The following is a 509,993-nucleotide window of genomic DNA, read 5'->3' as shown; positions in this document are numbered from 1 at the left end:
ACAAGAGCATCATACCACACACATCAGGGCAGTTCATGGCATCCCTCAGCCTCTTGTGCTGCTACCTCTTGCCTCCAAGTGCAGTATCAGGCCCTGACCCATGAAGATAAGATTCAGATCTTGCAAGAAACCATTACTGCTCACGTGCATTATGTGGTTCAGCGGAATCGCTGCTATCGCACTGAGGAGCAGCTCCGTGGGTTGTCCCATGAAGGAGGTCAACAAGTGCACAGGGAGAGGTTTTCACTGGAAAGCCACAGCTGCATCAAGACCCAACAGAGCTGATAATTAGCAGGAAGCTGCTGACAGCATTTCCCTATCAGCAATCACACCTCTGCCAAAAAAGTTAAGGAAGCAATGGGCCCGTCCTTCAAGAGGAAAAGCAACCAGCATTCATTCATGCTGGGAGCTGCGATGCTTTCAGCTTCCGTGTACTGCAGCCCAGCACAGCAGGAGGTTTTGGCTGACACACTGAGAACTGTATTTTACAAGCACCAGCTTCTCAACAGCAAACTGAGCTGCAGTTTCTGATTAGAGACCATTTCAATAGCCATCCTTCCTTCTTTAAAAACCTCTGCTCAGAGCCATACCAGATCAGTGACAGAAGTGCTCAGCCCTCACTGGAAGCAGGACCTGCACAGTGAAGTAAGGAAGGAGTCTCCTTCATGAGTCTGTTGGGAAACAACTGTAACATGACAAGGAATTAACTAGAGAGAGAAGCATGGGGGGATGGCGATGTTTAAAGAGCAAAGCCTGGTGCCCTGCTCCTCCACTGCTGCTCTGGGAACATCTTTTCACTGCAAACCAGGTGGTGCTGCTGCATACATAGTGGGCTCAAGCTTGGTTACTTGAGTTTTAGACACAGCTGTCTTTCCATAAGACGGTTTCTCCAGCCCAGGACAACCTCATGAGTGAGCTCTCAGCAACTTTGAGATGGTTTTTATCAACCCTGTGCTCTGCTTCCAAGAAAGCTCACCTTGCTTCCACTCCCTGTGCGAGTGCAAACCTAGTGCTAAGCACCAGCACCACCAGTGCCAAAGAACTCCACACCATGTGCAGGAGCATCAGGAAATTCAGGAAGGGAACAGGAAGCAGGGATGCTCCTGTGGAGGTTTCCCCATGAACCAGATCCAGTTCTTCTTGTTTAAAGTGGAGCAGAGCTGCTGTTCAGGCCTTTGTTAACCCATCCTTTACCTGCAGTCACAGCTTTGTGATCTTCATTGAGCTATTGGGGAAAGAGGTAAAATTACCTTTAGACTAAAAGGGGATGGGGCTGTGTTGTATTTCTTATCAACCAAAGGAGCTGGGCATTTTGTAGCTAGTTTTAAGCATGTTTGTTTTAGTAGAAATATCCTTTTGTTTTGAAATGTGACACAAAACTGAGGAAAGGCATGAAAAGTCTCTCTGTGGGAGGACTTGCACACTGCAGCCCACTGAGCCCCTCTGGAAGGGATATGCTCCTCAATTTCAGGGTGGACACTGCTATGGAACAAAGCAGCACACTCCAAACTGCTGTCCCCCAGGTTCAGACACAGCCTGTGGTGCTGACAAAGCTGCTCTGCCCCTGCCAGCACAGGCACTTTCAAGATGAGCACATCCTTTTAGAAAGCACAATTTGCATTGATTAGGCAGGGAAGCATCTTCTGTCATTTTCTACTTGAAAGAAACAAGCTCTGTAATAGCTCTATTTTTCATCTCTTTCAGTGCAGAGGAGGACTTGGACAGAGGTCAGCCAGCAGAGAAAGATGAAGCCTGGGGCAAGATTCATCTCATCTAAACTTTGCAGAGTCCAGCAAGGAGGCCAGGCCAGGCTGACCAGGAAGGTAACACACAGAGCCTTTGCACTTGCAGTACCACCAGCCACTCAGTGCCACAGGGAGACATTAAGGCATAGCACATGGAGAAGTTCAAAAGGATTTATTTGCCAGAAGCTCCAGATGTGGATAGGTAACATGGAAACCAGTATGTGCCACTCATCAGCCCTAGCTGTCCCAGCACAGTATTTGGTGTTCAGAGTAAACTGCTGGTAGATTGTTGTTCATTATTGTCCCCTCCTTGTCTGCAGACCACGTGCTGACAATCCCTGACTCCTTGTCTGTCCCAGATATCACACTCAGGGTGTCACCACCTTGTGAGAAGGCTCCTTCTGGTGGAAGGAGGCTCTGGGCCCACCTGTTTGCATTCCCTCATGGGCTACTGTGAAATTTCCCTGGTGTTTGCTGAACCCAGTTGGCTATGAGAAGATGTGCTCCAGGAAAGCAAGAGGGATTTCATGACCAACACTCCTTGCCTGGCAAGCACTTGGTCTTACTCCCCTCCAAGACACTTAGTGTACAGGAAATCATCTTTCAATTCCTTCTTTTTGGTTCTGTCCCACACATTTCACTCACAGATCTCTGACAAGCACTTTTACTCCTTTTACAGTATTCAGTGACTCACACCAGCTCACTCCATCACATGCCCATCCTAATCTTACACTTAGCCAATTCCTCTTTGTTTCAGCAGAAAATTGCATTTGAAACCTCAAAACCTGAAATGCTTGCATCCTCCTCTGATGCCAGCTAGTTAAGTCTCTCTTACAGTGACACTGAGCGTGTAGAAAGAGACTTCAAGTATTATTTTTTGTGTATCAAATGCCAAACCCTCAACATTTAGGACATTGCTAAATCCACCTGAATTAAGGTCTGTCTCCTTAAGGGACCACATTGTTGTCAGTGGCTCTAAAGAAATGCTTGACATCTGTGGTGGGTTTAGGCCATGCCTTTAAAATTTTGTTACAGATGTTTAGCAGAAAAGTAGAACAATATAAATAAGTCACTATTGGGTGTCAAAAGGAAAAGATTATTCTACACACATTCCTTGGAGAAATATCTAATATATGATGGGCTGTATCAAAACAATTCTCTCTCTTTTCTGATCTCTTCTCTGCTTGCTTTGCTCAGGAGAGAGTAATCTGCTTCCTGGCCAACCTTGGCTGAAATGATTTTGGATAAGTCTAACCCCTGCTTTCTCTCTGCTCCTTTCTCTCTTGGGACAGGGGGTGGGGGGGGCAGTGGAACAGCTTCCCTGGTCTCTGACCACCACAATATTACAGATGTTTTCCCCTTCCCTTGTTGTGCTGAGCATCCCTTCTGCCCAACAACGTCTCTGGCACGTGCTCCAGATCAAGACACAATCAAACAATGGCTTTGGCAAGAAGGTAGCCAGGCAGATAGTCCTCATCAGGAAACCACTGACTGCTTGTACACCTACCTGAGACAAGGAAGGGCAACAAACCACTAGCCACAAAAAAAAATGTGCTAGGAAGTGCTTTGGTCAGAGTTCCCAGGAAGCACATAACAGAAGTTTTCAACCCATACTTAAAACCTGCATTAGTCATTTGTGACAAGTTCCACAGCCAAAGATGTTGCAACTGAAGAGGAAAGAGGGTTGATAAATGCCTCTTACCACAACTCTATGCACTTGATTTTAACATAACAGTCTTTAGTTCCGTAACTTCGTGGCTACGGAAGGGTTGGCTACAGGAGCTGCCAGCCTAGCCAAGTCCTCCCTCACAGGACTATTTCTGGGCATCTTACAATGAAAAGTTCACCAGAAGACCTCTGGGTAATACCAACTATCTCCACCTTTTTCAAACACACACACAAGCAAAGCTCATCATTGCACTGTCGGTGTTGAGCAAAAGGAAAACCCCAAACTAAACTGAGATGCACGAGGGCCATGTGTGAACAAGATCAGTCCCGTCTCTCACGGTCTGATGCTGAGCTTAATCAAGGTCCTGCAGTATTTCCGGATGTGGAAGTGCAGCAGCAATCACACCCAGCACAAGTGTTGTGCTGATACATTGACACATCCCCATGTGGCAGATAGACATCTGCCCTGCCAGGACCACAGGAGCTGGCTGGTGCTGCCGGGGCAGCACCGAAACTCCCAGCAGAGGAGCTTTTGGACAAATGAACAGGGAATTATCAGAGGGGACTTTTGCTTTTGCCACACCAAGGCAGGAACCACCACTGGCTGCTTCCCTTGCAACACAAGCAAGCTGCTTTATTGTTGTGAAGGGGAAGTGAGTGCTCACTTCTGCCCCAGTATTTCAGTTCACATAAGAGGGGAGAGTGACAAAGGACACAGCTGTGACATCCTACCATGCTCCTCCAGTCTGGTCCCCTCATGGGAAAAAAACAACACCCAAGAGTGAGCCTCCTTTGCAGGGCTTGTAGGGAGAGACAGAAAACAAGGCACCAGTTTACATAGAATAAACCAGGTTGGAAGAGACCTTCAAGATCATCACGTCCAACCCATCAACCAATCCAACACCACCCAAACAACTAACCCATGGCACCAAGCACCCCATCAAGTCTCCTCCTGAACACCCCCAATGATGGTGACTCCACCACCTCCCCAGGCAGCCCATTCCAATGGGCAATCACTCTCTCTGTATAGAACTTCTTTCTAGCATCCAACCTAAACCTTCCCTGGCACAGCCTGAGACTGTGTCCTCTTGTTCTGGTACTGGCTGCCTGGGAGAAGAGACCTGGGAGGTCTACAACCTCCCTTCAGGTAGTTGTAGAGAGTAATAAGGTCACCCCTGAGCCTCCTCTTCTCCAGGCTAAGCAACCCCAGCTCCCTCAGCCTCTCCTCATAGGGCTGTGTTCCAAACCCCTCACCAACTTCACTGCCCTTCTCTGGACTCGTTCCAGCAAGTCAACCTCCTTCCTAAACTGAGGGGCCCAGAACTGGACACAGTACTTGAGGTGCAGCCTAACCAGTGCAGCGTGCAGGGGCAGAATGACCTCCCTTCTTTCTCTCCTGAATAGTTTAGGCCCAGCACAACCTTCCTGATTGAGCTGTTTTATAACACAGCACATCTCCAGCCCGTGAGAATGAAGAGCATTTCAGTTAAAACACAGCTGAGTTGTTAATCAAACCAAATTACTTCTCCCAAGTTTTATGCTCTAGCTGAAGAAGCAGGCTGAGGTTGTAGCCTCCAAGTTCAGCTCTTGCACTCGGTGCCAATTCTAGACAAGCACAAGTTTCTCGTAAACCTCACTGCTTTATGCTGGGGAAGGAGAAAAAGATTACAACAACAGAAAGGAGGTTTCAGTTCTAAGATACAGAGGAACAGCACTGCAGGTTAAATGGAGTTCACAGGAACCTAATCTTTAATTAATCTTTGAAATAAATGCCTGACCTCACACATTCAACTCAACATTCCTGAAGGGAGCTTTGCTGCCTAATCCAACAAGCTCTCCACCTCCCTTTTTTTTTTTAAACTAAATACACAACCTTACTTCTCTGGAACCATAGAACAAGCAGGAATTATTCAACAGGCTTCCTTAAAAAGGAGCTGTGTTGTGCTGAGCATCTGGCACAAGAGAGTCTCCAGTTTTGCACAGAAGAGGAAAGCACCAACCACACAGCTGTGCTGAGGAACCTCCAATTCCTTTGATTTCTGGGAGTTCTAAACTATGAAAGCCTTTCCTACCTGTGTGCTGAGCTCTCTCCAGGATTTCAGTGAATTTAGGGTTAAAAGGAATGCATTACCCCACACTCCACTTGGCTCTGCCTTTCCTTTTAATGCTTCAGACTGGCATTTGAAGGCTAGGACAGGAAAAAAAAGCCCTATTATTATTATTTATACATAATTTATAGACTGGGATAGCCCATAATCCATCCTTCCCCAAATTACAAGTAGACTAAGTTTGATGAGCCAATCCTTGTTCTGAAATATTTGCTCAGAGGCCTTCAAGAGAGGAATACTGAAGTGCAGAAGAAACATCCCCCCCCCCACATTACCACCTTCCACATGAACAGAAAGCTAAAAGTAGAAAACTAATTTTAACTTCCCAATTTTGAGTTTGTGGTAGAAAGTGCACACCAGCTTTGACTGAAATCAGGCAAAATAACACACAGTGCAGGCTGCTGAGAGCTATTTCACTGAGGAAACTATGGGCTGCCCTATCTTCAGGCCACAGGAGAACTGAATTAAACATCTGACAGCAGAAAAGAAACTCTTAAAGGCTGACTAGATGTTTAGTTAGCAAAACAGGAACACGCACGTGCATCTGCACATGCTCTCTGCCTTACTCTCTCTGTGTAGGTAGCTGGTCTAGTACTGAGTTTTCCTGCCTCTCATTTCCAGCACCTGTTTGTTGACCTCTTTGTGGTTAGAAGTCTTCTGCAGAAAGTTCCATGTGTTTAAGATGTACACACTTTCCGGCTTGCACACGATTCCCCCTCACACCCTCCAAGCTAAAACCATTTCTCCCCCACCCTGTTTTCTGGGAAAAATCCAGTTGTTTTGACAATTCTCCTTCAATACCCCCTCTATTGTTGTAAACAACTTCCCATAAACCTGACAGTGATTAAGATTGTTGGTGCACACAGTAGACCCCATCACAGAGTAACAGCGTTAGGGGTTGGAAGGGACCTCTGAAGATTGAGCCCAAGCCCCCTGCCAAAGCAGGATTATCTAGGCCACACAGGAATGCATCCAGATGGGTTTTGAAAGTCTCTAGAGAAGGAGACTCCACAACCTCCCTGGGCAGCCTCCTCCAGTGCTCCATCACCCTCACAAGAAAGTTTAAGTAGCAGGGGAATTCTGTGTTCTGGTTTTCATCTGTTATCCCTCATCCTATCACTAGGCACCAGTGAAGAGACTGGCCCCTTCTTCTTGGCACCCACCTTTAAGGTATTTGTAAACCTTCTTTAAAGCCCCCCCAAGTCTGGTTGTCCAGGCTAAACAGCCCTAGGTTTCTCAGCTTTTCCTCCTAATAGAAATGCTCTATTCCCTTAATCATCTTTGTTGCCCTCTACTGGACTCTCTCCAGTAGTTCCCTGTGTTGCTTGAACAGAGGAACCCAGAACCAGACAACACTCCCTATGAAGCCTCCTGAGGGCAGAAGAACCTCTCTGGACCTGCTGGTCACACTCTTCTTAATGCACCCCAGGATCCCACTGGCCTATCTTGGCCTACAAAACTTGTCTGGGATTTGAACCCTGGACCTCTCCCACCCTAGACCAACCAGCCTTGTGGGGCTCCTGTAAACATAAACCCCAAGTCAAACCTCCCACAGTTATTTTCCAACTTCTTTCCATAAGGGACCCTTTCCAGGAAAAGCAGAGTAACTGCAGCACAAAAGTTTCTTAATCTTATACACCTTGTCACTTCACTTTCCTCATGCCCCTGGCATCTCTCACCTTAATCCAGCTGGACAATGTGCTCAGCCCAAGTTTCAGCTACAGCAGGTCCTGGTTCATAATCTTTCTATGGACACCAGAAATACAGTGCACATTTTTGTCAGAAATGCAGCCTGGGCTTCTATAAAGAGTAAATAGGAGGCTAAATGAGAACAAGGCAAAGGAAGCAGGTTGTGTAAGACCAGGAACACTGCCAGATCAGCAAGTCCTTAATGACAACCAGAAGTTTAACAGAGAAGTCAGTAATTGATGGCACACAGATTTTGAATAGCATCTCAGTAGCAGTGGGATCTGGAAGAACTTCAGTGAGGCCTCCTACTTGCAGCTCCTGGCCTCCCTGACCAACACAAGGTTAAGAAGCCACACATGACATCCCAGGTGTTTAAGCTACATTTGGCAGCTATTTGGAGCACTAGAACACAGCACCTCTAACCTGTGAATTCTCTACTGTTTGAGAGCAGGTTATCTCCTCCCACCACAAGCTGCTTTCTTGCTCTTGGTTCTGGCACTTCAACTGCTTGTATGTTTTTACTGGAGATACTCACAATGTATCTTACTAAAACACGAGGAAACACAATTCTAAGGACTCTGAAAAACAAACAAACAAACATACATTTAGCCAAGCTAGTCCATTTATTAAGCCTTTATCAACTAGGTTTTGATTAACAAGGGGGGGAAAAAAAAGAACACACTGAGCAATATACAAAATAAATAGTGAAAATAAAGTTCCCTTCATATGGATAAAGTTTTCTGAGGACAAAGGTTAGACATACAAAGTATTCTAGTTGGAAGAAGGTGCCTCAGATACCTTAGAAAAGTTTTCCTGGAGAAATAGATTTCCTTAATAGAAACAACTTTCATACAGCACTACATCTAAAAACTGAACCATGTACTGAAGGAAAAAAGAACAAGATAAGGAAGGTTAGTATTTTCATACATGGCAAACAATAAAAGCATTAGCTGAACATTTCACTTTACATTTAAAGTTGATACCATTAGTGTGGGTGAACTACTGAATGGGAGAGCTCTGAGTTTCTCACAACGTTATACTACTGCAGGCTCTAGGTGGATTGACAAACTGCAGACACCTTAGTCCTGTTGGTCAGTACAGAAGCTGTCTGACAGCACTGCTTTAGACAGGTTATCATTTTAATAGTGAACATTTCCTTCCAGGCAGGTATTTATATAAGTGGATACAGTTTTGCTCTGAGCCTCTTCATTCTCGTTGGAAGAAGCCCCACCATCTCCTTACTGAGTTCCAGTTCAGTTTCAATGGCACGGACAGCGTCTGGGTACTTCTCACAATAATCTACCAGAAATGTGTAATATTCCAATGATGTCTGCATATTTTCCAGTTGCTTTTTGCCATCTGAGGTAATAAGCTTACCATAGAGTCGTGCAATATGGAATTTAGCCACCATTGCAGGGCGAAGAACATCTTCCCCCAGCTGTTCGGGAAACACCTTATCTGGGTTCCTCAAGGAATCCAAGAAGAGTTCGTAGTATTTGATTGATAACTGAGCCAGGGAATTAATCTTTTTAATTGTGTGGGAGTCTAGCTCCTCTAATCTGTTACCTATAGCCACCTTCAGATCCATCATCTCGTAGTAGGTGTTAGCTAGCTCAAACTGGAGCTGCCTGCTGATCAGCAGATAGTACTGCGGATTCAAGTCCGCACAGATAGGCTCCAGCATGTCTATCCTACGCTTGTGCATTTTGCAGCGCCTCTCATAGTCTTCCTCAAAGAAAGCAAGTACCTTAAACAGAGCACTGTGATCCTGCACAATTTTGATGTGGTCAGTAACATACCCATCGACCTGAAAGAACTCTTTTGCTTCCTGAACATAGTTCTGACCGACTAGGAAGATTTCTCTGGCCTCTTGGAAATCTAAAGGATATACACTGCTCACTTTCTCTTCCATGGCTAAGACAGAGTCACATATATCACTTGTCCCAAAAAGGACAGCTTTTTTCCTGCCCTTCTCTTTTTCATCTTCTTCTTTTTTCCTTTGGGCTTTAAGTTCCAGTTGCCTGTCTGGATCCAGCTCTCCTATGTTATCCTGAAATGGCAAAGCATACCAATTAAAAATGCATGTGGCTTAGGAAGAGAGACTTACACAGAATCATGTTAGTCATGAGTTAACTTTTTAATGACAAGCAAGGTATTAACAAGACAGAAGAGAAAACACAACGGTGCATCATACCTTATATTCACAAAAAATCATGTGAATTACAGCCTCAAGTCTGTAAAAACCTAAGACCAAGATAATTTAGCCTCCCTAGACTGTTCAAAATATAGGCAAAACAGTAAGGCCCAAAGGCCTGCTTCAACAAATGCTGGGTTTTAGACATTCCAATGAATGCTTAAATGAATGAAAAACACCTAAACAAATCAAAAGGCTGAATGAAAGAATACCAACACACAAAACTGTGGCATATCAAGATGCTGCTCTTACTAGCAGTTAAATAAGAAGTCATCTGCAAAAGAAGCTGCAAGAAAATGCAGCAGAGGAAGGAAATTTGTGAAGCTGCTGCACAAGCAGCGCACTGATCACACTACAGAGGTGATCCCCCATACGTGCTCCTCCATTGCATTGAAGTCAAAGCACACTAACACACTTGTTACACTGCAAGCATATATTGTACTATCCATTAGGCAGCTGTTTATCACTTGACACCAACTGTGAAGTGATTCCTGTTACAAACATCAAATTTTGGTCACCTCAAGTAACTGCCGAGCGCTCTGCAGGAGATTCAGGCAGTATTTAATCCAGAACCTTGCAATCTCAGCTTTTCTCTGTCGAAGGTACTGTTGGTCTTGCTCTGTTTCATCTATTGAATGGACATAAACACACAAAAAAATCCCCTTCAGGAGAACTTGAGCACTCCAGCAAGAACCTCAAATGTTACATGCAAAATATATGTTGCTTGTGTTTAATTTTACTTCATTGTTAAGACAGAAATATGTTCTCCAACTCTAAATTGTCATTCTGGTAGAAACCCATAGGGATTAACAAGGATCTGTTATGGATGAGTTCTGAAAAGAAACAGGTCATAAAGTTTGAAATGATCTTAGATCTTGAAACTTTACCAAAAGACATGAAAATCTTTTTCAGGAAATGAGAGAAAGAAAATGGAATAATTTGTTTTCTGAGACAGAACTGCCTGCCCAGTAATTGTTTCTGAGGGTGGTTAGGGCATGGGAATTGCCATAGACCCCAAGACTTGCTACCAAAAAAGGGAATAAAAGTAGGGGAAACTGCCTTTAATTAATCTACCTGGTACAAAGACAAGATTATGAACCCTACAACTTCTGTATTTCTTTCCTTACAACCCTAAATGGCAGCACTGGTGCTGTCTCAAGATAATGTTTTCAGAAACCAAAGAGATTTCAAAAAAATCTCATTTCCCAGACTCTAGGCAGAAGGCAGCAAGTTAGCTGAACAAGGAGGACACTAGCATTCTAGCATTCCTCTTCACCAAATGAAAAAGCCAACTTCCAACTCAGATCCCCTGTGCTCATTATCATTCATTAGAGCCAAAGAAGTTGTTCTTACTGAGGAAATAAGAAGTCACTCACCTAACTAAAGGCTCCTTTACTAAAAACCCATGTTTAACATGATAAAATTAAGGTGTCTGAGAGTGGACCAAGCTGAATGTGTATTAATCTTTCTGCATAATGATCTTCAGATCCACAACCCAGCTCTCTGTACCATAAAAAGGAAAACAGGATCAACGTTTACTCCACTGAAACAAACGTCACTACTTGCTGTAGGAGAAACTCAAGGTGGAGTGAGCTAACAAAAAGATAACACAAGAAACCTATAAAGGACAATTAAAAATAGGACTCCTATCTACCACTTCCTGTCTTGCACCTGACTTTTGAGACCATAGCTGACTGTATGTTTTTATACACCTATCAAACACAAAAGCCAAAAAATGAGGTTAAGTATGGCATGAATGAACTCTCACAACTGTGCGGTGAGGCAGCTATGGAAGCACACTGGTTCAGACCCTTCATGCTATGCTGTCTCCAAACAGTCTACCAGGTTTGCTTAACTTGACTCTTGACAGCCCTGTTTACCTGAAACTAAAAAGCTTTTGGACATCATCCTCAAAGTACTTAAAACAGTAGGAAAGGCAACTGCATAGAGTTCTGTAAGAGAAATAGTAAAAGCATTTAAAGAAAGGTACTGCTACTAAACCTCAATTAAATAAAACTCAACTGTGTCTATTCTGGTCATACCTGAACCTGAAATAAGAACACTGGTGGATTAAAGAGCCTGTATTCCAACAGCCCAAACCATTAGAAGTTAACCAATATATTCACTGTTCACAGTCAGAATTAGAGACTCACACAGGGGCTACCCTGAGCATATGCTCACTCTCCACAGGTTAAAGCTCTCTTGAATCCTTCAGTTGTCCAAAACACAGAATACACAAGGCTGTGCTGTAGATAAGCAAAGACTAAGGGGCCTTCTGTTAAATATTCACACTATCACAGTACCACAGGTCCATAAAACTGATAACAGTTCTTCAAAAGTTTCTATCGATCTTCATTCTGAACTGCAAAGTTGTTCCACTGCATCAACACCCAAAGAAGGGGAGTTACAGTTCCAAACCCAGCCTTTAATGAGGCTGCAGCATCCAGCTACAAAAGACAATACAACAAACTCTCTGGATTTGGGGATTTTAAGGGCTGTAGTTTCCCCCTCTTTTAAAACTACTCCTAGGAAGCCTCTGGTCTGGTTCATTGAACCACTGCCCTCTAATCACTGAGAAGCAAAGTTAAGGTGCACTTTAAGCACATGTACAAGGACACAGGGACGAGCAGACAGTGCCACTATGAAATGAGATGTTGGTTTAAATTTCACTTTTATTCTGGTACACTCTCCAAAACTCCAGCAACAAGCACTTGAGCTTTTCTCATAGGGTTTACTTGCAGTCAATCTTGTGCTGTAGGAGCACCAGTTCTTCAAGAATATTTCACCTCACTGTTTATTGGAAAGATTTTTAGGAAATTAACTCTGAGGTAAGTTTTGTGGATATTGCTAGACTTCACTTTTGAATTGATCTATCAATGATGCTTAATTCACACTACTACATGGAAAACTTTTACATGAACTTACTGTCTTCAGCAGATGGCACCTGTCCAGCTTGGCTAAAGATGACACTGGCTGCTGCTAAACAGTGTCGGGCCTCCATAAAGCATTGCTGAGAGAGACAGAGACAGCAACATTGATCACTGATATAAGCAGCACAAGCACTGCTCTCAGCCTGGCTAAACTCCTCGCCGCAGAGAGGCATGAACACAAGGGAAATGATAGCACCTCAGGGCTGTATGGCATATTGCCCTGGACACCAGAAGACATCATTTTTTTCCCCACACATCTACAACTGAATACTTATTTTCTAACCAACCATTTTCTTTCTACCACAGCCACACTAGCAAGCCTCACTTTTCATATCAGATACATCAACTATGAACATTTTCACTGTTCTGATCTATCGCTTCCTTGAGGTAAAGGAAGTGATGTCTTGTGGTAAAGATTGTATCATGGGGTGTCAGAAGGGGCTGGACATACAAGTCAACATTCTGAGTCAGATTTAGATTCCTTTACTCATATTTGGCAGTGCATTGTTTAATGAGTAGTGCTGCCAATGCATCAAAGACATGGAAGTTACAAGTTACTACCGAAAGGAGCATTAACCAGCTTAGGTATGGCAGAAGTCTTTTAGGCAAGAGAGCATCTGAATAATCTGGGTTTTAGAAAATCCTAAATGAGGCATTTCCAAGCAGTGAATTAGAGTCAACAGAGATATCTGGAAGCAGACAGCTACCATCTTACATACTCACTTCCATGTTCACATAAGCTCAAATGTTGATAAACAGACACTCTAAGGTACAGGGGACAATAACTTACAGGAAACATACAATGGGCAATACCTTGGCCTTCAGATGTTTTTGAAGTCTTTATTATATCAGAGAAATATAAGGACATTTTAAATTAAGTGACCTTAAAGTGCTGCTTATGAACATCAGGTCCCATCGCTGCTGGAACTTCACTAACCGCAGAGCTTTTCTTACGTCTACACCCCGGTTCATTTTTCCCCCCTGCGCTATCACGACACCACAGGGAAGCCACTGCGTCCTCTTCAGGGCAAACGAAGAGATGCTCCATGTCAACAGACAATTTGGGGGTTTATAGGAGCACATTTTTAATTCAACATGGAGCCCTGTCTCAAACAGCTCTTTAAAACAATTGTCCTGCTTCACGGTAACATTCATGATACAATTACAGCAGAGAAACGTTAGGTCTGTTACCTTAGAGAGATAATACTGTGACAAAGTGGCAGCATTGAATGCCCATTCCACTGGGTAGTAGCCACAATACTCAAGCTGTCGTTTAAGAGTAGTATGGCAATACTGAGCAGCCTTCTCAATCATCTCCAGGTGCTGGTAGACTTGTGCCAGATAATACAGAGTATGTGTATAGGCTTTCTCAAATCTGGAAAAAACAAGTCTTTAGATTTTTGTTCCCTTCCTCCTTAAATACATCCTCATAAATTAATAATTAACCAAAAAAAAAAGTAATACAGGCATGCTGCTGCACACCTACCTTTTGGATCTCTCCTGGTCTGTGAGTTTTTCTTCTTCTGCCATGAAGTGTTCACTGGGATCCAGAGGAGGATTTCCATCCTGCAAGAGTAGCCGGTACCTTGAGTTAAATACATTTCTCTTTGCAGCGTGGTGCTCCCTCTTCCAGCTGCAGATGAGTTACCATTTTTCAATCCCAGTTGCAACAGAATCTCTCTCAACACATCCACACCTATCTCAACACCACACACAAACAACTCAGGAGATTTTTGAGGATGAAAGCCACAGTTCCATACAAAATCACAAGGTTTTCAGCTTGTTGAAGACCTCTGCTTACATACAGTCAGGCATGCTGTCTGCACCAGAAACACTCAGCCTGGATTCTAGGGGACTGAAATTGGCTGTCCTTATTTTGTACAATATAACCTACTGGTTTTGAGAGTGTCCATCTAATACTAAGCATGCTTTCAAGTGTGAAACATTCATTTGCCCAGCTGCACTAATCACTAACAAGAAAACATCCTGCAGGAAGTACTGCAAAGAACATTATGTGCAGAGAGCACTCATCAGAGCTGCTGTGAAGTCTTAACCGCTGTGAAATGACTCCCTTTATTCATAACCTGGAAAGACTCTTTACTCAGCTCTATCAATGAGACAACAGGCAATGCCACTGGAGGATGAAACTGCTAAACCCCAATACAGGGCATGACCTACATGCAAGCTGTTAACTGTGTGAACTACTTCATTTAGATGTGCTTTTGGGGGGTTTAAACCATGAGTTCTGTCAGATTCCTTATGCAGACGACTACGCATCTTTCACCATTGCTCCGTTCAGCCTTGCCTTAGAAAGGACTCTTTTCTCCCCTCGTCTCTGCCCTAGTGAGGCCACATCTGCAGTCCTGGGCTCAATTCTGGGTTCCCCAGTTCAAGAGAGATGGGGAACAACTGTAGAAAGTCCAGCAGAGGCTACAAGAACGAGGGCCCTGGAGCTCGCTCTCTGATAAGGAGAGGCTGAGACCTGGGGCCATTCAGCCTGCAGAAGAGCAGACTGAGAGGGGATCTGATCAAAGCTTATCGATAACTAAAGGGTGGGGGTCAAGAGGATGTGGCCAGATTCTTTTTCAGTGGTGCCCAGTGAATGAGACAAGGTGCAACAGACAAACTGGAACCCAGGAGGTTCCCTTTGACTATGAGGAAAAGCTTTGCTGTGAGGGTGCTGGAGCCTTGGAGCAGGCTGCCTAGAGAGCTTCTCAAGTCTCCTTCTCTGGAGAGATTCCAAACGGGTGTGGACATTTTGATCCTGGGCAAGTTGCTGTGGGTGCCCCTGCCTGAACAGAGGAATTGGACTAGATCTCCAGAGGCCCCTTGCAACCCCCACCATGCTGAGATTTTGTGCAACTGCCAATAAAAGTTAAACTGGCAAGCCCAGCAGACCAACATTGCTTATGGCAACGTTTTATTAGTCTGCACTTATCTAAAGTCATTTGTAACTGTCAATAACTTCAGATGCCAATCCCAAAACACTTCTAACCAAGGTGTTTTGCTGTTCCCATTAGCTGCAGTATATTCTGGCAAGACTAGAGCTAATCCTGCAAAAAAAGCAATTGAAATGACACAGTAAGCAAGACTCTTGCCTCATTCCTTGATCTACAGATTTATCTTCAGATGTTAAGCTTCATGCTTTTAATTACCATTAGGAAGAGCTCTGCAACTCTCCAAGTGGACTTTATTAGCTCTTGTCCATTAAGTTTAGCACCCTCAGATTGTCACTGTAGTACATTAAACAAACAGCTTTCCTGTTAGACAAAACCTCATGCCCTGTGGTTTGGGGTTTTCTGTTAATTGCTTGCAGATTATATCACACACAGTTCAGTATTTTCAGAGAAACATGACACAAATCCAGTGAACTTACCACAAGCAGTCTTTTGGTGTGGTTCCTTTTAAATTAAAAGGATCTTAAGGCATAATCTGTGTTATAAGTGAAGTCCATCAGAAACTTACACTGCTATTTAGTAAGTTCTGTCCAACCTTGATAGATGTCCTGAGACACAGATACTGTTCCTTTAAGGCCAGAAATGTTGTTAGCTCGCTCATAAACGGTCCCTGAGGCAAATCAGTATAGGAACAGCTTTGCAAAGAGCTTAAAAATAGCACAAGGGAGTCTTTGTGGATACACAGCAGAATCCACAACTCAAAAGGTTGCTTAGTATGCATGAGAGGTTTAGCTGTTTACAAGACTGTCCTCTTGGATATAGAGCTAAACTACCTGCTCCTAAGCAATACTGTGCACAGTCAGAGCAAACCATGAAGACATTTAAGGTTTTGTTTCCTTCTCCCACTGAAGGCAACGGATTGACATTTAACAGTGCTGCCAAGATTATCAATAGTCTTAATCAAACCTCAAAGTACACCTGGCTTCAACTCTAGATTACCCATTCAAAGAGTTTCCAAAAAGGACCATTGTTTTTGAACAAAATTAATTTCCTAAGTCCATTCTGAAATTTGCAGGAGATCCTCTGGTTTGCATCTTCCTGTGCTTAGCATTACGAATCACATCGCTTCCAAAGTATCACAGCAGGCAGTGATAAGCACAAAACCCTCACATTTCATGAAGGTTTTTTTTACCAGTAGCACATGAAACCAAGACCTGACATAATATTAGTAAACAGTACCTCTTTCATGTATTGGTTATACAAGGCTTCTGCAGATTCCAAGTAAGTCTGTGCAGTTTTAATTTCATCCCTTTCAGACCACAGGATGCCTAAGTTGTTCTGAAGGGAAAGAGAAAAACAATTTACTTGTTTTCCTATTCTGTTCCATTACACACCTTCTCCAAGCCACTTACCAAGCTGCATCCTTACACACACACACACATTTCCTGCAACACAACTTCAGAGTGATAGGAGAGTTCCCAAATCACCATGAAAGGGATGGAAAGGATCATCTGCATAGGAAATGAAAGATTGGTGGGATTCAAATTCCTTCTGTCTTGTTTGGGTTTGAAACAGCCTGGAAATTGCTTTTCTGAGCTGTATAGGGAATGTTTTAAGAGGAGATTTAGGCTGGAGGATAAGAGAAAGGTTTTTACTGTGAGGGTTGTAGAACACAGGGAGGTAGTTGAGGCCCGATCCTTGGAGATATTCAAGGTCAGGCTGGACAGGGTTAGGGGCCACCTGATCTAATAGAGGATGCCCCTGCTCACTGAGGAGTGTTGAACTAGATGACTTTTGGAGGTCCCTTCCAACCAAAACCATTCTGTGATTCTACAATTTTATGTGTGGGTGTGCTCTAACACCATGGATTTCAAAAAGCAAAAGTCGTGCCTGCTCATTTTATCCCAAGTTGCTCAAACAGGAGGGTTCTCACACAGTGGCAAATGCATACAAGTCACCTCACAAACCATAACTTAACCATCAAGATGCAAAAGCTACAGATTATTGCCTTCAGACTTGAATCACGGTCATGTTACTGCATTCATGAACTCATCCTGCACAGAAAGTGCCTCTAATTTTATTAGTGAGATGAAGGCATTAAAAGCAATTTATGTCTGGTGTGCTAATTTAATGTGCCTTTCATTTCCAATTATTCTATTTATTAAAAAGGATTACTACAACGGTTGTGAACAGCAATACTTTGCCCACAACCAAGCAGTGAAACTGACCACATTTAATTAGGTAGAAACTGAGACACAGCAGCCTTAGAAGAAGGGCTACAGAAACAGGCCCAGAAGGAGAAAGGAGTGCTCCTTCTTTTCAAAACACAAGTCAGTGCCCTGACACCACACTCCATAGGTCCCAGAACATGGCCACCATACACACTAAGTGCTTTTGTATTGAACATGTTTTTAATTAAGTAAATTCTCATAGGAAGTCCTCATCAAGAGAAGTGTGACCAGCAGGACAAGGGAGGCAATTCTCCTCCCCCTACTCCATTCTCCACTTGGAGTCCCAGCATTGAGTTCTGGTGCCCCCAGCATAACCAGGACATGGAACAGTCCTCCTCCAAAGGAGGCCATGAAGATGGTCAGAGGGCTGGAGCACTTCTGCTATTGGGACAGGCTTTGAAAGTTGGAGAATATTCTGGGGATCACAGAATCAGTAAAGTTGGAAAAGACCTCAAAGGTCATCAAGTCCTACTTGTCACCCAACACCTCATGACTATTAAACCATGGCACCAAGTGCCACATCCAATCCCTTTTTGAACACCTCCAGGGATGGGGACTCCACCACCTCCCTGGGCAGCACATTCCAATGGCCAATCTCTCTTTCTATGAAGAACTTCTTCCTAACATCCAGCCTAAACCTCCCCTGGCACAACTTGAGACTGTGTCCTCTTGTTCTTTTGCTGGTTGCCTGGGAGAAGAGACCAACCCCCTCCTAGCTACAACCACCCTCCAGGTAGTTGTACATAGCAATAAGGTCTCCCCTTGAGCTTCCTCTTCTCCAGGCTAAGCAACCCCAGCTCCCTCAGCCTCTCCTCACAGGGCTTGTGCTTGAGGCCTCTCCCCAGCCTTGTTGCCCTTCTCTGGATACGTTCAAGAGTCTCAATGTCCTTCTTAAATTAAGGGGCCCAGAACTGGACACAAGACTCAAGGTGTGGCCTAACCAGTGCTGAGTCCAGGGGAACAATGACTTCCCTGCTCCTGCTGGCCACACTATTCCTGATGCAGGCCAGGATGCCATTGGCCTTCTTGGCCACCTGGACACACTGCTGGCTCATGTTCAGCCAGCTGTCAATCAGTACCCCTAGGTCTCTTTCTGTCTGGCTGCTCTCCAGCCACTCCAACCCCAGCCTATCTCATAGCAGCCTTCCAGTACCTGAAGGGGGTCTACAAGAAAGATGGGGAGGCACTTTTTCAAGGGCTTGTAGTGATAGGACAAGGAGCAATGGCTTTGAGCTGGAAGAGGAGAAATTTAGACTGGAGATTAGGAAGAAATCCTTTATAGTGAGGGTAGTGAGACACTGGAACATGTTGCCCAGGGAGGTTGTGGATGCCCCCTCCTTGGAAGTGCTCAAGGCCAGGTTGGACGAGGCCTTGAGCAAGCTGGGCTAGTGGAAGGTGTCCCTGCCCGTGACAGGTGGGTTGGAACTAGACCACCTTCAGGGTCCCTTCCATCCTAAACCATTCTATGAATCTTCTATTCTATAACTGTATTTAACTATAGACAAGCCTTTTTACAGCCCTTGGGGTGAAAGCTGAGGGCACTCTTGTTCACCATCACTGCTCTCAGCTGCACAGCTGATGATGTGGCAAACAGCAGCAAACCAGTTTACTGTTGGATCACAGCACTTCACAGGCATAGCAAACTTTACCCTGCTGTTTCCTAAAGGCTGCCAAACAGGAATACCCATGCAAACGTCTCCAGCTGTGCAGGTTTTAGTTGGAACAGTTATGTTTCTGTTTTAAAAACAGAGGAGTACTGCTTTCCAATACACAGTGGAATCCCTGGCCCTCAGCAACAAAAGCAACAACTCCCCAGGAACATACACTGGGGAGATGTTATCTTCTTATTTCGACTGGCCATTTGAGCAATCTCCAATCTTATAATGAGTAACAGATTTGTAGTGGTGCACCCAAGCCTTCACACTGAATGAGCAGGATTCCTGACAGCTCTCTTCATTTAACCAACATCAGCCAGCTCACTGCTCAACCAGTGCCTTTCCACACAAACACACGGTTCCTTGACAGTTTTGCAGTGCTTGACAAAGCACTACCAAACCTCTTCTAATCAGAGGAGCCATTTTTGACAAGAGACAACTAAGTAAATGCTCTCATTTAAGTCTAGAGACAGATATCTAACTGCACACCAGCTGCCATGACAGAGTGGTTCAGTGAAGGCCCCTTTGTGACCCTTCATATGGTAAAGGCTAATTTTGTTAACAGTATTGCTTTCCTCAGACTAAAGAGGTGAATATTATGACTTCCAGCCCTTCAAAACTGCATTTACTCAACTGGAATAAAAGGGATCAAGAGATACCAGGGAAGCCTGAAGAGAAAACAAGTGACAGCTTTGGGTAACAATTTTCAGGGTATTGCATGTATAAAAGCATCTCCCACCTTCAATAACCCAAGACAACAAAGACAACAAAGACAACAAAGAACAGTAAAGGAATTACAAATAAGTTCTGGACACACTGAGGTCTTCTACAGATTTGTTTTTGCTCAGCCCTTACAAGTTGTGTCTCAGCCTATCTTAAGAAGTAGGCTGCTTTGTCAACACCCATTATGAGAACACACCGTCGGAACCTCTGCACGCCCAGAAGCATCAGCAGTGAGCCTAAAACTTGCATCCCTCCGCGCCCACTACCTGTGAATGCTCTCTTCGAGCAAGAAGCAAATGCCAGGGCTGTTGTCATTATTAATAAACAAACCAGACCCCTCAGGAGCCCGAAATGCCACGAATCTCCCTGCAGCCCCCCGCAGCACGGCCTACAGAGCACGAACACACCCCGCCTCCCAGGAACCCCTGAGGCCGTCCGGCCGCACCACAGCCCCCCTCTTCGGCCTTCGCAGCCCCAGCCCACCTGGGCCTGTATGTAGAGGGAGACGCAGTCGGGGGAGAGGCGGTGGGGCTCGAGCAGCTGCGTGCAGCGCTGCAGGTGCTCCTCGCCGGCCGACAGCTCCTCGGTGTCGGTGTGGTTGACGCCCAGCTCGTACTCCAGCACGGCCCGCCGCACGGCCAGCAGCCGCGCCTCGCCGCCCTCCTCGGAGGCGCTCAGCTGCTGCTTCACCTCCTGCAGCAGGGCCCGGGCGCTGTACTTGGAACGGTAGGGCTCGGTCTCCGGGTCCTTACGCGACTCCACGTCCGAGAGCGTCCGCGCGGTGCGGAACTTCTCGCACACCGCGGCCCAGGCGCTGCCCCCCGCCGCCGCCATCTTCCCTCTGCCGGCCGCACGGCGAGACGCGCGCGCCGCCGCTTAACGCACCGCCGGCCAATCGCGAGCGCGCCCTCAGGGGTCACCCCGCCCCCTCCCCTCGCACCGCCCCCGCGGGGAGCGCGGCCCCGCCAGCCCCGCCCCTGAGCGCGCCTTCCCTCAGCCGCCGTGGGGGCGTTAGGGGTGGCGGTACCGAGTCCTGGGAATCAGGGGACGCTCAGGAGGAAGGGTGCCGAGGGGCTCGGCAAGATGCAGACTGCTTGGAAGTGGTGTTCCACCGCAGCACTGCGTTTCCAGCTAAAGACTCATCGACCCTGCAGACACATACGGCGTAACAGCAGGAAAATAGCAGCAGCTGGTTTGCCAGGCAAAGAAAGAAATCTTCCCTAAATCCCATTTCAGCAAACGTGATTTTCAGCCATCCTCAAAGACAAGCTGCTTTATCAGGGCATAAAGACAAAGAGGAATGTGTAACAGGCGTTTGCTCTCTGACAAAAAAACCCCACGGCTCAGTCCCAGACCTGTACCAGAGGTTACTCAAGCGACCTGTCAAAATCATGTCCTCGGTTTCCATTCTTAAACCGCTTGTTTCTCCTGAGGCTGCCACCGCTGCCACCTTGCCTCCCATTTCCCAACTTGGAGAACACTCATCCTGCCTCCTGGGGGAACTCTTCCAGCTCAGGCAATTCCTTTGCCACTGATGGTTGCCAGCACCTGGCATCACTCCACTGTCCTTAAACCAAGATCGATTTGACACGACTTCATGTGCCTGCAGCACATGATCTAGGTACCCTGTATCATTAAAAGCAACACTGAATGCAAAGCCATCTCCAGACAAATCCCACCCAGGCTGAAATAGGTCAGCAGAACCCTCTTGGGAGAGAACTCACAGGCCGTGTGAGAAATGATAAACGACCACAAAGGGACAAGAGGGAGCGAAATGGACAGGAAAATGGTTAACTCTGAAATGCACTGGAGAGTTTGAAACCCAGAGCAGACAGACAATACATGATTTAGTTTAATAAAATCAGGTGATATAATGAGAATTGTTATCAGAAGGGGCTGTATTTTCTAACAGCTGTGCTGACTCTGGTCTAGGCAATGTCGTTACTAGCACACAAACCTTATCCTTCAATACCATCATCCCCTTGAGGAAATTTTTGCACCTGTTTTCTCACCAAGCTGTTCTTTGAGTGAGTCCTCACCAGGCACAGCATTCCTACTGAACACTTCAACACCATGGGCACAAAGCCCTTCAAGAAATAAACAGAGAAAAACACAGGACTACACTTGACTGGACATCCTAATGAACTATGGAATAACATGTTATTGCAAAGAGGTATTTAATCCTAGGAAACCAGCTTCCCCAAAGTGAAGCAAATAAAAGCTTCCAGAAACTTTATCAGGACCAGAAACTTTTACCTGGAGTCATCTATAACATAAGAGAAGGCAGCTCTGTGAGGAACCTGCCTGGAAAGCCCTGAAAGCCCCTGTACAGACAGACAGACACATGGAACCTGCCTTTCGGGTAGTTCTTATCTTTCACTTGCCTTTCAGTTGTGATTAAACCAGGCTTCAGTTCACTTAAGGAAAGATACAAACAAGGAGGTTATCTGAGTGATGTTTCCTTAGTGTTTCCTTAGAGTGATGTTTCCTAAGGTGTTTCCTTAGTTATACCATTAGCTGCTGGATTAACTGAGGCACTGAGATATGGACCTGATGTGCTGCCAGCACCTTCGACGATGCTGCAGTGGATAGTGTAAGTTGCCTGTGCTGAATCTATTTTTACATGGTGGAATGTCCACAGTGAAGATCTGGGCTGAGTGGTGACCTTCCCCAGGGCACGGTGATTCACTAAAACCCCACTTGTGACGGAGGAAGCCCCTTCAGAGGCTCCCCTCTCGGGGTTGGGATTTACGGCTGGACTGAGTCAGCGATGCGGTTTCTCCTTGCAATGCAATGTTTCGCCGCTAGAGGGCGGTGTTCACAAAGGAGACAGAGGAGTCCTATGGCCCTATTCGCATAAAGGGAGGGTCCACGGGGCACATCCCTCCGGGTTCCCTCATACTGCTGGAGGATGCGGCCTCCTTTTGTCCTAAATTCCCCTTTTCCCTACATCCCACCTTCATCAAGGTGAGGCTTTACGCCTCCCTGGGCAGAGAGTTTAATATTCAGCAGTCTATTAAGCCTGCACACTGTCATAAAAGTTCAACACTTCAGGTTGTGTCCAGTTACTCCCGGTTTCTGCTGTCTTTGGACCCCTTGCTGATTTAGGGAAAGACACCCCCCCAAGGGTGCTGCTTTTTTGTGATCTTGCAGGTAACAAAGATAAGGTCAGATTGCTGAATTGCTGAGATTCCTAGTTTGCTCGTCTCTTTGTTATATCAAATTTAGTCTACCAGCTTATTTTGTTTGTAAGGACACATCCTATCTCAGTCCCAGCATCCTGACCCTCTCTGCACATGGGGGGCTTTTCTGGCAGAGGAAAGAGAAGAGACTCAAACCAGACACAAAAGGACTTACATGCAGGGGTTTTTCCTACCAGCCTCTTTTTGACCCTATTTTTCGGATCAACTCTGCTTGGTTGGTTTTCTGTTTGTCTGTTTGTTTTAAAGCAGCGTTCAGCATCAATAGGAAGCCAGGTGAGTGTCTGTGGAGAGGCAGTTTCCCCACCCACTGAAAGGCTGCAGAAATCCTTCCTGCAGTGACACCTTTCATTTCCCACCGGTCATGAGTACATGTTGACCCCTTCCACGCCCCTCTGGCAAGTGCAAACATCTCCCAACATGTGAAAGCAGCCCTCTGCTGGCTATTTCTGCCCTTCCCACCACCCACTTTATTCCACATGAGCTGATTTTAGCTTTTTACATAGTGGGAGTGGCAGTTTAATTAGAAAGCAAAGGTGTACTAAATAAAGTGTTCAATAAATTTTGCTTTATTTCCCCATAGTTCACCTGAAGAACATCTGAAGATACATTTAATTCACTCCAAAATCCTGAATAAGATTATTAAACATAGAGATTTTGCACCGAGCTCTAATAGTTGGCAACTCTTCTTTAGAATACATACTTCAACACTTTATTTGTAGTGATAAGAGTAGGAATAAATGTACAATAATCTAGCACTTGGGGATAATACACAGCTGTGCTCATTACTGCCACTCAAACCACTTTAAGTCTCCCTTTTTTTCTGTTTCCTAATGAACTGTTGATGTCTGTTTCCTGTGATCCATTTTTCTGGTGTTCCTGAGAGAGAGCACTAAAATGGCACTGAAAAGACACTGTTCTTGGCTACCTGCTAGTGCTGTAATCAGAGCCTGGCACAGAGTTGTAGGGCTAGACAGACCACAAACTCACAACAAGCAAAGTACTTTTCTGCTGCACACAACAGGACATAAATTTGTGCTTCCTTCCCCCTTGCTCTCACAATTCAATTAGATGACCTCACATGAATGGCAACTGCTCTGTCAAGCTTGTGTTCCATGACATGCATGATTTTTACACCTTTTATACATCATTTGCTTCTTTATTTAGACACAGGATGTACATTTTTAGGGCTGGTATCAGTTACCATATAAATTAGGTAAAGAAGACATCATAGACTATACTTAAGTTATCCAGCCTGAAAATGAAGGAGTAAGGTGTTCTCAAGTCTCTGAGCTGGCCCTGTTTCACTAGATACCTACATGAGTTCTTTCCCCAGGATCTCATGTTTATTTTTAGAGCTTACCAGGTACCTTTTCACTGCTCCAACTTTCATTTTCATAGCAGCTGCTTCTTTATCATCCCTTGCATGGCATTTGAGAAGCTCAAATATTTCTGAGTGTGAAGCAACCTCTGTTGAATGAAGGAAATATCCACACTTGATCAGTATAGCAAATGTCCACTCCATTAATTGTAGAATGGATAAGGTTGGAAGGGAACTTTTGAGATCATCCACTCCAAGCTCCTTGCCATGGGCAGGGATGCCTCTCAACTAGACTTGGCTGCACAAGGCCTCTTCTAACCTGGCCTTAAACACCCCCGAAGAGGAGACATCCACAACCTCGCTGGGCAACCTACTCCAGAGTCTCACCACCCTCATACTGAAGAGCTTCTTCCAAAGATCCAGTCTAAACCTACTTTTCCTCATTCCCTTTTGTCCTGTCTCTACACACTCTCATGAAAAGTCCCTCTCCAGCCTCCCTGCAGGATCCCTTCATGTATTAGAAAGCAGCTTATAAGGTGCCCCTGGAGTCTTCTCTTCTCTAGGCTGAACAAGCCCAGCTTCCTCAGCCTATCCTCATAGCAGAGGTGCTCCAGCCCTTGGATCATCCTTGTGGAGTCTCTCCAACACCTGTGTCCTTCTTATGCTGGGGACACCACACCTGGACACAATATTTGAGGTTGGGTCTCACAAGAGCAAAGTAAAGGGGGAGAATTGATTGAATGACTATTATTTCCTAGATACATTCCCACATAATTCTCCAACACATGCCTTGCTATGAAATTTTACTTCCCTGCCATTAATGACATTTTTTTACCTGAAATGCCATCTTCTCAAGGCTCTTTTTATGTAGCATGACTGAAAAAAGGTGTATTCAGTGGGAATGACGAAGCCCTGCCTGCCTTGCTACGTGAAGGAATCACGAAGCTCTGTCAGCCTTGCTCCAGGACAAGCTCTCATGAATTTGTATTACCTTCCACCTTTTTGAAAGAAGAAATTTTTTTTTTTAGAATAGAATAAACCAGGTTGGAAGAGACCTTCAAGATCATCGTGTCCAACCCATCAACCAATCCAACACCACCTAAACAACTAACCCATGGCACCAAGCACCCCATCAAGTCTCCTCCTGAACACCCCCAATGATGGTGACTCCTCCACCTCCCCAGGCAGCCCATTCCAATGGGCAGTCACTCTCTCTGTGTAGAACTTCCTCCTGACATCCAGCCTAAACCTTCCCTGGCACAGCCTGAGACTGTGTCCTCTTCTTCTAGTACTGGCTGCCTGGGAGTAGAGACCAACCTCCGCCTGTCTACAACCTCCTTTCAGGTAGTTGTAGAGAGCAATAAGGTCACCCCTGAGTCTCCTCTTCTCCAGGCTAAGCAACCCCAGCTCCCTCAGCCTCTCCTCATAGGGCTTGTGTTCCAAACCCCTCACCAACTCCAGCAAGTCAACCTCCTTCCTAACCTGAGGGGCCCAGAACTGGACACAGTACTCAAGGTATGGCCTAACCAGTGCTGAGTCCAGGGGCACAATGACCTCCCTGCTCCTGCTGGCCACACTGTTCCTGATGCAGGCCAGGATGCCATTTGCCCTAGTGAAGTCCATAACAGTTTTGATGCACCAGAAGTGACACTGTTATTCTTTAAGAATAACCCAAGATAAAAGCTGCCAAGATTGCAAAGCTTAGAAACACCATGGGTATCCAGGTACAAGGGGTTTATTCAATAGTTTACTACTGTGGTTTCATTCATGAAACTGATGGGAAATAACTTAATATACCCAAAGTTTTGGGTTTTGGTTTTCCTCCAAAAGTATTCCCATTTGTATTTGATACTTTAAGCCCTAACTACCTTGCAACAACCTCTGTCAGAAAGATGAAGGAGTTTGACCAAAAAATTTCTTTAGAGTCTGACAGCACTGCTTTGCCAGAAAGCACTGCTAAAGAGTAATGGCCTTATCCAGGAAACTTCAGACCTGTAAACTCAACTTGCTGAGAGAAAGATGCTGGAAACACTAATCAAGGAAGCTGAGGCAGAAGATCTACAAATGGGCAACGAATGCTGGGTAAGCACAGGAAAAGTGGATGGCATTCATGATGTGATTGGCATTTCTGAGGCATTAAAAAAATTGACTTAGGGCTGTGGAGTGCAATCTGAACCCTAGTCTGATTGCCTGGGATATTGGGAGAGTGTTCTCTGTATTACTGTGCTGAACTAGTCAGTAAAATCATTAATAGTAGTAGGACTGCGTGAGCAGATGATAAACTGTCCTTCAGGTGACAGTGGGCATGCATCCAGTGACAAGAGAAGACATCTAGTTCATTGCTTCAGGAATTAATACTTGAAAATAGTATTTTCCATTGCACATTTGTAGCAGTGTGCAGTGACATGCCTGTACAAAAGTCAAGCCACTTCAGCTAAAGATCTATAACAGCATTTGGAAGCATTTCAAAAGAAAGAGAGGGCAGACAAATGAACATCTTCTGTACTCCCTTTAAATTCACAATGGCAATTTAACAAAGGAGAAGAACCTGCTGTTTCTGCAGAGGAAGGAGGCAGCTGATACACATCCTGGAGTTCAGAATGCTTGTCTGTTAAAGACAAAAGAAGTGAGGTGCTCTTAGAGCAAGTTACCTGCACTAACACGAGGAAGCTTTCTCCCCACAGAATGAATCGACAGATAGAGGCAGGGAATGCAAAAGTGATTTTCTGTGCAGCACAGGGAGGGTATCTTTATCTTGTAGTGGCCTGATAGGAGAGATCCCCAAGAGCATCCATTGGCTTCAAACTATTTGGAGAACTAAACAGTTGCACAGTCCTATAAGGTGCCATGGTGAAGGTCTTCATTCTTTAACACTGACTATGAAATGAGTGGCCCAACATTCCCAGCTGCAGATACAGCAATGGAATTATGGCTGTTGCTTTCATGTAAGAAGTTTGCATAGAAGTACTTCCTAATAACTGCAGTGAAGGTAGTCAAGATGAAATGCTGATGGGATTATTTTAAGCCATTTGTTAAGTACATGCAAGCAGCACATTCAAGAAAAGGGCAAGTCCTAGCATTAATATTGTCTAAATAGAATCAGAGACTCACAGACTGGTTTGGGTTGGAAGTGACCTTTAAAGCTCATCTAGTCCAAACTCCCCCTGCAGTCAGGAGGAACATCTGCAACTACAGCGGGTTGCTCAGAGCCCCTGACAACCTGACCTGGGACGGTTCCAAGGATGGGGCATCTCCCATCTCTCTGGGCAAGCTGGACCAGGGTCTCACTAGCTTCACTGTGAACAGGTTTCTTCCTTACATCCAGTCTAAATCTCCTGCTTTGAGTTTAAGCCATCACCCCTTGCCCTGTCACTACAGGTCTTTACAAAAGGCAGAAGTCTGTCTTTCTTGGAAGACTTCTCTATATGGAAAGGTCACAAAAAGGTCTCCTTGGAGCCTTCTCCAGGCTGAAAACCCCAACTCATCCTGTCCCCACTGCACAGATGCTCCATCTCTCACCCTCCAGTGGACTCACTCTAGCAGGTCCTGCTGAACATGAGCCAGCAGTGTGCCCAGGTGGCCAAGAAGGCCAAGGGCATCCTGGCATGCATCCAGAATAGTGTGGCCAGCAGGAGCAGGGAAGTCATTGTGCCCCTGGACTCAGCACTGGTTAGGCTACACCTTGAGTCCTGTATCCAGTTCTGGGCCCCTCAGTTTAAGAAGGACATTGAGACTCTTGAATGTGTCCAGAGAAGGGCAACGAGGCTGGGGAGGGGTCTGGAGCACAGCCCTGTGAGGAGAGGCTGAAGGAGCTGGGGTTGCTTAGCCTGGAGAAGAGGAGGCTCAGGGGAGACCTTATTGCTATGTACAACTACCTGGAGGGTGGTTGTAGCCAGGAGGGGGTTGGTCTCTTCTCCCAGGCGACCAGCAAGAGAACAAGAGGACACAGTCTCAAGCTGTGCCAGGGGAAGTTTAAGCTGGAGGTGAGGAGAAAGTTCTTCACTGAGAGAGTCATTCACCATTGGAATGTGCTGCCCAGGGAGGTGGTGGAGTCACCATCCCTGGAGGTGTTCAAGAGGGGATTGGATGTGGCACTTGGTGCCATGGTTTAGTAGTCATGAGGTCTGTGGTGACAGGTTGGACTTGATGATCTTTGAGGTCTCTTCCAACCTTGGTGATTCAGTGATTCTTGTCTTTCTTGTGCCAGGGCCCCTCAAACTGGATGTAGTACTCCAGCTGGGATCTCACAAGAGTGAGAAATTATTTTAATTATATTAAGTGAGAAGTTATTTTTAGTAAATTTACTTTTTGGAGGAGCATTCTGGAGAATGCTCTCCATTTGTTAGGACTCTGAGCTCTTAATTTTTAAAACATTATATATATTGTTCAGCAACTTGAGGGTGGAAGGGGGGGAATCATACTAATGACTAAAGAATAAATTACTGCAGATACAGCTCAGGACATATGAGCTCTCTACTAGAAAGACATTGGCACAAGCCCAAACAACAAGAATAAAAGCTTCTGAAAATATTTCATCCACGTCCTTCCCTTGTGCTGTGCCCATTCATAGAAGAAATATTAAACAGCTTCTGCAGCTCCATGGATCAACGGCTCTAAAATAACTTTCTGAATTATGTCTCAGCAACATAACAAATCACATTATCAATTAGCTCTTGTAACAGAAATGACATTTCTTAATATATCTGAGGGTGAAAAGAATTGGTCAGCTCAAATTTATGTAATGCAAAAAAAAATGGAAAAAAAGGGAGAGAAAGAAAAAAAGGGAGAGAAAGAAAAAAAGGGAGAGAAAGAAAAAAAGGGAGAGAAAGAAAAAAAGGGAGAGAAAGAAAAAAAGGGAGAGAAAGAAAAAAAGGGAGAGAAAGAAAAAAAGGGAGAGAAAGAAAAAAAGGGAGAGAAAGAAAAAAAGGGAGAGAAAGAAAAAAAGGGAGAGAAAGAAAAAAAGGGAGAGAAAGAAAAAAAGGGAGAGAAAGAAAAAAAGGGAGAGAAAGAAAAAAAGGGAGAGAAAGAAAAAAGGGAGAGAAAGAAAAAAAGGGAGAGAAAGAAAAAAAGGGAGAGAAAGAAAAAAAGGGAGAGAAAGAAAAAAAAGGGAGAGAAACAAAAAAAGTGAGGGAGAGAAAGAAAAAAGGGAGAGAAAGAAAAAAAGGGAGAGAAAGAAAAGGGAGAGAAAGAAAAAAAGGGAGAGAAAGAAAAAAAGGGAGAGAAAGAAAAAAAGGGAGAGAAAGAAAAAAAGGGAGAGAAAGAAAAAAAGGGAGAGAAAGAAAAAAAGGGAGAGAAAGAAAAAAAGGGAGAGAAAGAAAAAAAGGGAGAGAAAGAAAAAAAGGGAGAGAAAGAAAAAAAGGGAGAGAAAGAAAAAAAGGGAGAGAAAGAAAAAAAGGGAGAGAAAGAAAAAAAGGGAGAGAAAGAAAAAAAGGGAGAGAAAGAAAAAAAGGGAGAGAAAGAAAAAAAGGGAGAGAAAGAAAAAAGGGAGAGAAAGAAAAAAGGGAGAGAAAGAAAAAAGGGAGAGAAAGAAAAAAAGGGAGAGAAAGAAAAAAAGGAGAGAAAGAAAAAAGGAGAGAAAGAAAAAAGGAGAGAAAGAAAAAAGGAGATAAATAAAAAAGTAGAGAAAGAAAAAAGGAGAGAAAGAAAAAAGGAGAGAAAGAAAAAAGGAGAGAAAGAAAAAAGGAGAGAAAGAAAAAAAGGAGAGAAAGAAAAAAGGAGAGAAAGAAAAAAAGGAGAGAAAGAAAAAAAGGAGAGAAAGAAAAAAAGGAGAGAAAGAAAAAAAGGAGAGAAAGAAAAAAAGGAGAGAAAGAAAAAAAGGAGAGAAAGAAAAAAAGGAGAGAAAGAAAAAAAGGAGAGAAGAAAAAAGGAGAGAAGAAAAAAGGAGAGAAAGAAAAAAAGGAGAGAAAGAAAAAAAGGAGAGAAAGAAAAAAAGGAGAGAAAGAAAAAAAGGAGAGAAAGAAAAAAAGGATAGAAATAAAAAAAGGAGAGAAAGAAAAAAAGTAGAGAAAGAAAAAAAGGAGAGAAAGAAAAAAAGGAGAGAAAGAAAAAAAGGAGAGAAAGAAAAAAAGGAGAGAAAGAAAAAAAGGAGAGAAAGAAAAAAAGGAGATAAAGAAAAAAAGGAGAGAAAGAAAAAAAGGAGAGAAAGAAAAAAAGGAGAGAAAGAAAAAGCAGAGTTGTAGACAGATCTCAACCACAAACAGCACTGCCTCTTTACCTGACAAGGAACTATGTGTGCTATTTCTGTTGCAGGCAGAGGCTGAATTTAAGCAGCACTATTCCCATAGATAAGAGAGATGACAGAATCACAGAACGTTGGGGATTGGAAAGGACCTCCAGAGATCATCCAGTCCAAACCCCCTGCCAAAGCAGGATCCCCTAGGACAGGCCACACAGGAACACATCCAGATGGGTTCTGAAATTCTCCCGAGAAAGACTCCACAAGCTTTGGGCAGCCTGTTCTAGGGCTCCAGAGCTTTCATCATAAAGAAGTGTCTCCTGGTATTGAGGTGTAACATCCTGTGTTGCAGCTTGTACCTGTTCTTCCTTGTCCTATCACTGGGCACCACCAAAAGGAACCTGGCACCTTCATCTTGACACCCACCCCCCCTCTCAGATATTTATAGACATTGGTAAGATCCCTTCTCAGCCTTCTCAAGACTAAACAGCCCCAAATGTCTCAGTCTTTCTCCACAGGAGAGATGTTCAAGTCCCAGAATCATCCTTATTGCTCTGTTAGACTCTCTCCAGCAGGTCTCTCTCTTGAATTAGGGAGCCCAAAACTGGACACAATATTGCAGGTATGGTCTTGCCAGGGCAGAGCAAGGGGGCAGAACCACCTGGACCTTTTCTTGATGCAGCCCAGGTTGCCATTGGCCCTTTTGGCCACAAGGGTACATTGCTGTCCCATGGATCACTTGCTGGCCACTAGGACTCCAAGGTCTGTCTCCATGGAGCTGCTTTCCTGCAGATCGACCCCTAGTCATTCAGATGAGCCTCGGAGGTGTTCAAGCAGCACATGGACCTGGCACTTTGGGATGTGGTTTAGCACTGATCCTTCAGACCTGGGTTGAAAGTTGGACTGGATGATCTCAGAGGTGTCTTCCAACCAGATGTATTCTGTGATTCATTTTGCTCTTTGGGTACAGTCAAAGCACTGCATCAGAGCAGCATCCCTCTGTACTACCATATACTGGCTTCAGAGCTATTTTTATAGGTATGTTTTTCCTCCTCCAGAGTTCATTAGTATTTGTCCTGAATGACATTGACTTTTATTCCAGCTGAAAATACCTCATTAGCATTTTTTGGTTATTAGTATTGCCAAGCACTGACATTGGAACCCTAAATGGTACCTATATTGAAATAAATTTGCACTGGAGTTCTGCAAGCCCTTCTGCTTCTTCATCAGCATGATTCAACAGACGTGGCCTACATCTGTACTCAATCAAACAGGGCTATGTTGGCCAATATAATCTAATTGTTTGACATTTTTATAGCAATTCATTGAGACTAAAGAGAGATGACTACATTAATATCTGGATGCAGCTAGATAATAGCTGAGCAAAAACTGATGTGCCAAATTACTGAAAGGCTCTTAAATTCTTACAGATTTTAACTCTTTGTGACAAGGGGGGGGTGGAAAAAAGGGAAGAGGCTTCAATATTAATGTAATAAAGAGAAAGAATAGTACAATTTATAATGTGAAGTATTATAATAAAAGAAGATCACCATAAATTTCCCCCAAGAACATTCACTGATCATTTACAAATTACATTTCTCCATAATTGAGATGAGAATTATTGTTAATATTCATGACACTGTTTTCTTGGATCATCATTTTCATTGAGGCTGAAATCCAACAGAAAAGGGTTTAGCTGATGAATATGGATCTTACTCCTTTAGCTGGACTGGGAGGAAACTGGTCTGCCCTGCATACATCTGTGGAACAGTGGCAGAGGAGTACCAGGGAGACTCAAAGCCTACGTGAATGCTGGACCTACCTAGGCTTTTAAGTCACCTCTTCTCCCTGAAGGATCCTATCAAACCTTCTAAGGGTATTTGTTGTCAGAAAAGGTCTCCTCTGAGTGGGGTCACAAATCTGCAGATAAGGGCAAGCTGAAGAACAACAGAAGTGCTTTATGGCCCCACCCTTTTTTTCCCTCCTAATTCAAAACAAGGTTATTTTGTCACAGTGAAAGACTTGACAGTCAACTTCTGGGAACTCTGTAACACTCTGTCTGGGCTAATATGCTTTGGTTGGATACATCACACCTTTTAAAAAGCACTCTGAGAGGAAGGAAAAAGGCATCCTCCACCTGAAAAGCATTACTGAAGGTATTTTGACATGACAACTCCCACTGATTCCACTGTTCCTTTTTTTGGTATCAGAAGATGGGAACCTTTCCTAGAGACAGCATCACACTGGAGACAGGAGATGTTAATGATGGAGAACTGGTAAGCACTTACCAAAAACATTCCTTGGTAGGTGCAGAAGGTAAGAGCCAATGCTCAAGGAAAGAGCTTTCCCTTCAATTATGGGAGTACTCATTAATAAAGGGAACACAACCTGCCCCTGAACAGAAAATACTTCTAAGGACCTGAAAGCAATAGTGCTATGGACCACAACAAATATTGCTGATGCCCTCTGTACTCACAGAATGGTCTGGGTTGGAAGAGCTCTCCAGAGTTCATCCAGTCCAAACCCCCTGCACTCAGCAGGGGTATCCTCAACCAGATCAGGTTGCTCAGAGCCCTATCAAGCCTCACCTTGAATATCTCCAGGGATAGGACCCCAACCACCTCCCCAGGCAACCTGTTTGAGAGTTCTACTACCTTCATAGTAAAGAACTTGTCCCTAGCTTATCCAGTCTAAATCTACTCTTTGCTAGTTTGAAGCCATTGCCCCTCATTCTATCACTCAGGCCTTTGGAAGCAGTCTCCATCCTTCTTGTAGGCCAGCTTCAGGTACTGGAAGGTCGCTATTAGGTCTCCTTAGAGCCTTCTCTTGTCCAAGCTGAACACCCCCACCTCCTTCAACCTGTCTTATGAGAATGCTGTCAATCACAGAATGGCTTAGGTTGGAAGGGACCTTAGAGATCACCTACTCCAGCCTCCCCACCATGCGCAGGACACCTCTCAACTAGACTCAGGGGCTCAAGGCCTCCCCAGGGAAGAAGCATCCACAGCCTCCCTGGACAACCTATTCCAATTGTTGTTCAATGTAAGGTTTGCTTGATGAAAATATGCCTACATTCCATCTGTGGTCCTATTAAGACTAATTCATTCATTCTCTGAATTAAATGAAGACTAATCCCTATTTGTCCAAAGCCACACATCTTCATATCAGCCTGTTGCAGCCTACATTTTTATGTCTGTGCTTGCTGCATGACAGAGTGATTGTCTAACAGGGTGGCAAAATGATGTAAGACAACCATAAATGTAATCTGCTGGAATGTCCTACAAGGGCCAGAGTTAAAAACAGGAGTCCAATCAGACATTAACAGTGGTAGCTAGGCCGTGAGCTGCACCTGCAGTTAGACATGAACTGCTTCTCCATGAACTCCAGACAGAGCTTCACACTAAGGAAACAGGTTTGGATAGTGAACCAACCTTTAGGCACCACTTAGATCCCAATCACATGTTTTTCAGTGTGTTTAATTAAATTATGAACTTCTCTGTTAGAAACAAGCTACTGATACCTTCATGCTAGCCCCACTGCTCCCCAACAGACCAATACTGAATGCTTGCTTGTCCGTTGCTCTTTGTATGCTTTATCTTGTCAGTTCCTCCTGCTTCACTGCTTACTTTTGACAATACAAAAGTGGTTCTCTCCAGAAAGCTGCTGGGCACACTTCATCCCCAGCCACTGCCTTGGGTCTCTGATGCTCTTGAAATTCAGTAGAATACATAGCACCTCATCTACCATGTTCTACCTCTACTGCTCATGTTACACTTCCCTCTTTCTCAGTCTTTCACCTGTTTCATCATCTGATGATAAATTGCTTCTCAGCAGCTGTTAACATCTATAAACCCAGCTCTCCAGGTGATGTCTTTCTCTTGCTTTTTCCTGCATAATCTATGCAACTGCTTCCACACCTGTGGATGCCTCTACTCCCCTTGTGAACAGCATGCAGAGCCAGCTCTTTATTTCTAACCAACTTCTGGTTTTGAATGTTTCACAATTCTTTTCAAAGATCCCCTGTAAATACCCTTCATCATAACATTTTCAGCACAGTCATGCAAAGCCTGGGGTCAGACTATCCACCCCACCACGCAGGATGGCAGTGTCACCCACAGCTAACCTGGCACTGGGCTATTATTGTCTCAAGGGGGCATGATCCTTTTTTGTTAGCTGGAAACACTTTGAGTACCTTTACAAATCGGTTTGCATCTCTACATTGATTGAGGACACCAAATTCTCCTCCTTGGTGAAGCAGCCTAAAAGGCTCACCAGCACCACTTCATCATGAATGCCTTGCTCTGAGGATATGATCAGTTACCAGGCAGTGAATCTCATTTTATCTCTCTCTTCTCTCCTGCTCTTTTCTCATGCATTTTTTACATTGTTTTTCTTTGGTGCTACTTAAAGTTTGAATGCTTTGTTTTGTACCTCCACATAGCCTTACCTTCTCAGCAGGTAAAATAATTCTGTTGCCTTTAATTAAATCCTAACACTTCTGTCAATTCTTCATGATTTAATACCTCCAATACCATTAACATGTGATTAACCTAGGTCAGCATAGCCTTGAAAGAGAAAATCTGAGTCTTAAATGCAAGAATTGATGTTTTCAAATCAATCCTTGCTGTTTCAACAGGCTAAAGAGCACAAAAAATATGCATACAAATAATAACTGAACACCTTACTCTTGCTGTCTCCCAGTATTTCCAACATTTAAGAGAGACATAAGTGTCTATTCATTTTTCTGCTCTAGATCACGCAGGACTAATGGCAAAGAATATGAATCATTAAAGAATCTGGCTGTTAAGAATGAGGGTCCTAGTTTGGGTTTAAAATTGAGCACTGCAAAACTTAAGACCACTGAGACCAAAATTATACTGTAAGAGACAGCCTCATGAACACTTGTGAGATAATAGCAAGACCATTTGATCTCTTGCAGTTAAGTCTTACATGTGCAGCTCAAGATGTAATTTGCAGAGTAACTTCCCTCTTTATAGCTTCCTATTCCAAAATGAAATCAGGGCATTTGACCCTGAAGAATCCCTCAAATTCACAATAAATTCAGGATAAAATTCAAATTAATTTGGAGTCCAGAATAAACGAAGAGGAAGGTCAACAGTGTATAAAAATGGCTTGTAAAAAATTGGGGTTTAAAGTGTTACAAATTACTTCTCTTGCAACTGACTTTCTCTTTCCACAAGAAGGCTGGTGACAGGGGCAGGGGGTGAGGAGCTCATGCCTTACTCCCATGTTACTGTCAGTACTGCCTCAGTGTTCAGGTGGACTTCACAGAGGCCAAAGAAAGTGCAGCAGAAAGCCAGTACTAGGCAGCAACACAGGGGCTGCATTATTCTGTACATCCCTTGGTGTGAATGCTGCAAGGGGCCACAAGTAGGGATGAGTGCCCAAGCAGTCTGTGTGAGCATGCCATGGCCCAGGTGGTTGCTAGGCCATGCTGCTCATGTCATTATCATATTGAACCCATTTGCCACTCTGGTTTTGTTTATTTGACCACAAAGCTGTCATCAGCTAGCCCTGGGGCTTTTTAGCAGTGGAACAGGCTGCCCAAAGAGGTTGTGGAGTCTCCTTCTCTGGAGACTTTCAAGACTCATCTGGATGTGTTCCTGCATGAGCTGTGCTAGATTCTATGGTCCTGTTCTGGCAGTGGGGTTGGACTTGGTGATCTTCAAAGGTCCCTTCCAACCCCTAACATCCTTTGTTGATGATCCTTTGATCAGCATAAAACCCTCCTGTCCTTACTGCATCCTACACAGCAACGCTGGGCTCCCCTGTTCTTACCTTGAGAAGTAAGCAGGCTGTGGATTGGGAAGAAGAATGCAGTGGAGGAAGGGACTCACCTTATGGCTGGGTGTTTGGCTGCAGAGCTAAGAAACTCTTACATGCACTCAGGAGGCTGGAACATCAAAAGCTGGTGTCCACAGGAGCACAATGCCCCCACTGACAACATTTTTTAATATTAGGTGATGGTGACAAGGAATGATGCTGCAGCATTGTATTAATGATTGTGTCTCCCATCCTATATGGGACAGATTTTGTTTCCTGAAGCTGCCAACTGAGGAAGAGATTGGCAATTGCTGTGTTCATCTCTGGTTTTCCTCTTAGAAACAGTGCTACCCACTGCCATTGCGGACAGCTCACTGCCTCTTCTGTCCTGGGTGAGCATTGCTCTCTCTGAAGCTGGCTTCATGTTGGAGTCTGCACTGTGTGTGGCACTGCAGGTGAACATCTGAATCAGACACTTCCTGAACTAGAAAGTTGGAAAAAAAGAGGAGACCAGTTAAAACATGGGCAAATTTTAGAGTACCTCTATACAACATTCCCTAGCTAACTCTTGGCAACTCTCTCATGACTCAGCTGGGAATATAAAGAAACAGCCCTATAAAAATCTATTTGCCTGCCCCACTATGAAGAGCTCTAAAACTGTCAAATAATGTTCTAAAAAGACCCTGACTACTGGCAAATCTAATTCTGAAAAACACATTTTTCCTCTTCTGCTTGTAACTGACCACATCTAATGGACAGAATTGTTTTTTTCCCCTCAGGCTCATGAGTTGTTTTCATATGTTAACACCCAGCTAAACAACAATGATTTGTTTCCATGTTGCTCATAACAATGAGCAAGGTAAGAACAACATAAATCTTCTATGTCCATGCACTGGGAGATGAGGGTCCTCTCCATAGGATGGAAGACAAACAAGGGCTCTCTCTGCAGGACTGAATAAATGCAGGTGTTCATTGCTTCTTACAACAGTCATCTGACCATTTTTGCTTCTTTTCACTTAAGAGTAGTGGCATCAAGCAGAGCAAAAACCACTTAGCAACTCCTCCCTGATGGCACAAAGCTATTCAAGTTTATCATCATGCCTGTTATCACAGACAGTACATGTAACTCTGGTTCATCCCCTTGTCAGAGATTGCCCCCCTCCACTTGACCCCCCACCCCTCAGATATTGATAGACATTGATCATATCCCCTCTCCAGACTAAACAGCCCCAGGGCTCCCAGTCTCTTTGTAGGGGAGATGCTCAAGTCCCCTAATCATCCTCATGGCTCTTGCCTTGGGGTGTAAGAGCTGCTGTGGGGTTCTTATTCTGAATGTTGGAGGACAGACTGAGGGAGTTGGGGCTGTTCAGTCCAGAGAGAAGGCTCCAAGGAGACCTAATTGTGGCCTTCCATTATCTGAAGGGGGCCTACAAGAAAGCTGGGGAGGGACTTTTTAGGGTATCAGGTAGTGACAGGACTAGGGGGTATGGAACAAAAAAAGAGATGGGTAGATTCAGATTGGATGTTAGGAAGAAGTTTTTCCACCATGAGGGTGGTGAGAGACTGGAACAGGTTGCCCAAGGAGGTGGGCAAGTTTTTAAGGCCAGGCTGGATGTGGCTCTGAGCAACCTGATCCAGTGGTGGGTGTCCCTGCCCTTAGCAGAGGGCTTGGAACTGGGTGATCCTTGAGGTCCCTTCCAACCCTAATGATTCTATGTTGCACTGCTAGTTAACTAACATGTAAGTAGGACTAATTCATTACAAAGCAAGACAAAACAACAAAACAAGAGCATTACAGACACTATGAGAGCATACAGTACCTGCTTGTTCATAAAGACATAAATAATTGGATTATAAATGGTAGCTGTTTTGGAAAAGAAAGCTGGAACTGCTGCCAGGCAAGGATCCAGTTCAATGGAGGGGTATGCAGTGACTAAGATGGAAAAGGCAGCGTATGGCATCCAGCAGATTAGGAAGGCAAGGATCATCACCACCACCATTGCAGTCACTTGTCTTTCAGGCTTCCTGGTACTTCCCAGCCTGCTTTGAGTATCTGACACCTTTAAAGACAAGACAGAAGATTCTAGAAAGTGAACAATGAGGCCTCCAATCAGTGAATTCACTGAGCAGGCTAATCACCTGCCAGAAATCTGCTGAGTTTATTCCTGAAGCAGTAGTAACACATGGCAGCTTTACAGCGAATAGAAATCACAGTATGGTCCCAAAATGTTGTCCCCAGATGGGAGTTTCCCCATTCTGTTGTCTCCTTTTTCACTTTTTGCAGAGTCTCTTTTGGACCAGGTCAATGTAAATCATTACACCTGATCTAGTGTGAGGTGTCCCTGCCCATGGCAGGGGGGTTGAATAGAATAAACCAGGTTGGAAGAGACCTTCAAGATCATCGTGTCCAACCCATCAACCAATCCAACCCACCTAAGCAACTAACCCATGGCACCAAGCACCCCATCAAGTCTCCTCCTGAACACCCCCAATGATGGTGACTCCTCCACCTCCCCAGGCAGCCCATTCCAATGGGCAATCACTCTCTCTGTAGAGAACTTCTTCCTAACAGCCAACCTAAACCTCCCCTGGTGCAGCCTGAGACTGTGTCCTCTTGTTCTGGTGCTGGCTGCCTGGGAGAAGAGACCAACATTCGCCTGTCTACAACCTCCCTTCAGGTAGTTGTAGAGAGCAATAAGGTCACCCCTGAGTCTCCTCCTCTCCAGGCTAAGCAACCCCAGCTCCCTCAGCCTCTTCTCATAGGGCTTGTGTTCCAAACCCCTCACCAACTTCGTTGCCCTTCTCTGGGCAAGTTCCAGCAAGTAAACCTCCTTCCTAACCTGAGGGGCCCAGAACTGGACACAGGACTCAAGGTGCAGCCTAACCAGTGCAGGGCTGGTTAGTGTTGGAACTAGATGATCCTTGAGGTCCCTTCCAACCCTGCCAATTGCATGATTAAATAAAACTACTAAAAACCATTTCTTTTTTAAGTGTTCATGGACAATCTAATGATTTATTTACTAAAGAGCATCATGTTATTTACAAATGCTGCATCTTGTTCTTCCTGTGTCACACAGTATTAGTCACCACTGTTGAAATTTACAAGTGCAGCTATTTTAAGCTAAGTTTTGCTTTAGGTGGTTTGAGTCTGAAGAAATGGCCCTGGAATCGAGGTAAATTAACCAAAGCTGGGTCATTCTGTTTGTGAGGTAGACATTCTTTCAGTGGTTTGATACTTGGCTAATGAAAGGTGTGGAGAAGCAATGGAAATGGCACTATTAGAAAAGCCATTTCTAGCCACAGCAGGAATCTCTGTGTGTAAGGATAATCACACAATGAGGGGTGAGAACTAGTGCCTGGAAATTTGATCTGCTTATGCCCAACCTGGCCACAGCTGGAGTATTTTGTCCAGTTTGGGGCTCTCCAGTTCAGGAGAGAGGGATATATATGCTGGAGAGTGTCCAGTTGAGAATGATTAGGGGATTTGAGCACCTCCCCATGAAGAGAGACTGAGATCCCTGGGGCTGTTGAGTCTTGAGAAGTCTGGGAGAGGGGTCTGATCACTGTCCTGAAATATCTGAGGGGTGGGGGCCAAGCTCTTTTGGTGGTGCACAGTAATAAGACAACAAACAATGGAGACAAACTTGAACATAGGAGGTTTGCACCTCAACATGAAGAGAAACTTCTTTACAGTGAGAGTGACAGAACACTGGAACAGGCTGCCCAGGGGGATTGTGGAGTCTCCTTCTCTGGAGAGTTTCCAAACCCACCTGAATGCATTCCTGTGAACACTACCCTAAGTGACCCTGCTTTGGCAGAGGGCTTGGACTCAATGATCTCTGGAGGTCCCTTCCAACCTCCAGCATTCTGTGGTTCAGTAGCCTTTATAGAAAGCCAAACAGAACAATTCCTAGAGTATGCATACACACAGGTGTTAGAAGTTTAATTGCAAGCAATTCTTCTGACCTTTCTTAGCTTCTGTGTCAGCTTTCCATAGGATACCAGTATCACCAGTAAAGGCACGACAAAACAGCTGGTGAAGAAGGCAATAACGTATGTCTGGTCAGTATAAGCTCCTGAGTACCTGTACAAACACAAAATACAGTGTGTAGGTATTACTAGAATGTGTTATTTATAGGTTTACCTTGTCTGGCTCTGAAGCCCCTATTGCAAGAAAGATCTGGATGTGCTGGAATGTGTCCAGAAAGGAGCATGAGGATGATCAGAAGGCTGGAGCTCCTCTCCTATGGAGACAGACAGAGTTGGGGTTGTTCAGTCTGGAAAGGAGAAGGCTCCAAGGGGACCTTTTTGTAGCCTTCCAGTATCTTAAGGGGGCCTACAAGAAAGCTGGTGAGGGACTTTTTAGGGTGTCAGGCAGTGATAGGATTAGGGGGAATGGAACAAAGCTAGAAGTAGGTAGATTCAAATTGGATGTTAGGGGGGGTGGAATCTGTCTCTTTGTCCTCTTTGAATCCTAAGAAAATGCACAAGGTACAGAATGGTTATTCCCATTACAGTCTCAAAAATCACAGAACGTCAGAGGTCGGAAGGGACCTCCAGAGATTGAGTCCAACCCCCCTGCCAAAAACAGGCTCACTTAAGATTGGTCTGCACAGGAGCACATCCAGGTGGGTTTTTAAACTCTCTAGAGAAGGAGACTGCACAATTTCTCTGGGCAGCCTATTGCAGTGCTCTGTCACCCTCCCTATGAAGAAATGTCTCCTGCTGTGGTGAAACCTTCTATGTTCAAGTTTGTATCCATTGTTCCTTGCCTTATTAGTGTGCACCACCCTCTCCACTTGACACACAGTCCTCAGATATTGATAGACATTGATCAGATCCTCTCTCAGCCTTCTCATGAAGACTAGCCCCAGGGTTCTCAGTCTCTCTCCACAGGGGAGATGCTCAAGTCCCCTAATCAACCTCCTGGCTCTCCGCTGGACTCTCTCCAGCAGGTCTCTGTCTCTCTTGAATTGGAGAGCCCAAAACTGGACACAGTATTGCAGGTGTGGTCTCACCAGGGCAGAGTAGAGGGGGAGAAGAACCTCCCTAGCCCTGCTGGACACTTTTTTTCTTGATGCACTCAGCCACAAGGGCACATTGCTGTCCCATGAAGTACTTGCTGTCCACTAGATACAAGCTCCCCCCTTTAGAACTGTGGTTTTATCAATCTGTTCTTGGCAGGTTTTGCTTAGTTGTGTTACAACTTCCTCCACAGCCATTTTTGCAGCGATGTGCATAAGCTTTAAACCTTTCCTTTGATTTCCTGCCCCTGAGACATCCTGAGATACAAGTTTCATTTCTTTACCATACTCTGCAAGACTGGCCTTACCAATTAGGCTCACAAGTAGTTCCAATCTTACTGGTGGTGTAACTGCTCCAACCCATTGTTGGTGGAATGGTCCAAACGAAGGAAAAGGTCCACACAAAGGCAATACCTAGGGCTGAGTGCTTCCCCCTCAGGCGCAGGTTCCTCAGCGGGCGGCAGACCACAACGTACCGCTCAAAAGCCAACAGAGCAAGAGACCAGAGAGCAACAATGCCTGCAGCAAAAAGAAAACCAACAAAGACAACAAACCACACACCACAGTCAGCATCAAAAACTGTGCAGATTCACTGAGAAGCAAACACCATCCCACATGACAGAATCACAGGTTTAGGCTGAAAGCCATCTCTGGAGGTCACCTAGTTCAACACACTGCCTACACCCAAGCGTGGTGCATACAGCAGGTTGCCCAGGACCAAGTCCAGTTGGGTTTTAAGTCTCTTCATAAATGGAGACTCCATAACCACACCGGGCAGCCTGTTCCAGTGTTTGGCCACCCACCACACCAGGCACCTTCCCCATCAATCCAAGTATGAAAGGCTATGCAATCTGTGTGCATTGCTCTAATATTATTTATTAAGAGCACAAGATTTGCATATTTGTCTCATTTTTCAGCCTACAGTGCAATGACTACAACACCAAGCAGCTATTTGGACCATTTAACTGACACTTTTTCCCCCCCATTTGGTTCTACTCTGACAAACTGCAAATGATGTGTAGCTTTCCAATTAACAAATTAAGGTATATCCTCATAACACTACCTTTGCAAGAAATATTATAGTTCAGACTCTCACAAAACACTGATCTACAGACAGCTTCCCACAACACCAAGTTATCAGTTTATTAGGCAAATACCATCCTAGCTGGCCACCAAAATCTTGATGTAGCCTGATTGTTTATCCATGGGACATGACTTACAGGCCACAGGCTGATTTAGTAGTATTGTCAGTCACTGACATTCCTGCTGTGTGGCTTAACCAGGCTGAGAGCAGCTGTGGGACCTCCTTCCAGGCTGAAGACCAGCAGTGTGTCTGACTTGGAGCAGCAACAGGAGTTAGGAGGCTGCCTTTACTATGCAGCCTCGGAGATGAAGGGGGAAGCAGGAATTAATGTGTCTCTCAATTAATTAGATCTCATTCTAAACTAATTCCCCATTTTTCTGCAGAGGTGCATTTACACAGGGAACTATGTGGTGAAGATTTCACCTTATAGAATACTTCTAATACTTCTTGTGTGGTTAGTAAAACAAAGCCAAGGAAAAGACCCACAGTAATATGCCGCTATGCAAAGTGGCTGGTACAGGGCTCCTCAGAACCACCCCACCACTATGGGGTGGTTAATGGAAGATGCTTCCCTGCCCTGGCATCTTCCAGAGTCAGAGCAGCCACTCACTTTTCTCTCCCTCTCCTCTTTATCCACATATGCATACACCTGAACGCAAACCTTGAGAACCATTACATAGTAAATTTTTTTCCTGGCATTCTTTTACCAGACCCTCCCCAGTGCTGTTACTCTATTAGCAAGCTTTTTCTCTTCATATTAAACATACTCAGTGATCACTATACAGACAAGAAACCACTGGTACCATGATCGAGACTGTGGCTTGGGTTATTCACTCACACGAGATCCACAACGCACTGTATGTACCGGGGGGGAAGGATCGGGGAGTTAAAAGCACACAGAGTGAGTGACCCAGCGAGCTGCAGGAAAAGCCAGCAGAACATGCTGAAGGACATTGAATGGGAACAGACATGCTACCACAAACAAAATTCAGCTTACCAAAAAAGGTGACAGCAAATCCTTCCAGCACACAAGCCCAGCGTCCCAGATAAAAATAACCTTTCAGGTTCGTTAAAAAGCTGATGGTGCCACCGGTCAGCGAGACCAGGAAGTCAGCCACAGACAAGTTGACTATAACATAATTGACAGGCTGCCTCAATTGCTTGAACTTGAAAGTCACCAGGATTACAGCCAGGTTCTCAGCAAGCGACAGGGAGGTCACCACCAACATCACTGCTGCCAGAAGCCTGAAGCGCCAGGGCTGGATGGTGTCCAAGGGACGATGGAAGGGATCCCATGCGGCAGGAGCAGAAGAACTGTACAGCAGAGACTCATTTTCAGGTGTTCTGAATGCATCCATTTTTCCCCCCACTCCTCTTTCACTAGCAAAAATAATACTATATAATACTGGACTTTCTGATCTGTAAATAATATTGAGGATTAAAATGACCAATTTCCTGTTGTTAACAGGAATACAAACAAGCTCTTTGTGCTTCTGCTTTCCAGCAACACTCCAGCAAACAAGTTTTCAGTCAGAGGAGACTGTAATGCTGCACAGTGGTTGTAGCAGTGAGAGAGAGAGTCTTAGGAGCGACTTCTGCCTCTCTGCAGTAGTCTCTCCTGATGCAGATGTGTCTTTATCTGCATTCAAGCTTAGCTACAGGGGCTGCAGGCTTCCTCCTTCCACAGCAGCGCTGAAATATCCCTCAGACCATCCCTGCTCTGTGGGGAAAAACGAAGTGTTTCCTTGTAACTCTCTCTGATCTTTTGCACTGTCCCAGTGAAGCTTCCTTGTGATGGTGAAGAGGCTGGAGTGATCCTCCTCCTGCCCTGCTGGGAGCACAGAGTGTGGCAGAGCTCTCACCTGACCTGTGCTCCTGACTGAGGGCAGCCCTGGAATGATTTATGTTGGAGCCCACGCTCGCTGCAAAGCCAGCAGTGAGGCTGCACTACAGACAAACCCCTGCCCACATCACAGCACTGCAGCTCCAAATTAAATACCTCTTCCATGTTACTCAGTGGAATTCCCACCTCTAACAGAGATGTTATCCCTAATGAAGACATAATGATTATAACCTTAGCTTTGGCACTAAAATCTCAAAGATACACAACAGTATTTTAAAGATAGAGCTTGTAAATAGATGGAAAGAAATAAATTCAGTGCAGCATTAAGACAACAAGAAAATTAATAGCTAGCCACATCCTCCTGATAAAAATGACTGGATCTAGCTGAACTCTTTAATAATTATTAGCAGCATGGATTATTGGTGTTTGCTTCCTCAAGATGAGCAGCTCTTTCATCTATGCATCCCAATGAGACACAACACTGTGACAGATAGCCCAGCACCCCTGTTCCAAGGCCAGTAATGACCCAAATTAAGCTGGCTACCCCAAGAATACAGAAATCATTCACTTGTGTGATAATTCTTCGGGACCACACTTGTTAAACAGAGCTTCAGAGTGCTGACCAGAGGCAAAAATACAAAAGTTCCCATCTTGGAGAGTTCACACTTTGGACACACACCATACTGAACAACAAAACAAGGGCTGAGGGGGCTGTGAAAATGAGTACCATCACCTGTCCACACATCCTCTCAGGTTTATATTTGCTTTGGTCTGCACATCAAACACTTTGTCAAGACAGGTCAGTATCTTTTGGTATACAGGAATGGAATCCAAAGGGGTTTTGGACACCAGCAAGAAGAGTCACACATCAGAAAATTCCAGAACATTTTGAACTTGAAAGCCCTCAAACTTCTACTTACCATAACCAAAATAACAAAGGTAGTTTTTTTTTAATGGTTAGTATATACTCAACTGAAAAGCAAAGACAGTGGCTAAGCAGATCATGTCAATACCACAAAGTAATACTGATTCAACAGGAATGTAAAAAAATGCCCAGTGTCATAAACAAAAGAAGGACCAATACACAGCACCACTAAAACACCTCCAGTCAGACCTCAGATTGGACATGGCACTTGGTGCCATGGTTTAGTCATGAGGTCTGTGGTGACAGGTTGGACTTGGTGATCTTTGAGGTCTCCTCCAACCTTGGTGATTCTGTGAGATGTTATCCCTGTGCATCATGAAGATACTTAAAGCGCCTTCATATAACCCATTCAGAAGCTTCTATGGGAGGATGCTTTGCCTAAAACCAAAACAAAACCAAACCCAAACAGACACAGCTGCCTGAATACCCAGGAGCTAATGCATAAAATCATCAGCAAAGTGGATTTTCCCACCTGGTCAGGCTGTGTCACCAAAGCATTCATACAGAGAGTACTCCAGATCTCAGCCCTTGGGTTTTGTAAACTGATTTCCTCTATCCATTTTCTCCATTTTCTTTTTAGCTGCAGTTTTGTTTTCTCACAGTTACCAGAAGCCAGCAATTGCACATTTCAAGTCTGTTCTCAGGAAACACTGAGCTCCCATAATGGAAGAATTTTGTCCTTGGCCTTTTGAGTGGCTTGAAGGAATTTTGCTCCCCTGCTCCTTAAAAGAATGGGAGTGGAGATTTTCTTTTGTCAAAAGGTAAAAGCTGTGTACAAAAGAGGTGTTTCACACTGGGAAAGGTACTACCACAGCTGCAGCAATATGTAACAAGGCTGGTAGCCAACCAAAACATTTTCTGTTAGCTAAGAATAGGAATCTAATTCATATTAAAGCAACAACCAACCATATACTGAGCACCAGAAACAATTTCTTAGCAGGCTGTATTTACTTCAGACATGTTTAACAATCAGGAACTTTGTCTACCCTCACAGAACCAATCACCAAGGTTGGAAGAGACCTCAAAGATCATCAAGTCCAACCTGTCACCCAACACCTCATGACTAGACCATGGCACCAAGTGCCACGTCCAGTCCCCTCTTGAACACCTCCAGGGATGGGGACTCCACCACCTCCCCGGGCAGCACATTCTAATGGCAAACAACTCTCTCTGGGAAGAACTTACTCCTCACCTCCTCTGCTCCAATCCTTGTCCCTACTTCTGGATCCCATGCAGAAGCTGAGCCCAGAAGCCACAAACTATTCAGAACAGAGCACGACTTTCCATGCATCTGTAGTGCATAGTACAGCAGGGTGCCCCTGTTGCTGCTGCCTTCAGGACACAGCCCTGCACAGGCTTTCAGGACAAAACCACATCTGCCAACCTCAAGCAGTGGTAACACAAAGGCTGCTTCAACAAGGGATCCACACAGCTGTGAAAGCAGGCTTGTTTGCAGGCTGACCACCATGAAGGGAAACACGATAAGGTTCTGGGAACACCCTCCCCTATGAAACACCCAGGAGCTCCAGAATCCCATCTGAACTTTGAGACTTCCCACCTGCCTCCAGCACATCCCACCCTATGATGGTTGCTGCTTCAGGTCTGGATGTGCAGTGAGGCACTGGCTTCTCCAGCCTCTGCTGATCCCATAAAGGGCTCCTGCACCAGCACAGGAATAGCCTGTTTGCAGAGAGAATCTAAGAACAAGGTAGAGGTGAAGCAGAAGAAATACCTTGCAGTTTGGGGCCTCATCTGAGCAGGTAAGACTTTGTCTAATTTATGATAGCACAGTGCTTTGCAAAGCACAGTTAACCCTTGGTTAATCCTTGGGTGCTGTGTAAATGCAGCCAAAGGTAACAGTTTCACACTTCTACTGATTCTGACTGTCACTGTGAAACTTTTGCCACAGATTGTTTTTCACCCACTTGCTTTCACATGATACTAACCTGTTAACACCACAGTAAAGGAGATCCTTTTAACACAGAGAGAGAGTGATTGCCCATTGGAATGGGCTGCCCGAGGAGGTGGTGGGGTCGCTGTCTCTGGGGGTGTTCAGGACGAGGCTTGACAGGATGCTTGGTTGCATGGTTTAGTTGATTAGGTGGTGTTGGATGATAGGTTGGACTCGATCTTGAAGGTCTCTTCCAACCTGGTTTATTCTTTTCTAAAGCAGGAAAGTCAATAGGCACTGAAAGAGCTATGAGCAGTACACCACTCCAAGTTTGCCTTTCCTCAGAAGCTGCATATTGCCCAACAGAGCAGTGTGGATTCTTATCCAGGATATTTGCCTGACAGTTCAAAGTGAAAAAGAAAAGAAAATAAACCCTCTTCACATGATCTTTCTTATTTAAGAAGATTTTTCTATTATGAAATCCTTCTTCAGAGAAAGGGAGATTTAATCATGCAAGAAATCCTGCTATCTCAAGGAGGATTATGGACATGAGAATCTTTAGTCTTAATAACCATCATTAGAGGTCTGTTATAAGATGCATCAAATGCATTTTGTCTATTTTGCAATCCCTGAAGACAGTATATGGCATTTGTCCTAAACATGGTATTAGGCTGAGACCAAATCTTGGAAGAAACTAAGGTCAGAATGCAATTTGCAGCTTTGCATTTGTCATCATGTTTACATTTACTATGAATATCTTGTCCATGACTAGTTTCATCAGACACAAAGAAACATTTAAATACTCTCACCATCTCCTTAAATGGTTTTCTAGGTTTATTATTTCCCTTACTCTTCCTGTCAGGCATTTAATGATTAACAAGAGCACTTACGGTCATAAAAGAGACTGATGCACTGAAGAATTTAGCTGCTGTAGCCCACTGGGGAGCAGTGGGGGCACCAGGCATTTAGGATGGTTTTCTAGACCATGCAGATAGAACCATGCCAGAGATGCAGGCCAAGGCAGCCAGGGGCAGCTGTACCCCCATCACCCTCCCATACACTGGTGGGGCATGAAGGGCAGTAAGGTGACCATGGGCATGCCAGCCTTAAACAGCAACAGGGAGCACAGTTCAGTTCTGCTTTTGGACTGCGTGGTGCAGCTGTTGGCAAGAGTGGTCCCTGGATGGAGCAGAGGCACCTGGGCTCAAACAACAGAAAGGCATTGGGGGGCCAGTATTGCCTGGGACTTATGAGACTGGGGAGGGTACTAAACTGATAACCTCCCCCAAAAATTTATCTGTTCCCATCCTTGGTGCAGCAGCAGTCAGTGCCTATGCCTTGGCAAAGGTTTGAGCTGGCTCCACACTGAACAATTTACTAAGAGCAGCAAGAATCACAGAATCACCAAGGTTGGAAGAGAGCTCAAAGATCATCAAGTCCAACCTGTCACCACAGACTTCATGACTAAACCATGGCACCAAGTGCCACGTCCAATCCCCTCTTGAACACCCTAGCAGCCTCCATAAACAAAAACCACACAAAAGAAATTCCAAACACCCCCCATCCCTTTATTTCTCCTAGAAATCATCACAAACTCTTTCTACAACATTCAGCTTGGAGCTTTGTTAGTGGAGAACAGTCCAATTTTTATCATGCTTAGACCTCACATAGAAGCAGGTCACAAGGTGACTTTTGCTCTCCTCTCAGTAGGGAGACAACAGTTTCTCACTCTGCAGCTATACACCCTAGGTAAAAGGCAGCAGACAAATTCATTTCCTTTTGTTACTACTTGTTCAAGTTAAACAACAAAAGACAGGAAGTTCTAAAACTGGTTTCATGAAGTTTTATGTGAGTGCTGCAGGCAGTTCTGCATTACACAAGAGACCTTGCAGACAAGGCCCTGTGGGTCATGAAGCGTTTATGAACAATGAGGTCACCCCTTCAGGCTCCTTTCCTCCAAGCTAAAGAGCCCCAGCTCCCTCAGTCTCTCCTTATAAGGCAGATTGATTCTATAAGGTTGGAAAAGACCTCTAAGATCATCAAGTCCAACCTGTCAGATGTTCCACTCCCTTAAACATTTTTGTGCTGGACTCTTTCAAGCAGTTCCCCAATGTCTTTCAGAGCAGCAAAGGCTTTGTTCTTGCTGCTGGCTGAGAACTGCCTGCAGCCTCTGTTGGTCTGCAGGACCTGATCCAACTCAAAACACGTGAAGAACAGGCTAATAAACAAGAATAGAGAGATTCACAGGCTGGTGCTCAATCTGTGCCCTGGCCTGTGAGGTTCAGCACAGATGTCACTGTATATGGTGACAGTCAGCTTCACTATTCTATGTCCTAAAATCCAGGCTGTGCCTGTGGGAATAACAAGTTGCTACCAACATACCTATCTGCACACCTGCTTGCTCACATGGCCCAGTGCAGGGGAAGGCAATGGGTTTCCCACCCAAACACCCCTGGCCCACCTTCCTACAGCAGGCTGGGGCAGACCAGACCACTGCTCTCTGCTGCTCAGGGCTGTGCTGAAGTCTACCAGCAGGAGGGTCCAACAATTTAGCCCCATGCCAGGCCTGAGACTTGAGCCACCATGCAGCTGAAAACAAATGCACAGTTCATGGCATTGACTTCTTCCACACAGCAGAATGCCAGCAGGTACACATCCACGTGGGTCTTGAGTATTTCCAGAGAAGGAGAATCCAAAGACAGCCAGAGGAAAGGGAGAGGAGTCCTGAGTGCAGGAAAGCTTGGTGCAGATCTATGCCATGTGCCACCAAAACTTCAAAATCAGTTTCTTTGTGGTAGCTGCAATCTTGGCTGGAAGTATGGTACTGGAATAAGGGAAACATTACTTGTTTAGGTACTAAAAACAGCCAGTGCATGTAGTTCTGCCCCCTTGTCCAGCTGGCTGTGCACAACCAGCTGTGGATGAGAAACAGTGGCCAGCTCCTATGCTCTGCTTAAATGCTCAAATTCAGGCTTTATGCAGGTTAGTAGGCTCTGGATTCAGGTCTGAGCTTCAAAACTATCTCCAGTTCCTCAGGTAGCTTTCCAAAGCACTTCTCTGATGGAACAAAACCAGTAAGAGCCATACCCAGCCAATGGTATCTCATTAGTGTGATATAAATCAAACACAGCATGACCTTGCCTTCTACTCAGATTTATTTATACTTGTTTGGGGCCAAGTCTGTTATTCTCTCATGGCTAAATTTCATGAAACAAGATTGATGGTGGTGTAAGTGTTAGCACCTACCCCAGAGATTTCTGAGGAAAAGGGGGAAAAAACACTAAATCCCCACCTGCCAAAACATCACATCTGTCTATCATGGAGTATCTTTGGTTGTGGGCTTCCTACAGAATTTATCCTCAGGAACAAGATGTTCTTCACATTTCTTTAGGTCTCCTTTTCAATGTGAGCATAACTTGAAGTTTCTCTCTCTCTCAAATTCTTTTTGAAAGGAATTTTTCATGGGCAAAATGCTGAGGAAGCTTTTAAGAGGGTAGATAAAAGGCTCTAAAGCAATCCTATGAGTTGACACAGAAGAAAGCCATTTGAGTAAATTCACTTTGTCCTCAAATACACCAGGTTTCAGGTGCCAATACTAATAAAAGTGGAACACTGGAACAGGTTACCCAGGGAGTAGTTGAGGCCCCTTTCTTGGAAATATTCAAAGCCAGGCTGGACAGGGCTATGGGCAGGCTGATCTAATGGAGGATGTCCCTGCTCACTGCAGCAGGGTTGGACTAGATGACCTTTGGAGGTGCCTTCCAACTGAAACCATTCTGTGATTCTATGTAGCCAGTAGTTTCCATCAGTGCATCACGACAGTGTCCCTGAGAAGGGTCTGACAGTACAGGAGCCAGAACAGGATGCAGCCACGCAGCTGAGAGCATGGAGATGGAGCCTGGCAGTATGGTGCTCAGCTGCAGACAGTGCATAGGCAAGAGGAAAGCAGGAGGAGAGGTAAAGCCACTCAGCACTAAGTCACCAAAAACCTTGCATCATGACTACCCAACCCTGCAGAGGGTCAACTTAGAGCTGTGCTATCCATTGGATTCCTGGAATTTTTTCCTCCTATACACTTGAGATTTTAGGTGTAATTGGGAAAAATAGCACCCCCACCTGCATTTCAGGCTTTTAACAGTACAAAAGCTCTCTTAAACACGCTCAGCACCAGTTAATTTTCAACCATAAAACAAGTGGTCCTTTATTTTCTGCTAATTTCCATAGCAGAAAAGTAAAACTACCACCAAATCTTCTAAGCAAACTGTATCACAGTGCTATAAATGCATTTGTTGAAAATTCATAACACTAAATTCTTCACTTTTGGGTTCACATTAATGTTTTCTTACAAGCCACAATGAATAATGATCACGAGAGCTTTTGAAAATGAGTAATGCATGCACTGACTGAAAAACCCTGCTCTCTGATGAAGTACAGCTGAGCCAGCCATTCATCTTTCTGTGTCAGAATTTCCTCTTGGAAACCACCACAATGGAAATCACAGAACCACACAGAATCATTCAGGGTGGATAACACCCTTGGGATCATCAAGTCCCACCATTAACCCTGCTCTACGAAGTTCACCCCTAAACCGTATCCCCATGCACCGCATCTAAACAGCCTTTAAACACATCCAGGGTTGGTGACTCCACCACCTCCCTGGGCAGCCTGGGCCAATGCCTGACCACTCTAAAAAAAAATTTTCTTAATGTCCACTCTAAACCTACCCTGTTGCAGTTTGAGGCCATTCTCTGTTCTATCACCTGTGAGAAGGTTGTACTCGATGATCTTTGAGGTCTCTTCCAACCTTGGTGATACTGTGAAGAGACCAGCACCAAGCTCTCTATAATGTCCTTCCAGACAGTTGCAGAGAGTGATGAGGTCTCCTCTTCTTCAAACAAAACAGCTCCAGCTCCCTCAGTCACTCCTCATAAGATTTTTTTCTCCAGGCCCTCCACCTCCAGGCCTTCCTCTGCACTTGCTCCAGCACCTTGACACCTTTTAAAGACAACCAACCCACCCAAACATGCCTGGTGCTGCAAAGTGCTGAGACTCATCCAGGATGTGGTGTGCTCACTCAGCTCCCATGGAAGACAACCAGAACTACATTCAGTGTCTTTTTGGACCTAGTCAAAGTGACTCAGGGCTTCTCAAGGCAGAGGCCTTGTTTGACTCTGCCACCCTCCAGACGGGCACAAATTTGTGTCCTGGTCCTTTCCAGGGACTAGTTGTCAATTAAATACCCTCACGCCCAACATTTAGCAGAATATTGTTCCCCAGATGGGAAGAAGGACAAATTTCCTTCCTGCTGTTTCCTCCCCTCTGGCCACACTCCTTACACTTTGGACAAGGGCTCAGGAAAGGGGATGCTGAGCCATCACTGCTGCCCTGCAGGACCTCTGCCTGCTCAGGCTTCTCGTCTTGAAGAGCAGCCACACTGCTGACACTATACTTGAAGCCAGTCATAGAGTTGTGGTGCCACTACCTTAGGAGTCACAGAATGCTAGGGGTTGGAAGGGAACCTCTAGAGATGAAGTCCAACACCCCTGCCAAAAGCAGGATCACCTAGGGCAGGTCAGAGGAACGCATCTGGGGGGTCTTGAAAGTCTCCAGAGAAAGAGACTCCACAACCTCTCTGAGATGCTGGAAGGTGTCCAGAGAAGGGCAACAAAGCTGGGGAGGGGTTTGGAGCACAGCTCTGTGAGGAGAGGCTGAGGGAGCTGGGGTTGCTTAGCCTGGAGAAGAGGAGGCTCAGAGGAGACCTTCTTGCTGTCTACAATTACCTGAAGGAAGGTTGTAGCCAGGTGGGGGTTGGTCTCTTCTCCCAGGTGGCCAGCAGCTGTGCCAGGGGAGGTTTGGGCTGGATGTTGGGAAGAAGTTCCTCATAGAAAGAGTGACTGGCCATTGGAATGTGCTGCCCAGGGAGGTGGTGGAGTCACCATCACTGGAGGTGTTTAGGAAGAGACTGGACGGGGTGCCTGGTGCCATGGTTTAGTTGATTAGATGGTGTTGGGTGATAGGTTGGACTTAATATTCTCAAAGGTCATCTCCAACCTGGTAATTCTATTCTATCATGGGCTCACCACACAAAGTGCAGCTCTGTATTTCAGACTACTGCTCACTGCACAGCAGTACTGAGATGCTTAACTGGAGCACACTGGTGCTACTGGAATGTACCAAATAACAAGGAAAATCTAGATATCCCAGAGGGGAAGCAAGTGCTTTGAAAAATGCTTCTCCAAGCACTGCCAACAAACAGCTCTTCTGTGTCTTGCTTAAACTGAGATGGGATCTCCAAGCATCCTTACCAAAGGGTATCACACCACAATGCTGGGTTTTTAATGAATTACAAGGAGTGAAAAGGACACTTGAAGTGTGATAAAGTGAGCACCCAGGACAAAATCTCCTCATTCCTTTGCCTTTCTGATTCTGCATCTGTGCCCATTCTTTGCACTTGAAGTGATCCATCACAACAGCACACCCGTGGGTGGTCAGAGTTGCTCCTTATCACAGTCCACTGCTGCAGAAGCTGTGACCAAGAAGAAAAGAGTTCCAAAGCCTGGCAGACTCTCAGGCTATGTTCTTCCCAAACATGAGCTAGAGAAAAATAGGCCCCTGGTCCTACACCTGTTTATTCCCTAGGCCTGGCAGTCACACCATCTCCCTTTTCTGCACTGCCCTGTGTGCAGGCACAGGGGGCATTCAGCTGCTCAGACATGAACAGAATTTCTGCAACTTCTTCTGGCAGTTTAAAAACACTCCAGAAGCATGCAGCAACCAAAGAGGATCTGCTGAACCACAGCTGGACCATATCAGGGTGCTCAGGAGGTCTTGCTGCCAGTGCTGTAGTTTCCATCCTTTGCAGCTTCACCAGGAGTCAGACCCTCAGGAAACTGAAGTCCCTCTATCCATCCTTAAGTATGACCTCTGAATTGTTAGGAAAACACTATTTTTGTATCACATGAAGTAGTTATGCACTTCTACAAGTATTTATGACAGGATTATAGAAGGGGGGGGCAAGTCATGTGAAGTGAAGAGCTTTGCTTGCCTGGTTTCATCCCGTTATTTGGATAACGTGACACGTTATGCATACTGTTCTAATCAACAGCTCTTGCAAGCCAAATAAAGCTACACAAATCCTGCACATGGACATCCTTAAGTAAAAGAGGTACTGGGCAAAGCTGGCACTTTCCCAGTTCTAACAAACTGCCTCCTCACACACGTCTTCAAAAATATTCTAGCAGACTAAACTTGGTGGCACAAAACCCAAGGTGACCTGTTTGCCAAGCCTCCACTTTCTGTAATGGCTTCCAAAAGTCAAAACACAAAACCCAAGGTGACCTGTTTGCCAAGCCTCCACTTTCTGTAATGGCTTCCAAAAGTCAAAACACAAAACCCAAGGTGACCTGTTTGCCAAGCCTCCACTTTCTGTAATGGCTTCCAAAAGTCAAGACACAAAACCCAAGGTGACCTGTTTGCCAAGCCTCCACTTTCTGTAATGGCTTCCAAAAGTCAAAACACAAAACCCAAGGTGACCTGTTTGCCAAGCCTCCACTTTCTGTAATGGCTTCCAAAAGTCAAGACACAAAACCCAAGGTGACCTGTTTGCCAAGCCTCCACTTTCTGTAATGGCTTCCAAAAGTCAAAACACCACTGCACTTCACAAAGGGAAAACAGACTCAGGTTGCAAGGCAGTGAAAAACAAAGCTCATTGTAGTTGATAAGGAAAGGTACAGAGAAGAAGCTGCTTTTAACCTTCACTTTTGATTTTAATAAAAGACAAAAAGAACACTTTTCTCCAAACCATAGCATATTAAAATGTAATTTTAACTAGCCTCTTTAAGAATATTTCACAGAATGTTAGGGGGTTAGAAGGGACCTCAAAAGATCATCCAGTCCAACCACCTCTGCCAGAGCAGGATCACCTAGAGGGACCAGGAATGCATCCAAGTGGGTTTGGAAAGTCTCCAGAGGTTGAGACTCCACAACCTCTCTGGGCAGCCTGTTTCAGGGCTCTGTCACTCTCACAGTGAGACTGGACTCAGTCCACCAGGTCCATATCCTTCCTATGCTGGGGACTTACCTCCAGTGTCACTGCACAGCAGCCTGAGTGCACAGCTCGAACAGTAAAGGCTAACTTCCAGCCCCTCAACATGCTAAAAGACATTAATTAAGATACACCAAATAAAGAGTGTCTGTCAGAGGCTAAAAGTTTTGGTTTATACACTCCTTTGCCAGAGCTTGGGCTGCCATGAACAGATAGAAGTCTGAGCAGACTCAAGAGCAGTCAGCACACAGCTCCTTAAACTCATAGGAATAACTCGCCCTATTACATAACTTGATAAATGAGTGGTACACAGATGACTCTAATCTCATTTAGCATTAACACAGCTATGTGATTTCCAGCTTGGAAGTGGTCTGGGTAGGCTGGCAGGCTTGTAGGCAGCTAAGTTTGTCTCCTACATTATACTGGGTATGCTCATGCTTTGTGAAACACTGAATTAACTGCACTGGCAGGGTGCACTAAGCAGAAGAGCTGACTGTCACCTTCCACTTGAGGCCCCATCCCTGGAGGTGTTTAAGCCCAGGCTGGATGAGGCTCTGGCCAGCCTGATCTAGTGTGGGGTGTCCCTGCCCATGGCAGGGGGGTTGGAACTAGATGATCCTTGTGGTCCCTTCCCACCCTGACTGATTCTGTGATACTATTCTGTGGATAAATTAAGATAATATGTGTTTCAACTAGTGGTTTTATGCAAATAGATTTTTTTCTCCTCAAAATGCACCAAGTTTTTTTGCCTTCCACACATTAACAGATGTCTAATTTGCCATTCCAGTTACAGGTCCCAGTAAAATAGCCATTTTCTAAGTGTTTGGGGAAAAAAAGAAAACAGCATAAAATCTTTCTACAACTCTTTCTTGCTTTCAGAAGGTCCTTTTTGATCCCTCCTTTCCATACCTTCCAATAAAAAACTTGCTTCTAGTATTTCAACCCCTGTTAGAATAGAATAAACCAGGTTGGAAGAGACCTTCAAGATCATCACATCCAACATATTACTATCCAACACCACCTAATCAAACTAAACCATGCAACCAAGCACCCTATCAAGCCTCCTCCTAAATGATGGTGACTCCACCACCTCCCCCAGGCAGCCCATTCCAATGGGCAATCACTCTCTCTGTGTAGAACCTCTTCCTAACCTCCAGCTTCTGTTCTAGGAGCAGATTTTGTCAGTCATTTTCGTTCCTTCCCAATTTGGGTTAACAGTTTGTCTACACCACTGATGACCAGAGTCCTTATGGTCTACCTCAGTGGTTACAAGATAAATCAATTGCAAATATTAAATGCACCTGAAGTTAAATTAGCTTAAAACTACTCAAAATCATTTTGATCAGTGCATATAAAGCCCAACTTTCATCTTCACAGGATATAAACCAAGGGATGGTGGGGAGGGAGAATGCCCACCCCCCCGAAAACCTGAACACAGAGTGTGGAATAAGGGGAAGCAACAATAGAGAAGGATTACTGTCATCATTCATTTAGCAAATTGGATGTCAAATAAACAAAAATTAACACCAGCAAGTAAAAAGAAGAAAAAAAAAAGGGGGGGGAGGTATTAGTCATTTGGCATGAGAGAAGATAGAATGTGCAGATTAGATTGTGTCAAAGTGAAGTTAAGCCTCATGAGTTTTACACAGCGTGCATGTGGGGCTACAAATAAAGTTATGTTCCATGCTGATAAAATATCACCACGGTTTGCTAATAGGGAAGAATGGGGTAGGAATAAAACTGCATTAATACTTATTTCATTCATAAATGCTTGCTATGGAACACAGAGTGTTTCCTCCCAAAACCCTTTCTGTAGCTGAGAAGATGAAAGGGTACAGGACCCTCATACTGTTGCATCTTTATCTTTGTATTTCTTATGCTCAGCTACTGCTCTCTAGTTTTGCTTGGATCTCATTTGTACTGATACATGCCACTGTGTCCACAAGCATCTTCACATGAAAAGCTGGTTTAATTTCAGCAAGCATGGGAGAATGCCTCTAGCTATTGTTTTCCCATTGTAAAGACTTCTCCTGGTTCCCTGCCTTGCTTTTGTGAGCATATTCCCTGCACATTTTCCATGTGATTTTTAAAACTGAGCCAAGCATGCACTCACTTGTAGTTTACTTCTATCATTTATGTTACACCTCTGAAATGTGTGCATAAAGCATATAATGCCAGATGCCACTATAATGTGATTTCCAGCTAGACTGAGGGAAAACTTAAAGCATCAAACCTAAAAATTAAAATAAAAAGAGGCAAAAACCAAACAAAAGCCACACTGAAACCTAAAGCCACTGAACTACTCCGAGCAAACCTTTTTGATAAGATCACTGTGGAAAGCCCCCCACAAGTTCAGCAAGCAGGTTTGCTCCTGGTGAAAGCACACTTGGTTATTACTCTAACAAAACCCAGAAATATTATGTAGCTTCTCAGATGAAGGGTTCAGGGAATGACTTTAAATTGGAAGGGACCTTAGAGATCATCTAATCCAGCCCCACTGCCATGGGCAGACACCTCTCAACTAGACTCAGCTGCTTAAGGTCTCATCCAATCTGGCCTTGAAGATACCCAGGGAGGAGGCATCCACAACCTCCCTGGGCAAACCTACTCCAGAGACCCACCACCCTCCTAGTGAAGAACTTCTTCCTGCATTTCATGCTGAAGAAATCAGAACAAAAACCAAAGGGTCTAGAGCACACTTTTTAATAGGACATACTAGAAGAGTTCACAGGAGCAGGAGTGACTGACCATCTCTGGAATCCATCTGCCTCCTGGCAGTCAAACTCTCATCCTGCACAGAGCCCTTGTTTGAACTATGCCTGGTGGCCTTCTCAACGCACCAGGCAGTGGTGAAAATGACAGGGAGGTGAAATCCAATGAGTAGAGAAAGAAAAATAGGCAAGTGAAGGAAAGAGAGAGATGGCAGTGTAAGAAGAGAGAAAAGACAAGAGCTGAAGTGACAAGCCTGAGAAAGTCAGCCAGATCAGGCATGTCCATGTAGGGAGCTTTCACTTCTCTCATTTCTCACTTTGTCACTTTATAGTCAAGTGCTGCAACCACACGAAGGCAGCATCATCATTTGGTGCTTTTACATCAACCCCATGCCCTTCTGGGTACGGAGACAAGAGGCAGCAAACATCAGCAGCTAAAGCTGCAGCACGACCAGGCACACAGCAATCACTGCCATGCACCGACACTCTGTTAAAAGGAATAACAGCACTGTGTTTAAAATTACCCTCACCTTAGAATAAGCATGAGGAAACAATGTTTGTTGTGCTTAGACACAAGAAGATACCTGCCTACAACAACATGTTTTAGGGTTGGTTTTTTTACATGATTTTTGTATGTCTGCAAGTATCTGAGAATGTCCATAACTATCTGAGGGGTGGGTGTCAAGTGGAGGGGGCCAAGATCTTTTCAATGGTGCACAGTAGTAAGACAAGGAACCATGGATACAAATGTGAACACAGAAGGTTTCACCTCAACATGAGAGGAAACTTCTTCACAGTGAGGGTGACAGAGCACTGGAGCAGTCTGCCCAGAGCGGTTGTGGAGTCTCCTTCTCTGGAGACTTCCAAAATGTGCCTGGATGCATTCCTGTGCAGACTACCCTAGGTGACTCTGCTTTAGCAAGGGGTTGGACTTGATCTCTGCAGGTCACTTCCAACCTCTGTTGTTCTGCAATTCATTCAGTTTCAGTGGTACAGCTCTAGAATTTGATAGTAATCATAGGAGAATGCAAAACAGGGACCATTTCAAACACTGCCCTTTCGTGTGTGAGGTCTGTTGGGACAGGTTGGACTTGATGATCCTTGGGGTCTCTTCCAACCTTAGTTATACTGTGATACTGTGTTTTTCTTTACAATGAAGTGAAAATAGCATTACAGTGCCCTCAGGTGGTGTAAACTCAATTCTGTCCTATTTTCTGGAGAGACAGCTCTGTAAGTAATTTTTCAGCAGGATGCATATGGAACAAAGTTACACAGGAAGGCAAAGCAAAGCAGCTCTTGAGTGTTTTGACAACTCCCGAGTTGTTTGTGGGGGTTTTTAAAAGCATTCTTTCTTCATTGTACAATACACTTGGAAATCTAACACATTTCCCAAGGAAAAATAGCATAACTGATTATAGGAACAGAAAGAGAAGATTTAGAAAAGCAGATAAAACCAGAAGGGAGAAGAAGTAATGGATTTTGAAGGCTCTTTTCAGAGCAAAAGCCAAGATGTGCATCTGAAACAAGCCCAAACCCCACCAGACACTCCATTTCTTAATCACATTCACATGTAACGTGGCTTAATGGCAGGAAACATGCCTAAATAAACCAGCCTGTGATAAATTTGCCATCTAATCTGAAGAGTTCTGATTTCAGATTGTCATTTTTAACGAGCCTTCCAAAGGCTGTCACTGCCAAAAACATATTCCTAGCATCCAGTCTTCGGTGACAAATTGCATTTCCACCTTGGACAGAAGAAATCCAATCTGAAGAAATCAGTTCCCTGAAGACACAGGATGTCTTTAATGTGCATCAGCCCAGTAAAGTTATTTTTTGTTGTTACTAAGAGCAGACATGCACAATTAATTTCATTTAACTGCATCACTTCTCCACATTCAGGATCATTCTGGCATGGTGTATCCCATAACTAAATGGCTGCTGCATGCCCGGCATTTATCATTGTTGCAGGAGGTCTTTAAATAAACCTGAGGAAGATCAGCATATTGCCAGGAGAATGCTCTAATCAACCACAATTAAAAGGTTTGTCAAAGATTCTGTTAATATTATAATCACTGCTATTCCACAGAGATACTCTCAAAGGAATGGGCTGTCAGCTTACAATTATCAATTATGCCCTGGAATACGTGCGCTGAAGTTGATGGGAATCACATCGCTGAACAGGGCTTCAGCACAGAGCACCTCTGCAGCAAGGCTTTGCTCTGCTCTCCATACAGTTCTGTCCTGTTGACTCTTCTAAAAATGACAGCTCTGTAAATAAATTTCAGCAAGCTGGATGAACATGGAAGAAACACACAAGATAGAGCAAGCACCATGGCTATAGTAGCTACAGATCTGGCTAATCTGCTGTTCCTTCAGCTCATGTTGGAGATATTCTGCTGTCCTTCAGCCCCTAACCACACTCTGGTTCTCTTAATACCTCTCCTGAACTGACTCCTACTCTCCACCACTGGAATACATTCCTAGAACCATGCAATGGTTTCAGGTGGAAGGGACCTCCGAAAGTCATCTAGTCCAACCCTGCTGCAGTGAGCAGGGCCATCCTCCATCAGACCAGGATGCCCATAGCCCTGTCCAGCCTGACCTTGAATATCTCCAAGGATGGAGCCTCAACTACCTCCCTGGGCAATCTGTTCCAGTGTTCCACTGCTCTCACGGTAAAGAGCTTCCTCCTAACTGCCAACCTAAATCTGCTCTTACAACATTTCCCAGACAGCTCAGAAAAGTAATTTCCAGACTCTTTCAAACCCAAACAGGACAGAAGGAATTCGAATCCCACCAATCTTTCATTTCCTATGCAAATGATACTTTCCACTCCTTTCATGGTGATTTGGGAAACTCTCCTGCCACCCTGAAGTTGTGGCACGGGAAAGGCTGTGCTGAGGTCTGTGGTGACGGGTTGGACTTGATGATCTTTGAGGTCTCTTCCAACCTTGGTGATACTGTGATGGCTCCAGGATTTCTGAGGCAGGCCAGACCTGCTGCTACATTTTTACCAGCCATCTTGACAAACTATGCTGCCAAGAAAAGCAACCTAAAGCTTCTCACCAGACCTCATTCCCCGCTCCCCTCATGTAATCACGAATGACGTCTTTTTCAAACCTCACTTGCACATTCAGGAAGAGTTTTACTAACAAAACACTTCTCCGTGGCTCAGAGAGAATCAATAGTGCTTACAAGCACACTCTTTATTTATTGGCAATTTAGTCCTGAATTCCCCCATCTAGGCTATCAATAGGAAGGCAATCTCTTTATAGCACTAATGACTTGCGGTAAAGTATATACATCTGTTTAATACAAATAAGGGCAAACGATTTCCCAGTCCTGGTTAGATAAAATAGAGCTCACAAGGGCTTATCCCACTTAGATAGAATAACTTGTAGCCCTCTCTCATTAAAAAGATAAAGTATTTGAGTGGAGACAAGTAGAGAAGAAAACCACAACGCTGGTGGAAGGAAGGAAGGGGGAGAGAGTTGGTGGACATTCAGGTCAGGCTTAACATCAAAAAGCAATGCTCTCAATGCTTAGATTAGAATTAACCAGGTTGGAAAAGACCTTTGAGATCATCAAGTCCAACCTATCATCCAACACTATCTAATCAACTAAACCATGGCACCAAGCATGCCATGCAGTCTCTTCCTAAACACTTCCAGTGATGGTGACTCCACCATCTTCCTGGGCAGCCCATTCCAATGGCAAATCACTCTCTCTGTGTAGAATTTCTTCCTAACATCCAGCCTAAACTTCCCCTGGCACAGCTTGAGACTGTGTCCTCTTTTTCTGGTGCTGGTTGCCTGGGAGGAAAGATCAACCCCCACCTGGCTACAACCTCCCTTCAGGCAGTTGTAGACAGCAAGAAGGTCTCCCCTGAATCTCCTCTTCAGGCTAAGCAACCCCAGCTCCCTCAGCCTCTCCTCACAGGGCTGTGCTCCAAACCCCTCCCCAGCTTTGTTGCCCTTCTCTGGACACCTTCCAGCAAGTCAACATCCCTCCTAAACTGAGGGGCCCAGAACTGGACACAGGACTCAAGGTGTGGCCTAAGCAGTGCTGAGTCCAGGGGCAGCATGACCTCCCTGCTCCTGCTGGCCACGCTGTTCCTGATACAGGCCAGGATGCCATTGGCTTTCTTGGCCACCTGGGCACACTGCTGGCTCATGATCAGCTTGCTATCAACCAGCACAATCTGAGCCATTGGTAGAAGAAAACAAGCAAAGCAGGGTTTACAATCAGGGACAAATATATATATATAAAATCAAAGGTCTGGGAACTTCAGCAACACCACTTATCTGCTGGAAGCCCATCCAGTCAACCCCAAACCAACTCCTAGCTCCACTGAGGAACAAAAGCCCTTTGTTTTGGAAAGGACACTCAGCCAAGGAAATGCTGCCCACCTGGTCATCCTTAAGAGTGCCTCTCATGAGACAACAAGAGAGAGAACAAAACTAACGCTGGTAACTGCTTATCTTACACCTTTCAGAAGTTTCACCTGCAAAAATACTGTTTCATTTTCTTTCCTAGCAAGATACATATAATTATGTCCATGCTATTTTTCCACCAATGAATGGCCATATTTTCAGTAATGGTTGGTGGTTTCATGCCAAATACTTTCCCTTAAGCCTAATTCATGTTTTCCAGAGCTTCAAAGAACTTTGTTGCTTAAAATCCAAAGCAGACCAATTAATTCATACAGAGGTGCTGAAAATTTTGTGGTGACACCTTCAGAATCCCACTCAACAGAACTAAGCTATTTGAAAGGATTTGTGCATATAGCTCCCTCCACCCCAATACTTCTCCACAATTAGATTAAGGCCTTAAAAAGGGAATAAACCAAACAAAGGCAGAAGGCTGCAATAAATACTGAGCCTTCTGCTTTTACTCTTTCTAGAAGGTACTACAAGTCAGTCTCACCTGTGTACTCCATAGTTGAAGTTAACTGGCTCCCTGGGAAGGCATGAGTTAGTAACAGTAGAACTAGATCCAGCTTTCAGGCCAAAGTTTGCCTAGAGGAGATGACTTCCAAAAATGTGGGTTTGGCAGCTTGATTATTTTTTATCTACATAGCTCTTCTGTTAAGCTATGAGAACTTACAAAGCCAAATTAACTTCTTCATGCAGCCACAACCATTCATTTGTAAACCACAAAAAGGCTCCAAAAGTTGTCAGGAAAAGGGAAACAGCACAACAAGAAATTAGTGCTTATGATTTCAGGAATTAATTGCTCTTATTTGGGAAGGAACAGAAAAAGTGGTCCTTCTCCATGGCATTATGCTCCCTCTCCCAGCCTCTGGGCACAGGTAACACTTAGACCACCATAACCCTGAATTCTGCTTTGTACCTGCAACCTTATTCATCTTATTTCACAGACAACCCTGAAAGAAACCTCAGGTTTCTAACAGGCAAGCTGCTGAATGAGTTAACTGTGCTGCACTCACAGCCATGCCAGAATAGCCTTGCTTTGCCGAGGAACAGCCCAGAGAAGACGGCACAGCATTTAGTCCAGCTCAGCCTACTGCACACCTCAGGCAAGGTCTCATCCTGTACCTGCTCTTTGCTCACTGCTGCTGCAGGCAGGTTCCTAGCAGCCCCACCTCACTGCTGCCTCTGCAACACACACACTCCTTCTGGAACAGGGTTGATACTCCAAGAAGACAGAAAATAGGCAAAAGTCCTGGCTTTCTGAAAGCATCATAAAACTCAAATGCCCAGATGGCAAAGTAGCTTCAAAATGCTGCCTACCTCAAATGCACTGCAGAGACAACCACCCTGGGAAAGCTCTTCATCCTCTTGCTGCTTTGCTTTATGAAAGACACCTTCATTTTCACCCACGGCACCCTTTTAAAGCTCCAGGCTGAGCTTAGCGAGAGCTCTCAGGGCAGGGGGGGTGTGGGAGGGAAGTCCCAGGTGTGGCTGGGTCAGTGTGGCCTTCAGTGCACCTGGAGCCCATCACAGAAATGGCTAAGCTGCAGTGAGGCTCCAGCTGTAACACAGAAGTGTTTCCTAACCCTGTGACAGTGCAGAAGGGTGGTCACGAAACAGAAACCCTTTATTACAGTGTTCTCAGCTTTGCAGCACAGGACAGAGGCTGAGTTCTGTGGAGGGGGAACTGCATCCCTCAGCTGTATGAGCAAATGAGTTTCTTAAGGCACTAGAAACAATTCTTAAAGATCACTGGCAAAGGATACAAGGCAACAAACTTTACAGCTAGGAATCCAGGCCTTAAACACCACTGGGGATAACCAGCTTTTGGCACTGAGGCTCCAATGATTTATTGTTAAGCTGAAGAACAATACAAGATTTAGGGAAAGATTCCTTCCGGCCTTTTTAAGGTGGTGTTAGAATTCTACATATAAATGAACTTCACCCCAGATTGCAGTCTCCAGAGGACACAGAAGAGGAACACCTAGAGTGGTCATGTCTGCCCAGAAGGCTGGGTGTGCTCCATCACAGAAATCACATTCTCTGCAGTTTCAAGCCCTGGGTGGGGTGGGGGAGGTGTGGAATCTGCAAATATCTCTCCCAAATGTGAAAGCCTAAACTCTGCTGCAGGTGTATGAAATGCTTTGTCTTTTGCCCAAGGTACAACACTCCAATAACACCACACTCTTAAGGCAATACCTTGATTTTTTTGCTTTTTCCTGTTTCCTCACATTTCTGTTAGGCTGTTCTCAAGGTCATGGTTTCCTTTGTGTGCTACTCTGCACTGATGAGGACTCTCAGCTCCGCACCATTAGCATATCCTTACTTTTTGTGCCAACGATCATAATGAAAAATATTAAATATGGCCTTCCCAAGAACATACATCATCCTGTGAAGATCCTTTAACAGAGATCACCTAGTCCAAAATGACTTTGTTTCCTACTGACTGCATTATTAGCCCAAAAACATCCCTTGTTTTTTAACACGAGGATCTATCTCCTTTAGGTGTGCTGTGAAGAAGCAGCGTCCATACAGTCAGGAACACGGGCATACAGTGTGATTGAAGGGCCTCAACGTGCATTTCCCTCCTCTCTTGTCACTAACCTCCTATCAATTTCCTTCCCCAGCTTCACTCCCACTGCCAGCAGCAGAACAATCCAGACAGGCAGCCTGTGTGCACAGCCACCTCAAGCTCCCCTTTCCCAGCCGTTCTGACAGGGACATTTACAGCTGCAGCGTGGAATGATGTGCCTCACAGTGTGGACACTTTCATGTCCTGCATGCCTGGCTCCTCTGCAGTGTGCAAAATGACCCAGAAGCACAGGCACTTACACCCATCACATGTGAAACACCATTACCCTGTGCTTTGTTTTGCAGCACAGAGACCCTAAGACACCTTCAGCTGCAAAAAGCTCCAGGAGAAGGTGCTCTGGCTGCATGCATGATCAAACAGAGGACTGGGAGGCTCAACAGCACATCTCTTTAGCTCCTTTGTGCTGTAGAATTCAATACTGGACAATGTACACATTTGGAGTGTGGTAGAATGTTCCAGTCTCAGGCAAATTTGATGTCACTGGTCCTAGGTTTACTCCCATGTCACAGGATCACAGGATGCTAGGGGTTGGTAGAGACCTCTTGTCCTCTAGTTTATATCTAGTTTATATCCATTGCCCCTTGTCCTATCACAGGGCTGTCCTCTCCCTTTTGACCTTGACCCCCAGCCCTCAGATATTGATAAATATTTATCAAATCCCCTCTCAGTCTTCTCCAGACTAAACAGCCCCAGGTCTCTCAACCTCTCCTCATCAGGCAGTGCTCCAGTCCCTTCATCATCCTCGCTGGACTCTCTCAAGTAGATCCCTGTCCCTTTTGAACTGGGGAGCCCAGAACTGGACACAATATTCCAGGTGTGGTCTCACTAGGGCAGAGTAGAGGGGGAGGAGAACCTCCCTCGATCTGCTGTACACATGCCTCTTAATGCACCCCAGAAGCCCATTTGCCCTCTTGGCCACAAGGGCACATTACTGTCCCATGGAAAACTTGTCATCCACCAGGACTCCCAGGTCCTTCTCCACAGGGCTGCTCTCTGGCGGATCACCTCCTGACCTGTACTGGTGCAGTTCATCATTCCTTCCCAGATGGAGGACTCTGCACTTATCCTTGTTGAATCTCATTAGGTTACTCTTTGCCCAAGCCCTCCAAGCCTGTCCATGTCTCGATGAATGGCCACACAGCCTTCAGGCTTATCAGCCAAGGCTCCCAATTTGGTATCGTCAGCAAACTTGCTGAGCAGACACACTGTCCCCTCCTCAATGCCACTGATGAAAATGACCTTTGCAAGGAAATTTACTCGTGTCCGCGGCAAAACAGAACGCTCACTGATTCTAAACGGTGGAAATGCATCCTCAGCCCAACCCGGAACTGCCTGCCTCCAAACAAGCTCGCAAACCGCTCCGCCGCAGGGATGGATACTCGACAGCACGCCCCTGGACGCCGCCGCCGGTCTTCGTCCGGATCGCTTCGCACCGACAGCCCCGTGCTCCTTCTCACCGCCCAGCACCCGCCGCAACGAACTCACAACGGGACGGGAGAGGCGGTGCGGCGCCTGCGCCTCCTGACCCCCGTGCGAGAGCGGCACGGCGCAGCGCGGAGCGACGGGAGCGGGCACCGCCGGGAGGGCGCGGAAGGGACAGGGAAGCCCCGCGTCCCGGGACCCAGCAACTGCCGTTCGTGACCACCAGGGGGCGCCGCCAGCCCGCCGCCGAGCAGCGGCAGCCGCAGGCAGGGGCCTAGTGCTGGAGAGCGGAACGGAGCGACCCGGCCCTCGGGACAGCAACGAGCCGCGTCTCGGACACTCCGAGCGCCCCGGGAGCGGGCCGTCATTGATACAGTGATCGGACGGAGGGGCCCGGGCGCGGCGGTTCGGACAGACTAGCCTAGGGCCCCTGTCAGCAGCGGAGCGCGCGTGTACTCAGAAACCTCTCAGACGGGGTTATTGCCTCTCTAAATTCCGCTGCCCACGGGCAGCGAGCTCAGCGGACAATGATGCCAGCTAGCACCAGCAGTAGGCAGCTTCTGCACCCTGCCGGGCTGAGGGCTCCCCGGACCGGCTCGTTTCGCAAGCGGCGAAGCCCCGGTTTGCTTTACTGAGGACACCCGGGGCGAAAGGAGCGGACGCCAGGCACCTCCGAACGTCGGGCCGGGTCCGGCGGAGTGCACGGTGCGTTCTCACCCCCGCCGTCCCGGGGGCTGCCCTGCCGCTGCGCGGTTCTCCAGCCGTACCGCTTCTGCAGCCGAAATTGAGTATGCCGAAGACTTCGGAAATGAGTTTTTGGATTTGGAGCAGCCTGGCAGCCTCCTGAGGCTGCACTGCAGGCGTCCCTGCGGGAAGGGACCCAGCGGCACCGAGAAGCGGCGGGGTGAGGAACCCAGGCGACTCCTGCTCGTCGTTCCCGCGGAAGACAACGGGAAGCCTCCTCCGGTGCCCCCCACCCCGAGGGGGCTGCAGCGATAAACCCACATATTTGCACCTAGAAAAATGGGAGCATCAGATTGCAGGGAAGTCAGCGAGCAGGACAAACACCGTTAGCGTGCAACACGCGTCGCGGCTGACAAACAAACGATCGGCCGGCCTCACAGCACTCTTTCAGCTGAGTGTTCAACCCAGAGGACGGGAGCGGGAGGCTGACCCCGATCTGTCCCTCGGGACCCGCACAGCCGGGCCGGAGCTCCGGGGCAGAAGGACGCTGGAGACGCCAGCGGAACGAGCGCCCAGTGCCTGGGCGCTCCTGGCTGCGGCCGGAGCCGCGAAGCGCCCTGGCGGGAGCGGAATACACATACGAACACTCCAGTGTACCCGGGAGTGCAGGGCGCTCCTCGGTGCCATCCCTCAGCAGGCCGTCCCGCTGGACACCGTGCTCCCACCCCACCCCCGCCGGCACAGGCTAGCGTCAGCGAACGAGCCCATCGGGACGGCTAAAGCACGCCACACGGTAGTCGGCTGTGCCCTGCCGAGACAGGAATGGCGGAGGCCGCCCTCTTACCCTGTTCCATGGGTCCCGGACGACGCAGCGGACTCCCACCTGGGCCGGCTTCTCGGGGAACTGCGGGTGCGCCGTGCCCTTGCAGGGCGGAGAGGCTTCCCGCTCGTTACCGAGCCGAAACGGTCAGTGCTGCGAAACTGGCATTCAGAGGCGGGAAAAAAAACCAAGCAAACAAACAAACAAATCTCAAACCCCAACAACAACGAAAACGGGGGTGAATAAAAGAAACCCACCACCCAACGGGTGGTGCGGCGGGAGCGGAGTTCGGGCGGACGCGCAGCTGTCCCGGCTTGCGCTCCACCGCCCCGAGCACCGGCATCGGGGGCGGGAGGGCGGCGGCAGAGGAAGGACCAGAGATCGCCCCGGCGGAATCGCAGCGGTGTGCAGCCGGGGGCGACACGGGCAAAGCCCGAAAAAACTCCCGGGCAGGGCGTTACGCCGGGCCCTCTGCCCACCCGGGACGGGCTGTCACCGCAGCTCGGGGCGGCCGCTTGCCGAGGGCCGGTCGCGCCCCACCGCCTGGCCTCCTTCCACACCCGTGGCTCCGTGAGCCTTAGCCGTGCTGGAGGAGAGTCCGGGGCAGGCACCAGCTCCCGCCCGGGATACGGGGGCGTTGCAGAATTGAAGTTGGGCTGAGCAGAGCGGGACCGATCCGCTCTACTATCGGTGCGGCCACCGTTGGCCACAGAGAGAGAAAAGGGCGAGGAGTCGTTATTAACCCTTCTGTGGGGCAGCGCCAGCTCTGAGCTCACGGTTGTACGGGAAGCAGTTTACCGGCGGGCACAAGACATACAAACTGTTATCTTACGTCTAGCTGCGGCGACTTAAAATAAAGAGCATTGATCGAGCCCCAGTAATTAATTCCCAAACTTACACTGACGTCAGGGCCGTTGTTCCGGGTGAAAGGAAGCCCTTCACTCACCTGCAAACGGTTCTGACGACGGACATCACGACACCCGCAAGCACCACGCGTTCCAGCGTTATTCGGAGACGATGAAGTCCATTCGCGTTTATTTGGGAACACCTTGAAAAGTTTTAGTTCCCTGCCTGTTGTGCTTAGCATTTCCCCGGCTGCATCAAAACCGCTGCAGAAGGCGGTCGCAGAGCGAAGAACGGAGGCTAACCCCCCCTTGTTTTCTATAAAAACCTGAAATCCGGATTCTTTCTTGTCTTGACACGAAAGCGCGCTTTCCATGAAGCAGAGCACCGCTGGTAGTTTTGTTCGCCCGAAGGAGCTTCGCGGTGCTGTAACAGCCTATTTTCCCCCTTTAACGGCCGGCGTTACGCCTCTCCGTCGGGTCTCGAAGGCTGCCGGTGTATCCCAAAACTGGCAACGCAGCAAGCCGCGCGGCACCGTTATTCTTAGGACGTGATATCACTTTGATAACCGTGCTTTAAACGTTCGGCTCTACCACGATGGGAAGGGCTGCCGCGCAGATGGAGACGGAACCGATTACCCGACGGAACGGCGACTGCGCCGGGCGAACGCTCGGCTCCTCCCGCACCTCTTCTCAACCCTCAGGCACGGCAGAACTCCCAGGGCCGGGGCCTTTCGGGCTCAGCGTTGCGTCTCACCACCCGGCCAGGCGCCGTCGGGAAGGGCCCGTCGGGGTTGGTGAGGCGGTGCGGCCGCCTCACGAAGCGCTCGCTGCCGAGGAAGGCGTCCGGCGGGCGGGGGAGGGGGTGGGGGAGAGGCGGCGCGGAGCGCGGTGCGGTGACCGCGGCGGCGGGCGGGGCGCGATCCGCGCGGGTCCCCTCGGCCGTGGCGCGGCCACGTGCGGCCCCGCGCGCTCCCACGGCGCCCGGGGGCCGCCCGGTCCGGCCGTGACGTGTCGGGGTGGGGGCGCTCGCCGCCCGCCGATTGGGCGGCGGCGACGGCGCGGGGAGGCGGCTGCCCAATGGGCGCGGAGCTCGCAGGTGCCCGCGCGGTTATCTGCGCCCCGGGGTGCGGCGCGGAGGGTCCCCTCTGCTGCCGCCAGGACGCGCGGCCGAGACGAGGCGCGGAGCGCAGCTCAGTGGCGCCCATCCCGCGGACCCGGCTCGTTTCTCCGCCCTGCCCGCCCGATCCCGCACGGAGAGCGGGAGCTGCAGCCGCAGCCTGCCGGGGCCGCCCCGCCGGCGGGGGCTCTTCTCCCCGGACTCCCTCTCTGCCGGTTTGCCGATCTGCCTCGACTTGGCTTTCGCCACTGCCCGCCTGGAAGTGCGCGGTGCGCGCCGCCGAGCTGAGGGGGCGGGCGGAGTTGCGCCTGGGATTTCCTCCTCCTGGCAAACTTTGGTACTTGCTGTCGCTTTGAACCTGCGAGCGGAGGAGACAGCGTCCCGCCGGCGCTCCCGGCGCGGGGCTACCGAAGAGTAGCTGCCGGTGTGGTTGGAGAAGGACCCGCGCTCATTGATGACCACAAATGTTAGCGGTGGGGCAGATGGATGCTAATCGCCAGAGCGCGTTCGTCCTCAGCAGTACGCCGCTGGCCGCGCTGCACAACATGGCCGAGATGAAGACCTCCCTCTTCCCCTACGCCCTGCAGAACCCCTCCGGCTTCAAGGCGCCGGCCCTGGGCGGACTCAACACGCAGCTGCCCTTGGGGACGCCGCATGGGATAAGCGACATCCTGGGGCGGCCCGTGGGATCCACCAGCAACCTGCTAGGCGGGCTGCCCCGCATCAACGGGCTGGCGGCCTCGGCCGGGATGTACTTCAACCCCGCCGCCGTCTCCCGCTACCCGAAGCCGCTGGCGGAGCTGCCGGGGCGGCCGCCCATTTTCTGGCCGGGAGTGGTACAAGGCTCTCCCTGGAGGGATCCTCGGCTCGCCTGTCCCGGTAAGTGTGGCCCGTTCTGGCGGGGCGCGGGAAGCGCGCTCTCGGGGGCCTCCCCAGCAGGCGGCTCCAGGTTGGGCCCGGTGCCAACGGCGGGAGGCTCGGGCCGACCCCTCCGGGAGCCAGAGAGGCCCGGCGCCGCGGGCGGACATGCTAGACGGGTCGGACGGCCCGGCGGAGGCTGCGGGCGCGGTGTGCGAAAGCAGGCCCGAAGGTGGCCCGATGCCGGTCACCTCGGGCCCGCCACCCATCACCTGGCCCCGCCGTGGCTCCCCTGGGTGTCCCCGGCTCGATCCCTGCTCGGGAGCCAGCGGCGGTGGGCATCCGAGGCGGTCCCGCCGCGGCCCGCTCCGGGTTCGGACCGATGCACACCCCGTGACTGACGGACCCGTTTCTCCTCCGCTTTCAGCTCAGACGGGGATGGTTTTGGACAAGGACGGCAAGAAGAAACACTCGCGGCCGACTTTCTCTGGGCAACAGATTTTTGCTTTGGAGAAGACCTTCGAACAGACGAAATACTTGGCAGGACCGGAGAGAGCCCGCCTCGCCTACTCGTTGGGGATGACCGAGAGCCAAGTCAAGGTAGGTCCCCGCGGGTGGCGGGGCCGCGGGTCGGGCTCTCCCGCTCGGTGCCGGTGCAGCGCGGACGATTCGTTGCTTTTGCAGCAGTTCCCGGAGACCACCAAATTGTACAAACCCTACAGGGGCTTGATTTTAACGTAAATTATGATTTAAACTACATTTCGATATTGGATAGATTTTTAAACCGGTTTCCACTTACGATTTTTTTTTTCTTTATAGTTTTGTGCTGCAAACGATGTTAGAAAAATAGATCTAATATATGAATTAAAATTTAAGAAAACCCAAGCAAATCCCGAGCCAAAAATAAAAATCCCTTCTTTCGGGGGGTCAGATTTTAACAGATAGTGTCCAGTAACTGACTTTTCCTGGCACAACCGCACGTTTTTTATCAGGCACGTCTGGTGCACCTTAACTGCACGGGGAGCCCAAAATAGATGTTTTTCTGACCACCGCATTCCGCTTTCAACAGATGATTTCTTTGTGAAACCGATGCTTTTCCTGTCGCACAGCTCTGGCTGGCGACACCCCCGGCGGAGCGGGTGACCCACGCCTGTCACCGCAGCCCCCTCCCTAAGGCTGCCCGGGCTCCGCGGTGCGGGAAGGGGCGGCCGCGGCCGGTCTGGTCGCCGGACGGGTGGGTGGGCGCGGGGGGCGGGCGCGGCGCGGCGGCGGGGCTGAGGCTGAATTGTGCCCGGTGCCGGTGCCCAGGTCTGGTTCCAGAACAGACGGACCAAGTGGCGGAAGAGGCACGCGGCGGAGATGGCCTCGGCGAAGAAGAAGCACGACTCAGAGACAGAGAAGCTGAAGGAGAGCTCGGACAATGAGGACGATGACGAGTACAACAAGCCCCTGGATCCCAACTCAGACGACGAAAAAATCACGAGGCTATTGAAAAAGCACAAACCCACGAACCTGTCCCTCGTCAGCCCCTGCAGCACCAGCTCGGACACCTTGTGAGGGTGCGGCACCGGCAGCGGGCAAGCCGCTGTGCTGGGCACCGCGACCGGGGCTAGCTGTATCTGGATGTGCAAAGTGGTGTGTTGTACAGCCTGAGATGTATGTGAAATGTATATATTTTTTACAGAATAAGTTATGAAATTATTTTCCTTCTCATCGATGTAAATTGCAGAGGAATTTTTCCAACTTTCTGGTTTTTGTGTCCCTCTAAGGTCTCCCCATATCCCTTTCTTTTAGCCTTCTTGCCGACTTCCTGCTTCTAACAATCAGATTTTGTTACGTTTTGTATGGGTCACCAAATCCAAGCTCAGCCACTTTGTATATAGTAAATTTCAGATTTTGTGATGTATATTTCTAGTGTAAAAAAGGCTGTTTTCTTTCCCTCCCTCTACTCAGTGTTTTTGGCGGTTTGATTTCTCCTGCCTCCGGATTTTATGCTTAATAATATCGAAAGCTAAAATAACCCAAAAAAAAAAAAGCACGAGAGAAAAATGGACACTTGATTTTACATTGGGATTGGATAATGTCTCCACATGGGTTGGAAAGACTTTGTATAAATCAATAAATTATTTAACAAGCTCCTGCTTTAGCGAGTTTCTTCTTACATTACCTGTTTTCTGTCCTGGTCCAGCCGAACCCCGAGGCTGCCGCGCAGGGGGAGGCTTCACCTCCGCTCCGCCGGCTGTGGCCAGGAGACCGCGGGTGCAGGGCGCGGGCTGCACCGGACCTGTTGCGAGGTAATTTCTGCTTTTCGCTTCACCAGGCCCGGGGCCATCACTTTGTGGCCACTGTCGCCCTCCCCGCTCGCTGAAAACCAACAGGCGCCCTCGCCTCGCCTTGACGTTTCCCCAGCTCCCCCGCAGTCGGGGATCGCGAGGGGTCGGCGCCGGTAGGTCGGTCCGCGTTACGACCTCTCCGGGCCTGTCCAGGCGCGCACCTGAGCCCCTCCGCCGGCCAAGCCGCCGCTCCGGGAGAGGAAAAGCAGACGCGGCGGGGCCGGCGGATTACAGCCGATGTCCGGCGGGCTGAACCAGGAGAGCCCCGCGTTTGAGGCCCCGAGTGCGGCCGGGGAAGGGCTGGCGCCAAGCCCCCCGCCTCCGACACGGAAACATACAGGCAGCCTTAATTTGCCGTGTGCTGGCCCGACATTGAGCCGGTCCCTGACACCGAAAGCGTTTTGGTGCCTTCTGGCACCGCTCCGGAGAGGGGGAGGCCGTCCTGGGACAGTGGCCGCTGCGAAGAGCCCGGACACGATCTCGGGAGAGCTCAGCCCTCGAGGGGCTGGCAAGCACCATCTCCCTTCCCTTCCTGGTGAGCTTCCCCGGCCCGCTCACGCCCAACAGCGTCCCGGCACCTGCGGCTTGCGTTCCCGACTGCCCGTAACGTGACCCAGGTGCCTCGCAGGTGCCCGAGGCTCTGCTTTTCTTCACTCGGCCACATTTGAGGCCTGCTGGGTGTAATCCAGCTTCGTTGTGAAGCTGCATTCTCCCCTCTTTTGTTGTTTTTAAATGAATGAGACATTCTTTTCTCTCCGCGCCTTAGCTACTGCTCCCAGCCTGAGCAAAAGCCGCAGCGGCGGCCCGGGCCAGCTTTCCTGGCTCGGCAGCTGGACGCGACCTCCGCGCCACTGCCTCCCGTACCGCTGTCGCGTCGTCCTACAGTCGCCTCCCGTAGTCCCGGGCCGGCCCGGCGCTCCCGGGCTCCCCACACCACGGACGGATGCGGCCTGTCCAGAGGCTCGGCGTGGTACGGGGAGCCGGAGCCCCGGGCCGGCCGGCCCCTCCGCACAGTGCTCCAGGCCCGTGGGCTGCCCCGGAAATGCTGGGACGCGGCCTGGCGCCTGCCGCCGACGCCCCACGGCCGCGCCGGGGGTACGGTCCGGGTCCCGACCCGCTTGTCGGTGGGGATGCCCCTGCAGGAAGGAGCCGCGAAGTTGCGGGACTGGCGCTAACTCTGTGCGGCTGCTGGGGCCCCGCACACCACGGAGGCGTCCCGTCCCATCCCTTCCCGTCCCCACAGCCGAGGTCGCTCCCCGCTGGGCTCCAAATGCGGATGCCCCGGGCACTGCGATTCGTTCGCTTTTGATTTGCCTCTCTCAGCCCTGAGCGGCTCCTCGGCCGGGGAAGGGGCGTGGGGTTCTGCGAAGCCCTGTTCAACCGAGAGCCCTGGCTTGACGAGAGCTTGCTCATATTGTGCCGCGGCTACGGGAGGAGTAAATCAAGTTTAGAAATTAATCTTCGCCTCGGCTTTGAACGTACCGGGACAGGGCGCTGGCAGCTCAGCGACGACCCGGAGCCTGTTTGCCGGCTCCTGCGTGAAAATCGTAGGATAAAATCCCGGCCGCGCTGGCAAGCCGGGTCAGTCACACCTGCGCCGCGGTCTCTGGGAGGTGTGCCCGCGGGAGCGCGGCTCTGCGCCCAGCTGTTAAGAGCTTTACCGCGGGGAGCTGGGCCGGGCCCCCGCAGCGCCCCGAAGCAGCGGGTTCCGCTGAAGGCAACCCGACAGCACCGGGCTCTTCCCGGAGGCAGGTTCCGCTCGTTGGCCTTTACAGACGGGAATGCCCCGGGAGCATCCTGCTCCCCCCGCCCCGGGATGACACCGCTGGTTTCTCCTAAAGTGGCATTTTATCAATTTCTGTGGCTTAAATCCGAGGCTCGTTCAACAAATGGCCGCGACAGGTCCGCTGTGCGACCAGCGCCTGCGGGCGGGTCGGGATCCCCGCAGATAGGGCCCCAGCCCGCGCTGCGAGGGCAGCGGGAGGCAGTCACCGGAGGGTGTTGTGGCAGCGTTTTACTTAATGCTGCGGGCCAGCATCCCCCAACAGCTCAGCAAGTTGTGTGGCTCTGGCTCCAGCGCACCGGGACAAACTCCGAATGCCTTTCCCTGGCTTCTGCTTTGGTTAACACCGGAACTGAGCTCTGTTAGCCAGGTGAAAAAAAATAACTCCCTTAATTGGCAGGAGATTAAAAGGCAGCTCGTTAATAAGAATCGTGACCATTTAATAGTATCCCTGCCACCCCCCATGCCCGAGCCGAAGAGACAGAGACAGGCATCTTCACCATGTTTAGTTTTATTGCTTGAGAACCAGAGTACTCATTTCTAAAGGCCTTCGAAGTTACCATGAGTTGAGTTGGCTTAAATAGAGTTACTGTGTGGTTATAATGCAACATGGCACAACAACAATACAGAGCTGCAGACACCCTTGGGCACGGGACTGGGCATCAGGCCCCCGGTCAGGTCGTGCTGCTGAGAAACCGCTCTGCAAGCGGACATCAAATCATCTCCAACGGTAGTGATTTATACCAAAAATCAAGCATCAATCTAATGCCATCCACGCAGTCCATGAACTCTGTAGTGTTCTAAATTAAATCAATAAAACATACATTTGTGTTTCATCAACAGACTCCCTAATCACCTTTTAATGTTGTATTTAGTGGTGGGAGAAAAAAAAACGTTGTTAACAAGATGATATTGTAGGCTGCACTCCGCTACTCGCCAGGAAAATTTACAGTCCTCTTGATTTTTATTTTATTGTTTGTTTTTTTTTAAAGTTTTTTTTTTCTCTTTTTTTCTTTTTTTTTTTGTCTTTAACCCTGTACAGACACAATTTGTGCCCAGCACAGTGGCTACCTGCAGCAGATCGAGAAGACTCTCTCTCCCACGTCGTTAACGGTTTCGATAATAGGATACTTGGCACCATTAAAACAGTAACAAAAGACTTGACAAAAACGGCTTACAAAAGTCTGGAAAGTTACACCCAAACCTAGCTAAGAACTTCACATTCAAATCTTTAATAGTACATAGAAAGGAGGGATTATAGGAGTAACAAAGTGAGACTGCTAATATATGTGCTATATAGGATGCTATAATAATCTGCTATCCAGGATGGCCGCTGCTATATATCGGCTCTTAGATAAATGTTGGTGTCGATGTACACTAAGCTAAACCCTGCTAGGACTCCCAACGCTAACTGCTGGATATGGCACTCTCAAGCATTCATATTGGAAGGTATATTTAGCCTAAGTTTTGGTCAGGTTTATAAATTATTTATATATCTGTGTATATATACACATACATACATATATATACACACACACATATATATATATACGTATGTATAAGAAAGCAGCTGCTGTGTGATTCAAAAAACCATGTAACATGGCAGTATAGTAAATAACATGAGGAAAACAAAACAGAACAGAAACAACCCCCAAATTTTTATATATATATATATATATATATAAAAAATGAAAACAAAACAAAAGCTCAAAACTAAAAGCACAAACCATAAGCCTTGGTCAACGAAGAAAACACCATTTAAAACCATCGATATCTCTTATCTGTACAGTCCAATGTACAAAACCCCGAAGTGGTCAAGGTACGGAAGTGTCAGGCATGACACCTCTTAAAAGTTTGTAATAGGCTGGAGTAACTTTTTTGTTTGTTTGTTTGTTGGGGTTTGTTTGGGGTTTTTTTTTTTCCCCCTTTCCACATGGACGAAACCACTCAATTAAAAGTTTGGAAAGCCGTGAGTCTAAACTACAGAAACACCTCTGCTGTCTAGTTAGAGTTTTGGCAACAGAACCGTGACACACACACACACACACACACACACACACATATATATATTATATTATATATATATATATATATGCATATAAAAAATAATTCCACGTTTTCTACTTGATGTCACATGAACATACAAGACGGTGAGGTATGTGAGGCTTCTCTCAGACCAAAAAAAAAAACCAAACAAAACAAACAACCCAAACCAAAAACAACAAGAGTCCAGATGCTGAAGCATAGTGTAGGACCAGCAGGTAGAAGTGTGGCACTCGGGGCTGGAGATCGACACCGGTTTGCTGCAGCGGGGCGTGTGCGGTGACGGCGCGTCGGTCCTTTCCCTCCGGCTACAGCGTGCTGCCGCGGAACAGCCTCTCGTTCCGCAGGCATCTTTTTCCTGTCGTAGAATTGGCATTGTTTGTTTAAAAAAAAAAAAAAAAAAAGAGAGAGAGAAAAAAAAAAAGAGAGAGAGAGAAAAAAAAAAAAAGGGGAAAAAAATAAAAGGGAAAAAAAAAAGAAAAAAGAAAAAATAAACACGGGGGAAATGATGTAGGAAATATAAACGAGAAGGGGGGGGGGAAAAAAAGAATGATATTTACCACCACATCACTGCACGACACAACACTTGTGCACATTTGCAATAGGTTTACCTGCCCCAGCAGCTATTCGAAAGGACAGGAACACAGGCTGCAGCAAGGCAGGGAAAAATAAAAGTTACACATTGGAAACAGACATTATTAATATATATATATATATATTTTAATTATTATTTTGTTGTTAGCATATTTTAAGGCAGTAGTTAAACACAACAGAAATTCCTCTACGACTGCAAACACAAGGATGCTTGAGTTGACCTCACTGTTTGAATTACCCTAACTAGCTACGCAGAAAGCACAAGAGAACCGCGGCGTCTCCGTGCGGATCTCTGCTCCCACTGGAATCTAAGGGGGGAAAAGAAGTCTGCCACTGATTTCTGTGGGAGGAGGATCGGGTCCCAGACACAGCTCCGTGTTACTAGAGCTGACTCCCCTGGAAGAGCCACGCTAAGAAAATCCAGGTCAGGCACACTGGGGCACAAAGGAAGGAGAAATCAAGTTTCTGAGCTGGAGCAGCCCCTCAGCTGCCAGCACACAGGATTTTATGTTTTACTGGAGACATCAGTAAACTTCTGTATTTAAGTCTGACTTGGATGGTTCTGGACTGAGTATCTTATGTGCATTCTTACTTAGAAAACCTATACTGTCTCACCAGAACTTTGACCCACACAGGACACACAGCACAGAGCTGTGAATTTGGATTTGCTTGTATACCTGCATAGACACATGCAATTAATTAGCTGTTATCTGTCACTGAGTTATCGTTCCAGAGCCTTTACACCGTTTCTGGGACTGATACATCACCACCATCATGCAGTTTACAAGTTTTTGCATGTTTTCAGCTGAGGTTTTATGTAGTTTTTGTATAGGCTTTCAGAGGTTCCTCCCTGCTCTTCGACCAGCCCTTTTCACACACAGCAAATACTCGTCTGTGCTGCATTTCTAACTTAGCTTCCCATGGGGTACCCTCGGCAGAGAAGACTGTTTGTGACGCTCACAACTTGCCCTTCACTGTAACCACTGGCACTGAGGTAACTCTGGATCCTTTTCCTCTGGTTTTGCTGAAGTGTGGAACTGCCAATCTGTTACTGCAGCAAGCAGCAGTGAGGCACCGGCTGAACTGCAGCGGCGTTTTGGAAGCAGTTTTGATCACCCCGTGAAAATACTTTTGTTTTACACAAACAGCCCTCAGTGCACAGAGACAGCTGCTGCTCCTCATCTGGTACTGCCCTCTCATCTGACTGCACACAAGTATCTGCTCCAGTGCACTGCCTGATTTCACTTGGATTCGACTTGCAAACATTTTTGAGGCTTTAAATTGAAAATGGCACAGCGAGATAGTCAAACTTAAACATGAAATTAACAGAAGCTAGCGCACACTTCTTCCTAATCACAAACAGATTTAGAACTAAAGGGTTTAGTTTGCAACTACCACCTTTCATTTAGAACTAAAATGTTTAATTACCTTGTGATCCCCCATGCAGACGTTTGGCCCAATGTGGTCATATATTACTATCTTCTCATCATTTTCTGACTGGTGGAAAAAACAAACACAAAGAGCACAACCAAACAGTCAGTTCAGGTGTTATCCAGATCGCCGAAACGGGGCAAGGATGTCTGTAAATAGTTCAAACCAGTTTCTGAATGAAGTGACATGGACACATCTTTGCTTGGCTTCTCCAGAGGAAGAGCGTGCAGAGTGAATTTTTATGTCCGTGCTGTTTGCAGGGCTTTGTGCAATTTGGCCACGTGAAATGACTCCTGAAACCGCTGCATCTACTCCTGGCTGCTGGGAGCTCAAGAGATGCTGGTGGGTAACACAGGACAGACGAACTGAATGACTCGGTTACAGTCACATTCCAGCCCTTGGCCAGTGAAATGCAGCCTGCACTTTTGGCCAGTCCTTTTCCAAGAACAACACACACATTGCATTGAATTCGGTGTGATCTAGGTTGTTCTTTCAATTGAATGCACTCCGTGTTGCCTTGCAACAGCATTTGATTTCATCACAGAGGTGGTTTTAAATGTTCAGAGAGATGAACCTCTTCTCACAGGCAGTAAAGTGACAGAACAAGAGGGAACGGCCTCAAGCTGTGACTGGGTAGGTTTAGACTGGACATTAGGAAACATTTTTTCACCGAAAGAGTGGTCAGGCATTGGAATGTGCTGCCCAGGGAGGTGGTTGAGTCACCAACCCTGGATGTATTTAAAGGTCATTTAAGTGTGGTGCTTGGGGATATGGTTTAGGGGTGAACCTTGTAGAGTAGGCTTATTGGTTGGACTTGGTGATCCTGAGAGCCTTTTCCAACCTGAACGTTTCTGTGATTCTGTGATTTCTATGAACGAGTCATTCACAGTTTAGGAGTATAGTCTTTAACCATTCCTGTATTTCTCAGTCTGAAAAAAAGGCATTTAGTGATTTTTTTAACAAAACCAGCAAATGAAAGCTGCTACTCCTCCAGTCTCCTTTGTGAGCTGCTCCCATTTCGCTCCACGTTGGACTTTATCCTTACAGGCTGACTCCTTCAGCATTAATGAACAGTACAGCGCGCCTACCTTTGCAGTAACTGTGATTCCGAGACTCTGTTTTGAGCCTCTGGCACACGCAAACACACTGCCCTGGGAGACACTTTCTTATTATGCTAAACAATTCCTGTGAGCTAATTAAAACCTGCGCTCCGCAGGCTGGAGCCTCTCGCCCCGTCGCAGGCAAGGCTTTAAACCGGTCGGGGCTGCTAATTTATTTTGTATGAAAGCCGTCAAGACTTTTTCTCATCTGCAATCAGTCAAGTTTGACTGGGCAATAACTTTTCTATAAACAGTAGCATTTAGGACCATAAAGTTAAAACTGAATTATCTTTAATGCAGTAAGGAAGCTTAAGGTCAGATTTACTTTATAGCACGGTTGTCTGCCAAAAATATAAAAACATAACCTTCTGCATTGTATGCATGAGCACTTTCCAATATTTCAAGATCATAATGCCACCAGCATCGGAAGTGGGGATACATTCATCAAAAGCGACTTGATAATTTACAAAGGCAGCATAAAATTGTGGATTTTCAACTGCATAATCTTTAGACAGATAAACAAATTACAGCGGTGCACAAGCAGAAACAATGTACACTTGGCTGAGCATTCATTACTTCATGCTATCAGGCATCAACACAACTCCCTAGCAGTGGGCAACCTTTGGTGTTTTAGGGCTCAGGAAGCATAAAATAACATGATGGTGAGGTAACCGACCATGGCATGATAGATGATGTTGCATGAAAGCTGTTTACAGCCCCATGTCTGTACAATCTGTAATGCCTACTGTGTGGCTGAGCGCACCGCACAGCGTGGCAATTTGTGCAGCCTGTCCTTTTCTTTGCTGAGGATTAAAAGGCAGATTTACCACCAGCTCTCTCTGAAAGAAAACGCAGATTCGCTAAGGCACCGAGAAGCAGTTCTTTTATTTGCCTACAGGACAAATGAACGCAGCAAAATAATTACCTGTGGAAGAATACTGGGGGGTTTTTGGTTACAGCCAAAAATTCTGTAAGAATTCATATCCATTTCTGTTTCCAGGATTTGTTGCAGCCTAATCAATTAATTAACACGGCCTTTTACTTTCTCCACAATTCCTTTGGAAGCTCTGAAGTGCAGGTCTCCTGCAATGCAATGAACGCTCACGGCAAGGCAAAAGCCCTTGCTCTACTGCGTAGAGCCACAAAAAACCTGCAAGGCTATTTTGCCCTTTCCCCTATCCCTTCTCCTCAGCTTTCCTCTCTACTGCCTATTTTCAGTGAGTTTTGCAGGCCAGCACTGCAGCGTGCTTTTGAGCTGGACGAGCTAACTGGTGCGGCCAGACCCACGCCAGTCCGGCCTCGGCTGCATCTCCAATCCCGCACGCCTGCTCCTGGAGGCGTCCCAGACTGCGTGCTCCTAATTTGCAGATGCAAAGATGCAGAGACAGAATTATATTAGAAAAGAAAAATATATAAGCTTGGAACAATCCAACTGGCTGGATTTCTGTTCAACAGAGACTTCAGGACTGGGCTAAGTGACCTCATAGTTACAAACGTCTTTAACGCTCTAACTTTGTTGTCCTTTGTTTAATTTCCACCCCCCCCATTATATCCGAGTTATACCCCGCTAGATAATCTGAAAGAATTCCTTTCCCTCTGTACTGTTTACACTCTTCAAGCCTTTGTGTACACTTCTATCTCCTTATTCATAGATTGGGGGGAAAAAAATAGGGAAAAAAATCTTCTCTCATTGGCCGCTCTTTCCATGGTTTTAATCCTTTGTTCTTCAGGAATTTCATGGGCGCCAAGTGCTATCGGTAATATTTTGGGTAAAGTCCCACGTTTTTCCTATGATATTTCTCTGTCAGAAGATGAAGTAACACTGATTGTGACATTACTGTCTTATGGTACAGCCTGTATGCCTTGGAGCACTTTTTTATGAAGTGCTGCAGTAGATGCACTGCCTACAGTTGTCACAGAATCACAGAACTGTCAGGGTTGGAAGGGACCTCAAGGATCTTCTAGCTCCGATCCCCCCCTGCCACGGGCAGGGACACCTCACATTAGAGCAGATTGCCCACAGCCACATCCAGCCTGGCTGCAAAAACCTCCAGAGATGAGGCTTCCACCACCTCCCTGGGCAACCTGTGCCAGTGTCTCACCACCCTCATGGGGAATAACTTACTAACATCCAATCTGAACCTACCCACTTCTATTTTTGCTCCATTCCCCCCAGTCTTATCACTACCTGACATCCTAAAAAGTCCCTCCTCAGCTTTCTTGTAGGCCCCCTTAAGATACTGGAAGGCTATAATAAGGCCTCCTCAGAGCCTTCTCTTCTCCAGACTGAACAACCCCAACTCCCTCAGCCTGTCCTCATAGGAGAGGAGCTCCAGCCCTCTGCTCATCCTCATGGCCCTTCTCTGGACACTTTCCAGCACCTCCAGATCCTTCCTGTAATAGGGGCTCCAGAACTGGATGCAGTACTCCAGGTGGGGTCTCACTAGAGTGGAGCTGCTGGCCCTCAACCTGCTGGCCACCCTTCTCCTGATGCAGCCCAGAATGCAATTTGCTTTCTGGGCTGCAAGTGCACACTGCCAGCTCATATTGAGCTTCTCATCCACCAGCACCCCCAAGTCCTTTTCTTCAGGGCTGCTCTCAAGCCAGTCCCTGCCCAACCTGTATCAATGCTTGGGTGAAACTTCAAGATATTGTGCAGACACTTCTTACAGGTTAGAACGTGTGAGGAAGTGCCTTGAACTGAAATCTGAATAGCTATGGAAAAAATGTTCTCAGCCATTCACAGTGAGTTCTGTGCTGCAAAGCAAACAGTCTAATCATGAGATAAATAACCCTGATGAGAAACAGAAAGCGATAAACTTCAGGAGAGCAAGTTTCAAGGGTTTCATTAAGTGAAACAGAAAAATAGAGCCAGGAAATTGCAGACTATGGATATATTTGCACAGATGACTTTCTGCAATTCACTCCCATTAAACTGCCTTAGTTCCTCAGGAAGACATAGACAGACATGTCACTCTGGACAGTTTGGGGGTTGGTCAGTCTGTTATGTATCAGGCAGTCTAGTCAGCATGATAACCTCAGAGTCACCGTGCTGGGATTCCTGCATTGTGCCCATGACCAGGCACTGGGCAGCAAAAGAGACCTGTCTTGGAGCAGAACAGCATGTGTGGGATCTCCTGAAATCACAGAGTGATGTCCTGCTGTGTTCTTGGTCCTTTTAGAACCGCTGACAGCCAGCGCCATGAACCAGCACCCCGGGGATTGCAGAGCCACACCTCACTGGCTGGCCTGGCATAGTGCTCCCGGGAAAAGGAGGTAACCAGAACAGGGCAGGGAGGAAAGAGAGCAAAGGGAAGAAAAAGACAACTGGAGAGCTCCTGAATTATATTTAGGTCATTTAGCCACGTTTACCTTACCTCTATACAGCAAAATCCCAAGAGGAAGTGTATGCTCTAAACCACTGCACAACCATACTTGCACAGCTCTAATGGAATGTCTGAATTGACATACTTAAGTGGTTTAGCCAAGTTAGGAGCCTACCTGCTGGAGACTCTGCCTTCAATCATGGGACAGCAAGAGGAGATCTGGCCCTTCTAGAATCTGAGATATGCTTAGGAAATCTGGTTCTCATCATCAGCAACAGAGGGAACCTAAATCTATGATATATAACTTGGGCACCTTGTTGCTATACAACAGCATTACTCAGCTGCCACCTCTAGCTACTTCGCTGGGCACCTGTGAAGAATCCTTAGCAAGGGCAGTGCTGTCACTTCTGTTGGCATGCAGGGGACTGGATTGGGGAAGTGATGGGAGGGTTTTTGTTACTTTCTTGAAGCAGGCAGTCTCCCAGTGCCGTGCATCCCAGCAGAGCACAGACAAGTACAGAATTGGCCCAGGAGAGATGGTAGGCAGCCAGCGCTGGCAGAGCTCAGACACCAAAGTTCATGCTTTGGTAACTGCCAACAGCCTAACAGGGACAAGTCCACATCCTGGGTGGGGAGTGCTGGAGGCACAGGAGTTTATTGTTGCCATGGTTTGGTGCCTCCAGCTTGGCGAGCGTTTGCCCAGGCACCTGAAAACTCAAGGGCGAGCAGGAGCGTATCGGCCCTACCTAACTTTGCTGAAGATAAAGAGTGTGGAGGAGCCATACAGGTGACTGCAGGTCCCTACTTACCTTCAGAATGAGCTCTTTAGCTGAGTGGGACATCAGGATCCTGTCACACCAAGCTGGACATCTTGTGTTCATGTACTGCTTTCCCTGGCTGGAGTCCTCGCTGTAGGGGTAACTGCAAACAAAGCACAGCCACAGCCATCAGCAACCCTCCGAAGCAGCCCAAAACCTCTGGCTCACCTGAGCACTCTGATGGAAAAAAAGAGCTGGCAAAAAGCAGCTCTTTCAAACCCCTCTCATGCTTACCTTTCTTTTCTCCTTCCCTTTACTTTCTCATGTGCTCTTCTCACCTCTACAACCCTACTCTAGGCCAACATGTTAAGACACGTACAGGTTCAAAACTCTCGCCTCCCACCTTGTGTTCTTGCACATGAGAGTGTTTAAAGACAGCAGAGAGCTATCTGGGTGGAAGTATGAAAATCACTTCAACAACAGCTCAGGCACAGGGTAGCCAGTTGGGTATGACTGTGGAAAATTAATAGGCAGATGATCAAAAAAGAAACCTAGGATTAAAGCAAGGAAACCTGGGTAAAAAAGGTTCACCCCATGGGCTTCCTTTTCAGGATTCTCTCAACTCAAGTAGAGCTATCCAGGGATACTTCAACAGAACACAAGGGTTCAGAGCACTGGGATCTCTGCAGCTGTGCACAAACCCCACCTGTACAGATTCTCTAAGGCTGACAGCAAGAAGACAAGTCAAGAAATCAGGCTTTTCAGAACCAAGGGATTCCTAATGTGGTTTAAGGAGAACGATGCTGACTGTGTAAGATTCTGTATGAAATTCTGTTAACAAAAAGTAAAGCATTTTGCAAAGGCATCTGGAATAGAAGCCAATTAAATGGTAGTTTGATGTGAGGTCATTATAAACGTGCTGTGGGATTTCCAGTGGATTCTAACTTGGTTTTAGAAGGCACAGAAAGTGTTTATTGTAACCTACAGAACAGTTAACTCAGCACGTGTGAGCCCACAGATGGAAACTCTCTAAAGCACCTGAAGTGGGCACCTCAGGTTCAGCTGTCATGAGGATGAGGCCAGAACTTTCCTAGGTTTAGCTACATGTTCTCAGCAGTTCACTGTGATAGAACTTTGAATCTCATGCTCTGAGGCCAACTGTTTGCCCAGATGGAATGGGGAAGCAACCAAAGAGGGAGAAATCCAGAGTGTGTGTGACAGACTCCATTTCTTGAACATTTGGCCTGAATAGACTGGAACTTGACTGTAATAAATGCCTGTAAATGAACTCTGTGAGGCTGGGGCATGTTCATAGAATCATAAAGGTTGGAAAAGACCTCAGAGATCACCAAGTCCAACCTATTACCTAATGCCTAACACCTCATGACAACTAAACCATGGCTTCCAGTGCCATGTCCAATCCTTTTTTGAACACTTCCAGGGACGGTCACTCCACCACCTCCCTGGGCAGCACATTCCAATGGCCAATTACTCTTTCTGTGAAGAACTTTCTCCTCACCTCCAGTCTAAACCTCCCCTGGTGCAGCTTGAGACTGTGTCCTCTTGTTCTGGTGCTGGTTGCCTGGGAGAAGAGACCAACCCCCACCTGCCTCCACATGTGTATGCCTCAGTGTGGTTAAAATGACTTTTGCATTTTATTCTGCTCAACACTGAAATCATAAAGGCAAGGATGGTGATAGCTCTAACAACAACTCTTCATCTCTTAAGCCCTGCACATGGTGCAACACCAGACATGTATAATCTCACATTTCAGCTGTAGGAATGATTTCCTACAGAGTCAAAGGCTGAGTTAGGTTTTTATCAACATGTGTAGACTTTAGTTCTTTTCCTTATGCGTAAATGTAAACCAAATTTTGCTGCTGGGGAGATAAGGACAGGAAGCCAGAATTTTGTCACCATTCAAACTATTAAACATGGGAACAAACTCCCAAGGGAGGTAGTGGATTCCCCTACATTAGCCAGTTCCAAAGCCCAGCTTGACAGGGTGCTGGGCCAGCTCATTTAAACTATATTCTTACCCTGAAGGTTGGACAAGATCATTCTTGAGGTCCCTTCCAACCTGGTATTCTGTGAGTATTCCATTCTATGAATACTGAGGTTTTCCTGATACCTGTTGTAGAATTTCTGGTATTGTAACAAAAGAGGTTTGCATGCTTGAAGAGAAACTTATTTACCACCCTACCCTGAAACCTGAGACGTGCAGCTTCCCACCAAAGGGGTATGGGAGCCACGCTGCCATTAAGAAGATTAGCCATGGCAGACATCCAGGGAGAGCGTGCTGAACGTATTGGAACAAACCAGTGATCTCAGTACCTTTTCCACCTCATCAAACCTAACAAGACTCATTTTCAAAACATATTATGAGAATTCAATTTGCTGCTTCACTGACATACAGAAGTACAGCTTATTTCTGAGTGGCTGTGAAATGTTTTGATGATGTAATACTGTTGGTGGGAGAAGCTCTTTGTCTGCAATTTAAAGGTTGACTTTTTTCCCCGGTAACCTCTTGCTTTACTTCCTCCAGAAGCCCACATAACTGATGCTATGTTTTATGAGGTAAGCTGTGAGAATGAATCAATGTTTCATACAGTCCTTCCTTTTTACAGCATCAGCTGCATGGCTTTTAAGGCACGGTGCTCTGTACCCCTGAATGATCCCTTACTGCCATGTGGCAGAGCCCCTGTTCTATGGAACAATATTTGATTATCAATTTCCTTTATGGATATGAATGTTTTCACAGGGTGAAAACTTCTGCTGCTTTTTTTTTTTGAGGTCTTTAGCACACTGACCAGCCAGGCAAGAAGTTGCTATGGTTTACAAATCTTTGACAAATCAGATTTTGAATGGCTGGGGCAGAGATGAAAATAAATGCTACTAAAGTTACCCAGACAAAATGATCCGCAGGGAATAACTTAGTAGAATAAAGTGGGGTGAGCTCCTCTTTTTACAAGGCAGCAGCATCCTTCCTTCAAGCCAGGCATTGTCTTGCTGCACTCTGATGAGGGCTCCTCCTCCCCACCACCACCTCTTAGGCTTGTGCAAGCCTCATTCTCAGTGAAAGGCTAACACAGACACAATAGCAAAATCCTAGATACACCTCAGAAAATGGGGAAAACAATTTGCTCTCCTCCATCATGCTCCAGCAGGGTCAGAAATACTTTGGAATAAGCAGGCTTCTTTTGCAGGTGGGCTCAGGAAGGGCTCATAGCTAAATACCTCCCCAAATTACTGGGAGGGATTCTTGTTTGTGACTGAACAGGTTTTGGGGACAGGATAGTTTAGTTTATCATATGCCATTCATGTTAATGAGATTTTGGCAAATGACAGCTCTGTTAGAGGTTTCTGTAGCAAGACTGCCACTGGAGAAGTTTTCATGGAGCCTACTGCTCAAGCTATGATATTCACAGAATCACAGAATGTCATAATATTATTATTCTTTTGCCCAGGGAGGTGGTGGAAGCCTCATCCCTGGAGGTTTTTGCAGCCAGGCTGGATGGGACTCTGAGCAACCTGCTGTAGTGTGAGGTGCCCCTGCCCGTGGCAGGGGGGTTGGAACTGGATGATCTTTGAGGTCCCTTCCAACCCTGACAATTCTGTGAGTCTATGAATTAACAGACTTTCTCATCTATGAATAGTGTAAGCAATTACAGGCTTGATTAAACAAACTGCAGGTCTGACAAGAAAGAATTTTAAGGATTCTACACCAAATAATCCAAAGTGAAGAATTCCAGTATCACTCTCCCAGAGGGCAAGCATCAAAGAATCATAGAATCAATAAGGTTGGAAAAGACCTCAAGGATCATCAAGTCCAACCTGTCACCCAACACCTCATGACTACTAAACCACAGCACCAAGTGCCACGTCCAATCCCCTCTTGAACACCTCCAGGGACAGTGACTCCACCACCTCCCTGGGCAGCACATTCCAATGGCTAACAACTCTCTCTGGGAAGAACTTTCTCCTCACCTCCAGCCTACACTTCCCCCGGGGCAGTTTGAGGCTGTGTCCTCTTGCCACCACCACCCTTCTGTGCGTGCGTTATTAGCCTTGACCCATCAGAACTGCTGCTGTGGCAGAGAAAAAGGGAGCACCAGCACTCTCTAGCACCATCACTAGCCAAGAAAGAATGTTTTTTCTTCCTTTCTTTTCAGCAGCATTCTCCCTCAGTCACAATCTGTCTTGTGCAATGCATCGATGGGGAATGCTCTTGTGAAACTGACAGCACACACAAGGCACAGACCTATTCCAAAATAGAAATGGAGAAACGAAGAATTCCAGGTGTGACAACTTTTCTACCCCATTTGAAACAGTGGAAAAGTTGAAGTGGAGGACCTTAATCACTCATACTAGTGGAATAACTAATAGCAAACCCAGCCTGTCATGCTCTGGGCATGCCAGCTGTAGTTATGCAAAATACACTTTGTATGTGCCTCTGGATGATGGGCAGGCAGGCAGCTCTGGAGCACCCAAGTGAGAGGCTTGTTTGGTTTATCTCCAGTTGTTCAGGACTGGTCTTTTTTTTCCCCTGAAGATGCTCCTTCTAGATGTTTTTCCACCCTCACAAACTCTTGTTTCAGTTACATTCTTTTGTTATTCATCCAGGATTACTGCCAGGTGGGTTTTCTGCATAAAGCTCCCTAAAGTTGCTAATTAGGCTGCCCGGGAGGACTGTGGAGTCTCCCTCTCTGGAGATACTCAAAACCTGCCTGTGTGATCTGGTATAGGTGATCCTGCTCTGGCAGGGGGGCTGGATTGGATTATTTTTCAAGGTCTCTTCCAACCTCTAACATTCTGTGATTAAACCAATATCATTAATACAGTGCTCAGTGGTAACAAAATTTAACCAAACACTTTGAGGAACTCTTAACTAACTTGGTTAATAAGGAGCAGGCAATAAACTACTGGTGTTACAGTTAATGAGAGCTTCTTGGCAGTTGTTTGGGGAAAACAAGCTATTAAAAGGGGCAGTAATATTCCTGCACTGCTGCTGGTGACAGGCATTGTCAAAAGATGATTGGACACCCTTTACAAAATACTGACTGCAGGGCGAGAAGTCTTCTGACATCATAAAGCACCCTGTCAGCAGTGTCTTAACTCAGAACACAAGCCAACAACTCTGTGTATATAAATGTCTCCTTAACTGGCATTTCCAGTCAGGAAAAATGCTCCTAATGAACTCCTCTCTTGTGCAAGGATGGATAAAGTGTGTTCCTGAGATGGGTGAAGTGTTCTTTCTAACAGGAAACAATTAATTCACTCTGGAGCGTTGTTACCTCCAGAAGCTGTCTGACACAGGCAGCTCTGTGTCCCAGCACGCTGCTGCACACAGTGAGCGTGCTCCCTGCTGCTGCTGCTGATCATTCTGGATCTGCCTCAGGGATTCTGCTTCTTCTGGCTGAGGTATTTCCAGGAGTGTTGTAGGAACTGTGACAACACCCACTAGGCCTCAGTGGGGAAAAAAAAATCAGCAATAAACCCAGTTTTTGGTCAAATAAAAGTCATTTGGAAAAACTGTGCATCCTGTGTCTAGATTCTTAGGCAGATGTTTAGACAAACTTTGCCATGGGAGTGGAAATGCCTCCTGTTTAAAGACCACGTGTTCTCATCTGTTAATTCATTTCCTATCCCTGTGTCTCCAGTTAGACCATATCTGGAGCTAAACTCCATCAGACCCCTCCCCAGAGCAGGGTAAGAAGAGAAGGCCCAGTGGGGTGTAATGAAAATGGACTTAATGAAACAAAGCTGACACCCATGCCAGTATAAAGCACGTAAAGTGCTACTCAGCCCAGCAAGTGTACAGTGGTCATGCTAAATGGGAAGGCAACAAGAGCAGAAGGAAAAGGAGCAGAACCAGGAGGAGCCCAAGTAAGAGCAGGAGCCCCCATCCTCAGCAAACCTCCCCCTCTGCAGTGAACATGCCTTTCATAGGCTGGGATTCACTTGTAGCCAATTCAGGTCGCTGTCCTGATTGACTTCAAACTGCTAGTGGCCTGCAGCTCACGGCTGGCCTGAGATTCTGTCCCAGCCAAACCAGGACACCCTGAACAAAAATATTTGAGATGAGACAGAGTTATAAAGCACTAATGAAAACTGAGCTCTTCAGGGGAAATGCTGAGACACAGTTTTGATCTGTTTCATTTTTGACTATGAGTCCCAGCAGTTACTAAACCTTCTCTCACTTTTAAGTCTTTCTGTTTCTGTATGATATTGAAAGACAACTTCAAGGGGGGGGGAGGGGGGAGGGGAGGGGGAGAAATCCCAACCACTTTTCATCAGAGAATTAGTTACTATTTTTGTATTCTTTCAGAAAATGCTGGACCAATTTACCTTTACCTCTGACCCACTCTCAGACTGTCAAAGATGCTTTTGCCAGAAGCAAGGACAGGGAACGTAGGCTGCCGGTTCAAACTTTGGCTGCCTTGGAAGTTGTTAAGGCCAAAGATAAACATACTTTGGTATTTTAAATGAGCAAGGTCCCAGCTCAGCATTGGTGTGGGCTGGTACATGAATGTGGTTACACCAAAATGTCATTTGACCAATCCAAGCAGGACATCTCATTTTTGTCAGCTTCCAGAGTTTGTTCCTCCAAATTGAATTACTGGTTTTTATCACCCTGACGCTGAAAGGGAGATTTGGGTCCCCTTGTTCTCTTCCTAACAAATGACCCTGTCTAATTTGTCTTTGTATGCTCAGTTTAGGCAGCAGATAGTTAAAGCTAAGCAGTAGGACAGGTTGCTGTTTGAATTAAATTAGCTGCCTCATATGTACCAAAATCCTAACGAGCCTTCCTGATGTTGTGCCCAGCCAAGCAGCCGTGCTAGCATCTGACTGCAGCCAGCTCAGGAGGGCAAACACAGCCCTGCAAACACAGCCCTTGCAGCACAATGCCTTCAACAGCTGCTACTTGCACAGGCTACACTAACACCATGGTGATCGTGCCAGTGAGCCGAGTCAAAGGTGACAATAACAAGGGGGGGGTCACCCCGCAGCAAAGGCTAAGAAGGTAAACAGGACTGCAGCCCCAACACAGAACAGGGAGGTTAAACACACTGTAGTTTGCTCCTTGTCTCTTTTATGGGTTTCTGCTGGCCATACTGCTCCCTGGCTTGATGTGCTCAGGCAATCACCTGTCTGCAGCATGCTTCAGAGTGAACGTTTTGGTATCACCATTGCAACTCTGTGCCTTCCTCACTTACAGAGCAAGAAATCCAGGGCCCCTCTCTCCTTCCAGTGAGCAACAACTGGCCCTATTCCCTTCCCAACCACAATGCTCTCCCTAAAGAACATCTCCCCTTGTCACCTGAACCGTGGTGACAATGTGATGGTGCCTGCAGTGTCTCACAGCTATCAGTGTCCCTGGGGGGATCCTGGGGTGAGAGGCTGCCCCATGGCAGACAGCCTGGGTGCCAGGCTTTGTTGCTCAGTGCCTGGGGGGCAGCTGACCAAGTGGGCTGTTCAGCAGCACCAGTGCACAGGGACTGGGCAGGAGTGGTGTGCTCCATGCTGTCACAGCCATGTGCTGCACCGGGTGTGTGTGACACCGCTGCTATTGCATGGGCACAAGGAATGATGAACAGTGCTGGCTGCTGGGCAGGGCCCCATGCTGGCTGGACTGGGCAGAACAGGCTGGTGGGACTGTCTGTGACTGGGACTGAGCTCCATTTCTCTTCTGGGAACATGCCTGGCTCAAAGGAAGTTACTTCTGGGATGTAATTTACAAATTCTCATACATGTAAAAGATTACTGCAAAGCTGAGGCCAGAGATAGGACAGGGCTCAGCATCCAAACCACAGCCTCTTTCAGACCAGAATCTAACAAAGGGCCTGGTTAGCAGCAAAGACCAGAAGCTGTTTAGAGTTTGCTTTGCTTTCTGTTTGCAGCACGGTCTGTCATCCTCACCTTGCACATGGCATACCTCAATGCTTAGTCCCTGAACCTTTTTTACTTCATTGACTCCCCTCTGTTTTTTTTCTCTTTAGCACAACTCCTTAAAACAAAACCTGGGAATTTCCTTACCTGGGAAATTCTCTCCAGTTCCTCACAAATTAAACAAACACCCTCTTTTCATTTGGAAATTAATTGAGCATGTTGGTGAGAGCAGTACTGGCTTAATCTGAGGGGAGAAATGAGGATGAGAGCTGTCTGAAAATGATTTTGATCACTGCATTCTAATTGTTTTGGAGGGAATGACAGCTGTCTTCTCTGCTCCAGTCTTAGATGCTGGAACAACTCAGAGAACTACAGCATGTCCTGTGGGAATCTGCTCCTTGGGGGCTGAGGGATTCACTGGTGATCTGAGATACCTCACTGATAGCCAGAAGGTATCACTGCATGAATGAGTGTGATGTATTTCTATTGGGTGGAAAATATTTCTTAATTGGCAGAAAAAGCATGGGTTATAAAAGTAACCAATAAAGCAAGCATGGAAGTCATCTAGGCCTTTAGCAACTTTTAACCTCTTTGAGTGAGAAGAGATTCCCCTTTTGTGAGATATCAGGATCCAGGAGCACTCCTGAGGTGATGTCCTAAGAAACAGGAATTCTGTTTGGCCCAGGACTGCTGTGCCAGGTGTTTGTACACTCTGAAAACACACAGGGCAGTTGGTCAGGACACTGGCAAGTGAAGGTAGCCTGTCAAAATCTAAACCACTGTCTTGTCCCCCTGGTCCCCACCCAAAGGTGACACTGGGATGGGCAGAAGGGCACCCACAAGGCCGGGTACAAGAGGCAGAACTGTTCCTCTCTGGACAGTGCCTGCAGAAGGAAGGGAACAAGCAAGCCCATCTGAAAATGGCTTGGCTGCATGCAGAACAGGCTGAATCACCCCACAGTGCAAACTAGGCCAGAAAACACACAAGTATCACTGTGCAACCTGCCCCAACAAAAAGGGTCATGGGACAAAATGCAAGGGTAGTGAATAAACAGCATATAGACTAAAGAGGATTCTGGCAGAACAAAGGACCAGAGCCAGAGGGGATTCCAAAGGAGAAAAACTCTCCCAAGGGCAAATGAGATTCAACCTGCCTGCTGGTGAGAGATGTCAAAGACAAGTCACTGCCAGTGCAGAGAGTCTGCTTGAGAAAAAATATCACACAGAGGATATCTAAGTCACAAACATATTTCCAACCAGTGAATTACATGACAGCCTAATGCAACAACAAACAAGAGTAGGTCACTTTAAGAGAATGATTAATACATGAGATAACTGTGCATGCAGACTTATCTGGGAGCAAACCTTGTAGGTGGGTGTGAACTCTTGCTAAAGTCAGCTCCTATCACTGCCATACAACAGCCACAAGAATGATTGTAATAATGAATGGAGAGCAGTGATACAGGTAACAATTGCCCACCTGTATATTGACTGACCACAATGTCGTTACTCCTTTTGCCACACTTGCCCCCTTTTGCACTGATTGCTCACTACCACAAACACTTTTCCAGCCTCACACTGGGCCTGCTGTTTGCTCACGGCCGGGCTGTTCAGCCTCTGACTGACAGAGCTTACAGAGTTTCAGATTCTGAATTGTATTTAGTCTCCAGTGGCTAAGGTTGCCATGGGCTACATTAGATTACAAAGGGTAATGAGAGGAAAACATGAATATTCACCACATAAAGTAAAGGGCCTCGAAATACAGGAGTGGAGGAATGAGTGAGTAATGTCTGAAACATACCCTGTGAGCAGGGGGCTTTCTATTCTGTGCAGAGACAGCAGAGCTGTGACGCAGCCGGTGATTTCTCACTGAGCTGTGCTTCCTCCTCCAGCCCGCCGGTGCCTCTGGGAGATGCCAGGAGGCTTGAGGAAGGCCCTGCTGCTGCTGAAGGCAGTGTGGATTGTTAGTGCTCCTGCCTGCAGACCCAGGAGGGCAGAGGAGGAAAGGGGATGGCTTTGAGAGGCTGCCCTGCCTGGGCATTGGAACACTCAGGCCTGGCTGTTCCCTGGCAGCCCTGTCTGCAGACACCTCCTGGGCATGGCCTGCTGTGCAGCGCAGGGGTGTGCTGGAGAAGGCCCTGGGCACAGGCTGCTGGGGGCAAAAGCTCAGGCTGGGTCAGAGCTGGCAGGCTTTCCTCGTCCTGCATGCACTGGATCGCCACCATGCCTTGCTGCGGTGTGTGGGTCAGGGACGGTGAGCTGAGAGAACCTGAGCACAGAGAATGAAAAGCAGCTCGGAACTGAAGAGGAATTCAGAGAAGTGTCCTGCTGAACAGAGAGGAGACCTTGCAAAGGAAGCAGATGCTGGCACTGCTGTGCCTGCTTACAGCTTTGTTCCCAGTGGTTTTGAGGGGTGACGGCCTGACCACCACAGCAGGACAGCCACGCAGGGTTGGGTGAAGAATTCATGTGAGCTCAAGGAGAACATGGTCTTAACCTAAATTACAGTTTTGCACTAGAGAACAGTAGTTTTGCTGTGTTTTGAGTTCCATCAGTGTGCCTGCAGAAATGCTATTTTTAGATGTGGCTGGTAGGGGAGGTTAGAAGTGGCTTTGGAATCCTTCCCACACGCAGAGTTGACTGGAGAGTCCTGAAGCTGAAGTTCACTACCATAGAGTTTATCAAGACCTTGAGGAAACCCAGGTGCAAACATGTGCACATTGCTTGCTGTCTTAACACCCTTCCATTCAGAGCTACAAATTCAGTTATCAACTACAATAACTATAAACTCTCACAGAACTATTATTATTAACATAGATTAATGAGGATTTATACAGACCAAAATCAATGATCAAAAAAAATATTGACATATTTCTGTAAAGTCCCTCAAAATTCCACTTGCACACTGCTTAGCAGTTTGAAAACTTTCAAGTGAGTCACTGTCTTAAAAGGGCAGGGGAAAAAAAAGTCAATTTGTGGATTAACGGGCAGATAAAAGCAAAGAACTTCATTTATACCCAGCTAAGGCCAAAGGGCTAATTCTGCAAGGCCTCATTCACCTGCCCTCTTATCAGCCATGCCAAGGCTCTGCTTTCCACTCCCAGAACTGTGTTTCCTGTTTTGTCCATGACTGTTTCCTGTGACCTGCAGAAGCAGCCCTGAGAACAGAGCTCATCCTCATTCCTCCACTAACAGGGGATGGCTGGCCATGGGGTCACAGTATCTTTTAACTCTCTCTGCTTTGCCTTTCTGACCTTGGGCCTGCTGTATTCAAAATTAATAACCCAAAGGAGATCTGCTACATGGGTGGGAAAACACTTATCATAGTATCACAGTATCAGTCAGGGTGGGAAGGGACCACAAGGATCATCTAGTTCCAACCCCCCTGCCATGGGCAGGGACACCTCACACTAGATCAGCCTGGCCAGAGCCTCATCCAGCCTGGGCTTAAACACCTCCAGGGACGGGGCCTAAACCACCTCCCTGGACAACCCATTCCAGGGCTTCACCACTCTCATGGGGAAGAACTTCCTCCTCACCTCCAGCCTGAATCTCCCCACCTCCAGCTTCATTCCATTCCCCCTAGTCCTATCACTACCTGAGATCCTGAGCAGTCACTCCCCAGCCTTCTTGCAGCCCCCTTCAGATACTGGAAGGCCATAATTAGGTCACCTTGGAGCCTTCTCTTCTCCAGACTGAACAGCCCCAACTCCTTCAGTCTGTCCTCATAGGAGAGGTGCTCCAGCCCTCTGCTTATTCTCTTGGCCCTTCTCTGGACACCTTCCAGCACCTCCATATCTCTCTTGTAATAGGGGCTCCAGAACTGGATGCAGCACTCCTGGTGGGGTCTCACCAGAGCTGAGCAGAGGGGGAGAATCCCCTCCCTTGCCCTGCTGGCCACACTTCTCTTGATGCAGCCCAGGATCTGATTGGCTTTCCAGGTTGCAACTGCACATTGAGAGCTCCTGTTGAGCTTCTCATCCACCAGCAGCAGTCTGACAGGGAATCTTGCTCTGAACCAAAGGAAAACAAGTATTTGACTTGTTTTGAAACCTCTTGTGTCAAATTCCAACTCACAATAAATATTAACAGTCATTGTAAACTTGCAAAGCCTTGGGAAACAGCTTTTCTAAACATAGAATTGACTGTCCTGGCTTTTAGAGGTTTAAGCCAGGACTAGGAGGCTTTATTAATTTAGCTACACGGCGTTTTCATGCAGCCTTTCACAATGGGCTGACGACTTAACTCACCTTCCCACCAAGGGCCTGAACAAAGGTGGGTCAAAAAGCGTGGGAGATTTACATTAACCTGTTAGGGAGGGCTGAGCTAAGCCCCAGCTCTCTTTCACACAAGTGACAAGACAGCTGCACTTATTTCTCCACTGCTGTCTAGATGTGGCAAACAGAGCAGTGCAGGGGAAGGCTCCCCTGGTATTTCCATTCCTTCAGAGAATGACCTGTACTATTGCTTAGAAACAAGCCAGAAGTCAGCAGTTTAAAAACACTGTTTTAAAGGACTCTTGGCTCAGTACAGGGCCTTCACTCTCTGCAGAATTAAAAAGCAAGTTTGTATTTGATACTTACAACACCATCAAAATTTTACTTTTAGGAACCATTAGCACAGATCCTAGAAAGAAAATATGAGAAGGTTTCTATGAAGTTCAGTTTTTGAAAGCTGGTGTTAAAGGTGGATACATCCACACAGTGGATGGAAGTAGACAAAGACCTCATTTTTTTTTTGCCAAGACTCACTGTGCATCATGATTCCTGAGATGTTCTCTCTAACAAGAGGTAAGAGCTAAGTGCCCTCACTGATTACTGAATGCAGCTCACAATTAACTGAGAGAAGGTAACATACAGAGAAGTACACTCTCCTTGGGTTTTGAAGAGCATCACAAAATGGAACTGAAGAACAAAGAAACAGAGAAGTATTACAACACAGCAGCATTGCCCTGTGGCATTTTATAGTTAGAAAATCACTCAAGAAGCCAGCATTTGTATTACCACTTATCCTGGAATGCTGTCTCAGTGTAATGAAAACCTGGCAACAAGAAGGTCTGACAGCATTGTCCTGCACCAAAGCAACCCCTTGCCCTGCCAGCCCTGCCTGGTGGGCATGCCAGCTCCAGGGCCTCCACTGACCCAGGACTGCAAATCCATTGTGGGAGTGAGCAGTGTCCAAGCATGCTGTGCCTCGCCTAACAAGGAGCTTCTGGAGCAAAGAGGTTGAGGGAGCTGGGGTTGCTTAGCCTGGAGAAGAGGAGGCTCAGGGGAGACCTCATTACTGTTTACAACTACCTGAAGGGTGGTTGCAGCCAGGAGAGGGTTGGTCTCTTCTCCCAGGCAACCAGCACCAGAACAAGAGAACACAGTCTCAAGCTGTGTCAGGGAAAGTTTAGGCTTGAGGTGAGGAGAAAGTTCTTCACTGAGAGAGTCGTTCGCCATTGGAATGTGCTGCCCAGGGAGGTGGTGGAGTCACTATCCCTGGAGGTGTTCAAAAAAGGATTGGACCTGGCACTTGGTGCCATGGTTTAATAGTCATGAAGTGTTGGGTGACAGGTTGGACCTTATTGATTCTATGATTCTAGAAGATGGATTCACAGCTGTGCTGCACTCTCAGTGCAAAGTCAAAGGCACCGGAGCGCTGCCATTCAGCTGCTGGCAGCCTGCACCCAGCTGTTTCTCCAAACCGGGAGCAGTAAACTGCAGAGCATCGTGATGTGGTGTCACACAGTTTACAGGGCTTTGCCTCATTTTAAAATGGGAGTAGGAAAAGGAAAAATTTGGACCAAAACTTGCTTATAAGGAGGTTTATCTCAGGAGCAAAATATAGTGGTTTCTGTTGAAAAGAGTTTTTATATGCCTAGATGGCTGCCATGGCTTCATTTGAGATGGAGGAGAAAGGACAGAGAAATTAACTGTAGAAGATACAGGGATATTAATAGCAAACAGTTTAGATTAGAAATAGAAATAGAAATAGAAATAGAAATAGAAATAGAATGGAATAGGTTGGAAGAGACCTTCAAGATCATCGTGTCCAACCTATCATCCAACACCACCTAATCAACTAACCCATACAACCAAGCACCCCATCCAGTCTCCTCCTTAACACCTCCAATGATGGCAATTCCACCACCTCCCTGGGCAGCCCATTCCAATGGCCAATCTCTGTCTATGAAGAATTTCTTCCTAACATCCAGTCTAACCCTCCCCTGGCACAGCTTGAGACTGTGTCCTCTTGTTCAGGTGCTGGTTGCCTGGGAGAAGAGACCAGGATCATGCAGAAATGTCTTCTCCATTCAGATTATTGCAACAGAAATACTTATTTCATAATTCTAAATGCAAACTGAGAACACAGAAGGATCAGACTGGGTTATTTTCTCTTGGTTACACAAGCACTTTGAGGACACCAAAACTTCCAAATGCTCTTTAGGACAGCAGTTATGTTTCCCCCTCATTTTTGGTAACCACAGACTCAGATGTCAAATTAAGTCTTGAAATGCTTGTACAGTCATGACTGAGAAAACACTGCCTGAGAAAAACAGTTCTGGTCACCCTCTCTGTCTGAATGAGGTTTTGCAGCTTTAGGACTTTGCTTATTTTATGCTACCAACTGGTTTCATTCAAACAAAGCCCTCTTAAGAGGAACTGGAGCTGACTGTCCAACACTGGAGCTGTCAGCTGCCCTGGCAGCTCTGCCTGGGCTGGGGCTGGGATCTCAGGCTGCATTCAGGAAGGTAAAGCATGGTCAGTAACAGCTCAGCATGTTCCTACCCACCTGTGCTTACACCTAAGGGATCTGGATCGTGGTGCAAGGCAGCTCTAGGGAGTGGCACAAACACAAACCAATTCACCAAGGGTGAAGGTTTGGCCCCACTGAAGTTAACCACAACAATACCACCAACTCAGAGGAGCAAAGCTTTCAACCCCAGGCCAGCTGTGGTAGTGTATCAATAAGCTTTCATGATAAAGTCCAGAGAATAAGCAGTTTATGCTGACAAAAGATGAATTTATAAGTAACTTAGTCTGCTGCAACTCAAAGGGATGTGACCTTTTCCATTTATCTCAAGAGCACAATGAATCCTCAGCATGCTTTTGGAGGGAAAAATTTACAAGGCAGGTATGCAACTGTGTCACTGACTTGCAGAAATATGGGTGCAAGTCAGGCAATTAATGGTATGATGAAGCAAATGAAAGAAAAACTGTCCTAACTGATCTTTCCTTCTTTGAGAGATGTGAAATGCAGCATTAGGTCTTTTCAGTGCCACTCCAACTGAGATACTCTGTTTCCAGTTGTTGGCCGGCACCCCACGACGTCAGACTGTAGCACCGTGGATGCAGAACAGAAGTAGAGAGGACCACATCAATGGACCATAATTCAAGTATCATGCATAAAATGATTTCTGAAAGACTACTTTAAGGCTACCCCTTACAATGGCTTACAACTTCCTTCTAAACCCCAGTGCTCCCTCTTGGAGCCCAGAAGCCTGACAACAAGTGCCTAGAGCTTTCTCTGTCTCCCTGCTGTGACAAAGGCTTTGTCTGATGCATCTGCAGCACAAACTGCACATTCTCCAGCTAGGAGCACCAAGTGCTTAAAGAAGTAGTTTCTAAACATACAGGAGTGATCACATCCTCCTTTGGGTACAAATACAAAATCTAGTATGACTGGATCTATGACAAATAGAGGTTAAGCTCATATTTACAAGCAGTATATAAAAGCAGCCAAGCCATGATAAGATACAGACTATTTCTTTCCAGAACTAATGGGGGAAAAATGAGGGGGGAAATGGAGGAAAAACCACTAGGAAATTAAACCAAAACATTCAGGCCATATAGTTCTCATCCTGCATGAGTGAAAAGGTTCTAACTTAAAATGTCTTACATTAAAACCACTGCTTTTTGCCTACTCAAAACACCTGGCTTTGCAGCTCTCGACACGCTGCAGTCATTATTTCAATACAAAGGAAAATAAATCATATTATTTCTTCCAGGAAAATCAATGTGCTTAGTTTTATGAGACAAAACAGGGCCTGCAGTAACTCCAACACCCAGGAACCCAGCTCTGCAGTCCTCAGGCACCACTTCTCACCAAGTGTGGGGCCCTGCAAGGACCATGGAACAGAAATGACCAGGAGCAGGAGTGGGTGAAGAAAAGCACCCTAAGGTAAAGCCAATTTGCTCTTTGTGCTCAAGATCAGCTTCTTGGGCTCATGTCTTCTATTTCAGCAATATTCTTATATTCAGAGATCACATTTTATCAATACTCTCTGCCAAAGTTCAAAGAAATGTTGTGTTGCACAAACTCAGCACCAGCATCCCTCCTCCCAGGCCATGCAGGGAGTGCCAGCTCTCAATGTATCAACATTTACTGCTATTCATTACACTTAACCATGACTTAGTTGTAAGAAGGAAACAGAACCAGCAGGAGGCAAATCTTCACCTTTATCCCCTCCACAGCTTGCCTTTGGTATAGGTGAGGAAGGGTTTGCCACATTGTACCCCCAGGCTGCTCACAAAGCCTCCAAGCTGGCACTGGAGTGGGAACACCAAGGAGAAGGCCTGAAGCTGGAAATGACCCTGTATAGCTGTTTCCCAAGATCTGGAGGGGTCCCTGCTTGGAATTGTCTGCTTCCACTTCGTAGACAACTGCTGAGCTCTGTGTCCCATAGCTGCAGTGCAGAAGCCATCAGCACTACACCCATGCACTGTGAGGTGGGGAGTGAAGAATGCCACCACCAAACTCGAGTAAAGCAGCAGTGTGTTTGGGGAGGTGGAATCCAGTTATCAGGACTTTGGCCAGAATATCTGCTTTTGCAAAAACGTGATAGGATCTTTGATGGCAAGAAGTGGTCAGGATCTTGGTTTTTCACCTCCTCTGAAAGAGGCCAGGAGCCAGAGTGGTGTGACTGCTGGCTGCTGCCCAAGGCAGGACTCAGCAGCAGTTCCCTCTCTTTTTATACAACCTTACATTAGGCCACTTTCAAGCTCCCACTTGCCATTCCTCAAGGAGAAGTGGCCTTAACCTTGGCCTGACAGGGATTCCTAAGCATTCCTCCATCATCTGTCACCCAGCAGCGGTGTTCTATCAAGCTGTCTGCAGATCAATGCTAGGAAGGGACACAGAAAATCTTTTTCCTGGCTACTTGTTTTCACTTGGGAAGGGCAAGACCAACTCAGTGTCATGTCTCATGGGCAGTACCCTGCACCCATCTCATTCTTCCTGTGGTTTTCAACACTCTCCCCCCAGTACTCCAGATCACCCTTGCCCAGTCCTCCCTCCTCCACAGCCCTGTCACATTGTCCTAGCCACTCATCAGCTAACTCCCTCAAGCTTTCCCCTTCTGGCTGCTTCTGCAAGTCTTGGTCTCCTTACCTGGAGACCCAAGGTTGGCCTGAGGCTTCACCCTTCAGAGTCACAGGATCACAGGATGTTAGGGGTTGGACTCAATCTCTGGAGATCCCTTCCCTGCATGGCTACCAGATAGCTCCTGTAGAGTTTTGGTTTGGCTTTTGCTTCATCTGTATTTCATTGATGGAGGTTTCCCATGCAGTGAGATGCAAGGAAGAGGAAAGCTCAGATATTACTTGCCCACAACCTCACAGGGCATGGCCCTTAGAAAACCCTAGGTTGTATTCAGTCTTGTGTTGTACTTCACAAGATACTTAACCACTGAAATAATCACAGAAATCTCTAGTGAGATTTGGACATATGTGTGGAAAGACATTTTTCAAGGGTTTGGACCTTGGCCAGATGCTGACACGGCTCCACAGACAGATCAAAAGCATGACTGAGACACCAAGACTACTCACACCAAATTTCTGTTCTTTGTGTGAGAGCAGGATAGCACCAAACGGTACTGACAGAAAGGTTTGAAGGATCTGCAAACCATTCATGCAGCAACATCCTTCTGCCAAGCCTTGCTGTGGCTGAAAGCACTAATGTTGGGGAAATCAGGCTGAAGAATATTTCTGCTAAGAAAAAAACCTCCAACAAACCCTGTATCTATTTCCTCTCACCTCCTTGTACCCTGGCCAGGTACACAACTAATGAAATACACTCAGAGACGTACACGCTGATGGTCTTCTTTTATCATACTTAATCAATAAGAACAATTTAGAGCAGTGGTAACCTCTCCATGCATACTTCCACTGTCCCAAGGGATCAATATAATCGGTATCACAGCTGGCTGGTGAGAAATAATGAGATTATGATAACAAAAAAGGCAAGCTTTCCAAATTTTTTTTTTCTTAGTGCATGCCAAAACATCATAGCTTTTTTTCTCTCTCCATACAGGGCAAAATAGCAATACCTGAGAATACTGTAGCTGTTAAAAGGGTCACTGAAAAAGTAAAGTTTTATCTATGATTGCTTGAACTTCAGCTTTGCAAATGCAGTATTTCTTTCCCTTAAAGCCAACTGTGAGCTCTGAGTTCCTCACTCCTGGAAAGGGGCCCCTCCATGCTTAGGGCTAGCACATTTTCCACAGATTTCTCCTGAAGAGCACTGCCACGTGCAAAAATCTTGGGGCTGCGTGACAGCAAGACTTGCCTTTTCGTGGCTCAAGTTTGCCCAAGGGATGCAGCTGATTAAAATCAAGCAATTGTATTAAAAAAGCCAAATTATTCTAATACTCTTAGCAGTTATACAAAGTTTTGCTGAAACTCAAAAAGCAGAATTTAAGTTCTCAGCCTCTCTCCTGCCACTCCTCTCAGTCCCCCCCTTGAACGCCTGCACTGGGCTCTGCGTGCCTACCTTGGGTCTACTCCTTTGAGTGCAAGCACTGCTCAGTTTTCAACAGCCTGAGGCAAAGACTGCCTTTAAAGCGGCAACAAAGTATTTTAACAAGTCATCTGGGTCCAGTGCTTAAAAGCAGCGACCTATCTCCCAGCACACCACCAAGTCAGGCCTATTTCAGGAGCAGCTAGCAAAGCCAGGCTGGGCTGGATCCCAGCAAGGAGCCATGGAGCGCTGTGGGCACAGGCACTGATGGGAGGGCAGTGGGAGGACTCTGAACCTTCTGGAGGGAACGAAGATCACATCATTTCTGCAGCCTGCATGGGAGCACTCACATTTCACCTGCAGCATCAGTAACACATTTTAGGCAGCTTGTTAAATAAATGGATGATAAGAGGAGTCTTACCTGGGAGGAAATGAGATGTCCAGTTCATACAATTTGTCTTTAAAGACTGACAGCTCTCTGTCAAACTCTAAAAGCTACAAAAGACAGAAATAAATGTGTTCACTTTTTAATGTTGAGCTGAAGCAATCACAAAACACTGCATTACATAAAAGGCAATAAAAAAATACTTTGATTACACAGCTTGAGATACACCTCTCACATGAAATGCAGCGTAGACCACTCAGTACTACACTGACACATGAACAGTTCATTGAGGGAAGCCTTTTCCTCCCAGTGGAACAGGTAGCACTGGCTCTCTCCAGCAGTGACCTATCTGTACATTTACTAGTTCCACATGGCTCCATTTTTTCACATTTTGTTAGCAATCTTTCCAAAGATAAACCAGCCTGGCATTAAAGCCAGAACAGCAAACTGATAGGCTGGTCAGCCCACAAAAATGCCAGCAGAAAGTATCACGTTACAGTATATTATCTTCAGCCCAGATAAGGAGGAACAATAAACACAAGGATGTGCACATCACTCTTGCTGAGCAAAGACAAGCCATGTTTCCTACACAGGGTTTGGGTGGTGCCTGTCAGATAGCAGAGAGGGATACGTGACAATGGGTGAAATGTGTTCCCAGGCAGCAGCCCAGACACAGCACTGCAGGCAGGTATTCAGCAGGGATGTTCGTAAGTCTGGGTTTAATGTCCTCTATAAATACCAGCCCTTGCCAAAGCTGTTTTGCCCTGGACCTCCACAGGAAGAAGAAATACCTGCCATCTTCTGTTGATCAGCACAAACCCGCCCAAAGCCACTCAGTGATCACAGAAACATTCAGATTGGAAGAGACCCTCAGGATCACCAAGTCCAACTGATAACCCTACTCCACAAGGTTCACCCCTAAACCACATTCCCAAGCACCACATCCAAACCACCTTTAAACACATCCAGGGTTGGTGACTCTACCACCTCCTGGGGAGCACACTGCAATGTCTGACCACTCGTGCTGTGGAAAATTCTTCCTAGTGTCCAGTCCAAACCTACTCAGTCACAACTTGAGATGGGTCCCTCTTGTCCTATCACTAATTACCTGTGGGAAGAAACCAGCACCAGCCTCTCTACAATCTCCTTTCAGGTAGTTGTAGAGAGCCATGAGGTCTCCCCTCAGCCTCCTCTTTTCCAAACTAACCATCCCCAGCTCCTTCAGTCACTCTTCATAAGATTGTTTTTCTCCAGGCCCTTCCCTAGCTTCACTGCCCTCCTCTGCACTCTGCACTGATCATTGTGCATGTTAAACCAGGAGTTGTTCAGATGGACACAAATGACCTTAGCTCAGAAGCTGGGCTGGTGTGAAGCCCAGTGCCTGGCTGGATGAGCGAGCCAAAGACAAACTGCTCCTAACGGGCACCGCTCCTAAGGGGCACCGCTGCGAGTGCCACTCTCTGCGGTGACAGGCGTGTCGCTGGCGGGATCCCGCAGGATGGCCTCTGTTTGCCTGCTCTCCATTAATCATGTCCCATCTCACAGCTGTGCTGATACCATTGTATGAATGGCAGAGGTTCCCAAAGAAATTAGATTGTCTCCCTCTTTCCCCTCCACCACCTCATAAATCATTCCTGAAATGTGCAATTAGCAGCTACTTGTACACATTAATTATCTGTGTGAAAAGCAGCTACCTGAACCACCTGCCCTGCTGATTAGCTGCCTCTCCAAGGCTCACTCGCCTCACTGCGGGGTCTGCACAGCCTCCTACATGAGGGTGCCAAATCATGGGCACCTGTCCCTATTTCAGTGCATCTGACACCAACGGCCACGGCACACCGGAGGCGATTTCGCAGTACAAATACAGCTGCAGATAGTTTGTACCTGTTTTAACAGCTGATCGAAAGCTCCCGGTATCCAGGGTGGTTGGGTAAATACTGCTACACATCTGGATGGGAGTTTAGCTATGTATCTAGTAACATTCTGCATCCTACACACATTGGGGTACTTCAGCCACTCGTCTGACTGAAGCTATCTCAACATACTTCAGGAGAAGGTGGTTTACCCTGCATGTTTTCAGCCTGTGACCCTGTATTGAATCACAGAATTGTCAGGGTTGAAAGGGACCTCAAAGATCATCCAGTTCCAACCCCCCCCCGCCATGGGCAGGGACACCTCACACTGGAGCAGGTTTAGACCAGGTTTATACGTCTAAGTATGTATAGACAGATGTGTAGCCACAATGCATACACACAAACTGCAAACAAATGTTACCATCCCTTTCCTGCTCCACATGTCTCCACCTTAATGATATTATCTGCACCCTACCATCCCCAGTTAAACTTCTCTTTGAAATATATCTCTATCAATACAGTGCAAATACATTTTCCCTGTTGTTGGGAAGCAAACAGATCAGAGCAGGGAAGTGGAAGCAGCAGGAGAAAGAGGCTATTTCTGAAGTGTGAAAACTGCAAGGACTGAATAAAAGAACAATGCTGCCCAGAACACAATGGTATAAATTACTCATGGGCATTCCAAGGGCTGGCAATGCTAAATGGAGGCATTGTCCTCTCACACCAATTCAGAGTTTCAGAATTTCATACATTCAGATGGTTCTTGCTAGGGGAATATTTGCAAGCTACACTAAGGCTGAGGGTTGGAGGACTAAGCACAGGGAGGTGCATTTTATATCCGGAGAAGTTTCTGAAGTGTTTATTTGCTGCGACTCCTTGTTTAGTTGTGTCTGTGCTATGCAGATGAGCTGCTGACACTGGTGACAGAGAGGACAGATAATGGGAACAAGACTGTATTGTGTGCTGTGCTCTCTATCAGTTCCCCAAGCTTCCTCAGGTAGAGGGATGTCTTTGACCTGAAATGACAAAGCCAAAACCTCACGATGACCCAGATGGATGCCAGAGCCCAGCTAGGTGCCTAGAAGAAAGATTTAGGGAATGCCTGTAGACAATTACTCCTCACATGTAAAACAGTCAAATATTTTTGGTCTGGAGAAGAAAAGGCTCCAAGGAGAACTTCTTGGGGCCTTCCAGCATCTGAACGAGACCTACAAGAAAGCTGGAGAAGGACTTTTTAGGGCGTCAGGGAGTGACAGGACTGGGGGGAATGGAGCAAAACTAGAAATGGGAATATTCAGATTGGACATTAGGAAGAAGGTCTTCCCCATGAGGATGGTGAGACACTGGAACAGGTTGCCCAGGGAGGTGGTGGAAGCCTCATCCCTGGAGGTTTTTGAGGCCAGGCTGGATGGGGTTCTGAGCAACCTGCTGTAGTGTGAGGTGTCCCTGCCCATGGCAGGCGGGTTGGAACTGGATGATCCTTGAGGTCCCTTCCAGCCCTGACAATGCTATGATTTTCAGCAGATTATTTGCACAAACCTGTATTTCATGCTCTTTTAAACATTTATTTTTCCCTAGCTATTAAATGCCCATGATAGAGTACTGTCATCCATGTGTCCCAGATAACACAGAGTGTCAGTCAGGAGGGGCAGTGACAAGTTCTTGGTGTGCTCAGAGCTGCACAGTGTGAACACCCCCAACAGCTCTCCTCTGGCTACCTGGTGGCACCACAGGCACTGGGGGAGAAATGATCAACGCTTGAGCTGGGCAGTTCTAACAAGTTCCAATTTTAGTAGAACAACGTTTTAACTATTACTTATTTTGCCATTAAAACAACTTGGGTTCTCTTTGAAGCCTGTAACCTCTAAATAAAAGCTTACTGGTGAAAAAAAAAGGCTTTTGACTAGGTCTTGTCACAGTTACAAATGTCACCTTCCCTCAAAGCAAGAGAAGGAACGGGACAAGACACAGGCAGCATTTAACTGTATTTGCTTTGTGAATAGGTACAGGGTGTCTGGAGCTCCTTGGCACTACAGAAAATGAAGGAAAATTAATATAGGCCAGAGGAGACTGAGGAGCAGTCAGAATCTCACAGGGTAAAGCCTTTCTTTTTAAAGCATGCAGCCACCCAGAGGGTGATTTTCAGCACAATCTCCTCACTCATTTCCATATTGTATACTAAATAGCACGGTGAACAATATGATTGCTGTAACAGTAAACATGAGTGTGCCTTAAAAATGACAAAGAAATGGAAGTTCAAAGCCTAGAAATCAATATATTGTTCTATTTCATTTGCTCATTCTAAGACCATCCTTAAGAACCAAGTCTTTCAGGTGTTACATGTGCTGGGGTAATTGGGGCAATTACACAGATTTTAAAATGCTGTGGCTGGAAGTTCATGCCATAGCTATATGTCACAGGCAGTTCAGAAGGCTCTTTCCCTCCCCCTCCACCCCAGTTCAACTTCAGCAGTACCTTTATAACTAAAGGATAGCAGAGATGATGCAGGGCCTCCCTTTTATCTGCTGTCACCATCGAGGTGCTGATGCTGTCTCAAGGTATTTGCTCTACAATGTCCAGTGACCAGCCCGACATGAACGTTTGATGGACACCTTCCAAATGACAATACCATCCATACATATGATCTATAGGCAGTGGATACCCCAGGAGACATGGAGATGACTGGCCTTGAGGAACACAGCCAGGCAGCCTGTGAGAGGCAGCAGCTTCTGTTCACTGCCCCACAAGTGAGAGAATGCTCTCAGGGCAGGATGTGATTTCTGAGAGCAGGTTAAATATACTGCTAGGATTTTGCAGTCTGCAGGGATGCATTTCTGGTTAGCACTGTCCCTTGGTAAGCACAATCTGAGCCAGGCTGGCTGGCTGGTCTATGCTGGGCAGTCCATCCAATGGGGTCTCAGGCGAGCTACGTCACCCCAGGGCTGGAGCATGGGCTGCAGCTCAGTCTCCAAAGTTCATGGGGTCCTGCCTGGTCAAGCAGTGTGTTCTTGGGCCAAGGGTTGGACTCAGTGATCTTACAGGTCTTTTCCTCCTAAATAATTCTGTGATTCTAAGATGACAATTGTCTGAGATACTAGATTTGGATATTATTACTGCTTGGCAGTCTTCAAAGGACTATAAAAGAGTTTAGCCAGTTGTAGAAATCAGGGTAATTTTGCTTGCCTCAGTTCAAAGTGATGAGGCACTCCTCAAAGGTCAGTGTCCATTGGTATGCTGGGATGGGCCACCTTGGCTAAAGCCACACACGTGTGAACCCTTTAAAACAGGGCAACTTAATTCAGTCATTGGAGTAGAACAACGGCAATTACTCATCAAGACCTACAGACCAAAGTCAGAGCATTGCCAGATCAGGAGGTGATATTAGCAGCATTTATCAAACCCATCTGTGGGGCCCACCAGAGAATTCACAGCTGTGAAAGGGAAATGAAGTTTCAGACCAAAAAGAGGAGACAAGCATATTGAAATGACCTTAGAGAATTCAAATATGTGGACACTGGTCACTGTAACCTCCTCTGCTGGTCTTGTCTAGCACATGATTTATTCAAGAGGCTTTGGAAACACAGTCATTTTATCTGGCTTTCCAGTCAAAGAAAAATATTTAGAAACTGATTCAGCATTCTACTGACTTCAAATAAATGTCTGTGGAAATGCTGAACCCTCCCACTTACCCATGAAAATGTCACACACAGCTCTTCTCTGGCCTTACTGTAAAGCTACTGTAGCCAAGACGTTGTGAAATGATCCACTGCTGGACATTGTGTAAATTAATTGTCTTTCTCTCATGATTCACAGGGAAGAAAAAAAAAGGAGCTGAAATTATTGAATATAAACCTACCCCTTACACTGCTTTTGCAGAGCATTATAGTTTTGAGAATTTCTCTATACATCCTGAATGTTTGTGCTGTCACAGCATCAGCTCCTCTAGAAATGGGGCTGTTTGGCACACAGACACTCTTCTTAGCCTCAGAAAAGCGAGGCAGGGGCAGCCCTAGAGGATCCTGCTTTGGCAGGGACAGCCCTAGGGGATCCTACTTTGGCAGGGGTGTTAGACTCAATGATTTGACAGCAGGCTGAACATGAGCCTGCAGTGTGCCCAGGCAGCCAAGAAGGCCAATGGCATCCTGGCCTGGATCAGGAACAGTGTGGCCAGCAGGAGCAGGGAAGTAATTCTGCTTCTGGACTCAGCACTGGTTAGGCCACACCTTGAGTCCTGTGTCCAGTTCTGGGCCCCTCAGGTTAGGAAGGAGGTTGACTTGCTGGAAGGTGTCCAGAGAAGGGCAACAAAGCTAGGGAGGGGTCTGGAGCACAGCCCTGTGAGGAGAGGCTGAGGGAGCTGGGGTTGTTTAGCCTGGAGAAGAGGAGGCTCAGGGGAGACCTTCTTGCTCTCTCCAACTCCCTGAAGGGAGGTTGTAGCCAGGTGGTGGCTGGTCTCTTCTCCCAGGCAATCAGTACCAGAACAAGAGGACACAGTCTCAAACTGTGCCAGGAGAAGTTTAGACTGGATGTTAGGAAGTTCTTCATAGAGAGAGTGATTTGCCATTGGAATGTGCTGTCCAGGGAGGTGGTGGAGTCACCATCATTGAGGTTGTTTAGGAGGAGACTGGATGGGGTGCTTGGTGCCATGGTTTAGTTGATTAGATGGTGTTGGATGATGGGTTGGACACAATGATCTTGAAGGTCTCTTCCAACCTGGTCTGGTCTATTCTATTCTATTCTATTCTATTCTATTCTATTTCCAGAGGCCTCTTCCAACCCCTACCATTCTGTGATTCTGTGTGAGCTCATCAGTGCCTGCAGCCAGTCAGAACACCTCTGAGTTCAGTGGAAGCTCCCCAGGGAAACACTGCTTGGACAACATGCCCCTCTCAGGGGGCATCCCAGGGCTTTAAAGGACACAGACATTTTCTAGGAAGTATTTCAACTCTGTCAGAAAACTCCACTGGAAAATGCATTTAAAGTAACATTTCTGTTACAGAAATACTTAGATTGCTTAAAATGTTTAGAAAGAGCCACATTTCCCCTTCATGTCTATTGATCACCAGAGTAATTACTGGAGACTGCTATCAGCTCTGTCTCATTAGAGTTCCCTCACACCCCACATTCCTCATCCTCCTCAGCCATCCCTCCCCAGCCCAGTTACTGCTGCAGGTCTGGGCAGGGCTGGAAGTGGCCATGGCTGCTCAGCCTGTGTGCCAGAGTCCACAGGGAACAGGTCCCTTCTCCCCTGGTGCAGATACTGCAGCACAGCAGTGCTGGCAGTGTTGGGTGGGTGGGTAAGGCAGGGTGAGAGCACAGCACCCCACCGTGGGGTGTGTTCCAGACTCTCAGCAAGCACCAGGGCCAGACATAAACACTTCTCAGTATCCACATGCTGCAGCACTTCTCAGGATGCTGCAGCACTCCTCAGGATTCCTTCTGGCCCCTGAACACCCTCTGGGATCAAACAGTGCTTTCAGACTTTTCTAGTTATGTACCCCTGATATTTATCCAGTGCAGGCTAAGCCCTTTTGGACATTTCACACACTTAGATTTCTTGTTCTTGCTGACTGCCCCATGTGGATCTTTTCAGCCCAAGTCTGTGGATTTCAGGTTGAAACTATCAGTACAGGTAAGCTGGCAGTCAAGCTTTCTGCTGGCAGCTCCCCAGGGCTCAGTCACCCTTCTCAGCAAAGAACCCAAGTCTTATCCTGGGATGCTTTTGTAATCTGATTAAAAAATACATCAGAATCCTGCTGTGCTTCTCAGGTGATTATTTGTTAATAAGGAGACTGAATTAATTGCATGTAAAGAATAAACTAGTTAGTCAAGAAAAGCACTGAAGCAGGCAAGGTGTAGCTTCTCAGCCATGCAGCAGCAGCTCCCAGCATTAGCATTCTGCTGGTGACAAAAGCTCCCTTCACAACCCAAGGAATCCCTGGTGGAACACAGCTCTGCAGGTCACCTCCCATCCCTCCCCTTCACTGCACGTGATGAGGAGCCCAAAGCACGTGAGATGGGCACGACTGCTCATGGCTTTCACACCCAGACCACGGCTCCTGTCACCCCACGCTCCAGCCTGAGCTCTCCAAGGAATGTTGGCTGCACTTTGGCACATCAATGCAGCGTGAGAGCGATGGAGACCCCCTGGTGAGTGGCTCTTCCTGGCGGTCCAAGTCTGAGTGCATGCTGCCTGCTTTCTAATCATACAAAGTGGCTTCTGTCTCTTGCTCTCCTGGGATTCCTGTGCTGGCCTTGCCTGAAAAACTCTGACTTTTCAAAACTGCATTCATGCAAACTGTCTTTTAGAAAACTGGAGAGGAATGGACGCTTCATTACTGTAATTAATTCATACACTGCACACCAGCTTTATAACAGGGCTCACTCAAAAGGGCCAGAGTGGGAGAGGGGATGACAACCAAAAGAGTTTAGTAAGGAGTATCCTGCTGGCAAACGTGGCAGATTTGGTGGATTATTTCATTAAGCTTTACAAGCCTGTTCCTGTGAAATGCAGCATGGATTTGTGCCATTAGGGACTCAAACCCTGCATGCACCGTGCTGTCAAAGTCATTTTGTGAGCTGCTGTTTGACAAAAGCATGACAACATGCAGAGTGCAGTTTTAGTACCACTTGCAGAGTGACAAAAAGTAGAACTTCCTTGAAGACAGACTGTGAACCCTGCTTCCTACTTGGGCAAAGTCCCACTGTTGGGGTGAAGGCTCCCCTGAGCAAGGCCTATGAAGCTCATATGGCTGCCATGAGCTGTTTGGGGAAAGGGCAGGACCCCAGAGCATCTGAACAAAGGTGTTCCACTTGCAGGTGATGTCTGGGGAGCTCCACTCACCCTGCCTCCCCCACACACCACTGGGCACCTGGAAAGGTGATCTAATAAAACATCCAGACACCTAAAATGTGAGGTGTTTCCCAGAGGGATTCAAATTCATGGATAGCCCTGTTTCCCTGGAGCTGTTTGGTGCCTGCAGGCAGGGGTGCCTGGGCATGGACAGTGAGGAGAGCCTGGGCACTGGGGAGCAGTCACCTGCAAGTACAAAGGCAGCGAGAGATGCTGAAGGCCACTCAGGATCAGAGGAAATCTAGATTCCAGCCCTTGCTTTCTTTTCAACACCTATCTAATGTAAAATACACAAACAGCCCTAAGAGCAGCGATCAGAACCTGGTGGCTGCCATGGCTTGGCATCCTTGCAGCTGAGTATCCCACTCTCCTCCCTAGCTGTATTTCCTGTATCAGTGTCCTTGAGTACTATGTTCCATGTTAACCTTACTATTTCACAGAACAGCAGGTTGGATGGGACCTCAGGCATCACATGGTCCAACCTTTCTTGACAAAAGCCTGGTCTAGACAAGCTGGCATGGCCCATCCAGCTGAATCTTAAATAGTGTCCCACACTGGGGATGCCACCACTTCCCAGGGTGATGATTGCAAAGGCTGCTTGTCCTTGTGAATTTTTTTTCCTGTTGTGTCTAATGAGAACCTTCCCAGGAGTAACCTGTGTTGATATGTGTGTGTGCACCCCTATGTGCATGCAAGCATCCATCTGTGAGGCCACGGAGGGCACCTGGAGAGTGTGAGAGGATTGGGCTACTCTAGTTGAATTGGTGAAAAAAAAAACATTAAGCAGCTTTCTGTCTCAGTTTGGATTGCTGTGGACTTCAGGGAAGATGTGGGAGGCTAGGTGGGATGCTTTTGTATGTGCACAAATATTAACAGTAAGTGATGATGGAGAGAGCTACAGCTCTTGAGGCCTGCAGTAAGGTGTAAGCGTTGCCTCTCTATATCCTCCTGCATGTCACAAAGGTTAAAAAGGGTGCCCCAAGCCAAAGCATGTCAGCAGATCATACTGAGGACAGGCTGGATTACAGAGTGCACATGTTGGACCTCCTCTTTAGAACACATTTAAAGAAGGACCAATACAACGCCCCCCTAAATCCAGCACGGTACTCCTGAGTTAGCCTTGGGACCGGCAGCAGCTGAGTGGAACAGGGAGACAAAAGGTCACGAAATACTATTTGTAACTTTGTGACATGGGCAAATTCCAACCCAGAATAACTCACTCGGACCACGAAGCTAAGCCAGCACATCTTGACTGCCTCCTGCTTGCAGTCTGCCTTTGCAGTTATGTTTGCTAGGGAGAACCTTTACTGATAGTATTTCCTATCTCTGTCATTACTCATTTTGCAGTTTATCCAGTGGCTTATCAGCTAGCCACTAACTTAAGCAAACACAATTCCAAGCATGGGAATACTGCTTTTGAGTAAAAGCACTGAGCACAAAGCCTTTTTCCTACTAGCACTTGATGAAAATCAGGCACCTCCGATGATCACCTTCAATAAAAAGCCTGTTTCAGGATGTGCAGGATTTCCTTATGACCAGTCCTAGGTCCTAAGCAATCAATTTCCTTCCTCTATCCTAATTTGCCCTTATACATCATATTCAAGATTTGATCTGGACAGGGGATGGTTGGCTCAGTGGATAAACCTCTGCCTTTTCACCTCTGGGACCATGGTTCAAGTCAAGCCCTGATGAAATGCACTTGATCGCCCTAATCTAGTTCTTAGTGGACAGGATTCCCATTATCTTTAAAAGGGTCAGAGCCAAGGCCAGTGGGAAGAGTGCATTGTGCTACATCTTCCCCATGATTAATACATTTTCAGTGAGGCCAGATCCTTAACCTTCACCAGCACACATACTCTCACAAAAAGCTTCATACAGATCCCTCACGGACTAAACCTCTCTCCTCAATTTGCATAACATTCCAGGATTTCCTGGGAATATGAAACACCATCCCCCCACCCAAAGTGAATTACCCTTAACTCAAAAGTATGTTTGCCTGAACAGTTTGTAAGAACACCCTTAAGTTAATTGGCACAACAAGAGATGACTTTAAATCATTACTGGCATAGGGAGAAGGAGACCTTTATAACTCAATCCATTTTTCCAGCACATTTTCTCCTCGCTCCTTATCAGCTAGAGCTAGACAGGCACACGGAATAAAGGGAATCTACCCCAAAAGGCTGATTTCAGTGTTTAATACACAGAAACCACAAGCAGGAGCTTTCTGCAGAAGCTGACTGTTTGCTCTCTGCAGCAGGAGGACTGCTGACAGTGAGCTGAAACTCTTTGCTTATTTTTTTCCCCCATTCTAACAACAATTTAAGTCAAAATGGAACATCTCCCGTTTCATACATATCTGGGCTGGAGATCACTGGGCTTTTCTGCATGACTATCTCAGATCTGCTTTGGAATTACAGAATCATGGAATTATTGAGGCTGGAAAGGACCTCTGAGATCATCAAGGCTAGCCTATGACTTAACAACATGACATCAACTAAACCATGCCACCAAGTGCCACATCCGATATTTTCTTAAAGACCTCCAGTGGTGGTGGCTCCAACTCCCTGGGAAGTCCATTCCAGTGCCTAATTGCCCTTACTGCTGGTAACACCACCTCACCATCTGATTACCCAGGAGCTGCTTCATGGCTAGCCCCCAGGTCTGGCCTCCCCAAATCCCAGTACTGGAGGCCAGAAGAGCACTGAGACCAGGACTGCCAAGGGCTGTATCCCTGTGAGAGCAGGACTGGCACTGCCCATGGGCAGCTGAGGACAGTGGCCAGGGCAAGCACAGCTACAGAGCTAGTCACCAGTTTCCAGCAACATCAACAGACCAAAGAGATTATGATCCTATGGGCAATACCAGCAGGTTCAACTCTTAATTAATTCACTGATTTATACATATAGAATACATACATACATACATAGAATAAACCAGGTTGGAAGAGACCTTCAAGATCGTGTCCAACCCATCAACCAATCCAACACCACCTAAACAACTAACCCTAGCTGTGACCTAGCTGTGATCAAAATGTTAGAATCACTGAATAGTTTTGCTTGGAAAAGATCATAGATCTTCAAGACCATAGAGCTCAGCCACTAACCCGGTGCTGGCAGGTCACCACTAAACCATGTCCCTCAGCACCACATCTCCACAGCTCTGAAAGCCCTGCAAGGATAGGGACTCCACCACTGCCCTGGGCAGCCTCACGTTACTGTCTACCTGGATTGACATGATTCCTATGCAAGATAGGAATGGATGCAGCAGTTCTCATTCCTGTTGTGGTTAAAGATTACCAAATGATTCCTAATGATTAAATCATTCCTCTGTAGTCGTTAAAGAGTTTTCACATCCTTACTGTGTATTTCTTTGACTGACTACTGAAGAGACAGCATTTACCTTGTGGTTCATTTGTACTAATCAATAACATGACTGCAAGTTTTTCATTAAATAATTATCCCTGGCTTGGGCTGCTTTTGGTTGTGTTGAATGTAAGAGGGAACTCCCAAAGACAGCCTGTTTTGAAAGAAACACTGAAGGCCTGATTTAGCATAGATAATTAAGGAATGTCAAAACCAAACGAGTGCACATTTCTTCAAGAGCTCCCTGAGTGCTGCTACTCTCCCCAAGAACAGAATAGAATAGGATAGGATAGGATAGGATAGGATAGGATAGGATAGGATAGGATAGGATAGGATAGGATAGGATAGAATAGAATAGAATAGAATAGAATAGAATAGAATAGAATAGAATAGAATAGAATAGAATAGAATAGAATAGAATAGAATAGAATTAACCAGGTTGGAAAAGACCTTTAAGATCATCAAGTCCAACCTATCACCCAACATACTCTAATCTACTAAACCATGCACCAAGTACCCCACTCAGTCTCTTCCTAAACACCTCCAGTGATGGTGACTCCACCACCTCCCTGGGCAGCACATTCCAATGGCCAAGCTCTCTTTCTGTGAAGAACTTCTTCCTAACATCCAGCCTAAGATGCACCAGCATGATAATTATTACCACTTGAAAGCTGGCAAATCCAAAGCTATGACCAAGTTGTGTGCAAGGAACGGTCTGGCTGCTTAGGGTAAGATGAGAGGAGTGGACAACACTGCAGACCCACTCAGGAAGCCTATGCAGAGGGCCTGGGCATTCCCTGAGTGCCCCTGTGTGTTGGCTGAGGTGCAGGAACACAGAAGAGGGGTGGCTGAGACATGGCTCTGGTTTCCAGCTGTGGGCTGCTGCCTCTTGAAGGGTGCAAACAACCAGTTCAGCCTGGAGAAGCCTTGGCTGTTCTTTGCCCACTGCTCCTAAGCCAGTCTCTGGAACAGAAGGACAGCAGCTCTGGCTCTACCCTACCCCCAAGGGCAGAGGAATGAACACCTTTTCTAATTCAAAAGCAACAACTTAGCCTGGAACCTGTCTGACAGTGAGGAGAAACTCCACATGCTGTGCTTCCTCTGGTCACACCTTCTCACTGCTGCTCTGCAACACCCCTTCCATCCAGACACAGAGGTCCTGCTATGGTTACACCTGGTCCCTCTGATCTACTGTGACTTGAATGTACAACCCAGAGCACATGAACTGAGTATTAAGGCAATTTTGCATTGTTGCTGCAGCTATTTCAAAGAGGTTTTGTCTTTATCACTACACAGCTGGAAGAATCAGGGTGCTCCTTTCTGAAATATAATGGCCCAGAACGGTCACTGCACCTCAAGGGAACAAATACAGGCAATTTCTAAGCTCACTTTGGAATGAGCTAGAGATAAGCCTGGATAAGCTATGGAATAAGCTGGGAAAAATTAGGCCTGACAGATTACTGTGTGCCTTTCAGAGTGAAATTCTGGTGAACAGATCATTTGTACCTACATCAGATTTTTCTATCAAAACCCACTCGTTTTTAGATCTTAGGATTCTCTCTGCGTTGATTGCAGCGTAGAAAGAAGGCATAATTGGGCCCGGGCAATGACAAAGCAGCCTGTTGATAATAAATATTTGTCAGCTCTTGTCACATCTGCACACATTCCAGTGTTACTGAAGAGACACCACACTGATACCAAAAAAAAAAACACATACACCCTCAGAAAAATCAATGGGGTTCGAGCTCAAGCAGTTGCTAAACACACAGAAAACATCTTTATCCAGCAGCCCCAGCGCTTGTGAAAATTCCCAAGCCTTGCATCGGTACAGCTAAGGAAAATTTAATCTTCCCAAATACTCATCAGGGCACTCCATCCTGCAGACCTGACAGACCCACTTATAATTAATTATACAATTTCGATGGGAATATCGACTAAACAAAGCTATAAATCATAGAAAAAGTCAATAGGCATGGACACATTCAATCATGTCCCGACCAATGATTACTACTCTTAAAATACAATAATTATTTTCAGGAGCCAGCTTGAATTAAATTCCTGTCAGGCTGGTACAAGACCGGCGGTTGATGAAGGATGCGATGGATTTTTGGGGTTGAATTCGGCGCAGAGACATTTATCCTGTTAGAGAGGTAGTTTGTTTTTAGTGATCATGGTGCTGCGTGTTTAACTAGACCATGAAGATTAGATTATCTCCAATGGCTCATTATATCGTTTATCTTCCCCCCCTTCCCCCCCTTTCCCATGTTGGAGCTGGGAGATTTCCCGCTTCGTGATGCGGGAATGAAATGACCGCTGGTTCCGAAGGCGCTTCGGTGGCACCGCTCTCTGCCAGGGCCCTGGCACGCCGTGCCCACCCACCGGCACTCGCCCCAAGCACCGCCATGAGGGCGTGGATGGAAATGGCAGCGGCAGGAGTGGCTCAGCCCCGGGGAATGGGCTGGGAAGAAAAGGAGAATGACATCTGAGCTAAGAGAAGCATCACACCTGGGGGTGCTGGTTGATGGTAGGCTGAACATGAGCCTGCACTGTGCCCAGGCGGCCAACAGGGCCAATGGCATCCTGGCCTGCATCAAGAACAGTGTGGCCAGCAGGAGCAGGGAGCTCATTCTGCCCCTGTACACTGCACTGGTTAGGCTGCACCTCGAGTACTGTGTCCAGTTCTGGGACCCTCAGGTTAGGAAGGAGGTTGACTTGCTGGAGCGTGTCCAGAGAAGGGCAACGAAGTTGGTGAGGGGTTTGGAACACAAGCCCTATGAGGAGAGGCTGAGGGAGTTGGAGTTGCTTAGCCTGGAGAGGAGGAGACTCAGGGGTGACCTTATTGCTCTCTACAACTACCTGAAGGGAGGTTGTAGACAGACGGATGTTGGTCTCTTCTCCCAGGCAGCCAGCACCAGAACAAGAGGACACAGTCTCAGGCTGCGTCAGGGGAGGTTTAGGCTGGAGGTTAGGAAGAAGTTCTACACAGAGAGAGTGATTGCCCATTGGAATGGGCTGCCTGGGGAGGTGGTGGAGTCACCATCATTGGAGGTGTTCAGGAGGAGACTTGATGGGGTGCTTGGTGCCATGGGTTAGTTGTTTAGGTGGGTTGGATTGGTTGATGGGTTGGACATGATGATCTTGAAGGTCTCTTCCAACCTGGTTTATTCTATTCTATTCTACACTTGATCTCAGCCAAAGGCAGAGAAGCTCTGGAGCCTTCAGCACAGGAAGCACATGGACCTGAGCGAGCAGGTCCAGAGGAGGGCCATGAAAATAATCAGGGAGTTGAAGCGCTTCTGCTATGAGGACAGGCTGAGGGAGCTGGGGGTGTTCAGCTTGGAGAGGAGAAGGCTCTGGGGAAACCTGATAGCAGCCTTCCAGTACCTAAAGGGGGCTAGAATAAGGATGGAGAGAGACTGTTTACAAAAGCCTGGAGTGATAGGACAAGGAGAACTGGCTTCTAACTAGAGAAGAGCAGATTTAGATTGGATGTTAGGAACAAGTTCTTTATCATGAGGGTAGTGGAAAACTGGAACAGGATGGGGTGGGGGCCCCATCTCTGGAGATATTCAAGGTCAGGTTTGACAGGGCCCTGGGCATCCTGATCTAGCTGAGGATGCTCCTGATGACTGCAGAGGGGGTTGGACTAGATGGCCTTTGAAGGTCCCTTCCAACCCAGACCATCCTATGATTCTATAAGAGAAATACATTAACACATGTAGAGAGAGATCTGGAACAGGAATGGGTTTAGCAGGGAAACAGGAACTAGGATTAATGCTGCTAATCCCCAAACTGCAGATCATGAGTGAAAGAAGTGCTCTGTGTTTCCCAAAGATATATTTGCCTTTCTCTGTTACCTCTAGGGACTGAGGGCCAGCCTTAGCAGGAAAGAAGGAAGCAAAGGAGACATACAGTGGCCAGCCCCTTTTTCACATACTCCACTGGAGTTTTTGCAGAAGCCCCTTGCTCATCCACATAGGTGTCTTGCCTTCCCTTCCTGATTTCCTACTTATGGGGATTCGCTGGTCTTAAGCTTGGAGGAGGTGCGCTTGAATAGCAACCAGCTCTCTTCAGCCTCTCCTCTCTTTCTGGGGCACTAGCCCATGGTGTTCTTCCAAATAGGTTACCTAACACATCAAAGTTGGCTCTCCTGAAGTCCAGGGTTGCAATCTTAATACCCTGCACTTGCAAGAAGATATAAAGCCATTCTCCAAAGAAAAATCCTAGTCCTCATCACAAAGCAGAATACTGGTGTTCCCTGTCTGCTTCCTTCTCTTAGGAAGCCCCACAGCATTGCCTGAACAGCGTCAGTCTGCTGCAGGTTTAAAGTTTTCTGTTCTATTTATTCCTGTGTTTCTGTTACCCTTTGCATGCTCAGAAGACCCAGATACCTTCAGGCCAGCTTTGCATTAGGGGCTTTTCAGAAGACCCAGGTATCTTCAGGCTGGCTTTGCATTAGAGGCTTCTCCTAAGTTACAATGGTGCACAACAAAGAGCTAGTAAAGAAAGAGGATGCTTGCAAAAATGCAGAAGAGATAATAGAGAAGAAAAGTCAGCTGTTGTGCACACTTAACTTACATTTTTTCTAAGAAATGGAAGGTAAGCAAATGCTACAGTTAAGAAGCTGCACACAAAAAAAGTAAGTGAGGAGGGAGTTTGGAGCAGTTCTTGTGTTAGATGAATTACCTCTTCTCATTCTGCAGGCAGGAAGGCTGGTAAGGATAAAGGGCTGCTAGAGAAATGCAATTGGTTTATTCCTTCAACAGAATTTAGCAATGAACTTACCGCAGTGCCATTGTTATCTCTAAACACATCTTGATTAAAATAGTCAAAGAGCTTCTTTTCTAACTGTAGCATAACCTAGAAAAAAAAAAACAACAACAGAGAAAGGTCAGCAGAGCTCTTGGGCTTGGCTACCCTAAGGCACAGGCGTGGAAGTGACCCTCTGGAGACATGCAGCCCTTTAAAACCTCATGGTGTCACATGTCTAAAGCTCCTTGTCAGCTTGCCCAGTGGGTGACTTGCAATCACTTACAAAGATCCAATTAACTGAGCATTAGGTGTGACAACCTATAGCCCTCCCCTCCCTTTAAATTATCAGTTTGAAACAACTATATTGGTGCTTTGAGAAAAGGCAGGGAACATTCAACAAGGTTTCTATGTACACGGGGCGCAGAGGGCGTTCGGCTGTTTACCTTTCGGTCATTATCAGATTCACGAAATATGAGCTTGACCACTTCATTGGTGTCAGCTGCCCGCACGGTCTGCATCGTGGCCTTTGCACATAGTGTCTGCAAAACACAAAGGCAGAGAGGCAAACCAGGTTAGGGGAAGCGACAGGCCAAGTCCTCCTCAACTCTGGCAACCCGTGCACCTTCAATGCCTGCCCGAAAACACGATCTGCTGTAGGTCAAAGCATCGCTAACTGAAGTCGCTTCCACTCGTGATGGATTTAGAGGAAGAAACTGGATTACCAGTTGGAGACAAACAGGCCATAATAAGCAACTATCAAGCAGATAAGGCAAATATTCCTTTTATTTACTGCCATGCACACAGGTTCCTTCACAAGTCTAAGACTGTACCACACAATCTCATAGAATGGCTTAGGTTGGAAGGGACCATCTGCTCCAACCTCCCCACAATGGGCAGGGACACCTCTCAACTAGACCTGGCCTGGAACACTCCCAAGAAAGAGGCATCCACAACCTCTCTGGGCAGCCTATTCCAGAGTTCCACCACCCTCGTACTGAATACCTTCTTCTAAGATCCAGTCTAAACCTACTCTCCCTCAGCTTAAAACCATTCTCCTTGTCCCACCACTAGACACCCTCTCCAGCCTTCCTGTATGATGCCTTCAGGTACTGGAAGGCAGCTGTAAGGTCTCCCCAGAGTCTTCTCTAGGCTGAACAACCACAGCTCCCTCAGCCTATCCTCATAGCAGAGTACTTGTATACATCTTCAGAAGCCACTTTCCACAGTTCCACAGCCCTACCCGTTTCTGGCCTGTGTTCTTAGGAGCTGATAACTACCCTGGCACTGCAGCCCTGTGGGTTAACTCCTGTTTGCAAAACCTTCTGCCTTGCAAATTCATAACTGAGAAGTCTGAGCAACACTTAGACAACCTAACAGTAACTTTCACAGTTTACTCTGATCAGCCAATTGATGAGACAACACATTTCTAGGAATTCTGAGGACTGGGATATAAACCATCTCATGAATCAGCACTTCCTCAACACAGAGGTATCAGCTCCCAGGTGTCAGTTCCCAGGGAACTTCCAGGCCTCAATTCCTTTGCATTTGCCTGCTTGGTCCCAGTTTCCATGCAAGCAAAGCTAACCTGGAGATAACACAGGACAGGCTGTGTAAAGGCCTCGCTCTGCTGCATTCTATCAGGTGAAAGTGTGAGCTTTCAACATAGCAGGTAGGCATATATAGAACTTTAAAATGTACTTTAAATGCACCGAGTGTGAAGCTTTAAGTACTCTAAGTGCTCTGAAATGCACAGTGGAGTAGGGAGCTTCACAGAACTCTGCAGATACCCAGCATGGGCAAAGCTGCTGGCTGGTGTGTGATGCTGCCCCATCCCCAGACCTGCCTGGGCTGCTGGAAACTACCAAGCAGCAGAGAGCAGAATAAAAAAAAACCCCTGGCATTACTGGAAGGCAGAGAGCAAATGGCCACGATGCGCCCCCACGCCTGGCAGGCAGCTCAGCATCCTTCACTACGGCACAGGCGCAAGCTGCCGACAGGATCTGTGCACAGCCTGGACAGGGACCCTGACAAAGACTGTCCCTCTGAACAAAAGCTTATTTTGTAGAGGATCTTAACAAAAGCCTGATAAAGAAAACAACTTAGTCGAGAAGAGGCAAAGAGGTGACTTCCCTGCTCTGCCTGTCCTCTCCCTTTTCATAATGGCCAGACAATAGATTTTCATTTTGCATAATACTCACTCATCAAATAAATATGTTCTGGTGTAACAGGGTAATAGAATTTCACATCCTACTGCATGGTTCTTCATCTGACAAGCAGAAGTACTTATATTGGGATTCATTATTAGAAGTGCAGCATCCATCAGACACAATGCCATGAAACTACAGCTTGCTTCCCAGTTGCCCATCCCCAATTTCTTCTGAAGGAAGAAAAGCCAAATATGTCTTTAAACAAAGATCCACCTGCTTCTAAATATTTTAGATCTCAGCTGCAAGTGCCAGTGCTAGAATGGGAACAATCTGTCACTGGACTTTTTGCCCCCATCTGATAGAAAGACATTAAAAATGGTCCTTGGTAAAGGCCCCTTCGTGCTGCCAGAGTACAAACAAAAAGAACAAGCCAAGCGGTTTAATTCTTAAAGGATGACTCGAGTGTGATTCAGTAAAACACAAACCTGATTTTTTATTGCAAGTCTGTGACCAGAACAGGTGCTGAGCCCCCAGTTTCCTGAATAAATGGTGTTCTCTCCTGACAAATTCTTCCTGTTTCCTCCCTCCCCTAAGCAGTGCCACGTCTTTGGATCACATCTCACTCTGGGCTTTCCCCTACTACTCTTGGCACACTCGGGGCACCAGCTTGGCCGCAGGTGCTTGTGAAATCACAGTTTTCACTGGAGAAAGGGATGCTGGTCAGACGGGCACAGATTCTGGCAGGGGGCTGGACTCAACAGAATCACGGGAAAGACCCTCAGGATCACCAAGGCCAACCGATAATCCTACTCTACAAACTTCACCCAATGATCTCCGGAGGTCCCTTCTAACCCCTAACATCCCGTGATCCTGTGACCCGGGCTGGAGAGCCTCACCTGTCCTGCGGGGTTTGAAGGTGCCTTTGACAGGCTTAGGGGAAGAGTGGGGGATATGCAGCGGCAGCTCATTAACCCTAGCTCCTGCTGGGAAGGGGAGTAGAGGCATCTCAGGACACTTTCGGTGCACAGAGCCACCGACTTCTCCCTGGCGGGACCCCGCTGGCCTGGCCGGGCGCGGAGCTGCCGCTCGGCCATCTGTGTGTGTGGGGGACACGGTGAGGTAATGCACTGCGAGCCCTTCCCTCCGCACCGGCCATTGAAATTCCGAGCACAGAGCAGCTAATCGGGTCAAGCCCAAAGAAATAGCGCCTTGGGCTGATGTGTCACAAATCAGTCTGGTCGCTTTAAACAGCACACCAGATTAGAACAAGCACCCGAACAAACCAAAGCGGAAAACCCGCCGCTCTCTAAAGCTGGTTTCTAAAGCCCTAACAAATCGCTCCATCTTTCACTCATTTAAACTTTCCAAATGAGGGTCAATACGGTCCCCGAGCATCCAAATGCTAATGCGCTTAAGTGCGCTTAAGCAGCTTTCCAGAGTGAATGGGCCAAAGAAGGGCTCGAAAAGACAAGGCAGAGTTACTGTCACTGTCAAAAAGTCATTGTAGCCACCCCCAGAGTGGTTGCAATTCAAGAAATTCATGATTTCTGTCTCTTAAAGGCATCTGCTTGAGAACATTTTTTTTTTTTCCTTCTGAGCTGCTTTATCTCACAACTTCAGGCCGGCTCTAAAAGAAGAAGGAAAAAAAAAACCCACCCCAAAACAACAACCCCGCGATCGACTCTTGAGAACCAATACAGAGAAAGGACCCACATACCTTATCGCTTTCAAATTTCACACGCACAAAAAGTTACCTTATTCACAGACAAAAAGTGATTGGGCAAAGGTTCATTTCTTATACAAGCTGGAGCACTCCTTCTTTTTTTCCCTCCTCCTTTCAATTTCTACAAAGTCGTAGTCACCCAAGCAGAAAACTTGGGGGGGGGGGGACATGTGCCTTTCTAGGCAAGTCTACTTATGAAGGGGATTTTTGTGGTTGCTGTTGCTGCCAAAGAAAATCGAACTGCTATGAAACCACGCCGCTTCTTTTAGGGCATTCCCTCAAAGGTACTCTTTTACAGAGCCAGAAAAGAGGGTATCAGACATCAAACCTCTCCCTGAGTTATCTTTTTTCTTTGTTTTTCTTTTCTTTTAAAATATTTTAAAATTAATTTTTTAAATTCAAATTTTATTTCTCTTTTCTTTTTTCTCTTTTCTTTTTTTCTCTTTTCTTTTCTTTTCTTTTCTTTTCTTTTCTTTTCTTTTCTTTTCTTTTCTTTTCTTTTCTTTTCTTTTCTTTTCTTTTCTTTTCTTTTCCTTTCTTTCCTTTCCTTTTCTTTTCCTTTCTTTTCTTTTTTCTCTTATCTTTTTTCTTTTCTCTTTTCTTTTTCTTTTCTTATCTTTTTTCTTTTCTCTCTTCTCTCTTCTCTTTTCTCTCTTCTCTTCTTTTCTCTTCTCTCTTCTCTTCTTTTCTCTTCTCTCTTCTCTTCTTTTCTCTTTTCTCTTCTCTTCTTTTCCTTTCCTTTCTTTTATTTTTCTCTTATCTTTTTTCTTTTCTTTTCTTTTTCTTTTCTCTTTTCTCTTTTTTCTCTCTTCTCTTCTCTCTTTTCTTTTCTCTCTTTTATCTTCTCTCTTCTCTTCTTTTATCTTCTCTCTTCTTTTCTCTTCTCTCTTTTCTCTTCTCTCTTCTTTTCTGTTCTCTCTTTTCTCTTCCCTCTCTTTCCTTTTCTCTCCCTTCTCTTTTCTCTTCTTTTCTCTTTTCTTTTCTTTTCTTTTCTTTTCTTTTCTTTTCTTTTCTTTTCTTTTCTTTTCTTTTCTTTTCTTTTCTTTTCTTTTCTTTTCTTTTCTTTTCTTTTCTTTTCTTTTCTTTTCTTTGAGATTTGCTTACAAAGTTTTCAGGGGAGCTGAGGGAAGCTGAACGTTCAGGCTGCAGCTCAGCGAACACAGACCTGTCTCAGTCTTGTCTCATCCAGACCCTATGCTCACAGGTAGCTGCCGCCCAGGATTTGTGTTTTAACATAAGCCTTTGGGGTAATTGATGTGTACCGAATTGTACAACACAACAATCACTTTCGTGAGGATCGCCTTGGAAGGCAGTGAAAAAAAAATAAAGAAAAGGCACTGTGATGCAAACGAGGAGAGAAAATTTGTTACACTGAAAGAGACCAATCTGGAATTTTGTCTAAACTCTGCGGCCCTCAGAAGCTGAAAGCCGTTTGATTTACAGCACAAACACGGCCTTCAGAATACATCTGCTCCCACAGATAAACAAAAAAGTTGCAATGCTCTACTCTGCAGTTCTGCATGCCTACAGTAAACAGGGAGAAAGGCATCCAAACGATTGTGTTACATACATCACACACACACACAATGTTCTGTACCAGACATGACTGCTTCTCACACCGTGCCTTGGCGCAAGCCCTCTGAGCAGCTCCGAGCTGCATTACTGCTCCCTGCCAGCAGTGCTCTGCCGAAAGCTGCAGCTGATTTTTCATGCATTTTACACTCCTGCTTCCTGAACGTCCTTTAGACTCTCCAGTCCCCCCCGTGATGAGCTGTGGCACGCTTGTAATCACTGCAACATATTTTTTTGGGGGGGAAAAAAAAAAGAGCTACACAGGCGCATACAGCCCCAAACTTCCCTAATTGCCTCTCTCTGCTGATTCTAAAGATGGCTATTATTCTTCCCAATGATTTGAACACTCTACACAGGACTTACTATTACTTTGAATTCTTCTTACAAAATAAAGGTAAGTAGAATATATTACTTGCTCCTTTATAATGCAAAAAAAAAAAAATCAGCAGTGGCTGCAATCACAATTTCCAGTAAGCCACATGGAATAAACCAGAAGTGTTTGTTGCTAAAAGTGCCAGGAGGGAAGTGCAGAGTCTGCAGAAAGCCAACGTGAGCCAGCTGAGAGAAGGTCTTGAGCACATGAGTAACCAAATCAATTAAATTTATGATATTTCATTTTATTCCAGTTACATACTCTGTGGATTCTGGCAGGATAGAAAAGACAGAGGTACATGTATCATCTAATTATGACAGCGAAATACTTCTTCTGAAATGCTGCTCAAAACCCAAAATCAATTTGACATTTATTGAGTTAGGCTAATGAAATGCTTTTTTATGATTATCTGCATGCAGATTGCATTTGAAACCAGCAGTGAGGTAAAAGATTGGCTGCTTTGGAAACAAGAGCAATCGCTGTCTTGTTTGAGCTCCTCCTTAGCTCTGAGGGGTTGATAAGATTTTTCTGGCTATTTGGAATACAGCAACAGCAAAGTGACCAAATCATGTGATGTAAGAGAAATGACATTTGCAAGTGGGGGGCGGGGGGAAGTTAAACAGAACTTTCTGAGCCAAGGAAAGTTGCACATTTAGCTCCAGGCCAGGTCACATTGTGGCTTTGAAGTCTCTCTGCCATTGAAATGGAGACTAATTTTAGCTGGTTCCTGACAGCTGTGCAGAGGAATCCAGCCACAGAGCTGCTGCCCACAATTAGGGAAATAGCCCAGCTAAATACCCCAGGGTAAAGCAATCAAAAGGCATCTGAAAGGACAGACACCTTTGCTTGAAAATATATCCCTGAGGCTGTGTATTAACTTGTGTTAACTTTAACTGTGTGGAAAGAGCAATCATGTCTCCAAGGAGTTGCTACAGCTTTCAATACTTCAGCTTCCAGGAGCAGGAATTTAACTCAGCAGTGACAAAAATGCTAGATGAATAAAGACCAAATATAGAAAAATATTAATGAGAAGCCACTGAAAAGTATCACTGGGTGAAATTACTTTCTCTTTGAGGATTCCTGGAGGACTAAGCTCATGCCCAGGGGCTGAGTGGGATGGAGAGAAGCGTCACTGGTGTGTGCTTCATCTTCTGAAGGCAACTCGATGCCATCATGCTGCTGCCTGCACTCGCTGTAGGCCTGATGTCACCTCCCAGGTGGTTTACAGTAGCACCAGTTCTACTGCCTGTGAAAGCCTGCCTCAGAGCCTGCCTCAGAGCCTGTCCAAGACCTGTAGAAGGACTCTGGTCTCCACCACATGACCCTTTTGCTGATTTGCTAGTTTAAAAATACAGCACTGGGTAGCATCTGTGAGCACAAAAGCTCCAGACAAAGACTCTATCCTCATGCTCCCATTCTTCCCAAGATCTCCTGTCTTCCTAAAACAAACAGTCCCTCCTGGAAACAACTTGCAATTCTTTGGGCTCAGTTGCAAGTTAGCTGCACTAAGTTCCTCATGAAATGCATTTTCTTGGCCAGAGTCTGAGACTATGACTCTGTAGACTCAGACAGAGTCATGACTTTGTTATCACAGCGCATCACTAGGCAACGCGGAACCATTCCCATCAGTTTTCCAGGTACTGCACTGAGGGCCAGCCTGTGCCCAGCAGCACAGGGGCCTGCTCTGTTGGTGCCGCTCTCCTGCCTGCCCTGTCACCACTGCTCCCAGTTCTTAGAGAGCTATCTCTGCAGCAGGGGCTGAGATTTCTGTCTGCACCTGAGTGGGAAGCAGCAGGGCCACCCTCGGCTGAGCAGGGGCAGGACAGGAGCCTGCTCTGCTCCAGGTCCACTCTGCAGTGGCTGTCCATGTCCCTGTGTCCCTGTTGCCTTCCTCTGTGCCACCAGCTGTGCTGGCAATGATGGCCCCCTTCTTCACTCTCTGCTTCAGCAAGCAATCTGAACTCAGTCCAAAGGCCTGTGCCACTGCCATTCTCTGAGATTATAGATCTGGAAGCAAGTGATGAAAGCTCAGCCTTAGGTTCTCATAAAGAAAGTGCTGTCACAGCTCTGGGAGGCAGGATCACTGACTGTGGCCATCAGCTGCTCCCAGCATCCTGCTTACCCAGTGCATGCATTGCTGATGGTGGCTGAAGGAAACCCTCCTGGCTCTGCTGCATGCCTTTTTATTATTTTCTTTTTACTACTGTTAATTTCTTCCCCTTCAGGAGTATCACAGAAACATGCAGGTTGGAAAAGACCCTCGGTATCACCAAGTCCACCCGAGAACCCTACTCTGCAAAGTTCATGCCTAAACCACATCCCCAAACACCACATCCAAACCACCTTTAAACACATCCAGGGGTGGTGACTCCATCACCTCCATGGGCAGCACATTCCAATGCCTGACCACTCTTGCTGTGAAACATTTTTTCCTAGGGTCCAGTCTAAACTTACCCAGTTGTAGCCTGAGGCCATTCCCTTGTGGTCTATCACCAATTACCTGTGAGAAGAGACCAGCCCCAGCCTCTCCACAACCTCCTTTCAGGTAATTGTAGAGAGCAATGAGCTCTTCCCTCAGCCTCCTCTTTTCCAAACTAACCATCCCCAGGCTCCCTCAGTCACTCCTCATAACATTTATTCTCCAGGCCCTCCACCAGCTTCGTTGCCCCCTTTTTAAGCCCTCAATTTATATTTGCTTGCTGATATCAACAACGTGTTTCAAACACATTCAGGATTTCAGTGAGACCTGGATAAATCCTGCATCCTGCACCACTAGAAGATCTGGAACTTTGAAGCTGTTTGCTAGAGAAACCTCTTCCCTCCTCCTGTCCATCTTTCTTGTCATTGAGCATCACTACTTGAATTCAAGAAAGGTCCTGGGAGAGTTTTCAAAGACAGTAATTTGCCTTTCCATTAATTGCAGGAACTGGAACAGTCCAACTCTTCCTGTGGAAATCCTCTGTAGATATGTTGGCTTGCTCCATGAAGGGAACAAGATCTGCAGAGATCTCTTTAGGCATTATTACTTCTCTTCCATTATCTTTCCTGCTTTGGCCAAGCAGCAATACCAGCTTGAAAAATTTCCTCTTGGAAACCTTCACAGGACTCACCCATCTACTCCAGCTGACTAAGCAGAGGACTGTATGTGCTGTTTCTGTGAAGCAAAGACTTAGATAAGGCACACAAGATCTGTGATGTAAATCTGCCTCTGCAGGGAAATGCAAAATCCCCTGTTCCCTTGGATTCAGGAGAAACGGAGTAAGAGGCAGCTTCTCTCCTTACAACTAAGCTTGCTTTTATCTGACTTGCAGGCTAAGAACCTTCTATTTCTTTTCATTTTCAAAGCAAACCAGCCTGTGAACCCCATCTGCTCCTGAGTGCCTCGCAATTGCCTTTGTTTCCAGCGGTAATGTTTGCCTCTGTTTGTGCTGATGGTGGCATTGTCTCTGCTACCTCCATGTTTAGTGCTTTCTTACAGCTGTGAGAAGCGGAACGTGGCAGCAGTACCGTGAAGTACCAAAAACCTAAGCCAACATCGAGCGAAATTCTTTGGTGCTTCTTGACTGGCTTTCAGAACTGGACACTGCAGGTTCTAAATAAACCAGAGTCCGTCAGATTTATCCTCCTGGGACCTGCTGGGGTGCCAGGAGAGCAGCAGAGCGCTCTGCACGAGGTGGCATCTCCACCTGCTCCCACCCAGAACACACGGCAAGCCTCAAAAACGCTCCCAGACAGTGTTTTGTTTCACCAACGAGTAGCAATGCCAAGAAGACTAGACTTGGGAGTTTGCCCTTTAAATTCATGGGGTACAAAATCAACAGCACGACACAGTTCAAGATCAAGGCTCAGCCTCTGAGGAGTGTGAACCTTTGGCTTCCACAAAGTGACCGTGCCACAGCAGGTATCACCTGCGTAACATATGATCCACGCTCAACACATTGTGCAGTGGTTTTGCATTTCTCTTCAGCTTATCCTTAGCAATGAAAATTGGAGATGAGTTTTAAAACCTGAAGTGCTGGGCAGCTCTGAGACCAAACCACTATGTACTGAAAAATCTCTGCCTTTAGGCAGACACCAGCTGATTTTAATCACAAAGAGAGAAATACAGAGAAATGCTTTCATTTCTGCCTGTCATGCACAGTAGGGGAAATAATTGGTCCCTAAAACAAAGAGGGAATTTGAGGCCTGGAAAGTGACTTGCAGGCTCCCTGAGCAAGTGCTCTCACTAAACCTAAGCCCCCACAGTGAGATGGACGTGCAGCCTCCCTCCCATCAAACAACCACGAATGTATATGGCAAAGTGGGAGAGATATTAATGGTCACCCACTATTTCCCAGGGGGAAGAACACCCTTCCTCAACACTGACTTTACTTTTTAAGGGAACAAATGTGGCTGGAAAGCAATTTCCAGCTTGCTCAGTCTGGTTTTCTGACCTGAGCAAGCCGGGAATGTGAAATTCACCATGTAATTAACTGGAATGTGCTGTACAGTGCTATGGTGAGACCAGAACTTGGCTGATCAGGTAATGGCTTGCTAATGCAACATGTGGACAATTTCCTGACTGTATTTTCCCCCTTTCTCTGTTTGCCCAGCCTCCCTGACTTGACTCCTTTTCATCCTGCTATATCTCATTCATTTCTCATCGATGTACTCCCTGTCTCGTTCCACATCATTTGCTCCTTTATTCACTTTTCAAATGGAATATGAGTCCAGCAGCCTTTAAGTTCAAATGGTCCTTTTTGAGCTAGTTATGTTCAAATAGCTCAGAGAACCCTGAGGTGGGACTGCTGAACTGTCCTCCTCTCCTACCACTGCTGGCACACAGCTTCTAAGCGGCTGGCTGTGGCAGCGCCTTGATTCTGCAGATGTTGGGAAGCTGAAGGTTATCTTTGTAAAGTGCTGTGCAAAGTATACCCCCTGATGAGTGGTAAGATGGATTGATAGATCAGTGTGTGCATGGCACCCAATAAGAATCAGCTGCAGAGTAAACCAGTCTGTGTGGAGAGCTGGAATTAAGGTGACACATTCTGCTGGCTGTCCCTTTTCACCACCCCTCGTAAGGTAGCTTTGTGTCCTCGTTGGTGTGGTTTCTGTTGGTGCAAGAATGAAGGGTTTGTGCACTACAGCAACATTCATCATTCCCCCCAGGACACCACCTCCACCGAATGGGCCCAAAGATCGGTTGCTGACCAGCAACAAATTGCAGCGCAGACAACTAGATCAACTAGAGTGACACGGCTGATCAGAGAAAGGAGGGCTTGGAGGAACAGCAACTTCACACCACTGGCTGGGGATCCAAAGGGATTTAACCTATCAACAAATGCCAATCCCTGGCTCATTTGACACCAGCGAGAGAGCACAGAAAGCTCTGCCAGAAATGCAGCTTCCACGGTCCTCCTGCTCTTATGGACCGGTGATCCATCTGGAGGGGTTGGGGCCCAACTGGGCAAGCACCCAGAAAGCACATTCTGCAGAGTTTCTGAAACAGGGATGAACATTTTCTTCTTAAAGCAAAGCAGGATCGGAACGAGCTGAGAAATACAGGGAGCTCCCCATTATGCAGAGAGAGGAAAGAATGCAAGTTCAAAAGTGTTAACGCAACATCATTTCAAAGCTAACAGCTGTGGGCTGGCTGGTGAAGTGCTATTCTTTCCCCTGTATCTTTAAGTGCTGTTAAATTCATTTGTCACTTGATCGAAAGCCAACAGGCTACAAATCTCCCAAGCCCCTCTGGGCTGAATGGTGACAGGAGTGTTCTGTTCCGCCATCAGAAAACATTTGTGTGCGTCTCTGTCCAGAGTCATACATGCTACTTTAACTCATCTGCCTCCCCATTCTCTCCAGCCCAGGAGGACAAATTGCTCACTGTGGCTCCCTTTCAGAGGCAGTACAGCGCGCAAAGAATCATGACTGAGCAGAAACACAAGGAACAGGCACATAAAAATTCATCACTTTGGCCTCCTGACCTCTTGCCACCGGTTTGGCAAACCCCGTCTCAAAAAGTAGCACCAAGGGAGAGCTGAGCAGACCGGCTGAGTGAAATTACTGACAAAAAATATCTTGGACACAGGAAAACCCCACCAGATGCTTCATTGTCTTTGCAGAGAAGTGGTGCTGAAAAAGGGGGTGATCTACCACATGGCATATTGGGTGGAATAAGTAGTGCCATTGTTTCAGAGCAGCTCTGTCACTTTACTGACTGCAGTACAAAGAGGTGTAAAGCAAGATTTAATCCTGACTTTTTAGTCAGCAGATTAAAACCAATCATGCCAGATGTCCACAAGACTGTTTAACATACAGAAAGCTTTTTCATACTCTACAAAAAAAAAAAAAAGTGAAAGCTGTAATAACTTCTTCTTTATTTCCTCTAGAGAGGCCTTTTTCACTCACTTTTCCTCAGAAAAAAGGGAGATATTGTAATGGATTTTAAGATGTGCTATTAATTTTTACCCTAGCCTTTGCTCTTTCCCCTTTGGAGACAAAGCTAAACAGAGTGAATTCTTTTACCCACCCCAAATCAGGCAGGTATGCCAGTGAAAACTGACAGTCAAAATAAAAAGCTGTGATTTCCAGAAGAGTGGATGCCCATAAGACCAGGAATGGAGACTACCAGCAGCACTCACAAAGGAAGTTAAAATTCCTCCCCACAACACTTAATGTGATGCAAGATATCCAAGTGTGCTGATTAAAACCCACATATTTGTTTCCCTCCCCCTAAAACTGAGATTGCACAGGTGCTGGCTCACACCCACCCTGCTGCCTCCCTTACAAAGGAGCACGCAGCACAGTGAGGCTGGGGGTGTCCTGCACAGCCTGTGTTGAGGACATCAGAAACCTTACAGTGACTATGAGTGAGTGCAGTGTGATCCCAGCCTGGCACTCCTGAGTGGATGATCCATGTGGTACCCGGGACATGTGCTGGCAGTGGTGGCACCTGACACCTAAGTGAGGTCACAGGAGCTACGACCAGCTCTCAGATGTGAGGGCTTCTGCCTGATGTTCCAATTTGAATTACCTGATACTCTTAATATCAGGTGACAGGGGGAGAGGAAATGGCCTGAAGTTGCACCAGGGGCGGTTTAGGTTGAGTATTAGGAACAATTTCTTTCCTGCAAGAGCAGTCAGGCATTGGAACAGGCTGCCCAGGGAGGTGGCGGAGTCACCATCCCTAGAGGTGTCCAAGAAATGTGTGGATAAGGCACTTGGGGACATGGTTTAGTGGCCACGGTGGTGTTGGGTTGGTGTTTCCAACCCCAACAATTCTATTATTCTATGAAAGTACTTGGTGTTCTGACTGAAGCTCCTGCAGAGCTGGTAAATGCTTCCCAGGGTGCTGCTTTAGTCTTTTTCCATTGATAAACAAATTCATCTCTACAAATATTACCACAAAGGATATACATTCAGTAATTACTGTGCTTTTAAACTACTTAATATTGTTCTACTATATTAATCCAACAGTTACTCTGCTTTTAAAACATTTAATCTTTTCCCCTACTGTATTAATTCAAGAATTACTGTGCTTTAAAAATATGTAATATTTTTTCCCCCCTGCTATATTACAGAAGTACAAAACCATCTGCATATTAGAGTCCCTGCCTGAATCTCCATGTTGCTAGGTTCACCAAAGTCCAGAACATATTCCGAGTTTCTCAAACTTGAAGCAAGATTTAACATCATTGTTGCAAAAAAAAGCTATAAACAAACCCCCTCTCTCCCCTTCAAATGCCAGTCTCAGGCTGATTGGTATCACACACATCACTTACTAACTCAGGAGCTGTATGGCAGCAAGAGAATGCCTTACTTGGCAGTATCTATCATTTGGCTATGAGGAAAAAACAAACCAACAACTTACTTATCTCAGAGCACTTAGGCTGCTAAAATAAAAGTAGCCATCTTAATGCCTCACTGTGCCACTGATGCACTGAAGCTAAGCCAGTACCATTAAACCATTTCCTGCATTTTACATCTAGTCCAGACCTAGATGCAAACAGCTAAGATCATGGGCTACATGGAATAGCAAGTTGCTGCTTCAGTTGTACTGGTGCAGACAGAACCTTTTGCTAGTCTTTAGTCCTTCCAGAGGAACACTCGTACCCCCTCGCTGCTGAGCCAGCACAGATGTGCTGGCTGCTCCCTCAAACCCTCCAGATCAGCCACACACCCAACTGCAGGGGTTCCTCCCTCCTGCCAACAACGACCCAATTCCTGCATCCCTTAAAACCAAGGTGCCACTCCTGGGGCTCACATGAGACAAGAGGATGAGTATGTCACACAGTTCCACTCTAGCACCCTTCTTTCTTCCCCAGGAAAGGGGTTTCATTAAGTTAATGAAGCTGCACTCTTTGTCTTTCTATCATTTACATCCTTGCTGTGCTCTTGGTAGGTCCCATATCCTACTGGTAAATTTGGCAAGTAGACCCTTCACTTGCATTTCTCCTCTCCCCAGTGGATGGTGATGACTGGAAGGAGCAACCCACTTGCTTTAGAGCTTCTGGCACCCCTTGCTGAAGAGAAACAGGCAGGACCATGACGAAGATGAGAGTGTTTTCTTTCTAACAAAGTCTAACTGGAGACTCTCCAGCTACCTCAGAGGAATAAGCCAACTAAACGTCCATCTGACTAAGAGATTTCTCCCAGTTCAACACTTCTGTCCCCACTAATTATTCCACTGTGGGACTGGCACAACTTGAAAATTATAACTCTCCTCCCTTCTTCTGAATTTCTTCGAGCACATCTTGTGGGTGGCCTTCAAGATACATTTTACCAATTTTTCATGCCCATCCCTCGAAATGTGACCCTGCTCCTGTGCTTTTATCTCTCTGACAACTTCACACAGGAAAACATGCAGCCCCTCTGATAGCATGAAATCGGAAACAATGGCCTCTGGAAACAAAAGGGAGTAGGGGAGGCAGGATACAGTCCAGGTCCTGCCTGATTTTAGGCACAAACAGATGTTCATAGGCTCCGATAACCTGAGCAAGCTGAAAGGAAAAGCTTGTAAAAGAAATGGACCTTAAAAACAATGTATTGAAGAGCTTGAAATAAAGGCAAAGGGGAAGCAATATGGCTTTCAATGATAAATCTCGGCGAAAAAAAAAAAGGAGAGAAAGAAGCCCAAAGTGGCCCCATGAATTTCAATGGTGCATTTTTCTTTTTCAATGAACTCTGGGCTCGTTGTGAAATCTACAAATTGCTCAAATCTCGACGCCGTTTACAAGTCTCCCATAGCCATTAAAAGGTTACAATGCAGGCATCCCTCCTTCCCCTGTAACTAATCACCATAGCTGGGAACACCCAGCGCTGCCCTGAAATATAGGGCTAATGCTATTATTTTAAAAGCTGCTTATGGCTCAACAAAGAGGAATATGCTGAAAGAATCTTGATTGGAAACAATCTTAGACTAGCTGTTGGAACAAATTATGTTCAATCTCCCTTCCCTTTTCATGTGCTCCGTTTCAGCTTCCAAAAGCCCCACGTAAAGAATCCTGAATTGGGCCCGGGGGGTTCTGCTTTCACAAAGGCCAAGGAGCAGCATTTACAAACGAAACAAAGTGCAGAATCACTGCTCTGACTGAAGTTTCTGCTTTTGTGATTAAAACTCTCTTCCTCTTTCTTGGAGAGCCCTGCCATCCAAAAGGCCCTGTGCCATGCTCCAATGCACAAAATACATGTATTCATTACAGGAGAAGGGAGAGGGGGGGACACACAAGAAAAAAAGCCTGGAAAATTTGGCACAAAAGCATAGCTTAAGTCCTGTGCAGGATAGCCCTCATCTGAACTCTGCACATTTGCATAGATTTTACCTACTGATTGTCTCCACCAGGAATATTGTGGATAACTGAAAATAATGTTTCATCAGCTGCTTGTGGTCAGGTGCAGATTTAACTCCTTCATTGCTAACATTAATGAGAGGCATATGGTAAAGAATTAAAGAAACAGTGTCATCCTTCACAGAACCACAGAACGTAAGGGGCTGGAAAGGACCTCAAAAGATCATCCAGTCCAACCCCCCCTGCCAAAGCAGTATCACCTATACCAGGTCACACAGGAATGCATCCAGGTGGGTTTTGAATATCTCCAGAGAGGGAGACCCCACAACCCCCCTGGGCAGCCTGCTCCATCACCCTCACAGTGAACACTTTTTTTCCTCAGGTTCACATGGGACTTCCTGTGCCTCAGCTTCCACTCAGTGCCTCTGGTCCTGACATTGGGCATCAATGAGCAGAGCCTGGCTCCATCCTCTTGGCACTCACCCTTTACATATTTATAAACATTAATGAGATCATCCCTTGCTCTCCTCTTCTCTCCAAGTTAAAGAGCCCCAGCTTCCTCAGCCTCTCCTCATAATTTCAATGAAAATGAGCTGTAAGAAACTCCTAGACAAAACTCAAGGCACAAGTGACCATGCATTTGTCTAGCCTAATGATACACAGCACAGGCTCACCACCCTGCACTCATTTCCTCCTGAAGGGCGGCAAAGGGCTTCTCTTTCACCAAAACAAAGCCTTCACTTTTGGTGAGACATGGGACATTCACCAGTTCCTCTGGTAGTCCTCCCAGAAAAGAACCTCTTGTGAATCACTCTCGGGGCTAATTTCTCTTGCATGACTTTTCATTTGAACTTGCCTGTTAGTGGCTTCTAAACATCATTGAGACAGGAAAGGAACGGGAACATTGCCGAATACACAGCAGACTGTAGAGACCTCAGCCTTCTAACTACGACCTCCTGGGATGCCCTTGCTGATGGATTATTTAAGTTCAATTCAGCAGGGGTCTCAGGAAGCTTGCTTTAGCAAACCTGATCCTACTGCCTGTGAACCTACTTCCTCTTTGGCCTTCGGATCTGGGCTAGGGTCTCAGTAAGAAGACAGGGAGCCTTCCTCTCCTCCCGGGCCAGCTCACGGAGGAAAGATGTTTGATGGTTTTCAGTAGACCATCTCTGCAGCCACATATAAAAATCAATTAAAAAGACACATGAGAAGGTGCATCAAGGAGGTAAGCTGTGGCACTGCCATGGGAGCTGAGGCCCAGCAGGTGCCTGCTGTCTCCTCACTGCTGCTGCATGTGCTGATCCAAATGCAGGTTCAGTAGTGCTGTGTTTTCTGGGAACTCCTTTGCCACATTTTCATCCAACTTGTTAATCTCAGGGACAAACTGCCTCACCCAAGCATATTTTGGTGACTGAATTATTTCTTTCCATTTTTTTCCCCCCCTCACTAAAAACTTTTCCACTGGTTTGCCTGAAATGAATGTCAAGCTAATGAGCTCTCAGTTGATGTGAACCTTGCTTGGTGCTTCTCTTCTTTCTTCTTCCTTAACTAGAGGCACAAATCTATCTGCTTTTAGCATTCTGCAGAATCCCAGGTGCTTCAGCTTGTTCCAAACCAACATTTAAGACTCTAGGCTACAGAAGAGACCATTAAAACGGGCCAGTTCTACCAGCTGAAATCCTCCCCTGTTACTAATAGAGTAATGCTTCATAACCCTCATGTGGTAAGCATGTTCTGCTTCTTTTAGCATGTAGAGCAGAAGTAGGCAGAGAAGACCTCTGCTGTTTCTGAAACAGCATTTTCACTTTCATTAAGTGTATGAAATAAAAAAATGTAAATATTTTATCCTACTTTCTAAACAGAAACTGATCACACACAGTAAAATACCAGCCCTGCACTGAATGCCTTAAAGGAATGAATGCAGCTAACAACTCTCTCAAGGACAGAAAAGAAACGACAGAACACTCAGGGCACAACAGAATTGCTGGAGTGGAGATTCAGGAGAAATACAACACCCTACCGATCCACACTGCCATGTCCTGCAGAAAGCCTACCTCCAGTCCATGCCTGGTTTGGGCACCTCTGCCTCACCCCCTCCCCAAAGCCAGGCTCCAGAAGCGCTGTGAGTGAGCCTGCATGCTCTGACAGCGCTGCAGTCACAGCCACCCTGGGAGCAGAAGACAAGAGTGCCACCCAACTTCCAGTTGCTGAGTTGATTGCCAGGACACATCAGCCAGGCAGAGCTGGCACACAGCTTCTTTAGGTTACACAGAAACAATGTCAAGTGAAAGAGATTTTCAGTACATTCAAGGAAAACATTAACTCTCGGCTTTTCTGCTCTCCCAAATATTTCACTCGGGTCCAGTACTGACAGCCTGATGAAATCCAGCACTTGTTAAAACTGCAGAAAACAAAGACAGAAGTGAAGAACAAATTCTGCTGGTTTATTCCATGACATTTACCAGTGGGGCAAGACTTGGAAGAGTTAAACTTGATAAACCTTCAACACTGACTGAGAAGAAACTCTCTTATCTCTGCAGCAGATCCTCACCACTCACTCCCCAGACTTTTGGACCGTCTTTAGATTATTTGAGGGTGAGAAAACCCAAGCAGACAAAGGGTTTTGAATGGCATTTATAAACATCTTTTCTGCTTGACTGTTAACAACCTATCACTGCTGGGATGGTGCAGCACTGAGCTATCCGTAACGATTTGATTTCAGAACCGCAGCAGCTAAGCAACCAGCATGATTTGCACTAACTGCAACGTGGTTTATTCCATAAAAGACATCCTTTGACTTCTTGGGACTATGCTTAACATGAAGGAAATTCAGCTGGCAGCTTTAAAGGATTTTAAAATTACCATTCCAAACCCACACCAAATTAGCACACAGAGCTGCTCAGTTTGAATACGCTAACATCAGAGGCTTCAATGGGAGTTTTATTTAGTCCTAGGGAAATTATCAAAGGCAAGACCGATGTTTAATGGTAGCAGCCTACATATGCCCTTCTGCATCTTACCAAGGCACACTCCTGGCTGAAATAAATCTCTCATCAGCAAAAAAAAAAATAATCAAGTGAAAGAGCCAACTGTATAGAAATCATTGTCAAAAGTAGCTTTTCATTTCGAGTCACAGAATCACAGAATCACCAAGGTTGGAAGAGACCTCAAAGATCATCGAGTCCAACCTGTCCACAGACCTCATGACTAGACCATGGCACCAACATGTCCAATCCCCTCTTGAACACCTCCAGGGATGGGGACTCCACCACCTCCCTGGGCAGCACATTCCAATAGCTAACGACTCTCTCTGGGAAGAATTTTCTCCTCACCTCCAGCCTAAACTTCCCCTGGCACAGCTTGACACTGTGACCTCTTGTTCTGGTGCTGGTTGCCTGGGAGAAGAAAGCAACCCCCCCCCCCCGGCTACAACCTCCCTTCAGGGAGTTGGAGAGAGCAATAACGTCTTCCCTGAGCCTCCTCTTCTCTAGGCTAAACAACCCCAGCTCCCTCAGCCTCTCCTCATAGGGCTTGTGCTCGAGGCCTCTCCCCAGCCTCGTTGTCACAGGTTTTCAGCTGGAAATCCTGACAGCAAGGTGTCAGCACAACCTATTTGCTAGAGAGCACACAGTATGTGGTATCAGGCGACTGGCTGAGCCTTCTGTAGAGCCTAACAACAACAGAATTACAGCCTTAATTTTGTCTATCCCTGCTTTTACTGTTTGACATTGTTTCTCAGTTATTCTGCTGTCAATATTTGCAGAACAGAAGCCTGTGTTGGTATTGATTTCCTAAAGACTTTGAATCACTGTCTTCATAATGCATATATTTTAAGGCAAGTGCATGCAAAAGGTGGAGGTGAAGCTGCTTATTGAATTAAATCAATACAAGACACCAGACTGGCAATTATCATCTAGTATTCCTTTTATATAATGTAAAATAGTCAGCAGACAGCAAAGAAACAAATGTCCATCCCACTTCAGCAATCTCTGATTTACATCTCTTGTACCCTCTGGACCTTCAGCTTGCTTAAGTTCAGTTGTTGTCACTCAAGCATTCAGCACATACTTGACTTTACTCCAAAGACTGGCAACGATTGGGTTGCACAGTGCCACTTCCTGTGATGCTTCTGTGGTTCACACTGAAGGGCCGAGAAAGAAGCAGTGGCAGCTATGGTTGGGAGCACAGAGGCTGTACAGCAGGGATTTCATGACTTAAACCCCTCCAAATGACAATGAGGGGGAAATCTGGGATCCAGGTGAAAGTCCAGCTCTATTCAGAGTAAGTTTGTGTTTCTGCAGTTCTACATTTACACTGTGTTCAGGTGAAAATATAGAAAGACCATAGCCTGGTTTAGTTTTCAGGGAAGTATTAGAGTTCTGTGAATAAAAGTAAATCTAAGAATAGCACTATGGAAACACAAAGTGATTTCCATAAAGAGCTCCTCCAGCACCTGCATTACTTTGCTACGTCTCAGGGTGATCGGAGTGCCACACAGAAGCACGAATAGCAGGAGTTTCATGTCCTTAGCAGTGATGGTGCTGCAATCCACACCAGACTCCTGGAGGCTGGGAACAAACTAACAGCCTTTTATTGCCTGAGGCTACTATCACTCCAGAGGACCTGGGCTGGGCACAAGATGATGGAAATCTTCCTATAGACACTTGGCATCCTCCCTGCACTCAACCTCATGTGCACCGCTGCTCTCTGTGGCCTCTCAGCATGTTGATGGCCAAGGTCTGCATGCCACATGCTGAGAGATGCTGCATTGAGAGTTCAGGAAGGTGTTTCTCCTCTGGGAAGCTGATCTCTCCACAGCTTTTCTGGCAGAAAAGCAGGAGAGGCTCAGCAAATGCCAAGGCAATGGCCTAGCCTGCAGGGATGGGCAGCACCAGCTCTGCCATGGCATGTACCATGAGGGCACAGCCCCCCACCTGGAGACATTATGTGCATCTTGAATGGACCCTGGTCCATTCTACAGGCTTTGTCCCACGCTGGAAGAACAGTTTCCAGGGAGCAGAAATGGGCTGACTCTTCATTTCCTTTTGTATGCTGTTCTATGGGACTGCAGAGAGCAGTAACAGAGGACGAACAGAATCTGCTCCCACCAGGATGTCACTTCATGTGTACAATTTTGCTTCCAAATTACATCCTGGGGTGCATCAGTAAAAGTGTGTCCAGCAGGTCTAGGGAAGTTCTCCTCCCTCTCTACTCTGCCCTGGCAAGACCACACCTGCAATATTGTGTCCAGTTTTGGTCCAGTTCAAGAGAGACAGACCAGCTGGAGAGAGTCCAACGGAGAGCTACAAGGATGATTGTGGGACTTGAACATCTCTCCTGTGGAGAAAGACTGAGAGACCTGAGACTGTTTAGTCTGGAGAAGAGAAGGCTGAGAGGAGATCTTATAAACAGGTATGTGAGGAGTGGGTATCAAGATGAAGGTACCAGGCTCTTTTTGGTGGTGTCCAGTGATAGGGCGAGGAACAAGAGGTACAAGCTGGAACCCAGGAGCTTCCAGCTCAATACGAGGAGAAACTTCTTTACGGTGAGGGTAATGGAGCACTGGAACAGGCTGCCCAGAGAGGCTGTGGAGTCTCCTTCTCTGGAGACATTCAAAACCCTCCTGAAAGCATTCCTGTGTGGCCTGCCCTAGGTGATCCTGCTTTGACAGGGGGGTTGAATTTGATGATCTCCGGAGGTCCCTTCCAACCCTTAAACATTCTGTGATTCAGTGACACTAGAAATAGTGCTATTTATTTAGCTGATAGCATTTGTTTACCCCCACTGAAACAGCAAGTTAGCAAAGTGTTTGGGGAAGTCAGCCACAAAACAGTGGCTCCTCCAATTACCCAAGGGAATATGAAACAAGAAAATCCAGCAGAAGGCAGATGAAAAGATCCTGCTGGCTTTGCAGAAACGAGTCACAGAGCTGCTTCTTCCAGAGGAAGACACTGTCAAAGGAGTATGACACTTTTCAAGAATTTGATTGGCATACTCTTCACTCATTAAAGGAAAAAAAATAAATAATAATCCATTCTGTGATTGTTAAGAATAACATCAGACTGTATAGGTCCAAAATTGACTGACATCACTCTGGACAGGCGTTATTGAGCCACACAAAGCAGCTGTTGTGCCTTTAAGCTTATGGTACATTGCAATGCAGTAAATGAAAAGCCACTATTATGAGGGGCTGTTTATGTCAGTATCTGAAACAAATCTTCTTTTTACTGGGATAATACTGTCTTAAATTGTTAACTGTTGATCAGATAAACAACATGTGATAAAGATCCTATAACCTCTTTTCATACGATTTGGTTTAACCCTTAAATGGCCCTGGGACGAAATTGTCCCACAGAACTGAGCCTGATGGAAGCTTACCACAGGTGTAAGTAACACCCTGACAAGAGCTCTTGTGTAAGCAGCAATGTCAAAATTCAGGGTTACATTTAAAATGAAGTACAGATTTAGATGCTAAAGTTTTCACAAGAGATAATGTACCAGTCACTACCAGGAACTCATATCCTGTCCCCTTCCCACTCTTCACTGAGAAAGCCTTTTGAGCTTGCCACAAAAGAAACCTATTTGACCTTCATGGTGGGACTGTAGATTTAAGAGCTGTTTGATGCAGTACAGGACACAGAGAACCACTGTGGTGATGCATTACCAAGATAAAGGTGAGGCCATTTCAAGGATGCAGCACACACAAGAAGCACTCCCCATGGTCCTTCAGTCCTCAGCCAGGATTAGCCAGAAGCAGGAGAACAGTCCAAACAGCATCACTTCATCCTCTCACCCCTTTCATCAGAAAGCTGAAACAAATAGCCTTTGGGTAAGGGGAACACTTAAAATAACACTGCCCATCCTCTCTCCTAATGCCTCAGAGACAAAAAGCTTAACATAAAGCAGCTTACTGCAAACTGATTACCTGAGTCTAGTGACAAGAGGGTAGGGAGCAAGTTTATGAAGTTGGCTGAAGAGTCCCTCCTCAAAACACCATCCTTCAGTGGGGCTTTGCAGGCACAAGCCCTGCTGTGTTCTCCAGATGTGGATTTGCCCCTTGTTGGACAGCTGTGATAGCTGCTGGGACAGAGCTGCATTTTGGCTGCTGCAGCTTCTGTGACAGCCCATTAGTGCTGTGGTTTGAGCAGACAGAAAGGAGGTCTCACACCTTACCAGGAGGAGCACAGCCTGTGCTTGCTGGGACAGGCATGAAGGAGGAAGACTGAACTCCTGTGGCTTCTGAGAGTATTTAAGAGTGGCTGGAGTACTTTTACAGGACCTTGGAGCACCCAATGGGTTGCCAAGTATTAGCCCCCTTAATAGTCTGCTTTGCTTGCAGGAGGAAAAGAAAATCTTGAAACGTCTCAACTTAATAAAATCTTCATTATTGCTCAGAAGTTTTTCATACTTTTAAAAAACAATTAATTTTTTTTTTTAAATAAAGAATAACTTAAAAATTCTAACAACTCTTTTGAATTGAGATTCCTAGACTGAGCCAGCAGTGTGCCCAGGTGGCCAAGAAGGCCAATGGCATCCTGGCCTGCATTAGGAATAGTGTGGCCAGCAGGAGCAGGGAAGTCATTGTGCCCCTGGACTCAGCACTGGTTAGGCCACACCTTGAGTCCTGTGTCCAGTTCTGGGGCCCTCAATTTAAGAAGGACATTGAGACTCTTGAATGTGTCCAGAGAAGGGCAACAAGGCTGGGGAGAGGCCTTGAGCACAGCCCTATGAGGAGAGGCTGAGGGAGCTGGGGTTGTTCAGCCTGGAGAAGAGGAGACTCAGGGGAGACCTTCTTGCTCTCTACAACTACCTGAAGGGAGGTTGTAGCCAGGAGGGGGTTGGTCTCTTCTCCCAGGCAACCAGCACCAGAACAAGAGGTCACAGTGTCAAGCTGTGCCAGGGGAAGTTTAGGCTGGAGGTGAGGAGAAAGTTCTTCCTAGAGAGAGTTGTTAGCCATTGGAATGTGCTGCCCAGGGAGGTGGTGGAGTCCCCATCGCTGGAGGTGTTGAAGAGGGGATTGGACGTGGCACTTGGTGCCATGGTTTAGTAGTCATGAGGTGTTGGGTGACAGGTTGGGCTTGATGATCTTTGAGGTCTCTTCCAACCTTATTGATTCCATGATTCTACGACTGCCATTTTGCATGTTTTGCTTTGAAATGCCAAATTGTCATTGGGGAAAAAAGATGCATGATGAGAAATCTTCTTCTGAGAGAGGTAAAACTGCTGTCAGAATTATTAACAGAGGTAGATCTGTTCTTACATCATGTGGATTGGAAAAATCCAATGTTTCCTTTCATAATTCATAAAACATATTGATAAAATGAAGTGGAGACCTGCATCTGATCCAAATCTCTTAGACATTATGTTCTCCACTTCCACTGTGAGCCTCCCTCAGAAAGGCTGATGAACAGAAGCTGCTTTGCTGTTTATTACCTCTTTGCTACAGAAAATACCATGAGAAAGATAAAAGTGTGAGAAGCTGCAGGTGCTGACTCTGAAGTGCTGAGTAGCTGCAGCTGTGCCTTCTGAGCCCTCTTAAAATTAATACTGTGGCCTGCACTGATGTGAAGTAAAATGGGGACTTTTAAAGCAGATCCATTTGTTCCTAAGGTGATCTTAACACAGAGAGCTCTGAAGAAGCCAGAAGAGAGAGAAACAAACTGAAAATCTAAGTCAGCCAAAGAGCTTTACATGTTTGCCTGCATCATAAGGGTACAATCCAACACAGCATCACAGAAACACAAAATGTTAGGGGTTGGAAGGGACCTCCAAAGATACAGAGTGTTGAACACCACAATGATCTCATGGCAGAGATCCCATTAAGAACCAAGCTCAGGAGAACCTACATCCTCCTCCCAAAGGGCAGTTCAATAACTGGCTGACCAGTGAGGATTAAGCTCTGGAAAGATGGAATTATAGTTTTTTTATTTCTGTAATTTTCATGCATGTCTGAGTGGGATGAAATCAAACAGAAATCCTCTCCAAATGGATTTACTGAGTGATAATGACAGATTCAGAAACAGGAATGTGTTAGGAAAAAAGGGAAATAGCATGCACACTGGTAGGGAAGCCCCCTGGAAGCCCTCAACACAGAAAGGACTTGGACCTGGTGGAGCAGGTCCAGAGGAGGGCAATGAAAATGATCAGGGGAGTGGAATACCTCTTCTATGAGGACAGACTGAGGGAGCTGGGGTTGCTCAGCCTGGAGAAGACTCTGGGGGGACCTTAGAGCTGCCTTCCAGTACCTGAAAGAAGCCTACAAGAAGGCTGCAGAGGTACTGTTTACAAAGGTGATAGGACAAGGAGCAATGGTTTGAAATTAGAGAAGAGGAGATTTAGACTGGATATTAGGAACAAGTTCTTCACCATGAGGGTGGGGGAACACTGCAATATGTTGCCCAGGAAGGTAGTTGAGGCCCCATCCCTGGAGGTATTCCAGATCAGGCTGAACAAGGCTCTGAGCAACCTTATCTAGTGGAGGATGTCTCTGCTGACTGCAGTGGGGATTGGACTAGATGACCTTTGGAGGTCCCTTCCAATCCAAACCATTCTATGATTCTATGAAATGAAGGTTACAAAGTACATTGAAGTTAGCTGGAGTTTGCTGTGTTAATGGAATTTGGTTCCATTACTAAACACAGTTGAAAAATTTAGTCTGGAAAGAGACTTTGTTCTCTTAAGTGTTTTTCCTGAGCAATCCAAATTGGAGGATTTCTTTGACTAAAGACTGCAAATTGTAGCTACTCTCTGCCAAGCCATTAGGTTTATTTCCCCTAAAGATTACTGCTGTCTTGTTTCATTTAAGGTAACTTCACCCAGATCTTGAAAAACAAGAATGAATAAAGCCTCTAACAGGTCAAGATGTTGAAACTCCTGAGACGCTCAACCCCTGACAGTTATTCCTGAGAGCAGCAGTCTTTTTCTCCTACATTAGTACTACCAAGGCATGATGGGGTCATAGAATCACAGAACATTAGAGGCTGCAAGGAACCTCCAGAGATCATTGGGTCCAACCTCCCTGCCAAAGCAAGATCACCTAGGGTAGTCCTCATGGAATGCATCCATGAGGGCTTTGAATGTGTCCAGAGAAGGAGATTCCACAACCCCCCTGGGCAGCCTGTTCCAGTGCTCCATCACCCTCACTATAAAGAAGTTTCTCCTCATGCTGAGGTGAGATCTATGCTCTTCTATGTTCAAGCTTGTACCCATTGTTCCTTTGTTATTATGCACACTACCAAAAAGATTGGTCCCCTCCACTTGTGGCCACTAGTGACCAATAAAAGCAGCAGTGCCTGAACTACACAGCAGCGGAGTCAATCAACACCCTTTTAACTTCACAGCTGTGAAGGAAAGCTCTTTCTCTCCACTAGAAAAGCAGGAGATTGAGTATGAGTTTCTAGTGGAGCAGAACGAAGTGGAGCAGACTTCCTGTGGTGTGGTGATGGCTGTGGAGAGATGCTGTGCTTGCAGCTCACACACAAGCCCTGGGAAGATGCTGCATGACCTGTGCCTCTCTGAAAGGAGCTGCAGTGGCTGTCCTTTACTCAGAAAGCTCTTGCACTGAAGATTTTCACCTGTCACTACAAAGGCCCTTAGCCTGAAGTGTACAGGGAACCCAGGAGCTATCAGGATCTGAAAGGACACAGCAAATGATTTAACAGCATCTCCACACAGACTCACAAATGGCCTCGCACCAGCAAGCTCTGTCTGAGGCACTGAAATCTGCTCTCCACAAGCACCACACCACGGACCAGCAGGCTGTGGTAAGGAGATGCCAGAGTAAATTTCACAGCCATGACAGGGTTGTTCTCCTGCCAACACTAAATGTGTGTCCAAGACCAAATAAAAACAAGGCTTTTCTTTTAACACAAAATATTGATCTTGCTTCCTTCATCTAATTTTCTGCCTCTTTGGAGAATGACTAATTTGAGGTTAAAATCTGTTAAACACATTTTTCAGGTGTTCAACATAGCTGCACTCAGACCCAGAGGTTTTCTGTATCCAGTTCATCAACTTGCACTGTATTTCTGACTCCAGCTCAAGAATAAAATGTGCCATTGCAACAACAGTTCCTGTCTGCAGTACAGAAACAGATATGATCCTCTTCCTTGACTTTCAGATGGATACCAAACAGTTCATGGAATCATCACAGAAGCATAGGATGGCTTAGGTTGGAAGGGACCTTAGAGATCATCTGCTCCAACTTCCTTGCCATGGGTAGGGAACCCTACTCTCCTTCAGCTTCAAACCCTTCCCCCTTGTCCTGTCACTAAACACCCTAATGAAAAGTCCCTCTCCAGCCTTCCTGTAGGATCCCTTCAGGCATTGGAAGGCAGCTATGAGGTGCCCCCAGAGTCTTCTCTTTTCTAGGCTGAACAACCCCAGCTCCCTCCCTCAGCCTATCCATATCTTTTTATCTATCTAAGAGTGATGTCATTCTAGATGTACCTGGAAGCAAAGCATTCTTTTTACATTTCTATTTACTCCTGGTTATTACCAGGACAAATTATGCACTGGTATTTCAAAGGCACCTACTGATATGGTACAAAATAAAATAAGGGGGAGGGAATGCTGGCACTCTGCAGATTTGCAGCACACCTAGACCTTTGTTCATTGTCATAAAAGGAAGCCTTCAAAAATACACTGTTTAGTATAGAAGGATATTTTCCTTGGTTATTTGAAACAAAACTGAGAAGAAATTGTATCCCTGCCCAGATGACAAGATGCTCATCTTGCCTCAGCTGGGCTGATAAGTTTCTATACCAGATGAAGGAGAAAAAATAATTAGTAGGTGGCTTTGCTTTTTTAGGACAGACAGTGTGCTTGACAAAACTCCATGCAATTATTCATATGACACCTGCTTTTATAAAAGCATATTCAGTGTAGCTAGAGCCCCTGCAACATGATGAACCCTCCTGTCCTGACAAACCAACTGACTGCTGATGAATAGAATAGAATAGAATAGAATAGAACAGAATAGACCAGACCAGGTTGGAAGAGACCTTTGAGATCATCGAGTCAAACCTATCACCAAACACCACCTAATCAACTAAACCATGGCACCAAGCACCCCATCCAGTCTCCTCCTAAACACCTCCAATGATGGTGACTCCACCACCTCCCTGGGCAGCCCATTCCAATGGGCAATCACTCTCTCTGTGTAGAACAAACTGATGCCTACAGACAAGCACTCAACCAAGCACTTCTTGCATCCCAACCCCAGCATTCCACCAGCCACAGGTGCCAGACCCTGGGCACTGTCAAAAAGTCTGGCAAACAAACCTCAGGATCTCCTTCTTCATGAGTCCATTATCAAGCAGAAATTAACCTGTAGCCCTAAAAGAGAGATGAGCTGGGGAGGTTTCAGCGGATGCCTTGGGCTTGGTGTTAGGAGCTCATCAACTGTGAGCTGTTGTCAGGACAATTTTCCTACGGGCATTTGAGTAGTCTTGGCCTCCTGAACTAGGAACTTGAGGGAAACTGCAAGGTCTCCCCTCAGATGAGTTTGGCTGCTTTGTCAGCAGCCCTGCTTCTTGTGCTAACAGGTATCCACAACCCCTTGATGGAAGACATGCCCTCAGGTTGTTTAGCCTGGAGAAAAGGAGGCTGAGGGGAGACTATGTGGCTCTCTACAACTCCCTGAAAGGAGGTTGGAGCCAGGTGAAGGTTGGTGTCTTCTCTCCAGTAACAAGTGATAGAACAAGAGGAAATGGCCTCAAGTTGCATCAGGGGAGGTTTACCCTGGTCATGAGGAACAATTCATTCCCCAAAAGGGTTATCAAGGCATGGCCCAGGCTGCCCAGGGCAGTGGTGGCTTCCCTATCCCTGGAAACGTTTCAAAACCTTGGAGATGTGGTGCTGAGGGTCATGGTTTACAGGTGACTTGGCAGTGCTGGGCTAACAGTTGGACTCAACAATGTTCAAGGTCTCTTCCAGCTAAAATGATTCTGTGATTCCATGATTCATTCTCCACCCCCACCTCTCCACTGTCACTCAGCATACAAGACTGACCTCATTAATGTTTATAAATATGTAAAGGGTGAGTGCCCAGAGGATGGAGCCAGGCTCTTCTCAACGATGCCCAGTGACAGGAAGAAGGGCAGTGGGTGGAGGTTGAGGCATAGGAAATTCCATGCAAACAGAAGGAAGAATTATTTCACTGTGAGGGTGACAGGACACTGCAACAGACTGCCCAGGGAGGTTGTGGAATCTCCCTCTCTGGAGATACTCAAGGAGCTGCCTGGATGTGTTCCTGTGTGATCTGGTATAGGTGACCCTGCTCTGGCAGGGGGGTTGGACTGGATGATCTTTCAAGGTCCCTTCCAACACCTAACATTCTGTGATCCTGTCACTTCGGGACTGGAGCCACTCAGAAGAACAGAATCTGTCTTCAGAAGCCCCCATGGTCCCACAGCTGGCCCATGGGTTGGTAGGTGTGTCCCATCAGCAAGCAGAGGAGGAGTGCAACCCCGCTGCCACCCAGCCCCTCTATGGCCTGCTAGGTGTGGGCCGTTGATGTGGGCCAGCTAGATGAATGGCAGGTGTGGCAGTGGGCAGCCCCGGCCCGGGCAGCCTGGAGACGGGCGCTGCTGGTACCAGTGTCACCCGCCGCCAGCCGGTGCCAGCCGAGCCTGCCAGCTGCCCGCGGCTGCCACGCAAGGCGTGAAACAGACACTCTGAACAGAGCCCAGCTTATAGACTGTGCTATTAATTAGTGTAACGATGCTCTTCTCTATTAGAGAGCAGGAGATAATTGTATTTAATCTGTGTACGTTTTAATTACAGCCCAAGCGGTGCCAGAGTTGATCAGGCCATCATCTTTCTACTCTGCCCTGCACCCCTGCTTGTGCTCAGCTGCATCTGAGCCAGGAGCTGCAGCCCTGCTGCAGGCAGCTCCTTGCAGCTTTCCACCAGCGTCATCGCTGACACCACTGCTGCCCCAGACTCCTGCCTGCTGATATCAGGTCATCTCCTCCTCCCGCCACCAACTGAGAGCAGCTTTACCCCCCACATGCTAGCAGACCCTCGGGGGGCCCCAGAGGAGGCAGCCAGAGAACAATTCATTCACTCATCTCCCCCCCTTTATCCATGATGGAAGTAGAAACAATTGCATCATTTAATTTACTCGTGCAATGAGGATATGGCTCATTGGCCCCTCGTTGTTTTGAAGATGGATTTAATTAACCTCCTATGAATCTGGCCGATAAGCACGGCAGCATCAGTGTGGAAGGGAAGATGTCAAAAAATCAACTGCAGGGAGGGGTCACCAGTATTTCTCAAGCCAGCTCTACAGAGTTTTGTCCCCAGCACAGAGCTCAGGATCACACTGAGTTAATACACCGCTGGCTGACCCCTGGGAGTCTGAGCTCAGGCTTGACTTAGACGACTGAGAAAAAGAGAGGTAATTGAATAATTCCTAATAGCCACATATATCTTTAATGCAGAAGCCATTTGCAATCACTGGAAAATAAATAATTGCAATTAACTACACTGTTAAATAAATATACAGTCCCTTGGGGAAGCAATCTGCATGCTTTTATAAGTCTGGCTACAATATGAAACTCATCACAATGTCTACAGGAGTAATTTATAATGAACATTTAGCAGGTGCCTCAGATGGGTTGCTGCCATTTACATTCATTAATAAAGCTGTCCTTATTAGACCTGAAGCTTTATGCATTTTAATTTAATACATTTTTATTACATTTTCATTTTACACAGGGGATTTCCTTTCCTACGTTTCCCAGGAGCAGTTTAGCTCGTAAAGAGAGATGAAATCTTTACGAGACAAAACTGTTTACAATCAGCTGTTTGAGGAGATAAAACCAACCCAGGGTCTTACCTACATCTCTAACTGGGGATGAAAACATGATCTGAAGCTTGTAAGCTATTAAGAATAATTTAATCCATGACACGCAGATTTAGCTCAGAAATAAGGCAGTGCCATTGCTCTTTTATAAGGAGGGCTTAACATCACCTCACTGAAGGAAGAAGGGAACCCTGGAACAGCTGTCAACTACCAGCCACTATGGAGCAAAGGATCACACTAACTGGAGAACATGAAAAGGAACAAGCCTGGGGAAGAGGAGGCTGAGGGGAGACCTTATTGCTGTCTACAGCTACCTGAAGGGAGGTTGCAGCCAGGAGAGGGTTGGTCTCTTCTCCCAGGCAACCAGCACCAGAACAAGAGGACACAGTGTCAAGCTGTGCCAGGGGAAGTTTAGGCTGGAGGTGAAGAGAAAGTTCTTCCCAGAGAGAGTTGTTAGCCATTGGAATGTACTGCCCAGGGAGGTGGTGGAGTCACCATCCCTGGAGGGATTCAAGAGGGGACTGGACGTGGCACTTGGTGCCATGGTTTAGTAGTCCTGATGTCTGTGGTGACAGGTTGGACTTGATGATCTTTGAGGTCTCTTCCAACCTTGGTGATTCAGCGATTCTGTGAATTGCAGCATTATATTAGAAGCTTTCCTTCCTAGTTGTTTAAAGATTTAATAGGGCACAACAAAGTTCAATCCTGGTTCAGACAACATTTAGCCAAGCTTCGATTTGTAAGGAGGGGGCTGCTTGTGGTAGCACCTGCAAACCTCTGGCTCTTTATGCTGCCCTGCCACAAAAGCTACAGGGAGAGGGTTTGTTGTTTCACTTACCACACTTAACTGTTCTTCATTGCAGCAAGCAGCCACAAGACACACCTCACCTCTGATCAGCGCCAGCCCTTTCGATGACAATTACTGATGGGTCCTGTATTAGCTGAGTTTGCAAAGATCCCAATCACAGCACAAAACACAGGACTCTCCAAATGAACAAGCTCAACTCCAAGTATTTCTTCAGATTTGAGTAAGATCTGCATCAATCACTTGGACATAAAAAGCTGTTCATGAAAAGATGGTTGTTCCAAAGAGAGAGAGCAATGATGCCTTACAGGAAGAGGTCTATGTTCTGTAGAGCATAGAATGTTAGGGGCTGGAAGGGACCTCGAATGATCCTTCAGTCCAACCCCCCTGCCAGAGCAGGATCACCTACACCAGATCACAAAGAAACTCATCCAGTCCAGAGAGGGAGACTCCACAATCCCCCTGGGCAGCCTGTTCCAGTGCTCTGTCACCCTCAAAGTGAAAACATTTTTCCTCCTGTTTCCATGGAACTTCTATGCCACAACTTCCTCCCACTGCCCCTTGTCCTGTCACTGGGCATCACTGAGCAGAGCCTGGCTCCATCCTCTTGGCACTCACCATTCACATCTTTTTAAACATCAATGAGGTCACCCCTCAAGTCTCCTCTTCTCCCAGCTAAAGAGCCCTTAGCTCCCTCAGTCTCTCCTTGTAAGGAAAATGTCCCACTCCCTTAATTTTTGTGGTTCTGCTCTGGACTCTTTCAAGCAGTTCCCTGAGGTCCTTCTTGAACTGAGGGGCCCAGAACTGGACATAACACTCAGATGCAGCCTCACCAGGGCAGAGTAGAGGGGGAGGATAACCTCTCTTGACCTACTAACCACACCCCTCCTAATACACCCCAGGATAGCGCTGCTCCCCCTAGCCACAAGAGCACATTGCTGGCTCATGGTCAACCTTCCATCCACTAAGACCCCCAGGTCCTGTTCCCTTTCACTGCTCTCCAGCAGATGAACACATGACAGCAGCAACAGGGAGTGCTCCTTGAGCTTGTGCTGGCACGAGCACACCTGATGAAAAGATATGATGTCACCAGAGTCTTTCTCAAAATGAAAGCCTGAGACTGTATGATCAGATGAAAATGATGTGACTCATTCCAGCATCAGCAACGTGCTAGGAGCTAAAAGTCAAGCCAGAATGAAGTCGCTCCTATTTTACTAGATAATAAAAAGTCCAACGGTCAGAGGTGGCAGAGAGACACCAGGCAAGTGACTGATGGAGCTGGATATGCAACTTCTTTATGAGTAGTTATTGCCTGTTAAAAAACATTTAATCAGCAATTGCAGTCATGGCTTATCAAATGGCTGCTTGGCAGGAGCCTAGAAGGGAAATATCCTGGCTGAATGTAACCCTTTAAGTAGCCAGGGCAGGTGCATGAGCGTGGATTCCTGGTTTTAGGATGAGGACTTTGCTTCTTATTCTGCAGACACAGAGGCCAAAATGAGTGGTAATCCCCAAACAGCATATCTGTTGCTGCCTTTGTAAGTGTTCATATATCACACACCTTACCCCTCTCCAGCTTACCAAGTCACTGAATGTCCTTTAGTGAGGGAAAAATAAAACCTGCTTTGTTCTGGATACAAGTGAGGGTTATGCTTTAGCTGAGCAAATGGGTTTTGTGGTGAACACGACTTTCTCCTGAAGCTCAGCTTGCACATTCAACTTTATATTCCTGAGCTGCAGCTCTTGGAAATGGGGAGCCCACAATCAGAAGAAAGAACATTAAGAGACTTTTGAATCAGCAGCCTCAGCCAAAAATAGTTTTGTTTTAGTCCCAAACAACTGAACTAAACCCAGATTATTAAGCCTGATTGCACTTTCCTAAGATGGACAAATAGGATTAGGCAAATTTGCAGTTAGGAGGTGCAGTGGAATTTTCCCCCCCCCTTTTTGTAAATCTGAAGGTACAGTAATTGTCAAAACCAGGCTGTTGCTATGGGCAGCTCACAGCAACAATACCCTTCCTGCTCTAGGCTCACCTAACACTTGACTGGTGATTTAAATAAAGCCAGGCTGGCAAAGTGACTCCCCGGGACAGAGGGGAGAGAAGGAGAAGACACTTCCACTGATGACCACAGTGGATGCTGTGGGCATGGAGAGGTGGTTCCACCACATCACCCACAGAGCTCGGGGGGAAGCTGGATGGGAGCTCCTCTTTCAAGCATCTGCTGCAACAAAGGGAGGGGAAAGGGCACCTCTGCGTGTCAGAGGCACAGAGTGACAGCCTGCAGGACACTGCGGTGTAGGCAGCCTGACAAATTTACTGACGGGGGTCACGACCCCCCCACTGCACTTCCATAGATCCACACGAGGAGGGGGCAAGGGGAGATTTATGGGACTGATTCTGCTTCTGCATTTGCACTACCAAGCATTTGCAGAGGTTGCAGGAAATATTGGATGCTAATAAGTTGTTTCATGTTTAAGGAGTTAGATCTCTATCTAATGGTAAAAACGGAGCTGTGAACAGCTTTGGAGCCATCACAGTGTGCAACCCTATGTGGTCACAGCAGCTGCAGCAGGTGACAGCTGCAGCTCTCAGGGACTGACAGAAGAGAATTCACCTACTTCTTCCATGCATTCACTGACAGTAACTTCATTCCTTTATTATATCAAGCAAAAAGAACCTGCCCTCTTCAGCTCTTTGGGATAAAACCTCCACAATCTTCAGTTCCCTTCTTACCCTTGATGTGCTTCAGAGATGTTAGTATCCTGGATTTATTAAGCTGACAGCCCACTAGTCTTGTTTAACTTCAGAACCACCAAGCATTTAGCCCATCACCTCTCATGAACAACAAAGACATTCATTTTGTTTTGTTAGTTTCTGCAATATTCTTCAGCTTCAGCCTACCCACAGCATCATAGAATGGCTTTTAGCTTGAAAGGGACCTCAGAGATCGTCTGCTCCAACTTCGCTGCCTCTCAGCTAGACTCAGCTCCTCAAGCCCTCATCCAGCCTGGCCTTAAACACCCCCAGGGAGGAGGCATCCACAGCCTCCATGGGAAACCTGTTCCAGAGTCTCCCTCCATCACAGAATCACCAAGGTTGGAAGAGACCTCAAAGATCATCAAGTCCACCCTGTCACCACAGACCCCATGACTAAACCATGGCACCAAGTGCCACATCCAATCCCCTCTTGAACACCTCCAGGGACAGTGACTCCACCACCTCCCTGGGCAGCACATTCCAATGGCGAACGACTCTCTCAGTGAAGAACTTTCTCCTCACCTCACCTTAAGAGAGAGATCTCTAGGGTGATGATGGCTGAGACCTTGCAAAGAGACTCTGATGTCCTCAGTGACTGGTACATATCCAAAGCTCACAAATGCCTGAGACTCCTGTGGTTCCAGACCCTCCCATGCTCCCTGCAGTTTGAATCACACATTGGCCCATGAAAACCAGACTACAGTGGAACCTTATCATTGGCCCCTTCCAGGCTGGGGACAACCTCACAATGCCTTAATGGATGGGCTGTAGGTATTTATCTGAACATCAACATGCCAAGCTACAAATTATGCTGAAGCTATAATTCAAATGTACTCCAAACCAACTGTATTTGCTGTGCTTGTTATGCTACAGAGGTCCTATTTCTTCCTTGCCAGCTTCTCCCTCCTGGAGCACGCAGCTGCTTAACGCACACATGGACCTCGGAATTGCCAGAACCCTTTACCTGTTTTATTGATCCCCCCCCCTCAGATTGCTCCAACAACAGTAAAGAGTGTTTCCCTAGCAAGGAAATCAATATGGCTTTAGATTAAGGTTCCTGTAAAATGTTGAACAAATTACATATTAACAATTTATTGTCTATTAATTATGAATTAATAAGCACAACATCTGGAGGGATCTGATTTAGCAGATGCAGTGCCTGCACTAGCCCTCAGACTGTCCCTTCCAATGGCTTAATTGAGAAATGCTTTAGACACACACTTTATGCTGTATAAGCACAGTCTGTGTTTGCACAACACATGTATTGCTGGTAGCATCTTAGTGTCCAAGCGTTCAGCACGCTGTGGTCTCAAGGGGGAATTCAAAAGGTCAGCAAGAAAAGCAGAGACAGATTCAGTAATATATACAAAGATGACAGGTCAATGGATTAACCCTTCAAATTCCTAGTACTGGCTACACAGCCAAAAGATGGTTAATACCAGCTCACACAGGCAGATGTTTCAACTGCCACAAGGGACCAGGACATGGGACTGAGGGAGGTAGCTGAGGCCCCGTCCTTGGAGATATTCTAGGTCAGGCTTGACAGAGATCTGGGTAATCTGATGACACCAAGCTGTGTGGAGCAGCAGACATGCTGGAGGGAAGGGATGCCATCCAGAGGGACCTTGACAGGCTGGAGAGGTGGGCACAAGCCAACCTCAGGAGGTTTAGCAAGACCAAGTGCAGGGTCTTGCATCTGGGTCGAGGAAATCCCAGGCACAAATCCAGGCTGGGCAGGGACTGGCTGGAAAGCAGCCCTGAGGAGAGAGACTTGGGGGTGCTGGTGGAGGAGAAGCTCAACAGGAGCTCTCAGTGTGCACTTGCAGCCCAGAAAGCCAATCAGATCCTGGGCTGCATCAAGAGAAGTGTGGCCAGCAGGGCAAGGGAGGGGATTCTCCCCCCCTCCTCAGCTCTGGGGAGGCCCCACCTGGAGTACTGCCTCCAGTTCTGGAGCCCCTAGTACAAGAGGGATCTGGAGGTGCTGGAAGGTGTCCAGAGGGATATGGAGGTGCTGGAAGGTGTCCAGAGAAGGACCACAAGGATGATCAGAGGGCTGGAGCTGCTCTGCTATGAGGACAGACTGAAGGAGTTGGGGCTGTTCAGTCTGGAGAAGAGAAGGCTCCCAGGTGACCTAATTGTGGCCTTCCAGTATCTGAAGGGGGCTACAGGAAGGCTGGGGAGGGACTTCTCAGAATGTCAGGTAGTGATAGGACTAGGGGGAATGGAATGAAGCTGGAGGTGGGGAGATTCAGGCTGGAGGTGAGGAGGAAGTTCTTCCCCATGAGAGTGGTGAAGCCCTGGAATGGGTTGTCCAGGGAGGTGGTTGAGGCCCCTTCCCTGGAGGTGTTTAAGCCCAGGCTGGACGAGGCTGTGGCCAGCCTGATCTAGTGTGGGGTGTCCCTGCCCATGGCAGGGGGGTTGGAACTAAATGATCCTTGTGGTCCCTTCCAACCCTGTCTGATACTATGATACTATCTAATGGAGGATGTCCCTGCTCACTGCAGGGAGGTTGGACTAGATGACCTTTGGAGGTCTATTCCAACCCAAACTGTTCTATGATCTTTTGGAGTGTGAGGTTCCTACACCTCTTGCCTGGCATTGCCTTTGGCCATTTTTGCTCCTCTGCCATTGCTAGGTCTGCATGGGCCTGGTTGAGGCACTCTGCCAGCTCTGGAGAAATGTCACAGCTGAGAAGCACCATTTAAAATCTGGTCTGTGAAGTGATCTGAGATTGGATCTGACACATCTTATACACATCCAAACCATTAGGGTCTAGAATAATTCCTGCTGGAGGTGGCCTGTAATTCTGTCCTTCCAAATCATGGCTCAGAGTCTGTTCTGTCTCCTAAGAGCCTGACTTTATTACAGCCAGAGCAGAGTGCTCTGGATGCTTACTACTGACCCATGGCTGTTCTGGTGTTAGGGTGCTGCCAAAGACATGCTGCCTGTACCACCACTTCTGTGCAGTAAACTGCACGAGGCAACCACTTCTTACATCTTCTGCACTCTCTGCCATTCTGCTTTATAAACTGTACCAAATGTAGAAGGCTACAGAACAAACTTCATGTGACTTTAACTGTGCCTACATAAATTACAGGTGGAAGTTTCTAGATCAACTTCAATGATGTTAAAGGAACGTTGCAAAGTAGCTGAGTGAAGTTCTGGTTCTCAGAAAGGGGAACCAGCAGTGTCTTACTGTAGTGCTTTTTGCACTCACACACAGAGGCACCTTACCTAGGAAGAGTGAGCACAATGAATTTGAGTCACCTTCACACTGCACCTGCTGTGCTCATGTGCCACCTGAACTGATGCTGCTGAAGCATCCATGAGATGCAGAGCAGAGTGGTGCAGGTTGCTCAGTATGCACCATCTGTGGTTGGGGACATTATTTGTTACAAGTGGATGGCTTTGACACTGCAAGATCTGAGTGCAGGACTCTGGCTCTAAGGACAATAAAGCAAACATTCTCTGCAGGTTCAGCCCTGCACTGCCAGGCAGTGAGCACCTTAAGAAAAACTTATAGAGCCCTTCATCAATACTGGGTGCAGGAGATAATTCTGCAGCATGACTGATAGAGGAGCTCTCAGACAGCAACATTCTCAGTCATACTGTGGCACCACCACTGAATAAAAACCAAACAGGCAGAATATGTCAGAAAGAAGCAATCTATAAACATTGGTGCTACCTCTGGTAACTGCAGTGTGGCAGGGCAGGGATTAGTGCTTCCCATAGGCAGCATGGAGCTGCACACTCTGAACCAGCGACCTGAGTGCGTTTCAGCTGTGCTTCGAGTTTGTTGGTTAAATGGCTGCAGTGCATAAAGGATCCCCAAGAGGAAGCTATTAACTACACATGCAGTGCTGTCATGCCAAAACCCTGTTTGTCAACAGAGGAAGGACTGGCCACCACATAAGGAAGAACTGTCTGAGTGGCAACCAGCCTTTGACTCACAGGCCACTTGCTTCCTGCTGCTTGATTTACAAACTAAAAGCTTTTGGTTCAGAAGATACAAGCCTATCCTCAAGGACACCAAAAAGACACTACAGTAGCTCTGAGAATTAAAATGGAAAGCCATGAGATTAAATTGGCTTTCAACCTGGATATTGTTTGTGACCCCATGTTAGCTGGAACTGAGCTTCAGCAGTAAATTCAAGGCAATCTCAGCTGGTGATGAAAAAGGTCTGCTGCATTCCTTTTGGCTTTATACACATCCTCCAGTCACCCCTCCACACAGAGATGCTGCTGCCACAAAGGTCTGCACAAATGCCTGCATGCATTTTAGAAGTGTGGAGATCTGTCACAGACACTGAGGAAATGTCTCTCTCTCTTCCCAGAGCAGAGGATAAACCAGCATTTTACCCTGCTTGCAGTAAATGACTCTCAGATTCACTGGGAGCTACAAACACAGGGCAACAGCCACAGCATGCAGCAGAAATGTGGTGTCCCATAGCCCAAAGGAATTCACATGCCTGGCAAAGCAAAGGCAGCAGCTCCTGTCTGCTCCAGCTCCCATCTCAGGTGAGTACCCACATTTTCTCCTCTCCACACACAAGACCATAAAGGGGTGGCAAGGACTCTGCAGCCCACTGGCACCTACAGCCGACAGCCACTTCACACAGCACTGCTGAGCAGCCCTGCAGCAGGCCAGCTGGGTTCGCTGCTCCAGCAGAGACACAGAAGCGACTTCTAGTTGCCTGTCAGATGCTCCTGTGCAAGCATTCTTAAGCAGGCCTGAGGTCAACATTAAGATTAGCTTCTCAATTCACACTTTTAGCTTGGCCACAGGAAAAGACATCCGAGAAAATCAAACCTGGTAGGGTCTACGGCGGAAGGAAAACCAAAAGTCCTACCTCTACTACTGCTTTGGCATCCAGTCTAAAGTTGAAATCTCCAAAGACAAAATAGGAGACTTTCTCAAACCGCTGATCTATAATTCTGGAAAACAAAACAAAAGAAAACAGGCCTGTCATTCAGCTGCACGGGCACCAGAGGCTGCACACACACACACACACACACACACCCCCTTCCAGGCACAATCTCAGACACAATCATTGGAATGATCAAAAATTACCACTTTGTACTGGCACAATGGATTAACCACGTTAAGGAGACAATCAGGAGTGAAGCTGAGCCTGGGAAGAAGGGGATGGGTGAGGGAAGGGTGTTTTAAGATTTGGGTTTATTTCTCGATGCTCTGCTTTGATGTCATTGGTAATAAATGAAACTAATGTCCCCACGTGGAGTCTGTTTTGCCCATGAGGGTAACTGGTAAGTGATCTCCCTGCCTGTGTCTAGACTCTTATCTCCATCTCCTTTTCTAGAGACTTTCAAATCCAGCCTGGATGTGTTCCTGTGTGGCCTGCCCTAGGTGATCCTGCTTTGGCAGGGGCGTTGGAACCGATGATGTCTAGAGGTCCCTTCCAATCCCTAAGATTCTGTGACCTCCTTTTGCTCTATTCCCTCTCCCCTGTCCACGTCCAGCTGAGGAAGACAGTGACAGAGCAGCTTTTGTGGGCACCAGCCAGCATCAACCCAGCACAGGTGAAATAAAATCTCTTGCAAAGACTTATCCCTTCCTGGTATGAAAATCTCCAAATCCTCCACGCAGCTGACAAATTATTGCAGGTGCTGTTCATAAATACTGCCTAGTGTCAGCTCCCAGCAAGCACTGAGAACAGCCTGTCATTCCTGAACCTGTACAGTTTGATGAGTGCCCTCATGGCATGTTAAAAGAAAATGAGAACTTACAAGTTAAACCATTTGCTTCACCACCACTTGCCAGCACCACCATCGCTGACTCAGAGACTCAACTCACACATGGAGTTTTGGGCTCCCCAGTTCAAGAGAGACCAGGATTTACTTGAGAGAGTCCAACAGAGGGCTACCAGGATGATTAAGGGACTGGAGCACTGCCCTATGAGGAGAAGCTGAGAGATCCTGGGGCTCTTTAGTCTGGAGAAGACTGGGAGGCTGGGTGTCAAGAGGGAGGGGACAGGCTCTTCTCCATTGCACCTTGTGAAAGGACAAGGGTCAGTGGATAGAAACTACAGCACAGGAGGTTTCACCTCAACATGAGGAGGAACTTCTTCACTGTGAGGGTCACAGAGCACTGGAACAGGCTCCTCAGAAGGGTTGTGGAGTCTCCTTTTCTGAAGACTTTCAAGACCCATCGAGATACATTCCTGTGTGACCTGTGCTAGATCCTACAGTCCTGCTCTGGCAGAAGGGTTGGACTCGATGTTCTTGGGAGGTCCCTTCCAACCCTTCACATCCTGTGATCCTGTGAACTCACACACAGAAAAGCTCCCTGCAATTTGCCAGCTCCCCTGATCCATATCTTAAGCTTTGGCTTTGCTTGTTGCCGTTCACTGCTGACAAAGACATGACAGATACTGCAGGAATGACATCAAGGCCTAGAGAGAAGGCCTCTTAGAACAAATTGCTAGGATGAGAAGGATGGCTGTGATTGTATTATGCAGACAGGACTTCCAAATAAACAGACTGCTCCAAAACCAGCCAGTTAAATGGCTCCTAACTGATGGACCAAACAGATGATTAGGCTGCTCCTGATCAATTGATTAAAGTCCATTTCATAGTCCTGCACATTACCTGATTTAAACATGACTTGCATGCAAATCAGTGCCAGCTTTAAAATGAGTGGTTTTAACCAGTTGCTCCCCTTGTAGTTTGTCTTGTTGGGCATTTTAAAAGGCTCTCGTGACAGGGTGAACGAAAATTGTCCCAATGTTGCTTCTCACAATTTGAGCATCAGGTGGTCTGCATCCCTCAGTTTAAGAAGGACATTGAGACACTTGAGTGTGTCCAGAGAAGGGCAACAAGGCTGGGGAGAGGCCTTGAGCAGAAGCTCAAGGAAGAGAGGCTGAAGGAGCTGGGGTTGCTTAGCCTGCAGAAGAGGAGGCTCAGGGGAGACCTTCTTGCTCTCTACAACTCCCTGAAGGGAGGCTGTAGCCAGGAGTGGGTTGGTCTCTTCTCTCAGGCAACCAGCACCAGAACAAGAGGACACAGTCTCAAGCTGCACCAGAGGAAGTTTAGGCTCAAGGTGAGGAGAAAGTTCTTCACAGAGAGGGTTGTAAGCTATTGGAATGTGCTGCCCAGGGAGGTGGTAGAGTCACCATCCCTGGAGGTGTTTAAGAGGAGATTGGATGTGCCATGGTTTAGTCATGAGGTCTGTAGTGACAGACTGGACTTGATGATCTTTGAGGTCTCTTTCAACCTTGGTGAGTCTGTGTGTGATTCTGTCTCTGACTTACCTCCTTTCCCCAGGTGGTCACATTTAGGTGTACAGTAGAATTACCAGCAGAGGTACAGCAAGGGATGGTCACAGGTATGTACTTGTTAATGATCTGGGACACCTAACAATTAAATGAGCTTTAATTGACTCAGCTTTATAAATGCATGTAGCCTACTGTCCTTGCCACTGCAACTTGTTATTAGTCCCAGATTCCCCAAATCTTGGGATTAGTTGATAGATTCATATCATAGAATCAAAGAATGGGTTAGGTTGGAAGGGACCTCAGAGATCATCTACTCCAGCCTCCCCGCCATGGGCAGGGATGTCTCTCAACTACAGTCAGCTGCTCAAGGCTTCATCCAGCCTGGCCCTGAACACCCCTACGGAGGATGCAGCCACAGCCTCCATGGCAACCTATTCCAGAGTCCCATCACCCTCATACTGAAGAACCTCTTCCTAAGATCCAGTCTAAACCTAGCCTCCCTCAGCTTCAAAACATCCCCCCTTGTCCTGTCACCGGACACCCTTACAGAAAGTCCCTCTCCAGCCTTCCTGTAGGATCCCTTTAGGTATTGGAAGAGGCAGCTATGAGGTTCTCCCAGAGTCTTCTCTTCTCTAGGCTAAACAACCCCATCTCCCTTAGCCTATTCTCATAGCAGAGGAGTTCCAGCCCTTGGATCTTCTTTGTGGCCCTCTTCTGGACTCACTCCAACAGCTCTGTGTCCTTCTTATGATCGGGACACCAGAATCGGATGCAGCATTTGAGGTGTGATCTCACAAGGGCAGACTAAAGGGACAGAATCCCCTCTCTTGCCCAGCTGGCCACTCCTCTTGATGCAGCTGTTTGGCACTGCCAGCTCTGGCTTGGAACACTGGTGCCTACAACTGCATTGAATCAACGGCACAAGATCTAAACCTCTCAGTTTTGCATTTAGACTCAAGACTCCAAGTCAGCGCAGGAGACGGAATGAGGAAGAGCACAGCAACATCTCCTTCCCCAGGAACATGCTGGGGCTGGGGGCCTCGGATAGAAACCAAGCACTGCAAAACACTGAGTCCCACTTCTCCTTTCTGCACCCTAAGCCACAGATACACACACTTCATCACCTGTGCAAGGAAATGGGAACTCAGAAGACAATTTTTTTTGGTAACAAGTGCCTGCAAATGAACTAGGAAGGATTCAAGATCTGTGTTACTCTCCAGTGCCATTTGTTTCTATAACAAACCCCTTCCTTTAACCATGAATCAAATGATCCTTTAAAAATGTTGCCATGAATCAGTCAATGGGGTGATAAATCTGAATCATAGAAAAAGAAAGCAGCCAACCGGTGTCACCAGCATTAATCTCACAGTTTTAGTGGGAGGACCTAGTGCTCTTTCCTTTAGCTTGCACTTGCTGACTACCAGCTTACCCTGAATGGCTCCAACATACTTTAAGGCTCCACTGTCCTGCACAACTCCTCTAAAGAGCTTGTGACAAAAGAGGTAACTCAGGTGAAAACATTGGGATTACAGAAGCTACAAGTTTCACTTGCACAGCTCCATGTGCAAGAGCAAACAGAAGATCATCAATGCCTCAAGCAGCTGTGCTGCCTGTCGTGAGCTAGGCAGGGCTGTCAAGGGATGAAGGGCTGGCAGAGAGTACCCAGTGCTGGAAGGCAAATAAACAAGAGAACTTCTGACCAGAGCACAGCCCTTCCCCGCCAGAGAGAGAAGTCTTCCCTTGGAAACGGCTGGGAGAACATGTTTGCTCTTCTCACCCTTTGTTCTTGCTCCGGAAGGTAGCGCTTAGGAGAAAAGAGTTGATTTGCACTTAGAAACATACCAGAGAAACAGCTTTGACTTCTGCACGTTTCAGAGATCAAAAGAACAAGTTTGATATGGCAAATAAGGACCAGCAGGAACAAAAATGCACACTTAGGACGGGCTTAGTTGTGATCTTGTTCAAAGCACGCAAACATAAACACCAGGGGCGAGTTCTCGTCTGCCAGTTCCACGGAAACGCTGTTTTTCATTGCAGATTCATTAATTAATTAATTAGAGCCTCGACACTTGGAACACATCACTTTTTGCCCGTTTCAGGCTCATTCTGAGTTTTTAACTGATGGCTGTAGGCTGTTATTCTCAGCTTCTTTGCTGTGTTCTGAGACCAGGCAGAGCACAAAGGGGGTTTGAAACGGAGCTGGGCAGCTTTTCAGATGCGACAGGACAGTGAAGGAAGCAAACAAGCAATTATAACTTTCAAGTGCAGTTTACAGTCAAAGTTAGTCACATGCTCCAATGTCTTGATGAGTCAGACCCATGGCTTGCACTTTTCTCAAGGAGCAAACTTCACTGATAACAGCAAACTAGAGGTAACTCACTAGAGCAATTCTTTTTTTTGGCTGCAAAACAAATATGTTTAGTTCTTATTTTAGTCTAACAATTGCAGATTGCTTCACACTGGGTGTCAACAACTGCCTTAGAAACCCAGAAGTTAGTTCCTGTGCCTGCACTGGAGACATCTTTGATCTGCTGTGTTGGTGACATCTCCAGCAAAAGGACCTTCCCCTCATCAGTGTGTTTTAGTGTGACAGTCTCCTGACCCAGTTCCCAAAGATCTGTGCCAAAACCTGTCTGTTGTTCTGCAGAATTAGGAAAGACCTCTGAAATCCCCTGAGCTATGACTTTGGACAGCTTTGGTTTGAGCTGGACCAGCCTGCCTGTGACAACACAGACACACAGACTGTCCGGGGTTGGAAGAGACCTTGAAGGATCATCCAGTCCAACTCCCCTGCCAGAGCAGGATCACCTAGAGCAGATCACACAGGAACACATCCAGGTGGGTTTTGAGTATCTCCAGAGAGGAAGGCTCCACAACCCCCCTGGGCAGCCTGTTCCAGTGTTGTGTCACCCTCACAAGGAAAAAGAATTTCCTTATGTTTACACTGCTCCCCAGCTCAGGGGCTGCAGGACCCCTGCCCCAGGCAAACCCAGAGAGAAGCCAAACAAGTACCACAGCAGAAGTGAATGCTCAGGGTCTGACCTTGGAGCTGAGGGTATGTTAAATTTGTTTGATGTAAAGGCAGCCCTCTCAGTCTGGGTGGCAGTACCAGTGGAAGGCATTGGGAAGAAGCAGCTTTCTCAAAGCCAATTAGGGACCTTGGTGCTGTGTTTCTGCCAAGAGCAACACCCAGTAAGAGGCAGAGGTTCCTCTTCTCCTCAGCAGTGTTGGAAATCTGGCTCTAGCAATTAATTTTAGTCTCTAGGTAGAACACCAAAAGGAATTGCTTAGTGCAGTCTTAAAATGAACAATTCTGTGTTACTGGAATCACTGTGATCCTTTTGGCATTTAAAGCACTCCTTAGAACAGTTACAATTAAAGGTACTTTATGAAATGCACCCTCTCTTTTATAAAATCTCCATGGGGTACTCTTTATGTGCTTCACAGCACCAAAAATCAGCCAGCAAGTAACAGGGGAATAGGAAACTTGACTGACTTTCCCTTGCTGTCACACTGCTGCTCCTATTCCCCCCCCCCCAATGTCATCACAGAAAGGGGGAGACAAGGGAGAGGCTAAATATCAGCAATTTGGTCATGGAGGAGAGCAGCTGAACATGATTCAGTGTGACAAGAGGCACTGTGATTTGGCTAAACCATTTCTCAGGGCACTTTGTAAGGAGGATCAGCAGCATTATTCCTTTAATAGCCATGTCTAATGCAATAGCCAGCTGGGTTTTGTCCCAGACCAAGGTATCAGCATCAGGTCAGAAGGTAACATTCTGTTTACACGATTATTTCCTAAAGCACTTATCTTCTCCTCGGTGTGAAAGTTGACTTTTCTGTTTGTAAGGAGGCCTAAAGAATTGAGGGAATGGGAAAAATTAGCTACACTGAGCTGGAGCTGAATGGCATTAAGTGGGAGGTCTGAGAAAGGCTGCGGCGGCGCTCAGCAGGACACCTTATTAGCCGCGTCATCGCAGTTCATTCAGGCAAGCCATACCAGTGTCACCAGCATTCCCACACAAAGACAAAGTTCTTCACACAGTCTATAAACATGCCTCCCTGGCCAATTCATCCTAACTTGACACCACTGAAAAGAGGGCCTTGAGGGTTCCCCTCCCCTCCCCCCCCCCCCCCTTTTTTTTTTTTAAACACAACAATAACATAACAAAACAAAACAAAACAAAAAAACCCCTTGCAGCTCTGCCAGGCAGGCTGAATGGTGGAGAAGGAGGGAGACTGTCACGTTTCTTGGGGAGGAACAATCCAGAGGTCAAGCCATATTTTATTCAGTGAGCAGATTTTTTATAATAACTAGATGTGGTTAAGCTAAATCCTGCCCCTTAAGAGCACTTCTGAAGTTCTTCTCGTGCGGCTCCAGAGGTAAGACTTTATCCTTCCACCACCTCCCTGCTGCTGCACATTACCCTGCCAAGGAGTGAAAGGTCCAAAAGCTGCTTTTACAGAGGACATGCAGCTGCCTGTAGGAAACATCCTTTCCTAAGGGGCTGGAAAACCACAGCTAACTAGGCAGGGAGGAGAGGATAGCCCCAGTGCAACAATCATTTCTCAGGTTATGCTGCTTATCCTGCTCCCTGCTAACCTGACAAGAGCCTTGAACCACAGGTCCAGGATATGGCAAGAGTCATGCTGGACTGAGCCTCAGGCTGGACTGTCTCAGCTGGCTCAGGGAACACCATGGGGGTGAAGCCAGCTGGGATGTTGGCATCCTGGCTGTGTGTAGAGCCTGGACCCCTCCCCCATGTTCCCTGTTTGGAAACACCACGGCAGGGTCACTGAAAGGCTCCCAGAGCAGTGGCAGCGCAGCTGGGCACAGCCAGACCTTGTGGGTAACAGGCTGGTGTGTCATCACCACACTTACACAAAGGGCACACTCAGCTAACCTTCTAATGAGAAGAGAGGATCTTACCCCAAAGAAGAATGGCTAGAAAGGGGTAAAACCAGGAAAAACAGAACATGAATTAACCATGCCATGGGTGAGAGCCAAAAGCTGGTCTGGAGGTAGATGGTGACCTATGGATAAGAAGATTATGCACATTTTCTTTTGCCTAGGTCTGCAACACCAGAGGTAGTAACAGCTCCTGCAGTGACTTTGGTGGAAAGTCAAGGAATGATGACAGTGAAACCTGTCTTCTACCACAGACATGTTAAGGAACTGAAGATCATGAGATGAAACATGAGGTGCTGGCTTACATAAAACTAGACAGGATTGCTCTGTGGCCTTTCAGACTTGTGCCTTTTCTGTCCTCATCACTTTTTCCCTGATAAGCTTCAGGCAAAGAGATCAGCTCACACCCCTGTACCTCAAGAAACTGCCCATATGGCGAATCACCTCCAGAAAAGGTTTTGGAGGGAGCTCTGAAGCTGACCCTGTCCTCTCTTCCGGGTGTTGCCTCCCTCCTGTGGCACAGCCAGCGCTCAGCTTGCACCATTCTGCACTCTCAGACATGGATTTAGAGACCAGTTCCCCCCAAATCCCCCTCAATTAATTCTGAATAGAAGTTACCTGGTGACTAAGTGTACCTCAAAGGACATGAGGTAAGTGCCCTCATTGACATGCCTAAGGTGTTGCAGCACTATCATTCAAAAGACAAAGTTTAGCATATTTTTGTGCCTTGTTCTTTCTGATATAATAGCTAAAACCTATTAATAACACCAAAACCATCTCAAAAGGTCAAGCAGCATACAGCAAGATGAAGGGAATTGTCAAGAAGCTCAGGCAATCATCTTAGCACTCAAGACATTTGCCAGGGCTGTTTAACTAATATGTGATGTTCACTTTTAATTTCAATATAGTGCCATTTGGGCCAAAAAATGTTCTGTTTGTTGTAATTAATTACGATGTCAGCAGCTATTAAGATTAAAAGAAAGACCACATCAATAATAAATACTTAATCCAAAGAAAGGATTACAAGAAGAGCAATGAAAATCAATTTTTTCAGAGCTGGAAAATGGTGACTTTTTCCTCACTTGACTGGTATTTTCATTATATTGACAAAGCCATGATCTTACCTGACACTGACATTCGCCTAATGAAATAGCAGCCATGTATAATGATGTAAGTAGTTGTCAGTGCTGCTGCAGGAGAGCGCCAGAGCTACGGCGCTGCTGCTAGGCTTGCAAACAAACCCTCCTGGCTCTTCATCTGATCACAGTATCACAGTATAACTAAGATTGGAATAGACCCCAAGGATCATCAAGTCCAACCTGTCCCAACAGACCTCACAACTAGACCATGGCACCAAGTGCCACGTCCAATCTCCCCTTGAACACCTCCAGGGATGGGGACTCCACCACCTCCCTGGGCAGCACATTCCAATGACGAACGACTCGCTCGGTGAAGAACTTTTTCCTCACTTCAAGTCTAAACCTCCCCTGGTACAGCTTGAGACTGTGCCCCCTTGTTCTGGTGCTGGCTGCCTGGGAGAAGAGACCAACCCCTTCCTGGCTACAACCACCTTTCAGGTAGTTGTAGAGGGCAATGAGGTCACCCCTGATCCTTCTCTTCTCCAGGCTAAGCAACCCCAGCTCCCTCAGACTCTCCTCACAGGGCTGTGCTCAAGGCCTCTCCCCAGCCTTGCTGCCCTTCTCTGGACACATTCAAGTGTCTCGATGTCCTTCTTAAACTGAGGGGCCCAGAACTGGACATAGGACTCAAGGTGTGGCCTAACCAATGCACAGTCCAGGGGCACAATGACCTTCCTGCTCCTGCTGGCCACACTATTCCTAATACAGGCCAGGATGCCATTGGCCCTCTTGGCCACCTGGGCACACTGCTGGCTCATGTTTAGGCGGGTGCCAATCAGCACCCCCAGGTCCCTCTCTGTTTGGCAGCTCTCCAGCCACTCTGACTGTTCTGGTGCTGGTTGCACCAGATGGAAGAGATGGAAGAGAAGACAGTAAAAAGGCACTGGGGGGGGGGTGGTGGTGGTGGTAAAAAAAATAATTGCACATCTTTGTGGACCTGCCTTGATCAGGGAAGATTAAAATTCTTCCCTGCAACTTTTGGAACTCCTCAGTGTTGGTCGCCCTTGGTCACAAGCAGGCAGCCGCTACCTGCCTTGTTTTCACTGCATGAAGAACAAGGTCTTGCTCACTCTTCTGCAGGGCTGGGATGTGGGGAGCGAAGGAGAAATCCCGTGTGCTCTGAGTGCTACAAGTGCAAGTAGCAAGCCAGAAAATAACAATGATAGGTGGCAATAGGATACTGATCCATGGACACATTAAGGCTAGGAAAAGTGGTTTTGGTGACAAATCTGGAAGAACTCAGAAGAGAGGCGGCTCCATGTCCTGGGCAGTTCAGCAAATGGAAGAGTGGTGGAAAGGTTAGGAGATCTTGCTGGATTTGCATCTCACCAGGCTTGCCACAAGCATGGTGCACAGCCCAATCTCCTGTGGACTGCTGCGTGGGCGAAGGAGGCAGTAGGAGGTGACAGGACAGTGGCCATGTCATGACACAGGGCACTGCTCACAACAGAAACCTGCATGCTGGGGAGTCAGGGATGGAGAACAGCACCAACCTCTTCTAGGAAAACACAGGGAGCCTGCACTGGAAGAGGACTAAAAGATGCAGAAGAAAGCTAACCAGCAGCACGTTTTACACCCTCAATTGTCAGCCTGGGCAGTTATCCCTTTGAAAATCGCACTACAGTGGACTGCTGAGCTAAGGGAGGAAACAAATGATGGGTGACATGACAGAAACATTTGAAGTGCTAAAGAGAGGGGAAAACCCCCTGCTTTCAAGAAAGAACATGACTACAAATTTAGAGCTGACAACATCAGGTTCGAACAAAGCACATTCTGGTGGGCAGAGGGAGAGCAGAGCCATTTTCCTTGCAGGAGTGAGGAACTGAATCATCTTAGCTGCATCTTAAATCCTGCACTGAGGGAAGGAAGATAACAAAGGTCTCCTGAGAGGTGAGGCAGTTACAGCTCTTTACCTGTCAGTCCATGAAGAACATCTGCCAAGTCTGCCTACAACCACTTCAGCCCTTGCACAGGCAAGGGGCTAAAAAAGCTCAAACTTCCATCTGGTTATGTAGCTGTTTGGGACAAGATGTGTCTTTCCAGGATGGAACACAAGGCTCAGAGACAGCAGCCTCCTCACCTGGGGGATCCTGCATTCCTTGGGGAGAGGAAATGCTGGGAGATGGCTCAAACAGGAGCAGGACACAGCTCTTTCAACCATTTCTCTGGTTTGTAACTATCAGCTTGGGAAATAAAATCACAACAGCAATTTGTTTTCATTTCTCTGCAAAGGAATAAAAATTGGATCAACAGCCCATATAGATTCCTCTTAATTGAATCACAGCTACCCTGGAAGATTATATGGCTGTATGACAGAATAGCTCGGAAGACACAAACCACAACGAATGCTGATGCGAGTGTCACCTTTAGCAGGATGCTAATGACTGCTCTTTAGCCAGCTCTAAGGAACAAATTACAGGAAGAAAGAGAAATCAAACTGGATGAGGATGTGACACCCTTCTCATATAAAACCATTTTCAGAGCAGGATCATGCAGGCAACAAGTTATTCATGCCATTTGTGTTTTAAGAGGTGGTGTCTCTTTTCTTCTGCTGTCTGGGCTCAGTTGCACACTGCTTAGGGGAGGTGGCTTTCTACCACTCATCTCCTCATGCCTGCAGTCACCTCAGCTACATTGTGCCAGGACAACACAGCAGCCAATGCAGACAGCTCCAGGAGAACCTGCTGCTGGAAAAGAGGTGAAGAGGAGTAAAGCCCTTGTGGCAGATGAGGTGCAAGCTCAGAGTGTCAAGCAGAGGTGGAATCCCTCACACTGTGACCCATAGCACAGGGCAGCGAGTCTGTGATTGGGAAAACAACCATCCAAACCCCCTTCTGGACACCTCAGAGCTTTGATTTTCATCATTTCTTCTGGAAGAGCCACAGCTCCATTCATATTTGGAAGAAGTGAAGAGTGACTTAGTGTGTCCATGCAGGGTTTTGTTTGGGTGACACCTGCGAGTTCTGGATTTTGAACCGCTGATTCTCCAGCTGGACCTTGGCTTCCAAACCTGCTACTATTTATACAGATTTCTTCTTATCATGAGAGAGAAGCCAGATCTTTAATTTACAATGTTGAATAAGAAATGTTGTAAACTTATTAATAACCCATTTGGTTATTAATTACTGCCAGAAGGGGAAAAGGGAGGGGGAGGAAGCTCCCCTCCAAAGAAATCAAAATGAGAGCAAAACTCCTGACAAGGACAATCAGCAATCATCTTGCCATTACTGTGGAAATGCATCGATTGTGTCCTTAAAACCACAATCCTGCACCTTTTCCATTGCAGTGCATACAAGTGAAAAAAAAAAAAACCAACCAACCTCCTCTGCTAAAAAAAAAACCCTAAGCTAAATAAAATCCAAGACGTGTTTGTGCAAAGAGGAAAGAAACGGGAGCCGAATTCTTCACGACAGCACCAAGCATTCCCAAGCTGGAGCCAGCAAGGAAAACCAGGAGCGAGGGAAAAGTGGCTTTGTATTTGACAGGCTGAAAGTAACAAGACAATTTTGCTGGATTTACTCTTTAAAGAGCATATTATACAAACACGCTAATTTTGAGAGCACTTAACCTCCGTTTCGAGGCGGAGGGGGGGCGGGTGGGGACGGCTGAATATTAACGAGCTGAGCCTCCGGGAGCGCAATGAAAAGCTGTCTCTCTCTCTCTCTTTTTCTCTTTTCTCTGAATGTGATCTGGGGTTTTAAACCTTTGTGGGAAGATACTTGGCTGGAAGGTTTATTTGCCCGGGAGTGCATTCTACCCCGATACACTAAACGTTCCGAGGCATACGACTGCCAGAGACTTTTCACTTGATGTTAAAATTGCTGTCGCAAAAAGAACATAAGTAAAATACTGAAAAATCCAAACACCACCATTCCACACCCCCTCCCTCTCCTCCTCCTCCCTTCCTCCACCCCTAAACGAGCTACTCCTCGGATCTTCTCAAATGACCCAGATCTTTAGAGTGAAGTTTTCCTTTGCCTAGAAACTAAGTGGCTTTTCTTTTGCTCATTCAGCTGCTAGTTCTGGGAAAAGCCCAAAGAGAAACATTTAGATTGGAGGGGTCTTTGAGAAGATGTGACAGTTGACTGATGAGCATCCATAAAATGACAAAGAATAGTTGTGTGGAGCCGGTGCATCACATCGCCTCTCCCTGGGAAACTAATTGCTCTGAATTGTTAATAGTAACATTATTTTTCTGGCAATCATTTCTTTTGAATACCCAAAATGAGCATGAAACAGCTCCTTTGACCGGACATAAAAGTTAAATGTCCCAATGTTGATCAAATTAACTTCAGCTATGTGACAATGGACTATATTTGTGAGAAAATAATGAAGGGCACAAAGGGGAGCTTTATGCCAAGATTTCACAGTTGTAATGTAAAAATGTTTCTGTTGAACTAGGCCAGGGAACATTTCAATAGGGAAACAGAAGAGCACTGTCACTTTCTTTAAAAAAACCACATTCATTTTATGGATTTGAATGCTCCAGATAATTTCAGGAAGTTTAAATGGCTGGCACACCAAGAGCAGCAGTTATCAGGCTAACATCTCACGTCCTGGTCCTTCCCAAACGCTCTCTTAAGGCTTTTAAAGCCCCTCTCCTGCAGCTCCAGCTCACTCCCCGGCCGGGCTATGGAACTCAGTGGACACTGCTCCCCAGGAACGGGGCTGACACGCCAATGTGGTTAATTAACATGGCATATGCACAAGCAGGAGCTGCAAGATGATGCATGAAAGGCTACACTAAAACGTAAACTGCATTTCCTCTCTGGTTCTCACACGCACCTGAAACCCTCCAGCTTCAGAAGACACCAAAAAATGCAAGTATCATGCAAACAGGAATAAGTGGACACGGGAATTATGCAAAACAAGCCGGGAAGAATTCTTTTTGCCTCGCAAAATACAAAGCAGGTTCTTTATAAACCCAGTTCAGTGATGTCTGTATCTCTGTCTACCTGGAACAACGTAACTGACCTCTGGGAATTTAGTTTGGATTTCCATCAGTGTTGGCAGAGACTCCTCTCTCTCTCTCTCACACACACACACACACTGATTTTCTACATATACAGTGTGCCTGTATTTGTAAATATACAAGCAAATATTTGCTTAACACCCGTGTGACTCCAACTCTCCTAGTCTGTAGAGAGTCCATCTAGCACCACATTTCATTCACACTGCTGCAAGGCAAATGCTAAACCCAATCTGGTTCAGCAGATACCAATCAGCTGTATTTAAAAGCCTCCTCCTTGCTGTACAATTCATTTGTAACCTCATCAAAGCTAAACCACTTCAGAACACCGTTGTTAAGATTACAGTAAGTTCTCCTCCCCAAACATGCTATCATGAAAATTAATAGATCCTCTCAAGAGAAAACTTTCAGTAGCAGCTTTAAATCATTCACTTGACATTTTTCCCTTTGTTTCCCCCAACCCCCCCAACCCGAACCCCAACCCCTTTCCATCTCAGTAATCTGAAGATGTTGTGCAGCTTGGTGCCTATGTGTTAAAACCTTGCTGTCAAAACAATTCTGGGGAAGCTGCCTTCCCCCTGCTGATTTTAACAGTTACACTGATTCATTTGGGCTTTGTTTGCAAACTCTCTTCTTTCTTGTATTCCAAACTCCTGTGATATTTGGCCATACATGAAAAGGCTGTTACTTAATTCATGTTTATGAAGATGCAGCGTGAACAGAACTGGGCTTTCACTGACTCCCACAGTGACCTAAATCAACTGTGAGAAGGTGTTTCTGTTTCATTCAGTGAAGGTTTAGCTCATTAAACTGTTTTCCTTCTCAGCATTGTTCACTGGGTTTGAACTGCATCGCTGTTAAATGCTCTTTAGCAGTTTAAAGGCTTTAAAGGAAAAGACTTATCAGTCTCTGTTTTTTACAGCACTAAATCTGCATTATTAGTTCATGCAGATAAGGGGATTTAAAAGCTCAGCTTGAAACCTCTCTCTTCTGTATTTATCTGACACTGCATAGTTCCAGTAGCTCAGCTGGAAATGTAGATCTATGAAGCTTTAAAGGGAGATTAAAGCCAAGAAAAGAAGTACTTTTCCCCCTATAGACGTGCTCACTTTCCCTTTTCCTACTGTCTGAAGGAGTGATGGCAGACAATGGTCAAAGATGGTTCCCAAAACCCTCTGAATGGGGACACTGTTGGTGGTAGCATTCATTCAAAGTGAGCTTCAGTGTATTGTCCTCCCCAATCAGCAGATCAGAATAGAGTTTGCTGGTGGCTGCCAAAAGGTTAGCAGTGCCGATGAAAGGGGTTTCCCATTATTCACTGCTCCTACAGAAGTCCCCCTTTGTGCCATCAGCCCATCACTTCACTCTGGAGGTCCGGATCTGCGGCTGGCTGCGCGCTCAAAATGGACAATTCAGCTGAATGCGCCTCCCAGCAGCGGCGGGCACCCGGAGCCCACCGGCGGCTTTTCTGGGGACGGGCGATCCGGGGCAGGTTTTGGCAGTGTCACATTTTAATGATAGACCATCCTGACACCCCTGACCCACCGCTGACACTAACACCGCACCCTTATTGCCTGCCCCTTGCCAGGGCATCGTGGGAGGTCCCGGGCCAAATTAGCTAATGAAGCACACTGCGGTGCTGCAGCCCAGCCCGCGGTCGGCAGCGCCAACCTTCCCGCAGGTTTGCTGCGCTGCCCTCCTGCAAAGTGCAGGAAACGGAGAGGCCAGAGGAGCCGTGAAGAAATCACCTAACAACGGGCATTTCCCACACTGCTCAAACCTCCAGCTCTGGATCCTGACCTCCCTGCAGCTCTCTCCCCTGAACAAGGGCTCTTTTATAAACCGCTGCCGGCTACCTATGTGCAAACCCTCCCCGTGCCCCCAGTGTCTTCTGATGATTTCAACAGGTTTTACAGGTGCCACAAGGAAAGGCATACCGGATTTTCCCTCTTCCTCTTGTATCACCCTCAAAATGAGAACAAATGCCTTTTCTGGAGGACTTCTTCCTCAGCCCTCTGCTGGGGTGCACAAGAAAAGCACTGCTGTGTAGGCAGAGGACAGTCCCCTGCCCAAATATCTTGCCCATCTTGAAATAAGATTAAACTTAGAGAAAGAAACTAAAGGTTGCAATCAAGTGCCAGAGGAAGAGTCCCATCAAATCCTTCTTCCCAGCCCCTTAGACTCACCACATTGTTTTGGTGGAAGAGACCTTTTAAGCTCATCAAGTCCAACCACTAGCCCTGCACTGCCGGGTCATCGCTCAACCATGTCCCTCAGCACCACATCTCCGTGGCTTTGAAACCCCTCCAGGAATGGGGACTCTACCACTGACCTGGGCTGCCTGGGCCAGCCCTTGACAACCCTTTTGGGAAGAACTTGTTCCTCGTGTCCAGCCTAAACTGCCTCTGGTGTGGCTTGAGGCCATTTGCTCTTGTCCTGTCACTTACTACTGGGGAGAACAGACCAGCCCCCACCTTGCTACAGCCTCCTTTCAGGGAGCTGTAGAGAACCAGGTCTCGCTCTCCTCAAGCTCCATTTCTCCAGACTGAACACCCTCATTTCCCTCCAGCTGCTCCTCACCAGATCTGTACTTCACACCCTTCACCAGTTTTGTTGCCCTTCTCCGGACCTGCTCCAGCACCTCAGTGTCCTTTTGGAGTGATGGGCCCAAAATGGAACCCAGGATTTAAGTGTTGTCTCACCAGTGTCCTGAACAGGGGGACAATCCCTGCCATGGTCCTGCTGGCCACATCATTGCTGATCCAGGCCTGGATGCTAGTGGCCTTCTTGGCCACATTTTGGTTCACCTTCAGCTGCTGTTGACCAACAGCCCCAGGTCATTTCCTACCAGTCAGTTTCCAGCCACTCTGCTCCCAGCCTGGAGCCTTCATGGCACTGTTGTGAGCCAAGAGCAGGACCCAGCATGTTGCCCTGTTGAACATCAGCTCATTCATCCAGCCTTGACCAGGATCTAAGTCATGTTGGGCCAAGACTCCCTAGGAGACCAAATCACTGCTTTCCTCCTCTCAGTGAGCTGTGACACACCAGCTCCTGTCACTGAGGTGGCACCCACTGCCCACTTGCACTGGGTGGCAGGCCAGGCCTGCTCACACTGCAGCACTTGGTGTCCACAGCAGACCAGCCAAGCACCCTAAGCCCACACCTTGCTATGGGGAAGGGGAGCAGCATCCTGTGCTGTGGGGTGTGGCTGCAGAGGTCTTGGAGCCTGGCACTTGCCGGCACCCGTGGCACAGCTGTGGCATGCCAGGCACCAGCACTGGGGCAGAAAACAGCACACAGGGCGCTCTGTTTCTGTCCTTTCCAGCCTGAAGAGTTTGTTTCGAGCACCACCTCACGTCACAGCTCACTGTGTGCCACAACTGCTTTCCAGAGACACTTGAAAGCTCCCTGCCTCGGGCAGGCCAGGCAGTGCCTCCTGAGAGGAACCCCTCTGCCAACACATGCATGGCTGTGCAGAAATGATGATTTCTCTTTTTTTTCCTGGCTTTAAAACTGCTAATTAGGGCAGTTGTAAATTGCTGGGTATTCTGGGGACTATCCTCTGTACTGTACCAATCTGCAGAGCCCTGTCACACCATTACAAACCATGATGGCACAGGTGACAGTGATGGCTGCACACAAGTACTGCGCTGCCTGGCAAAGATGAGCTGTGACTGCGCTCAGCTGGGGCTCAGGCTCTGCAGGGCTGAATGTCAGGGTGCTGGAGCCGGCCAAGAGAGCCTGAGAGAACTGGATTTGGTCAGCAGAGGCTGATAGAGCTGGATTGGGTCAGTGTACAGAAAGGAGGGCTACAGGAGCAGCTTGCTGCCAGCATTATCTATCTGGCAGTTACTGAGCCAGCCTCTTCCCAGCAGTACACACCATTAGGTGAGGGGCAATGGACACAAACTGCTTCAAGGGAAATTCTGACCAGGGATTAGGGAGAAAAAGCCTCACAATGAGCACAGTCAAACACAGTAATGAGTGACTCAAAGAAGCTGGAAATCACCCTGCATGGAGATTTATGAAGCTCAGCTGGACAAGCCTTGAACAACCTGAGCTGGAGTTGAGGTCAGCCCTGCTCTGAGCAGGAGGATGAACTAGGGACTTGCAGAGGTCCATCCCAACTGGAATCATTCTATTATCACATAACCAAAACCAAACTGGGATGGCAGCTTCACACAGACTAAAAAGAATGAAATCTAACTAAACAGGTTTAAAGATGAACCTGCTTTCTACTCTACAGGTTCTGGTGACTTCAGAGGGAGTCTCCATTCTCAGCAGTTTAGCTTAAAAGCTTAAGTGTCATAAACTGATCTGTGACTGATACCTTCCGGAGAGCGCTGCTAAGAAGTGATCATCTTCAGTTCACAGCATAAACCCCTCTCCATTTCTGAGTGTGCCCATGGAAACATCTTTCACAGGGTGCTTTTGAAGAGAGCAGATGGAAAGAGGCCAGGGAAGGCCAATACATACCTATCAAGTACATAGCCCAGAGCCTTATGCCGTATTCCTGAGTAAACCGATGGGCTTGTTTCCCAAGCAATTAAATTGGAAGCATCATGGAAAAGATGAATGTTTACCAAGTCAAAGGCACTATGACAAAAAAAAAAAGGGGGGGGGGGGAGGGGAAAATAAATAAAATGATTCAGGATAAAACACATTTGTTGCATCAGCAAAGCATTCAACATTGTAACACCGTATTCTCTTTAATATTTACTCACGCAGGCTGTGCACATTAAGCTATCATCATCAGAAAAGCAACAGAGACTATTGTCAAACTTATGACAACTCACCCAGGGGTAAGCCTGCACCTAGGCTTTAGCTGAAAGTACAGGTAAGATGGAAATGACAAGCTGTGTGTGGGTAACAATTCACAGAAAGCAAGCAGTACACTCTCTCTCTCTCTGCAGTGTTTTTTAAACAAAACTGAATGTGTGAACAAAGAGCTTGGAGTTTATAAAGCTGCAGCCAAGCAACCTGCAGGATGGTGGCTTTACACTAAACCAAATTGTATCACTGCAATGCCTCATCTGTCCCTGCGTGGAGAACACCAAGACAACTGTGGTCAATCCACACCCCACTCACAGGTGGGAAGAGGAGGACACAGAAGTTTAATCCTGACTGTGCTGGTAGGTTTTGGTTGGAAAAGACCATTAAGATCATCAAGTCTAATGGTCAGCTCATCACTGCCAGGTCACCACTCAGCCATGTCCCTCAGTATCATGTCTCCATGGCTTTGAAACCTCTCTAGGGATAGGGACTCCATCACTGCCCTGGGCAGCCTGGGAGAGGGCCTGGCAACTCTTTTGGGGAAGAAATTGTTCCTAATGTCCAACCTAAATCTTCCCTGCTGCAACTTGAGGCTGTTTCCTCTCATCTGATCACTTATTACTAGGGAAAAGAGACCTAGAGATCTAGCTTGCTTGTTTAAAACTCTACCATCTCATTGCTCTTGGGTTGATGGGACCTGGTGACTCACAATGACCCCAGAATACTTGGAATATTCTTTTTTCACTTTTAGCAACCCACTCCCCCCCTCCATATCCCCAGGAAAAGCCCCTCAAACAAACCAGTGTATGCAGGAATTGTTGCATAATGTATTGGGGGACTGAAGGGAAGTTGTCTCCTAAGAAGTGCCAAAAGGGATACTTCAGGGACAGCACTGACAGGGTTCTGTTTTGGACGGGGTGCCTCTCACACCTGCAGATAGTGGTGTTCCCCATTAGCTCCTCTGTGTGCTAAAAAAGCTGTGGCACTGCACTTTGAGGGCACAGAGAAGACAAACACATAGAAGAAGAGTCAGAGAACAGATGTGGACACAGCAGGTAACGGCAGTAAGAACAGCAAAAAACATGATCACGATACACGTGTCATCAAGCAGGTGGCACAAAGGCCTCTTCCAGGTCCTGGGAGGGGGTTTGACACACAACCAGTGTATCTTGCTCAATGAACTCACAGTGACAATAAAACAGCCCTACTAACTTTTGTATGCATTTGTGTACCTAGATAGAATCATAGAATGGTCTAGGTTGGAAGGGATTTCCAAGGGTCATCTAGTCCAACCCCCTCTGCAGTAAGCAGGAGCATCCTCAACTATGTCAGGCTGCCCAGAGTCCCATCATTAGTACCACACTACAAAACATAACCTGCAGATGAAGGCTTGAGATGCCCATCCCTGTCTTGTCTGAAGGATCATAGAGTCATAGAATTGTCAGGGTTGGAAGAGACCTCAAGGATCATCCAGTTCCAACCCTCCCTGCCATGGGCAGGGACACCTCACACTACAGCAGGTTGCTCACAGCCACATCCAGCCTGGCTGCAAAAACCTCCAGGCAGGAGGCTTCCACCACCTCCCTGGGCAACCTGTGCCAGTGTCTCACCATCCTCATGGGGAAGAACTTCTTCCTAACATCCAATCTGAATCTACCCACTTCTAGTTTTGCTCCATTTCCCCTAGCCCTATCACTTCGTGACACCCTAAAAAGTATCTCCCCAGCTTTCTTGTAGGCCCCCTTAAGACACTGGAAAGCCACAATGAGATGTCCTCAGGGCCTTCTCTTCTTTCAGGATGGCCTGAAAGAGTCCCTGCAGATCAGGGAGAAAAGACCTCAAAAGCTACAAACTCCCTTCCTATGTGGAGGCATCTATCCTCCATCCCCAACTGCCTAAAAACTGCTTGTTTTTAACACCTTCCACCTACAACTTCCCTGTCTTTAAACTGAAACTATCTTCATATTGCCAGCTTTCCTGGAAATGAAACTCATTTCCTTCTGTCCTTCCTGCAGGGAGACACACAGGAACCACTCTCCCAGATGTGGCAAGCCAAGTTTTTTCTGCTCCTGCTCACATATTCCTGTCACTCTTTACTGATGCTCTTCCTTCCAGCTTAGCTGAAGCGCAGCACTCAAAACAGGACAAGGTACTCCATCAAAGGCCTTGGCAGCACTCAATTAAATAATTACCATTCTTCCACCCCTTCATGTCCTTCACATGATGTATCTATTAATACATCTCACTAAGATAATTGTGACCTGAATTCAGTTTCCCCTCCAGCATGGAGCTGCATCAAAAGCAGCGTGGCCAGATCGAGAGAGGTGATTCTGCCACTCTGCTCTGCTGAGACCTCACCTGGAGTACTGCATCCAGCTCTGGAGCTCTCAACACAGGAAGGACATGAGGGAGCAGGTCCAGAGGAGGGCCATGAAAATGATCAGGGAGCTGGAGCACCTCTGCTGTGAGGACAGGATGAGGGAGCTGGGAGTGTTCAGGCTCCAGGGAGAACTAATAGCAGCCTTCCAGTACCTAAAGGGGTCTACAAGAAGGCTGCAGAGGGTCTGTTTCAAAAGGCCTGCAGTGATAGGATGAGGGGCAATGGTTTGAAATCAGAGGAGATTTAGATTGGATGTTAGGAACAAGTTCTGCACCATTAGGGTGCTGCAACACTGCAACAGGTTGGTCAGGGAGGTAGTTGAGGCACCACCCCTAGAGGTATTCATGGTCAGGCTCCACAAGGCTGGGGACAACATGATCTAGTGGAGGATGTCCCTGCTGACTGCAGGGGGGTTGGACTGGATGACCTTTGGAAGTACTTTCCAACCCAAACCATTCTGTGATTCTATGGGTAATGAGCTGGTTGTTCCCAGTGCTGCACTTGTGCTTTTGAATCCCCCTCTGGAGGTGCAATGCTCTGCACTTCCCTGACTTGCAATCCTACTTTCACTAAAATACCAAAAACACTTTTCAGGGCTGATTCTGACCTCTGGTACACTAGCAAGCATCCCCAGGTTGGTGCCACACTGATGTACTCCCTGCCCCATCCTCTCTACCAAACACAAACAATACATTGTGAACTTTAGTTAAGACTGCAAAGCATTCAGGGCACTACCTGACATCCCTTAACACAGCAACACTAAGAACTGTTGGAACAGAAATAAATACCTCCCCTGCACACCTTTTAGTCAAGACACTAAAAAAAAAAATAAGTCAGAAAAAGGTGCATCTAGTTGTGCATTTTATTGCTTGGGTTTGTTTTGTTTGTGTTCTTAAAATGAAACCTCTGAGTGCCCTAAGATTCCTTGAGTCTTCGTTTACACTAAAGAAGAACAATGGATGTGAAAAAATCACGGATTCACAAAGGAACTCAAGCAGGGCAGATCTTGAAATCACAGAGGAAGAAAAAGAAGAGTTATCTGAAATCTTTTAAAGGCTCTTTTTGTTTTTGGGGTTTTGGCAGCCCTCTGTTTTTGGCACGACAAGCTGTTCTAGAACAATGTTTTCCTAGGCAGGGAAAATTAATGGCTCCCTTCAAAGGATGCACGCAGAAGTGGTTAACAAGTCTCCTGGCTGTTATTTCTATTGAACTGTTGGCATGGAGAAATGCATGGTCAAAAGCCACGGTTATGAAAGTGGCCAGAGCTTTGTTCATGTGAATTTAAACACTGATCATACCATGAACACACGATGCATTTAGCCCTAATGAGGAGGATTATCTACCCCTTGTCTTTTCCATAATGTTTCACATCCTTTCCCCAGAGATGGTTCCCAGTTCCTTGCCCCTCCAACTTTACAGAGTACAGCATTAACCAGGTTGGAAAAGACCTTTGAGATCATCAAGTCCAACCTATCACCCAACACCATCTAATCAACTAAACCATGGCACCAAGTGCCTCATCCAGTCTCTTTTTAAACATTTCCAGTGATGGTGACTCCCCCACCTCCCTGGGCAGCACATTCCAATGGCCAATCACTCTTTCTGGGAAGAATTTCTTCACTTCTCATTAGAAAAATCTGAGCTCTCATCATATCCTGTGGCTCACAATCACTGGCTGCTCCAGGCAAAAAAGCACCCACCATAGCTCATGGCTCAGAAAAAGCTGTGAGCCTCCTCACTCTCACTTCCCAATACTCCCTCAGGACACAGCAGTGTAGCATATCATCTGATAAGAACACCCAGCTACAGGCTGCTCCTTCCAAGAACTTTCCTTTTCTGGTATCAGCCTTTCAGTCTGTCTCCTTGCAAAGGCCTAAAAAAAAATAATGATTGTTTCCCTGCAAGGGGAAATCCAAGAGGACAGGAGGGACAGAACCTGGATAAGGCATGATATAGGAGGAAAGGCCAGATTAGCAATTGGTGCTAAACCCCCACTTCTGCAGCCCTCTGCTGCTGGAATCACATCCCATGCCATAGAGATCTGAAAAAAATAAACAAGAACCTACAGCTACCTCAGCTGCCTGATTTCTGGGTCAGAACTCTGCAAAAGGAGAAATCCTGCCACTTTTCTGTTTTTCACAAACTGTTTGCTCAACCTAATAGAAGTTCTTATGCCAAGAGGCAAGAAGATTGTTCAGCACTCAAATGCCAGCCTGTGTGAGCAGCCATCAGGCTTTAAAACCAAGCCTATGCTTTTAAGACGTCAAACAACCACAGGAGGAAGGGGAAAATGTGGAATGTTCACATAGACTGAAGTGATTAGAACATAAATAAGCAGCAAAGACCAAAATATGACTACATGGTCAAAAGCAGGGTCAGATTGCCAGGTAGGACTAGAGGAATCTGAACCAGCTCTGAGTTCATTGAGTGTTGTCAAGCTCTCCCAGGTGGAATGTTTTGGACAATCAGCTGCTCCCTTCAACACAGGCTACTACAATTGCTGCTGGTGAAGAGAGGAGGATTTCCAGACTCAGTAAATAGCTTCAGTGTGCCACAGACCTCTTGTCAGCGCTAGCTGGCCCTCTCCTCTCAAAGTCAGCCATCTGGGAGGCAACACCATAATCATGTTCTACTTCACACAGCTGCCTCCTGCTCCCCTCAGCCTCCATCTCTTCAGGCTGTTGGATGCTCCCAAAAGCAAAAAACCCAAATATGTTTGTTTCTTCTGTAGATTTTTACAGCACAACTTATGAGGAACTCTCCCTGCCTTGACAACGGCCAGGTCATGTTGAGCTTCAGCAAGTCCTGTTTGAGCTCACAGGCAGGAGGTGCTGCCTGCTCTCTGCTGTCCCACCATCACACCCTGCAGCAGGTGCTGGGCTGCAGGTGCTTTGCTCTAGGGTGGGAAAAAAGCAAATAACAGGACCAAGCCTTGGGGTTACCATGGGAATCCTGATCCCAGCACTTCATGCTGCAGGGCCTGGGCTGGGTCAGCTGTGATAGAGAGCAGCGGGGGTGTGTGGGGGGTGCACCTTAGCTCTACACTGCAACTCCTGTGGCCTTGGCCACAGACCTCAAGCTCTTCTGATCATGTTTGAGAGGTTGCTTATGACCTGAATTAACTCATGCTAATTGCATATACATGTATTAACATCACATTTTGTTATGCATCGCTACAACTTAACTCAGCACTACGTGTTCAACAAACAGCAAAGCAACTGTTTTGGAACCACTCTGGTCTCTGAACAGGCCAATCCAGGCATACTTTTATTGAAACAGTTGTTAACAAAAGCAAACACAGCACACACACACACACACACCAGCAGAGATAACTCAGAGATGCCACTTACCAATCAGTAATACACCATCTTGTTCGAATGAAACCTTTTCTGGACCACTTGCACTGAAAAACAAGCCAAGAAGGATCAGTCACCTTAAGCAGAGGATTAGAGTGAAATGTGCTCACACAGAGAACAAAATAAACCAAATTCATCCAGACCCTGTAACTAATGCCAGCTGCACAGTGACTGATGTACCTTCACCACAAACATCATCTTCTAAATCCTGGAATTATAACCATTTGGGGGCCTGCAGCAGCTGGAGTGGAGTGGAGTGGAGTGGAGTGGAGTGGAGTGGAGTGGAGTGGAGTGGAGTGGAATGGAATGGAATGGAATGGAATGGAATGGAATGGAATGGAATGGAATGGAATGGAATGGAATGGAATGGAATGGAATGGACCAGACCAGGCTGGAAGAGACCTTCAAGATCATTGCATCCAACCCATCATCCAACACCACCTAATCAACTAAACCATGCAACCAAGCACCCCATCAAGTCTCCTCCTAAACACCTCCAATGATGGTGACTCCACCACCTCCCCAGGCAGCACATTTGTGATGGGTTGAGGCAGACCCCCTCCCCACCACAGGTAAAAATAATGATTCAGACAAAGGGATTGCAAAAGTGGTGGAAGGTTTAAATGGCAAGCGGTGAATGTTTACAGACAGCCAGAAGCGCAGTGACAAAAGAAATCCCACAGCACACCCAGAAATATCCCATCCCCACCTGAGGGTACACCCAAGACCCCCAGGGCTCCTTCTTGCCCCCCTCCCACTCCACTGCTAGGCTAGTCTCAGCAGGCCAGATCTGAGACTGCCCATCCCCCTGGCCTTGGGCCTAGCCAGGCCCAAAGGGCTGGAGACATCTCCCCCAGGTTACCGGGTGGCGGCGAGGGAAGAAAGAGAAAGTGCCAGACCCCCCTGCTGAGATCTTATAGGAGTGCAGGGTATTATGGGATGAAATACCTGGCTTCCTGTGTCCACCCACTGGGCTGGACTTCTGGACACAGGAAGCACCCCTCGTATGAACACAGCAGAGGGCACCCAGCCCAAACTGCTACAACATTCCACTGGGCAATCACTCTCACTGTGTAGAACTTCTTCCTAACATCCAGCCTAAACCTCCCCTGGCACAGCTTGAGACTGTGTCCTCTTGTTCCGGTGCTGGTTGCCTGGGAGAAGAGACCAACCCCCACCTGGCTACAACCTCCCTTCAGGTAGTTGTAGACAGCAATAAGGTCTCCCCTGAGCCTCATCCAATCCCCTCTTGAACACCTCCAGGGATGGTGACTCCACCACCTCCCTGGGCAGCACATTCCCATGGCTAACAACTCTCTCTGGGAAGAACTTTCTCCTCACCTCGAGTCTAAACCTCTCCTGGCGCAGCTTGAGACTGTGACCTCTTGTTCTGGTGCTGGTTGCCTGAGAGAAGAGACCGGCCCCTGCCTGTCTACAACCCTGGTTGCTGCTTATAGATGAGAGAGAACCCATGAGGTTCTTCATAACTTGTGCTCATCCTGAACCAGCAACCTCTCACTGCCCCTGAGCAAATCTCCTGCCTTCTGCGTAATTTTACCGGAACTGCAAAATGCCATCAGAGATTTACATCGAATTAAAATGAATGAGATCTGCTAGGAAGCTGTTCCTCCTGCTGAGCCAGCCCACCAGTACCTCTCCAGGAGTTAAGGGGAATTTAAATAATGGTCAAACGTTACATTTATCAAGCCTGCAGGCTCCACGAGAAAGCCACAAATCAGCCCATGCCAGCCCCTGGCACTCATGATACAGCAAAAGGAGTTTTTCAGCACCCCTCCCAAGCCACCGCCATAAATTACAGCCTCCCACAAAAGACACGACTGCATCCTATTTATTCACTGCTAACAATGACTGTGGGGCCAGGCCAGAGTTCTCTGCTCATGAATACTGCACCAGACAGGCCGAAAGAATGGTGCCAAAAGACCGCAGCTCCTTGTTACGAAGGGAGTGCCAGGCAGGGCAGAGCGCCCCCCTGCTCTGGGCTGCCACTTTCCCAAGGTGAGGCCTTCAGGAGAAACTCACCAGATGCATTTGTCCACAAAGCCCTCATGAAAAGTTGCAGTCCAAAATGCTGCAGAGACAGGGAAGTGCCTCGCAAAATCTCAATGGGCTGGTTTCTAGCCACCCTTCAGAGAGCAGCTGCCCATCTCCCACCCCCTCCACAGGCACAAGGAGGGTGATCCCAGTCAGACTCAACAGAGTAACACCACTCCTGTACTAGGACCCTTTCCCACTGGGCTGTCTGTGCTTCCAAACTGTGCTCCTGGGGATTTGGAATGTTTGTTTTACTGAGTAAGTAACAGCTGCTTCTGCAAAGCTTGAATGCAGGAACTGTATGGAGACACACTGAGAGTCTGGAGAGGAGAAGGCTCCAAGGAGACCTTATTGTGGCTTTCCAGTATCTGAAGGGGGCTGCAAGAAAGCTGGATATTTAGTAGAGATAGGACTAGAGGGAATGGAGCAAAACTAGAAGTGGGTAGATTCAGATTGGATGCTAGGAAGAAGTTCCTCCCCATGAGGGTGGTGAGACACTGGAACAGGTTGCCCAGGGAGGTGGTGGAAGCCTCATGCCTGGTGGTTTTTAAGGCCAGGCTGGATGGGGCTGTGAGCAACCTGATGTAGCATGAGTTGTCCCTGCCCATGGCAGGGGGCTTGGAACTGAATGATCCTTGAGGTCCCTTCCAGCCCTGACAACTCTATGAGTCTAACTGCCTGCTGATGTGCAGGCAGTTCTCTCTCTGCAGGCCAGGAAGAAGTGCAGAGCTCCCTGCAAGTGACAGCATGTGGCATCGACTGCACTCTAGAGCCTGCAGTGCTGTGCCAAAGTGTTGCCTGCATGCCTCAAAGCTAAGAGGTAACCAACTGTCTACAAAACTCATGCACAGCCTCAGATTTTGGGGAACTTTAGCATTTCTCACCTTGGGTGTCAAGTTCAGCAACACCTTTCTGCAGGCTTGTGGCACCTTCCTGCAGAGACTGCCAGAGCCAGATGCTGCTGCCAGACCCACAGGGGAACCTGCAGTGCAGCTGCTCACATGAAAGGCTACCCTGCTGGCCCTCCTGGAGAAGGGCTGGAGCTTCTTCCTGCCCAACTTCCATCAGCTTTGCACTGCTACAACACTGGGCTGGACAAGGAGGTTGTCCTCTCCAGTCCAGGAGCAGTGACTAACCACAAAGACCTTTATGCAAGGAATCAAAATTCATGATCTGGTACCCTTTCAGGTAGTTGTAGACAGCAATGAGGTCACCCCTGAGCCTCCTCTTCTCCAGGCTAAGCAGCCCCAGCTCCCTCAGTCTCTCCTCGTAGAGCTGTGTTCCAAACCCCTCACCAACTTTGTTGCCCTTCTCTGGACACCTTCCAGCAAGTCAACCTCTTTCCTAAACTGAGGGGCCCAGAACTGGACACAGTACTCGAGGTACGGCCTAACCAGTGCAGTGTACAGGGGCAGAATGACCTCCCTGCTCCTGCTGGCCACACTGTTCCTGATGCAGGCCAGGATGCCGTTGGCCCTCCTGGCTGCCTGGGCACACTGCAGGCTCATGTTCAGCCTACCATCGACCAGCACCCCCAGGTCCCTCTCTACCTGGCTGCTCTCCAGCCACTCTGACCCCAGCCTGTAGCACTGCATGGGATTGTTGTGGAAATCACCTCTTCTGTAGACCCTGAGTCACTCTGGTCAGTGGTCAGTCAGGGAAGGGCTGGCTGGGGGGACTAGTACACCAAACCTACCTAACAGCCTGGCTTTCATGGCTGAACTACAGACCCCATAATCCCAAAAGGTCTCTTCTGTTCACAGGTTCTGTGATGATTGTGACAGCACAGCCACAAGTTGAGATTTGGCAAAAGGTCAACATGCAATCAAAAGCAAAAACCACGGGAGAAGTTAAATGCTAAAAGCCTTCAAAATTGGCTTAAATCTAATCCTAATAAAAAAAAAAAGAGGGGGGTGGGTGGGAGGGAGGGAGATCTGTCATATCAGTCTTAAAAATAACTATATTGAACTTTTAATTACTGAAGAACAATACACAGGACTAAAAATCAAACAGTCCCAGCCTATGATGTGACCCAAGGTAATGTCTTCAATCAAGCTGTCATTTTGCATTTCCTCTTCTCCTCTTCACCAGCGTAATAGGTGCCACACAAAAGATGTAGCATTAAAGCAGGGCCCACCAGATCATGTTGCTTAGAGCCACATCCAGTTGGGTTCTGAGCACCTGCAAGGACAGTGATTTCACAGCCCCCCTGGGACCACCTTTTGTTGTTTACCCTGGCAGTGAAATCTCTTCCCACATTTAGTCAGTTTGTGCCTTGCTGCAGCTGATGACAGGGCTGCTGCCCCTTGGTCTGGTGCTGCACACCACCCAGAGGCACCCGTTGGCCAGCAGAGTGGTTGCCCATCACCTCCCTCTCCTGGTGGCACAGACAGGCTCACTGGCTTCTCCTCTCACACTCTGTGCTCCACCCCAGAGGTGGCTCTGCTGCACTTGCCCACATCTGTCTCACACAGGGGTTCCCAAAAATGACAATGGAGATGTGACATAGCCTTGGGAGTGCCACATAGAGGGAGGAGTCCCTTCCTGGGACCCCTGGGATGCTGATGGCTGGTTTTGCAGCCAAGGTTGTGTGCTGGTTCATCTTAAACTTGCTGTCCAACAAGATCCAGGTCCTTTTCTGTTTTCTGGATATTCACCTCCAGCCTGTGCTGCTTTGTGAGTGCTATCCCATCCCAGGGACCAGGCTTGGCATTAATCTTTGCTGAACTCTATGAGGTTCCCCTGTCAGACCATTTCTTCAGCCTGCTGAAGCCCCTCTGAACACCAGCCCTGTCCTCCAATATATCAACTGCTCCCCTAACCTGACATCATCTGCAAAGCTGACCATGCACTCCATTCTGTGGCCCAAGCTGTTAATGAAGGTGTTGAATAGCACAGATCCCAGCACTGACCCCTGAGGGACACCACTAGCAACCAGCTGCCGCTTGGACTTTGGTCATCACCTTGTGAGCCTGGTGGCTGGCTGGCTTTCTTGTACTCCACCTACCCAGTACATGTCACTACTGGGCTTTGGGGATGCTGGGAGAGACTGCATCAACCGAAGGCCTTGCTAGAGTCAGTGCATACCACATCCAGAGCACTCCCCTTCTCCATGCAATGGTTCATCCCTGAACATCTGCTCCATCACCTTCCCGTGACTGAGGCAAGGCCACCCAGGACCCTTCTTGAAAATGGCAGTGACATTGGTATTTTACCACCCCCCCAGGAACCACTGCCTTTTGAGAGGGCAGTGAGAAGCCCTGCAGTGACATCAGCCAGATCGCTTTCTCCTTGGATGTGCCCTGCCTGCTGCCAGGGGCTCACAGGTACAACTGGCTTCAGGTTTTGTGCAACCAAAGCGTGTAGGACCAAGCCCTGCTCGAGTCAGTCACCATCCACTTCTCCAGCAGGCCACCCCACAGGACTCTGCTTTGATTCTGTCACTGATGACCTCACCAACACCAGCAATGCCAGTATAAAGTACATACTGACAGAAATATGCTGATCCGCTGCACCTCTCCCTCACTCTTTCATGCAAGCCTACCCTGATCCAAGCCAACTGAAAGCTAATTGCAACACCATCTATATTCCATGGCATGGAGAAATGGATAATTTCTTACAGCAGCTTGGTGTCTTCTCACACATCCATTGCAAATCCTGGGTTTAAGGGCAGCAATATTTATTAGAGGCCGTTTTGCCAGCAAAGAAAATGTACTTTAAGAAGTGCAACTGAAATTCTCTCACCTCTCTGTGAGAAGTCCTTCAAAAAAATGCATTCTAACAATCACAACCTGAAAACTTGCAGTTCCATTCTGCCAGGCTTTTCTTTGTGAATAGAGTCTCTCAGGAGATGGTGCTGACCTTTTAAAACCCCCTCGAAACACCACCTACATAAATAACCTCTGCTACATCGGGTAAAAGGACCTCCAGACAACATTAACATGAAGAGAGAGGTTAGAGAGGGCTAATGTCAAAAAGCACTGTGAGCAATAAGTAATGCACACAAACCATGATTGATAATGACTAGCACAGAGCCTTAATTCATCTTTTCTCCATCATTTTACTGAGAGGGACCATATCAAATTAAATAGCGACCCAGCAAGGGTTTATTCAGCCATACAAAGCAGGGGCATGAAGGAAAGACGTATGGAAGTGGCAATGACTGTGGTGTAATTGCAGCTTCTTAAAGGAACACCACAGCTCAGAGGGAGACAGCAAGCCTGGCACCTGCAGCAGCTTGAACACCGAGCAGCAGCAGGAACAACTCTGGCACCAAGGGATGTTCAGCATTTGCAACACCTAAAGGTCCTACCTGAAAGGACGTTGTGGAGAGGTTGGTGCTGGTCTCTTCTCACAGGTCATCAGGGATAGAAAAAAAGGGAATGGCCTCAAGCTGTGACTGGGGTAGGTTTAGACTGGACATTAGGAAAAAAAGGTTTTCATGGCAAGAGTGGTCAGGCATTGGAATGTGCTGCCCAGGGGGGTGGTGGAGTCACCAACCATGGATGTGTTTAAAGGTGGTTTGGTTGAGGTGCTTGGGGAGATGGTTTAGGGGTGAACCTTATGTAATAGGGATATCAGTTGGGATATCCTGAGGGTCTTTTCCAACTTGAATGTTTCTGTGATTCTGTGAACAGCACCATGGTCAGAACAACTCTTCCTAAGAGCCTTGTGCAAGAGCCCATGCTTCACCTACTCACAATGCACTCAACATTTAACTAGCCGGGAGAAAGAGCACGATGAGGACAAATTTACACCAAAACCAAGCAGGCAAGCAGTTCCTGCCCCCCAATTACTTCCTTTCTTCTCTTAGATCAGCTACAGTACTACAGAACTTGTGCTCTTGGGGTTTTTTAGGAGTTTGCATGCAAGCTGCTCAAAGCTCCTTCTTGTTTCCCTTTATTTTAGAATACAACACAGCACGTGGAAAACTCAGGCCCAACTCAGCCTTCTGAACACCACCAAGCCCTGTAACAGCACCATCAATCATGTTTTTACTGCTAAAGATTTTTAGAGGCCATTACATAAATTTAGAAGTCTGCAAATGAAAATACCTATGGCACTTACCAAAAAAAACAACCACCCCACCCCAAAACCCCCAGCTGTATAGGCAAGAGCTCAAGAACACAAAGTCAATCTATCTAATGACAAAGCCTATTATGCAGTGTAATAATTTAATTGCTCCTTTGCTCTTTCACAGAATGCTTCCATTAGCCTTTATTTATCAGGAAATCAAGCCCACATTTAGGGATCTGTGCATGAGGCACACAACTCTAAGAAATATGTGACAGAACTTACACTAGCCCTACTGATTTTTACATACAAATCCATGGGACATGCAAATTGCTGCCAGCTTCCTCCTCTACACACATCAGCAGGGAAGTTGCCTACCAGCAGCCATACAGGATTTCTTCACCAGAAGTTGTTTCAGAAGACAGAAACACAAAACTGACTCAACTCTTGCAGCAAAGGCCAAGTTAGGTATCTATTTGCTAGGCAGCTGTCAGTTATCCTCCCCAGCTGGTGGGGCAGAGCTTTCAGGGGTCCTTTTCTCATCTCTCAGAGACCCTCAGAAGACCACATGCAGCAGCAAACAGGGCAAGGCAGGATGTGATGTCAGAGGAGACAGACCCTAGAAGCAGCTGAAGTGTCACACTCCAGGGTAAGTCATTGCCAGAACCAGCTGAAAATCATGGGATGTGTTTGAAAGCACAAGAGGGGCTGCCAGCCTGTATTTCTTGGGGCTTACAAGGCACCTTCTTCTCCCCTCTTGCACTTCACTACACTCTCCAAAGAACATTTAAGCCTGTGAGAATTCCTTTCTCTGGAACAGAAGAATTCAGAGCTGACAGGAGTATAAACAGTGGACCTACACTTCAGAGGCACAGCCCAAAACACGATGGCAACTCCAAAGCTCATTTCACTTTTTCCATGGATGCAGAGTCACCACACAACTTACTCCACAAAATGACACTGACTCTACCAAGTGACAACATGACACAGAGCTGCCACAGCAAGGCTGCATGAAGTGACCAGGTCAGAACCTGAGTCTTGGGGTGTATCTGCTGCCATGCTCAGGATGAGCCTGACCTTAGCTGGGAGAATGCAGTCAGATGCTGGATTTTCCTTAGGACTGACTCATCTGTACAGCCAAATTTCCTTATTGTTGGAACACAGGACTTAAAATAATCACAAAGGAACAGTGGTGGAGGAAACATGATGGTTTGGCTTTTTCCTTGGCCCAAGTAAAAGCCAGCACAGGAGGCTGGGGCAGGTACCTGCCGGAGGAGGTACTCAGTCTAGACTGAGTAAAGCAAGAACACCTCTGACACTTGTTTCATTGGCTGATCTGTATGTTCTGCCACCCCAACCTGTAAATTACCTGTGGACACTCATAACTTCAACACAGCTACTTAATTCCTTTAGCTTCAATAAATAATGAAGTTACTATTAATCCTGTGTCTATTATTAATCCAGTGTCTATCACTAATCCAGTGTCTATTATTAATCCAGTGTTTATTATTAATCCTATGCCTGTTTAACACTAAGAACACAAACATTACGAGCTTTGGATCTAAGGCAGCCCGTAGCTGAAGCACTGTGTAACACCTTTCAGTATAAAGCTGTCATCCTTCACCTCAGACATACACTGCAGCTGAACAAGAAGCCTTTCACCCAGGTGCTGTAGTATTTCCAAGCACAGCATTTGGAAAGAAGAAACTCGTGGAAACAGGGTTTAATAATTAGTACACCTTGGGAGGGAGGAAAGAGCAAATTGTTTCTCATTGCAGATTGCAAAGCAACAATCTGTACTCTGACTTTAACAGATGGTCAGTAGCTGATCCACCATCTGTAAGCCAGCACAAAACCAGGTAGAGATGATATAGATCATCTGTACGCTCTCTCAGAGAGGTATCTACATTTTAAAATAGGGAAAAGAATCCCTACTGCACGTCCCAGAAAAGGGGATACCACATCTTTCACCTCATGGCACTAAGTCTCTTCTCAGATCCTCTGTTAATAGGATTCCTTTAGCCAGCAGATGGATTGTGAATACAGGCAGTTTCATCTACTAAAAGACAACATAAATCATCATTGAGAAAGGAGAGACCGCAGTAAGGTTATCACCATACAGCCTTCTCCGTGAAAGGTTTGCATTAAAGCATTAGTGAAATTAATTCATCTTTCATAAGAGCTTTGAGCAGTATCTGTGATCTATGATAACAACCAATTTCTCACTATGGGGGGGAAAAAAAAAATTACTCAGCCCTGATAGACTACACAAATCTGCTTTTTTTTAAATGGCCTAACATTATCTGGAGTGTTGCTCCCAGAGGCATCGTTTGAGTCTTAGGCCCAGCCAAGAGGAGCCATAAATCAAGACAGAAAGTTTTGTTAGTTTTATATGCAGTGGGCTGTAATTATTTTGAATTGCATTATGCCTCAATCATTGTAATTACTTTTAGATCATCCTTAAGCAGCCGTAATAAAAAGGAAAGAAATGAGTCTGAAAGCATTTCTCACCGAAAACATTGTAACTGTGATAGGAGAAGCCTGGCTAAACCACGCAAGGGCATGTAAATGTACTGTTTGGACAGAGAGGCTGCTCATGCATCCTGCTGTGTCAACTCAGACCTTCAAAGCACACATTGTTTTGTGGGTCTTTTAATTAGCACTGTGATTACCAACACTTGTCGCGGAAGAAAAGCGGCGGTAACAAGATTAATTTAGCTTTAAGCGGAGAAACTGGATGATCCTTGTGGTCCCTTCCAACCCTGACTGATACTATGATACTATGGGCTGTGGGAACCCAAACTATGTCACTGCTGGGGTTTTGACGTGGCAGCACTTGTGTGTGCTTGGGAGACCCTTTGGACTTCTGTCCAAACTGGGAAACAGTGTAGTGCAAAAATCGCCACAGTTATTTTGTCTCCCTTTTCAGGCCACACGGACAACGCTCTGGCTTGGTCTGTGCTAGGCTGCACGGCCACTGAGCATGAAAGTCACAGAGCTGTGAACATCCATGCTCTGTCATTAGCTGCATTATTGCAGTCCTGGCTATCCCCTTCCTCTCCCACTGTGTGAAGCATGTAAGCCCTCCAGCCTGGCCTGTAGGTCTTGCCCAGCGCTATCATGAGGGATTGTGCTGCACGCAGGAACAGAACAGAACTTCCAAGCTGCTCCAGGGGTTCATTCACAGCTTAACTGTGAGCAGTGGTGGATTTTCCCTTTTCCTATTTAGCCATGCTCCAGGTGAACAGACCCCTGACAACACCTGAATATGGTGCTCTCTCCTTGGAAAAGCCATTTAAGGTGATGTAAGGAATGGGAATGGTGTGAAGGTATTTAGCTGCTGCTTGGCTTCTGGATGCAGAAGTCCTGCAGGGTGTGCTGGGTGGAGAAGCTCTTGCTCAAAAACCAGACATGGACACAACTGATCCTTGAGCACCCATGTGGAATGACACAATCCCTGCTCCAGAAACAGGGCAGGAAAGCCACTGGATGCCACCATTTCTCCAAGAGACTGAAGAACTGTCCATGTAAGAGGTGGCAATAAAGAATGCTGAGCAAGTTACAAATTGACCAGTCCCACGATGGAACAAGAGCAGTGAAGTAAGGCTGGAGATAACTTTTCCTGGGTATCAGTGAGCAGCCCATAATTTGGGCTATTGCTGTTAAGCATGATAACAGCTCTCACAGGCTGCTGCTCCTGCTCTCAGCACTGCAATCACATCACTCAGCAGTGAGCGCTGCTCATTCCCTATTCAAGCTGTCAATCACCCTCACTGCTGCAGCCTCCTGCTGATGGAGGAGAAAGACAAACACCTGAGCAATGCCTGAGCTTCCTTCAGGATGATAGAGCACCTGCCTGCAAAGAGGTACTTAGGGTGTTTATTCACAGGAGATAAAAGCTAGTCAAATTATGTCAAAGGCAGTTTCCCTTCCAGTATGGAGACACAGAACATAAATAATTCAGTGTCTGAGTCAAGAAGCAGAATAACCTACACCCCACAACCCCCTAATGATTTGTGCAGTGCTTTCCCAAGTGCTCATGCACTATGCAAATATCTCTAAGACACTCATTTAAGGATATTTAATAGTATTATTAAAGTAGTAAGATGCTTGTTTGATCCACAAATGTTACAGGCATTCAATAGATTTATGCACTTGGCTTGCAGCAAACACTCCCCATTAAACACCCATGCTTTAGATGCTCTCTTAAGAAATTAAAAATGAGCAAATTAACCACCACAGAAGAGAACTGCAAGCAAAGACTGCATGTGCAATGGCACTTGCAGGTGCAGTGGAAGAAAAGTCCTCAGCTTGTGTTTCTGGCTTGGACAAGACCTTCACCACCCAACAAGCAGCATTCCCTAGTTCTTCACAGAAACACAAACCCCAGGGGTATGTAAGGGCAGGCTCAGGGGAAAACACCAGTATCTTTTCAAGTTAAAGGAGTATTCTTGCCCCAGCAACAAACCATCTTTCCCTCTGTACTTGCATCGCCCACAGCAGCACCTGGCTGTGCTGAGCAGAGACCAGGAGGGCAGAGCTGCTGCCCCAGAATACCAATGGAATCCATTCAAAGTGGTGCCTCACCCTGCCAATGAGTAAACCCCTCTGAAGCAGACTTGCAGCTGGCACTCTGTGCTGTTTCTTTGGTTTTAGATGAACAAACCAACCTTTTTTTCCATCACCACCTCCATCCTTCACAAGGATTCACAAGGCCTCCACTTGAATTTGGCAAAGCAATGCGATGTCTTAGAGCAGGTATTCTAGGTGTCAAGAACCAACCAACAAACAAAAAGCCAAGACTTGATTCTGACCTCATGAGCTCACCAAGAGCTGCCTCTCAAGCAACCAGAGGAAGTCAGAATCATAACCAGTAACCAGGAATGCTCCACAGATCATACGTACCTCAGGGAAATAATCCTGTGGGAACTTCTCTTTCTCCAGCATGGGTGTGCTTTCTAAAGTATCTGAGTAGATTTCTTTCCCAGTGACCTTTTTATACTTCTTGGCTAAGAAGAGACAGAAACCAAAACCACAATTACCACACATATATTTATAAGCAACCTTGAGCACTCCGTGGCAAAGCAGTGGCATCTGCAAAACAGGTGGAAGGGTCTTAGCAAAGACATGCACTGGGGAAATCCAGAGAGCATTAAATTAAGTGTCTTTAAAGGTACTTGTTTGTATCCACTGCTCTGTGAACCTGCAGCCACTCACCTCTTCCTTATGGTGCTGAGGGACATGGTTTAACACAAGATTTGATAGAGTTAGGTAATGGTTGGACTGCATGATCCTAAACGTGTGCTTCTGTGATTGCAGATTATCCACCTCTGGCTCTCAGCACATGGATTGAAAGCTGCAGTGGGTGCTGTGCTTGCAGCAGAACATATCACTGCCCAAAGTCTTTATGGCATGGTTACCTCACAGACAGAGATGGCACAAGCTTTGCAGCCCTAACCAATCAATCTGTGGATCTATAGAGCTCACGAACAATAGGTTCTGCTTCAGGAGCCATGTCATACACAGTCCCTTTTCTGATCAGGCCACGATATTGGCATCCCTCCAGATGAGAGCTTGACATAATTTACCAAACTCCTCCAACACAGCAATTGGGGCAGCTATCTTACAGCTATGGCTAAGCTGGACCTACCTGAATGCACTGAGTTTTGACTAGGAATGCAGAGGAGAAAAACTCCCAGACAACTACTATAGGGAGCCAGGAACTGTCCAATTCCACTGGATACCTGCTGAAAATACTGAGCAAGACAAAACTTGTTGCTTTGTCTAGATAAAGTATTTTATATGATCTGAGGAAGCATTTACAGTAATGTAGCAATAGATCATCAGGGAGGGGGAAAAATTGGCATGTTCTTTATGTGCCAATCACTTTGAGATCTGGCTCCCAGAGGAAGGCTAAACAAATATCCTGATAAACTAATGTGGCATCATTCTAAGTAGATCATGGACGGATGTGCCTCTTTCAGAAAGTTTAACAGTGTCAGCAGAAAGATCCCCACGTCATTCAGGATACAGAAAGCATTTGGCAGAGACTGTAAGGGCTGAGGGCTTCTGCTGTGGGAACCTAAACAAAAGGCAGCACTTGGCGGAAAGGAGGCACTTAGCCATCAACTGAGGATCACACCGTGGCTCGTGTGAGCCAGCCACTCATTGACATGGCTGCTGAGAAGGGAAGGCAGGAGGAAAGAAGCAAGCCTTCTTGCTTATCTGCAAGGAAAAATGCTCCTACCCTGCTTCTGATTTCACATCAGAGAGAAGAAGATTCTTCCTGTAAATCCAAGCACTGCAGCCAGCACAGCGCTGTGCGGGGTGACGGTCTCTTAGCACACACAACTTGCCAGCTGTTTACACCGCAAGCAAACCTTTGGGCTTCTGACTACTGCCAAAGCAACCTAACCCCTTCCAGCCTGCAGGATGTAACACATGAGGCTGAGGAGAAAACTGTCCTCGTTTCACAACTCAAATGTCTTCCTGAGAGCTGAAAAACAGAGACACTCTTCTGTTGGGTGGTTGTTTTTCCCCTGGCCCCCTGTGCAGCGAATTTTGAACAGACACAGCGATGTTCCAGGAATATTGAATTGTACATAAACAGCTATTTTTTGCATGCTTTGGAGGAGAACCAGAATTTCATCATGATTTTTGTGCAGGGAACGTTTGTATCCATTTGGATTTGCCCTCTGATTTAAGAGCTTAATACACTGTGAAAATGTCAATAGTGGTGAGAGAAGAGGCAAGTTTTACATTTCCTCTGAAAGATGGGAGCCTCTGGGGCCATATTTTACAAACACTGCACTGGGAGGCCAGTTCTACTCTCTATCAGGAGAACAGTGGGTGACTTACAGCTCCCAGCCAGTGCAGGACCTTGATTTTTATGAAGAGTTTTTTCTTCCCCAATCATGACTGGGCCAAGCGCGTTGGTGCGTGCGTGGTTCACCCCTCACTGGGCTTTGAGGGAGTTTTGCCAAGCCAAACCAAGCACTGAACTCTTAAAGCAGTTATTTTCTAGGACAAGTATCTACTTATTTATATCTGTTATTTTTCCCTACACTTTTTCCTTCCGTTTTAGAATAGAACAGAATAGACTAAACCAGGTTGGAAGAGACCTTCAAGATCATCGAGTCCAACCTATCATCCAACACCATCTAATCAACTAAACCATGGCACCAAGCACCCTATCAAGCCTCCTCCTAAACACCTCCAATGATGGTGACTCCATCACCTCCCCAGGCAGCCCATTCCAATGGGCAATCACTCTCTCTGTGTAGAATTTCCTCCTAACCTCCAGCCTAAACCTCCCCTGGCACAGCTTGAGACTGTCCTCTTGTTCTGGTGCCTGGGAGAAGAGACCAACCCCCACCTGGCTACAGCCTCCCTTCAGGTAGTTATAGAGAGCAAGAAGGTCTCCCCTGTGCCTCCTCTTCTCCAGGCTAAGCAACCCCAGCTCCCTCAGCCTCTCCTCCCAGGGCTGTACTCCATACCCCTCCCCAGCGTTGCCGCCCTTCTCTGGACACCTTCCAGCAAGTCAACATCTTTCCTAAACTGAGGGGCTCAGAACTGGACACAGGACTCAAGGTGTGGCCTAACCAGTGCGGTGTACAGGGGCAGAATGGCCTCCCTGTTCCTGCTGGCCACACTGTTCCTGATGCAGGCCAGGATGCCATTGGCTCTCTTGGCTGCCTGGGCACACTGCAGGCTCATGTTCAGCCTACCATCAACCAGCACCCCCAGGTCCCTCTCTGCCTGGCTGCTCTCAGCCACTCTGACCCCAGCCTGTAGCACTGCATGGGGTTGCTGTGGCCAACGTGCAGAACCTGGCACTTGGATGTGTTCAATCTCTCACTTCTTTTTTTAATTCTTACATTGGAACAGGCTGCCCAGGGAGGTGGCTGAGTCACCAACCCTGGAGGTGTTTAAAGGTCATTTACATGTGGTGCTTGGGGATATGGTTTAGGGGTGAACTTTGTGGAATAGGGTTAACGGTTGGACTTGGGGACGCTGAGGGTCTTTTCCAACCTGAATGATTCTATGATTTTCTTTTAAAAGCCATAAAGTAGCAAATAAGCTGTGAAACAACAATTAAGAAACAAAGCAAGCTCCTCTTTTAAACTAGTTGTCATTTCACTCTGAGATGCTGCTGGAGCAGGACACCTCTGTGTGAGATGCTGCTGGAGCAGGACACCTCTGTGTGAGATGCTGCTGGAGCAGGACACCTCGGTGTGAGATGCTGCTGGAGCAGGACACCTCGGTGTGAGATGCTGCTAGAGCAGGACACCTCGGTGTGAGATGCTGCTGGAGCAGGACACCTCTCATCTGTGAGCAGCAGGAGGGAACTTTAGGTGGAACTCAGAGCAAAACCACTGGTCCTCCAGCACTGGTGCAATGCGTTTGTGCGCTCAGGAGTTAGGTGTGCAGACACAGTTCATGTTTCACTACCACACAAAGCCATTCATGGGGCAAAATGGCTGAGCAGTGGCTCACAGAGGACCACCAGGCTGCTCAGCCCATGGGCTGGAGTAACCCAGCAGTGCTACTCTCCTCCAGTATTCCCATCCTGCACACTGCCCACCTGTTAACACTATCATCACCTGTGCCTGCAAAGCTGTTCTCTTCTGGGAGGAAGATCAGGTATGACCTCTCATCAGAAGTCTCTACATCACTGCAGGGTTTCCCAGGATGGTCTCACAGAAAGAAAATCTACTCTGAAGAGGCTGGGCTATTCCAGCTAAAATGTTCCTTCAGCATGGAAACCAGTGATGACAGGAGAACTTATCCTGACTCTGTATGTAGAACTACTGCTCAAATATTTCAGGGAAGAAAGATCCTGTCCCCTCAATTACACAAGCAGAGAGAGGATCTGTCTCTACTGAGAACAAAAAAAAATGAATCTATATAATTAAGACAATTAGTTCACTCCATAGTTACCACCATTTCAGCAGTGTCTCAAATTAATGGGATGCTAGATGTAGTGCTAATGGGATTCAGTTCAGCAAGCCAAGTGAAGCTCAGAAGGTTTTGGTATCTAATATAGAGAGACTTCTCCACTGAAGTAACATAAATTTTGTATAATCTTTTCTATATGCACTTCAGGAAGCATTCAATAATTTTCTGTGATACTTCTAACATTTAATGCACATAGTCTACATTACTTTTAAACTTCTGAGATTTAGCAAGACCTCCAACCTGATGAATCAATGTGGGTTAAAAACAATGGCACCTTCCTGCTGACCTGCACTGCTCCCAAGTAATTTAAGCCATAAATCCACCTCAGCTGCTGTACAAAATGACCATCACTGCTGGACATTTAGGGTCTTGGTCCTATATCTGATCTACATGGAAGAACCTTGTGGCCATTCAGAGTTCTTCTGAAATCATCTCTATGGATCCCAGGGTCCATCTGCATAGGAATGATTAATACACCAGCTTTCAACCCATGACCACTCCATTGACTTCTTCTAAGAGGTCTATAAAAGGTAAGAAAAGTAAGGGCTGTCATCAGTGGCTTGCATGCATTACACAAGTCTGCAGAGCATGGAAAGAGCTGCTGGGCACCACTGCTGGAGAAATTGAGAGGAAAGCTGCCCTGATACATGAAGCCAGCTGACAATCAACATTTCATTCATTTGCTTACCTTTAAAATCAAACTGGTAGATGTTTTTCAAGGATTCATGAAGAAAGTAAAAGCTTCCCAGAGCCTGCAAAAAATAACAATAAAATAAGAAGTGATTAAAGTATCTGCTTTGGCTAAGTGAAGACAAAAAGGCAGCATGCTTTCCAGTTTAAAACAAAAAAAAGCAGAAGAAATTAAATCCTAGCAAACAAAATGTCTCATTTTTACATTTTCTAAGATCTATAAAAATGCTGATTTCCTCTGTTGCCTCTCTGCAGTTTCTTAAGCTGTTTAAAGAAGCTCCTCAACAGCTGGCAGGATGCTAAGGGCACGGTACAAGTTGCCTTGTCAGAAATACCAAGCCAGTGGATGCAGCTAGGGGCACAGATAACCCCTTCTGAACACCCAGCACCTCCCCACAACTCTTTTATAAAGCTTGACAATTTCTGCTTCACTCTCAGAGCAAATCCAAATGCTGGTGGAGTCTGCAGCACACGAACAAGAGAAGGGCTCGGAGAGTCAAGAGCTCTGAAAGCCGTGTCCTGCAGAGAGGTGTGGAGTGAAAGCCTTTGTGGGTGCAGAGCAGGACCAGCACTCAAAACCCAGCAGGGCCTCTGGGAATATTTGTACACATTGGTACAGCTTTCCCTACTCCTCAGTGCTTTGACAGTAAGGCCAATGACTGAGCAGCAGAGTGTGTCCATCTCTACTGGCCACACCTGAAGAGCAACTGTCTGGTGTGCTGGTGTGGAGCCCACCCAGGCAGTGACTGGCACAGACTGCTGAGCCCAGGAGAGAGAAGAGGCACAGCTGAGGGGCTCAGGTCTGTGGATACACTAGAATAGAACAGAACAGAACAGAACAGAATAGAATAGAACAGAACAGAACAGAACAGAACAGGTTGGAAAAGACCTTCGAGATCGAGTCATCCTTGGGGTCTCTTCCAACCTTCGTTATACTGTGTGATACTGTGTGTGTGTGAGTCCAACCTATCATCCAACACTACCTAATCAACTAAACCATGCAACCAAGCACCCAATCCAGTCTCTTCTTGAACACCTCCAGTGATGGTGACTCCACCACCTCCCTGGGCAGTCCATTCCAATGGCCAATTACTCTGTGAAGAAATTCCTAACATCCAGCCTAAATCTCCCCTGGTGCAGCTTGTGACTGTGTCCTTTTGTTCTGGTGCTGGTTGCCTGGGAGAAGAGACCAACCCCCACCTGGCTACAACCTCCCTTCAGGGAGTTGTAGACAGCAATATGAAAATATGAAAATGAAATAGTTGACACCAGCAGAACTGATGTGCTTCTAAGTATAAGCAGAAGCAGAGTTTAGTGCCCACAATACGTGAAAAATGTGAGATACTGATGAAAATAAAATAGTGTGCACTCATAGTTGGAACTCAGACAGGACTTGTAGCTCCTCCTGCTGATCTGGATCTGGGTAATTGTAACTGTCACAGCAGCCTTGCCAAGGTTTCGCCTACACACACTGTGAGCTTACTGCTGCTTCTTCACAGCCATACAATACATTGCTTTCCCCCAGTTAGTGAGGAAAATTACTTATTAGAAGGAAGTAGAGGAAAACTAGGTGAGAAGGGAAAAAGCAGTGTACACAGACTTCAGAGTGGAACACACAAAATGTACACATTTCAGATGAGAACCTGATGAGCCTTTAAATGCACCTGATGTATTCAACAACAGTTGAGGGGAAGGAAAAACCATCCTGCTGCTAGATAAACTTTCAGTGAGAAGTGTACAAGCAACAAGGCACTAAAGAAAAAGGATGGTTCAGTTTCATGTTGTCTTTTCCTCCCTTCTGGCAGAGACCCTCCTCCAGAGCAGTGCTGTGGCTCCATGGCTGCTGCATTCATTATTTATGAGGCGCTGCACATCCAGAGATTAAACATTTGCTGATTTGTCAAAAGCACAAACATGAGGTCCTGCCCATCTCCTTGACATATTAGTCCATCCAACAGAAAACACTGTCACACATTTAATTGATGAGTACACTTCCCTGCGACCCAGCCCGCTTCTTCTAGGTCCCTGGGTTTGGTTTTGATACTGTGGAGGAGGCAAATCAGAGCATGCAGGAGACACTCTGGCAGGGGACTCAAGGTTAACTGTTCTGCAACAAGGACATGCTGCCAGGAACAAAATAAATCCTCCTACCAGACAAAAACATTGCCACCTGATGTTTAATTTCTAAGTGAAGAAGCCATCATTAGCAACAGCCAGTGCTGCTGGCTGAAGCTATGTTTGCACCATTCTCTGGCCTTTGGATTACGGGGGAAAAAAAGGAGATTATTCTTGACTAGCAATAGGTTTACAGAGAGGTTTTTTTGGTAGAGAAGAGTCTATTTTGTCTTGCAGGGACAACAGGGTCAAGCTTGAACACAGAAAATTTCACCTCAACATGAGGAGAATCTTCTTTACAGTGAAGGTGACAGAGCCCTGGAGCAGGCTGCCCAGAGAGGTTGTGGAGTCTCCTTCTTTGGAGGCTTTCAAAACCCACCTGGATGCATTCCTGTGTGGACTACCCTAAGTGACCCTGCTTTGGCAGGACTCAATGATCTCTTGAGGTCCTTTCCAGTCTCTAATGTACTGTGATACTGTGATACATTCTTAACATCAATGTACTGAACACAAGGAGTTTGTATCCTGCTGAAATCAGTTCTGAAGTAAAGCACTTCTAAGGAGAAGGATGCTGAAAGATGAGCTCTTACCTGCTCATTTAAAGGGATGGCATTAGGTAAAAGCTTTCAGTCTATTACATCAAGTTTAAATAACTTGAATGTGATGCATAGATCTACATTACCAAGAAAGGACAGCATAAACAGCTGGATGAGTTCTCAGCTTTTGAGTCTAGTTAAATATGATTATTTTACCAGAAGCTATTGCCAGCTTAACAGAGTGCATTAAAGACATTCTCTAGACCTGAGTCATACTTCCCTCTCCTGCTCCTTCTGAATTCCTCCCAGCTGGTCTATCCCTTTCTTCAAGGCACAGGGCAAAATCTGACACATATAAAGTGTTGGTCTTTAAGAACTCAGTATAAGGATACAGCTTTATTTCAGTTTCTTATATAGTCTTCAGGAGAAAGAAAATGAGCTTCAGTAAATATCAATAAAATACCATCCTCAATACTTCAAGTCTGAGCTACTAAATAGTAGCAAATGGAAAAGGGAACCTGGAATAGGAAATCCTGAGCTAGGTCGGTAATAAGTGGCCAGTTCAGTCTACCCATGACATCTAAATACTGGTTTGAAGGAAGCTTTGCTTTTTCTCAGGATAGCTGAATCATGGAGGCTGGAAGGTGCCTTCAGGATCTCCAGTCCAATCCCTGGCCAAAGCAGGGCTGACCACTGGGCTTCTCAGTGCATTGCCAGATAAGCACAAAATCCCCAGGGTTGGAGGCTGCCATCCCTTCTGCAGCCTCTATGCCAGTGTTTGATGACCTCTGGGGCAAGCTGTTCTCCCTCTACTCCCATTGAAATTCCCCTTCCCACAGCTGAGATGGAAATCAAAGGCCAACTGAGTAACAGTATTTGGAAATAGTGACCTATCCAAGTCCAGCACAAACCATTTTAGAGACAGGTGACAATTTAAACCTCGGTGACAGGAATATGAATTCTGAAGCTTCTCTATGTAACACGTCAGTAAGCAAACCAAGAAGGATCAAGATGCTCTCAAACCTGTTTTATTTAGATGCCATAGCTCTACTGAAAGTATGACTGCCACCTGTGACCAAGCTACAGCTTTTATTTCTGAACCATCCTGATTTGACTCCCTCAGTTTTTAATCTCCTTGTTAAAAGTCATTTTGAAGCACTACATGGGAAGCTTGGTTTTGATAGTCTCCATTTGTGGCACTGAGCGTCAAGCAATTGTACACACAGAGTCCCTGATAGGCATTAAATAACACTGCATGGTTTCAGGAACTGATACTGCCAACATTTAAGGATAGACTTTGGCTGTTTAATACTAAGCACAGCAGGGGAAAGAAGCAAACCCATAATGGAATGGAAATTACGGCTATCGCTGTCTTCCGCATTGGCAGAGACTTAATCAGCTTTATGTAAATAATGTTAACTTGTAAAAGTGATGGAGCACAGTTAGAATTCACTGCCCAAACACCACCAAACATGAGGAAAAAGAAACTTTATTCCAGGGCTTAATGCCTGGGCCCATTCCTTGAGGAGATCATGTTAATTCAATTTATTTTTCCATAAAATGACGGTTTAACAGTGAAGCTAAACGGCATTAATTCAAAGCCTAGCACTGGGCTTTCTTTTCTTATTTCCAGTTTCAATATGCTCTGGGCAAAGGAGATGGTGGCACACCAAGTGGCAGCAGCAGCACAGGCAGTTCCCAAGCAGCCACGACACAGAAACACATTGCAAAATGATAAACCGCCTCAAAACGGTTCAGCTTTTCAAACCTTCAAGCGTAAAGACAGACAACTATCATTTGTTCCACTTTAAGCATATGAGACAGAAATCTGCCCAAGTGGCCAAGAAGGCAAACAACATTCTGGCCTGCTTCAGGAACAGGGTGACCAAGCAGCCCCAGGCAAGTTGTTGTCCCTCTGTGCTCGGCGCTGGTGAGGCCACACCTTGCTCAATTTTGAGGCCCTCACTACACGAAAGTAATTGAGGTGCTGGAGTATGTCCAGAGAATGGCAACAAAGCTGATGAAGGGTCTGGAAAATAGGTCTTGTGAGAAGCAGCTCAGGAAGCCAGGGCTTTTTTTAGTCTGGAGAAAAAGAATCTGAAGGGAGACCTTATTGTTCTCTACAACTACCTGAAAGGAGATAGTAGCAGGGTGGGCATCGGTCTCTTCTCCCTAGTAAAAAGTCATAGGAGGAGAGGAAATGGCCTCAGGTTGCACCAGGAGAGGCTGAGACTGGATATTAGAAAAGCCTTCTTCACTGAAAGGGTTCTCAAACACTGGAACAGGCTGTTCCCCAGGGAGGTGGCTGAATTGTTATTGCCACTAAGGGACGTGGTTTAGCACCAGGCTTAGCAGACATAGATAGCGGTTGCACTCGGTGGTCTTGAAGGCCTTTTCCAACCAAAACAACCCTGTGATTCTGTGAAATTAATTACTTCTGTTAGCACAAGTTCTAGGCCCATCTGTGAGCAGGAGCCTTCACTATGCTGCAAGCTCAAAAGTTAAGTATAGAATCATAGAGAGGTTTAGGTTGGAAAAGACCTCCTAGATCATCATACGGTACCTTCCTTTCTCAGCTTCTCCTACATCTGTTAGCGACTGCAGAACAGTCAGTCAACCAATCTGCAAATATTTAAGCCCTCTTTAGGACAGTCCTTTCTAGAGCAGATGCCTGGAAAATAATATGCAGTGAGGGTCACTGAAGCTGAATTTACACAGCACACAATTTAAAGGGATACCTGCAGCCATCAGGAAACACCAGGCGGTCACTGCTGCTGGCTCCGTTCACATTTGTTCATGTTCTCCTTCACAGAGGAGTTTAATTACTGTAAACAGACATGAATGTATACACCCCACCCCCCACTAAAATAGCAGAAAGCATCCCAGCCACATGGGACAGCCATGAACAATAGAGGCTTTCAGCATCTGAGCAGCTCAGAACTGCACAGCGATGTTCAAACCGCTTGACTCCGCTGCCGCCCTGTACACAACTAACCTGCCCTGCTTTGACACTCCCGAGGTCAGCCACAGCTGCATGCAGCACTGCAGGAAGAGGCAGGGCACATCTCCTTCGGCAGCTCCTAGGAGCTGTTGCAGCATCAACGGGGCTGGCTACAGAGCACACAAACACATCCCAGGCTGGACAGCCTTGGGAGCATGGTCCTTAGGGAACGCTGGGGGTTGCAGAACATACAAACACATCCCAGCCTGGAAAGCCTTAGGGAAGGGCTGGGAGTGCAGGGAGAGACTGGTGGCCATCCCGCGCAGCGCTGTTGTTAAGGATAGGCCTTGCTCAGGGCTGCCAACGGGGCTTGGCTGTCCCCACTGCCTGCACCTACAGCTGCAAAACCAGCTTCACCTTTGGTGAGCACGCCAAGATCCAAAGAGCTCTGCATCTCCTCCCACAGTGGTTGATGGTGAAAAAACAGTGATCTCCTCCCTGTCACCAGACAGAAGCGAAACATCCACTGCTTTGGGTGAGGTTCCAGAGCGATGCTCACTGCAACATTGGGAATTTCTTTCGTTGTTCCATGCCAAAAGACTCATCTGGAAAGCCGGGACTGATGGAGAGATCAACAGATTGGTCCTGACGGATGACAGCTGGCATTATTAAAAGCACCATTCCTTTGGTTACCCAGAACCCTTGCCACAAAGCCTGAATATTTCAGTAGCTAGAACTCTGGTTTTTTTTGTGCCAGCTAATTGGCATGATTGCTTTTATTAAAGTACGCAGTTCCAACTGTGGAAATTTAATGCATGGAGGAAATAGCTGAATAGAAGTTTAATTACTGTACAGAGTAAACATTTACTGCATTACCTCACTCAATGTGATAAAGCTAATATCTAAAGATTGCTTTAAATAAATTTAAAGCAAATTGCCAATGATGACACAGAAACTGTAATTCATGTAGTCATAAAATCCATAATTAGCTTTAATGAATATTTAAAGCCAAAGTTCAACCCAACTTTTTTCAATGTTTAACCTACTATATCAATACAGTTCAAGGAATTCATTTATCATCGAACATGACAATGTCTGAATATTAATTAGCGCGGGGCAGCGCTGACAGGAAGCCCTTATCTCCTACCAGGCTTTTTTTTGGCCGTGCTGTATGTCAACAGCGCGGCTGTCACGCCTGGGATTATCGATTACCTGCCCCGCTTTGCTAACAACAATTAAAAAAATATTTTACATATTTATAAACCTGACCATCAAGAGCAGCCATTTAGTTCCCCATCAGTGAGATGGAGTCTATTAGCTGCCACACTTCAGTCAGGGGAGACAGGGCAAATGAGGAGCTGCAGCGGCTCCAGACAGGAAGGCAATAATTGTACATAAAGCTTGGCTATCGGCCTTGATACGGGGATGCCTTATCTGGGCTCCTTTGTGGCGCGATGAAGTTTAAGAGACTGGGAAGAGAGGAGAGGTTTGGAGGGGAGAGGTTCGGAGGGGAGAGGTTCGGAGGGGAGAGGTTCGGAGGGGAGAGGTTCGGAGGGGAGAGGTTCGGAGGGGAGAGGTTCGGAGGGGAGAGGTTCGGAGGGGAGAGGCTCGGAGGGGAGAGGCTCGGAGGGGAGAGGCTCGGAGGGGAGAGGCTCGGAGAGGAGAGGCTCGGAGAGGTTCGGAGAGGAGAGGCTCGGAGAGGTTCGGTTTGGAGAATAGGATAGGATAGGATAGGATAGGATAGGATAGGATAGGATAGGATAGGATAGGATAGGATAGGATAGGATAAACCAGGTTGGAAGAGACCTTCAAGATCATCAAGTCCAACCTATCATCCAACACCACCTAATCAGCTAAACCATGGCACCAAGCACCCCCCAGTCTCCTCCTGAACACTTCCAATGATGGTGATGCCACCACCTCCCCAGGCAGCCCATTCCAATGGGAAATCACACTCTCTGTGTAGAACTTCTTCGTAACCTCCAGCCTAAACCTCCCCTGGTGCAGCTTGAGACTGTGTCCTCTTGTTCTGGTGCTGGTTGCCTGGGAGAAGAGACCAACCCTCTCCTGGCTACAACCTCGCTTCAGGTAGTTGGAGAGAGCAATAAGGTCACCCCTGAGCCTTCTCTTCTCCAGGCTGAGCAACCCCAGCTCCCTCAGCCTCTTCTCACAGGGCTTGTGTTCCAAGCTCCCCACCAACTTTGTTGCCCTTCTCTGGACTCGTTCCAGCAAGTCAACCTCCTTCCTAAACTGAGGGCCCCAGAACTGGACACAGGACTCAAGGTGTGGCCTAACCAGTGCAGTGTACAGGGGCAGAATGACCTCCTTGCTCCTGCTGGCCACACTGTTCGTGATCCAGGATGACCTGAGATGGGAACTGGCGCAGGCTCTGAGGTCCCCACGGCCCCAGGGGGAGACCCAACAGGCCCAGGGTGCAGCCAGGCTCTGGCGCCGCCGAACGGCCATGGCCATCGCACCCACAAACAGCAACAGGCATGTTACAGAATGTGGCTGCCGGCTGTGCCCAGGCAGAGCACAATTAACACTAATGTCTATTATTCATTCAAGGTTAAAAACGTAGGCTGGGTACACAGATCAACTCATTATAAAGCAGTCTATCACTTTTTATTTGCAAACAAATGAGGTGTCCAGCAATTTATCATTTCCTGAATTAGACTTATCAGCTAAAGTACATACAATTAAAGTGCTATTGAGCTTCCCCCCACGGAGGCCTCGTCCACCTGACGCGCAGACAGCCGGAGCCCCAGCAGAACCATTCAAACATTACGCACTGCTTTTGCAGCTCCGTATCTCAAGCACAGCTATCAGCCTCATTTCAACAGCAAGTTGAATAATTACACCTTTAATAAAGTGTAAAAGTGAGCGGGTTCCAAATATTCAGTGGCAAAACCAATCTCTTGGCGTACGGTGACTTGGTTCGTATTAAAACTATCTGCTTAGTAGCATGGGGTATCCTGGGGTGCATCAAGAGAAGTGTGTCCAGCAGGGCTGGGGAGGTTCTTCTACCCCTCTACTCTTCCCTCAGGGCTGGGGAGGTTCTTCTACCCCTCTACTCTTCCCTGGTGAGACCACACCTGCAATAATGTGTCCAGTTTTGGGCTTCCCAGTTCAAGAGAGACAGAGACCTGGCAGAGAGTATCCAATGGAGAGCCACAAGGATGATTAGGGGACTTGAGCATCTCCCCTGTGAAGAGAGACTGAGAGCCTTGGGGCTGTTTAATCTTGAGAAGACAGAGAGGGGATCTCATCAATATCTAAATATCTGAGGGGTGGGTGTCAAGCGGAGGGGGCTAAACTCTTCTTGGTGGTGCACGCTAATAAGACCAGAAACAACAGGTACAAGCTTGAACATAGAAGATTTCAGCACAACATGAGGAGAAACTTCTCTACAGGAGGGTGACTGAGCACTGGAACAGTCTGCCCAGCGAGGTTGTGGAGTTTCCTTCTCTGGAGACTTTCAAAACCCACCTGGATGCACTCCTGTGCAGACTACCCTAAGTGATCCTGCTTTGGTGGCGGGGTTGGACTCAATCTTTGGAGGTCCCTTCTAATCTGTTATGTTCTGTGATATGATACTCACATTGAAATAAATGGGATAATTCACTTGAGTAAAACCACTGGCAAGAGTAGTACAGAAGATCCTCTTGCTCCAGAAAAATCCCAATCAGTGCTATGTATGATAATATAAACAATAGCCACATTGGGAAGAGGCAGCTTGCAGTACCACAGCTTGCTTGCACAACTGCTAGTATCTGAACAGTTTCCCCAGTGACCATGGCCTGACTAAGCTGAAGGTGCTGAAGCAGTGGAGACTCCTGAGAGCAGAAGCTTGCAGAGGAGAACAATGGATATACAGCACTAGGTCCACCCAAATTCTGGTTCTTTACTATGATTATATTAGACCCATATCTGCAAAGATTTCTGAACTTCTAGATTAATTTCTATGTGCTAGTTTTGACTTTAGAAGTTCTAATTTGTTAGAAATCTCTTCATTTTATGGACCTGCCTATTTTTCAGACTGACTCTCCAGCTGCACTGCTGCAGCTAGGCTTCAGATGGGTTATGCCAGATGAGTAACTTTCAGAGGTTCCATCTTCAATGAGCTGTCAGAATGTGCCCCATGATTTCTAACCATCCTTCCTGATAAACAGTAGATTAGCAGCACCTTTAACATCTAGCAATGCTCCCTCACTCTCTTCCATCTTATTCAGAGCAGTACTGTTAAGTGAGGCCAGTAACAACTGAACTATCAAGAGGAATAGCCACTACAAGTATCACAGTATCACCAAGGTTGGAAGAGACCTCAAAGATTATCGAGTTCAGCCTGTCACCACAGACCTCATGACTAGACCATGGCACCAAGTGCCACATCCAATCCCCTCTTGAACACATCCAGGGATGGTGACTTCATCACCTCCCTGGGCAGCACATTCCAATGACGAACGACTCTCTCAGTAAAGAACTTTCTCCTCACTTCCAGCCTAAACCTCCCCTGGTGCAGCTTGAGACTGTGTCCTCTTGCTCTGGTGCTGGTTGCTAGAGAGAAGAGACCAACCCCTTCCTGGCTACAACCACCTTTCAGGTAGTTGTAGAGAGCAATGAGGTCACCCCTGAGCCTCCTCTTCTCCAGGCTAAACAATCCCACCCCCCTCAGCCTCTCCTCACAGGGCTGTGCTCAAGGCCTCTCCCCAGCCTCGTTGCCCTTCTCTGGACACATCCGAGTGTCTCTATGTCCTTCCTAAACTCAGCTCTGCATGGGGTTCAGGAGAAAAGCAATTAACAAATAATAAACAAAACCCCCTGAGCTGTGTACAAACTTGTCTGATAATTACATGAATAATCCATGTGTACTCTATTGTGCTGACACAGAATATTTAATACCACTTTTGATACTGACATTGCCTCACGTGAAGATTCAACATTTTAATTACAAATCAATTCAATTAAGCAAGAAAAACTTCACATGTAGGTTCTTTTTCTTAAAATGAAGATTAGTGAGAGAGCAAAGAGCCAATATGAGTTAAAGGAAGTGTATGTATGCTGACAGTTTAAAAAAAGGCTATTTATCAATATTCCAGAACCCCCCAAGAAGATCCTTCCCAAGTCATTAATCACACCATTATTTAATATTTCTATTACATGGGCACTCTGGAGGGCCCCAATCAGGGTAAGAGGCACACAAGCTTGGCTCTGCACCAATACAAAAGGAGGTTGTCTGCATGCAGGAGTTAAACACATAATTCAGGGCCATGCTCTGAATTCTGCCCCAGCAACTTTGCAGTGCAGGAGTATGTGTGATCACATATCCCAAACCTCTGCTGAGGGCTCATGGCCTCAAACCCAAACAGCCTCTGCTGTGCTGCCCAGAACAGCCCCTGGCTCTTCAGGACAAGAGGAGAGAGAAATCAAATCCACTTTCTGTCTGTAAGCACAGCAGAGAGAATAAGCATATGTGTAGCTAGAAACAGTGAAATGCTTAAATGCCTAGTGTCAAACCTCATGGAAGCCAAAAATACTCCTCAGGCAGTTCTAAGTCCTTGCTAACCGAGCTCAAAGCATTGCACAAAGAGCCAGACTCAACCAGGGGATGCTGGTAGCAGTTAGCAAACTTGAAGGAACTAAGCCCAAGCCCCAGACTGCAGAGGAGAGCACAGAAGTGCAGAACACTGTTATTCATGAAACAAGCTGTAATCTGTATTCTATTTCACATGGGGGTCTGCCATCATTTTTGGTGTGTAACCAGTAGCAACAGAGGCCAAAGGAGCACTTCAGCTCTTCCTGAAATTTATTCCTTATTTCCTTCTGTCCTCCCAGAGCCACACAAGTCAGCACCCCACACAACATGCCCCAGTATTGCAGCCCTGGAGAAGGCAGTGGTGATCCTGGCCTGCAGCCATGTCTGAAAAAAGCAGTGATGAGGCCACCAAGCACGGTGCTGGTGGTGCTGTGGTACCAGAAGTCACTGAAAGAGGCTGACTCTATCACAGCTACACCAAGGAAAGTAGCAAATAAACCACAGATGAGGGGTGGCACTGAAGAGCAGCACTGGCACTGGACAAAGCAGACACAGACTGATCAAAAAATTAATCTAGACTAGTTACAGTTACCTGAGAACTATGAAGAGGCTCCAAGAGTTACATGGAATAACCTCCTGAGAACATTTTCCTCATGTGTGAGAGCAGAGAGGAAGTGTTGTGAGGGCAACCCCCCCAAGCTGGTTCTGAAGCAAAACTTGACAGACATATGTGACCCCAACAAGGAACCCAGGGCAAGTTCTGTGTCCTGTGGCTCCATTGGTACCAGCCAAACCCTGGCACACTACTCTGGCCATCGGCACATGGTACCCAAGAGAGCTCTGCACAGCACTGGGGCCAGAAGGCAGAAGATGTTCATGCAGTGGATCTGCACTATGCTTTCACAACCACTGCCTGATCCCTCCCCACCACGTTATACAAGAGACGAGTTGCCTTTGGCAGTGCTGCAGGAACTGGGATGCAACTTGGATGGCTTCTCATCAGACAGAAGACACTGCTGGAAGTTTATCATCTTGCCATATGTTTCTTCTGCTACAACAAAGAAGTGCTCCATTTCCTGGGAAGCTGGATGACTCTTACCACATTTATTTGACTCCAAATAGTTTTAATTTTGGAAACTTTAAATTGGTTTAGTATTTCATTGAGCTGTCCTTACACAATACACTCAGGATGGCAAACTCAATTTGACGAGGGGGGCATTAATGCCCATTTCATTTAGTATTGCACAGGTCATCTCCAAACAGGAAAGGACCATGTGGTAAAAGGCTGTACTTAGCGTGTCACAGTCACTGGCGGTTGTTTTGTATCTCAAAGAACCTTTGCAGCTGCCTCAAAATAAGAGATGATTGATTTACAAAGTACCAAATTTCAAATTTCATATTCTAGGACTAAACATCAAATAATTGGACAAAGCTGTCCCCCTGTCTGACCCATCACAATCAAGCCCCTTTCAAGGTTGACTGCCTGCATAAGAAATATGTGCATAATTTCATTTTGTCTCCTGTCCAACATCCAATGTTAGAAGTTAATTAAATTGCTTGTCCATTGTATTCATCCACTTACAAAGTTAATGATATTCTGTTCCTGAATTAAAGAGAATTTTATAAAGCCTGCACTATGGAACCTGGCATGCTGTACACTGAGGAGCTGAACTCTGTCAAGGTTCCTGATTGCAGCTCTCCTAATTAGGAAACAAAATGAACGTTTCTGCGTCTGCCAACGCAGAGGACAAGTCATTCCAACAGCCAGGGTAAATGCTTCATACAATAGCAACTCAATAATGCCTCATGTTTGACTATAATAAATTCTGCAGGATTAATAAACCTGTTAAATTTTTTTAAATTACCATAACAAAGATGAACTGTGGCGTAACAAGACAGCCTTGAAGGAGGGACGCAGGCCTGAGAGAGAGAAAAGCTTCTTTGCAAGGGCATCAACGTGGAGGACACCGCGGTTCCGATTCCTCCGTGAGGAGAGGAAGGAACACACAATGATACTGCAGTCTGATGGAGCCAGTGGAGAGATGGCAGCGACAAACTGCATTGCTCCTGTGCTTCTGGCCTAGGAACCAGGCCTGGTAGCAGTGCCATGGTCCTTCTAAGCACTCACACAACCAGCAGTGGCCTTGTGGTGGGTTGAAAGGAAAGGCTCCGCTTTCCCTTCCCCACTGAGAAAGAAACCGCGGCTAACTCAGTAATTAGAAAAACAGACTATGCATTTACAAGCATGTGTAGGAAGCAGATTACATGTAACACCACGAATACAGGGATCTTACAATATATACAGGAATATACAGCAAATGAACTCAACCAGAAACCAGACCCCCAACACAGGGGGCTTCCCCCTGTGCCCCCTTCACCCCGCTACCTCCCTTCTCTCCCCAAAGAGGTAGAAAAAGAGAGAAAAGGGGAGTTAGCACAGCAGACAGGGGCCTAAGCACAGGGAGTTAGTTAGTTCTTATCTCTTGGCAAGAAGCCCAGAAGCAGTCCAGCCGAAAGGGACAGCGAAGGAAGAGGAACTGAGAGAAAGTCCCAGCCGCTCTGGGTCCAATCTCACCTCCCACCTTACTTAGCCAATGAAATTCGTTTAGAATACCAAAATATTTTATAAACATTTAGCCAGTGTGCCCCTTCCTTAAAGGCACAGCCTCAAACGATCACAGGCCTGCAGCTGCTAATCAATGTGGTAGGTTGAGAGAGGGCCTAGCTCTCCCTCCCCCACAGAGAAAGAAACCACAGCTAAACTCGGTCAGAGAAGCAAAGCTATATTTACAAGCACATATAGAATGCAGGTTATACATAACACAATTTATACACTATTTACAAAATATATAGAGAAATATACAGCAAAGAAAAAAAATAACACAACAAAATTCCCTCCTCAAGAGGAGGAGGGTTTTCCTCACTGTAACCCCCTCTCTCCCCCCCTACCTCCCTTTTTTCCCAAAAAGGGGTTAGAGAGAGAAAGAAAGGCAGTTATTAAGGAAAAGAGATGTTATTAGGCTTCAAAAGCACATGCAGGAATTGGTTTTGCTTATCTCAAGGTCAGCTCTGGCTAGTTTGCTGAGAAGCAGACAGGCAGGAAAGGCAGAACAGGCTGGAACGGCAGAACAGGCTGGAACTCAGAAAAATTCCAACTGCCCTAAAACTTAAAGTTGCATTCTGCCCATCTACCAATGAAATTCGTTTAGAATATCATGTTTTCATTTTGATACAAAAACATTCAGCCAGAGTGCTCCCAACACTGTCTCTTTCTTAAAGGCACAGCCTCAAACGGTCACAATCAAGTACCTGCTAACAGCGACTCTACGGCCCAGGGGAGCTGCTGCTGCCAGCGCTGAAGCCATCACAAGTCAAAGCTAGAATGAAGCACAAAGCCTGCATGCAACTCACCATGTGGCCCAGTACAATCAAAGAATGGCTCAGGTTGGAAAGGACTCCACCCTTCCTGCCATGGGCAGGGACACTTCTCAACTAGACTTAGCTGCTCAAGGCTTCATCCAACCTGGCCCTGAACACCCCCATGGAGGAGACATCCACAGCCTCCCTGGGCAGCCCATGTCAGAGTCTCACCACCCTCATACAGAAGAAACCCTTCCTAACTTCCGGTCTAAACCTACTCTTACCCAGCTTCAAACCATTCCCCCTCGTCTTATTGCTAGACACCCTTATGGAAAGTCCCTCTGCAGCCTTCCTGTAGTATCCCTTCAGGTATTGGAATGCAGCTATAAGGTCCCCCCACAGTCTTCTCTAGGCTGAACACCCCTAGCTCCCTCAGCCTATTCTCATAGCAGAGGTGTTTCAGCCCTTGGATCATCTTTGTGGCCCTCCTTCAGAATGGCTCCAACAGCTCTGTGTCCTTATGATGGGGACACCAGAACTGGATGCACTATTTGAGGTGGGGTCTCACAAGAAGAGAGTAAAGGGGCAGGGTCCCCTCTCTTGCCCTGCTGGCCACACTCAGTATCACAGTATAACTAAGGTTGGAAGAGACCTCGAGGATCATCGAGTCCAACCTGTCTCCACAGACATCATGGCTAGATCATGGCACCAAGTGCCACGTCCAATCTCCTCTTGAACACCTCCAGGGATGGTGACTCCACCACCTCCCTGGGCAGCACATTCCAATGACGAACGACTTGCTCAGTGAAGAACTCACCTCGAGTCTAAACCTCCCCTGGCGCAGCTTGAGACTGTGTCCCCTTGTCCTGGTGCTGGTTGCCTGCCTCTTGATGTAGCCCAGGATATAATTTGCCTTCTGGATTGCATGAGTGCACTGCTGGCTCATGGAACCATCAGAACACTGCTCTGCACACAAGTCCTATTATAAGCCACGTTGCCATATTCAGCAAGAAGCAGCCCTCAATGACTGAAGTCACTGCAGACAGGGTCTGCCTTGCCTGTCTCCCTAAATGGCATCACCTAGACAGGATGACTGCAGCTGGGAGGAGGGCTGCAGCACACACGGACTTGCCAAAGCCACCTTTCTCCTGCCTCGGGGCAGCCTGGCACCAGCAGCAGGGGCTTCAGCCCAGACTGTCAGGGCAGGGCTCAGGGGGGTGCCCTTGTAACTCTCTCCTTTACATCCTTCCCAATTCTGTAGTCTCAGGCTTCACTGTAACATGCACGAAAAATCTGAACTCTCTAAAAACACTGCCAAAAGAGTAAGGTTTACAGTGCCTGTTTATATCATCATAGTTACTATGCCATGTTATAAAGGCATAGAGTGACAGGAAAAGGGGTGATGGCTTCATACTGGAAGAAGCTGGACATGAAGAAGAAATTCTTCCCCATGAGGGTGGCAAGGCACTGGTTTGGGTGGCCCAGAGAAGTTCTGGGGTCTCCAAGCCTGGAGGTGTTCAAGGCCAGGATGGATGGGACCTTGAGCAAGCTGTTCTGGAAGGAGATATCCCTGCCCATGGCAAGGTGCTGGAACTAGATGATCTTGAAGACCCCTTCCAACCCAAACCAGTCTTTGATTCTATGAAAACTAAACCTGTGACCATCAGATAACGTCAGGATTACTGGAAAGAACAATTTCCCACCACAGCATTTAAACACAAAAGGACACAATGCCTGCTGTCATTTTGCATTCCTTCATCTATATTTAGGAGCAATACTTTGTGATAATTAACTTTATGCTCAGCCTTTTCTCCAAGTGGTCTGTTTCCAAAACAGGGCTCCACTGACCAATCCAAAGGATGTCTTTTGATTAATGTAGCTTTTTAAAATTGAACTCATTAAGTAGCATTGGCAAATCAATGAGGATATAAAGATGTAAAGCTCTTCTTTATGAAATAAACCAAATTATAGTCCTCCAATCTAAATACTCAGTCAAGTCACTCGGTAATCAAATCAAGTGGAAAACCTGCCTCATTATTAAAATCCCTTCAGAATGTCCCCATAAGCTGGGATATGCACATATAGAAGGCATATTATTTATATCCCCTACCTTTCAGAACTTTTCCATTTCAATTAAAGTTCTGTAATTTTTATTGGGAATCACATTACATGCATGATAGAGATAAGTTAATTAAGGGACAATCAATTCCGAGAGATGGCCAACAATGAACCTAACCAGTTTACAAATTACCTACTGTCATTCAGCTGGAGCAGGCAATGTCTGTGGACAATTACAGAAAAGCTTTAATTGATTTTTAAATTTCAGTAATACACTACATTTTGTGCTTTTGGAAGCAATCTTCTTCTACCCAGCTTCTGAGAATTAAAGGGGCTGTTGGGACCACCGATGCAGACTCCTGGTGCAGCGTGCAGCACCCAAACACTGACATTCCTGCTGCGCCCCAAAACAGCCCTGTCTGCCTCGGGTATGGGGTAGATACCTCTTTTAGAGGCATGGAATCAATAAGGTTGGAAAAGACCTCAAAGATCATCAAGTCCAACCTGTCACCCAACACCTCAGGACTACTAAACCATGGCACCGAGTGCCACGTCCAATCCCCTCTTGAACACCTCCAGGAACAGTGACTCCACCACCTCCATGGGCAGCACATTCTAATGGCTAACAACTCTCTCTGGGAAGAACTTTCTCCTCACTTCCAGCCTAAGCTTTCCCTGGCACAGCTTGAGACTGTGTCCTCTTGTTGTTTTGCTGGTTGCCTGGCAGAAGAGACCAACCCCCTCCTGGCTACAACCACCTTTCAGGTAGTTGTAGAGAGCAATGAGGTCTCCTGTGAACCTCCTCTTCTCCAGCTCTCTCAGCCTCTCCTTATATAGGGCTTGTGCTCCAGACCCCTCCCCAGCTTTGTTGCCCTTCTCTGGACACGCTCCAGCAAGTCAACCTCCTTCCTAAACTGAGGGGCCCAGAACTGGACACAGGACTCAAGGTGTGGCCAAACCAGTGCTGAGTCCAGGGGCACAATGACTTCCCTGCTTCTGCTGGCCACACTGTTCCTGATACAGGCCAGGATGCCATTGGCTTTCTTGGCCACTTGGGCACACTGCTGGCTCATGTTCAGCCGGCTGTCAATCAGTACCCCCAGGTCCCTTTCTGCCTGGCTGCTCTCCAGCCACTCCAACCCCAGGTGTCATGCTGCTTTCAGCTAATCATATTCTTCAAGTTATTCAATTAGTCAAGTTCCTGACTAATTACAAATAGCACAGGTACTTACAGACATGCAGGTTCCAGTGCTGTGGTGACAGATGAGGACATTTTTCTCTTTAAATTCTGGCAAGCATGGCACAAACTGAACTACTCAAGAATAATAAAAACCTGTCACCCCTGACTCACCAGTGACACAGAAACCAGCATAGCTCCTTACAGCTCTTCTGTCTCAGCATCCTAAAAAAAGTGTTGACAAAGAGGATTGCTGTGGCCTGTTTCTACTACTTCCTCCTTGTTTGAAAACTGGGAGATCTGGCAAGTCTCAGAGAACCAGTGATGAGAAGCAAAGCTCAAGCCCTTGGTCTCCAGCAAAGGGATCATCTCAGCATGGCAATCCCAAAGACATCACTTCACGCTAATAAAAGAAATCCCAGCAGTTCTGCTAATCTAGACAAGAGGCTTGCTGATGTCCTGCCCCTAAGTAGGTAATTAATTTTGTGAGGCTACCCTTGTATCAAGTGGACATCAGATAAATACTCAGAAGAAAGCAAATGCTGGCTCACACCTGATCTGCTCACACTGGTGAGTGAGGGCTTTGAGACCAACCAGGCATGAGGATGAACATGCCTTCATCTGCCAGTGTCCTGAGCAAGCCAGCTCCTGATTTGAATGGCCTGAATGAGGGGACTGAGTGCACCCTCAGCAAGTGCACTGATGATATGAAACTGGGGGGTGGCTGACATCTCATCAGGCTGTGCTGACATCCAGTGAGATCTGGACAGGCTGGAGAGCTGGGTGGAGAGGACCCTCATGAAGTTCAACAGGGACAAGTGCAGAGTCCTGCATCTGGGGAGGAGCAACACCAGGCTCCAGTACAGACTAGGGGTCTTCCTAATGGAAAGCAGCTCCATGGAGAAAGATCTTGGGAGTCCTAGTGGACAGCAAGTGATCCATGAGACAGCAATGTGCCCCTGTGACCAAGAGGGCCAATGGCATCCTAGAGTGCATCAAGAAAAATGTGGCCAGCAGTCTACGGAGATTCTCCTCCCTCTCTGCCCTGCTGAGACCACACCTGCAATACTGTGTCCAGTTTTGGGCTCCCCAGCTCAAGAGAGATAGGGATCTGCAGAAGAGAATCCAATAGATAGCTAAGAGGATGACTGTGGGACTTGAACATCACTCCTATGAAGAAAGACTGAGAGACCTGGGGCTGTTTAGTCTTGAGAAGAGAAGGCTATAAATCTCCAGGCTGAGCAACCCCAGCTCCCTCAGCCTCTCCTCATAGGGCTTGTGTTCCAAACCCCTCACCAACTTCATTGCCCTTCTCTGGACTCGTTCCAGCAAGTCAACCGCCTTCCTAAACTGAGGGGCCCAGAACTGGACACAGATAGCAAATGGTAAAGAAAACAGCAACAGATAGATGAAAGAGCCGGGGGGAAAAAAGCTCTTTCAAAGCAGGGTACTGTCAGTAAGGGTTTTTCTTCCCATAGCCTCATAGCTGAACTAAGACGAAGCCACCACTTGAAAATGATGTCCTAGTAAGAGCAGAAGCGAGAAGGAAATCCTCTGTATTGAGAGAAGCAATAACATGGAATTTTATTTTAAAACTGAGAAGACAAAAATAGTCTGTATAAATCAAACAAGTTGTCTCTTCATGTCACTTTTATGATGGACATTAATCTTGGTTTCTAGACAGGAGTGCTGCCTGATGTAACCACGCTTATTGACTTAATGGGAAGAAATTTATATTAGTCTGGGAAGCTGTGATGAATGCAGGCTTAAAGTTCAATGACTCAAACACTTCAGTAACCTCAAACACTGACCCAGGTAGACAGAAACTTCCATCTTCATCCTGGAACCTAAGTTTAGGCATCATTCACATTTTGTTGGAGAAAAAAAAAATTAATCTGAAGTGTTTATGTACCTCAGATATCTGTTTGGGCGTGCTTGCATGGATGCCTATCAGCTCCACACCCAGCGCAGAGAGCTTTCATACAGCAAGGGCTCTGCGGGGAGGACCCAAGCGCACCCCTCTGATTGCAGCGTGTGCTCCCTCCTGCAACCACAGAGTGGAAAAGCTGCCAAGAAATTCTGAAGCAAATCTGAAGCTGATTTCTTCCCAGCAATTAAAAAAAAAAACAAACCAAAAAAGGTATGATGGAACTTGACTTGTGTGCCACAGAAGCCTGGTCAGCCCTTGTCAAGGCTAGTGCAGGGGCAGGCTGTTGGGCAAGGCTCCCTGACCTGCGATTAAAAGGATGTTCATGAACATAAAAGTGACTCATTACGTAGACCTCTGGCTCTTCCTCCATGCAGGCTGGAAGAGCTCAAAATTCAGCAGATCTTTTCAAGGTGTAACACGGTGAGACATTAATTCTTAATGACTAAAAGGAAAATGTTAAGCAGAAGCCAAAGGCACTGCCAGATATAGAGCAGAGAGATTCCCAGCACTCATGAATGTGGGACTGCAGAAGCAGCAAAAGACAAACCACGTCCGCCCTGAAAGCAGCCCGGGCAAGCAGGATGCTTGCCAAGCCACAGCACTGCCAAAACAGGGACAAAACAGACACTCCTTAGGGAGCTGAGATGAAGACCTCAGGAACATATTTTTTGTAAGTCTGTCTTGTGACATTCACCTTTTACCAGAGTCCCAAAGATGAAACTCGCCACAAAAGCCTTCTTTTCACATAGCACAGAAAAGAGCCTTGAAATTTGACAGCAATTTGTTAATCCTATTACCACAAAACACCCTTCTCTTACTGATCCCTCTGACTTCCGTGGCTGAAAGCTAAAAAATTAATATGCATGGTCATAGTTACTGGAACATGTGAGAGCCATTATTTTTAAGGGTTTTCCACGCTTCAGATCCTGCAGTTCTGTCCAGGAACTTCAGTTCGGGCCTCGCCAATCTCCAAGGGCTTTAAGGAAGCCTGAAAGCTGCAGGCAACTGTTCCCCCTATATTTACCACTGTGATGTCTTCTTATTCATGGAAAATGTCCACTTAGACCTGAACTCCCCAAGGGATGTAAGGTCCAACACCCTGCCCCATTGTGCATGGGGGCCCTGAAGGCAGCCACACACAGAAGAGATGCACAGACAGTGCAATGCTAGGGCTGGCTGCTGCATTCAGCAGCAAAGCTGCTGGGTTCTGCAGATTTCTAAGGAAATGGTGAAATTCCAGCCTGTGGAGCTGCAGCAGTTACTGGACACCAAGCACAACTAAAGCAGCTCTCACCTGTGCCTCTCTGAGGTTAGAGAAATGCACTGCTGCATTAGCCTTCACACAGCAATGCATTTAATTCTGCATGGTTTCCCAGTCACAGGAACAGAAGGTATGTGGCATCCTGACTGGTGCCTACTGCCTCACTTATTTTATCCTAGGTCTAGATTCACCTATCGAGCAGCAAATCCTCCTTTCTTGAGAACACTGCAAGAAATGCAAGTGAGGGAAGGCAAGAAAACAACACAGCCTTCAGATGTGAAAGCTTTTGTTTTGTTAGAACACTGATGGCACCTCCAAGTGACATCTGCACGTGCGACCCTCAAAACTGGCAGTGTAGTTTCCACACATGGATTTCCACAAGCTGTGCTCAGGGTCCTCTCCTAACAGGAAGGGTTTGTGGTCCTCTGGCAGTGACAGATCAGGAGATGCAGCACTTCTGAGCACAAGTGGACAGGCATGACTTTTATCCATGGTCTAGCCTCTGACTGTCCCTGTCCTAGCCCTGATTTAGCTCTTCTAGACTTAGGAAAGATTTAATGAACAGACTTTACTCCTAAATATCTTCAAACACATGCATCCAATGAAAAGAGCCACTCCTTAAATAGGTTGAGTTGACATTTGGTATAAGTGCAGTAGAACCCATTTAGCTCTCTGGATGCCAGTGCTGGAATGCAGCTGACAAATGACAGACCCCAAACACCCACGTGTTAAACAGTATTGTACAACTGAAACCTTTTAGTAACAACTCCTGAGAAGAGCTTGGCTTAATCTTTTGTGTAATCTGCTTTGGTTTAGAAAATAAGACTGCAATTAAACCAAACCCTTCAAGTCTTCTGGCTCACACACTCAAAACTGGGGATCCATGATGAGAAGTAATACCTAAAACACCTGAAAGACTTTGACTTAAATGGACAGCAGAGACTTGATTTGTCAAACAAAGTGCGGTGAAAACATCCTATTTCCATTCCCCAGCATTTAAAATCAGAGGACAGTAGTTAATTAGCTCATAAAAGACAAGCAAACAGCAATACCCATTCCACAGCATCAGAAGATTCAAGGAGGGCCACGTGCTGAAATGAATTTGAGATGACAAAGTGCACCAAAGACCAATTTACACAGGGCCTCCCTTAGGCCCTAGTGAAAAGTTAGTGTACGGAAATAAGAATGTTCCAAGTCCAAAGGAACAAGGCAACCTAGCTTAATCTGATTATTCTGAGGTTGAGGCAACATATTAATCAAGTGGACAAAACAATCCTATTAATGAAACTCAAAAGGTACAGTACGATAATCAATCTTTCGCTATATTGCAAATGATAAAACAAGCATCCAGAAGGGTTATGCTAATTACATGTTTCAAGTCAAATGAACCCATTCCATGCTTTGTCTTGCTGAGACAAATAGAGCATTCCTGCCATTTAATCATATTCCAGATGTCTGTATCACTGTCTGCAATGATACATTAGCCTACTGAAGAACTGGAGATGGACTGTTACCTTCTCATAACAGCAACACAAGCCACCAAGAGAGCAACCCGGCCCTGCCAGCTCAGCAGTCAGCGTTGCAGTGAGCCAGGAGTAAAGCTAGGAGGAGAAGGTGAGCTCTCATTAGGTACCTCACAGGGCCACATCCTGCCCCTCCTTTGCAGGAGGAGATGGGGGGACTCTCTCCCCACTGGAAGGGCTCAGGTTCTGCATGGCTCAGGTGGCCAGAGCCCAAATGCTTGAGCAGGCTTCACAGTGGTGGGTCAGAGCTTCTTTGGGGAGAGGATCGGCTCAGGGCAGGGCTATACAAAGGTTAATGTGCTGCTTCTCCTGCCTAGGTTAAGCTGGGCTACCTTTATAGGGAACTTTGTGATACCATGTACATGCTGCATGTTTCCAAACAGAGACACCATCCTGCAAGAATACCACAGAAAACCAAACACCAATGTGCTCAGATAGACCAAAGCTACAGCATTCTGTTTCAAACAAATGCCATGAACTCCTGTCTTTCTCCATTGCTTGCAGATACTCCATGCAACCAAGCATGACAGCGGGCAGAACCAACACACAGAGCACATAGGAAGAGGAGAGGGAGAAACTACATCTCTCCTACAGTCCCAAGCAGCATAAGGACATTAACTAGAGCCCAGGAAAACCAGGAGTGGCCAGGTACACATCCTCCAAATGTGCCTGAAACACAGCACATATTGGCTGTGTTATAATTTGGTCTCAGTTATTAAAAGATTGTATAGGAGAAGAGGAAGCCATAAAAAGCTAGCCTATCACACCATGCTTATGTTGTATGAGAGTGGCTGTGATCACAGAATCACCAAGGTTGGAAGAGACCTCAAAGATCATCAAGTCCAACCTGTCACCACAGACCTCGTGACCAAACCATGGCACCAAGTGCCACGTCCAATCCCCTCTTCAACACCTCCAGGGATGGGGACTCCACCACCTCCCTGGGCAGCACATTCCAATGGCTAACATCTCTCTCAGTGAAGATCTTTCTCCTCACCTCCAGCCTAAACTTCCCCTGGTGCAGCTTGAGACTGTGGCCTCATCAAACATACAGCTGAAAACACCACCCCATGCACTTCACTTCCCTCCAAGGGTACCATTTTTATGTTACTCTATATAGATGGCTCATACTGGAAATAGAAAACAACCTGGGAAACATTGAAGCCTACCACAGCTTTCCTGTGCAGGCTGGTGTGGACATCATTCAGCCCTGTCCTTGCTGCAAGTAAGGACACTTCTGACTACATAAACACAGATGTGTGAGGCTTCAGCACTTCTCCTGGCTGCCTCTCCAGGACAAGTGGAGTGAGCACGCAGCACATCACAGCATCACCTACAGTGCAACATCTGCTCGCTTATCTGGAAGTAAACTACAGCCACGAAGCAGGACTGAAACATGGAAACACATTCCAGTTAAGTAAGAATCCTCAGGAAATAAGCAACAATTAAAAACCAACCAAACAAGCCCACCCAAATCTTTAGCAAACACTCTAGAATTTTTTAAGCATAGAAACTACCAGACCCACATTAGCAGCCAAAACCACAGGGAAATAACGAGAGTAAACAAGTATGTGCCCAAAGCTGCCAAGAAAAAAACAAACCTCAAACCCTAAAACTTTCCCCAACAAAACCAATTTGGCTTCTGATTAAAAAGACAAACCAGGATTTGTCCTAGTTTTTGAAAGCAAGACTTTTCTAAAAGCCCAAACACAAATCATTGCCATGTGTTCCAGAGTCCTAGAAGCATCTAGCAAGAGATTCTGGTTTTTGTTCAACACGTTTTCCTGTTTGAACTGATAAAAACCAGTAAGCAGCAAGAGAGTTCAACTCCCCCTGGTGCATCACCTTCCTTCCTTCGAAGGAACGGTCCTTCTGCTGCGTGCAAGAGAAACGCCATCCCAGGAATCATAGAATGGCCTAGGTTAGAAGGGACCTTAGAGATCACCTACTCCAATCCCCCCACCATGGGCAGCGGTGTCTCACACCTAGAGTCAGCTGCTCAAGGCTTCATCCAGCCTGGCCTTGAGCACCTCCGGGGAAGAAGTCACACTAACAAACCTGCAGGGGCTGCTGACTTCTATGGGTCTCGCTGGGAAGGGCCAGATTCACCATCAGAACAGCATTTAACACCTGAAGTCAGTGGTTGTGACTTGACCCCATCTTGTCCTTCCACGGGCAAATGTGCCTTTACAGAAAGGAGACCCCACTGCACCTCAAAACCACTGCAAGTGCTCTGACCACTGCCCTCCCCTGCTGTGCTGCACAGCACACCTGTTCACAGCCTTCCTGATAAAAGGGCAGTGCAAGGCATGACAGAAAAGTGGCTGGCAGTTCAAGGCAGGCGAAGGAAAGATTTATTAGTCCTGTGTGAGAACCCAGCAGCCATTTTGTGTAACTTAAGCATCCACATTTTATTCTACCTTTTTAAGCAGCGAGCTACCCAACAGCGATGCTTGCTTCCTAACCACATTCCAAATGAATTAGTAGATGAATCCAAATCACTGAAAGGAACATTTTGGCCTCAAACTATCCCACGTGCCAGCCTGGGCTTCCCCAGCACACCGCACGTGGAGCGGTGACATTTTCAGGCCAGTGGCTTTGGGAGGGCCACGCTCGCTACACTCACACCCCACGCAAACTCGTGCCAAGCTTGCTCTAAATGAACTTTTAATTGGGGTTTACCAAAGAAGAAAATCAGACTGTAACTAAATGAGGTCAAGGACTTTGGAAGACCTCATCGAATCCCACAATACTTGGATGTCTTGATGAAGTCCCACCTGCTCATCGGGAGCCGCGCAAGCGGGCGCGAGCCCGCGTGGCAGATTAAATAACTCTGTTTAATAGGAGTCAGAAATGGGGAAACAATAACTAATATTTGTGAAAAGTTACACCTGAAATATTTCACTCCGCCTTATGTTAAATGTACTTAGCAGAAAGGTCAGAGCTCCTGAATTTGCTAGATAAATAAATGTTGGTGGGGTGGATGAATCACTGGAGAATTGGTGCATGGCAGCGAATGAATAACCTGCAAATGCTTCCCAAACCCCATTATTTCCCTTTTTCCAGTAGGCCAAAGATTCATGTCCCTGCATGCCGCCAGTTCATTACGGAGAAATATCATTCCTCTTCTGGCACTCTCTGGGCGGCCTCTCAGCCCCACGAGGACCCTTTAATGTTTAATTCCCCATCATCTGCTCCAGTGAACAGCTTAATCTCTGCTTGTATGATCAATACTATATCAGTGTAAATTAAAATGACAATTTTAAAGTAATTAAGCCTGTTAATGCTCGATTCAAATGTCATTATTTGCACAAGGGATTGAGGAGAAATTACATCGTGTCCAGGGTGACAGGAAAATGTTTGAGCCTTCTCAATCCTGTTGCCGCTGTGCCACTGGAGGCTTTAGCAAAGCAGATTAACTTCTAGCTCCCACTGCCAGGATACCTATCCAATTTCAAAAGAGGATAACACAATTTGATAAATTTAATTCCAGCTACAAACTCAATTATTGTGATAATGGATGAAAACTGGGAGGAGACACTAAACAAGACCCACATAAAAAATACACTTAACTTCAGAATGAGATACAACAGTAATTGTTTTATTTGATTTGCTCTATCCCTTTTGAAAACCCTTTAAATAATTGTGATTGTTAGAAGAATAGCCAGCATTTATTAAATAGCATGAGCTCCAAGATCAAAGTGGCTGCAGTTTAAAGGATTTTGGCCACAATGGAAATGTTTGCTATCCTTTGCTTGTACAGCTACATTTATTAGACAAGTAAAATTACATCATTACAGTATTGGATCTCATAAATAGATCTATAAAACTCAACTAGGCTCAGATGAAATCTCAGCCCATTCTACGTGCTGGCCTTTCTAGACCCTGCCGTGACAGCCTGTAGTCATTTATTATTTCAGAGGGAGATTTTAATAATAGAAAACCTGAAACCTTACGAGACAGCCAGAGGACCCGCTCTGTACCGTGGGCTGACAATGCAGGCGAGCTGCAGTCACCTGAACTCCTCTCGAGGAGCCCAGGGTGCAGCAAACCACAGCAATTCGAGCAGGACACTGGACAGCACCACCACCCTCGGCTGGTTTGCGGCAGAAAGCGAAAGCCAACCACTAAACGCTAAGGACTTCACTCAGCAATAAGGAAGAGTGGGAAAAACCTCCTCCAGCAAAGGAAACTCAAGCAGCAACCAAATCCCTGCCGCAGGAGGACACCCGGCAAGCTGGAAGCCAGGCCCTCGGTGGCGCAATCGGCGTTCCCCTGGCTGGGTTTTGTCTCAATAAATCCCCTTTATCTGGCTGCTTGCATTTCCTGAACTTCCCTGAAATAATGATATTGAATTTTTATTAGGGCACATGAAATATTTTTGGCTTGCACCTCCTTGAATAACAAATGGCGTATATTAAAGCGGCTTACAGGTCTAATAACTTGCAGCAGATCCGTGTAGGCCTGTCTTATTAACTTTTGAGCTTAAATTACAGCAGAATTCATCAATCAGTGTTTCTGCAAAGCAGGCTGCAGATTGCCACAGCCTCCCAAGAAAGATGTATCTCAGGGCAATTAAAACATCTACGGTGCCTCAAGTAATCCGTTAGAAAAATCCATCGAGTCACAGGTTTGCTCTGATGAACTGTCAAAAGCACCCCAAAAGGGTAACCAAAGACCATTAAAAATGCGCCACAACAATGAAGAAAAGAAACAACTGACCTTTGAATAGAGATCCAAGCTTTAAAATTAAATGTGTTAATTGTAGCACAAAGAGAACTTGGGAATGAAATGGCAGGAAAGGCGGTCGAGTCATGTGCCACAGGCTTGACATTTCACTGCTAACTCCTTAAACACAAGATCTGCTGGCGTGGCAGAGGCCAAACAAAAGTCCTGGCTGCCCTTTGCTTTAATTTAATGGCTGCAAGCTAGAAGAAGCTGGATTGAGATGAGAGAGGAGGAAGAAATTCTTCCCCATGACAGTGGTGAGGCACTGGAACAGGTTGCCCAGAGAAACTGGGGAAGCTCCAGCCCTGGAAGCGTTCAAAGTCAGGCTGGACGGGGCCCTGAGCAATCTGGTCCAGTGGAAGGTTTCCCTGCCTACAGCAGGGGTTTGGAACTAGATGGTCTTTAAGGCCTCTTCAAGCACAAACAATTCTGTGATTCTACGATTTCAAAATTAAAAATAGCCTTCTCCTGCAGGCACAGCTACAGATTCCATGGTCAGAAGAGTGAGACCAGACCCAGTGGGTTGTTTGGGGTCTGTCTGGGCATTTTTTTGACTGTTACTGAGCTACATTTTGCTCCCATCAGTATAAGAACTTTAAATTCTAAAGCCGCTGTGTGAAAGCAGAACCAAACTGCAACCTTTGCACATCCAACCAGTGAAGCCACTATGGCTACTTCCAAACACTGCTTTGTTCTTTCTTTTCTTAGGGACAGGTACAGACCTGGCTACTGCCACAGTGTAGGATAAGGTTGTCTGTGTTCTCCAACAAACATTAAAGAAGGAATCAAACAGACATTTGGGGAGGTACTTCAAGTTAAGTCAGGGAATATGAAGTAATGTTGTTCTCACAGCTCAATGAAATTATCCCTGTTGACAACTCCTGCAGTACAAGCACTGATATCTCCAAATGCTTCCCCGGTCATGGGGCACCAAAGCAGCTCAGAGGCAAATGCTGCCTAGAAGATACTGCAGGCATTCCACAGTGAATTAACAGAGCATACAGTGAAAAGCAGCAGTGTGGTAAGGAGAATTGAGTAAGGCTGAGCTGTTTGCCCACAGACATCCCTGTATTTGCAGCAAAGAAAGAGCACTGCTGCCTTTTCCAAGGCAGAGCAGCAGCCAGGTCTGCCAGGGTGAGGATGATGACAGCTGTCCAACCTGCCTGCTCAGAGGAAGAGCTCATTACTCTCTAGCCGGGAAGAAAGAAAGAAGGAAAGAAAAATGCAACTTTCAAATTAGTGTCTGAACAGATGATCAAAATGCTTTCCTCTGTTCATAACCCAAACCCTGCCTACACTCTATTACAGTTTTTCTGTTGTGCATTATTAGCAGGGCATGTTAATGGACATCAGACCATATGGAGCAACGAATTAATTGTTTCCCTACGTACAATAATAGCTCCATTTATCATGCACAGGTTGACCTGTGTTTGCTTTACAAAGCTTATTAATTATCAGTGATCTTGGTGCTTTCAGAATAAAGCAAGCATTGGTAAAGTGCACCAAAGCTCACAGACTCTTCAAAGTTATTAAACAGGTCTTTGCTGTTGAAGGTGGGAAAAGGTTCACATTGCTTTTCACAATTCATTTCATAAGCTTTAAAAGAAACAGTGTTAGTCAGCAGGAATAAAATCAACTCTTAGGAATAGATTGATAACTGTGCTCAGGACTTTTCTGTTTGAAAGTAACTTTAATACAATGTCTGCTATCAGCCAATTTTTTTCTACTAGGCTTTCATTAACCTGTGAGAAAACAAGCAAACCCAAAGTGCAAGGACAGATCATTAATTTCTTCACACCTGCTACATGTTTGCTTCATTTAGAATATGTAGTAAGGGAGCTCAGGATCTGCCCTAAGATGGCAGCTACACAAGAGGGTGTTCACATCAGACAGCAGCCTTGGACAAATAAACCCTTTTCAGATGGCCCTGTTTAGACCCAAAGGTTTTAGCAAAACCCATCCAACCCCCCAAAGGAAAAGGGCACTTTATGAAAAAACAACATCCTGGGTTAGTCAGACTTCCACAGAATATATCTGCTTGGAAAAGACCTCAAAGATCATCCAGCCCAACCTTCAACCCAGCACTGCAGGGTCAACACTAAACCATGTCCCTACGTGCCAGGTCCACACAGCCCTTGAATACCCCCAGGGATGGTGACTCCACCAGTGTCCTGGACAGACCATTGTAATGTTTGAGAACCCTTTCAGTGAAGAAACATTTCCTAACACCCAGCCTGAACCTCCCCTGGCACAGCCTGTAACCATTTCCTCTAGTCCTGCCACTTGCCATCAGGAACAGGCTGGACCCTCCTCACTCCAACCTCTCTCCAGGTAGTTGTAGACACTTCTGACAACAGTTAAGTGGATGAAGTCCACAAGTGCACAGCTGGAAGTGGTGCAATTGGAGCAGATCCAAAGGAGGGAGTGAAAAGGCTCCCAGGTGTCAGAATAAAGTTCCTTGCCAGTCCTGTCATGAGGAGTGAGGAGCCGTCCAGAAAAGCTGAAAGCGCCACAGATCTCAATTCTAAGTCAGCTATTACGACTTCTTTGCTCTTTCTTTTTGTGTTCACTGCTTCAGTGGTTTTCTGTCAGAAAATGCTAACAAGCCTTTAAGCTCTTTAAGAGCTTAACAATTTTTCAGTTTGTTCACCAATAGATTCCGTGCAGAATATTTGTTTCCCACATGTGGTGCTCTGACACAGCATTCAATCATATTTTCCCCTTGATATATGGTTCAACCACAAAACAGCTTGGTCAAACCTTTGCCAACATGTCAGTTACATATTTTTCTTACTCTTTAACAAAGTCTAGTGACAAGTGATTCAATTAAAAGACATTCTGGCCCAAACCCTGATCTCAGCTTGAAAGGACAAATTGAACCCAAGCAGTAAGACTTAAACAGCTATTGACTTTTTCTTTTAAATTATGGTAACCAGCAGGAGTTGCTTAGAATAATGGGAGGAGATGGAGGTAAGAACACAGCATCTGAGCTGCTGCTGCTGCTCTTGCACTGCAATCCCTTTAAACCAACAAATCAGTATGATCAGGTGTCAGGATGGTGAAAATCAAAGTTGTCCCTTTCACCAGTGAAATAAGAGATCTCTGAACACAGAGAGAAACACCCAAACACAGAGTGGAACTCTCATCAGCGGTCAAGAACTGGCACTATTCCAATGCAGGCTGATCACACCCCAGGTTTCTGTAGGGCTGCTTAGCTGAGAAGGAACCAACCCACAGACAGCAGAATTCTGGCGTGTCACTACATGTTCCCTCCAAGTAAATCAGTAGAGGAGATGGTGACCCACAGAAGCTAGTCGGTGGTTAAACATAACAAAGCAGGTAAATCCTGCTCCTGTCAAAAGCTTACCTATCTCAAAATCGTACAATTTCACTGCTCTTGGGCTTGGATCATAAATCATTCACAGTCTGCTTTGCACATTAATGGGCAGCAAAAAATATATGCTAATTTCCCAAGAGGAGAACCACCACACCCCTAAACACCACCTTTTTCAGAAGTGATGTTGCTGCATGAGCTGTGAACTTACACGTTGAAAGGGACATCCAGTCCCAGGTAGGATCCTGTCCTCCTCCAGGCACCAGGTCACCAAACCTTGGTAAGCAGGGTGATCAATTCCTCCTGAACTCTTCTGAGAGGTCAGAAAATACCTAACTGAGGGGTTTTTTTCTTATGTGGAAATACTTCTAAATAGAAAAGAAGTCAAGTCCAAATGACTGCTGTGCTAAACAGTCATCAAATATACCCACAGGGTAATGACTGTGAAGTTATGAAGGAGAAAGACAAGGGTTTGGAGATTGTTATGGGTTCTTTCTTGTTCCCATCTCCACATTGCTAAGAGAGCATCTGAACCTGTGTTTTTACTCTTTCCTTGGCCCACATTCTTATGGAACTGCCCCTTTTCCATTAGTATGCTCACCAAAGTGGACCTTTTATAACCAGTCTCTAAGAGCATCAGTTCACCTATAATCAAAAGGTGTCCCCGAGAACACACACAAGATCTTAGCTATTTAGCAAGTACAAACAGGAGAATGTGAGGGTTACAAACTGCATTTACAAAGCTGGTGTCAGTAAACACACACACAGCCCTTTCTTTTTTCCCACTCCCTTCATCACAAGTGGTCTGAAAGCACATGAAAGATACTGCAGGTTCCAAAATGGCTTTCCAGACCTGACAAACTGTCAGTGAGCTGCTACTGGCCAGCAAGCAGCCTCCACATGAGAGCTGAGAGCCCGGCAATGCTGCAGGCTCTGCAGCTTCGTTTGCTGCTTCTGCTCCCAGATCAGCAGACAGAGGATACCTATGGCCACCACAAATGCAGGAAGATCCAACGGCTGTATGCACACACAGGCACACCTCTCTCCAAATGTCAAAGGCTTGTAACCGCCAAGAGGACTCCCAGCACAGCAGAACCAGCTTCCTACCACCTCCCCCCTACCTCTCCTTTTCTCTTTCCAGGAGGAAAGCCACAGCTCCTCCTCTAAAGCTCTGGGGCATGACAGTGACTGACACCGTGCTTAGAAATGCTTTAAAAACAGTCAATCCTGTGACTTGAATTCAAGTCTGCGACGCTCAGTGGAGGAGATTCAAAAGCTCTGTGCCAGAAATGGAAAAGCAAGGTCAGAGAGGAGGACACCCACCCTACCTGTGAGACCCACTCCCCGGTTCCCTTTGGCAGCCACAGCTGATTACCGTGTGGGTGCTCTCCGTCGGCGTGAGCCATCGTGCTGACCACATGGCACGTGGCGATCCAAATCTTCTCACAGGAGATGCCCAGAGTGGGATCTGGACTGCACTGATTCCTGACACAAAGCAAACCCTTCATTTATCTATAGAGAAGAAGGTTCTGGAGTCAACCTTGAATCCCATCTACCCCAGCATGCTGTGTCACAGCTGCACAACAGCCTGGGCTCACTGTGCTTCAGCCCAGTTCCACACCAGAATGTAGAGAGGCAAGACTGCACCCAAGGATATCCGAGTGCTCTATGCACTCCGAGCCTGTGCCTGGATGTGGCACTTGGTGCCATAGTTTAGTAGTCATGAGGTCCTGGGTGACAGGTTGGACTTGATGATCTTTGAGGTCTTTTCCAACCTTATTGATTCTATGATTCTAACACAAAACAGTAACATCTTAACACTTAGTTACAAATGACACCGTCACACAAAGGACAGTCATGGAAACATCCAGCAGTAAAGTTCAAACATCCACAAAGTCCCTTGTAGAACCTTCCTTTCACACTTCCAGTTGTTCCTTTCTCAGTTGCAGCCTCCAAACTCCAGGCATGCTGCAGCACCCTTCCCTGGCCAGGATCCTCATGAGCCCTCCCTGCAGCCAAGCAGAGCAAGGCCCTGTGGCAACCAGTGCCATGCCCTTAGTGTCTCATGGGATGACCTCCTGTCAAACTCAAAGTCTCTTCCAAGGTGTCTCTGGATGTTAGCAAGGTACATGTGAATGAAAGCAAAAACTGGCTGATGAGATGCAGTTAACTCAGAGAAATGGACACTGACTGAACTGTGATCAACTCAGTAAAATCATTCAGGGAGCTCCAGTTTTATACCTTTTAATTAGTCACACTTCCTTGTATTAAACACCATAAAGACAAGAACTTCACTCCAGCTGAACCATCAGGACAGCTGTACAATGCTCATGCCCAGGCACATCTGCAAAGGCACACATCCTGACCCTCTGAAAACAGGGATACAGCAAAGACTCTGCTGTGAAGACCTAACTGTTTAAGGGGCTTTTTAAACACACTGTTTTGACCACACTTCTCTGTCTACTGGAAGAAGACACTCTCATTCCCATCACCACCTCTGTTTCTCTCCCACCTTGAAGACCAGAGCAGGCATTCAGCCGCCCTCCTAACAGCATTCAAAAGCAGGTTCCTAAGAGCTGCCAGAAAACAGTCACAGCCATGCAGCTGTCCCTGAAGAATGTTTTCCTATCTAAAAATAAACTGTCCAGTTGGTAAGAGAAGACAACATCTGGAAGAGCAGGTTGCTGCATTTTCCCACATCCCCCGTGCTCAGGCACACTGACACCCTCAGCATCGGTGCCGAGTGGGTACCAGCTCAAGAGCTCCTTACATCACTGAGCTCCTGTTGCTGGCTGGACATAAAATGGAGCTCAACCAATGAAGCCCAAATCATCCATTTAATGCTGGTGCTACGTGGTGCATCCATAAAGGGTGCCTGTTGTTACAGGGCTTCTCTCCCTCCCCGTGCTTTAGCAGCTCGGCTGCCATTTATCAGCCTGTAGTGGAAAATACCTGGCACCTACTTAAAATGCATGGAGCCAGCAATAAAATTAACCTTGTGGCAATTGTTTTCCCACATGTTTGATAGACCAATGTCAGCTCATCTGTTAGAGGGAAATAAAAAAGTCAAGCCTAAATGTACAAAAAATTATGATGGAAGCCTTAAATAAAGCAGGGGTAATGCAAGTTTATTGAGTCAAAAATCAATCAATCAATGAGCGAGTGGATTAGGAGCACCTCATAAGCCCCAAAGAAATAATTTGCCCAAACAGTGGGATTTAACGGCGGAGGAACCAAATTCCAACACTTTTAGGAAGTAAGTAATGAAAAATCAATTCAAAAGGAAAAACAGATCAAGAACCCTGGATTCTGACACGCCGACACATTTATTGCTGAATACCATTTCTTGGCTGACCCGAAAACTTCGGAAGGTGTTTATTTACTTTCAACACCTTCCAGAGATCAATATTTTTAATTTGGATCCGAGTTATTATTTTTCACATCACAGCATCGGGGAGCGGAGTAAAGTGGCTCATATTTTAGTGCTAAAAAGATCGATATGACAGTTTCACCTTCACGGCAGCCCCCCGCCGCCGCCCGGGTGCACATCATCACCCCGCAGGGGGGTGCGGGGCCGCGGCGCGGGGAGCAGGTCATCACCCAGCCACCAGCCAGACAGCCCATGATTTAGCTGATCCTGAAGGGCCCGCTGCCCTCAGAAAACCAATCTTGCTGCTCTCACTTTATCAGGCCCTGTCTCTTAGCCGGCGTGCGGGAAGGGGGAGGGGGCAGGAGCAGAGGGAAGGAGGGAGGCAGGAGCGAGGGACAATCGGTTTGGCAAAGCGGATTACGTCCCTCGCCGTAAACGCGGCCATTCGTTTTTACCCCCCCAAGCCCCTGCGCCAGGGCACATCTGTAATCGATAATTCATTTTCCATACATTTCAAAATATTGTTCTGGTGGCTGGAAGGGGCCGAGCGCGGCGGGCAGCGCCGGCGGGAGGCTCTCCTGCGGCAGGGGGCATCGCTCCGAGCCGCCGTGGCTCCATTGATCGCCGCTGCCGGAGCCGGCAGAGGGATGGGCCCCGGCCGGGGACCGCTGCCCTGACATCTCTCTCATCGCCGCGGTTCAGGAGGTGCTGCCTCTCCCAGAGCCAATATAAGCAGCAGCGCTGCGCCCTGCAGTACCGCAGCCACCTTCCCTCTGCTCTTTTCTGCTGTCACACACCGACTCTGGAGCACAGCCCTAGGGCTGCGACATCCCCTTTCTCCATAGCCTTCATCCTTCAGGGCAAGACGATCGACACACTGCACAAACATTCAGGCATCACCACTGTCTTCAAACACTTAGACAAGAGTGAGCTGCTGCGTTCACTGGATTCAAGTCCACTCCACTCACATGGAGGTTGGGGAAGGGTGCAAGGACATGTCCATGGTACTGGCAGCCAGCAGGGCGTGGAAGACGCAAGCCTCCCTGGGCATGCAAGCTCTGCACAGGTAACTGCTTGGGACAGGCTATGCTACAATTACAGACCAAGCATTCTCATCATCAGGGAACCACAACTCAAAAACTCAAGAGGGCTAACTAACTGCACACCTCTGAGTGTCGTCTCAGCAAAACATTTATGTCTAACCCCAGGAAGTTATTGGTGGTACCATAAAATAGCTGTTATTTGCCATTTAGTGCAGCAACCAGTTCCTTAAAAGGGAGACCTTATGAGAAGAAGTTCTTCAGTAGGAGAGTGGTGAGAATCTGGTGTAGGTCAGGTTGCTCAGGGAGGCTGTGGATGCCTCTTCCCTGGGGGTGTTCAAAGCCAGGTCGGATGAGGCCTTGAGCAGCTGAGTCTAGTTGAGAGGCACCCCTGGGGAAGTTGGAGTAGATGATCTCTAAGGTCCCTTCCAGCCTAAGCCACTCTACAATTCTATGAAACTAGATGGATACCAAAATGGGTATCCAGCTACTTTCACTTAGTTTCCCACCCAAAAGGGGATAGCTGCCTACAAGTAAGAAGCATTTAGGGGGAAATCTCACCCTTTCTTTTTAACATGTCCTAGAAAACAAGCAGCAGAGACAAGGGGGGAAATGTGACTCTCTGGATGGGCTCAGAGTGACACATTCTTAGTGCAGTTAATAGCTCATGCTCTTAAAAAAATTGCCTTCGTGAAGTCCCGTGCTTGGAAGAGTAATAAATGGCAGTCACCCTCCTGGGGTGTGCTCCAGAATACTAACTGAAAAGTAAATGCAGGACTATTTCTCCAAATTATGTATCAGAGCTAAAGGTCATATATAAGGAGCAGCATTATGTAATGACATTAACTGAAAGCCAAGCAGCTCCTGGCTTAACGACAGCAGCACTGCAAAGTCAGGGTAAGGAGACTTCCTGGGACTCGTGAGGACACACTCAGCCTTCCTCATCTGCCTCTTCTGTACCGAGATGGAGAGGTACCTGCCTTTAAATTCTCCTTCCAAAGGGCAGCAGTGGAGGATCACAGCTGACTAGCAAGTGGTCCAAATGCACAGGTGGTCACTGGACTTCTGGGATACCACTGAGAAGGACCAGTCTCAGCACCTCACTGCAAAGCACCCCATTTCCAACTAAAGCTCAGCAGTTCAGTAAACACCCTTCTTGGTTTGTTGTAGAATCATAGAATCAGCAAGGTTGGAAAAGACCTCTAAGTTCATCAAGTCCAACCTGTCACCCAAGACCTCATGGCTACTAAACCCTACTGACTACTAAAGTGCCACATCCAATCCCCTTTTGAACACCTCCAGGGATGGGGACTCCACCACCTCCCTGGGCAGCCCATTCCAATGGCTAACAACTCTCTCTGTCAAGAACTTTCTCCTCACCTTGAGCCTAAATGTCCCCTGGTGCAGTTTGAGACTGTGTCCTCTGTTGAGCTCTGTCCAGCAGAAACCAAAGCACCACTTACAAACCCCCCAGCTTTGGACCCAGTACAAGAAATGAGACTTTCAGGAGAAGTCAGGAGATCACAAAACAAATACTTTACAACGTGGCTGAGCCCAGCCACAGGATCCTGGGGCTTTCATGGGTTATTTGAAGTGCTGCAGAAGGGCTGCAGAGAACAAGCTTGTAAGTTGGTATCTTTCACCTGGGAGAAGGGTTAAAGACCAAGGACAGGTCCATGGTCCCCTTGGAAAGCATCAACCACCTGACATGTTTTGAGAGAAAGAGACGCACAATGTGGACAGTGCTCTCCAGAATTCCCCACCCCATTATTGCTGCTGAGGACCAGCAGGAGGAGGCATTTTTACCTGTCTGTTAACATCCACTGCAATCCCTGAGGATTTACAGACACTCTGCAAGTGATATTTTGTTGGCCCACAGTTAAAGGCAGACAAAAATTAAGTAGACATCTAGTGCACCACCAGTCACAAGGAAGCTTGCCAAGTGGCATTGTCTCCAGCTCCTCAAGCTGCTTCAGGATTTGTTCAAACTCACAGTTTGGCTCTGTCTGCACAGAAAAGGTACTGGAAGTACTGGAATGCCATAGCAAACTTCAAAGCTTTGCCTGCCCCCAGAAGCTCAGGAGTTGGATTTATTCAGATTGCAAAAAGGCAGAGGCACAGGTCTGAATAAGCAGTGCAGGAGCTCAGTGCATGGCTGAGCTAAGCACTGCTCCTTCACTCCCAACTCACTGCTAAGCAATGCTAGCTCCAGTTTTAAAGCCACTGGCACTCCAGTAGTATGTCAGTTTTGGGGTATCCAACTGGAAATGCAGCAAAGCAACAGCTGAAGCAGAGGGACATCACTTTTCCCCCCTCCCCCCAGTCTTGGCCTTTATTTCTAGTCTACATTAAGATTTTTCTGCAGATTTTGGTGGAAAGAATATAATTAAAGAGTATAATTAAACATAAGAAATATGTGATGATGTACCCAGAACACCCTTCAAATGTTACTTTCCTTTCCCCATGCCTTAACCCCAGTCCAGCAGTGCACTATGTGTTCCCATGCACCGTATGAAGCAAGGGATTAGAGCACGGCACTCTCTGGGAAATGGTGTGCCAGAAGAAGGCACCCCTGGAACCTGCTGGCATCTGTGCATTTGTGTGGCAGCTGGGGATTTGGGTGCTGATCCCAGCCAGCACCAAATTCAAGCAACACTGACTCAAACCACAGGCAGGCTGTGCTCGAGAAATGAAAGGTTAGGAGGCACGGAGGCGAGAGACACACATCATCTGCACCACGAGCCACAACTGCTGCAGTTAGCTCCTTCTGTGGCCCTTGGTGGTTTTCAAATCCTGACCTGGTAGCTGGGTGTCAAGGAGGCAGGAAGGTTTACAGTGATATAACAGATACATTAGCTATGGTATTACAGCAACTGTTATTTAAAGGACAATTTTCCACCAGAGGACTGCAAGTAACAGCGACATTTAACCGCGACACTTGTAACTGCAGCCACTTCCACAACAGAATGAGCCACCACAGAAATACTCCCAGCTTTTCTGGACACCTTTTCAGGAATACAAGCCAGGCTGCAGCCTTCAGTGCCTGGGGCAAATAAGCTGAGACACCAACTCTTGCATTAAGGTTGTGGGGGTAGGGTTTCTGTTTGATGTTGGGGTTTTTGGACATTAAAGTTCTCGCTCAGTCTTCTCCCCCCCACAAGACCCCTCTGTTCCTGACCATTAGTACTTTGTTTCTGACATTCTCATATACCACCCACCCCTTCATACTTTCTTTCCTTCCATCATTTCCTCCTCTGTGGTCTAGCCCCCATAACTGCCTTAATACAAGTGTTCCATCCATCAGTGATGAACTTTACATATGAAGACAACCAAAATCCTTTGCCCCAGTTCCTGAGCAGCCCTGTTTTCCCTAACTTCCACCACAGCAAGCAGCACCTACAAACACTTGTGGCTTCAGCCTGCCCCAGGGACGCAGCCTGCTTCACTGCCAGTGGGGAGGAGGAGCCACACATTTACTCACTCTCATAACTATGTTAGACATGAGATTTAATGCTGTACGACACAGATTTACACCTTCTGTCACCTTTATACTGTCGGATGCTCCCTCTTGGATACTCTGATGCACTTCCTGACAAAGCTTTCTTCTTTTATTGCCTTTGTTATTGTGAAGGAACCGAGTCTGTTTTGCTGTGTTCTCAAATCCCATCACAGGTCCACAGTCCTGACCGAGAACCCGAGGGCTGTTCATGTCCCCCTGGCCCAATGCTGGCTTACTGGATCCATACTGCATTCCAGAACCACAGCCTGAAAGTCCTGGCCACAAAATAACCCCAGTGGCTCTCAGACACCCAGAGTCACCATGCAGCACCTTGAAGGAGGCCAGCAGCACCACACAGCCTCAACAGTCCCACTGGAAGAATGTAAGGTTGTCCATGGCGCACACCCTGCCGAACACCATGTGCCAACCTCCTCTTGCCAATACATACAGGCTTCCAGCCCACAGCTTCAAATCCCACCCAACAGGAAGGGAAGCCTGTGAGGGCTGCAGGAAACCTTGTTCTGCAAAGGAGCAGTGGGTAAGACTGAGGGACCTGGCACTGTTTAGTCTTGAGAGGAGAAGTCTGAGAGGGGAATCTTACTGGTGTCTATAAACATCTGACAGGTGGGTGTCAAGATGAAGGTGCCAGTGGTGCCCTGTGATAGCACAAGGAAAAATGGGTCTAAGCTGGAACACAGGAAGTTCCACCTCAACACAAGGAGACATTTCTTTATGGTGAGGGTGATGGAGCGCTGGAGCAGGCTGCCCAGAGAGGTTGTGGAGTCGTCTTCTCTGGAGGCTTTCAAGAGCCACCTGGATGCATTCCTGCGTGGCCTGCCCTAGGTCATCCTGCTTTGGCAGGGGGGTTGGACACGACCTCTGGAGGTCTCTTCCAACACTTAGCATTCTGTGACTCTCTAATTGTGGAGGAACACCATTCACTTCCATGCTCTTACATTTCCTTCAGAAATCAGGTTCTGCTTATCAGCAAGAGGTGGGATAAAATCTAAGCAACCCAAAAATTCCTTTACACCACACAACCAAAGGAAGGTAACTGATACCAACATGTCCCTTTCCAACCTGGACTTCTGCTACCCACCTCAGAAGACCTGGCATTTATCTTATTTCTTGTGAAATCTAAATCATTTCTGCTCCACATCTGTGTTACTAAATTACCATAAAACAGGCACTCTGAGTTCAGGGCAACAGACAGAACTGAGACAACAAAGATCATAGAATCAATAAGGTTGGAAGAGACCTCAGAGAACACCACATCCAACCTGTCACCCAACACCTCATGACTACTAAACCATGGCACTAAGTGCCACGTGCAATCCCCTCTTGAACACCTCCAGGAACGGTGACTCCACCACCTCCCTGGGCAGCACATTCCAAGGGCTAACAACTCTCTCTGGGAAGAACTTTCTCCTCACCTCCAGCCTAAACTTCCCCTGGCACAGCCTGAGACTGTGTCCTCTTGTTCTGGTGCTGGTTGCCTGGGAGCAGAGACCAACCCCTTCCTGACTACAACCTCCCTTCAGGTAGTTGTAGACAGCAATGAGGTCACCCCTGAGCCTCCTCTTCTCCAGGCTAAACACCCCCAAGCTCCCTCAGCCTCTCCTCACAGGGCTGTGCTCAAGGCCTCTCCCCAGCCTCGTTGCCCTTCTCTGGACATGTTCAAGAGTCTCAATGTCCTTCTTAAACTGAGGGGCCCAGAACTGGACACAGGACTCAAGGTGTGGCCTAACCAGTGCTGAGTCCAGGGGCACAATGACTTCCCTGCTCCTGCTGGCCACACCAGCAGGATACAGTGTTCTGATACAGCGAACCACTTCAAGAACAGCAAGCTGTGAGATGGTGTGGACAGAAGCAGCTGGCTGCCTTAGCCAGGCTCCATGAGCAAAAAAAAAATCCCTGAATTTGTCAAAATGACTAACCCCCACATTTCCATCTTTTTCTCTTTTGTTTCATATGCTTTGCATGTCAGACAAATTATCAGGAAAATACTCCTCGTGTGACATCTCTTTGCTTAATGCTTTACTGGTGCAGTAAAACAAGACAACTGCTGAAATTATAGGAAAATAAATTTGTAATTTCTTCCTCATTTAGCCATTTTTGAAGCTGGTGTATAGGAAAGTCATTAATGTTATGTCCTCCTATCGATGTTCCAAGCCTTTCAAGGGATAACTAATGTTTTTTCTATACTCTTCCATGTGGCCAGTTAAATTAGACACATTATTTCTGTGCTGTTAGAGAACACTGATCAATAGACACTTGGAAGCTCTCTAAAACTAAGTGAAGACACTTCCTCAGTGTCAAGGGTTCTGGTTTGAGTTTGTACACTGCAAACATTCTTAAATTTAACAGAGCACCGAGCGTGTCCGTGGCATTTTAACACCAGCATCACAGCCCCTGAACGAGAGCCTCTCTTGAAGTACTGCATGACACTGGGTGTGCTCTGCTCGTCGTGGTGCTGGGCTGCTGGCAGGAGGCTCTGCTCCTCACCATCAGCACACACCTTCTGCAGCTGGCTCTTCCCACTAGGAATTCTCCAGTAGCTGGATCGATCGGACCCCGCTTGCTCAGCCTGCACCTTACAGCTCAGCTCAACTGCACTTAGACCTGGGCAGGATTTTATTCCTCTTTTTTTTTTCCCCCTCTTGAAGATTGGGCTGCTTATTGCCTTTTCACACCAAGAGTAGCATCCTGAGACTACAATCAGGTAGTGTAACACAAGAAAACCTCTCTCTCCTATCCACTGAAGTGTGCAAATCCAGAGCATTCCCAAGCCTTTGGAAGCGTACAGCTGGCAGAAGCTGTGCAGCAAAACCTGCCTGCCACAGGGCTGGAAAGGAGTGAGCAGCCTCCTGTTTTGCCTCTCTGTGGCTATGAATGCTGCATTATAACATTGCTTCAAACACTAATAACCCCATTAGTTCAGATCAGTAAACAGCACGGGTATTATTTTTCTACAGTGTCACGCTGCTCTTACTTAAGAATTAATTTAGTGCCTCAGACAAACACATTAGCAGGTTCCTTAAACACTGTTTCATAATTTCTTAAAGCAATTATTTTCACATTTTCCAATCTCACATCTTTTCTTGAAAGCCAGAGCTGCTCCAAATCAAACATTCTGCTCGCACAAACGCAATTCCTCACAGGCGTTGCCGGCAAGAGGCTGCTGGTAAAGCTGGAGCAACGTGGCTGCTGCAGCAGCAACACCTTAGCCCTGCTCCTGGAAATGCAAACCAGGTACCTGACTGCCCCATTCCTTCAACATTTTGTTTACAATGATTGCCTGCAGAAAGACAAAACCCGGCAACTACGCCCCCAACGTTCTAACGGGGACCCAGGTGGAGGCTTGCGAGCTTCAAATGAAAGCGTTTACCATTTGTGCCGGATCTGCAGCTCTTTCAGTGGACAATATTTGGTTTCATTGCTGTTCTTCCTGTTCTATTAAATAATCAACATCACCTGGAGCACCTGGTGACCCTTCATGCAAGACACAGCCAAGCCTTCAGCCCCCAGCAGTGCTCCTCGCATGCTGCTATCCTTGCCTGCATCAGCAGAGGCAGCTGTGGCTGTCAGCGGCTGGCCAGGGGTTGGGGACCTGCTGTGGGCACAGCCCCTGACTGCAGCAAGCCATCAGGTGCCAGGGACAAGAGGAGGCTGCTGAACAATGTTCCCACAGGCCCAGAAGGTGGGATGGAGTCCTCTGTTTGAGGAGGGAAGGCTTAGGTCCAAGTGCACACACATTTGAGTGTTTACCAGCGTGTGCTCAGCAGATGTGCAGAACGCAGCCACCCACCGAAGCACCTACAGAGAGCAGCTACCTGCAGTCAGCAACGTGAGCAGGCATCAGTCTGGGCACAGAGCACTTGTGGATGAGCTGCTAAGGATAGACATCAAGCAGTGCTCTGCTCCCCTTGCTGCTTTACCAACAGCTCCCTCACCCCTCTCCCTGCCCAGCCAGGAGGGTGCTGACAGGGAACACAACACAGGCAGGGCACCAGATGTCAGCCTCACCAGCGCTGAGCCGGGAGCCTGATGGGCCAAGTGCCACCACAGCAGCTGCAAGGAGACTGCATGTGGTGAGGTGACACCCATGTCTCTGCACCCAGGGCTGCACCCAGTACTGCCCACCCAGCAGGTGCTGTGGGGGCTCAGGGACAGGCAAGGGGGTGCAGTGCCATGAACTGAGTGCTCCTATGCTCAGGAGGGGGAGGTGGATGCCATCATGGCCAAAGCCATCAGCCATGCACCTGCACCAGCACAGCCTTTGCTGTGCAGAGCCTGCTCTCAGCCCCTCTGCTGAGGGGTCTGCTTCCCTGCACCCCAACATTGGCTGTGCCCTTGCACTTCAAAGAAACTTGACTAAAATAAAAGACCTGAGAGGAGGGCTTGCATTCCATTCACAGGAAATGACAAACCGAAACGCTCCCTCGGAATTCTTTGCTAGCTGCACGCAATCAATTTTTGTACTGGATGGAGTTACAGTCACTCTGCAAGACAGGGTTAAGAAGAAAAAAAAAATATATCTAAATATCATGCACAATAAATAGAGGTACAATAAAATAAAAAGGAGAACAGCTAAATGAAACTGGAGAGCCACGATGCAAACACAAAGCTGCAAAGGGCTCAGAGTTAAAGCCTCAGAAAGCTCTCTGCAGTATCACTGAGCTGTCAAAAGCAGAGTTGTCAAATAAATGGGGTATGATTGAGAAGATTTACTGTTTGAGGTATGCAGTCAGCCAACCAATAATTCTTTCCATAAATCTTCAGACAAATTACTTTAAGAAGACATAATAATTAAATATGCAACAAGGCAGAAGCAAACAAAACTGCAACATACTCCTGGAATGAAATGAGAGCGGCTCTCCTCCATTAGCCATTCCTCTCCTCACCAGCTCAGAAAAGACCCAGTGCCATCAGAGCCTGTGGCACTGCCACAGCTCACCAATATCCTCCCAACCTGCTGGCTTCCTCAAGCACAGAGAGGGACTTCTGCTCAGCAGGACATTTCTCCATACAGGGCAGCAGGACTTGAGCCCCATACCTCCCACTCGCCATGCTCCAGCCTGCTGTGCATGCCAGGCTGAGGCCACATCCTGAGGACTGGGTTCAGTTTTGGGTCCCTCACTCCAAGGAGGACATTGAGGGGCTGGACTGGGTCCAGAGAAGGGCAAATGAAACTGGTGAAGGATAGAATAGAATAGAATAGAATAGAATAGAATAGAATAGAATAGAATAGAATAGAATAGAATAGACCAGACCAGACCAGACCAGGTCAGGTTGGAAGAGACCTTCAAGATCATCGTGTCCAACCTATCATCCAACACCACCCAACCAACTAAACCATGCAACCAAGCACCCTGTCAAGTCTCCTCCTGAACACCTCCAGTGATGGTGACTCCACCACCTCCCTGGGCAGCCCATTCCAATGGGCAATCACTCTCTCTGGGTAGAATTTCTTCCTAACCTCCAGCCTAAAACTCCCCTGGCACAGCCTGAGACTGTGTCCTCTTGTTCTGGTACTGGTTGCCTGGGAGAAGAGACCAACCTCCTCCTGGCTACAAACTCCCTTCAGGTAGTTGTAGAGAGCAATGAGGTCTCCCCTGAGCCTCCTCTTCTCCAGGCTAAGCAACCCCAGCTCCCTCAGCTTCTCCTCATAGGGCTGTGTTCCAAGCCCCTCACCAACTTTGTTGCCCTTCTCTGGACATGCTCCAGCAAGTCAACAATGGGTCTAGAGAAGAGGTCTGGTGAGGAGCAGTTGAGAGTACTGGGGGTGTTCTGCCTGGAAAAAAGAAGACTGAGGGGAGACCTCCTGGCTCTCTACAACTACCTGGAAGGAGGTTGGAGTGAGAAGGGTGTTCCCAAGGAACAAGCAATAGGACAAGAGGAAATGGCCTCAAGTTACCCCAGGGGAGGTTTAGGTTGGACATGAGGAACAGTATCTTCCCCTTGAGGGTTGTCAAGGCCTGGTCCAGGCTGACCAGGGCAGTGGTGGAGTCCCCATCCCTGGAGGGGTTTCAAAGCCATGGAGATGTGGTGCTGAGGGATATGATTTAGTGGTGGTGTTTTTGTTTTGTGGCTAAACCCCAGTATATTTCCCTCTGCCTTAAGATACTATATAATTTGAAGTATTTCAGCTGATTTGTGGACGTGTGGGCTTCTACTGAAACAACTTAAAAAGGTTCCTCACAAAGACTCTCACATTTTTCTAAACATGTATTCTGCTGCATGCCTGCAGCAGGAAATTCTGCATATAAACCCCATAGCCCACAGCCAATGCAGCTCCATACAAGCTGTGAATCCATAACTAATACAAACAGTCTCATGATTCCATTTATAAAGAAGCTGCTCTGTCACCAATTTCCTCAGCTCCAACACCTCTCTGAAGAGAAACTGCCCCAAGGCTGGCATATTGGGCTACTGACTGGTGAAGTCTCTCACTGTTTTGTAGTTATTCCTCCTCTTTCCAGTTATACAGCAGTGGCAATGGAGGATGATTAGAGGGCTGGAGCACCTCTCCTGTGAGGACAGACTGAGGGAGTTGGGGCTGTTCAGTCTGCAGAAGAGAAGGCTCTGAGAAGACCTTATTGTGGCCTTCCAGTATCTTAAGGGAGCTACAAATAAGCTGGTGAGGGACTTTTTAGGGAGTCAAGCAGTGACAGGACTGGGGGAATGGGGAAAAAAATAGAGAACTAGGTAGATTGGATGTCAGGAAGAAGTTCTTCCCCATGAGGGTGGGGACACTGGAACAGGTTGCCCAGGGAGGTGGTGGAAGCCTCATCCCTGGAGGTTTTTAAGCCAGGCTGGATGTGGCTGTGAGCAACCTGCTGTAGTGTGAGGTGTCCCTGCCCATGGCAGGGGGGTTGGAACTGGATGATCCTTGAGGTCCCTTCCAACCCTGACAATTCTGTGATTCTGTGACCAAAAAAAGGTGCAAGGCAAGCCATGGAACTCCTCACAGCAAGAAGAATATCTGGATGTCTAGAGTCTATAGATGTCTACAGCTTTGCTCTGAAAATGCAGAGGAGAGAAGACAAGTCCAAAGCAGAAGGCAGCACTGCTGTGGTAACACCTTTCAGACCCCATTTTCCTTCTAGGAGAGACTGGAAGCAATTACCTGACAGCCAGCCCTAAGAAATGAAGTGGAGATTTCATTTTGGGTGGCTGTCAATACCTGGCCACTTCACAAAATGACAATACTTACACAACCATCTCTTTCACAGCTTTGTCAGAAGTGCAGGATTCACTTCCACACTCACCAGCTCCCTTCATCAACCCATTTTGTTTCAATTAAAGCCAGCTAAGAGCTAGTGGAGAGGTCAAACCTTGGGACACAGGTTTCAGAAAGCTCCCAACTGTGCATCTCATGGAGAAGGCTCAAAAAGCAGGCAGCTTGAACGGGCAGAAATCCCGTGTGATGCTGCTGGAGATGAGGCAGGAGCCTGGCTGCAAACCCAACTGCTGAAGGGCACTGCCACCACGAGGCTCCAGCTGCCTCTGCAGCACTGCTGTGTCCCTGCCAGCACAGCTCAAATCATAGAATGGTCTGGGCCAGAAAGGACCTGCAAAGGTCACCTAGTCCAAGCTCCCCACAGTCAGCAGGGACGTCGTCAACTAGATCAGGTTGCCCAGGGCCTCATCGAGCCTCACCTTGAATGTCTCCAGGGATGGGGCCCTCAACCACCTCTCTGGGCAACCTGTTCCAGCATCCCATCACTCACACAGTTAAAAAACCAAAAGAATTAAACAAATCCTGTTTCCCCATGTCCCTTTTCTGCCACACCTAAGCCACTCAAAGGCACTTCCGTGCACAGCTAGAGATCCACCGCAGGCATTTTAGGACAGCTTCTAGGGAAGAGCAAAATATTTTGCCCACGGTTTTATTCCTTTCTCCTCACCTAGGAAATGGAATTAGCATAAAGTAAAAATTCCACAGGTCTCCAAGCAGCAAATACCAACTCCAGTTGGAGTGCCCCACTCCCCATGTCCCCTAGAGGCTCCTCATGCCTCGTATTTCACAGGAGGATCTCTGCAGGCACCCCCTCACAGCCCACCAGCAGCATCACACACCTATGCCCTCGAGCACCGCAGCAGGAGTCCCACAGAACTTGCACAAGATGATGTGCTTAAAATGCTGTTGCCTATTTTGAAATATTTACACCATCTCTTTTCTAAGAGAAACCCCCCCCCCCCACCCCCACCACAACAAAAACCCAACCCAACCAACCAAAGGCAAACAAAACCCACAAAACCCCCCCAAAAAATCAACACTGAGGCAGAGGGCAAGGCTTGAGCAGAAGTGATATGTGGAGACTGGGGCTCACACAATACTTGTAGGGTTTTTCTATGTGCTTCTCAGAAAGGAGTGTATGGACCTTCTCTTTTTGCAGAAGATCATTCCCTGGATGAACTTCCAAGGAGTGGATTTCAGGAGACAGTCCACAGGGCCAAGTGACACCTGCAGCATGACCTTCCCTGGCAGAGCTTCTCTGGAGACATTCCAAACCCACCTGGATCTGTTCCTGTGTGATCCAAGTGATCCTGCTCTGGCAGGAGTGTTGGACTGGATGATCTTTCAAGGTCCCTTCCAAACCTTAACACTCTGTGAACAGCCCTGACCCCATCCCTCCCTCCCTCCCTCCCTCCCTCCCTTTGTCCAGGTACAGCATCTCTTCCAGATACTGCTTCTGCCACCTCCCAGACCAGAAACCAGGTCTTACTTCTCCAGCTTGGCATACCTTTTCCCAAGATATCATTATATAAACAAACTCAAGTACACAATAAAATTCCATGGAAAGGAGTGGAGAGGAGGGGAAAACAGGAGAAGGTGGGAAGAGGCTTATTTTAGAAGCAGAAGAAAATTCAAGCCAAGACTCCACAGGATATTAGGGGTTGGAAGGCATCTCTGAACATGATCATCAAGTCCAACCCCCCTGCCAGAGCAGGACCACATAACCATAGAATCTAGTGCAGGAATGCATTCAGATGGGTCTTGAAAGTCTCCAGAGGAGATGACTCCACCACCTCTCTGGGCAGCCTGCTCCAGTGCTCTGTGACCCTTACAGTGAAGAAGTTCCTCCTCATGTTGAGGTGGAACCTCCAGTGCAGGACAAACCTGACAAAGCTGCTCCCAACTCCCCTGGCTGGCACGGCGGGGGGGGCACAGCTGCAGATGTGGGGCTGGCACCAACACGCATGGTGCAGCACACCCAGGGGTGCAGGTCCAGGGCCCCAGCGCTGCAGGCTGGTGCTCTAGCTCCACCTGCTGGACAAAACCTGCCTGGCAGCCAGAGCTGGAGACTCCTTCCAGCTGTTAATGGAGAGGTGGGGCCCAGGGGCTCACTCATCAGGCATGTGAATTCCCCCCAATATTCAATGCAATTACATCCCTCTTCCTAAATCATCTCCAACAAAACTCTAAATTGCTGCAGCTAATAAGCTGAGAGGAATCAGTGTACACCATCCATTTCTGGGAACAGGATGATATTTTCTGAGGCCCATTAATAACTCTGACAGGATTTATGTACAAGATAAATTCAATTCAATTTCCTCTTTCAATTAATGGCCAATTATTCGAACTCAGCTCAACCAAAAATATTACTCAAATATCATTAATCTAGCAAAAATTAACTTTACTATTCTCACAGTAATGAGCAGATGTAATGTTAAGGTAAAATAGCACTGGAATAAAGTGTGTCTAACGTTAGGAGCACATCTCACCCACTGGAGTCCTCCCCAGCTGCACCAGCCCAGGATGCTGTTGGTATGGATAATGCCTTGAGCAAAGCTCTCCCCTAGACCCTACTGTAGGCCACCCTTAGTTTAACATCTAAGAAACTATGGGCACAGAGTGTGTGGACTCAGGTGAAAACAATCAGGGGGCATAAAAAGCACAACATCATGGCAAAGGGAGCACTCATTTCCCTAACCCAGGAGAAAACATCTATTACTGCTCAGCTGGAGGGTTTCACCTGTCCAGTTTTGGGCTCCCCAGTTCAAGAGAGACAGGGATCTGCTGGAGAGACTCCAACAGAGGCTCCAAAGATGACTGGAGGACTCAAACATCTCTCTTCTGAAGAAAGGCTGAGGGACCTGGGGCTGTTTAGTCTGGAGAAGGCTGAGAGGATCTCATCAATGTCTATAAATATCTGAGGGGTGAGTGTCAAGATGAAGGTGCCAGGCTCTTTTTGGTGGTGCCCAGTGATAGCACAAGGAACAGGAGGTGCAAGGTAGAACATGGGAGGTTCCACCTCAACACAAGGAGGCACTTCTTCATGGTGAGGGTGATGGACCCCTGGAACAGGTTGCCAAGAGAGTTTGTGGAGTCCTCTCTGGAGACTTTCAAGACCCACTGGAATGTGTTCCTGTGTGACCTGCCCTAGGTGATCCTGCTTTGGCAGGGGGTTTGGACTTCATGATTTCTGTAGGCCCCTTCCAACCCCTAACATTCTGTGATTCCTTTATAGTGCTCAGCCTCACTTCATCTCTTCTGATCCACTCCCAAACTGAGCCAACACTGGGTGCAGTGCAGTCCAAGACTACCGTACTAATGCACCTTCTGCCTCACTGCAGGGGAAAGGGCCCTGGGCTAAATCATAGAATCAATAAGGTTGGAAGAGACCTCAAAGATCATCAAGTCCAACCTGTCACCCAAGACCTCAAGACTACTAAACCATGGCACCAAGTGCCACGTCCAATCCTCTCTTGAACCCCTCCAGTGATGGTGACTCCACCACCTCCCTGGGCAGCACATTCCAATGGCTAACAACTCTCTCTGGGAAGAACTTTCTCCTCACCTCCAGCCTAAAAGGCTGGAGAGGATGAGGGAGCTGGGATTGCTTAGCCTGGAGAAGAGGAGGCTCAGGGGTGACCTCATTGCCCTCTACAACTACCTGAAAGGTGGTTGTATCCAGGAAGGGGTTGGTCTCTTCTCCCAGGCAACCAGCACTAGAACAAGGGGGCACAGTGTCAAGCTGTGCCAGGGGAAGTTTAGACTGGAGGTGAGGAGAAAGTTCTTCCTGGAGAGAGTTGTTAGCCCTTGGAATGTGCTGTCCATGGAGGTGGTGGAGTCCCCATCCCTGGAGGTGTTGAAGAGGGGATTGGACGTGGCACTTGGTGCCATGGTTTAGTAGTCCTGAGGTGTTGGGTTATAGGTTGGACTTGATGATCTTTGGGGTCTTCTTCCAACCTTAATGATATTGTGATACTGTGACACAACTCTGAACTCAAGGAGGAGCTGGAACAAGCTTCCTCTTAGAGGTTTGGTGGGTCAAGAGACCCCAGGATCTGACTTACTGCAGTAGAGATTCTCTCTCAACATACTGAAACCATGACTTCAACACAGCAAGTGTGTTTTAACCTATAGAGGGGTTTCTTCTGCGTTCTTTCAACAATGAAGAAACAAACAGAAAAAGAGGAAAAGAAGTTTAAAAGAGAAAAGAGAAAGAAAATAAGGGGGGGGAAAAAGGGAAGGGGGGGGGGAAAAGGGAAGGGGGGGGAAAAAAGGACAAGCTTTTGCTAAGCAGTATAAAACCTTAATTGAATCTTCCAGAAATCAATAAATCCTGGGCACCAAACAAACCCAGCTTTGATCTAATTACAATAAAAAATGTCACTGATTATACTGATGTGTTTTCATATTAAAATAACTATGGATCTGATGAAAACATCAACTTATTGCTGGCTGCTCTTTAGCTACAGCATGAATGCTACAGAAGAGAAGCTCTGCCTTCACAATCAGGCTGGCTGAGCAGAATCACAGCAAGTGAAGGTCATCAAACCCAGTTGCTCTTCCCACAGAAAAGCATCAAGCCTTGTATTTTACCCCTCACATGGAATGTACCAAGTAAAAATTAACAGAGATTGCACATCCAAGGATGCTGAAGGAGTAAACCCCAACAAGTGCCAAGAGTCACAGCATCACAGTATCACTAAGGTTGGAAGAGACTTCAAAGCTCACCAAGTCCAACCTGTCACCACAGACCTCATGACTAGACCATGGCACCAAGTGCCACATCCAATCCCCTCTTCAACACCTCCAGGGATGGGGACTCCATCACCTCCCTGGGCAGCACATTCCAATGATGAACGACTCTCTTGGTGAAGAACTTTCTCCTCACCTCCAGCCTAAACTTCCCCTGGCACAGCTTGAGACTGTGTCCCCTTGTTCTGGTGCTGGTTGCTTGGAAGAATAGACCAACCCCTTCCTGGCTACAACTTCTCTTCAGGGAATTGTAGAGAGCAAGAAGGTCTCCCCTGAGCCTCCTCTTCTCCAGGCTAAGCAACCCCAGGTGCTTTGTTAAAGGGGGAAGGCCACTGGCTGTGCTCACAAAAATAAACCCAAGGCACTGAATTTCTCAGCTTCTCAGACTTCTACCCATTTCAGTCTTCTCTTCTGTCTTCTCTCTTCACTAATTACACATTCACTAACAGAAACCAAACCTTCTGGGTTACATTTTACACAACAACCAAAAAAAGGGTGTCCTGGTTTCCAACAGAGGTCCAGAGGGCTGAATTTTAAGCAGCGCTGTCAAGCTACAGTGTGTCGGAAAAATTCTGGCTAGCACCCAAGTCAGGTTATCCAAACCAGTTTGCCTTCAGTGTTCCCAGTCACAACTTGAATCCAGTTAATCTGAGCCTTCTGGAGAGTCATCACTGCACTTCAGGGGTTGGCAACCCCAAACCTCACCCATAGCTGCTGGGAGGGAGCCCTTTGCCCTGACACTGTCAGCATCCCAGACCTGATAAGTACCGGCTGCAACACAGCAGCTTTTGGCTGAGAGATTTACCTGCAGAGCACTTCAAACTTCACAACACTGCACCTCTGAAGTGTGACCTGAACAGCTTCATCATGTGTGTGAAACCTGGCCTTAGGGCAAGAGTCACTGCCAAAACCTGACTCTCCCTCTCAACCCTTTCCACAGACACCGTAAGGTGACCACCCCACCACCCAGTCAGAGACTGGCCATGGGGCTAACAGAGGTCAGCAGCATCCAGCACACAGTATCATAGGATCAGTCAGGGTTGGAAGGGACCACAAGGATCATCTAGTTCCAACCCCCCTGCCATGGGCAGGGACACCCCACACTAGATCAGGCTGGCCAGAGCCTCATCCAGCCTGGTCTTAAACACCTCCAGGGACGGGGCCTCAACCACCCAGGCTGTGGATTTATTCTGTGTCTTTAATAAATGTGGAGGGGAACCAATTCCCACACAGCTTCATCCTGTCACCTAGGACAAGACAAAACCAACCCACCAAACCACAGTCACAAGGGACACCTCCCCACAAATCCCAAACCTAAAACCACTCTGGTTCATAGCAGATTTGGTCTATGTGACCATAAATGAGAAATGCCTGGGATAAAACATCATCTGCCTCTGGGATGATGCAAACCCAACCATTCTGATCTTTAACACAAAGTGAATTATCAGGGTTTTGAAAAGCAAATCACGAGACACCTTCTTACCACACTGGGGGTTTACCTCTTGACACCCAAAAGAAACACACATCACTTGAACTGCACCAGAGAGACAGCTCCACACTGCAGGGACAAGCTACCCAAAGTGTTTTCTCAGACCTCGTGGTCAGTCCCAACCCAGCCAAGACGAAGAACCATGGCCAGCAGAGTCTGGTTTAGCTCCACAGGAGCCAGGCCAAGGAAAGCCTTGTGGAAAAAGTGGTGCCAAAACTGCTAGAAAAGGGGATATGAGAGCAGCAGGAGTAAAGGTTAGCCAAACTGCAACTGCTTGGGCTACTCCACTACTAACAAAACCAGCCTTATACAACAATACATGTGACAAATGTTTATACTTCAAAGAGAGAGGTAATCATATAGGCACTATGAGGCTATCACCTGCTGCCAAGACTGTGCCTTAGAAGGGATGGAAAAAAGCCCACAGAAGTTAAAGAGCTTTGCAATCAAACAAAACTAATGAGGAAATGGGGGAGATGCAGGACATGGTGTGAGCCAAGCCATGCTGGAGATAAGACTGAGACTTTACCCTAAATGGAGGCACCACGGCAGTGAAACCCCGCACAGGCTGTCAGAAGCTACATGCACACGACCGACAGCAGAGCTGAAGAGCTGCCAGTTCAAATCATACGTGTAGAAACCCATTTATACAAGTGTCTGGTTCGTGGCAGCAGTCTCAAGAACTATGTATGAGAACTGCCAGCATTAAGTGACAAAACCCAGGCTTCTTACAGAAGTCACAGTCTCACAGTATCGCTAAGGTTGGAAGAGACCTCGAGGATCATCGAGTCAAACCTGTCTCCACAGACCTCATGACTAGACAAGTCAAGAGGCTAAGAAGCTCAACATGAAAGTGCATCCTCTCTCCTTTCTAGGTTTTCTGTCTTTGGTTCCCCTTTGCAGAGGGACCTCAACCGACTGGACAGATGGGCAGAGTCCAACGGGATGGCATTCAACAAGTCCAAGTGCTGGGTGCTGCACTTTGGCCACAGCAACCCCATGCAGTGCTGCAGGCTGGGGTCAGAGTGGCTGAGAGCTGCCAAACAGAGAGGGACCTGGGGGTGCTGATTGACAGCCGCCTAAACATGAGCCAGCAGTGTGCCCAGGTGGCCAAGAGGGCCAACAGCATCCTGGCCTCCATTAGGAATAGTGTGGCCAGCAGGAGCAGGGAGGTAATTGTGCCCCTGGACTCTGCATTGGTTAGGCCACACCTTGAGTCCTGTGTCCAGTTCTGGGCTCCTCAGTTTAGGAAGGACATCGAGACACTTGAAGGTGTCCAGAGAAGGGCAACAAGGCTGGGGAGAGGCCTTGAGCACAGCTCTGTGAGGAGAGGCTGAGGGAGCTGGGGCTGCTTAGCCTGGAGAAGAGGAGGCTCAGGGGTGACCTCATTGCCCTCTACAACTACCTGAAATGTGGTTGTAGCCAGGAACGGGTTGGTCTCTTCTCCCAGGCAACCACCAGAACAAGAGGACATAGTCTCAAGCTGCACCAGGGGAAGTTTAGGCTGGAGGTGAGGAGAAAGTTCTTCACTGAGAGAGTCATTCGCCATTGGAATGTGCTGCCCAGGGAGGTGGTGGAGTCACCATCCCTGGAGGTGTTCAAGAGGGGATTGGATGTGGCACTTGGTGCCATGGTCTAGTCACGAGGTCTGTGGAGACAGGTTGGACTTGATGATCTTTGAGGTCTCTTCCAACCTTAGTGATACTGTGAGACTGTGGTTCCAAGCCACAACTACTGAAAGTTTCTCTTGTCAGCCCTAACCCTTGACAAAGTCTAACAAAGAAAGTATAAAACACTCCCCTAGCACACAACATTTTCTCCTGATGATAGCAATATAATGGAAGAAGTTCTTCCCAGAAAGAGAGATTGGCCATTGGAATGTGCTGCCCAGGGAGGTGGTGGAGTCACCATCACTGGAACTGTTTAAGAAGAGCCTGGATGAGGCACTTGGTGCCATGGTTTAGTTGATTAGATGGTGTTGGGTGATAGGTTGTGCTCAATGATCTCTAAGGTCTTTTCCAACCTGGTTAATTCTAATTCATAATTAAATAATCTCATCTGTGGTTTAGGGGGTTTTTTTGCCCCTATTCCACACTGAACTGATTCAACTCTTAAGAAGTTCTCAGAAGTTAGAAACAATGATAGAAAAAGGCCAGAAACATCAGCCTGTGAGTTGCCTTCCTCTTCTATGCTTTTAAACACTCTTGACCCAAGAACTGGATGTCAGAACACCCATTTGGCCTTCACCACCCAGATACAAACCCACCATGCTTCTTGTACTTCACCATCTGTGCCTTCAAGCACTGCATTCCTTCCTGAGCTGCAGCACTGCAAGGAAAGCTCATTTTCAGTCTGTCCAACACAACTTTTAAATCCCTTGCAGATCTGCTCCCTCAGAATAGGAGTGCCATCTCTGCTAGAAATACCTTACAGCATGCCATGGCAATACCAGTAACTCTGTTATTTGGGATCTGTCTGCAGAGCTTTTGCACTCCCTGCCCAGCCACACACAGATAAGCCACTTTCTCCACACTATTATTCCTCTGGAATATAGGCAACCAAGGTGGAATTCCTGTGTGGGCTGGAGGCTGGCTTTCTTTTGTTTGCACATCCCTGCTGCTCTATGGGGCTGCTGGGTATCACCAGCACAGCTCCAGGAGGCATCAGGAGCCTGGTGAGAGGCTCCCCAGAGGCACCAACTGCCACCAAGCAGCTCCCTGCAGGACAAGGAAGCTGCTGTCCTGGAGAAGGAAGATGTCACTGGTTCATGTGCAAAGCACTCTTCTGTATTATCTAGCAGGAAACAAACAGCAGAGCTGCTCACACACTGCACAGTCCCAGCAATGACCACAGGGCCACTCCTGCTCTGCACATATGCTTTTACCTAAACACCCCTTTCCTGCTGCAGAAACCCTGTGCTCTGGCTCTTCTCAGGACCCTACCACAAGCAAGCCTGTGAGTCAGCTCCGAGGATTCATAGCGCAGCTCTTGAGCGCTCGCCAAGCTCTGCTGCCAGCTCATCACACTCCAGAGCTGGCACCACCTCAGGCTGGCAGGCAGCAACAGGCTTTCTGGAGTGGAAGGAACCTGATCCACCAAGAAAGTTGGTTATTGAGGAAAAAAACCCACCACCTTAGACAACCATTTTAAACAAAAGATAAGAGTCTGGGTGCAGTCTTATACTCATTTGTAAACGGGTGCACTTCTGTGAAGCCAGCACTTACACATCCTACACAGCAAACACTCCATAAAGGCGCAGTTTTCATTGCAATGGATGCAGCTCACACCTCCACATCAAGCAGCCCCAAGCAGCTTAGCAGAAGAATCCCACAGCCTGTTGAACTGAAGTTGTGAAAGGAGTGAGCTTACCGTAAAATGCTCCTGTGATTTGTAGTTCTCATCCAGGTACACGCGAGCCCTGTTGTAGTCTTTCATTGCATCACTCGATAACAGCTCTCTAGAGGAGAAAGAAGAGATGGAAAGCATAAGGGAGAGGCACAGACCCACACTGCCTAAGCGTTGCTCTCTGCACAGTAATGTCCCAGCGTCACCCAGAGGAGCTGCAGGCTGTCACCTCATTCTGGTGTGGGTTTCAGGGACGGGTGCCCTACGAAGACCGGCTGAAAGAGTCAGGACTGTTCGGGCTGGAGAAGAGAAGGCTCCAGGGAGACCTTAGAGCTTCATTTCAGCATCTGAAGGGGACCTACAGGAAGGCTGGGGAGGGACTGTTCATAAGGGCTTGCAGTCACAGGACAACGGTTTGAAACTGAAGCAGGGTAGATTTAGGTTGGGCATAATGAGGAAGCTCTTCACAATGAGGGTGGTGAAATACTGGAACAAGTTGCCCAGGGATACGGCTGTGGCCCTAACCCTGGAGGCATTCAAGATCAGACCTGACATGGCCCTGGGCAGCCTACCTGGCTGGAGGTGTCCCTGATGACGGCAGGGTGGGTTGGACAAGACATTGATCTTTGAGGGCGCCTTCCAACCCGATGTGAGTATTGAGTGTTTGTTTGCTGTAGGACCCCCGGGCTGCCCACAGCAGCTACGTTTGTGACACGGCTGAGGAAAACCCTCAGTGCCACGTGGGGACAGCTGTGCAGGAGCCCAGCGGCGAGCTCCGTGCCTTGCACCTCAGCCGAGCGCCACCAGGGGGCGCAGGGGAACCGGCGCAGGGCGGAGCCGCCACAGGGCGGAGCCGCCCGTGGGGGCCGCCCGTGGGCGGGAGCGGAGGGGCCGCTCGGCCCCCGCCCCTGGCCCCATCCAAGCCCCGTTCCGGGCGGCCCCGCCTCGGCGCTGATAGGCGCTCGTGGGTTTCTTTCTTATTACGCTGCTCTGATTTGATTGGTAATAAATTAATGTCCCCGAAGTCGAGCCTGTTGTGCCCATGACGGTAACCGGCGAGTGACTCCCTGCCCTCATCAACGACCTCCTTTTGGTGTCATTCTCTCTCCCCGGTCCGGCTGAGGAGGGCTGTGCCCATGATGGTGAAACCGGAGAGTGCTCTCCCCTGCCCTTATCTCGACCTCCTTTTGGCTCTGTTCTTTCTCCCCGGGCAGCGACAGCGCGGCTTTGGTGGGCACCCCCACACTTACTTCACAAACTTGTCCACGTGAGACATCGAAGCTTCGTAGTTTTTCCCTCCGAATTCCTGACAGTGCAAAGCCATGAAGTGGGGCTTGTGTGCATGGACAACCTGCAACAAACGGAGAGAAGCGTGACAAAGCTGTACCCACAGCTTCCACCGCGCAACGCAAACACAGATGTGCTGCTTCTGCAGGGAGGGCGATCAGCTGGCAGCTGAGAAGGAACTGGCGGAACACCAAGCAACGAACGGAGGGGAAGCTTCATTTCGTGAGGCACGTGAAAAGACTTCATGCACAGTAGCTATCCCAAGTGCTTTTAGTGAGAATGTTCTTTTTTTGTAAACCATGAATGAGTTCCTAGGATTTCGAAGCAAATATATAACCTCTTCAGACTCATCTCAAAGGAGGAGCTAACACCACTGAGATCATCAAAAGAGCTCCTTGTCTGTGAGTTGGAAGAGCTTAAACACTTCAATTAATTGAAGTGGCTTTCTTCCACTATTACAAAATGCCTCAAATTAACTTGTGATGGAATGCTGCTTGGCTGTCACAATCAGGTGTTTGTATTTATGCAGCATCTTATTCATGGGAGTATTTAAATCACACATACGCTTTGGAGTGTGTACACACAGCCCTTAAAACAGGAGGCACAGAAACCCACCAGCATTTCAAGTGCTGGTCTTGTATAATGCAAACATCTCCAACAGAATAAACCAGGTTGGAAGAGACCTTCAAGATCACCGCATCCAACCTATCATCCAACACCACCTAGTCAACTAAACCATGCAACCAAGCACCCTATCAAGTCTCTCCCTAAACACCTCCAATGATGGTGACTCCACCACCTCCCTGGGCAGCCCATTCCAATGGCCAGTCACTCTCTCTGTGTAGAATTTCTTCCTAACTGCCACCCTAAAACTCCCCTGGTGCAGCTTGAGACTGTGTCCTCTTGTTCTGGTGCTGGTTGCCTGGGAGAAGAGACCAAACCCCACCTGGCTACAACCTCCCTTCAGGTAGTTGTAGACAGCAAGAAGGTCTCCCCTGAGCCTCCTCTTCTTCAGGCTAAGCAACCCCAGCTCCCTCAGCCTCTTCTTCTCCAGGCTAAGCAACCCCAGCTCCCCCACCCTCTCCTCATAGGGCTTGTGTTCCAAACCCCTCATCAACTTCATTGCCCTTCTCTGGACACCTTCCAGCAAGTCAACATCCCTCCTAAACTGAGGGGCCCAGAACTGGACACAGGACTCGAAGTGTGGCCTAACCAATGTTGAGTCCAGGGGCAGAATGACCTCCCTGCTCCTGCTGGCCACGCTGTTCCTGATGCAGGCCAGGATGCCATTGGCCCTCTTGGCTGCCTGGGCACACTGCAGGCTCATGTTCAACCTACTATCAACCAGTACCCCCAGGTGCCTCTCTGCCTGGCTGCTCTCCAGCCACTCTGACCCCAGCCTGTAGCACTGCATGGGGTTATTGTGGCCAATGTGCAGAACCCAGCACTTGGATGTGTTAAATCTCATGCCCTTGGACTCTGCCCATCTGTCCAGCCTGTCGAGGTCCCTCTGCAAATATGAGGCAGCAGCACTGGGTCACACTTGCCATGCCTGTAAAACCTACAACATTTGCTTTTTTGCTCATGCACCAAACCCAACACAGAGCACAAACAAATTTGCTGCTGCTTTACACACACATTCAGCCTTATTTTGTCCTAAGAAGTTTTCTCTGCCTTGACTACACTCAGCATTGCCAACACCACCCATACAAAGGTCTCTGTGTTGAGATGGTGTCACCATAACTTGCACTTCATGTCTGGTTATCCGGGGAGTTAAATGCATGCAGGCTACAGAACTAATTCTGGTTTTTAAAAGCCTGGGGGGAAAAAGAATCTGCACTGGCACAAGCCAAAAAAAAACACCAAACAGACAAAAAGCCACAACTCCCCCCCCCAAAACTCAAAAGAAAACCCCAAGCAAATCACATTAAAGATCTGAAATACAATTGACTGGGGTTTTTTGATTGGATGGCACCCAGCAGTCTCAGCCAGCATCAAGGCCACCTTGTCTGCATGACCATTCTGAGCAGACATGGCCTGGTTTCCAAGGGCTGCCTCCAAGTGCAGTAATAAACTAACTTCTCCCTGCAAGCTCTCTAAGGGGCTCTCTGCCATGCTGGGGGCACAGTATACTCTTCCCTTTCTTCAGCTGGGGATGCATGAAAGACAGATGTGCAGGAGACAGGCATGAGCGCAGAAGAAGGTCTAACTTCAAGACACCATTGTGAAGAACAACTGAAAAAAATCAACAGGGATAGTTTTGCTTTGGCACACATTTCATCAGAGAAGGTTTAGCTAGGACAAGAGGAGCAAGTTCTGCCCTTAAAGGGTTGTCAAGGGCAGTGGTGGAGTCCCCATCCCTGGAGAGGTTTCAAAGCTACGTGGTTGTGGTGCTGAGGGACATGGTTTGATGGTGACCTGGCAGTGCTAGGCTAACAGTTGATGATCTTGGAGATCTTTTCCAATTAACCAATTCTGTGTTTCTATGGGGTTGGTTTTTTTTGCTGCCAGTACCCTGCCCTGCTGCACAGGGACAGACAAAACAAACCTCTGCAGGCCTGATTTTCATGATGTATATCAATAGTGACTAATGTTACTATAAAAAGTGTCTTTAAAAATGCTTCTTTTAAACCGGGGTAGAAAGAAATTGTCGTTTGATCCGATGACAGAGTGTGAAATTCCTCATTCCTGACCACGCAAATAATCTCGCCTGCAAATTGAGCTCAGGGGCAATGAGCTGAAAATGAGCAAAGCCCAACTGCAGCTGCCTTCTGCTGAGCAAAAGGCAAATAGCCAATCCACCCAGTTTGAAACTGCTGCCCTCTCATGATGGCAGCAGAGCTGCTCAGCTCAGGGCAGTGCAGCAGAGGGACTGGCACAGGTCTGTCCACTACCACAGGTGACACCTCCTGACCAACCTGATTTCCTTCTATGATCAGGTGAGGAGACTCAGGGGTGACCTTCTTGCTCTCTACAACTACCTGAAGGGAGGTTGTAGACAGGCAGATGTTGGTCTCTTCTCCCAGGCAACCAGCACCAGAACAAGAGGACACAGTCTCAGGCTGCACCAGGGGAGGTTCAGGCTGGAGGTTAGGAAGAGGTTCTACACAGAGAGTGATTGCCCATTGGAATGGGCTGCCTGGGGAGGTGGTGGAGTCACCATCATTGGAGGTGTTCAGGAGGAGACTTGATGGGGTGCTTGGCACCATGGTTTAGTTGATAGGTTGGACGTGATGATCTGGAAGGTCTCTTCCAAGCTGGTTTATTCTAGTGTAGTCTAGTCTATTCCCTGCTCAAAGGGATCCTCAGGGCACATATCCCTCAGGCACAGGAGGGCAAGTCAGTAGCAAGGTCTTACCCTGGCTGGTGACACATGGCTTCCCAGGAACATCCTTGGGACACCACTCATCAACCCGCTGGGAGCAGGTGTCCCAGGCTGCATAGCAGGCACCGTTCACTGGAGTATGCCCAGGAAAGAGCTCAGTGCCAGCTTGGGCATGGAGAAGCCTGGCAGCAGCTCATCAGCAGAGCTGATGGGGGAATACAGTGCGCTCCTGCTGGCAGACCACGCTGGGTTCAGTGAACTGCAGCATTTCTAACCTCAGCTGGGGCAGACGCGCAGCAGGGAGATAACGGCCGCTGGTTTCCGAGTGATTTCAGACCAGTCACTTCCTCTGCCCTACCCCAGCTTCCCCATCATCGAAACACATCTTGACACCGGCCTGCTCGGCGAGGCGTTGGAGATAAGCTACTGACAAGTGTTACTATATAAAGGGAAAAGTAAACACCGCTCCCTCCCACGCACGTGTGCGGATCCTGGGGCACCGCCGGCAGCGCGTTCATGCCGGGCACTGCCTCCCCACAACGCGCAGCAACCTTGCCGGGCGCTGCACTTTGGCCACAGCAACCCCAGGCAGAGCTGCAGGCTGGGGTCAGAGTGGCTGAGAGCTGCCAAACAGAAGGGGACCTGGGGGTGCTGATTGACAGCCGCCTAAACATGAGCCAGCAGTGCGCCCAGGTGGCCAAGAAGGCAAATGGCATCCTGGCCTGCATCAGGAATAGTGTGGCCAGCAGGAGCAGGGAGGTCATTGTGCCCCTGGACTCTGCACTGGTTAGGCCACACCTTGAGTCCTGTGTCCAATTCTGGGGCCCTCGGTTTAGGAAGGACATTGAGACACTTGAATGTGTCCAGAGAAGGGCAACAAGGCTGGGGAGAGGCCTTGAGCACAGCCCTGTGAGGAGAGGCTGAGGGAGCTGGGATTGTTTAGCCTGGAGAAGAGGAGGCTCAGGGGTGACCTCATTGCTCTCTACAACTACCTGAAAGGTGGTTGTAGCCAGGAGGGGGTTGGTCTCTCTAGCAACCAGCACCAGAACAAGGGGACACAGTCTCAAGCTGCGCCAGGGGAAGTTTAGGCTCAAGGTGAGGAGAAAGTTCTTTACTGAGAGAGTCGTTCACCATTGGAATGTGCTGCCCAGGGAGGTGGTGGAGTCACTGTCCCTGGAGGTGTTCAAGAGGGGATTGGATGTGGCACTTGGTGCCATGGTCTAGTCATGAGGTCTGTGGTGACAGGTTGGACTCAATGATCTTTGAGGTCTCTTCCAGCCTTGGTGATATTGTGACGCAAGCCAGCATCAGTAAGGACTGAGAGTGAGCTACAGCAGGACCCAAGGGAAAGTTCAACTGGAAACCAACACAAATGGACTACTGGCTAGATAGCTAAACAAAACAATATCTGGAACCCAAGAAACTATACCCACTCGGTATATATGTACTTGCTAAAACTATGAAAGCTTACATTGGTAACAGTTACCTTAGAGATTTACACACAATTAAGAGAAAGCTTTGCTGAGATAGCTTTTCCTACGTATCTTGTCCAACACCAAACACAGCACTGAACAGGACATGAAGGGATTTTGAAAACACAAACAGTAGGGCTTGGCTACAACAAACACTCTAGAGAGAGGTTTCCATTTCCAGAAAGTCTAAATGTTTATCATCTGCAGTGAAAGCTGCTAAACAGAAACTTCAGGGCTGCACCAAGCTGTGGAAACCAAAGGTCAAGGCCAGCTCCGGTTTAAAGGCATCGAAGCCTACGAGCTGCAGGCAGCAGGATGGATACCAGGAGGGTTCCCCAGGCACCCCAAGAAGCAGGGGCATGCACAGCAGGACACAGTGCACACTGTCTTGCCCATAGTGTGGGGAGCCTCTGCCCACACAGTCACAGCGTGGGGATGACACGACCAAATGGAAACAAGCGTCCCCTAGAGACGCTCCTTTCTAAGGCTATGCCTTAAGGGACTGCAGCCTGCAGTCACATCAGCAAACAACTAGTAACAGAGCATCTTCATGAAGTTGAGCTTGTTGGCTCACTTCCTTCACCATCTTGGAGGCAAACATTAACAAAACATAGCCCAAGAGTTGAACTTCATAACCAAACTCATTTGTGGTCCCTACACAAGATGCAGTCCCACCTCTCCATGTGCTTGATGGGTCCAGATCAGTTTGGGCTCCCAAGTCATAGAATCATAGAATTGTTAGGGCTGGAAGGGACCCCAAGGATCATCTAGTTCCACCCCCGCCTGCCATGGGCAGGGACACCTCACATCAGATCAGGCTGCTCAGAGCCACATCCAGCCTGGCCTTAAAAACCTCCAGAGATGGGGCTTCCACCACCTCCCTGGGCAACCTGTTCCAGTGTCTCACCACCCTCATGGTGAAGAACTTTCCTAATATCCAATCTGAATCCATTCCCCCTAGTCATTCCCCACTACCCAACATCCTAAAAAGTCCCTCACTAGCTTTCTTGTAGGCCCCCTTAACATACTGGAAGGCCACAATAAGGTCTCCTTGGAGCCTCCTCCTCTTTGGTCCTGATCTTATCTGCTTGGACAGCTCTAGGAAATTACCATAATTAGAGAACAGTTGTAACTATTTATCTCATAAAGCAAACACATCCAACTCTCAGTGTTTCAGAACTCCACATCCAGTCCCTGCTTACTGCATGCAGCAGAGCCTTGCTGGCACCTTGTGCTGCTCATTTTAACCACTGCAACAGCTTGCTTCATTAAGATCTCTCCTCACACACCTAGTAAAACTAATCAAGTGGCAACAATCAAATAAACAGCTTCAAGTATGATTTAGGCATCATCTGTTTCCCATTTATGAAGGATGAGCTAACAGGAAACCTTGAACGCGGAGTCCAGCCTTGAGAAAAGGCTGAGAACAGCTTCGCTGCACTGCTGCTGCAGCCACAGAAACATTTCCAAGCTCTAAAGTGAGGTGCAGGACAGAGAGTTTTGTTTGCTTTCAAATCCTTGAGAGCTTGAAATCATAGCAGGTATTGCATATATATATATATGCCTTTTTTTAATGAGGGAACAGCACTGGCTTAACAGCAGCAAAAGGCCTTGGTGGCATTCCTTGCAGGTTAAACCACAAGACCCATACCTGAATATCAGCTGCACCCTCTCATATAATAAATACCCTCCAACTAAGAGCAAATTGGCTCTGCTTCATTACCTTTTACTAGTTTGCTACTGTTATGAAGGAACACACAGCCCATAATAATGAGCAATGAACGCCTCAGAGCTGGAAACACACAGCTGCCAGAGCTTAAAGAACGCATACAAGATCACGTCAGCTCTGAATTTCCACATACAGAAGCATGATGGGTGGTTTTTGTTGGGTTTTTTTGGTGTGTGTGTCCCCCAAAGTTGGGCATTATTCTCTATTTCTAGGCACACAAATACAGTGAAGAGGAAGCCCCAAACAGAAGTTGGGTTTGGGGATACAGGTAATGGAGCAAGATGCTCTAACGTAGGTAGATGCAAATATCAACTGGTGAAAATTACAAAGTTCATCTGCTCCAAATCCTGTAGGTCTTATGCCATTTGGACAGGGGATGGAGAAGGAGGGCATCTGTGCAGTCAGGGAGCCCCGAGCTCAGCACAGCACAGGTCTGCTGGAGCTTTGGCAAGAGCAGGGAGAGGACACAGCCCTGCACTGCCCAGCTGTCCGGCTCTGCCCTCGGAGAGGGCAATACAGTCACACGAGTGAGGGCATTGTTTTCAGACTTTGGCTTTTGCAACTGCATGGCCAAGCAGCAGGAGTCCAGATAAAGCCTGCTTCCTGTGGTTCTGAAGTTCAAATCCAACTTCCAGCTCACATGAGGTGATTCAAGGGAGAGTGGTGATAGGTGGTAGGGGGTGGTGGTGGTGTGTCTGTTACAGTATTACAGTATGCTGACATTCCCTGTCCTTGAGACAGTTTTATTCTATGGACAGGGAACATGTGCCACCACCTCTTAGGTATGCCAGAGAAATGTTGTTAGCACCTGAGAGTGTTCTTCTGTAATGAAGAAATGCTGCTCATATGGTTGCCTGTTGCACATTCAGCCCCCCCATCCACAAAGAATTCGTTACGTTATCCACAGCCTGTCTGCTTGAACAACCCAACAGACTTGATCCAAGTTGTTCACAGACCTGGTAGCAGAGGTTTGGCAGCAAACTCTGCCTGGCTTGCTGAGCAGTGGAGATTAGTGAGGCACAGAAGGCAGAGAGCAGGGAGTGCGACTGCCTATGCTGCCACAGCCAGGGTGGGTCTGCCCTCACCCCCCACAGCAGGCTGGTGCTGAGAAGGAAGCGCTGGGTGCCTTCCAAGGGAACCATTCCTCATGGTCTGCATTTTTCAGGTGAAGCACCCCCCGCTGTCTGACCTGCAGGGGGGAGAAGCACCCCTGAGCCTGCCATCAGAGCTGTGCTTTGGGGGCAGAAAGTCCTTGTTTGAAGCAAGAAAAGCTTGTATGAAGGCATTCACTTCTGTATGACCTCAAAGCATGTCTGAGTGCCCACAGATGGACATCAGGTCTGATGTATCACCATACTGCAGTGCGACCACAGCCAAGAAAGCATCTAGCAATTGCTACTCACATTTTAATTTAATGGTATGCAGGGAACTAGGAGGAGACAGATTTGCACTTACTGATCAGGAAAGCACAGCTGAAGTAACTCCATGACTGGCACTTTGAGCTCTTTACTGTAAATGACACTGAAAGGTCATCCTCACTTATTCCCTGAAGTGTTTTTTCTTAAACCCTTACAAAACGATGCAGGAAACAAAACCAGCAGCCAGGTGAGCAGCTTTGCACCTCCCCTATTACTGTCATTTGAACAGCCAGAAGGAGGATGCTTGCAGATGACTCCTCTCCCTGCAGGCCCCGAGGTGCTCCTGGACTCTGCCCACAGCCCTGGGCTAGGGCTGCCCTAGCTCCGAGGCCCACACTTCAGCTCCCCGGCCGCCTCATCCCTGTTTACATCCCCCATGCTGGCCGGGCTTTGCATCCAACCCCTTCCTCAGCTTGACTGGTGGCTCCTGAGGACCTCCTCAGCGAATCCATGCCTGTCTTTCTACCTCAGCCACCCCCAAAGGACAGGGAAAAGGCAGCCCCTTCCAAGTGCCCAAAGCAGAGCTGCCAAGGCACTGCTCTGAAGCCTGCAGGTGGCACAGCTCTGTAAGGAAAGCAGCACCGCCGGCACGGCTGCACAGTGAATTCTTTCAGAAATCAAAATGAGTACTTTTGTAAGCCTCATTTACAGAGGGAGGAAGCAGCAGCTCCTGGAGGCTCCCTCCCCAAACACATACATGGAACATTTGCAGCAAAGTGATGGTTTTTTTTTTAATTTTTAAGAAAGCTTATGTGGCAAAACAGCAAACAAGGGTTGAGAATAAGGGAGAAACGCGTTTCTGAATGCAGATAAAAGCCAAGGTTCTGAATTAATACACTACAGAAAAAGGAAACAAATTAATAAAGCAGAGAGGTTTACTTGGAGTACACACTGCTAAGCATGAAAGCCACAGAATCACAGAATGTTAGGGGCTGGAAGGGACCTTGAAAGATCATCCAGTCCAACCCCCCCTGCCAGAGCAGGGTCACCTAGAGCAGATCACACAGCAACACACCCAGGCAGGTCTGGAATATCTCAAGAGAGGGAGACTCTACACCCCCCCATGGCAGCCTGTTCCAGTGTTCCATTACCCTCACAGTGAAAAAACTTTTCCTCATGCTTACATGGTACTACCCATGCCTCCACCCTCCTGAAGAACAGACGCTCACCATGCCTCCGCTCCTCACGGGCACAGCACTCACAGCACCCTGGCAGCACAGGCAGTGGGGAGGCCAGGAGCAGGCTCAGGGCAAGGTGTGCTGCCCTTCACCACCTCCCCACCCCAGCCCACCACCACAGAGAAGGGCCCTGCTCCACAAGGACTCAGCAGCGGCACTGGCAGGTGCAGGAGATGGCGGCCAGGCCACCGCTTGTGGCCGTGAGGAACGAGCAGAGGGAGGCAGCGAGCAGCACAGCCCCGTGTTTGCTTGGGCGGGCACAGGATGCCACAAGTTTCCATGATGTCAGGGCCACAGCCCCTGCACACGTCCGTCCTACAGCCAGCCAGGCCCTGCTACGCTGCCTGCAGGCTGGGGGAATTCAAACCAACCCAAACGACCCCAACCTGAGGGAAAAAGCCCCAACTGGCACGGGCTGCTGCGGTCTGTAACAGCACTGCGGGCTGATGATCACCCTCGCCGGTTAATAAACAGGATCAGGTCACTAAAATAAATGAAACCACCACTTTCCTGAGTGGCTGGGATTTGGTTGCTTGGGTTTGGAGTTTGTTGTGCTTTTGTTTTAGTTTTATTTGTTTTATTTTCCTCCCTCCTCCTTTCTTTACGAGGGGTAACGCGCGCACAGTTTCCATGCCGCAGTCCCAAGACGACCTTTAGCTTTAGGTAAACTTTTAACTTCTGTGTTGCTACAAATAAAGGCTCCAGATACTCTCCAAGGCGTCAAGCAACATGGAAAACTGCATTGGGGAAAAGGAACCTTCTGCCTTCTCATCTACATCACGACCCTCTGACATCAATGCTGCACAAAGAGATAGTTACAGAAATTAGGGAAGATTTTCAACAGCTCCAGCTCAACAACTCCCACCCCAAACACTGGGCCCAGCAAGGGATAGGGGTGAAGGGGGGGAAAGAAAAGGAGAAGAGCCTTAGAGTAGACAAGTCAGTCAACAAAAAGTCCTTGCCACGTGCCCTTCCTTGCAAACAGCTTCTTACCTGCTTTTAAAATGTCTTGTTCCCTGTTATGTTTTCCCTGTGGATTCACAGTATCACCAAGGTTGGAACAGACCTCAAAGATCATCAAGTCCAACCTGTCACCACAGAGCTCATGACTAAACCATGGCACCGAGTGCCACATCCAATCCCCTCCTGAACCCCTCCAGGGACAGCAACTCCATCACCTCCCTGGGCAGCACATTCCAATGATGAACGACTCTCTTGGTGAAGAACTTTCTCCTCACCTCCAGCCTAAGCCTCCCCTGGTGCAGCTTGAGACTGTGTCCTCTTGTTCTGGTGCTGGTTGCCTGAGAGAAGAGACCAACCCCCTCCTGGCCACAATCCCTCTTCAGGTAGTTGTAGACAGCAAGGAGGTCTCCTCTGAGCCTCCTCTTCTCCAGGCTAAGGATTGACACACAGGGGGTGAGCCTGGGGACTGGGCACTTGACACAAGTGGGGCAACCACCCAGTTTGCATATTCTGTGACTACTCTGTCATTTGCATTACATCATCTTCTGATCATCCAGTTTCTCACTCGGCACTAAACTCTTCCCCATCACACACAAAATGCTCCAAACTACCATTCTCACAGCCTGTTTTCACACTCCCCCCCAACAGCTGCTTTCCCTCCATGATTCTGAGTATATTTTTGGGGGTAAGAGAATTGCTGCTGAAGAGGATAGGAGTACAAAACTAACACATTTCATACCCAGGTCACCTGTAACAATTCACAGTTAAGAGATAGGGCACAAGGACCAGCAATGAGCCCTTGTGGCCAAGAGGGCCAACAGCATCCTGGGGTGCATTAAGAAAAGTGTGTCCAGCAGGTCTAGGGAGGTTCTCCTCCTTTTCTCTGCCCTGGTGAGACCACACCTGCAATACTATGTCCAGTTTTAGGCTCCCCAGTTCAAGAGAGGCACAGACCTGCTGGAGAGAGTCCAACAGAGCTACAAGGATGGCTGGGGGAGTTGAACATCTCTCCTGCAAAGAAAGACTGAGACACCTGGGGCTATTTGGTCTGGAGAACAGAAGGCTGAGAAGGGATCTTATCAATGTCTGTAAATCTCAGAGGGGTGGTGTCAAGATTGTGCTAGTCTCTTTTCAGTGGTGCCCAGTGGTGGGACAAGGAACAATGGGTACAATCTAGAACACAGGAGGTTCCACCTCAACATGAGGAGGCACTTCTTTGCTGTGACAGAGCCCTGGAACAGGCTGCCCAAGAGGTTGTGGAGTCTCCTTTTTTGGAGGGATTCCAAACCTGCCTGGACACTGTGATCCTTGGCAAGCTGCTGTGGGTGCCCCTGCTTTACCAGCAGGGTTAGAGCCCAGAGGTCCCTTCCTACCCCCACCATGCTGAGAGTCTGTGAATGCAGAGCACAGGGCAGCATGGTGCTGAACTGCCCGGTTCCTTCTGTGGTGCCAGGCTTATGGCAGGGATAGTGACAGTTCAGGAGGGGAATGGGCTTCCTCAGCCCTGGGCAGGTTTTGCTGCACATCCCAGTTACAAAGCCTTGGCAAAGCTGGGCTGGCACAGCTGTCTTGGGACATCCTCCCAGGAACAATCCCCCACAGCTTTATGAAATGCTTACTACACACTTCTCCAGCAAACCCACCAAAGTATGTAACATGCTGAGCTGTTCCAGGACACTGACAGCCTCATGCCTTTTCACCCTGTACCAACATGATCAATGCCAGCCTAGGTCACAGCTGGCACCCAAGAGCTGAAAGAGCAGGCACCTCTGATGGGGTGCATGAACCAAAGAAACTAACCCCCTCCCCAGCAAAGACCCCCCTGACAGGCAAACTGTCATCTCTTCCTCATCACCTCCAGTGATACTGAAGTGGTTTTGCACAACAATTGCCTGTTGTTTGTTCTCCTTAGCTAACCAGGATGCCCACTAGGCCAGAGACCTTTGCTCATAGATATTTTATCCCATTACAGCATTCTCTAGGAACTTTTATCTTCCAGCCATAGCCTCTGTTCTTTCTTTGTTCAACTACAAACCCCCTCAAGTATTATCTTGTAAAACCACTCAGACAATTCCTACACCTTCCAAACATCTTGGTGACCAGCAAGCTGGAGGGGCTGCCAAGAGCATCCAACTGAACAAGTGTTGTCTGCTTCATCCAGCACACATCTGCAATGTGTGGCAGGCTCATTACCAAGATCGAGCCCAACCCAAAACATGCCCTGCAAAGCCAGGGCACTTACAGTAACTGACTGTGCTACCAGGGAGATCAAAGACTCTTCAAGGTTATGAACCAATTGTTTCATGGAAGTGAAGACTCAAAAGATTTTATGAAAACTTACTTAAAAAAAATCCAAACACACTGGAGGAAACAGAGAATTGTTTAGCAGTTACTCAGGCAGAGTGGTTAATGGTTTGAAGGGAATTGGTTTCACTGGCACCCACTGCCAGCCTATCTTTCTTGATGATCTGGATGAGGGCATTGAGTCCATCATCAGTAAGTTTGCAGATGACACCAAGCTGGGGGCAGGAGTTGATCTGTTAGAGGATAGAGAGGCTCTGCAGAGGGACCTTGACAGGCTGGGCAGATGGGCAGAGGCCAAGGGCATGAGATTGAACACATCTAAGTGCCAGGTTCTGCACATAGGCCACAGCAACCCCATGCAGTGCTACAGGCTGGGGTCAGAGTGGCTGAGAGCAGCCAGGCAGAAAGGGACCTGGGGGTACTGGTTGATAGTAGGTTGAACATGAGTCTGCAGTGTGCCCAGGTGGCCAAGGCAGCCAGTGCCATCCTGGTCCAGATCAGGAATAGTGTGGCCAGCAGAAGCAGGAAAGTTATTGTGCCTCTGTACTCAGCACTGGTTAGGCCACACCTTGAGTCCTGTGTCCAGTTCTGGGCCCCTCAGTTTAGGAAAGATGTTGAGCTGCTGGAAGGTGTCCAGAGAAGGGCAACAAAGCTGGGAAGGGGTCTGGAGCACAACCCTGTGAGGAGAGGCTGAGGGAGCTGAGGTTGCTCAGTCTGGAGAAGAGGAGGCTCAAGGGAGACCTTCTTGCTGTCTACAACTACCTGAAGGGAGGTTGTAGCCAGGTGGGGGTTGGTCTCTTCTCGCAGGCAACCAGAACAAGAGGACACACTCTCAAGCTGTGCCAGGGGAGGTTCAGGCTGGATGTTAGGAAGAAGTTCTTCATAGAAAGAGTGATTGGCCATTGGAATGTGTTGCCCAGGGAGGTGGTGGACTCACCATCCCTGGAGGTGTTTAGGAAGAGACTGGATTGGGTGCTTGGTGCCATGGTTTAGTTGATTAGATGGTGTGGGATGATAGGTTGGACTCGATTTTAGAGGGTCTTTTCCAGCCTGGTTAATTCTATTCAGACATCAATTCCCTCAGAGGTCTGACTGCAGCCCACCCCAGAGAACTGGGCTCCCCTTTTGAACATCACTCCCATCTACACACACTGGAAGTTGTTCTAAGTCACTTTTTCCTTTTGACTGCATTCAAAGCAAAGCATCTGACCTATTTTTAGGTTTAAAGTCACAGACACCAGCCAAGATTTCACTACAGCAGAGGACTTGGTGCCTTTTCAAGCACAAACAGAGATGCTTTCAACATCAGCTGTGACCAACAACTGGAAAGGGAGCTTGAGAGTAAAGCTGAGAGAATCACCACACTTGGAGCTTAAATGCACCTATCAAAATGCTTTAACAGTTTACTAGCAGGTGCAACCTATGTGCAGATCACACACAGATAGCCATCTTCTCTTTATCAGATGGCAGGCAGCTCCTCAAGTGCTCATGTTCCTCTCAGGGTAAAAAGCAAAGCACAGTTTGTACCTTTTGTACTCCAGAGGTAAGACAGAGCTGCAGAAGATCACCAACTGCCCTTTGCCAGCCCTGTTGACACCACTATGCCATTCTGCACCCAAAAGAGCATGGTAGCTCTCCAGAAGGCAGGATGTCCTTCAGCTTTCAAGGCTTTGCTGTCCTGAATTAGACCACAAAGGAGGTGGATAGCTCTAGGTTTAGCTTCCTACAGTCCTGACAGCCCCTAATTGTGGCCACCTGCATCTTCCCAGGTTCCAGATCCGGTACCCAGGGCAGCAGGTTCAGGAGAGGATGGCAGGAGTGCAGTTACAGGTAAGGGGTAGAGCTGAGGAGGGCTGGGAACCCCCTGCCCAGTGGCTTATATGGAGGGAGCTGACTCTCAAACCACTACAGATGAAGGCCTGATACTCCTGTTTGCCTTGCTCATGTTTACTAATTAAGAAACAGTTCAGTGATGCTATCAAGAGGCAGTGAGATGCAAAATTTATGTGCAATTGCAGAAGAAAAAGAAGAGTCCCCTGGGCCAGTTCCCCAACTGCCACATTTCAAGACAGCAAGGTCCTGAAGCTTTTGAGAAGGAATCAAAAATCTGCACTTTCCTACAGGAGCAGGCAGTTTTTCTGGCATCCCAAAGCTGAAAGCAAGAAAATGTTGAAGAATTCCAGAGCTAGAGCTCACAAACCACAAATTCAGATACTCTGCGCTCTAAATAGATGCTCAGAAGAATCTACACCTTCCAGCAATCACCACCTTAGCCTACCCTTAACCACAGGCAGCAGGCTCAGGGTGGGGGGTGTACATCTCCAATCTCTCCTCTGTGCTGCCATCCCCTGAGCACACATTCTTCACACACTACCTGTGGGGTGGGGATGGAGCACAGGGAGAGGAGCATGAGGTTGGACTTGATGATCTTTGAGGTCTTTTCCAACCTTGTTGATTCTATGATTCTATTCTATGATAGGGAGCTAACATTTCTTTCTGCTTTATAAGGAATTACACTTTCAAGTCAACATTGTGACCCACAGAAGAGAAGGTACGTGGCATTCCTCAGCCACCTGGTGAGTGTCTCTGATGGTACTGTGTTTCAATGAGGTGAGGTACTTTGATCAGTCTAAACATTCAAGGACAGGTGGATGGATTTTTCAGAAGCCCTGTCTTCCTCCTAAGCCATCTTTCTACTAGAGTACTAACAGAAGAACAACTTCAACATCTCTGGAACTACTCTTCTGCAAAAGCTGGCTGACTTTCAACTGACTTTTTTTATCCTCAGGTGCTGAGAATAGAATTAACCAGGTTGGAAAAGACCTCTAAGATCATCGAGTCCAACCTAGCATCCAACACCACCTAATCAACTAAACCATGGCACCAATCACCCCATCCAGTCTCTTCCTAAACACCTCCAGTGATGGTGACTCCACCACCTCCCATATGGCTGGATATGAGCCAGCGATGGGCACTTGCAGCCCAGCAGGCCAATGGCATCCTGGGCTGCATCTAAAGCAGCATGGACAGCAGGTCAAGAGAGATGATTCTGCCACTCTGCTCTAGCGAGACCTTTCTTGGAGTGCTGTGTCCAACTCTGGGGCCCTCAACACAGGAAGACCATGGACCTGATGGAGCAGGACCAGAGGAGGGCCACAGAAATGATCAGAGGGCTGCAACACCTCTGCTTTGAGGTCAAGCTGAGGGAGCTGAGGTTGCTCAGCCTGGAGAAGAGAAGGCTCCGAAGAGACCTAATAGCAGCCTTCCAGTACCTGAAGGGGGCTACAAGGCGGCTGCAGAGGGAATGTTCCCAAAGGCCTGCAGTGATAGGACAAGGGGCAATGGTTTGAAATCAGAGAAGGGCAGATTTAGATTGGGTGTTAGGAACAAGCTCTTTACCATGAGGGTGGTGGAACGCTGGAACAGATTGCCCAGGGAGGTAAGTTGAGGTCCCATCCAGGGGGCTATTAAAGGTCAGGCTTGACAAGGCTCTGAGCAACCTGATCTAGTGGAGGCTGTCCCTGCTAACTTCAGGGAGGTTGGATTAGATGACCTTTGGAAGTCCTTTCCAACCCAAACCACTCTAGGCTTCCATGATCAAGTGAAAAAAGCAGGGCAGTGCAGGAGGAAAAGTTTCACCATGCACTTAGTAATGGGAAACCAGCAAGTTTCTGAAGTCCCCTGGCTATGCTTTTCTCCTAGGAACCTATTGTCAGTGGCATGTCAAGGGTTCCAGCTGTTCCAGCACTCCATGATATGCCTGGGAAAGGCTTCTCCACCCCCTCCTCTGAGGACCACGCCAGGAACCAGTAACTATAAATACCCAGAACTGAGCTCTGCTGAACTCTTCCTCTAAGGAAGAGTGAAACAAAAAGGAAAAGTCACAAATAATAGTAAACTGGCAGAAAATCAGCCAGTATCTGATAGTCAAATGAATTTCAAACTACCAAGTCATGTGTCACCCAAATTCAGGCTCCCCTTCTACAAGATGAATGCAGGGAAACCAGATCACACAATGCACCATCCCTCAGCTGCATCAACTATGTGGTCAACAAACACAATCGAGTAGCACACTACTTTATGGGCTGCTGTCTTGCCAGCTGTCACTAAAACAGCTCTGAAAGTGCATTTAAAGCCTTAAAAACCTCCAGGGATGAGGCTTCCACCACCTCCCTGGGCAACCTGTGCCGGTGTCTCACCACCCTCGTGGGGATGAACTTCTTCCTGACATCCAATCTGAATCACCCCTCCTCTTGCTTGGATCCATTCCCCCCAGTCCTATCACTCCCTGACACCCTCAAAAGTCCCTCCCCAGATTTCTTGTAGCCCACTTCAGATACTGGAAAGCCACAATAAGGTCTCCTCAGAGCCTTCTCTTCTCCAGACCTCAACTCTCTCAGCCTGTCCTCCTAGGAGAGGAGCTGCAGCCCTCTGTTTATAATGGTGGCATTAGATCTTCCATATTTTCCATGTTAATAATGCTGCATCAATGGCAGTAAGTATAAAAATTTTAGTATGTGACATTTGAGTGTTATTTTAGTCCTCCATATGCCACCAGATTCTCAGGAGTGCATGCAGCATGCAAATCAGTGATCATACATCAGTTAAGTGACTTCTATTTATCCATCACAGCAACTAAAATCTCTTAATTTACTGACACCCAAAGCGCTTCTTCATTGCTCCCATCACAGTACATTAGAGGTTGGAAGGGACTTCAGAGATCATCAAGTCCAACCCCCCACCAAAGCAGGATCACTTAGGGTAGTCTGCACAGGAATGCATCCAGGTGGGTTTTGAAAGTCTCCAGAGAAGGAGATTCCACAACCTCTCCAGGCAGCCTGTTCCAGGGCTCTGTCACCCTCACTGTAAAGTTTCTCCTCATGTTGAGGTGAAGTCTTCTATGTTCAAGCTTGAACCTGTGGTTCCTTATCTTATTAGTGTGCACCACTGAAAAGAGCTTGGCCCCCTCCACTTGACACCCACCCCTCAGATATTGATAGACATTGATCAGATCCCCTCTCAAGCCTTCTGTTCTCCAGACTAAACAGCCCCAGGGCTCTGAGTCTCTCTTCACAGGAGAGATGCTCAAGTCCCCTAATCATCCTTGTGGCTCTCCACTGGATTCTCTCCAGCAGGTCCCCGTTTCTCTTCAACTATGGAGCCCAAAACTGGACACAGCATTCCAGGTGTGGTCTCACCAGGGCAGAGTAGAGGGCGAGAAGAACCTCCCCAGCCCTGCTGGCCACACTTTTCCTGAAGCACCCCAGGATCCCATCGGCTCTCTTGGCCACAAGGGCACATTGTTGTCCCACGGAGAGCTCCACTAGGACACCAAGACCTTTCTCTGTGGAGCTGCTTTCCAGCAGGGCAGCCCCTAACCTGTGCCTTCTTTGACATCACCTCAAAAGACACGTTTCCAGTACGGCTTGAAACGCTACAAACAGTTTCAACTTGGAGTGGTGCTTGTGCTTCCCTCTTCGTGGAGATGCTTCTGGCTGCTTACAGCAGGGCTTCGTCCTCCGCAGTTACGCAAGCTGCCCTGACGCAGCGACACATGTAAGTTGAATTCCTCAGAAGAATGGAAAAAGCCTGTGGTCTGTGGTTTCTCTGGGTTTCGAGTTTACCAAGAAGCATTACGAGTCATTTTCCAGTCTGCAGAGTTGTGCACACTCAAAAAACAAACCCAGATCCTACAGCTGTTCGTTCACCGGGCTGCAAGGCAGCCCCGGCTCAGGACCACGCTGTGCTACCTCTCGTCCAAGCAGATGAGGGTCTTCCCTAAGAGCTTCTGACAAAGTTCCTAGGAGGTTTGTGAGCAGGGTGTAAAGTCACACTGCTGCATGCTGAAGGGAGAGGGGTTCAAGGCCATGAATGCCACTGCCCTCAAACCTGCTGGGGACCAGCCACGAGCAGAACTTGCAGCCTTTGCTTTTCTTCTTCTTTTAAATACAGCTTTCTTGGATCACAGACAGGGAAGGAAGAGGCACAGAGAGGGAAGGTGACTGTGGCAAAACTACTGAGGGATGGGTTCAGCTCTACTGTAGCTGCACTTTCACTCATCCTGACCCCACACCTGAGCAGCCACACAGGAGTGATGATGAATTAAGTTCTCCCTGTTTTACAGTCTCACAGTATCACTAAGGTTGGAAGAGACCTCGAGGATCATCGAGTCCAACCTGTCACCACAGACCTCATGACTAGACCATGGCACCAAGTGCCACATCCAATCCCCTCATGAACACCTCCAGGGATGGGGGGATGGGGACTCCACCACCTCCCTGGGCAGCACATTCCAATGACGAATGACTCTCTCGGTGAAGAACTTTCTCCTCACCTCGAGCCTAAACCTCCCCTGGCACAGCTTGAGACTGTTTTGAGCTTTGTGGACACAATATTCACCAGGACAACGCCAGATCACACCCAGTTACATCTCAGTGGTTCCCTGCACTAAGATACCAGCAGCAGCTCGAGTCTTTCGACCTCCTCTTCCTGTTTTCCACAAACTGCTCAGAAGGATTTCTGCAGGGTTCATCTTACTTCAGGAAACAAGTGAACATATAAGGAGGCTCCTTGATAAAAATGCATAAGCTAGCAATGCATTTCCTAGCTATATTTCATTCATAGGAAGAACCTTTCATGAAGATGTGGTGTGGGTTTCAGTCATAGAATAGCTCAGACTGGAAGGAAGCTTAGAGATCTTCTACTCCAACCTCCCCAGCATGGGCAGGGACCACTCTTTTCTAAGGGATCTGGTAACACCTGTGTCCAAAATGAATTAAAGAATGCCCTCTGAATTCATGGTTACTTCAATTATTTGGAAAGCCCACACATTTGGCTCCCAAGGTAAGTCATAGGTGGTCTTTAGACAAACATGGAGAAGTCAACTACAGTAAATGCCCCAGCTTCAAATTTGGTTTTGATCACAGAGTCATGGAATTACAGAATGGCTTAGGTTGGAACTGCTACTTGGCAATCCAGGAGGAGACATACCTTTTAGGGATGGTTTTGACCATAGAGGTTGCTTTTGACTATACAGACTATAACTTCACAGAGCAAAAGAACTTATTAATTAAGCAAATGTGCTTAGAGCTCCAGGAGAAACCAAACTTTTCCTTTACCTGATAAAATTCCCGAAGCCAATTCTTCTGTAAATTTTCTGGCTGAAAAACAGAAAAGACAAAAATCAGTTAAGAAGAAGAATAATGTATTTTTACAACAATATCCCCATATCCCCCCTACTCACTGCTTTCCTCAGTGGAGTCAAGGGGGGCTTTCCCCCCAACCCCCAAAATTAAAGGAAATGTAAAAGCAGAAGGATGTTCCTCCACAAACACCCCCATGGACAGACCTCTCCTTTTTGCATCTGCTGTGAAAATCCTCTCAGATTTTCACTAGGAAGGCTCAGAGAATCATAGAACCAACAAGGTTGGAAGAGACCTCAACGATCATCAAGTCCAACCTGCCACCCAGCACCTCATGACGACTAAACCATGGCACCAAGTGCCACATCCAGTCCCCTCTTGAACACCTCCAGGGACAGTGACTCCACCACCTCCCTGGGCAGCACATTCCAATGGCCAACAACTCTCTCTGGGAAGAACTTTCTCCTCACCTCCAGCCTAAACCTCCCCTGGCACAGCTTGAGCCTTTGTCCTCTTGTTCTGGTGCTGGTTGCCTGGGAGAAGAGACCAACCCCTTCCTGGCTACAGCCTCCCTTCAGGTAGTTGTAGAGAGCAAGAAGGTCTCCCCTGAGCCTCCTCTTCTCCAGGCTAAGCAACCCCAGCTCCCTCAGCCTCTTCTCATAGGGCTTGTGCTCGAGTCCCTCCTGAAGCATGGGAACTGGCTTTGGAGTGGTCATCAGGTCAGCTGAGCCTTCTCTCTCAACCCACCACAGAGTGATCTGTGCATGATGGAAACCAAAAGGCCACATTCAAACCAGCAAGAAAACAAGATCTTGGGGATTGTGAGGGCTCTAATTAAAACTGTCTGGCAGGTTGTTTCCAAAGCATGAAGCGTGGCCTTGCTCAGTAGGTAACAGGCCCAAAGCTCTCCCTTGGAAAACAAGCCCCGCACACTCTTCACGTGACGTCCTGGGGACCGCTGAAGTTTCAAGAGGAATCCAAAATTAGCAGAAATAACACAGGTGGGCGCAGAGGAAAGCTCTGTGGCCTGCAGGTTAACTCCTTGTGGGACCCCACAAGCACAGGAAGGTTTGAAGTGCTGACTTCAGAAACGCAAACCGGTGCAGGAGAAGCAGCAGCTGAGGACGCCAGTCAAGCCCCTTGGCAGGCAATTTTGAGAGACTGTGCTAATGAAGTGGCTGGGGCTGCCAACAAGGACTCCTCTGGACAGGGACTGGGATTTTGGTGAGCTCCTGCTCACAGTCACCCTGCTGGCTGTGCAGGACCTGACCACCCTGCCCCTCTTGGCCACAGGAGGAGCCTGCCACACTCCTGACTGTCGTGCCCTCCTCTGATGCTATGACCACATCTTTTCTTTCTGTTGTCACCACGCTGTGGTAAAGTTCTGCACTCTAGCCCTCTGCCTCAAACTCCTGCCCAGCCACATCCATATGAAAGAAATCATCTGAGATCTTGAAGGACTGGAGATAACAATCAAGTAGAAAGATAATTTATCTTCCTCTTATTTTTCTGTCTAAAAATAGGTACATCATATTTCATGTCTTCCAGAGGCTTTGGTCTCCTTCCCATCTTTCTCTCCACACTCTGTTCTTCATTAAATTACCTCATTCTTTTGCTAAAGTAACTGAAATTAATCTTTTCCTTGTCCTCTTCAATGCTAACTACTTTCATACCCATTCACTGATGAACCAAGTGCTCTCCATTCATTAATCTGAACGCCACTTTCTCAGCCTGCTTGGAGGGACTGCAAGCAATCCTGGGTTGCACTCCCTGCAGTCCTGCACCACTTTTTAGGGTGTTTGGTAGTGATAGGACTAGAGGAGGGGAGATCTAGATTAGATGTTAGGAAGAAGTTTTCCACCATAAGGGCGGTGAGACACTGGAACAGGTTGCCCAGGGAGATGGTAGAAGCCTCATCCCTGGAGGTTAAGGCCAGGCTGGATGTGGCTCTGAACAACCTGATGCAGTGAACAAGAGGACCCAGTTGATTAGATGGTGCTGGATGATAGGTTGGACGCAGTGATCTCGAAGGTCTCTTCCAACCTGGTCTGGTCTATTCTAGTCTACTCTCTTTCCTGAGCATCATGGCCTTGTCTCTCACTCCATCCCCTTGCCCTCCTGGCTCAAGGCCCCAGGTGTTGGGACACACAAACCCATAAGCCCATTTAGCATGGCTTCATCAGTTGTTCTGTTCTGCTTTAAACACTGTCTGCAAGCTGAGTAGACATGCACAGGCTGTCTCCTCAAACACCAACAGCTTGGGAAGCTCATCACTCCCCGGGTGTGCTGCTGTAGTTGAGCTCAGTAAACACCCCAGGGCCTTGGGGAGCACAGTTCTGGTTTCATCCTGCCATGCCATCCAACAGAACACAGTGAAACTCAGAGCCACAACTAGCAACCTTGTCCCCAGAACAAGCACAGCTTCTCCCTGGACTGCAGCACCACGTGGCATCCACATTCAAATAACAGGGCACAGAGACTGTGTGCCACTGCTCCCTTCAATCCAACGCTGTTTTGACCTTTCCCTGGAATTCCCAATCCCACCAAACCCATCTCTTCTCATGCTGAGTTTCCATCTGAAGTCTATTTCTGTCACACTGGTGACTCTACTGGTCAGACATACAAAAAGAAGTCGAGCCTGCACACACAGAGATGCCACAGGAGCTGGTAACACCCTGAAAACAAGCAGCTTTTCAAGAGAACATACAAACAGTCCCTCTTTTCCACAGCATTTCCATTTCCTACACAATGTACACCCAACAGCCAAAGGAAAGCTTCAAGCCTGTTGCAAAAAAAATATATCCAGGCAGGGAAGAAGTCTTTTCAAAACAGTAAAACAGAAAAAGAAATCTATTTAGACTGGGTGAGAAACCTTTCATTCAGAGGGGGCAGGGAGGAGGAGGAAAGGGAAAGAGAACTAAAGCGAAGTCAAATTAACAGCCTGGAAAATGTCTTTTTAGTTTCATTCAGAGGGAAATGGAAGAAAGCAGATGAATTATAGAAAGCAGGTTCTATTTTGTGACATTTATTTTTAGCAAAGAATAGGCTCATTTTTGAAGCTATCAGGGATGGGGGGGGGGGGAAGGGGAGAATATGTAATAATTCTTGACTCCCTTTGTGAAAATTCACTGAGCTCCAAAATGTGCACAGAGGGGAACTGGCTGGTTGGGCTTTGCACACAGATTTGAACACGAAGTACAAGCAGCAGCCACGATTTCTAAGTGCTTGACTTAAACAGCCCTTACAAGCCCCATGTGGGGTCAGAAGTCCCCTGGCACCAGGAGCTCCGGAGGTTCCCTGGCGCTGCACAGTAACACAGGAGCCCTATTCTGGTCACGGGTTCCAAGGATGCTGTCCCAGGTGGTACCCAGCCCCTCTCTGATCTCTCCTTTCAACCTACACTCCCTTCAGAGAAAAATAGGAAATAGAAGTTCTTTTCCCCCTCTCTTGCTGTACTTGCTTTTCTGTTGATTTAATGAAACCAAAACCTTTTAACAAGCTCTTTTTGACCAGAGTTACCAGGCTTACTCAAGAACTGGTTCCAGGTCCGTCACCATGACCATTTCAGCTGTTTCACTGGAATTGTTCAGTTTAAAGTTTCAGAACAAGATTTTTGGACCCCCCCTATAGTATTTTTAAATGTTTACTGGCAACTTCTTGACTAGAAGAGAATAGAATAGACCAGACCAGGTTGGAAGAGACCTTCAAGTTCATCACATCTAACCCATCATCCAACACCACCTAATCAACTAAACCATGGCACCAAGCACCCCAAAGTCTCTTCCTGAACACCTCCAATGATGGCAACTCCACCACCTCCCTGGGCAGCACATTCCAATGGCCAATCACTCTCTCTATGAAGAATTTCTTCCTAACATCCAGCCTGAACCTCCCCTCGTGCAGCTTGAGACTGTGTCCTCTTGTTCTGGTGCTGGGTCCCTGGGAGAATAGACCAGCCCCTGCCTGGCTACAACCTCCCTTCAGGTAGTTGTAGAGAGCAAGGTGGTCTGCCCTGAGCCTCCTCCAGGCTAAGCAACCCCAGCTCCCTCAGCCTCTCCTCATAGGGCTGTGCTCCAAACCCCTCCCCAGCTTTGTTGCCCTTCTCTGGACACCAAGTTCCAAAGAACAGATGCATGGAAGAGGTAATTAGAGCAATTTAAGTGGTTGAGAAAAGAGAGGGTTTGGATACACAACTCTTTCATTGTAGCCTTTGAGGCACATTTACTCCTGGGCTGAGCAAAGCAGTGGCTCATTGGACAATGAATCAAGAGAACTGAAGAAACAAGAGCAGAAGATAGTGCTTGGGGTAAACACCATGTGAGGGGCCAGCATCCATGGGATACTGGATTGCCTGGTCAGAGACAGGCACAACACTGAAGGTTGCACACCAAGAAGCAAAAATGGTCTGTGCCTGCAGAAGGAGGGCTGGAACCTCCACAGCCAAAGCCCTCTTCCAGACACAGGAGAGAGTGGCAGAACTCAAGGACAGACTAGTAACTAGCCACCACACAGCTTTCATAATTGATGGCACTCTATTTTAGTGAGAGGTAAGCTGCTTGGTAACCTGCAAAGCACCACCATGCACAGAGGCATCCTCTTTCCTCAGCCTGTGCCACCTATATCAAATATTGTCTGAGGTGGGGGTTGGGGTACAACCCCACACACCTGCACATGGGAATGAACACCCAGTGGAGCAGCACCACGGAACCACAGACTGCTTTGGGTGGGAAGGGACCTTTAAAGTTCATCCAGCCCAAACCCCTGCATTCAGCAGGGACATCTGCAACTAGAGCAAGTGGCTCACAGCCCCAAACAACCTGACCTGCAATGGTTCCAGGGATGGGGCATCTACCACCTCTGTGGGTAACATGGGCCAGGCTCTCACCACTCTCAATATCAAACATTTCTTCCTTCTCTCCAGCCTGAATCTCCCTCTGAGTTCAAACCATCATCCCTTCCCTGTCTCAACAGGCTCTGCTCAAAAGTCTGTCCCCGGCTTTTCTGATCAGACCCTTAAAGCACTGAAAGGACATCAGAAGGTCTTTTTCTACCCTCCAGCCTGAACGACGCAAACTCCCTCAGCCTGGCCTCGCAGCGGAGGGCTTCTAGCCCTCCCATCACTGCTGTGGTCCCACTCCAACAGGTCCATGTCTCTCCTGTGCTGAGAACTCCAGAGCTGGACCCAGAACTGCAGGAGGTCTTGGCAGAGGGGTAGAATCCCCTCCCTGGACCTGCTGGCCAGTGCTGAGAGGAGGAGAGGGGTGTGTGTGTAGGCAAGCATGCACACGTCTATACCCGTGTGCCTTTCACATACACATCTATAATCCAAACACAGTGAAAATGTCTGTCCCAAACCCACTGCTTTTTTAGTTCAGTGTCAAGAGAACAGAGGCCTTCTCTCAATACTGTAATTGAAAGCTGATCTCCATTAAACTCCCCCACTGTAATAGAAGATACACATTCTTTCAGAACTCTTTTTAGTCAAGTAAAGTACCAGGTAGTTTTCTGATGGATTACATTACACTGGGGTGGAGCAACAAGAGCTTCTGCCTTCAGGACGTTATCTGAGGGTGCTGGAGCCCTGGCTGCCCAGAAAGGCTGTGGAGTCTCCTCTTCTGAACAGATTCCAGACCCACCTGGGCATTGTGATCCTGGGCAAGCTGCCATGGGTGCCCCTGCTGTAGCAGGAGGGGTGGACTGGATCATTCCTAGAGGTCCTTTCCAGTCTAACCATGCTGGGATTGAGATTCTGTGCTATCTGATAGCAACAAGACCAGGTTTGCAGAGGTCTAACAGACATCCAGGTATGTCCTTCAAAGAAATGAAGTTAAACCACTTCAAAAGAAGAGGTTTTCTGAAGGTCTGTAACATATGGGCAGCATTCACCCTCTGCTGTCGCTGTGAACACCCCCAGCAGTGCCACAGGCTGTCTGAGCGCAGGCTGCAGCAGAGGAGGGAACCCAGCCCTCCAGGGCTGATCTCTGTCTGCATCCCATGGGTTAGAAAAACCCAGCCAGACAAGCACAGGATGATAACCACCAATGACCTGCACAACTGCAAAGCCTGGAATCAAACCAGCCATGAATCTGAACTACCTTGACCCCAGCAAACCCCCAAGATGCTTTGAATTTAACTTCTGTTAGCAACATCTCATGGAAAGATTAAAGGCTGCTGGATATTTGGATAACCAGCACGTTAAGAGTATTACAACAGGAGCTAATCCAACCCCCAGCATTTACACCACCACACACCCCCTAATTGTTAGCAAATAGCAGGGATTAGCCAGATTAATAACTCAGGATTTCAATTGCTTTGCATCCTGATTTTGGAATGGCATGGGGAAAACAGACATTATGCTGAGAGAGAGTGTAAATAAAACCCATCTGTTCTTGCACACAGATTAAATAGAGCTCTGGCAATAGGCACAATTGTGACCACCACCATGGTCTGTCTCCTGCACTTGTGGGGTTTCTTTATTTTGCCTGTTGAAAATTAGACCCTTTAGAACTCCCTGCAGGTTGACTATGGGGATAATGACTTGTTATCTGCAACAGCTGAGGGTTTCAGTGTATGTGGTATGAAAATATTTGTATCAGAAGTGGAACCTGCAATGTACTCAAGTGCCCCTCTTCCCAGATCCCACAAGAAAAACTGCTGAGCCAACAAACAAAAATGACAACCCACCCCCAACACACCCAGCTCCACAGATACCAGGAGGCATTTGGTAGTCCCTGGGTTTTGAGGATCTTCCCTGGTGAGCTTCCTGTGTGCTGCAGGTGCTTCGCAGTGCAACTTGGAGGGAAGCAGTATTGTCCTGACTCGCATTTCCCTGCCACGGTGGGAGGTGGGGATGGACCCGCTACAGGAAGCAGCATGGTCATGTAGTGAGCAACTGTTGGGTCACCACTGTGTGAACACCAGATCTGCCCACTGCAAGCAACCTCTGTTAACCTCTGAGCTGTTCAGCAAGCAGAGATTTTCCTGTTAAGAACAGCAACTCAGGGAACTGTCACATGAACTTACACCTCAAGGGAGGTGATTCTCCCCCTCTGCTCCACGCTGGTGAGACCCCACCTGGAGTACTGCATCTAGTTCTGGAGCCCCTATTACAGGAAGGATCTGGAAGTGCTGGAAGGTGTCCAGAGAAGGGCCACAAGGATGGTCAGAGGGCTGGAGCTGCTCTGCTATGGAAACAGACTGAGAGAGTTGGGGCTGTTCAGTCTGGAGAAGAGAAGGCTCCAAGATGACCTTATTGTGGCCTTCCAGTATCTGAAGGGGGCCTACAAGAAAGCTGGGGAGGGACTTTTTAAGGTGTCAAGTAATGATAGGACTAGAGGGAATGGAGCAAAACTAGAAGTGGGTAGATTCAGATTGGCTGTTAGGAAGAAGTTCATCCCCATGAGGGTGGTGAGACACTGGCACAGGTTGCCCAGGGAGGTGCTGGAAGCCTCATCCCTGGAGGTTTTTGCAGCCAGGCTGGAGGTGGCTGTGAGCAACCTGCTGTAGTGTGAGGTGTCCCTGCCCATGGCAGGAGGGTTGGAACTGGATGATCCTTGAGGTCCCTTCCAACCCTGACAATTCCATGATTCTATGAACTAGACAGAAGCAGGGGGATACTAAAATGCAGTTCAGCACACTAATAGAGTAGGTCACTAGATGCTTCTTCAAGTGTTAGATAGCAGAGGAGACCATGTGAAAGTTGTTTACATCCTATTTCAGACAAGGCACCAAAAGACATACTTCTAAATTAATTTTAATCTGATCTAGAGAGCAAGTTTTCAGTGGTTTGGGGTTATTTTTCCTCTTCTTCCTGCTGTTCATGTTTCTGACAGTGCTGGGTTAGCAGCTGGTCTTGATGATTTTGAAGGTCTCTACCAACCAAAATGATTCTGCGACTCAGTGACCACCCACTAAGACCAGGTTGCTCAAATTCCCACCTAGCTTGGCTTGTTAGTCTCTACTGGATGGATTAAAATCCTACACAAAGCTTTCTGAACTCCTGCTCTGCAATTAGATCATCTGTCTCCTCCAACCAAGGGAGCTCCTCTCCCAGCCCAGACAGGGCACACCCCCAGGTGCCCTGCCTGAGAACGTATGGTGGCAACCAGGCCTCCTCACTCCTTGGCACAGTTGCACAGGACACCTCAATGGCCTTCTTGGAGTGAGGGGAACAAAACTGAGGGCTGAGCTCCCTGGTGCAATGTTCTGAGAACCACCAGCTTGGTCTCTCCGGTGCAGCTCAGCCCACACATGGCTGATAGCTGACTGTCTGCTAAAACGAAGTAAACCTCTACTTTGTTTACTTTCCTCTCTGTTGATCTCCTTTCCTGTGAGCAGGTCTAAATCAAGACACAATACATGGTGGGAATACAAAAGAGAAACTGAAGCAGTCAGGGCTTCCTGTGGAGTAATGCAGAAAACATACTGTGTGCAGCCTCAGCGAGGAGCAACGCTGTGGGAACGCTGCTGAAGCAGCCCTTGACAGCCCGAGAGAGATCAGTGGGCTGAGGCTCAGAGCTGTGCACACACCTCCAGCACAAGAACCAAGAGCCTGGGCCTCCCATCATCACAGACTGAGAGAAACACTAAGCACATAGTGCTGGTTTTAAAGGCTTTGTGTTTTCAAGTAATTGAGAGTGCCTGCAAACCACCCTGTACACCATGAGACCTCTTCAAACCACGGAAACCACGTGTGCCTAGCCTAGGAGAGACACCAAGAGACAGCCCTTCCCAGCCAGCAGCCCAGCAGCATTCTCTGAAACATCACAAACAGCCCAGAACAGGGACAGCAGCAGGTAACCTGTTACAGGGGGAGAGACACCAGCCACATCTTAGGGAAACACCAGGATGGACACCACTGAACCCAAACTGTTGAAGTCAAGTACCTAGTTCTTTGAAGGAGCTGGATGTAAAGACATCTACATTACAGTTGATACCTGTAACTAAATTTTAAAGGCATAGCCTAGAACCACCACAAAGTTCTTCCCAGAAAGAGAGATTGCCCATTGGAATGGGCTGCCCAGGGTGCTGCTGAGGTCAGTGTCCCTGGAGGTGTTGAAGAAAAGCCTGGATGAGGCACTTAGTGCCATGGTCTAGTTGATTAGTTAGGGTTGGGTGATTGGTGATCTTGGAGGTCTCCTCCAACCTGGTTGATTGTGTGATTCTGTGGACACCTCACAAGCAGCAGCTGGAACAGATTCTGGTTCTTCAGCAGCTTCAGCTGACAAGGCTGATGCAGTAATGGTGCTTTAAAAGGCAAAAGAAACACTGCTAACAGCAGACTTCATCAATTGCATTGTGCACCACTCAGAGCAACTGTGCCCTTCACAGATAGTTTTGATAAGCTTCTGACTGGCCAAGACACTGGGCTGACCTTAGAAGTAGGAAGGCACAGCACAACAGCAGGACAGGCAGGGAGTTGGCCCCTAACAAAGGCTCCCTGGAGACTCTCTGTCCTGCACACAAATGAGCATCCTCGCTCCTAGCAGAGCACAGGGATGCAGCCTCCAGAGCAGCAAGTGGGAGAGAGAGCTCAAAGGGATGCTGAGCCTCTTTCAGAGGATGCATCAGAGGACCAGTGAGCCTTCAGATTGCAGGGGGCATTAACAGCAACAGGGGGAACAACATCAACATGCTGTACATAAAACAGGACTATGAATTTTCCCTCCTGCCCTGCAGAGCAGCTCTGTCTCAGGTTCTCAATGGGGAAAAGGACCTGGGGGGCCTAGTGGATGGAAGGTTAACCATGAGCCAGCAATGTGCTCTTGGGGTCAAGAAGGGCAGTGGTTAGTAGGTCAAGAGAGGTTCTCCTCCTCCTCTACTCTGCCCTGGTGAGGCCACATCTGGAATACTGGGTCCAGTTCTGGGCCCCTCAATTTAAGGACCTCAGAGAACAGCTTGAAAGAGTCCAGGGCAGAGCCACAAAAATGACTAAGGGAGTGGAACATGTTCCTTGTGAGGAAAGACTGAGGGAGCTGGGGCTCTTTGGCTTGGAGAGGAGGTGGCTGAGGGGTGACCTCCTTGATGTTTATAAAGATGTAAAGGGTGAGTGCCAAGAGGATGGAGCCAGTCTCTGCTCAGTGATGCCCAATGACAGGACAAGGGGCAGTGGGTGGAAGCTGAGGCAGAGGAAGTTCCATGAAAACAGGAGGAAAATTCTCCCTGTGAGGGTGACAGAGCACTGGAACAGGCTACCCAGGGGGGTTGTGGAATCTCAGTCTCTGGAGATATTCAAAACCTGCCTGGATGTGTTCCTATGTGATCTGCTCTAGGTGATCCTGCTCTGGCAATAGGGGTCAGACTCAGTCTTTTGAGGTCCTTTCCAACCCTTAACATTCTTTGATTCTGTGATATGCAGGAGACTCTCCTGAACGACTTGAGCACAGAAAGTGCAGCCAAGAATACTACTCAAAGAGAAAAGGAAAGGAGTAAAAACCAAACCCAACCAAACCATGAAAACCATTCATTACCAATGGAGAAATGAAGTTGGCATGGCAAACTTGAAACTGGTCACCTAATTGAGTATGAACAATGCTCACACTTCCTAAAGGATGATTCAAGACCTGTGTCTGGAAGCGATCTCTTGCTCATACAAACAACGAAATCAGGAAGAAGTTCATGAGTCACCTACAGCACAAGTTTGAAACTCCCAGGTACACAGAAGCAGCCTGCACTCCGTTGCAGCAATACACATCCAGAGCAAACACCAAGAGCTGCACGCAGCAGCAGGTCAGCATGACACCAGAAGAGCCCTTCTGCAGGAGCTGCTCCTCCCTCAGCTTGTGGCTAACCAGCTTGGAAAAATAAACACATCAATCAGGAGAAGACAGGGTTTGTGTGTGTTATTACCAAGCAAGACTCCAGCTCAGAAAATCTTTTCAGATATGTTTAGGCACATCTCTCCTGAAAATGGAGCTGCAGAGCAGGCCTGAGCTGAAGCACGGATTGGAAAGCGTTGCAGGGAGGCAGAATCGTACCATGAATCATTCCGGTTGGAAAAGACCTCTGAGATCATTGTCTTGTTTACCCAGCACTGCCAGGTCACCACCAATCCATGGCCCTCAGCACCACACCTACATGACTCTGAAAGCCCTCAAGGGATGGGGACTGCCCTGGGCAGCCTGGGCCAGGCCTTGACAGCCTTTTTGAGAAAGAAATAGGATGATGGATTCTCTCACACCAGGACTGTCTCAGTCTCTCAGTGACTATCCTGAAGATAGGTTATTTTTACAGCCATTAGTGAGAGAGGGGAAAACAGATCACATTCAGCAGGGAACACATCTGCTGCTCTGGGAGCTTGTCCTGCCTGCCACTGCTGTTCTGCACAGACAAAGCCAACCATCCCCTCGGCGGCAGAGGGATCCCACAGCACGTCCCCCGCACTACATGGCACAAAGCCACATCAGGACAGCTACATGTGTGGCACAAGCTAGAGCTGATAGCCTCAGCACTTGCCCTACACACCAGTAAGTGCCTGTGAAAACAGGCAGAAGACTTATCTTGTCAGTTCTGGACAAGTGTGCTCCAAAACATGGGTTTGGAATGGTCCTGTTCCCCCTTCCAGGAGAAGGCTTAATTCTACAGCAAGCATGCTGAAGAGTAATAAAGAGGAAGAAAAACCCACTCAATGCTGGGGTAAGTTGTCCAGGTTTTTCATTTAGCCTTTTTCGTCACCAAGTTCAAAGTCAACTCCCCTGTGGGTGAGTTTCCACAGGAAATCCTGCCCTTCATTCCCTCTTATCCCGACAGAGAACAGCTTCCTTCTGCTTGCAAGGCAGCTGGACTGCAGTCCTGCACCCCAGCAAACGCTGCTCACACTAAATATAGATTGTCAGGGAAGGAAGCGTCAGGCCGGCAAAGCAGGGAGCACAGGCATGGACACATGCCCTGTGAACACACAGAAACTGCAGACTAAGGAGCAGCAGCAGAGATAAGAACTTTCCTCCTGAGTTTGAGAAAAAGCTTAAAATAAATGCTAATACCATCCAAAGCAACAAAAGCAGGCACAGGTCAGAAACGAATCCTGTCAGCATCCCAGCCTCAAATGGTGGCTGCTCCTCTTCGGGTACAGGACATGAGATTGCTGCAATTTATTCTCCAAGCACACAAAAATCACAGAATATATCCAGTTGGAAGAGACCTCAAAGTTCAGCACCCTTTGCCCCAGCACTGAAGGGTCAACACTAAACCATCTCCCTAAGCACCAGGTCCACAGGCTGCTTAAACACCTCCAGGGTCAGTGATTCCACCAGTGCCCTGGGCAGATCATTCCAATGTTTGAGAAACCCCTCTGTGAAGAAACATTTCCTAACATCCAGCCTGAACCTCTCCTGGTGCAGAAGGTTTAGTCTTCCTTTTGGCAGTCCCATGCATATAGAACCAGGGTCCCCTTTCTCAGCCGACCACCTCACCCCCCAGCTTGATGGTTCTCAGCCAAGCACACTAACACTTTGCTTGTGAAAGTGAACCCTGGTTTGTCACAAGCCCTACACAACCTAAGCAGCTTGTGTGACCCACTCCACAGGTGAGCATGACCACCAGTGGTGCCATCTAACCTCAGCTCTGTCTTCAGTCACACTGTCTCTCAGCACAAAGGACACACCACCAGAAGTGCAGGCTAAACTGGATGCTGCTGGGTTATGCCCATTCCAGTGCCTGGCTGCCCCAGAGTTCACTGACACAGCAGCTCCTGCACCAGGCCTGCAGCTCCCTGTGGGTACTACTGTCCTGCTTCTGATCTCATCACCACCACCTTCCCCAGACTGCCCTTTCTCCAGCTGCAAACAGACTCTTGTATAAGCTTCCTCAAACGCATTCCCACACAGCCACGTCCCAAGTTCCTGCATCTGCACACCCAGAGCCCCCTCCACATGAGAAACAAAGCCAAAAATGCTTTTCCTTGCGTAAAATAAGCACCTGCTTGGACTCAAGTTGAGAATCCAGTCCAGAAGTCTTTACTTTCACCCACAGAAGCCTAATAAAAGTTTGCAGAGGTTGCAAGATGAAGCTTAATTGGTTCCCTGGTCCTACCCTATCTGGTCAAAAAGAGACACTTGAAAGTTCATTGTCACCTTGAGACACCACTAGCAGCAACAAGCTGCACTCCTACAGCAGCCTCACCACAGCTGCTTCCACCCAAAGCTGTCAGCTCTGATGCTGTTTCGTTCTAAACACCACACTCTCCTCTTTCTGCCCTTATAGACAGTTGTTTAATTTTCCCACTTCAAAATAAAGTGTTGAGCCATAGTCATCCAATTCCCACTTGCCTCCCAAGCACACTCTTCAAAACCTGCCACATCCAACTGGAGTTTAGCAGGACAGGGAACATTTCACATACATTTCACTACGCTAAGAGTCTTCTGACCACCACTGGAGGGACGCATCAAAGCTGTCATTACTCTCTCAGCACCACCTGTATGAAGGTTTCATTTTAACAGGTTAGTCATCAGTGTTTCAAAGAAAACCATGGAGCCAACTGTGTATTTGCAGATGTGGGCAGATAAATCAATGAATTTAGTTATTTTCAAACAAGTATGGCCAGTGGGTAGCAGTGTAAAGTGGTATTTAGCATCTACAGTGCCTGCAAAGAAACCTGCTGGCTGTGAAGGGGCTACCAAAACCAAACTGGTTCCTCAAAGAGAAAACCCAAAGCAGATCTCCTGCTCTTCCCAGAGCTTTCCATCCCAACTTAGAATCATGGAATTGTTAGGGTTAGAAGGGACCTCAAGGATCAGCTAGTTGCAACACTCCTGCCATGGGCAGGGACACCTCACACTACAGCAGGTTGTTTACAGCCACATCCAGCCTGGCTGCAAACACCTCCAGGGATGAGGCTTCCACCACCTCCCTGGGCAACCTGTTCCAGTGTCTCACCAGCCTCATGGGGATGAACTTCTTCCTCACATCCAATCTGAATCTACCCATTTCTAGTTTTGTTCCATCCCCCCCAGTCCTATCACCCCCTGACACCCTCAAAAGTCCCTCCCCAGCTTTCATGTAGCCCCCTTCAGATACTGGAAGGCCACAAGGTGGTCTCCTCAGAGCCTTCTCTTCTCCAGACTGAGTAGTCCCAGCTTCCTGCACAATTCTGTCTGCAACTGGCCAAACCCAATGGCAGTCACTAATACAAGCAATAATATTATTTTTCTAAGTTTCACTCAACTCTGCAAACCAGAAACGGAGCTGAAGCCTTCCTGTTTATGCACTTCTGCAGAGTTAGGGCCCAAATGGCCTTCCTGCAGAGTTTAACTAAGTAACAGGGAAAGTTCCCACCAGCCAGCAGCAAACAGTGCAGGAGTTAAAGCACGTTTTCACCAGCTAATGGGCTCCCTTTGCAGCAGCAGTTTACCCAGGGGAGCTAAGGTTAAGGCTGTGCAGCCCACGCAGCATCATGCTGGTAAACAGCTTCCAGCACTTCCCAGGCACCAGGTAGGATCTGTGGTGTTAGCTCCCACGCCTGCACTGGTGGTCTCAGCACTCATTTCTTGCTTTGTGTTGGTGATTTATGTCCAAAGGCTAGGTGAGTACCTTGGTTGTTACTCCTGTGAAAAATGTAATTTCACACCAGTGGATACAGAAAGAAACTGGCAAGCATGATGGAAGTGCTCTTTAAAGTCTAACAACCAGCAAGCCACTAACAAGCCCTCAAATCTCCCAGTTCTCAGCGTGCTGCAGCAGTTCCACCAGCACTGGCTTCAACCAATTGGGCTGGGCTTGACAGCTCCCCCTCAGCGATGCCTCAAGGAGGTGGCCCCTTCTACTGCATGCCAAGGACAGAAACACCCCCAGCTACAGCCCTGGGGTTGAAAAACCCGACTGATTTCCCCAGCATGAGCAGGGATGTGAGAAGCTGCACAGCTGGAACGAGCTCTGCAGGGCTCAGGGGTATTACTGCTGCAAAATGGGTTTTCAAAGTGCCTTCCTCCCCAGCCCCCCATGCTTTCATTCACCACATTTTATCAAAACACCTTTTTGACATATGCTTAAGGAGCACTAATTCAATGCAAATGAAATCCTAAAGGGTAAAGCAGACAGACAGCTGCTTAAGGAACAGAAGCTACACAAATCATGTCAGAAATGTGAAGCAGCACCCTGGTTGGGACAACAAAGAGATCAGCTACTAAAGCAGAAGGTGAACGAGTTCTGCTACCCTACTCACTGCCTGGGGCAACCTTTCTTCAAGGCTTCTGTGATCTGCTTCCCATCTGATCCCACTCCTCCACCCATGTCACTTTTGAGTCATTTTTCTCATGCTGCATTTCTCAGGTGAACATTCAGCAGCTCCACCTCCTGTCTTCATCTTCTGTCAGAGGTTTCACCCAGCAACACATCATCTACCTCACCTCATCCTGAATCACAGCTCTGAGGAGTGCCAGCCCTGGGCCAGCGCCACAGTCTGCTGGGCATCTGAGAGAGGGAGACAGCCTACATCCCAAGTAAATCTGTAGATATAACTATCCCTGTATTTTGTACAGCTATGCATATGCAAATATATGCTCAATGATGTATTAACTGTTCAAAAGATTAGAGGGAGATCAGCAGGCTAGAAGCCAGCATAAGAGGCTGTTTTCCATACATAAGCTGTTCAACTCCTGTCACATTTTTACAGCACCCTTTGAAAGTTTTGAAGGAATCACAGAATGGCTCAGGTTGGAAGGGACCTTAGAGATCACCTACTCCAACCTTCCTGCTACAGGCAGGGATACCTCCCAGCTAGCCTCAGCTGCTCAAGGCCTCATCCAACCTCACCTTGAACACCTCCAGGGAAAAGGCATCCACAGCCTCCCTGGGAAACCTATTCCAGAGTCCCACCACCCTCATACTGAAGAGCTTGTTCCTAGGATCCAGTCTAAACCTACTCTTCCTCAGCTTAAAACCATTCCCCCTTGTCCTACTGCTAGACATCCTTAAGGGTGTCCCCAGCTGTCCTATAGGATCCCTTCAGGTATTAGCAGCTATAAGGTGCCCCCAGAGTCTTCTCCAGGCTGAACAACCCCAGCACCCCCAGCCTATCCAGCAGGTGTTTGAAGCCCTTGGGATCATCTGTGTCCTTCCTCTGGACTTGCTGCAACAGCTCTGTGTCCTTCTTATGACTGGGACACCAGAACTGGATGCAGTATTTGAGGTGGGGTCTCACCAGAGCAGAGTAAAGGGGCAGAATCAGCTCTCTTGCCCTGCTGGCCACACTCCTCTTGATTGCAGCCCAAGACATGATTTGCTTTCTGAGCTGCATGAACACACTGCTGGCTCGTGTTGAGCTTCTCAATCAACACAGCTAAGTCCCTCTATACAAACCTGCTGTCAACCCACCCCACGCCCAGCCTCCATTTATGCCTGGGAAGTTTCACAGGTGTTTACAAGGAGGTTTCCCAAGCACTAAAGCCATCCTGAGACAGAGCAAAAAAAACCCCTCTCTGCTGCAAATCCAGCGAGTGAGAAGGCAGGAAACTTTGGCCAAAAACACCCACAGCCAAACAAAGAAAACAAACAACCAGAAGCCAGCCTCCCACTATTATCTGAGCAAGAAAGTTCTTAGGAAGGCTCTAGAAGACAAATGGATTTTACATTAGGTCAGACAGTTTAATTCTCAAAATAAGAGAATGTTAAGTAAGTGAAGAAACAAGACAAGAAGTGAAAATACCTTGTGACAGAATAAGAAAACTATCCTTGTGAGTGCAGTCTGGACAGATGCTCCACCAGACCAGACCGTATGGATCACCGGTGGGGAAAGCACTTTGCAGTCACCAGGATGCAAACCAGGCACCTCAACAACAACAGCTGGGCAGCAGGAATGATCACTTTTACCCATTTGTGTGGGTAAAAGTACTAGTGTGGAACTCCAAAGGAGATTTACCAGCCCCTGGGGGAAGATGCTGTTGGCCAAAAGCCCCCCACGTATAAAGAAAACAATAAAGGAGGCTAGGCTGCTCTCTTCTTCCAGGCAACCACCAACAGAACAAGAGGACACAGTCTCAAGCTGCCCCAGGGGAGGCTCAAGCTGGATGTTAGGAAGAAGCTCTTCACAGAGAGAGAGATTGGCCATTGGAATGGGCTGCCCAGGAAGGTGGGAGTCACCATCACTGGAGGTGTTTAAGAAGAGACTGGATGAGGTGCTTGGTGCCATGGTTTAGTTGATTAGCTGGTGTTGGGTGATGGGTTGGACTTGATGATCTCAAAGGTCTCTTCCAACTTGGTTAATTCTACTCTATTCTAAACCCACAGGCATAAGAACAAAAGAAGAAAAAAAAAGACATGCAAAAAGGAATGAGAAGTGTTTTCCAAATCACAGCAAGCAGAACCTCTCTTCATCTATTGCTGCATCCACCCAGATGAGAACAGGTTCACAGCACGTCAGCTACAAGACTCAGCCCTGCAAGAAAGTCTGGCTCAAACTCCACAATTTCTTGTTTCTGGAGAGAGCTGTAGCCTCCTAAGACCATTCCTGACAACAGACTTTCTGTATGAGCTGTCCCAGCCCTGCTCACCACTACAGTAGGGCTGCTTGTGGACTCGTATCCGGACATCCTCACCTCTGACATCATCCAAACTGCTCAACATCCTCACTGCACTCGCCCAGCAGGACAACTGAACAGGGAGCCAGGCTGTCCAGAGCCTGGGCAAAGAGACCTCTGGGCTCCTGCCAGCCCTGGTCCTCCTGGACTCTGTGACCTGTGTTCATACACTTACAGGTTTATTTTCTTTCTCTCCCATAAGTGTGCCCTGCAGGATGTTAAAGTGACTCAACACGGACTTCAAAACTTATTCAACCAACAGTTTATAGCACAGAGAGTATGAAGTGGGAGGGCTCAGGTTGTACTTTCCCTTGCTGAACTCTCACCCTGTCTAGGGTTGTGCCAAGCTCCTTCCAGCCCTGTTACTGCCATTTCTGCTGAGGTGGACATGCTGTAGCAAGGGGGTGACTCCTCACTCCTGGGGGCTCTCTGGCCAGGTGCTTCCCCAACATCAGTCTTAAAATTATGATTTTGGAAAGAAAAAAACACCAAACAATGTGCTGCAGTCATTGTGCCTCATCTTCTACCCTCTGCTACAGTTCCAGCACTGCTCCAGAAATGTGCTGAAGCTCACTAATTCACCACCAATTCTTCACCTTGAGGGTGGTGAAGCACTAGAACAGGGTGCCCAGAGCAGCCTGTAAGTGTTCAGGGACAGGGTGGATGATGCCGTGAGCAACCTGGTCTAGTAAGAGGTCTCCCTGCCCATGGCAGAGCAGTTGGAACTAGAGGATCTTTAGGGTCCCTTCCAACCCAAACTCATCTGTGATTCTATGAAATTCCTACAGCACATTTTTTAGCACAAATTCACCACTGGGACACAGGGTGGGTGGCGACAAAGTTCTGTGCTGACTGCAAGTGTTGGTCTTTAAAGCACATGAAACAAGTATATTTTATCTTCCAGCACCACAAGGCACTTGCAAAGTGGAACTGCTAGATCTCCCCAGGTTTTAAATATTCAATAGCCCAGAAATAAGAAACTGGGAAAGTTAACTCAGAGCATTTCTGAGACAAGAATATTTCTGGAAGTCAGGAAGCAAAGGCAGAGAACTGCATTTCCTGCGTCCGCTTTCTTTGGGTTCCTTTTAATATCTGGCTAAGGAACAGTTTTGTCTCTCAGAGTCCTCATTAACTCTTTAATACTGAAGTTGGCTTATGAGGTCAGCAGGATGTTTTGCAGTGGTGGGGAAGTTCATAGAACGGTTTAGGTCAGAAGGGACCTTCAAGACCATCCAGTTCTTCCTTAGGTCTCATCTAAACCCAGCTTCTCCCATTCTGAAGCCGTCACCCCTCACCCTGTCACTCCATGCCTTTGCAGAAGTTTATTAACAACTGTTGAAAACCCCTCAAAGTAAGGGCAAGAAATGGTCTCTGCTTGTGTGGACTTAAAAACCCCCACCAAAAAATGGCAGATGCTAGGCCAAGTAGTCATGAGGTCTTAGGTGACAGGTTGGACTTGACGATCTTTGAGGTCTTTTCCAACCTTGTTGATTTTATGATTTTAAGTCTTAGGATACAGAGGAGCTCCTTGCTGCTTGGCCACCAGCCAACAGATGGCCACAGTGTCTCATCCCACCTGAGCTGTTCCGGGCTTCCCTAGCACAGAAGCAGACACTGAAGCCAACACAGACATGCAGGGCAGAGAAGCAGCAGCCAGCTCCCTAGCTGCACGAAGAGCAGAGCTATGCTGGCCAGGTTCAGCAGGGTCAGAGCAAACTCTTGCCCTCATACATCCAGGCAGGATGGGCTGCATCCTTGGGTACCGTACCCCTCGCCCTCCTGTTACACTTCCAGAGTACTGGCAAACTACTCAATTTCCTGATTCTTGCCCCCAAAATCAGCACCTGAAGAACACAGGCTGCTGTCATTTCATAGCAAATTGAACCAAACACCCCCCCCCCACTTCTGTAACACTTCATGAAACAGCACTTTGCTTTCTATGCTCACCTTAAACATTCACAAGACAGAGGCAAGAATAGAGACTTCCTGAGCAACAGTTATGTGTTCTGAGTGTTACAGCAAACTACATTTTTCTCACTCCAGTAAGAGACAAAAGACTGCAGCAGGAGAACTGACATTGCATACATGTGCCCAGAACTCTTCCTGACCAAGCTGCACCTACACAGCTTGGTGCACCAGAATAAACTCATGCTTTACCATGAAACAAGTCAGGTACTGCAAGAACGTGCACCTGGGTCCTGCTTATCCATTGTGTTGTAAAGAAAAAGCACTCTTTTTTCCTAACAGAACTCAGCTGATGGTGCTGAAGAGACAGATTTTCTTCGGAGGAGGAGACATCTGCAGTTTAAAAACTGAACTTCCATCTCAAAAAAACACCTCCTGCAACTACAAACAAGGGCTCATGTCCATGCAGGGGATGGACCTCCACGGGAGGGGGAACGGAGCCCGGAGGGGGAAAGCAGACCTCCACGAGTGGGGGGAGGAGGGACAGAGCCCGGAGAGAGAAAGCAGACATCTGCGGGGCAGGGCGGGGAACAGAGCCCGGAGAGGCAAAGCGGACCCTCCACGGGGCGGGCGGGGGGAGACGGAGCCCGGGGAGGCAAAGCGGACCCTCCACGGGGCGGGCGGGGGGAGACGGAGCCCGGGGAGGCAAAGCGGACCCTCCACGGGGCGGGCGGGGGGGAGTCGGAGCCCGGGGAGGCAAAGCGGACCCTCCACGGGGCGGGCGGGGGGGAGTCGGAGCCCGGGGAGGCAAAGCGGACCCTCCACGGGGCGGGCGGGGGGAGACGGAGCCCGGGGAGGCAAAGCGGACCCTCCACGGGGCGGGCGGGGGGAGACGGAGCCCGGGGAGGCAAAGCGGACCCTCCACGGGGCGGGCGGGGGGGAGACGGAGCCCGGGGAGGCAAAGCGGACCCTCCACGGGGCGGGCGGGGGGAGACGGAGCCCGGGGAGGCAAAGCGGACCTCCACGCCAATGAGCAGCTCTGGCACTCCCTCAGAGCAGCGTGAAGCTGACATGCTCACAGCGCTCCTGCTAAGGTATCAGGCAACCCTCCCCAACGTCTAACAAAGCAACAGAAACAAAGAGCAGAGCCAACCTCCACAAGCATCCTGTGACACCCGTGGAGAAGCAGTAGGCTTGCTTCAACACTCAGACCCAAGCGAGCAGCTTCATGAGCTATCAGCGGAGATCTCCTGAGCGCCGGCCAGAAACAACACTGCTGCGGCCAAAAAAAATCTATTCTGTGTCTGTGGCTCCAGAAATTCAAAGCCACTATGGAAAATTTTGTATATTTAAACCTAACTATTAAGAGATATCCTGTTTGCAGTGAGGTAACACCTCTATTTTTCTCTGTCACAAGGAAGTGCACTTCACCTCCTATCAACATTTCTGAGCGGCGCTGGAATGGCTCTTTTCCTGTTTTGGAAAAAAAATTGGGTTTCAGGCTCAAGTCAGACCCTGACTAAAAGGAAAGGTTTCTTTCATTGACTTTTTCCCCTCCTAATTTTGTTGTTGTTGTTGTTGTTCGTGTTTTGAAGCATCCTAAATGGGTGACTGGCCACGCTGGTCAAAAGCACTTTGAGTTACTCCAAGTTTCCACCTTGAGAGGCTGAGAGACCTGGGGCTGTTGAACCTGCAGAAGAGCAGCCTGAGAGAGGAGCTGATCAGTGCTCAGCAAGAGCTGAAGGGCAGGGGGTAAAAAGAAGGGGTCAGCCCTTGCCAGTGGTGCCCAGTGATAGGGCAAGGGGCAACAGGCACAAAGTGGAACCCCAAAGGTTTCTTTGCTCCAGAGCTCCAGCACCCTCACACCAGGCTGCCCAGAGAGGCTGTGGAGTCGTCTTCTCTGGAGAGATTCCAAACCCACCCAGCCATTGTGACTCTTGCAAAGCTGCTGTGGGTGCCCCTGCTTTAGCAGTGGGGGGTTGGACTGGATGATCTCCAGAGGGCCCTTCCACCCTACCACGCTGGGATTCTGTGATCTTCTGACTACTCGAGGGAGATTAAAGTGAAATCAACTTCCTGGGTACCACAGTTCAAGGCTGCAGCAAATATGAGGTTGTAAATGTGTCATGTGTTGTAAATGGTTTTTTATCTGTCTCTCTTTGAGAGCTCTAGAAAATGTACTAACACATCAAGATGTGAATTGCTAGAAGGAAACCAAAAGTAAGCCTGTCCTCAGGTTTGGGATTGAGAATCAGCCAGGGCTATGAATGCAGCCCCTGGCACAGCTGAGACAGGAACGTATCTCAGGTTTGAGCTGCTGTTTCCAACAGCTCACCCATGGAGAACAGAATAGAAATAACCAGGTTGGAAAAGACCTTTGAGATCGAGTCCAACCTATCACCCAGCACCATCTAATCAACTAAACCATGGCACCAAGCACCCCATCCAGGCTCTTCCTAAACACCTCCAGTGAAGGCGACTCCACCACCTCCCTGGGCAGCCCATTCCAATGGGCAATCACTCTCTGTATAGAACTTCTTCCTACCATCTAGCCTAAACCTCCCCTGGCACAACTTGAGAGGGTCTGCCCCTTGGCTGAGGGGACAGAACAGAGGCTGCACCTAGAGAAATCTTACCCTTGAGCAGCACCACACTGAGCCCAGCTGCTGAACAGCATTAGTGAGGTAGGGAACAGCACTCCCAGGATAATCAAGAACAACTTTGCTTTTCTGCAGGAAAAACACTCCTGCAAACCAGCCTGAGCAACTCAAAACTACAGAGCCAGTATGGAAGGACAGTTGGAAGGAAGTGGCACTATCAGACAGTCTGTACTGAGATTTTCACTGTGCAGCACTTCCTATGCTGAAAGACTGTTCCTCACCTCCCAGTTCACTGTGATGCATCAACACAACACAACTCTTACTCCGCAATGGGCAGTATGCAAAGTGCCCAACTGGACAGCAAATCATTTGCAACCACAGAGTTTATACAACAATGACTACAACCTCTTCCCCACCCTTGAAACTGAAGGATTTCAGTTCTCAGAGCAATCTCAGCAACAAAAGCTTGGTTTCTCACCAGGTGGAGCCTTTCTCAACTAGACTAGTATCACAATACTTCAGAGGTTGGAAGGGACCTCCAGAGATCGAGTCCAACCCCCTGCCAAAGCAGGATCACTTAGGGTAGTCTGCACAGGAATGCACCCAGGTGGGTTTTGAAAGTCTCCAGAGAAGGAGATTCCACAACCTCTCTGGACAGCCTGTTCCAGGGCTCTGTCACCCTCACTGTAAAGAAGTTTCCCCTCATGTTGAGGTGAAATCTTCTGTGTTCAAGCTTGTGCCCATTGTACCATGCTGTGCACCACACAAAAAGATTGGTTCCCCTCCACGTGACACCTACCCCTCAGATATTTACAGACATTGATCAGATCCCCTCTCAGTCTCCTCTTCACAAGACTAAACAGCCCCAGAGCTCTCAGTCTCTCTTCATAGGAGAGATGCTCAAGTCCCCTAATCATCCTCCTGGTTCTCTGTTGGACTCTCTCCAGCAGGTCCCTGTTTCTCTTCAACTAAGGAGCCCAATGCTGGACACAGTATTCCAGGCATGGTCTCACCAGGGATTTCATCAACAACACCCCACAAGCCTGCCCTTGGCAAACTTGGGGCAGGGCTGCTGTCATGGGGCTGGGGCAGTGGACATGGCCCTGCTGCTGTCCTCTTAAAAGAACCACCAGTCACCCATATGCAGAAGGTGAAAGGGACTGGGGACAGAGAGATGCTTTAGTAGGTGACCCGAACACTAACCCAAACTTCAGATCCACGGGATAAATGCAATTTCCTCCCCAAAAATAAGCCCTGTATTTAACTGCCAGGAGAGAAGGCACTGTAGTTGGTGTTTTAAAAGTGAAGTGAACAGGTGAAAACGTTTACCACTCAGTTTCTCCAGCCTTCTCACACACCCAGACTTCTCCCCTCTCCATTCTCCACACAGTGTTTTCCCACAGTTACCCAAGAGTTACTCATTGATGCAGTTAGGGGTTAATAAAACTGGAATTATTCACTAACTAACTCTCAAGTACCTGATATATACAGCCTCCCATACACCTATTTTAGATCTTAGAATCACAGAATCAAGAAGGTTGGAAAAGACCTCAAAGATCATCAAGTTCAACCTGTCACCCAACACCTCATGACTACTAAACTACGGCATCAAGTGCCACGTCCAGTCCCCTCTTGAACACCTCTAGGGGTGGTTACTCCACCACCTCCCTGGGCATTAGAAACTAAACAGGTTAGCTACACTGGTTCCATCCATCTTGGGATGCTTTAGAGGTTGCCACATTCACATCAACACAGAAGTATCAAGCTGTCTCCCAAATTCCATAGCAAAACATCAGTTTCCTTACACTGCCCTTTCAAGGGTTTAGGAGATCAATATTCCTCCTACCTAGCCACTCCAGATATCCTTGCATGATGAGTCCATCATGAAGATGCTGGAGCTCTGTATCAGTTCATCTGCTTTTTCATGTGGGAGTAGTCACTCAGGGCTTCTGTTCAATCTATGCCTGTGACAGAGGACAGTCTAATATATCCAAACCAGCCCTACTCTTGTTTTCAATCATAACTTGCCTGGCACAGACCCTTAAAAAAAACACACCTCAAACTCCTGAACCACATTAGAACTGCAGAATTTTCCCCTTCCATCCTCCAGTTCCCAATCAACAGGAGATTAATGATCAATTCACAGCATATACTGATCAAAGTGCAAAGACAATGAGTGATTGTGACCTGAGGGCTGAAGTGCAGCCCTCCACGGTTTTGAGTCTTTTCCTAGGACTAGCATTAAGCTGCAGTGTGCCAGTTCAGAGTCAGCAGCAGCAAACCCTAACTAGAAACTAGGGCACCATGACACTGAAGTCTCACCAGGCCAGGGAGGATGAGGATATCGTCACAGAGCAATTAATTTCCCCTTAGAGAAGTAACTTGGTTATTTCTGGCCTCTTCATTAAAGCAGCCTGCTTCAAGTAACCTTTGTTTTGCTCCCCAGAGCCATCCTGCAGCCTGGACACAGTGAGTGTGACCAGCAGCTGTCCACATCAGAGAGCATGAACCAGGGGGACTAAAAGTCACTGGAAATCAGTAAGTCTGGTAAAGCCAGGCTCAGTAATGGGAGAGAATTTTCTTCCTCCACTGAAACTCAGGGATGAGATGAAGGATGCCTTTCTGTCACCCAGCCTTGCAAGGAACTGCAGAGGGCTCCAGCACTGAGCTCCTGAGAGTCACAGGTCTGAAGAGAAGGGGTTTGGCTTTGTATTCATTTGCTTTCCATTCCAATGATCACAGAATCAAGAAGGTTGGAAAAGACCTCAAAGATCATCAAGTCCAACCTGTCACCCAAGACCTCATGACTACTAAACCATGGCACCAAGTGCCACGTGCAATCCTCTCTTGAACACCCCCAGGGGTGGTTGCTCCACCACCTCCCTGGGCATTAGAAACTAAACAGGTTAGCTACACTGGTTCCATCCATCTGATGTCCTTTGGAAATCTGATGCTTTATTATTTCAAACCCATTCTGTTACCTGTTTCTGATGCAGGCTTTTGATGTCTCTTAGTGGTGGCTGGAATATCAAGGCTTCTGCAAGGCTGCCCAGGGAATGGATTAATCTTGGATGACTTTTTGGAAGTCTTCTATGCAGTGATTTTATTCTTTTTTCCCCCTCTCTCTAGGGATATTTTTGTTGTAGATGTCCTCATTTCTACACTTATAGCATCCTTTCTCTCCTCAGTTTTTTTTCCTGCTGCTCACACAACAGTGGAGCAATAGAACTGCAATTTTCAACCCCTTGTACTAAAATAGGACAAGTCTTTCACAAACACTAATGACATCTTCTTCTTCAACTCTGTAAAACTTCAGAGGGGCCAGCAGCACCTGTATCATTTGCTGCCAGGAGGCTGTGTACCTGCAGCCTTACCAGCTCCTGAACATTACTGTGATTAACAGTAAAACAGGAACTGAAATGGACTCTGGATACTTGTTCTGTCCCTCAGGATTAATTATTTATAAGCAAGAAGAAAGGCTGGGAGAGTTGGGGTTGTTCAGCCTGGAGAAGAGAAGGCTCCAGGGAGACCACATGGTAGCCTTGCAGTGCATTTCAAGGGGCTGATCAGAAAGCTAGGGACAGACTTTTGAGCAGAGCCTGTTGTGACAGGACAGGGGTAATGGTTTGAACTCAAAGAGGAGATTCAGATCGGAGAGAAGGAAGAAATGTCTGGCACCAGAGGTGGTGAGAGCCTGGCCCAGGTTGCCCAGAGAGGTGGGAGATGCCCCATCCCTGGAATCATTCCAGGTCAGGTTGCAGATGTCCCTTCTGACTCTGTACGATAGCAGCATTGTGTTCCTTCTGGGCAGAGCAGTGCTGCCAGGACTGGGGTGGCAGGGGCATCCTGCTGTCCTTATAGCCCTGTCCCTCAGGAAGCTGCTCCTCCTCTCCTTCAGTCCCCCAGGGCCTCACCTATGGCTGGCATTGCTCCATGGCCACTGTTCCTAGCAGCATTGCTGACTGGGCTACAGTGGCACATTGGGAGAGAAGAAGGACCCAGGTCTGGATGTGGGAACACTGAAGAGTGAATCTTCTGGCTGTTGGTGGGTGTCTCCTCTGCACCATGCTGGCAGGTGTCTGGGCAGGCAGTCCCTGGTGATAGTTACCAGTCCCTCTTGGAGTGGCTCTAGCAGCAACATTGGCTGTGGAGGTGAGCCTGGCCACAGCCATGATCTCACTCTCATGAAGAGAATTTCAGCGCCCCTCCATGCAGTCATGGGTAGGTAGCCAGCTTCCCATGGTGGTGATGGCATGGTAACAACTCTGTGGTAACAGCAGCTCTTCCTTAAATGGAGACATAGTTTTTAGAAACTCAAGTATTTATAGCTTCCCTGAGTTGCAGCAGCTGGAATGGTGAAGGGGCCAAGACAGTGTCACCAAAATCTTTCCAGGGTTACCTGCCCATGCTTTCAGCACACTGGCATCACTGGATCGTGACAGGCTTGAGAATCAGACCACTGACAACTGCATGAGGCTCAATGAGTCAAAGTGCAAGGTCCTGCATCTGGGTCAGGCCAAATCCCAGGCACAAATCCAGGCTGGGTGCAGAGCAGGTTGAAAGTAGCTCTCAAGAAAGAGACTTGGGTGTATTGATTGCTAAGCTCACCATGCGCCAGCATGCCCTCATGCAGCTCAGAAGGCAAATCCCAGGCTACGTCAAGAGGAGTGTGGCCAGCAGGGCAAGAGAGGGGATTCTGCCCCTTTACTCCGCTCTGGTGAGACCCCCACCTCAAAGATTGTGTCCAGTTCTAGTGCCCCCCATCATAAGAAGGATACAGAGCTGTTGGAATGAGTCCAGCAGGGCCACAAGGATGAATCAAGGGTCTGCTGTAAGGATAGGCTGAGGGAGCTGGGATTGCTCAGCCTGAGAAAGAGAAGACTCTAGAGGGACCTTATAGCTGTCTTTCAACACCTGAAGAGATCCTACAGGAATGATGCAGAGGGACTTTTCCTAAGGCTGTCTGGAGACCAGACAAGGGGGAATGGTTTGAAGCTGAAGGAAGCTTAGACTGGATCTTGGAAAGAAGTTCTTCATGACAAGGCTGCTGAGACTCTGGAATAGGTTGCCCGGGGAGGTTGTGTATTCCTCCTCCCTGGGGGTGTTCAAGGCCAGGTTGGATGAGGCCTTGAGCAGCTAAGGCTAGTTGAAAGGCATCCCTGCCCATGGCAGGGAGGTTGAAGTAGATGATCTCTGAGGTCCCTTACAACCTAAGCCATTCTATGAATAATTTGGTTTCAAGTACCATGACAGAAATGGGATTTGTTCTAAAGAAAGCAAGCCACTGGATAAACCAGGGACAATTTTAATGCAGGGCTCTTCAGCTCATGACCCCACTGCCCAGCTGAAAAGCCATACTGATGGCATGTGGTGGACCATGAGCCTAGGCAATTTCAGCAGGCAAGGCAGAGCTGAAGTGCAGCAGGGGAGGCAAAAATCAATAATGACACCTTCTGAAGGACTGCAGAAATTATTTGGCTGCTTCTCCACAGTCCTCCTGCTCCAGGACTGTCTGCAAAGACCAGCTGTGAGCTGAGATCCCTAAACTGAGCTACACAAACTGATCTACAACACAGTTAAGAGGAAGCCAATGCTGACCAGCCTGGAAAGCAGTCTGCAGAGCAGGAGAACACAGAGGGTCTGCCTCCAGCAAGAGTGAGATCTGCGTGTGTGGTGTGATTTGGGACCTTTAGACAGAGTGCTTGGGTTTCTTTTCCTCAAAGCAGAAGCAGAACCTGGGGATCTTGAAGAGCTGGTGTTTCTCTTGAAGCATGCTGGAACTCCCCCATTCCTGCTCTGGGCCTGTTGCACCCCCACTCATGGCAGCCTGACAAGGATGCTTGCTTGGGAATGGCAAATACCCACACAGCAGTTCAAAGCCCAGCCTCTACGTTCAGTGACTGCTCTAGCTTAGCCTTGGATTCCATGAAGTGCTACCTTAAGTGCTTTGTGTCTCTGTGGAAAATAAAGGAATTGTTACAGTTTATTTTAATTCACAGAATCACAGAATGTTTGGGGTTGGAAGGGACCTCATCCAGTCCAACCCCCCTGCCAGAGCAGGATCACCTATGCCAGGTCACACAGGAACACATCCAGGGGGGGTCTTGAATATCTCCAGAGAGGGAGACTCCACAGACCCCCTGGGCAGCCTGTTCCAGGGCTCTGTCACTCTCACAGGGAAAAAAATTTTTCCTCCTGTTTCCATGGAGCTTCCTATTCCTCAACTTCAGCCACTGCCCCTTGTCCTGTCATTGGGCATCACCAAGCAGAGCCTGGCTCCATCCTCTGGGCACTCACCCTGCACATCTTTATAAACATGAATAAGGTCACCCTTTAGGCTCCTCTTCTCCAAGCTAAAGAGCCCCAGCTCCTTCAGTCTCTCCTCACAATGAAGATGCTCTGCTCCCTTAGTCATTTCTGTGGGTCTGCCCTGGACTCTTCTCTGAGGTCCTTCTTGAACTGAGGGACCCAGAAATGGACACAATACTCGAGATGTGGCTTCACCAGGGCAGAGTAGAGGAGGAGGAAAACCTCTCTCGACCTACTAACCACAGCTGTTTGAATCCACTCCAGAATGGCATTGGCCTTCTCTGCCACAAGAGCACATTATTGGCTCATGGTCAACCTTCCATCCACTAGGACCCCCAGGTCCTTTTCCTCTTTGCTGCTCTCCAGTTACTCTTAATTGCTGTCTTTATCTACAGTGACAATGCCCAGTGTTGTTGAGTTTTATCTAGTGAGCTAAATATCTGGTTGAAGGCTAGTGTGCATCTTGCCTTTTGGTTTCATTCAGGGAAATCAGCAGGTTCACTCCTACCACCAGTAAGTGGAAATAATCAGGCTTGTGGTGTTGTTTTATCAACAAAACAAAAATTATGGGAAGCAGTCTATTTTTGTATGTGAGAGCCTTCTGAAAGTGAAGTAACAGCATAATGCCACGTTTCCATGGCTCCAGAAGACACAAAGCCTGTGACTTCTTGCTGCTTGTGTTGTCGAGTATTTGCTAACATATTCACAGTATATGCAAGATTTGGTCAGTGTGGGAACAAGGATGCTTTTCTTCTTCCCTACTCCTTTCTGCTAATAGCTGTTGTGTTTAATAGCTCTGCTGAAGGGCCCTGAATAGAAGCCCCTGGCCTTTTAACAAAGTCCTTCTGTTCTGTAGGCACAGGACTGATTCCAGGATCACCTCTGCTGGAATTAGAGGGTATTTCCAGAGTAACCTTGGCTTTGGCTTTTCAGGCTACTGAGTAAAGTAGTTTTGTCCCTGATTAGATTTGCACTGTGAATGAAGCATTAAAGAAAAAAAAGGAATCTTTAGTTCTCCAAACTTACAGGAAACTAAGAAGTAACAGGCTAGAAAGTAACAGGCTAGAAAGTAACAGGCTAGAAAGTAACAGGCTAGAAAGTAACAGGCTAGAAAGTAACAGGCTAGAAAGTAACAGGCTAGAAAGTAACAGGCTAGAAAGTAACAGGCTAGAAAGTAACAGGCTAGAAAGTAACAGGCTAGAAAGTAACAGGCTAGAAAGTAACAGGCTAGAAAGTAACAGGCTAGAAAGTAACAGGCTAGAAAGTAACAGGCTAGAAAGTAACAGGCTAGAAAGTAACAGGCTAGAAAGTAACAGGCTAGAAAGTAACAGGCTAGAAAGTAACAGGCTAGAAAGTAACAGGCTAGAAAGTAACAGGCTAGAAAGTAACAGGCTAGAAAGTAACATCTTTTCCTGTTGTAAATATGGAATGATGCTCTTAGACCCTTCCTGCTTGCACTTGAACCATAGAAAAATACAACCTGAAATGATAGATAATTGAAAGTCAAGTGGATTTGATCAATTCCCAACCCTAACAATCTGCCTTTTAAAGGCCTTTGAAGTTGGCAGTGCTACTTTTAATAGATGGTTCCCCTGCTGTTCCACGTGAACACCTCAAGGATGTGAAAGGATGCTCCAGAAACTCAGGCTGGGAGTGTGGTGTTGTCTCACCAGTGCTACCAGTCTGTTTAACCAGCCTTGCCCAGAGGCTTAACTAACTCCTGGCAGCAGGGCAGTTGTTCTGCCACTACAGCAATGAGTGTCATCTAGAACTCTGCCAGGCCAAAAATCACACCTCAAGGACTCCAATTCTTCATAGCAGCTAAATAGAGAGCTGGAACCCCCCCCACCCTCACCCCCTCAAATAGATCTCTCTAGGCAAATGATTCCTTTTAGGAGTGCAGATTTGCAGCCTGCTATTGGAATGCAGCAAGGTTAGATCAGATTGCTCCCCAAGGACCATTTCTACCAGCGTTTTCATCCCTCAAGTTTTAAGGTGGTAATCAGCAACACAACTGGCAATCATTTTAACCAATTCTTCCAGCATTGAAAGCTCAGTATGCATTTCCTCATCCAGAGGAAGCAGGAGTGGGGGGAATAAAAACACAATGAATGCTACCATGATGAATTCCCCATAGGCCCACAGCTAACAGGACTGGTTAGGCTGTGCACAGCAAACAGAGTAGGAGTGTTCCCTGGCCTTTAAACAGTCCCTGTTAGCAAACACTGAAGGCAAGGGTGGAGAGCAGTCTGACATTTTAAAGCCAGGTCGTGTCTGTTTGTATCTTTATAGAAATATGTCCACTCTGCGTAGAAGAGCAGTTAGGGAACTTTTTCAGCTCTGATTTCTTTGCTTAGTTTCCAAATGGCTCACATGTTACCCACAGCAAGTGACACTCATCCCGAAAGGCAGAAGCCAAGGTTGCCTTAACCTGAGCGTCCAGAACCATTCAGCAAAACCCTGCACTCAATGAAAATCTTCAAACTAATCTGTTATTTGGCATCACAGAATGTTAGGGCTTGGAAGGGACCTTGAAAGATCAGCCAGTACAGCCCCCCCCCCCCCCCCCCCCCCCCCCCCCCATTCAGGGTAGGATCACCTACAGCAGGTCATACAGAAATCACAGAATCACCAAGGCTGGAAGAGACCTCAAAGATCATTAAGTCCAACCACATCCAAGCAGGTTTTGAATGTCTCCAGTGAAGGAGACTCCATCACCTCTCTGGGCAACCAGTTCCAGTGTTTTGACACCCTCACAGTGAAAAAGTTTCTCTCATGTTCACATGGAACTTCTACATGCTCCAGCTTACACCCACTGCCCCTTGTGCTATCATTGGACATCACTGAGCAGAGCCCGGCTCTGTCTTCCTGACACTCACCCTTCACATGTTTATAAACAGGAATAAAGTTCACCCCTCAGGTTCCTCTTTTCCAAGCTAAACAGACCCAGCTCCCTCAGCCTTTCCTCAGCAGGGACATGTTCCACTCCCTTCAGCAGCTTTGTGGCTCTGCCCTGGACTCTTTCAAGCAGTTGCCCGAGGGCCTTTCTTGAACTGAGGGGTCCAGAACTTGACACAATATTCCAGATGTGTCCTCACCAGGGCAGAGGGGAAGGAGAGCCTCTCTTGACCTACTATGCACACCTCTTCTAACACCCCTCAGGATGCCATTGGCCCCATGTATGAGAAGTTTAAATATGATGTCATGAGGCTTAACAGGCTTTCTATAAACTCCATAAAATCCCCCAGCTCCAGCAGATGCTCCTCAATACTTCAAACAGACAGTTCAGCTCTCCCCCTTTTTGTGTTTTAAACACCATTTCTCATTCCTCTCAGTACACACAAAGCTTCCACGCTACCTTTCACAAAGCTCTAAAGGAACCACGAGATCCCAGCCATGATAAATTTCACCCACGTTCCCATGGAATGGCTGCAGAAGGATAAAGATATCAAATATTTCTCTTCTCAGCAGATTAGACTGCTTGAGAGAAAACAGATGCTAGGAGAGCTGGAAGTATCATTACTGCTGAGGGCCCTTGCAAAGGCTGGGAATTAATTAGGTGAGATAAGAGTGAAGATGATCACCACAAAGCCAACCACACACTTTGATGCTGATAAAGGGGGAAAACCCTGAAGTGCTCTGCAAAGCCAGTCTCTGGCATACTTGGAAATGAGCTTCACCCCCAAAACACTGGTGAGGCACATGAGAAACAGGTCTATCAGCAGCACTGGGGATGTCCTGTAGGACAAGCCCAATGTGCTTTTCCCTGAGCCAGTAAGAAGACAGACTTCACAGAAGGTCTTTATCACACCTGTGTTTGCAGAGCAACTAAATCTTCCACCCATTGCCTCTCCAGAGTGTGGAAAAACAGGCCTGAGCCTATTCCCTCTACAGTCACAGGTATGTAGAAAAACTGCATCTTGGGATGAAGCTGGAGAAGAACCCTTGATAGCCAGCTGGATGTATTTTGGCTGTGGTACTCCAGTTGTCCTGATTTGACAATATAGAATAGAATAAACCAGGTTGGAAGAGACCCTCAAGATTGTCATGTCCAATCATCTAACACCTATCATCTAACACCACCTAATCAACTAACCCATGGCACCAAGCACCCTATCCAATCTCCTCCAGAACGCCTCCAGTGATGGTGACTCCACCACCTCCCTGGACAGCACATTCCAATGGGCAATCACTCTCTCTGTGAAGAACTTCCTCCTAACCTCCAGCCTGAACTTCCCCTGGCACAGCTTGAGACTGTGTCCTCTTGTTCTGGTGCTGGTTGCCTGGGAAAAGAGACCAACCTCTGCCTGTCTACAACCTCCCTTCAGGTAGTTGTAGACAGCAAGAAGGTCTCCCCTGAGTCTCCTCTTCTCCAGGCTAAGCAACCCCAGCTCACTCAGTCTCTCCTCATCGGGCTGTGTTCCAAGCCCCTCACCAACTTTGTTGCCCCTCTCTGGACACACTCCAGCAAGTCAACATCTTTCCTAAACTGAGGGGCCCAGTTGTAGCCCAATATGTAGCTTGAAGGAAAAAAGGACATCAACCAGCTCACAGCCTTAATTTGTGTTTGTAAAGCTCCACAGTGTAGAGGGGAAAGTGGGGAGGAAGGCTAGAGGAGGAAAAAAAAGCAGGCATCAAGTTACCAGCAGACTACTGTGATGAAGAAGCAACCTTTGGATAGGGAAAGTTTCACTCAGTCAACAAAACTACATCACAATAAGTGTATCCAAACATAGAACAGTGCACCCAGCCACAGGGGATTCTATGTACAACTTTGCTTTGCAGGGTTTCACTGCAGATTTCATGTTGAGCTGCTGCTGCTGCAACCACTCTCCAAAGAAGGATTTCTCAGCATTTCAGTCATCACTTTGGCACCAAACAATCTTTGCAGAAGGTGTGTGAAAAAATAAAGTCTGCCAAATGAAAAGGGGGGGGAGGGGAGGGGGGGAGAACCCCAACACCACAAGACGACCCCAAACAACTTTTAGTGCAGACCAGGAGCTGAGCAAATTAACACATAGCTTTGGTTTTAACCACAAACCAAATTCAAACATAAAATAACCTGCTCCTAGAAGGACAGGGGAACCAATAAAGGTTGATGTCTAGAGCTGGTGTTTTAACTCCAAATGAACTCTCCAAGCCCAGGTGAGAAAGGACTTGCGAGAAAAGCACCTCAGGAGACGGTGACTGAGGACTGCAGGCCCAGCTGCCAGCAGTCTGGCTGTGCTAGGGCAAGCTGCAGCTGGCAGAAGTCTCCCCATTTCCTGGGAACACCAAGAAATCTCATTTCCCCCCCCTTCCCTCCACCTTCAAGTTAATAGCAACAGGACTTCAAAGCGAGCGCTAAGCAAACAGTATTTTAATAGCAGTAATAAATGTTAATTTATCACTTCATGTAACTCATTTTCCTGAGCAGGAAAAGCACAAAACCCTGGCAGCAAACACAGCTCAGGGACTTTGGTGATGGGGAGCAGCAGGAGGGGCTGGCTCTCAGCTGAGGTTTGCTCTCCTGGGGATTTTCACTCCCCCACCCTCAGCAAGGACCTCCCTTCAAGGATGCTATTTTTCTGTTCCACCAGCACTGAAAACGCTTCAATTTCTTTTTACAGGCTCATGGAGGGGGAAAATAAAAGTTCCACTGTAACTGTTAGTAAACTACTGCACCCTGTCACCTAAAATCCAGCTTTCTGGTTAGTCTTTGCATCTGCTCTACCTAGAAGAGCGGCATTATATACAAACACACACACACATACACACACTCCCACCTGGAGTACTGTGTCCAGTTCTGGAGCCCCTATTACAAGAGGGATCTGGAGGTGCTGGAAGGTGTCCAGAGAAGGGCCATGAGGATGATCAGAGGGCTGGAGCACCTCTCCTATGAGGACAGACTGAAGGAGTTGGGGCTGTTCAGTCTGGAGAAGAGAAGGCTCCAAGGTGACCTCATTGTGGCCTTCCAGTATCTGAAGGGGGCTACAAGAAGGCTGGGGAGGGACTGCTCAGGATCTCAGGTAGTGATAGGACTAGGGGGAATGGAATGACGCTGGAGGTGGGGAGATTCAGGCTGGAGGTGAGGAGGAAGTTCTTCCCCATGAGAGTGGTGAAGCCCTGGAATGGGTTGTCCAGGGAGGTGGTTGAGGCCCCATCCCTGGAGGTGTTTAAGCCCAGGCTGGATGAGGCTCTGGCCAGCCTGATCTAGTGTGGGGTGTGCCTGCCCATGGCAGGGGGGTTGGAACTAGATGATCCTTGTGGTCCCTTCCAACCCTGACTGATTCTATGATACAGAAGGTGTGCAGCAGTGACTGTTAAAAGCCAGCATGCTCCCATATCTTCATTAAATCATGAGAACCCTGACCTGAAGATACACTGCATTCCCTCTACACACATCCCCACACAGGACTTAATAAAAAGCTAAGGCAAAATGCTGAGCTACTAGTGTAAAGCTTGGTGTATCAGGTAAAACTTAGAACCATAGAATCAATAAGGTTGGAAAAGACCTCAAAGATCATCAGGTCCAACCTGTCACCCAAGACCTCAGGAAACAAGAAAATTCAGTAACACTTGCAGGCAGCTGTTAAATCACAGCATCTTTGCTTGAAGATCACCTGGAAACCCACATTTGTGGTGCTGCTGATAAATCTGAAGGACACTATCCAGATGGACCTGGAGAGGTGAGCTGAGGAGAATCTCATGAGGTTAAACAAGGCCAAGTGTAATGTCCTACACCTAGGTCAGGGCACTTCTAGATATCCAGGCTGGAGGATGATGAAATTGAGAGCAGCCCTGCAGAAAAGGCCTTGGGGATGCTGGTGGATGAGAAGCTGGACACAAGCCAGCAGTGGGCACTTGCAGCCCAGAGGGCCAACGGCCAGCAGGTTAAGAGAGGTGATTCTGCCACTTGGCTCTGCTCTGGTGAGACCTCACCTAGAATACTGCATCCAGCTCTGGAGCCCTCAACACGGGAAGGACATGGATGTGACAGAACAGGTCCAGAGGAGGGCCACAAAAATGATCAGAGGGCTGCAACACCTCTGCCATGAGGACAGGCTGAGGGAGCTGGGATTGCTCAGCCTGAAGAAGACTAAGCTCCAGGGAGACCTCATAGCAGCCTTCCAGTATCTGAAGGGGGCTACAAGAAGGATGCAAAGGGACTGTTTACAAAGGCCTGCAGCAATAGGACAAGGGGCAATGGTTTGAAATTAGAGGAGATTTAGATTGGGTGTTAGGAACAAGTTCTGCCCCATGAGGGATGTGGAACACTGGAACAGGTTGGCCAGGGAGGTAGTTGAGGCCTTATCCCTGGAGATAGAATCATAGAATCAACCAGGTTGGAAGAGACCTCCAAGATCATCCACTCCAACCTATCACCCAGCCCTATGCAATCAACTACACCATGCACTAAGTGCCTCATCCAGTCTTTTCTTGAAGGTCTCAAAGGGTGGTGACTCTACCACCTCCCTGGGCAGCCCATTCCAATGGCAAATCACTCTCTCTGTAAAGAACTTCTTCCTAATATCCAACCTGATATTCAGGCTCCACAAGGCTCTGAGCAACCTGATCTAGTGAGGATGTTCCTGCTGACTGCAGAGGGGTTGGGACTAGATAACTTTTGGAGGTCCCTTTCCAACCTAAACCATTCCATGATTTTATGATTATTTGCATTTACACCAAAAATAGCATCTGAATGCAGTGCATGGGGAGAGGCTCACAAGGAGTGTGGGAAATGACTGGCAGAGTTTTACAAACCCAATGAATCATAGAATGGTTTGGAAGGGACCTCCTGGCAACCACTAATGCTCTGGGACTATTTTCACAGACCGCTTCTCAAGTAACTAACACACTCTGAGAAGAAAGTCTTATTTGAGTCAACATCTGGGGGGGGGGAGAAAAAAAAAAACCCAAAAAGGCATATTAATCCCTGAGACATTGAGGTCTTCTCAAAACCTTAAAGGATTTGTTAAGCATAACTGTTAGTACTTTGCATGTCTGCTTTGATTACGTTTGACATAGTTTCCATATGGAACCGTACACCAAGTTTCACCCAGAGCTTTGCTTTGTTTAAAACACCAATCCATCTAAGGCAGTAAATATTTGCAGATATTGGGAAACAGCACCCTTGTGGTTGTCCTTCTGCAAGAGGGTGAGAGAATCCACACAGGATTTCACTCAAATGCTTCCTATTTCCTTCCTGAGTAACGCAAACCTCCTTGTTCTCCAACCCAATAGCTCTGAAAACTGCTATTTTTGGTTCATTATTTGTGTTTGTGGAAAGCCCTGTTTGCTTCACTCACACTGAAAGGCTTGAGGGTTCAATATAGATACCTGGATGGACAGAAGGCTTGAGCTTAAGAAATCTCTCAGCAAAACAAATTACAATTATTGACAACCTAGTGCTGGGATGCAATGGCCTCATAGAAGCAATAAAGTTGGAAAAGACCTCAAAGATCATCAAGTCCAACCTGTCACCCAACACCTCCTGACTGCTAAACCATGGCACCAAGTGCCACATCCAATCCCCTCTTGAACACCTCCAGGGATGGGGACTCCACCACCTCCCTGGGCAGCACATTCCAAGGGCTAACAACTCTCTCTGGGAAGAACTTTCTCCTCACCTCCAGCCTAAACTTCCCCTGGCACAGCTTGACACTGTGACCTCTTGCTCTGGTGCTGATTGCCTGGGAGAAGAGACCAACCCCCTCCCAGCTACAACCTCCTTTCAGGTAGTTGTAGAGAGCAAGGAGGTCTCCTCTGAGCCTCCTCTTCTCCAGGCTGAACAACCCCAGCTCCCTCAGCTTCTCCTCACAGGGCTGTGCTCGAGGCCTCTCCCCAGCCTTGTTGCCCTTCTCTGGACACCTTCAAGAGTCTCAATGTCCTTCTTAAATTGAGGGCCCCAGAACTGGACACAGGACTCAAGGTGTGGCCTAACCAGTGCTGAGTCCCGGGGCGCAATGACTTCCCTGCTCCTGCTGGCCACACTATTTTGCCCCCTGTAACTGGCCTGCATCAAGGAAAGGAGAAAAAACCCAAAATAAATACATATATCAGTACAGGTTGGGGGCTGCCTGCTAGAAAGCAGCTTCACAGAGAAAGATCTTAGTGTCCGAGTGGACAGAAGTTGCCCATGGGATAGCAACATGCCCTGGTGGCCCAGAGAGCCAATGGGATCCTAGGGTACATCAATTAATAGTGTGTCCAGCAGGTCTAGGGAGGTTCTTCTCGCCCTCTACTCTGCCCTGGTGAGACCACACCTGGAATACTGTGCCCAGTTTTGCGCTCCTTAGTTGAAGAGAGACAGGGACCTGCTGGAGAGAATCCAGTGGAGAGCCACAAGGATGACTAGGGGACTTGAGCATCTCTCCTGTGAAGAGAGACTGAGAGCCCTGGGGCTGGTTTAGTCTGGAGAAGAGAAGACTGTTAGGGGATCTCATCAATGTCTATAAATATCTGAGGGGTAGGTGTCAAGTGAAGGGGGGCAAGTTCTTTTAGGTGGTGCAGTGACAAGACAAGAATCAACAGGTTCAAGCTTGAACATAGAAGATTTCACTTCAACATGAGGAGAAACTTCTTTACAGAAGGGTGACAGAGCCCTGGAACAGGCTGCCCAGAGAGGTTGTGGAGTCTCCTCCTGTGGAGACTTTCAAGATCCACCTGGATGCATTCCTGTGCAGACTACCCTAAGTGATCCTGCTTTGGCAGGGGGGTTGGACCTGATGATCTCTGGAGACCTCTTCCAGCCCCTAATGTACTGTGATCTCCTGCCATCTTTCTGTTCCAGTCTGTCCTTGTACACAGCCTCAGAGTTGCTGTGGTATTTAATGAAATGCTCTGAAAAAAGGAAGCAGCTAGGTTAAACCCCAATCCTCAATAGTTTTGAATCATTTTCATTGTGGATTATCATGACAAAGTTCATGCCTAACACTTGAAAGTATCACCAAGCCACACTGCTACCAGGAATCAGTCAAGGAGAAGGTGTCCCTGCAAATGGCAGGGATGCTGGAACTAGATGATCTTTAAGGTCCCTTCCAACCCAAACCATTCTATGAATATTTAAGTAAGCACCTGGAGACCACTTAACCTAAGCCTTGACCCTCTGAACACAACCCCAACACAGATGTCACAGTGCCGACCAATCACACACACACATGCCTAGCTCCATCCAGAAACAGGGGATGTGCACATCACTTGCCTGTCCCCCAACCTTTGGGGAAAACAGGTATAAAATGGCAACACTGAGAAGTTTTAGAACAAGACCACGTCCCAGATGCAGTGGAAATGCACAAACAGAGAAGCTAAATGCATCTGAAGCCTGCTGCTTGCTAACTGATAAGATGTGGCAGAGTTCTCCTTGCTTACAGATAGGAAGGGCTGACGTCAGGATGAAGAGGGCACTGCTGCAGCACCCCCAACTACTGAAGGGAGAGAAGGGAGGTTCTCTCTGAAGGGAGAGAACCAGCAGTGATTGCCTGTAGGACCTGCACTCCAATTCCTTGACAGGCTTAGTAACTAGCGGAGTATTAAACTTGTTTTAAACCATCTCTTAAAAACAACTCGTGCGGGTTTCCAAATTAAAGAAAGGTCTGTTTGCAGACACACCAGTCTGAAATGCTCCTGAGCTACCAGAACCAGCAGTTCCTTGGTCCAACTCCAGAAAGCTGCATGTTTTCATTTCCATATTATCTCCATGAGGGAGCAGAGTGAGCATGAGGAGGAACCAGGCTCCGCGCAGCTGCTCGCAGCAGCTTCATCATATGGTTGATGTCAGGAATGAAATCACTCTTCCAGAACTGCTGGCAATGGCTATGCCAAGTGTCTCATAAAAAGAAAAGTACCTTCAGGGGGAAAAAAGAAAAGAGAGCGGAAGGGCGGGCGAGAAAGGGGGGAGGGGAGGGGAGAGGGGAAGGGCAGGCGAGAAAGGGGGGAGGGGAGAGGGGAAGGGCGGGCGAGAAAGGGGGGAGGGGAGAGGGGAAGGGCGGGCGAGAAAGGGGGGAGGGGAGAGGGGAAGGGCGGGCGAGAAAGGGGGGAGGGGAGAGGAGAGGGGAAGGGGAGAGGAGAGGGGAAGGGGAGAGGAGAGGGGAAGGGGAGAGGAGAGGGGAAGGGGAGAGGAGAGGGGAAGGGGAGAGGAGAGGGGAAGGGGAGAGGAGAGGGGAAGGGGAGAGGAGAGGGGAAGGGGAGAGGAGAGGGGAAGGGGAGAGGAGAGGGGAAGGGGAGAGGAGAGGGGAAGGGGAGAGGAGAGGGGAAGGGGAGAGGAGAGGGGAAGGGGAGAGGAGAGGGGAAGGGGAGAGGAGAGGGGAAGGGGAGAGGAGAGGGGAAGGGGAGAGGAGAGGGGAAGGGGAGAGGAGAGGGGAAGGGGAGAGGAGAGGGGAAGGGGAGAGGAGAGGGGAAGGGGAGAGGAGAGGGGAAGGGGAGAGGAGAGGGGAAGGGGAGAGGAGAGGGGAAGGGGAGAGGAGAGGGGAAGGGGAGAGGAGAGGGGAAGGGGAGAGGAGAGGGGAAGGGGAGAGGAGAGGGGAAGGGGAGAGGAGAGGGGAAGGGGAGAGGAGAGGGGAAGGGGAGAGGAGAGGGGAAGGGGAGAGGAGAGGGGAAGGGGAGAGGAGAGGGGAAGGGGAGAGGAGAGGGGAAGGGGAGAGGAGAGGGGAAGGGGAGAGGAGAGGGAAGGGGAGAGGAGAGGGGAAGGGGAGAGGAGAGGGGAAGGGGAGAGGAGAGGGGAAGGGGAGAGGAGAGGGGAAGGGGAGAGGAGAGGGGAAGGGGAGAGGAGAGGGGAAGGGGAGAGGAGAGGGGAAGGGGAGAGGAGAGGGGAAGGGGAGAGGAGAGGGGAAGGGGAGAGGAGAGGGGAAGGGGAGAGGAGAGGGGAAGGGGAGAGGAGAGGGGAAGGGGAGAGGAGAGGGGAAGGGGAGAGGAGAGGGGAAGGGGAGAGGAGAGGGAAGGGGAGAGGAGAGGGGAAGGGGAGAGGAGAGGGGAAGGGGAGAGGAGAGGGGAAGGGGAGAGGAGAGGGGAAGGGGAGAGGAGAGGGGAAGGGGAGAGGAGAGGGGAAGGGGAGAGGAGAGGGGAAGGGGAGAGGAGAGGGGAAGGGGAGAGGAGAGGGGAAGGGGAGAGGAGAGGGGAAGGGGAGAGGAGAGGGGAAGGGGAGAGGAGAGGGGAAGGGGAGAGGAGAGGGGAAGGGGAGAGGAGAGGGGAAGGGCAGGCGAGAAAGGGGGGAGGGGAGAGGAGAGGAGAGGAGAGGGGAAGGGCAGGCGAGAAAGGGGGGAGAGGAGAGGAGAGGGGAGGGGAGGGGACGAGAGGGGAAGGGCAGGCGAGAAAGGGTGGAGGGGAGGGGAGGGGAGAGGGGAGGAGAGGGGAAGGGCAGGCGAGAAAGGGGGGAGGGGAGAGGAGAGGAGAGGGGAAGGGCAGGCGAGAAAGGGGGGAGGGGAGGGGAGAGGGGAGGGGAGGGGAGGAGAGGGGAAGGGCAGGCGAGAAAGGGTGGAGGGGAGGGGAGAGGGGAGGAGAGGGGAAGGGCAGGTGAGAAAGGGGGGAGGGGAGAGGACAGGGGAGGGGAAGGGCAGGCAAGGGGAAAAAAAAGGAAAGTATACTCAGTTCTGTGTTCCCAGACGGCCAGCAGCGCTTCTCACGGCTAGAGATGGAAGGAGACCGTGCCAAAGGAAGATGGCAGGCATACTTCAAAAGAATATTCAATTAAACAAACCAAAGGAGAACAGAAATAGCACATTCCCTCATCTTTTAAGCTCGAGCCTGATGCTGCCAATGTTTGTGGGGAACACGCCAGTAAGTAAACAAGATGCGGCGATGAGCGGCGGCGGGAACCCGGAGCCGCGCTCAAGGAGAGCAGGCAGGTTTCCCCCACCTCGGCGTCGCGCTCTGCAACTTACCAGAGATGAGTGCATCTCTCTGACGTGAGGGAGTTATCAGGGGTCATTTCAGACTGCTGAGCATTTCAATTTTCAGCAGTTTGCCTGCTACGCTCTTGAACTGCTGACAAATAGTACGACCGCTGTTAGCGCCAATAACCAGACACACACACAACGGCCGAGACCTGCGAGAAAGGCAGGCTTCCAGAACTCGCCAACCTTAGCTCCCACACACAAACCCACCTGTATTCTGGATTTTCACAAAGGCATGGGGTGAGACAGGACAAGCAGTGATGTCTTCCAGCTGAAAGAAGCTGGATTGAGGTGAGACACAAGGAAGAAATTCTTCCCTGTGAGGGGGTGGGGAGGCACTGGCACAGGTTGCCCAGGGAAGCTGGGGAGGCTCCAAGTGTCCAAAGCCAGTTTGGATGGGGCCCTCAGCAACCTGGTCTGTAGGAGGTATCCCTGACTGTGGCAGGGAGGTTGGACTAATGATCTTCCAACCTAAACTATTCTATGGCTCTATGATTCTAAGTGAAACTAGAGTCACAGATACATAGAATAAACCAGGTTGGAAGAGACCTTCAAGATCATTGAGTCCAACCCATCAAGCAATCCAAACAACTAACCCATGGCACCAAGCACCCCATCAAGTCTTCTCCTGAAAACCTCCAATGATGGTGACTCCACCACCTCCCCAGGCAGCCCATTCCAATGGGCAATCACTCTCTCTGTATAGAACTTTTTCCTAACATCAAGCTTGCACCTCCCCTGGCACAGCCTGAGACTGTGTCCTCTTGTTCTGGTGCTGGCTGCCTGGGAGAAGAGACCAACATCTGTCTGTCTACAACCTCCCTTCAGGTAGTTGTAGAGAATAATAAGGTCACCCCTGAGTCTCCTCTTCTCCAGGCTAAGCAACCCCAGCTCCCTCAGCCTCTCCTCATAGGGCTTGTGTTCCAAACCCCTCACCAACTTTGTTGCCCTTCTCTGGACACCTTCCAGCAAGTCAACCTCCTTCCTAAACTGAGGGGCCCAGAACTGGACACAGTACTCGAGGTGCGGCCTAACCAGATGACCTTTAAGGACCCTTCCAATGGAAACCATTCTATGATTTCCTCCTCAGACCACACCTCATCACTAACAGCAGCTCTGAGTGACTGGAACTGGGACAGAAGACAGAGGTGCTATGTTGGGAGACAGCAACCAAACAGCGTGGGAACTATCCAGGCACGTTGGGCACTAACAAAGTGTGTGGACACTCCATGGATGGTGCAGATATTCCCTGCAGTGATCTCATATGCTCAGCAAAAATTTATGCAAACCCCAGGATTTTATTAGAGAAAAGGAGCAAAACTGTGGCACAGGCTCTGTAACTGCAGCAGGTGGATTCCAAGCACCTGATGCCTCCAGATCTGCTACCCAAGCACACAGCACTTCCTCACTTGTCAGCAGCACAGGACATTTAAATGAGCTTTGTTAATGCCACAGCTGCTGGCATTTGCTTTGCATTTTTCCACAGGGTAAAACACTCGCTGTGCCCCAGCTTCTCTAGCAGGCACTGAATCCTGTGAAGCTTTTCCAACACTCTCTTTTCCCATACTGGGACCTCATCTTCCCAGCAGGTGCTATTATTTGCAATGCATCTGTACTGCAAATTCACTGTACTGCAAATGTCACTGGGCTTCCCAGGTGCCACAAGCTTCAATTGCCACAAGCACTACACTTGGCTCAGTCCAGCTGCTGCACCCAGGTCGGATTCCTGGAGGGCTAGCAGATCTTACAACAGACCTCAGAAACAGGGATGCAGCACAGCTCCAGAGAAGAAAATGCCCATTTTAGTCCATCTCTGAAGCATAAGCAACAACACAAGGAAGAGAAAAGCTGCAAGACAGACAGAAAGGAGAGCACTGCTCCAAGAAAACACTGCCATGAAGTCCAGGCTACCATTTCAAACTTGGCTGAGGGCATTAAGGACTGAAGAGGTTTACCATCTCCCTAGTAACACCTGGAAAATAAAGGTCACTGTGGCAGGGCTTATCACCACCTATTCATATCAAGATTTTCTTGGCATTCATTGCCAGGAGTCTGTTTCTTTCAAAAATAAAAATCATTTACAACAAAACAAACCAAAAAAAACCCAAAGTCCTCCCAAAACACCACTGCCACCACAAAAAGCCAAAGCACCTTTCTGAATGCCATCACCTCACTTGCTGATGTACATGGTCAGGACACACCAGAGACCAGCCCCAGAGTGCATCCAGAGCATACACACAAAGCCGGCAGGGCCTTTGCAAGGAGCGATGGAGGATGACATCTGGGTGCAAGTGCAGGGAACAGCTCTGCTTCTCAGACTCCATAAAGAGAGACTTGAGAGCCCTGGGGCTGTTCAGTCTTGAGAAGAGAAGACAGAGAGGGGATCTCATCAATGTCTATCAATAGCTGAGGGGTGGGTGTCAAGTGGAGGGGGCCAAGCTCTTTTGGGTGGTGCACAGCAGTAAGACAAGAAACAACAGGTTCAAGCTTGAACACGGAAGATTTCAGCTCAACATGAGGAGAAACTTCTTTACAGTGAGGGAGACAGAGCCCTGGAACAGGCTGTTGAGAAGTGGTGGAGTCACCTCCTCTGGAGACTTTCAAACCTACCTGGATGCATTCCTGTGCAGACTACCCTAAGTGATCCTGCTTTGGCATGGGGGGGGTTGAACTTGATCTCTGGAGGTCCCTTCCAACCTCTAAAGCAGTGTGATACTGTGGTTCTGTACTGTGTCCAGTTCTGGGCCCCTCAGTTCAGGAATGTCTCCAGAGAAGGGCAACAAAGCTGGGGAGGGGTTTGGAACACAAGCCCTGTGAGGAGAGGCTGAGGGAGCTGGGGTTGCTTAGCCTGGAGAAGAGGGGGCTCAGGGGAGACCTTCTTGCTGTCTACAACTCCCTGAAGGGAGGTTGTAACCAGAAGGGGGTTGGTCTCTTCTCCCAGGCAACCAGCACCACAACAAGAGGACACAGTCTCAAACTGTGCCAGGGGAGGTTTAGGCTGGATGTTAGGAAGAAGTTCTTCATAGAAAGAGAGATTGGGCATTGGAATGTGCTGCCCAGGGAGGTGGTGGAGTCACCATCACTGGAGGTGTTTAGGAAGAGACTGGATGGGGCTCTTGGTGCCATGGTTTAGTTGATTAGATGGTGTTGGATGATAGGTTGGACTCAATGATCTCAAAGGTCTCTTCCAACCTGGTTAATTCTATTCTATCCCTTTCAGACCACTGCAGCACATGTCCACACCCTTAGTCCCAGCACCTCTCACAACTGGAACAGTCACTATAAACCTGCAGTGCCTTCAGTTCTCTGGACTGAAAAGGAAGGTCTGTAATATTTAACTGAAGCAGTGTTTTTACAGCTCTCCCAATCATCTTAAGATATAATCCAGGAAGCCTCTCTGGCTATTTTTCTCATGACTTTCCTGCTTGGTTTATTACTCAGAGGGAAATTTGCCTCTATGTGACTCTGGTGATCAGAGGAAAGGTGTTACAGCTTCCCAGCCCTCAGCCAGGAGCACCACCACAACTGAAAAGCAGATGTACTTTCCTTTCTCCCCACTATTCATTCAGCTTGCCTTCCACCTCTGAAGGAAGTGAGGCTGTGAGCAAACTTTCCAGGAACAGGCAAGGGCCATAGTTCTCTGGAAAGGCAAATCACTCCAAAGCATGCTCACTATGAAGAGCAGTCTCCTCAAAGTACTCCAAACACAATGCTCACAGCTTTACCTTCTCTCAGACACAGAGCACAGCACTTCAGGAGGAGCACAGTGTCTACCACTCTTTTCTAAGGGATTTGGTAACATCTGTGCCCCAAATGAATTAAAGAATACCCTCTGGATTCATGGTTACTTTAATTATCTGGAAAAGGCACATCCCTGGCTCCCACGGTAAGCCACAAGTGGTGTTTAGAGAGATGTGGAGAAGTCAGCTAAAATAAATGCCCCAACTTCAAACCTGGTTTTGATCATAGTATCAAATAGCTTAGGTTGGAAGGGACCTTAGAGAACATCATCTCCAACCTCCTTGCCATGTCCAGGGACACCTCTCAACTAGACTCAGCTCCTCAAGGCTTTATCCAGCCTGGCCTTGAACACCCCCAAGCAGGAGGCATCCACAGCCTCCCCTGGGCAACCTATTGCCAGAGTCTCACCAGCCTTGTAATGAAGAACTTCCTCCCAAGACCCAGTCTAAACCTCCTCTCCCTCAGCTTAAAACCTTTCCCCCTTGTCCTACTGCTAGACACCCTCATGAAAAGTCCTTCTTCAACCTTCCTGTAGGATCCCTTCAGGTACTGGAAGGCTGAATTTTATTTTCACATTATGATTTGCTTACTGCTTGAGAAGAATACTTGCACAATGTCACAGTTATTTTACAGAACATAAGAATACACTTTAAATGATAGAAATCAGGTTGAACACAAAGAAATAGTCTGAAACATCCAGCAAACAGCACAGGAAGCAATGAACACATCTGATCCATGAGCACTGGCACGATAAACATCCCATTCTTTGCCTTAGAATACTCCACTAAGAGAAAAACACCCATTTAGGCAAGGAAAATTGCATGTAATGGAGGAGAGCACACAGAATAGTCTAACAAGCTGTCTGAACTATTGAAAATTTCCAGTAAAAGAGAGAAAAATCCAATATATATCTTCAGGCATTTCCCCACTTCTTTATACACTGATTTAGTGAGAACAATCAGCTATTTCCTTGCATCAAGTGTGGCCAGCAGGGCAAGAGGGAGGGGATTCTGCCCCTTCACTCTGCTCTGGCGAGACCTCACCTCAAATACTGCATCCAGCTCTGGTGTGCCCATCATAAGAAGGACACAGCTATTGGAGAGAGTCCAGAGGAGGGTCACAAAGATGATCCAGGGGCTGGAACACCTCTGCTGTGAGGGTAGGCTGAGGGAGCTGGGGTTGTTCAGTCTAGAGTAGGGAGACTCCAGGGGGACCCTATAGCTGCCTTCCAGTACTTGAAGGGATCCTACAGGAAGGCTGGAGAGGGACTTTTCATAAGGGTGTCTAGAGACAGGACAAGGGGGAATGGTTTGAAGCTGAGAAAAAGTAGGTTTAGAATGGAAGTTCTTCATTACAAGGGTGGTGAGACTCTGGAATAGGTTGCCAAGGGAGACTGTGGATGCCCCCTCCTTGGGGGTGTTCACAGCCAGGCTGGATGAGGCCTTCAGCAGCCAAATCTGCCTGAGAGTTGTCCCTGCCCATGGCATGGATGTTGGAGTAGGGGATCTCAAAGTTCCCTTCCAGCTTAAGCCATTCTAAGAGTCTATTTCCATTTCCTTGGAGCTTTTCAGCTTACAGATTTAACTAAGAGGTTTTGGAAGCAGCGCTGTGAAGACAAAGTAAGACCTTTAGTGCTGCCGAGATCCTCCCCTAACATCTTCACGACTTCCAGCTAATTAAAATGCCACTGAGCCTTCTGAAAAATCCAGAGGGCTGGAGGAATTTCCCTCCAGGATGAGATCATGCAAGGAAATGTCAGTATCTCTGCACTGCAAGCAAACATAGCTCAAGTGCTATCTCACACATTTTCAGCAAGAGCTCTAAGGAACACAGCTGAGCGCTCCAAAGCGCTTGCAGACCCTTCAGCAAAGTGAGCTGCTCACTGAGACTGCTGCAAATGCACCACAGGTTTAGATTCTGCCATTTGGAAGAAAGGGGGAAAAAAAAAGGAAATATAACAGTATTTCTTCCCAAGTATGAGGCTATGAAACATTAACTTTAACTGCTTGGGGATTTGAGGGGTTTGGCAATTTGGTTTTAGGGGGTGGGCTTTTGGTTTTATTTAAACACAGGTTTCTTCTCCAGGATATTTCTGCAGGTGTGTGACACCCCAGTGAAATGCCTGTGCTTCTAATTAGGAGCTTTGTCCACCCTCACAGAATCACCAAGGTTGGAAGAGACCTCAAAGATCATCAAGTCCAACCTGTCACCCAACACCTCATGACTACTAGACCATGGCACCAAGTGCCACGTCCAATCCTCTCTTGAACACCTCTAGGGGTGGTGACTCCACCACCTCCCTGGGCAGCACATTCCAATGGCAAACAACTCTCTCTGAGAAGAACTTACTCCTCACCTCCTCTGCTTTAATCCTTGTCCCTACTTCTGGATCCCATGCAGAAGCTGAGCCCAGAAGCCACAAACTATTCAGAACAGAGCACGGCTTTCCATGCATCTGTAGTGCATAGTACAGCGGGGTGCCCCTGTTGCTGCTGCCTTCAGGACACAGCCCTGCACAGGCTTTCAGGACAAAACCACATCTGCCAACCTCAAGCAGTGGTAACACAGAGGCTGCTCCAACAAGGGATCCACACAGCTGTGAAAGCAGGCTTGTTTGCAGGCTGACCACCATGAAGGGAAACACGATAAGGTTCTGGGAACACCCTCCCCTATGAAACACCCAGGAGCTCCAAAATCCCATCTGAACTTTGAGACTTCCCACCTGCCTCCAGCACATCCCACCCTATGATGGTTGCTGCTTCAGGTCTGGATGTGCAGTGAGGCACTGGCTTCTCCAGCCTCTGCTGAGCCAATAAAGGGCTCCTGCAGCAGCTCAGGAATAGCCTGTTTGCAGAGAGAATCTAAGAACAAGGTAGAGGTGAAGCAGAAGAACAGATTGAGAGCAACAGAGCACTCCATGAACCCCTCATAGCAGGACAGGATCAGCCCCTGCATCCTGACCATCCCATTCCTTACACCTCTCCTCTCTGCAGCATTTAACCCTTCTCCTGCTATCCTGGAAAGCCCCTCACACCACCAACAGCCATTGTCCCTGACAGCAGGAGAAAGCCCCACTCTCAAGGACTGCTCAAGGATTTTGCCTTCTCTCCCTCTTTCCCTCTGCAGCAGCCAGGCCGCTTGCCAGGGTGGCTGGAGAAGGCTGTCAGAAGCTCCAGAACCTGCAGAACAGCCGAGATTCAAGCATCACACTCAGAGAAGGAATGGGCAGATGGAGAACAGTGCTATAAACATCCATGGCCTCAGGAGACTCCACCAGCACCGCCTTGCTTTCCTCCACGACCCAGAGCACCCTCCAAACCACCACATGTGTCTGCACGTCTCCAGCTCCCACAGACAGCTCACTCCCCGAGGAGCTGGCCATGACCCAACATAGCCACAACACCCTGGGCTGGTATTTGCTGTCCCCTCCCCAGGGGGATGCACACCCCTTGGCCACCCTGCTCCCAGCTCAGGGCAGCTCCATACATCAGGAAAAAAGAAGGGAGATGTCACTGGGACACAGCTGTGAATGAGGCAACACGGGTAAGTCCTGCAGCAGTCAGATGTGAGATCTGGAGTGGAATTGTTCTCTGCAGAGGGAAGGGTCTGAACCTGCCCTGCTGCTGGAGGCAATGCCAGGCAGCTTCAGCACGCCGGGCAAGCCTGGTCCTGCTGAGCACCACGAGCAAGCCCAGCCAACCTCCATCACGTGCCTTTGCAGCTCAGGACCAGTACCCCCACAGAGCCCGTCAGGCAGAGCCCACACCCCCTTCTCAGAGCCACACAGAGCTTTCAGCGCTGGCAGAGCTTCACTCCCTGCACTCTGACAGTGCCAGAGAAACACTGCAGATTCAGGCAACACTGCATCCTGCCCTGTGGCACCAGCTGATTGGGCAAAAACAAAGACCAGGACACGAACAGTCCTTTTTGCATTTCATTTGGTATTGTGACAACATCTCTTCCCACTTCTCAATTGGGACCTATTGGTTCTCTGGGCCAGTCGTGCTTCCAGTGATGCATGTGAGCAGTGGGAGATAAAAGGGAGACAGAATTGAAGCAGCCTTTCTACTGTCTCATCGCTTTCTGCTGTCTGCCTTTGGAGCAAACTGTGTCCCTCAGCTGCCAGGACCCCCTGCTGACACCTCAGACACTTGTAGCTGTCCTCTGGCTCCAGTCTTTCTGCCACCTCTCCGGTTCTGAAGCCCTTGGGAACAGCGTATTTACTTGCTGCTGAAATGTCAGCAGAACAGCAAGCAAACAAACCCAGTCTGAGCTGAAAGCCATCCTTGGAGAGTTCAGTTTCAGCACACCCATAAAGCACACGAGGAAGCTGACAGAAGATTCAGAGAAACTCTGAGCTGACAGACACCATGCATGTTTTTCCTCCAGTTCTCAGGACAGCAGAACAGGCTCAGCCTTTGTTTCCGGAGGTACATGTTCCAGCTCCTGGACCAAAACCACTCTGCAAAGCATTTGGAAATGGTCCACATCCCTCCATCCATAATAGAGGAGCAGATAAAAAAGGAATGAGGATTTGCCACAAAGGTGAACTGAGAAGCAGGCAGCTGTCTTCTGCAAGCGCTGGAAAGCAACAGGCACCGGCCTCAAGAACATGCCAAGCGGACTACATTGCCTCTGGCTGCACAGTCAGGGGCTGGCTGAGCTTGGGTGGGACCTCTGGAGGTCACCTGGTCCAATCCTCTGCTCAAGCAAGGTCACCCCAAGTCAGCTGCCCAGCGCTGTGGCTTTTGAGTAACTTCAGGTTAAAAACCTCACCAGGCTCCCTGTGTGAGTAAGTGCTGCCACCCTTCCAGCTGGAAGGAGTTTCCTTCCTTACCTTCTCTGCGTGGCTCTGAACACAGCACACAGCAAACCCTTAGCTATTCCATAGGGACTTTCATTATACAACCAAAGGAAACATTCACTTGCAAATGGAAAACCAGCTTGTCTGGAAAAAAGGTCATTGTTTTAAACAATAGAAGCAAGCAAGCCTTGCACCAAAATCCCACCTACTTAGCCAAGGAACCATCCCTTCACCTGGCTGGCACAGCCCCCTCTTCACTGACCCAGCATCCTGTGTTTTCCACGCACTTTACTGACACTGTGATAGCCCTGATAGCCTATGAGAACAAGCCAGCCCACGTGGCATCACCTCCTGTCCCATTTCTTCCTGAAGGACATTAAACATCTTTGTTTGTCGAGCTAAGTAAAAGGTGGTCATCAATCACAAATACTTTAATATTTGGTAAGGGTAGCTGAAGGGGAAAGGGCTTTGCTTCCTTTGTGCTGAAAACTGCTGTCCCACAAGACAAATGAGAGTTGGCTTCATGGTCTTGCAATGAGCCAAGCCTGGATAAGGTCTGTCCTTCCAGCCCAGAAAAACAACACCACCAGTTCAGGAAAACAAACTTGCTCTAGCAGAGGATTTTTGGGTCACATCCAGTTCTCTAAAGTGAGTGGGCTGGCCCTATCATACTGTTCCACCCAGTTCTTGACTTCTTTATGTGCCTGGCAACATTTGAAGTTAAAAATAAATAGATTTAAATGTATATAGAGTTCGTGCATTTTTCCCCCCCTCAAATAAGTGCGACAGGAATTCCAGACCAACACTTCCACTTTGAACAGCTGCTTTTAAAAGCCATTTTGAATGGGGGAGGGGATCTGGGTCACAAAGAGGCAATGCTTCTGTCAAAAGGAACCTTCTCTGTACATGGATCCATCCCTGTAGCAAACAGCAACAGAAGCCTGCCCAACATCACACCTGAAGGCCTTCACTGCCCAGTTAACCCAAGAAAAGCAGTAATGGTGTCCCTAAATAAACAAGAATCCTGAAGTGATTAAAATCCAGCTAACACTGGCTGGTGGTGCTTCAGGAGAAGAGAATTCCCTCAAGTGATTTTTTTTTTTGATCAATTTCTCTTCGTGTTTGGTTGACACAAACACTGCCAAGAGTTCAGCCTACATCTCCAAGATGTTCCTACGGGAAGACTGGCTTTGTTTTTCCCACTGGGACTGGTAAAGCCTCTAAAATTAGAAAGTGTGCCACACCAGAACAAAACACAAACCCCTTCAAACTAAGCTCCCACAGGATCACTGAAAAGAGCAGAGGCTTTCGTCCCGCTCAAAGCCTGCCTGCTGCTCACCGCTCATCGGTGGCAGTGCCAGGAGAGCCGCGGACACGGTGTGGAGGTGCTCCAAAGAGCCACCCATTCATGTGCAGTGACTTGCTGATACACTCAAGGGCAATAAAAACAGAGCTCTTTTCAAGAATGCAGTGGAAACTGGAAAACCAAGAGAGAACAAGTAGGGGCAGCTCCACCCCAGGCACAGTACAGAGGTGTTTGGGACACAGAGTGTTCCCATGGCACCCAGTGCCTGTGATGGGCTGCTCCTCTGCAACCTGCTGGTGAAGACAGACTGGGACAGAGCATCTCTCCCTGCTTTTACATACTCCTCTAAGTAAAGACAGTCTTTTCTTTCTGAAGCTATCTAAAGAGCTAGTTCCGTTGCTCATTTGGGCTCGCATAAGCCAAGAAACCCCTTGCTGGGCAGGAGGCTCACATGGCTTGTATTAATCAAGCTTTTGTTTAGCCAGGAAGTTCTCCAGCAACAAAATGCAGTGCATGCCCATGCAAGCTGTGCTTAAGCCAGTAAATAATTCATTCCCCAAATCAGAGGGGAAAGAATGAGCCATCACCCTGGGGCTCACCCGTGACCCACTGTGGCTGCTTACTCTGACAGCTTTCACTCAGCTTGAGCACAAAGCCTTTTAAGAATGGAACGTCACACAATCTGTTCCAGCTGAGGAGCTACTCATCAAGGCTGTCCACCTTGAACTTCATAACCCTCACAGCATCCCTCTAAAACCCTCCAGTTTTCAGAGACAGAATAGAATAAACCAGGTTGGAAGATACCTTCAAGATCATCGCGTCCAACCTATCATCCAACACCATCAAATCAACTAAACCATGGCACCAAGCACCCAATCAAGTCTCCTCCTGAACACCTCCAATGATGGTGTCTCCACCACCTCCCTGGGCAGCACATTCCAATAGGCAATCTCTCTCTCTGTGTAGAACTTCTTCCTAACATCCAGTCTGACCCTCCCCTGGCACAGCTTGAGACTGTGTCCTCTTGTTCTGGTGCTGGTTGCCTGGGAGAAGAGACCAACCTCCGCCTGTCTACAACCTCCCTTCAGGTAGTTGTAGAGAGCAATAAGGTCACCCCTGAGTCTCCTCTTCTGCAGGCTAAGCAACCCCAGCTCCCTCAGTCTCTCCTCATAGGGCTTGTGTTCCAAACCCCTCACCAACTTTGTTGCCCTTCTCTGGACACCTTCCAGCAAGTCAACCTCCTTCCTAAACTGAGGGGCCCAGAACTGGACACATTACTCGAGGTGCAGCCTAATCAGTGCAGCATACAGGGGCAGAATGACCTCCCTGCTCCTGCTGGCCACACTGTTCCTGATGCAGGCCAGGATGCCATTGGCCCTCTTGGCTGCCTGGGCACACTGCAGGCTCATGTTCAGCCTACCATTGACCAGTACCCCCAGGTCCTTTTCTGCCTGGCTGCTCTCCAGCCACTCTGACCCCAGCCTGTAGCACTGCATGGGGTTGTTGTGGCCAATGTGCAGAACCTGGCACATGAATGCAAGACAGAACCAGAACACCCCATCTGCAGCCCATCACAAGCATACAAATGTCTTCAGTGGCAGCCTAAGTCTTCTGGAGGGTCTGGTTCTGCTTGCCTGAACACAAACCGAACCCCAACTTCCACCATACGGTGATCTGCAGCCATGAGCGCTGCAACCCAACGCTCTGTCAATTCCAAAACTGTGCTTAATTTAACACCAGGTATTTTGTGTTGCAAAGAAAAACACCCAAACAGCCCCATTTCGGTGTCTTTCAGTGCACTTCACTCCTACACCCCTGAAGAGTGCAGGGCTTCTGCTCGTGCATCGGCAAACCTTTACCAATTAACGTGCCTTAACTCTGCCTCTCTGAAGACTGAGCATACGTGGGTTCCTCCCAGCGACTAAATGCCATGCTGCCAAGACTTCTGGAGCTGCTGCTGAGCAGCAGGCAGCAGACAGGCTTTCAAAACAGTAGGCACCTCCAGATTCTTTTTTTAACTGCTTTACAACTAGGCTCCAGCAGCGTGACTGAGGTCTCCTGTGCCTCAGAGCCCAGCACCTTGCTTGATACTGCAGGGAAGGGAAACGCCAGGTGACCCCTATGCTAGCATGCAGTGCTCCCTCTTCACACAGATGCCCCTTCTCAGCACAACTGCATACCCCCCCTACCCCACCACCACCATCCTGCTCCCTCTCTGTACACTGCACTGGTTAGGCCATAGCTTGAGTCCTGTGTCCAGTTCTGGGCCCCTCAGTTTAGGAAGGAGGTTGACTTGCTGGAGCATGTCCAGAGAAGGGCAACGAAGTTCGTGAGGGGCTTGGAACACAGCCCTGTGAGGAGAGACTGAGGGAGCTGGGGTTGTTTAGCCTGGAAAAGAGGAGACTCAGGGGTGACCTTCTTACTGTCTCCAACTCCCTGAAGAGAGGTTGTAGCCAGGTGGGGGTTGGTCTCTTCTCCCAGGCAGCCAGCACCAGAACAAGAGGACACAGTCTCAGGCTGTGCCAGGGGAGGTTTAGGCTGGAGGTTAGGAGGAAGTTTTACACAGAGAGAGTGATTGCCCATTGGAATGTGCTGCCCGAGGAGGTGGTGGAGTCACCATCACTGGAGGTGTTCAGGAGGAGATTTGATGGGGTGCTTGGTGCCATGGTTTAGTTGGTTGGGTGTTGTTGGGTGATAGGTTGGACATGACGATCTTGAAGGTCTCTTCCAACCTGGTTTATTCTATTCTGTTCTCTCAATCACTTCTTTTAGCTTTACATTTTTTTTCCCATCCCTGCTACAATTGCAAGTCACATGAAAACCTCTCCTCACCTAAATGTTTGACTGCAAACTGCAATGACACCAAGGAAAGTGGAGATAGAGTAGAATTAATCAGGTTGAAGAGACCTTTGAGATCATCGAGTCCAACCTATCATGCAACACTATCTAATCAACAAAACCATGGCACCAAGCACCCCATCCAGTCTCTTCCTGAACACCTCCAGTGATGATGGCAAAGGCAGGGACAGCAGAGCCTTTAAAAGCATCTGTTTGGCAAGGAATGCAGGCAGGCTGTTCACTGACTTGGGAAAAGGGGCAGTAAAAGACCAGAAGATGCTTTACCGAAGACAAACCAAAACCCAAAGAGAAAAATCCTTCCAAGCACAAACCACAACCTGAAACGAAAGCTCCAGCTCCCAGAGCACACAGGTCTTAAACCGAGCCAAGGTTTGGTAAATCTCTAGGTATCAGCAACAGTCACAATGCCCCAGAGCTGTTTGGATCAGCATGACCTATACCATGAGGGGGAAAAAAAAACCCCAACAAACACTTTTAGTGCTGTCAAAGGTCTTTAGTTTTCTCCTTTCACAGGTACTGTCTGTTTCCACTGAGTGACTCACGTAGGCAAATGCTTAACAACTCGGAGGCATTAATGAAAACAATTACATCCGACTTCAAAATAGCACAGAAAAGCAATGATCACTTTTGTTTGCTATCAATAGATGCTGTGAGAGGTCTCCTAATAACATAGTAAAAATTCAAGGGATCAAACAGCACATTAACATTTGAAAAGTAGACACAAGTCATGAAAGCAGTCCTAAAAGTGCTGAATAACCACCAGATGCCATTGGAGAAAAGGCAGCAAAAGAAATACTCAACTTTCAAGAGTCACTCTTCCCCAGTCTGAGGAGTACTGTGTTTAAGCTGACCTTTCCACACCAGGCAATAACACATTTCCCTGAGCTCTCATTGAGGAAGACTCCTTGCCCCTTCAGCAATAAAGATGCAAAAAGGATGCTGAATGACCCCAGGCCAGGCAAGCAGTCACCAATGGCAGGGAGTCTGGTTTTTCTGTGGCCACTTCCTACTCCAGGTGAGTGAAAGAAGATAGCTAGAAAACGTCAAAGGAAGTATTAGGCTAGGTTAACACAGATCACAGAATGTGAGGGGTTGGAAGGGACCTCCAGAGATCATCCAGTCCAACCCCCCTGCCAAATCAGGATCACCTAGGGCAGGCCACACAGTAACACATCCAGGCAGGTTTAGAAAGTCTTTCTTCATAGGAGAGATGTTCAACTCCCCCAACCATCCTCTTAGTCTCTGTTGGCCTCTCTGCAGCAGATCCCTGTCTCTCTTGCACTGGGGAGCCTAAAATGGATATGGTATTGCAGGTGTGGTCTTACCAGGGCAGAGTAGAGGGAGAGAACCTCCTTAGATCTGCTGGACACACTTAATGCCAGGACAGCACTGGACCTCTTGGCCACAAGGGCACATTGCTGTCCTGTGGATCACTTGCTGTCCACTAGGACTCCAAGGTCTTTCTCCATGGAGCTGCTTTCCAGCAGGACAACCCTAGTCTGTACTGGTGTCTGGTGTTCTTCCTCCCCAGATGCAGGACTCTGCCTTTGTCCTTACTGAACTTTATGAGCTTCACCTTCACCCTGTTCTCCAGCCTGTCCAGACCTCACTAGATGGCAGTTCAGACCTGCCAGCCTTTTTCCTTCTGTTCCAAGCTAAGGTAAGAGTTTAGGGGCAGAGGACACAAAAAAAGCTACAACCTAAGCGGCTGGTCTTCTGGGTGGGATGAAGAGCAACTCCCAGAGCAGACTAAAAGCCAGCCTGCTTTCCAAAGTAGCTCAATCACAAGGATGCCAAGGAATGGGGGCCGATCTCCAGGCAGAGAAGCAGCTTTGAGTTTAACTTGGTGCCATGGTTTAGTCATGAGGGCTGTGCACAGGTTGGACTTGATGATCTTTGAGGTCTCTTCCAACCTTGGTGATTCTGTGAATCACCTCATGAACACAGAGCAAGATGTTCATCGCATTCAAGGCAGCCCAAGGACGTTCTGAAGCTTAAGTTAACGCACCACATGGAGCAGCTCTGTAACACCAAGGCTGTTGCTTCGCTGGAAGCACATTGTCCTGGCTCTGCCTTTAACAGGCTCATCACTCAGCACACTCCAAGGATATGCACTAATAAATCAGAGCCCTCTCACATGCAGTCAGTCCCTGCAGCAGCTGAGCAGCTGCCGCTTCAGGGGGCAGGGAACGAGGTGCTCAGGGTAACCAAACCTCCCTTTCTCCATAGCTTGGAGGCACATGCAGAGCTGCAAATGAAAAGGCCACTTTTCTGAGCAGCATGCTCGCTTTAAATAATCCATCAGGAACGAGGGGAGAGCTTTCAGGAGGAGCTAAGAGCACACAGCACAAGGGGAAAAAAAACAACAGTGCTTGAGATCAAAAGAGGAAATACGTTTGCGAGGTGGCAGCTCTACAGCATGACGAAATGAGTTACAGAAAAGGCAAAATAAAAAGCAACCAGCTCAGCCCTTTAAAGAGTTCAAGAAATCTGAGGTTCTCCCCCTCTACTCTGCCCTGGTAAGGCCACACCTAGAAGATTGTGGCCAGTTCTGGGCCCCTCAGTTTAAGAAGGGCCTCATGGAATTGCTTGAGAGCATCCAACACAGAGCCACAAAGCTGCTGAAGGGAGTGGAACATGTCCCTGCTGAGGAAAGGCTGAGGGAGCTGGGGCTTTTTAGCTTGGAGAAGAGGAGCCTGAGGGGTGACCTTATTCCTGTTTATAAACATGTGAAGGGTGAGCGTCAGGAAGACAGAACCAGGCTCTGCTCAGTGATACCTATTGATAGGATGAGGCAGTGGGTGCAAAATGGAGGACAGTAGGTTCCATGTGAACATAAGGAAAAACCTTTTCACTGTGAGGGTGACAGAGCACTGGAACAGGCTGTCCAGAGAGGTTGTGGAGTCTCCTTCTCTGGAGACATTCAAAAGCTGCCTGGACGTGTTGCCGTGTGACCTGCTCTAGGTGATCCTGCTCTGGCAGGAGGTTTGGACTGGATGATCTTTCAAGGTCCCTTCCACCCCTAACATTCTGTGACTGTCTGACTTGACTGATGCTCTACAAGCAACTCCCACCAAAGCCAAAAGCCGTGCTCAGAGAATTTATGGCAAGAACCTTGGAAACGGCAACAAGGCCTTTAACATTTACCTTCACGCAAGTGCTCACCCGAGCAAACGAACACCAGACTCATGCATAAAGACTTTCTTCCTGCATCAGCCTGCTCCCATTACATCATTTCATAGTCAAGTATTTGGGGAATTAAATCCCCTTTAACCACCACACCGATACAGCGGCAATTTGTGGAAAGCCAGCAGGTTACCAGACGCTAACTCCGCTCCAGCTGCTAGAAGCCACACTAACAGAAAACTGTAATTACATCATGCACTTTGCCACGATTACTTCCTCATGTAAACACGTGCCCTTGCTGTTAATGGTAACACCTCATCAGAAAAGGAGAGGAATGATGGTCTGCAAGGCAATCTTCTGAGCTTCCTGCTTGAACGCTGCACAAGCTTCTGACTAAAACTCTGAGAACTGTCAAAATACCTGCTGGACGGAACAGCTGGTTTGAGAAGCGGGGTTTAAAGCATACAATTTCATCTCAGAAGAAAATCTCACCCTCTGTGTTGCTTGTGCTACTCCTGCTCCATCCTCTTCAGCAAATCAGACAAGACCTGTTGGATTTTACCCGCTGGTGGATGCACAACGATGTGCCTCTGCTTTACTGCACTACTACTTTGGATCTCAACCCTCATTTATACTTGGAAGGGGAATTTGCTCTGCCTCTTGCTGTTGGCTGTCATTGCTTATCACAGCTCAGGGGGCTGAGAGCAGGACCTGCACAGCATATCCGTGGGGACATGCCCTGGACCCACAGCACAAAGCTGGGCATAGGGATGCTCCTGAATGGATGCACTGCTTAGGAATAACACCGGCAGCACATACTGGTGTGCCAGCCTACATGAGGGACACCAAGAGCTACCCATTACTAAGAAGCTGATGCTTAGGAAGGTGTAAGACAACACTACTATACAGATCCTCAAGCACACTGTGAAGGATTTAAGGAAGACCTTCTCAAAGCCACAGGCCTGTGAGTGCATCACTCACTGTATGTATCTGACACAATCACCTACCCAAAGACTACAACACTAAGAGATAAAGCTCTGAGAAAGAGCTACCAACTGGTACAATCCTCACATCTATCTCACAGATTTTCTCAAAGCATGAGACCAACAGCTTTCTCTGCATGGCAAGAAAAAGCACTTGAACAAAACCCAGCATGAACTTCACTGCTGGTGCAGCTCCACCAAACCACCTGTGCCAGGCCAGCTGCCCATCCACATGTCCTCACTCCCCGAGGTAAAAGGAAAATAAGAGGCACTGAAGGGGCTGCAAATCAAAACACCTTCTCACAGCAGCAGATCAAGAGCTGCACACAAAGTGAGGACTATTCAGAAGCCAAACCCCATCACACTGGGCCACCACTCAGCTTTGTCCTGCTGCACATCTGGGCAAACAGCTGTATGCTGCTGGCAACGTGCTACCAACATTTTGGTTCTCAAGATACAACAGATCCCTCAACTATTACAAATATTTATTTCTCAAATGCACAACCACTGCAAGGGTTTTCAAATGCACTTTCCTCCTCCTCAGCATTTTCAAAGCTCAAGAAATTGTAGCTAGCACCAAATTCGGGTCTAGCCCAAAATTTCACCTCCTGCAAAGGACATTTAGAATTGAGTAGAATGAGAAAGTCTTCTAAAACACTGCATTAGCCTGAGCACAGCAGAGACGGCAAGAAAAGCACTGGCTTGAGGTTTAGCCACAGGAAGATCACACAGAAGACAGCAAAAATGTTTAAGGAGCTACCACTGGCACTCATACAAAGTGCACAAAGTGAAAAAAAAATCAGGAAGACTTCACCAAAACAACCAGAAAATAGAAAGTGAGGAGTGAGAAAGATCAGGAGAAATTAGAGATTACTTAAATAAAACTACACCCACTGTTTCAGGATGAGAACATTAAGATCAGGATTAAGAACATGAAGGTGTGTGTGACACAGAGACATCTATACTGTGATCATCACCCATCAGAAGAGCAGGCTGCTTTTAAAAAATTATGGGAAGTATTTCCACTTCAAATTCAACTGGCAGACTGCAACTCTTCGTGGAAGTAAAGGTTCCTCTGAATTCACACTCAGAATCGAAGCAATAAGCACATTTACACTACTACTGCTGCTACAACCAGGACTTGGAACAAGAACTTCCCCCCCCCTGCCCTCCATGTACTCTGTGAGAATGGAGAATTCCATCCAGATATTGGATAGGTTTAAGGCCCCTTGGGAATGCAAAAGCTCGTTCTCATCTTAGCACAAACGTTTTGTACAGTCAAAGAAAAACAAAGTTAGTCATTTAAAGACCTTGACTGTCAGCACCCTAGCACCACACAGCAATCCCCTAACCTACTTTCTCCCATCCTCCTCTCTTTTTAAACTAATAACATCCCACATTCTATTTAGCTTTTTACCTTTCTTGTCACCCTCATGCTTCTATTCTGGCCCAAGTCCTGAGTATTTAAGAACTGCATTGACCTACATACATTCAGTGGTACAGAGGGAAGTGTTTTCAGGAGTACCTACCTGGCTCAGGCTCCAATTTCAAAGGAAACTGGAAGAAAAAGAATTACTATCTTCCAACCTGAGCAGAAATGCTAGAACTTTGTATGACTAAGTCTGCTGGACATACTGGAAATCTTTAGGTTAAAGGTCTATGCCCAGAGGTTTAAACAAGCCCAAAACTGTACCACACTAAGACATTGTTTTCACCTATGAGCACCAAGGTGTTTTTTTTTCAGTACTTGTGACTGCACCCAGCTAAAAATGCAGCAAACAGCAACACAACTCCTGAGATAACAGCAAAAACTGAACTGAAAGATCTTCACCTTCCTCCCTCCAGCAGGAGCAACCAACACTCCTTTGCTACACTGAGCATCAAAGATGAAATGAGGGGAGTCTCTCCATTACACAGCCCCAGCCTCCCCAAGCCCACTGACAGGCAGGGGGATGGAGGCAGGGTGGGAAGGTTGGCTGCACACAGATCTGCAGCCCAGCCCACTTTGCATGCTGGCCAGGAGCACTCCAAGCCATTCCTCAGTCAAAACAAAGGGCTTCTCCACTGACCCACTCTTTCTTGACACAAAAATACCCCACTCTGCCCAAAGCCCTCCTAAGCAGACCTCAGAGAGGCTGCCAAGATGGCTCCCAAGCCTGAGGGGTCCCCAGAGGAGTTTCCATCAGGTGCCTCAGGGTGTCTGGTAGATGTCAGTGCTGGTCACCCATACACAGCCCCCAGGAGGACGAGCCAACGCCATCCAACAGCTCTCACCCACCCTAAGTTCACACCTCACTGCCAGGCTTTTGTCCCAAGGGCAAAGAGAGAGCATTAAGCCACTGAAAACTAACTGAAGAGAACAAAAAGGATACAGCACATGGGAGAAGGGGGCACGCTGTGGTGGCACACCCTCTACAGCAAACCTAGTGCCAGGCAGATGTATTTTGTGGCCCCTACAGCAGTGCTGGGCCACTGAAAGGAAATGGAAATGCTGGCAGAGCAGAAAGAACCAAAGCAAGGAAACCAGCAAGGGAGAGAGAGAGAGGGAGAAGCCCACAGCACAGAATGGTTTAGGTTGGAAGAGCCCTTTAGAGATCATCTGTTTCAATCCCCCACCATGGGTAGGGGCATCAGCATAGGGAAGGAAAAGAGTGACCCACAGGTAAATGGAGCTCCATCTCCTGCTGTTAGCAAGAGCATGCTGTGATCAACAACAGGAAATGTTTATAGAGCCAGACAAACATTAAATGCTTAGGTAAACATACATGTACCAAACGGCCAAGCATTCATATTCATGAGGTGCACGTGTTCATGGAACTGGGAAGGCTATTTGTGGACCTACTACTTCATTAACGATTTTAATGAAGCAGCAAAACTACTGGAGGGACGAAACAAGCCCCGCACCGACCCTCCTCGCTGCTAACATGTTTATTCATGAGCTCCCAGGTCACCACAGTAACAGGCTATTAGTGGAGGGGATGGCTGGCAGGAGCAAACCAGTATGTTATCAGAGCCTGCTTCTGGCCTGCTCTCTGCAAAAGCATAGCCAGGTAGGGACACCAGGGATCTAGGCAAGACCTCCTCATCCAGCCAAGCCTGTCTGCAATGAGATTTTGCATTAGTGCTCTACAAAACACTGCTCTCAATGAGGGAGCAGCTCTGCACATGTGCCAGCCCAAGACAGTGCTCACACCAATCACATCTCAAGTGCCCACCATGCTTTTGCCACACAGAAATGCTCAGGCTGTGAACCAGAGGAAGGTTAATCACAGAGCCAACACTCCAGGTTTGCTGGCACAGAAAGAGGCAGCAAAAACCCCACAGTGTGGGGTGAGAGCAAGAGGAGGTTCAGAGGGCCTGGGCAGTTGTAGCAGCAGGAGACCTTGCATCACCAGAACCTACCACCCACAGCAGCCCTTTACACAGGGGCACCTGCCCTGGAGCTTCACATAGGGATGCAGCCCAGGGGAATACAGGCCTGCAGTGGATCAGAAAGGCAAGATGGCATCAGTGCAGGATGCTCAGACCCAACCATCCTGTCCCCTCAGGGCTTTTGTGTGGTGCTGGTAAAACACACTCCATCCTGAGTTCCAGCAGACCTTGACTGAAAATGTCATGCTTCATTGAAATGTGCACCACCAACTGAAACTGGAAATTAGACAGGGAAAGAAAATAGATCAGAGAAACTGGAACTGGTTTTCCAGCCCAGCTTAGGTGAAGTCTATCAAAGGAGGAGTCCACAACCAAAAATAAATAAATGTCAATCTCAGGTCAGGTCATAGCAGAGAAACTGAGCAGAAAGAGCCCAACAAGCAGGAATTGCCACCAACAGCTCCATCACGGAGCTTGAAAGCCGAGCCCACAGACCAGGGTAATGTCATTTCACTGTGCCTGAGCTGCACTAGCACCACCACAGAAACCTGATCGGGCAGTGGCCAGTCCCACCTCCAACACCAACAAACCAGGAGTGTGATCATCGAAGTTCAGACCACTCTTTCCATTCCCCACCCTACAGGGGAACACATCTAAGTAACCCTGAGTTTGCTACTGCACAAGACTCGTCGTATTTTGCGTTTCAAGGGAGTCACTTGCAAAGGCAGAAGTGTTACTTCTTTGGTTACACAGGACAATAAAGAGCAAAGACTCTTCAGTGAGCCACAAATGCTAACTAGGAACAAGCAGAAGAGCCTTGGGTCTGATGGCATAGGATGCCTGCAGGGGCAAAGCTCCAGAGGAGCTACTTGTCCCTCTCAGCAGTAAGAGAGGGCAGGAAAGCACTTTGAACCGTGGCGTCAGCCTCAGGAGATAGCGGTCTGGGGTCAGAGAGCAGGCTTGGGGCAGGAGCAGCTGGCACGCTGAGGTTTGGCAACAGCACCGGCAGCAAGCATCTACTCCAGTCCTGCTGAAGACCACACAGCTTCCCTCACACACGCAGGTATGGTACAAGCCAGGGGCCACCATCGTGAGAATTACCGTGAGATTAACATTTTCGCAGCGCTCGTTTAAAGGAAACTGACAGAGTCAACTGTAACAACAACAACTGCGGAGAGCATTTGCTACAAATGCTTACAAAACTTACAAAACTTGGAAAGATTAATTGCATCCTCTGACCACACAGGTGTCAAAAACAGAGCGGGTGCTTTAGGACAGCCTCCGAACCGACGCGAATACAAAGGACAGGCTGCAGATCGTTGGGAACATGCAGAGCGCCGTTACTGTGGCACAGAGATCTGCGCACCCTGCTCCAGCCCTAGCACGGGCAGCGGGAACGACTCGCAGCACAAGCCTGGACCCAGTCCTTAGCCACATGTTGGCGGCTGTGCAAACAGCACAGGAACGCTGCCTTTAGGGCTCGGGACACACCAGCGTCAATCGGGTCCAGCTGCGCTCTGCCCCTCACCGCCGCGATGTCAGCATTCACCTAAGACACAGCAGAGGCCACCCGCCCGGATGCCCTGCCAGGGACCTGCCTGAATCTGCCTGAATTCGAGCAAACACCTCCGAGCTTTGAACTGCACTCAGCCCGGGCCGTGCCACCGGGCTGCTGCAGAGCTGCTCCTAGCACACGTTGCCCTTCTCATGCGAGCGAGAGTTACAGCGTTCTGTGTCCCGGCGGGCAGGGCGTCCCCGGGCAGCTCGAGCCGCGGCCCGGAAAGGACTCCCCAGGGCAGGCTCCGTTTCCCCCCCAAACGAGACCCGCAGCTCTCCCCGCTGCTCCCCTTCCGGAGCTACCGCTAACGGACCGAGCCGCCCGGGAGGGTGTCACCGGCCAGACCTAACCGCGGTACCACATCTCGCGCTCAGCTGCGACAATGGCACCCCCAGGAGACCGCTCCCGCTCCCCGCTGCCCCCCCAGCGCCTCGCTGCGTGCTCCCAGCGGCAGCAGAGCCCCCCCGTTCCCTCCGGACCCGCAGCGGGCAGCGCTGCCGCCGGCACCCGAGGCCGGACGGGGCCGGAGCGGACGGGACGGGGTGGCTGGAGCGGGCGGGACGCGGTGCTAAGACCGGAGGCGGGCAGCGCTTCTGCCCCGAGCCCCCAGCGGTGTGCCCCCTACTCCCCAGCGGCGGGACGCGCGACCGCGGTACTTACGTCGTCAAAGAGGGACCCGACGTTGGCCGTCACCAGGAGCACCCCGGCGCCGGCCGCGGCCCCCTTCACCGCCATGGCGCCGGCGCTGGCGGCTGGCGGGCGGAAGCGGCGGCGCTGCGGGGAGCCCGGGGGCGGGCGCGGGGCGCTGCGGCGAGCGGGGGCGCCTGGCCCGCCCCGTCAGCGCGGGCGGGCGGCGGCGAGTCCTCCAGGCGCGGGCAGCCCCGCGGACATCCGCGCCGCGGCGGGCCGGCCGCCCTGCGGCTGCTGCGGCGGGGCCGCGGCGATCAGCGCTCGCCCGCCGCCGCCGTCACGCTGCTGCCGGGACGGCTCCCGCCGGCGGAGGCTGGCGCCGGGCCGCGGCGCATGGCAGGGCGGCGGGACGGGGCGGCGAGTCCGGCGCTCCCGGCGGGGCTAGGCTGAGGCGCTAGGCTAGGCGCTGCGTTCTGCTCTTCACTACTGGTGCTGCTGCTGCTGCCGCCGCCGCTCCCGGCTGTGGCGGGCGGGCCGGGCTAGGGCTCTGCGCCCGCGACGTCATAACGGCCCCGCGCCGCGCTTAAAGGGACAACGCCACCCCGGGGTGGGGGGTGGGCACGGCGGCGCTGGCCCGCGGCCCTGCAGCCACCGGGGAGAGGGTGGTGGGTCCCACCTGCGCGGGGGTGCGTCCGGACCGGACCAGGGAGGGGGGTGAGCCCGGAGGGGCAGGGAGTCCTCGTCGCCCGGGCGCCGCCTCCTGCGGGGGAACCGGACGCCCTACCCCGGGGCGCGGCGACGGCGGGAGCCCTGCTCCCCGTCCGAGAGCAGCTCCTGGGGAGGTTGTGCCCGGCCCTCTGGGTCTCTTCCCAGCCCGGGACTTTCCTCCTGAATCACCCGGCGGAGGGCAGCGCAGCTGCTGACCCCGGTAGTACGAGCCGACGAGCATCACCAGTCAGCCCGAGCCTCAGCAAGGGGGCACAGACCCTTAAGCACTGCCCCGGGGCAGCGCGGGCGGTTTCCCGGTGCTGCCAGAGTGGCTTCAGCTAACGCAGGTCACTGTTCCGGGAGCGGACCCAGTGCATTTCCCGCGGGGCTGTCACGGGGAAGGAGGGTGGGGGGCAGCGGTGAGCGGTGTCGGGCGCGCTGTGGTTTGCAGCCAGACCTAGGTAGCAGCAGCGTAAAACGGCCCAGAGAGTCCGGGAGTGCAGCGGGGGAGTCTCAGCTCACAAAATCTCTTTGTGCGGGAATATTGACAGTATCTTGCTTCAGGAGCCAGAGAGGCGATGGATCGGCCCTTTGCCACGCTGTGCATGGCTCCCTTCCCGGGGGTCTCTGTATTGCATGGCAGGTCAGGAACGAGCACACGGTGTGCAGAAGCCTGTGGCTAGTGGAGGTGTTAGGGAGCTTTGGAGCTGGGGAAACTCTTGTTGAAAGATGGTATGGACAGAGGGTCATGGAGCAGGGCAGGGAGATGGGAGACCCAAACTAGATACAAACCCACCAAACTGAGCATGAAATAACATGTGGAGGCAGATCTGGGGGTGCTATGGCGGAGAGCCTGGTGGTCCAGAGTGTCCCAACAGGTGACACACACAGTAGTAGAGGTGTAAGGGCAATCACCAAGGATTGAAGCATCCACCAGAATGAGTATGAAGACATCATACTCGCCAAGAAAACTTGGTCAGAGAAACAAGAAGATTGTAACTGCTCCTCAGCTCTTGGCTGTATTGGGAGTGTGAGTCACATACAATGCCCAACATGAGGCAAAGGAAATGCATGTCCAGATGGGCCTTCAGGTGTGGTTTGTACAAACATTATTGCATTTTACATAATCGTGGACTATAGGGTCAGTTAATGAGTCCCTCCCGAGGTGAGGAGACGTCAGGCAAACCACTCCCCTGCTTCTGCGGGGGTGAGGGAAGTTTCCTGTGCCAGAGAAAAGCAGTTTCACCTGAAAGGCTCATAAACCAGGAGCTGTGCTGGGACTTCACAAGGTGTCCAGTCCAGGAAGGTGTTTCATAAATAAGGGGGAGGGCTGAGAGTAGAAGCCACGGTGACTGGAAATGTGCACAGGACCAGACAGCTGGGACCCGTGCAAAGAGTGAGCGACAGCAGCATGTGCCTGGGGCTGAAAAGCCAACACTTGATCAAAGAAAGGCAGAATTATTCCCAATAGCCAAAAGCAAAGATTTGAGACCCCACCAGCAGTGCTGGGGCTAGGTCTGAAGTCTTCAGCACAAGAGAGACATGGACATGTTGGAGGGGGGCCAGCCGAGGCCACAGCAACGATGGGATGGGCTGAAAGTCTGTGCTGTGAGCACAGACAGAGAGTTGGGGTTGTTCAGCCTGGAGAAGAGAAGGCTCCAGGGAGACCTTCTTGTGGTCTTTCAGTGCTTAAAGGGGCTGAACTGAAAGCTGGGGGCAGACTTTTGAGCAGGGCCTGTTGTGGCAGGACAAGGGATGATAGTTTGAACTCAAAGAGAAAGACTGGAGAGGAGGAAGAAATGTTTGACACTGAGGGTGGTGAGAACCTTGCCCAGGTTGCCCAGAGAGGTGGGAAATGCCTCTTCCCTGGAATGATTGCAAGTGAGGTTGTTTGGGGGTGTGAGGAACCTGCTCTAGGTTGGACTGGATGAGCTTTAAAGGTCCCCTCCCACCGGGAGCAGTCTGTGATTCTGTGAAAGATAAATACTGTCAGGTACCACTGCCCTGGGGAACCATCGGCTTCATCATCCCACGGTATTGTCCCCCATGTTGTAGTAGTGATCTGTGACAGACAGACAGATGCAGCGGAGAATACACTCATGCCTAGAGACACTGAATACTGCTGGACTCCTCTGGGCAGTGTCCTCTAAGGTTTGTGCAGCTCCCAAGACAACTAATGCATGAAGTTGCACCATAGACACCATGACTTTACCTGGATGCAGCCATCTGAGATATCAAAGATGAGCTGATCAACTTTATTATCCTGATGTGTCTTGAGATATCACGCATAAGGGGGGGAAAACAAACAAACAAAAAGAAGATAAAAGAGGAGGGGGCGTTGTGCTGCTGTGTTTTTGGCACACAAGTCTTACAAACGTCAGCCCACGGTGATGACATCAAAGTCAGGGCGTGCTGGAGGAAGCTGTGTCAAATTACATGCAGCTGGAAAGGGATCCCCAGCCATATGGCATCCAGGTGAAAAGCCTGGCAGTGCTCAGGAGCAGGAAACTGGGATGGGAAGTGGCTGCATACCGCAAGGACTTGCTCCTGAAGAGCCCAGGCAGCAAGTGCTACAAGGAAGAGGAGCCTTGCCAGCTTCTTTGGCAGAGGAAGCGCTACGGCATGAGAGTAGCCCAGCTGCAGGGAGGGAAAACAGTGCCTGGCCGCTGACTGAGCTGTCTGTGAATCCCATCCCTTCCTCAAGAAAAGGAGGGAGTCCAACCTGAGAAAACAGGAGTGTGAACTACAACATCATTGTAAAGCATTTCAGCAAGAGCTCCTGAGAGCTGGCTCAGCCCATAACAGGTTAGAGCAGAAGCTGTGCTGCTTCCAAAAGCAAGAAATGCTGAATTTGAAGTGAGGTGTGATGATTTCTGGGACCTATGGATGTGTGTGGGGATTCTCAGCAGCTGCAGAACTCAGACTACTGTGCTTCAGGCAGCAGATCCTAACTGCAGCCAGCGTGTTGCTGTTTTCTCCAAGGCCAGAATTCATTCATCCCATCAAATCACAGAATGGTTTGTGTTGGAAAGGACCTTAAGTTCTGACCTTCCCTGCCGTGGGCAGGGACACCTCATACCAGACCACATGGCTCAAGGCCCCATGCAGCCTGGCTTTAAACAATTCCGGGTTTGGAGCCTCCATAACTTCTCTGGGCAACATGTTCCAGTGCCTCACCACCCTCGTAGGGTAGAATTTCTTCATCATGTCTCATCCATCTCAATCCAGCTTCTCCCAGACTGAAGCCATCACCCCTCATCCCATCGCTCCATGCCTTTGTCAAAAGTCCCTCTCCAGCTCTCTTGCAGCCCCCTTCAGATACTGGAAGGTTACTCCAAGGTCTCCCTGGAACCTTGTCTTCTCCAGGCTGAATGACCCCAGCTCTCTCAGCCTGTTTTCATAGCAGAGGGCTTCCAGCCCTTTGATCATCTTTGTGGCCTTTGAAGGCAACACCCAATCAGTAATGTCCCCAATTAAAAAAGCAGGGCTGACTGAAGCAGAACTTCTGTGCTGTGCCAACTATAATGATGGAAGATACATGTCACCAGGCACTTTGGAGAGCAGGGAGAGGTGGTGTGGAGGGAATGTGGGCTGGTTTTATGAAGGTAAATTGTGCAGCTCTGAAACTCAATAAACTCAGATGAAAAGAGCTGTACCTGAGCTGTGAGGGGTGAAAAAGGCAAACCTAAGTCCAAATGTAAAACTCTGCCAGTGGCAATGATGGAAGAGTAGTAGGTGAAACCCTGCTGAAGTCTGAATGATGTGAGAGGACTGTTAAACCTAAATAATGCTCTGCAGAGCTGGTGCTTAACTTTGCTCCAGATATTGCAGTGGGTAACTGACCAGAGAGGTTCCAGTACAATGATGGGGAAATAGGAATTGGTATCAAAGTGCTGCTTTGCATCCCACTTGGCAAGCAAGAACTGTTGCACCTCCACCAGCTCTACCCACATCAGTGCCATCTCCAGCTCCAGAGGTTCACAGCTTTGGCCCCTGGGCCTAGTCTGGCTGGAGATTGGGTCATTTCTCTTCCTCCCCCAACTCAGAGATGGAAGACTTGTGGGTGTCTGTTGGTGTTACTATAGGGAAAACCCCACCACCAGCTCAGGTTGCCTGATATTTGCTGTTACAGCTGCTGCTTTCCCAGTACTTGTAACCCAGACAGTGCAGTCTGAGTATTTCCAGTCTTGATGCCTGCCTTGAATATTAAGTTTGAGCAAGAGGGCTCAAGAATCAGGTTAGTTTTTACTGAGCAGCTTTGCCACTAGGAGGGGGAAAAAAAATGATCTTCAGGCTGAATTTTTCCAATAAACTTGAGGTTCACATAACTGCACAGCATCCCCCTCTCCATGGAATTTCACTACACAGCTTGGAAAACAATGCCACCCCTTGCATAGGTGCCATGGAAAAATTGTGCTTATGTTCAGGCAATTGCAGTCCTAACCCATGCTCCAATGTGTTGTTAGTTGCTCCTCCCAAGGAACAAGCAACAGATCAAGAGGAAACGGCCTCAAGTTGCCCCAGAGGAGGTTTAGGTTGGACATGAGGAACAATTTCTTCCCCCTGAGGGTTGTCAAGGGCTGTGCCAGCCTGCCCAGGGCAGTGGTGGTCTCCCCATCCCTGGAAGGGTTTCAAAGCCTTGGAGATGTAGTGCTGAGGGACATGGCTTTAGAGGTGACCTGGCCTCATACCCTCCCAGTGTCAGTGGTGGGGATATGGGCTGCAGCTGGGAAGCTTGAAGGCAAGGCAGGGTTGAAGGTTTCAGCACAAAGGGTTTCAGTGGAGATATGGAAGAAGGGTCTATGGAGCTTGCCTGTTGTAGGGGTTGGTTCTGGTGAAATTTTGGCTAGAAGCAAATTTAGTTTTTATCTGAAGAAAATAACTGCACCCCTCTCTCCCCTGAAAGCTTTGGTCAGGACACTTCCCTGGACCACAGCCCTGAGAATATTCACTGGAAACAGATTTCCATTCATTTCTTAGACAACGAACAAACACTACACTCCTGTCATGTTCTGCTGCCCTTGGTGTCAGCCTGCTGCCAGCCATGAACACTGAGGTCCTCCTAGTGCTGGACCTCTGGTAATCATCTGCACCCTGGTTTGGGCAGAATCATGACCTCAAGGAGCTGGGCAGTGGGCACAGGACAGGTTCAGGGCACAGTGGGATCTGTGAGCTGTGGAAGCTGCTTGGTACCTGCAGCTGTTGCTCATGGTGCTGTGGGACAGCCGTTGGCAGTAGCTCAGCGCTGCTGCAGCCTGACTGACTTGCACCAGCTCCATGATCACAAAGGCACCCCCAGTCTGGAGCTCCTGCCTCTGCTGTGCAGGGACTCCTGTGATGAGCTTCTTGCTGCCCACAGGGCTAGGGTGAACCTGCAACTGGGTCATTCTCAGCAGTTTAGGTGAGGTGCAGTTTTGGGTGCAAGGCTGCTAAAGGCTGGAGGCAGGATCCTGAGCATGTTCAACCTCAACAGCAATTATGACCAAAGTCAGGTAAATGTTGCATGATGATTTTAGATTTTTGAGGAGCTCACCTTTTGACCATGTGTCTAAGATTAATTGCACCATGCTTGGAAAAGAGCAGGCTGTGGTTAGAATGTCTGCTGGAAGATGCATCTCTGTCCTGAATAATGTGTGGTCAGTGGTACAGAGAATTCCTTCTTTTAGAGCAGATGTTGCTAGCCATTGGATCTGTGTTACTGGTCTGCTGTCTCCTTGATGTGGGACATCTCTCTCCCTGTGGCACATCTCCCTCCCTGCACACATCCCAGGAACATGCAGAGCTACGGCAACCAAAGCTTCCTCAGGGTTGCAACAGTGCAGGGGCCAGCAATCAAAGCTCCAATTCCCATCCAAATGGGAAGGGCTCCCTGTCTGTGGCAGAGGGAAAATAGAGGAAGCACTCACACAGTGGTTATTCAATTCCTCCATAATGATGTCTGACTGACTTTCATCACTGTCTTCATGGCTTCACTTAATTGGCTTATGCTTTTATTAGAGCAATCTTTATGAAGAGCTTTTTATACTGGCAGGGGGGGAAAAAAAAGGCAAAAAGAAAACAACAAAACCCCCAAAGTATATCAGATTAAACCCCTGAAATGCAGTGTAATGTTTTGCTGCCTGAAAGCTCTTATATAACCTTGAGGGCTGGACTTTGTTCTCCTCAGAAATGGATCTTAGTGGGCTTTGTGAGCCTATCCCAGCCTCTGATTCAATGAGCCATTTTGTACTTTCCAGACTGCAAAACAGCCTGAAGGAAATGCTCAGCACTGTCACTGGCTTTTCAGTTGACACTTTAGGGGCAAGGAAGGGCCACACAGGGGACTGCTCTCTAAGTTTCTTTTCCTGGAGCCATGGGAAGCAGAGATGGAAACCACATCTGGTGCTCACATGTCTGAGCCTTACGTCAGCCTGCAGGTTGCTAACGTCAAATGGAAGTGTGTCAGACCTGGTCCTGAAGCCCTCAGAGTGCTCTGCTGGGGACATGTCCTTTATTTAAGTCATTTGATACTCTTCTGAGCTGGATAGAGATGTTAGGAAGACATTTTTCACAGAAAGAGTGATTGGCCATTGGAATGTGCTGCCCAGGGAGCTGTTGGAGTCCGTCCCTGGAAGTGTTTAAAAGAAGACTGGATGAGGCACTTAGTGCCATAGTTTAGTTGATTAGATGGTGTTGGGTAGTAGGTTGGACTCGATGATCTCAAAGGTCCTTTCCAACCTAGCTGAGTCTGTCATTCAACAGCCATTTATTGCTGTCCATTATGGGATGTTTTGTGCACAAAATGATTTGAATCTACAGCATGTAGCTGCTGTGAGAACTGTCCAGGAGAGCTGTCTAGAAAATGCAAGACCTGAGGCATCTGAAATTAGTCCAGGGGAGCACTGACCATCACTAGATGCAGGTAATGAGCTTCCCAGCTGACTGCCCATGTCTCACCATCTTCACTTCTATTGCTTCCTTTTACATTGCTCTACACCATGCAAACTCAGACCCTCAGGAGAGAAGCCTGCAAGATTCAAACCCCAAACTCCTAAAGTCATACCTGAATGCTCTTTAAATTATTTGTGACCTTAAAAGCATCCCTGAGCCCAGAACATGGTTCAGTATGGGGGGAGCTGCAAACAGCTCAGTAGGGAAAATGTCCCATACCTTGGATGATGCAAATATGAGGACACTGGGAGGGCACCACATGGGCTGGGCACTGCACAGAACAGGGCAGCTGGGTGCTGCTGCAGGCACCAAGGGCAGCCCAGTGCAGGGGCCCACAGTCAGGCATGGCAAACCTGTGGAGAGTCTAGAGCCCAGCACCACAGTCACAGAATGGTAGTGGTTGAAAGGGACTTTTGAAGATTGAGTCCAATCCCCCTGCCAGAGCAGAAGAGACCTACTGCCCAGGGCTGGTTGAGAGTGGGTCCTTGGGCTGCAAACAAAGGGTTGCCCAGCTGGGCTGTTTGGGAACACTTGGGCTGGTCAGTACCTTTTGATCCTATCAGACACCACTCCAGTCTCAGGGCTTTGCTGTGCACCCCTCAGACCCCTCTCACTGCCTGTGTCTGCAGGATTGCTCCTGGCTGGAAGGCAACACCAGGGAGGGTGGGAATCCTGCAAGCAGGCACATTACTGCAACCCATAAATATTGCCAGCCAAGCAAGCAGAGAGTAGCCACATCATTAACTCTGAACAGCACAATAAAGCAGGGAAACCATCCTGGCTCCCTGCATGGAAACAAAGGGGAAGCAGCAAGTCCAGGTAGGGAAGAAATCCCTGCATTTCCTTTGGAAACATTCCAGCTGGCCCCATGTCTCCCCTGAGCCTCAGTCCACAGCTAAACTGCAGCAGTTGTCCTATCACCCAGTGCCCCCTCCCCAGCAGAGACCTGTGGAGTGAAATGGAAATAGTTGTGATGAAACAGCCAAATTCACCCTCGTGTAAAGCACAGAAAGCTCTACTCAGCCCAGCAGGTGTGCAGCAGCCACAACAAACAGGACAGCAGCCCTCAGGAGCAAGGTGAGGACCAAGCCTCTGCAGGGATGGAGAGAAACAGAAGGAGTCCCTGTCCCCAGCAAACACCCTTTATAGCCAGCAGGATGTTTGTGGTCTGGGATACACCTGCAGCAAACTCAGCTCAGCTGGCCTGGGGTTCCATCCCAGTAAAACCAACATACCCTGGGACCATCATTGCTGTTACTGGTGCAGGGGGCATCGAAGCTGAGCTGACAGCAGTGGCTGAGGTACCTCTCCACACCTTGCATGGCATTTTAACAGTGTCAGAACATCGAGGCAGACTTCAGCATCTGCGTCCTGGCAATGATCAAAGCCCTGTATAAGTAAAAATATCTTTGTAACCATTTGAATTTCATCCCTCAGCTGATCCATGGCTCCTTCACACAGCTGCTCCTCACAGGGTCTGCAGGTTTTGCTTGTTATGGGGCCTCAACACCCTTCAACATTTCTAGGGGCTGGCCCTACAAACTGTTAAGACTTTGCCTCTGTGTGTGAAGCTCCTGCCTCCCCTTCAGTGCAGATGGTATCTAAAGCACTTTGCCGTGTGGCTCCAGCTGCAGCTGGTCGGGTGTAGCACTGAGATTGCAGTTGAGGAAAGTTCAGGCTCTTCACAGCTGAGCAAAGATGTGCTGCTAGAAGATGGCACAGCTGAGCAGCATGTCCTCAAGCTCTGTAAGTGAAGCAACGAGGAAAGACCACAGCTTCCTGGGCTCCTTGCTGGCTTGCCCCCAGCAGGCTCAGCAGCTTGGTAGGGCTCTGTGCAGGCAGTGGCTCTGCTCAGACAAGGCCACATTAAACGACACTGACATTTTCTGAAGGCTGACAAGCCAAACATGCCACCTGCCTGATGAGCCTGAGCTCAGGCTGCTAGCAAGGGGGCCCTTGCTTTCCAGTCCCATTCCACAAGTGCTGCTCAGCTCTCCTGTGGTTACCTGTCCAGGCAGGAGAGAAGCTGCCTGTACCACTACCAGCCTTTCCTTGGACTACCAGGACATTGTTGAATCTATCACCAGGAAGGCACATTCCTCCAGGCTAGTTCTTCCTTCAGAGACTTCAGAGGTGGCCTTTGCTTGCAAAGCACCTGGAGCTGTGAGCAGTGGGACAGCTCTGAGATGGAACTCTGCAGCTGAAAGACGAGCAGATTTCAGCAAAGCTTTGTAGCCAGGCTCCAATTATTTCGGCCAGAGGTCACTTCCAACCCCCACGGTGCTGGGATTCTGTGTCACAGTTGAGAAGATTCTTTGTATTTCCCAGAGTGGACAGCCCTTACCCCAGCCAGCACAAAGTCCAGTGACAGTCAATGCTATGGCCTGTAAAACAAAGCAACTCTCAAGCAATAAATGAATGAAAGGTAATTACTGACTCTGTTGTCTGAGAAAGTGTCCAGGTGCACCACTATGTCTTCCAGTGTGCTTGGAATTGTTCTGATGTTGCTGTTCTCGGGGGTTTGAGTGAGGTTGATTTACAACAACAACAACAACAAAGACAATATTCACTTGTGCAGAGTAGGAGATGATTTCTCTTATGCTAAGCACACAGAAGTAGGAGTAAATCAGAAGGGACATCACAGAGTAGTATCCTCAAGGAGATTCTATTTCCTTCAGCTGCTCAGGGACTGCGGAAACTGGATAGAGATGTTTGCTTTAATGTAGCTGATTATCATTAGCTTTGCCCTTCAGAATGCCAGCACCTTTGGTGTCAGGATGAATGCCCACCCCAGGCACTGGAAATTGCACTCGCTGTGCAGTTTGGACTCCCAGAGCAGAGGTCTGGCAGTAGCACAAACCTCAAAGTGCGCTTGAAAGCAGCTCTTCAGGCTGAATCCTTAAATATTTATTTCCTTTCAATACTCACTCTAATCTCTGGCTTTTATCTTTGCCCTGTGCTTTATGGCCACTCCAGAAGGCCACAAGTTCCGGGCAGCCTGTCAGGGCAGTCCCAGTTACAGGTGGGGTGTACAGTCAGGGGCTTTCCTTCTCATCCTTGAAGAGCAACAAGAATCGCTGTGTTCTCCGGGGAAAACCCCCACCGCCACCTCTCCTGCTGCTCTTCCTCCCCTCAGCTCCCTGCAGCTGGGCACATTCCTTGCCCCACTGCTCCTCTTGCAGCTCTCCCAGCATGACCCTGGGAGGCTGGTGGTGGAGAAACACTCCTGCAGCTGCAGGTGGTGGTGCAGCAGCTGGTGGAAGGACAAACGGTGACGTTTGGACCTGTGCTGCTGCCTAGAGCAGCAACGCTCTCTCACTGGGCAGTTACAAAGTCCACAGGTACAAGGATCTCACAGAACAGGAGGGGCATGCGTGGACATAAAGCTCAGTGGCTGTAAATCCACCCCTTTAGCAGCAGCCAGCTGCCCTGTTTCTCTGCAGCTGCCAGGCCTTATACCACTGTTCCAGTGCCCTCTGCAAAACACCACAGAACACTCCAATGCCTGTGAGGTCCAGGATATCACAGTATCATAGTATCAGTCAGGGTTGGAAGGGACCACAAGGATCATCTAGTTCCAACCCCCCTGCCATGGGCAGGGACACCCCACACTAGATCAGGCTGCCCAGAGCCTCATCCAGCCTGGGCTGAAACACCTCCAGGGATGGGGCCCCAACCACCTCCCTGGACAACCCATTCCAGGGCTTCACCACTCTCATGGGGAAGAACTTCCTCCTCACCTCCAGCCTGAATCTCCCCACCTCCAGCTTCATTCCATTCCCCCTAGTCCTATCACTGCCTGAGATCCTGAGCAGTCCCTCCCCAGCCTTCTTGTAGCCCCCTTCAGATACTGGAAGGCCACAATGAGGTCACCTGGGAGCCTTCTCTTCTCCAGACTGCACAGCCCCAACTCCTTCAATCTGTCCTCATAGGAGAGGTGCACCTCAGGATGACGACAGTACAAAGGAGACACTTCTCTGAGTCTCCTTTTGGCACACAATGACCCCAGCCACCAACGTGTGAAGCTTTCCTGGGACGGCAGAAGTGCAGCAGCCTGCGTGGCTTGGAGAGCTCCTGCACACAGCAACCAGCTCTGTCGCTGGCATGAGCCAAGGGGCTTGGTTTTGTCCAGCATCTTCCAGATTCACAGGATGATCTGAGCACATTTAGAAAATAATAATAATCAAATCTGTTGGCCAAGACAGTTAGCAGCAGTTGGTTTCTGTGGGATTCAAACACGAATGCCAACACTGTGGAAGAAAAAAGTAAATGAGGCTATTAGAGAAAGAGAGAAGGACATTGATATAAACCCCCAGCAGGTACTTCCTGAGCATACTTTATTTCTTACTATTTGCTTTCTGCTTGGCACACAAAGGTAACAGTCCCAGTCCTTTCTGTTCCCTTGTAAGAACCCCTCCTGTGAGGCAGTCAGGGACACTGATGTGATGAGCCCAGATTTGGAGTCACTTTGCTGAGCAGTGACCAGGACTGTCTGTGGTTCCTGAGCCTCTCCTCGGTGGCTCAGTGCCACACAGACTTCAGACTTTGATCAAAGCACTGGTGTGGGGTTGTGCTCTCTGTTGGGCCAGCCCCAATGTGTGGCACTCCCAGGGACACCTTCCTGCAGGACTAAGATGAAGGAAATGTGCCTCAACAGCGAGCAAACATCTGTGTGCTAGTGCAGCAGGCAGAGCAGGGTACCCAGCTGCGCTCCACGGGCTCCCAGGGAGGGGTTGCTTGGTCAGTGCCACTGAGATGGCTTCTTCAGTAATATCCAGCTAGTTAGAGAGTCTCCAGCTAGACTATCTTGAACAAAGAGAAAAGTTCATGATTGGTAGTTCATCCTGTTGGTTGTGTGTAACAAGAAAAAGGGTGATGGCTTCAAACTGGAAGAAGCTGGATGGAGATCAGACATTAGGAGGAAATTCTTCCCCGTGAGGGTGGTGAAGCACTGGACCAGGTCGCCCAGAGAAGCTGTAGAGGCTCCAGGCCTGGCAGTGTTCCAAGCCAAGCTGGATGGAGCCTTGAGCAGCATGGTCTGGCAGGAGGTGTCCCTGCCAACCCAAATCTTTCCACGACTCCCTGTTGCTATGATCTTCAGCTCCACCAGCTGAACAGAGAGAAGTGAATACTCTCTCCTCCCCATTCTTCCCTTCTCTCTCCTTCTCTTACCCTTGGGTGTTTGTGGTGCCTACACAGTGACCCTGGCACACATCAGTCATTCTCCAGGCCAGGCAGCTGCAGAAAGGTTACTAAGCACCCTTTGCCACTCAGTGTTGGTGATTGCTGTAGCTGCTCACTGTGCAATTCATCACTTACTGAAGGCACTTGCATTCACTCTCTCCACCTCAAGTGCTCTGGGGGCCTGTGAGAAAGATGAAGACAATGTTTTTAGCAGGGCCTGTTGTGACAGGACAAGGGATGATGGTTTAAACTCAAAGAGGGAGATGCAGACTGGGGACAAGAAAGAAATGTTTGATACTGAGGGTGGTAAGAGACTGGCTCAGGTTGCTCAGAGAGGTGGGAGATGGAACCATTGCAGATCAGGTTGTTTGGGGCTCTGAGCAACCTTCTCCAGCTGCAGATGTCTCCGCTGGCTGCAGAGGGGTTGGACTAGATGACCTTGAAAGGCCCCTTCAAGCCAACCCAGTCTGTGATTCTGTGACTCTATGAGTTACTCTCTGCCTTTCCTCAGTGTTGCTGCAGCTCCTGGCCTGAGGCACGCCACTGCCCAGGGATGCTCTGCAGACCTTGGAGCTAGCTAACGTGAGAGGGCCAGACAGGGAGAAAGAGCTCTTCTTCATCTTCCAAATGCTTTTCCAGCAATACATTCTCTAGACCAGCACTCTGGAGTTACTGGCACCATGCTTCACCTGCTGGGTGCCCAGCCCGCAGTGTGGTATGGGCCTGAGCTGGGAGGCACAGGCAGTGATGTGCCTGTTACTGCATTTCCTGGAGCCTGCTGACTAATCATGCCTTTCATTAAAGCTTCATTTTGCCATGCTGCTGCTGTTCCTTCCCACCCTGCATTCCACAAGTGCTCCTCCAGCAGCCTGAGCGCTGCTGTCAGTTTCTGGTGGGCAATAAATCTTCGAGGGCTCTGCAGTGTCAGATCTCACACATTGCCATGGGAAACTTCGCTGAATTCCTACAGTAACTGAGGGGTAACCTAACCTAACACACTCCAAAGTCTGTTCTTGCAGTCACTCACCAAATGAAGATTAGCAGAGAGCTGTTTCCTTTTTAAACTTAGGCCAAACGAAATATGGCCGTGGGAGCCAAACAAACAAACAGCGTTTGCAACCTCTGGCTCTAACCTTGCTGCAGAAAACAACTTTTTTCTGGTACAGCCTTCCACATCTGTGTGTCTCACATGTTGATTGTCTTCCTTTCAGCGGACTGAGCTCTGGATAGATCCATCTGCTTTGCTATTCCAGTGCTGAAGGCCACCCCCAGAGTTCCCGTGGTGCAGCTGATGAGCAGCCCGCGCCTCGCAAGCGCTGCTTGAGGGATCCTGAAGCACCGCACAGACTGCATGTCTCGGGGTGTTTCGCCTGCAAGTGACACGTGGCTCTTCCTGGAGCAGGGCAAAAACAACTGTTTGTCGCCTGGTCTTGACCCTCTGCAAGCAGTGTCAGGTAGGAGGACAGTGCCCGGGAAGTCACGCGCGCCATTCCCAGCATTGTTCACCCTCTGGAGCAGGAAGCCACGTTCCGAACAACAGGAATTGGGAAAGGTCGGGCCTGTGGTGTTGGGAAGCTGCAGCACCATTTATTTATCCAGTTGAGATGTGGCTGGGGTGGCAATTTAGTCACAGAATCCCCAAATCCCAACATGGTGAGGTTGGGAATGGATCTCTGGAGGTCATCCGGTCCAATCCTCTGCTGAAGCGGGGGCACCCACAGCAGCTTGCCCAGGATCACAGTGGTCAGCTGGGTTTTACAGGTCAGGCACAATTTATGCCACAAAAGGCTGCAAGTCTCCTGTCAGGCTGTTCAGGTGCACTAATGGCTGATGCTGCAGCCCCAGCATGCCATATGTCATACTGCAGCTCAGATGATTTCTGACCACAGTGCCCAAGCTGTGTCAGAGACTCTAGCAGGGGGCAACAACTCAGTCCACACAGCCTGGCTTAGGCCAGAATCCCAGCATGGGACCTCTGGAAATCATTCAGACCAACCCCCCTACTAAAGCAGGGGCACCCACAGCAGCTTGCCCAGGATCACAGTGGTCAGCTGGGTTTGGAATCTCTCCAGAGAAGGAGACTCTGCAACTGCTCTGGGCAGTCTGCTCCAGGGCTCCAGCATCCTCACAGCAAAGAATTTTCTCCTGCTGTTCAGATGGAACCTGCCAGGTTCCAGTTTGTGCCTCTTGCTCTTTGTCCTAGGCACCACTGAGAAGAACCAACATGGCCATAAATGCAGGAGGTGCCACAGGGGTTTTCCGTTCCCCTGAGGGCTCCAAGCTCTGCTCTTCTGCCAGGGCTGTGAGGACAGGGCTGTGTGCCGGAGTCTCACAACAGAGCCAGCAGGAGAGGCTCACCAGAAGCTATCACAGAACCACAGAATGCCAGGTTGGAAGGGACCCCAAGGATCATTTGGTGCACACTTTCTAGGTGATAGTGTAGTCAGACCAGGACACTGCTTCAACACAGTGAACATCAGTCAACAAACATACAACACTCTTCTGACTCACCTCGAATTCCCCAAGTCTGAACCTCCTCAGACTCAAGAAAATTCATGAGGCCCTTGATGTTCAGAGGCAGAGAAATGTTCCCCTCAAGGTATCACTCATGGGCTGCATCTTGCCTTCTGTCACTGACAGAACCATGGAGGTGCTGGGGTGAGCAGGGACCTGCAGAGCTGCACAGGCTGAAATACAGCTCACTTTCTGTCCCTGTGTGCTGGTGATCATCTGGGTTGGTTTTCTGATTGCTGAAGCTTAGTCCCAGTCTCTGCTGTGAGAAGGCTTTAGAGATGTACTGGGATGGGATGGGATGGGATGGGATGGGATGGGATGGGATGGGATGGGATGGGATAGAATAGAATAGAATGGGATGGGATGGGATGGGATGGGATGGGATGGGATGGGATGGGATGGGATAGAATAGAATAGAATGGGATGGGATGGGATGGGATGGGATGGAATGGAATGGAATGGAATGGAATAGAATAGAATAGAATAGGCCAGGTTGGAAGAGACCTTCGAGACCATCGTGTCAAACCCATCATCCAACACCATCTAATCAACTAAGGTGTGATATGGAAGTTATATAAATATATGGAACAGATCAGAGAGAACAAGGTATAAATATCTAACCACTGGGCACTCCCCTACATAACCATCTCCCAGAGCACTGTTAACACTCAAACAGCTTCTGAACTGCACCAGTTCTTCCAGCTCTGGTACCGAGTACAGAGGAAAGCTGAGTGCTGAACCTACTGAAACAGCAGACAAAGAGAGCTTTAGGGGACAAAGAGAAGCAGCCAGCTCTGCTGGCATGGTATCAACCCTGCATTTTCATACAAAGGGGTAGCAAAAACCCCCAAAGCCCAGAACATCGTGGGGTTAGTGGGGGGAAGAGCAAGAGGAGAAAGCAGAGCTTGCTGGGCATGAGTGTGTTCAGAAAATAGACACTGCAATGGGTGCAACTGCATCTGTGGCTTTGGAAAAGCTGTAGTTACTGTGTTGAAATTTATGCCTGGTAGAACCACCCATTTTGTCCCTAAACCCAAAGAAATAAAGCAGGAAGCCACCTGGGGTCCTGGGAGCCGTGTGGTGGCACACAGAGAGAATTAACGCTTTCTGCTGAGCAATCTCCTAATGGACATTTCCGAATGCCCCATCCCAGAAGGCCAGCAATTTTCATCATGAGAAGGATTAGCCACCCTCTGCTCACTTCAAACTATTAAATGGTGTCTGTGTGTCTGCAGGAGATTGCCAGGGGTTTTATTTCAAATCAGTCCTGACCTCACAGCAAAGCCAGAGCAGAGGAGGGTGGTGGTGGGGGACAGAATATGCCCAGAAGGCTGCTCTTGGCTGGGGCTGGATGAGAGCATTGAGTCCATCATCAATAAATTTGTGGATGACACCAAGCTGGGGGCAGGAGTTGGTCTGCTGGAGGGTAGGAGAGCTCTGCAGAGGGACCTCGACAGGCTGGACAGATGGGCAGAATCCAAGGGCATGAGATTGAACACATCCAAGTGCCAGGTTCTGCACATTGGCCACAACAACCCCAGGCAGTGCTACAGGCTGGGGTCAGAGTGGCTGAGAGCAGCCAGGTGGAAAGGGACCTGGGGCTGCTGGTTGATAGTAGGCTGAACATGAGCCTGCAGTGTGCCCAGGTGGCCAAGAGGTCCAATGGCATCCTAGCCTGCATCAGGAACAGTGTGGCCAGCAGGAGCAGGGAGGTCATTGTGTCCCTGGACTCAGCACTGCTTAGGCCACACCTTGAGTCCTGTGTCCAGTTCTGGGCTCCTCAGTTTAGGAAGGAGGTTGACTTGCTGGAACTTGTCCAGAGAAGGGCAATGAAGTTGATGAGGGGTCTGGAGCACAGCCCTGTGAGGAGAGGCTGAGGGAGCTGGGGTTGCTTAGCCTGGAGGAGACTCAGGGGTAACATTATTGCTCTCTACAACTACCTGAAGGGAGGTTGTAGCCAGGAGGGGGTTGGTCTTTTCTCTCCCAGGCAGCCAGCACCAGAACAAGAGGACACAGTCTCAAGCTGTGCCAGGGGAGTTTTAGGCTGGATGTTAGGAAGAAGTTCTACACAGAGAGAGTGATTGCCCATTGGAATGGGCTGCCCAGGGAGGTGGTGGAGTCACCATCATTGGAGGTGTTCAGGAGGAGACTTGATAGGGTGCTTGGTGCCATGGGTTAGTTGATTAGATGGTGTTGGATGATAGGTTGGACTCAATCTTGAAGGTCTCTTCCAACCTGGTTTATTCTATTCTATTTTCTGTTGAGAGTTACAGGGAGCAGAACATACTGAGCAATGCCTCCAACCACCAAACCAGAGCAGCTAGGGCAGGAGCTGCTTGGGGGGGACTGGTGCTATAAAAGGGTCCCACCACCCTGGGAGGGTCCAGATGGTTCCCACTATCAGGGCCACAAGGGTTGTGCTCCTTTGGGTGCTGTAGTAGGGTAACAGGGGCACAGTTTGGTGGCTGCTGGCTGCAGAAAGAGGTGGGTGAGGACCTATGGGGCTCAGCCTCTTCTCTGGGTATCTCCACCACGGACACATCCGAGGTGATTGCAGCTATCCAGGTTTCATGAGCAAACAGCTGGCACACAGATCTCACAGCGGGAAGAGACTCATTTATAATTTAAGGCACTTAACGTTTCTCAGCATTTGATTGCTTTTAAGCAAAGAATATGATGTAATCTGGGCGTGTGTCCCTGTGGTTAGGCCAGTTCTGCTCTCTCCACGGGGCTCCTAACCCTTCCCTGCTGGTGACAAGCTGTCAGGTATCCTGGTGTAATATATCCTGCTCTTTTCCTGCACCCTGATTTTTCTGGAAAACTGGTTTTCCTCGAATCCAGGAAGCAAACCTCAGGCATTGGGTGGCAGAGCAGAGTGGTGGGACATGGTGGTAAGGTGGAGACCAGGTCCTGGGATGTACTTCCCCAGAGCACAAGCTGGAGAGAGCTACAGAGCCTGGGGTGGCAAAGTGCAAGTTGCTCCTCATGGGCTGGTCTTCTCCATCCCTTCATGCTCTGACTCTTGAACATGTCTAGAGAAGGGCAACGAGGCTGGGGAGGGGTCTGGAGCACAGCCCTGTGAGGAGAGGCTGAGGGAGCTGGGGTTGCTTAGCCTGCAGAAGAGGAGGCTCAGGGCAGACCTTCTTGCTCTCTACAACTCCCTGAAGGGAGGTTGTAGCCAGGTGGGGGTTGATCTCTTCTCCCAGGCACCCAGCACCAGAACAAGAGGATACAGTCTCAAGCTGTGCCAGGGGAAGTTTAGGCTGGAGGTGAGGAGAAAGTTTTTCCCAGAGAGAGTTGTTAGCCATTGGAACGTGCTGCCCAGGGAGGTGGTGGAGTCCCCATCCCGGAAGGGGTTCAAGAGGGAATTGGACATGGCACTTGGTTTAGTTGTCATGAGGTGTTGGGTGACAGGTTGGACTTGATGATCTTTGAGGTCTTTTCCAACCTTATTGATTCTGTGATTCTATGATAAATGTCATCTGCCCTGATGTAGCTCAAAACAGGGAGTGTCTTTAGTGTACACCCTATGGGTTACCCAGCCACCTGCCTTTACACCCCTTTTGCACCGTGGCACGAGGCTGGGACAGAGAAGGTGCAGAGGAGCAGAGCCCTTTTTTTTTTCTTTGCCTGAATGGGGTAAGAGTGCAAATATCATTGCTACAGAAAGTCTGTTACCTAACCACCTAACAGGAAAGAAATAGATTAATCTGGTGCCTGTTCTCCCAGGACCTTAGATATTTTTATGGGATATGGCATTTATAATAACAATTCCCCAGACTTCAGCTTAATCTAGAAAACTCATTAAACAGAAACAACCCACTGTGGAGTTCTGTAGAGGAATGTTATTGCTGAGTGTGGACTGTGTTTCTCTGTCTCCCTCACCCAGCTGCCTTTACTTTGCAGCATGTTTTTACAGTGTGGATGAAGTAGAGAGTCAGAATGGATGGAGGCTTTCAAGACCGCTGACCTGTGTACTGTAGTGTGTGGGAAGCTGGGAGGACAAGAGTCATGATTTATAAATGACTTCACCACTGAAGATGAGCTTTAGCAGGAACAGAAAATCAGGGCTCAGCTCAGTAAGGTGCCAGATTCCCAGCCAGAGCCTGCGAAAGACAGACTGAAGGGTAGCATCGAATGTGCTGCTGGTGAATCGCCAGCACTGGGCTAATCCTTGGGTTGGGGCCACCAAAGTCGCTGTGAAAGCTGCTGTGGAATGGCCAGATGAGACATACCCTGCCTGCTGCTGGCTGCAGCTGCTGCCCCATCCCAGGGGCTTTCTCTGAAGGTCTTCCTGCACAGGACAGCCCTAGCACCTCCCTGCCCCTCCCACAGCAGCAATCACTGCAGTCTGCCATCCACCTCTGAGAGCAAGGAAACCACCTTAGAAACATTCTCAGCCCATTGTGTCCCCAGCTCTGTGCATCAGCGTCCAACTGATGCAGTTTGCAGCTATGGAGCTTTGCCTGGCTCTTCACTAGGTTCATGTAGACCATCACTTATGGCTAAAAGTCATCTCTACTTGGCAGCACTCACTCCTTCTGCCATGGACACAGAGGTATCCACCACTGTATGCCTGGCTGCCTCTCACCTGAGCCACAGCAATGCCCAGAGCCATCAGCCTGCAGGAAATTTCAGCTGGAGATGGATTCCACAGCATACCTCATCCAGGTGACAGGAGCATGGCCCAGTCAGCCAGCTTGCTCCAAAGCCTTCAAGAAGCTACTGCAGCCCAGCTCAGAATCTCTGTTCCTCTTGCGAGGTCCTCCACTGTTTAGAGCCTGCATGACCAGCAGATTAATGCACATGAGGTGAAGATGATGGTCAGTAGCTATGCTCCTCTGGCAAAACAGACAATAATATGTGTATAGCTTTAAAGGAAGAGCAGAAGGCATAGCTGTAAGAGCCAGCTTGAGACTCTCAAAGAGATTCCTGCAGAATCTGAGGCTCGTCACAGGTCTCACTGTTGTTCTGCAGGAGGTGAATGTCTAAAGCAGAGTTGTGCTCACCTGGGTAGTATTGTATCCCCTTATGAATGTCACAATACCACTCCCAAGAAGAAAATGCTTCAGAACCTGCAATATTTTTCCCAGCAGAAATCAAATGGAACAAGAGCAGTTAATCCCCTCAGCAGCTGCAGCAAAGAACCGAGAGGGAATCAGTCCTGAAATACTAATGGCCATATAATGGCAACTCTAACAAAGATGCTTAGGTTCCCCTGGTTTTACACCTAGTGATGCAAAATTACTCCTTTTTTTTTTAACCCAGCAGCCCAGCTTAAGGCACTGAGTGTGCTACCATGCAGCCAGGCAGAGGTGTGTTTTATGCTGGGAATGCTTTCAGGCTGCATCTCAAAGTGTTGGAGCCGCCCCAGATGCCACAGCGGCACGAGGTTCAGGTTGTTGTACCCATGCAGAAGTTTCCTGAAGGGCACTCAAATTGTCCTTCTAGGCAGTATCCTTGCTTTCAAGCAACATATGGAACTCATAGCTTCAGCAGTGTGTGAGAATAAACTCTGCTGTGTGCAGATAAGCAAGGGTAGGCTCATGAGGTGAGCACACAGCTCTCTGCATGCCTGTGGACACCGCAGGTGTTCAGAGTGGAGGCATTTGCAGAATCACAGAATTGTCAGGGTTGGAAGGGACCTCAAGAATCATCTAGTTCCACCCCCCCCTGCCACAAGCAGGGACACCTCACACTACAGCAGGTTGCTCACAGCCATATCCAGCCTGGCTGCAAAAACCTCCAGGCAGGAGGCTTCCACCACCTGCCTGGGCAACCTGTGCCAGTCTCTCACCACCCTCACGGGGCAGAACTTCTTCCTGACATCCCATCTCAATCTACACATTTCTATTTTTTCCATTCCCTCTAGTCCTATCACTGCCTGACATCCCTCCCCAGCTTTCTTGTAGCCCCCTTCAGAGACTGGAAGGCCACAAGAAGGTCTCCTGGGAGCCTTGCCTTCTCCAGACTGAACATCTCCCACTCTCTCAGTCTGTCCTCATAGGAGAGGTGCTCCAGCCCTCTGATCATCCTTGTGGCCCTTCTCTGGACAACCTCCAGCATGTCCAGATCCTTCCTGTAATAGGGGCTCCAGAACTGGACACAGTATTCCAGGTGGGCTCTCACCAGAGCAGAGGGGTAGAACCACCTCCCTTGAACGTTTGGGTAATGCCTCTGCACCACCAGTGAAAGTGAAAAACATCCTCCTTCCAGAGGAGTTGAGGAGGGAGGGAGGCAGGCAGCCAGGCAGCAGGGAGAGGAAAGAAGAGGGATTTGAAAGGCCAAGGCTCCTCCTTCCCAACCAAGTCATGGAAAAAAAGATGTCAGAATTCCAGCGTCCGAATAAATATGTGCCCTGTGACCTTAATCCCCTGGGAACAGAAAACATCCAGAGTCAGACAAAAATAGTAAACCCTTTACATTGCTGAGGGAGAACAGCACTGCTTGCAGCTAATTAGCTCAATCCTGTTAATAGCGTGGGGGCTGGGCAGCCAGGCGCTGCCAGGCACCCAGCGAGCGCGGCCGAGGCCGAAGCCCAGGGCCGACACGCATGGCAAGGTGCTCGGGCACCTCAAACTGAGTGTGCAGGCAAACAGCCTGGCAGTGCCAAGCCAGGCTGATGCCTTGTGGTTAAGAAGGAAGTTTCCCCCCTACTGGGGATCCCTCCATCCATGGCACCACGTGGCACACATCCTGAAGGAGAGCCACCGCAGCGGCTCCTGCTTTATGGCAGCTGCTCTTCAAGCCCCAGACCTCCTCCCAGCAAGGTGACAGACCTTGCCAGCTTGCTAGTTGGTACCCAGCTGGGCAGCAAGGGTGCCTGTAATAAACAACAACAACAACAAAAGAGAACTGCAGAGATCCTGACAACAAATGTCAATGAACTGCTGGGGTTCAGCTGTATCATTTTATTGCAAGTTCTCTGGCTCAGCAGCGTGCCAAGGATTGGCTGTTTGCTCAAGCCAGAGTGGAGACAATGGGTTGCCTCAAACAGCATCTGCAAGTGTTTGTTCTGATTCTGGGTGGCTGTTCCATGAGTCAGCACTGGCTTTCCTTTAGCAGTCCTTCCATGCAAGTATTCACACCAGGTGAGCCTTGCTTGCCCGTCACGCTGCGCTCGCCTGTGTATGCAGAGGTTAAGAGCTGTGCCCAGCCAGGAGCCCTGTGGAAATTGGAAATGACATTTTCTGTTTCACAGTTTAGGTCTTTCCAGGCATACAATAACTCCCTTGTCAGAGAGCAGCAGTGATACCAGTGGATTTCAGTGGCCTGCCATGCTTCACTGGAGGGAATTCTGGAACTCGCCCAAATCCCCGCGTCCAAGCATGGTGGGGGGCAGAAGGGACCCCTGGAGATCACCCAGTCTAACACTGCTCCTAAAGCAGGGCACCCACAGCAGCTTGACCAGGATCACAATGGCCATCTGGGTTGGGAATCTCTCCAGAGGAGACTTCACAACCTGTCTGCCATGCTTGGTGGCACAGCAGGGGCTTAAGGATGACCTGAGCACCACCCATGTGCTTATGAATTGCTGACGTAGAGATTTGGATCCCTGCCCTGACCATAGCATCTCTATGAGGACAAAATGTCTGGGTCTGTTTAGCCTGCAGAAGAGCAGCCTGAGAGGGGATCTGATCAATGCTCAGCAAGAGCTAGAGTGGGGGGCAAGAAGATGGGGCCAGACTCTTGTCAGTGGTGACAGTGACAGGACAAGAGGCAACAGTCACAAACTGGAACCCAGGAGGTTCCACCTGAACAGGAGGAGAAACTTTTTTGGTGTGAGGGTGCTGGAGCCCTGGAGCAGGCTGCCCAGAGAGGTTGTGGAGTCTCCTTCTCTGGAGAGATTCCAACCTCACCTGGCCACTGTGACCCTGGGCAAACTGCTGTGGGTGCCCTGCTTTAGCAGGAGGCTTGGAACGGATGATCTCCAGAGGTCTCTTCCAACCTCACTGTGCTGGGGCTCTGTGATTCTGTGACGGCTCACACAAGCAAAAGAAGGTACCCAGGAAACCCAAGGACTTGGATCAGAGGCCCTTGGGTCTGACAAACCCACCTCTGCCCCAACAGCCACACTTTCAGCTTGGCTCATGCTGGGGGTGATGCTTCTGTGCAGCTGGAGGTCTTCAGACTCCACCCATGCACATGTCTGCTGGTGATGTGCTTGTTTCCTACCTTAAGGTGGGTGAAAACCTTAAAACGTTATTTGAAAGGCTCTGTTTGGGATTCTTTTTCTCCTTGTGTTTCACTGAGGAGGCTCAGGGGAGATCTGATTGCCATCTACAACTACCTGTCAGTCTCTTCTCCCAGGCAACCAGCACCAGAACAGTATCACATAATCACTAAGGTTGGAAGAGACCTCGAGGATCATCGAGTCCAACCTGTCACCCAAGACCTTGTGACTAGACCATGGCACCAAGTGCCACATCCAATCTCCTTTTGAACACCTCCAGGGATGGTGACTCCACCACCTCCCTGGGCAGCACATTCCAATGACGAACTACTCGCTTGGTGAAGAACTTTCTCCTCACCTCCAGCCTGAACTTCCCCTGGCACAGCTTGAGACTGTGTCCTCTTGTTCTGGTGCTGGTTTCTAGAGAGAAGAGACCAACCCCTTCCTGGCTACAACCACCTTTCAGGTAGTTGTAGACAGCAATGAGGTCACCCCTGAGCCTCCTCTTCTCCAGGCTAAGCAACCCCAGCTCCCTCAGCCTCTCCTCACAGGGCTGTGCTCAAAGCCTCTCCCCAGCCTCATTGCCCTTCTCTGGACACGTTCAAGTGTCTCGATGTCCTTCTTAAACTGAGGGGCCCAGAACAAGAGGACACAGTCTCAAGCTGCACCAGCAGAGGTTTAGGCTGGATGGTAGGAAGAAGTTCTTCCCAGAAAGAGAGATTGGCCATTGGAATGGGCTGCCCAGGGAGGTGGTGGAGTCACCATCACTGGAGGTGTTTAAAAAGAGACTGGATGAGGCACTTAGTGCCATGGTTTAGTTGATGAGATGGTGTTGAGTCATGGGTTGGACTGGATGATCTCAAAGATCTTTTCCAACTTGGTTAAGTCTGTATTCTGTAATAGAAAATCTCAGGCCAGGGGGCTTAAAAACAAACAAACAACAAACCCAGAACACAAAACTGATGTACAATTAGTTGGTTTGGCCTGAGGGCATTGTTTGTCAGGAGCTGGGGAGGCTTTTGCTGCTGTCGAACATAGAAATGAACCTCTGGGCAACTCGGCTCTTCCCCTGGTAGCTTTGGAGCCCTGGGGGCTGTGGGTGGCACAAACCAACCATCTGGAGACTGCAAGCCCTGTCACTTGTCCCTTGGCACCGCTGCCACATGCCTCTGATGCTTACCTCATCCTGGTCTCACAGCTTGCTCACGCTTGTGAGGATGAGCAAGTGGCATCACCGCCTCCCCGGGCTGCAGGATCATTTGCTGTGAGGTCTGCACAGCAACAGCTGTCTCACCAATTTTAGCCCTGCTCTCCTTCCCTCCCTCTTTGCTCTGGGCACTTTGCATGCAGAGCATGCCTCAGCAAGGCAGGGTCACCATGTGCTTAGGTTTTGTCTGTTAAAAGCAACACCTGAGCAATCAGACCCTGATGAAAATGTCCCTCTGGCCAGAGAAAAGTCAAAGCCATTGAGCTCACCTCCCTCCACAGCCAGAGCTGGGAAGGCACAAGGGTTCTCACAGCAGCACAAAGCAGAGATGTGACTGCAGAGCCTTTCCAGGGCTCCTCAGCACCTGGGTGAATGCTCTGCCCTCGGGATTTAACGTGGGCATGCCACCTCCACAGCAGTGTTAAGCTGCCCTGTGCTTTCTCTGAGGTGAACAGACACCAGGGCAGTCAGTGCAGAAGAGCAGAGCATATCTCCCCCTAGGTCAGGGATGTTTCTGTAGGTACATTGAAAACCAGACCAAGAGCACTCCAGCCTGCGTATGTCCTCAACTCATCCAGGAGCCCATCAGCTACCTGCTGAGAGATGGCACCAGCTTTGTTCACCTCCCAGCAAAACCAGTGGTTCCCTGGTGCTTCACATGCCTGATGTTGTTCAGCCTGGAGAAGAGAAGGCTGCAGGGGATCTTCTGGTGGCCTTTCAGTGCTTAAAGGGGTCAATCAGAAAGCTGGGGACAGAATTTTGAGCAGGGTCTGTAGCGACAGGACAAGGTCTGAACTCAAAGAGAAAGATTCAGACTGGAGAGATGGAAGAAATGTTTGACACTAAGGGTGCTGAGAGCCTGTTCCAGGCTGCCCAGAGATGTGAGAGATTCCCCAACCCTGGAACCATTGCAGGTCAGGTTGGTTGGGGCTGTGAGCAACCTGTTCTAGGTGCAAATGTCCCTGCTGAATGCAGGGGGCTGGACTGAAGGATCTGTGAGGGTCTCTTCCCACTTCAACCAGTCTGTGATTCTATGACACTCTGACCCTCACCCACAACCCATCTCCAGCTTTCCTACCTTCTCTCCTTTTCTGTGTCCCTCATCCCTGCCCTCTACCACACCCATTTGAGCAACCTCTGCTGCCTGTCTCCTCTGCAGCTGGGGCTCCTGGACTGCCACCTGCATTATCTTCTTCTCTACCATCTCACTCTGCCCCAACTCTCCTGGGAAGCCTCCTGGTACCTGTGGGATGGCAGTGATTGTAGTTGTGGCATCAGTCAACAGTGTATCCCTTTGCAGTGTGGTTTTGGAGCTCCTTCAGCAGCTGAACTGGACCTGGCCAAATGTCACAGCAACATATTTGAATGCAAGGTAGTGGTGTGAGAGTTGGGAAGTACCAGCCCATGCCAGCTCCAGGTCAGGTGTACAGCACAGGTCAGGTACAGGTGTCCTGGTGACACTTCCCATGAGATAGCTGGAGAACAAGGGAACATAGCCAAGTGAAGACAAATCCCTTACTGAGTTCCAAGTCCACTGAAGAGTTAACATTTTCCTCCTCTGGCTCTCCCACCGTAGAGCAGGCTTACAGAGAGCTTTTCCCTAGAAGCAGGCAGAGTAACTGGGAATTGCACTGGCAGGAAGAGCAGTCCTGGAGCACAGTGTGATCCTTGTTCACAGCCTGGCCAAGACCACGCAAGAAACCCTGAGCATGTCTGTGTGCTGAGGTGCAAGCGCAACGGCAGCTCCTGCCAGCAGGATTTGCCACCTCAGACTGCTTCCAGTGCTGCAGCAGCCATAAAATTAGCAAACACAAACCCTTGTAAATGGCTTTTTGGAGTTTATTCATCCTCTGAAGGAGGAGCTGTGTGCAGGACTCGCTCCTGAAGCATCCAGAGGAGAACGTGGGCAGCGGCCCAGCTTGCTCTAGCTCCCAGAGTCCGGGTGGGATCCTGCCTGGAAGAGCATAGGCAGGGGCATGGGTGGCAACACAGCTCTGCCCTTCCCTCTGTTCCATGACATGGAAGCAGGCAACTGGGAAGAGCAAGGAATGGACTAACCCCAGGTTTTTTTCAGTGACTGCTTCCTTACCCCTGTCCTCTCTCGAGCAGCTGTCAGAAGACACATCTCACCATGAGCTCACTGGGAGAGATCCATTGCAGTTCTGCATGGAACAGTCACTCACTGCCCTTCCTCTGGCTGAAATTGTGGACATTAAATATTGATTATCTTCTTTAAAGAAAGAACTGTAATTTTTTTCCCCCACTAGCTGCCAAAAGGTAGATAACCAAATGAAAAACAAAAGATCTGTTTCCTTTTTACAGGAAGCCTAGTGGATGGAAGTTACTATGAGAATGATACCCAGCATTTCTCTCCTTGTGAACAGTCTACAAGGCACTGTATTCACAGCCTGAAAGGAGCTGTGGCATCAGCCTTCACAGAATGGCCTAGGTTGGAAAGGACCTCGGAGATCATCTACCCCAACCTGCCTGCCATGGGTAGGGACACCTCTCAACTGGACTTTGCTGCACAAGGCTTCATCCAACCTGGCCTTGAACACTCCCAAGGAGGCAGCAGCCACAACCTCCCTGGGCAGCCTATTCCAGACTCTCACCACCCTCATGCTGATGAATTTTTTCCTAAGATCCAGACTAAACCTATTCCCCCTTAGCTTCAAACCATTCCCCCTTTTCTTATTGTTAGACACTCTTGGGAAAAGTCCCTCTCCAGCACTCCTGTAGGACTCCTTCAGGTTTTGGAAGGCAGCTATGAGGTACTCCCAGAGTCTTCTCTAGGCTGAACCAAGGTTGGAAGAGACCTCAAAGATCATCAAGTCCAACCTGTCACCCAACACCTCATGACTACTAGACCATGACACCAAGTGCCACGTCCAATCCCCTCTTGAACACCTCCAGGGATGGGGACTGCACCACCTCCCTGGGCAGCACATTCCAATGGCTAACAACTCTCTCTGGGAAGAACTTTCTCCTCACCTCGAGTCTAAACCTCCCCTGGCACAGCTTGAGACTGTGTCCTCTTGTTCTGATGCTGCTTGCCTGGGAGAAGAGACCAACCCCCTCCTGGCTACAACCTCCCTTCAGGGAGTTGTAGAGAGCAATAAGGTCTCCCCTGAGCCTCCTCTTCTCCAGGCTAAGCAACCCCAGCTCCCTCAGCTTCTCCTCGTAGGGCTTGTGCTCAAGGCCTCTCACCAGCCTCGTTGCCTTTGTCAATCCCAGACAATGCAGCTAGCTCCTTGGGGTCACCCAGGAGTACTGAGTCTCAGCCTTGCCTGGCTGGTGTGTTCCCATTTTCCTCTTTGGGCTGTTGATGAGAGGCCACTGACTCTGGGACCTGCATCTGGGATGCATCAGGAGCCATTTGGCTTCTCAAAGCTCAGTCCCACTTTGGGGACAGGACCAACAATGGATGGGCTTCTAATGGATGGGCTTCTATTACCTCTTTTTAACCTGACACACAGAATCACAGAATTGTCAGGGTTGGAAGGGACCTCAAGGATCATCCAGTTCCAACCCCCCTGCCATGGGCAGGGACACCTCACACTACAGCAGGTTGCTCACAGCCACATCCAGCCTGGCCTTCAAAACCTCCAGGGCTGAGGCTTCCACCACCTCCCTGGGCAACCTGTGCCAGGCTCTTGCATGTGACTTTTTGGCCTCATTTTAACTGATTTGGTTTTCTTCCATCAGGAGCTGTTTGGAACTAAGGGAAAGACATGAGCTGGAGACCACCCACTGGATCTCGCTCTCCTCTTATGTAAGGCTGTTAAAAACAGAAATAGCCCCATTACAGCAGAGAGATTTGTATCAGGATAAAAACAGTGTGAGCAGCAAGAGAATTGACTGCACTGGGTATAGATTCATGAAAGTCATTTGAAGGCTCTCTGGGAGCATAATTAGAAACATGAAGACCTGGGATGTCTTCCTTCCTTAGGTTTTGGGTTTTTTTTAATCCAAATCTACTTTTAAGAGCTGCTTGAAAAATGGTTATTAAAAGAGAAACAGCTGCAGAGAGTTTGAGGAAGAGAAGTTTCTCTGCCAACAATACAGTTTGGGCCTCTTTGGGTTGGTTTTTCCCCCCCCTCCCCGTGTGTGATTGCTGGGCAAAAGATCCATTTGATCAACAGGCAGCAAGGCACAGGCTGAGTCTGCAACACAAAGGGAGGAAGGGAAATTGGCCTTTGATCTCTCTCAGGGTAATGCCATTTCAGGCAAAAAAATGTATTTTTGTCTGTTCACAGCACTGCTACCTGAAAAATGCTCAGATGGAGATGAGCTTTTGAGGTCTACATGATCCTGGTAAGCTCTGGCAATACTTAAGAGTACATCAGAGAGCTTGACAGGGGCTCGTTCCCATTACTTTACCTAGGGACAATAAATCAAGCTTAGAGGGGAAACCTAATTCATCCAAGATGTTATTTTTCAAAGGCTTCTCTGCCTTGATAAATAACATTTCCCTTTGGCAAGAGCAATAGGGAAGGAAATACAAAGAGCAGCTCCTGGTCGTGTGTTAGGTTGCTGGAGGATGCTCAGACAGCAGAGTGATGGACACACTGAAGCTAAAGCTATTAAAAGGTGGCTAAGACTGGTATTTGTCCATGTCTGGAAGCCAGCTTTTCCTTCCTCTTCTGTAGAGCCTGAACAGTGATGTGTGAGTGGACCTGACCTCCCTTGGGTGCCTTCTCTAGAAGGGTTAATGCTGATGTTTTAGAGAAAAGCTCTAAGTTGGATTTACTGGGTTTTTTCCCCCCAGGTCTTTAACACTGAAGCTTCTCAGGATCCTAGAGATGGTGTATTTGGCTTCCAGGATCAGAATAGAACAGAATAGAACAGAATAGAACAGAATAGAACAGAATAGAACAGACCAGACCAGGTTGGAAGAGACCTTTGAGATCATCGATTCCAGCCTATCATCCAACACCATCTAATCAACTAAACCATGGCACCAAGCACCCCATCAAATCTCCTCCTAAACACCACCATCTCCCTGGGCAGCACATTCCAATGGCCAATCACTCTCTCTATGAAGAATTTCTTCCTAACATCCAGCTTAAACCTCCCCTGGCACAGCTTGAGTCTGTGTCCTCAGTGCCTAATGCTGCAGGCATGGAGTTTACAATTCAGCCAGCAATGGTGCTGGCAAAGCAAGAGCAGCTGTGTCCTCCTGCACGTGACAAAACACTACAGCTGCCTGCTTCAGCTCTGTCAGGGATGATTTATGATTTCAGCCAAGTTTTGGTGGGCTCTATAATGAGCATGGCTACAGCATCGCCACTTAGAAGCAGCCCTTGGGACCTTCTAGGAATTCCTGGGGCCTCTGATGTAAATCATGTGCTCTGTCAGCCATAACAGACAATACAGAGTGGGGAAAATGAGGGGAAGTGGGAGAGGGAGAGGGAGTGGGAGTGGGAGAGGGAGTGGGAGAGGGAGAGGGAGAGGGAGTGGGAGAGGGAGTGGGAGAGGGAGTGGGAGAGGGAGTGGGAGAGGGAGAGGGAGAGGGAGAGGGAGTGGGAGAGGGAGAGGGAGAGGGAGAGGGAGAGGGAGAGGGAGAGGGAGAGGGAGAGGGAGAGGGAGCAATGTCTGCCCTTCATGTGAAGAGCTATAATACACTGGCTAATCCCTAGTGTACAAACAGCAAGGGTGACACAAGGCACTCAGAAGTCTTTTCAGTGGTTGCTCATTCCCTCTCCCATGCTGCATCTTCTCAACATGGTCATCCATTCACATTTTTCTACAAAATGGGGGTATGAATCTTTGAGGAGTTGTGGCTACAAACTGTGCCTCTTTCCTCTGGCATTTGAGTAACATGAAATCTTTGGGGACAAGAGTGTTTGTTTCACTCCCATCAAAGGCTGGCCCCCAAGACAAGAAAACCTTAAATTACAAAGTGCTAGTGCAGTCAGCTCCTTCATCCAGACCCAAAGGAGACATAAAAGAGAAGTCTGAACTGAAGATGCAGGCACCCTGGGACACCTAGCACGCAGGAGGGCCAGAGGACTGCCTGCTGTGGCTGCTCATGAACCATTTCAGGGCACAGAGACATGAAAGCAGCGTGCACCCACAGCTCACCACCAAGGCAATGAGGGGGCAGCCTGGGAAGGGGCTGGGAATTCATTCTGGGAGGTAAAATCATCATACCTCCCTTGAGGTAAAACCAGCTTCACTGCCTCATGGCCATAGCAGGGAGCAAGTGGAGAGCAGGCAGAGCAGGGCTGCACTTGCTGCAGGTTTTCAGTGGTGGCAGCCTGAGTGGGTGAACTGGGGAATATAAGGGCTTTAGAAAGCAGTTGTGTGGGGTTTTTCCAAGTGTTTGAGGATGCACAGCATGCCCCAGAGACATGCAGCAGCGCTGGGATCCAGGCTGAGAGGTTTTGCAGCCCCTCACTGGGATGCAGAGGAAAAGTCAAGCTGTCCTTAGCTTGGAAGTGAAAAGGTTACACTGGACTGGGAAGTCAGCACTGGCTGGAGGACTTTTTCTCCCCTTAAGCCCAGCAAAATGTTGAGAGCCTCCAGCACAAGGAAGGAGGAGGCCCGAGGGAACCTGAGTCCTGGAGGAGTCAGAGAAAGGAATGTCACAGTGGAAGAGGCAGAAGTGTCCTGGAGGCAAGAAGGCTGCTGGAGTGCAGAGCTTGGACATGGATCCTCTTGTATCTGACAGGAGAGCAAGGCCCTGAGTGTGGATATCTCTGTGGGCAAGAACCTGAGCACGGGCACCCATGTGAGTAAAGACCTGAGAACAGGCACCCCTGTGCCATGAGCAGGAGCAGCCTGCCCTCCCAGGAGGGGAGAGTGGAAACCCCAAGCTTTGATGTCTGCCTCCAGCTGACAAACTGGGTAGAGTAACTGAAGGCAACAGTGAGAGAGAAAAGCCAAAGGAAATAATGACTCATGGCTTGGCAGCTGGGGAAGTGCCACCCCAGCCCTCTGCTCCCCACAGAACTGGTCCTATCGGTGCCAGCGTGAGCTCCTCTTCTCTGCTCCCTCCTTCCTCTCTGGCAGCTGAGGACAGCCTCTGCCACGAAGCTGGGAGGGTTGAGATCCTCTGAGAAGGTATGGCTGGGTGAAGCACAGGCACAAGGACATCCCAAGACGTCTTCCACTCTCCAAATGTATGACAGACTGCTACGGTTTTGCTGCCCTCGGAGGCGATTTCAGCCTTAGCAGGATTTCTAGTGAGCCAGAGGTCAACACCAGTGCTGGGCAGGCTGAGCTGGTGTCATCATCTGGTGGTCCCATCCAGCCCCTAACATTCTGTGAGCTGCTCTGTGAAACCCTTTTTGTGCAGCTGCCTGATCCAGGGCGAGCAGCAGGCTGTGTTCTGATGCAGAGCCCAACAAAACGCAGGGAGGATCTGACTGGGGCTGGCTAAATCAGCTCCGGCACGGCAGGCAGGCAGGCACCACGCTGCTCCTGCTGCAGGGCAAGCAAGGGAAGGACTTCTTGGCTTGTTGGGGCTGACACCTGCCCCAGCTTGCCCAGAGAGGTGGGAGATGCCCCATCCCTGGAACCACTGCAGTCCAGGTTGTTTGGGGCTCTAGATGCAGATGTCCCTGCTGACTGCAGGGGGTTGGACTGGGTGGCCTTCGAAGGTCACTTCCCACCCAAAGCACTCTGTGGTTCTATAATATATGATCTATGAGCCTATAGAAGGACATTGAGACACCTGAATGTGTCCAGAGAAGGGCAACGAGGCTGGGGAGAGGCCTTGAGCACAGCCCTGTGAGGAAAGGCTGAGGGAGCTGGGGTTGCTTAGCCTGGAGAAGAGGAGGCTCAGGGGAGACCTCATTGCTGTCTACAACTACTTGAAGGGAGGTTGTAACCAGGAGGGGGTTGGTCTCTTCTCCCAGGCACCCAGCACCAGAACAAGAGGACACAGTCTCAAGCTGCACCAGGGGAGTTTTAGGCTCAAGGTGAGGAGAAAGCTCTTCCCAGAGAGAGTTGTTAGCCATGGGAATGTGCTGCCTAGGGAGGTGGTGGAGTCCCCATCCCTGGAGGCATTCAAGAGGGGCTTGGACGTGTCACTTGATGCCATGGTTTAGTAGTCATGAGGTGTTGGGTGACAGGTTGGACTTGATGATCCTGGAGGTCTTTTACCAACCTTGTTGTTGATTCCAAAACACATTTCCCTGGATGTGCTAACACCCCACAGAGCTGGCTGGTGTCAGGCAACTGAGCAAACTGTCCCAGAGAGGGAGTGTGGAGAGAATCTCCTTCAAACCCATACCCCTCTCACCCATGGGAGCAGCAGCAGCACCCTGTGAAGAGTCACAAACTGCTGGGTGTCACTTCCACACACAGACAGCAATCTCCACATTATTTATTCAAGAAAGAAAGCAGCTGAGGAGTCTGTGCTTGTTCACCTCAATAGGTCTTCACACTGGACCAAAACCTTTGCAAACCTGGGGGGAACCTAACCCTGAAAAAGGAAATCTCAGAAGTCACATTCCCCTCCAGAAAGCTTCAGTGGTCTCTGTCAGATCATGATTTGCGTACCAGTGAAGCTCAGAGCCTGGCCTCAGCCTCCTGTCTAGATCTGTTACAAGATGTGGATGTTTTATAGTGGCATTACAATGTATTAAACTAAATTAAGTGCTAGGTTTTACTCATATCACACTTCTGGAGAAAGAGGGGAGTGGAGAGAACCAGGGATGGAAAGGTCACATTAGTGCTGCCTTGTTCTGTGTCACAGCCCCAGATGCCTGCAGAGGTGGAAGCTTTTCAGGTCTAGTTCTTCCATTTGGAGAGCAGCAGCAGCTGCTGCTTGGTGAGCACATTGGCAGCTTGAAACGTGCTGTGGTGTGAGGTAGAGCTTCAGAAGTACAGTGACAGCCTCTTTAAGTTTTTGAAATCAGAAGGTAAAGGGGGAGGGAGGAATACCCCAGGGTCTACTCCCCAGTAGTAACATAGCTTTATTGCAAGTCAGTGTTCTTTCCTTCCTTGCTTCTGAAAAGAAGCAGTGAGGGGGAAGAAGGGGTCTGAAAATGAGGCACAAACCCAGAGATTTATTGAAGGATGAGAGCAAACTCCAGGGGCCTCCAGGTAAAAGCAGGGCAATTAGCATCCTATCATCTGCCTAAACAGCTCCTGCTCCACCACTGCTGTGTTTGCACCCATCCCAGAGCCAGGGGCAAGACCCTCAACCAGCCAAGATACCACCCAGAGCTCAGCCCCAGCAAGGAGGGCAGGCCAGCCAGCACCCGTGGATGAGATTGGAGTAGCAATCGATATTGTCCCTAACAACCGGGGGGCCACCAGGCCCCCCGGCCTTTGTTGTCACCACCACCATCACCCAGTGTGCACCATGGGCACTCACCAGGGATGAGAGGAGGATCCTCCAGCCCAGATGGGCTCAGCTTGGGGCTGCTGTCCTTCCTGGGAGGCATTAAATAGGGGAGTGGGTGGGGGTGGGCCAGGTGGCCACACCTGGGCTGGGAGGAGACTGCAACAGGACCCAGGTGTATCATATTATCATAGTACCATAGGTGCTCTGGGATTTGAGGGGAAAAAGGGGGAAAATGGAGTGGGTGAGGGACTTTTAGGGTGGCAGGTAATGATAGGACTGGGGGAATGGAGAAAAAAAAAATAGAAATGGGTAGATTCAGATTGGATGTTGGGAAGAAGTTCTTCCCAGAAAGAGAGATTGGCCATTAGAATGTGCTGCCCAGGGAGGTGGTGGAGTCATCATCACTGGAGGTGTCCAAAAAGAGACTGGATGGGGCACTTGGTGCCATGGTTTAGTTGATTAGATGGTGCTGGGTGATAGGTTGGACTCGGTGATCTTGAAGGTCATTTCCAACCTGGTTAATTCGGTGATGCTGTGAATTCTGAGTGCCTCTGCTCTCTAACATGGACACTTCAGTGCCAACTATTATCAGCTTCAGGGGGAAAAAAAAAAAGGATAATCTTGCTGTAACTATAAATTTTTTTGACTTTTTCTCTAATTGAGGTGAATTAAGTGTAATTGGAAGCATCTGCTCCTATTTTGGTGCCTGATATAGCGTGGTATTCTACATCTCCTGGAAGACACTCTCCTCCTTCAAACTCCCACTAGATCCAGCTAAAAATAGGTGATTTAAATCACATTCTCTCAGGCAAAAGTGCTCCTCAGCTCTCAGGGTTTGCCCCCTTCCACCCTAAACAACAGCCATTGGCTTTCTTGACCTGGCAGGGTTGGGGCAGGCTGCACAGCCCCCAGGAGGGTGGAGGGAGAGGCCCCCACTGTGTCCAAGCAGAATGTGCTGTCACCCATACCTCACATGGGGACTGCTTGTGCTCAGTGCTTAACAAAGTTGTGACACCAGGGGCATGCACATGGCCCAAGTGTGGAGCAGTGGTGTGCCCCCACAGCACCCCAAACTCCTCCAGTGCCACCGCTATTGCTGTTGCTCCAGGCAGGGCAGTGCCTGGCTTAGGGCCCAAAGCAGTTTTCCTAGGCACCCAGAGGAACATCATCTGCTGCTTCATGAAGGTCAGCTTGGTCTAGTCTGATCTTCAAGCCATCCCTTCTGTGTAGTGGAGCTTCCTCTCCCACCCTGAGCATCAAGCCAGGGCTATGTTCCCTCTGCTGTGGGCTGGGGAGCAACTCCAGCCCCCTGCAGGAGCAGTTGTGTTCCTCACACCAGTAATGATGTAGTTACTCATAGTTACCCATCTCTGGGGCAAATATTCCTGTGCTGTTTGGTGGTTGTTTTTTTTCCTCCTCATTTTAGAGCTAAGCATAGGCTGAACAAGCCTGGAGCATCTTGGAAGAGAAAAGAGAGGCAAGCTGAACAAAAGGGTTTGCATAGATGGCTTGGCACAAGTGCAGAGAGTTGTGGGAGTGTTTGCTTTGTAGCCAGAAAGCTTTTATTGTGAGGGCAGTGCATTCACCACAGAGCAGGGCTCTGCTAGGGACAGCTTTCCTCACCCCACTTGGACTTCTCACAGTATCACAGTACATTAGGGGCTGGAAGGGACCTCCAGAGATCATCAAGTCCAGCTCCCCCTGCCTAAGCAGGATCACCCAGGGTAGTCTGCATGCTTATCACTGTGCACCACCCAAAAGGGCTTGGCCCCCTTCACTTGACACCCACCCCTCAGATAGTGATAGACATTGATCAGATCCCCTCTCAAGCCTTCTCTTCTCAAGACTGAACCAGCCCCAGGGCTCTCAGTCTCTCTTCATAGGGAAGATGCTCAAGTCCCCTAACCATCCTTGTAGCTCTCCATTAGACTCTCTCCAGCAGGTCTCTGTCTCTCTTGGATTGGGGAGCCCAAAACTGGACACAGCATTGCAGGTGTGGTGTCACCAGGGCAGAGTAGAGGGGGAGAAGAACCTCCCTAGCCCTGCTGGCCACACTTTTCCTGATGCACCCCAGGATGCCATTGGCTCTCTTGGCCACAAGGGCACTTTGCTGTCCGCTAGGACTCCAGATTTGTTTTCATGTTCTGCCATCCAATAACTAAGAGGCTTTGGTCTGCATAATAAAACAGTTGGGTTCTCTTCACTCTTAAATTCAGTGACCACAGGCAGGATCCCCTGGCCCTGGTGCCCAGCCGTGTCTGGGAGCTAGGAATGTGCAGCCTCCAACCCCCTGTCAGAGGTGTCTCTGGGAAGGCTGGATGGAGTTTAGAGTCAGGTTCCATAAATACAAGCTCATACAAAGAGAAATGTCACAGGAACACTTTGGTGTGCTGTAATCTACCCCTATATTTAGCACCATCCATTCACAAATAAGTGCTCCTTTCAGGAATGCCTTTCAGCTCTCTGTTAATCCTCTGGTTTCCCACACAATACCAACCAAGGCAGTTTACTGAGCCTCATTTTGTTTCAAAAGGCATCATCAAGAGCCAGCATCTTCACTCTCATATTCTCTGTCATTTTAGAATAGAACAGAATAGAATTAACCAGGTTGGAAGAGACCTTTGAGATCATCAAGTCCAACCTATCACCCAATACCATCTAGTCAAATAACCATGGCACAAAGCACCTCATCCAGGCTCTCACTAAACACCTCCAGGGATGGTGACTCCACCACCTCCCTGGGCAGCACATTCCAATGGCCAAACTCTCTTTCTATGAAGAACTTCTTCCTAACATCCAGCCTAAACCTCCCCTGGCGCAGCTTGAGGCTGTGTCCTTTTGTTCTGGTGCTGGTTGCCTGGGAGAAGAGAGCAGCCCCCACCTGTGACAATGTTCTCCTGAAGAAGGCTCAGAGCATGGCTGTAACTGACCTTGTATTCCCACTTCAAGGCCCTGTGACTGAGTCAAGACTGAGAGCATGTAGAGAATAAGAGGAATAACCCAGGCAGGACGTGGCAGCTGCATTACACCGGTGCCTGGGAACTCAGAAAATGCAATTCAACCTGAAAACTAACAAGGAACCAGAGGCTGTGAGGGAAGTCAGTGTCTTTGCAGATGTTTCTTTGCCTTGTCCCATGCCCATTCCAGTGATTCTTGTTTGTCAGAAGTGAGATTCCCAAACAGATTTCTTTTGGAAAGTGCTCCTGGGTATGAAATGGTTAAGCCACAAAGTGGCAATGTCTGAAGATCTAAAAGGCAACAGGAACCCAAACATTCAGGGCATTTGTTTTCCTTCCCAGTGGGAACAAAATAGTTTTAACCTTTCAGGGACACAGCTGGATTAGAGAGTTAAGGGGGCTGAGAAGGCTGAAGGTGCCAAGGAGAACAAAGGGGCAAGGGACTGAGGAGGCCAAGGGGACCAAGGGGCCCTAGCTGGCTGGGTGCTGTGCCATATAGGGTGGGAGTTGTGTCCCGCAGGGACTCGCCACCCCTTCCTCCCTCCAGCCATGGGAGCACATGAGGCATTCCAGGCCATTTCCATTCCCAGTTGTGTGGGCCAGCTGTTCCACTGGGAGAACCCCCTAGAGTCTGTCAGGGACCCATCCCCACCCACAGACCATGAGCTGAGCTGGTGCTGATCTATGGGCCACCCTGGCCAGCCTCCTCCTCCTCCACCTGCTCTCACTGAACTCTCTTCTTCTCTGCTCACCTCATGCCAAGGCCACCCTGCTGCCTGGTCTGGGCACACAAGGAGCTGCTGGGCAATTCCCAATCCTCCCATACTGCAGTGGGCACATCCCACTGGTGCCCAGCTACAGCCAGGGCTCTGCTTCCTCTGCTTCCCTGCTGCAGCTGCTGTGAAGGTGCAAAGATTGACCTTCCCTTCTCCTCTGACATGGGCTGAGGAAATGCAGCCTCTGGGCTGTGCTGGGCAGTGCCACAAGCCTTTAGGCACCCATGGAGGAGTCCAGGGACACTCTCCTCCTGTCCTTGGCAGCGCTGTGTTGTGTACTGGGGTATGAACCACACCAAGGGGGGCATATTCCAGCCCCACAGATGCAAGCACAGCTCTGGAGAGAGGCAGTTTTACCAAATCATTTCTTTTATGTCACCAGTTCTGTTCAGCTTGGCACTGCCTGTGGGGACTGACCCCACCAAGCAGCTCAAGAAACTGAGGAGGGGAAGAAGCCTGATAATGTTCAAGTGCCCCCCCCAAAGCCCCTCTGAAAGAGCCATGGAGATCAGCAAATGCTCCTGCCCAGTCAAACTCAGCTCTGTCTTTGACTCACATCCATCTTGTGTTCATTAGGGCTATAAATACATCCTGTATTCCACACAAATAAGGCATGCACTGAAAATATTTATGCTTGTACAGTCCCCTGGATTCCAGCCTTGACAACAGCAAAAACTATCACTGCTCTGTGGCATCGATGGGAGAAAATTCTGGTGGGAGAGGTTGTTTGTCTTTTAGGGAGCTGGAGGGAATGGCCCTTCTGCAGCAGGGGGGGCCCACGCCTGGCCCTTTAAGGAGATGTCCTCTAAAAGCAGTCAAGGTTTGCTGGGGTTTGTGCTGCTGCACTTTTAGACTGCTCACAACTCTCCCAGGGATCCTTTTAATATTCCCATCAAATTGAAATGTGAGTTATGTAATTATAATTAGAGCACCCTACTCTTGCTAACATTCTCTTCGTTCCTTTGCACTGTTTACTTCCTAACTGGTACCTAAGAAGATGCCTTAACCACCACCCCACACCCCCCAAACAAACCATTCCCCTCTTCCCCATTAAGGCACAAACCAAACTGCTGATTGCTCAAAGGTTATTGAAGCAGCTGTGCTTCCACAGCAGCTGTGCTTCCACAGAGTTGCTTCTGCAGCAGCCACCATCCATGGGGAGGTTTGTCCCAGGGCCACTCCTACCTGAAGAGGCAGTGGCAGAAGAGCCAAGAGCCACAAAGAGCTGTGGCATAATTTCTCTCTTTCCTTAAAAGCAGGACACAGGGAATTTGGCAAGGGCTGGATGTAGCAGCCCCCTTATACCTCAGCTGCCTCCATCACAAGAGTTGGACTCTCACTGGTTAAGCTTTGTGTGTGTGTGTGTGTGTGCTGAGGTTGGACATCTGCATCACCAAAGAATTTCCCTTGCTTCACTTTGATTTCAGCACTCTTGGCACTGGTTTGTGCTGCCACCTTTAATCACAAGCAGCAATATCCAGAGTGCAGCCCTCAGAATGTGAGCTGCAGAGTGCTGGGAAGGACAGGCCTGATTTCCTTCCAGGGGAGCCCACAGATGTTATCATCCTTCACAGAAGCGTGGGGTGACTGAGTATGATGAGCTCTTTGCACACCATCTCCAAGTGTCAGCACCTTGTGCATTCAGCAGCAGTCCCAGCACAGCTCTGTGCCCTGGCTGGCTGTCCCACCTCCGTGCAATGTCCCAGTGAAGGTCAGTGAGGGTCAGGCTCTTAGGTGCTCGTGGCCCTTCCCTAGACAGCTCTCCTCTCCCCCCGTTCTTCTCTCCCTCCCTGTTTTTCTCTCCTTGCTTTGCCTGCCTGCCTGGGGCAGAAGGAACAGTTCTCCTCCAAGCTGCCATCTCTGCTGCTGGCAGCCGCCCTCGGACCCGCAGTGAGTCACCCCTGTGCTTGCCTCCGGTGGGTGGGAGACACCGCTGCCAGCCCGCAGGCACACACCAGCCCATGGGCAGAGGTACGTGAGGCCGGTCACAAACAGCCTGTCCCTGCTGTCCAAAGGAAAGATGGGGCTGTGGCTAAGCAATGCCTGCGCCCTTCCAGCAGGACGGGGAGAGGGTGCTGGCAGCTAGGTGGCAGCTGGCATGGGTGGAGCAGACCAGGAGATTCAGGCACATCCGCTTACTGCATCCTGCAGCATCTCCTAGACTTGCCCTGGTAGCTTAGTGCTGCTGGGTGGAAATGGAGGCTCCTGCCCTGTGTACACCTTTGGGCTGGGGCAGGGGACAGGTTTGCCTGCTCCCCTCGGAGCCAGGGGCTTCTCCTTGCCCAGTGCCCTGTTGCCGCTGAGGGACCTGCAGATGAACTCCGCTGAACTCATCCTCCAAAGAGGGCCTCCTGAGCTCTGCTGCCTAGCCTCCAAGCACGCTGGCCAGCAGCCATATTGCCATTTAAAAAGGTTTAATTGCACTAATTACACCGAGGCTTTAAAGCAGCACTGACCCTGACCACTGCTGCACTCTCTTCACACACGCTGGGAAGGCCTGGAGGCACCCTTGCCAAGAGCTGCACTATTGAATCCAAACAACCCCTCACACAAACAAACATGGAGCTGAGTGCAACCAGCCAGTATAAACCCAGAGGGTTATGAAGCCTGCTGCTGCCAGGTGGGACTTGAGTGGTGCCAGAGCCCTCCCTTCACCCCCCATCTCCTGCCCTTTTCCCACCAGCTAGCAGCAGAAGACAAATGTGTTGCTAACCTCTGCCAGGGAAGCCAGGGTACTGCCATGGGTATTTGCATTTCAAAGCTGGAGCCAGGACCATCCTCAGAGAAAGGATGAACTGGAGGAGTCTGGGCAGCTGGGCACATGGATGCTTTGAAGTCAGGCAGTATCAGATGAAAAGGCTGCCCACATTCGGCTGGCTTCCTTGCAGCTGAATATTGTTATGGGTAATATTATTAAAGCTCAGATAGCATGTGTCACCCAAAGATAACAGAGTCCTGCTCAAAGTGCTTCAGAAAAGCGAGGCAGCTCTCTGCCAGCTGCAGAAAGCAGCTGAAACCCTGGGCAGGGTCACAGGATGTGCTCACAGCCTCACCACTGGTGCCACAGCACCAAACCCTGGGGCTGTGCAGCTGAGACAGGGCTTGGACACAGAGCTTCCTCACCAACATCTGCCACTGCTCCCCAAACCACTCCAGTGTCCTCCCAGGCACCCCCAAATGGGTAAATCCCAAATACTTCCATAGAATGATAGAATCAGAGTGGTTTGGGTAGGAAATGACCTTCCAAGGCCACTTAGTCCAACCCCTTCCACAGGCAGAGACATCTGCAACGAGGGTGCTCACAGCCCCAAACAACCTGACCTGGAATGTTCCCAGGGGTGGGGAATCTGCCATGACCCTGGGCAGCCTGCACCAGGCTCTCACCACCCTCAGAAGCAGAGATTTCTCCCTTCTCTCCAGTCTGAATCAACCTCTTTGAGTTCAGACCATCACCCCTCGTCCTGTCACAATAAAGCCTGCTCAAAAGTCTGTCCCCAGCTTTCTTACAGGTCTCCATTCTGCTGCTGAAGACCCTGACCCAAGCATGGCCAAGGCCATGCAGCAATCATGGCCTGAGAGGGAGGCAGGGGAAAGCTGTGCTGGTGGGACTGGAGGGAGGGGAAGAGATCCATCAGCCTCCTCTCACAGATGCTGTGGGAGAGGAAAGGGACACAGAATCTCAGAATCACATAATCACCAAGGTTGGAAGAGACCCCAAGGATCATCAAGTCCAACCTGTCACCCAACACCTCATGACTACTAGACCATGGCACCAAGTGCCACGTCCAAGCCCCTCTTGAACACCTCCAGGGATGGGGACTGCACCACCTCCCTGGGCAGCACATTCCAATGGCTAACAACTCTCTCTGGGAAGAACTTTCTCCTCACCTCCAGCCTGAGATTGAGACTGTGTCCTCTTGTTGTGGTGCTGGTTGCCTGGGAGAAGAGACCAACCCCCACCTGGCTACAACCTCCCTTCAGGTAGTTGTAGACAGCAATGAGGTCTCCCCTGAGCCTCCTCTTCTCCAGGCTAAGCAACCCCAGCTCCCTCAGCCTCTCCTCACAGGGCTGTGCTCAAGGCCTCTCCCCAGCCTTGCTGCCCTTCTCTGGCCACTTTGCAGTGTCTCAATCCCAGGCTTTGCCGATCGGCTGGCAGTGCAGAGCCCCCAAAGGAGAGTGACACTGGGCATTAAAATCTCATCGAGCTAGCAAAGCAAGGGGACAGCTGCTTTACCAGGGAGCCATTGCTGGTGCTGGCTAGATAAGATTTTAAAAAAAAAAAAGGCAAAAGAAATGGTTTCATCCTGACTTGACCTAAATGGAGTGGAAAATTACCATGACTACATTTATCTGAAATCATAAAGTGTGTTCTGATTAGCCCGTGATAAAAAGGAAGGTATAAATTGATCCAAAGATAAAGAAAGGGCAAGGAAAATGAGATGAGCTGAAGAAAAGCAGCAGCCACTAAAAAGGAAGGATAACACAGCAGGTCTCTGAAGCTGCTTTAAAAATAGCTGTAGGAACTGGAACATAAATTGCCTGCTGCTTCACTTGCGGCTTGTCCAGCGCTGGCTTGGCCACAGCCCTTAGGAGTCCAAATCATCACCCGGCTGATGCTGGAGCAGCCTGGAGCCTGGAGTGAGTGCCCCTCACCTGGGCTGGGGCTGAGCTGGCTCTGTCTGTCCATCAGGAGCAGCGTCTGCCATGCTGGTGCCCAGGGTCCCTACAGGTGGGACTCTCTCAGTGAAGCCTGCAGCTGCTTAGTATCATAGAGTCACAGAAACACTCAGGTTGGAAAAGACCCTCAGGAGGAAGAGACTGGATGGGGTGCTTGGTGCCATGGTTTAGCTGATTAGATGGTGTTGGGTGATAGGCTGGACTCAATGATCTCAAAGGTCTTTTCCAACCTGGTTAATTCTATTCTATTCCATTCTATTCTATTCCATTCCATTCCATTCCATTCCATTCCATTCCATTCTATTCTATTCCTATTCTAATTCTATTCTATTCTATTCTATTCTACTCTATTCCTATTCTAATTCTATTCTATTCTATTCTATTCTACTCTATTCCTATTCTAATTCTATTCTATTCTATTCTATTCTATTCTATTCTATTCTATTCTATTCTATTCTATTCTATTCTATTCTATTCTATTCTAATCACCAAGCCCAACCAAGAACCCTGCTCCACAAGGTTCACCCTCAAACCACATCCCCAAGCACCACATCCAAACCACCTTCGAACACCTCCAGTGTTGGTGACTCCACCACCTCCCTGGGCAGCACATTCCAATGTCTGGCTACTCTTGATGTGAAAAATGTCTTCCTAATATCCAGTCTAAACCTGTCCAGTTGCAGCTGGAAGCCATTCCCCTCTTCTTCTGTCACTAATTACCTGTGAGAAGAGACCAGCACCAGCCTCTGCATAACATCCTTTCAGGTAGCTGTAGAGAGCCAGGAGGTCTCCCCTCAGCCTCCTCTTTTCCACACTAACCATCCCTAGCTCCTTCAGTCACTCCTCATCAGATTTATTCTCCAGGCCCTTCCCCAGCTTCCTTGCCCTCCTCTTCACTTCTTCCAGCACCTCCACATCTCTCTTGTGCCGAGGAGCCCAAAACTGGACACAATACTCAAGATGTGGCCTCACCAGAGCCGAGTACAAGGGGAAATATGCTTCAGTTCCTAGCAAGTTACACTGAAATGGGTCAAAAGATTAGAAAACCAGCACAGTAGAAAAAAAAGAACCCAAAAGAGTGAGTGACTGAACCTCACTTCCTAGAGACACAGCTCTTGCCTCTGGCAGAATCTGTCATGGTTGTGGAAATGAATTGCCTTTCAATTTCCTAGAAACCAATAAACCAAATGTGAAATAAATGAAATTTATTATTGCTGTCTACAGCTACCTGAAGGGAGGTTGTAGCCAGGAGGGGGTTGCTCTCTTCTCCCAGGCAACCAGCACCAGAACAAGAGGACACAGTCTCAAGCTGTGCCAGGGGAAGTTTAGGCTGGAGGTGAGGAGAAAGCTCTTCCCAGAGAGAGTTGTTAGCCATTGGGATGTGCTGCCCAGGGAGGTGGTGGAGTCCCCATCCCTGGAGGTGTTCAAGAGGGGATTGGATGTGGCACTTGGTGCCATGGTCTAGTCATGAGGTCTGTGGTGACAGGTTGGACTTGATGATCCTTGAGGTCTCTTCCAACCTTATTGACTCTATGACTCTCTTGAAGGCAGCTTGGGCTGTGCAGCCTGCTGGCTGCATCCTTGGTGTTTGCAACACCACTGCAACACTGAACAGGAAGGACACCACAAGCTGCGAGGTCACAGGAGGCTTATGAGCAAGGTGAGCGACAAACAGCCTCTGCTGGATGGGCCTGGGTGGCAGCACCGGCATGCCAGAGACCCCGTGGGAGCCCCTCCTCATGAGGGGGGCTGCAGCACCACAGCAGCACCCAGGGGTCCTCCTGAGGAGTGTAATGTAAACTTCAATTGCTCCTGTGTGGCTATCTTAGGGTGGATGTCTTAAGAGTGTAGCCAGCAGGTCAAGGGAGGTTCTTGTCCCCCTCTGCCCTGGTGAGGCCACATCTGGAGTCCGGGGTCTAGTTCTGGGCTCCCCAGATCAAGAGAGGCAGGGAACTACTGGAGCGAGTCCAGGGAGGCTCCAAAGATGCTGAGGGGCTTGGAGCATCTCTGTGAGGAACAGAGGCTGAGAGCCCTGGGGTTGTTGAGCCTGGAGAAGAGCAGCCTGAGAGGGGATCTACCAACGCTCAGCAAGAGCTAAAGGACCTGTGGGGGGCAAGAGGATGGGGCCAGACTCTTGACAGTGCTGACAGGACAAGGGGCATAAATTGGAACCTAGAAGGTTCTGTCTAAACAGAAGGAGAAACTTGTTTGGTATGAGGGTGCTGGAGCCCTGGAGCAGGCTGTCCAGAGAGGGTGTGGAGTCTCCTTCTCTGGAGAGATTCCAACCCCCCTTGGCCACTGTGACCCTGGGCAAGCTGCTGTGGGTGCCCCTGTTGTAGCAGTGGGTCTGGATGATGGACTGAATGATCTCCAGAGGTCCCTTCCAAGCTCAGCATGCTGAGACTCTGTGATAACGGTGTGCTCCCTGCAGCACACACCCTATGGCTCTCTGAGGTGTTCACCTCCCCTGGGGAGCACAAACTGATGCAGCAATTTGCTGCTAAGATCACCTCTCTCGGAGAACATTCTTTGCAGCCAGGAAATGCCACAGCTCCTCCTTAAACACGGATCAGAAGTGGACAAAGGACTGGCAGCCTCTCTCTTTAGCCGTTTGGGGTTTCTTTTCGGTTCAGGCTGGTGAGTGGAACACCCAGCCTGCCTGTGGAGCAGGACAGCAGGTTGTTTATCTCACCCCTCCTGAGTGATCTCAATCGGTTTATCTAAGCGCGGCGCTGCAGTCCCAAGGCCCTCTGAACCTGTGCCCACGCCGCGCTCTCCCAGCCCTCTCCTGGATGGAGCAGTGTGGCTGCCCATTCAGATAAGGCTCAGCAAACAGCATGTTTGGAAAGCTGTCTGCTCTTCCCAGGGAGTGTAAACTTCCTTTTCCACTCTCTGTTTATGTTCATGCAGGCATATGTAAATCCTGCCACCAGAGATTTCCTTCGAGGAGGACGTCCAGGCACGGAGTATGAGGAAGCTCAGTTCCCACCACGGAGTTTGGATGGTAGTGGCATGGAGGGGCTCCCCAGTGTCCCCCCTTGTAGCCTCTTTGGCAGCCAGCCAGCCACCTGCCTGCAGCTCTCCAGCAATTTGGGGGGGTTCTTCTGTTATGGAATAGAATAGAATAGAATTAATAAGGTTGGAAGAGACCTTTGAGATCATAGATTCCAACCTATCATCCAACACCATCTGATCAACTAAACCATGGCACCAAGCACCCCATCCAGTCTCTTCCTAAATACCTCCAGGGATGGTGACTCCACCACCTCCCCAGGCAGCACATTCCAATGGCCAATCTCTCTTTCTATGAAGAACTTCTTCCTAACCCCCAGCCTAAACCTCCCCTGGTGCAGCTTGAGACTGTGTCTTCGTGTTGTGGTGCTGGGTGCCTGGGAGAAGAGACCAACCTCCTCCTGGCCACAACCTCCCTTCAGGTAGTTGTAGATGGCAATGAGATCTCCTCTGAGCCTCCTCTTCTCCAGGCTAAGCAACCCCAGCTCCCTCAGCCTCTCCTCACAGGGCTGTGCTCCAAACCCCTCCCCAGCTTTGTTGCCCTTCTCTGGACACCTTCCAGCATCTCAACATCTTCCCTAAACTGAGGGGCCCAGAACTGGACACAGGACTCAAGGTGTGGCCAAACCAGTGCTGAGTACAGGGGCACAATGACCTCCCTGCTCCTGCTGGCCACACTATTCCTGATCCAGGCCAGGATGCCATTGGCCTTCTTGGCCACCTGGGCACACTGCTGGCTCATGTTCAGCTTACTTACAGTGTTCCTCACATCTGTCTCCTTGCAGCCCTGCTCAGTGCCACAAGGCCACGGCAGCATCTTAGTCCCCTCATTGGAGAACCTTCTGCAGTGTCAATAATCAGCCCAAGTCAATTTCCTTACCCCAGGTTTGGTGGTGTTTGAATCACTGTCTGCCAGCTGCTCTCAGGGGGCTGCAGTCTCCTCTCTCCAGCTGTGGCTGTTTTGGCATCCAAAGCAGGATGCTGTGTGGTGATGTGCAGAGCACATCTCTGCTGTTGGCAGTTCCCCCCCTTGCCTTGCCCTCCTCCAAGAGACCAAGTGAAAGAATTTCAGGGGAGTGCTGTTTGGAAATGATGTTCTGAGTGCTGGGTGAGATCTCTGGGGACCAATCATCCCTCTTCTCCCAGACTCCATGGGATTCTTTTCCTACCACCCTCCAGCAGCTTCAGGCATGACCACAGTGGAACCAGCTGGGATGGAAACTGCTGGGCCCTCTGGCCTCCAGGATTGCCAAAGCCACCAAAACATTTAGAGCTGGGTGGTCTGGCTGGTCCCTTTGGTCACTGTTGGTGGAAAGTGACTCTGGCATTGCAGTCTTCATGTGGAAGTCTCACCAGAGGGGTTCTGTAGTTACAAAGGACATTTCTCCTGTATAAGGCTTTATCTCGACCATTCACCATCCAGAGAGGGCTCTAGAAAGCAGCCTGCAATATGAGGAGTAAGTTGGGCAGCACACCTTGGAGGCAGGTGCTTGTAAACAGGCACAGCCAGCATCCCTGTGTAGTTCCTGCCCTGAGTTAACTCACAGCCTCAGCAAGGCACAGGAGGAACTGGAGAGGCTGACTTTAGGAGTGTCCAATATGAGGCTTCACTTCTTCCTTACACTGTTGCTGGTTAAATAAAGCAAGTGTTTTGTGTTGCTGTGGGAGCACATTCATCTTTGCTGATAGGAGGTGATCCCCAAAGGCAGAGGGTGCCCAGCTCCCCACAGCTTTGCAGGTCAGTGACCAGAGCCCTCCCTGGAGGAAGGAACTCTCTTGGGAGCTGGTGGCTCCAAGACCAGCAGAGACTGCAAAAACAGCATCCAGCTACTCTCCAGGCTCGCCTTTGCTCACGTCTATTCTCATTCATGTGAAGCTGCCATTGCTGCCATGGTGACCAGCTTAGAAATTAATTATAAAAAGACATTAAAGACACATTTAAATTGGAAAGTTCAGCCCACAGTTCTGGCAAAGAAGATTTGAGTATTCCTAGATCACACCCCTCCTACCTTCCCCTTGAGTCCTTCAGCTACCATGACTGAGCTAACTTCATTTTTGCACTTACTTCTGTGCAGAAGTTGACAAAATCAGTCACAGAACCATGGAAGGCATTGGCCTGGAAGAGACCTTCGAAGGTCATCTTGTCTAGCACCCCTGCAGTGAGCAGAGACACCTCCAGCCACATTAGGTTGCTCAGGGGCCCATCAGGTTTGACCTTGGTGCCTCATAGAAACCAGATGTTCTTTACACAGTTTTAGTTCTGCCTGCAGACAAGCTCTGTTACCCTGTCAGATCAGTCTTGGTGCTGGCAGACTCAGCAGGTGTGCTTTGCAGAGCTGACCCAAACTGTTCTGCCCTTCTTGGTTGCGTCCCCACTCCTTGTGAGCATTGGGCAGTAGAGTCACTGGTGCCAGCTGCTGCCCCCTGAGTAGCACCTTCCAGGGACTCAGCAGCAGCAGGCTCCTGCCTGGCTGAAGACTTTGCATTTGCCTTGGGAGAAGCCAGGCCCCTTCAGCTCAAAGCCTGTGCTGCTGTGAGCAAAACATGGTCCTCCTGTACCATGTTTGAGGATCTGAGCTGTTGGCTTCAGAAAGATGGTGCACCAAGACCAGTGCCAGGGCGGCACAGACACATCTCAGGTTCCTGTGCTTTATTGGCTGGGGCTTTTCTACAGGAGAAGTGCAAGTACCAAAAATGCACCACTGCCACCAAAATGCTCTTCCTGGCTGTGGCAGAGGAGCCAAGGGAGGTTTACAGGGCCTGACTTGCTCTTTAATGCAGCTCCAGTCTCTCCCCAAGGAGAAGGTGGGCAGTCTGGGCACGTTTGCTTTCCTGGCACAACACCTTTCTGAGGAGCTGGAGCTTCTCCATCGCTATGGAGTCAGCTCTGCACCTGCTGTGACCAAGCTCTTCTGTTTTTCTTTGCTCCTCTGCCCAGGTTTGCTTTTATCTGTGTCTAATGGTGGCCGACCTCTCCTGGCAGGCTTCTTTGATGTCGGTGCTGCCACCGAGACGATTCTCGTGCTCTTTTCTGCAGCTACTTTACCACTGGCTCCTGTTGTCTCCCTTTCCTGCTTGGTTTTTTAATCCCTAAACACTCATCCACCCTTACCTCAATTCCTTTCTCTTCAACCCTGTGTTCTTCCAGGAGGTGACCAGCTGCTGGGGACAAGCACGAGGGCAGTTAGCTGCACCTGAGGATCAGGGAATTTGGCTTTTCAGAACATCTGATGAGGGAGATGTGAAACAAAATTCAGGTTTGGGGGCAAGTGTGTCTCTTGGAAAGGACCAGTGGAGGGAAGGAGCCACCCCTGGATGCAGCCCTGGCTTTCCCACCATCTGAGTCCGTTTACTTTGGCTCTGGTGCTCCCTCCGGGCTGGTTTACATGCCTCCGTGTCCAGCCACTGCTCAGCTGCTGGAGTATTTTCCTTCAAACAGCTACTGGGAACGAGTCCTAAAAACACTTTGCAGAGATGCCTTCAGCAGCATTACTGAAAAGGATACTTTAAGAAATGATGTGAAAAATAAAGCCAAAGAAAAGCTGTGTGGCAGATGCCTTGCTCCAGAAGCAGCCTGTGGCGGCTGGTGGGACCAGAGCTGACGTCTGGATGCCACAGCCTTATTTCTGAGACAAACCAGCTCTCCCACCACTGGGACTCATGTTCAGAATTATCAGCCTTTTTTTCTAGCCACAAACACAAGGAGGGAAACAAACAAAAACCAGAGTCAGGAAAACTCACTGTATTTAAAGAAGGAAGCAACTTCTCTACAGATGAGAGAACTTCTCTGTAGAGGAGAGAACTTCCCTGTAGATGTGGCTTGCTGGCCAAGGCTGGGGTGGTGACTTGCACTTCACACACAGACAGTGCTTCCCAAGAGGTGATCTGGACTTGGTGACAGGTAGCAAACCCTCACATCTTGTTCACTTAGAATCATAGAATGGTTGGGGTTGGAAGCAACCTCCAAAGGTCATCTAGTCCAACCCCACCCCTGCAGCAAGGAAGGGCATCCTCAACTAGATCTAGGTAGCTGACACTGACTATGCTCCTTCTCCATTCTATCTGTCCAACTAGATCTAGGTAGCTGACACTGACTATGCTCCTTCTCCATTCTCCATTCTATCTGTCCAACTAGATCTAGGTAGCTGACACTGACTATGCTCCTTCTCCATTCTCCATTCTATCTGTCCAACTAGATCTAGGTAGCTGATACTGACTATGCTCCTTCTCCATTCTCTATTCTATCTGTCCAGCTAGATCTAGGTAGCTGATACTGACTATGCTCCTTCTCCATTCTCCATTCTATCTGTCCAACTACATCTAGGTAGCTGACACTGACTATGCTCCTTCTCCATTCTCTATCTGTCCAACTAGATCTAGATAGCTGATACTGACTATGCTCCTTCTCCATTCTCTATTCTATCTGTCCAACTAGATCTAGGTAGCTGATAGTGACTATGCTCCTTCTCCATTCTCCATTCTATCTGTCCAACTACATCTAGGTAGCTGACACTGACTATGCTCCTTCTTCATTCTCCATTCTATCTGTCCACATTGGTCATTACCTGAAATGGCACAGACATAAGGGGTTGTGCTGCCTGTGTTAACTGCTATCAAATCATTCAATGGATACAATATCTATGACTGAATGACATCTACCCATAAAGGTTTAATCTGCTCTTCCAACACAGCCTTCCTGGGAGAAGAACATAATGGACAGAGGGAAGTTGTAAAGGGTGCAAGAAGGTAATAGAGGATGGTGGTGAGCAAGAAAAACGCTGCTCAGATGAACACTTGATCAGGTTTGTGGAGGCAGACAGATGACTGGGTTTCTAAAGGTCAGTGCTCCACCATCTCCCATCCAGAAGGCATCCCAGAAACTGCTTGGTAGTTGTAAGAGGAAAGGTTTTACCTCTCACATCACAAACGTTACCAGAAGTCTGCTTTAATGATCAATCTGTTCCAGGGAGAAAGTCTTAATCCTGCTTGATGTGGCAGGGCTCTCCAATGGATTGCTGTGGCTGGAGGTGTCAGAAGTGAGGAGGGATGCAGGTGGAGGCATCAATCTTGTCTCTTTGGAGCAGAGATCCTGTTGGGATGGAAAACACAGGGTGCCCTGTACAGGCTGAGTATGAGCATCCTTTTGACTGTGTGGTGAGAAACAGCTGGGTCCCCAGGGAAACAGCTGTTTGGTGGGCAGAAAGATGAGGGACAAGGAAGCCAAATCCACCCCTGATGAGACTTTGCTGGCTGTAGGGAACACACAAAACAGGAAGGGTGCAAAATGAATGTGTGAAAGATGAGCACAGGCCAGCATCACTGAAATGAGTAGTGGGCTGAAGTGAGGAAAAGCTTGAAGCTCACCATGGTATGTGGAGAGAGGTTGGTTCTTGGGATTCCCAGAGGGGATGGAGGGGAGGAGAAACCTTGAGGACTCCCAAGGGCTGCCAAGGGGGAACAACCATGCCAGCATATTGTGCTTGGACCCTGTATGTGGGTGCCATGGTAGGGCAGGGTTCTTCCCTCAGCCCCAGTGGTAGGGGCATGTGGTAGAGACAGTTCCCATCTCCTCTTCCAACGGCAAGCAGCTGAGTCTGGGTGAAAAGGTCCAGCCAGACATCCACAACACATTCCTGAGACTGCAGGTGGTGCAGCAAGAATGGTGGTGCAGCAAGTGAGCCACTTCAGGAGGGGGGCTCTCATCTGCATCCCAAACCATGGCCCCAAGCCCTGGGAATGCAGTGCTGGGAGCTCACCATCACAAAAGCATTGTCCCTCCCTGTGTAGGGAGCAGAGCAGCTCATCCAGCAGAACAAAAACCTCTGGCAAGCCAGAACAGGTATCCTGGTGTTTCTGGGACAGAACCCCAGGCCAGCCACGGGCTGCAGGCCACCAGCAGCTCTGAGTCAGCCAGCACAGCCGAGCTGGGTTGGCTCCAGGTGAGTCCCAGCCCACCAGCATCACACTCAGGATAAAGGTGGGAGCTTGCTAAAGGGAAAGAAGTCTCCTGCTAGAGCTCTCCTGCTTGGGCACCTTCTCCTGGTGCTCTGATTGTAGCACTTCTGCTGGGCTGAGTATAACTTTAGGTACTTTGTTCTGGTGTTGGTACCAGTTTGCCTGTTTCCTTGCTCCTGTGCCCTGTTGTGTCTGTTGCCTCTTTTGCCTTCAGCTGGGGCTAAAAACGAATCTGGAGCCTCTAATTTGAAAACCTCTTGCAAATACCATGCACATGGGAGAGTGGCCAAGCAATCCCTGACAGCCAGCTTGCTCCCCTTCTTCAGAAGGCTCAGGTGTTTGCTCCTTCTCCCCAAGCTGCTCCTTCTCCCCTCCTAAGCACTGTGAAGAGTTTTCTGTGACAAAAGGCTGTGTGTGGCTTGCTGAGCAGAAGTAGCCTTTTGTAAAGCAAATGGGAGAGCAAAAGGAAGCTCTGACAAATGGTGTGAGCAAAGAAGTTGGTTCATTTTTCTCAAGGAATGAATTTCACTTTTCTTGGATGCCAGCCCCAGATGCAAAGCTGTGCCCAGGGGGGACTCAAAAGGGAAATGATTAAGCAAGTGAGCAAGTGTCCTCCCTCTGGGTGCCCAAGTCAAGGGGTTTTGCTGATGTGTTCCTAATTACTGGAGCTCCTCAGGGCTCACAGAGCTTTAAAATGCATGTAAACATCCAATGCTTCTCTGTACAATTAGACTAAATCAGTAATTAACCCCAAATGAACTGTGGTGACCACCGTGTGCTGTCACCCACGGCAAGAGCCTTACTCATTCAGTGGGGCTGCCAGGGTGGCCAAAGGTTGTCAGCCTCAATTTTAGCTTCAATTTAGGAGCTGTGGCTGCTGAGGGTAGAAGGCAATTACTGCCTGCATCTCCAAGCCAGCTGATGTGCAGACTGACAGTGTTCATTCTTTCAAACTTCAGACGTGGCTGTTCTTTTTTTAGACCACAGGAAGCCTCAAGGAGTTGAGCTGGACACACAAACCAAACCAAACTAAACAAAATCAAATGTTCTGCTGCAAGGAGGGATTTTCTGCCCCGGGTGGGAGGGTGATTTGGGGGCCAGACTCTTCTCAGCGGTGCCCAGCGACAGGACAAGGGGCAGCAGGCACGAACTGGAAGCCAGGAGGTTCCATATGAACAGGACGAGAAAACTTTATTGCTGTGAGGGTGCTGGAGCCCTGGACCATTGGGGTTTGCAGCAAAGAACCTTCTCCAGCACAAGCCCTCAGTGGTGCAGGCCTTGGGGTTGGGAATGTGCAGATTCAGGCATTATTTTGACTACAACCTAAAGACCTTGTAGAGGAGCTGAAAAAATTCCAAGGTGCTGCCAGCGGTTTTTTGCTGGGGACAAGATTAATGCTTGCTGCATTTGCTGTATCCTTTCAACTGCTGCTTTCCTCCTCCTGCCAGCAAATAAATCTGCCTGTTAGTTAAAACAAACCGACTCTGATAGAAACCAAGCATGAGAAATACATCAACAATAATGCCCTGTTCTTAAAATAGACAGGCAATAGCGGAGAGCCCCCAGGTCCTGGCCTGCACTGGGCAATGCTCCCTCCAGTGCTGCTGCTCTGAACTCCCCTGATGAAGACATGCAGGCTGCAGCAGAAGAAAAACAGTCCAAGGAGTGCCTGTGCTGGAGAGCTTCAGCTAAGGATGCAGGTAGGACAGGCTCACCTCCTGCCAAGCTTGTGGACCAAACTGGAGAGCAGAAGAGCCCAGAAAAAAAGAGTCACAGAATTGTCAGGGTTGGAAGGGATCTCAAGGATCATTCAGTTCCAACCCCCCTGCCATGGGCAGGGACACCTCACACTACAGCAGGTTGCCCAGAGCCACCTCCAGCCTGGCTGCTAAAACCTCCAGGGATGAGGCTTCCACCACCTCCCTGGGCAACTGTTCCAGTCTCTCACCACCCTCGTGGGGAAGAACTTCCTCCTAACATCCAATCTGAATCTACCCACTTCCAGTTTTGTTCCATTCCCCCTAGTCCTGTCACTCCCTGACACCCTAAAAAGTCCCTCCCCAGCTTTCTTGTAGCCCCCTTCAGATGCTGGAAGGCCACAAGAAGGTCTCCTGGGAGCCTTCTCTTCTCCAGACTGAACAGCCCCAGCTCCCTCAGTCTGTCTTCACAGGAGAGGAGCTCCAGCCAAGAAGAAAGAAGAAACTTAGGAAATGATCCAGACCTTGGGTGTGAGCTTGCTTACCCCTCAACATGGTCCTCTTTCTCCCTTTTTCTGTGCCTTGGTGGTACTGTGTGATACAGCAGGCAGCACTGCAGTGAGCTATGGAGGACTGTGCCCATGTGGAGAGGCCACCACCACCACCACAGTCTTTTCTTAAGAATAAGAAGGAGGCTTATCCAAAGCACAAATGGTTTGTTGTTTGGAAACACCCAGGAAAAGCTGCCATGCTGGTTTGGAAGTGGGCACCTACTCAGCAGCAGATGACCTGCTTGAGTGTGGTGTTTGGAGGCACTGGAGGGTGAGGACGCTCTGTTCTGGGTGGCTTGTCCTGTGCTGAAGGAGGATGTGTCTGTGGCACCTTGGTGCTACCTAGAATCATAGAATCAGTCAGGGTTGGAAGGGACCACAAGCATCATCTAGTTCCAACCCTAGGCACCCTCTTCCACCTTGAAATTCCAACAAGCAAAAGAAGCAAATTCTGGGAAGCCTTTGGGAAGCCTCCCTGCTCTCCCTGCACCAGAAGCTGGTGGCTTGGGGCTGGCAGGGCACGGTGCCACCAGGCTCCTCCCTGCTTTCCCCTAAGGTACTTCCAGCTCTGTTGAGTATTGCAGCATGAGGTGCTTTGGGCTGACTTTTGCTGCATGCCTCAGACTGTAGGACCTTGCTCTGAGACATCATCCCAGGGATGCTTCCTCGACCTCACTGCACAGGGGTGGCTGCTGCCACTCCAAGGCGCTCCCTCCCTCCAGGCTCCTTCTTGGGATGCAGCTAGCTGCACTCCACAGCCTCCCTTTGCCTTTTTGGGCTGAGTGCCCCATGAATATTCAGTGATGCACAGGAAAAAGGCCTTACACCCTCAAGGAGCTGGGATGCCTCATTTAAACTGGGGGTTGACGTTTAGACCTTGACCTCCTCTTGCGTTGCCAGACCTCCTTTTGCCAGCCTGCAGGGCAGTGTCTGCCCGGAGTGCCCAGGCCAGGCATGGGGGAGCACAGGGGACCCCATCTGCCCCTGGAGCCGGTTATGGCCTTTTTTGGAAGAGCTGGGCTGGCTGGGCACGGTGCCTTGGGCTTCAGAGGGCTCCTCCAGCCCACATTCCATGCTAATTTTAGCCAGCTCCTCCAGCGGGGAGGGAGCCCAGAGAAGAATGGTCTTGATTTATTAGTCCTTCCCTCCTGAAAGCTTTTGTTTGGCTGTCTTGGGACACAAGTAAAACCAGAATGGGATTCTCAGCCTGGAGCCTCAGCTGTTTATCTACACCACTGAGCCTTGTGAGTTTTGTGCAGAATCAGCAGGTTTTTCCCCCAAAGCTGTCCAGGCTCTGAGATGTTAGGGGAGTTTGGATCACAGAATCACAGGCTGGGTTAGGTGGGAGGGGAGGCTTAAAGCTCATCCAGTCCAACCCCCTGCAGTCATCTCAGACATCTGCACCTAGAGCAGGTTGCTCACAGCCCCAAACAGCCTGCAATGGTTCCAGGGATGGGGTATCTCCCACCTCTCTGGACAGCCTGGGCCAGGCTCTCAGCACCCTCAGTATCAACCATTTCTTCCTTCTTTCCAGTCTAAATCTCTCTCTTTTGAGATCAAAACATCACCCCTTGTTCTGTCACAACAGGCCCTGCTGAGGAGTCTGTCCCCAGCTCTCTGACTGGCTTCTTTAAGCACTGAAAGGCCAGTAGAAGGTCTCCCTGGAGCCTCCTTTTCTGGCATCTTCTCTTGGATTCCTGCCTGAGCTACATGAGGAAGATGTGTTGGCATGAATGGATGCTGGACTGACCCTGGCTGGGGGCACCCTGCAGACACTGATGCCCTAGCCATGACCAGGCAGTGCCCACTCAGGGTTTCCCTGCTCAGTGATGGTCCTGGTCACCTTCCTGCAGAGATGTCCCCATGAAGGGCACACTCCCTTCACTGACTCTCTGACAACCACCCTTACCTGAGATCTGATGGCTGTCCCTCTGCTCTGGGGAAAGGGAGGGGACTGCTGACCATCTGGCAGAGTTGGCCTCCCCTGGAGTGGCCTGGTGGACATCAGCTGGGCAGGGGAAGGCAGGGGTCAGAGCTCGAGGTCCTGATAGAAAGACTGAGAACCGCCAGAAACCACAGCCTGGGGAGTGAAAGGGAAAGATGGGTTGTGAGCCTGTGAACATCCCACTGCAGGCACTTGGATGCTGTAAAGGGGCAGGGCACAGTCTGCTCCTTGTAGTAAGCAGAACAGCATGCTTAAGGTGAGGCAAGAGGGGTTAGGCACAAGGAAACCTGTTGGTGGTACATTCAGCTGGGTGCTTGAACCCAGGGACTCTGTCACATCTGGATCATTGGAGGTTCTCAAGAGCAAGCTCAACACCCACATGCCAGGGGAAAGAAGAGGAGCTGGTCCTGCTCAGTGGGGCAAGCATGAGCTGGAATATGCCTTGGCTACACCATCCCCTGGCTTGTAGCTAACCACACAGCAGCAGCCAGAGCCCCTGAGAGCTCCACTGCCCATGGGGTCACCCCAATGCCAGCACAGATGTGAGTCCTGAGGATCAAGAAGCTCCACCACCTCGCTGGCTATTGCAACACTTCCTCAGTACCTCAGCATAGTAACTGGAATTTATCAGCCTCAGGTTGCAGCAGTGATTAAAGCAGCATGAAGACCACAAATGTGGCACTTGCCTACAGGACACCCCAAAGGGAAGCAAAGGTCTTCTTCAAGTTCCTCCTGCTTATTTCATCCCTATAGGTTGTATGGACATAGGCACTTAGAGCCAAAAGCATGGAATCATTGACACTGGAAAAGACCTCTAAGATCATAGATTCATAGAATGGTCTGGGTTGGAAGGGACCTCCAAAGGTCATCCAGTCCAACCCCCCTGCAGTCAGTAGGGACACCCTCCACTAGGTCAGGTTGCCCAGAGCCCTGCTGAGCCTCCCCTTGAATATATGAAAGGATGGGGCCTCAACTACCTCCCTGGGCAACCTGCTTCAGTGCTCCACCATCCTCATGGTGCAGTAACTGTTCCTGGCCTCCAATCTAAATCTGCTCTTCTCTAATTTCAAACCATTGCCCCTTGTCCTACCACTGCAGGCCTTTGGAAACAGTCCTTCAGGTACTGGAAGGCTGCTGTTAGGTTTCCTTGGAGCCTCCTTTTCTCCAGGCTGAACAACCCCAGCTTCTTCAGCCTGTCCTTGTAGCAGAGGTGCTCCAACCCCCTGACCATTTTCATGGCCCTCCTCTGGACCTGTCCAACCTTCTTCAAGTCCAACCTTCTAGCCAACACCTCCATGGCCACCAAACCACGTCCCAAAGTGCCACATCTACTTGTTTGAACGCCTCCAGGGACGGTGACTCCACCACCTCCCTGGGCAGCCTGCTCCAATGCCTGACCACTCTTGCAGCAAAGAAATGCTTCCTAATAGCCAATATCTTCCTAATATCCAAATTGACACAGTGCTCTTGGGGAAGGGAGAGTAAAGCTCTGATCATGGCTTTGCTGCTCTTGCCCTTGTTGTGAATACTGAGTGGTCAGTGCTTCTTCTCAGACCCCCAGCCTCATACCTCATACCCCTGGGAGCACACCCGAGGCTCCCCAGTGCTCAGTGGGCACAGCAGCTCAGGGCTGGGGGCACAGCAGTGACCACCAAACTGAGGCCATAGCTTGGAAATGAGCCCAGTCCTGTTACTCTTACAGAGCTAATGGCTCCTCTAAGGTGTTTTGTGCTCAGGGCTGAAGAATTAAGCAAGGCTCTAAGGTTTAAGGGGGTGGGAGGTTGTTTGTTTGCTTTAGATTTTCCTACCCAGCTGCCAAATACTTTCTGGCTCAGCCTTCCAAACAAATTAATCCTGCTATGATCAAGTGATCTAAACAAATATTGCTTGGACTTGTGAAGTCTTGAACCCGTGGGGAAAGTGGGGCTGAGAAGCCTCCAGTTGCCTGTTTGCTCCCAGGTGGAGCTCAGAGTCCTGCCCTGCAGCACAGCCCTTGGCCATGCTCCTGGCAGGAGGGAGGAATGAGGAAGGGAGGTGGAGCTGGTGGAACAGTGAGCATCCCTAAAGAGCACTGCTCTGGGTAGAGCTGGTGTTCCTCTTAGCTTACCAGAGCTCCTCTCCTGACCCACATCATCACCCCTGGTTTACACCACTGTAGGCTAGAAAGGGAGCATGGAAGCTGCAGAATGGTTTAGTCATGAGGTGTTGGGTGACAGGTTGGACTTGATGATCTTTGAGGTCTCTTCCAACCTTGGTGATTCTGTGATTCTGTGAGTAGACAGCCATAGGAAAGGGAAAAACCCAATTAGCTCTCACTAAAGTTGTTGCTGGTTAATCAAGATCTTGGCTTCTGAGATACACCATTAAGAGCCTGGGCAGAAGTCTGAAATATTGCAGCATGTCAACATCTGCTAGCCTCCAGACATCCCCCTGTGGCCTCCCAGGATGCCTGCATGAATGCAATTATTCTGTGCCACTGCTTTGCCTCTCCCTCCCTTCTTTTCTCACACCAAATCCAAGTGCTTGATGCTCGCCACACCTCTTGCACAGCCCTTCAAGTCTCACTCACCACCAGGATACCAAATCCTGAATACTGCTGGCATCCAGCTCTGGTCCCTGTCACCTCTTTATTTCAGTATTTAAGAATGGTCACCATTTCTCCTGAGCTTCCCTTTATGCTCCAAGACAATCCCTTGCAACCATCTGCAGGAAGCTCCTGCAGGCTGTGGCAGATCCTGAGGCTGGCATGAGGGTGGCAGCTTGGGGTGTGTTCAGGTGGGACACTGACAGCCAAAACACTGCACAAAGTGTCTTATCAGCTCCAGGAGTTCTTTGGCCCTGAGTCTCTTCTGGTTTACCATCATGCTCTGCCTGAATCCCAGGTGTCCTGCCTGGAGGTGACAGGGAGCACGTTGTGATGCTGCTGGCAGATCACAGAGTCACCAAGGCTGCAAGAGACCTCCAAGATCATCAAGTCCAACCTGTCACCCAACACCTCATGACTAAACCATGGCACCAAGTGCCACATCCAATCCCCTCTTGAGCACCTATGTTCAAGGTGTTTCTCTTCATTCCTCCCTGGCTCTCCAGGTGTTTTACTCCCCTTTCCTGCAGGCCCTGATTTCACTGCTGCCTGAGCCCTTTTGGTCCCGTCAAATGGACATTTTAATGAACACCTCAATGCTCTTCTCTGCTTCCCACATTTCTGCTGAGCCATTTGCTCGTCTCACCCAATGGCCTCCAACAGTCACCAGCACAACATCTTCCCTTGCATTTACGGTTTGAGAAAGGGGCTTGGGGGTGTTGATTGATGAAAAACTGACCATGAGCCAGCAGTGCCCTCATGCAGCACAGGAGGCAAATCCTGTCCTGGGCTGCATCAAGAGGAGTGTGGCCAGCAGGGCAAGAGAGGGGATTCTGCCCCTTTACTCTGCTCTGGTGAGACCTCCACCTCAAGTACTGCATCCAGTTCTGGTGTCCACATCATAAGAAGGACACAGAGCTGTTGGAATGAGTCCAGAGGAGGGCCACAAGGATGATCCAAGGGCTGGAGCAGCTGTGCTATGAGGATAGGCTGAGGGTGCTGGGGTTGTTCAGCCTGGAGAAGATTGAGGGAGACCTGATAGCTGCCTTGCAGTATCTGAAGGGATCCTGCAGGAAGGCTGCAGAGGGACTTTTCCTAGGGGTGTCTAGCAATAGGACAAGGGGGAATGGTTTGAAGCTGAGGGAGAGTAGGTTTAGACTGGATCTTAGGAAGAAGTTCTTCAGTATGAAGGTGATGAGACTCTGGAATAGGTTGCCCAGGGAGGCTGTGGATGCTTCTTCACTGGGGATGTTCAAGGCCAGGCTGGATGAGGCCTTGAGCAGCTGAGTCTAGTTGAGAGGTGTCCCTGCCCATGGCAGGGAGGTTGGAGTAGATGATCTCTGAGGTCCCTTCCACCCTCAACCGTTTTACAACGCTAGGAAAAGCAGACTGGAGTTTGTTCTTCTGCTTCTCTCCCTCTGGAAAGGTCTTAGCCCCTTTTCACAGCGGCTGGGGGCTGCTGTTCTCTCATTATCTCCCAGTCCCCGCTGTTGGGCTGCACAGGCGGTTAACATCCAGCTCCAGCGAGCTCAGGAGCGCCGCGGGCGCCAGGCAGCTCTCCACGCAGGAAACAAGCTCCTGTCACCACCCCGTGAAAAATGAAACTCGGCTCTTACAATGCCCCTGAGCCTCGCTCGAGTTCCTGCATTTTCCCTGCCACACTGTCATACTTCTCTTAAGCAATTCCAGCTTTCTGAAGGCATTTCCGTTAGCTTCGAGGCTGCGAATGGGAAGGAGTCTGTGGGAAACGCTGCTGCGACTTCCCCAGGGCCGTAGGCAAGCAGCCCTTGACCACCCCGGCGCTCGCATGGCAGAGCCCAGCACAACCTGAGCAGCCTGCGAACAGGAAGGATTCCACCATCTCCCCACCATATGTCGCTTTACATAATTTGCTTTTATCTCATGCCCTAAATCGCCTCGAACCGGCGTAAACACTTGCATCTGGGTACCAGTGGGAGATGAGGAGAGGGGATTGAAGGAGACGAGAAGTTTAGCCTGATGCTCTTCCATCAGCCCATTAAACTGCTCTCACAGATCCCAGCAGCATTACAGCCTGTGGCACTGTGAATTGAAACTCCTAATCTGCCCTGATTTGCTGCAGCCTGAAGGCTTTAAATCCATCCTGCGCTCTTCCCCCACCCCGCGACACTTCTCTCCTGGTCCCATTGTTGCCTGGTTAAAAGCAGTTCCAAACAATCAAGCAGCTAAAGAAGAGACAATCGGAGTGTCCTGGGGAGAGGCAATTTCCAAAGGTGGGGCTGCATTTAAAAGGACTTTTCGCACGTTTCACTGGAGCCACAGTCCCACACCTTAGGGACAAAGAGCATGGGGGTGGGGGGGACTTTTCTCGGTGTAAATTGATGTCGTTTCTCCACAACGTGGCTCATCAGCTCCCTTATTATGAAGATGGAGCAGGTCAAGGGCGAAAAATATTCCCCTAGAGAAGCAGGTCCCTGCAGTTATGACTTCCATCTTGCTGCCAGTGCAGCTGATTTAGCCCAAGCACTGGAATGGAATGGAATGGAATGGAATGGAATGGAATAGAATAGAATAGAATAGAATAGAATAGAATAGAATAGAATAGAATAGACCAGACCAGGTTGGAAGAGACCTTTGAGATCAAGTCCAACCTATCATCCAACACCACCCAACCAACTAAACCATGGCACCAAGCACCCTGTCAAGTCTCCTCCTGAACACCTGCAGTGATGGTGACTCTACCACCACCCTGGGCAGCCCATTCCAATGGCCAATCACTCTCTCTGTGAAGAACTTCTTCCTAGCATCCAGCCTAAACCTCCCCTGGCACAGCTTGAGACTGTGTCCTCTTGTTCTGGTGCTGGTTGCTTGGGAGAAGAGAACTTAAGAAAATTGAGAAGCAGCAAGACTTTCTCCTTGGTAGATAACATTTTAGGTCTGGTGGAGTCCTCCAAGGAGTCCATGCTGGTCACCAGAAGAAGCACCTGGTTTGACTGTGGAGGAGCTGGCACCAGCCGGGGTCTGTGAGGGGCTCAGGTGCAGATGGATGTCAGGGCAGGGCTGGGCAAGGAGAAGATGCTGCAGAGTTTAGAGACTGAGTTCAGACCATTAGCTTTTAACCCATCTGAGGATCCTAGCTTGGTCAGCAGCCTGGCAAGCACCCAGCTGTGAAGAACAAAGAGCATGGAGAAGAGTTCTCACCATCCCACAGGGCTTGGAATGGTGACACCCAGGCTGGTTTGTTTCTTCAGGCTGTGGCCTTGCTGAAGGCACCTTGCAAGATTCCTCAGTCTCCTCATTGTTCCCTGTCTTCCCACACTGCTCCTATACTCCAATCTCCCCAATAAAGCAGGGACACCCACAGCAGCTTGCCCAGGATCACAATGGCCAGGTGGGTTTGGAATCTCTCCAGAGAAGGAGACTCCACAACCTCTCTGGGCAGCCTGTTCCAGGGCTCCAGCACCCTCACACCAAACAAGTTTCTCCTCCTGTTCAGATGGAACCTCCTGGGTTCCAGTTTGCACCCACTGCCCCTTGTCCTGTCACTGAGCCCCACTGACAAGAGTCTGGCTTCATCCTCTTGCTCCCCACAGGTCCTTTATTTCTCACTGAGCATTGAGCAGATCCCCTCTCAGGCTGCTCATCTCCAGGCTCAACAGCCCCAGGTCTCTCAGCTTTTCCTCCTCACAGAGATTCTCCAGGCCCCTCAGCATCTTTGGAGCTTCTGCTGAACACTCCAGCAGTTCCCTGTCTCTCTTGAGCTGGGGAGCCCCGAGCTGGACCCAGGACTCCAGGTGTGGCCTCACTAGGGCAGAGCAGAGGCTCTAGCAGAGGAGAGTTTCTGGGCATTACCATTTGCTGCTCAAAGCACTGCAGCCCTTTGGGGCCCAGTCACATCGCAGGGCCCTGCAGAAGCTGACGATTAAGCTCCACGCGGGGCACCGCGCGCTCATTCTCTCCTCCCCAGCAGAGAAATCAATTAGAGCCTCTCGTGGTGCAGCAAATGTCAGTGGTGCTAACATTACAAAATCAGAGGCATGTAGCTATGGAGACCCTCGAGGCAGGGCTTGTTTCAAGAATAAATTATGACTGGAAGAGATTTTTTTTTATGGCTGTTTCCAAACAATAAGTAGAAACTGAAGCAGCTTCGTTTCTCAGAGGGAAGCTAATTCTGTGTTTTCCCTGCTGGTGCTGCAGGATCTTGAGGCACATTGATCAGTATTGACAGGGAGGGAAATTGGACTTTGGTCAACCTGGCACCCAAAGAGCCAGCCTCATGGTTTGGCTCACTTAAAAACTTTTTGCTGAGACAAGCTCTTTCTGTATTGCAACGGGGCCCATGCTCTGCAGATGATGAGGATGGCCCACCCCTACAGTTAGTCATGGGGTGAGTTGTGGTTTACAGTTACAGTATCACAGTATCACCAAAGACCACCTCAAAGACCATCAAGTCCAATCTGTCTCCACAGACCTCATGACTAGACCATGGCACCAAGTGCCACGTCCAATCCCCTCTTGAACACCTCCAGGGATGGGGACTCCACCACCTCCCTGGGCAGCACATCCCAATGGCTAACAACTCTCTCTAGGAAGAACTTTTTCCTCACCTCCAGCCTAAACTTCCCCTGGCGCAGCTTGAGACTGTGTCCTCTTGTTCTGGTGCTGGTTGCCTGTCATGAGGTCTTGGGTGACAGGTTGGACTTGATGATCTTTGAGGTCTCTTCCAACCTTATTGATTCTATGATTCTAAACCAGTTCTGTGATTCTATGCAGCCAAGCAGAGGCATGATGGACCCCAGTGGTGTGAGCAATGAGCAATGGACAGAGACAGGGACAGAGCAGAGGCCAGCAGCTGGAGGGCAGAACGTGACAGAAGAATCACAGAATGAACTGAGTTTGGAAGAACCTCTAAGGCTCATCCAGTCCAACCCCCCTGCAGTCAGCAGGGACATCTGCAACTACAGCAGGCTGCTCATGGCCTCAGGCAACCTGATCTGCAAAGGTTCCAGGAATGGGAAATCTCTCATCTCTCTGGGCAACCTGGGCCAGGCTCTCACCACCCTCAGTGTCAAACATTTCTCCCTTCCCTCCACTCTGAATCTCCTTCTTTGTGTCAGACCATCACCCCTTGTCCTGTCACAGCAGGCCCTGCTCAAAAGTCTGCCCCCAGCTTTCTGATCAGCCCCTTGAAGCACTGCAAGGCCACCAGAAGGTCTCCCTACAGCCTTCTCTTCTCCAGGCTGAAGCAATGGAGATGCTCCCACTGGAGATCACTGGAGTGATCTCCCTGCACTCCCAGCAGCAGGTCTGGAAGATGCTCTGAGCTCTGAGCTTTGCTCAGGACAGGCAGTGCCAGTGGAGAGCAGGGGAGAGTTCCTGGGGAATGCACAGAGGTGCCAGCTGTGGAGCATCTCTTGGAGGCTTCCCTGGAGCAGACACCATGCTGTGGGTGAGGCATGGCGTGGATGCTTCCCCTGCTGCAGCTCCATGCAGGCTGGCTGCCCAGTTTGGCTCCTGCTCTTCATGGCTGTTGTGGAACAGGGGTGAGCTCACTGGGAGTGAGGGATTCCCCTCCATGTCATGCCATCTGCATCCTCATCCCTGGAAGGAACCACAGGGAGATTTTGGTGAAAGCTGAGCTGACACAGAATCACAGACCATCATTGGCACCTCACTGCCAAGTCCATCTCTGTAGCACAAAGCACAGTGGGCAGGGCTCATCCTCAGACTCATAGCACAAACCCACCAGAACCTGACTTCAGAGTCACAGTGAAGCAGTTTCACACTCACTGCTCAAACTCTGCTGCTGACAGCTCATCAGGATCTAAGAAAACCCTTGGAGAGGAAATTTGGCTGCAGCTCCCTTCCAAACAGAAGAAAGAAAAGGAGGAAATCTTTGTTTGGGATTTTTTTTCCTGTGGGCATGATGTGGGCAGAGGGTGTGGGGGGGGCATGCTCTGTGCTTTCAAACATCCTCAGCATCTATCCACCACGCACCACAGCTCCCTTGCCACCCAAGGGATGCTGCTCCTCCTGGTTCCTCCATTGCCAAATGACTCCTGAGGCGCAGAATCAGACCTTCCATTGGTCTGGGGAGATGTAGTGAGTCCCCATTTCCAATGGTGAAAAGGCAGGATGAAAAATACAGCAGCCACTGGGGTCCAGGAGAGAGCAGCAGAGGGGAGAAGGGGTCAGGGCAGCCCCATGGCAGGGCAGCCAGGGTAGGCACAGGCACGTGGGACTGAGCCTGGGCACAGAGGTCTGGGGCATTGCTGAGGGTGAGCTCAGGGCACAGTGCCACCGTGCTGGGCACCAGAGCCAGGAGAGAGTGAACACAGTGCAGTTTGTTTTCTTGTCTGTGTTGGTTTAGAAAAACTTCTGCCTCCTACACCAGCCTTCAGAAACCAGGGCAAGACAAAGAGCAAGCAGCAGCCCGGCGCAGGCACTGGCTGCTCGGCCTCAGACTCCCTCTGCCTGCAGAGAAGCAAAGGAGTTCTCAGGGAAAAGCTGATTTCTGCCTCAGCATGGCTGCTTCTCAGCAGCTTTAGGCTGGGACTGAATGATGCCAGGGGGTGGGAAATGCTCTCCCCCTTCAGACACCTTCACACGGTGTCAGTGTTCCAGAAAGCCAAACAGATCCTGGGCTGCATCAAGAGAAGTGTGACCAGCAGGGCAAGGGAGATGATTCTCCCCCTCTGCTCAGCTCTGCTGAGACCCCACCTGCAGTACTGCCTCCAGTTCTGGAGCCCCTAGTACAGGAAGGATCTGGAAGTGCTGGAATGTGTCCAGAGAAGGGCCAGAAGGATGAGCAGAGGGCTGGAGCACATCTCCTGTGAGGACAGACTGAGAGAGTTGTGGCTGTTCAGTCTGGAGAAGAGAAGGCTCCCAGGAGACCTTCTTGTGGCCTTCCAGTATCTGAAGGGGGCTACAAGAAAGCTGGGGAGGGACTTTTGAGGGTGTCAGGGAGTGATAGGACTGGGGGGAATGGATCCAAGCTAGAGGAGGGGAGATTCAGATTGGATGTTAGGAAGAAGTTGTTCCCCATGAGGGTGGTGAGAGCCTGGCACAGGTTGCCCAGGGAGGTGGTGGAAGCCTCCTGCCTGGAGGTTTCTGCAGCCAGGCTGGATGTGGCTGTGAGCAACCTGCTGTAGTGTGAGGTGTCCCTGCCCATGGCAGGGAGGTTGGAACTGGATGATCCTTGAGGTCTCTTCCAGCCCTGGCAATTCTATGATTCTAAGCAATCTCCAGACATCAAACATGATTTCCAAAGCCTTAGCTCAGGTCACTCCAACATCACTGTAGGGTTTTGACCTTATCTCCAGGTGAGAAAGCTCTGGGACAAGTTCCACAAACAGCAAGCTGGTCATCACCAACCTGAGCTGGCCATCACCAACCAGGGCACGCTGGTGACTCCACCAGAAACCCTGGGCACAGCCACGGCAGGAGAGATGCCATTTAAACACACGTGGCCAGGGTGTTTCGGTGCCAGCCCAAACCTCCCTGCTGTGGATCGAGGTGTCCCGTGCAAAGTGTTAATTGCCCTCATTTAGCTCCAGACCTCGAGCTGTCCACAGTGCTCAGGGGCAGGAGGGCTGGGATTGAGCAAGGAGCAGAGGATAGGAGAACTTCTCCTGTCCTAGAAAGGTGTGATAGAGGAGCTACAGCCCATGAGCCCCCGAGGGGTCCTGCCCCAAGGCATGACAGCTCACCTCTGCTCCCACTTCCAGCAGCAGAAAATGCCATCGAGCTGGAAATCAAGATCTGAGGATGAAGGGAGGATCCTTTCACTGGATTACAAACTGGCAAAGCAATGCCAGGGAAGCAGCTTAAAGCATGATCCACGGAGGCTGTAAAAGGGCTACAGGATTCACTGGGACAGACATTTGTTCATTTTCAATGAAACAATGGACCAGAGGACAGAAAGTTTTGTTCCACAAAGCACCACAGTTTCCAAGCTACCCAAACCCTCCCTGTCTGTCCAAATTAATGAGGCTGGAGCCTGCAGTGAAATGCCTTACGTGCAGAGAGTGAGCCCTGCGTGTTCAGGGGGCTGGCTCAGAGCAGCAGATGTGTTAACAGAGTCCCCACAGCTGGAAGTCAGCCCCATGAAGAGTTCAGATCAAGGTGCTTCAGCACTCACTTGCTATCCTTATGAGGAAAGGCTGAGAGAACTGAGTGTGTTCAGCCTTGAGAAGGCTTAGGGGAGACCTCACCACCATGGCCCAGGACAGAAAGGGTGGCTACCAGCAGGATGGAGACTCACTTTTCCCAAGGAGTCCCTTGGAAAAGACAAGGGGTGATGGGGGCAAGCTACTGCTGGGGAGATTCCCACTGGACTGCAGAAGAAAATGTTTCCCCCATGAGAAGAGCTGGACAGGGGAATCATCTCCCAGGGGAAGCAGTGGATTCCCCTACACTGGGCAGTTTGAAGGCTCAGCTTGACAAGGTGCTGAGCCACCTCATTTCGACCACACTATCACCTGGGAAGGTTGGACCAGCTGATCCTTGGGGTCCCTTCCAACCTGGCATTCTGTGATCCTTGTCAGTGAGCATGGAGCATGCCCACCAACTGCCTGGCTTTGTGAGCACTGCAGCCAGCAAGCACCAAGATGTCTTCTCCTCTCCCCTCTGCCCAGCCCAGCCCAGCTCCAAGCACCCTGGGCTCATGCCCACAGGGGTGGCTGGTGGCTGGCTGCCCGCAGCACAGAGGAGCTGATGTTCATTCCTCAGATGCTGGGTTAATCCCAGCTGTCAGCTGCTGCTCTCACAGCATTCAAAGGCAGGGGTTAGGTTACAGAAGAGCTGCTGGGCACTGGGCACAGATGCCCATCCCTGTACTGCAGCCCCCAGAGCTGAGCTGCTGCACGACCCAGGTCTGTGCAGCTGCGGTGCCTCAGCTGGCACTGGCTTTACCTGTGGGATGGGTATTGGAGCTGCATGTGCCAGAGGCAGGGGGAAGGACGTGGAACTGTTGGAGTGGGTCCAGAGGATGCCACTTCTGCTTTCAGAACAGGCTGGTGGAGCTGGAGTTGTTCAGTGTGGAGAAGAGAAGGCGCCAGGGACACCTTAGAGCAGCCTTCCACATCTAAAGAGGGCTGCAGGACTGCTGGGGAGGGACATGTTACAGAGGCATGGAGTGACAGGAGCAGGGGTGATGGCTTCAAACTAGAAGAAGCTGCACTGAGGCGAGATATGAGGAAGAAATTCTTCCCCATGAGTGTGATGAGGCACTGGAACAGAGAAGCTGGGGAAACCCCAAGCCTGGGAGTGCTCAAAGCCAGGCTGAATGGGGCCTTGAGCAACCTGGTCTAGCAGGAGGTGTCCCTGCCCACAGCAGGGGGTTAGAATTAGGTGATCTTTGAAGTCTTGTCAAGCCAAACCATCCTCTGAGTTTCTGTGGAGAGGAGGGACCTGCTGCTGCTGGATGTGTGGGTGCCTCCTCTCACAGCAGCACAGTATAACTAAGGTTGGAAGAGACCCCAAGGATCATCGAGGCCAAAGGATCATCTCGTGTGGGGCAGTGTTGTTTCTGCATCCCCAGCAGCTCCTTCTGCTAAGAAGGAGTCTGTGCTTTAAACAGAGGCATCTGCTAGGCTAATGAGAGGTCTATAATTCACATCTGCTCCAGACTGCTGTCACAGTGAGCCTGCCTGGCCACCTCATTACATGCATTGTGCCCTTGTGTTCACAGCTTCTCTGAGGGGAGCAGAACAGCCGCAGCGACAGCGCTAAATAGAAGAGCACATTGAGCTCCCAGTGTGGAGGACATCCACCAGGACTTCCCAGGGAAGCTGCTCCACAGCCAGTGCCCATTCCCAGCATGGCTTCCCAGCCCACCCCCTAAACCAAGCATGAACACTAAGGCACTGAGCGCTGGAGGGCAGTTGAACACACAGTGGAGCAGCTGTGGAGCTGGAAGAGGAGCCCAGGGGTAATGTGGCCACAACCCACAAGTAGGTACACCAGGTGGGAATGTCTGAGAGCAGAAGATCTGTGGTCTTGTGACTGAGCAGAAGCTAAAAGGCTAAAAAGATGATGAAGGGGCTGAAGGAGGAAAGGCTGAGAGCCCTGGGGCTGTTGAGCCTGCAGAAGAGCAGCCTGAGAGGGGATCTGCTCAATGATCAGCAAGAGATAAAGGACCTGTGGGGAGCAAGAGGATGAAGCCAGACTCTTGTCAGTGGTGTCCTGTGACAGGACAGGGGGCAGTGGGCACAATCTGCACCCCAGGAGGTTCCATCTGAACAGAAGGAGAAACTTGCTTGGTGTGAGGGTGCTGGAGCCCTGGGGCAGGCTGCCCAGAGAGGTTGTGGAGTCTCCTTCTCTGGAGAGATTCCAAACCCAGCTGGACATTGTGATCCTGGGCAAGCTGCTGTGGGTGTCCCTGCTGTAGCAGGTGGCTTGGACTGGATGATCTCCAGAGGTCCCTTCCAGCCCCACCATGCAGGGATTCTGTGTAATCTCTGTTCTGATGTGGCCAGGTCAACTGAATGCAGGCTGGGCTTGGGGCTCCATGTACACGGATTTAGAGCTGTCAGTGAGCTGATGCTTCCATGGGGCCCTGTGGCAGAAGCATGGGACTCCACCTCACTACTGCCTCCACACCCCTCAGCACCACATCCCCATGGCTTTGAACCACCTGCAGAGATGGGAACTCCACTGCTGCCCTGGGCAGCCTGGGCTGGGCCTTGACGGTCCTCAAGGGGAAGAAATTGTTCCTCATGTCCAACCTACACCTCCCCTGGGGCAGCCTGTGGCCATTTCCTCTTGTCCTACTGCTTGTTCCTTGGGAGAAGAGCCTGGCCTTCACTCTACACAACCTCCTTGCAGGTCAACTTTGTTTGCAGTGCTCTGTGGTGCTGACTTCAAAATGAAAGAGCCGTGACAAATAAACCTGGAAAACCGCTCCAGTCCTGCTTCAGAACATCATACATCTGCAAGTAGAAGAGCTGGCAGGGGGGAGGTGAAAAGGGAATGTATGGGGTGTTTCTTTTTTGGCACCCACACCACAGTGAATTGAAATTAGGTGACTGAGTATCCATAAATTGTCTGATTAGGTCAACTTCCATCGCAGCCTGAAACGCCCCAGCGGCTGAGCTGCCTTCAGAGAAGGGCTTCCACAGCCCTTGTTGCCACAGAGTGCTTCAAAATGATCACAGCCTCACAGGATGTTAGTGGTTGGAAAGGACCTCTGGAGATCATTGAGTCCAACCCCCCCCTGCCCCTGCTAGAGCAGGACCCTAGAATCCAGCACAGGTGGCACCGGAGCACACCCTCGAGCTGCAGCTATTTTCTGCTGAGCATGAGCTGCATCAGTGGGAAGCACAAGATGAGGTCTGGCACAGGGAAGTCTATGATTATTCTCCACTTTACAGTTTGTGGTGAACAGATGCTGGCTTTGGGTGGCTGCTTCTGCCCACCTCACTCTGGGCCGTGGAGAAGCATCACGAGGGGCTATCCAGGACTGAAGATCTGTGCTGCCTTACAGGGAAGGGTTTTCTGTCCTCAGAAACACTCCAGCTCCTGAAATAGGGACAAACTGGCAGTGGGTGAGAGCTGATGGCTGCTGCTTCTCTTTCAGATCTGCTGAGCCATTCATAGAATCACAGAATAGTTTAGGCTGGAAGAGACCTTTCAGATCATGGAGTCCAGCCATTCTCTAACTCTGCCAAGGCTAGTGCCAAACCATGTCCCTCTGTACCACATCTCTGCCTCTTTCAAACACCTCCAGGGATGGGGATTCAGTCACCTCCCCTGGGAATCTGAGCCAGGCTTGGAGAACCCTTTCAGTCAAGAAGTTTGTTCTCATGTTCAACCTAAAGCCCCTCCTGGGGCAACTTCAGGCCACTTCCTCTTGTGCTGTCACTTGTTCCTTGGGAGAAGAGACCAGCCCCCACCCAGCTCCATCCTCCTTTCAAGGAGTTGCAGAGAGCCAGAAGGTCTCCCTTCAGCCTCCTTTTCTCCAGGCTGAACAACCCCAGCTCCCTCAGCTGCTCCTCTCCAGCTCTGTTCTCCAGAGCCTTCATCAGCTTTATTGCCCTTCTCTGGACCTGCTCCAGCACCTCAATGTCCTTCTTAGGGTGCAGGGCACAAAACTGAGCCCAGTACTTGAGGTGTGGCCCCACCACTGGTGGGTACAGGGGACAATCCTGCCTTGGTTCTGCTGGTCATACTGTTGCTGATCCAGGCCAGGATGATAATTATGTTTCTTGGCCACTGGAAGAAGCCTCCTCCCCCCCTCCCCAGGAGCTCATGTTCCTGGCCCAGGCTGCTCTGGCTGGCTGGCAGCAGCAGGGTCTAAGGTTGGCTATAGGTGGCCAGCAGTGTGCTGGTGCCAGCCAGGCTCTGGCTGTTCCCTTGCTCTGCTGGTCTCTAGTGGGCACTGTGACTCCAATAAATCACATCTCTGTGCCACAGACCTGAGCAGCCTGCTCACCTTGTTGACCACTCATGGCTTCTGCATCGTTAACAAGAGGACATGGCTTGAAATTGTGCCAGGGGGGGTTTAGGCTGGACAAGAGGGAAAACTTCCTTGCTGGAAGAGTGGTCAGGCATAGGAACAGGCTGCCCAGGGAGGTGGTGGAGTCACTGTCCCTGGAGATGCTCAAGAAACCTGTGGACATGGCACTTGGGGACATGGCTCAGTGGCCATGGTGGTGTTGGGCTGATGGTTGGACTGGATGGTCCTAAGATCAGGGCTTTTCCAACCCAAACAATTCTATGATTAATGGTGCCACAGACATCCCACCTACCCAAGTCAGGTTGTGCTCATGGAGCAAACAGCCTGTCCTGTGCTGCCCCAGCTCTGGAAGGTAAAATCTGCCTCAGCTCAGGCTCCCTGGGCACCAGGTCATGCCCTGCACTCTGTACACAGAGGGCTGTGCTTCAGCCCCTGTACAAAGCTGGCTGCCTTTCCACCATCACAGCATGGCAGCTCTAAAGGCAGTTTCTGGAGCTGGTGGGATGGGGTTGGAACTCACTCTTGATAAGCAACACTTTTATGTGGAAAAGAAATCAATTGCTCATCGAGATAGGCTGAGGACTGGGGACAGGAGCTGGCCCTGCAACTCAGCTTTGTGAAGGACCCAGCAGCACCCACAGCACAAAGGACCACAAGCTCTCTCAGAGGGGTGTCAGGCCCAGCTCCCCACCTAGCTCAGTGACCCTCCATGGGCCAGAAGGCAGGAGGTGGCAGGAGGTGGCAGGAGGGGAGGGCAACTGAAGGCAGGGACTTGGGGTTTGAGGTGCTGAATGCTGTGCCCCTGCTGGGCTGGACACGGGGAGGCTCAGTGACCCCCAGCACTCAAGGCTCTCTCTGACCACCTCTGCAGCAGGTCCTGCTGTGGGTTTGAATCTCCCCCCTGCTGCTCCCAAGTGCTTTGGAGTCTATTTTTGCTCCTCTGGGTTTCCCTGAGCAGGACAGAGCAGTTACACCCATAGCTGTGGGTATGTGGGCAGGGAAGGGGTCTGCACACAGAGGGATGTCCTGAGCTGCACCCTGCAATTTGCCTTCAGACTGCAACGTGGTGGCAGAGGCTTGGGGTGGAGACACATAATGAGCAGGTTCCCAGGCTCTCCTTCTCCTGGAGAAGCTAAGTCTTAACTGTTTGCTCTACCCTGGGGCTACTGCTGCTCTACTCACAGAATCACAGAAGGTTAGAGATGGGATGGGGCCTCCAGAGATCATTGAATCCCACCCCCAAGCCCTGCTGAAGGTGCCCCAGACCCCTCTCCTCTCCTTCCAAGAGGCAGGGCTCCCAAGGCAGGGCTTGTTTATGGAGATTTTTCTGCTCTCCTCCTCTGGCAGCTTCACTAACCTCACTCCAGCAGTGTGCTAAGGGACCTGCTGAAGGACTGACCCACCTGGAGACCCAGGGACTCTTGTGCTGAGGGGGTGCAGCACCTCTGTGTCTTCTCATGAGCTGAGCAGGAGGATGTCTGCTGCCTGCAGCATCCCTGAATTCACTCAGCTGGGAGACAGAAGCAGAGGTTTGCTGCTCTGGAGTCAGAAGCAGCTTGCTTCATTGCATGCTCTCTGGAGGCCAGTAGAAACATGCTGCAGGGAGCTGGATTCTGCTGCAATGAACCATCTGGCTGAGCCCAGAGAGTGGTGGTGAATGGTGCCACAGCCAGCTGGCAGCCAGGCACCAGTGGTGTGCCCCAAGGAGCAGTGCTGGGCCCCAGCCTGTTCAATATCTTTTTCAATGACCTGGATGAGGGCATTGAGCTCATCATCAGTAAGTCTGCAGAAGACACCAAGCTGGGGGCAGGAGTTGATCTGTTAGAGGGTAGGAGAGCTCTGCAGAGGGACCTTGCCAGCCTGGACAGATGGGCAGAGGCCAAGGGCATGAGAGTGAACGCATTCAAGTGCCAGGTTCTGCACATTGGTCACAACAACCCCATGCAGAGCTGCAGGCTGGGGTCAGAGTGGCTGGAGAGCAGGCAGGCAGAAAGGGACCTGGGGGTGCTGATGGACAGCAGCTGAACATGAGCCTGCAGTGTGCCCAGTCAGCCAAGAAGGCCAAGGGCATCCTGGCCTGCATCAGGAACAGTGTGGCCAGCAGGAGCTGGGAGGTCATTGTGCCCCTGGACTCAGCAATGGTTAGGCCACACCTTGAGTCCTGTGTCCAGTTCTGGGGCCCTCAGTTTAGGAGAGATGTTGAGATGCTGGAAGGTGTCCAGAGAAGGGCAACAAAGCTGGGGAGGGGTCTGGAGCACAGCCCTGGGAGGAGAGGCTGAGGGAGCAGTCTCAAGCTGTGCCAGGGAAGTTTAGGCTGGATGTTAGGAAGAAGTTCTTCATAGAAAGAGAGATTGGCCATTGGAATGTGCTGCCCAGGGTGGTGGTGGAGTCACCATCACTGGAGGTGTTTAGGAAGAGACTGGATGGGGTGCTTGGTGCCATGGGTTAGTTGATTAGGTGGTGTTGGGTGATAGGTTGGACTCAATGATCTTAGAGTTCTCTTCCAACCTGGTCTATTCTATTCTATTCTATTCTATTCTATTCTATTCTATTCTATTCTATTCTATTCTATTCTATTCTATCTCATCTGGCCAGCTCCCTCAGCTGCTGTGGAATGTGGTACCAGGAACTTAGAAATGAACAAGGGAAACAGGCAGGGAAAACATGTTGGGAGCTTTGCTTCTGCAAGGGATCCAGACAGTGTCCTGCCCCAGGGAAAGAAACCATCCATAGACTCATGGAATAATCAAAGTGTTTTGGTTGGAAGGGACCTTTAAGACCATTGAGTCCAGCCCACAGCCCAGCACTGCCAGGTCACCACTAAACCCATGTCCCTCAGCACAACATCTCCAGGGCTTTGAAACCCCTCCAGGGATAGGGAATTCATCACTGCCCTGGGCAGCCTGGGCCAGGCCCTGACAGCCCTTTTAGGGGAAAAAAATTCTTCCTTATGTCCAAACTAAACCTTCCCTAGGACAGTTTGAGGCCATTTCCTCTCATCCTTTCACTTGTTCCTTGGGAGAAGAGACTGACCCCCACCCAGCTCCAGCCTCCTTTCAGGGAGCTGTAAAGAGCCAGAAGGTCTCCCCTCAGTGTCCTTTTCTCCAGCCTGAACAACCCCAGCTCCTTCAGCTGCTCCTCACCAGACCTGTTCTCCAGAGCCTGGTCCCAAAAGAAGAGGTACCAGAAGGACAGCACAGGTTTTCAGAGCCTGGAGCCTGGCAGCACAAAGCAAGAGAAAGGAAAAGGACTTCTTTTCCCCCTCCTCTCCTCCCCTTCTCATCTCAGCAGCTTGATCTCACCTCCTTCTGAGCACCAAACTCTGACAGTGTTTAGACTCCAGGAACAAAATGTTTCCCTCTCCAAAGCTGATGTTTCTCTTGCTTCAGAGCGACGTGCTTCCTTGTGTAAACCTTCTTCTCCTATTGCAAATCCCCTTTGTATTTTTAGAAGCTTTTATTCAGCCCTCAGACAGAGATGACCCTGCTGCAAAGCAGCCAGGCAGAGAGGGACCTGGGGGTGCTGGTCAATGGTAGGCTGAACATGAGCCTGCAGTGTGCCCAGGCGGCCAGGAGGGCCAATGGCATCCTGGCCTGCATCAGGAGCAGTGTGGCCAGCAGGAGCAGGGAGGTCATTGTGCCCCTGTACACTGCACTGGTTAGGCCACACCTTGAGTCCTGTGTCCAGTTCTGGGGCCCTCAGTTTAGGAAGGATGTTGAGATGCTGGAAGGTGTCCAGAGAAGGGCAACAAAGCTGGGGAGGGGTCTGGAGCACAGCCCTGTGAGGAGAGGCTGAGGGAGCTGGGGTTGCTTAGCCTGGAGAAGAGGAGGCTCAGGGGAGACCTTCTTGCTGTCTACATCTCCCTGAAGGGAGGTCGTAGCCAGGTGGGAGTTGCTCTCTTCTCCCAGGCAACCAGCACCAGAACAAGAGGACACAGTCTCAAGCTGCACCAGGGGAGGGTCAGACTGGATGTTAGGAAGAAGTTCTACACAGAGAGAGAGATTGGCCATTGGAATGGGCTGCCCAGGGAGGTGGTGGAGTCACCATCACTGGAGGTATTTAGGAAGAGACTGGATGGGGTGCTTGGTGCCATGGGTTAGTTGATTAGGTGGTGTTGGATGATAGGTTGGACTCGATGAGCTTGAAGGTCTCTTCCAATCTGGTCTATTCTAACCTATCCTATCCTATCCTATCCTATCCTATCCTATCCTATCCTATCCTATCCTATCCCAGAGTACTAATACTAACCTCCATCCCGCCGCTCTCCTCCCTGCTATTCCCATGTTCTGCCAGGAGATGGGACCGTGCAGCGCGGAAGCCGGCTGGGAAGCTCTGCACTGGGAGCCCCCACCGAGAGCCTCCCGGAGACCCTCCTGCTCCTCATCCTCGGCTCCCCCTGAGCCCAGCCTGCGGCGATTGTGCCCCCAGACTCAGAAGCTTTGCGAGGTGCATCCAAGCCACGGGCAGCGGCTTCGCCTTCCTTGCCCGAACTGCTGACTGGGTTTGGAAGTGCTGAGAAGGTGGAGGTTTGAGCAGATCCACGTCTCCAACAGGACCTGGGAGCCTCGTTCAGACCGTCCGGGTTCCTGGGGAGGCAACCGAGGATTGTGTGCAGCAGCTCCAGCCCTGCCCAGCACCTCCGAGAAGCTGCTGTCAGAGTTTAAAACACAAACCAGCCGACCAGACCAAACCAAAGCCAACCAAACCACACCGACTGCTCCGAGCTTCTGTCCCTGCTCCATTCCCCACCAGGTCCAGCAGCTGGTGGGGGTCACTTTGGGGTTTAGACAAGACCCTGCACAGCCTCAGGCAGCTCTCGCAGGATGTTAGGGGTTGGAAGGGATCTCCGAAGATCATCGAGTGTGTCGTGTCGTTCCCCACCTTCCCGCAGAGCAGGACCATAGAATCCAGCACAGGTCACACAGGAACACATCCAGATGGGTCTGAAAAGTCTCCAGAAGAGAAGGAGACTCCACAGCCCCTCTGGGGGAGCCTGTTCCAGTGTTCTGTGACCCTCACAGTGAAGAAGTTCCTCCTCATGTTGAGGTGGAGCCTCCTCTGCTGGAGTTTTTACCCTGTGTGATGCAGCCCCTGCCCCTCAGCACAGCAGCAGCACCTCAGGGGCACCTACCACAGCCTCCTGGGGTTGCATGGTGCCCTGCATGGCACAGCACCACCGTCCCCATGCTGCCACTGCCCCTGCACCATCACTGTGTGCTGCACCATCATTGCCACCCACAGGCTGGCACTGCTCCCACCTTAACTGCATTTAGGGCCAGCACTGTAGCTGCTCCTCTTCACAGAGCCACCTCAGTCTCCCCAGTGAGACACGACACCAGGCAGCCAGCACAGGCTGTGCTGCACCCACAGAGCAGCACTGGGGGGAAATGGTGCCCAGTTTGGCACTTCCAGCCTGCAGCTGCAGTTCAATTGCTTAATACCCACAGCAAGCAGCTCCTCTCCTCAATTAATAACAAGAAATGTACTAGGAAATTAAAAAAGCTTCTCTGGCCCTTGTGTTTTGGTGCCTCCTTCCCTTTCTGGGCTATTTTTAGCACAGGAGATGCTCCTGCTCAGTCTCACAAGGAGGATTTATAGCAGTTAATAATTAGTGCATTAATGCACCAGGCTGCAGCAGAGCCACCAGGGCTTTGTCTGCTGGGCTGGCTCAGCCCCGTGCTGAGGCAGCAACAACAGCAGCCCCAGAGCCACAGCCACCCATGGCCTGGGGAGAGGGACCTTGTGGGGGGAGAAACCTGGGAGCAGGTGGCTTGTGAGGGTCACACCGCGAGGGTCACTCCCAGGGATGGTCCAACAGGCACAGCCCCACAGGGCAACAGGGCAGGTGGGGCTGAGGTGGTGCTGGTGGGGCTGAGGTGGTGCTGGTGGGGCTGAGGCAAAGCACTGCACAGTAACAAGGTTTGGCAAACTGGCTGTGGGTAACTCAGCTCTGCTGGAGCATGGCAAAGCCTGGCTGTTGCGATGCAGCGAGGACAGGGAAGGTGGCATGGCCTCGGTGGAACATCAGCAGCACCCAGCCCCACAGGGTGCTCCTCAGGGACACCCAGCTTTGTCCTGCCTGTGTGGCCAGGGGTGCTCTGAGCCAGCAGGCACTACTGGCTCAGCTGGAAGAACAGCTGCAGCGATGGATTGTCCTCCACAGTCATCCTTGGTGGCTGGGGCAGGGGTGAGGATGGTCCCAACTTCCCTATGTGCCCCTCTGGTTTCACCCTGCCCTGAGGAGCTGCTGGCTCCTTGGCTTCCCCTCCTGCTTTTGAGTAAAGCCCAGAGGCTGCCCTGGCTTCATGTCCCCAGGGATTTCCTGGTGTCCTTTTTTTGTTATTTAAAGTGACAGCCCTGAGGAGAGGTCACAGATCCCTGGACTGGGGCTGAGACTTCACCAGCCTCCCTCCTGTTACCAGAAGCCTGCTGTCCTCCCCAGCACACTGCAGCTCCCAACACACCCAGTCCTGGGCTCTGCAGGCAGCCTCCGAGCCTTGGATGCTTTATTCCAAGCCTGGAGCTTCTCTGATGTCCATCCAGCACTTGCCCCATGCTTGGCCAGCCCCAGCCTGGAGCTACATGGCCCCCAGCCTGGGAGGAGGTTGTGCAGCCCTGCCAGCACCACCCCCCACTCCCCCCCTCCCAGCCCTGCACACAAACCTTTCCAGATGCAGGGATTTATTGTCATCCTGGGAGGAGCCACAGCTCTCAGAACAGTTTTTGAGCACAGGGAAGGCTTCAGCCCAGCAACCTCCTGCAGTTTGCTTCTGAGGAGCTCTGGCAGCAGAGCAGGGTGCAGCAGCTGGTACAGGGTGCAGCACAGCCTCTACCGACAGGGAACAAACCGGGCTGGAGAGCAGAGATGGAATTGAATCGACCACTGAATAGTCCCCATGGGAGCTACAATGCTTCTGTGCAGCTTTATGCCCCTCCTCACTCAGCTCTGGGGAAAAGGGGCCCAGGCAGGTCCCATCTGCAGCCCCTATGGGGCTGTTTCAGCAGCCAGGCAACTGAAATGCTCCAGTGTAAGCCTTCCAGACCTCTAATCAAATGTGGAGATGATCAGCCTCCCCCTGGCTCTAGCACCCTGGGACATCCAAAGCAGCCTAAACCCACCCACAGCCTGTCCAGCTGCTGGGCAGACCTGAAACCATCAGGCTGGGAGGAGAACCAGGATGTTTTCCTGCCCTGGGAACCCCTTACTGACCCAGGGCAGCTCTGGGACATGGTTCCTGTGATGGGTGGCTGATGGGGCTGAAGGGGTTTGCACCTTATTTGGTGCAAATATGAGGGGACAAAGGACCCCACATAGATGTGGCATTTGGCTGGGCCTAAACAGAGGGGGCATGCTTTGATCCCCTGAGGGTGCCCCTTCCTTCCCCCCCACAAGCAGTGCAGGAATTTAGCAGGATCTTCTCACTGTGCTTGAAGTCCTGTGCTGACTGAACTTGCTCCTTTGTCACAGGGACATTTTCTACCTAGTGTGAGGTGTGTCTGCCCATGGGAGGGGGGTTGGAACTAGATGGTCCTTGAGGTCCCTTCCAACCCTAACAGTTCTATGATTCTGTGACTTCAGATGTCTTTAAAAGATGGATATCTGCAGAGCACAGTGAAGAGGCAGGTTCCTCATGCTGCTGGAGAAGCACAGCCTGCCAGCAGCTCCCCATTCCCTCTACAGAGTCTAGTAGGTAAAATACCAGCCCAAATTTACTAACAGCTCTTCAGTTTTGGGTGGGCTTAGGGTGTTTTGTTTTCCTCTCCCCAGTGTGTCTCTGTGCCCTCATGGGGGCTAAACCAGGCCCCCAGCCATGGTCAGGTACAGTTGGCCACTGGGCAGAACAAGAACCATGTGCTCAAACCTCTGCTCTGTGCTTCAGAGAAGTACCCCTGGAAGCCAGGAGATATTTCACCCATGGGTGACCATCTCACAGCCAAGCAGGGTCATCTCCATGCTGGTGGGAGACAGTTTGCTGCTCACCAGGTGGAAGCTGAGCAGGGGACAGCTGGGTCCCACACACAGGCAGCAGTCACTCACTAGGAAACTGTCCAGATCCTCCTGATCCAGCACTTTCCAGTCCATCAGCACATGAGTTTTGGCTCTGGTAGGAGGGATGTGCTGACAGCAGCACTTCAACTGCAGCACTGCTGCAGCTCCAGCAGCAGGGGCTGGGGCAGCTGCTGCAGGGAGATGTGTCCCACACAGTGACAGGAGGAGGACAATGCTGAGGGACAGGCAGCAGCAGCTGCCTTCCTCTGTCCAGGACAGGGCACAGGGCAGCCTCAGCTCCTTTTAGACCACAAACTGTTCTAAAGCCAGCCTGCATCCTGCTTCAACCCATGTCCCGGGCTGCTTCCCCTGGTCCACGGAGCCAGGCCAGGAGAGCACAGTGTGCTGGTCTCAGCTGGCCCAGCCAGCCCCCACGGGGTGAAGCCACCTAGACTTTGCAGTTTGGACTCTGGGTAGACAGGAGGATGAGGGATGAGCCACGGAGCTGAGCTCATCTGTTCTTGGGGACAGTCATGGCCATAGATCAGCAGTGACGCAAGGGTGGCACGGTGCCCAGGACAGGCTTTGCGGATCACTGACCTTCTCCAGCGGCTTGTGTTGGAAGATCAGCTCTCCAGCCTGGCTCCTCTCTGCAGAGCCCTGTGCTGGGCTGGGCCCCCAGGGAGCCATGGCTGCTCTGACACCTCCCAGGGCTTGTGTTCTCTGAGGGAGAGCCCACAAAGTAATGGATGAGGTGCAGCAAGGACCCAGCTCGTCCGCAGAGGAGCCGGCGACCGAGCAGCAGCACTGAGAACCTGAGCGCTGCCTGGTGGAACGGCAAAAAAGCCACCCAGGTATTTAGGCATTAAATTCAGTCTCCCAGTAGAAAACCAGCAAACTTAGAAACAAAGGCAGACATCATGAGCACAAAAAGCTCCGCCAGAGCACAAAAAGCTCTGCAGCCAGGAGGTCACCAAGCTGGGGGAGCCACATCTTCCATAATCTTTAGACGTAGCTGGAGTACAGCATCCTGCAGCACCCCTGGGCTGGGCTGCCATGGAGTCCTGAGCCTGGGTGGGGTCAGAGGACTAGGTGAGACTGACCAGGGACATTAGGGCTGATCAGAGTCCTCAAGGGCCTGACACAACTGGAGTGTTTCTAAAGTCAGATCTTTCATAGGCTCACAGGACTGTGTAGGTTGGAAGAGACCTTTAAGATCGTCAAATCCAACCATTAACCCAGCACTGCCAGTGTTCAAAGCCAGGCTGGCTGGGGCTTTGGGCAAGCTGGTCTGGCAGGAGGTGTCCCTCTCCATGGCAGGGGGTTGGAACTAGATGATGTTTAAGGTCCCTTCCAACCCAAACCAGTCTGTCTCCCTGGATGCTTTTAAGGCCAGGCTGCACGTGGCTCTGGGCAACCTGCTGTAGTGTGAGGAGCCCCTGCCCATGGCAGGGGGGTTGGAACTGGGTGATCCTTGGGGTCCCTTCCAACCCTGACAATTCTGTGGTTCTGTGTCCCCATTGAGTGTGGGAGGGCTAAAACATACACGCAGGGAGTTCAAAGAGCTTGATGGCACAGGGTTTGTGTCTTGTGTTTGTAAACATCGCTCATTTCCACAACGGCCTCAGGAAACACAATTCCAGCCAGTTCTCCCCAAGTCTCCCCACACCCCACCAGGCAGCTTTAGCTCCCTGGGCACTGTTTGCAGCAAATTGGTCCTTTCTTTTGTGCAGCACTCATTGTCCAGCCTGACAGCTGCTCCTCTGGCTCTGCTGGCTCCTTTTTATCTGTAATCTCTTCTCTGATTTCTGGATGGGTTGGGTTTTTATTTTTCTTCTGAATGTCAGAGCTTATCTCTCAAGGCCTGAGCGTGCACAAAAGGACAAGAGATGTGACAGGAAGACATGGAGCACCAGGGCTGGGAAGTGCCTTCAGCCTGGCCTGCACAGCCCCACCTGCACAGTCATAGAATCACAGAATCATTAAGGTTGGGAAAGGCCTTTAAGATCATCGAGTCCCACTATAACCCAGCTACCACAGCCACTCAGTTATGTCCTGAAGCACAGAATATATCTGGTTGGAGGAGACCTCAAAGATCATCCAGTCCAATCTTGGACCCAGCACTGAAGGGTCCAGCACATCCTTCTGGTAATAGGGGCTCCAGAACTGGATGCAGTACTCCAGAATGTTCTGCAGGTGTTTGCTGTGGAGACGCTCAGCAAGGAGATCCTCCCCTCCAGGCTGCAGAGGCAGCAGCCATCCCTGGAGCAAACCAGGACAATAAAGGCAGGCAGAGATGATCTCACATTAGGATGGTGCTTTCCACTCTGGGGAGCACTCACTGAGCTGTGGCAGCAGCTGGAGGGGAGGCTGGGAGCACATTGCTGCTGGCACTGAGCCTCCTGACCTCCGAGACCTGCTGTGCCCCCCTGCGCCGCCGTTAGCCACGCCACGTGTGGCTGGGCCACTCTTGACTCATCACTGTCCTGCCCATGCCACTGTCTGCTCTGCCAGTGTGGGGCTGGAGGAGAAGCTGCAGAATCACAGCATCACAGCATGGTTTTGCTTGGAAAAGGTCTTTAACATCATTGAGTCCAACCATTAATCCAGCACTGCCAGGGCCCCACTAAACCGTGGCCCTCAGCCCCACATTTCCATGGCTTTGAAACCCCTCCAGGGATGGGGACTCCAACACTGCCCTGGGCAGTCTGGGCCAGGGTTTGACAACTCTTTGGGGCAAGAAATTGTTCCTCATGTCCAACCTAAACCTCCCCTGGGGCAACTTGAGGCCGTTTCCTCTTGTCCTATCATTTGTTACTAGGGAGAGGAGACCAACCCCCAGCTGGCTCCAGCCTCCTTTCAGGGAGTTGTAGAGAGCAATGAGGTCTCCCCTCAGCCTCCTCTTCTCCAGGCTGAACAATCCCAGGTCCCAAAGGTCCTTCCCTCAGAGAAGCAGCCTGATGCTCAGCTGTACCCCAGGGCCAGTGCTGGTGCCCTGCTGGGCAGGCAGATGGCTGCTGTCACCTGCCAGCATGACACTGTGTGGCATTTCCACCAGCAGGGCCATGGTGCCAGCCATGGTTGCTGGAGTCACCAGATGTTACTCTTAGGCAGGAGTCCTCCACAAATGGCAAGGCTCAGCCAACTCCTGCCACAGCCAGAACACTACCACCACCACACCTCTGCCTCTTCCTCCTGTGGTCACTGTGCCACTGGCCAGCCTGTGACCAGTGCCAGGCTCTCACCACCCTCACTGTCAAATGTCTCTTCCTTCTCTCCAGTCTGAATCTCCCTCTTTTAGTTTCAAACCATCAGCCCTGGTCCTGTCCTAACAGGCCCTGCTCAAAAGCCTGTCCCCAGCTTTCCGATGATGCCTTTAAGCATTGCAAGGCCACCAGAAGATCTCCCTGGAGCCTTCTCTTCACCAGGCTGAACAACCCCAACTCTCTCAGCCTGGCCCCACAGCAGAGGAGCTCCAGCCCTCTTGAATTTCCATCTTTCATTCCAAAGCACCATTTCAGAATCCATTTCAGGGAAAGCTGCAGCCTCCTGCTGGAACGACTCCAGGGAGAGGCAGCTCCACCAACTCCGAACAGCGCAGCTGTAGGAGCTAAGGATGTTGGTAACCCGTCTGCCCAGGCACAGGTGGGCTGCTCTGCATCTGAAGAGCAGCCACATCTCATCTCTCTCCCAGAAGGTCCTGCAGAGAAGCAAAAAATTCCAGGCAAATCTGGCTGGCTGCTCTCAGGGAAGCCCATCTGAAATGCAGATGAACGCTCACCACCCTGCCTGCGTCTCGCTTCTCATCAGCTCCTATTGCAAACCTAATTTGTATTGATCGTGAGCATCTAAAGCTGGAGCTTGAGATCAGCCAGTGACTAACAACTGTGCTGCTGGTGTTTGCAAACAGATGCCTTTCACCTGCAAATTGATGGAGTTTCATCCCTCAAGGGCAGAAAAAAATGTTTGGGAATAGAGTGTTTTGATATAAGGAATCTGTTTCGGACTGTCCTGAAGTAAAGCACTGCAGCAAACAGGCTGCAGCCTGCTTCTGGCTTGGGTTAAGAAGAGCCAGGAGAGCAAAGGGACAAAAGAGTAGGCTGGGAGAGCTCTGGCCATCAAATGGGGTTCAGGGGCCTGCAGGAAGACCCTCAGATGGAGGGGACAGCATGGGTGGAGGGCTCAGCAAAGGGCTCAGATGCCCTTCCGGACATTTTCATCAGCTAAATGCTGAGACTTGTCTCCCAAAATGCAGGAGGGTGGTGGGTTTGCCTCAAGGCAATGAAACTTTTATCACTTGAGCACCCAGCTCTGCAGGAGGCCAGGATGTGACCCACACTGGGATGAGGTCCCCAGTCCTGCTCTCTCCTCCCAGCTCATGCTCAGAAAACCTCTTCTGGGGTTTCCAGCTTAGGTTCTCTGCTTGGTTTTCCTCCTTCCTGCCTGCTGCTCCTGTCCTCCCTGCATCCTTCTTGCCTTGTTTTTTTTTTGTGCCTGTCAAAAATCACCACCACAGACTGGTCTCTTTAAAGAGACCTCCAAAGCTCATCCAGTCCAACTCCCTGCAGTCAGCAGAGACATCTGCAGCTGAATCTCACAGCCCCAAACAACCTGACCTGCGATGGTTCCAGGGATGGGGCATCCACCACCTCTCTGGGCAACCTGGGCCAGGATCTTACCACTCTCCATGTCAAACATTTCTTCCTTCTCTCCAGGCTGAATCTCCCTCTTTGAGTTCATCACCCCTTGTCCTCTCACAGCAGAGCCTGCTCAAAAGCCTGTCCCCACCTTTCTTAGAGGCCCCTTTAAGCACTGCAAGGCCACCAGAAGGTCTCCCTGGAGCCTTTTCTTCTCCAGGCTAAAAAACTCCAACTCTCTCAGCCTGGCCTCACAGCAGAGGGCTTCCAGCCTCCCAGTGGCATTTCCAAGTGCTTTAAGTTCCTGCTTTTGACACTCCCAACAGCAACAGGAGCCAGCAACACCCCCCCAAAAACTTCTCTAAGCTTTAATAAAAACTCTGGTGACAAAACTGCACCTTAGGATCTTCTCCACATCAGCCAGAGAATGCCCAGCAGATAACTTGCCCTAGTTGCAGATGTCCCTGCTGACTGCAGGGGGGTTGGAGTGGATGGCTGTCAAAGGTCCCCTCCCACCCATCCATTCCATGATTCCATGTCTCCATGGTTCTAACCCTTGGAGCACACTGGGGCATGCAAGGCTGCCACCACATGGCTGCACAGGTTGGTGTGGGGACAGTGGGGGGACGCTGATGCCCCCCTGTGTGCCCATGCTCCCTGGCAGTGCTACACTGCCATGCTTGGGCAAGCAGGGGCCTGGCTCTCCCCACCCAACTGGTTTGCAACCGGTGTGGCAAGTTGCTGAGAGTCTTCCTGCAAATGAGCTCATCTGGCATCCCTGGGATAAACAAGCATCACATGGGCTGGGTGCCTCTCAGACATTCCACTTCTGCTCTTCGGGCTCCAACCCGGAAGGAAGGAGAAAATCAGGGCCAAAAGTGCTGAGACAAAGCAACCTCCGTGGTCTGCACTGTGCTCAGAGCTGTGCATCTCAGGGGAGTGCCCTTCACCAGACCTCAATCCGTGGGTACCACAGTATCACAGTACACTGGAAGGGACCTCCAGGGATCATCGAGGGTAGTCTGCACAGGAATGCATGCAGGTAGGGGTTTGAAAGCCTCCAGAGAAGGAGACTCCACAACCCCTCTGGGCAGCCTGTTCCAGTGCTTTGTCACCCTCCTGTAAAGAAGTTTCTCCTCATGTTGTGCTGAAATCTTCTGTGTTCAAGCTTGAAGCTGTTGTTCCTTGTCCTATCATTGTGCACCACCTAAAAGAGCTTGGCCCCCTCCACTTGCCCCCCACCCCTCAGCTATTGATAGACATTGATCAGATCCCCTCTCACTCTTCTCTTCTCCAGACTAAACAGCCCCAGGGCTCTCAGTCTCTGTTCACAGGGGAGATGCTCAAGTCCCCTAAACATCCTCGTGGCTCTCCATTGGATTCTCTCCAGCAGATCTCTGTCTCTCTTGAGCTGGGGAGCCCCAGACTGGACCCAGTATTCCAGGTGTGGTCTCACCAGGGCAGAGTAGAACCTCCTTAGACCTGCTGGACACACCTGCTGGACCTGAATCATTTTCCCTGAGCAGCAGTGCTGTCCTTCCAGCTCTGAGCTCACAGCAAGGTTTCAGACCTGGAGCATGATGGGATCATAGAATCACAGAACAGATTGGGTCAGAAGGGACCTTAGAGATCATCTACTCCAACCTCCCCACCATGGGCCAGGATGCATCTTAAAGAGACTCAGCTGCTCAGCATCCAGCATGGCCTTGAACACCTCCAGGGAGGAGGAACCCACAGCCTTCCTGGGCAGCCTATTCCAGAGCCTCAGCACCCTCTTACTGGAGAAGTTCTTTCTAATGTCACATTAGAATCACCTGGAGGTGTCAGTGGGTCAGGTACTGGAACAACCTCATCCCAGTATTGAAGCTACATTGTTTTAATGGGGGAGTAATGCTGCAGACTGCCCCATTTGGGCTGCACACTGTCTCATCTGGGGGCAGGAGGCTTCATTTGGGGCAGCTCAGTATTTTCAAACACACTTGGCCAGCTTCCCACTGAAAAGAGCCTGGCACCTTCATCTTGACACCCACCCCTCAGATAGTTAAGAGACATGGATAAAATCCCTTCTCAGCCTTCTCCTTTCAAGACTGAACAGCCCCAGGTCCCTCACTCTCTCTTTCAAATTCATGGTGTCAAGGGCTGGCAGCTGGCAGTCCTGATGTGCAGGTTGCTCTCTGTTGAGCCTGGAGAAGGCAGAAAGCTACCTCCACCAGCCCCAGAGCCCCTTGGTTTTCCTTTCAGCCACAATCAATGGGAAGTCTCAGTCCATCCTTGCCTGCAGGCAACTGCTCATAAATATTCATGAGCGAAATAAAGAGCTATTAGTGAAGGGAGCTGCTGAGGAGCTTTCATTAGCTGTCTCCTGCAAGAAAGGAGATTTGCATGTTTTTTCACTGTGGAAACCCACTTTGCAACATGGCACCTGGCATGGTAAGAAAACCTGGGCTAAAACCCCAGGGGGAGGCAAGAGCACCCATTTCTGGCACAAGGGCTGCTTTGGCTGCTGCAGCCCCTTGGTGGAGCTGCCAAAGCGACACCTATCCTGGCCCCAGCCCCCCAGCCCCCTGCTCCTCACGCTGCAGCCACACAGAAAGGCATCTCTTCAGCAACCCTGATCCAGCCTGAGCTCATCTCATGGACACTGCAGATGCTCTGCAGCTCCACCATTCCAAGCTCTCTTCATGTCTGTCCTGGCAGCCCCCTCACATTGAGACTGGGGCGTCGTGGTGGGGACCCAGTGGAGCTGCCTTTACCCAGTGGGTCTCCACTGCCCTGGTGTGGGTCATGATGAAAGGATGGGACATGTCACAGACACAGCTTGGCCCTTTGGAGCAAAAGGGAACAGCCTCAAGTTGTGGCAGGGGAGGTTTAGGTTGGACATGAGGAACAATTTCTTGCCCCAAAGGGTTGTCAAAGCCTGGCCCAGCCTGCCCAGGGCAGCGGTGGAGTCCCTGTGCCCGGAGGGGCTTCAAGCTGTGGAAATGTGGTGCTGAGGGACATGGTTTAGTGGTGACCTGGGCTGGACCCAATGATCTTAAAGGTCTCTTCCAATCAAATCAATTCTATGATTCCATGATACTTCAGTCACCTGCAGCAGAGGGGTAGGGGCTCCATGGATTTCATCTAAGAACACAGAGCAAGGCAGGGTCTGGGAGGGGAGCAGGAGGCAAATGATCATTTGGGGGCCAGTGATGGCAAATCACTGGGACAAGTTGATGGCTGCACACCAGGCACTGCTGGCAGAACTCCTGTGTGTCTGCTGGAGGCTCCTTGGCACGGTCAGACCAACCCTGCAGCGCCACTGGTGATGACAGTAAATGGACTCCATGACCTTAGAGGTCTCTTCCAAGTAAAACAATTCTGTGATTCTGTGGAAGTCTCCTTGACTTCTAGGGATCTGTACAAGGAAAGGAATGCTACAAATGAACACAGGCAGTGTTAAGTCCTCTGCTTTAAGGGTTATTTGCTGCTGCAGAGCATTGCCTTGGGAAGAGGTGAGTGTCTCCCATCTCTGGAGACATTCAAAGTCAAACTCGCTGGGGCCCTGAGCAACTTGATCTAGTTGGAGATTTCCCTGCTGACTGCAGAGGGGTTGGACAAGATGACCTCTGAGGGTCCCTTCCAACCTGATGCAATCTGTGAATCCATGGTTCTGTGGCAAGGGGTGGGTGCAGCAGCTCCCACCAGGGATCTCCCTTTCCTGGTCCGAACCATTGTGGTTGGACCCTTGCTAGAGGAAACAGAGATCCCTTGAGCAGTCAGTGCCTACAAGTCCTGCATAAAACTGAAGTCCCATTCTGCTGCCTTCTAATGAGCCACAAGCTGTTGCCTCAGGGCTCTGATCAGGGGTATTTAAAGCTGCAAACTCGTTGTGGGCAGGAGCTCTCACACCACATTGCTCTGCAAGACCACAGCAAGACACGTGTGAACAAAAATCAAATGCAGGCATCCAGACACAAATCTGCCTGGGTTTAAGCCTGTTTAAGCCTATTGCTACAGCAGTGTTGTGCTCCCTGCCAGTCCCACAGGTCCTTCACACACAGGATGAGGCCTGATGGAACAGCCCTGGGTGTCCCTTTCCCTCTCAGATCTGGTTCAGCCGTGCTGTGTCCCAGGGCCCTTCCCTTCCCCGCCTGTGGTGCCCACAGTGGCACTGGCCATGGGCTGTGGTGGTGGCCCAGGTGTTCAGGTGTCAGTATCTGCTGCTCTGCACCAGCACCACACAAACAGAACCAGTCATGTCTGGGCTAATTCCCAGCAGCATGGGCAGCAGGAGGAAAGAGGGGATTCTGCCCAGAGCTGGCCCCAGCACTATAATCCTCAGCCCAGGAGTGACAGGGACCTGTTGGAGTAGGGCCAGAGGAAGCCACAGCAATGACTGGAGGCCTGGAACATTCCAGGTCAGGTTGTTTGGTGCCCTGAGCAATTTGCTCTGGTTGCAGATGTCCTTACTGACTGCAGGGGGGTTGGACTGGCTGAGCTTTAAAGGTCCCTTCCCACCTAAATCAGTCTGGGATTCTATGCACTGGGGCCCTGGGAAATAAGGGAGCACAGGCATTCCTTCTTCTCACAGCCAGGGGATGGAGAAGCTTCAACACCAACACATTTTGGTCAAAAGTGCATCTCCCTTTATTCATTTTTCTCCAGGACAAGCTTCAAGCCCCCATGCTCTCAGGGAGAACCTCCCTCATGGTGAGTGAGTCAAAGCCCTGGAACAAAGGCCGGCAGCAAACAGGATGTTCAGAGTTTATCCAAACTCATTAAGGTTATGAAACTTTTTACAGCTTTCAGGAATGATTCATGATTTTGGGGGGCAGACCTTGGGAGTTATTCACTGGCACAGTTTCAGCCATGGATGAACCTCTCAGAGCCTTGGGCTCCCATTTCTGAACCCTGACTTGGAGATTCCATCCTTGAGTTGCACATCTGACCAGCAGAGCTCCTTTCCTCTCTCTCTCCCTCTGAAGGTGATGTTAGTCTCCATCTGGTTTTAGGTAGCAGAAAAACCTGAGGTTGGGGGGGTTGTTCTCCTCTGAGGCACCATCCATGGTCCATCCCCAGCTGGGATGCTGCTGGGATGCTCTGGAAGAGCAGAGATGTGGCTCATGCTGCCAGACCTTCCACCTTTCCTCCAGGCACTGCTCTCACGTGGCCTTTTTGCTGCTTATAAGATCCCTGCAGAACACAAACACAGATGTTGGGGTTAAACTCAGTCAGAGAAAAGGCAACACTTGGCATTAGCTGGATGGAATAGAAGGTGCTCAGGAATGCCAGCCACTGTTCCTAGAGCCCACCAGGTCCAGCCAGGGCTGAGAGTTCATTTTAGACCAGGACCTTTCACTCCTCACACCCCTGGCACAAACCCCCTGGGGTCTGTTACTCTGCCACGTGGAAATGTGATGCTGTGGTTACCACTCCACTGGCTTCAGGAAAGTTGTGGTGTCCAGAGGGCCTTAACCTCTTCTGCAGCTGCTCAGGGAGTGATGTCAGAGGGCATCTGTACTGGAAAGCTTAGAGTCCCTGAGAAACCTGGGAAATCTCAGGGTATCCATTAAGTGATTACAAAACCCTGGAGGTGCCACCAGACAGCATGAGCCAGAGCCTCAGCCCAGCCTCCAAAATCCAAATGGGAGTGGTGGGCTGAAACACAGCACACACAGGCTGTGAGGCTGTGACCCTGTGGCCCTGATGGGGACCAGAGGTCATTGCAGATGAGCATTAGCTGGTCTACAGCCCTCCCACGGGTAGGTTTTACAGGTCAGGCACAATTCATGCCACAAAAGGCTGCAAGTCTCCTGTCAGGCTGTTCAGCTGCACTAATGGCTGGTGCTGCAGCCCCAGCATGCCCATATGTCATGTACTGCAGCTCAGATGATTTCTGACCACAGTGCCCAAGCTGTGTCAGAGCCTCTAGCAGAGGGCAACAACTCAGTCCATGCAAGCCTGGCTTAGACCAGAATCCCAGCATGGTTAAACTGGAAGGGACCTCTGGAAATCATTCAGTCTAACCCCCCCTGCTAAAGCAGGGGCACCCACAGCAGCTTGCTCAGGATCACAGTGGCCAGCTGGGGTTGGAATCTCTCCAGAGAAAGAGACTCCACAACCTCTCTGGGCAGCCTGCTCCAGGGCTCCAGCACCCTCACACCAAAGCATTTTCTCCCTCTGTTTGGATGGAACCTCCTGGCTTCCAGTTTGTGCCTGTTGCCCCTGACAAGTGGGCATCACTGACAAGAGTCTGGCCTCATCTTGCTCCACACAGGTCCTTTGGCTCTTGCTGAGCATTGAGCAGATCCCCTCTCAGGCTGCTCTTCTCCAGGCTCAACAGCCCCAGGCCTCTCAACCTTTCTCCTCACAGAGATGCTCCCAGGCCCCTCAGCATCTTTGGAGCCTCCCCTGGGCTCTCTCCAGTAGTTCCCTGTCTCTCTTGAACTGGGGAGCCCAGAACTGGACCCAGGACTGCAGCTGTGGCCTCACCAGGGCAGAGCAGAGGGCACTCAGCATTTCCCGAGTTTTCTACGACATTTAAAGTCTTCATTTCCCCAAATGCCAAAGACTCTCCCCTTGGGCACCCCCCAAGTGCCAATAAACACCAAGTGCCTGTCTGTGCAGAACCTGTGTGGGTCCTACAGCCAAACCAGCCATGCTTTCTGTGAGTAAAAGTGGGAACAGAGAGCTCCTGCCGGTGACTCAGGCCAGGCATGCCTGACTCTGTGTGTCACATGAGACACAGCACTGTAGGAGCTCTGAATTTTCCTTCCTCCTCTGCTGGGATTGGCCAGAATCACAGAACCATAGAATTGCTTCAGTTGGAAGAGACCTCTGAGGTCATTGAGTCCAACCATTAACCACCACGGCCATTAAACCATGTCCCAAAGTGCCATATCCACCAGGGACAGTGACTCCACCACAGGAGCACAGGATGTTAGGGGTTGGAAGGGACCTCTTGAGATCATGGAGCCCAACCCCCCTGCCAGAGCAGGACCATAGAATCTAGCACAGGTCACACAGGAACACATCCAGACAGGTCTTGAAAGTCTCCAGAGGAGACTCCACAACCTCTCTGGGGAGCCTGTTCCAGTGCTCTGGGACTGGGACCCTTGCAGTAAAGAAGTTCTTCCTCATGTTGAGGTGGAGCCTCCTGTGCTGTAGTTGGCATCCATTGCCCCTTGCCCTGTCACAGGGCACAAGTGAGAAGAGGCTGTCCCACCTCCCTGGGCAGCCCATTCCAATGCCTCACCAACAAACTGTCCAACATGTCCAACCTAGACCTCTCCCAGGACAATTTCAAGCCATTTCCTCCTCTTCTATCACTTGTCCCATCACTTGTTCCGTGGGAGAAGAGACCGACCCCCACCTGGCTCCAGCCTCTGTTCAGGGAGTTGTAGAGCGCCAGAAGGACTCCCCTCAGCCTCCTTTTCTCCTGAACGACCCCAGGTGCCTCAGCTGCTCCTCACCAGACCTGCTCTCCAGACCCTTCCCCAGCTTCATTGCCCTTCTCTGGGCCCTCTGCAGCCGTTGTGGCAGCAGCAGAGCAGCGAGGAGCCGGCAACGGAGCAGTTAAGGCACAGGTGGAGCTGGGACCGAGAGGCAGGCAAAGGCAGCTTTGTGTGTCCAGCTGAGGAGGCAGGGCGAGCACGGCAGAGCTGAGGAGGGAGAGCAAGCACTGGAGAGCTGAGGAGGCAGGGCAAGCACGGCAGAGCTGAGGAGGGAGAGCAAGCACTGGAGAGCTGAGGAGGCAGGGCAAGCACGGCAGAGCAGAGGAGGGAGAGCAAGCACTGGAGAGCTGAGGAGGCAGGGCAAGCACGGCAGAGCAGAGGAGGGAGAGCAAGCACTGGAGAGCTGAGGAGGCAGGGCGAGCACGGCAGAGCTGAGGAGGGAGAGCAAGCACGGGAGAGCTGAGGAGGCAGGGCGAGCACGGCAGAGCTGAGGAGGGAGAGCAAGCACGGGAGAGCTGAGGAGGCAGGGCAAGCAGGGGAGGGCTGAAGAGGGAGAACAAGCACGGGAGGGCTGAGGAGGCAGGGCAAGCAGGGGAGGGCTGAGGAGGCAGGGCAAGCAAGCACGGCGCTGCTGAGGAGGGAGAGCAAGCACGGGAGAGCTGAGGAGGCAGGGCAAGCAGGGGAGGGCTGAAGAGGGAGAACAAGCACGGGAGGGCTGAGGAGGCAGGGCGAGCAGGGGAGGGCTGAAGAGGGAGAACAAGCACGGGAGGGCTGAGGAGGCAGGGCGAGCACGGCAGAGCTGAGGAGGGAGAGCAAGCACGGGAGAGCTGAGGAGGGAGAGCAAGCACGGGAGAGCTGAGGAGGCAGGGCAAGCAGGGGAGGGCTGAAGAGGGAGAACAAGCACGGGAGGGCTGAGGAGGCAGGGCAAGCAGGGGAGGGCTGAGGAGGCAGGCAAGCACGGCAGGGCTGAGGAGGCAGGGAAAGCACGGCGAGCACGGCAGGGCTGAGGAGGCAGGGCGAGCACGGCGAGCACGGCAGGGCTGTTTGCACAGCGCAGAGGGAGGGGAATGCCTGCAGCACCAACGGGCAACATCTCCAGACAAAGGAGCCTTTCTGCACCAAGTAATCCTTGGGTGCCCCTGCCACATGTAATTGGCACGTCTCAATTCTCCACCTACCGAAGCAGAAGGTTGTTTCTCGTTGAGCTGGTTTTGGAGCCGGGTGCCAGCCTTCCCCATTTGCCACGGCTCCACGCCGTTTATGTGGCTCATGCCCCAGCGGGGAAGGCCACAGGCTCCGGTGGTGGCACCGAGCCTGCCTGCACCCAGCCCTGCTGCGAGAGCAGCGGAGAAAGCTCCCCCACCCTGCCCAGGCATCGCCTCCCAGATCCCTGATTCTCCATTCCCTCCCGGGCAGCTCTTGCACAACGACCCAGGCTGGAGCACCTCCCCTGTGGGGACAGGCTGAGGGAGCTGGGGCTGTTCAGTCCGGAGAAGAGAAGGCTCTGGGGAGGCCTAACAGCAGCCTTCCTGTACCTGAAGGGGCTACAAAAAGGCCAGGCAGAGACTTTTTTACAAGGGCTTGTAGTGATAGGACTGAAGCTTGAGGAGGGCAGATTTGGACTGGAGATTAGGAAGAGATTCTTCACAGCGAGGGGGGTGAGACACTGGAACAGGTTGCCCAGGGAGGTCGTGGATGCCCCCTCCCTGGAGGTGTCTAAGGCCAGGTAGGATGAAGGCTTGAGCAGCCTGAGCTAGTGGGAGGTGTCCCTGGGCACGGCAGAGGGGTTGGAACTGGATGATCTTTAAGGTCACTTCCAACCTAAACCATTCTATGACTCCATGAGTCTTTGTGACGGCTTCCTGCTGTCCAAGCTCTTCCAGGTGCTCTGGGTCAAAGGCAGACAGCCCTTGTTCTGACCGCGATGCACCGCTGCCAGCCGGGTGACAGTGTCAGCGGAGGTGTGCAGGGGCTGGGAGAGCCCTTGCTGGAAGAGCAGGAGGAGCTGGTGGCTCTGACAAGGCTGGGAAGTGTCCCCCAGGAACGTGTGGTGGGGAGCTGTGTGCCGGGCTGGTGCAACCCACGGCTGCATGTGCCTGCTGAGCTAAGCACGGCAGCAAAGGCAGTGCCGTGGACCCAGGAGACAGCCCCAGTGAGTGCTCCACGGGCAGCCTGGCAACCAGCTGGGTCAGAGCTGGTGACAGCCGTGAAATAGCTCCTCCAGCCCCTTCCCCAGCCCTGCTCCCCATGGCTGACCCCTTCCTTGGGAGGGGGCTTCACACCACATTCCTGCTGTCAGCAGCAGAGCCCAGGGCTTGTGCAGGAGCCCGGGGGCTATTTTCAGCCCCATTTCCAGCTCTCCCACGTTAATCTCTCCTGTTTAATCTCTCTTCACCCTGTTCCAACGCCAGCAGCAGCCAATAAATAACCACTTTAACCACCCCCTCTCCCCCAGATCCCAGTCCCCTCCTGGCTGCAGCACAGCACAGGGCAGGGGGAGCTGTGGGATTTGTGCCTCAGACAAACAGGGTAGGCTCTGCCCAACAGAGGAAGTGGGGCATGGCTCCCAGACCTGGACCTTCAACATGCTACCCTTGTGGGGCTTGGCAAGGCTGGAGGGTTCCTGTTGGCCCTGCCAGCCCATGGGGACAGGAACCAGGATGGGGATGGGGACCAGGTCCTAATGGTGTGGATGGGGATAGGGACAGGGACTTGGATCCCACAACATCCAGAGGTAGGGATGGAGCCTGGTCCCTGTGCAGCTGGAGACAGGGATGGGGACAAGGGCAGCGATGGGACATGGTCCACACAGTGCAGCTGGAGGTGTGGATGGAGACAGGCACCTGGTCCTCATAGTGTGGCTGGGGATGCTGATGGGGACATAGGTGGGGACCTGGTCCTTGTGACAGGACTGGGGATGAGAGATGTGAATATGGTCCTCATGGTGTGGCTGGGGATGAGGATGGGAACAGAGGTGCTGTGACCACCACTGGACACCAGCCTGGGGCTCAGCTGTTGAGGATGATTCTAATTTCACACAAATGTGGAGCAGGAATTTTGTCTCTGCCCTAGGAAATGGATGGGAGAAGAGAATGAGGTCCTGCCCAGGCTGCTGTGTGACTCCCAGGAGCTCAAGGGTCAGAATCTGCTCTTGGCAGGGACCGGAGGGAGGACTGAGGGCACTGCTTGGCCAGAGCAGCAGGGACAGAGGGGTTTGCTGCCAAAAGCACACTGACCCTGGACAGCCCTAAATGCCCTGGGTGGAGCTGCCCCAGCTGAGCTTCCCAGGCAGAAGGGGTGCACAGCAGACACATCTCAGCCAGGGGGGCCCGCAGCTCCTGTGCCCCCAGACTCCTGCAACTCAGGGATTTATCCCCAGCCTTGCATCCAAGGGGCTCAGCTGCCGTGGAGGAGTGGGGTCTGCAAGGTGGGGGTACATGGGGATGGCAGCTCCCTGGGGTACCCCATGCCAGCAGACTCTGGGCAGTGCCAGCCGTGGGGGACGCAGGATGTCCTGTGCCTGTCCCTCAGCAGCTCCCACACTGTGTGATGCTCTGCAGACACCCCAAATCACACCTGCAGCACCCATCCTGATGCCTGTGGGGGAGCTCCAGAACACTGTCAGAAACTAACTGCTTGCAGAACGTGGTCAGAAGCCAACAGCTTTGCCATTCTCCTCTCCTGCCTGAAGCCAGCAGGAACCCAGCCCCAGGGTTCATCTGGGGCCCAGGGCTCAGGGCTGTGCTAATCCCTTCCTGTTGATTTGCTAACTTGGGGTTTCTTTTCCCGAGGCATAAAAGCAGAACCTCCAGAGGAGAACTTCCCAATCAGCACAGAGAGAAGGAAATCCCTTCTTTAGTGGGAAGGATGTGGATGTAGGAAGGGAAACATTTCCATCTTCTATTTATAGCTATGAAAAACATCTCCCAGAGAACCACTCCCCTCATTTCTCTTTTTATTGGAAAGAAATGGGGTGTGGGGACCCTTTCTGTGTCGATGTCTTGTTCTCTGCAGCTATAAACGAGAACATCAATGAGATGAGGTGAGCTGGAACATCCTCTCCTCCTGCAGAACACTTTACATCATTGATTGGCAAAGGAGGAAAGAAGCCAGGAAGAAGCCAAGTGCTTGTGGAGAGTGCCAGGCAGATTATTTAGACCATTTAATCAAATCAAATCTCCTGAGCACTGGATCACTCCTGCAGTTTCCCTGTGAACACTTTTTGGACTTCCTAACACCAAAGAAACCCAAGCTGGGACCCCCAGGATCCCATTGCTGTACATGAAACCCAACCAGCACACAGCAGAGTGTTGTCCAGAGAAGCCTGCAGTGGAAACCAACAACTGACTTCTGTCTGCAATGGCACAAAGGTGTCGAAGTGGATCTGCAAGAGAACCTCTGCCTACTAGCAAACACCTGCCTCCTGCTATGGGCACAGCAGCCCAGGTCCTGCTCTTTGGACTCCAGGGTCTGCCAGCAGGTTTCAGATCAGGTCCAAAACCTGAAGCTCCCATGATAGGAGAAACAAACCTCATCCTTGGGATCTATCCAAGGCCAGATGTGAGGCCAAGGGACTCACCCCTGGATGGGCTCTGCACAGGAGCCACAAGGCAGTGCCCTTACTCCTACCCCCAGCCAGCCCTGCCACACAGCAGCCAAAGCCATCCAGCCTGGGACCATTTTGGGGGGGGGGGGGGGGGTCAGAGCCCCTTTCTGACAGATTTCTGCAGTGGTTTCCACCCTCAGATTTTCATCCAAGCCATTCTAAAAGCTGCTGCTGCTTCCAAAGCTGGCTGCCGACCGTGCATGGACGGGCACAAGGTTGTGCACATCCCTGTCCCCCTCCCCAGCCCTATGCTGCCAAGGAGCTCATGGGCAGAGCTCTGTAGGGAAAAGCCATGGCACCAACATTTCATCAGCTGGTGAAGCAGGCCCCCCCAAGTGCCAGGCTGCAGCCTCCAGCCCCTCCACCAGCTGCAGCTTTTCTCTGGGGGTGTATTTTGGCAGGTGAAAGGCTCCTTGGGGAGGTGATCAATGACTCCTGGGTGCTGCAGGGTGGCTATGGAAGAGCAAACCTACTCCAGCACCCCCGTGTCCCCCATGCCACCACTGTCAGCACCCAGAGACCAGCCCCAAGCCCAGGGTGGTAGTGCTGCTGCCTGCACAGCCTCCCCTGCCCTGGCACTGGGTGTTTGGTTGCTCAGATGTAGCTGGCAGGAGCCTGCGTAGCCACAGATGTTAGAAATAGACACAAGGTGGCCCAGCCAAAGCTTTTCTTTCTGTTCCAGCCAGCCTCATTGCTTGGATCTACTGCAGAAGTGAATTCCAAAGAGAGACAATACCCTGAGAGGAGGACCTTGCTCCTGGTGGTTCTGAATGGACCAACATCTCCACCTGCACATGGCCTCCTGGAACGTGCTGCTGTTAATCAGCACTGGGTCTTAGAAACTGAGCTGCATTTTAACCATAACATCAAGCAGAGAAAGAAGAGGAACTCAGACCCTTGGGAACTACACAGATCTCCAGGAAGACTCTTTAAAGGACATGCTCAGAAAACCTGCTGCTGCTCTCCCAGGTGGTTTGGCCCTTTGAATTCACTCTGGGGCTGTCCCTCGAAAATCAGCAGACCACCATGCAAACCCACTTTTGTTTTCCACCTTTGAGGCAAAAATCTGTGAATTGAAGTAATTCTCAGGCCCACCAAGCAGGTGGAAAATCCTGCTTGTTTCACCCCTGGAAAGGTGCAGCAGTGAGGGAGCTCCTTGGTGAGCCAGATGAACAGTAAAGACCAATCTGTTCTGAGTGGAGGGGTTTTATAGTGGACTCTGAAGGTGTTCAGATGTTGGTCTGTGTGTTGGTCTCTTCTGGAAGAGGAGTCTTGAGCCCAGATCTTGCCAACAAAGGCCACTTTGTCTTCTGGTCCCATGTGCTCTGCATGGAGGGCTCCTTTGTCCCAAAGTGTACAGCTATCTTGCAGTGGCTGGAGATGTGGCATCTAAAATAACCACCAAAGGTGGCTTGGCCCACCAAAGAGCAGGATGAGACACTTGAAAACATCTAAACCAGTGGGAGCTCCTGGAAAATATGGAATCAAAGGGTGCTTCCAGGAATTGAAGAGGTGAGCAGCCACCATACTTAAAGCTGGAGGCTTTGTGCTGTGTCCATCTTAGCTTCTGTATGCAGTAGATCATAGCTACTGGCACTTGGGTTTCCTACAAGAGCACATAGGAGAGGAGACATCTGAGGGAGTGTGTTTTTGACCACTGGTCAGCTGAAGCCTAGTAAAGCTTTGCAGACAATCACAGGATGTTAGGGGTTGGAAGGGACCTTTGAAGATCATCAAGTCCAAGCCCCCTCTGCCAGAGCAGGACCACAGAAATCCAGCACAGGAACACATCCAGATGGGTCTGGAAAGTCTCTAGAGAAGGAGACTCCACAACCTCTCTGGGGAGCCTGTTCCAGTGCTCTGTGACCCTCACAGTGAAGAAGTTCTTCATGTCAAGGTGGAGCCTTCAGTGCTGTAGTTCACTACCAGCTTGCGCCTGCCTGCATCAGGGCAGCGTTGGCAGAAGGCTGGACCAGGCTGAGGGCTCAGGACCAGCCCATCCTTCTGCTCCAAAGTGCCAACTTTCCATTGGTTTGGGGTTACTCTTACACTGTCTGTAGATTCTAAACTTGGCAGGAGGGGCTCCCACGCTGAGGGTGCTCACACACAGGTGTGCTCCACGGAGCACAGGGAGCCCTCTGTCTGCATGTGGAGCACGTGGGACCTTTGCTCTCCACACACATTAGCAGTACAGAAAAAGAATGGCAAGGAGAGCAAACTCTGCAGCCCAGATTGGCCTTCCCTGCCCTCCTGAGCATGAGGGTTCCTCTGCCTCTCATTGCTAGAAAATTCTCTTTTGTGATGTGACGGAGTGACGGATTCACAGACTGCATCAGGTTGGAAGGGACCCTCAAAGGTCTATTGTCCAAGCCCCTTGCAGTCAGCAGGGACACCTCTGACTAGACCAGGCTGCACAGGGCCACATCAAGGCTGATTGTGAATGCCTCCAGGGACAAGGCTCCACCACCTCTCTGGGCAACCTGTTCCAGGATCTCACCGCTCTCCTTGTGAAGAACTTCCTCCTGATGGCCAGCCTGAATCTCCCCTCCTCCAGTTTCAAACCATTGCCCCTCATCCTATCACCACAGGCCCTTCTAAACAGTCCCTCCCCAGCCTTCCTGCAGGTCCTTCAGGAGCACATCCTCTGAACTCCAGTATTTGTGCTAACTGCTGTCAGCTCACACCCCAGCAGGCTGGGGAAAGGCCAGGCTGAATTTGAGGCTGCAAGGGAAGCTTCGCCTGCAGACCGATGCGCTCCAAGCAGGAGAAACCTGGGAGCTCTGCAGTAAACCCCAAGGCCTGCAGCTTTGCCCCCCAAGCTCTCTGTGCTCTCCAACACCTACCTCAGCAGCTGGGCAATATTTAGAAGTGGTTGTTGCTGCCACTGAAAATAAACCCCAGAGCGTGTGTGGCCATCACGTCCGCGGGGCTAAATATAGCCCCCGATGGCCACCGGCACAAACAAGGTGGGCATGGCACGGGCTGGAACCAGGGCACACACAAACCTTGCCCAGAACCAAACAGGGCACACAGACCATGGCACCTAGAGAAGGGGACAGTGCCCCTGTCCTGCTGCCACCACCCTGCAGTCCCCACTGGCAGGCAAGGTTTCTTCATTGCCAAAGGGTGAAAGGGTAAAACCCCCAGCACAGGAAGGATCTGGAGGTGCTGGAGTGTGTCCAGAGAAGGGCCAGGAGGATGAGCAGAGGGCTGGAGCTGCTCTGCTATGGAGACAGACTGAGAGAGTTGGGGCTGTTCAGTCTGGAGAAGAGAAGGCTCCCAGGAGACCTTCTTGTGGCCTTCCAGGAACTGAAGGGGGCTACAAGAAAGCTGGGGAGGGACTTTTGAGGGTGTCAGGGAGTGACAGGACTGGGGGGAGATGGAACAAAACTAGAAATGGGGAGATTCAGATTGGATGTTAGGAAGTTCTTCCCCATGAGGGTGGTGAGAGACTGGCACAGTCTCCTCCCTGGAGGTTTTTGCAGCCAGGGTGGATGTGGCTGTGAGCAACCTGCTGTAGTGTGAGGTGTCCCTGCCCATGGCAGGGGGGTTGGAACTGGATGATCCTCGAGGTCCCTTCCAACCCTGACAATTCTATGATTCTAAAAAGGAGCTGGCAAAGCTCCTTCTGCCCTCTGGTCCCGAGGAGAAAAGTCCTGGGATGGCAGCTTGTCCCCACCCTTTCCTGGGTGAGCTGGGGCAAGCCTGGGGTGCTGGGGGAGGCTTTCCCCCTGGGTTGTGCTTCTGGAGCTGGCAGAGCTTGCACCACGCTCTTGCTCCTCCCCAGAGGCTGGAAGGCCCCACACAGCAAGAGGTGCTAATGAAAGCAAAGTGTCCAGAGCCCTGGCCATAAATCTCCAGCTTCCAGCCCCTGTCACAACTGTTGATAGTTTCCTGCACTGAGCTTCTGGACAGATTAAACCTCAACAGCTCAAGGGGGTAAAAAACAAGCAGGGAAAACCAAACAAGAAGAGAGGAAAAGAAAGAAATCCTCGAGTTCTGAAGATGCCTCATAGCAGGAGCAGACCAAGCACATGCCCACTGCTGTCACCCTGGCAGGCCACCCTGCCCTGTGAGTCAGGCAAGGTTCTCCTCTCTGCTGGCTGGCTGGGTGATGCGGTTCCACCTCCTGCTGTCCCTTAATCCCTTTGTCTGTTTAACTGCCAGAGTGAGTCAGCCCCAAGCACACACAAGTGAGAGGCAAATAAAGAAAAGCAGAGAGGATTTCCTGCTCCAGCAGCCTTCTTCTGCGGGAGGGTAAATGCTGGGGACCTGGCTGGGGAGCAGTGCCGTGGCCTGGGAGGGCTGGGCAGGAGATGTGGGCAGCTGCTGCCTCTTTTAAGCCTATGAAATGTGCAATCAGTGCCGAAGGGAGGGCAGTGGCAATGCTGTCACTGCCTGGCACACAGTGCCCAACAGACAGCTCCAGGAGAGAATCAGGGAAGAGAAACACCCAGTCTTTGCTCGGCTGGAAAAGACCTTTTGGTCCACCCCTTAACCCTGGCACTGCCAGGTCGCCACTAAACCGTGCCCCTCAGCACCACAGCTCCACAGCTCTGAGACCCCTCCAGGGATGGGGACTCCACCACTGCCCTGGGCAGCCTGGGCCAGGCCTGAGGGGAAGAAACTGTTCCTCACGTCCACCCTAAACCTCCCCTGGGGCAACCTGAGGCCAGTTCTTCTTGTCCTATCACTTGTTCCTTGGGAGAAGAGACCAGCCCCCACCTGCTTCCAGGCTCCTTTCAGGTGGTTGTAGAGAGACAGAAGGTCTCCCCTCAGTCCCTGGGATGACTCTTCCCTCCCAGACTGGGGCAGGCATCCAGGCCCAGGGTTCCCAACACACCACTCAAGTCCCACCTGCCAACCACCTCTTCCCCTTCCCATCTTGAACGTGCTCAGGGTGACAAGACCCTTCTGTGTCCTTGCAGTGCTTGCAGAGGTTAGGAGCAGAGGAAGAGGCACTCTGCTCCCTATCAGGGTGAGGTTTGATTGTTTTGGGAGGGGTGAGGTCCTGGGTGCTGCACCTTTGTGACTCAGCCAAGCCTCCCAGCGTCGCTGTGAGGCAGCTTGGCTACTTGGGCTGAGCACCATCAGGGGCTGCCCCACATGCCACAGCATGCAGATGCCTTGAGGTGCCCACCAACCATCAGCCTGAGGGGCTTGCACTGATGTAAGACAAGCAGTGTGCCCCAGGAGCCAGTGTCATGCAGAGCTGGGATGGACGGGCAGCTCCAGCTGATCAGAAACCCTCTTTTCAGTGGCACTCAGGCAGAAAACTAAGACCAGGATCAAAACCTGGCCCTGCTCCACATCCTGCTTGGGGGGTGGCCCTGCAGGGGCTGTGCTGAGCAGCTCACAGTTGCCAAACCCCAGCCATAGCTGATTTATTTGCCACACTCAAGCCAGGGGCTACGTGCTCATTAAGCACAGCCAGCAGAGCTCATTAGGGAGCACTTGGGGCTCTGGGTGATGCTCCCTGGCCTGGGATGGCTGCATGGTGATGCTATGTCCTGAGATCATGGACTCACATGTTTTGGTCAGAAGAGAGTTTTAAGACCATGGAGTCCAACCACTCTCCACCAAGGCTGGGGCCAAGCCATGTCCCTCAGCACCACACCTCTGCCTCTTTGAAACACTTCCAAGTGTCCCAAGGGGATTCAAACACCTCCTTGGGGAGCCTCTGCCAGTCTTTGAGAGCCCTTTCAGTGAAGAAATTTCTTCTAATATCCAACCTAAACCTCCTCTGGGGCAACTTGAGCACATTTCCTCCCCTCTATCACCTGATACTTGTGAGAAGAGACCAACTCTCACCTCACTCCAACCTCCTTTCAGGCAGTTGTAGAGAGAGCCAGAAGGTTTCCCCTCAGCCTCCTTTGCTCCAGATGGAACAACCCCAGTTCCTCAGCTGCTCCTCACCAGACCTGTTCTCCAGAGCCTTCACCAGCTCCTTTGGTGGGTCTCAGGGGAGCCTCTGGGAGCTTGCCAAACCAGATTACACCAGAGCAAGAGGATTTCCAACCAAGGCACGTCATGAGGGACATCCTGCCAGCAGCTTATGTGCCTCTAATCCACCCAGCTCGTCAGCAAGCCCCATCTACTTATGATCAGGGCACTCCTGAGGTGGGCAGGAGCTGGCAGAGGACATTCTCTGTTTAAACACAACACCTGCACCACCTGCAGCTGCTGAGTCCATCACAGCCAGTGAGGGCACACCGGTGCCCTGGGGTGTTTCAGCTAGAGATGCACCACAGAGGTCACTCCGGGACAGCTGCCCCATGGCACCCCAGCGCCGCTGGCTGCAGCCTGGCCCTCGGCTCCAGAAAGCAAAATGTAAGAGAGAACCTGGTTGTAGAACCATAGGAAGGGTTTGGTGAGAACAGATCTTGGGAGATCAGCCAGTCCAGTGCTTAACCCAGCACTGCCAGGTCACCACCAAAACAAGGCCCTCAGCACCACATCTCCATGGCTTTGAAACCCCTCCAGGGTTTCCACCACTGCCCTGGGCAGCCAGGGTCAGGCCTTGACAACCATCAGGGGGAAGAAATTGATCCTCATGGCCATCCTAAACCTCCCTTGGTACAGCTTGAGGCCATTTTTTCTCATCCTGTCAGTTGTTAGAAGAAAAGACTGACCCCCACCTGTCTTCAACCTCCTTTCAGGGAGTTGTAGAGAGCCAGAAGGTCTCCTCTCAGCCTCCTTTTCTCCAGGCTGAACAACCTCAGTTCCCTCAGCTGCTCCTCACCAGACCTGCTCTCCAGACCCTTCACCAGAGCTTTGTTGCCCTTCTCTGCTCCTGCTCCTCAATGTCCTTCTTGGAGTGAGGGGCCCAAAACTGAACCCAGGATTTGAAAACAGATCTTGTGTGTGCTTAAGCTGAGTTCCTGCTTGATTTACAAGCCCAAGCCCAAACTCAGTTTGATTTACAAGCCCAGCTCAGACCAGTCTTCCCAGTGAGCAGCAGCCTGTGCTTCAGCTCCTCTCCTGGGTGCTCTTGGCTCAGGTCTGTGCAGAGTCCACCTGCCCTGCAAGAGCAAACAGCTGGGAGCTACAGCACCCACAGGATGAGCTCCTACTGACCTTTTTCTGCTGGGATGGGGCATATGGGATGCAGCAAACACCACAGTGTGGAGTGCACCCACTCGTGTGCTGGGCAGGGAGGGGATAGAGCAGGGGGCAACAAATGGGGTAAAGAAAGAGAAGCCAAAGAAGGGCAGGGATCACTCTGCTCGAGGCAGTGCTTCCTGATTGAGACCTCTGAAAGCTTTGGACCCAAGGCAAAGCCTCTGGCTGGCCTGGTGGGCACAGGGCTGCCATCACCTCTGTCTCAAGAAAGCTGCTGAAGGGTCTGGAGAACAGCCTGGTGAGGAGCAGCTGAGGGAGCTGGGGTTGAATAGCCTGGAGAAGAGGAGGTTCAGGGGAGACCTTATTGCTCTCTACAACTCCCTGAAAGGAGATTTGAGCTAGGTGGGAGTTGGTCTCCTTAGTATCAGGTGGTAGGAGAAAATTACTTCAAATTGTGCCAGGGGAGGGTTAGGTTGGAGCTAAGGAAAAGTTTCTTTGCCACAAGAGTGGTCAGGCACTGGAACAGGCTTCCCAGGGAGGTGGTGGAGTCACCAGCCCTGGAAATGATCAAGAAACCTGTGGACATGGCACTTGGGGGCATGGTTTGATGGCCATGGTGGTGCTGGGTCACTGGTTGGACTGGGTAATCTTGGGAGGTCGTTCCCAACCCAAACAACTCTGTGTTTCACCACTGCAGAGATGTCCATGCTGTCCATGTGTCTTTTCCAGGCTACTGGAAAGCCACCATGGCCAGAAGCTGCTGCCCATGGAGGGGCCCATGAATCACACCCACAAGCATGTGTGAGGCTGGCATTTGGGAAAGCTGGCAGCTGCCCCGTGCCAGGAGGCGAAGGCTTCCAGCTCCTTTCTCCTGCTGATTTATGGGAGGCGCCTGCTCTTTCCAGGAACCCTGCCTGGCACCTGTGATTGATGGACACCCCACATCTGCTCTGCCTCTCATCACCCACGGGTGGCTCCCAGCAGGGTTTCCCTGCTGCTGGCTGCCAGCCTGACCCAGGCCCTGCGTGGGAGCCTGCAGGGTGCCAGCGGGCAGGGAGCAGGACGGGGGTGGCACGTGGAGCAGCAGCTCCCAGCCATCTATCTACTTGCTGAGCAACAGCATCTAAATTTAGCTCCCCATCTAATGCCCCTCTGCAGGAAGTGTCCATTTTCCACCAGGCACAGGCTGGATGCTTGCTCAGTGAGGGACCACAAGTAACTGAATCCCTAACACCAGCCCCTTGTGTCCCACCTACAGCCTTCCAGTAAGAAGGTTTGCCTGCTGCAGATAGAATGGTTTGGGTTGGAAAGGACCTTGAAGATCATCTACTTCCTACCCCTCTGCCATGGGCAGGGGCACCTCTCACCAGCCCAGGTTGCTCAAGGCCTCATCCAGCCTGGCCTTGAACACTTGCAGGGAGGGGGCATTCCCAACCTGCCTGGGCAACCTGTGCCAGTGTCTCACCAGCCTCACCAGGAAGAATTTCTTGCCAATCTATAGTCTAAATCTTCCCTGCTCAAGCTTCAATCCCTTGCCCCTTGTCCTATCACTGCAAGCCTTTGTTGGAAGTCCCTCCCTAGCTCTCCTGTAGCTCCCTCCCGGTACTGGAAGGCTGCTCTAAGGTCCTCCTGGAGTTGAGTCTTCTCTAGCCTGAACAACCCCAGCTCAGTCAGCTTGTCCCCAGAGGGGAAGCCTGGCTTTGAGCTGGTTCCCAGCTGCAGGGCTTAGTTTTCCACCCAGGAGATTTCCTGAGACAACAGAGCATGGTCCAGGAGTCAGCTGCCTCAAACACCTCCGGGGAGGGGGCATCCACAACCTCCCTGGGCAGCCTGTTCCAGTGCCTCACCACCCTCACTGTAAGGAATCTTTTTCCTAATCTCCAGTCTAAATCTGCCCTCCTCAAATATCACCAAAAAGTCAGAGGTGCAGTGAGCAGCCACCCTCTGAGCAACACCCTCTGAGCAAACAGAGCAGCTCCAATAGCAGAATGCAGGGAGGGATTTCTGCAGCTCATTATTGCTCCACCAAGGGTGCTGTTGGGGGGGAGCTTCTGCTCTGCTCACCCCTGAAAACATGGCCAGGGGAAGATGGGTTGCTGATGCTCATCATTTCAGCACCTCACCATATCTTTCCCCTCCCAGTACCCCCAGCAAAGCTACCTTGTGCAACAGTCTGCCCTGGAAAAAGACATTAGCTTCTAATCTGCCTATCTGAAGGGAAGCAAAAGGGAACCAAGGCCACCAAAAAGAATCTCCAAGGGCCCACAAAAGCCAAAGACTCATCTAGTCAATGAGTCCTACAAGCTCCTGGTTTCAGGCTCCCCTCAGCTGAAGATGGCCATGCCCAAACAGCAGGGATGCAGCTCCAGAGGATGCTGGGCAGCTCCATGGTAGATCAGCCAGGCTGGCATCACCCTCACATCCTGCTGCCGCTGTGAAAGGCCCTTGCATGAGGAGGTGGCACCAAGCTGGTGCCAGCCATGCTCCCCCCTGCTGCAGGGATGTGATATCATCCCATCAGGATGGGCAGTGTACCACAGGAGGGTCACAGAATCATGGAATGGTTTGGGTTGAAAGGGACCTTGAAGATCATCTAGTTCCAACTCCCCTGCCAGGGACAGCTCAAGGCCCCATCCAACCTACCTCTGAATGCTTCCAGGCTTGGAGCCTTCTCTGGGCAACCTGTTCCAGCATCTCACCACCCTCATGGGGCAGACTTTCTTCCTCCTCATGTCTCATCTCAATCCAGTTTCTTCTAGTTTGAAGCCACCACCCCTGGTCTTGTCATTCTATGTCTTTGTCAAAAGTCCCTCCCCAGCTCTCCTGTAGCCCCCTTCAGATACTGGAAGGCTGCTCTAAGGTCTCCCTGGAGCCTTCTCCAAGCAGAACAACCCCAACACCCTCAGCCTGACCCCACAGCAGAGGGGTTCCAGCTCATCCTTGCTGTGTCCCTCCCTCTGGCACAGGACCCCTGGGAGTTTTCACTGATTCCAGCACAACTTGGCCATCCTTGCCAGAAGAGCTGGGGAAGGAGCTCTCAGGGGCACCAAAGGCATTTCACAGCCTTGCTCCCACTGAGAACTTCCCAAGCAGAAGCACCTTGACTCACACCCAGTAGGAATGGAAGTGCCACAGGAGCCTCTCCCATAACCAGCACTGATGACACCTTTAAAGCTTCCATTCCTGGGGACCTCCCAGGAAATCCTGATGGGAACCCCAGGCCACAGCTGGGCAGGGCTGCCCCAGAGCTGAGAGGAGGAGAGGACACAGCAAAGCTTCACCACTGTGATTGCTGAGTGGCACCATGGAAAGCAGGACCCACCCAGGCAGGAGCCAAGCTCTGCTCATGAAGAGCCTGAGGTGGGAATGAGACCAGAAGACACTTTTCTAGGGTGGCTTTGAGGACAATCTAGCCTCTCCCTGGAGAAGCACAGACTCTTTCCCTCATCCCTTCAGCTCCTCCATCCCTCTTTTGTCCCCCCTTCAGCTGCTCTGGGGATGCTCAGATGCTCCAGGCAAGGCAGTGGCTGTTGCAAAGCCACTGGTCCCACAGCTAGCCTGGGGATGGCTTTGTGGCTGGGCTCTTCCCTGCAGAGGTGCCCAGGGACACAGGTCTGAACTGCTCCTCCATCCCTTCCCACATTCCACCACCATCAGGCTTCTGTTGCTGAGGCTTCAGCAGCAAATGAGCCAAGCCAGGAATTCCCACCTGGAAAGCTCTACCTGAGCTAATTGCAAATCACAGCCATGAAGTTCCTGCCAGTGCTTGCAATTAATTTAGCAGGACTTAATGAATGCAGCTAGAGAGCCAGACCCAAGTGCTGGAAACCTCACATGTCCAGCAGATAAAGAATCCAACTGGGGGTTGGGCTCTTCTCCCTAGGATCAGGTGATAGGACAAGAAGAAATGGCCTGAAATTGTGCCAGGGGAGGTTTAAGTTGAAGCTAAGCAAAAATGTCTTTGCTGCAAGAGTGGTCAGGCACTGGAACAGGCTGCCCAGGGAAGTGGTGGAGTCACCATGCCTGGAAGTGCTCAACAAACCTGTGGACATGGCACTGGGGGACATGGTTTGATGGCCATGGTGGTGCTGGGTCAGTGGTTGGGCTGGATGATCTCAGGGGGCTTTTCCAACCCAAACCATTCTATGACTCCCTGATTTATTCCCTTTAAGCAGACCACCTGGACTGCTGCAAGGAGCCTCCCTCTGCCCACCTGGCTCTGAAGTCCCGCTGCAAAAAGATGTCTGCTGACCTAAGCAGCCCCTCCTTGTCCTTTGGGCACTCCTGCAGCACTGATTGATTACCTGGGGCTGTATCTGAGGCCAGCTGAGTGATTTGAGCCGTGAGGAGCTGCAGCAGGCACCCTGATCTGCAGGTTCTGCTTCCAAACCTCGTTGGACAAGCGATGCACAAGGAGATTCCCACGAGGCTTGGTGGTGCTCTACATGGATGTGAGCACAACACAGCCCCACCAAGGCTGCTCTGGACCCTCCTGGAGCAGGAGCAGAGGAGGGGCTGGGCTCCTCAGCACCACTGTGCCAGCATGGGCACAGCAGGGATGGCCCAGCACCTTCACTGGCATGGAGATAACTCTGCCTCCAGCCCCACCAGCGGATGTGAGCGTCAGGAACATGTTTTCTAGACAGGAAAACAAAGACAATTGGCCAGGAATGTGCTTCTTATTTTGCTCCTGCTGCACGACCTCACTGCTCTTTATTTTCAGTTTCCCCAGACCACTCTGCAGCTTTGGTCACTGCAGGTCAGCTGCCCCACAGCTACAGGCAGCTGCTTCACTTCCCAGCCCCTGCCTTGGCCCTGCAAAGCTGTGTCCTGTCCTCCACCCAGCAGCCAGGAGGGGTTTTCCCACAATGCTGAACGGTGGGTGCAGAGCTGGTGAGGTTCACAGAATGGTTTGGCTTGGAAGGGACCTTTGAAGGTCATCCAGATCCAACCCTCAGCTCTCTGAGACAGAGAAGAGAGATGTGGTCATACACTGACTGCCCCAGCAAGCTTTTGTCCAAGTAGCATCTTCTAGTTCAAGTGCTGGGTGCTGCACTTTGGTCACAGCAACCCCATGCAGTGCTACAGGCTGGGGTCAGAGTGGCTGAGAGCAGCCAGGCAGAAAGGGACCTGGGGGTGCTGGTTGACAGCAGCTGAACATGAGCCTGCAGTGTGCCCAGGTGGCCAAGAAGGCCAAGGGCATCCTGGCCTGCATCAGGAACAGTGTGGCCAGCAGGAGCAGGGAGGTCATTGTGCCCCTGGACTCAGCACTGGTTAGGCCACACCTTGAGTCCTGTGTATAGTTCTGGACCCCTCAGTTTAAGAAGGACATTGAGACTCTTGAAGGTGTCCAGAGAAGGGCAATGAGGCTGGGGAGGGGTCTGGAGCACAGCCCTGTGGGGAGAGGCTGAGGGAGCTGGGGTTGCTTAGCCTGGAGAAGAGGAGGCTCAGGGCAGACCTTCTTGCTCTCTCCAACTCCCTGAAGGGAGGTTGTAGCCAGGTGGGGGTTGGTCTCTTCTCCCAGGCAACCAGCACCAGAACAAGAGGACACAGTCTCAAGCTGCACCAGGGGAAGTTTAGGCTGGAGGTGAGAAGAAAGTTCTTCCCAGAGAGAGTTGTTAGCCATTGGGATGTGCTGCCCAGGGAGGTGGTGGAGTCACCATCCCTGGAGGTGTTGAAGAGGGGATTGGACGTGGCACTTGGTGCCATGGTCTAGTCCTGAGGTCTGTGGTGACAGGTTGGACTTGATGATCTTTGAGGTGTCTTCCAACCTGATTGAGTCTATGATTCTGGCCTGGGTAGCAGGCCTGGTAGCTGTGCCATGGTCCTCCTAAGCACTCACACAAGCACCAGTGTGCTGCAGCTGCTAATCAAGTACCTGCTAACAGCGACTCCAGGGCCCAGGGGAGCTGCTGCTGCCAGCGCTGAAGCCATCACAAGTCAAAGCCAGCATGAAGCACAAAGCCTGCATGCTGTGTGAGGACAAATCACCACGTGGCCCAGCACAATCAAAGAATGGCTCAGGTTGGAAGGCACCTGAGAAATCATCTACTCCACCCTTCCTGCCATGGGCAGGGACACTTCTCAACTAGACTGAGCTGCTCAAGGCTTCATCCAACCTGGCCCTGAACACCCCCAAGGAGGAGGCAGCCACAGCCTCCCTGGGCAGCCCATGCCAGAGTCTCACCACCCTCATACAGAAGAACCTCTTCCTAACATCCAGTCTAAACCCAGCTTCAAACCATTCCCCCTTGGACTTGATGATCTTTGAGGTCTTTTCCAACCTTGTTGATTCTATGATTCCAGGCCCAACACCACCTAAGACCATCAGGCCCAGAAGTCTGGGTGACCTAATAGAGGGTGAAACATGGCTGGATTTTTCTTCTGCAGCAGACACAAAGTACCTCTGACATGCATGACTGTTGTGCCCACATATTCCAAAGCTCCTGACTCTTAGCCTGTCACTGCTTCCCTCACATAGAGGACCAGGGGCTCTGTTCTTCAGCAGCAGATGCTAGGCACAGACAGCACCGGTAAACAACAATCTGTTTGCTGACTTGTAGGGAAGGGAAGAGTCCAAAGCCCTGCACAAAAAATGCTTTCCTCAGCAGAAAGCTTCTCCAGGCCCCCCAGACATCAGTGGTTCTTGAACCATATGGAAAAGACCTTAAGATCATAGAATGGATTAGGTTGGAACAGACTTCAGAGACCATGTACTCACAACTTCCCTGCTATGGGCAGGGACACTTCCCAGCTAGACTCAGCTGCTCAAGGCCTCATTCAACCTGGCCTCAAACACCCCCAGGGAGGAGGCATCCACAGCCTCCCTGGGCAGCCTATGCCAGAATCTCAGCAGCCCTGTACCGAAGAACTTCTTCCTAAGATCCAGTCTAAACCTACTCTCCCTCAGCTTCAAACCATTCCCCCTTGTCCTATTGCTAGATATCCTTATCAAAAGTCCCTCTCCAGCTTTCCTGTGGGATCCCTTCAGATACTGCAAGGCAGCTATCAGGTCTCCCTCAATCTTCTCTTCTCCAGGCTGAACACCCCCAGCACCCTCAGCCTATCCTCAGAGCAGAGCTGCTCCAGCCCTTGGATCATCCTTGTGGCCCTCCTCTGGACTCATTCCAACAGCTCTGTGTCCTTCTTATGATGTGGACACCAGAACTGGATGCAGTACTTGAGGAGAGGGTCTCACCAGAGCAGAGTAAAGGGGCAGAATCCCCTCCCTTGCCCTGCTGGCCACACTCCTCTTAATGCAGCCCAGGACAGGATTTGCCTCCTGTGCTGCTGGCTCATGGGGAGCTTCTCAGCAACCAACACCCCCAAGTTTCTTCAGAGCTGCTCTCAACCCACTCTGCACCCAGCCTGGATTTGTGCCTGGGACTGGCCCAACCCAGATCCAGGACCTTGCCCTTGAGATCCTTGAATCCAACCAGGGGAACTGCTTGTGACACTACCCAAAACAGAGCCTCCCTCACTGCTGTGCAAGCACCACCATAACTGATTTTTAGTATCTGTAATGGGAGGGGAAAACCCCATTAATTACAGCTGATAATTAGCATCTGTGATGGGAAGCAGAATTTGACCTTGGAATAAAAATGAACTCAATTTAGGCACAAAGCCACTCCCAGTGAGAGCAGCAGCAGGAGCCTACCACACACCCTTCCAGGATGATGGGGCTGGGACCAGACAACCAGCAAAGATGACAACAGTCCTGGGCAGGTTTAATCAGCCTGCATGACCTGTCCCCCCAAAAAGGAGGGGAAAGAAGACCCCCAAAAGCCCCAAATCTTTCCTCCAGATACCAGCTCCCAGATTCATAGAATGGTTTGGTTGGGAAGGGACCTTAATGATCAGTTTGTGTGTCAGCAAGCTGCTGCTGTTCTCTGTTTACATGCCCAGCATCACCAAGCAGCCCTGGAGGGCTTCAAAAAACATGCAGAGATGGCCCTTCAGGACGTGGTTTAGTGGGCATGGTGGTGCTGGGTTGATGCTTGGTCTTTCCCAACCTTAATGAGGCTGTGGTTCCAGGATTCCACTGCACCACAGCAGCAGCTCTGCAGCCAGTGGCCTCAGCCAGCCTGGTCCTCACTTATCAGGATAGTTGTCCCCTTGTAGGGTTGAGGGTCACAGAGCAGTTCCCATGTCATCAGCCCTCTCTACTGCACTACATAGCCAAATTTAGCCCCTGTGGAGAATTCTGTGCCCCCTGTGCCTGGCAGAGCCAGCTGAGGCTGCAGGCAGAGCAGGGAGAGGCTGAGCAGGGCTGTCCCCACTCCTGAGGGAAGTGACATTTCTCAAGTCTCTGGATGGCACAAATCTTGGGCAGCCTGGCACCAAAGCCAGGCTTTGGCTCTCCCCAGTGAGACCAACCCCAATCTACCCATGGCTCAGGCAGCCTGTAGTTGGCTTGGCATTGCCTTTGGTGCACAGCAGGTTTTCCCTGCTCCCCTGGCTGTCAGAACATCTTCACCACAGAGTGCTCTGCCCAAAGGAAAACCTCCTCTCTCCCCACCCCACAGGCAATGCTGCCCCTTCTTCCACTCCATTCACCTCCAGGGCTGGCCAGCACATCCCACCCACAGCTAAGTCATCACAGAACCCCAGCATGCTGGGGTTGGAAGGGACCTGTGGGGATCATCCAACTCTAACCTTGTGGAGTCTCCCCTGGAGAGACTCCAAACCTACCTGGACCTTGTGATGCTGGGCAAGCTACTGTGGGTGCCCCTGCTTTAGCAGAGGGGTTGGACTGGGTGATCTCCAGAGGTCCCCTCCAACCTTTACCATTCTGTATGACTCTGATTCTGTTGAGGAGCAGAGATTAGAAACCAGCCAAGAGACAAGAAGGAAAGAAAACAAGAACTGTCCAGTTCCAGTGCAGAAAAAGGTTACTGATGGAAGTTCAATCCTTAGCTAAACACTGAACTCAGAGGAAGCAAAGCCAATGAAATGCCCCTCAGGCAGGTTGAGTGGCACAGAGCTCCCCATCACGAGATGTCCTGCTGAACAGGCAGCTCTCAGAAACCAGAACAAACATTCCCATGGCTAAAACCAGCAAGCCCTTATCAGCCCTTGTGCTGCAGGCTGCACATCAGCTGTGCAGTGCTTGGGCAACCTCCCTGGCAGCCAGCTCACTCCAGAGAGCATTTTCTGCTTCTCCCTCAGAAGCAGATGGATGCTTAGCCACAAATTCTCCAGGCCAACATGGGGGGAGTTTGGGGAGCACAGTCCCTGTAACCTGGTGTCCCCTAGCAGCAGGTGTGGTCCTCCACAGCCAGTCATGGGCATTGATGGAACCAAGTGGTGCTGCCATGCTGCACCAGGGACCTGCAGAGATGTGAGCCTGGCCAGGATCATTCCAGGGCTTTTGGGTTCACAACCCCTTTGCATTTTCCACTGGGAAGAGATATTCCACAGAGAACACGTGATCTCACTTGCTCAGTCAGCTCCTGAGGGACTTCAGAAGAAGGTGGGGTTGTTCAACCTGCAGAAGGCTCCAGAGAGACCTTCTGGTGGCCTTGCAGTGCTTAAAGGGGCCAGAAGAAAGCTGGGGACAGACTTTTGAGCAGTTGTAGCAGGACAAAGGGTGATGGTTTGAACTCAAAGAGGGAGATTCAGACTGGAGAGAAGGGAGAAATGTTTGTCTCTGGGGGTGGTGACACCCTGGCCCAGGTTGCCCAGAGAGGTGGGAGAGGTCCCATCCCTGGAACCATTGCAGGTCAGGTTGCTAGGGGCTGAGTGCAACCTGCTCTAGTTGCAGATGAGGGGCTGGGCTGGATGAGCTTTGAAGGTCCCTCCCTGCCCTAAGCAGCCTGTGATTCTCTAAGGAAACAGCACAATCTGTGGAGTAAGAGCTGAAAACCACTGAATTGCCCCCAAACCACCTTTCTGCCCCCATCAGTCCAGACTTAACACCCAAGGTTGCTAACACAAGCCCTGTTCTCCTCAACCTCCTCTCTCTGGGGCCATTACCTCACTATCACAACCCAGCTAACCCAACTATTCCTGAGTTCAGGAACAGCTGTTCCTCAGTTTCAGGCATTGGAATCACAGGATATATCTGCTTGGAAGAGACCTCAAAGATCATCCAGTCCAACCCTCAACCCAGCACTGAAGGGTAAACATTAAACCATGTCCCTAAGCACCAGGCCCACACACTGCTTGAACACCTCCAGGGATGGTGACTCCACCAGTGCCCTGTGCAGACCATTCCAATGTTTGAGAACCCTTTCAAGTGAAGAAACATTTCCTAATGTCCAGCCTAAACCTCCTCTGGCACAGCTTAAAACTGTGCCCAGGGAGGTGGTGGAGTCACCATCCCTGGAGGTGTAGGAGAAAGGTGTGGACATGGCATGTGGGGACATGGTTTGATGGCCATGGTGGTGTTGGGTTGATGGTTGGGCTGGATGATCTTAGAGGGCTTTTCCAAACCCTTCTTTAGGGTTTAAAAGCATCTGCACACAACTGGCACTCACAGGTGGATCCACCTGGAGAAAGCAGCACAGGCTCTGCGCTTTGCCTTCGTGCTTTAGGGTGCGCTCGGGACCGCAGCGGGCGCCCACGCAGGCAGCTTTGCACCCCCGTGCACTGGCACCCTCCCCTGCCAGGGGGAGAGAGCCAAATTCCCCCATTATCCACTCAAAAGCAGAGTTTCCTCAGCCCCCAGCAGGCAGTGAGTAACTCCCAAGCAGAGCTCAGCTCAGGGAGGGAAGCGCCATGACTCAGCCGCCAACCTCCGCATGCCCCGCGGGGAAAGTCATTTTCCTTCAGCAGCGGGGCTTGGGCTGGGGAAAACGAGAGAGAGGGCTTTGGAGAGGCCAAGGGGGCAGCAGGGCTCTGATTTAAACTCCTGTGTGCAGGCATCTGTGCCACCCCATCGCTGGTCACCAGCACCGGCCGCTGGCAGCGGAGCGCAGCCGGGAAAGGGTCCGGCCGAGCAGGAGCAGGGTGAGGAGGCCCCAGCCCGCACAGCCTGATCTCAAACCACTCATTAGCTCACACCCAGCAGCAAATTAAAGCCAGGCAGAGTCGTCACAGGCTTCAGCAAACGACCTTCCTGAGCAAAATGATGGGGTGGAGGAAAGTCATAAACAGAATGGCAGCTGAGAGGATCCCCAGCCCAGTGCCAGCGGAGCCCAGCAGGGTGTGGGGCTGCCCTGGGTCGGGGGGGCAGCCCTTGGGCAGCCCCTCCACCGAGGGGATGGCAAAAAGATGCAGGAATGATGCTGCACTTCGGGGTGTTTGGCTCCAGAGAGTTCCACAGCATCCCCAAATCCCAGCACAGTGGGGGTTGGAAGAGACCTCTGGAGATCAGGGGTGCCCACCACAGCTTGCCCAGGATCACAATGGCCAGGGGGGTTTGGAATCTCTCCAGAGAAGGAGACTCCACAACCTCTCTGAGCAGCCTGCTCCAGGGCTCCAGCACCCTCATACCAAACAAAATTTCTCCTCCTTTTCAGATGGAACCTCCTGGGTTCCAGTTTGTGCCTGTTGCCCCTTGTCCTGTCACTGGGCACCACTGACAAGTCTGGCCCCATCCTCTTGCCCCCCACAGGTGCTTCAGCTCTTGCTGAGCATTGATCAGATCCCCTCTCAGGCTGCTCCTCTCCAGGCTCAACATGATTCTGGGCAAGCTGCTGTGTGTGACACAGCCACTAGGGAAACCACCACGTTCACACCCACAGCTGGGTTCCCACCTGGGCACTGTAGGGCAGCCACCAGCCCTCACCAGCATCTCCTCTGAGCCAGCCCACAGCAGCAGAAGGGTGTGAGGCCCCTGCACAGCACCAAACATAACTAAGGGGCAATGGTTCGAAATCAGTAGATTTAGACTGAATGTTAGGACCAAGTCCTGCACCATGAGGGTGGTAGAATGCTTCAACAGGTTGCCCAGGGAGACAGTTGAGGTCTCATCCCTGGAGATATTCATGGTTGACAGGGCTCTGAGCAACCTGATCTAGCTGATGATGTCCCTGCTGACTGCAGGGGGTTTGGACTGGATGACCTTTGACTGGATGTCCCTTCCAACCCAAACCACTCTATGAATCTATGAGCTTCAAAGCCTACTTTCTACTCCTGAACACTGCAGTTTAGGTTGTAACCCAACTTTTCCTCTGGAAGAACAAAAAGACCCAAGGCAGCCATTCACCATCACATCACTCAAAAGGACACTCAGAAACTTCTCCATGGGCTTTCTTACATCAGCTCAGGGACTTGCCATCACCATGCCCTTGGCTTGTGCTTTTGGCTTTGCTGAGGAATGGCTCCCGTTGCCCTGCACCCCCCTGAGGCAAAGCAGCCATCTGCTGTAGGATTCATAGAGCCACTGAATGGTTTGGGTTGGAAAGGACCTTAAAGATCTTCCCAGTTCCAAGCCCCCTGTCACAGGCAGGGACACATTCCACCACACCTGGTTGTTCAAGGCCTCATCCAAGGACCCATGCCTCAGGCCTTGCCAAACCCAAGGAGCCACCATTCCACCAAGAGAGGGCAGCCAGCTTCCTCAGCTCTCACCTGCAGACCGAGCTGTGCTTTGGTTGGGATGGTGCTCAGGATGGTATCTAACCCCACCTCTGGCACAGAGCCACCGACTCCAGGAAGGCCTCGAGTCCCTTCCAAGCGCCACTCGCTCTGCCGTCACGAAACTGAAACTCTCTGCAGGTTCTTATTAAAGTGGCAAAACTCCAGTGACTCACCTGCTGGAATTCCAGCCTGCTCCAGCCTGGGAGCTGGTGCTGACACACACGGGTCAGGCCACCTGGCACCACGGGAGCACAAGGCAAACACAGCAGTCCCAGCACACACAAGCCCCTGCTCCTCTTTGGAGGAGGGTCCCTCCCTGCAGGAAGAGGCAGCAAACCAGTTCTCCCAACCTTCCCACTGCTCACAGGACCTGGAGGACATGAGACTGATGTTTTTCCCTTGACCTCAGCACTGGCCAGGACTCCTGCAGTACAAACCCATTGTTTGCTTTGTAAGGGCCCAGCAATGCCAAGAATGTCACACATCCAGGTGGAAGGACAAGAGCAGGTAAAAGGAGAGCAGGAGCTGTGCCCATGGGGACAGGAGACTAGCAGGACACAGCAACATGCAAAGGAATACCAGGAAGGTTCCTCCAGCTACTCCTCTATCAGCACTGAGGAGCACAACCACTGCCCTGGGGGCATGAGGCAACAATGGCAACCCAGGCAGAAGACAAAGGCAGGCAGGTTTCCATCTGGCAGATGTGTATGTGCACCAGGGGTTTTACTGCAGAGCCAGATTACCATAGGAAATAACCTCCTGGACACCCCCTCCTAAACACCACATCCAGCAGTAGAAGATGGACACTGGATGTGGGTTACCTTCTCCACCTGCCTCACATCCCAAGCCTCAGGTATCAGAGCTCTCCCTCACCCCCAGCAGAGACTGGACACCTGGTCTTGGGGATGGTCCTGCTTGTCCACAGGCCTTGGGTGACATCTGCTAGCCTTCCCAGGAGGGCATTCCTGCTGTTCTTGGCATCTGCTCCAAGCAGGGAGTGGGGGCCTGGTAATTCCTGTTCTGCCTTTTTTTGTCTGCTTGGTTTTCCAGACAAACAGAGGCTGTTTGTAAACCCCTTCCGCTGACTGCTGGAAGCCCGCAGCCAAAAGGCTCAGCCACGCTTTGGATACACACAAGAAGGACCTCACAGAGCCATCAGCAAAGCCCAGGCCTAGCTTGGGAAGATGCTAGGAAAAAAAGCACCCACAAATAAACTGAAGACAGGCAGCCAGGGGTGAATAAAGGTGGAACTGTTTTCTCCATGAGCAGGGGCACTCAGGGCACCTCTGCTCTGCAGATGGGCAGAGTGGGTGCCCAGGTAAACAAGCAGCTCACAAAGGCCTCACAGACGGTGCAGGACACATGTCCTCCCCAGATACTGCTGCCCTTTGACACTTATTTTTGGCAAGCAGGAAGCTCCTTGGTTTGTTTGCAGAAGTGGCCAGAATGGGCCCTGGGAGGCAGCTGTCCTGTTCCAGCTCTGCCTTTCAGTCTGGGTCCTACACCACAGGCTCCCAGCCGCTCGAAGGGACACAGATTAGACTCCCTGTGTTCCCACCGAGACTCAGCAGAAGGGGGCTTGGTGCTGAACTGCTCTTGTTAGGCTTGGTTGTGTTAGAGGGAAAAGGGAAGCTCTGACCTCTCCTGCTGACATTCAGAAGACCACAGCATGACCCAGGAAAATGCCAGCTTCCCTCTTTTCCAACCCGCTCCTCCTAACTCAGCAACAGCTCCCCACAGCCTCTGCTGCACTGATCCAGAGCAAACAGGAAACAGAATCTGTGCAGATCCTGCAGCCTCAAGCCATCATCTTATCTTCTGTGCAACCATCCTGCAGCTGCAAGCTCTCCTCCACAGGCAGACACCACTTGACACCTAGCAGGGACACCTCTGAGCTGTGCTCTCCAGCATCAGAACCCAACAGGCTGGCATCAATTAATCTTTCTGGACTGAGGGAATCCAGACTAATGCAAACCTCAAAAGATTAACCCACACAGTTCCAAGAGCTTGTCCATAGGTCACTTGAGTTTGTAAAACACTTGGTGCTCTACACTTGGTACAAAAGCTCTAGGCTTTGTTTTCACAGTACAGTGCATTAGAGGTTGGAAGGGGTCTCCAGAGACCATTGAGTCCAACCCCCTGTCAAAGCAGGGTCACTTAGGGTAGACCACAGAGAATAGAATAGGAATTAGAATAGAATAGGAATTAGGATAGGAATTAGGATAGGAATTAGGATAGGAATAGGATAGGAATAGGATAGGAATAGGATAGGAATAGGATAGGAATAGGATAGGAATAGGATAAGGAATAGGATAAGGAATAGGATAAGGAATAGGATAAGGAATAGGATAAGGAATAGGATAAGGAATAGGATAAGGAATAGGATAAGGAATAGGATAAGGAATAGGAATAGGAATAGGAATAGGAATAGGAATAGGAATAGGAATAGGATAGGAATAGAATAGGATAGAATAGAATAGAATAGAATAGAATAGAATAGAATAGAATAGAATAGAATAGAATAGAATAGAATAGAATAGGAATAGAATAGGAATAGAATAGGAATAGAATAGGAATAGAATAGGAATAGAATAGGAATAGAATAGGAATAGAATAGGAATAGAATAGGAATAGAATAGAATAGTTAACCAGGTTGGAAAAGACCAGGAATGCATCCAGGTAGGGTTTGAAAGTCTCCACAGGAGGAGACTCCACAATTTCTCTGGGCAGCCTGCTCCAGTGCCTTTCTGTTCATTATAGACCACTCCTAGTTACCTGCAAGAATGAAGACCCTTTCTACCCAACAACATGCATTCAAGGGCCTTTGATGACACTCCTCGACTAGCTGTCATCACCAAAGTCAGGTCAAAACCTTCCTTCACTCCCTGTGGAGCCATAAGGCTACCGACCCACCTCCATGCAGCTCGAGCAAGCCAAGGCTGGGCTGTTCCAGGTGAGTGGAAGCACACATTTGGACACAAACCCATCCCAGTTACCAGGAGCCTGCTTTGTTCACCTACCTGGCAGCAGGAATTCTCTCAGCTGTGCAGCAAAGGACACAGGAAGTGTCAGAGATGCAATGACAGCCACATGGGTAGGGGTTGCACATTTTCCATGTTTTAATAGACACCAAAGTGAGTCCATTGTACTTAAGACACTACAATGATTTCATCCTATTGCATGTCCTGCTCCATTACATTTCTCAGAGCACAGAATTGAGCAAAGGTCTGGCAGCTTTAGAGTTAACAAGGGTGTGAAATCTGTAAGGAAAAGAAGCAGCAGCAATAATCTGGGGGGGGTTGGGTGTGGTTGGTGGTGGGTTGGTTTTGTTATCAAGAATAGCTAACTTTTGAGTAATAAATACATTCCGAGTTGTGGGCTTTGCTGTTCTCCTAAGTGCACTCCCACGTGACTTGTCAGATTTCTCAGCCTAGGGTGAGATATCCTGAAGACTTTCCCAGCAGCCTCGCACCAGAAGAGCCACCTCTGACTGCAGGTCCCGGGGCCTCTCCCCTGTCCCCCGTCCCGGACGAAGAGCAGCGCAAGCTGACAAGGGAAGGCGTCCTCCCGCCACGCGCACGGCGGCCTCCAGCTTCTCCTGGGGAGCGTGTCAGGGTGCTGACAGCCTGGGTGACCCTCTAGGAGAACAGCTGTGCTCTTATCTTCTGTTACCTTGAAGAAAGTGAAAGAGGGAGAGGTCACTGCAGGTGGCTGGGCACAGCCCGGTGTGAGCGGACAGGCACACGCTGCAGGGGCCCTCTAAATATAGGCAAGGAATTCTGCTGCTCCTGGCCAGCCCGGCAGGCAAGAGCCAGAGGCAGCTACAGCTCTGGAAGGAGCCCATCAAGTTAACAAAGGCAGAGCAGGAGCTTTCTCCAAGCAGACACGGTAGGAGTCGCGGCGAGGGGAACGCATCGCTGCCCTCCGGCCTGAAGACCGGCAGGGCCCCGGCCGGGTGGGTTACCGGAGGTTAATCTGCCACGGGCTCCTGCAGAGCGTGCCACGTGAAGAACATCTGCCTCCACTTTCCAAGCACAGGCCAGAAAATAGGATTAGTTTCCCCTGGAGAGCAAAGCTGAGCCCAAGCTTCTCTAAGTACCTGCCGCTGCTGAAGAGGCCGGCTGCCGCCCGAGCAGTCGCAGGTGCTCACAGGAGTCACGGGTGGATGAAGAAGCTGAGCAGCCATGACACCTTCCCATGTGGCCTCCTTCCCCTTGGGCCCCTCACCCTTCCCACCCCAGACCACGGCTCATTTCAGGCTGCAGAAGCAAGTGTGGGCCACGGCAGTGCTGTGGAGCCCTTGAGATGGCCAGTGTCTCTCAAAGGACCACGCACTGCTCCCCTCCCACACAGCCCTCTGAAGATCATAGAATGGTCCAGGCTGGAACAGACCTCCAAAGGTCATCCAGTCCAACCTCCCCACAGTCAGCAGAGACATCCCCAACTAGATCAGGTCACCCTGAGGCCTGTCGAGCCTAACCTTGACTATCTCCTAGGATGGGGCCTCAACCACTTCCCTGGGCAACCTGTTCCAGTGCTCAACCACCCTCAGAGTAAAGAACCTGTTCCTACTATCCAGTCTAAATCTGTCCCTCTCTAGTTTGAAGCCATTGCTCCTTATCCTGTCACTGCAGGTCTTTATAAACAGTCTCTCCTCTCTCCATCCTTCCTGTAGCCCCCTTCAGGTACTGGCAGGCTGCTATTAGGTCTCCCCAGAGCCTCCTCTTCTCCAGGCTGAACCACCCCAGCTCCCTCAGCCTGTCCTTGCAGCAGAGGTGCTCCAACCCCTCATCACAGAATGTTAGGGGTTGGAACAGACCTCTGGACATCATCCAATCCAAGCCCCCTGCCGAAGCAGGATCACCTAGGGCAGGTCACACAGGAACACATCCAGGTGAGTTTTGAAAGTCTCCAGAGGAGGAGACTCCACCACCTCTCTGGGCAGCCTGCTCCAGTGCTCTGTCACCCTCACCATAAAGAAGTGTGTCCTTGTGTTGAGATGGAACCTCCTGTGTTCTAGCTTCTACCCATTGTTCCTTGTCCTATCACTGGGCACCACCAAAAAGAGCCTGGTACCTTCATCCTGACATCCACTAGGATGTCCTCAGTCTTCTCAAGACTAAGCAGCCCCAGGTCTCTCAGTCTTTCTTCACAGGAGAGATGTTCAAGTCCCTTGATCATCCTCATGGCTTCTTTTGGACTCTCTCAGGCACCAGACCACAACTGAGCAGCCTCCAGGCACTACAGGCACACAAGATGCTTATTCAGAAGGGCAATGCCACCCACTCCAAACCACCAGAGGGTGATGGAGCTACCCATGCCTGATGTGTGACACTACTGTCATCTGGCCTCCTCACCATCCACTGAGGGCAGATGGCAGGCTTGAGAGATGCATCCCCTGAAGAGGGATGTGATCATCAAAGCAAAATCTTCACAGAGAAGTCCTCATCTGTGTCCCTGCCTGCAAGAGGTACTTGAACTAGCCCTGTAAGTCAGGTTACAGAGTAACCCGACTTGGAAGCATTCAAAAGAAGGATCCATTTGCCTTCAAGATCAAATGAGGCAATCAGGAGACAGAATCCCAGAATGTTAAGGGTTGGAAGGGAACTCAAAGGATCATCCAGTCCAACCCTCCTGCCAGAGCAGGATCACCTAGGGCAGGCCACACTGGAAACAACGGGAAGAACACACAAGAGACGTGGAAAACAACTCAGTGACACAGGAATGAAAAACCAGCATGGAGACTTACACTTCAGCTTGTCAACTGCAAAAGCATCACAGCACCACACCTCAGACCCCATCCAGTTTGAGTCAGTCCCAATGCCTGACCAGCCCTCGGACACATCCGTGCCAGATCAGCCAACGTGGCCGAGTCAGAGCCACGGGACGCACGGGCTCAGAGCCGTGTCCCTGACAAACGGGGTTAGTGCTGGGAGGCAAAAGATCAAAGACCTTTAAAACCCCCTGGCAGCTGAGGTTTTTGTCTTACAGAGAGCACAATCAGCCCAGCACACTGACACCAAACACAGGAAGATGACCACATTTCCAGCAGCTCTCCTGTGGGCACAGGACCAAACGCGACGCTGATCTGCTCCGACGCAGCCTCCAGAGCGACCTTCAGCGCTGCCCAAACAATGGAGACTTCAAAGAGCTGATTCAGTGCACCCTGAACATCTGCCCTGAAAATTCCATTCCAGAGGACTGCAGCTGGGCTTCACCAGCTCCTACAGGAGTGAGCAGAACCATCCCACTGCTCAGAAACTGGGCTGTCTCACAAGAAGCCTCTGTCACCTACAGTCCTTACTCAGCCTTACAGGAGAACCTCTCCATGTGGCTTCTGCTGGGTGGTGCAATCTCCTAGGGCACATAGCAAGCTCTCCTGCAGGCTCACAGGATGTTAGGGGTTGGAAGGGACCTCTGGAGATCATTGAGTCCAACCCCCCTGCCAGAACAGGACCCTAGAGTCCAGCACAGGTCACACAGGAACACATCCAGATGGGTCTTGAAAGTCTCCAGAGAAGGAGACTCCACTACCTCTCTGGGCAGCCTGTTCAGTGCTCTGTGACCCTCACAGGGAAGAAGTTCCTCCTCATATTGAGGTGGAACATCCTGTGCTTCAGTTTATACCCACTGCCCCTTGTCCTATCTCAGGGTGCAACTGAGCAGAGGCTCCCCCCTCCCTCCTGACACCCAGCCCTCAGATATTTATGGACATTCAATAAATGTTGATGCAGTTTTATCACCTTCCTCCTACCCAGACCGCAGCGAGGTGCCCGGACTGGGCACAACACCCCTCAGACGGTTTTCTGCCCACAGCCAACCCTTCAGAGCCAGAGCAGACACGGAGAATGTTTGGTCTAAACAGGAAAAATGCACTTCCTTGTTGGGGAGGCAGCAACAAGCCCTGGGGCCAGTCTTTGTGATTTTCAAACTTGGAGGAAGGAAGCATCACAACAGAAGAATGACACCAAACAACCTCCCAGCGAAGGCTGCTCCCTGCGCGAGGGCAGAGCCAGGCACCAGCCGCGGCTGCTCGCTGGGATCCCTACCTGCGAGCCAAGATCAGGGAGTCCCTCCTCTGGGACCTGAACCCTGGTGCTACCAGCAAAACATCAAACTGCTTTGGAGCAGCTGAGGCTCCACCTCTTGCAGTGTCCAAGCCTCAGCTCTGTGTGGATGGAAGGCTGATTGTCCCCAGCACAGACACACCACACTCTGCAGCCCAGGGCTGAGGAAGGGGCAGGGGCCATCACTGCCAGATCTCAAGGGTCTGTTCTGAGCAACCTCCTGAGAGAGGGTTCAAGAGAAGAAACACAATGACAGTCCCTCAGATGTTCTCACTTCAGAGCTAGAAAACTTCAGAGATCAATCCCCTGGGAAAAACACAGCCTAGGTGAAAAAGGACTTGACAAATGTCCAATTCATTGGACAAGGAGAAGGTGCTGGTGAGAGCAGGCACTGTAAGATCCTTCTGCACGAAAAAGCTCCACACCTCCTTTCTCCTGATCACTGCCTGTGCACTCCAGCTCAGCAGAGAGCTCCAGGCCCTCTCCAGTGAGCCCACAGAGGCTGAGTCTGCTGCCTTTCTCCTAGCAAAGCTGGACCTCAAACTGCAGGAGAGTGTCCTCTGCAGAAACCATCTGATTCTCATTCCACATTCAGCAGAACACAAATTCACATCTCCCACCTCACAGAAACACCTTGAGGGGCAGGGGCAGAATGTCTCCATTCTGCAAGGGGGCAGAGGGCAAGCCCTTAGGGGGTGCTTCAAATTACACTCTTTTCCTTGCTTGATTCCACTTGACTTTTCCTTTCTGCTCTCAGCTATTCCTGCTCCTGTACACAGCTAGAGTCAGCAGAACAGAACTATCACCCCTGCTGAGATATAAAGCACAATGCCATCTCTGATGGGACCTCAAGCCCTCTGTCAGCTTCCTACACTGATGGAAGAGAGCAGGGACAGATCCTGGGCAAGCTGCTGTAGGTGCCCCTGCTTTAGCAGGGGGGTTGGACTGGATGATTTCCAGAGGTCCCTTCCAAACCCACCATGGTGGCATTCTGCTTAAAGAAGGCCAAACATCTTCAAGAAGGAGCAGCAGATGGAACATTCTGGGTGCTGCTGTAGGCCTGACACACATACAAGCAATGTAGACAGAACAGAGCTGCTGTCTCAGGCCCCTGTGTGCTGAGCTTGGTGTCAAAAGGAAAGCCAAGAAAGGTCTCCTGAAGCCAAGTGCTTCATTACACTCAAGAGCACCAAGCCTGGGATCAAACAAAGCCATTCACAAAGTCAGGCCTGAGCCCTGCAGCAGAGTGCAGAAAGCTGACGTGCCCTCCCCAAGGCATGTGGGTGGTGGAGACCCTGCTCTGCCCTCACCTGGGGAGCTCACACCTTGACCCCCGAGGCACCATAAGCACAGGGCATCCCTGGCACCCCATCCACTCCCCTGCTGGGCCTTTTGCCTTTGTGACAGTGCCATGTGCACTGATGAAAGGGCTCCTGGACATGCTGCTGGGCTGTACCACCAGCAGGCAGGGATCAGCTCCAAGTGAAGACCAAGAGCCACACACATGTGCCCAGGGTGAGGTCTGGAACTCATCTCCTACAGATGGTTTCTCTGGAAAGCCCTGGAGTGCTGCAGCACTGCAAGCCTCCCCATCACAGCAGCCCCAGCCCTCTTAGCCTGCATGTCCTGGCAGGCTGGGTACTGATGGCAGCAAGAAGCCTGCTCATTTGCTCCACTCCAGCAGCCAACTTGGAGGAATATTTTCTAATCATAATTCAATTAACAGCAGGCTAATTGAGCACCATCAAAGCAGCCTTCTCCCCAGGCATTGCCCACAGGGGGGGAAAGGCAGTGAGCTAGCCCTGGCTCAAGCTCAGGAAGATGACACAATCCCAGCAAGGTGGGGTTGGAAGGGGCCTCTGGGGATCATCCAGTCCAACCCCCTGCTAAAGCAGGGGAGCCCACAGCAGCTTGCCCAGGGTCACAATGGCCAGGTGGGGTTGGAGACTCTCCAGAGCAGGAGACTCCACAACCTCACTGGGCAGCCTGCTCCAGGGCTCCAGCACCCTCACACCAAACAAGTTTCTTCTCATGGAGAAAGCATTCAAGAGGTCATATCCTCCTGTGGCCCTGAGGAGGAGGGACAGGAGCCATGGAACCTAGAAGACCTCTGACAGCCAGCCAAGTGGCTCCTGCAGGGCTTTGTTTCTAAAGATGGGAGCAGCCCCAGCCACGGAGGGAAGGGCAGAGGCCAGTGCTGGAAGGGCTCTGGACAGTCCCTCCTTCCTGTGCCTTCCAACTGCAGCAGAAGGGCTGGGGGTGAGAGGATTGCAGTCAAGACCCCTTCATCAACCTGCCAGTTAGGGGGGGGGTGGAACCACCTCAACTCCCAAGGCACCAGCACCCATCTGGCTGGTACAGGCTGGAGCTGTGCTCTCCAGTATCAGACTCTATCATTTGAGCAGTGAAAAGCCCTGTGCCAAGGTTGAGGGCCTTCTGCTTCCAGAAAGGGTAGCTTTGGCAGGAAGGGACAGCTCAGCTTACTGGCTTGAAGCAAAGCCATCCATCAGAGGGGAAGCTAAACCAGCAATTTAGCTACAGTTCATCTCTTCAGCTGCAGAGAGCAGGCAGGGAATGTGCTCCATGAGGAAATCAAGTCTCTGATCCTCCATCTCAGGCAGCTGAACCAGGACCTGTCCATCAGTCACACACATCCACTCCAGGAGTCAATCAGCTCCATGAAAAAAGCCTTCACTGAAACACTGCCCAGCTCCTCCCTTCCAGAGACACCACCCAGGGCCCTGGAGATGTTCTGTACAGCAGGGCAGCTGAAGGGGTCCACGTGGGAAAGGCTGGGCACATGATGCTGGAGAGCACTGGTGACTCCTGTGGAGGTGAGATGAGTGGCAATGCTTGCACAGGTGGAGCAGCCACATGTGGACCCCCACTCCATGTTGCATCCATGGGGAACAGAGCACAAAGAGCCTTCTGCTGCCCACAGGCACCAGGCCCAGTGGCCTTGGGATGGGCAGAAGACACAGTCCTCACCCTGCACACCAGATGGACATTGTGGCAGCAGCCAGCTAGAATCATCACAGCATGGCTTAGGTTGGAAGGGATCATCTACTCCACCCCCCCTGCCATGGGCAGGGACACCTCCCACCACCCCAGCTTGCTCATCCAACCTGGCCTTGAACACCTCCAGGAGAGGGGTACCACAACCACTCTGGGCAACCTGTTCCAGCGTCTCACCACCCTCATACTAGAGAGCTTCAGACTGGTCTGGGGCAAGGACCACACCAGAAGTGGGACAGCACTTCCCAGCTGATGGAAGAGCTGGAGATTTGGGGTGCAGGGCCTCCAGAAGTCAAGGTGTTAAACTCCATCTGTCACTGCTGCTGGCCAGAAGCAGCCTGTTTCAGGTGCAGGCAACCCCAGGACATGCAAGGGTACCTCAGTGACCCACTGCACAGGCACCCACAGAGCAAAGCAGCTGCACCAGGTGGGTGTAGAACAGAGAGCAGCATCAGCTCCTGCTCAGCCAGCTGGCAGGAACACAGGCAGGCAGCCACACAGAATCACACACAGCACGGTGGGGGTTGGAAGAGACCTCTGGAGAGCAGGATCACCTGAAGCAGATCACACAGGGACGTGTCCAGGCAGGCCTTGAAAGTCTCCAGAGGAGACTCCACCACCTCTCTGGGAAGCCTTCTCCAGTGCTCTGCCACCCTCCAAGTAAAGAAGCTCCTGCTCATACTGATATGCTGAGGATTATACCCAGCCAAGGCCTTCCTGAAGCCCTTCCTCAGCAGCATTCAGTCTGACACTCAGCCCACACACTCCTCCCACCTCAATCCCAGTGACAGCCACAGAGAAAGCAATCCACAGATCAGGCTGGAAAACCACACTGCAAGCCTGTCACCTTCTGAGAGCTTTGCTCTCTGGTTTTGGGTTCCAAGTCCTACCTTTAACACATCAGCATTAGAACAGGAAACCTTGATGTGTCACCCCATTCTGTCACCAGGCCCCAGGAGCCAAGCACTGCCTGTGCATGACCAAGGCTTGGCTAATCCATAGCAGCCTGGGCCAGGCCTTGACAAGCCTTTTGGCAAAGAAATTGTTCCTCATGTCCAACCTAAACCTCCTCTGGGGCAATTTGAGGCCATTTCCTCTTGTCCTATCATTTGTTTCCTGGGAGAAGAGGCCAACCCCCACCTGGCTCCAAGTTTCTTTCAAGAGTTGTAGAACGCCAGCCTCCTTTTCTCCAGGCTGAACAAGCCCAGCTCCCTCAGCTGCTCCTCACCAGACCTGTTCTCCAGACCCTTCACCAGCTTCCCAGCCCTTCCTTGGACCTACTCCAGCCCCTCAGAGTCCTTCTTGGAGTGAGGGGCCCAAAACTGAACCCAGGACTCAGGGTGTGGCCTCACCAGGAGGACAATCCCTGCCCTGGTCCTGCTGGCCACACCATTGCTGATCCAGGCCAGGATGCTGGTGGCCTTCATGGCCACCTGGACACACACTGGCTCATCTACAGCTACTACTGACCAACACCCCCTGGTTCTTTCCTACCAGGCAGTTTCCAGCCACTTTACCCCAAGCCTGGAGTGTCCATGGAGTTGTTGTGACCAATGTGCAGGACTCAGCTCTTGGCCTTGCTGAACATCATACATCACCAAAAGCTACAGAAACTTCCTTTTCACACCACCTGTGAAAGTTTTCAAAGAACACAAGTTTCCAGGCTCTGCTCTTTGTCCAGCACCCAGACACAGCCTGTCTGTCCCAGCCTGGGAAGCCATGCTGGGGATGGAGCTGCTCTGCTGAGCCTGGCCTTCTGCACACCCCACCATCACCTTGGTCCCTCAGCACAGACCCTGCTCCTGCACAGATCCAGCCAGCACAGAGCAGGCAGCAGGGCAGCCACACCTCAGAGAGGGGCTCTGCCCACCGTGGCCACGCTCAGCTAGCACAGCTAAAGCTCTAGATGGGGATTGAAAACTGCAACCAGCAGATGCCAAATGCTCCAGATGGGGCTTGGAGACCCTCAGTCCAGGAAGCAGCTTGCTGTGCTTCCAAGGGAGCTGCTAAGCTCTTTGGTTGACACAAATCTCCTCTGGCAGCTGAAGTTCCAGCTCACGTAAGCAGATCGTGTTCCTGGGCATCTGCAGAGCCCCTGTGCAGTCAGAAATAGCACAATGCATGGCCCCTGGCATGTCCAACCCTGCGCCCAGGAGAGGAGGGGAAAGGGGCAGCAGATGGCACAGGGAGGGAGAAGCAGCACGGATGTCCCCCAGGTGCTGGGTGTCAGGCCCAGCGTGAGGGCTCGGGGGAGCAGGGGGATCTGCAGGGTGCCACAGTCCCTGCTGCAGGCACCCAGTGCCAGGGCACACAGGCATGGCTTGGGACTCGTTCTCCTGCCTTGTGTCAGCATGCAGAGACGCTGGCTCCAAGCTGCTGGGAGGAAGACTCAGAACCAGTAATTAAGCTGGGAGCTTGGCTTGAGCTGACTGCACCATCCTGAAACCGTGCCAAGACACATCTCAAGCGTTCCTCTGCTGGGCTGAAATGTTCCTTGTAACCAGGCAGGTGTTTCTGAAGCTTCAGCTTCCACAGCCACCACCAGCACAGCTTTACACAACGTGAGCAGCCTCTCCGTGCCACTGGCAGAGCAGGGGAGAAGAGGAGAAGGGGAAAAGCAGAGTGAGTGATGCTGCTTCCTAACCTGCTGGCAACAGACACCCTGAGCCTCTTTGGAGGTGAAGTCACCACCCAAGGTTCCAACCCTTACGTTGGAGCTGCTATATATAGCAGTGTGCCATCAGCTGGGGCTCTGCTGCACAGGGCATGGCTGCTGACTCTGAGAGGCTGCTAAGCCAAGGGCAGCCAAATTAGGACCTCCAGAAGCTGGTCTGGTTTACTTTAATGGTTCCACAGCTTGGGGGTGTGGGGACAAAGAGACAGAAGAGTAAAGGACTCTCCAGAGTGCAGGGAAGCAAATGAACATGGACACTGCTGTGTGCAGTTTGGGTCCTTGCTGCACAAGAAAGGCTGGAAAGTGTCCAGAGAAGGGCCAGGAGATTGGTCAGAGGACAGGAAGAGCTGACACGGCAGGACAGGCTGAGAGAGCTGGCTGTGTTCAGCCTTGAGAAGAGAAGGCTTAGGGGAGACCTTACTGCCATGGATCAGGACATAAAGGGTGGCTACCAGGAGGATGGAGACTCCCTTTGTACAAGGAGTCCCATGGAAAAGACAAGAGGTGATGGGGACAAGCTACTGCTGGGGAGATTCCCATTGGACTGCAGAAGGAAATGTTTCCCCTTGAGAATAGGTGGACACTGGAATCACCTTCCAAGGCAAGCAGTGGAGCCCCCTGCATTGGGCAGTTTGAAGACTCAGCTGGACAGGGTGCTGGGCCAGCTCATTTCAGCTCTGCTGTTACCTAGAAGGGTTGGAACAGATGATCCTTGGGGTCCTTTCCAACCTGGCCTTCTGTGACTGTAAACTTCTTGGCTGCAGAGGTGTGTATGAAAACCTTCCAGAAGTTTTAATGAAGCTTCACTGCCTGAGAGGGCTGTAGGCAGGGAGGGAGGATCTGTCTTGAGCTGCTGCTCAGGAGGACCACAGAGCAAAACGAGTCCCCCAGCCTTGTGGCACTGCAGGAAGTACCTGCATGGATCAACACTCTTACCACTGAGTAAGGGGTTGGAGCAGCAGGAGGTTTAGGCTGGATATTAGGAACAATTTCTTTGCTGCAAGAGTGGTCAGGCATTGGAACAGGCTGCCCAGGGAGGTGGTGGAGTCACCATCCCTGGAGGTGTTCAAGAAATGTGTGGACATGGCACCTGGGGACATGGTTTAGTGGCCATGGTGAGCTTAGGCTGATGGCTGGATTTGATGACCTTGGAGGTCTTTTCCAACCCAAACAGTTCTATGTTTCTGTACCACTTAGGAAGCCCCTGATCCTGCCATGTGATGTGTTTCCTGCAGCAGGGACAGGGTGGCCTATGGAAACATGGGTCTCCTTCAGAGCTGGATCTGCAGCTCCATCCACTGCTCATTCCCAACACCACGTGAGTGAGGTCACACCAACCCTGAAGGGTCCACCCCTGGTCATAGGTACTGCTCCAGACCAGAAGCACTGCTCCTTCCCAACACCATGTGTGTGAGGTCACACCAGCCCTGAAGGGCTGACCCCTGGTCATAGGTACTGCTCCAGACCAGAAGCACTGCTCCTTCCCAACACCATGTGTGTGAGGTCACACCAACCCTGAAGGGCTGACCCCTGGTCATAGGTTCTGCTCCAGACCAGAAGGGTGCCAGCACCCCGTACCACACCCCCATCACAGCTGAGCACAACACCTCAGGTAGGAGAAAACCTCCTCTTGTAACACCATACCTTAGCTGGGCTGCTCACAGTTGTGGAAGATGTTTGGCTCAAGGAACCTGGAGCTTACACAGCTCCAAGATTAAACAGGAAGGTATCCCAGAAGTGAACACAAAGCACAAGAGGTTCTCCTGTGACAGCCTCCACTCCACATGGATTGATTGGCATGGCCAATCTGACTGCCTTGAAGCATCTGAAAGGTGGCTGTCAGGAAGAAGGGGCCAGGCTCTTTTCAATGGTGCCCAGTGATAGGTCAAGGGGCAGTGGATACAAACTGGAACACAGGAAGCTCCACCTCAAGATGAGGAGAAACAACTTTGCTGTGAGGGTGCTGGAGCCCTGGAGCAGGCTACCCAGAGAGATTGTGGAGTTTCCTTCCCTGGAGACTTTCAAGACCCATCTGGATGTGTTCCTGTGTGACCTGCTTTAGGTGATCCTGCCCCAGCAGAAGGTTTGGACTTGATGATCTCCAGGTCTCTTCCAACTCCTACCATTCTATGATTCTACTATTAGCTGCTACTTCCCTGCCCAGAAGCCAGATGTGGCCCACCAGCAAAGCCAGCTATCAGGAATGGTGACAACACCTGTTCTGCCCAAGCTGTCCCAGACAGCACAGCAAAGAGTTCAGGAGGAACTCTGCTGCTCCTTGAAGTGGAGCCCTGCTCCGGCAGGAGCAATGGATGCTGACCAGGATGGTCACAGAGAGGACAGCACATTCTGGGCAGAAGGTTTGTTTACACTCCAGCTCTGGCTAACAGGAATCTGGGCCCAAACCAAATGTTCTCCATATGATGAAGTCCTGAGCCAGAACTAAGAAGCAGCTGAAGAAGTGAGATCAAGAATGAAGCTCCAGTGCTGCTACTGCATTGTACATTATCAGCTGTTCCAGTGTCCACCTCTCCAGACACCCTCAGTACACAGGAGTCAGAGATTCATGAAATGGTTTGGGTAGGAAGGGACCCTAAAGATCATCTAGTTCCACCTGCCCTGCTATGGGCAGGGGACATGTCCCATTAGACCAGGTTGCTCAAGGCCTTGTACACCTTCAGGGGAGGGGGCACACATTGATTAACTACTCCAACCAGGCTTAATGGGATGGAGTAAAACTCAAGCAATCAAATCCTTCAAGGTACTCAAGTGGTGAAGTCCCATGACAGAGGCTGCATCCTTTTTGCCCCCTCAGCTGGCACAAGCAGTGACCATCACAGTCCTGCTGCTCTACAGCAGGATTAGAACCAGCATGTCAACACACAATCCTTCCAGCACACAACCACAGAACCAGACTGCTTGGGGTGGGAAGGGACCTTTCAAGGTCATCTAGCCCAAGCCTCTGCACCTAGAGCAGGTTGCTTACAGCCCCAGACAACCTGACCTGCAATGGCTCCATGGATGGGGCATCTCCCACCTCTCTGGGCAACCTGAGCCAGGCTCTCACCACCCTCAGGGGCAAACATTTCTTCCATCTCTCCATTCTGAATCTCCCTCTTTGAACTCAAACATTACCCCTTGTCCTGTCACAACAGGCCCTGCTCAGAAGTCTGCCCCCAGCTTTTTCCCTTGTTCCTTTTAAGCACTGCAAGGCCACCAAAAGGTCTCCCTGAAGCCAAGAGGGCCAATGGCATCCTGGCCTGCATCAGGAACAGTGTGGCCAGCAGGAGCAGGGAGGTCATTCTGCCCCTGGACACTGCACTGGTTAGGCCACACCTCAAGTACTGTGTCCAGTTCTGGGCCCCTCAGTTTAGGAAGGAGGTTGACTTGCTGGAAGGTGTCCAGAGAAGGGCAACAAAGTTGGTGAGGGGTTTGGAACACAGCCCTATGAGGGAAGGCTGAGGGAGCTGGGGTTGCTTAGCCTGGAGAAGAGGAGACTCAGGGGTGACCTTATTGCTCTCTACAACTACCTGAAGGGAGGTTGTAGACAGGCAGATGTTGGTCTCTTCTCCCAGGCACCCAGCACCAGAACAAGAGGACACAGTCTCAAGCTGTGCCAGGGGAGGTTTAGGCTGGAGGTTAGGAAGAAGTTCTATACAGAGAGAGTGATTGCCCATTGGAATGGGCTGCCTGGGGAGGTGGTGGAGTCACCATCATTGGAGGTGTTCAGGAGAAGACTCGATGGGGTGCTGGGTGCCATGGGTTAGTTGTTTAGGTGGTGTTGGATTGGTTGAGGGGTTGGACACGATGATCTTGAAGGTCTCTTCCAACCTGGTTTATTCTATTCTACTCTATTCTATCCTCCAGGCTGAACCACCTCATCTCTCCCAGCCCGTCCCCCTAGGAGAGGCGCTCCAGGAGGCTCTCACGGAGAACCGCCACCAGCTAACCTCCGAGCACTGCAGCTGGGCGCCCGTCAGCCGCAGCCTCTGACGGAAACGCCCCGGCGCAGAAGCGGCAGAGCGCAGATCGAACACCCAGCAGGAGGCTGTCCCCGGGAGGCACCAGCCCAGCAAGCACTCACCTGATACTGGAGGCCAGGTTATGTCTCAAACTGCGTTAAGAGCTCTCTGATTTCCGGAGTCAGGTGCTCTACGGCCTTGGCGGCTTCCGTGATGGCTTTGCGGTACATCCCCTTCTTCTTGCGGTTAAACCTCAGCTTGAAAAACTCGGAGAAGGGGGAGAGTTTGGAAACGGACAAGAAGGAGGTGGTGGGAGAACCGAACCACGACACTTTGGCCTCCCGCCACGAGGGCTCCCCGTCCTCCTTCTGGCTAAGGTTTATGTCCAGCACGCGCGCCGGCCACCACGGAAACCCGTGGATTTTACCCCAAACAACGTCCCCCACGGCCACGGTCCTGCCATCCTCCGTCACGCACTTGGCGACGCTCTGGGTGTGCAGCCTGACGGTCAGGGGCGGCACCACCTTGCGCTCGTCTTTGGAAGAGGAGGAGACGGAGGCCTCGTCGCCGGGCAGAAAGTCACACAGCTCCGGAGACGTCACCTCCGAGCTAGAGGACTTGGACTCGTCCAGGCTGTCGTTGCTGCAGACGGACAAGCTGGAGGAGTCCGCTTTCCTCTTGCGGTAGTTCATCAGGAACGCCAGGTTCTCGTGGCCCTCTTTACCCTGGGGGAACCGCTTGAAGTCGTCGTCCTCCCCCGAGCTCCCCGAGGACATCTCGGCCGGGCTCCTGTCGGCGGATTCGTCATTGTAGAAGGCGGCGGGGTCGGGGTCCCGGCTGCCCTGCAGGACGTTGATCTCGTCGATGAGTTCCGCCTTGTAGATGGAGACGCTCTGCCCGTCGCGGATGCGGTGAGGCTTCAGCCGGATCTTGGGGGGCGGCGCCTCGGCGCTGGCGGGCACCGGCCGCGTCAGCTTCAGCTTGGGGATGGAAGCCAGCTGCCCGCCCGGCGACTTCTCCAGGCAGCATTTGGTTTCTCGACACCGCTCCGAGTCTCTGCCCTCCTCTTGGTCCTCCCCTCCGTTCTGCAGCACGCGCTCCGGGCAGAAGGGTTTGACGGAGCCGTGGACCCGGGAAGGGATCTTGACCACCTCTCCCTTCCCCTGCGGAGTGCTGTAGGAGATTTTGATCACCGGCGTGCGATGCACCAGCTCCCCGGAGAACTTCTCGTCCTCCCTCTTCTCTCGCTTGTTCCTCTTCTCCGCGTAGTCGGAGTCGCCGTGCTTCTTCTGCTCCTTGTCCTGGATGCTCAGCCTCCTCCTGGTCTTGGCGCTCTGCCGGGGGGCACCGGCATCCTCGGGGTTCAGGGTGTTCTTGCACTTCTCGCAGAGCACCTGCCGGGGCCGCAGCCTGATGGTGCTCATGATCAGCCTGCCCGGGTCGCGGTTCCGCGACAGGCGCCGCCGCGTCCTCTTGATGGTCCGCGGCGGCGGCTGAGGCACCCACTGCTGGTACGTGTGCCGCAGCCAGAGCGGCCGGGGGAAGGGGGCTCCCTCGAAGTAGGGCGGGTAAGGGGGGAGGTTGCCTGCCGGTGGGGCAGGCAGCAGAGGGGGCACCTGCTCATCTCCCCTGCCCTTGGGGGGCTGCTGGCCGGCGGGGTGCGGCTCCGTCGCGCCCTGCGCTGCGCCCCCGCTGTCGGCGGCACCGTTGGCGTGAGGATCCTCGGGCTTGGGGAGGGAGGACGGGAGGCAAAAGAGCCCGGACCTAGACAGGGCGAGAAGGACAGGGAGGGGGAGAGACAGAGTCAGAATGTTTGAAACCTCTGAGAGGGCATGTCATGAATGTTTACAACTATCTGATGGGTGAGGGGCAAGGAGAAGGTGCCAGGCCATTTTCAGTGGTGTCTTGTGATAGGACTAGGGGCAATGGGTGCAAACTGGAACCCAGAAGGTTCCACCTCAATAGGAGGAGAAACTCGTTTGGTGTGAGGGTGCTGGAGTCCTGGAGCAGGCTGACCAGAGAAGTTGTGGAGACTTTCAAGACCCATCCGGACACGCTTCTGTGTGACCTGCCCTAGGTGACCTTGCTTGGGGATTGAGGGTTGGACCGGATGATCTTCAGAGGTCCCTTCCAACCCCTACCACTCTATGAAAGATGCTTCCCTGGGAAGGCAGCACACAGCTAAGATGCCACTTTGTTTAAAAACAAGAAAGCCCCCAGACCAAGCCAAACAAACAAACACTGCCACAGCCTCACCAGCCCAAGGACACAACTTTGTCCCTGGGTGTTCAAGACAAGGCAGACAGTGCTGCTGCTGGAAACAACCAAAGCGTTGCACAGCTTAGGAGAGGTGTCCTACAGTGCTGACAGAAAAGGCATGGAGAGCAAAATCCGGGGACAAGTTACTGCTGGGGAGATTCCCATTGGACTCCAGAAGAGAATGAGAACTGTTGGCCTTGGGAATTATCTCCCAAGGGAAGTGGTGGAGCCCCCTGCATTGGGCAGTTTGAAGACTCAGCTGGACAGGGTGCTGGGCCAGCTCATTTCAACTCTGCTGTTACCTAGAAAGGTTGGAGCAGATGATCCTTGGGGTCCCTTCCAACCTGGCATTCCAGGATTCTACTTCCATGAACTCTGCACAACGTTTTGCTCCAAGAAGCTCCGAGTTTTACCCCACATAGCAGTTTACTTTGTCAGCAGGCAGGTGAAGCCCTGAGGAGGGCTGTGATAGATTACTGAAACCCTCTGGGAGCTCTTCAGCCTTCTCTCTTCACACTGTACTTGCAGGGCTGATTTTTCAGCTTCTCCCTGACAATCTGAACACCTTGACTTGGATGGATAACAGGCACTTTCCAGCCAAGGCTCACCAGCACACAGCTCTGCTCCTCTGCCCCCAGGCCCTCCATACATCACTTGATTTGTTAAAATAAGGAAAGCTCCACCCACTGCAGAGCAGCAAGATTAATGATGATGGTGTAGGACTGGGGATGCCAAGTCCCATTTCAGGCTACCAAAGCCTGGCTCTGGTATCCTGCACAGACACTGGCAAGAGCAACTCCTCTGAAACACCAAGTCACAACCACAAGTCACAACTTTGGATTTCTGCAGCAGAATTCATGCCCTTGGCCTGACATTAGAAATATGAAGCTAACAAAGCACTTGCACAAGTATTTGCCCTGGAATGCTGACTGGGAATGGGCCATGCCCTGTCTTGGCTTTCCAGAGATCCTTCTGCAGAGAGGACACCACCAGTACAGTGCTTCAGCTTTTATAATGATCACAAAGGGCTGTGGAGAGGAGCATGGAAAACAGAGGGGATGAAAAGCAGTTGCCAACTAAACATCAGCTTTAGTTCAGGATGTTGCATCCTCCTCCTCCCAGCCACTAGCCACAGACTGCTTTGGGTGGGAAGGGACCTTTGCAGGTCATCCAGTCCACCCCCCTGCAGCCAGCAGGCCACCTGCAACTAGAGCAGGGTGCTCACAGCCCCAGACAACCTGATCTGCCTTGGTTCCAAGGACAGGACATCTCCCACCTCTCTGGGCAACCTGGGCCAGGCTCTTAGCACCCTCAGGGTCAAACATTCCTCCTTTCTTTCCACTCTGAATCTCCCTCTGAGATTAAAAGGGATCATTGTTGTGGCCTCTCCTGGACCTGCTCCAGCTTGTGCTCAGATTCTTGGTGGTGCTACGGGAAGGAGGAGTTTGGCAAACATCATGCAGAAGGGCACCAAAGAGAAGCTGAAGGCACCCACACAGCCCCCTGTCAAAGGAAACACAAAGCCACTATAGCATGGGCTTGCTGATGGCTTGCTCACTGCAGCAGGGCTGGACTAGATGACCTTTGGAGGTCCCTTCCAACCCAAACCATTCTATGATTCTATGGAGTGAAGCCTTCTTCCTCCACACAAGCACCCACACTCTTCACACCTACCTCACTCTGCCTTCAGGCCACAGAGCTTTGCTGTGGGAAAGACCCTGAAAACATCACCTGCCCTCACCAGGAGCAGGGGAGAAGATGTCTCCTTCCCAGGAACACCTGCAGAAACCAGCATCACCAAAAGCTGATGAGCCATGCAAGAACAGAGGCAAGAGCAGGCCTTCCCCTGCTCTGGAACAAAACCAACCACTCAGTTACCTGGACTCTGTAAAGTCCCTTCCCATCATCAGAGGGCAAGAGAACAAGAACTTGCTGGTTAGATGACAGCTAAGTTGAACTGGGAAGCTCCCAGTTTGAGTCCCAGTGAGCCAAGAGGCTTAAGCCACTGAAAGTGCCCAATTTGGAACAAAGTGGGTTTGTTCCAAGAGGTTTCTTAAGTAGAGACAACTGGGATTGTAGGTGCCCTTCAAGTGACATCCAAGGAAGCAGGCACAGCTTGTGCAGCCAGGGATGTCAGCACCACCCATAAAACATCTGGAAGCAGCCTCCCTTCCAAAACTCAGGCTATAAATTTGGGTTCTTTATGCCATGAAACTATGATTTGGTCACACCAGAAACCCCACCAGTCTTCTGCTCCTCACGTGGGCACCAGCCCAGCTCCCTCTGCTCCTGCAGGCAAGGACAGGTTACAGAAACACAGAATGGCTTGGAAGAGACCTCCAAAGGTCATCTAGTCCAACTGCCCTGCATTCAGCAGGGACAGCCTCCACTAGATCAGGCTGCTCACAGCCTTGTCAAGCCTGACCTTCAGTATCTCCAGGGATGAGGCCTCAACTACCTCCCTGGCCAACCTGTTCCAGCGTTCTACCACCCTCATGGTAAAGAGCTTGTTCCTAACACCCAACCTAAATCTGCCCTTCTCTGACTTCAAACCATTGCCCCTTGTCCTATCACTGCAGGCCTTTGTAAACAGTCCCTCTGCAGCCTTCTTGTAGCCCCCTTCAGGTACTGGAAGGCTGCTATTAGGTCTCCCTGGAGCCTTCTCCTCTTCAGGCTGAACAACCCCAGCTCCCTCAGCCTGTCCTTGTAACAAAGGTGCTCCAGCCTCCTGATTATTTTGGTGGCTACCTCCTCTGGATGCTCTCCATCAGGTCCATGTCTTTCCTGTGTTGAGGGCTCCAGAGTTGGATGCAGTACTACAGGTGAGGTCTCAGCAGAGCAGTGGCAGAACCACCTCTCTGGATCTGCTGGCCACACTGCTTTTGATGCAGCTTAGGAAGACACTGAGGGTGGTGAAAGCCTGGCCCAGGTTGCCCAGATTGGTGGGAGATGCCCCATCCCTGGAAGGTCAGGCTGTTTGGGGCTGTGAGCAACCTGCTCCAGTTGCAGATGTCCCTGCTGCCTGCAGAGGGGTTGGACTGGATGACCTTTATTGGTCCTTTCCAACCCAAACCAGTCTGTGATGCTATAAAAAACACCACCTGCCCTGTCTGAGGGATTACACCACGGCCAGGCTGAACAACAAAGCAGCTTAAGGCTCATTTTCCATGGTAGCAGCTTCCACACAGCCAGGTAGAGGCTTTGTCAGGGAGGGCCATGGCCATGCAGAGACAGATGAGCTCCACAAATCCTGCTGTAGCACAACTAGGATGTTCCTACACTGATACTGGTGGCTCAGCACTGCATGCTTCATCCCACCATGGCACCCAGCAGCACCAGGCAGAGCCCTGCTCCACACAGCCACAGCTCAGGGTGCTACAGGAGACACAGCTAAGGGGTTGACCTGAGGAGAGAATAGGTCTTGTGAGCAACCTGGGGTTGTTCAGCCTGGAGAGGAGAAGGCTGATGGGAGACCCTCTGGCTCTACAACTCCCTGAAAGGAAGTTGGAGACAGGTGGGGGTTGGTCTCTTCTCCCAAGGAACAAGCAACAGGGCAAGAGGAGATGGCCTCAAGTTGCCCCATGCGAGGTTCAAGTTGGACATGAGGAACAATTGTTCCCCTTGAGGGTTGTCAAGGCCTGATCCAGGCTGCCCAGGGCAGTGGTAGAGTTCCCATCCCTGGAAGGGTTTCAAAGCCATGGAGATGTGGTGCTGAGGGACATGGTGTGGGGGTGACCTGGCAGTGCTAGGATAACTCTTGGACTTATCTTAAAGGTCTTTTTCAGCCTAAACAACTTTGTGAATCTGTGACTGGGTGTCTGATGGAACACATGGCTGGTTCTGAGCTTGGGACCCCGTGGTGCAGGGTCTCACAGCACCCCTGCCTCGCATCACAGCCAGGTGAAGGACACACTCACTCCTGAGGGACCTCTAGTTCTTTTCCTTTGTTCTGGAAGCATCTCCTGAGGCCAAGAAAGAAGTTTTGCTGAGAAGCCATCCCTTCTCCAGTCTGGGCAGAGGTAAGAAGAGTTCTGAGGCTCTGCCCACCTCCCCACAAGACTCTGCACCTTGGTCCTACTTGTCAGGCACAGAGGGAAGGAAAGCAGCCTCTGAGAAGCCACACAGAGATCTCTCTTACGACCCAAGGCTGCCTTTGGCTTCTCTGTCCCTCCACACTGCATGTTCCTGGCAGGGATGCACCAACAGACTGAGCTCCCTCAGGCTCCTCCAGCCCTGGTTCCCACCAGGGAGACTTCCAGGGAGACTTGAGGACTTCCCACCACCAGCCAGGAGAGATGAAGTCCTACCTTTGGAAAGCGTAAGCCAGCAGCCGCCCCCTCAGCAGCCCGCAGCCGCCTTCCACGTGGGCACAGCTCCTCCTCAGAGGATCCTGCTCCAGTGCCTCTCCACCCACTGCAGAACAGGACATGTTCCATCAGGCACACCTTGCTTTCCAGGAGAAGCTCTTTCACCACAAGCAGAAATACCCATCTCAGGAGCTCTTCCCATGCTGGCACACATCTGGATGCAGCTGATGTGTTTCTACTACCTACCCGCTCGACCCTGCACCTCCAAACCCATCCAGCCAAGGTGAAGGGGCCTGAGCTTGGGAGTTCAGGGCATGAGCACACGTGCAAGAATCACAAGCAACAGGAGATACTGCAGGGTATGAGCTCATCCTCTTTGCAACCCTTGAATCCCAGCATGGTGAGGTTGGAAGGGACCTCTGGAGATCATCCAGTCCAACATATCCCTTCTAAAGCAGGGGCACCCAGGAACACACTGACCAGGTGGGGCTGGAATCTCTCCAGAGAAGGAGACTCCACAACCTCTCTGGGCAGCCTGCTCCAGGGCTCCAGCACCCTCACACCAAACAAGTTTCTCCTCCTGTTCAGATGGAACCTCCTGGGCTCCAGTCTGTGCTCACTGGCCCTTGTCCTGTTGCTGGGCACCAGTGAGAAGGGTCTGTCTCCATCTTCCTGGCCCCCTCCCCCCTTTACATATTACAGACTCATTCTCTAGGCCATGCCAACCCCTGCTTGAAAAAAAACCACAAAGCCACCAGACAGGCTCTCCCTCTTTTGGGGCCCTCCTCTCTTTTTGCACAGGAAAAACAATGCCAGTTGCTCTTCTCCTGCCAGTCCTGTCCCTCTCTAGCGGGGTAGCATCACCCACATGGCCCTGCCAACTGCCCAGGAGGTACTGGCAGAGCAAGCAGGAACCAGGCACAGGACAGCAAGACCTTGCTTCATCAGTGGGGCAGCAGGGAGGAGCAGGGCAAACACCTCTGCCACATGTCTGTCATGGAGCCTTGGAAGCTCAGCAGCAAGCTGACAAATCCCTGCAGCCTCTGGGGCACATCTCAACCTTCACCTTCCAATGCCAAGCAGACTGACCCCTGGGCTTTGCTGTCACACTGATGCCTTCTTTCCACCACATCCCAAACAGGCAGTGGAGAAGGTGCTTCCAGCATGCTCTCCACGCTCGTCTGAAGTCACCAAGGTCCACCAGGAGCCAGGCACTCCCCTCATGCACAACGCTGTCCTCCTGCTGGTGGGCTACATCACACACAGAATCAAAGAACGTTAGGAGCTGGCAGGGACCTTGAAAGATCAGCCAGTCCAAACCCCCTGCCAGAGCAGGACCACCTACACCAGATCACGCAGGAACACATCCAGGCGGCTTTTGAATAGCTCCAGAGAGGGAGACTCCACAACCCCCTGGGCAGTGTTCTCTCACCCTCACAGGGAAAAAAACTTCCTCATGTTTCCATGGAACTTCCTATGCCTCAACTTCCACCCACTGCCCCCTGTCCTGTCATTGGGTATCACTGAGCAGAGCCTGGCTCCATCCCCTCGGCACTACGCGTCACAGGCTTGGTCATCTCCTTCTCTGGAGAGCTTCCAAACCTATCTGGACCTCGTGATCCTGGACAAGCTGCTGTGAGTGCCCCTGCCTTAGCAGGGGGGTTGGACTGGCTGAGCTCCAGAGGCCCCTTCCAACCCTCACCATGCTGGGATTCTGTGATGACAGGCCAGCCAACACTCAGGAACCACCACGGATGAGACACAGCCCCTGCAGTGGAAGCCACGACATCTACCCAGGACTTCTGGAGAGACAGCTGAATGTGCTCCTGCTCCAGCATGGCCCTGAAACTGACAGAAGTGCAGTGCCAGGTGGCCCCCAGCACTGCTTTTCCTCCCATGTCTACCTGCAGCAGTGCTCCCATACCACTGACTCACTCACAGGCTTCTTTGAAGGCAACTGGAGGCGACAGCAAAGAACCCTTCCCTCTGTAACCTTGGGGACAGCTGATTCCATCTGAAGGTCACCTTTCACCTCAGACAAGTCTGATCATTAGAGATGACGACTACAGGGCTGGTGAGAAGAGATGGGGAAGCTGTGCTACACATCAGCAAACTCCTTTCCTTCTGCCTTCCCCACTCCACTTCGGGTCAGACAGGAAGGTGCTGCTCCAACACCCCTACCACAGCTGCAGGCAGCCCCCAGCCAACCCACAGGGTCTCCTAGTTCATGGGACAGCAGCAGAACAAGCACCAGCACTCAGAGACAACTCTACTGCTGGTGCCCACAGGCTGCCTGCTGCCCTCCCCCCTCAGCAGAGATCAGATCACAAGAGCTATGGCTGGGTCAGCACCAGAAGCACCTGAAAGCCTGGGAGGCAACACCCGTCTGGTCCTTTTTGGTTCCAGTGGGGGCAGAGGAGGCAAAAAGAACACCACCACAAAAAAAAACCCCAATTATAGAGCAAAGGTAGGGAAAGAAAAAACCCCAGGTTAAAAACGTGCACATTGTCACTACAGGGAAGACAACTGGAGTGTGAAGCCAGCAGGAGCTGTGAAGGGAGGGAAAAGCTGCCCACCTCTCAGTGCTTTGGCTGGAACCAGACACCAGGCAGGGTTTACAGGCTCCTAATGGAGTCAGATGCCTGAATACTGCTGCAAATCTGGCTCCAATTTCCTGAGATAGCCACATCAAACTAAACAAACTGCAGGAATGAAGTTCAGGAGCCTGGCTTCATAGGTCTGCTACGAACTGCCGAGGTGAAGCTGGCTGTGTCCCCCCAGCACCGACCTGCGCAGACAGAAGCTGCCCCCTCCTCTCCTGAGCCTGGCACCCTGGGGAGCCCTGCTCCCACCAGGGCGTTTGAAATGGTTTGAAAAGTTCGTGCTGTTTCGAAACAAGGCATCTGCTGAGTGCTTCCCCAGCCTTCAGCCCAGGCCCTCCATGCACTCTGCTCGGAAAAGGCCTCTCTCTGCACCTCAGAGGAGACCACGACCTCTCCAGAGCAGGGTGACACCACACGGGGAGAGGACCAGGGCCTCTGCGGCTGCCAGAGCAAACCCTTAAACCAGGCAGGAGATCCTCCAAGATCCTCTGGAAACCACGGCCCGAAGTGGCAGAGCCGTGGAGTCTGGGCTGCACGGAGGGGAGAGGGGGTCACAAGGAGATGGGGATCCCCAGGTGGCTCCGAGGGGGGACGGAGGCTTCAGAGAAGGAAGAAAGAGGAAAGGACTGCAGCCCCCTCCCCAAGGCGGCCCGGGCAGGCGGGGGCTGCGGCAGCGCAAGGTCGGCGGAGGGGAGAGGGCAGCTCGGGCAGCTCCGGCACCCGGCCGGGCCGCGGCGCTGCGGGGCCGGGAGCGAGTGGCTGGGGGGGAGGGGGGCAGCCAGGGGCAGGGACAACCTCACCCCGAGCCGGCTGCGGGGGCAGTGGCCTGGCCCCACCGCCTGCCCCCGGAGAGCCGCAGCGGCACGGCACAGCCTCGCCGGTCATCGCGGACGGGCCCGGCGTAACCGTGCGTGCCGGCGGAAGCGGGACGGTACCGGTACCGCCACCCCGGGCCAGGCCCCGCGCCCCGGGGCCGCTTTGTTCCCTTAGGACCATGCCAAGCGAACAAAGGGGCGGGCAGCGGGGGGCAGCGCGGAGGCTCCCCCCAACCCACCCCCCCACCCCGGTTCCAGCTGTCCCCCTGCCCTTCCTCCCTCCTGCGCCGTACTTCTTGGTGCAGTCCAGCAGGACGCCGGTAAAGCGGCGTTCCCCGCAGCTCAGAGTCACCACCAGCGTGTCGTTCACCATCTGCTCCACCAGCACCGGCAACCACGCTCCCACCCGCGGCGACGGCTCCTCCGCCTCCTCCGCCATGCTGCTGCTGCTGCCCGCCGCGGCCGCTGGGGCCGGGCCGGGGCCGGGGCCGCGCCGTGCGATGACCTCACGCTGCGGGCGCTCCCGCCGCTGACATACGACGTGACGTCACAGCGCCGCACGGGGGCTGCCGCGCACGTGCGACCGGGAGGGGCCAAAAGGGGAAGGGGTGGGGGCAGGGGGCGGAGCGGGGTAACGCCCCGCCCCTTGGCCCCGCCCCTTCCCCTCTTGGCCCCGTACACCCCCTGGTGGCTACGGTTGTCTCTGCACCCCAGCATGGTGGGGTCGGAAGGGACCTCCTCATCTTCAGGTGGAACCTCCTGGCTTCCAGTTTGTGCCCGCTGTCCCTTGCCCTGACACTGGGCACCGCTGACAAGAGTCTGGCCACATCCTCTTACCCCCCAGAGGTCCTTTATCCCTTGCTGAGCATTGAGCAGATCCCCTCTCAGGCTGCTCTTCTCCAGGCTCAACAGCCCTAGGGCTCTCAGCCCTTCCTCCTCGCAGAGATGCTCCAGGCCCCTCAGCATCTTTGGAGCCTCCCCTGGAACTACTCCCCAGTAGTTCCTTGTCTCTCTTGAACTGGGGAGCTGAGAACTGGACCTAGGACTCCAACTACAGCCTCACTAGGGCAGACTAAAGGGAGAGGGGAACCTCTCTTGACTTGCTGGCCACACTCTTCTTCATGCACTGGAATTCTCATATCTGGTTACATCTCTAAACAGTAATGAGCACCACTAGCAAAGCTGGGGGCTCAATGTCCACGTGGGGCTGTAATCTCTCCAGAGGAGGAGACTCCACAACCTCTCTGGGCAGCTTGCTCCAGGACTCCAGCACCCTCACACCAAACAAGTTTCTTCTCATATGGAGAAAACAATCAAGAGGTCATATCCTCTGGTGGCCCTGAGGAGGAGGGACAGGAGACATGGCACTTAGAGGACCTCTGACAGGCAGCCAAATAGCTCTTTCAGGGCTTTGTTTCTAGAGATGGTACCTGCTTAACAGCCCCAGTTATGGAGGGAAGGGCAGAGAGGCCACTGCTGGCAGTGCTCTGGGACAGTCCCTCCTTCCTGTGCCTTCTAGCTGTGGCTGGAGGGCTGGGGCGTGGGGGGATCGCTGGACTGCAGTCATGGAAACTCATTAAACCCAGACTCTGAATGTAGCTTGGGCGAGGTGCAGACAATTTTGCAATGCACAAATGAATCAGTGCAGACTTAGCAGCATGGACAGTGAGCAGGCTTCACCAACACACATCTTCTGGAACCTCATCACAGGTGGATGAAGTCCATGTCACTCTACAGGACCCATTCAGAAGTGTAGCAGACCCAAGGCAGGTGCTCTGATTCTCCTGTCAGTGTGGCAGTAGGACTGGCTGGGTGACCCTCATTAGTGACCCTGGTGAGATGAGGAAGGTTAAGGTGTGTAATTCTGGGTGGCAGAGCCAGTGAGGTGGGCACAGAGCCCTGGGGCTGCCCTCTGCCAGCCAGCCCTGCCAGCTCTAACACATCTCACCAATGAAGGACTTCTGCTTTGCAGGATCTGATGGGCTACCAAATTCCTGAGGGCACTAATTAAGGGAAGATCTCCTGAGTAGCACCAAAACTCTCTGATTGAATTGGGAAACCAAAGGGCAGATTGCTGAGGGAAGCAACCAAGGCCATGCTGAGCTGCTGCCATGTGCCACCTCATGAGAGCTCCTCCTGGAGCACCAGGAGCCCACAGCGTGGGACAGAGTCCACTCCTAAATGCCAGGCTGCTGCTGTCATCCATGACTCCTACACTCACCCTGAGGAGTGAGCTCCACGCTGGGACCACGCAGCTGGCACCAAGCTGTGCACGACATACTGGAGCAGGAGGGAGCCAGGTGACTGTTGAACAGTCACCATTTCCTGGCACAGGGACAGAGGCTCTGCCTTCTGTGTGACTCAGCTGCCCTGTTAGGTGTGGCAGGGAGGCTGTGCTCTCATCAGGTCGCTGTGGGCTTGAGGCCAGAAGATGCTTCAGATAAAATGAGAGCTTCTTTATTCCAAAAGTAGGCAAAGAGTGGAATGAAGAAGTGAGAAAGGAGAGGTGTGTGGTCAGAGAAGCTGCATGAGGTCATGGAATCATGGAATGAAGAAGTGAGAAAGGAGAGGTGTGTGGTCAGAGAAGCTGCATGAGGTCATGGAATCATGGAATGAAGAAGTGAGAAAGGAGAGGTGTGTGGTCAGAGAAGCTGCATGAGGTCATGGAATCATGGAATGAAGAAGTGAGAAAGGAGAGGTGTGTGGTCAGAGAAGCTGCATGAGGTCATAGAGTTGTGGAATGGTTTGGATTGGAAGGGACCTTAAAGATCATCTAGTTCAACCCCCTTGCCATGGGAAGGGTCACCTCCTACCAGTCAGCTTGATCAACATCTCATCCAACCTGGCTTTGAACAGTTCCAGGGTTGCAGCCTCCAAAGCATCTCTGAGAAGGTCCTGTGGTTCCAACAGAGGAAACACTGATGGGGAGATTGGCACCACCAGCAGCATTTGGCACAGGTTGAGAAGCTGCAAAAGGCACAGTAACAGAATGGGAATGTGAAGGGCAGCAGAGCTGTGCCTGGTGCACGTGGCCAGGCCACAGCACATGCAAGCCACTCTTCCACTGTATTGGCTGTCAGTTTGAAGTGGTAATGGGCAGCAGATCAAAGAGTACAGCCCTTCCCAGTGCACCATGGGAGACACAGAATGGTTGGGGTTGGAAGAGACCTCTGGAGATCACCAAGTCCAGCCCCCTGCCAAGGCAGGTTCACGAGAGTAGCTCATACAGGAATTTGCCCAGGCAGTTCTGGAATCCCTCCAGAGATGGAGACTCCACCACCTCTCTGGGCAGCCTGCTCCAGGGCTCCATCACCCTTAAATTAAAGAAGTTCCTCTTCATGTTTAGATGGAACTGCTTATGTTCAAGTTTGTGCCCATTACCCCTTGGGCACCGCTGAAACAAGCCTGGTCCCATCCTCCTGACACCCACCCTTTCAGTATTGATCAGCATTGATGAGATCCCTCCTTGGCCTCTACTTCTCCATACTAAAAAGCCCCAATTCTCTCCATCCTTCCTCATCAGAGAGATGTTCCAGTCTCCTCAACATCTTTGTAGCCCTTTGCTGTACCCTCTCCAGCAGTTCCCTGTTTCTCTTGAACTGGGGAGCCCAGAACTGGACCCAGGATTCCTGCTCTGGCCTCCCCAGGGCTGAGCAGCAGGGGAGGATATTCACACAGGTCTGAAAGTCAACGCAAGAGCAGGACTGACAGACCAGTGGCTGCTAAATCAAAGTATTTGCTGCACTGTGTGCTTCTCAGCCCTGCCTGACCATAGCCCTGGTGTCTGTGGCCACCTCTCTCCCCTGTTCTGGCCATAAAGCTGATTTCCTTCACTTTCAGGTGTGTGTATGAGCTCAGGAGCCGTGCCCTGAGCTCAGCAGCTAGAACGTGCTTGTGCAGCTAGTCACAGCCTCACCTGAGGGCTCAGCAGTGCGAAGTGGAGCAAACCAATCTCGTGACCAGAAACACAAACAGAGCATTCCAGGCTTCCCCCATACCTGTTGAAACCAAACAGAAAAAGAGAAAAAAAAACCAACCCTGAAACTTCATTTGAATGCCTTCTAAAAATAGCAGCAAACATCTTCCAGGCTCTTCAAAGTTTGGGGCATGTTTATGCTTCTCCCTTCTCTCCCTTCGTTAAGTTCTCATAAAGAAGGAGGATTTCAAGTGCTTCCCAGGCTGGCTGGCAGAGAGCCACCGAGACAAGCACTCACATGTGTCCCTCAGAATGAACCTGTCCTGGTATGGCTGTCAATCAGCTGGGACTCAGTTCCATCTTATCACAGAATCATAGCACAGTTTGGGTTGGCAGCGACCTTAAAGATCATCTAGTTCCAACACCCTGCCACGGGCAGGGACATCTTCCACTAGACCAGACCTTGCTCAAGGCTTTGCAGATAGGATACAGAGATAACTGACTTCCCATCAGCATCAGCTGCAGAGATGCTATAAAATGTGTAGACAGCATAAAATAATTGGGTTATTACTGAAATAAAGGACTCTCATTAAATAGGAACAGCTTGGAGAGCACGCGTCTTGCCTTGGCCTTGCGTTGCAGGAGCAGAGGCACACGGCCCAGGTCCATGTGATGGTCTTTTAAAATGCTCTCTTTTTCTTTAAAGTAAGCCTGGAATTAACCTGATTTTTAGAAATGCCTTTTCCAGTCACAGTCTTAGCCAGGGTGCAGGGTTTCTATACATCACAGGGTGGCAAAAGAGCACCGAGTGCTGACAAAATGAGATGGAAGTCATCAACGGCTTTAGGCTGGCACAATTCACAACATTGCCCTCATAGATTCACAGAGGAGTTTGGGTTGGAAGGGGCCTCAGAGATAGGAGGGGAGGGGAGGGGAGGGGAGGGGAGGGGAGGGGAGGGGAAGGGAAGGGAAGGGAAGGGAAGGGAAGGGAAGGGAAGGGAAGGGAAGGGAAGGGAAGGGAAGGGAAGGGAAGGGAAGGGAAGGGAAGGGAAGGGAAGGGAAGGGAAGGGAAGGGAAGGGAAGGGAAGGGAAGGGAAGGGAAGGGAAGGGAAGGGAAGGGAAGGGAAGGGAAGGGAAGGGAAGGGAAGGGAAGGGAAGGGAAGGGAAGGGAAGGGAAGGGAAGGGAAGGGAAGGGAAGGGAAGGGAAGGGAAGGGAAGGGAAGGGAAGGGAAGGGAAGGGAAGGGACCTTCCAGATCATCATGTCCAACCTAGCATCCAACACCATCTAATCAACTAAACCATGGCACCAAGCACCCCATCCAGTGTCCTCCTAAACACCTCCAGTGATGGTGACTCCACCACCTCCCTGGGCAGCACATTCCAATGGCCAATCACTCTCCCTATGAAGAATTTCTTCCTAACCTCCAGTCTAAACCCCCCCTGGTGCAGCTTGAGACTGTGTCCTCTGGTTCTGGTGCTGGTTGCCTGGGATCATCTACTCCAACCTCCCTGCCATGGGCAGAGACACCTCTCAACTACATTCAGCTGCTCAAGGCCTCATCCAACCTGGCCTCAAACACTTCCAGGGAGGAGGCATCCACAACCTCCCTGGGCAACCTGTTCCAGAGTCTCCCCACCCTTGTACTGAAGAACTTCTCCCTAAGATCCAGTCTAAACCTACTCTCCCTCAGCTTCAAACCTTTCCCCCTTGTCCTATTGCTAGACACCCTTATGAAAAGTCTCTCTCCACCTCATAGCTCCATCTGTTCCTTTTAGCACCCTTTCTTCTGTGATTCCAGGGCTACAGCCCTGCTTCTCTGCTCCCTCTTTCAAGGTGCAATCAGTGATGTTATCAGGAGCACATGGTGCATTCTGTGCTAGCTACAGCAAATCACAATGCTAACACATGGCGTGGAAATGCCAGCAATGAAAACTGATTCATGTTGGAATAAAACCATGCTGTAAAGGCTGGAGTTCTGGGAGGTCCTGGTTAGTCATCAGTGGCTGCTGGGAAAACACTGGTGTTTGGTTCCAGACCCTCAGCAGAAGCTCAGTGCTGGGGTCCAGGGCAGCAGTGACATCACAAAGATGCTGTGAGACGGTTTGAGGACACATTTGTAGGAAGACTCCTTCTGTGTGTGTTCTCTTTTGTCACACAGCATGAAGAAGCTTCCATTTCTGCAGAATCATACAATTGTTTTGGTTGGAAAAGACCTTTAAAATCATGGAGTCCAACAATTCTCTAACTCTACCAAGGCTGGTACTATACCATGTCCCTCAGCACCACAGCTCTGCCTCTTTGAAACACCTCCAGGGATGCAGATTCAGCCACCTCCCTGGGCAGCCTCTGCCAGCCTCACGTCCAAGCTAAACCTCCCCTGGTGCAATTTGAGGCCATTTCCTTTTGTCCTGTCACTTGTTACTAGGGAAAAGAGACCAACCCCTACTCCAGTCTCCTTTCAAGAGAGCCAGAAGGTCTTCCATCAGCCTCCTTTTCTCCAGGCTGAATAAGCCCAGGTCCCTCAGCTGCTCCTCACCAGACCTGTAAAAGGGCTTCATACAGAGCCCAGCAAACAAGACTCAGAGAGGCCAAGAGAGAAGGCTGGGCTTGAACACCCTTCATTGCTCAGTAAAATGCTGCTGATGCTGTGAAGGCCAAGGGAGCTGCACAGTGGCACTGCTCACCAGTCCTGCTCCAGCTCCTGTGCTGAAGGCAGAGCCCTGTGACTGGATCCTGCAGCTCATTCTCTTGCGCTTCGGTTGCCTTCCACCAAGCTGCAACATTCCCAGCTGCAGCATGGTATTTACTTCATATTCAATTCCCAAAGTGTTCAGTCCCCAAGTAAAAAGAAGCCTCCAATCTACTTCAGTTAGTTCAGTTCAGTTGAATGCTGATGCTTTACAGAACCTCCTGCCACAAAGTGAAGCCCTTACCAACCACATTTCAAGGCTGAGGAACAAGCCAGGCAGACACAGCAGCATCCCCCCTCCCACAAGGAAAAGTATTCTCACTTCTATTAAACAAATTTCAGCTTTATTACTTACTAAGTCTATTATTACATTTTATTAGCTGCTTGGTGGCTTTTTCCTCCCCCATTCACAGAATCCCTGAGTGCCTTGGGTTGGAAGAGACCTCTGCAGGTCAGATGACCTTCGGACGTCCTTTCCAACCCAAAGGAGTCCAAGCCCCTGCAGTGAGCAGGCAGAGCTGCACCCAGATTTAAGCAAGAACAGCTTGAAAACGAAACTCTTTAGGAGGAATATTCTCTGCAGCACTCAAGGAACATGACATCGTCTTATCAAGGCGCCGAGAGGACAAAGAAAGGCAGTAAACGAGGGCAAAAAAGTAAGTATTTGGAATGCAAAAGCGTTGCAGAGCTCTTATTAACTTCAGCATTGATGAGGTATTGATGCGAAGGGTGGGAACAAGGGGTGGACCAGCCTGGCTTTGTCTGTGGTGCTGTGGTGCCACCTCCTGTCCAACACCTGCGCAGCTGCTGATGGTGCTCTTAAAACCCCCTTGTTTGACTCAAATCCTTTCAGCGCCGTTTCAGCACCTGAAAATGATGCTTCCGGGAGGTTTGTTGTTTTTCTTTGAAAGAAGAAGAAGGAAACTTTCAGAGCAGAAATGGTAGAATGAGCACAGGGTGCTCCCGGTCAGTTTCTGCGGGAACAGGGAAGTGAAGAACGACTCTGTCACGTTAACATTGTCCTCATACACAGAATCATGGAGTGGCTTAGGTTGGAAGGGATCTCAGAGACCTCCAACCTCCCTGCCATGGGCTGGGATGCCTCTCAACAAGACTTGGCTGCTCAAGGCCTCATCCAACCTGGCCTTGCACGTCCCCAAGGAGATGGCATCCACAGCCCCCCTGGGCAGCCTATTCCAGAGTCTCTCCACCCTCATACTGAAGAACTTCTTCCCAAAATCCAGACTAAACCTACTCTTCCTCAGCTCCAAACCATTCCCCCCTTGTCCTGTTGCTAGACACCCTTAGTAAAAGTCCCTCTCCAGCTTTCCTGTAGGATCCCTTCAGGTATTGGAAGGCAGCAGTAGGGTCCCCCTGGAGTCTTCCATACTCCAGGCTGAACAACCCCAGCTCCCTCAGCCTATCCTCATAGCAGAGCTGCTCCAGCCCTTGGATCATCCTTGTGGCCCTCTTCTGGACTCACTCCAACAGCTCTGTGTCCTTCTTATGATGTGGACATTACAACTGGACACAGTATTTGAGGTGGGGTCTCACCAGAGCAGAGTAAAGGGGCAGAATCCCCTCTCTTGCCCTGCTGGCCACACTCCTCTTGATGCAGCCCAGGACACCTGTGCTGCTGGCTCATGGTGAGCTTCTCATCAGTCAGCATCCCCAAGTCTCTTTTCTTTATAGCTACTCTCAACCCACTCTGCACCCAGCCTGGATTTGTGCCTGGGATTGGACCAACCCACATGCAGTACTTTGCATTTTGACTTGTTGAACCTCATGCAGTGTTCACTGGCCCACTTCCCAAGCCTGCTCTAACCCCATTTCTGTGGTCCTAAAAATAATCATCAGGTTGGCCAAAACCAACATCAGCTGGGGCAGCAGGCCTGTCTGGAAAGGAAGGAAAATGTCATGGCAAAATGATTTAGGGGGAGCTTTTGTTTTCATGTTTTGGAGGGAAAACCTTTCAGGCATTTCAGATGTAGAGCCAGGGTCTAGTCTGTGATCACAGAACTGGGGGGGTTGGAAGGAACCTCTGTGGATCATCCAGCCCAGCCCCATGGATTGATTTCTGAGGAGCAGTCCAAATGTATGCACAGAGAGGGAAAACACAGAGCTATAAACAAGTGCCTTTAGCAAACTGTGCTCAGTACATCTCCCTGTTATACCTGGGACAGCTTTTGTGCCAAGACACAGAGTTTGCCCTCTAGCTGCAGCCTGCTGTCAGCAAAGATTAGATTTCAGTTTATAGGGAGAGGAAGCTGTGAATGAGCTGAAATGGACTTATTTTCTGCTCACTTGAAATGGGAATTCATGGAGTTCATGCCTGAGCTGCTGAGAATCACAGAACATGCTTGGAAGGGATCTCCAGAGGTCATCCAGTCCAACCCCCGCTGCCAGAGCACAATCACCTAGGGCAGGTCAAACAGGAATGCATCCAAGCAGGTTTGGAAAATCTCCAGAGGAGATTCCAGAACCTCTCTGGGCACCCTCACAGTAAAGAAGTGTCCCCTCATGTTGAGGTGGAACCTCCTGTGTTCCAGCTTGTACCTGTTGTTCCTTGTGCTGTCACTGGGCACCACCAAAAAGAGCCTGGTACATGACACCCACCCCTCAGAAATTCACAGAGATTAATAAGATCCTCTCTCAGCCTCCTCAAGACTAAACAGCCCCAAGTCTCTCAGTCTCTGTTCAGAGAGACTGATGATCAAGAGATGCTCAGGAGAGATGCTCAGGTCCCACAATCATCCTTGTGGCCCCTACTGGATTTTCTCCAGCAGGTCTCTGTCTCTCTTGAGTTGGGGAGCCCAAAACTGGACACAGCATTGCAGGTGTGGTCTCACCGGGACAGGGCACAAGGGGAGGAGAACCTCACTAGACTGCTGGACACACAATTCTTAATGCACCCCAGGATGCCATTTGCCCTCTTGGCCACAAGGGCACATTGTTGTCCCAGGGATCTCTTCCTGTCCACTAGGACTCCCAAGGTCTTTCTCCATGGAGCTGCTTTCCATCAGGATGACTCCAACTCTGTACTGGTGTCTGCTGTCGTTCCTCCCCAGATGCAGGACTCTGCACCTGTCCCTATTGAACTTCATCAGGATCCTCTCCACCCAGCCCTCCAGCCTGTCCAGGTCTCACTGGATGGCAGCACAGCCTAATGGGATGTCAGCCATCCCTTCCAGTTTGGTACCATCAGCTAAGAGAGTAGCCAGCAGGACCAGGGAGTTCATTCTGCCCCTGGACTCAGCACTGGATAGGCTACACCTTGAGTCCTGTGTCCAGTTCTGGGCCTCTCAGTTTAGAAAAGATGTTGACTTGCTGGAAGGTGTCCAGAGAAGGGCAACAAAGCTGGGGAGGGGTTTGGAGCACAGCCCTGCGAGGAGAGGCTGAGGGAGCTGGGGTTGCTTAGCCTGGAGAAGAGGAGGCTCAGGGAAGACCTTCTTGCTGTCTACAACTACCTGAAGGGAGGTTGTAGCCAGGTGGGGGTTGGTCTCTTCTCCCAGGCAACCAGCACCAGAACAAGAGGACACAGTCTCAAGCTGCACCAGGGGAGGTTTAGGCTGGAGGTTAGGAAGAAATTCTTCATAGAGAGAGAGATTGGCCATTGGAATGGGCTGCCCAGGGAGGTGGTGGAGTCACCATCATTGGAGGTGTTTAGGAGACTGGATGTGGTGCTTGGTGCCATGGTTTAGTTGATTAGATGGTGTTGGATGATGGGTTGGACGGGATGATCTTTAAGGTCTCTTCCAACCTGGTCTATTGTATTGTATTGTATTGTGTTGTATTGTATTGTATTGTATTGTATTGTATTCTATTCTATTCTATTCTGCTCTGCTCTGCTCTGCTCTGCTCTGCTCTGCTCTGCTCTGCTCTACTCTATCAGTTTTTTTATTCCCATCACAGAATGACAGAACCCCAGCATGCAAGAGTTGGAAGGGTTGGAAGGGACCCCTGAAGGTCATCTGGTCCAACATCCTGGAGAGAGCAGGGTCACCTATTAAAACAAAAAGAGGGAAGTAAATGAGAAACTAGGAGCAGCTTGATAGTGGGTTTTAATTCTGGAGGAAAAGGTGGGGGGAAGGTTGGGGGAACCCAAACAAAACAAACCACCAAACACTGAACACCCTAGGAAACAGAGAAGTTGGTTTGCATTCTGTGTCCCTGTGCCAACACCACCATATATTCCATCTTTGGCAGGGAGCACACTGGTGAGCATCAAACTGCTTTTCCTCTTCCCAGCAGAAATGCAGCTCTCCAGCACTTGCCAGGCCTTTATCTCCTGGTGCTGCCTGCAGCTCAGTCACCTGCAGCGCCAAGCTGACTCCCAGCAGAGCTGGCTGTTCCTGCTGGGCTCTGTCCCTGCTTCGGAACACCATGGGCTGCACCTACACGCTCCTCAGCAAGAAATCCTTCTCTTACAGCTTTGATAACTGCTTCCCTCAGCTTCTGAAACCTCAGCCTTTCCTCTTTGTTAGGCCACTCATCTGACAAATCCAACTCGCTCAGGTATAGCTTTTCCACAGGTGGCATTTCTGCTGGAGTTAAAGGGACACTGCTGTAATCCCAGGGATCAATTAAACTAATTGGGTTTGAAGCAAACTCAGGCTTTAGATGGTGTCAGGCTATCAGAAGTGGAACAGGCTGTCCAGGAAGGTCATGCATGACCTGTCCCTGGAGGTGTTCAAGGTCAGGTTGGCTGATGCCTTGAGCAACCTGATCTAGAGGCCACACCTTGAGTCCTGTGTCCAGTTCTGGGCCCCTCAATTTAAGAAGGTCATTGAGACTCTTGAGCATGTCCAGAGAAGGGCAACAAGGCTGGGGAGAGAGCACAGTCCTGTGAGGAGAGGCTGAGGGAGCTGGGGTTGCTTAGCCTGGAGGAGAGGAGGCTCAAGAGAGACCTTCTTGCTGTCTACAACTACCTGAAGGGAGGTTGTAGCCAGGAGGAGGTTGGTCTCTTCTCCCAGGCACCCAGCACCAGAACAAGAGGACACAGTCTCAAGCTGTGCCAGGGGAAGTTTAGGCTGGAGATTAGGAAGGACCCTGCAGAAATAGAGCTCTGGGATCAGTGTCCATAGTCCTGCTCACTGAAGCTGCCTTCACCATGGGCACGTGTGACCCAATTAGCCACTGTGGAACCCCTTCCACGTTCAGGGCTGACCCAGGGCCTGTGAACTGTGAGTCTGCCACAGACATCAGCAAGGTTTAAGGGCAACATGCCAAATATGCAGAATGAACAGTGAGTTCTCAACTGGGGTAGGATGTGGAAGTGGAAAATCCCAGTCTTGTGCTGAGGTTTCTACTCTGAGGGGGAAAACAGAGTGAGAATTCAGCCTCACATCATGCTGCACATATAAGGATGGAGTGAGGGATCTATAGAATCCTAACTTCTTCTCTCACTTCATCTCTCTGCAGCATTTATAGCCTGCTGGTGCAGATTTGGGTATAAATAAGCATTACATGAGCTGTGTGTGACTGAATTTGAGCTCTCTGCATGATGAATAGGAGATAAAAATATGTTCTGTGTATCAGAGGAAGCAGAAAGGCAAAGCAAACAGATACAATAATCATTAACATACTACGAGTGCCCAAATGCAGTCTGTGAGTCAAAACAGGAGAGATTTACCATAATCCATGTAAACAGGCAGTGGAATGCCATGAGGGAAAGCAGAGCCCTGCTGGGAGCTGTGGCACACCTGGCATTTCACCCCAGCTGGGCAGCTGAGCCCCAACAAATCCAGCAGTAGCTCAGGTGACAACTTCACTGAGGTGTATCCATACTCACATAGTGATGGTTGGTTCTAGAGCCTGTCTGTGCTGCACTCCAGAGTGTGACTGGCACACACCAGCACACAAACTGCTGGTACCAGTGAGCCAGGAGGGTATCCACAGAAGTGGATCTCAGCAGTAATTCACAGAATCATAGAACTGTTTGGGTCAGAAAATCCCTCTAAGATCATCCAGTCCAACCATCAACCCAACACCACCATGGCCATTAAACCATGTCCCCAGGTGCCATGTCCACAGGTTTCTTGAATGCCTTCAGGGCTGGTGACTCCACCACTTCCCTGGGCAGCCTGTTCCAATGCCTGACCATTCTTGCAGGAAAGAAATTGTTCCTAATATCCAACCTAAACCGCCCCTGGCACAACTTGAGACCATTTCCTGTGGTCCTCTCACTTGTTCCCTGGAAGAAGAGACTGGATGGGGCTCTTGGTGCCATGGTTTAGTTGATTAGATGGTGTTGGATGATAGGTTGGACTTGATGATCTCAAAGGTCTCTTCCAACCTGTCTATTCTATTCTATTCTATTCTATTCTATTCTATTCTATTCTATTCTATTCTATTCTATTCTATTCTACTCTACTCTACTCTACTCTACTCCACTCCTATTCTATGCTACTCCTATCCTATCCTATCCTATCCTATCCTATCCTATCCTATCCTATCCTATCCTATCCTATCCTATCCTATCCTATCCTATCCTATCCTATCCTATCCTATCCCATTCCATTCCATTCCATTCCATTCCAACCCAACTCCCAGCCCACTGTAACCTCCTTTCAGGGAATTGTAAAGAGCAATAAGGTCTCTGCTCAGCCTCCTCTTCTCCAGATTAAACCACCCCAACTCCCTCAGCTGTTCCTCGCCAGCGCTGTCCTTTAGACCTTTCCACCAGCTTTGTTTTTCTTTTCTAAACTCACTGCAGCCCCTCAATGTCCTCCCTGGAGTGGGGGGCCCAAAACTGAACTCAGGACTTGAGATGTGGGCTCACCAATGCCAAGCACAGGGGCACAATTCCCTGCTCCTGCTGGTCGCTCTTTGCCCGCTGTTTTGGGTAGGTCTGTCCCCCGGACCTGCTGCTGCCCAAGCAGAAACCACAGCAGCTAAAACATCACAGCCCACCTTTGGCCACGCTGTTGAGAGATGATGAGATGCACAATGGTTTAGTTGGTATGAACAGGAGACTCATTAGGCTCTCTGAATCCCAGGGAGGAAGCACACAGGATTTCATCTCCCTCCTCTTCTCACACCCTAGAGCAAAAGCCTCACTCCCAGGCACATTCTGCTCCCCTCGCCACATTCTGCTCCCTTCTCCACATGCAGCCCGCACACACTACCCCTTACACACTGCTCTCATCCAGCAGGAACAGATGGGCCACGTGGGAGGGAGCACAAAACTCCTGCATATTACAGAAGGTTCCCAAACTTCGTGTGCATGCCCACAGATTCTAAATATTCGAGTCCAGGGGATCATTTTGCCTTTAAATACACCACAATCTGAACTAAGAGCAAACACAATAACAGGATGAAGTCACAGTGCTGCTCCAGAGCATAATTTGCAGTTGTTTTGCCATTCTAGCCCATTGTGTTTGAACTCCATAGAGCAGAAAGCAATCCCACACTTTTCCTGCAGCCAGAAATCAAGCAAGAAAAACCCTTTGGGTTTGCTGTTTTGAAGAGCACTCACCAAATCCTCTGTGTTTTCAAGGCTGTCTAGCACTGAAGGGGAGTTAAAGCCCAAAGGAAGTAGCTGGAGGGTTTTGAGTACTATTTTGAGAGGAAGCATGCAACAAATGGGTGAGGAACTTGGTAACCCAGCTGTAGGAGGCCACTCCACCTGCACCAAAATGTAGCTTAGAAACCCAGCTGTAAGATTCCACCCCAGCAGCAGCAAAGGAGCTTGGAAACCCAGAGGTAAGGGTCCACCCCCCCCCCCCGCACCAGAAATCCAGCTGTAAGAGTCCACCCCAGCAGCAGCAAAGGAGCTTGGAAACCCAGAGGTAAGGGTTCACCCCACCAGCACCAGAAATCCAGCTGTAAGAGTCCACCCCAGCAGCAGCAAAGGAGCTTGGAAACCCAGAGGTAAGGGTCCACCCCCCCCCAGCACCAGAAATCCAGCTGTAAGAGTCCACCCCAGCAGCAGCAAAGGAGCTTGGAAACCCAGAGGTAAGGGTCCACCCACCCCCAGCACCAGAAATCCAGCTGTAAGAGTCCACCCCAGCAGCAGCAAAGGAGCTTGGAAACCCAGAGGTAAGGGTCCACCCCCCCAGCACCAGAAATCCAGCTGTAAGAGTCCACCCCAGCAGCAGCAAAGGAGCTTGGAAACCCAGAGGTAAGGGTTCACCCCCCCAGCACCAGAAATCCAGCTGTAAGAGTCCACCCCAGCAGCGCCACACTGCCGTCAGACACTCCGCTGCTCATTCCCAAACCAAACTCTCACCTCAGATGCTAACCTGAGGGGTGTCCTTCATTCTGAACTGTGAAGGCAATCAGTGGCAATTAAGCAAGACTGCTGGGACATCATTTGTCTCAAACTAACAATTATAGATGAAGCATGAGAGGGTCACGTGAAGCTCTGGGACGCTCACAGTTCCTTGGAATGCCACCATATATGGAACTGAGATGAATGACAGAGAAGTCATTATCTCTGCCTCAGCATCTTGAGCTCACTTTCAGCACCAGGGTATTTTTGGGCTGGAATTTCTTCTATTTCCTCAAACTCCCTAGCATTTGAAGTGGCTCATCCCTACTCTGAATTTCCTGCCTTGCCTTCAGTGGTGTCACACCCCTCATTGCAGGCTGATCCTAATGGGATCCACAGCAATTAGCCTCCGTTACAGGAAAGCTTAAGTGTGAGAAGAAGGCTTCTGTGGGGATATGCCCACCACTCCTGTTATGAATGACTTCTGGAATCTATCAGACCCTAAATAATGCACATTATGTTGCATCTCTTCTTCTCTGCAGACAACTGCTTAATTTTACTGTCCTAATGTAAATTTATAACTGCAATACTGGGAGGGGGGGTAGAGAAAGTGTGATAAAGAGCAAATTGTGCTTGTCTAGGAAGAGTGTGAGCTCAGACACGGGATGGAAACAGTCAGACAAACACAGCTCCAACATGCCTGAAGTGACTGGCTCCATGCAGAGGAGCCTGCCATCCCCAGAATCCTGAAGAAAGCACAAGGTGGATTTTAATCCTTTCTGAACGACCTCTCTCGGTGGAAGTTCAAGGGGACAATCTCTCAGATGCAAGGCTGTCAATGAAGTTCAGTTTCCTGTGGGAAAAAAACCAACAAACTATCATTTAGCAAGCACAGAAGGGACCAGGGAGATCATCAGGGCAAGCATTTAACACTTGGGAAGATGGACAAGTTTTCAGGCACATACGGTAGCCGAGCTAACAGGAGGAGAAACTTCGTCGCTGTGAGGGTGCTGGAGCCCCGGAGCAGGCTGCCCAGAAAGGCTGTGGAGTCTCCTTCTCTGGAGAGATTCCAAACCCACCTGGCTGTGGTAGGTTGAGAGAGGGCTTAGCTCTCCCTCCTCCACAGAGGAGGGAATCCTGGGCAAGCTGCTGTGGGTGACCTGCTTTAGCAGGAGCATTGGACTCGATGACGTCCAGAGATCCCTTCCAGTCTAACCATGCTGGGATCCTGTGATGCTATGGAAGTGGCTGACTGGGGCTTCCTGTGGTCTGACCTCTCTGACAGTGACCACTGCACACAGATGTTTTGTAGCACCTTCAATTCTCTGTTTGGCCAAGTCCAGGGATTTTTAGGCTGTTCAGTTGAGACCTACAACTAGCTGATACTTTTCTGTAACATGGTGTTACCAGTGCTGTAACACCTAAGATTATTACCCACACCCTGATGGGTTATATTTATTTTCCCAGGCTCAGGCCATGCTGGACAGGCTAGACAGCACTCCAAGGGAATGTTGGCTTTCTCCTCTCCTGTTGATTTGCTGTACCTGGCTAAGGCCACCCTCAGACTGATGCTACTGTGGAAAAACTCAGAGCTGAAGCCCAGCTGCAGAGCAGCGCCAGACATCCAGAACCAGCCAAGCCTGTATTTTATCACTTCACATGCTTTTAATGGAAACCCAGATGTACCATCTCTGCTGTCAAGCTCTTCTTCCTTCTCCCAGCATGGGACACTGCTGTTTCCCAGAGGGTTTGCAAATTACATTCATGGTGCTCTTCCAGATAAAGGTCATGACATGAATGTAAAGGGTGAGTGCCAAGAGGATGGAGCCAGGCTCTGCTCGGTGATGCCCAGTGACAGGACAAGGGGCAATGGGTGGAAACTGGGGCACAGGAAGTTCCATGGAAACAAGAGGGGGGGGGAAAATTTCCCTGTGAGGGTGGCACAACACTAGAACAGGCTGCCCAGGGGGCTCGTGGAGCCTCCCTCTCTGGAGATACTCACAACCCACCTGGATGTGTTCCTGTGTGATCTGCTCTAGGTGATCCTGCTGTGGCAGGGGGGTTGGACTGGGTGATCTTTCCAGGTCCCTTCCAAACCCTAACATTCTGTGATTCTGTGTGACACATCCCTGAGCTGAGCAGGAGATCACAGAATCACCAAGGTTGGAAGAGACCTCAAAGATCAGCAAGTCCAACCCGTCACCACAGACCTCCTGACTAAACTATGGCACCCGAGATGCAGGGTGCAGGTGACCCCTGCTCTGCCCTCTGAGGACTTCAGACATTTTGACATTTTATTTTGGTTTCTGAGGTGTTTCACAGGGATCTGAACCAAGCAGGCTCTGCCACTCTGGTGATTTTTGCACATTTTTTCTTCCTTTAACTTTCCCTCCCCCATTATATTCTGTCACTGAATAGCTTTACCACCTTTTCCTGCTCTTTGAGGTTATTTTTTTTTTTTGACTTTTTACCTGTTTTATTTCTCCCTCTCAGCCAAATGGTTTGCCCCATTCAACACAAAGGGAAATGCTTCCCAAAGGCTGAGCTAATTAGCACGATCCCCAGCTGCTGTTCTGCTGCTTTCCCTCACAATGAATGGCATTGGTGCTGCTGCTCACTCAGGTTTTTACCCTGCATGATTTTTCTTCATATGAAAGCAATTACAGATTTTCATGAAAGCTTTCCTGTTGTTTCTTCCCAGAGCACTGTCTGAAACCATAGAATCATGGAATGGGTTGGGTTGGAAGGGACCTCCAAAGGTCATTGAGGCTAAACCCCCTGCAGTTAGCAGGGACAGCCTCCACTAGATCAGGCTGCTCACAGCCTTGTAGGGCTTGACCTTCATTATCCTCAGGGTTGGGGCCTCAACTACCTCCTGGGCAACCTGTTGCAGTGTTCCACCACCCTCATGAACTTGTTCCCAACATCAAATCGAAATCTCCTCTTCTCCGATTTCAAACCATTGTTCCTCACCCTATGGTCCTTCACAAACAGTCCCTCTGCAGCCTTCTTGTAGCCCCCTTCAGGTACTGCTATTAGGTCTCCCTGGAGCCTTCCCCTCTCCAGGCTGAGCAACCCCAGCTTCCTCAGCCTGTCCTCATACAAGAGGTGCTCCAGCTCCCTGATAATCATTGTGGCTCTCCTCTGGACCTGCTCCATCAGGTCCATGTCCTTCCTGTGTTGAGGGCTCCAGAGCTGGGTGCAGTACTCCAGGTGAGGTCTCAGCAGAGCAGAGTGGCAGAATCCCCTCTCTCCATCTGCTGGCCACACTGCTTTTGATGCAGCTTAGGAAGACATTGACCTTCTAGGCTGCAAGCACACCCTGTTGGCTCATGTCCAGCTTCTTGTCCACCAGCACCCCCAAGTCCTTTTCTGCAGGGCTGTTCTCAGTCTCCTCATCCCCCAGCCTGGATTGATAGGTAGGATTACCCCGAAATCACTGGGTTTTCTCTTGCCTCTCCCCCATAGCTACTTCTGCCTGAGGAAGCAAAGAGCCACCATCTCCAAGAATAAAGGGGGTCATCAGTCTTTAACCTCCCAGGGGCTGGTGAGTCCATGAGTCTCCAGGGCTGCTGCAGCCTGCTGCTCGTCTCATCAGCACACAGTTACACGGGTACAGGGAAGGGGATTTATCATCTGTCCTGCTCTGCTCGCTGCCTGCTGGAACAGGAACAGAGCACAGAACCTGCACAATCCATTTCAGAAACCAGATTTATGCTGATTATTTGTATTTATAAATGATGCTTCAGGGAAGCAAAGTCAAATTGGCCAGTTCCCCTTCCTAACTAGATCTGCAGAATTAGATCATACCTTCGGCCAGTTTTGAGTCGAACAAAAAGCACAAGGCTTGAAACCTGCTCTGTCTTGCAGACAATAAAGGTACCAAGTCTCCACAAGAAAGGCAAAACATCCTCTTTTGCCCTGACATTTGGGCTAGACCCAGAAATGGCTCAGAATAATGTACTTAGGAAGTGAAAACCGCACAGGCAGTCTCAATCCGGTGAGGCAAAACAGACATGTCATAGGTGTTACTGGAGTCACACCGGACCTCATAGCATCACAGAACGGTTTGAGGTTGAAAGGGACATTAAAGAGCATCTAGTTCCAACCCCCTGCCGTGGGAAGGGACACCTCCCACCAGCCCAGGTTGCTCAGGGCCTCATCCAGCCTGGCCTTGAACACTTCCAGGGAGGGGGCATCCACAACCTCCCTGGGCAACCCGTTCCAGTGTCTCACCCCCCTCGCTGTAAAGGATTTCTTCCTAATCTCCAGTCTCATTCTCTCCCAGCTCAAAGCCTTTGCCCCTTCTCCTATCACTACAAGCCGGTGTCAAAACTCCTCCCCAGCTCTCCGATAACCCCGTTCAGGTACTTCCATCTCATTCAGCGCTTGACTGTACACTCTGCTCTGCCTCACTCTTAACAGGTTGGCTGCTTAGAACTCTGCCTGTGCCCAGCTGCTCTCCTCCTGCAGCAGGATCCAGTCTGTCTGCTCTGAGAAGGCTTTTGTGAAGGCTGCCTCGCAGAAGTGACAAACACATTACTAAGAGCACAGCCATTTCATTTTAAATTACCAGTAATTAAAGCTGAAAGGGCTGTTACACAACAAACCTCACCATGTGATTAACAACTCCCTTTGACTTGACTTCTCCGGGAATGGCAACGCAGCGATAGCGACAAAGGAGCCTCGGAAAGAGCAATGAACCTCCAGCCTGAGAGCTGCTGAAACAGCGACCAGGCTGCTCTTGGGAAGCTGGAGAGGGCAGAGGTGGTTTCCCAAGCAGCAGGATGGGTCCTTGCTGGGAACAGAGAGACTGGAGACCCAACTAGAAATGGATTCTTCACGCCAAAGACGTAATGTGTCCAACCTGCTATGTGTCCCACAGGCACACGGAGAATTTACTGCCATATCCTGTTGCCAACACGGAAGGCAGAGGTGGTCCAGCTTCCCTGAAACAGAGAACAGAAGCACCTAAACCAATTTGAGGCTGCTGGTCAACAGCCCACTGAACTTGGCCAAGGTGGCCAAGAAGGCCACCAGCATCATGGCCTGGAGCAGCAACAATGTGGCCCAGCAGGACCAGGGCAGGGATTGTTCCCCTGTACTTGGCACTGCTGAGGCTGCACCTTGAATCCTGGGCTCAGTTTTGGGCCCCTCACTCCAAGAAGGGCAGAGGGGAGCTGGAACAGGTCCAGAAAAAGGCAATGAAAGCTGGTGAAGGGTCTGGAGAACAGGTCTGGTGAGGAGCAGCTGGAGGACCTGGGGTTGCTTAGTCTGGAGAAAAGGAAGCTAAGGGAAGACCTTCTGGCTTTCTACACTCCCTGAAAGGAGGCTGCAGCCAGGTGGCAGCTGGTGTCTTCTCTCAGGAAACAAGTGATAGGACCACAAGAAATGGCCTCAAGTTGCCCCAGGGGAGTTTTAGGTTGAACATTAGAGGAAACTACTTCCCTGAAGGGGAAGCCCAGGCTGCCCAGGGAGGTGGTTGAATCCCCATCTCTGGAGGTGTTTAAGGTTCTGAGGAGATGCCAGGAAAGAGGAGTTACTTGGTACCACAGTTCAAGGGAAATAGCCCAGAGCAGAGAAACCAGCCAGAAGATAGGAAATAAGAAGGCACAAAGGAAGGACTGATTGCAAACTAAACCCACAACCAGGCAGCAGAGCTGCACAGGTAACCACCTGGGGAATTGTCTCAGAGAGGAACAGAAGTGCATAAACCTGACAATCCATGTTCACTGCACACAGACCAAATAGGCTGTTGGGCTGGGAGGAGCTACATCCCAGAGGGTGGCACCTCTGCCAAACCAGCAGCTCCTCTGCTGCTGCTCTGCAGGGAGCAGGAAGAATAGAATAGAATAGAATAGAGTAGAGTAGAGTAGAGTAGAGTAGAGTAGAGTAGAGTAGAGTAGAATAGAATAGAATAGAATAGAATAGAATAGAATAGAATAGAATAGAATAGACCAGGTTGGAAGAGACCTTCAAGATCATGGCTTTGAAACCCCTCCAGGGTTGGGACTCCACCACTGCCCTGGGCAGCCTAGGCACAGCCTTGACAACTCTCAAGGGGCAGAAATTGTTCCTCGTGTCCAACCTAAACCTCCCCTGGGGCAACCTGAGGCTGTTCCCTCACCCTGACACTTCTTCCTTGTGAAAAGAGACCAACCTGACCAACCTCCACCTCACTGCAAGCTCCTTTCAGGGAGTTGTAGCGAGCCAGAAGGTCTCCCCTCAGCCTCCTTTTGTCCAAGCTGAACAACCCCAGTTCCCTCAGCTGCTCCTGACCAGACCTGTTCTCCAGACCCTTCACCAGAGCTTTGTTGCCCTTCTCTGGACCCACTCCAGCTCCTCAATGTCCTTCTTGGAGTGAGGGGCCCAAAGCTGACCCCAGGACTCAGAGTGTGGCCTCCATACACACACAGAGAGGTGTCTGTGCACACTGCATGCTGGTGCTGTGGCATACACAAGTTCTAGGTGGTGATGCCATGGCCATGTAGCCTCTGCCAAGGGAATAGAGCATCCAGTCTAAGGCATATGGTGGGACAGGCACAAGCATCCTGCCTGCCTCATCCAGGATCCTCATGACTGTCAAGAATCCTGAAGGGAATGAGTGCAAGTGATTAAGGGAATGATGCTGAAGGTCCTGCTGGCAGAGCAGAGCAGCCTGGCGTGTGCCACCCCTGCTCAGTCAGGACATCACTGCAGCACTCACTAATGAGCACATGCATCATTTTGGGAGCCTGGCTGCAGCCAGCCTCTACAAATACCTCCAGCCATCTGTCAGCACCACGCTACTGCCCAACAAAACCTGCTCTGAAAAGCCTGCAGAGCTCTTACCAATCCCTAGGGCTGGAACAAATCCTCCAGCACAGCGGTAACCTGGCATCCTTCCCTTGGTACCTGTCAGCTACACAGCCAGGAAAAATGGGTAAATGCCACATATGGCAGGAAATCCCTCATCTCAACACCAGTGTGGGAAACCTCCAACAACCAATGGATTACAGTAGAAAAGGGTCCTGACCTAGGATCTGTCCTTCTTGCTGGACCTGTCCTGGGACCTCTCCTTTTTGCTGTTCCTGTCCTGGGACCTCTCCTTTTTTTCTGGACCTGTCCTAGGCCCTGTCCTTTTCTGGACAGAAAACAGCATCACATGGAACAAGAGTGAGTGCAGAAAGGCCAGCACACCAGTGGCCCATCCTGCTCTGAGAGGCTTAAATCAGCAAACAGTATCTTTCCGATGCAGTCACTGATCAGCTCAGGGCTGAAGGAGCAGAGTTACTCCTGGAACAGGTCACCTCATGTGGAGCAGGAATGGAATAGGATAGGATAGGATAGGATAGGATAGGATAGGATAGGATAGGATAGGATAGGATAGGATAGGATAGGATAGGATAGACCAGGTTGGAAGAGACCTTTGAGGTCATCGAGTCCAACCTAGCATCCAACACCATCTAATCAACTAAACCATGGCACCAAGCACCCCATCCAGGCTCTTCCCAAACACCTCCTATGATGGCAACTCCACCACCTCCCTGGGCAGCCCATTCCAATGGCCAATCACCCTTTCTATGAGGATCTTCTCCCTAACATCCAGCCTAAACCTCCCCTGGCACAGCTTGAGACTGTGTCCTCTTGTTCTGGTGCTGGTTGCCTGGGAGAAGAGACCAACCCCCACCTGGCTACAACCTCCCTTCAGGGAGTTGTAGAGAGCAAGAAGGTCTCCCCTGAGCCTCCTCTTCTCCAGGCTAAGCAACCCCAGCTCCCTCAGCCTCTCCTCACAGGGCTGTGCTCCAAACCCCTCCCCAGCTTTGTTGCCCTTCTCTGGACACCTTCCAGCAAGTCAACCTCCTTCCTAAACTGAGGGGCCCAGAGGGGAGCAAGTGACACCCTCTGTCACATAAATAACACGCATCATAAGCAGTTCCTCCCTCCCCACCCCCCATAGCACATCTGCCATAAATTAAAACCATTCATAAGAGGAATATGAAAATATTTCAAACTGCAACCAGAGAATTCAGCACTGAGAGCCCCAAAAGGTCTATGATCTCTTCACAATAAGAACTGAGTACTTGGCAAGCTCTGCAGGTAAGCTCTTTTATAGGCTTCCTCTCTAAAAGCAGAGTTTTCAGTTGCCTTTGCAAAGAAGCAGGAAAGAGCAGTAACTGCAACAGCAAACTTCATTTATTTAAACACAAAGAACAGTTTTACCTCCTTAATTTATGTGGGATTTTTTTTTCCCCCCTGGCTTTTGTTTCCTACCACAGGAAGGACCCCCACAAGGCAAGCCCACACCTCTCCAGCACTAGAAAAGTCACACTGGAAAGGTCACAGCCCAAGCTTGCAGGTCTGACCCCCTGGAGCTTGCTTTTATACCCATTTATCAGAGTGTTTGATCTTCCCTTGCACAGCCTGTTCATCCCTTCAGCCTGACACTGGCTGCTCCAATTACAAACACATCCTTCTCACTTGTTTACCCTGCTGCTGAGCTTCAGCTGCAGGGGCTGACTGCTCCCCAGGCTAGATTTGAGCTAAAGCTGCTCAGCCATTTTTGATAATGAGATTAGAAAGGAATATGCCCTCTTTGTATTTCGTTTTGTCAGAGGCTTTTGATCAGCTCTAGCCTTCCTATTCCTGCAAGCAGCATGGAAGCCTGGCAGGGGTCACATACAACACTTAGGGTGAGGTAATATTTCTTTGGATACAGCTGAAAATCTCTTAACATTTAGACAAATACTAGGCTCCTGAAAAAAACACCCTCGGTGTGCCCATGCTGAGAAAACAACTGGTATTGCTTAGCGAGTAAAATGCTCAGAGCTGCTGTTTGGTGCAGCTCAGAGGGGAACCTCTTAGCTGCTGCACACTAAGGAGAGAGGGAGGTTGTCCCTTTTTGCCCTTTTCCACTGCAGGTAACGGAGCACTGGAGCAGGCTGCACACTAAGGAGAGAGGGAGCTTATCCCTTTTGTGTCCTCTTTCACTGTGAGGGTGACAGAGCCCTGGGGCAGGCTGCACACTAAGGAGAGAGGGAGCTTATCCCTTTTGTGTCCTCTTTCACTGTGAGGGTGACAGAGCACTGGGGCAGGCTGCACACTAAGGAGAGAGGGAGCTTATCCCTTTGTGTCCTCTTTCACTGTGAGGGTGACAGAGCACTGGGGCAGGCTGCACACTAAGGAGAGAGGGAGCTTATCCCTTTGTGTCCTTTTTCACTGTGAGGGTGACAGAGCCCTGGGGCAGGCTGCACACTAAGGAGAGAGGGAGCTTATCCCTTTGTGTCCTTTTTCACTGTGAGGGTGACAGAGCCCTGGGGCAGGCTGCACACTAAGGAGAGAGGGAGCTTATCCCTTTGTGTCCTTTTTCACTGTGAGGGTGACAGAGCCCTGGGGCAGGCTGCACACTAAGGAGAGAGGGAGCTTATCCCTTTGTGTCCTTTTTCACTGTGAGGGTGACAGAGCACTGGGGCAGGCTGCCCAGAGAGACTGTGGAGACTTTCAGCACCCACCTGGATGCACTCCTGTGTGGCCTACCCTAGGTGATCCTGCTCTGGAAGGGGGAGGTTGGACTGGATGATCTCTCGAGGTCCCTTGCAAGCCCTAACATTCTGTGACTCTGTGACATGGAGGCTCTGCAGAAACCATATTTACCTATTTGCTGCTTTTTGCCAGCCTCATTCTGCCACTTCAGTTGCAGGCTTTGAAACAGCTTTAATGTGCAGCAACACATCAGCTCAGCCGAGGTGCTCCAGACAAGGGGCTGTCCCTACCACCCAGCAGCCACGTGGATGGGTTTTTATTGACTGCTGTTTCACTTTGACCCCTTTGCTGTTAAACAAAGCAGGAAGCAGGCTTGCTACTTTCTGCCTAAATATTTTCCTTTACCTCCAGGAAAGGAAAACAAACCAACTGTTTTGGCAGCTGCTCAGCAGGGGATTAACATTTGTGGCACTGTTTAAAGCCATCTCGGCTCAGTCAAGAGCTGAACACAGCAGTCTGTTCGTGTTTGCAGGTCTGAAGGGGAGATATGACTGCTTTTGGAGCGAAATAAAAGCCCAGATGAAAGCCACTGGAGAAGGGAGACTCCAGAGCCTGAGTTCTGCTGTGGTTTGAGGCACCAGGGGACGTCAGGGTGATCCTGCTGCCTTAGGAGCCCTGGGTGTTCGTGGCCCTGAGCAGAGAGCTGCAGCCCTGCGCCACAACCAGCTCTCATTCTTGCCAACACCTGCCCAAATGCTTCCTCTGAACCAATGGTGGTGTGGAACAAGCCCCCAGCTGATCCCAGCTCAGATCTCAGAGAGATCTCTAGAGGGAAAAGTCTTGAGTGGTACTTGCCCTCCCTGCACACCAGGTTAGACAACACTTCCACAGCTGAGGTGATGTTCTTGTCTCAGAATCATGGAATGGTTTGGTTAGAAAGGACCTTAAGAAACTCTTGCCCATGAGGCTGGTGAGATACTGGAGCAGGTTGCCCAGGGAGGTCGTGGATGCCCCCTCCCTGGAGGCGTTCCAGACCAGGCTGGATGAAGCCTTGAGCAACCTGGGCTAGTGGAAGGTGTCCCTGCCCATGGAAGGGGGTTGGAACTAGATGATCTTTAAGGTCCCTTCCAACCCAAACCATTCTATGAATCTATGAGTTGCCCAAGGACAGAGGGGAAAAAAACCCAACAAAACAAACTGGTGAGAAGTTAGATTTGGTGATCACAGCAACCTGAGAGCAAGAATGATTCTCAGGGTCACAGCAACACAGTGTTCCTCCTTTCTCACACACTCCACCTGAGCCCCTGACAGCCAATTAATCCTCCCAACACTTTATGCCAGACAACCATCAAAACCAGATGAATGGCTGACGTTTTCTGCCTTAACTGTCCTTGATTGTCACTTAGGAGTGACACCAGATTTGTAATAGTGGGTCCCTGTTTTTCCCTCCCCTCCCACACTGTAAAAATAGGTACCTACAGTCCAGTCTTGTGAAGAGCAACTGAGGGAACCGGGGCTGTTCAGCCTGGAGAAAAGGAGGCTGAGGGGAGACCTCATTGCCCTCTACAAGACCCTGAAAGGAGGTCAGAGTAAGGTGGGGATCGGTCTCTTCTCCCTAATATTAGGTGATAAGACCAGAGGAAATGGCCTGAATTGTGCCAGGGAAAGTTTAGGTTGAAGAACTATGTCCAGTTCTGGGCCCCTCAATTTAAGAAGGACATTGAGACTCTTGAACATGTCCAGAGAAGGGCAATGAGGCTGGGGAGAGGCCTTGAGCACAGCCCTGTGAGGAGAGGCTGAGGGAGCTGAAGAAGAGGAGGCTCAGGGGAGACCTTCTTGCTGTCTACAGCTACCTGAAGGGAGGTTGTAGCCAGGTGGGGGTTGGTCTCTTCTCCCAGGCAATCAGCACCAGAACAAGAGGACACAGTCTCAAGCTGTGCAGGAGAAGTTTAGCCTCAAGGTGAGGAGAAAGTTCTTCCCAGAGAGAGTTGTTAGCCATTGGAATGTGCTGCCCAGGGAGGTGGTGGAGTCACCATCCCTGGAGGTGTTCAAGAGGGGATTGGACGTGGCACTTGGTGCCATGGTTTAGTCATGAGGTCTTAGGTGACAGGTTGGGCTTGATGATCTTTGATGTCTTTTCCAACCTTGTTGCTTCTATGCTTCTATTCTATGATTCTGCCCTCTGAAGGCTGGCCTCACCACCATCTCACAGAATCCTCGAATGGCTAGGGTTGGAAGGGTCCTTTTCTCCCTTTTTCCTACTCCTTACATGGTCCCTTGCACCTCACTGTGGTGCCTCGCTGGAGGTTTTGGGCACAGTGAGGCTTTGGGGGCTTTCTCAGCTCAGCTGGAAGATGTGGGTGCCACCAGGGCCTTGGGTGCCACCAGGGCCTCGGCTGCTTCAGCTGGGTGCCACCAGGATCTCAGCTGCTTCACCTGGGTACCACCAGGGCCTTGGCTGCCTCACCTGGGTAACACCAGGGCCTCAGCTGCTTCAGCTGGGTACCACCAGGATCTCAGCTGCTTTATCTGAGTGCCACCAGGATCTCAGCTGCCTCACCTGGGTACCACCAAGATCTCGGCTGCTTCACCCGGGTACCACCAGGATCTCAGCTGCTTCACCTGGCTGCCTCCAGGATCTTGGATGTTGCACCCAGGTACAACCAGGATCTTGGCTGCTTCACCTGGGTACCACCAGGATCTCAGATGTTGCACCCAGGTACCACCAGGATCTTGGCTGCTTCACCCAGGTACCACCAGGACCTCAGCTGCTTCACCTGGGTGCCACCAGGATCTCAGCTGCCTCACCTGGGTGCCACCAGGATCTCAGCTGCCTCACCTGGGTGCCACCAGGATCTTGGATGTTGCACCCGGGTACTACCAGGATCTTGGCTGCTTCATCCAGATACCACCAGGGCCTCGGTTGCTTCACTTGTGTTAGAGCTCATCCCTCCCCAGGCACTGCCTTGTCCCCAGAGCTCAGTGAGGGGCTGCTCACAGCTGGCAGCTCTGTGGCACTGCTCATGGGGATGGACAGTGGCTGCGGTAAGCAGGAGCCCCTGGAGCAGCACCCGCCTGTGCCCCGGACTGGGTGACCCCAATGCCCCAAAGCCGGCGTGTGGCTCTCTCCGTGCCACAAACCAGCGCAAGGAGAGCACCGCCCCTGGGTGCAGGTTTGTCGATGTCTCCTCACCTCGGAGGCGCTGAGGAGCTGCAGAGTGCCCGGCCGTACCCCTTGTCCCCGCCGCCCCACGCACCCTGCTCCGATGAGTCTCACCCGGGACTCTCCCCGAACTTCGTCTCCCCGGGCGGGCAGCCGCGGGGCTCCCGGTGGCGGCGGCTCCTCAGGTCAAACCGGCCGCAGCTTCCCCCTGCCCGCGCGGGGGCAGCGATCGGCTCCCGGGAGCTGCGGGCGGCTGGAGGCGCCGCTCGGGCACCGCCGGGCCGGGGCCGCGTCTCCACGGTAACGAGCTACGAGCTACGGACTGCCCCGGACGCTCCGGCAGCCCCCGCCCGCCCTGCGGCCACCGCGGCCGCTGCAGCGCGGCCCCGGCAGCTGCCCGGGAAAGGTAGCCGCGGCCGGCGGGCGTGGAGACGGCGCAGCTGAACCTGGAGAGAAGCCTATGAGTGGGGTCTCATTATTGCTTACCAGTAATTAAAGGCCGACTATTAATTAATTACTTAAAGGGCAGTCTGTGAGGTACAATGAGAAGAGGGCCAGACTCTTGTCAGTGGTGACAGCGACAGGACAAGGGGCAATGGGCACAAACTGGAAGCTAGGAGGTTCCATCCAAACAGGAGGAGAAATTTGTTGCTGGAGCCTTGGAGCAGGCTGTCCAGAGAGGTTGTGGAGTCTCCTCTGGAGAGATTCCAACCCCACCTGGCCACTGTGATCCTGGGCAAGCTGCTGTGGGTGCCTCTGCTTTAGCAGGAGGGCTGGACTGGATGATCTCCAGAGGTCCCTTCCAACCCCACCATGCTGGGATTCTGTGACTTCAGATATGTTAGGAAGCAAAGTTTTCTTCTTCTTCTGGAGCAGGGAGCATTGAACAACACAAGAAAGGTCGCTGCTGCCTCTATAAATCTTGCTCTCCATAGCTTTCTATAGCTCTCTTCTGAACACTCCCATTAGTGAGAGAACTAGAGCAGCAAATTCTAACCATGCATCTTAGGAAAATCTAGCAACATATGTTCTCGAGTTCTTAGGGAAATATTTGGTTCACCTAAATAAATAACATAAGCAGAGAAATGAACAGAGACACAAGCGAAATGAAACACAAAGAAACCAAAGGAGGCAGAAGTCGCCAAAAATGCAAAGGGCTGAGTTGCTCAAACAGTACCAGCAACAAACCCACTTTCCCCCAGCATTAGGCCTTCCAGCAGACAGAAAATGAGGCAGGATGTATATTTTACACTGCAAAAGGCTAAAGCCAAACAAGACACTGCAGCAGCACGCGCTCAGCTCAGCAGCTGAAGAGGAGGAGGCTTGGCAGGGAGGATGCAGGCGCTTCCTCACCCTCTGGCTTTGAGCTCTGGCTGGTAACAGGCCTGTAAAGCCCTGCTGGCTGCGGGGGGGTCAGCAGCAGCCCTGCCCTGCAGTGAGAGGTGTGACCCTTTTCCTAGGTTTAATCTGAAGGTGGGTGGGACAGCTGTGTCATGGAATCACAGAATGCCAGGTGGGAAGGCACCCCAAGGATCATCTGCTCCAACCTTTCTAGGTAACAGCAGAGCTGAAATGAGCTGGCCCAGCACCCTGTCCAGCTGAGTCTTCAAACTGCCCAGTGTAGGGAACTCCACCACTTCCCTTGGGAGATGATTCCAATGTCCACTATTCTCATGGGGAAACATTTTCTTCTGGAATCCAATGGGAATCTCCCCAGCAGTAGCTTGTCCCCATCACCCCTTGTTGTTTCCATAGGACTCCTTGTACAAAAGCAGTCTCCATCCTCCTGGTGGCCATCCAGGCAGCCATCCTGGTCCATGGCAGTAAGGTCTCCCCTAAGCCTTCTCTTCTCAAGGCTGAACACAGCCAGCTCTCTCAGCCTGTCCTGCCATGGCAGCTCTTCCAGTCCTCTGATCATTCTTCTCGTCCTTCTTGGGACTGTGGGCTGCTGCAGGAGACTCAAACAGGACAAGGTTATCAGCTAGCTGTGATGGTGACAGAGGGCTGCGAAGCAGCTGGATCAGAATGATTACCATTAGCATCTTTAAAAATAGAAGTGGCACTATTTACAGACACACTAATGAGAGGAAAATATGTGAAAATTTCCTCCTTATGTAATGTTTATTGAAA

General features: G+C 49.6%; 5 protein-coding genes across 8 annotated transcripts; 1 reads left to right on the top strand and 4 right to left on the bottom strand.

The window, feature by feature from the left end:
* Positions 1–7,961: 7,961 nt before the first annotated feature.
* Positions 7,962–20,704, bottom strand: KIFBP (kinesin family binding protein). The gene is made up of 7 exons (XM_009898799.2): positions 20,324–20,704; positions 16,471–16,569; positions 13,821–13,900; positions 13,526–13,709; positions 12,330–12,414; positions 9,923–10,032; positions 7,962–9,260 (listed from the first exon to the last, which is right to left on the bottom strand). Exons 1-7 carry the CDS (start codon positions 20,672–20,674, stop codon positions 8,382–8,384), a joined length of 1,788 nt encoding a protein of 595 aa, XP_009897101.2. The 5' UTR covers positions 20,675–20,704; the 3' UTR covers positions 7,962–8,381.
* Positions 20,705–36,573: 15,869 nt separating this feature from the next.
* On the bottom strand, positions 36,574–43,786 carry LOC104298708 (vertebrate ancient opsin). Its single transcript, XM_009898800.2, has 5 exons — positions 43,426–43,786; positions 41,653–41,863; positions 40,287–40,404; positions 38,141–38,380; positions 36,574–36,804 (listed from the first exon to the last, which is right to left on the bottom strand). The coding sequence occupies exons 1-5, from the start codon at positions 43,784–43,786 to the stop codon at positions 36,574–36,576; spliced, it is 1,161 nt and encodes a 386-aa protein (XP_009897102.2).
* A 26,048-nt stretch (positions 43,787–69,834) lies between these two features.
* On the top strand, positions 69,835–72,618 carry NKX6-2 (NK6 homeobox 2). The gene is made up of 3 exons (XM_054174717.1): positions 69,835–70,635; positions 71,042–71,214; positions 71,923–72,618. Exons 1-3 carry the CDS (start codon positions 70,221–70,223, stop codon positions 72,169–72,171), a joined length of 837 nt encoding a protein of 278 aa, XP_054030692.1. The 5' UTR covers positions 69,835–70,220; the 3' UTR covers positions 72,172–72,618.
* A 4,332-nt stretch (positions 72,619–76,950) lies between these two features.
* On the bottom strand, positions 76,951–339,055 carry INPP5A (inositol polyphosphate-5-phosphatase A). Of its 2 annotated transcripts, none has more exons than XM_054174722.1 (16): positions 338,888–339,055; positions 275,262–275,303; positions 255,718–255,818; positions 254,492–254,579; positions 199,229–199,292; positions 194,488–194,591; positions 182,512–182,564; positions 176,485–176,604; positions 158,607–158,691; positions 120,240–120,335; positions 119,830–119,904; positions 103,016–103,089; positions 84,034–84,145; positions 78,796–78,864; positions 77,385–77,421; positions 76,951–77,131 (listed from the first exon to the last, which is right to left on the bottom strand). In XM_054174722.1, exons 1-16 carry the CDS (start codon positions 338,960–338,962, stop codon positions 77,082–77,084), a joined length of 1,245 nt encoding a protein of 414 aa, XP_054030697.1. In that variant the 5' UTR covers positions 338,963–339,055; the 3' UTR covers positions 76,951–77,081. The 2 variants fall into 2 exon arrangements, with proteins under 2 accessions (XP_054030697.1, XP_054030698.1); XM_054174723.1 differs by having other exon boundaries at positions 77,072–77,131; positions 77,334–77,421.
* An 87,919-nt stretch (positions 339,056–426,974) lies between these two features.
* PWWP2B (PWWP domain containing 2B) lies at positions 426,975–480,954 on the bottom strand. 3 transcript variants are annotated; one of them, XR_008462953.1, is made up of 4 exons: positions 480,713–480,954; positions 470,558–472,199; positions 456,738–457,389; positions 426,975–427,263 (listed from the first exon to the last, which is right to left on the bottom strand). XR_008462953.1 is itself a non-coding variant. In XM_054174700.1 (3 exons), the coding sequence occupies exons 1-2, from the start codon at positions 480,856–480,858 to the stop codon at positions 470,576–470,578; spliced, it is 1,770 nt and encodes a 589-aa protein (XP_054030675.1). In that variant the 5' UTR covers positions 480,859–480,954; the 3' UTR covers positions 426,975–427,263; positions 470,558–470,575. The 3 variants fall into 3 exon arrangements, 1 of the variants encoding a protein (XP_054030675.1); XR_008462954.1 differs by having other exon boundaries at positions 456,738–457,382; XM_054174700.1 differs by lacking the exon at positions 456,738–457,389.
* Between the last annotated feature and the right edge of the window lie 29,039 nt (positions 480,955–509,993).

This window comes from Dryobates pubescens, chromosome 30 (genome assembly GCF_014839835.1).
Source record: "Dryobates pubescens isolate bDryPub1 chromosome 30, bDryPub1.pri, whole genome shotgun sequence".
In the NCBI taxonomy this organism is placed as follows: domain Eukaryota; kingdom Metazoa; phylum Chordata; class Aves; order Piciformes; family Picidae; genus Dryobates; species Dryobates pubescens.
This window is presented reverse-complemented; position numbering and strand designations above follow the sequence as displayed.

What these genes read in the sequence shown, in the direction of transcription:
- KIFBP (XM_009898799.2), bottom strand. Translation starts at nt 20,674, where the DNA reads ATGGCGGCGGCGGGGGGCAGCGCCTGGGCCGCGGTGTGCGAGAAGTTC. An exon ending in CCCTCTACATACAGGCCCAG is followed by an intron (nt 16,570 to 20,323) that starts GTGGGCTGGGGC and finishes CTTTCCCTTCAG; the next exon opens with AACAACTTAGGCATCCTGTG. An exon ending in GCGCTCGGCAGTTACTTGAG is followed by an intron (nt 9,261 to 9,922) that starts GTGACCAAAATT and finishes TTGCCATTTCAG; the next exon opens with GATAACATAGGAGAGCTGGA.
- LOC104298708 (XM_009898800.2), bottom strand. Translation starts at nt 43,786, where the DNA reads ATGGATGCATTCAGAACACCTGAAAATGAGTCTCTGCTGTACAGTTCT. An exon ending in TGACACAGAAGCTAAGAAAG is followed by an intron (nt 38,381 to 40,286) that starts GTCAGAAGAATT and finishes TTGTCTTTAAAG; the next exon opens with GTGTCAGATACTCAAAGCAG. An exon ending in ATGTCTTTATGAACAAGCAG is followed by an intron (nt 36,805 to 38,140) that starts GTACTGTATGCT and finishes CCAACTTTCTAG; the next exon opens with TTCAGGAAGTGTCTGATTCA.
- NKX6-2 (XM_054174717.1), top strand. Translation starts at nt 70,221, where the DNA reads ATGTTAGCGGTGGGGCAGATGGATGCTAATCGCCAGAGCGCGTTCGTC. An exon ending in TCCTCGGCTCGCCTGTCCCG is followed by an intron (nt 70,636 to 71,041) that starts GTAAGTGTGGCC and finishes CTCCGCTTTCAG; the next exon opens with CTCAGACGGGGATGGTTTTG. An exon ending in TGACCGAGAGCCAAGTCAAG is followed by an intron (nt 71,215 to 71,922) that starts GTAGGTCCCCGC and finishes GCCGGTGCCCAG; the next exon opens with GTCTGGTTCCAGAACAGACG.
- INPP5A (XM_054174722.1), bottom strand. Translation starts at nt 338,962, where the DNA reads ATGGCGGTGAAGGGGGCCGCGGCCGGCGCCGGGGTGCTCCTGGTGACG. An exon ending in CACGTGGACAAGTTTGTGAA is followed by an intron (nt 254,580 to 255,717) that starts GTAAGTGTGGGG and finishes TTTCTCCTCTAG; the next exon opens with AGAGCTGTTATCGAGTGATG. An exon ending in CTACCAGTTTGATTTTAAAG is followed by an intron (nt 194,592 to 199,228) that starts GTAAGCAAATGA and finishes GTCTCTTCTTAG; the next exon opens with CCAAGAAGTATAAAAAGGTC.
- PWWP2B (XM_054174700.1), bottom strand. Translation starts at nt 480,858, where the DNA reads ATGGCGGAGGAGGCGGAGGAGCCGTCGCCGCGGGTGGGAGCGTGGTTG. An exon ending in CTGCTGGACTGCACCAAGAA is followed by an intron (nt 472,200 to 480,712) that starts GTACGGCGCAGG and finishes CGCCCTGTCTAG; the next exon opens with GTCCGGGCTCTTTTGCCTCC.